We start from the raw sequence: 576716 nt of genomic DNA on the forward strand, positions 1-576716 counted from the left end.
ACAACGAGAAATGCCATTTTCAAAATTATAATTCTAAAAATAGTTAATCTGTACAACGAGAAATATATTTTTCAAAATTAATGCTGTGCGGTTCTTCAGACTCCTGTCGCACTGCCCCAATGGGAACTATAAACTGTTCGGTTTTCATGCAGTATGGGTAAGCGTTGGCCACAATAAGCATTCAGTGACGACTGTTGTCAGAAATTGTTGAGAGCAGTGGTATACGCATGGGTTAGTAATTTCTGTTGACCTTAATAATTGTTATGGTAGCTAGCGAACATATACCGCTTTAAGGTTTTCAGTGCTGTTTAATATTCTTCTCTGCGGCGTAAGCACTTTTTCTCCATATTGTCATCTTAACACTGGTTTATTTATTTAGTTTTTGTTTCTTTTTTTGTTACACGATTTTTATATATGTACTTTTTAGCATATTCAATTTCCATTTATTGTGCAATATCTATTAAATTACCAATAATCTATGTAGCTCGTCTCACAACGACAAAAGAATTGTTGTTCTTAGTCAAGGACGCAAATATAGTCATATTTCTGACTAAATGGTCGCTCGCCTTACACGATTCTGTTAACATTACTCTTGTTGGTAAACTTCTTTCACAAAACTATGAAATTTGATTTCACTCCAAAAATCCAAAAATTCACGGAGGTTAATTGCGAATATAAACGTTGCACACTGAAAAAAAACCGGTGTCTTGATTCATCTTCAACTTCCACGCTCCTTAAACTTCCCACAAAACTTGTAAAACGCAACCACCATGCGACCACCAAACCACATGCAACTGGATTATGTATTTACAGTATTGCCAGTATATAACACTAACTATTCCATATAAATTGTCTGACAACATTTTATTTTATTTATTAAGGCCCAAACAGTATACTTAATACTTAAAATTAGTACAAAGAAAATAACACATACACCAATTAAGTAGCCGCTAATAAATCTAACATTAAAATTTACAGAAAACTTATAACTTAATTATGAAACTTTAGAATATGTATAAAACACATATTATTGACAGATAATGTAAATAAGGGAATACCCTTATTAACAATATCCATCAAAGTGGATATGTGAAAACATAAGTAGTACTTTTACGTAGAACAATTAGAAGTTAGAAATTAGAATAAAGATGTTTTTTTAACTGAGCAAGAGTAAGATTAAATAAATCTAAATCCGAGAAATTATTATTATAGCTTTGAGTAGCTCTATAAATATAACTATTAAGAGCGTATTTTGATCTGACTAAGGGCAAATAAAATGGAGGGGATTTTCGCCTAGATATAATATTTTTTGGACAAACAAAACCAATTCTACTAAGTAGTTTTGGAGTATCAATTTCATTCCTTAAAATTTTAAACAAAAAAACAATATCACGAACCTGCACAAATAATTATCACAAATCCTCTGTATCCTCTCTATCCTAAACGATCAGATTGGCTTATATCTTCATGTGTGTAAAGAGTACATAGTACTCTCACCTCTCTGACAGGGTACAGTTTAAGGAGTGCGGACTACCCCTTCTGCGTACGTAGCCTGCGGTAGACCGTCTCGGCGTTGCTTGCGCGCCGTTGTCTCAATGAGTATACAAATAGTTGATTTACTATAATATTACAGTCATTATATATATGATACGCTCGATTATAGATCACGAAGTCCTCAGTGGATTCCCGGTTTCTAGTCGTAAAGATTGATTTTTCTGTTAAGAAGTTTTCAGTAGCTGCTCCAGACCAACTCGGAAACAAATGATTTGTGATTTCCAACCTAGACAAGCACGATAAGTTATCGGTTCTATTCCTAAATCCCACTCTCTTATGAGAGAGGAGTCTTGTAACAAGCTGAGGCTTACGACACGTGTGAACTAGACACTGCCGAGTGCAGAATTCGATCCGGCTTAAGCAACATATGGCCTCCTAGGAGAGACCAGAGAGACTTAAGTCAACTCACCTTTGTCATCCACAGCTTATTAATAGACCACTGCCTCCACTCTCATGCAATAGAGGGTTTTAGAGTACAGATTCCTAATCTGGTTGGTGGGCTTCAATGATTATTGCCTTATGTAAGGCTTATAGATGGAACAGATTAACGTCCTCCCGGAGGCACGAAGATTGACACCGCTGATAGCAAAATTAATCTTTATCCCGTTCCGGGAAATTTTCATAATTAAGCTCGTGATCGATAGTTGATCATGCTAACAGCTAAACCAACGATCATGTGCAGGCAGTTCTGACACAAGATGGAGCAAGATAGGGAAAACAAAATATACAGTTTACAAACCATACCATTTAATATATTCCTCAAAGTAAAATACGCAATAAAATGGCTTTCCAGCCGCACAGACTATGTCACTGTCACCTTTAGACACTTTCTGCATAAAGTGAGTGTCAACGTTATCGCCTTTATTGGATACCGTCTGCCAACATTTTAGAATTTTATAGACGTATTGAGCTTTTACCCATATTGAATAGATACTATCGTAGCTGTGATTTTATTAAACTATATTCTTGTTAGGGATTTCGAATTACAATAATAATTTTTTAATGCAGCTGACACCCAAATTCCAGTTCAAAATCTATTGCTATACCGTAAATCTTGTATAGAGTTATAAGCAGTTGATTATTACTTAGATAATTGCAAAAATACCCACTAAAAAGCGTGAAAAAAAATTTTTGACAAAAAAACCGACTTTGTTGAGCAACTAAAGAGAAAAAAACATTTTCTTTAACAGTTGGAAATCGGTGCCAGGTGAAATGTAGAAAATTACTAGGTACTTTCCTTGTTAGACACTTTAAAAAAAGGAAAGCGAAAACAAAAAAAAATATGTATATTTAGTAATTTTACAATTTACTTGGGACTGACTTAAAAATGTTGTAGAAAATATATAGATTGTATTTTTTTTAGTAGTTTAAGAAGGTTCATTTTTTTGTGATTTTTTTTAAACACAGATCTGATAAGTTATAACAGTCAAATAAAAAACTTACTAATATCTTATAAAATAAAACATATAACATAAGAGAATCTACTATTTAAACTATTAAATTTGATTGCACGAAGAAGAAGACTAAACTTGCGTTACCTTTGACAAACGAACTTTATGCAGTTGAGCGCTTCGAACACCGCTTTTGAACTAATTCTCGAGCAACCAAGCTAAACGCTTCGGTAAGCGCTGTCAACGAGAGGTGCTAAAGTTTCAATTAGTTTCGAACTAATGTCCCAATCATTTATAATATCACACCCCTTATCAAAACTGTACCAACTCAAAAACCATTTCGACTTTCTTTACGCGGATAGTACTGTCACTATCGGATCAGGGATCACAAAACGAGGCTATTACAAATCCAATGTTTTTGAGTTGGTTTTATGAAAGGGGTTTTGTTGATACATATTCGATGAAATAGCCTTAGCTTTTGATAGCTTTTCTTCCGCGTAAAACAAAAACCATAGAATGGTTTTTGTTATAGTTTGTAGTATTCTACCAAAGTTTTGTACTATTTTGACTATCTGGTAGAACAACAATTGCTGCCCGCGACTTCATCCTCATTTTTTCGTTTTTTCTTTAATTCCGAGGGACCGTTGGTTTTCCCGGTGCAAAAAGTATCATATGTCCAACCAGGATGCGCTCATTAATGCACACAGGGCTGCAGTCACTACCGATTTTCAAGAGACTCCTTAGAAAACATTTTATGCCACCCTAGTCTTTTTTTTTTTTTGCTTCTGACTCACTTTTCTTTGTAGGCAAATCATACTTTGTATGATACAACAATTGATTAATATATATATATATACTTGTTTTTAATTTGGTAACTGCTTCTTGTGTACCACCTAACCCTTTGTGATTTTCTTATCCCTTTCTTTTGTTGGGTTGCCTGGCAGCAGTGGCGTGCATAGAGGGTATGCACAGGGTATGATATAAAATGAAGAAAATATCTAGTACGAGTTACAAAAAACTTAAGGAAAGACATTGTAAGAGATATAAAAAGTCTCTCAAGTATTTAGAACTCATACTGGATATTTTCTCCATTTTATATCATATGCATACCCTGGGCATACCCTCTATGCATGCCATTGCCTGGCAGAGATCGCTTTTTAGCGATAAGGCTGCCCATTGTACCTGCGTTTTATTTAGTGTTGTTTTTGTTTATAATTTCATTTCTGTTAGGTGTATAATAAAGTGTATTTTCATTTCATTTTATTTTCATCCTACAAAGTACCGCCCTGCGTCAATTCAAATTCAAATTCATTTATTTCAAGTAGGCCTACTTTATAAGCACTTTTGAAACGTCAAGTATGCATGTTTGTGTGACTCTACCACCGGTTCGGAAAGCAGATTCTACCGAGAAGAGCCGGCAAGAAACTCAGTAGTTGCTCTTTTCCAACATCAACATTTACAATCATTTTGCTATCTTGCGGGAGATGAGAGCGAGGCTGGCTGCTTCCATTCTACCTTGTCATTGAGGAATTCATCAAATGTATAGTAACCTCGCTGTACTAGATGCGTTTTTACACATTTTTTAAATGTATGCATTGGTAGGTCAAGAATTTCCTTAGGAATCATGTTGTAAAAGCGTATACTCAACCCCACAAAGGAGTTCTGCACCTTTCGCAGACGATATGCAGATATCACTAATTTATGACCGTTTCTGGTAAGTCGATTGTTAATTTCAGCTTTTGATTTATAAAGAGTAATATTTTGCCTCACAAAGACTATATTACTATAAATGTATTGCGAAGCTACTGTAAGAATACCTATTTGTTTAAATTTTTCACGAAGCGATTCGCGTGATCCAAGTTTATATATTGATCGTACGGCTCTTTTCTGTAGTATAAATATACTTTCAATATCTGCAGCTTTTCCCCACAGCAAGATCCCATAGGACATAATACTGTGAAAGTATGCGAAATAAACAAGCCTAGCTGTTTCAACATCGGTAAGCTGTCTAATTTTCCTGATTGCATATGCAGCTGAGCTGAGTTTACTCGCTAGGCTTTCTATATGGGTACCCCACTGTAGCTTACAATCTAAGGTCACTCCTAGAAAAACAGTGGAGTTTTCTATTTTAAATAACAATAAACCTGGACGTTGTGGTTTAGCCTCGTGCGCCTGAAATTTCACCAGCAACAAACCGTTCAGACCGGAATGCTGCACAGCAATGCAATTGGCTGCAGAAATAAGTATGGCAAGAGTACTTTACCAGATCAGTTCTACCACGAATAGTTCTTTATCTACTACATTTATTACGTTCTAGAAAACAATAATACTTGATGGCCCTTGACGTCTATATTTAAGCATTAACATAAACAGGATGATGGATGCACATTTAGATTAGATGCGGGTGCCGTCGAAATTACCACTTATTAAACACGTGACATGTAGACGAAGCCGATTGATATATTAGTGGTCTCCAATACCCACAAACTGCCTAATTTTTGTAGTAGTTAGTATATTAACACCAGGCCCTGGTTTGATTAAATATAGTCCAAAACATTTTATAGCCCGGGGTTTATTTAAATAAATTCTCAGTACCAGACTGGAGAAAGGAAATAGGCACACGATGGTATCTCGTCTCGGAAAGCCTGTCACCCTTACGCTCCCGATTGTTATCATTAAAATGTGATTACGATCTTTAAGCCCGCCAACCCGTATCAGAGCAACACTGTGGGTCAATGCCCTCAATCTCTCCTATAAAAGTAAAGACCCGTAGCTAACAGTGGGCACTAAGTATAAATGGGTCTTTGTAACGTAGCAGCCTCGAGGACTTTACGACTTAAAACTCTTGCCATTAAAGAATATAACTCTGTCATGTTATATCATTCGCGCAATATTTGCCCCGCCTAGTCAGATTTTACTATCCTGATTCTTGAATTACTTTATAACACCAGACAAAAGTACACAAAAATTAAAAATAAAAACATCGCAATCGTAGGTATAAAATTAGTGGCTTTTGTCTCAGTGCTTTTATCGATACATTTACAGCGATCTCTCGCAGGCAACTACTATTTAAAAGCTGTTACATTTTTAGTAATCTAAAATAATTGAAACCTTACATTTAGATTACGCAAAATATTGATATTCACTGTATAGTTCTACACAAATTATTAGTATGTATATATGTTGTGTAGAAGTCTATTATACATATATTGTATTAATGTATATATTTATAAACATGTTTATATATATATATATATATATATATTAATATGCACCACCTACGTATCGTCTTGAGCAGTGTTTTACACCATCGCGGTTGCCTGGAAGAGATCGCTATGTAGCGATAAGGCCGCTGTATACTTCGTGTAGACTAGTATTTTTAGAATGTTTCTATATTTTTATGCGGTGTACAATAAAAGTTTATTCATTCATTCGTGCATTTATTCAATATTTTAATGATATACAATACATACAAATACAATATTTATTACATAATTCAATAATTAATTATACCCCTTTTTGTCATCCGCATTAGTAATAAACCCAATTTAGGCTATGAGTAAACATTCCAACCCGATCCTTGAAGTGGATCCCTCTCCAAACCTTTATCATGTCCAAAATCATCGACTCTTATTTGCACAAATTGTCTTTCAACATACTTCTAAAATAAATAAAAATATTGCTAAAAGCAATGGAAAATAAAATCACGACTTGGTTCCAATATCTAAAGCAATAAACGTTGGGTGCATTTTAACTATTGATATCACTGCATGCACTTGAGCTTCAATTGCACCGACCAATCTCAAACAACGCGCTATATTGTATTGATACAATCGAAGAAGCTCTTTGAATAGATTTACCTTTACTTGTACCTAAATATATTGCTGCTTTTGACTATAACGAGTGCATGCCCGAACTTTTGAAAGGATATGGCCGGTACTGGTATAGAAATGTGCCTTTGCAAAAAATATTCATGTACGTCTAATAAAAGTTAGCAAGAAAATGTTTACAATCGTTGGCGGCTGATTGGCGCAGTGGGCAGCGACCCTGCTTTCTGAGTCCAAGGCCGTGGGTTCGATTCCCACAACTGGGTGTCCAACAGTCTGGGTGTTTATATGTATATTATAAGTATTTATGTATACTATTCATAAAAACATTCATCAGTTATCTTAGTACTCATAACACAAGCTACGCTTACTTTGGGACTAGATGGCGGTGTGTGTATTGTCGTAGTATATTTATTTATTTATTTATTTATTTATTTATTTAAGGTTGAATGATCTGAGAACAAGCGAGAGACACTATGGCACCTGATCGTTTTGAATAGCAATAGCTTCAATAAAAACTTAGTACGTAAACAAAAGCCCGATGAACAATACTAAGGGATCAAGCTAATTTATCCAAGAGAATCACCAAAAAAATAGCTATCTCTCTAGCTTCACGCTGCACTCGGAACGTCATTATAATTTTGATACATCGGTTCGGATACATCTTTAAAAAAGAGGTACAAACATTTTAGATTACAGATTCATATATAATTCAAATGCAATAGTCAAAGTCAAAGTCAAATATTTCTTTATTCAAATAGGCACATAGATGGCACTTTTGATGCGTTATTATATACAAAATGTGTACATAGCAGTGAGTAGTGATGGCGATAACTACAATCGTAAACTTAAAACTAAAGCTACGAGGGTTCCAATCGCGCCCTGGTCTAAGAAGAAGCCCACAACAAACTTAGCCGGGTGTTTTTTGTGTTATCACCATCTCACATTGTCATTAGAAAATATTTAAGAAGCAACCTGGTTAGAGCAATTGTTTACACCCAAGCTTTTTTATCGTTTACGTAATCCTTTATACTATAATAGGAAAAATTTTACTTTATACTATAAATAGTTATCATTATCATATTATCTATCAAAAAGGCAGTCTTTAAAAATATCTCAATTACAACCAAAAGATAGGGAAGTGGCGTTGGGCTCCGTGCTCTAGAGAGCATGTTAAACAGTAGGTTATTATCACTGAAAGGGAATCTTACTTCCATCGCTAAAAGCAATATTATTTTACAATGATTCCTATAAATTACGATTTGAAAATAAATCCTATTCTTTAAAGAAAAGGCAAAATATAAAACTGCTTTTAGTGGTGATAGTTAGCCAATAGCCATAGGGTTCGAATCCCAGCTGGGGAAATTTGCGTGTTTATAATTTCTGAATTTACTCTGGTCTGGTTTGGTCTGGAGGCTTTGGCCGTGGCTAGTTACCACCCTACCGACAAAGATGTGCCGCTAAGCGATTAAGTGTTTCGGTGCGATGTCGCGTAGAAACCGATTAGGGGTATCCTACCACACTCCCTAACAGGTTAGTCCACTACCATCTTAGACTGCATCATCACTTACTACCAGGTGAGATCGCACTCAAGTGCTAACTGGCAGTGAAATAAAAAAACGTTCCATTAATATTAAACGCAGCCGCAAAATTGATCTTTATTTGCTCTGACCTGATCGTTTTTCTGTATTCTATAAGTTCTTCTAGTTGTGTAAAATATCCATTAATAATCGTGCATTAGTAGCCTAGAATTCGCGCTATAACAATATCTTTTATTACCGATGTGCGAGTAACTGATGAGAGGAATAAATTTTAGCAACGATGGATGTGATTCCCTTGTTCATTTAAAAGACAAAGAGTGAATGAAAACGTAGCAACGTCGATCATTGTCCGATGAACATTGATAGATGACCGCCGGCCTGTCAGTCGGAGGCGACGGATACTAATTGAAGCGAACCAGAATATTGGAAAGAAATAGCAACAGTGGTTTCAGTATAACGCTTGAAATTTCGTAATATAAAGCGTTCAAATGTACCTATGCGATGACTGGTGACGCAGCAGTGGCCGGCAAGCAAACGCAGACAAAAATTTAATCCCCCGATCATACATCCCCCGATACAAGGGATAAAATTTATTTGTCCAGCTATCAAAGCACGGCAGCAAGAAAATAATGAAGTTAAAACCCGTTTGATATTACAATTTACACGTTATTCAGATATTATTCCCATCCGTGCGCTCAGGCTCGGAAAGTGAATCCAACTGTTGGAGAAAACAAAAATTTTGTCTTTTCCCTGTAGAGAAAAAGTATTTTGCTCATGGATTGCTCGAGTAGGGTCAATTTAGGATTTATTTATTTCAGAATTTTCTTTGGATCAGACCAAAGAAAATTCTCTGCGACAAATGTGAACCTTAGCGACAAATTGATTCAGCGTTCCGGTACGATATCGCGCAGAAACCGATTAGGGTGGTGGTTTATTATAACTGCCACACCCCTTCCAACTTAGACCCCATCGACACTTACCTTGTTGAGATTACAGTCAAGGTCCAACTTGTAGTGGAATAAAAAAAATGTACAAAGAACATTTAGCTTCACTGTCATCATTTCACTGCTTGCCGTAGATAATTTATTGTAAGGACTTCCAAACCCTACGGTCCTGTGTATCATTTATTTAGCGAATTCCTGCAAATTCATATTATTTTTATCAACCTACCATACTTACAAAAAAACATTACACACACTTTAGTACCATGTATCTAACACGCACACATATATCAACTCATGACCAGGCCACTACAGGTCTCCACAACGAGAAGGGGTTAATGTAGTCCACCACGCTTGCCCAGATTGGTGGACTTCACACACCTTTGAGAACACTATGTCACCATATTCTCAGGTCTCAATGTTTTTCTTCACCGTTGAAGCAACTGATATTTTAATTGCTTAAAACGCACATAACTTAGAAACGTAAAAGGTGCATACTGGGATTCGAACTCGCCCCTCAAATGTGAAGTCAAAGTCCTACCCACTTTGCCATTACACAATGTAACCTTGGCGTAATCCGTGATTATAAAAGTGTAAACTTTGACAGCAGAACCTTAATAATCTTCATCCTTAAATTTAAATTAATTATAAATAAATAAATAAATATACTAACGACAATACACACATCGCCATCTAGCCCCAAAGTAAGCGTAGCTTGTGTTATGGTACTCAGATGACTGATGAATATGTTTATGAATAATATACATAAATAATTAGAATATACATATAAACACCCAGACACAGAAAAACATTCATGCTCATCACACAAACATTTTCCAGTTGTGGGAATCGAACCCACGACCATGGCTCAGAAAGCAGGGTCGCTGCAAACTGCGCCAATCGGCCTTCAAATTATGGTTGAATTTCAACCACTAGGCGACCACTAATCCTAATAAATAAGTACGTTATTCATGATTTTGAAAAACCCAATCAAACGCGAACAAAGTCGCGCCCAAAAGCTAGTTTACAATAACAGATGTTTCTTTTGTTTTATTTTAAGACTTTCAAGGAAAATTAAGCAGCAAAGCGTTATACTGCAGTCTCATTTCGCAATGACCACTGCTCGGAGATCAAATTGAATTGTATCGGTGCGGGTAAGTTTGGCAGCGTCGCCTCTCTAACTGTGTTTAAACTAAGCGAGGAGCATGTAATCGGCGAATACAACAGTTTCCTGGCACTACAACTGACACTTAGTACTGTAATTCTGCAACGTCTAATCCTATCGCAGTGAGTTTATCTTCGTATTGCGTGTTGTTTTCTGATCGTTACTTACAGAAAAATCCTATTGTGATATTAAACACAGTGTCCCTGCAATCCTATTCGGAGTATAGTGGTCAGTCTACAGAGAATGCAACTACACACGAGATAGTTTAGTGCACAAGTATGTGCGCAAACACAGGTGCACTCTTCTCCCAAAGATATATGTCTCATAGTCCGATGGAACAGCAGCTCCGACGGAACCGGAAGGAGATCAGGCGCAGGATCGACAGCATAACGTGCTCTCCAAGGTACGGGGGTAAATCACCAACAATTTTCAAACTCAGCTGATACTAAGGATTTCTTGATAAAAAATCACAATACGAGGTGGACAGACGACATCAAGCGAGTCGCTAGGCGCCACAGCAAACAAGCGGCCAGGGACCGTGGTTTTCGGAACACCCGACAAAAGACCTATGTCCAGCAGTGGACGTCAATAAGTTAAATTACTATATTATTCAATGTTATAACAATCTCAAGTGAATAGCATTTTTGACTACAGATGGTGGGATTACAAATTCGATTCATGAGTCGGGAAACAATTTATAAATAATAATAAATAATAAATATACTACGACAATACACACATCGCCATTTAGCCCCAAAGCGTAGCTTGTGTTATGGGTACTAAGATACCTGATGAATATTTTTTTTATGAATATAATACACATAAATACTTCTAATATACAGATAAACACACAGACACTGAAAAACATTCATGTTCATCACACAAACATTTTACAGTTGTGGGAATCGAACCCACGACCTTGGACTCAGAAAGCAGGGTCGCTGCCCACTGCGCCACTCTGCCGTCAAATGTTAGGTTTCTACTTTTTCAATCAAGAAATGCTCAATGTTTACTGGTTTGTAAGGGTTTAATACTAGTATATAATCATGGATAATGACATTCATATTTTAATTCCGAACTCGTGAATTTAAAATGACACTAGTTTACTCGAATAACCTATTTGTAAAAAAATGTTATAAAGTGAAATTATAAATTAAAGAACACGCCGAAAACGACTTGAAATGACTAAAACTTTTAATAAGCTGCATACTTAAAAGAGCAGCTAAACTTTTCGCTGTAGGGCAATTGTGTTAAGTATTTTTTTTGATTTTTCATAAATACAATTAGTCATGGAACGTTAAAGGCAAGTTTGTATTGCGTTCAAAGCGGTGATAGCACAATTGTTACAGATTCGGACTCCCATTCAGGAGGGCTAAGTTCGATCCTGGATCCTTTCTGGAGTTATATGTGTTTATAATTTAAGCAGGAAAATATAATAAGGAAACCTGCATGCGTGACAGTTCACAATAATGTTCTCAAAGGCGTGTGAAGTGAAGGCTATGGCATATACCCCTCTCATTCTGGGAAGTCATCTGTGCCCTGACGTGTGCCGATAATGGGATTTTTTGAAGTTATAATTCTATTGGCGCGTTGGGGAAAAATTATGAGAGTAAATTTTTAGGATGCGCGCGCACACCGTCACAAAAAACCGACACCCTGAAGTTAGCTATAAGGTTTGATAGTGTACACTTTTAAATGTCAAAGCCTGCGGGCTCAGTCCGGTGATTTAATTGATTAAATTGGTTGCCCGATAATGAGTTTTACAAATTTAATTATGTTTATTATATCATTTCTTTAATTATGTAGAAATATTTTTTAAATAAGCTTTATTTAACTAGATAATATATTAGAACTTTCAATGTATTAAATACCCTTTTTCTATAGCTGGTGTTGTTTTTTCTACAAATGTAGAAAGGCGAAAGATTAAATTTTAAAAACATTTTTATCTTGTAAGTATAACTTCTAACGTGTATAAATAAGTACACATACTTTTTTTTATATTTCACACTCAGTTATCTTCTGACGTGGTGTCAGAGACCTTTTTGATTCGACTTTTGCTCTGAATAAGTGCGAGCTCACGATTGCCGGTAATGGATTATTGCATTCCAAACGCGACTCAACTGCTAGTTTTAGAAGTAGTTGAACTTTTTGTCACAGTCTACACACTAAGTATATTTTGAATTAAACTTTCAAATTGGACCATAATACAGGTGAACTTTCCTCACACAAAACTTGGACTCAATTGCGAGCAGCCAAGCTAAACGCTTCGGAAGCAATGCCAACAACCAACCAGAGACGCTAAAGTTTCAATTAGTTGCCGACTTTGGAAGCATTAAGAGTTCCGGCTGGCCTACAGCCGCAACGTCAATTTGTTTATTTTGCTACCTAAAGTTTCTGCGAGCAAAAGGCCGAGATAATAAGATGAAGCTGTTCATTTTGAGACAATACTTCATTAAATTTATATTCGTAGTAATAACTAGTATTCGTTTCAAAGGTGCTTATAAACTAGGCCTACTTGAAATAAATTAAATTAATTTGTAAATATTTTTAATTTTGACTGCAAACCGCCAGATAAAGACACATACCTAAATATTTATTTATTCTTTAAAATAATTGTTTTATAAATATAACCTAAAATAAACTAAATAAAATCTAAAACGTCCTCGAAACCACCGTAGCGAGGCACAGTTCCTAAGATGCTGGCAGCATTGCCCCTTTGGATGGCCAAACTAATACGTTGGCCAAGGAAACTGCCCGCTCTAGGATCACCGGTAGACTCGATAACCCTTTTCGATAATTCTTTGAAAAGAGCACTTGCCTCCGGACCCCACGGTCCCAAAGTCTCCACTCCAAAAGGCACAAAAACGAAGCTGCTATCCAGGTTTTCGTATTTACGTCTCTTGGCCTGCTCGGCACTGGTAGCAGCCGCACCCACCATTGAAGAGGTGGTTTAATTTATAAATTAAATTTATTAATTTTGAATTTGAATATTATGACGATTTCCACCGTTCCGTGTGGTGACGGCAGATCATAACACAGTTGCCACCACCTACAAAACAGTTACACTAATATTGAAGCATCAAAAACCACTCCACTTTAGTAGTGTTTCTTGAACAAACTCACGCACTTCCTACCATTTAGCAGTTAACAGTAATCATTTTACCTCTAATGTTCCAAGCCGTAAAATGGGAAATTGGGAATTTTTTTGTGAGCAACATTTCGCAGGTGTAAAGTGAGACGTGCGCGGGGCGTTTTCACTGTTTTTGGAGACAATGAGCTGCATACAATAATTAATTTATTTTATTTAATTATTTATACCTAATCTTTATTGGGTATAACAAAACAAAAAAAAGGAAAACACTTTAAGAATGTAGTAGGATACAAATGCGGCCTTATCGCTAAGTCGTAATAATGGCTAAATGAGGATTCTGTTACCATCTACTGATATCACTAACCCGTGTCCAGCGTGGTGATTATGGACAAACTCTCTCATTGGGCGAGGCCTATAGTCCGCTAGTGGACTGTGGATACTGGATAGCCTACGCTAATAATGGTCTCCCTGGTGCAGTGGTGATCACTGTGGTCTTATACAAGACCTAATGTATATTAAACGTAAGCTTATAGAAAAGTCCTATTATAGTATAAAGGACTGCGTAATCGATAAAAAAGCTTGGGTGTGAATTATTGCTCTAACTAGGTTGCTCTTCTAATAATTTTAAATGACTTTGTGAGATGGTGATAACAAAAAAATACACCCGGCTAAGTTTGTTGTTGGCTTCTTCTTAGACCAGGACGCGTTTGGAACCCTCGTAGCTTTAGTTTTAAGTTTACGAATGTGGTTATCGCCATCATCTCACTACCGTGTAGTTATTATATGGAAACGGATCTAAAGTGCCACCTGTTGGACTTTGTACTTGAATAAAGATATTTTTGACTTTGACTTTTGACTTATGATTACTGCAGTTTCTCTGGTCTGGACCTGTGGGAGGCTTCGTCATAGCTAGTTATCACCCTACCAACAAAGACACAGACAAGCGGCTTGCTTCGTAGAAGCCGATTAGAGGTATGGGTTTTATATTACTGGTATACACTTAACAGATTATCCCGCTGCCATCTAAGACTGGCACGGTGAGATTGCAGATAAGGGCTAAACTGCCGTGGAATTAAAAAAAAATTATAATAGTTTCCCGTATGTCTGAAGATTCACATGTTTGACTACAGATAAGAAAGAACATCCTGGTAGCCCTTAACTTAAAACTACATACGTACATTGTATAAGACCTAATTACATTGTATTATTTAAAATACAGTTAAAATTAAATTAATTTTAAAAGAAAGAATTGACTGAAGTGCAATTCTTACTGATTGTAAATTATAAATGACTGTAATTTTACTAGTGATTTGTAGAGCACTTATCAATTGCTTAAAGCACAATTTGCAATGTAAATTAAATAATTTACAACTCGCTAACAGCTTTCGTGTTTTACCTACAAATTACGATAGCGATGATTACAAAGTGGTGAGTTTAAATTGTATTGTTGAGCCTCACGGATAACTTGGAAGTTTAACATATTATGTTAAGTATGTCGTATAGTACAATTCAAAAGAAACATCCGAACAATTTATACATGCCACATTTTAATTCATATCACGATGGTCAATCATTATTTTTACTTGATAACAATTCGACCGGTTTTCCAGTGTAATATTTTTTTATTTGGGAACCTACTACAATCTATCATACCTATGATACGAGCATGGTTATCACGTTATTGAAAACAATATAATGACAGTAGCAAGTCAATATATATTTGAAAAATTTCATTTATATTTTTAAGAACGGTGCCTCGCGGTTCGATGGTAAAAAGGTAAATGAATATACTATGACACATCGCCATCTAGCCCCAAAGTAAAGGTAGCTTGTGCTATGGATACTAAAACTAATGATGAATATGTTTATGAATAATATACATAAATACTTGTAATATACAGATAAACAGCCAGACACTGAAAAACATTAAGATTTTCCAGTTGTGTTAAAATAAATATTCTACGACAATACACACATCGCTATCTAGGCCAAAAATAAACGTAGCTTGTGTTATAGTACTAAGATGACTGATGAATATTTTTATGAATAATATACATAAATACTTATTATATACATTTAAACACCCAGACACTGAAAAACATTCGTGTTCGTGAAACAAACATTTTCCATTTGTCGGAATCGAACCCTCAGAGTTGGACACAGAAAGCTGCCCACTGCTGCCCAATCGGTCGTCTAAATAATAATAATAATAATATATTAACATACGTAGTAAAAGAAGCTCTAATATTTCCAGAAGGGCCTCTCTAAAAATGGCTACGACACCGTAGAAGATTATATAACATAATATTATATAAGTGTCAGGGACCCTTGGACGGCTACGCTTCCAATTTTAAATGTTGAAAGTACCTACATTAACGTATTAGTTAAAAAATATTTATATTTAGAAAAATTATAACTAGTTTTAATATTTTTTTTATATTATTTCTACTATTACTACCTATGTAACTTATAATTTTTATAAACCTTAATTGCAAATGTCGAAATAAAATATTGGATAGACACGATTTTTTACATAGAATTTAATTGTGAACTTTATACACATTTGATTTTTTTTAATTGTGTCACAAAAGCTGATCTATACTGAAATCCATGCTGAGATCCATGGTGTCCCAAAGGCTAATAATAAAATATTGAAGCAGTACTAGAGATTTCAATTCAAATTTCCAGTCTCTTAGTTCATAAACGTAAGAGTTTCTAAACCGATTTAATTTTCGGTTTATTTGTAAAATATTTCATAGATGTACCTTCCAAATTGCTAGTTAGTGAGAAATCATATCAACCCATTACCGGCCCACTGCATGGAAATTGGCACGGGTCTCATCCCATAATGAGAAGGGGTTAAAGCCGTAGTCCACCACGCTGGCCTAGTGCGTTTTGGTGGACTTCACACACCTTAGAGAATATTATGGAAAACATCAGGAAACCTGCATACATATGCAGGTTTCCTCACGATGTTTTCCTTCACCGTTGAAGCAAGTGATATTTTAATTGCTTAAATGTACATAACTTAGAGATGCCTGCTGAGATTCGAACTCCCCCAATAGTAAAGTCGAAATCCTACTCACTGGGCTATCATTCCATTAAATAGAAGTGGAAGAGTATAAAGTTCACAATTAAATTCTATAAAAGTAGGCACAATGACAATCGCTATCTTTTATTGCTTGCACTCTGAAAAGTTTTTATTTCAATATAGCCAGACAGAAAGAAAGAAAATTACAGAAAACATTTTAATTTGGTTCCAAAATGTCGAGTTCCTTAGTGAAAAAACCGATTGACCTAAACTTTGAAAGCTTGTTCAAACTTATTAATCCTCTTTTAAGGGCGAATCTGTCTCATCCAAAGATTGAGAGGGGTTTCCGGTGGTATATTAAATTCAGCATCATGTACGGCATCTTCCTGTCAGTTTTTATTCTCTTGGTTTACAGCATTATTTTTCAAGATCTAAAGAATGGTGATTCCACTCAAGCTTGCGCTAACGGTATTCTCTGCGTTGTTTACATCGTTGTAACTTTCAACTATTGCATTATGTTTACATATCGAAATGTTCTTGAAGAATTGATTGATAGAATGAACCATGATTACAAACTCGCAAAGAATTTTCCAGAAAAAGAGCAGGATATTGTCCTAAGTTTTGCTCAGAAGGGCCAAGGCATTGCCAAAATTTGGCTTATAGTGGGGATATGCGCATGCGGTTTGTTTATAGTCAAGCAATTTTATCTAACAATTTATTATACAATCACCAGTGAATTTAGATTGATACATCTTTATGACCTTACTTATCCCGACGCTGTGGAGCAAGTTAAATACAATACAGTAGTTTTCTGTATCTTGTACATATATTTTCTTTATTATGATGTCTTCGCAACGATGATGTTCATTGGGTTCTCGCCGCTGGGTTCCATTTTTATGCTTCATGCTTGTGGACAACTGGAGATAGCTAAAGAAAGAATTCTGGAAATTTTTAAGGAATACAAATCCTCAGAGGAGATAAACAAACAACTAAAGGAAGTAGCAACATTTTTGAACACAACGTACAGGTGATGTGTTTTTAGAAACTGTAGACCGTATATTTTATTGATAAGATTTACATATTTGTTATCGAAAGATAACAAATTAGAAATACGGTCAAGAAACGCTTTTGTACGTAAGTTTCGTGGATGTAACTTGGAAAATGACAGACTCTCAATTAAACTTCTATCAACTGCTTTAAAGATAGCATTTTCAAATATCTTTTTTTTTTGTTGTTTCGGTTGTAAGTTGTCTGTTACTCAAATGGGACGAAGGCTTTAAAATATAGCGTGATGCTTCATTTTGGTCGACTTAAGACTGTCATATACGAGTAGAATTCCACAATTCCACAATATATTAACTGTATGTTATCAATGTTCTATTTTCAGGTTCGTGGATAACCTACAGTTTAGTTTTAAAGTATTATATGAACTAACGCTCAAATCTACTATAATCGTTGTACCGATTACACTCTACCAAATACTTGAGGTAGGTATTCTTGTGATTGATTTTCTTGCAAAAACCGACTACTTAGTGGTATTTTCCACTTGTGCTTAATTAAACTGGCATACCAGGGTATACAGGTACGCCCCCTACCATCCTAGACATCATCATCACCTGCCATCCGAAAAGATTACAGAGAAGGGCTAACTTGTTGATTCTCACACAGTCTCAACCGACTCAATCGGCCGGCAGTACGGGCTGCCGCAGTGCTAATCGCGCGCATTTGCATATTACGTCGCACTCTCGCTCTTTTTTTGATTGTTTAATTTTTCAATAAAAGTATTAACCTACCTATTAATAACAATATTTACTTCTTCAAAAAAGCCAAAATTTATTGGGGTGTCTCAATAATGATTTTGTATGCTTTGTGAAAAAGGTGTGTATTTTCATAAGGAATGTGAAATTTTAAAACTCTACGTCGATGTCAATCAGCGCCCTTGCAATTTCAGCCCAGAAACTAGATACATTAATTACAGGAATTACGATACTGATCGAAATATAGTCATGGTACCACTCGATGAATTTGTCGCCAATATCGTAAGGATGGAGCAGTTGTTTTATAATGAATTTAAAAAGGACCATATTAATATTAAAATCGGCTCGTCAATTTACGAACGTCTAAAAGAAGTTCAAGATGCCATGCCAATGCTTCCCTAAAAGTTTTTTTGCAAAAGTTATACGTTAGCATGAGAATTTATTTTAAATTAACGGCTTTAAATTAAACCGTTCAGAACATCTCGAAATCGGAGAAAATATTTTTCAGTGACAAATTTATAATTTTTAAAATTTGTCTTTTCTCTTTAAAACGTCTTTTATTTACACCCCATTTAAGAATTTGTAAAACATTTCATTATTATTATTACGAAATTATTAAACCTAGTGCTGTCATACATAATACGCAAATAATATTTAATTAAAAATAAAAGTGACAACCCCAGGCGTCAACGCAGTAGTAGGTAATTAACTCGCCGATCGGCCTTAGTTAGCCTACGGTTCTGTTTGTACTATGGTGGTAATTTTTTAAGTTTAATTAAATTTAAGTTTTCTTTCAGTCGTTGAAAAAAGGCGAGTTTAGAGTTGAGTTCATAACAATAATTGTTGGTGGAATCACAATGAGCAGCATTCCTTGTTACTACAGCGACGTACTTATGGAATCGGTGTGTATAGAACCGTTGAAAGTCGCTGTAATCTTTTTTTCCGTGGCTTGTAGGTATCTAAGACAAAAGAACTTGAGATATTACTTTGATGTCTAAAATATAACTTGCAGAAAATCGATAGATCTATCGATTTTCTACAAGTTATTTTCTAACCTTCGAAGTTTTTGTGATGCTCACGGTGATCCAACGTTAGCCAATTTGCCAGGTTACTTATTATCAACAAAAAAACAAATTTCATTTATTTCAAGTAGGCCTATATAAGCACTTTTGAAACCTCAAGTCTGTCTGTGTGTAGTGACTGTACCAACGGTTCGGAAGGCAGATTCTACCGAGAAGAAGCCGGCAAGAAACTCAGCAGTTGCTCTTTTCCAATATCAACAATTTACATTTTACATTTTAAAATTCATTTTTCTACCTTGTGAGAGATGAAAACGGAGCCGGACCAACAGCCGGATCATGCCAAACACAAGCGAGCTGTTGTTGATTGGTTTTCGAGGGGACAGCAAAAATATATAAATACTATAAACTACTAATATATCATGATTCACAGAACTAAATTGATATTATTAAAGAGCTAAAAGTATAAAGCTGACCGCAAAATCAGCCAGAGTCCATATGAAAGTTAAACTTGACTGGAAATTTTAGACAACCTCACTCAAGGGTAAACTTGTAGTGAAATAAAAACTAGATACAGTAAGAGTTCAAACTCCTCAGCTATGTTAAGCGCATACTACAAGCCTATTATTTACGCTCACAATTACTGCTATAAAGACAGTGTCCTTTAACGCCGCAAAATTTATATACCTACAGGGGGATAACTTGAGGATGGCAGTTTACACATGCGGTTGGGAGGCACATTGGGAACGCGAATCCCGCATCATGATCCTAATGCTGTTGCTACGCGTGTCCCGACCCGTCGCCATTCGCACAATGTTTCGAGCCGTTTGCCTCGATGCGCTCACTGAAGTAAGTCGTATCGTATTAAGCTTTCAGTACGTAACTATAAGTGGCGTGCATTGTATGTATATAAGAGAAACAAAATCATTGTGCAATGCGAGTTATAAAAATCTTCAGGGAAGGCAATGCTTATAAGGACCCGATCCGTTGCAACCATGGAGTATTAATATAATAGGAGATCTGCACAGTAAACATGGATCAGACTGAACTCGAAATAACAGGCTTCGTGCTGTTAATTACAAATAGCTCAGCGAGTGTTTCTCTAGATAAAAATTGATAAAATTTTACTATATACCTAGTGAAATTTCAAGCTGTGATAACTTTAGCCTTTATTTCAGCATTACCGAGTTCCAACCCCACCTCAAACTTTTGAAAGTTATTTGCGTTTTAAGTAAATACATACAACTTGCTTTAACGGTGAAGGAAAACATCGGGAGGTAACCGGCTATCTGCATGCCTGAGAATTCTCCATAATGTTCTCAAAGGTGTGTGAAGTCTAGCAATCCGCATTCGTTCTGCGCGGTGGACTACGGCCTATCCATCACCATCAAGATCAAAGGCGATTTGGATTATATATAAAATCACGCCACGACCTATTGGGTGATAAACATAGGTTCATCACCCAATAGGTGACGGCTGATAAACATAGGTTCATCACCCAATAGGTGACGGCTGATAAACATAGGTTCATCACCCAATAGGTCGTGATCATTTTTGATGAAGTTCATAGGATCTTCATCAAAAATTATCAACGTTGAGAACACTATGGAGAATTCTGTGTTATGCGGGTTTCCTCCCAATGTTTTTCTTCACTGGTGATGAAGGTGACATTATATTTACGCTTACCAGCCAAACCTCCTTTTTAGACCAGGACGCGTTTGGAACTCTCGTAGCTCTAGTTTTAAGTTTACGAATGTGGTTATCGCCATCATCTCACTACCGTGTAATTCTTATGTACGCATCAAAAGTGCCACCTATGGGCCTTGCCTAGAATAAAGATATTTTAGACTTTGACTTTGACTTCTTATCGACCACAGGGCACGGGTCTCCTCTCACAATGAGAAGGGTTTAAGGCCGTAGTCCACCACGCTGGCCCAGTGCAGATTGGTGGACTCCACGTAACTTTGAGAACATTATATAGAACTCTCAGGCATGCAGGTTTCCTCACGATGTTTTCGTTCAACGTCGAAGCAGGTGATATTTTTCAATACTTAATGTGGTTATTTCAATATATTATAGTCAAATATAGTGTCATATAACGATATTATAGTGTTAGTGTCATTATATTTAATGGCCAAAGTTCTAAGTTATTACTTAAATCTCATATAAAACCATTATGTTAGAGGTTCAAAAGTTTTAGGGAACGAACTAGGTCCTCCTGAAAGAAAAGCCGAAGTCTGATTAACTAGGCTGTCACAGCTAAGGTAGATACGAATTAAACTTTGTGTGGAGAAATTAACTTAGAAGTTGGAAGGAACCGCTAGTTAGTAGATAAAGAGTTTACACAACAATGCCTCGTCAGTAACACAATTATAATAACACCTCCACTGCGAAACGGGGTTTTGAAAGGTCGTGACCTTGTTTAAGCTCAGTGTTGGTCCTAAAATAGTGTTGTTTGCCCGAATACAAAGGGTAGAAACATTGTTCTCATAGTAATATGTACCAAAACTATACAGAATAATTTATTCTAAGAACTAAAAAGATTATAAAAATGGAAATGAATCTACAGTTTCTCTATAAATAGTGGATAATTGCCTGGTTGGTCTAGTGGCTGGCTTCTTTAACTATGGATTACCAGGTCCTGGTTTCGATTCTCGGCTAGGTAGGTGTGGTGCTATTTCCGTTGCAAATTCTCAATAGCTACCAATTTAGAGTTGGACATTTGGTGGTGTCTCAGGGGCACGTTCGGTCTTGGTTTTGTTACTGACTGTGATAAGAATCGTTAAAGCCCACAATCCCTAGTCAGAGCGGAGTGGTGGGTCTATGCTCTAAAATCCCCTCTAATATAACATGTGCGCAGCAGTCAAAGTACGGTCTACAGATATGTGCTTTAGAAGCTTTCTACCATTGATTCAAACAGTAGGTAGGAACTCATAATGATCCTCGTACAAATAAAATCGAATTACCGCCTTAGAAGCTTCATAAAATAACCATAGAGCAATGTAATTTTTTTTTGATGTTGCCTTAAAAGTTTTGTGGATGTTCATTTAATATCATTAAATAATATACCTCCTATATTTCAGGTTTATCATCAGGCGTACGCTATATTCAATGTGTTAAATGCAGCTTGGAATTGAGCCAAGCAGCCCATTAACCCCCCCTTAATGGTAATTTTTCCCGCACATGTTATAAAATAACGTATCTACGCGCCTTAATCATGTATTCACGCTATTAAATATTAAATAGCTTCTCTAGTTTAACACCTTGGTAAGTAAGTCTACATAAGCCTATAGACTTCATTGAATAAAAGTTTTTTTTAAATTTATATTGCTTCGGTAGACCAAGCTTACTCGTAACTATTTTTTGCAAGAAATTAATTATAAGATTACATATTATGTAAATTGTTAAGGACGTATATGAGTTTTATTCCACCATACCCTATCCTGGTACAATTTTTCACAATACCTTTTATCCTAGTGATCGTTTGGTTCGTTTAGTTATCAGGGTTTTCTGTCAATAGGTTATCAGAACCAACTCGGACTTAGGAAAATGGCCTCGGAGAGCACTTTAAGCCGTCCGTCATAACTACTACCACTGACATTTATAATCATCTATTATATAGCCTATATGAGTCCACCGCAGGACTAAAGGCTTTCAAGGGGAGGGTTGGGTAGACGGGTTGATGATTGCAGTAGTAGCACAGAGGACGTTCTTTGATCTATTAGTCGCCTCGTACGACACCCGTGAGTAGATGTATATGCTCAGCCGTCAGTCACCACGCAGTAATCGACTTAATTCAGAAGATTACAAATCTCTAGTTTAATTTTAAAGTAGATTTGAGTACTATCTAAAGAAGACCTGGACTTTTAATAAAAAAAGAACCTTAACACAAAAGTAATAACGAACTTAAATTCAATAAGGAAAAAAGATATTGTTAAGTGTGACTGGTGTTGTAACATTAAGGTCCCGTAGAATGTTTTCGGAGAGAAATGCCGAGGAAGCTGTTTGTGTAAAACAGATATTAATATTTCTGTTGTCTTTTTAACTTAATTGTCTATAGTATACAATTTTAAAATAAAAGAGTCAAACCCTTTCAATGGATACTCATATTGAGGGAGTTGTGATCAAGTGTAATGTAAGTGGCCATCTTGGATTTGAAATTTGTCACAGTGGTGGTATTGCACTCGTAGTCACATCATCCTCATACCCTACGCTATCCAACACGTTGTCCAAGTACGGATTGGTAGACTTCTCACGCCTTTAAGAAGTTATGCATTCTTAAAATTTTTCCCTCCTGGGAACTCGCAACCCAACACTTTTATGGTTCCCATTACTATTGCCTAACTAATAAAGCTTAAAACAGTATTTTTTATCTTTTTGTTAGTTATTTTACCGAATCCTTAAAGAAATGTCAAATTTATGACAGGCCGCGATTGGCGGATGTTCAAACTGCTGTTTCCAAAAAAAAAAAATGCTTTTTAATAAAAAAAATAATTGAAAAACAGTATTAACTCGATAATAAAGTTTAATAAACCTAGACGTCCTAAAAATATTTTGTTAAAAAAATATCAACAATATTGTAATAATACTGCTTTAAGATAGTCAGGCTCCGGAAGCGGATAACTCTGGTGTCACAGGGCGAACTGCGGAACCCCGAAAATACTTCGCTAACTCATTTTGTATTCAATTGACGGGTCAGGAGGGAAGTAGTTACTCACGAATTTCAATGGACATTTGTATTATCAATTTGAATACTTAATTAAATACGCAATTTTTACAAAGGTCTTATTTTATTTAAAGATTATACTTAGTCAATTGTTTTATGTTTAAAAAGATTTCATTGTTGTACTCGAAGATATACTTAAAACACCGAAACCCATATGGGCATCAATATATATTTATAGTATGTTAATTTCGATAACGATATGGTATCTCTTTTAGGTCCTGTAACTTATTAAACGCTTCTGATTTTAGTACCTTTTTTCAAATCATTGCAAGGACGAGCAACGATACGTACCTACTTAAAACTTATAAACTGCAGATAATTCAGAATAATTATACAAGATGAGTTGATAAAAAACATAGTTAATTTTCATCCAAAACTTCCTTTGAAAGGCACATTCAGTATTGATTATTCCAGGGCGAAAAATTACAGATATCGACAGGTTCATCAATTAATTAAATATGTTACTATGGTGCATGAATAATAGTCTATGTACAGTTGTGTTTATTTATTTTTTATTTATTTATTTAAATAAAAAATAAGTGTGTGTACAGTTGTGTTTCTTCCGGGCTCTATGGCTTCTAACCAAAAACTTCAATAATATAGATGCGTTTAACTTTATTTTTTCTACTGGCTCCAATGACACAATGTGGGCCAAACTGGGTGGTGTTTGTAGAATTACTATAGACCTTAATAATTATTACTATATTATAATAATCATGTTTATAGGCCACCGATACGAACTCGTTTTTGTATACTCATTGATAGCTACCTATATCTGATTATTTTAATTTTTCATGCCTCAGAGCCCTCCATTACGTCCGCGTTTAGCCAGCGTGTTGGACTACGGCCTAAGCCCTTCCAATTCTGACACGAGACCCGTGCCCTGTAATGTATTAATGATGACAATCATGACGATATGATTGGTGTTAATATTCTCTTGTGTATGTATGCCAATGCTATTTTCTTTAATTATCTTAACGGCTCTGGGTTCTAGACACTTTAGTTTAATATTCTGATGGGAGAGCGCGTTAGGTAATGTTCAGAGAATATTCAAACGCTTTTCTGTGAGTCAAACATAGACTATTTAAAGATAGGATTATTTCCCAATAAATGAAAGTGGAATGATGCAGCACCAAAAAATGTATTAATGTCTCAAGTAAAGTTGTTTTTAAAATATACGCAGTCAATATAACCTTAAAGCAACAAAGCATAATTACAACGAAGGTGCATTATTAATTTATTATTTAAACAAAACTTAATTTATCTTTACAGGCTTAACCTAATGCGATAAATAAGGTAAAACTTAAAAAAATTAATAACTAGCCCAAATAAATTCGGTATTTTCATCCATGGTCAATCGAGTATATCTATTCATTTTTTTCATTCAAACCATCAGTCGCGAGTATCACTTTAAAACCAATATCATGTGCGAGCTATAGGGGCGTTGGAAAGTCAATTTGGGTCAACCCCGAGAGAGCTTTACTTTGTGTTGCTTCATTTGTATGCCGGATGGAAACGCGCTGCGAATCTGTGTTTGAATTACAACATCATAATTACATAAAAGTTATTACGTAGGTACATACAATACGCATGGAAGGATATACTGGAATAAGATTTAATTAACTGAAATTAAGTTATTTTACAATAAATAAAGCTGTGGTAGTCTAGTATTACGTACTCCGAATGAATGAGTACACTTTTATTGCATTTATGCACCACACACAGAAATTTCATAAATACAAATATAATAGAGCGTTAAAGTCGAAGGTTAAATTTGGCAGCCTTATAGCGATCTCTTCCAGACCACCGAAGACGTAGAAGAAAATACTATAGAAGCTTGGTAGGTACGACATATATTTATGACATTATGATATAAATACTTAAACATAAAAATGAACAATTATCATAGTACATATATATTTATTGATTCAATAAAGTAAAAGAATAATATGTTATACTCGCGCCACAGCAACCTCAGTCGATTTTACGGTTCACAATGTTATTATGCAGGTAAGATAGGTATACTATATATAATAGTATTAAAAACTAATCGCGAGGTAACATGCATTCATAAGCATTCTCTATAATGTTTTCATAGGTTTGTGAAGTCTTACTAATACAAACTACCTTTAAGTATTTTAATAAATAATTAAACTTCTACTTTGTATAAATAGTTTAATATCTTTTTCGATCTCACTCATTAATCTCTAAAATTAAAAGGTAACTTTAATTACTAAATAAATACATTTCATATTCTTTTATGAATCATCGTTCCCCAATTTACTTAAGGTAAAGCTTTTTTCCGTCGTAATTAGTAAAAATGGACGAACCGAGTATATAGCCCACCTGATGGGAGCTGAAAAATCATCGCCCATAAACATAGCAACACTTCAAAGGGCTTCCCAGGAACACTTCCTGAAACCTGCCGTCCGGAGTCGATTAACCTGAGGTGACACCTACGGTGTTAGGCCTCATGTGCCCATAATTTCAACGGCAACCACGCTTTACAGACTGGAACACAACAATGTAACAATGTTAATGCTTTGTGGCAGAAATAAGCATGACCGTAGTTGGTGGTTGTTACTTCCCGAAAAAGTTTGTCACAAATAGCTCTACTACAACATAAAATCTTCCAATAAGCCACTCTTCGATTATAAACTGTTGTTTGAAAAATCATTCACGACGTCAAATAATCTCGTGAAATATTCGATTTTTGCACTCGTTAGCAATTCTTAACAGCTCATTAGCATAAAACCCATAAATGGCTAACGAGCGGAAAAAATATGAGAGTATTGGGTTTGCAGCGTATTTATAAGCGTTAAGCTACATGTTTATTTATGTACGTAAAGTGTGTTGCTTAGCGAATACACAGATGCAATTAAATAGATAATAAAATATATAAAAAAAACTATGTTCTACGATATAAGTACTCATTTGTACCTACCTACCTGTCTTAACGAAGCAAGAGTGTATATTCAGTATTTATGTTGGTTTTTGTTTGTTACTTTGATGCGCACTTTAGTAGAAGCTCTCAAAGCGATTGATTCCACTTCACTTTTTCCGTGTCAATAACAGCAACAAAGGTCAATATGACGGCCTGAAGACGCCATATTAGGATGAAAGTTTATGAGCTATTTTATTGATCTTTTATAATCTTCTAAGAAGTCTTTTATAATCTTAATAATGTTACAGATTGCTTCGTTGGTCTAGTGGTTAGCATGTTGGACTGCAGATGACGAGGTCCTGGATTCGATGCCCGGGTTGGGCTAGTAAATAAATAGTATTGATTTTGACTCACCCTCACCTCCGAGTGCACGTAAAGCTGTCTGTCTAGCACATGATCTCTTACCGGTGGACTCAGAGCTGCCGGTTTATTAGACTATGAGAGTGGGAGAATAGAGAGTACACATGTATTTGCGGAAACTCTTGTACATTATGAATCTATTCTGCGATTTTTACGGAACCTTCTTATTTCGTGAGGCTAGCGGTAGCTGCTGGATACATGCAACACAAGGCAGTGTGGTTTTGTCATTGGTAAAAGATTCCTAGAATGCCCTGAAGTGGACGTCCATCGATTGATATACTCCTCACTTTCTCTACTCATAGCTGACGTCACTCCTCAATCATTCAAGTGATACAATAAAGGCACTGAAAAGTTGTTATTTTGTAAATCCGAGAACAGAAGACTATCAAACACCTTTTTGAAATCCAAACAGTATTGCAAGGGGGGTGTCTATATCAGATGGGTTGGGTCGCCTCGCCTTATTACGTCCAACACTTTAGTGCTGACTCACGGCGTGACCTAGCCTTACATTAACAAGCCCTGCTATCAATGTCTAGGTATACCTACACTAAAAGCAAGAGCGTGCGATTAAAAAACACTGTTTCCTACCGTTTCTAAGTTAGTGCTCTTACATTTAAAGGAGACATCGTATAAGCAAAAAATAAATAAATATACTACGACAATACACACGTCGCCACCTAGCCCCAAAGTAAGCGTAGCTTGTCTTATGGTTACTAAATTATATTACGTATATTATTCATAAAATATTTTTATGAATAATATACGTAAATAAATAGCAATATACACATAAACACCCAGACACTGAAAAACATTCATGCTTATCACACAAACATTTTCCAGTTGTGGGAATCGAACCCACGGCCTTGGACTCGGAAAGCAGGGTCGCCGCAAACTGCGCCAATCGGCCGCCAAAAAATAGTAAAAAATAGTTTTTTTTTTACCAAAAGCAGTATATTTTAAGGTGTATTCAAATTTGTCGCCTGTTTTACATGACAACAGTTCATTTTATTTACAAGGGTCAAGCACGATACGTTAGGAATAATGGCCTTATGATAGTAGAGTGGATTGATAAATTATTGGCAGTTTAAAAAATCGTAATGCGTTTGAATTACGGATCACGTGGTCTGGGGTCCCATGTGGTGAAATCCATTTCAGGCCAAAATAACATATTAGGTTTTAGTTTTTCGGATAAAGAATTTTTAGTACCAGTCTACACTTTAAATATATAAATATAAATAAATATACTACGACAATACACACATCGCCATCTAGCCCCAAAGTAAGCGTAGCTTGTGTTATGGTTACTAAGATGACTGATGAATATTTTTATGAATAACATACATAAATACTTATAATATATAGATGAACTGGGTGTTTAACACTGAAAAACATGCATGTTCATGAAAAACATGCATGTTCATTACACAAACACTTTCCAGGGAAACGAACCCACGGCCTTGGACTCAGAAAGCGGGGTAGCTACCCACTGCGCCAATCGGCCGTCAAAAAGTGTCAAGTTGGAAATTGGCAGTGTCAACTCCCGTGTGGGGTTATTTATGGTAAACTTGAATTATCAAGAAATGAATAATTAAAATACACTTAATTGTAAAATTAATGAATGAATGAACTTCATTAAAATACACTTCATTCTACACCAACGCGACGAAATCATAACAAGGATCTATATAAAGGCAAAAGGTGACCGACTGACCGATTCATCTATCAACACCCAGTTCAAACCCCTAACATTGTGGCCATCTTTCATTAAACTGATTGAAGGGAAAGCCCCCTTGCCCCTGTGCCTTCGAATGCACTCAGAGACATATAGTTAGGTTTGTGAATACAAGTGTTAATTGAATTGTATTGTAGTCGAGGAGTTTGGTAGCTTACAGTTTGACCACTTCAACTAACTAAATCTCAACAAGATATCTTTATTCGTACGTTAATACGGCCTATTGGCGCAGTGGGCAGAGACCCTGCTTTCTGAGTCGAAGGCCATGGGTTCGATTCCCAAAACTGGAAAATGTTTGTTGATGAACATGAAAGTTTTTCAGTGTCTGGGTTTTTATCTGTATATTATAAGTATTTATGTATATTATTCATAAAAAATAAAAAAAAATCACAGTCATCTTAGTACCCATAACACAAGCTACGCTTACTTTGTGGCTAGATGGCAATGTGTGTATTGTCGTAGTTTATTTATTTATTAATTTAATTTATTTATAAAAAAATAAAAAAATAGATGCTCTACTTGCCGAGAATATACTGTTTTCTATTAGCGAGAACAACTCTGCAACCAAATATTATATCTAGCCCAAAATTTTAGATAAGAAGCAGTAAAATGTTAAAATTGCTAGGTATATAATTTTACTGTCAAGAAATCCTCAGTTCCACTATGGAGTGAAGAAATGGTCCCCTGACCTCGGAGATAACGTTAAGCTGACAGCTCTAGTCTAGCTTCAAAAAACCTAACCTAACGATTGAAATTATAATCTTCAAAAGCAGTCAAATATATGGAGCAGCGTTAAAGGTAGACGTATATTCTCTCTCTTGCAAGAGAGAAGCTCTGTGCCCGTTGGTGAGACGCTGACGTTGGAAATTATAGACCCTTATAGAAATTACAAAGGCAGATGTTTACTGAAATACCTATTCATTGTTTGTGGCCGCCATAATGCGGAATCAGCTTTAATGAAAGAAATAAGAAACAATCGAGAATCCTGTATCCGCGTAATTTTTCGGCCAACATTTATCTCTACGCATTTTGGGTCGGAGCCAATGCTGAAACTCACTAACAACTTTATTATGCGCAGCCTTAATATGTCGCGTAACCCAAATAAGCCAGGATTATTGCCAAGTTGTGTTTTAAAATTTTCATAAGGTACCTATATGAACATTGTTGAATATTGAGTTTTTCTGTCTAGATACTTAGAGAATTAGGAAATTCGTGTGTTTCCCATGCCTCGGAAAGCTGTTCAATTTATATTATCTTTATCCCTTAATTGTGTACAATAAAGAATTTATCTATCTATCTATCTGTTCCCGGTGGTAATTAAGTATATCTTGTTATAATATTCGTTAAAGCTCTCCAACCGGCTTTAGGATTGGACCTGGTAGTGAAATTGTTGTGAAAGTGAAACTGTTTATAAAAAATTATGTGGTGTCGTGGGACACCAGGAAGGAACTTCGTTCCTTCGGCTAATATAGAATCGACACAAATTGCAAAAAAAATCGTGCTCAATTTTATGTAGGTTTTGTTGATTTTTCTCTTAAATTTTGCTGATTCGTTTTTATTTCAGTACAAGAAAGTATTTAGGAAATTCAGTATTTTAGGAAATAATAAATTACTTAAAATAACAAAATATGTCTCTTTATTTTTGTTTGACAACATAAAATTACATAGAAATAGTTAACGGTTTTATTCCACGCACTTTTTTCCACGGATTTTTTCTTACGTTTTTACTATCACATTTTTTTCAGTTCGGTCGCGCAGCAAAATCCCTATCCCCTCCAAGCCTGCCGTAAGGAACTTCGTTCCAATAATCTGTGTAATTCTTCACATTGAAAGAAAGATGTAAATAATGTTACTTAAAACGCATACTTAGGTCATTTTTTTTATGTATTTATACCGATATCACTTCCAAGGTAAGGTTTTAAGAAACATAAAATGTAATTTATACTGAACTCGCCTACTCCTACAAATCATCAAAAGTTGCACCCTAAAAATTGACAAAAACGATTATTTAAATCGATTTCAGCTGGGCAGACCGGATAGTGATCCCAGGCGATCGTAGTAGCTGCACAGAGTGCGGTGCAACTCCTTTGTATACCCTTAGTCGCTATTATATTATACACAAAAGTAAAGGTGACAACTGTAGGTAAGTATTTTGAATCTGCCATCATCACATGTCACGTACTTACCTAGCCTGTAATCACTTGTAGCATATAACAATACATATCAACATAGTGATAAGCTCATTTGGACAGAGAAAAGCATGTTTCGCATTAACATATAATGTGTGTTTAATTTCAATGAAATATGCAAATTTACTTAATTTAATAATAACACATAATAAACTGTTTTGGAATCAACGAATCGAACGCTATGGGAAATGTACGAAATACAAATACGTAAGTAATGAAATTGAATTAAGCTTCATCCGAATAGTAAATTAATATTCAATTATATGAACTACCCACACAAACTTGTAGTCCTTGTTCCAACTTGGGTTGTTTTTGTATGATAAAAAGTGCCTATGAAGAGATAATAACTCCTAGTAAGTAGTTTTAAAGAAACTTAAAAAGGAAAGCAGTTACCAACATACTAATAAATCAACCTCCTAATAAAGCCCCTTTCATTCAGTCTCTCAACAAGTAGCCCTTAAGAACAAAAAGTAGCCCTTAAGAAATCTATGTCTCATAAACCACCTGCTTGTGAAGTGTGAACGTACCTTCAAAATAGGTTTAGAGATTTCGGAATTAGCGAAACAATCAAACAGATACGACCTTTAGACCAAAATTGTTTTTTAACTAGGCTTTCACCATTTAATAATTTTTAACCGACTTCGATATTTTTATAATCCTAGGGCAACACGAGGGCTATACCACTTATAACACTAGTGAATTATTTTTTCACAGTCGTTGCAACAGCTTATGGTATGTTCTCTTAGCGACATCGCTAACTAGCGATACTGCTGTAGTAGGTTTGCAATGTTGCAAACCAACAAAATATTATAACGTAAATCACCTGACACGACTTAAACATAGAAAAATCAGCAGACAAATATGTGAATGTTTGCCTAAAAAAATCTGACGGTTTTTTTTTATCAGCAGGTCATACCGGAATATATTCTGCACCAAATATCAAATTAAACTGTATTTTTTTTTGTTTCACTACAAGTTAGCCCCTGACGGCAATTCACCTGGTTATAAGTGGCGATGCAATCTAAGATGGTAGCGGGAAACCCTTTTTTTTATTGCGACCTCCCTGGCGCAACGGTGAGAGCTGTGAATTGAAATAGGAGTTCCCGGGTTTGATTCCCAGTTGGGACAATTTGGGAATTTATAATTTCTGAATTTTCTAAGACTGCCGCTAAGCGATTTAAATAATAATAATAATAATAATATTTGTTTATTGTTCAATAAAACATAGGTACAGTTTACATTACATCTGCACAATAGGTATAACTTATATTAATGTTAAAATTAACACGGATATACAGAAATCAACTGTCCCTAAGCTAGGTATAAACCTGTGTTATAGGCGACAGTGCTCTCCTTATAAATATGGCTCTTAAAACAAGAAAAAAATAAAGATATCAATTCGCAGGTAACGCTGGTAATCATATTTGTACTAGGTTACATGTTTTGAACGTTTTATACATATGTGTGTGTGTGTGTGTGGGTGTGTGTGCGTGCGCGTGTGTATGTGTGTGTGTGTGTGTGTGTAAAATATTACCGAACTAAGATAAAACTTCAAGCAACTTTTCAGTTTCTGCATATGTTTGCGTGAGCAACCATTCTTTGACACGATTTTTACATTTAGCGTTCCGATGCTATGTTGCGTGGGAACTGATTAGGGGTATGACTACCATACTCCCTAACAGGCTAGCCCGCTACCATCTTACACCGCATCATCAGTTACTACGAAGTGAGATTGCAGTATAGGGTTAACTTGTAGTGGAATAAAAAAAATGGGATGCAGTCTAAGATGGTAGTCGGAAAATCTTTTAGAAGTATGCAAGTTATAGGTTTACACTGAATCGGTTTGTAAGCGGTGTCAGATCGGCACGTCATTGTCGAGAGGATAGGAGGATAAGAGTATTTTGGATACATGATTTGGATAATATTTCCACTTATGCGCCAATGCTTTAATATTGCATATACGAGTAGCTGTGCGTAGTAGTAAAATAAAATTGTATCCTTTCCCCGGGGAAAATGGGTCCTGGCCATGATAGCAGTTCTGAAGCGTAGATTTTATGCATGTAATCACAGTATGATAATAAGAAACTAGGCTTAATCCACATAATTAAGTAAATACAGAACCCTCAGTCAGCTATTATTGCATGCAGTGCATTGTGTCCAAAAACAGTGAAACACCCGCATACTCCTACTACTTCACACCCGCGAAATGTTGCTGGCTGACAAACTTTTTCCCATTTTATGGTAAACTTAAAACATAAGGCGTAAAATAATTACTGTCAACTGCGAAATGGTATGAAATAACTAAACCACCTGTCCGAGAGACAGTACTAAAGTGGGGTTGTACTTAATGCTTCAATTAATTATTTGGCTTAATTATAGAAAGAATAGCAGGATGTAATATATAACAGGATGACGATGATGCTGTCACGCGTTTAAAGATTTCATTTTAAAATTTATTTTTGCCGCAAACGTTCACAGTAATTTGGTAAACACGATAGAGAATGCTTTGTCGTTTACGAGCCGCTTTCTGGGGTGCCTACGCTCTTCACGGCTTTGATAGGCGGTCGTTGGCCGATGTGGGTATAATTTGATTGCGAGTTGGCTATCCATTACCCTGTTTGGCATTCAATAACATCAAAGATACTTCTGCATCTCATGCTTAACTGTGTTGGCAACACCGCGCGTTTTGTGCGCGACAATGTACAAAGATCGACGCAAGCGCCACCTCGGCAGCTTGTCGGTCGTTGTGACGTCAGTATCCGGTCACCAAGAGGGGGAAAAATATGGCGGCTCTGGCCTGAGGGTGGGATGACACGACAGGGCACTTTTGGCTGTGACTTCGAATAGGACGCAACCATTTAGTATAATAAATCGAGTGTGCATATTGAGTATTGGGGTATGTTTATTTTTTACATCAGAAGTGTGTTGTAACTTACGCTATGGGAAAAAAAAGATCGAAACGCAAACGCGCTCGGTCCACCTCGAGTTCTTCAGAGCCCAGGACGCCATCACCTCCAAGGAAACGTAATAAGGTATCTCGTAAAGATACTGAGACTGTGAGTACATTTTACAATATACCAGACTTTGACCCTTTAAAAACGATATTAATGCATGGCTTAACATTATTCAATCTTACGCGCAAACTTTTAGATGGTCTGATGAAACAATTCGTTATCAAGCTCTTAATAAATTGAAGGGTTCGGCTAAAATCTGGTACGATTCGTTATTACGTACAGATGATAAGTGGCCCTTATGGAAGTGGATTGATTGGAAGACGAAGTTGTCAGGTAGTTTTCAAATTCAAAGAAATATGTTCGAACTTTTAAAAGAAATTATTGATCGAAAACCGATTGATAATCAATCTTTATATGAATTCTATTTTGAACAGAAGTGCAAAATTGACCGATTGTGTTTAAATTTCTGCGAACAAGATATTGTTTCGATCATAGTAGGTAACATCAGTGATTATGTTTCTTTAGAATCCAGTTACTTTAAAACATGTGACGATTTATCGAGTTATTTACATGGGCGTATTTACAAGAAAAATGTTAAACAAGTGGGTAGTTCTCGTGATGCGTCAGTTAAAAGTAGTCATGGTACACTGTCGGGTAATCAAAGTTCACAAATGAATACGAACTTTACTAACTCCAGCATTTGCGGTCCTTCAAATAGTAGCACGGATATTAATAATACTCAAATTCGCAAGGTTATTAAATGTTTCGTATGTGGGGGTAATCACAAAAAACATCAGTGTGAGGCTAACAAATGCGAATATTGCGGGAAGCGGGGACATGTGGAATCCCTTTGCTATAGTAAGAAGAATTCAGGGAAATCATTAGTTAAACCAGAGCAACAAGAGACAAAATTTGTTTCCTCAGATGCGAAAAATAAGTTTGTTAAAAACGTGTGTATATTCGATACCTGCCACGAAGCATTCATAGATACCGGAAGTAGTTGTTCACTCATTTCCGAATCATTGGTAAAGAAACTTTCGTTAAAAATTATTGAACTACCTTCTCCTGTAGTTTTGCAAGGGTTTTCTAAGCATAGTTGTAAAAGTGTCAATAAGAAGATTTGTGTTAATCTTTCTTTTGATTCGATCACACTATGTGATTTTGATTTTTACGTTATCGATGACTTGGTGGGTTCTGATATACTGATTGGGCGGAATGTTACAGAGCGGCGCGATTTAGTTTATTCTCGAGTAGGAGATATTTTGAAATTTCAATATGCAAGCGATTTAAAAGAGTACTGTCATCGTATTGCGGTATCTGAAATAGACGCACAGGTACATCAAACTGAATTAGTTGCTTTACTAAATAAATATAGTGATTGCATAGCCAGTAATATAAAAGAATTGGGTAAGGTAAATAATTATGAAATGGAAATTAAGTTATCTAGTTCGCAGCCCATTCAATGCAGACCCTTTAGAGCATCACATTCCGACAGGCAAACGATTCGCGAAATGGTCGACGAATTACTAGTAAATAATATCGTACGCGAGAGTAACTCGCCATATGCTAGTCCAGCCCTTTTAGTTAATAAAAAGAACGGGGAGAAAAGGCTATGCATAGATTATAGGGCCTTAAATAAGATAACGGTTAAAGATAAATACCCCATGCCCAGAATTGAAGATTTAGTGGATAGATTACAAAGCTATAAGGTATTCACCAGCTTAGATTTAAAAAGTGGGTATTATCAGATTGCGATGCATAGGGATTCGATTGAAAAAACTGCATTTATAACCGAGGACGGACATTTCGAATTCTTGCGGCTTCCATTTGGGTTGGCTAATGCACCTTCTTGTTTTCAACAAATGATGAACAAAACTCTTGGTAATTTAAGGTTTGGGAAAGTGATTGTTTATTTAGATGATTTATACTTAATTTCGGAAACTGTAGAGGAAAATATGAACTTGCTTGAAGAAGTTTTGCAAATATTTAAGAAAAATGGTTTAACATTGAATTTAAAAAGGTGTCATTTCTTTAAAAATTAAATTGAATTCTTGGGATACAAAATTAGACCAGGGTGTGTTATGCCAAACGAAGCCAAACTGGAAGCAGTAAAGAATTTTCCGGTACCGAAAACAGTGCACCAACTTCGACAGTATTTGGGGCTTATTAGTTATTTTAGGAAATTTATACGAAACTGTGCTATTTTGTCCACTCCACTTACTAAGTTGTTGAAGAAGGATGCTGTCTGGGAATGGGGTGAGCTACAAAATCAAGCAATTTGCATTTTGAAAGATAAATTAACCTCTGAAAGCGTACTAGCTATCTTCGATCCAAAAAAAGACACCGTTTTGTATACTGATGCCAGTAGAGAAGGTTTAGCTGGCATCCTTACGCAAGTAGGATATGAAGTAGGGGATGAAGGCGAAAGGGTAGTCCATTATTACAGCAGACAGACTACAAACGACGAAAAGAAATTTCATTCTTTCGAGTTGGAACTACTGGCTGTAGTTTGTTGTCTTCAAAAGTTTAGACTTTACTTGTTAGGTAATTGCTTCAAAATTATTACGGATTGTAGTGCCGTTCGTTATGCGTTGTCTAAAAAAGACATTGTTCCTCGGATAGCTAGATGGGTGTTGTCGACTCAGGAATTCACTTTTGAGATTTTACACAGAGAGGGTAGTCGGATGCAACATGTTGATGCTCTCAGTCGCAACCCTGTGCCATCCGGAGAAAAATCCGAGGCTGAGATTATTATGTCAATCACGCAAGGGGATTGGTTACTTGCGGTACAAGTCCAAGACCCAGAATTAATGAAAATAAGAGAGGTCTTAGCATCAGGACAGGCCGAAGATAATAAAGAGATTTTTAATAGTTACGAGTTATTAGGCGCGAAGGTGTATAAGCGAACTAGTAATGGCCGTCGTTGGGTGGTCCCAAAGAACTGCATCTGGCAAATAATAAAATGTAACCATGATGACGTAGGCCATTTCTCATTAGATAAAACGGTTGAGCGTATTCGTACACTTTACTGGTTTCCACGATTACGGAAAATAGTAAAGAAGTATATCAAAAACTGTTTGAATTGCATTTATCACAAAAATAAAGGGGGACCAAAGGAAGGGGAATTATACCCTTTGCCAAAATACGCACAACCGTTTCATACTTTGCATCTGGATCATATTGGTCCATTTGTGACTACTAAAAATAAAAATAAGTATTTGTTGGTAGTGGTAGACGCGTTTACAAAATTTGTCTTTATTTCCGCGGTTCGTAAAACTAATACAGCGGGTGTCATTAAAGAGTTAGAAAATATATCAAAGACCTTCGGAAACGCCAGACGCATAATCACTGATGCCGGTTCTTGTTTTACATCGGGTAAATTTGCTCAATATTGTGCAAATAGAAATATTAGATTACATATAGTGGCAACAGGTGTTCCTCGCGCTAATGGACAAGTCGAAAGATTTAATAAAACTATTTTAGAATCATTAAAATCTATGGGTGCTGACACTACCGATGATAGGTGGGATCAATGCATAAAGGCTCTACAGCAAGGCTTAAATAGCACGATACACAAAACTACACGAGCTGTCCCTAGTGAAGTTATGTTCGGTTATAGATTACGCATGGATAGTGATAGTTTAGCCCCAGAGTTGGAAGACGAAAAATTAGTCGACATGTCTCAGTTGCGCGAGAGAGTTGATAGTAATGTTAAGGCTAGTGCTCAATATCAGAAAGAAAGGTTCGATAAATCTCGGGTGAAGGCTAAAACTTACAAAGAAGGAGATTTAGTATTGATTAGAATACAAAGTAAAAGTAACGACGGTCAAAGTAGAAAATTAATGCCGACGTTTAAAGATCCATTTCAAGTCAAGAAAATTTTGAACAACGATAGATATGAGGTTGTGGATTTGAGAGGTAGTCAAAGATGTTCTAAAATGTATAATGGCGTAGCTGTGGCCGAAAATATGAAATCATGGATCAATATCGGTGATTGGAGCCTAGATTAGAAATATATTATTTTATTTATTAAACCCGTAAACCAAAAACCGTGTTGGCAAGGTATATCTTAAACTATAAATATTATCTTAAACTATAAATATTATGAAATTCTTATGTAAATATTTAAATTGTCTTTACGCCATTGATTTTCACTAGATTAACCATAATTTAAATAGAGAGTTGACTTACTTAACTTTCAGTGCTATGTTACATTTTGCTATAGTTCAAAATTATTATTAAAATGAATCTCTAATCAGTATTTTCATACATTATGTAGGCTTTGTAGATATAAACAATACTTCAGCGAGCCGTGATAAAATACTGTGACGTATGATGGGAATATTGCATTATGAACAAAGAACGTCACATTGGAATGCGAACGCCTGAGCTTGAAGACGAACTTGGTACTCTTAAGTGAGCGAAATGTTCTTTAAGAGCAAGTGGTCTTCACCAACTTGGTACGCTTAAGTGACGAAATGTTCTTTAAGTGCAAGTGGTTTTCAACAATGACACATCTGTCTCCTAAGTGTGGCTTGTCCCTTTGGGTGGGATGGTCTTGTTGATTGAGCTACGGGGTCGCACAATGGACAAGGCATGGGCAATATTCCGATGGGCCTTACAAATATAAAGAATAATGAGGTTATGTGTTTATATAGAATGCTTCATGTGTTAACAGTTCTTAAATTTCGCAGTGTTTTGATCCCGGCTCGTGGGGTACCCGGGGCGGGCACCGTGCAGCATGGCCGTGTTGGCAACACCGCGCGTTTTGTGCGCGACAATGTACAAAGATCGACGCAAGCGCCACCTCGGCAGCTTGTCGGTCGTTGTGACGTCAGTATCCGGTCACCAAGAGGGGGAAAAATATGGCGGCTCTGGCCTGAGGGTGGGATGACACGACAGGGCACTTTTGGCTGTGACTTCGAATAGGACGCAACCATTTAGTATAATAAATCGAGTGTGCATATTGAGTATCGGGGTGTGTTTAATTTTTACAACTGTTTCTAACTTTTATTTCTTATTTGTTGAATTTTAACGTTTCTGATGATAGCGGGCTTACGGTATGGCTTGACGGCATCTGCATACCCTGTGCATACCCTATTCAAGCCACTGCCTGGAAAATGTTTGTGTGTTGAACAGGAATGTTTTTCAGTGTCTGGGTGTTTATATGTATTTTATAAGTATTCATTTGTATTATACATTAAAAAAACTTACTTTGGGGCTAGATGTGTGTATTGTCGTAGTATATTTATTTAGTTATTTTAGAAAAAAAAAGATATATTAGTCTCATACCCCTGAATGTATTTAGGCATCGTACCGGAACTGTGATTAAGCACTTGAAGGCACGTCTTTGTAGGTAGGGCGGTAAATAACCACAGCCGAAGCCCCAGACTAAACAGCCTGCCTGGAGTACCCACTTGATACATACACAATAAATAAAATAAATATACTACGACACATATCCCCAAAGTAAGTGTAGCTTGTGTTCTGAATACTAAGATGACTGATGAATACTTTTAGGAATAATATACATACCAGACACTAAAAAACATTCATGTTCGGCACACAAACATTTTCCAGCTGTGGGAATTGAACCCACAGCCTTGGACGCCAGCCAACAGTGCTCAAAACTGCGCCAGGATGATCATCGAGGCTATTTAATTAAATTCTGAAGCAATGGTTTCCGGGAACATATTATCTGATATCTTTTGTCCATCCTTATTGTACCAGCTTTTGTATATAACAGCCCAATTCAATAAGATCGTTAAAATACCTATTTTGAGTAAAACACCTCTTCACCTAAACCAACTGCAAATAAATACCCTTACATTGCCAAAGCTTCAATAAATTCTGAACAGTGTGCTAGAAACATGAACAACATCGTACCCGAACTTGTATTCTGTTCCTTGCTTGAGCTTCATGTATTTATGGAAGCAAGGAGGCTGCATAGGGATTTACTCGTAAATATTTCAGACATTCGCGGATAAAAATTTGGTATTACACAACAATTCTAAAGTTTTCACGTAATGCAAACTTTTTTTCAAAGGTTTCATTCCAAGGGAAGGTTAAGTTTAGGCAGTATAAAGATTTGGCGAATTATATTTTACTGAATAAATAAATCGCTAACTATGGGCCTCATAAGAAGGCTCAGTCACTCAGCGGGCGATGGAGAGAGCTATGTTAGGAGTATCTCTACGTGATCAAATCAGAAATGAGGAGATCCGTAGAAGAACTAGAGTTACCGACATAGCTCAGCGAGTTGCGAAGCTGAAGTGGCAATGGGCGGGGCACATAGCTCGGAGAACCGATAGACGTTGGGGTCTTAAGGTGCTGGAATGGCGACCCCGCACCGGTAAACGCAGCGTAGGTCGGCCCCAAACGAGGTGGACAGATGACATCAGGCGAGTAGCTGGGAGCCGTTGGAGGCAAGCGGCCCAGGACCGTGCATTGTGGAACTCCCTACAAAAGACCTATGTCCAGCAGTGGACGTCGATTGGTTGAGATGATGATGATGATGATGATGAATAAATAAATGAAATAAAACGTTTCAAAATTCACGACAAAAAAGCATTTATTGCTATGTTGAATTAAACTTTGCAACAGTGGCGTGCATAGAGGGTATGCAGATGATATAAAATGAAGAAATTCGCCAGTACGAGTTATAAATACTCAAGTGTAGGCTTTCTATAACTCTTACAATGCCTATCCTTAAATTTTTTATAACTCTTAGTGGAGATATTTCACTCATTTTATATCATCTGCATACCCTGTGCATACCCTCTATACACGCCACTGCTTTTCAATCTAGTTAATAATTCTAATTTTGTCTAGAAAATTCTTTATGTTCAAAGATAATCAACGTTTATAACAAACCAAGCAGATGGCCACCTGATTGTAGGTGGAATAAATTTAAAAAAAAAACAAAATTCATTTATTTCAAGTAGGTCTAATATAAGCACATTTCAAAAGTCAAGCTTGTCTCTTTGTATTGACTCTACCACCTGTTCGGAAGTCAGATCTACCGAGAATAAGCCGGCATGAAACCCAGCAGTTGTTCTTATCCAATATCAAGTTTTTACATTATACATTTTAACATTAAAACAGTAAAATCTTATTATCTTGCGCAATAAGACTACTGTTTTTTTTCCATCTATTCATTAATATAGCTTATCATAATTTATATTACTTTATTATTTATATATTTTTGTATATTTTGTTTATGTATTCGTATGTAGTTATTTGAATATAGGTTTGTAATAATTTTACACCACTTATTTGTTCTCGCTGTAGTTGTCCTAATCCTAAGGTTGCCTGGCACAGATCGCTTCTAAGCCATAAAGCCGCCTTTTGTATTCTACTCCAGTTTTTGTGTTTCTCTCTATTCGTACTTTATTTTCCTAACTCTGTAGTAGTGTACAAATAAAGAGTTTAAATAAATTAATAAATAAAACATTATTTTTTCTATCTTGTGAGAGATGAAAGCGGAGCCAGATGCTTCCATGCAACCATGTCATGTCATTTTTATGTGTATTATAAAAATATACTTCAAATACCATCGCCTTTATACGGAGCAACGCTTTGCAAGGCATAAAATGGGCACGTTCTGTGACCGCTAACCTAAGACATAGGTATTACGCCCCATATGTCTGTAAGTACATAGGCAACTATCTATTTATTTCTATTCTTCGGTGTAGCAGGCATACCTATAATATAAAATTGCTCGTAAATATCGCTAGATAAGGCCACCAAATTGTACTCTCTTGCATGTATTTATATCTCTGTAACTACTTTTATTTCTTTGGTGTACAATAAAAGTGCATTCATTCATTCATTCATTCATATCCAATTTACATAAGGCACCTTGTCATGTAAGTGTTGCCTACGGCTCTACGCTTCAAATGTTAATGCGACTTTGAAACTGTTGCAAGTAATTAAAACTTTAACGCGATATAAACCAAGCTAAACGCTTGGCTTATCGCAAATCGGCCCGAGTTAGTTCTTTGAACCATTCCTTACTGTATAGGATACTAGCTGCTGATTGGGTTCTTCCTCCGCGTTTATTACGGTTTTTTACAAATCCAAACGTTTTTCTATAAAAATAATCTGAAATAAAAATTCTTGTGTAAATTCTTATTCTCCTGTAGTTTAGACATTAAATATGATTTTTTTCAGCAAAACGTAAATTGCCAAAAACAACTCTTGAGAACTCGGTTACAAGGCCTTTTTCTAAAAAGATTTTAAATCTCAATTCTGGTGTAATGCAATTTATTATTTTCATGTAATTTTGACATTAAATTTGATAGTTTTAAGCAAAACGTAGATTGCAAAAAACAACTCTTCAGAACTCAGTTACAAGGGCCTATTATACAAAGATTTTTAATCTCAATTCTGGTGTAATGCAATTTATTATTTTCATGTAGTTTTGACATTAAACTTGATAGTTTGAAGCAAAACGTAGATTGCAAAAAACAACTCTTCAGAACTCGGTTACAAGGCCTTTTTCTAAAAAGATTTTAAATCTCAATTCTGGTGTAATGCAATTTATTATTTTCATGTAATTTTGACATTAAATTTGATAGTTTTAAGCAAAACGTAGATTGCAAAAAACAACTCTTCAGAACTCAGTTACAAGGGCCTATTATACAAAGATTTTTAATCTCAATTCTGGTGTAATGCAATTTATTATTTTCATGTAGTTTTGACATTAAATTTGATAGTTTTAAGCAAAACGTAGATTGCAAAAAACAACTCTTCAGAACTCAGTTACAAGGGCCTATTATACAAAGATTTTTAATCTCAATTCTGGTGTAATGCAATTTATTATTTTCATGTAGCTTTGACATTAAATTTGATAGTTTTAAGCAAAACGTAGATTGCAAAAAACAACTCTTCAGAACTCAGTTACAAGGGCCTATTATACAAAGATTTTTAATCTCAATTCTGGTGTAATGCAATTTATTATTTTCATGTAGTTTTGACATTAAACTTGATAGTTTGAAGCAAAACGTAGATTGCCAAAAACTGTATGCAAGAGCAATTTTAGAGAAACTGAACAAGAAATTAAGACAAACTAAACCATGAATTAAACTGAACCAAACTTCTATTATCTTTGCATTATTTTAATTTATTACACAAGTAAATGTAACAAGCTCTAGTTTCCTCGACTTTTCCCCTATAATAGAGATATTTCAGTGGTCATAACTTTCCAAACCAAATATCATTTTAATATTTAGCTGTAAGTACGGGTAGTAGATAAAGAAAATTTTGAACCGTTTTTTTAAATAGCATACTTTAACGTCCTAAATTTATAATTCTTTTCAAGCGACTTAAAAAAAAATTAGGAGGTTCTCAATTCGATTGTTTTTGTGTGTGTGTTTTTGTTTTTTATTTGTTAATCCGCCTATTTTAAACCGACTGATGATATTTTTTTTGTTTAGTACGTTATACCTCATAAATGGTCCCATTTAAATTTGGTGAAGATTTACAGGAGGAATACGGGAGAAATCGAGGGATCTGTTCAAATAATATAGCACACCTATAGACTTTCGATAAGCGCCATACGGCCAAAAACATGGATGGCCACTGGAACTATACATTAAATAGTATTTCACGGGTTGCGCTTCGATAATAGAATATGGCTGCTAAGCAATTTATGCTCGTCACAATAATAAAGCTGATGGTGAAGTCAAAATTCAAAATTCAAAAATGTTTTATTCACGTAGACTAATCACAATCACTTATGAGGCGTTCATACATTTAACATGTAACTCTAATGTAAGTGATGGCGATAACTGCATTCGTTAACTTAAAACTAAAGCTAGGAGGGTTCCAAACACTCTCTGGTCTAAGAGGAGCCCCCAAAATTTTAGCCAGGTTTTTTTTGTTATCACCATCTCCTAGTCTAGTTAGTGTTTAGCTTTGAAGTTATGGGAGAAGGGCTGGGAGAACTCCTCAACCATTAACACCCCGGCCTTAGAAAATCAATATCTAAACTAAAAACTTCTACTATTCCATGTTCCCGTGCTTTAGTAGTTGGACATGTTTATTATATCTTCTGACAGGAGTATCATTACTCCTCTCGGAATGATAACGGTTTATCAAGTGCGATTTGGTGGACTTCACAAGACCTTAAAAGCACCATGGAGAACTCTCAAGCATGCAGTTCCTCACGATGTTTTCCTCCACCGTTACAGAGAGTGATATTTGATTGCTTAAATTAAACGCACATAACTCCGAAATGTTATAGGTGCATGCTGGGGCTCGAACTGGGTCCCCCGAAAGGAATGCTTTAGCTTTACCCACTTGGCTATAACCGTTTAATTCAAAATTTATCTTCCAATAAGTACACCTATATCAACATGTTACATGCAAGAACACTATAGGTTAGGTATGCGATGAAAAGGGTCGTGACGGAAATAATTAATTAAATGTCGACTAAAGTCACGCTCCGCACAACGTTACAAGATCTGGCTAAGTATTAACAGTGCTACTGATTTAATATACAGTATCTAGGTATCCAGGTACTACTGATAGCATTGCATTTACATTGAATGAATGAATGAATGAATGAATACACTTTTATTGTACACCACAGAGAAAATTCACAGAGATACATATTATACAACAGCACAATAAGGTACGTACAATTTGGCGGCCTTATCGCTATATAGCTTGTTTGTTTTTCTTTTTATTGTTGTTAGCATTGTTATTAGTGTTTCTCACTTTTCAATTTTTGTACCCTAATTAAAAAAAAAAAAAATATTGTTCGTGTAGTTCATAAATATAATGAGAATAATAATGTAATCGTTGATTAGTGTATGTTGATTTGTTCGTACTTATTAATTTATAATAATAATAGCGATCTCTTCCAGGCAACCAAAGACACGAAAAAATGCTATAGGAAACTGGCAGGTGGTAAAACATACATTGTTGAAATATTATGATTTAAACAACATGAACATAAGGTTATTGCATCATTTTATTAAAATTATAAGAAAATTATTTTATGTCGTACCCTCGAGTTTCCATCAACATGACATTTTTTTTTTATCTTCTACAAGTTAGAGTAGTTAGTTAGCTCTTTACTGCAATCTCACCTGATAAGTGATGATGCACTCAAAGATAGTAGTGGGCTAACCTGTTAAGCAGTATGTAAGTTATATTTGAACCAAACGCCTATTGGTACCGGAACTCCAAATCGCTTAGCGGCACGTCCTTGTCGCTAGGGCAGCAACTAGCTCGGCCGAAGCCTATGGAGAACCCAAACAGGTAAGCCCGCATCCATCTTAAACTGGATTATCATTTACCACCAGTTGAGAATGCAGTTAAGGGCTTACTTGTAGTGTAATAAAGAAAACAAAAAGGTACTAATTTTATTTAAATGTGCGCCAGTAACAAAAAATAAATAGAATACACGTATAAACTACTTCGAACCCCTTGTGGCACATGAGTGTTATAAAACCTGACTAATTAAATTTTCTCATAAACAGCTTACAGCAATGCACCCCTTTGATTAAGTTAATTTTTCTATTTAAAACAGTTGAAGGTTCTCAATTAGGTTGTGTGCTTTTAAAAAGCATTTGTTGATCTACTTGAAAGAGTCATGTCAGTATAAAATGGAAATAAGTACCAAAAGGAAACTGCATTTTTTTTAAAAGCCACGGTACTAAAGCCTGTCTTAGGGTAACCTCTAAGTATTAAAAAAAAACTTAAAAATCGGTAAATCTAAAACCTAGTTGTTCATGGAATCTCATAATTTGTCTTCATCATATCAACCCATTACCGGCTTACTATTAGGGCTCAGGTCTCTTTCCAGGTATAGAGAAATGTGGGAGGAGACCTGAGGGGGGGTTTAAGCAGTGGCATGCATACAAGGTATGCAGGCACAGGGTATGCACAAAGCGGGCAGATGATGAGAATAAAAAAAAATGCTCCAGTTCGAGTAATAAAAAATCATTGGAAGTGTTATAAAAAGCCTATTCTTTAGATTCTATAACTTGTACTGAAGATTTTCTTTATTTTAGACCCTGGGCATACCCTCTATGCACGCCACTGGGTTCATGCCATAGTCGACCACAATGGCCTAGTGCGGTTTGGTGGACTTCAGGCGCCTTTGAGAATATTATGGAGAACTTTCATGCATTCCTCACAATGTTATAATTGCTTAAAACGAACATAACTCGAAAAAGTTAGAGCTGCTGGGATTCGAACTCGGAAAGTGAAAGCCGAAGTCGTAACCGCTAGACTATCACCGCCTTATAATACCTTAGCTTTCCAGTCAACGATCTACGCGTGAATGTATCATCCACTGAGACGTCTAAGTACATGAAACCTAAACCCACCACGCTAATCCACTGCGGATATACGGGCTTTTTTACCTTTAAGGGCTCTTAGGGCTCTCGTATGTTCTACGAATAAAATGTACGTTTAGATGTTCTGCATGCAGTGTGGTTTTGCGAGGCACGGAAATAAAGTTACGTCGGAAAGTTTATCACTAGTTGAGATTTGTGTGAAAATTAATTTACCAGTCGGCAATTCTGAGCAAGCAAAACTTGTATGAACCGTGTTAAATTTGAGTCCGCAAACTAATCGATACTTTTAAATAATACCATTATCAACAGCTATTTGTTGCCCGCGACTTCAACCGCACTTAATAACGTTTTAAAGCGTAATTTTTATTTGCGCATTCTTTGAAACAAATCGTTAATTTTATAAACTCGCGATAAATTCTATATTATTTTTTTATATTTATATTGCATTTTAAATTTTAATTTGGATTTTGTTTATTATTTGTTTTTCTTTTTTCTAATTTTGTAATTTTAAATGTATCACTATGGGCTTTGTCTAAAATAAAGAGATTATTATTATTATTATTATTATTAAATTTCCGATTGGAATGAATTAAAAAGTATTTTACAGCTAAATAAATAATGCTAAATAAATATTATCCTTGTTGATAAAAACTATTTCTTTGAATAATAACCTACCTTTATTTCACCGGCGATCTAATGAAATTTTAGAACACAAAAGCTGCTATTGCGTCTTAACTTTGATAGTATTCTTCCTCGCGGATATTTTATAATTTTTTTGTAAGTAGTAATGGTAATGAATACTTTAATTATGTAGTTTTTCTCAGTGCACGCCAATATTGAATTTTATAGGACTTTTTTTCTACTTTCCTCAAGAAAATTGCAATAATGTAACCCACATTATTGCAATTTTCTTGATCTCCAACTTTCTTGAAAATAAACTATATCCTATTTTTCTTCCGTTTGCTGAAGAAATCGTTAAAATTGGTCTAGTACTTTCGAAGAATATTCGGTACAAACAAACAAAAAATGTTTCTTCTTTATAATGTAGTATAGAGCAAGGGTTCCCTAAGGATGAAAAGTGTCTAGGCCGAAGTCCCGTCCGAGGAAGATTGATCCCGGAGCCCTGTTACATGTAATTATAGGTAGAAGTCCCAAACAACCCGATCTGTCGCGGAGAGAATCGTATAACTTTTTAGAAGATTTTCCACCATCAACAAAACAGAAAGGCCGAAACCTACCACGCTGGCCAAGTGCGAATTGGTAGACTTCACACGCCTTTGGAGATATGTATGCCTGAATTTCGCCATTAAACAGAAATTCCCATTTCCAACAAATGATACTATGCTGTTTATATATATGACTTCTAGTAAGCTTAATACAGTCATTGATTTAGACTATTATTATAATGGAAACTCCAATTTTATTTTTACGTATAGATAGTGTTAACAAACATATTATATACAAGAAAAAACTAATGATAGTGTCTGAAACAACATGAGTTTCAGTAAAAAGCATTCAAAGTACCTTACTACCTAACCACTTTATTGTTTGGCGGTTACTGCAATATTCTGGCTCGCTTCAATTAGTCGCCACCGCAGACAGCTTTCCACCTGACAGACCGACATCCATCGATCAATGTACATCAGACAATGATCGATAACCCATGTTTTTATCTTCCATCTCTCCCACTCATTTTATAAGTTTCGGAAGAAAATTTACCAGTGACAATGGCAACAATTCTGTTGTTCATAAATTGACATATTACCATCGAAGAACTGTTGCCCGCGTCCTTCGTCTGCGTTTTAAAACCGTTGGTTTTTGTGGGATAAAAAGTAGCCTAAGTTAATTTCCATCTTTTTAACTTACTCTATTCCAAAAATCAAGTTGATTGGTTGCCAAGGTGTGAAGGAAAAACAAACAAATAATATTAGTTAGTAGTAATATTAGTACTTACTAAACTAAATTGACATATTATTTAAGAATCAACTTAATTTAGTTTAGAGATCAACACAATAGAACTAGCCGGATTATTGATCTTGAATTGAACAATAAGCAATATATTAAAACACATTTAACGAATCGTGTTTATTACACGATTGATGAATTCTTTAACGACAAGGCTGCTTGGAAGCAGGCCACTCCGCTCTCATCTCTCACAAAACAGAAAAATTCTAAAGATTGTTAAACTATAAAATGATGTTGGAAAAGAGCAATCTGCTGAGTTTCTTGCCGGCCCTTCTCAGTGAAATCTGCCTCCCGAACCGGCGGTAAAGTCACAACAAGCAGACTGACTTGACGTTTCAAAAGTGCTTATAAACTAGGCCCACTTGAAATAAATAAATTTGGAATAGGAATTTAAATTTGAAATGATTTGATTCTTTGTTTTGATTCTTTATTACGGTTTTTTACAAACCTCTTGGGTACTGTTTATTTTTCTGGGGTACAAAATAGCCTACGTTACTCTTCGTCCTTTTAACTAACTCAATGCAGAACTCACTATCAAAGTAACTCAAAATCAAGTCGATAGAGAGAGTCTCTATCTATCTACAGTACACTGACGAAGACCTGTTCAGTTCGGAGTACAAAGATTGAAGAAATTATAAATTACACCATACAGATTCTCCAGCTTTTAATTTATTATAAGCATGCAATAAAAAATGCGTATTAGCTGTATCCCATAAAGGAAGCGTGAGTTTAGCCATGATAAAATGTTCCTACAACAGCCGTCAGTAGGTGTACAGAAATACACCGAGGGACTGATTTTGATGCTGTTTTTTCTCGGCAACCAGAAAAAACATCATATGATCGAGATGGTGAAAGTGTTTAGTAGTCCTAAGCCTCTTTCCTAAATGGTCTTCCCAAATTTCACAGGTTTGCTGTACTGTTACTTTGTTGTGTTTCTAAGACACGGTAATCTTTTGCTGATGCTTCAGAATCAGGTACGCCATGGCATACCCAACCCCTCAGCAACTTACAGCAGACAAAAATAGACAGACAGAGACGGATGACAGATCACAGACAGTATGTTTGTTTAGGCTCATTATAATGTTTTAAATGAATAAGTGTTAGATAGATGATATTCGAGAGCGTGAACAAACATGCTGTCTGTGATCTGTCATCCGTCTCTGTCTGTCTATTTTTGTCTGCTGTAAGTTGCTGAGGGGTTGGGTATGCCATGGCGTACCTGATTCTGAAGCATCAGCAAAAGATTACCGTGTCTTAGAAACACAACAAAGTAACAGTACAGCAAACCTGTGAAATTTGGGAAGACCATTTAGGAAAGAGGCTTAGGACTACTAAACACTTTCACCATCTCGATCATATGATGTTTTTTCTGGTTGCCGAGAAAAAACAGCATCAAAATCAGTCCCTCGGTGTATTTCTGTACACCTACTGACGGCTGTTGCAGGAACATTTTATCATGGCTAAACTCACGCTTCCTTTATGGGATACAGCTAATACGCATTTTTTATTGCATGCTTATAATAAATTAAAAGCTGGAGAATCTGTATGGTGTAATTTATAATTTCTTCAATCTTTGTACTCCGAACTGAACAGGTCTTCGTCAGTGTACTGTAGATAGATAGAGACTCTCTCTATCGACTTGATTTTGAGTTACTTTGATAGTGAGTTCTGCATTGAGTTAGTTAAAAGGACGAAGAGTAACGTAGGCTATTTTGTACCCCAGAAAAATAAACAGTACCCAAGAGGTTTGTAAAAAACCGTAATAAAGAATCAAAACAAAGAATCAAATCATTTCAAATTTAAATTCCTATTCCAAATTTATTTATTTCAAGTGGGCCTAGTTTATAAGCACTTTTGAAACGTCAAGTCAGTCTGCTTGTAGTGACTTTACCGCCGGTTCGGGAGGCAGATTTCACTGAGAAGGGCCGGCAAGAAACTCAGCAGATTGCTCTTTTCCAACATCATTTTATAGTTTAACAATCTTTAGAATTTTTCTGTTTTGTGAGAGATGAGAGCGGAGTGGCCTGCTTCCAAGCGTGAACAAAAAAATAATGGTTGCTGACCAGCTTGTTATTTCTCGCTCATGATAGCGACTTTAAAATAAAATAAACTTAACGGTCACGCAATTTAATATTCAAATTAACGAATTATGTCCATTAAAAATTCGGGAGTAACTACTTGCCTTTCACCCTCGTGTATTGAATACGAAATGAGTTTGAGAAGTCCTTTTTTCTTAATTTAATTTTAGCCCTTTCACCTTGCTTTTATGCGGAGACTCTTTAAATTTTTGATAGTCACTACACGATCTTTTAGAGGGATTTATATACCACTTTTAAAACGGCACCTTACCTTTTTTAATAGAAGATGTAATTGTGAGTACTCAATAATTTTTGATGTCGTATGTAAATTTAGTATTAAATTTTTAGTCTGTATTTAAATTTTCTTAATAGTAGACTAACATAAAATAAAATTCATAAAGTTAATTCACTTCATAATATCCCTTAAGTCCATTTTATGGGTTAACCAACAAAATAAGGGATGAACGAAAATTTATTCGACGCCTAAAAGTCAAGGCTTTTACGATCCGTCGTAAACGAGTACGGTATGTTACCACAAGTGACTGTTGACACAAACCCCTTTCACAACCCCTGACATTATTGCCTGACCCAATATTAATCATTTAAATCTTTATTACAAAGAACTGAACAATCGCTTATAAATGGTCGCAGCGTTTTCTACGAGAACAAACATTTATTATTTTTTATTACTCAAACATAGTAAAGAAAAAGTATAAGCGCAAATTTGCTATAAATATTGTCCAGGCTGCTAGCAGTATGTACAGCAAATTTGCATTTAATAAAATTACCGGAAATAAAAGCCATTACGAACTAACGGCCAAATAATGAATACAAAAAAAAAATATAAAATTTTGTCACTTTATTAATTATACTACTTTTTGTGTTGTGTAACAGTGCAATTTGGCTAAAATTAAGGCGAGACCGAACCGCTATATCCAATCTTCTGCTTCCTCAGCGGCGTTTAAGTTTACGTCATGTACTAATCACAAGACTTACTCGTCTGAGCAAAATACTTGGTTGGTTGCACGCTTGTCGCACTCTTGAATGCTGCTAAAGGTGCAGGTTGGAAAGTACAGGGTACCCTTTACATTTCAGGACCGTGTAAATTTTTCTTCAATGCTGTAGCGAACAATTTTGTCACAATCTCACTTCAATAATATCTTCCAAAAAATATTGTAGAAGAGTATTTAGAAAACCCTCGTGATAAATTTATTTTTGTCGGATTATACTTGATTTATTTCATTCGTTCTCAATCATCTTTTTTTGATATGCGCCATACATCCCACGTGTAGTTATGCGAACAAGGTAAAGCGTTTATGTTCGATTCGTGAGGTACTGTTCTAGGTATAGTCCTTTTGAATTCTATCTGCAAACGTGCATTTAATTTTTCAACAATATCTGGATTGCTTGACGATACATCTGTGATTTCACACGGGTCGTCTCTGATATTATACAAACATACAGTACCTGCAAATAAAAAACATTGATGCCTGAGTACTACTTATACTGTTTAATATCCTACTAAAATAAAATTCTGAATTAATAAGTTACACCAAAATTTACAAACTTGTTAAGATTAATGATTCTTTCATCTTTGAACCATTTCTTGTTTAAAATGCCCGTAACTTACCATTTCCAGGATAACAAAGTGTTTTAGCCGTTTGGAAATTGCAGGAAAGCTTAATGTCCTTTCTAAGATTGGTATCTGTATATTTAAAAGGTATATCTAGACTTGAAAGTACTGAATACATTACACTTTTTTCAATACTATCCTTATACGCAGGTAATCCATTTTCAAGTATACCTTTATATTTATGACCTTGAAAATCACTGATATTTTTCATAACTTCACCAGTTATTAGTTTAAAATCACCACTTATAATGTAAGCAAACCCTGTATAGTCATCGATTTCGACTATCAAATCTCTTTTAGATTCACCATTTGATATAATACTTTCCCATAAATCAATCCCATCTATGTTTTTTGGTGGTTCAATTGAAACTGCACTTAAAAGTGTTGGCAACCAATCCGTTACATGCATGTAGCCTTTCCATAAATGTCGTCCTTGTGTTAAATTCTTACTCCAAATCAGCCCGTTAACTCTGATGCCTCCTTCGAAGGGACTCATTTTAAGACCTCTCAAAGGCCAATTAGAAGCATAATTTGAAACCGTCATGCCACCATTGTCAGAGACAAAGGCTATTATGGTGTTTTCAAGAATGCCTTTTTCTAATAATGCTCCAAGGATATCTCCGACACTGTCGTCAAGTTTCTTTACCATTGCTGAAATTAAGAATATTGTTTTATTTCACTTATACGCATGATTTTCAGTAATTTAGCTTCAATAACCGTAAGGATGCAAAAGACAAAAAACTTTTTCATCCTTCAACACAGACGTTTAAGAAATACAGCTTCTTTTTCTTCGAACTTAAAAATAGACCTGTTATGGTTTCAGTATATTTTTTACGACCGTCGACCTACCGCTTGCCTGACCTTAGGTTTCCTTTAGAAAGTTTTTGTTGTAATAGCCGCCACCTTTCCGCTCAAAGGGGTAAAGGTGTAGTCCTCTTTTTGTCAGTCAGTTAGGAATATATTATGTCGCAAGCCAGTCATAATATATTCCTAACTTAAAACAACAAAATAAAGATTCAATATACGCCCTAGTCTAAGAAGAATTCTATATCAAATTAAGACGTACTGTACGAAGAACCACTATAATACTTGATAGAATCACAATTTCTTTCAATAACATAGTATTACAGCCTACTTAGGAATTCAGGTTTACTTTCTGGAAGACCGAGTTTGAATCCTGGCACTCAACTCTTTTCTAAGTTATGTGCCTATTGAGTTTCACGGAAATTGCGTGCGCGAACCTGCGCGCTAAATAAGGGTTCTCCATAAAGTTCTCAAAGGTGTGGTGGACGGCCTAAACCCTTCTCATTCTGGCAGGAGACCTGTGTTCTGTAGTGGGCGGGTAATGTGTTAAAAATGATGATGTTGAGGACTGTGTCTTACCAGCATAGTACCGACGTTGAGGCAGCTCTATATGTCGCATAGTACGCACTACCTCGGATGGAGCCTGCAATGGTGCTTGGTCATTCCCTGCGTGGGGTGCATTGTGAGCCACCATCAAAAACAGCGGCTTAGAAACGTCATGAGATCTAATAACTGAAAATTTCAAGATATGATGGTTTAAAAAAAAAAGTTACGTTACCGGATCTTTACAGTATTAGTGACAGTAAATTTTATTTTCCAATCTATTTGTTTGTACTAATGACAAAGTACAGATGTGCATTTTTTTATTTTCGACGTTTATCAAAATTAAACTAGTGCTAGAAATAATGTTTTAGATACACAGGCAGGCAAACATACAGACGGATAACAAAGCTATATAAGTTCAATTTTCCATTAATTATCTTAATCATACGTATCATATGGAAGAATGTATTTATTTCTTGACATATACATATACATTATCTTTAGCATATGATATTGTTTTCAAAATAAGAGAAAATCTTAGCGAGAAACCTAAAAAAACAGAGGCCAATCAGAAACTTATAATTTCGCAATTATTTCTTAAGTTTTCTACCAGAATCAAGGTTTGGCAAGAAAATAAATATTCATGTTTCTCGTCTTACGTACTTATTTATGACCTATATAAATTTCCCTCTTAAAGTTTAGCTTATGGATTCAATAAGCAAAATAATATTATTGAAAACTGCAAACAAACCGAATCCTATATATAATATTATACAAACGATGAAATTGTTTTAAGCTTTAAATATTTGGTATCCAATGATAGTCCCTGACTGCGCATAATAAACTGATAACAAACAGCTAATGGGTAGATAACAATAATTTTCGCTATAAATGGGATAAAACGATTACAGCCAATTAATATAATAATAATCTGGAAATAAGTTTTTTTTAGATTATTATTATATAAGCAAGGTGTGCTTACGATTATATATTTTTTTTATTATTTAATTTATTTATTACTTGTACTCTTGTGTTTGAATTATTTTATCGAACAACACAAAATATAGCAAACAAAAAGAAAAAGAAACAGAAATAGTAAAGTATTTATGCAAATAAAGGCGGTGTTATTACTATAGCGAGATTTCTTCCAGACAACCTTTGGTAAGAAGAATTTCTAATGAACGAGATATGTACCTACATTTATTTTGTATTATTTATTTTTATTATGTCTGATTTTTGTTCTTTTGTCACAATAAATAAACATTGTACGTGAACATCGTGATTATCGTGGATTAATTCTTGGAAAACGGCCCGAAATCTTTATCAATCTAAGACCATTTATGTTCCAATTCTAGGTTTCTCTGGTGTGCTACTAGGATTTTCTTGACAATAATGATAATAATAATTATCATGAAATGTTAATTCGAATCCATGAGCTTGTGATCCGTATTTAAACATATAAGCCACTACAACAAACGATACACAAAAAATATAATGCAATATAACTATCACCTTGACCGTTGAGTAATTGATAAGAAATTATCCTGTCCACAAAGTATCAACATTGCATATTAATTCACCCGCAGACCTTGAAGCATTAAGCCCGCGCGTGATTATCCGTAGCATTAGCAGATCTTATCATCTATGCACGAAGGAAATGTTGACCATTGTTTAAAGCAATTTATGATGGGAATAAAATGAACTCACTTGATTTCGCTTCTTCATTGTAAACGTCCGTTATATATCCTTTGACGTCCCAAGCGGCTGATAAATTCCGGAACAGGTCGTATCCGGAAACATCTCCGATGTTCCACTGGGAATTTTCCAAGATATTTAATGATAATACAGAACTTTCTTTGCAATTTGTCAAATTACTAGCAATCCCGGGTTAACTGTTCGTTTGCATATCTACTATTGAAGACCTAAAAGATACCTCAAAATTGCTTCAACACACGTTTAACGATTTTATCAAAAAGATCTTTGGGATGATAAAGCTTATATTAATGCACTGGATAGTTTTCCTACTAATGTCATGAATTCATAAGTTGCTGAGCGATCAAAGAATAAATATGAAAGTTTGTCTATTTGTTTGTTTGTCATGTCATAGTTATAACTATACAATTGATAACTGTCTTATTTATAATTTGGAAGCAGTCATCTACGCTCTCATCTCCCGCAAGTGAAAAAAAAATGTAATGTGGGTGCTCAAAAATAGCAACTTTTGAGTTTCTTGCCGGCTCAAAAAAACCTTTGGTATAGTTTTACGGCTTCAAGCGACGAAATCTTGCAACCTGGAGACGGATATAGGACGGGACACTTTTATATATCATTTATAAAACAAAGGGTTCCTGCGGGATTTTTAACTATATTACACACTCACCGTTTCCACTAGATCGTATTCGTAATAATCTATATAGCCACCTCTGTGACCAAAATGCGAGTCAAAACCTCTCGATGTGGGCAAATACTCGACACGCGATTGCCCAACATGCCATTTACCCACTAAATGCGTAGCGTAGCCATTTTCCTTCAAGTATTGTGGCAAAATCTTCTCAGTTACCGGCAACGCTCTGTCCTCACCATTCGTTAGGGGATAACCCTGCATACCTGTAATATGTCAAATTGGGCACTTTTAGTAGCTTTGTCTGCTAATGTTATTAACTATAATACCCTCGGAATAAAGGTCCTTAAGGCATGCTATTTTATTATATCCGACTATCTACTATTCTCTGACTTAAGCATTAAACGTACAAAACTCTTCCGCCGTTTTATGCAAAAGTAGTTAGTTATTTGATTTATGCCTGATATTTTATTAAATTGATTAGTATTTTAACAAATGTGGCAATACTTCTTATTTAATTAATAAATAGTTTTGAAGAAATTATAATTATATTTGATTTACAGCGGTATTTAACCGTATTTTGATATAAATACGGTTACATTTTCGATACACTTTAGTCATCTCTCTCGGACCTCGAACTCGAACGATGCAAAGATACCTCCCGGTGTCTTAGTCTTTATCAGTACTAAGAAGAAATAATGTGGTGGTGTGGTGAAAGAACTTAGATAGCCTATTTCTCCCGCCTCGCGTTCTAACCACATTTGTCGAAAACATTATTCACAAAAAGAGAAATTTCGATAAAGTGTTTTTAAATAAACGTATTAATTGGGTCATCTACTATTAAATGAGGTTTGGTCAAATTTGCCCCCATTCTTTAATATTCGGGCATGCAATTATTGAAAATATAAAATATTCAATGAAAAAAACGAATCTTCCCTACGTGAAACATTTTTAATTCATACAAACCTGTAACATGTGCGAATTTTCCGGTGAGCAGAGCGGAGCGTGAGGGTGTGCAGATACAGTGGCTGTAATACCGCTCAAATGCGACCCCGGTATACGCCAGAAGGTCTATATTGGGCGTCAAAATTTGATCCGACCCGTGGAAACTTACGTCATCCCAACCCTACAATGTCAATACTGCTTTTCAATAGATCTACGTTTATTTGAAATTTGAGGAAAAAAGTATTGGAAAATAGACAAATTACAGAGATAACATATACATAACGCAATATAATATATATATATATATATATATATATATATATATAGATAGATAGATATATATAATATGCATATATTTATATATATAACGCTCAAAAGCGATCTTATCGTTTTAAAATATTTGAAAATATTTGGTAAACAAAGTAAGACATTTTAGAAAAGCAGCAAGTGCTCTGTTTTCACGCTCTGAATGCTGAAGAAGTAGAAAGCGCAGAAATGAAAGTGGGAACAATTCCAACAATATAGAGGAATTTGGAAATCCCTAGAAAAAAAAAACCCAGCACTAGATTTTCAACGTTTTATGATGATAATATGTTACGTAAGTTTTCTACTTGATGAAGTACATACGAGTAGAGTATACAATCTACGATTTTTTTTGCATGCCATTCCATACTGTATCGTATAGTTACAAAGCTTTTTCATTTATTTTAGTCTATTTGAGAAATGTAACCGGAAAACGTTTGCAATTAATTACTTTTTATAGGATATTGGGTAACAAACGGTGCGCAAAAACGCTTTGTGCAAAAAAATGTCACCACATTTTTTGTTTAGCTTAATTTGACACGAACCATTTTTATAATGTCTATTTTATTAATGGAAGTGAATTTTAGTTTTTTTTTTAGTAAGTCTTACATCAATTACATTTTACTTTAAATTTTTGTTAACTACGCTCACGAGGTTCTGAATTTGATCCCCAGGTAAGGCCGAGAATTTTTAGGTATTGGATTTTTCTCAATACCAGCTTGGAATCTATATGTTTGACGATGTATATCCCAGTGTCTACTAGTACGGAAAGATCTCGGTTATTATCACTGATGTGTGATAACAATCATCACAGCCCATCAATCCGCATTGAAGCAACGTGGTGAGTAAATACTGCAAACCCTCTTTCATATGATAGAGGATGTCTGCACCCAGCAGTGGGTCGTTAATAGGCCGAAGATATTAACAGGCAATTGATAAAATCTATAGATATTAATTATAGCATAATGAAACACAAACCCAGTTATTCAGTCCCTTTCAGAAGCAAATCTCTGTCCAACAATAGGGATGTCCCACTGTTGGGCAACGATTTCCGTAAGGCTGATGATGATTCCGATGAAAAAGAATAATATATAGTAATTATTTTAAACTAATTACTATAAAACTGATCATGTTCAAGACAGGTTACCAAGTTTAGGTAAGGTTACTTGTGTTTAAAAAATAACTTACCATGTCATCCGCTATAATGAAGACAATATTTGGACGGCTTGTTTCTCCTACCATAACGCATATCAGGATAAAAAACAGTAATATCGTATCTTTGGGTAACATTTTCTGAAAACAACAACACGATGTTATATTCTAAACTTTGTTTTGTTTAATGAAATTTCTAAAGTTGTTATCTTTAGAATAATTTATAGAGTAATATTTTTTTTTTAATGAGGAAAAAAATCTAAACACAGTAATGAATTACAAAATTACTTAGAAGTGAAAGAATGAAAATAAACCTCTGAGTTACTTTATTTTATCGAAAACTTACAAATAAAACGTATCATTTTTTTTCTCTTTTTGTTACTTGTGACAAACAGATTTTATAGTCTTTAAACTTTCTCTATAGGATATTCTTAATGTATGTATTGAGATTTGCAAATATACATATACGTTATGTAACGTATCAAATCTAGCAAAAGTAAGCCAGCTGAATTTAAAAACGAAACCAACCAATCGTTTTATAAAGTTCCGGTATACAACATAAAAAGAAGCAAATAAATGACAGAGGTCGTATTCATCATTCGCCGATCTGCAGCATTGTGCTGCTTTTCATCGGTTTATTTTTTTATTTTCAAAGATAACTTTTACATTATAGCACTAGACTAGGTGGAATTACAATTCTGCTTCCTGAATGAAAACTGATATAGATTGGATATTTCAAAAATTGAGAACACACAAATTTGAATTGTATAATATCATAACTTATTATCACTATTAACCTATCCAGACAAAATATGAATCTGATACTGATTCTATATCCTGCCGATTTGCATCTTAAAAAGAAAATCATATTAATAACTTTGCAGATAGGTTAGGATATTTAATTCATTCAACCCATTGCTTGGTATTAATAGTATCGAATAACTTGACTATTGGTTTGGACCAGATGCGCGTCAGTTCTTATATCCAAGAAACTGAATCCTTAGAACTGACGCGCTAAGACTGACTTTCTACTTTTATAATGATGCCCGAGTCTATCAGTTAATGTTTTATCTATGATTACGTAACTATTATACAAATAACAATTTACTCTTCAAAAAAATAATAACTTTATAGCAATAAGTATACCCGACTTGGAGACGAGATCACAAAAGTTTGAGTGAAAAAAAAATTAGGTGCACTAGCTTACTTTAAATGAAATTAATTCTACGTATACAGTTTAATAAAATTAATTAAAGTTTACTTACTTACTTTTGTTTTCCGTCTAATAAATACCTTTACCTTTAGATGCTACTGATCCTGCACAAATATTTAAGATGTTTTTTTTTTTGCTCCTTAGAAATAATATTCTAAGTTAAAATCAAAAACTGTTTACGAATATTGAGTAGTAATTAAAATAATTAGTTTTATTTTAACCCGTTGTTTCAGTTATACATGAATGCTTCAAAAATCATCGCTTAACACACATCCATAAGTAAAATAGATAACATTTATAACATTTATTTGATATTCAGAAGATGCTAGTCCATATCACTGACATTTGACATTATCTTGAAGCTCTTGCTCAATTGCATCGCATCAAATAATGATGATTTCACGTGACATTAAAATATTGCAATAAAAACAAAACACACAACATCAAATAACCACAACAAAACAGTACTGACTATATTTTGACGCAAAAGCCGAAAAAAAGCAAATGTTTACACCGGTTTTTATGATCAAGTTTCGATTCTGCTCATATCTTCTATCACCTTGTTTTCCGATTAGCATAGTCGTTTACTTACGTAAACATATAAGCAAACTAATTTTTAATTCGATTCATTAACCCCTGGTAGTATAGCAATTTTTTCTTAATTACCTTTTATATATTTTAATCGTAAGCAATCTTCTCATTCCTTTTAGCGAAATGTATGTTAAAAATATTGCATTACAAAACAGACACATTTGTTTTTTATTCTGTTTTTAAAACTGTCAATGTTTAATCAGTGATGATAAAGTAAGAAAATTATAACTTCTAAGTTTCCTGGGTGTTCTTTGTTCAAGCAACAACACTTAGCCATTTTGAAATAGGCCAACCTTGTGTCAACTGATTACGTCAAGTTACATCCAGATCTGATGAGCGAATTCCGTGCAATTTTTGGGAAATATCAAAATTCTATAGTTAAAGTCAAAGTCAAAAATATCTTTATTCAAGTAGGCACTTTTGATGCGTACGTATATGATATGTAAAGTGTGTTTGTTGAACACTCTAACATCAAGTGAAATCTATCAGGTTTTTGAGAGTAAGTCAAGAGTCTAACAGTGACACAAATGAAAAGAAATTTTCAACATGCTCACAGTTAAGTTGCAAAATATGTACTACATAAAAATTTTGCATAAATTTCAATAAAATAAAAAAACCTATCCAGAAGTTTGAGAAATAAAATACATTTTATCAACAGAATAATATTTGGTCCGGTTTTAAAAGGTTGACGACCGATTGAGCTATCTTATGGGCAGTATTATTACAGACGTATTACGGTTAGGCGTCACACTAGTGTCAAACATAAAAATTTCTAATTTATTTCATCAGTGACGCTTAATTGAAGTAACCGTGACCATTCTCTCTTATTAATAAGAGACTCGTATTCCACTGTGCTAGTGATGAAGGAGATGTTTTTTTTTTAATAAATAGATGATGAGATCTATCATAGTTAAAAAGAGCCAAGTTAAGAAAATAGAAGTGAAATTGGTTTCTTATATTATCAAATAAAAGTTATACATCTGTAATGTAACATAAATGAAATTGGGTGATTGTAACCAATATAGTAAATAGAAAATAGGTCAACATAAAATTAAAATTACAATTTTTACTTCGACATCGAAGAAGAAGATAATCGAAAATACAAAATGTAAAACAACATTCATCACCATCACATCAAACCATAATACCGGCCCACTACAGAGCACGGGTCACCCACAATGAGAAGGTGTAAAAACCGAAGTCCACCATGCTAGCCCAGTGCGAATTGGTGGACTACAAAACATTACGTGAAGTCAATTAAAATTTTGAAATATTCAAGATTTATTAAAGTGAACCTTATTCAAAAATAATATTTAGGAATATATTTGAAACTAGCAACTAAGCGAAAGCATTTGCCTATAAATGCAGTTATTACTCTTTTCTGGGGCTCATATTTTGATCTTTAAAAAGGAGGCATTGCGCCAATCAGTTCACAAATTATTTCTTAATTATCTTGTTTTTCGAGTAAATTGCAGCTGTCAGTTTGACGCCCTTTCGAATCGTCTTTATTTTAATTATTTTCCTTCCTGATTGCTAAACTTATATTGAGAAAAAAAACAAACATTTACAAAAATAATAACAAAGTTTATTCATAAAACCTTACTGACTAATGAAAAACAATTAATTTACTTGGAACTAGAAAACACTCCTTAATAAACATAAAAAATTGGTAAAACCTGTTGTACGGTCACATCCTATTACTGAGGCAACTGTTCTATCACTTGAAGCACTGCTGTTACTTAACTCTAAAAACGGATTTTGTCCGTTTTGAGTTGTCGTTGTTTGATTATCACCGAGAACTGTGTCATTCAGCCATGGCATCCATCTGTATCCAAAATTCATTGGATTAGCTCGTTCATCTATTACTACGGGACCTCGTCGTACATGCATTGACCATAGGGCCCGTAGTTTGCTTGTTAATATGGCAGTTATTTTAGAACCGCGTCCCCATAGATCGTGTCTTTCTGTAGGATCTTGTTTAACATTATACAAACAACCTCGAGCTGAAAATAAAAATATATGTTAAAGTGTTGTACATCATGGAATACGTTTTGAAAATATGTTTACAGAATCTATACAATTGTATAAATTAATACTTACAAGGTGTCGGTTCGCAAGGAATTAGATCTTGAACTTTATCTGATTGTTGAATTAAGCATGCTTTCCTCATTTTTTGAACTTCATCATAACCCAAATATATTCCATAGGTTTCAAAAACTTTGGCTACCTCAGAAGACCTAATTGCAGAAAAATAGTCAGGTGGGGGAGCTTTATTTATAATGTAATCGGCTCCATAATACCCATTACTTAAACCTGACACATTGCCAACTATAATTTTATAATCGCCCAATCTATATGAAGCGTAAGCATTTGCATTACCATCTTCAAAAGTTATTAAAACGTCTTTTCTTTGGGATTTCCCATCATTTACTATGGAATCCCATTGATTTACTCCATCTATATTTTTTTTTATTTCTCCACCAACGGCTGCTAGGAGCGTTGGCATCCAATCGGTTATATGCATTAGTCCACGCCACACTTTAGGCTTAAATGACGAATGCCAAATGAAAGCTGGGACTCTAACTGCTCCTTCCCATGGCGTTTGCTTCTTCCCTCTGAAAGGCAGATTTACGCCCCAATTATTAAATTGTCCAACCGTCGGGGCTCCGTTGTCAGAGACAAAAGCTATTATAGTATCTTGCAAAATTCCTTTATCTGCGAGTGCTGTTACTACCCTTCCGACGCTACTATCTAAATGTCTTACCATCTCTGAAAATAACAATATTACCTCGTTTTAAATTCTATTATAAAAAGAGCCATTTCATCAATGATCGAATCTCATATCATGAGAAGAACAGAAATAAATAAATACGCTCCATACAAGTAAGCTAAGTTTTATGTCTGTTGTAATGAAACTGATGTAATTAAAGCATAAGTTAAACAACGGCAATAATGTGTTATATTTACCTGCGTAAAGACGTCTGTTAGAGTTGGCAATATGCTGACTCTTGACGGATGAGTAAAGTGGAGGCTGTAGCAGGCCTCCTTCGTTACCGGCATGAGGTGTATTATGAGCCAAATGCAAGAACAGTGGACAGGATTCATTATGATTCTGAATAGCTAAAACAATCGCATACCATTGAATTTAAAAAAGTAGAGTATAAACACAAATTATAGAATGATATGCGTGGAAAATGACAAGAGCCTAAATAACATAATATTTTTTTAATATTACCTATTCTGAATTTAACACTGATTCACAATACAGTGAGAATGTTCGTATTTATGGTGCTTATTTTAAATTATGGATCGCGTTAATGAATAATTTATAAATAATAATGAATATTTTAATAGTAGAACGCATAATAAAATGTAGGTACGATACGTTTATTTGGTTTGTTAAATTTATACGTAACACCTAAACATTTGTTGCGGTCCCGTTTATGTGGCTTACAATTTCAGATCCCTATTAAATAAACATACACAAGAATGGATAAAATAATTTAACAACAAGTATTTCATTATTTAAAGAAAGCCTACTTTATAAACACTATACCACCAGTTCAGAAGGTGGGTTCTACCAGGAAGAAGCAAGCAGCAAGAATCTTAGCAGTTGTATAACCTCAGCTATAACTCATGTTATAGCATTAATTATTATTGAAGCGGATAAATTTTGCATCGTTATTTGTTGGAATATGGGCGACGTTAACTATTGTCATACTTTAATTAATATACTACGACAATAGACACATCGCCATCTAGCCCCAAAGTAAGCGTAGCTTGTGTTATGCAATATTTTTTTATTAATATAATGTATACATAAATACTTATAATATACAGATAAACACCCAGACACTGAAAAACATTCATGTTCATCACACTAAAAATTTCCAGTTGTGGGAATCGAACCCACGGCCTTCGACTCAGAAAGCAGGGTCGCTGCCCACTGCGCCACTAGGCCGTCATTATATCCATCCATCCATTAATTTTACGAATTCGTCGTTTGTACGATGGTGTAGGTATTTACTATTTCAGTCAAAACTTGCGTGAGTAATTAGATAAGTAATTAGTAGTTATGTGCAACTGATTTTTTTACTCCACTACTGCATAGATACGTTAACACAGGTTTATTTCTTTCAATACTTGCGACAGCTATACTTTTTAAACGTGTCATTCTATTCTATAAAGCGAGAGTGTCAAATGTAAATAGAATTAAATTGGATCCGATAACGCAGTGCTATTTGCGTTTGTGTCTGACCGAATATACAATTAACTCCAATTTATATAGCAAATGAAGATAGTACGGCTGTGAATACAAATTTGGACAAGCTATTGATGCTTGTTTAATGGTCGAGTAGTAAGTAACCTTTGCCAAGCGGTGTTTCCAGTATAAAAAGAGAACAACGGAAACATTGGAAAACAAAGCCAAACTATACTCCATGGCATAACCCTAACGTCTAACTTAAAGGGAATGTATTTTTTATAAAGACTTCAATTAAATTCCCAAAGAAGTAAGACAATTGGAGATCATGAAAAAAGGGCATGCAAGTTTTTTCAAATTCAAATTCAAATTCTTTTATTTGCATAAAACATTGTAGGTAAACATGTTTAGTCATAGTATATGACAATCAAATCTTAATTTAAACAAATTCATTTATAAAATAACTAAAGATAACATCAAAAAAAACAAAATCAAAATATGTCAGAATAATAAAAATGTCATTATTAATTCTACTGTATAGAATAATAATATTAAGAATCATGGAATGTCCATTAATAAATAACACATAAATTAAATTATATTTTACCATCCAAGAACTCTCTTATCGAGTAATAGCATTTATCAACCTACCACTCACGTAATTTTGCCTTGAATTTCAAAAATGGCAAACCTTTTATCTCATTTCTAAAATATATAATCTACGCGACTAGCGATTTGCTGAATCGCTTGGCTGTATGTCTTTGCCAGTAATGTGGATACTATCAGCATTATGAGCCTATCGAAGACTTAACAAAATACTTGCTTTTCAATATAACGTTTAGTATTTTAAGTAAAATTCATGCGTCATTCATATAACTGCATGATTTCTATGTTAAAGGAAAATTGGATGCGGAAATTCGAAACTGCGTTATGTGGTTTGTGCTTGTTTGTGTCCAACGGAATATGTAATGAGTTTCTATATAGAGTGCCGTGAAACTAATGTCATATGAAATGATGCTCATGGAAATGAGGAGTAAAGTTTAGATAAGCTCTACATTTTTATTTTTATTGACATGTATGCTCCAACTTTGATTGGAGGACTTCCTAACTAATATTATAATTACTAACTAGATGTTGGCCTGCCTGTTGGTTTTTTATAATCTCGCAGAAATCCTTTATTTTCTCGAGCTATAAAGTATTTTCAGTTAGGAGGCATGTTGACCTTATATAAGTAAAAAGATAGTTCGTTAGTTTTTAATGCCTCGGGAAAGGTACTCGGATGTTTTTGCAAATAGTCATTAATCATCCCTATCAGTGACAGCCTCATTGGTCTAGTTATGGTCATTCTAAACTACGGATCACAAGGTCTCAAATTCGAATCCCAATGGAGGCCAGTCCCAAAAATTTGTATCCTCTATAATATTATCACAATAGAAGTGGGACATCAATATTGATAAATAGTTATACAAAATTAGTAGATGTATCATTGACATTTGAAATGAATTAATGAATTATTAATGGATAATAGGTAGAGAATTAAACAAAACGTCTGATACCGACACCGATACCTACACTTTATATAGTACACACCCTCCAATATTTAACCCCTTTGGGGGTAGAATTTACAAAAACTGGGATACACATATTTCTTTATTTAATTTTAAGAGCCAAAGAACCAAGTTTCATGGATATTACTTGAAAAATTTTGAGTGTCTAACCCCAGCGGTTTAGGCTTCGTGTTGATTATCATACAGCTAGGATAAAGTCCTATATATTTTATATATAAAGTTAAAAATTATGTAAATAAACTCTTACTTACTCGATATAGCCCTGTCTGTTAATGCATCCACAATATATCGTTCTTCGCCTTCTTGTGAAACTTCGTTATCGTAAAAATCTAGTCCGAAAAATTGTCTTCCATTTGGCATCTATAAAATAAACCAAGTCAATATTAGTAAAAATCGATGTTTATTATCAAGGTGCTGAATGCTGCTAAACGAGTTTGAAAGAACTTTAGCTATTGATAATCTGACGGCCGATTGGCGCAGTGGGCAGTTCGATTTTCACAACTAGAAAATGTTTGTGTGATGAACATGAATGTTTTCAGTATCTGGCTGTTTATCTTATATGCTTATAGTATTTATGTATATTATTCATCAGTTATCTAAGTACCCATAATACAAATTACGCTTACTTTGGGGCTAGATGGCGATGTGTGTACTGACGTAGTATATTTATTTATTTTGTTCATTTATAAAATATATTCAGAAATTATGAATATCAAGCTTACCTCTTCTACTTTGTCGTGTGTATAGAAGTCAATAAAACCACCTCGCATTCCATAATGGGAGTCATATCCCCGGGACATGGGAAGGTACTGCCGCCTGGACATCCCAACGTGCCACTTTCCCACTAAATGGGTACAGTAACCTAAGTCTTTCAGATAAGCTGGTAAAAGCCGCTCAGTCAATGGTATACCCCGATCCTCGGAGTTTGATAGAGGAAATCCGTGCATCCCTGAAACAATAAGTTGCGTATTGCTATGTTGACGACTTAATTTTTCGGTCAAAACGGCGCCTAATATTTATTACGTCCTCTCTTTCTTAAACTTAAACTTAAGAGCGCTTGTCAGTTCTTGGTGTGGTCTTTTCCACGCCGCTATCCTTGCTACTTTTTACGTACATATTTAAATTATTGAGCTGACATCTTCTTGTTTCACCAACACGGCTAGCATGGGCAGCAGACAATTATATCCCCGGGGAAAAGACATAAATTCATCTTGAGTTGTAATAATATCCAAATGATATGTAATAATAAACGAGGGAAAACTTCTCCTACTCCATATTCTCTTGCTTTAGCAGGAGGACACGTAAATTGCATCACTTGTCAGGTGATATAATCGGGGTATATAATTTTTGACTCTAGCCCTGCACTGCAGGACAAATAAAAAAAAAACTTAAATTATTTAATTAAATAAGCCGTATTTTCTGTTTAACCCCCGGCGAAAAAACGAAGGTTTTGTGTGTGTCAGTGTGAATGTGTATGCGAGTGTGTGTGTGTGTGTATCTGGCTGTGGCATCATATTTTCCGAACGGATGAACCTATTCAGTTTTTGTTTTTTTTTTTGGTTTGAAAGGTGAATTCGGCACAGTGTTCTTAATTGTTCATTGATCATTGAGAATATTGGAAGTACGGGAATTTAATTTTTGTTTATTTATATAACATTGAAACTTTAGGACCGTCCTCTGCAGTGGCGTGCATACAAGGTACCATTGCACGGAGTACGCACAAAGCGGGCAGATAAAATGAAAAAAATCTCCATAATATAAAGGATAGGCGTTGTTAGAGTTATATAAAGCCTACCATTTATATTTTATAACTCGTACTGAAGATTTTCTACATTTTATATAATCTGTCCGCTAAGAGCGGACATCACTAATTAATTTACAATAAAACAATATAGGCAAACCTTACCGTTGGGAGAGGTCTTTAGTTCAGGTTGCTAACCAGGTTGCTTCTTTAATATTTTTGACAATGTGACAATGTGATGGTGATAACAAATAAAAAAACACCCGGCTAAGTTTGTTGTTCCTCCATCCCTTTACATGAGTGTGCTGGAAAGGCAGCTGCCATAGAGGTGTGGCGACGAATAGTCAAGCGTGCCACAACACTTAAGTGACGACCACGACTGCTCTGACAAGAGCGAACCGACTGAGAAGAAGAAGAAGTTTGTTATGGGCTTCTTCTTAGACCAGGGCGCGTTCAGAACCCTCGTAGCTTTAGTTTTAAGTTGACGAATTTAGTTATCGCCATCAATTCCACTCTACGTAATATTTTACATGTAATGTACGCATCAAAAGTGTCATCTATGTGCCTATTTGAATAAAGAAATATTTGACTTTGACTTTGACTAGACCATCACCGCTTCTATACAACTCCGAAAATAATAAAGTATTTACACTATACCAATTCATACTATAATTGGTAGAAGAAATTCAATAGATCATTTGATTGCGCATTAACGTTGCAACAGCAAAGACATATTGTACGTATTTGATGTTGTAACAAAACCTAAATTAAAGTAAACTGGAAATCGCGAAGCGTGTAGTACAAAATTGAATAATTATTTCTTCATAGCTTTTATAGGTATTCGCTACGGTAAGCTTTATTGCGTTCCTAGTAGCTGTTGCCGACAACTTCATCGGTGTATCTATTTAAATTAAAATAGATCGCTTACTATATTTTTTAGACCACCTTTAAAAAAGAGGCTATCAATCTATGTTATAAATTTGACAATTAAGTATATTATTTGAATTATAAAATCCGCGTTTGGTTTTAAAGCATATTTTTAAATTGTATATCTGTAAATGTGTAGCATATTTTATAATTTGTGTTTTGTTGTAAAAAGATAGTTGTCGTAGTTTTAAAAGTAACTTTTTTCAATTCAGTGTATTCCTAGAATAACTGTTTTGTTTAGGTGTTGTCCTTAATTTTTTATACTTGCGATAACTTCTACATGTCCGATTGTTATTAATTAAAAGTATTTACTGTACAATGTACCCTTTATGATGAAGCTATTTATTTTAATAAGAATGGTGTTTAAAAGATGTTGGTAAAATAGAGTATGTATTTATAGATATTGGTCGTAATGGTTAAATCTATTGTTATTTGTGTTTACTTTTCGTATTTCTTTTCCTTACTTATTTTGTAGATAGCGATAAGGCCGCCTATACCTGTTTGTAATTCTATTAAACTTTTTACAATATTAAAAATTATTTTTTAGTGCACAATTAAGTGTATTAAATAAAATAAATAAAGAATGAATACTAATGTTGACCATTTATGTTCTAGCGGTTTCATAAAATATAAGAACACAAAAGCTGCTACTGCGACAGTGTGTGTGTACTTACCTAACCGCATAGGATATTTTCCAGTAAGAAGCGCCGTACGCGCTGGCGTGCATATCGCCTCGCTGTAATACTGATGTAGAACTGTGCCCCGCGTGGCCAAAGCATCTAGATTTGGCGTTAAAATCTGATCCGACCCGTGATAAGACACGTCGTTCCAACCCTGAAACAATTTTTGAAGTGAAAAGTCCTTTAGTCGCGTTGATTAGTTTGTGGTTGAACAAGAATCATGGAACTCGCGTCATCGTCGCCGAACGCTTTCCATGAGCTATATATGTATAACCATCACATCAACCCACTACCGGCCCACTACAAGGGTCTCCTCTCACAACGAGAAGGGCTTAGGCCGTAGTACAACACATTGGCCCAGTGCAGATTGGCTTCACACGCCTTTGAGAACAGTATGGAGAACTCTCAGGCGTGCAGGTTTCCTCACGTTGCTTTCCTTCACCGATAAAGCAAGTGATATTTTAATTTGATTAAAACGCACAGAACTTAGCAAAGGTAAAGCCTGGTATTCAAACTCCTTACCACTATACTGTCACCGCTTCAATATAATCTATCGGTATTGATGTGACGTGAACCAAAACCGTGATACTCGCTGTTGGCTATATATTGTATACTGTATATATATATATATATATATATATATATATATGTGTACATTTTGCCAAAAGCGTGAAACCCGCGTCAATCATCACCGCACACACTCCCGTGAGCTATATGTATACCGTGTATATATGTATACTTCTTGAGTGAACAAAAAGCTTGATACTCGGATCATCGTTGCCGCACGCTACCCATGAGCTATATATATATATATATATATGTGTACATTAAGGAAGTAAATTGATTTAGTTTTCAATTTTACCGGCAGTCAGTGCCTGCCTTTTATCGTAATAATTAACGGACGGATGGTAAATGAAAAAACGTCGCTTAAGAAGGGCATACGAGGAACACGTCCTGCAATGCAATGTGCACATTCACATTTATAGTATTAGGTTATAAGTAGTGTTAGGATAGTAAAAATATTTTCTAAAAACAGCCTTCTCAGATCTGGTCAAACAAAACCTAAGGATATAAAAAACAACGGAAGTTACGATCTCACCTGACTCCAAAATGTTTTAAAACCTCACCAATGACTTTATTAACCGCTTTTATATAACAAGCACAAATTACTATAAAATACGTTTTGAAAATGGTTTGAACTTAGAACACGACTTCTATGTTCTGGTCAAGCAATACACTCAGAGCTGCCTTCACGGTTGAGACTAAACGAGATTAAGCAAACGTTAAAAATGAGTCTATCATTTTTAACATTTGAACGAGTAGCTTGATTTCTAAGGCGAACGCTTATGTCAGCCTTACCTTAATTTTGAATTCATTATCCTGGATTGGACAGGACACTGTTAATTCTCTGATCAGTACATATTATGCAACAATTACTAGGCTGCTTGTCCTAAGCAATACAATGCCATCAGGCCCGAGGGTATGTCATGTAATATTGTACAATACAATGGGGGACTTATGTTACTATTCGAGTATGCAGCTTCCATCTCAACCGGCATCATTTGCGTAACAAATGACGGATATAGTATTATTCTCCCAAGCCGTCTGAAGCATTCTCAGGAAGCAGGCTTTACCCTTTGAAATAGAACTGTGATTCACGATATTCCACTGCTGCGAATATATTGCATTGAATATCCAAATTAAATTATTGCTAGCACATATTATGCTAACGTTGACTTTTTATTTAATTTACCTAATTAAGATTTACTTACACTTTAGTGTGTAAATTTATTTATTGTTTTATTGTAATTGCGATTTCCCGTCTCTCATGTAGGTATATTCCTTTCGTTAAGGTTACCTGGAAGAGATCACTTTTAGTAATAAGGTCGCCTTGTGCCTTAAATTTATTTACGTAAATTTTTAATTTATTTTGACGCAATAAAGATGTTTAAATAAATAAAGATTTAAACAAACAACATATTAAAATATTATTAGATCTATGGAGTTGTTTCAGCTAAATTATTAGTAATTAAGGAAGAAATCGCTATGTAGCCATAAGGCAACCAAATTGTACCCTCTTGGTATATGTTTTTATCTCTTCTGGTACAAATTAAAATAAAAAGGTCTGTTTACAAATTAAAATAAAAAGTTCCTGCAACGTAAATTTAATCGTCTAGCGTGTGTTAGATGTTGTACATGTATTAATTTTATGGGATAAAAAAAAAATTATACTACTTAGGTTTGTTTTAACCTCAACTTAGAAATTAAACGACAAGAATATAGTTATACTTGGATTTAATTCTCTCTGCAATAATATTTACTAGGTTCTATTCAAGTCTTAGATCCAAATCTAAAACTCCCACTTCTAAATTACTATACTAATATAGGTCAGTGAAAACCCTCAAAAATCAATCACTTTTGTAATGCGTTTGACTAATGTCATCAGACGAAAAACAATTTGACGTTTTCATGTCTATGACAGCTGACAGATACTTTGTAACAACCAAAGAAGACACAACCAAAAATCTAACCTCGGCAAAACAATGACAGTGTTGGCCTCGCAAGTTACTGATTCAACTTAAATTTTCTATTTCAGGATTGGGGTATCATTTGGATATAAAATCACTGCCGCCATAAGCCATAAGCATAATCATAAGAAAAGAATCAAGATTTATACATTTAAAGAAAAGGAACAGTCACTTAAGTACCAATTTGTCGAGAGAATGAAATAGTACATATTCTAGCCATGAAATACCCCGAACATTAATATCTATGAAATAATCACAAATTGAAAAACAGTCAAATAGTAATATATATTGGCATAAAGCCTATCGCTTTATTTGGTTTAGTAGTAGGTTTGGTAAAATGAAAATTAGGACAAAAAAGGGCGCACGTCACGTTTTGGTGCTTACCATTCGTTATTTGAGAAAGACATAAGATGTGACTTAGAGATAAGGGGAAAAAAATCAGTTAATAGAAGAAAATTGAGAAAGTGCTAAAGATTCGTCACGGTTAATCACATTTTGTTACATGAGAGAGATGACGGGATGAAGATGAGAAAGAAAGCTATATTGTGAATTACACCATGCATTCGGTATGATTGTGAAAAAAAAACGATTTGTACCGATTAGTGCATTGACTACACACCAACATATTATTAATGTCGCGCATGCTGACATAATTTAAAAGTTTCACTTAAATTTTTTTTTGAAATACGCTAAACAAAGAGCGTAATGTAAAATCTCGAAAATAGCGTAATATTATGAAAGCTAGTACTTAATAACAATGCGTTTAATGGAGCTTGGTGTGCAATTCGCAACACTTGCGTAAAATGCCCGAGTGAAGGTCTCCGAGTTTACTTGGATAAAATTTGCTTTGTCCGTCTGGACACCGTCATGATTTTTTTCTCCGGGCTGACAGTAGCTGAATAGGTTTTGAAGAATCTTCACAGACTCATGAAATACGTTTACGAAAGTTGTCATCGCCATCATCTCACTACCGTGTAAACATTTCTCATGTAATGTACGCATCAAAAGTGCCATACCTTGGACCTACTTGAATAAAACCTTTCTTGCCGGCTCTTCTCGGTGGAATCGCCTTTCCGAACCGATGGTACGGTCACTACAAACATACATACTTGACGTTTCAAAAGTGCTTTTAAAGTAGGCCTAATTAAAATAAAAGAATTTAGATTTTTTTTTATGGATATTTTTGACTTTGGGAGTGTTTCAGTAAGGAAGGTAAAGGACTTTGACAGTTACTGGTCTGGGCTATTTTATACCACTTGAAAAAAGCAGCATGTTCGCAAGGCAAACTGCTTTTATTATTTATCCATTAATTGAAAATCACCTAATTTTTAGGTATTGGCAAAAACCACTTTTAAAAGACTACAAAGTTGAGTTCTTCAAATGTTTTATGCAAATAAATGCATTGAATTGAATTAAAAATTAAATTCAATATCGTACAAAACCACCTACGGCTATTTCTCAAACCATGGCGTCTTTGATTAGCGCAATCCTTAAATATTTTAGTATCATCATATCAACCGATAGACGTCCACTGCTTGAAATAGGTCTTTTGTAAGGAGTTCCAAATTCCACGGTTTTGTGCCGCTTGAATCCAGCGGCTACCTGCGACGCGCCTAATGTCGTCCGTCCACCTCGTCGGGGGTCGACCAACGCTGCGTTTGTCAGTGCGGGGCTACAATTCGAGCACCTTTATTTTATTTTTATTTTATTTATTTATATATATGTATCAAAACAAGGTTTACTATGACCCACAAATATTTGAATATATTTAGGTAAAAGTCATAATTTGGCCCTGGTGTGGGTGAGTATCTGACTCCTAACTAGTTACAACTGTATTTAGGATATCACATATTCTACCGGGAGTGGCGTGTACAGAATTCATATTTTTAATACTGTAATGTAATGTAACGTACTTATAAAGTGCACTGTTAAAACACATCACTTATTTCTTAGAACTAAATATCAAAACATGATTAAATAATAGGTCTATAAACTTAATAAACACAAAACTTAACAAACTAGTATTAAAACAAGAAACTTTACTGCATATTATTACTACTTGACATATTTTAATAAAAACTCACTCATACAATACGTGAATACCGAACAACCTTGGGACCCCAACATCCATCCCTCCTCCGAACTATGTGCCTATAAAATACTTACTTACTAGATATTGCATCTTTCCACACAACAGCTCCAGTTATTGTGTTTTTTTGTGTTTTTTTCAATAAACTAAAATTTAGCCATTGATTGCAATCATAACTGGTGGTAACAGATAATGCAGTGATTGGGATATTGCACCTCAAATCGGCCTCCACACGGCATCGTATGGGAACACTAAACCGTTTGGTTAAACACTAAATTCCCTGGTTGTGTAATTGCAATAAAATATTGTGAATTTTTGCTGTTGAATTGAATATTTCCTATACCATTGATTATATTTTAATAATAAAATACCTAATTGTATCAGCCAACGAACAAAAAAAAAATACTTATATAAATTATAAAAGTTATTTCCTTACAGTGCAGCGTGAGGTTAATTCAGGGCAAACCACTACTTTTTTTATTTTAAAACAGTTTGTTTTATTGTTAAAGAAATAATAATATTATGTTCGTAGCTTAAACCAGAAGTTAGCATATTCTGCTTTTATAGACATGCTCATATTTTTGTAATATAAAGAGATTTTGTATTACACATTTTGTACACTAGTTTTTATTGTTTTAATGAGTTGGAACAAGTGGCTATCCAAGAAATTGTAAATCCTTGAAAGAAATTTAAATGTGAAAGTTTATTTATTTGTTTGTCCTTCTTTCACGCAGCAACCGAGAAACAAATTGATGTTATTGTCTGAAAACAAACAGTTTAGGGGCCGGGTAGTAACATAAACTTCTTTTTCGATATGCCAAAATGGCAACGGATTTTGATGTATCTATGCCAAAAAGAGCTTAATTTCTTTTTTGCTTTTCCTTCCATATTTCCTCATTTTCTATTCTTAATGAACTTTATAATAAGTATACATTTTAGCACTAATTGCAAAATCACAGTCAGTAATTTAAGTTTTATTTATTTGTATAGATATAGAAGTATATAATCAAAATATAAATACGTACCATATCGTCCACCATAATAAAGACTATATTAGGTCTTTTATAGGACGTCACACTTCCATACAGTAAACTAAGTAGGATCCACCATCTCCACCTGAAAAGGAAAAATTTGATACAGTAACATATATACCTCTTCCACATTGGTCTCGTGATTATGTTAAGCTGTGAATCTCAATGTACTAGATTTGAATCCCGGCTATACAAGCTAGTAATTGTAGTAAGGTATTGAGTTTTACAGTTAAAAATTCTAAGTACCAGTCTTAGAAATTTGGTGGTGTTCCCCCCATGCTTCGGAGAGCATTTTAAGCCGTCGTTCCCGTTTATTATTACTAAAATTTGTAATAATAATCCTTAAAGCCCGCTAACCCGAACTGAGAGGTGCTATATTTTGCCGGTGCCCCAAAGAGCAGGTTTGTGCCCAGCTTGAGAACTGTTTATTGATGATGATGACGATGATAAATAAGTATTTTTAGTAGTTCGAGTCTTTCAAAGTGTGTTGCTCAGCAAAGTCAAAAGTTTTTTATGTAAGTAGAATAAACATCCTAGAAGTGGTGAGCGCATTTAGTACGAGCTCGACTTCGGGGGAGGGGGCACGCACCTATAACTTTTCTAAGTTATGTGTGCATGCCTGAGAGTTCTACATAATGTTCTCAAAGGTGGAAGGAGAATGGAATGTGAGGAGAATGTAGTGAGCTGGTAATGGGTTGATGTGATGATGATGACGATTATAAATTTTTCGAACGCTGTTGATGGAGGTTGAACGGAACCCCCTTGAGCTTAGGGGCCCCAAAGCACTGCCGCTATACCGTAGCATAGCCGCTTTGTTAGGAAAGCTAACTTCAGGCTAGTAAGACATGATCTGTATCATGGTGATGGTAGCGAGTGGTAGGGGGGGTCAAATATTGAAGAATAATGGTGACAATGTGACGATCGCTATTATACCTCGGATTGGAACGCCAATTGGATGTAAAAAAATTATAAGTAAATTCTAAAAAACATGTACGATGACCGTAGTGGTAAACATAAGTTTTCTAGCGAATTAGGAAATTATTAAATTGTCCATCGCTGGGAATCGAACTGGACCTCAATTTTACTCCGTCGACGATTAAAATAGGTACTTAAATCATTTTATTTCTGTTGTTAGAATAAACAAAGTAGGTTACGACATCGTGAGAATCACTGCTTTCTGTCATAAGATTTTATTATTTTCGTGTTCTGTTTCAAACGCTACTTATCTCGAGTTAATTAATTTTGTCGGCTCACTCGTATTTTATTGCTATGTAGTTTATTACTTGTTATTATGACAGAGTAAACACGCGCTTAAACACGACACGAAATTAAACTTTGTAAAAGCCATCAGTTTTTATTTTTTATGACGATGCATTGGTACTGGTATGTATGGTGCGCTGGTAGTTATAGACTGCCGATTGGCGCAGTGGGCGGCAACCCTGCTTACTGAGTTTTAGGCCGTGGAATCGATTCCCACAATTGGAATATGTTTGTCTGATGAACATACATGTTTTTCAGTGTTTAGGTGTTTATCTGTGTATTATAAGTATTTATGTATATTATTCATAAAAATATTCATCAGGCAGCTCAGTACCCAATACACAACCTACGCTTACTTTGGGGCTGGATGGCGATGTGTGTGTTCGTATAGTCACAGTTGTAGTATTAAAAAAAGAAAAAGAAAAATTGGTATAATGTGCTCTAAAGCAATGGACACCAGCAATTTTCAATGCCCTGGTTATTATTTTTCACCACTTCCCTGGCGTAGTGAATGCTGAGGTCATATGAGTGAAAGATCCCGGGTTTGATTCCCGGCAGAGATAATTTGGGAATTTTATTGATTTCTTTATTTTCTCTACTATAGTAGAAATAATTAGAAAATTAAGGGGCTAAAGTAAAGGTTTCGGCTGTGGGTTTTTACCTATCTATCAAAAAAAAATGTCCTGCCAAGCGATATAGCGATAAGGTATTTCGGGGACTAATATTCTTTTTATTTCACCACAAGTTAACGCTTCACTGTAGTCTCACCTCCTAGTTATTGATGATACGGTCTAAGATGAAAACGGGCTAACCTTTAAGGAGTATGGTAGTAATACTAAACCCATACCCCAACGGCTTTTTACGCGACATCGTACCGGACGCTAGATCACTTAGCGGCCAGTCTTTGTCGGTAGGGGGTAACTAGCCACGGCCGAGCACCCAACTTAGACCAGAGCAAACTCAAAAATTGAAACTCTCAAATTGGCCCTGGCGGGTATTGAACCAGGGACCTCCCATTTAAAACCACAGCGCTCACAACTGCGCCAGAGAGGTCGAGAAACATCCATAATCATTAACCAACATCACTTATTCAATAGTTTTGTAATTAATTTAATTTAATAAACAATAAATTTATTTACAATGATACATATTTTTTTCTTTAAAATATAAATATAACCTAAAATAAACTATTTAAAACTAAATAAAATCTAAAACGTCCTTGAAACCACCGCAGCGAGGCACAGTTCCTAAGATGCTGGCACCATTGCCCCTTTGGATGGCCAAACTAATTCGTTGGCCAAGGTAACTGCCCACTCTAGGATATTTTTGTATGAAAGTAGAGTTTTCGTTTACGAAAACTATCTCAACAGCTCACTGAGGCTAGTGTCCGTGACCTAACCATACGTTCTCATTGATGACACTGAGTTGCCTAATACCTAAGTTACAAACACCCAAAAAAGTGTCATCTAAACTTGTCCTTTTTCTTGCCAAAAATAACCTCGACTGTCTTGATCATGTTTTTACTTCGATTAAGTAGAGACCGTCAGTGTAAGAGTTATCTAACAATTAACTATGGTTTTTTGGTAGAATTAACTATGGTTCAAGTGTCCTTGAAAAATACAGCAGGTACACAATCATTATTTATTGATTGTAGGTACTTCTAAAAATCCTTGTTGTGAGGGCTACCTTAATTTTAGATTTGTTTGTACTTAGGTACATTGCTTGTAGAAATACCATTTGTCACGTTATCTGTGTTTGACTCAACCGCTGAACCGATCATGATGGAATTATGCTAACTTGATAAGTTATATTATAAGATATTTCTATTAGTGTTGCCCAAATGCAAGAACAAGACGAGACTTAGCCAGTCTTGGTCTTGGTCTTGCGCCAATACACCTGGTCTTGGTCTTGGTCTTGGTCTTGCGCTCCCAGTCTTGGTCTTGGTCTTGGTCTTGCAGCAAGAGTCTTGCAAGTCTTGCAATTACCTATTAGTCTATTACTATTTATTAAAGTTTACTTTAAATCTTAGAAAAACGTATTAGAATTGGAACATTGTGAGCTTGAATTAACATAGCCATAGTAAAGATCAAGCAGATTAATAAATAACTGAAGATTTGATAAGAAATTCGAAAAATCAACTGACCTATATGTCGTTTTCCATGGAAGTAACTGTTTCTTAATAAACATTTATGATTTATAAGCTTACATTTGCTAAAACATGTAAAAAAACAAATTAATTACAATAACTTGACTGTATTTTAAAGAACAATACTTATCTGTCTAGAAAGAGATTGAACCCTCAACTTATAAGAAATTTAATAAAAGAGTTTTACGATTTATCATTTATTTGAATAAAAAATAAAATACAACACAAATCAACAGCTTTATCATTAGGTTATGATACTTTATATCAATTCTTTTGACCAAGAATTAATACAAAGTAACCATCTGGCTGACTCATCACTTAACCTATTTCTATGTTTTCTAATTACTAATGATGCTTTAGAAAATAACCTCTCAGCAGGTACTGAAGTTGCAGGTATTGAGAGAAAATCACGGGCCATTTTCGATAAAATCGGATACTCTGTCTCATGCGTCCTCCACCAATCTAAAATCACCAATCTGAAACTTATTTATTCTTTGGAACACCTGTAGGTACTCTTAAAATTCGAAATTATTTTGCATGAATAGTGTCAAATGTTATGATTTCGGCGCGGCGGCAACGATTGTTTTAGATTTCAAAAGAAGCCGCCGGCGCGTGTATCATAACCATGTACTTCCGAAAAGCGGCAAATTTCTTTGAGAAGTAAGTACAAAACCTTTGATGCCGCATTATCAAAGTGCCGATGGTTAAAACATAACTATGCATGCACTCAGTTTGATTTTAATAGATATTTTTTTATTCGCTATGTTTATGGTATTAGTCGTAATGCGCATAGGTCCAGTTTTTCATATTCTTTGATATAGTTTTTTGCGTCTCATAGAATTCCTAAGCGTACCTACCTACCTATACACCGAACTGTTACACCTAACTACTCCGTGAAATAGCGCTAAGTCCTAGCTGCAAGACGCAAGAGTCTTGCAGGCTATGTCTTGTTCTTGCTCAAGTCTTGCACGGTCAGTCTTGGTCTTGGTCTTGCTAAAAATACGCGGTCTTGTTCTTGGTCTTGGTCTTGCAAAAACGCAAGAACAAGACCAAGACTGCAAGACCAAGACTGAATTTGGGCAACACTAATTTCTATTGACTACTTAGCAAATGATACTGACCAATAGCATACTTAAACTGCAGTTATAAATAATGAATGTGCATGATAACACACATAAAACAAATAACATTGTTCAGCAGTTTTATAGTATGACTAGCGGTCCCTCGCGACTTCGTCCGCGTTTAAGGCAACCTTAAACGATATCATAGGATATAGCATAAGGATGTTAATATTTTTTTTTTTAAAAAGCTACACTTTCACATTAGGTTTAAGTATTCTGTAATGATAGTGTTAGAATAAGAATATAAATAAAAATAAATAAATTTTAGAAAGAAAACGGCAGACAGTAAGACTGCCGGCTCTATACTAATATGTTGAATCCAAAATTAGCTTAATTTATTAACAGCTTGCATCCTAAACACAAAATAATTTCCAATGCGGAAAAAAAAAGTTTCCGCGGGATTTGTAAAAACAGTTAATAAGTCTGTAACATCATATCAGTTTTGTTTCCTTAGCTATTTTGAAATATTGATTATTTTTAAATGGGCTTTATAAAATCCGAAACAGCTGGTGGAGGTACTTATTCCTATCAAAAATTGAAAACCAAAAACTGACTTAGTACGCACCAGGAAAATTTTTCTTCCGCTTTTGTCCGGTGTGTCCACGTTTTTATGCTAAGCTGCCTGCTTCAAAACCTTTATTTTCCATCATAATAATATTGAATTACTTATATTTTCTTAAATACCCAGATAATACCTCCGTCGGTCATAGCTATTAACCTTGCAAATCTATTAACTGGGTCATAGTAACTAAGTACAAACTATGATAATGAAAATCGCATTGCGGTTCTTTAATTATTATTATTGTCACTGTCTAACACGAAGAGGTCAATTTTACAATAAGTTATTATCAGTAAGGAATTGTGTAAGAAACAAATTTAATACTACTATTTATGGACACTTGGATACGAACGGTTAAAAGTAAATTAAGTTATTTTAACTAGTTATTAACTTAGGTACGCTTAATCTCGCGGATGTTATGTTAAGAAGATATAATGATTCAACAAACATTTCCACCAAAAAATAATCATGTTTAGTATTAAAAAGACCTGTCACCAAGCGAGCTAGTACGATGCTTTGGAGAAGCCGATCAGTGGTGTGGATTTAATTCGCCACACCCTGACATGTTAGCCCGCTTCGACTGTATAATAATTTACAAGGTGAGGTGTGCAAACAAGGGCTAACTTGAACTGAAATACATTATAATTTTAAAGTACTTTCGTATGCACATGTGGAAAACATTCCCTTATAATCGTCCTTAGTTAATATAACAGCAAGATAAAATAAATAAAAATGAAATTCGGAAAATCCTTGAGCAATATTGTGAACTGGTTTTCTTGAGCATTCTTGTTGCTGTACCATACCTAATTGGTACTTGAATAAATATTAATTTGAAAGACACAAGAACTAATAAGCTCAATTTCACATTTGCAATATATTATAACGTAGTAGATTTATTGTGATAAAAATATTCTATGAATTAAGTATCCCTAAAAATAAAGTATTGATTAATCAAAATCAGAACAGCCATTCTAGCATAAAATGGTACTTTTAAAGAATTCCGCTTTAGGGGTATCTCAACTTGCATGTTCCCATAATAACCTAGGTCACTTTCCAGTCTATAAACATAGTAAGAACTATAAGTAAACATAAAATATACTATTTTTGTGCCCCTTATCTCGTCAATCCGTTGGTCTATTGCTGCTTAACCGAAGGACAATACCAGAAATACCTTTCGAATTTATGATATTATGAAAGAAATAAGGATTAATAATGTATGGAAAGTATGCACCAATATAAGCGAAATATATATAATACAAGGTAATACAAGCCGTTTTTGTTTCTTTTCATTTCAGCTATTGCTGTATTGGAATGGGTATTAGGCATTTTTGTCCACGTGGAAAGGACAAATTTTTCGTCTTCTCCCACAATTTTATTCAGTACCTATCTGAACATGAGCGCAAGGGATATGGATATGGAATAATATCAAAATAATTATGTTCAACTATTCTGTTATGTTTTGATGTGCAAGCCGTTCTTGTTTCTATTTAAATTTCATTTCGCTTAGATTTGTGCATACTTTTACATAAATTATTAATCCTTATTTCTTTCATAATATTATAAATGCGAAATGTAAATGTTTCTGGTATTGTCCTTCTGTTTGGTGTACATTTAAATTCATTTCGTTATCATTTCAATTATAAGCGTAATATCAAACGCTGGTAAACTTCTTCTTTTCCCTGTTGCCGTGCTTTGGATGGTGGACATTATTTTATCCCTCGTCAGTGGATATAATCAGGGGATAAAATTTGGTTTCCTAACTATGCTAGTCATACTGATATATGCATTTTCTTGGGCTCAGTAAAAATGCAACACCTATAAATTTTACTTAGCTCATCTGCACTGCATTACGAGAATTTCAACGCTCGCTTGCTCGTAGAGCTAGAACGAAATTTGAAAACTGAGGAAGAACAGCGCTCGGAATTCCGAAGGTAAAAATTTCGTTGGATTTCACACAAGCCTTATACTATTACAATTTTATAAGGCTTGTGCGTTTTAAATCTCGCAGAAAATGTTGTTAAATAAGTTATAATATTAGTATAATATTAGTTAATATAGTTCGCGGAATGAGAGGGTTGGAGGGTGGGTAATTAGGCTCATTAGTATCGTAACGTGTTCAGTGAGTTTTGTTGTTATTAGTATAAATACGAGGTTTCATTGTTATTAGACAATTAATCTTTGAGTAATCAGGAGTGTACAAAGTTTTTAAAGAGCAGTAAAGAAATTGAAACTGAGTACCTAAAACCTAGAGAAATATTATGATTTTCTATCCTGTCTATGTAGAAGAATCTGTTTCATACAACTTTTGGTCTACGGCCGGAGTACCACGCATTTTCACGCATAACTTATTTGATTAAGAACCTATTTTAATTTAACATTTTTGCATTGGCTTTAGTAGGTATAGCTTTAAAGAGGTCTGATTTAAATTACATTTTATAAATAAATAAATAAAATAAATAAATAGTTAGTAAAAAAATATACTACGACACATACACACATCGCCATCTAGCCCCAAAGTAAGCATAGCTTGTATTGTGGGTACTAAGATTACTGATGATTATTTTTATGAATTCTTATTATATACAGATAAACACCCAGACACAAAAACTAACATCACTACAACACTTTCCAGTTGTGGGAATAAAACTCACGGCCTATGACTCAGAAAGCAGGGTCGCTGCCCACTGCGCCAGCCGGCCGTCAATGAAACATTATATATACTAGCGAACTCCTCAAACGGCTGAACCGATGTAATTTTCTCTTCTAACCAATATTTTTGCTTAATTTTTTTTATGTACACGTCAGATCGACATAGTTATCAATGTTAAATTATACAAAAACTAGTTAAGTGTACAGTTTTAAAATAGTAAGCACAGAAATGACTAATCACTTTTCGAACAATAGATACGATAGAAAAGTAAATAAGTACATAATTAACTTTAGTTCAGTATAAACTTCTAATGTAGTAAGTTGACATTCTAATACTTCTCGTACGTAAAAAGATTAAGGGAAATCCGTTTTTCCTTATTTGAATAGGACCCGGGACCTTCTATTTATATTATAAGGCCAGAAACGCCTCTACATATTAAAGATCTTATTCATTTAGATTCTATTCATTCAAAATTCTGAATGCCGACTCAATGTCCAAAACCTTTCATACTATTCATTGATTAAAAAAAAAAACTAAACCAACATAACCGATATCAGCCGATATCGCAGTAACTACCTGAAAAAGTAAAAAAACATTTTGTATAAATGTCACATTATGAGTGGAGATCCCAGTTTCGGTCCCCAGAGGAGACGGACAATTTGTGAATTAATAATTTTGAATTTTCCCTGGTCCGTTCTGGTAAGAAACTTCAGCCGTGGCTAGTTATCACCTTAACGACAAATACGTGCAGAGATTTAGCGTTCCGGTACGATGCCGTGTAGAATCCTATTAAGGTATGGGCTTAATATCCTAGGTGTTTAACAGGTTAGCCCGCTACCACATTAGACTGCTTTATTGCTTACCATGAGGAGGGGTGGCAGTAAAGGGCTTATTTGTAGTGGAATAGAAAGATACGACACAACGGAGTCGAAAGTGGCGGCATAAAGGGAGCATGCCAGCATAGGCGAGCGTCATGTCATTTATGCCGTGACGGCATATGAGTCGATTTTACTGCCAAGGCTCGGCTATAGATGTTTCACATAAAAAAGTGATGTAGCAACTAGATCAAATAAAAGTATCACAGAAACTTGTAAAATAACAATAGACGGAATTTTGTGACGTAAACTTTAACACTTCTGCATACAAATTACAATTTCACTAGCAATTTTAACATCACTAAATGTTTTAAGAGTCACGAGAGACCGACAGTATAAAATCCGGGGTCCAGGCTCTTTCAAATCTGCATTTATTTTTATCACTAATTTCTCTTCTAAGAAATTTCCAGTTCTTGCTTGGAATAAGGAAATCCCAGTCCTCTGAGAATACGTTATACCGTAGGTCCACGATTAATAAACGTTGTATAGCCCGCTGGGTGGTTACGACTGATCAGAATGAAGATGTCACCAAACCTCTTCTACCTGCGGGTATCGGCGGTGACTAAGGGAATATAATCTACTGCGACCATCTATTGCGACCACCAATCCGACTGCCCAGCTTTGGTCTAGCTGGACTATTATAAGCTGTTGATGATGGTGATAGAGCCAGCCATTCCTCATTGGAACAGTGTGGTAGGCCCTATACTCTAAAACCCTCCTTCTTATGAGAGAACGGTAGCTTGTACCCAGCAATGGGTTGTTAATAGACTGAGGATGATGTAGATGACCGGTTTTTGACCTTGTTTACGTGTAGCGTTCTAGCGTCACGCTATTTACAAACAAAAAGCTAAATCCCCAAACAAGCTATCTCACACAACAATATGTTTTTCAAATCCGTTGCTAGTTCCTCAGATTAGCGCGTTCAACCATATAAACTAACAAAATCTTCAGCTCTAAATCAGTATAGATATCGATAGGTATGTTGTATATACGTTTTAACGTTATAAAAGTGTATCCTGTATTCGTTAAATGCAGGGTCACGTAGAGAAATTAGTACAGACTTTCAATAAACGATAAGCGGCCAAGGATATAACTGCCTCGTTAATCTAGTAGTTGGCAAGTTCGATTTAGAACCACATTTACGATAAGATATATAATCTATGTGTCTCATAAGACGGCTCAGAGTCACTCAGCGAGCGATGGAAAGAGCTACGTTAGAAGTATCTCATACGTAATCAAATCAGAAATGAGGAGATTCGTAGAAGAAGTAGAGTTACCGACATAGCTCAACGAGTCGCGAAGCTGAAGTGGCAACGGGCGACGCACATAGCTCGGAGAATTGACAGACTTTGTGGTCCGAAGTCGAACCCCAACCAGTTGGACAGACGACATCAATCGAGTCGCGGGGTGCCGCTAGAAACAAGCGGACCAGAATCATCCAGCTTGGAACGCCCTACATAAGACCTATTTTCAGCAGTGGACTTCAATCGGTTGAAGTGATGATGATGATGATTATACAAGAAGCACAACGAACGGCAAGGTCCTGATTTAGATTACCGATTAATCAAAAATTGCTGAGTGTGAATTATTCTGATCATAAATTCTCAGTAACAACCCGGATTAGAATTATCAGTGTTGCCCGCCGGTGACTTTGGAGAGCACATTTATAACTATTTATTAAAACCGAATACCAAAAGATACTTTAATCTAGACTACTGTAGATATATTTCGTCGTTTTTAATAATTTTGGACACTTTTTTATTTATTTATAAAAGGAATTTATTTATTATTTAAATTTAATAATAAACTAACTAACTCGAAAACGGAAAGAGAAAAAAAAAACGAGGTAGAAACGTTTGAGTATAGTATGTATTATACTCAAACGTTTAGGTTAGATTGAACTACTTTTACTTAGTTTATTTTCTTTTAATCTAATTTATACAGTAAGCTTACCAATTGCACACCGGTCCTCTTGCCATCTTTGTCAAAGCAATAATGTCTCTCGGAAAATAAAGGTGAACATTTAAACCATATCAACGATAATATTACGTCTTCATGTACAAACAAAACAGTTTCACTAATACGAGTACGCGAACAGTTTCTTTACAGATGTATTACAATACACCAATCCACGCAAACCTACAGCAGATACAGTACTGAAGCAGCGAAGGCTACCTTATTACCACCAGTAAAGGACTGTTGCAAAATTATTCACACTATTGTTAACGGGTTCGATAAAACCAATTGCCTCTCGATATTATAACGGCACGGCAACGGCATAAATTGGCACACGTATTTCTGATTTACAACTTAATTGACAATATCTAGTAGTCAATTTAAGATGGAAATTCCTTTTATTTTATTAATATTTTATATTTTCTTCTTTGGTCTGGTGTGTGGTTCGTGTGTAAGATGAGGCGTTGATTTCGATTCCCGGGTAAAGCGATAATTGGTAATATTTGGTTATACTAATTCTGACCTTCTCTGGTCCTTGGAGATATATCACGTCTATTATCGTGATTTCAATTTTTTTTCATTTTCCTTTTATTATCTCCTTATCTCGGTTGCTTTACTTAGTTCTTCATTACTTGTTTTGAACCGTTTTACGACCTAACAATTCTGAACAACTTAAATTTTATAAGTTGCCGTAAAAAAAAGTTCACTTTCAAAAGCACTAAATTCAAAGTTGGAAGCTATACAGGTGGAAGTGGATATTAGTATCCACGGTATGTTTTTTTTCTCAATATATAATACACTATTATATATATAAATATATATATTATATAAAGTTTGTCTGGGAGTAATCGCTTTAGCGATAAGACCGCCTTTGCACACCTAAACTATTTTTTTTTTTATTATTATTTTTGTAAATGTTTTTCTTTGTATTTTGTTTTGTGTGTGCAATAAAGAATTTATTATTATTATTATTATACTTATTGAGAAAAATAATTTCAAGACTTGATCGTCATCATCACTATCAGCCCAATACCGGCCCACTGATCACAACAGGGCACGCGTCACAGTCTCACGGGGTTCAGTTTACCACGCTGGCCTAGTGGGGTTTGTTAGACATCACACAGTTTTGAAAATACTACGGAGGATTCTCAGACATGCAGCTTTCCCATGATATTTTCGTTAACCGCTTAAGCAAATATATTCTTATTTGATATATCACAGGTAACTTGGAAAGGTTAAGAGATGCGTGGTAGAAGTCGAACTCTTTACTCCCGAAAGGAGACCATATTAAACACTAGGCTAAAACAAAACTTAAAACTACCGTTAAAACTATATACCAAAAATATTTACCACTTTTAATTAAATTAACGCAATTTGCTCTACATAAAAACTAGAATTGGTTCCATTCGAAAGACAAGGCTCTCATTGAAAGTCGTAATATAACCTGCTAAATAACTCATACATTAAGAATTATTTCATAATGAGTATTGAACTTAAAATTAACATATCAACATTAAAAATGTATGCGAAAAAAATTAAAGAATAACGGGCTGTAGTTCTAAATTCCAGGGCCTGAGGCGAAACTTATTGAGGTATAGAGTTGTGTTCATATGTGCTTTGATTTGATGTAACTGTTAAATTGGTAGGCGGTCAATTCAGAGGTGATGATTTTTATCGATGCTATTTGCTTAGGCTATTATTACAAAATAATATTCTGCACTGCAAGACACTTGGGCACTTAAAAGTACTGACAATGGTAAAAAGTTAGGTCATCTAGCAAAATCCGTATACTAATGATTTAAATTTCCGTTTTTCAAATATATTATCTAATATAAGTAGTATGTAAATGGGGTAAATTTGTAAATTTTCAAATTGGTTTTTATTACCTTCTCAATGGTGCAGTTTGATATTTAGCGTGTCTCACTCCCACTTGGTTTTTCACCTACCATCAGGTGGGATATATGCTTCGTCCGTCAATTTTTACCATAAAAAAAAATTGGTTGCCTGTAAAGTCGGTATACGGGCGAAAGTTTTACGTGACAACGACTTTGAGTGGTAAAATAATTTTAATGTGAATATTCATTCGTATAGTAGGAAGAAGGATGAAATAATAGTAACAATTTAAAACATTTATTTATACAAAGAATTATATTTAAAACATTAATTTATACAAAGAATCTCGCACTGAATTTCATATTAACAAAATTTTATTTTTACCTTTACACATACATACGTATTTATATACAAATATACATACAATAACTTGCAATACATTTGCGTACAATGAAACAGCGTTTACTACAAAGGCACGCGTGCCTTTCACTTTTTATGTCTGTCTCTCTCGCTCTTAGGCGGGCTAACCATGCCCGAGTGGAAGGGACGCGTGCCTCTCACTCGCTCTCATTGTGAGCGCATAACGTGAGCGGAGCGTAACGCAGTTTCTTGAAGTGTCACCCGGCAAACCAATTTATAAGACGTTGTCACGTCAAAAATAAAAGAAACTTTACTTATTATTATTTTTGTGGTTAATGTTAACTAACCGTGGCCCACACTACAAGTACCTATGGGATTTCTCATAGGATCTTTAACCATATCCACGCAAAATAGTTACGTCTGTCCATTACGTTGTTGCTGCTTGAAATAAGGGGGCACGACGGGGCACAGCTTGTCTTGAATATTGAGAAAATAATCTTCTGCAGACGCTAAAGGCAAGGTCAAACAAAACATCTCGTCCAACTTGCTTCACTGCAAGGAAATCACAAGGTGGAATTCATCGCAAATGAAAAGTAAACTACTTCACTTTATAGCGCAATCCTCACTGTTTATCAGTTGTTTACAAGATATCATATTGAGCGATCTTAGTAAGCGTTGGCATCCTTAGGATGCTGAGTGCTGCTAAATGAGGTAGAAATAACTTATACTATTAATAATCTAGGTAGCTAGGTCTTCACAGTGTAAAAAAAATAAAATTTATCATCTATATCTATACTAATATATAAATCTAGAGTTTTTTACGGATGTTCCGTTAAAACTATTAAACTATACATCCGATTGAATTGAAATTTTGCATCCATGTAGAGGATACATTGACTTAATGGATAGGCTAACTTTTTTATGTGTTAAATCTCCGAAGTGTATAGAGGGGGCGTTAATGATTACAAAAAATCGTAAAAAACTAAATTTTGAATTTTAACTCTTTTAGACATGAAATTTGGACAGAATGTTTTTGGGCTGTGTTACAAGCAAACAAGAATGTATTGAATGAAGTTTAAATCACAAAATCGGTTAGGGGGTGCTAATGAAAAAAAATGAAAATTTTATACTAAAATTTCCCACAGACTTAAAATTTAATAAAAGTTTCATGTTTGTTAAATTAAGGTCTCTTACTATCAGATTTCGAAAAATTTTAGCCCTAGAGGAGATTGTGGGGCCGTTAAAATTATTTATATAATTATAATTGTTGATAACATCCTAAAGGTTTTTTTATAGTAATAAATGATGGACCAAGCTGTGGTAACCTAATGGTTAGTGAAAAACCATAATTTGTCACATAAACAGAGGAACACTTTGAATGCTATGCAAGGAACACATCCTATGAAATGACACCCTTCGGACTAGAACGCAGCTTAGCTGCTTAAATAGGCATGGGGGTAGTAGGGACTTCCCTGGACAAGCTTAGCCACAAAATACTTTAATAGGTACTACTACTTAAACTTTAAGTGCGGAAGAGTCTATGTAAGATTTGCAGTCAATGATTGCAACTATCCATAATTTCCAAATAATACTGGTTGCCTCTGGAATTAGGAGGGACATCTTTAGTGCTAAAATACATATATATATAAATGTTATGTTGGTTTGTGTGCGCTTCAAAAACTCTAAAAGTTCTGCAATGATCGGGCTGAAATTTTAGCATGATAAATAATACGCATCAAGGATTGTTGTTATCTATTTTTCTCAACCATTCAATCAAAATGTGCCACAGCGAAGCGTGGCAGTGTACAACTAGTAGCCTTTATTTTAGATTTACTGGTTATCCGCTCTACACGATTCATTAAAATAATCTTCAAAGAATAAAATACTAACTATAAGTGTATCATGAGTATCATCACTGAGTACTTTGGTTATTTTATTTTTCATATAAATACCAATATTTACGTGTAAATTTTAGTGTAGATAAAAACACTAATAAAAATATTAAATTTATTCCGAACTTGACTACTCCTAGAAATTATCAGCAAATGGCAACGGCCATCTTTTTTATCTGCGTTGCTGATACAAACCGCTAAGGTGTAAAAGTAACTACTCCTCCTGCCTAGCAGAGCTGCAGTACTTTGAAGGCTTGAGTAAATATAAGATTATTCTCAGTAAGCGGGCTCCAACTTGACCTCATTGTTGCTCACCATCAGGGATTACCATCAAGCGTTATAATATATATAATGGGATATAAAAAAATGCATGACACTGTGGACGCGGACTGGACGCGTTGGTTGGTTTGGCCTTGCTTTAGTTTTCACTTGTTATTGTTGTTAAAATAAGCTTTTACTATACTACGTACTTTTATTGTAAAGGCACGACTTTTTAAGAGCGCAAACCAAGGACCTATAAATAGAATTAAAAGGTTAACCGGTTTTAAACAATTAAACCAAGAGTTCTACAAACATATTTTGATAAGTAACAGTTCCATTTCTTTCCGTAGATGGCCTAAAAGGTATCGGATAAAAATCGCAATGTGGATAAAAGTATAACACTGAATAAGTGAGATGTGTAGCCCATACACTTTCGTACATTGTTTTCATTTTTGAACCATATCCACACCAATGTTATCACTCAGCTGGCGATGGAGAGAGTTGTCAAGATTATGTAGGTACATAAATCAAATCGAAAACGAGGAGATCCTATAAAAACCTACGAGTTACCGATATAGCTCGGCCGATTGGCGCAGTTTGCAGCGACCCTGCTTTCTGAGCCCAAGGCCGTGGGTTCGATTCCCACTACTGGAAAATGTTTCTGTGATGAGCATGAATGTTTTTCAGTGTCTGGATGTTTATATGTATTTTCTAAGTATTTATGTATATAATTCATAAAATATTCATCAGGCATCTTAGTACCCATAACACAAGCTATGCTTACTTTGGGACTAGATGGCGATGTGTGTATTGTCGTAGTATATTTATTTATTTATTTATAGCTCAACGAGTCGCAAAACTGAAATGGCAATGGACGGGGCACACATCTCGCTACCATCGTACTGTCCAACGGCTTGTAAGGATTTGTACCGTTATGTAGTTTATATCCCATGACCTAGTACGAAGCGCTTATCTTCTCTTCATACCGCATAGAACGGGAATGTCCTTCTGGCTTCGGCCTAAAATGAGATCCTTAAAAGCGAGAGTTAATAGAATAGACATTTTATGGGCAAGCGCACTTCCATCTTACTATACTTTCCAGGTAAAGCACTAATCCAAACTTTAAAAAAAAGCTTTAATCTGAGTTCATTCGGCATTGCGTGGATAATTATAGTGTGCGAAGGTCATTTTATTACACAATCACCCTTCCGATTTTCTATTACATTCTAATCATAATACAATCACAACCATAAATGATGACGTAAAAAATTACGGTACTCGCATGAAGAGGTGTCAAAATATACGTTGGTTACAAAATGCAATGCGCTGTTAAGATTCCATGTCACAGAGAATCTATGTGATATAATCAGATCTCGGTCACGTGTTAATGCGTAAAGAATTGTCCATTGAATAGCTTTACCTAGTTCAGTGCTGTCAGAACTTCTAGAGCAAACGGAAGACCACTCACGAGATACACGAGTAAAATAACGGCTTTGGTCAATTGTTGGACAAAATTGTAAAATGTTTAAAAAAAGTAAGTTTTGATTTTCACCTCAAGCGAGGCGTATCATCCAAGTGTCTACCAGAAATAATAACAGAATCAGGACTTTAATGTAAACAAATGACAATTTTTATTATAACGTGATTAAGCAACTCTCAATTTTAACGTTGGAAAAAATCTGTACTTATAATATTAATAATAAAACTGCGTCTTTAGTCTACTCGTTAGCATGTACGGCTATGGCCCACTACGGATAACGATGTCCTAGGTTCGATCCACGGGTCGTGCCAGGGAGTTATAGACACTTTTTCTAAAGAAATTTTGACTAACTGCCTGAAGTTAGGAAATTCATGAAGTCCACATTTGTGCTTCAGAGAGCACGTTAAGGCGTCGGTCTCGGTTAATATAACTATTATTACTGTGATGATAATCGTGAAAGCCCGCCAATCCACAATGAAGCCGCGTGGTAGGTCAATGCTTTAACCCCCTCTCTATGAGATAGGAAGGATATTTATTTAGGCTGGGAATGATACTGATTCAGCTTTGCATCATCTGTATTTGCATTGTTAATGTAAAAAAACCCATCTCATGAATCGGCCAGCGACGGCCGATTGGCGCAGTGGGCAGGAACCTACTTTCTGAGTCTAAGGCCGTGGGTTCGATTCCCACTACTGGAAATTTTTTGTGTGATGAGCATAAATGTTTTGTCTGGGTGTTTATATGTATATTACAACTATTTTTTATTTTTTTTAGAAAATAGATACAACTAGAACAATGTTTTTTTTTGTGAATTATTATGCCTTACTTCATTATTGAAAGCACATATTATGTTCGAAAAATCTAATTATCAGAATTTTGTTAAAATTTAAGCTGTTCTGACATGCTTAATAAATCTTCACATACTTAGTCTTAGCCCCCAAAATAAATATTATTGTCGCTGGTCAACAAAATTTTAGGCCCATTTAGGTTTTGTTATGAAAATTTAGCGCCCTTGGATTTTTATAAAACCGAACCTAGTTTTGCGTAATACGCATCCGAATTTTGGATATAAAGGCAAACTTTTCTATTCAATGATGCAAATTAAAATTTCAGATAATCTTTTTCAAAGGACCCCAACAAAATATAATATGGGTGGATGGACGGTAAAGTATTCCCAAAATATATTGTTTTTTCTATATGAGGTTCGTCAGACCCTAAAACACTATTCCAAAGGCAATTACGCATTATCTTGATAAAAAATTATGAAAAGTATGTCAATTGCACCTAATTAATACTTCTCAACCTTTATCAGAAGGCGTTTATTGTGTTTCTAGCACAAACATGAATACAAATTAAGTCATTGTCTGTTATTATGAATTATCCTAACCGCATCTTTGTTATGTGACTGGTCGTGAAAGCATTGCTCCTGTCATTGCAAAAGTTGAGTTACGGGTACTAAGATAACTGATGTATATTTTTATGAATAGTATACATAAATACTTTTAATATACATATAAACACCCAGACACTGAAAAACATTCATGTTCATCACACAAACATTTTCCAGTTGTGGAAATCGAACCCACGGCCTTGGACTCAGAAAACAGGTTCCTGCCCACTGCGCTAATCCGAATGCGCTTTATATGGCCGAATTAATTTTGGCATTATATTTATTAATTTTGCGAAGACAACCTTCGAGTAGGTACCTACTTAGATCTTCATAAAACAAGATACTTTATTCAAATTCAAATTCAAAATTCATTTATTTCAAGTAGGCCTAATATAAGCACTTTTGAAACGTCAAGTCTGTCTGTTTGTAGTGATTCTACCACCGGTTCGGAAGGCAGATTCTACCGAGAAGAAGCCGGCAAGAAACTCAGCAGTTGCTCTTTTCCAACATCAACAATTTACATTTTGTATTTTAACATTCATTTTTCTATCTTGTGAGAGCTGAAAGCGGAGCCGGATGCTTCCAAGCAACCTTGTCATTAAAAAATTCATCAATTGTATAGTAACCTCGCTCTAATAAATGTGTTTTAACAAATTCTTTAAACTTGTGCATTGGCAGGTCCAAAATCACCTTAGGAATCATATTATAAAAGCGTATACTCAATCCCACAAATGATCCCTGTACCTTACGCAGACGATATGCAGATGACACTAATTTATGACCATTTCTTGTAAGTCGACTGTTTATGTCCACTTTTTGTGTATAAAGACTAATATGTTGTCTTACAAATACTATATTGTTATAAATATATTGTGAAGCTACAGTAAGTATGCCTATTTCTTTAAACTTCTCACGGAGGGATTCGCGTGATTTAAGTTTATATATTGACCGTACAGCTCTTTTCTGCAATATAAATATAGTTTCGATATCAGCTGCTTTACCCCATAACAAGATTCCATAGGACATAACACTATGAAAGTACGCAAAATAAACTAGCCTAGCTATTTCAACGTCAGTAATCTGTCTAATTTTTCTGACTGCGTAGGCAGCCGAGCTTAGTTTACCCGCTAGTGAATCTATATGGGCACCCCACTGTAGCTTATTATCCAAGGTCACGCCCAGAAAAACTGTGGAAGTCTCTATTTTTAGTGATTCACCATTTATCATTATATTTTTATCAGTTTTCTTTACATTTGGTAAGATAAATTCGACACACTTTGTTTTTTTTGCATTTAAAAGTAAGTTGTTAACTGTAAACCAGTGCGACACATGCGACATAACACGGTTTACTTCGTCAGAGTTATCTTTACTCCTATCAGTCTTAAAAATTAGAGATGTATCATCTGCAAACAATACAATGTCGCATGTTCCACTGACATGGTACGGTAGATCATTTAATAGTAGTAGTTAAGTAGAGTATTTAATAATAACGTAACCTCACCTGTTATCTCAAGGTCTTTAATAATACTTTAAACTAATTTAAATGACCCATTTTATTGTTTGCCTATGATCTTTTCCTTAAACTGAGCAATAAAGTAAGGTCTCAGCATCTGAAGGCTGAGAACTGCTGAAGTCAGCGAATTGTTTTCCAACATTATCATCATCTGTAGCTGCAGCCTACAAGCTTGCTCAGCTGAACATAGGTCTTTTAAGAAAGCACACGACGACATACGGTATTTTGCCTCACTCAGACAGCCGTTTCCTGCCACCTTCCAAAACTGCACTAATCGGACCAGCATCTTTACTCCATAACGCGTCTGCATTTAAAGATTACGGTTTTAAATCGATAACTTTTTGATTATTATATATATTATACATATGTGTAACAGTCTCCTTTTCTTTTCATTTGACAATAGGTAAGTGATTTAGAACATGATTTAAATTTCTTACGACTCTCTTGATGCAAGTTAGGTCTGGTTTAACAGGATTCTTTAGTTAAGACGACTAGACGTAGTGTGGAGCGAGTAGGTACCTTTAAACAATATAGCGTCCCGGTACGATATTGTGCAGAAACCTATTTGGTATATACCAATAGAAGCAAAATCGAGTTTTACGCAACAATTTATTTATATTAAGAAAGCAGCCTGCGCCTAAAGCAGCGGTGAACCACTAATGACATTAATGATCAAACCCCTACTAAGTTAATTCCACTTATTACCATCAGACGAGGTCCCAGTCAAGCATTAAATTTCAATCGATTAAAAATGGAAAAAATCTTGGTAGGTAGGTATGATTATTAACAGATTTTAGTACAAAAAAACAATAAAATAAAACCGATACTACCTTAATAGTGTCAATGTTTTACAAACTACAAGTACTCCAAAGGAAACCTTGAGCTAAATAACTTTCTTAAAACTCTCAGAGAGATAATATATTAATGCGACAAAATGAAACATTTCAACAATAGTTCACGCAATCGTTATTTACGCCTATTATTATTGTTAACAGGTCATATTTCCACTAGTTGACTCGCTTTTGCTACGCACAATTGTCTTGGTAAACTGGACAAAATAAGTCGAAAAAGACGCATGAAAATGTATGTACCTAATTGAAAATTGAAAAAGAACAAATTATGTCCTATCGGTTTACGAATAGGCGAAAAGGAGTTTAGTGGTCTTTTTTTGGTTGTTCGTTGATTTCGAAAACAGAAAAAAGAATTTTTTGATGTTTATTTGTGGATATTCCACTAATTATCGGCAATGCGGTTTACGCAGGGTTTTTTTTTATTCGAATGAGTTCTAGAATAGCATTTTTTTCAAACGAAACACTGCCGACTTTCCATTTGCATCTGTACATGTTTTTTCGCAAGGTTCATTCTTACGTCATAATACCAGTTGTTTTTTTATACAATGATGGTCACCTTTTACATATCATCCATTTCGAATAATAACATCTGAATAAATAAATAATTTCTTTATAATAAGACAGTCGTGATTAATAGCATACCTAAATGTATACTTACGTCAATTCTACACAGTAAAGTTTATTAACCTAACTTTGGTCAAGAACGAGTCAGTATACCCTGGTATGTATAATTTTATAGGCTAGTGTTTAAAAAGGATTATTCCTATCCGTCTCCATGCCGTAAACCAAAACAATAATTATATTTCTCCTCCTTTAAAATGTAGGGGTTATCTTAAGATAACTCTGTAATAATGATTATGTTCTTCTTCTTTGTCGTAACACTCTTGCCAGAGTGGTCGTGGTCATCACGGTGGGACATTGTTTGTGGCAGTTGTCACTCGCCTCACGATCATTCGCCACTTCTCCCTGTTTGCAGATAGTCTGGTACACTCATGCAAGGGACCTCCCACTGAAGATTTAATGTGATCGGTCCATCGCATGGGTGACCTACCGCGCGCTCTAGTGCCTTCTACCTTGCCCTGCACAAGAAGAACCGCGTTAGTAGTTGCTAATCAGCACATGCTACATATGTTTTTTTTCAACCACTGTGAAGCAAATACAAACAAAATAAATGAAACTTCCAGACACGAGAGTTACTTTGAGTACCTTATCGACACTTGACAAAATTAACACAGACCTCAAGTAATATATATATATATATATATATATTACTTGAGGTATATATGGATGGACGATGGACTCCTAAACTACTTAAACGATTTTAAATTAAATTGGCACACAGTCAGCATTCTGGTCCTACTTAAGAGATAGGATAGCTTAGATCTTTAATTATAGTCGCAATTTTATTTTATTGCAAATTATTTGTCTATAATTAATTGACAGTCACATGTTATATATATATATATATATATATATATACTACTATACTCATTTAAGGCTTAGTGATACTGAATGCTTTAAAAACAAAATCAAACGCAGACGAAGTTGCGGGCAATAGCTAGTTGTTTTATAATTTCAAGTCCCTTATTACTTTGTATTGTTGTACTTTTCTTTTTTTTATGTATCTACTTTTTCTGGTGTGCAATAAAAGTATATTCATTCATTCATACTTAATACATCATTCAATCATTCATTCATAATTTAAAAAGTCTAAATATATAGGTAACTAGCTATTGCCCGCAACTTCGTCTGCGTTTGATTTTGTTTTTAAAGTATTCAGTATCACCAAGCCTTAAATGAGTATAGTAGTATATATATATAACATGTGACTGTCAATTAATTATAGAAAAATAATTTGCAATAAAATAAAATTGCGACTATAATTAAAGATCTAAGCTATCCTATCTCTTAAGTTAGACCAGACTGCTCACGTTGTGCCAATTTAATTTAAAATCGGTTTAATAGTTTAGGAGTCCATCGCGGACAAACATCGTGACAGGAGATTTATATATATTAAGATATATATTTAGACTTTTGAAATTATGAACATTTGTCTAAAACTATTAGTGATACCTACCTGTTGGTGTTATCCTAGTACCTTCACAAATTATCTTGTCTATAAATGTATGGCTATTCACTGCGGAACTCTGAAAATTATAGGTAAGTACATGAACCATGTTGCCAACAAAAGTATGCTGTGGCTAACCTCATATTATTTCAGCTTTCAAAATGAAGCAAGCCATTTTCCCCAACGAACATCGTTCCTCTTAGCACTTTAGCTTCGTAAATTGTTGAACTACGTTAGTGTTCATTTCTTCTATGTCCATCTAGAATTGTTCTGAGAATAGCTTTTAACATCGCACACTAGTTGACTAAATCTATAAGCTTTAATGATCTTATCCACCATTTTTCCATGAGCCGATTCGGTGATTTACCTGTATCTCGAAATTTGAATTAGGTACCTAATTGGACCATGTGTCTGTGCCGCAAAGATACATGGTTGTTGTTATAGGTACGTCTTTAAAGGATACTACATATTTATATTTTTTATTGTAATAATTGATGATGAAATAGATGGCCCACCTGATCCTTCAATGTGTTTTGTTGCTCATATACAATTTCGAACGCAGATATCTTAACTTGGAATTACTGGGTGCAGCAGAACATGAGCTTAAACGAAAATTATGTCACAAACTATTATCATTAAATTATTGTACGTCTCCCCGTCTCTAAAACAACCACGTTATTAGGTGACGGTAATTGAGTGACATACCTACCTACTCGCCGTTAATGTTCATGCCAACTCTCAGCTACCGTCACATCCAACAAGTCTTCCAACGCAGCAGTAAACAGCTATCCCTATCAACTCCCTCCGATAATCCTACTGTAGTGAGATACACTACAATAGGATTGGCAGTTCGAACTAATTATTTACCGTCTGTTTCCCTGGTGTTTTCTTGGGGAGACAGATTCGAATATAGCCCATCCAACCAGTACTTTAGCCAGTTTTAATGATACCTATCAGTCATGCTCATTATATAAAATTTACTTTGGTAACTTTCATTAAGCTTAACATTTTGAACCGATAATTTATATAATCGCTTTACGAATTAAAACAATAATTTAAATTTTACTATCATTAACTAATAACGTTGTTCTAAAACTAAAGTAAATGAAAAGGTCAAAAATTGAGATCTAAAATCTACAACTCCAATATCAAATTAAAATTAATGTGACAGAGTGTGGAAAATTTTGACGGGTTGCTTAACAAGACCTGATTTTTGATAAATTTGTTTTGTAGTGGAGCCATATTTAAATATCGTTTTTAATTATTTTAATCACCTTAAAATTATATAAAAACCTATACACAATAGCTCAAATTCACAAGTGCATGTGACTTGGAAAGATAGAAACCTTTCTATCAAGACGTCTCTTAGCTGATTCATGGACAAATATCAAAAAAAATTATCGACATCGAATCCATACGAAATCTGTGGACATACGAAGGCATCCATACGGAGGCAGCTCAAAGTCACAAAAAGACTATCAACCACCTGTCTTCTGAGGATTCTCTAATCTTCACGAAGAGAAATGGCAAATTGGAACAGAAGAGCCGACTAGCCAAGTCGGCTAAATCCGCATTGAACTCGACACCAAACTGCAGATCATCATCGAGGGAGAGACACACGTAATAGTCCATAAACACGGAACAACTTTTAGACAAGCGAGCCTGGATGTTTTAAAACTTATTTTACTTTCATGCTTTAAAAGCACAATAATATAGGTATAATTATATTATATTACTAGCTGACCCGCGCAACTTCATATGCACAAAATCGGTTTGTAACCAATTACCGGTTGGTAACATGGCCTTTGATTTTGAACGTGGAAATAAATTGTTGACCGTTTGCAGTAATATTGTTAACTATTTATTTTGCTCCAAACGACGTCATTTGAAAACATTAATTAAATGTTTAAAATATATATATCTTAGTACCTAAGGCGAAGTGAAACTAACGTACAACGAGCGGAAAATGTCCGAGTGAGAAGAAGAATTTACGCAGTGTTTTGTCACGTTCTAACATTTACAGGTTTCTGGCATTTGAAGTGTGCCAAATTACTGCGTTACTATTCTAACGTAACGTTACGTTTATTAATGACTAGATGTTGCCCGCGTGCTTCGTCCGCGTTTAATACGGTTTCTTAAAAAACCCGTGGGAACCGTTTGTTTTCTTAGGATAAAAGTTAGCCTACGTTACTCTCCGTCCTTGCAACTATGTCTATGCCAAAATCTAGTTAATTGGTTTCCGTGTTAGGGCGTGAAGGATAAAAAACAAACAAACTCACTTTCGCATTTATAATGTTAATTGTTGTATAAGTATGTATGGGGCTTGGGAGAGTAACATTATCAGACATAAGCCCCTTCATGTGTGTTTTTGATGGTCGTAGATCGTTTTATTGGAACTCCATATATGGGCCAGCCCTAGAGGCGAGAAAAAAAGAGTAGAAGTCCAAGTCGGACATCTGATCTATCAGGACTAACTGGTTTGAATGTCTGAATTTGGAGTTAAACTTTACCACTAATGAAATAATAATAATAATAATAGTACAGCACTAAACATTTTACCTTTAGATCTAGTATCTAGAACTAGGGTAGAAAACCACTAGCTCGAAAATTTAACAACAAATCAAATCTATTGGATAGGTGATTCTTCTTTAAGTCATGTTAAAAAATACTACGACAACACACACATCTACTTATATATATATATATTTTTCCCAGATCTACACTTTTAACTGATATTTTTAACGTGAGTAATTAAGGTCAAAAAAATTCAAATTCAAAATTCGTTTATTTCAGGTAGCCCTAATATAAGCATTTTTGAAACGTCAAGTAGTAGTAGTAGTCAAGTCTGCTTGTAGTGACTCTACCACTGGTTCGGAAGACAGATTCTACCGAGAAGAAGCTGGCAAGAAACTCAGCAGTTGCTCATAACCAAATGAGGACCATGGCAAAGAAAAGAAAAAATAAAGTAGGCGCTACATAATAATAGTAAACACATTCAAACGCACACACCAACACGTTCACGCACACACCTTCAGGTTAATGTGATGTCAAGACATTTGGTCAAGGGGTTTAAATTTTGTTACGAAAATTTAAACAATATCTTGTGCTTTAAATTCTCCTCTAAGCATTGTCCTATTACGTACCCCAAATTACCGTAACAAATGACCTTGGTAAGTCCACAGAATAGCGTCAAGTCATTGTATGTTAAAAAAACTGAGTAGACGAAGTAGCATTTGTATCATCATTGTGTTTTGTAGAGTAGAATATAAGTCGAAAACTCTCCTTCTTCTTTTGATTTACGGCTTTTCGTAATGCCAAAACAGCACAATGTAGTCGAAAACTCTTTGACGCACACGTCCCCAAATTTAAGTATCTATGGTTCAAGTGAAATGTCATAATCAGTGTCAACTGTCAAATCTCTGCCTATACTGTAAACAACACTCAGCAGTGATTCGAACCTGATCGATAATTTCACACGAAACTATAATGGCTGATTTGTTGGAAGCCTTAATACAAGCGTCAGAAAAGGCTGCACGTATAGCCAGATCCTGTTGCGAGAGTTCTAACGCAGAGACTTTACTGGTTGCCGAAAAATGCGAATCAGAAGCAAACACACGCTTTGATAAAGATTTCAAGACAGTCGCCGATGTTTTAGCACAGGAATGTGCAAAAGCTGTAATTATTTCGCAATTTCCCGAGCTTAATGGACATGTTCGGGGTGAAGAGTGCCCCGAAATAGGTGGCATAACAATCGGCTTACAGGGTACCATCGAAGGCACTGCTAAATTACTTGGTGGTGCACTACCTCAGACCACAGCTAGACGGATGGCAGAAGCTGCCCATAGTGATACTTTTGATAATCTACCCATATTGCCAGTTGATCTGCCGTCAATTAATACTAGTGATATAGGTATCTGGATTGACCCGATTGGTAAGTTTTCTCTCACAGTACAGTACTAGAAATATTAATAAGCAAAATACTGGAAATTAACTGTGACATAACGTAACTACAGACTATTAATATTGCACTATTTGCAGGAATCTCTTTTTGAAAGAAAGATTTAGAGTTTAGATCCACCAACCTACTCCATTGTAGATTGGCTTAATTCTGTATCAATAATCAGGTGTTTTGAAATAGTGACCAGTAAGGTTTACTTATTTCTACCTATTTTCTAGGTGTTTCTTGGTGTATTTATGTTGAGATCATTAGGATTGATATTTTAAGTTGCTCTCTGAAGGCCAGAGGACCAAAAATAATCCAGTCTCTGAAGCACTCCATTAAAATTTAGACTTTGTTACATTGTCAATATTTACATAATGTTAATTTGTGGTACTTATATTTTTTCCAAACTTAGTAACTCCATATTTGGGATTGTCACAAATAACTAATTGTTATTTTGTTGCACAGATGCTACTGCAGAGTTTATATCAGGAGTAAGAGGAAATGCTAAACCTGGGCATGGCCTCCCTTGTGTGACAGTGCTAATTGGTGCCTATCTTAGGTCTAATGGTGAACCAGTGATCGGAGTTATCAACCAACCATTCTATAAGTAAGTGACTCTAAAGGCAGTTCCATACAAGGCAGGCAGGCAAGGCAGCTCCAGTTGTGCACTGTATTATGGAACGTTACCAGTATGGTTTTCTACTAAGATGCATTAGTAAAACTGGTTTTTCATAATCTGAGGTTTGATTAAAACTAGAATAGCAATCTACTAGTAATATAATAATTATAAAGTAATAATATTATTAATAAATAAATTCACCTAACATTCACTTACTACAATGGTATTCTATTAATATTATAAAAAGTTCATTTTAAAGATTTTTTTTATTTTTCCAGTGGAACAGGCCGAATTATATGGGGTGTTCATTATGGTAACTTTAACTTAATCTCTGAAGATATTAAAGATTCTCAAGACAAAGTAGTACTTATGAGTGGGGCAGAAAAACCTGAAGTCATTGAGAAATTCAAGGCTGCTGGATGCATGGTCAAATCTGTTCCAGGTGCTGGCCATAAATTAATGAAAGTAGCCCTAGGTATGCATAAACTTTACTTTAATACTGATTGATCAACTTGACATGTACAATCTATTGGTTTAATAGTTAGCATGATAGACTATTGTTTGCCTTTGGGTGTCCCAAGATGTTGAAGCATTAAACATAGCTAAAGTCTTAATCATAAAGGAGACCTGTATGCAGCTTTGAAATATTAATTGCCCCAGGACAAATAATCAAAGAAATCATTTTAAATTTTACTAGTTCATGACATATCTTTTATAGAATGCCAGGTATTCAATCTTATTTTTTGTTTTTCTGGATGTATTTATTTAAAAACAGAATATTAAGATTTCACAGGAGATCCAAACCTTATACTTTCTATCCCAGCATGCTTAAAATAGTTTTGATGTTCCAAAAAATCACCATTCTCTATTAGCCAACTGTTATACCAAACCAAGCACTCAAAATCCTGTGAAACCAAGTCCACCGTGTTAGAGGTCAGCAAATGCTGAGCTTACCATTGCAGAGTCACCATTCCAGCACCTAAAGACTCAAAAAATCCATCAGAACTCTAAGACATGTTCTCCATCCATTGCAATTTTAGATTCCTGTCCTATTGAGCTAGCTGTAACTGTAGTTCTTCTACAGATCTTATTTCTTATTTGCACACATAGTACTCCAAGCATAGCTCTCTCCATCGCCCGCTGAGTGATTCTGAGCCTTATAAGGGCCATATTAATCAACTTACCTAGTTTAATTTCATTAAAAAAAAAATGTATTTTAAGTAAATTTATGGGTGTCATTTAATTACAGGTGAAGCTTCAGCTTACATTGTCTCACAGGGTACCACATTCCGCTGGGACACATGTGCACCCCATGCTATTGTTCTTGCAAGAGGTGGTAATGTATTGTGTTACCAAAAGCATGTACCAATTAGATACAATGATGATGACGATCTTGAGACAAAAGAATATTGTAACAAGCATGGAATTATAGCTTACATAAACGAGGCTATGTTGGATGAAATAAAGCATATACTTTATTAATTTTCATAATTAAATCTGCACACACGTTCAGATTCTTTAATGCTTTTAACAATAATTATGTGTATTATGAATTCCTGTTAATGTTATTTTTAGCCTAGATTTAAAACTAATTTATTCCTTAAGGGCCTTAATTAATAAACGTGGCATAACAGGGTAATAATTATGCATTGAATTGTTGGAGTGAAAAACACTGCATAACTATTCCAATTTTATCCTACTTTCATAAAAGCCTGGTAAAATATGTGACATAGCATTGGAATAGATTTCAACTGACAGAGCTCATCAAACACTGCATAACAAATTCAATGTTATGCCACATTTATTGAAGGCCCTAATGGTGTTAACTGGCTTATGGCAATTATTAAGAATTAATTTATGTATGTACCTGAATTTTTGATCTCACTAAATGTTTATAATTAATGTTTCTCTTTTAAAGAGAATGTGTATTCATGTACTAATCGATATTTAGAACTGATGTGAATACAAGGTGTATATTTTATTATATCTGATTGTTGTAAAAAAACATGGTGTTAAATAAACTTCATCAAATGTTATAATGTATCATTTCACATTATTAATTCTTACTTAATTGAGTGGGATTGCATTCTTAACATTAGTATTGTACCTCCCTTATACTACTAATGTTAAGAATCGTAATGATACTACTATGGTAATGTGCTAGACCATAAGTCATAACAATAGGTGGGCGATCTACCTAGTGTTACGGTCAAACGCATCAGAGCTATATGGCTCTCATTTGTGAAAACTTCGATAGCCCGAAGTAGCTTGTGGCGCCATCTAGTCTGATAATGTGGAGATCGCAATAATGCACAGGTGGATTTCGTATAAAATAAAATTAATTTAACACAAGTATTTATTACTCTATGAATGGAATAGAAACTAAAACCAGCCTCAGTTTACAATTTAGTTCTTATACTCTTACTAAATAATCCTTAAACACTGGCACTGCCATCAGAATCGGATTTGCCCTTGTTTTTCTTTTTCTTGTTGCTTTTCTTCTCCTTATGTTTCTTTTTCTTTTCTTTATGTCCTTTATCCTGTAAAAAAATATGATAAAACTTTTTATAAATGTGCTTAATATTCAAAAGAGGTGGGTGCAGGAGCTAACCTTGTATTGCCAATCAATTGGAGTATTTTAAGTTTCTGCGCCCTGGGCAGGTCTAACGCCCCATAAATTGATGAATAATAAATTATATCCAACCAAGTTTTTTTAATTTGAATGATGATAGGAAATAAATAATCTAAAAGGCGATATTATAAGAAAGAAATTGACACACATTTTCATCAATACTAGAAGTGAATCTTCATCTTTTGTACAGTAAATGCATACAGTTGCATACAGGAAAGCATTTATGCATGAAGAGGCTATAGTTATAACAGAATAACACTTTGGCTATATCTACCCCATAAGCACTATGCCTCTTTGCAGCATAAAAACACTTCACTGTTTTACAGTGGTTTAGCTGTGAATCTGGGCGTAGGTAATAAAAGCTATATTTTTAAATTCCCTGCAGACATTACTCTAGTGCTTTAACATTCTTCATTTACCATGCAATGTTAGTGCAGTGATTAAGCTGAACATGGGCAACAAATAATCAGACTTTCTCATCTCTAATATTAATATAGAAAACTAAAACTTCATAGTTCATTATAGTATAATCATAATATTTATATACCTTAGGTACCAGTTCAACAGGTACAACTGGTTGGCTGGCTGGTAATGTGGGAGCACACCCCTCTGCTCTTACAAATGCTGTCAATTCATCTACTTTGCTCATATCTGCATTTGGGACTCTATATTGCTCGCAGTGGTCCACTCTAAGTGTTCTGCCTAAAATCTGATGAAAACAACTAAGCTAATGATTTATATTTGAATTGAAAGTTTGTGTGGCAAAGTTGTATGAATACAAATGAAGGGTTATTGATGTATAGGTGGTAGGTATTTACCTTAATTCCATTTAAGTTATCCACAGCGAGGATAGTAGACCTTTGATCCTCATAGCAAATAAATGCAAATCCTCTGGATTTGCCTGTCTCTTTATCTCTTACTAAATTAATATTGACAATTTCACCATACCTTTTGACAAATTCAAATAAAATTTAATAATTTTAAAAGAACTTTTTTATAGAATAGTTTATAATCATTTGAACTGAAAGATTAGTCAGCTGTGAATACATGCTAAGTAACAAGGCTGTATAGCTAAATTCCCTGGGTAAATTATCCAAGGTCCTTTGCAAGGATAAAAACTGTGTTACAGTCTCCAAGCAAACTATATATTTCTTAATATTCATTAAGCAGTGTTTTAGCTTAATATATTTAACAAAAAAAATTTACATTTTTGCATTTATAATATTATATTAGTTGGATAGGTTTAGATACTATACAATACGTACGATAATACAATACACAATAATTTTCATTCTTACTATTAAACCATGTGTTTGGAACCTACACAGAAAAATTAATACAGAAATATGACTTTCTTATTCAATATACTTGAGGACTCAAACCTTATTCCAAAATTATGCCCAGAAAAGGTTCAATACAAAGGTACAATTGCTTAACTCCATTTACTAGTTCAACTTGTGGGATGAAGCATTTTCATACAACTATGTTCAATTGTTCTGGGATATAAAAACTTGGTACAGGTATTTTTTTTCTTCTTTTCTCATTACTTACTTGAAGACCCATGAAGGTAATCTACAGACACAGGCATAACTTATATATCTATTTTTAAAATGGTTGTAAACTTACTGGGAGAAAACGCAAATAATATCTCCTTCCGTCAAATCGTATGGCAAACCACCTAGAAATAACCAAGCACTGTCTTTGTATTGATCATGCCAAGAACTTTTAGAATTGCTGGCAAGCTCCCGTTCACTTAACTTCAAAACATTTTTTACGTTTCTGTAAGTAATAAATAAATTTGTGAGACATAGTACATAACAATATAGTAATAGCCTAATCATATAAAGGAAGACTGTACCAAGAGGGACATGATAGAATTCAACATCGGCCTTTTGACATTCAGAGAGCTGTTGGAAGGTAGAGATGAGTGGCGCAATAGCATTAAACTGAGAATGATACGAAGAAACAAAGGTTCTTCAGATTGCGCCGAATGGTTCAACTACCATATTAGCGGCCGTAAATTTCGCTCGCACATCGTCTTATTTAGCCATAGAAAAGTGCCATACAATCGTATAAGTTATGCCTAGTTGTGGTAATTTTCTCACATCCAAGGACAGGATTATTTGGTCATAAGAGGTACTTGGAGCTCCATGTTACTCTAAGGTAGGTTGGGGGATTATAACGATTATCACAAGTTAGTATACTTCTACATAACTTAGTGATACCTACGAGATTGAGATGGAGATGTTCATTAACGAACAATTTTAACCTGGCACGGGAATCGAACCCTGAGCCTTGTGTTACGAATAAAGACAAACTAACTTCTACATCCGACAGTAATTACATTTTTCAATTCACTCACGTCATAGGATTCATTGTGAAATCTATTTATTAATGTTTCCTTTGATTCGCCACAGTACGTATGTACGTTTTATCACGTAGGTAATTAATAATTTCACATTTTACTTCAACTTCAACTTCAACTTTTGTTTATGGCAACCGGGTCACTTTTAAGATAGCGACCATTACTGCCAATGACTCCTGAAAATAGCACAGTATATTATGGTGAGATTGATCGGTTATAAAAATGAACCCGTACGGACTCTACAGAGTGGTTTTGATGTGCACGATGGGAAAAACAACACAAGACATATAAACATCACAAAACAGTACAAAACATACAGGTTACATCTATAAACACAGACTATAAAAAACAAAGGGAAAAAACAGAAGCGGAGCAAGCAATCGGCAGTTTAGAGTTTAATTTTTTGTGAATGAATAAATTTAATTAAGGAATTTAGAACTTTTTTGTTGATTGATGAAAGGAACAGAAGAGATTTAAGATCTATGGGTTTGGGCACACAGGAAGGCAGAATGTTGTACAGGGAAACTGATCTGTTTGGGCAATTGAAAAGAATGTGGTCTTCGGTGCCTTCCTCAAGGCCACATACACAGATGGGGGATTGGATAATACCCCATCTGTGCAGGCGTGAGGGTGTACATGTGTGACCAATACGAAGTCTGCAGATGACCGACGTCGTCTGTTTGTCGACAAGGCGGTAGCGGAAGAACCATGGCTTAGTTGGGATGGAGGGTTGGATGTCACTGTAATAGCGACCTTTAATTAATTTCGAACGGTCGTAATGGCGCTGCCAGCCCGAATCAAGTTCGGATTTGGCCAAGGAAAAAAGATCGTAAAAGAAGCAGTGGTAATGTTCCAGACTGCCTGTTTCTACGGCTTCTTTAGCATAAGAGTCGACAGTCTCATTGCCTTGGATCCCCGAGTGGCCGGGGATCCAAGCCAACGTGACCTTAATGTTGCGAAGATGGCAATCTAAAAGAGACTGCCTGATAAGCAGAACAAGGGGGTAAGTGTTTTTAGATGCAAACTGATTGGAGTTAATGGTCTGAAGGCCACTCAGTGAATCCGAGAAAATAATTGCTCTGATTATCCCGTGAGAGACTACATACTTTATAGCTTCTAGAATAGCCACCAACTCTCCAGTGAATACCGATGTATGAGGGGGGCATTTGAAGTTCAGAATATTGGAGTCCTTAGGAATCCATACTGCCGAGCCTACAGCGCCACTTATCGTGAGCTTAGAAGAATCGGTGAATATCATCGTCCATTCACGCCAAAACCTGTCGATGATACTGTAGAAAAGTTCATTGGCCCCGGGTTGTTTTTTTGCAATTCCGAAATCAAGAACAATATTCGGTTGAAAAATTAAGGCGTCATAGGGAGTGCAATAAAGAGGACACATTGAGCCAGAGAAAGTTGGATCAGGTAGATTGTTGTATTTGCGGAAGCTATTTATTAGACACGGTACAGGCTTGTTTGACCAGAATCCATTACCAGGAATCAAAGAGGAGAGTTCACAAAGTTTGGGTATCAGAGGATGGCCAGAGAGTGAAGCTAATCTGTAAAAGAAACGATCAGCCAAGTATTGTCTACGAAGAAAAAGGGGAGAGTCCACTGCTTCTACTTGAAGAGAGTTAGTTGGAGATGATTTCATAGCTCCCAGGATAGTTCTAAGAGACTGATACTGAATTTTGTCCATTTTGCCTATTGCAACCTTGCTGCAGGGTTCCAAGATAAAGGCACCATAATCCAGTACACTGCGAACAATGGAATTATATAGCAGTTTCTGGGAGTATGGGTGGGCCCCCCACCACACCCCTGATAGGCATCTCAGGATATTAATGTTTGATTGACATTTATGAACTGTATAATTTATGTGATGGGTCCCGGAAAGACGCGAGTCCAAGATAACTCCCAAAAATTTAACTTTGTTGCTAGTGGGGATCAGTTCATTGTTAAAGGCTATTTCTATAGGGGGAATGACTCTCTTCCTAGTAAAAATTACCACAATGCTTTTGGGAATCGATAATGATAGCCCATGTGAAGATAGCCACTCTCCTAAATAAAAAAGAGCTTGGTTGAGACTGTTAGAAGCAACCTCGACCGAGAGGGAAGAGGAGTAGAGGGCTAAGTCATCAGCATATTGTAAGACATTGCAGAACGGGATGACGGACTCTTCAAGGTCGTGAGTATAAAGACTATATAGTAGAGGGCTTAACACAGAACCCTGAGGGAGTCCTTTCCAAATAAGTCTTGGGCGAGAATGAGAGTCACCGTGCCGTACCTCTATAGTTCTTTCCATCAAGAAGTTGCATATAAAATGAGTCAACTTCTCAGGCAAACTCAGCTTAGATAGTTTATCTCTGAGTAAGGAGAGTATCACATTGTCATACGCCGAAGATATGTCGAGAAACACCCCAACAAGAAACTCATTCTTAGACAGAGCGATCCTGATATCAGTGGTCAAAATAGACAAGCTATCCATAGTACCCATTCCTTTGCGGAATCCAAATTGGCTTCTGGCCAATAACTTTTTGGACTCTACAAACCATTCCAACCGTTTCTTTATCATGTGTTCCATTATTTTTAATAAACAGCAAGACAAAGCAATGGGACGATAGGAGGAAGGAGAAAGAGGATCTTTTCCGGGTTTTCGAATGGGGAGAACAATTTGTTTTTTCCATGAATCCGGAACAAATCCCCGATCAAAAAAGCTATTAACCATGTCTAAAAACATTTTTTTAGTGAGTGGCCCGGAGTTAGATAGAAGTGAGTAGGGGATATTATCTGGACCAGGGGAGGAATGTCTCAAGTGGTTCAGAGAAGCCAGGAGTTCCGACCATGAAAATGGTTCGTCGAATCTATTAGGACGGCTATTAGCATAAGAGGAGGGAAGAGAATTTAAGCAAGGGACGGAAGAAGGAGCCAGGTTATCAATAAATGTCTTAAGCCAAACAGACGTATCATTACTGGAATAGTCGCAGGGAAGGAAGGATCCTCGAAAGCGTTTAATAGCTTTCCATAATAAAGTCGCAGGAGTCCGGGGAGATAAGTTTTGGCAAAATCGAATCCATCCTTTCCTCTTTTTTTTTTTGAACATTCGCTTAGCTAAAGCCGAGATTCTTTTATATAGGAGGAAATTATCGATGGTCATACAGTTACAATAATCTTTTTCGGCTTCTTTTCTGCGGCGGATCATGTCCGAACATTCCGAATCCCACCAGGGGGGAGAGGGTTTAGACGATTTACCCCTTTGTCTAATAGGGATGTTTTTGTCAGCGGCAGCTTTGAGGGAGGTCACCAATTTCTCGTGACAATCTAGTGCATTATCCTGCGACAATACAGGGAATTTATTGACAAAAGCGTCACAATCTTTGGCAAATTGTTCCCAATCTGCCTTAGAAAGGAGGTAACTACGAGAACTTAATTGGGATTTGGGTTGAGTAAAAGAGGTGGGACAGGAAATTAGTATAGGGAGGTGATCACTACCGTAGGAGTCGTGCAAAACAGACCAAGAAAGAAGAGTACCTAAATTGGGGGAGCAAAGGGAAAGATCAACCGCACTGGCATTCTTTCCTGGGGCAGTCCTGCGAGTTGGGGAGCCATCATTGAGGAGACAGATATTTTTATCCTCCATAAGGTCCACTAAATCACAAGCAAGGATGTCATAATCTGCGCTTCCCCACATAAGGTGGTGGCAGTTGAAGTCGCCTAAGATAAGAAAAGAGCCGGAAAGAGAGGATAATATGGGTTCAAGATCAGATATATGAACAGCGTGAGAGTCCGAAATGTAGATAGAAAGAACAGATATATCCCTGATTTTGGCAGCAACAGCGTTGATGCTCGTCGGAAAGGGAGGAAGAGAAAGACGGGTAAATGTGACAGAAGATTTAATAAGAAGAGCTGCTCCAGCATATCCATCGCCTCTGTCATCCCGGAGACATGAGTACCCAGAAACCCGAAACCGTGATCCCGGGACTAACCAAGTCTCCGAAATAGCAAAGGCAACAGGATCATACGAGGCAATCATATGTAAAATTTCATGTTTTTTTGGGCGTAGACTGTGGCTATTCCATTGGATGAAGTGGAATTTTAATAATATTTAGGAATTCAGACAGTTTATTGGCGACGTTGGGCGGTAGAGGGAAGTCATTCATCTTGCTAAACATATTAATCAAAAGGGTCAGCAAAACATCCAACAGATTGTCACTAGATGAAGGAAGAGAGAAAGTAGGGAGAGCGGGACCCTGGGGCTGAAGAACGGTTCCATTACTCGAGGGAGGAGGGTCACGGTCGGCGATGATTGACTGGTGAGCCAAACGGTCGTAACCTTGTGGTGACGGGCGACGGGGAGATCTTGGAGTTGTTGTAGTTTTCCTATAGGAATGAGTGGAAGGGGGAGCTGGGGAAGAAACTGTTAGATTTTGAGATGGATTACTTCGGGCAGCATCTGAGTAGGTTCTTGAGACAGGGGGATATCTTTCACAGGCTTCCGAGTAGGAGATATTTTCTTGCGACATAGTACTTTTGATGGACTTCTGCCGGGTTTGCTCGGGGCAGGACTGACTCGTGGCAAAGTGCTTACCCGAGCAAAACAGGCACCGAGCTAACGACTCTGTGGTAGAGCAATTTTTGCCAACGTGTTCTTGGGCACATTTGTAACATTTCGGCTTAGAACGACACTGATCTGCGACATGTCCAAATCTGCAGCAACTATGGCATTGGATAGTAGGGAGCTGGTATATTTCCACAGACATGGCAGTGTAACAACAAAATATTCTATGCGGCAGAACTTGGCCACTAAAAGTTATCACCACCGTCCCCGTAGGGACCCATTCTACACGACCTTCTTTGGAAACCTTCCGGTTCAGTCGTCTAGCTTTGAGTATCTCCCCACAACCGGATGGAACCTCAGCATCCTTGACGAAGTCCGCCAGGGAGAGGTCAGAGGGAACTCCCCTCACAATACCCATACGCGTGATGTTGAAAGAGGGGATCACAGCCTCATACTGATTAGCGGCCAGAAGTGGGTTGTTCAAAAATGAATTAGCTGCTGCTGGTGAGTTAAATTCGACACATATCCGATTTCTACCCACTTTCTTGATTCCTCCGCGTAAAATATCTTGCACCCTGGAATTTACCATGACCTGGCCGAACTTAATTGGATTTAGGGTAGTGCCGGCAGAAGGGGCAGACTCGACGCGCGAAACGTGAACAAGAAACGGGCCCTCATCCTTGTTGGAGTATTTTCTGCCTTCTTTAAGGTTGGGATGGATGTACAACGAATTAATGGGATCAGATGGTGCCCTGTTTGATAATTTAGCCGGTGGCTGAGCGTCCACCTGCTCTGAGGATCTTTTGTTGGCTCTGCGGGAAGGGTCGGAGGTATCCATCGATTCCCCAGCCACCGCGTCTTGCGACCCAGAAGCCTGAGAGCCCATAGCAAAGCCCACATTGCTACTCAGGTCAGGGGGCTTAGGCGGGATAGGAGGCATTGCAGGATTGTTAGCGGCGTACAAGATAGGTTAAAACACTTACTGTCGACCGATGTACCGAGTTACACAACAAACCACAAAAACTTTGCAATCAAAATCGAAAATTCGCAGAAAAAATACAGACACGTGCTATCTCCTAGGAAGCCAAATGGCCACCCCTTCACATTTTAAAATTAAATCAAAATCAAAAGTTGTTGTTACATTGTGAATCCACAGATCACACACCAGTGAACAAATTAATTGTAAATCTGTGATAGTCTTCCACTTCCAGCTTCTGTATTTGGAACTATTATTTGAGACTTTCACGTTTTGCTTTGTTCAAATACTAAGTACGCTTTTAATCTTGTGCAAAATAAAACTAAATTTGTATAAATTTATGCGCAATTTTATAATCCATTGGCTCTCCTCGTAACGAATATACTCGTTTGGTTTTATTTTTTGACAAAAAAAAAGCATATTTCCATTATTGCGGGTAAAAGCTATTTTATCCAGCTATTCAGATAATTGTAGGTATAAAATTTTTCTTAGAAAAACATCATGAGGTAACCTGCATCGCGAGTTTTTTTTATGCTTAGTTGTGGTCCTACTAAAAATAATTTAGCTAGAACAGATAAAAAAATCCTTTTGACTTTTGGATTTGTTTCTGTGGTTTATTTATTTACCCGTCTGACTCGTCTTACGTCTGTGGTTTTGGTGTAAATTATAAAAAGTATGGAGGGTAGAGGTAAGGAGAGTCATCTTATATGGGAGAAAAGTTGAAAAAGTGTCCAGTTGTTGCTCTAAATAACAGTTCAAAAATCCTCCACAATGGCGCTGGTGGATGCACAGGGTATGGTATGAATGTAGCAATCGTAGATGAATTGAAGTATGCCGAGTTAAAAAATTTAATGTCATTATCGACTAAAGTAGTTAATTATTGAGAATTTCAACAACTTACGTTGTACAAAATATTGTGGTAAATATAACCTTACTTCCTTGTATCTCCATACTTCCTTGTTTATTTTTCAAGCCTACTCTAACAATATTTATATTTGGCGCTTCTTTTAAGAGTTACCCTGATGCAAATGTGGCGCCATCCTAATTTAATACATTTTAACGACACTTTTCCATATACACAAATGACTCTCCTTACCTCTACCCTCCATAATAAAAGTATACGAACACAAAATCATAATAGGTACCTACATAACGTTCCTATTGATTGAATGAATAAAAAAGAATAATCTTTACTTGAAAACTGACGCCAATTTTACCCGAGTTGTTTTACTATGGCCACTCCTACACCAGATAGTCAAGATCAATTTGACCAAGTAAATATGCAAGTCCCAGTGTTAAAGCCGCCTTTTATTTGTGTATCTATATTTACCAATATCAATTTCAGTTCGATGATGAAGACACTGATCAACAATTAGGAGCAACAGCTTCAGGTAGAAAAAGACTGTTCAGTAAGGAGCTTAGATGCATGATGTACGGCTTTGGAGACGATCAGAACCCTTACACAGAGAGTGTGGACTTTCTAGAAGATCTAGTCATTGAATTTATTACAGAAACCACTCATAGGTAAGCAACTTTGAAATTTTATGTTACGCTTTGAGATAATGTGAGGTTGACCTAAGCATGGCAGAGTGCACATCGCAAATAATAAAAATTACCGTTTGCAGACCTCCCTTGCGCTGCTGTGAGCGCTGTGGTTGTTTTTGTTTAACAGGTAGTTTTTAAATAAATTTTAAGCAAAGTCCTGCTATAACAAATGTAGTTGTAAGGAAGACCAATTTCTGTCTCTGGATTTCAACGTTTAGGTTAATATACTTTACTCATTCCAGTCATTGCTTATTCATGCATGTAAATATATGTGAGAATCTTTTAGTAGAATTAATGAGCAGTTGGACTTCCCACTTCTGTACTTTATGCTTCTATATTGCGATTCAAATGTGATGAATATTGTATTGTTCATATATAAAACTTAGAATACTATATTAACTTGTTGATAGGGCAATGGAGGTTGGTAGACCAGGAAGAGTTCAGGTAGAAGACATTATATTTTTGGTACGAAAAGACCCCCGTAAATATGCAAGAGTTAAAGATCTTCTTACCATGAATGAAGAACTCAAAAAAGCTAGAAAAGCTTTTGATGAAGTTAAATATGTTGGTAAGTAAGCTTTGTTATTAAATGGTAATTTATGATTGCACGACAGTTATTATCACATTTTTTATTGTTATATAATATATAATATAAAACTACTGTAGTTATTTGAATAAACGTAAGAACTATAAACTCTTTGTTTATGTATATTGTGCAGTGAAAACTATTTATTTCAATGAAATAATTTGATTTAATTCAATTAGGTCAATGATTTCATATTAATATAATATTAATTTGTAATTAATATTCTGTACTGGATTTTAAAAGATTACACAGATTTAATAAATTATACACCAGTGCAATATTTTACATACTGGCCCAGTGTGAATTGGTGGACTACAGCCCTTAAACCCTTGTCATTGTGGAGGAGTCCTATGCCCTGTAGTAGGCTAGGCAGGTAATGCGTAAATATTTTGAGGATTAATAGATTATAAAAAAGTTCATATAGTATATTGGAATCCATAATAATTATCTGCAATTAAATAATCCTGTTATTTGTTAGATCTAAGCCCCTACCTACAATGCATATTTCTATCACTTTGCAGTACATAACTGTTAGTGTGGACTTTGATATGGTTACTTGTATTGGTGTGCATAGAGGGTATGCACAGGGTATGCAGATGATATAAAATGAAGAAAATTGAGTTATTAAAAATCCTAAGGATAGGCATTGTAAGAGTTATAAAAAGCCTATCTTTAAGTAGGTATTTATAATTTGTACTGGAGATTTTATTCATTTAATTTCATCTGCATACCCTGTGCATACCCTCTATGCACACCACTGGTAACTTGGTATTAAAGTATTAGTTGTATGCAGTAGTCTGCCACCAGACCTAAATTAGCTCCTACCAGGAATCCAATCCGAAACCTTCCAGTCTCAGTCCAAACAACTGCAGTTTTAAATATTTTAATGATATTTTATAACCAAGTGGAAAGTGTTTATTGGGTGGAAAAGTCATCTCATTATTAAGTACCTACACATAACAGATGGGATATATATAAGGAATCCAACCAATAAAGCCTGGGTCAAGGAACTAATTTTCCCAGTGGATTGTTAGGAAACCTTAAAAGACTGTTGAAGACTTTATTGAGAACTGTGAAATTATTCTTAATATTAAATAGTTTTTGCTGTATTATAAGTGTTTATATATTTTTAATTAATTTTATTTAAAATTGCCCAGATAGCTGTTGCAATTGTCAATTATATGAAATCTGCAATTAAATTTTTAACATATAAGCTTTACCTGATAATACTCAAGTAATTAAGTGTAATAAAGTATTAAGTTTAATTTCTGAAACTTAATATACTTGCTTCTTATGTTGTTGCATTGTATTATAATTTTCTTATTTATTATTAAATGCTTTTTTATGTTCTTATGATTTAAAGTGTTTTTTTTTTAACTTATAGAAGACCAACAATAAGTTTGGTGGTCGTTCTCTCAGACTGATGATGCAAGTAACAAAAAATGAATTATTGTCACACTGCTTTTGTGTTTGCACTTTGTACTAAAAGCTAGAATTATTTTAAGGATAATGCTTTGTTTGTTGTTAAAATCTGCTAATAAATGTTCAGCACAAACTAATATTTTTGTATGTACTTACAAATAACCCATCCACCCCAAAGGCCAAACCCACAAGTGAACATCCAGAAACTAAAATAAAACATATTTGTGAAACAATCATCAAAAACTTATTATTTAACTGGGTAATCAATTCTAGAAACTACATCAATGACTTGTGGTGAGGCCATATATTCTTTGGACACTGCTGTACTCTTAGCTTTTTCTGAATTAGAAGAATTTTGTAACATTAGATAAAGCTGAGAATAGAGTAGCGTAAAAATCGCAAGTTGGTATCTAACTTTTGTCATACAGCAACATTTTATTAAAAAACAGTTGATGTATATAAATTCGAAACAAAACAAAATTGCAGGTCTTAAAGTCACGCTTTGCTTTCACTGTTCCCTGTTGAAGGATATCACAACTTTAGTTTAGTATTTTTGTAACACTTACTTTTTGAAGTAATAATACTTTTATTTAAAAAGTAATACAAAAAATTATGTATACATAAATAAAAAAAAAATTACAGTAATTACATATGTCCAATAATAAGAAATATATTTTAAAAGTTCAATAGTAATTTGAATTCAGGATTCTTCAAGGATTGTCCTTGCAGAACCTGCTTCATAGTAAAACTGTACAAAATTTAATTGGTCATCCCTGGTGGGGATCGAACCCACGACCTTTGGATTAGAAGTCCAACGCGCTATCCTCTGCGCCACAGGGACCATGCTTAGCGCAGTTGTAAAAAGCGACGTATCGAACTAGTGTTTCAAGAAATAATAATAGTTCATTTAAATTAACCAGCCATTGTTCTTCTTTCACAAGAGTTAGTTCATTTGGGTGCATTCTTTAAGTGATCAGCTGAAATAAAAATTGGGAAGCGTTGATATTTACGATTTTTAGTTTATTTTAGGAACCAATTTAAGTTCATGTAGGTGTAAAAAATTATAATTATAATAATAAATATTTATTAGTGATAACCGATGTTACAAAACGCACACTCTTATGTTGATACGTATGAAAAAAATAATAATTACTTGCCAAAAAATATAAGCATAGGCAAAAAGGTGTTGCTCGCGACTTCGTCCGCATTTGTTTTTGTTTTTAAAGCATCCGGTTTATTTGAGAGACGTGTGGCATTCCATTTAGGTGTAGAACTAAAAAAAGTCTGCTGTAGTTTTTGAATTTCCGCAATGTAACGCCTGCTTCTATCCAATCTTTATTATGTTGTCAAAGGCGTGTGAAGTGTACCAATCTGTGCTGGGTCAGAGTAGTAGACAAAAGCTTGAACCCCTTTCTCATTCTAAGAGAAGATCCGTGTCATGGAAAGGTAATATTACGGGCACTCACGCAGATCTTGTGCGGTACTACAAACAACTGTTCATATGTAGTGCAGCGATAAAGAAACATTAGCTCAAGTTGCCTAATTGACCCACTCTTACTCTCCTCTTCACCACAATAATGTTTTGCACTGGAACGATTTCATACGGGCTTTTTAAATACACAGGTATCCCATTCTTAGTCTGCTCGAAAGTTCGTGGTGGTGGGTATCTATGAATAACATAATTGGCGATACCTTGTCCGTCGTTATTGAAAACCGGTAATAAGAATTTTTAAATGAGACTAATTCTTATTTAAAAAACAAATAGGTACGAATGCAATATTGGAAAATCATATATATAAAAATATAATAGCTTTTAATTTAGTGTATAGGTAATGGTATTAAGGGTTTTGTAAATTGTTTGTAAAGGGTTTCCATAGTTATGGATTGGAATGTAATGGGATTTTTGGTTTGTTTAAATGTTTTATTATTTTCGTACAATGTTTCCACTTTTTTTCAGAATAAAAATAATTGAGAATATTTTCAAATAAGAGGTTAATGAGTAGGTAAGTATGTTTATATCCTATTTTGTTTTGAAACCATTAATCTATTAGTAGCACAAACGCGAAACATTCGTATCTTTACACCAAATATCGTCCTTCCTTCAGGTCCTAGGAAAGCTACCAAACTACTTATACACCGCGGGGCGCAGCTAGTATATAAGATAAAAACAAACAGACACATTTTCGCATCTATGATAATACCGGATAATATGGATACGAGGTGAAAATTCTCACCTTTATGAAAATAGGAGATCCTGTCAGTTTGATTGGCTTATTATAAAAGACACTTGTGTGTTGAAAATATGCTAAACAAAGTAAAATCCAGGCCAGGGCCAGTCAATGTAGAAAAATAAATTAAAAATTAACAGAGATATGACATTTATTTTATTTTTATTTAGAGTGGTTAAAGTTACATAATAAAAAACAACCTTCGTTTCAGATTGAATATGTAATCTGGAAGCGTGTGCTCGTGAGGACGATGGATCTTCAGTGACGGGTAGGTATGCATGAAAATATGTATCTAATAAATTGATGTAATATAAAAATTTAGGTTTTTTATTCTAATTCCTACTTCCTAGTCATAGTATGGCTGAGTCAGACATAAGATACAGTAAATCTGTCTGGGCTTCTCTCTCATAAAAATATTTTGCGGCAGAGTTGGTGAAGAACGAAAATAAGTCTATGTGGTTAACCACAGAGCAATAAACTGATTTTGTCTTTAAGTCCTACCCCATTGAATGGGTGAATGACTAGAGATCCTTCCTTCGTGCCTCGTTATGATAAAAGACAAGCGTCTGCTGAAGTTGATTAATTATCGGGTATATTATGTCATCATCATCATCATGTCAACCAATCGACGTCCACTGCTGGACATAGGTCTTTTGTAGGGAGTTCCACAATACACTGTCCTGGGCCGTTTGCCTCCAGCGGCTCCCAGCGACTCGCCTGATGTCATCTGTCCACCTCGTTGGGGGCCGACCTACGCTGCGTTTACCGGTGCGGGGTCGCCATTCCAGCACCTTAAGAACCCAACGTCCATCGGTTCTTCGAGCTATGTGCCCTGCCCATTGCCACTTCAGCTTCGCGACTCGCTGAGCTATGTCGTTAACTCTAGTTCTACGGATCTCCTCATTTCTGTCATCACGTAGAGATAACATAGCTCTCTCCATCGCCCGCTGAGTGATTCTGAGCCTTCTTATTAGGCCCATAGTATATTATGTAAAGAGTAAAAAAAAACAAATCATACTAATAATTTTTATTTGTGCGATTACAAAACAAGCAAATTAAAACAAAGATTCAAATATACATAAAATAAATAATACAACAGACACAATGACAAGATGACAATACAAATACAATGATATCTAATTACTCCACACAGATTTCTATAAAATATGTTGAATTCAACAGTTTAAGTTATATTATAAAGAAACCATTTTTTAAACTTCTCAATACATATTAGTGTTGTACTTCTGTGTGGAAACACTTTGTTAAAAATAATACTAATACTAAATAATATGATGTCTTTTCGCCACTTTAATTTTCAACAATGGGCAATATTTCAAACTGAAAAGTTTATTACTGGTTCTAAAATCGTACAATCTGGAATGGAGGTTAGCCACGGCGACTTTATGATTTTCAAAATATATTGAAAAATGTATTAAATTTAGTTCGTTTATCATCTTTAGTGCACGTGAGAAACGAATTACAATAATAAGTACACCCATAAGTATGTCACTTTCGCACGCATAAGTACACCTACATGCAAGTAAATAAATACGCACACTCATGGTTATATATAAGTTTACTTTCTTTATAATATGTTTGTAATCAAAGCGCTGAGATAATTTGTAGTTAAATCCATGGACGACTAGATCCAAACGTATTCGTCAACTGTATCGCGGTTGATCTCCATAACAGAATTTAGGACTTCAATACCAGAAAACTTAGGTCCAATTCACTTTGAAGTTAAGACTTTACGGTTCATAGGATGCACAACTCTTATGGGAACTGAACATTGTGTGGCAATTTATAGGGTTCCATCAACTAACTTAGCCAAAAAAATCTCTCATTTAATTTAATGTAGGTACCTAATTAACAAAATGAAAAAAATGTGCAAAGCTTTCCTAATTATAGGTTTATAGACTGTAAAACTGTATAACTAATTATCTAAATCACACTATTGATCCAGTCGGGTGATAAACTCCGCACCGAAATATAATTGATGTATCTCACGAAGACCCAAGTTTAGTAGTTTTTTGTACCTACTTGAAAATGAAAGTTTGGTTAAAACATGCATCCCAAGATGCATGTTTTATTGTCAGATGATTTAAACCGTTACCAAATACAATAATATTAAACATGTTAATATCCATTAAAATCATGTTATAAAAATTATAGATAAAAATTAGCCAGTTTCAAATGTTGCTTTTAAACCAAAAACTTGTGCGTACAAGGCACTCCTACAGTGGAGTCAAAATGTCTTCGTGAGATCAAACGACTATAAAATATTAATATTAAATGTTTATTTATAACACAGGTTTATATAAATAACTTCCTACAAGTTTTACTTTTTAAAGGGTGTAAATAAATTGTAACAATTCAGGCGACTAGACCTGTGTAAAACAGCCGATTTCGACACTTTGGTTCTTCACAACAAATTGTAAAAATGTTGGCTAAATAACTATGGTAATATAAATAGGCCATTTATGGCAGTGAAATGTTTATTATATACTACAATGATTATTATTAAATAATTAAATATTCTAAACACTTATATAGGCACTACTTCTAAATTCTGGTAATTTATACTCATAAGCGTAACTTAGACGTCTAGCCAAATGGTCTCGGAAATGACAAGCGTCATCCGTTAAATGGTGTCAGCAGCGTCTGGTACAGAGGGCGATTCTTTAGATATGCCATCATGGGCGTACCCAGGAGGCAGGGGAGGGCAGCTATCCCCCCTGGAAATCTCGCAAAAAATGTATGAACTCTTTTAAAAAATGGCGGTACAGACAGAAATGAAAGAAATACAGTTTTGGCTTCAGTATTGATTATTGAGGGCCCTCTAAGAAAATTTTCAGAAAATAGGCGCGGAAGATCTTACCTAAAAAAAACTCACTTGCGCCACAAGACCAGAAGCTCGACCTAAACACCATCCCTCTTACCCATTATTAATAAACGTGGCTTAGCCTCGGGAGTCCTGCAGTTTTTGCCACACTTCACAGCACCTTTGAAATGACAGAGCGTGAAAATATATGTCATTACTATTCCGACGTTACCGACACGTTAATTAATAAGGTCTCGTATGTTAAAATTTTATATGGCTCTTGCACTAGGTGAGCAAAAATTCTTAACGCCGCGCTGCCCTGCTGATTAAAAGTTTTTGTACTAATATTATATATTTTAATTGATAATTAGTTATTCGAAAATTATTTCGTGAAATAAACGTTAAACTTATGTACCTATATATACCAGGGCCTTCATGTGGTGGCTAATATTTACGCTTATGGTGTGAAATAACCTTAAAAACTATACACAAAATATCTTTAGTAACGTAAAACACAAACTTTTTTTTCAAAACTTTGGTGACTGTCAATCTCATTCAGCACGAATTTCACAAAAAAAATCTAACTAATAAAAAAAAAAAAAAATGCAAGTTTCTTGCATGTTTTTATATACACTCTATCTCAGCCTTTGTTCATTTATTCTTATTAAGGCAACAATTAACGTTTTACAAAATAGTACGGTAGGCCTTGTGAAACGCGATGAAAACTTTATTTGTTAGCATAAAGCTAAAATACACACGCGTCGCCTAGAAGTTACGATAGGCCGCCCATTGTAGAATTATTTATTAAAGAGACAGTATAAGGACTAAAAGCAAATCTAAATCGCGGCATTCAACCTGCATCCAAGTTTACACTTGCGTCCGACCAATTAAAAACGCGCCTATCTGAGAAAGAGTATTGTAATTAGGCGCATCCTGAATGCAGACTTGAACTCCACTAATTATTTAGGCTAACGGCGTTTTGGGATGAAATCGCTTTAGAAAATTGAAAAAAAGAATAAAGTGAAATTGTGATAGTGTAATATGAAACTATGGAGGGTAGAGGTAAGTATCTGTGTATATGAAAAAGTGTCCGTCAAAATGTATTAAATTAGGATGGCGCCACATTTGCATCAAGGTAACTCTTAAAAGAAGCGCCAAATATTGTTAGAGTAGGCTTGAAAAATAAATAAACAAGTAAGGTTATATTTACCACAATATTTTGTACAACGTAAGTTGTTGAAATTCTCAATAATTAACTACTTTAGTCGATAATGACATTAAATTTTTTTACTCGGCATACTTCAATTCATCTACGATTGCTACATTCATACCATACTCTGTGCATCCACCAGCGCCATTGTGGAGGATTTTTAAACTGTTATTTAGCGCATACAACTGGACACTTTTTTAACTTTTCTCCCATATAAGATGACTCTCCTTACCTCTACCCTCCATACATGAAACTTAATTAATTAAGTAGGTAGGTAGGTATTTGTTTGCTGCAAGTGAACAAAGTAGTAAGGCCAGTTTCAGTGCACAGACGACCATAGCATTCGTGTGTACGTTGGATATTTATAGTAAGTTATACAAAGGTTTTAGTGCTTCCCGTTGGGCAAAATTTCTTTACAGATAAAGCTCAATAGATATTCTTTTTTTTTACTGCCTATGGTGTTAAGTATTGATAATGGCACCCAAAGTTTCTTCGCGGCACTTTTCTTTTATACCGTCTTGTCAGTCGGCAGGCTTCGCCGTATACCTAGTTAACATCCTGGGCAGAGCAGAGAAAATTTATAACTTTATTTTGGTCTAAACTAACAATTCGACCATTGCATCATGTAATCCAACATGTAATCATGTTCACGGACAGTGCACCTATAAGCTTATTTGATCGAGAACGTGATAATGTCAGAGCGCCAATCGCTCTCAGAGTTCTCGCAAGATTTACGCCACTAAGCCGAGCGGCGGGCGATTTTCCATACAAAAATTAGGACCAGCAGTTTGTTATGTCACCGTATACATAATTTATTTATCGCTGTCACTGTACAATACGCTCATAGGCATTGTATGAAAATTAGTAAGTAGTGTCAAATCAGGGTCCACTGATGGGAAGCACTGTCCGTCAAATTATGTTTAATACTTAGAGTTTTAGTATAAATGAACTTACGGCTATGTATATAAGACCTGCACAACATGGGAAACAACATAAAAATGGCTGAGCAACGCGCGTCATCAAGGTAGTATTTATGGTAGTGCACTGAAGCTGACCTTACCTAACAAAATATTATGAAGTTCTTAAAAAAGTATCACATAACATCGTGGTATGAACAATAAATAGACACAAATGTTTACAACTACAATGAAATATTATGAGAAAACACGTTAACTGGAAAGACTTTGAGTATGAAAACAGTATTTAAATAGTTACAAAATAGATTTCGCATTATTTCGTAATTAAAGTCGATTTCTCAATCGCTAAATAATATTTATTAAATTTGACAGTTGTTGCTCATAGAACCTGTCAAAATTATTCTTCGGGTTATTAAGCGATTGAAAAAACCGAGCCCTCAAACAATTAATGCGGGGACAAAACTAGCAATGACACTGTTCCTATAAACATCTAATGATATAAATCTACTAAATAACAGGATATAAATTTAAAAAAGATGTAACATCAAAAAAACTTGTATATCTATAATATACTACATTTACTTTAAATAGTGTATAAATAAGTAGTTCTATCTAGATAACTAACAGGAAAAAAGTAAGGCAAGTGGACCTGTAACATTCTCTAACTATCAACATTTTTTTTTCTACTCTCTTATCTATGGAAAATGCTAATATACCTAATATGAAAAAAGTAAGTATTCATTCATGTAAATGCCAAATAGTAAAAAATGCTGTATACAACTGCAGGCCCAGATTTAAGCTAAGTTCAGATGCACACGCAATTTATTATTGATTTTTCTGCTATGCCGTGCGCACTACGTTGCGGTTAATATATTTGTAACTACAAGGATTCGAATATTAAAATCAAAGACTAAAATATATTTATTGATGTTCGGCCTAAAATATACTTATTGATACAAGACAAGACGAACTTGAAAGCAATTACTTTGAGGTCTTTTTATAAAAAATGCTTTTTTCGATGCGAGGTCATTGACCCCAGAATGCACAACTTTTTATCATCGGCATATTTGTTTACGTGCTGGCCGGTAGTCGCGCGGAGCCATCGACGAGTACACGATAATTTTATGTCACTATTTCAAACCTCCCGAAACTAACCATACATATTTGTATGTAGTGTTTGCTTTTAAAGATCATCCTATTAGCATCTTACTACTGGGCTATGACCTCATGATGTGATGTGGATGTGAAAAAACCCTAATACCTACCTAACAACTTGATGCCCGTCCCAGAAATCTAATCCAGGATCTCGGGATTCTGAATAGAACATAATCAACTTCGGGTTTAGGAGTTCTCATAAATCTGGGCCTTTTAGTTATTTCATATCCATATTGTCAGTTTCCACAAATTTTAAACAATTTAATTTTTATTTGTTTCCTCAAGAATACCGACATCAATGCAAATGATTACGTAGTAATCTATGTAGTTTCGTTACGTGAACTGCATTCAAGACCTCGAACCTATCTCGAGCAATTCTAGTAGCTGACTCAATTACATCACACTTTATTATAATTTTAATGAAGGAATTTCATAATAATTCTGATGAATCAATTGTTAAAGTTATTATAATTCGTGAGACCCGTTCGAGTTATAAAAATAAAAAAATAATAACGGTTTTTAATGAATTTTAAAGTTTGCACAAATGTCGGGAAGCTAAGAAGTTGTTGAGGAAACAAAATATAAATGTTTGTTAGTAAATTTGATCTAGATGAAAATTGCATGGAAAATTTCAATTCAGTTTGTCAATTATTATGTTAATATGTAATAGTGAAGTAAAGTGACACAGGAATATACACTAAACGCCGCACGCGTTGAGTCAAAATGAAACTTAAGTATTTTTATGCCGAAAAGACATTACCAAAATCCGACATGACGTGTTCTCGGTGGTTTTTCGGGGTGTATTTAAGACTACTCGCGTGGTTTGTTCAATGTACTCCCTGATAAGTGCTTGAGTCATTAGTGACTTTTCATATCGTATATGTAAAATTGGGGGATGGGGGAGGGGGTTGAATAAAATCTCACATCTCACCAGGGGGGGACGGAGGGACAGAAAATTTTAAAAAAAACCTCACGTAATTTATGGACGCCCCCTTAGACGTTTTGTCAGATAAAGCGATACTTTACGATAACTACACCAGAGATGCTTTTTTAATCGGTTGGTGGTTCTAAAGCCAAGATGATAGCTTTCATCACGGCTGCAGCGGCCAGAGCGGCATTTGGCTGCCATTCCTTGCCACGAGTACCGTCGCGGTAGTCGGATATACCTGGAAAAAAAGCAACGAGTTATTGCCGCATCATATTTTGTCTTGTAAGGAGATACATAATAAACGCCCTTCATTAATATCTTCGGCTCATAGGTGCAAGATGAACTAACTGAACCCTTAGTTACTATACCGTTATTTTGTTTAAACTTAGCTGAATAAAAAAAAAAGTATGTGTGTGTTTTTTTTGTTAGAAAGATTAATAAGTCGGGAGTGTTCTTAGCTGTATTTGATGAAAAACAGTCCAAGATGGCCGCCCTCAAAAAATGGCGAACTACATATTGTTCCTCAACTCCTTCAGTGTGAGTATCAAATGGAAGGGCTCGACAAGTAGAATACACTATGTTAAATTTAAAATCCAAGATGGACGCCATCCCAAATTTTTTTATATCCAAGTATGTATGTTGTAATAAACTTGGAAATGTAAATCCACCATTCCGATTTAAAGATTCCATATTCCCATTCAGATTACAGTTAGTATACAAAAATAATATTGTTATAAATATATATCATTAACTACCATTTAATTCATCTAAGTAGTCAAGTGTTCGTGTTACGTACGGCACAATAATTATTACTGCACCACAATTTGATTAGGCGATTATCCGAGTTTACGCACGGCCTGTCCTTATACAATACATCGAAACATAATTCGTTAAGGAAAACATATGTTAATTGGTGTACTTGTGAATGAAATATAATGCGTACTATATCCGGTTGTGGTGCTCTATGCTTTAAGATAGACAGCAAGGTTTTTAAAAATTGTAACTTATAACAAATTTGAAACTCTCGCTTGCTTGATTGATTTCTGATAACTTTGCTGACACAATCTAGTGAAATAAACAAAGAAATAAATAGCATATTATAGAGAAACAATCAAACACTGCATATAGTTTGGTCAACTAAAGCTGGCATGTTCACAATTCTACTCATAAACAGCAAATACGAAATAGAAACACTATTTCACGAGATCGAAAAAACATTATTTTCCCAATAATTATCAAATGACTGAAAGATGGGTTCACAAGCGAAAAAAATTAGGCTATGTTTATCAATAATAGTAAAAATAAAACAATAACTTTCTCTGTCACGCTCATATAATATGCTAAACCGCGTGCGAGAGACAGAGCAACTTTTCATGGCTCCTATTCAATGCAGACCGGACCAATCAGGATTTAAGTTTGACATTTCACACGTAGATAAATCGAACATAGGGCCTTGTAGCTTCCAGCGTGTCTTCGATGTATCCCGCTTGTTTCTTTAGGTTTATGTTTCTTCTCCACCGGTAGCAAGCCATCCGTAAAGATATAAATCGTAATTAGTTTTCACGCGATCGAATAAGTGAACTTTAAGTAGAAGAATCTAACACTCTGCACCCTGAATATCGTAAGGTGAAGTGTGTACACTCACCTCTAATGGAGAGGAAGCAATCCTTGCAGTTGCCAACGACGCTGTCAAGTACAGCGTCTAACTCGCAGTCGTAGGCGAGTGCGCGAGCGTGCGAGGCGAACGCCGCGCGCGCTTCACCCGCACACGATACCGCGCGCCCGCCCGCTACCGGCGCACAGTGTACGCGCGGACCACGCCTGGCGATATCGATGAAATTGATTTATATGGCATAAAGCCTGGGCGGGACAGTAAAAACCGTGTTTTGGACATGCCACATTTGTATGCATGGCATTTGAAACGGTAAATGTATAAAAAAACTGATGAATGTATGACTGAATGAATACACTTTTATTGTACACCACATAAACATATAGAAAAATTATAAATAAAAATTTAACAAAAAGTATACAATTTGGCGGCCTTATTGCTACATAGCGATCTCTTCCAGGAAACCAAAGGCGTCTAACACAGCTCAAGAAGAGAGGTAGGATAGATCCATTTTTATCCGAAATATGGAGAGGTCTTTTATTTTTCTGGTCCGATTTTACCCACTACTTGAGCTGCGGGTGTGCTCGCTTATGCCCATAGTAAAATACTCGGATTTAAAAGATGTCCTGTCCGTCTCCAATTTATCGCTGTACTGAATTGAATGGGTGAACTGGTAATGGTCCTTTCGGGGGAACACGTCCTGCAACTTGATTCCCTGTGTCCATCAACCTGAGTCGTAGGTGTTAAGCCTCATGTGATTGGTATTACACCAGCAACCATGCCCTTCAAACCGGAAGACAGCATTGCAGCAGAGCTTTTGCCAGGGCAGTACTACATACTGCTTCGCAGCAGAAATTAACACCGTTGTCTCTCTACTACTAATCAAGCGATACTTCATAGGCTGTAGTACTAAAATGACGACTTATTTAAAACTTTTATATGATCTCTAAAGCAAATACATAATTACTTATTAATTATTCATTCTACCTACCTACCGCAACAATCGTTAGATCATATGAGGTCTTTCAGACTTTAGTGACTCATATTTCAGCGCCATTAAACATCTCAATTTTCACTTTGAATATAAATGAAAAAAGGAAAGGCTCATAGCGACCCTAGGGTATGGAAACCTAAAAAAATAGTAAGTATACTGCCTACATAGATAGGTACTTTCTACCAATCCGCACTGGGCCAGCGTGGTGGACTACGGCCTTAACCCCTTCTTATTGTGAGAGGAGAGCCGTGCCTTGTAGTCGGCCGGTAATGGGTTGATATGATGATGATGAAGCAGTAATTCAAATTATGGCTCACATCTTTTCGCCTTGCGGCGCCGGGTGTGACACTTCGATGAAGGCGCCTCCACCAACGTCAACGCACAAGCGATCTGTGGCCTCTTCAGGTGGCTCCCATCTTCCCGGAACACCCTTCAGACGATTTAAGCCTGAATAAAAAATTGGATCATTATAAATCTTAAAGATAGATAGACCTATATTGCAACCTCACCTCCGGCTAACATAAAAAAAAAATATATTTATATATCAAGTGAATCTTAAGTATATACACCTTGCATTTTTGGAGCATGATATTTAGACATATATACGGTATATATGTTGTACGTTTAAAGTTACGTCTATAAATAAGTAAGGTATCCTTTGAACATTTAGTTAAGGGTTAATACCCTTCGGTAAAACCGTGGAGAACAGGTAGGATTACTCCGTTATCGGTCTTTCATCGTGTCATTCCATTTTCTTTGACACAGCTGGTATCCCGAATAATTAGGTAAATTCATAAGCCAACTCATAATTTTTCCGGGTCGAAGATTATTAAAAATTAAAATACTGTTAGTATACATACCATCATTGACATAATTGGTCCAGGTTGCGTTCGAACTGGCGAGGATGACAGCAAGATCTTGTAACAGGTAGTCCGCCGGCTTGTACGGTTTGACTTCGTAGTCCCAACCGCCTTTGTTATTACGCTCTGCCTTTTCGCAGTAGATGTACACGTATCTGATAATAAAACAGTATTGAACTACGTTAACTAAAGAACAAGCATGTTATAAACGGCCCTAATAAGTTATTTAGATTATTCTTGATGAAACTTCATTAATTAATATAGGAAGGGAATTAGGTACGACTGCGTATTTCAACAGGCACATTGTTCCAGGACATGAAAGCCTTTAAGGTGTTTGAGTATAGAGATAGGGAGATTCAATCTGTAATCTCAAATAATTTGAAATTTTTGCACAACGTTGCACTCGTGTACGCGCTTTCTTAAAAACTTTTAAAAACAGCAAGAAGTTTTGGTTGTAAAATGCACTACTTAATCATTTATGGCACTGGGAGAGCCATTTTGATATAATTTCTCTTATATAACTTAACCAGTGACCCCACAATAAAGTGATGTCGGGCACAACTAGTTCATGAATAGCCTATGCCAGTTTACTGTTGAACTAGGCCTCTGCCAACGGTCCTGGCTGGGTTGCGGTTGTGTGCGAAATCGTTCCAATCGTCCCATGACCCAGTCACCAGGCGATGAGTTCGAAACACCGTGGGGTTTTAGTCGGTGAGAGTCCGGCATAACCACTGCACCTCCCCGTGGTGTAGTGGTATCCATGAGGAATTCCCCGCGAAAAAAAAAGGCCTCTGCCAACGGTAAAGTTTGCCCAAAATCACCATACTGGGTAGACGGTTTAGTGATAGCAGGCGATGGTTAGCAAATTTGTGTATTGCACTATCCCGTTTTATGTAATATGTTTCTTCAACCAGAGGTTGTCTGAAGGAGATTGCTTCAAGCGATAAGGCCGCCTTTGCGCATGTATTTTGTATTATTGTATGTTTTGTTAACCTAGCTTTATATCTGTATGTGAAATAAAGACATCTTCTTCGAGATGGGAGTAGTAGCACAAAGGAAGCTGCTGCATTCCCTTAGTTACCTTGTACGACAACCGTGGGAAAAGAGGGGTGGTGACAACTGTATTCTGATCTACATTAAAACTAGTAATAAATAGAAAACTACCTACTAGGAACCCTGGTTACTAAAAGCCACTGAAATATATCAGACATTTTTTTCCGTGGTGATAATGACACCGAAATTAAATGAATGTACGAAGGTATGGTATTTACCTTATGACGTGACATGCATTCAAATAGGTAATGAACTTAAATTGGACAGTCACCAATGACGTTTTGTACAGGTAACAATATGACCAATGCTCCAAAGGGCATTCATTTAACCCACTCTCGGGATATTATAAGGTCATGTGGTCAGACCTCGCTGTTGCCAATTTAGGCAATTGTACAATTGCCCCCTAACCGACATTGGAGCAGTAAACCGAGTTCTGAATACCTCTATCCTATGATAGAAGATGCCTGAATTGTTAATAGCGGTTATGGACCGCTATCAACAATTCGGATAAAGAAATCTAATTTAATTTCAGTATATGCGATGTTACATTTTATTAGCAACTGTATGCATTATGTTAAACTTTATACTTTTACTGAATTGTTTTAATCTACACTTAGAGGGAATATCAGCATGAATTAGTAATCTACTAAAAAATTAAGGTCTAAATATTAGTATTTTTTTAATAATTCCCAAAATTTTAATAAACTACTATAAAAACGAACTTTTAATTTTCGACGTCGATCATTTTTTTTTTAGAAAATCATTTAAGGAACGATTCATAACGCAATATGGTCAAGAATAATTTGAATTTTTATCTCTCGGGAGAAAAACATAGATAATTAATAGTTCTTTCAACCTCATTTAACAGCTTCCAAGTAATCCAATTTGGTACTAAGAGTGTAGCCAGAACCAGTTTCTTCAGACTTTAATATTTTTTATTAACAGTTGCAAATGATAAAAAAATTAAGGTTAATTAATAAAATTGTAGTATATAATAATAGTAAATTGTTACTATTAGATGTTAAAATAAAAAACTTCTAGGTTGCAAAGATATTCCTATATTGACTTCCAGCACTCATTTTTTAGGGTAGATACGAGCAAAATACCGGAAATCAATAAATCGTTCTTAAAATATTCAAGATGGATCAAAATGTAACCAAAACCCACATCAATACGTATAATCTAAAATAGGAAAATTATTAGCTACCTACACAATATTGTAAAACTATTGCTACGAGACAATTTATGATTCGTCGAATGAGTCGATAACTGGATTTTCTCACAATGCGCAACGTTGGATAGGGCAGACACATGACTGTACTTTGTGGCGCCTAAACTGTCGTCTCTTCGGTTTTGAACAGTAATTACTCTGTATGTGTCAAGGTTTCACTTATGGTTTGTAAACAATAAACACGATGTTACTAAGTGTTTTTGTTTAGTGTCCCCCAGGTTAATACGATTTTGGTTTCGCATATCTATATCTTCGATGTCCTCGCATATGCTTGGACTATCGATATGTGATCATATTGTTATTGAAAAGATCCGTAGAAAAACTGAGCTACTGACGTAGCTCAAAGAGTCGCGAAGCTAAATGGCAGTGGGCTAGGATAGCCGATGGACCCTGGGGTTCCAAGGTCCTGAAATGGCGTAAAGGCAGCGTTGGTGGGCCCCACGAGGTGGACAGTACACATCCAGCGAGTTGCAGGGAGCCAGTGGACCCAAGCGGCACAAGACTGTTGTATCTGACGGCCGATTGGCGCAGTGGGCAGCGACCCTGCTTTCTGAGTCATGGCTGTGGGTTCGATTCGCACAACTGAAAAATGTTTGTGTGATGAACAAGAATGTTTATTAGGGTCTGGGTGTTTATTTGTATATTATAAGTATTTTTGTAAATTATTCATAAAAATATTCATCAGTTATCTTAGTACCCATAAAACAAGCTACGCTTACTTCGGGGCTAGATGGCGATGTGTGTATTGTCGTAGTATTTATTTATTTATTTATCTGTAGCCGTCCATTGGGTGTCACGATGGTGCTGATATCCTCATGTGTTTGCTCCTAAAGGTATCAAGGATGTAAAATACGCGTGTACACACACGTATTTTACATCCTTAATTACACACGCATACAACACACGTTTACTACTTAACAAGTTAACTCCTGAGTGGAATTTCACCTGGTGGCTAAGTAGTAAATATGTGGTACAGGTTTTACTGCGTACACGGAAAGGAAAACCTATCGTTTTTTTTAATCATGAGAATATGCATGAATTAATAAACTTTAATTGTACACCGCATCAAGAATTACAAAAGAAAAAACAGTTATTACAATACAGTGTAGAGATCTCTTCAAGTCCACCAAAGCAAATGGGGTAAAACACATATATATCTATGATCTATGCTATAGATAAAATATATGTTAGGTCACAATTTTTTGACTCTTATATGATAACTTGACGTACATAGCTTTTACAAGGTTAGCAATACAAAAGAAGCAATTCAGGTTATAAATAAATAAATAAATAAATAAATATACTACGACAATACACACATCGCCATCTAGCCCCAAAGTAAGCGTAGCTTGTGTTATGGGTACTGAGATAGCTGATGAATATTTTTTTATGAACATAATACACATAAATACTTATAATATACAGATAAACACCCAGACACTGAAAAACATTCATGTTCATCACACAAGCATTTTCCAGTTGTGGGAATCGAACCCACGGCCTTGGACTCAGAAAGCAGGGTCGCTGCCCACTGCGCCACTCGGCTGTCAAAGGTTGTTGAGATAAAACGACACAAAAACAACAAATTGTTTCTTAAACGGTGGGAACTTGAAGATTACTCATGTTTTGAAATTTGACCTTGAATGATAACAACATAATACGGAAATATTTAGAAAATTCATTGCTTCAAGTGCTAATAATAAATTGATTATTTCAAGTTGACAGGTAGGTATGTACAGAGCCGACGACTCAACGGCGACCTAGACAATAAACAACAAGTTGGGAACATCTTCGCAAGGTTGCCTGCCCATAGTTGTATATCAAAGTGTGATTAATAACTTTTTGATCTACTTAGTAATTCTTTTTCTTTACACTGAGAGGCATCGTAAGGATCTGCACCCTTATTTAGGTACGAAGGATCTGCACCCATGGACACGTACGAAGTATTTCCCCTCCTCGTATCTAATACACATCGCAAAGATCTGGAATGCCTTACTTTACCTACTTTCAATTATCAACACCACCTAAGAATATCAGCTCAGAAAGCAGGGCAACTGCTTTCAATATAACTGACATACCCCTAACATGCTAGCCCATGACCATCTTAGACTGCATCATCACTTATCAGCAGGTCAGACTGCAGTCAAGAGCTGGCTTGTAGTAAAAAAAAAAAAAATTGAAGTATCATCATTTCAGCGAAAGAAAACGAAGAAGCAAAGGGGATTCATTAAACCGTATTTCCTTTGAGAGACGAGGCTTGGTCCCAGCACAGGCACTTTAAAAGGCTGCGGATGATGAAAAGGGACTTACTTATCTTGTAGATCCGGTGCAGGTGTAGATACCACGACGTCTCCCAGTCTCACGTGCTTGGCATAATCCGTGTAGTGGGGCACCCCCCCGCCGACGCCGACCAAGAACACGTAATCCACCTACACGTCATAAAGCGCCTTTATGAATACCGAGCACATGTGTGACTTGTATGAAATATACTAGGTCTTACACAATTCGACTCGGCAAAGCCAAATAATCATCCAATTAATCAGTAAGATTCCGTCGGGTATAAATAAGTGCGAACTTTTTATTTTTGAAATCAAATGACGTCTTAGACTCAAATCCCGTCATCAATAATAATAGATTTCATTTCAGTTGATAGAGTCCAAGCAAAATACGGTAAATGGCTTTAAAATTGAAGGTTTTTCGATACGAGATTAAGTATATATGTATATATATATATATATATATATATATAGATATGTATATACAGTGCAACCTCAATATAACGACTTCCTCGATTTAACAAATTCTTCGTAATCCCCTTGAATTGTCCATAAGAGTCAATATAAAATATACCTTTACATTGCGAACATTCTTTGCGTACAACCTCTTTATAACGAATTTTCAACTATCAAGAAAAAGTATTCATACCTCTAATTAACGAATTTTGCCAACCCAAAACCTTTATATAAAGTTTCCACCAATAATATAACTCTTAATCTTATAATGTGATTCATGTCTCGACATGTTTCGACACGCTTTTGTTTGTACAGTAATCATTGTAGTTTTGATGGAAAGTAATGTAAACACCTCTGTTCGTCACTATTGTTAAAGATTTAAGTTAAAATGGCTCAGAAACGTAAAAGTTCTTTTACCTCTTTATAACGAAGTTTAGACCAATCTAACGTCAACATAACAAACCTCAATTCAACGAATTACTTGATATTACGAATATTTTCTTGCTCCCCTCCGATTTTTTATATCGAGGTTGCATTGTATATACATATATACCCTTTCGAACGATAAAATAATTTTTAAAATCGGTCAAAATCAAACTGAAACATGGCCAAAACACATTAGAAATAAGACGACATAGAATCTCCTCTCTTTTTCGTGTCGCTTAAAACTTATACGATCCTCAAAGAGGATACGTACCTAATATTATAATTTGTAACTAGAACGTAAGCTCAATCTAATATACTCACATCAGAGTGTCCAGTGATCAAGTACATTTTCAAGTATAAAAAATAATCCAATTAATATTTACCAAACCTAGGCTAAAAAAAAATCAAATTTTCTCACTAATATATTGAAAATTGTTACCCAGAATGATTAATTTGCAAAACATTTGGTTAATAGTAAATAAATAATTTATTAGAGACCATTTTAAAACATCAAAAACAAATGATTTGTTACTATTCAAAATGATTCGTTATTATTTAATAAATCTGGTGTTTATTTATTAAATATTAACAAATCATTTAATGATAAATATTAACAAATCCTCTGTCGATATTTGTTAACAAATCATATAATTATAAAATTATAAAATGTTTTAATTATATTTACAAGAAATTTCGCGATTTTTATACAGAAATATCAATAAGTTTGCTGATTGCGAAGATAAGCAACTTCTTTTTTAACCGATTAACCGTTTAACCGGTAAATCAGTTAACCGGTTAACTAGTTAACTAATTTAACCGGTTAACTAGTTAATTAATTTAACCGGTTAGTTTAAGTTAATTAGTTGGCTGCTGAACTAATTAACCTGGTTAAATTTTATGGCCTGTTTAAACGGCCAAATTGTACAGCACTACTTTTTAATCAAACATTAAGTTTGAAAAGTAAAATATAAAAAAGTATGTACATGGGTTAATTTCGTTAACCTAAACATAGGAATTAAAGTAAAAAGCCAGTCTAGAAGATTGGATTAGGAAAATATTAATTGGATACCTTTTTATACTTAAAAATGTACTTGATCCCTAAACACTTTGATGTGTGTGTATCAGATTGAACTTACGAACTATCACTACACATTATTAAATAAGACAGCCTTCATGTCTGTCTGTCAAAATTACTTCGACGCCTATTTTGAATCTTCAACATTGTTATGGGATTCTTCATTAGCCTTGGTACAAGATTTGCTCGCTCCTAATCGAGGATTCGTTTTCGAGTAGGTATCCTTGGATCTTTAGATTAATATGGATCTTAATTGCACAAATTTAAAGCTTATATTTGCCTTCAATTCTTTAGTTTGTGCTTTCGACAGAACGTTTTTAAACAAAAATGAGAAGTACAGGATTTGCGACTCCAAAACGAGTGTCATTAGATCCATTTTACTTTGATTATACAGAGTTTGATATGCGCAAGCGACGACGCCACGATTGCGAGCTAGCAAAAGCATAAGAGAAATCCAAATAAAGATTGTTATAAATGATGCATCAAACATTTTAATCGAAATACATTTTCCTCGTTTCTCGGTTGAAAGCTCGGCTTACGGCTGCGGCCTTGAATCTACTACGATACCGTAGTCAAGCGATAACATATAATCGATATAATGAGATGCAATACCTAATTGGAAGTAGTATGATATTTTTAATATCTTCCACTTCTGAGTGCTATATGTATGCCAACAATATATTTTTAAAATACCTACATGATATCATTATATATTGCATTCAATTCTTTCACGCTTGCGTGCTGTATGTAAATCATAATGTTTTATAATATCAATAAATGTAGCAGGAAAGTAGGAAACATTGTTTTTTTACGAAAAGCCTAGGACGATTGCAAACGCCCAGATAATTTTAAAGACATCCGATCTAGATATACAATGTATTAATTTACCCAATAAAACCTAAGTCTGCCATGTGCCGGGGACATCAATATTTTTACTCTAAAACAAACTCAACTTTAGATATAAGTAACAAACTTAAGAATGGAAAAATCGATCTTAGTTTCCAACTATCCACTCCTTTGCAATCTTTCTAGCGACTCTATTAGTAAAATAAACCTGAGGCATATACGTAACTTGGCTGTGTATCGTTCTAAAATAAACTGACCGTTTCGCATTGCATATCTCCGAAAATAATTATTGTAATTCATTTTGATTCATACATCGGCATCCAGCTACAGTTATATCGGAACTATACGCTCGTTTTAAAAATAATGGTAACGTAACACAAACGCACTTGCAATTAATGATCTTCGGCCACTTCACGTATGCATACGAAATAGAACACGCGTCCAAGGGCGCACTAAATAGGTTAACGCCTATTGGCTAAGTAGTTTTGATAGCATTTGGAAGTTTTATAACACAATGGCTATATTTATATCGCGAGATTTCAATTGCTTGTAGAGGCCATCTGCAGCACCATTTCCTTACAAATTGCTGGTCCTCTTCATACATAATTCACTTATTTTTAGTAATTCCAGGTGCACTTATTCTACAGTAAAGTAATAGTAATTTATGCAACTATTCTGCTTTTTCTTGCCTTCATCCCACGTTCCATCCCAATTCTAATAGCCATCATCTTACTATCCACTCCTTTTACAAACAGATCCTCTTTCACAGAATCCATCCATCTCTTTAAAATAACTTAGGTACCAAAGACCAGGTGAATAAATGAATATGTAGAGTTCTCCAAATTATCTAAATAGATGGTGCCACAAAGATTCTGCATCGCGCAAGCTATGTGTTCACAAATAAAGACCATATTATATACAACTTCTTCAAATTATGAATGGTTGGACCTCGGTCCCTGAGCACAGAACACCCGCTCGGAGGATGATTTTCCTGTTGGTACGGTCGAGCGTATTACCATAGTGTACGATAGTGTAGGGCACGTACAAATATATAGAGAAAAATTAATTTCTTTGAAAAATACTCTTATTTGCCTATGAATGCATTTAAAAAATCATATCCGCAAAAGAAAATCCGTTCTTTTATGGCTTATGGCTGCAGATGAGCTGTAGACAATGGCTAATGGCTGTATATGTATCGACCTATACGTTTCCCTTGGCCTTACTTTATAAAGATTTGTTAATTTAATTCTTCATTCACTTATAAATTATTATTCTTCATTACTTTATAAAGATTTGTATTTAATTCTTCACTCACTAATTTCGATAATACTGTCAAATTCATTAATGGAACATTTAGATAACGACGTAGATAAAATGTCATACCTTTTGGAAAGTTCCGAGAAGTCTAGTAGTTGTATTGCCAGCAGCTGTCATTGCTTCTCTCGTTCTGCCAACTGAAGGCAACTTGGTGGTGACAACCCGATGCGCACCAATTGTTCCCAACGTGTAGACATTTGATTCACCTAATGAAATAATTATGACTTTTATTATAATCTACACGCTACTGGTTTTTAATTCAAGCTCAAATATAACAAAACCATATTGTTGAGCTGGTGTTTCTATGGCATTGTCCCTGGTATTGCATCATGAAAATGAGGACCCGCTTACTAATGGCCTTTTTCGGGGAACGATAGGCCTCTTAGACCTCAAACCTTCCTTAGTCAAAAATATATATACTTAAAAAAATCAGTCTGTTTATTATCATTACCCAATCGGCCCATTACAGGACAGGGGTCTTTTTCCACGATGAGAAGGGTTTAGGCCGTAGTCCGCCACGCTGGGCCAGTGCGGATTGATGGACTCCGCACACCTTCGAAAACATTATGCAGAACTCTCAGCATACAGGTTTCCTCGTAATGTTTTTCTTCACCGTTGAAGCAAGTGTTATTTTAATTTTTTTAACGCACATAACTTAGAAAAGTTAAGAGGTGCGTGCGATCGGATTCGAACTCGGTCCCACGAAAATTAAGTCGAAGTCCGAGCCACTGGGATATCAATGCATTCTCTCAGTCAGTTATTACTTTATGTTTGATCCAAGGACTTGCCCGAATTTCCTTTGAACTTACGCAATTTCAATAATACCTGTTATGAATTTTCCTCCCCTAAAAGACTCATAAGGAACTGACATTACACAGATTGTGATTCATTGCATTAATACAATAACTACAATTTATTTTGTTAACCGTCACAAGTAATTTAATATCACGTCGCGTAGCACGTCAATGATAATAAAGTGTAAATTAATTAATAATTTAAACCACAAAAGATTCGATAATACAAAACACGGACATAGTAAACTATAAAAAAAGTGATCAGTGTCTGTTGTAATGGATTTAGTAAAACAAATAACAATAATTAGTGTTTTAGTAGTGACAAAGATCGAAATGAAACCTTTTTCGTCCTTAAGTATCCCTGATTTGTTCAATTCTATTGAAAAAGAAAGAACGGTACTAAGATTGCCGAAAGATATAAATTCAGGCACAAACATAACGATTCAAGGATATAGCTACAATGTTGGCATGTAAGTACCATAGTATTTAAGCAGTATTGCATATACTTAAGAAGGTTCAAACAAGCTGAATTTAACTTTACCGTTCCCGCTACAATAACCAACAGCTTACGGAAATCAATTTGTTCCATAATATCTACTTCACGCTCCTCCAATGTACTTCAGAATAAATACTACGCATGGACAAACATCTAAAACCATCTGATTGTATATTAAAAAGCAAAAAATACATTATTAAGGGGACAGATTTTGTTTTGTTCTGCTTGTTTGTAGGCTCCAAAGTATTAAAAAAAAAATTCAAAATTCATTTATTTCAAGTAGGCCTACTTTATAAGAACTTTTGAAACGTCAAGTATGTCTGTTTGTAGTGACTACCACCGGTTCGGAAAGCAGATTCTACCGAGAAGAGCCGGCAAGAAACTCAGTAGTTGCTTCTTTTCTTTTGCTGAACCGATGTTAACCATTTCTTCGCCAAAAGAAAGCGAAACTATCACGGAGTAATATAGACACCAACGAAAATAAGTCCTCCGAGAGGTGGATCCCAAAACTTTAAAAAAAGAATTGCTGTTTCGGATCCTGAGAATTTAGGGTCTAGACTCGAGACATTTATAATAACGTTTTTTTTCAAACGGTCATAGGTACATGGAATTGAATGAACTCTAACCGTAAATACTGTATAATGTTTTATTATCAGTTTGTATAATTTTGTTACAGCACTACTTTCACTGGTGACCATATGGAAAAGCAAGACGAATGTACCATTGTTTTTGCGCGTCATACTAGGAAAGATGAACTGTTGTTACGAATCGAAAATCAGAACCAATCTACGGAGCGCACTTACGAAATCGACCCAAGAAACAGTGAGTAACTAAGACCACAAAAAGCTCAGGAAGCATTTCCTTACGTAATAAAACACGAGATATCATCATCATCATCATCAACAGATTATTTCAGTCCACTGCTGGACTAAAGGCCTAACCCGACTTGAGGATTTGCCCATAATCACCCCGCTGGGCAGGCGGATTATTGATCGCTGTAAATGGTCGTAGTAGCACAGAGGATTCTGATGTCCACTCTCCGTTATATTCCCTTAGTCGCCTCGTACGACACCCGCGGGAAAAAGAGGGGTAGTGCCAACTACAGTTGGCACTACGCCTCTTTTGTACGCAACTACAGTTGACGGCAGATACAGTAGGGGTACGGTACACCGTATCCTACTGTATCTGCCGTCACCACACGGCACACATTTGACAATAATAAGCAAATAAAGGATTGGATTTTTGGTCTAAGTGTCACTGCTAAAATCCTTTAAATAACTTGGTAATCAAAGTAACATAAAATTTACTAATATGTTTAATGATTCTTTTATGATTTTTTAAAGACCCATATTTCGATTGTAATTTTAACAGGAAATCAATTCATTACAAATATAAATAAGGGCCATGCAAATAAACTTGGCAAAACATCAAAAAGTTATTAAAAATCTATAAATTTTACCATTGTTCCCATTTTTTTTCAGAGGAAGTAAATTTTACGTTGCATGTTCTTGCCAACGTTGTTAAGGCAGAGGCATCGATGGATGTACACTTCGAAGAATCGGATAGAGGACCTGAGTTTATAGGCACTTGTACGTTCAAGTCATTTAAACCTCTCGAATACATCGTTATTAAAGGCGTTGAACATGTCCAGAATTTAAACTTCAATTTTAAACGAGAGTGAGCTTCAAATGCAATGGATTTTTGATTTTATGCAATCACTTCAATGGTAAGACAATACTCACGTTGCAAGTACGTTTGCAATCTTGTACTGAAGGTACAGAAGAAACGTTGAATAGACGAGGAATGTGAGGTTCAATAATTGACTTATTGTATTATGTCACTGAACCAACAAAATGTAACCCACGCATTGGTGCTAAGCGTTTAAAGAGCACCAACTAGCACACGAGGTACTTTATATTGCTGACTTTAGGCTGCCTGTCAGCAGATACATATCGAATAGCTTAAATGAAACCAATAGTACTTAGTTGTATCACGATAGTTCGTGAGCATTCTAGATGGTGCCTTGAATAAATAGAATATTTTGGGTTCTGTTAGTTGTTCACACAGAACATTATTTTGTACTGTCTCTTAGAATGGACCTTAAAATTAATACCGGTTTAACTGTGTCGCAATCATGTGCAATATTAATATGTATATTGGCATTAAAAACTTAATATTTGATGAAACAGTAGTTTTATTTAGCACTGATGTTCCCTGCGGCTTCGTTCGTAATTCTCCGTAAGTAACGGGACGAAGCGTACTGCTTCATAGTCTACACCTACGTATTTCGTGTTATTTTTTTTTACATATCTCGGACAGGGGGGAAAACAGGTTTATTATTGGTAATTTCAGAAGGTCTGATTTTCTAAAGTATGCAGCTTTTTAAGAAAGAAAATTGATAGCGATATGGTTAGACTGGACTTAGATCTTACGAAAAAAATTAATATGCCGTAGAAACAAAATGGTCGCGACTCCACCAGTTGCGGCGAATTTTAAATAAAAACCAAATTACACGAGCTAGAGGTCACAGCCGTCACACGCACCTACTGGAGGGAAATGCTAACAGATACATGTGAAAGTGAAATATATTATATACCAATTACTAATTTAAACATTAATGAAGAAAGATTAGGGGTGTGGGTTTAACCTAAACTGCCATACTTCTAACAAGTCAGCCGGCTACCATCGTAGACGGCATCATCACTAACCTACCAACGGGTAAGGATAGCAATCAAGGGCTAACTACTAGTGGAGTAGAAAACATAGAAACTTATGTACTTTACATAAGTTACCTGAAATGCACCGAAAATCTAATATAAATAAAACGCCATCTGTGAAGACTCTTGCTCAAGCACAAAAAAACATACGAGCAAATAATAATACAAAACATCTGTGAAAGACTTTAAAAATAAGTACTATGAGACTGTTGTAATTGTACAGTGTAGGTAACTCCACCCAGAAGTAGTCACGCATTTATCTTTCGCATTGAAAATATAGATATCATAGTGAAAAATAATTTTAATTTAACCGACAATTTTCATTCCGACCACGTATTTGTGGAATAACCCATAGACAAGGAATCAATAAAATTAATATATGTTGGCAAGGTAAGAGTTATTTTTTTAAATAACTTTAGGGTGATTTTTTATGTGTTGTGATTTAAATCAGGTAGGTCAGATATGTCATCTACATACTGTAATAGGGAAAGGGGAATTACTTACAGCTTTACTTATAAACTTATACTTGGTGAATACTTAGATGAAAAAATTCTCTCTTTGTGTCATAAATAAGAAAACCCTTAACAACTATTATTAGTGAAGGGGTTAATATAAAAGTGTTATGGTTCTTACGAAAATTTAATAAGACGAGTCAAAGTTTTATAGAACTTGTGAAACACTATTTTTAGACGCCAACGCAATGTTTCTTTGTAATCTTTGAGTCTGAGTATTCAGTGAGTTTGTTAGTTTCTTTGTCCTTACTTCACGTCCTAACTTAGTAACCGATAAACTTGATTTTTGGTAACTTGAGTTAGTTGAAATGACGAAGAGTACCATTGGCTATCTCTAGAAAACAAACTGTCCCGACGGGATTTGTAAAAGACCGTAATAAACAAGTGGTATTCCATATAATATCTTAGCTATACTTAGTAAATGTCTGTCTGTGGATTGTCGTAGCTAGCAAACAATTATATTTACTAACTGTTACCGGCAACATGGTTTGTGTTGGTTTCGTATTTGAAAAATCCCCAAGAGCCGTTTACTTTCCCGGGGCAAAAAATTTGTCCGATGCAATGCGATATTTGTCAAGATCAGAAGTCAAAAGTATTTATTAAATCCTTTATTTTGCATTTTTGAGATCAAAAGTATCCTATCTCCGTCTACAGCATGCAAGCTATCTCTATGCCAAATATCGTTAAGATCCATGCACCAATGCAGCGCCGAAAATAGGTAGTCAACTTCTACTTTTCACATTTCGCATATTAGTATGCTATTATAAATAACTTCCACATTTCTGATTAAATTGTCGTCTTTAGTATGGCCTCACCGTTAAAACCTTCCATAGACTTCCACCAATCTATCAAGACCTCAATTAGCCAAATTTGTCCAGCCGTTCTTGAGTTTTAGTAAGACTAACGGATAGTAACACATTTTTATACATATAGATATAGAAGATAGTTATTTCATTAGATACATTAACACCTCTCTACTCCCCTCATATGTTAATAATGATTTTGCAACGTTAACACCTACTTATATAATAAGAAGGACTATATAATACTAACTAGTAGGACCAGGTGAGAAACTTTGCAGCAATTAATTTTACCGCCGAAAAGTTGCTCCAATTAGAAACTGTTTAATGGAGCGACTTTAGAGCACATAGTTCATGACAGCTGTCAAGTGGCAATGATATGTTCTTGATGATAAGTTGCCCTACATACAGTGGTTATGATATGATGATGAAGCAAGAAGCGATGACAGCCCAGTGGTTAGAATTTCGGCCTCACTCTCGGGGGCCGAGTTCGAATCCCAGCACGCACTTCCAACTTTTCTATGTTCGTTTTAAGCAAATTAAAATAGCACTTGCTTAAACGGTGAACAAAAACATCGTGACGCAACCTGCCTGCGAGTTCTCCATAATGTTCTGAAAGGCGTGTGGAGTCCACCAAACCGCAATGGGCCAGATTAGTGGACTACGGCCTAAGCTCTGCTCACTGTGAGGGGAGACCCGTTCCCCTTTAGTGGGTTAGTATTAAGTTGTATGATGATGATGATGATTAAGCAAGAAGGTAGTCACAGAATGCTAATGTTATGGGTTTTTTAAATATTAATTTTATTTAGTTCTTGTACTTGTACGTACGTCAGACAAGCTTCACACTACGTAATTGCATTCTAGTTGCACAACAAAGTCACGTACTCATCTATAAATAAGAACTATTAAGTGGATCACAATTTCATTAGGTATGCTTGGGTACATAGAGTTTGAACTTTTTCTTTCCTTTGCGCAACACTAAAAAGTTAAGTTCTTGAATTAAATAAACATGACCGTGTATTCATGCTTAATTAATTCAAGAACTAACTAACTTAATTACCGGCCCACTACAGGGGGGTCTCCTACCACAATGAGAAGGGGTTAAGGCCGGAGTCCATCACGCTGTGCCCAGTGCGGATTGGTGGAACAATCAAAATATGGAAGGTAAAATGTGGAAGATGAAACATTTGAATAATACACATTTATTGAACTATTGCAAGTTAACTACAGTGTAAACTCTTCATAACGAGAACTCAAGGTACTGTGCATATTTTTACGTTACAGAGAGTTGCTGTTTAATAAAGAGAAGAAGAAATCTTAAAATTTCAAATTTCTTTAATTTTTGGAAAAATTTCCATCCTTCTCTGCTTGTAGGATTCTTTTTTTATTTTTTCCATATTGTGGACACGGTAGAGCTACTAAATCCTTTTTCGTCAAGACACAGTGATTGTCTATTTCTTTCCATGTTTGCAGTTTGCATAGCTGTACAGTTTTTACATCTTAAAAAGTCCTACCTATTTATTATTTAATTGTTGTCGTTATTGAGAGTGGCTGAGTGTCTCAATGTAACCCGAAAGCCGAGAGATTTCCGACGCTTTAGGAAGTTTGTCGTTAAATCGAGTGACGTTATAATATGGAGTTTAACGATAGGTCCCCAGACATAAGTTCTTACGATTAACATAAATAAATCTAAACCTATTTGAATTGCCATTGTTACACTTATCAGGTGTTACAACGTGTGCGTGGCAATAAAAGCTGATAACTTATAAAGTAGGTGCTCAGGTAAGTGACTTTTACTAAGAAATTATAGGTAATACCTACTGAACTTCAAGTCAATTAGACTAGTGGAAGTGATATATATATCAATTGTATGACTGAAGAAGGCTTAGAGTCACACAGCGGGCGATGGATAGAGCTATGATCTACGTAATCAAATCAGTGTGAAAAGTGCGTGTAAAGAGTGGATATCCGTAGAAGTGCCAGTTACCGAAGTAGCTGAACGATTCGCAAACCTAAAGAGACAATTGTGGCAATGGGCGGGCATTATAGCTTGGAGAAACGACGGACGCCGGAGTTCGGGGATGCTAGAATGGCGAACCGACATCGGTAAACGCAACGTTCCCGGTAGACCCCCCAACTAGTACAGACGTCATAAAAAGAGTCGCAGAGAGCCGGTGGAACTAAGAAAGCCCTGAAAAATGTTCCCTATATCCAGCAGGTGGACGTCCATTGGTTGATTTCATGACGATTTTAAAAACCGTTTCCACTTCGACATAATTAAGTAAGATTGAAAAGATACTGCAAATAACCGGGACTAAGTAACGTAATAAAAAAAAACATCAAAATTTGCAGACCAGCGCATATATTTGATATGGCCTACGTCCGTTAAAGGAAGGTGGTAACGAAACTAAACCACCCTCAAATCCCATACTTAAAACCGTACGTCTCGTAATTAATGAATGAATAATACCAACCTAATATAATAATTTATACTAATATGAGGAAAGGCAAAGTATTTGATGTAATGATAATTTTAAAGTATATTATCCTTGTCTAAGTAGGTAAGTGCGTCACTATTCATAAAAATCAATTGGTAATTTAAAAACTATATATTAAATGCATTGCGCCAAATACACGCTGTAGCTATACAAGTGGTGCTTGAAACTGACGCGCCGATCGGACAGAATAACTGCGCTTGCGGCTCGAAGGTGTAGTGACGATAATCTTCAAGGTGTGTACTGTATACGGTATATACTGTTTTAGTGTATTGAGGCACTGTATTCCGCCGTGAACGTGTTTGTTTTCGGTATTACGTCATCTCACTCAATCCACATTCCATCTCTCTATCATTGATAGGTAGTTAAAAACGAATCTCAGCGTGAACTGACGTGTTGTGTTTATTTTGTAGATAAGGAACCTAGATCACTATGTTAAAAAACTGTTGGCAGTGTGTGATGGGGTAAGGTTTTAATAAGTGTACGAATGTATCTTTACGTTTTCAAGTTGTTGAGTTACAATCAAGATTTAAGATAGTAGCGATTCTATCGTAATTGTATACGAAAAATAACTTTCAACATACCGCGAAAATTTTCATTCAAACATTCAAAACTCCGTGCTAGAATTGCATCATGCCAAATTCTGTTTACTATTTCTAAACGATTTCTTAACTTTTTCGATTGCCTAATGTCAAATTGACATTACAATGTCAATGCTATTGTCAAACGTTGCGTAGTGGAATTCAGAGCCGAAAACAAGTTTAGTAGGTTATGTAAATTAAACAAGATTCAATAATAATAGGTATAGAATATTTAAGATGAATTGGCCGTGTGGTAAAAGGCTTGTGGGTAATGATTGACGTACTTCACTAAGAAAATACCTATGCATCTGGTAAATAAACGCGAGTGTTATGTTTAAATCGATTCAGTGGCCGGCTTTTTTTACATTATTTATAAATTAACAGACGCGTTTGTTTTATATTGCCTTTCGATTAAAGGCGTAAATTACATAGTATTTACACTAAGTTTTATTGTTTTATTATAAAATATCAACATTTTTTATTGAAACTAGCTCCCCCATAGACAATGAGGTGTATGGTACGATGTTAAACGGGCGCGCACAAAATACCGCTTGGCCTGAATCACATAGACAAAACGAAAACATGTTTCGATTGCCGAGGCCCCTAAAAAACGGTGACATGATAGAAATAAACGGAACACTACAAGACAACCCACAAAGGTATGTATATAAAATATTATACATAACAAATCTAAGTGAATAGCTAGTTTATGCCAAATCACAATCAATAGAGTATCACTGTGTTCATAAGGAGATTCCTGCTGTATACATTTTTCTATATGAAATAAATAAATTATTATATTATTATATTAATACTGGTGTGAAGAAAGGCTGTCAAATGCACTCCTTTCGTTAAAACCTGGGCTTTCTTCTAAAACCGTTCATAATCTGCATTATAAATATGAAATTACCATTACATTCTGTTCTAAAGAAGACTTATACAGACAACAGTTAGGCACTTGCTTGTTACAAAAGTTAAGTAAACAATATCCTCATTATATCTACTGATGGATGCAGGCTGTGGCGTGCACTGGGTTTCTTTCCAGGGTATGCATACAGCAGGAAAATTGCATAAAACAGCAAAAATCATCCTTTTATACCAGTTATATATCAACTTTAGGGTATGCAGTGCTTTTGTGCATCTATGAAGTGCACACCACTGTAGCAACATAAATTTCTAGTCCCTGTAAAAGTATGATCATCATCAACGCATTACCAACCCACTATAGGGCACAGAGGGTCTCCTCTCAGAATGAGAAGGGTTTATGCCGTAGGCTACCACGCTGGCCAAGCAAATTGGTCAGTTTATACATTTTAAATGCTTTTATTATGAGATTAATCTAATGCACCTACTTATATTTTTAGGCTGTTGCTCAAACTTACAACAGGAGTGTCCTATCCAGATGAAAGGAATATTGCATGCTGGGCTGAAGCTAATTTCTCCGAGAACTATTTCCATATAAATGGCAGTGTGAATGGACAAATAGCTGACCAACCCCCATCTAGTGAACCAGATCTCATAGGTCTATTTCCAGGTAATGTAAAAGTTTTTTCAACACTAGTTATTTTTACTTTGTGCGTGAAGCAAAACATTATGGCCAAAATAAATATTTTTGAGAGTAGAGCGGCATATACATACTCAAAAACAAACTGTTGTTTGTTTAAACTTATTTTAAAATGCAACTTACATCTTTTACGCATATAACGGATATAGTTATGTAAGAGCTGAGTCTTAGGATACAGGTGTAGTACTACTACATCTTAAAGAAGGTTCCAAACTTACAATATTGTTAAAACTAAAAATTTGAAAAAAATAAACTGATTCACCTATTATTTGAGTTGGCATACTAGCTTATGTTCTCTGGCAATACATGCATGTTAAAAGGCCGCACAATGTAGAGGCATTGCAAGATTTATAACCGTAGGATGGTTCTGACAATTCCATATTGTGGACTTAATTATTTTCTTTGTAGCAGATGGTAGATTCAACTTTATAATAAGAGCAAGAGCACATGGATCTGCATTATATCTGGATATTGATGTATTTGAAGCAAACATGGGGTCCAGAGAACTAGCACATAATTTAGAAGACGTCACATTTTTGACCCTGGATGGAAATATTATTAAAATTGAAGATTTAAAATTTACGTATGCGTAATTACTCGTAAAATTGATGTATTGGTCTTAACTTTTGTATTACATTGTGTAAGATTTTATTTATTGTTATTTATTAAGTGCATTTAAAATATGTTTCTCGTACAAGAATCACATTCACTGCTATAAATCGGAATTCCATTTGACATCAGTATTAACGTGATTTAAATATCTGTTGTATTTATTTCGTTATTATTATATAAGTTTTTTTTGTTTATTTGAATCCCACCCATCTATTTACACATTATTTTAATTACTTTTTGTAATAAAATGTATTGAAAGAATGTTTTATTTCCATGATACCTCGATGACGACACACAAAGACTAAAATAATTATATGCTTCAATGTTGTATACTTGACACTGAGACTACAAAGTTGGATTGACGAGATGGATAACAGTAAATAAATAATAAATATACTACGACAATACACACATCGCCACCTAGCCCCAAAGTAAGCGTAGCTTGTGTTATGGGTACTAAGATGACTGATGAATATTTTTATGAATTATAAATACATAAATACTATAAGAAAATACATATAAACACTCAGACACTGAAAAACACTTATTGCAAATCACACAAACATTTTCCAGCTGTGGGAATCGAACCCACGGCCTTGGACTCAGAAAGCAGGGTCACTGCCAACTGCGCCAGTCGGTCGTCGAACAGTAAAGGTTTTATAAATAAACGTGCAAAAACGTTGGAAGTGGTTCGGTTCCCGGCGCGGCGGGAAACACTTATGAATTTATAATTTCAGAATTTTCAAAAATGAAATGTGACAAAACTCTATATAACCCTCAGACGTTATTCCACGTTTATATTTCGTAAACCCTGAACTTTTAAACTAGCAGTAGGTACTTAAATTGAACTCAATCCACACAAACATTTTTCAACTTACGGTTTCAACTAGAAATAAGTGAGTTTTAATTGCACAACATATCAAGTTTTGTTTTGAGTTAATGGATGCTAAAAGGTTTACGTATTGTTATCACCTGACGTTTCATCTGAGTTCAGTAGAGCTAATCTAGTCTATTCGGCTCGTCTATTTATCTCTTTTAGGACTTTAAATAGGGATGGGGAAAATGGACATAATTATCTGGTAGCGCGCATAGAGAGTAGTCTGGTAGTGTCATACCGTTTGCTGTGACGGCATATGGTTTAATTATACTGCCAAAGTGCAGCAGTCGTTGTTTCACATCAAAAGATTATCTTATAAGTAAATTATCTGTTATGAAAATTAAGCTTAATTTGCAATACTCCAAGAAAAGCAGAAGAATCTGTATGGTGTAATTTAAAATTCTTCAATCCATATACTCCACACTAAACAGATCCTCGGCAATGTACCCTCTACGCACGTATCGCTCCGAAACCGCTGCATCCTCAGGAGATGTTGACTTTACAATAAATAATTGCCACCCCTACTGGGGTGGTTAAGTAGGTACGAATCAACTACCACCTACCAGGTCCCCGGATATATTTAACAGTGTTGTTGAAAAAGAGGACGCGGTGTTTTTTTTTTATTGTAATAATTGACGAATGCCACACCACCCACGGCCCACCTGCAGGGCTAACACAGGCAGGAGATAAAAATTATATCACCCGATTATATCCCCTGAAAGTAATTAACGTGTCCACCTGGCTAAAGCCCGTAACATGGAATCGGAGAAGTTTACCTCTGTTTATTATTACACATATATTATTTACACTTGTGCGCCAGTGCTCTGAGAGTTGATAAAGCTGTGGGGTGAGATAATTTTTTATCCTTTCCCCGGGGATATAATTGTCTCCTGCCCATGCTAGCCGTGCTGATAGTACGAGTAAGTGGAAATAAGTGAGAGGTATATGTACAACATTTTGTTTCGTACCCGTTGCAGCCCGACGACGCGACCTCGCATGGATGCTGATTTATTTACCGCCGTGCGTTTAGTTGAAGTTTCGCATTAAATTAAGTTGAACAAGAAACTGTTAGGTTGGTTATTAAACTACATTTATTTACTCCACTTCTTTAAATCCTCCATAAAAGGTTTTGAAACAGTTAGCTTATTGCCAATAACCAAAACATCATCCAAACGGATGATATAATGTTGTACTGCAAACGGTATACTCCACAAACAGCTTCTTCCTTACTGCTCGATGCGTGGTAAGAATTTAAAAAAAAAGAACATTGTCATTCACACGCATTTCAGTACAAGAACGCCACCCGCCGCGCCGTAAAAAAAAAATAGGTTGTTTGAATCCCCGTCATTTTCCTTTGTTATTTTTATTGTTTGGTTGACCGATTAAAGTTTTGACAGCACACCAACGCCAGATATTTTAAACACTGCGAAGGATATTACCACTTTTTAATAATTGCACTGTGCAAAATGATAATTAGATACTACTACAATAAATAATTCTTTCATTAAAACTTAGTTTTTTTTGTATATTATCAGTAATGGATTATTTTAGGTTACTAGGACTGGCTGATTTAATCTTAGCAGTAAGCTAACTGTTTATACTATGGGTGTAGATAAAGACTTTTATGCAAAAGTTTCATAAATAACTATTTCAGTTTTTGAACATTTTGTTAAGATTCAAGAGTACTCACCGACTGTAGTGTAACGCACGTAGGTTTCTTGATTATCCATCATTGCATCGACAGCTTGCTTCTCACAGTAGAGGGCAGTCACCACTGCTATAGTGGGTTGGCGAGATGAGCATAGTGTGGGCATTTGTTTCACCACCTATCGAAAAGACGCATTTATTACAGGGCTAAATAAAAACTAAAATGTTTGGTTCTACGTCTTTTCATAATTCAGTATTAATTTTTTTAATTCAAAAAAAATAAATTACAGAGTCTAAGCGAATAGAGTATCTATGAAAAATGAAATTTTACAAATTGTCGAGCTAAGAAAAGGCGTGGAACAAAAGTTGTTACAGGTCGAGAGCTTTCTGGTATATTTTATTTAATCCTGTATATACATAATATATAATAGTGGTACCAAGTGTAAGAATAGTTATAATATAGACTAAAGACTACATTATAACCAACTGTATGCCAAGATTCCTCATACACACTTTCGTGGCTCGCGCCGAATCTTATATGACATGTTTTCGCTGCTACCAACCTTCACTTTAAAAACAAAGATCTTTTCTATTCACAACGACCATTGTAAAAAGAATACTTAGCTCTTTTAATAGTAGCTTCGTACTACATAAAGAGCGCCATCTATCGAAATAATCAATTCATTTTCATATTCAGGTTTAATTTTCGAACCTTGGCACGAATTATTTTAATTAATTAATTATTAAATTGGAAGATTAAAAATTTCTTCATCAAACGGGCTCGGATTTGGCCATTAAACAACATTTAAGTAATGACTACTAGAACGTAGAGTAGTATGACATTTTAAGTACGTAAGTCAAAACAAAAGCCTATTTTTTTCATTATCTACATACTTAGACTGTTACTTAGTACATCCCGAATGAATAGTATAGGAAATAGGATACGCATAAATACGGTTTTTCTTTATTTAGTTTTTTGTACTTAGATCTAATGAAGGATGACTTTTTGACGTTATTATGTGCTTAAATCTACCGAACCTACAATTAATTATTAATAAATAAATATACAAGGGGGCGTCCAAAAATTACGTGAGATGTTTAAGGGGGGGAGGGGGTTGAGTCAAATCTCATCTAATCTTACGTTGGATAAAGGGGGGGACAAACAAATTTTATACTATTTTAGTCCATTTAATCCAGATTGTACATGCTTAAGATTTAATCTTAATCGTAATCGCAATATGATTCAGAACATTCAACGCGTTTACGTAAGAAACCAACATTTTGAAAAATCTACTGGTGATATTGGGGGCTGGGGGCTGGGGGCTGTTGAATAAAATCTCACAACATCTCACCAGGGGGAGAGGGAGGGACTAGCCCCAAAGTAAGCGTAGCTTGTGTTATGGGTACTAAGATAACTGATGAATATTTTTATGAACAATATACATAAATACTTATAATATACAAATAAACGCCCAGACACTGAAAAACATTCATGTTCATCACACAAACATTTTCCAGTTGTGGAAATCGAACCCACGGCCTTGACTCAGAAAACAGGGTCGCTGTCCACTACGCCAATCGGCCGTCAAGTATAACTAAATCCTATTAAACTAGTAGTTAGTGGCTGCATATGTCGTTTAGCGATTTGTGTATAACCAACCAGTGACTTATTTCAATTTATTTGAAGCTCTAGTGACGTCACGCCACCTAAGAGTTGAAACATTCCCACGTGCCAAATGTGATTTAATAAATTTCAGAGTGACTCAAACACATAACTTGATTACATTACAGGTAGTTTACTCATGTGTATAAAAATAAAAATATGTATCATACACACGACACGATGCGCTTCATTATTCATTAATAGCCTATAAAAGTCCACTGTTGGACTAAAGGCCTCTCCCAACGGGAGTGTTTACCCATAATCACTAAACTGGGCAGACGGGTGGGTGACGAAATATTAATAACTTTTTCGCACGACTTCTTCGCTTGAAAAGTTTTAAGTAAAAATTTTCGTATGACAATTACCAGGATGCAAAATTTCGCTAAAATTAGTCAAGCTTTAAAACCGTCCATAAATAACATAAAACATATACAAAATATACCTATATATATTGAAATTATAAAGCTGCACAGTTTGTTAGTTTGAACCCGCTAATCTCAGGAACTACTGATTCCAATTGGAAAAGTCTTTATTTGGTGGATAGTTCAATTATCTTGGAAGGCTATAAGCATCACGCTATGGCGTATAAATAATTTTTTTTTTTTGACGCTTTGCTAGAATTTTTTACTTTCGAGAGTTCCTAATAGTTAAAGTTGCGCCAAAACAATGTATCATCGAATTATTCTTCTTTAAAGTTTAAAACAAAAGTTCTCCCCAGTCCTATATTTTAAGGACGCCGACGAAGTTCATAAATGAATAAATACTGAATAAAAAGTATCTCATGTATCTTCAAGATATAATATAAAAGGATCCCTGTATGAGATTACGTTTTATAAAAACATTTGTTTTATAGGCCATTCCGTTTGATTAAAATATATAGGTATACAATTTATTTTAAATTAATTACCGTACCTGGGTGTCGATACTGTGCTGGCGCACGTAGATGCCATCAGACATTAAACGTGTTAAGCCTTTCTCTTCTAAGGACTCTAACGCGTCTTTGACATCAGCCTTTGACCATTTCCCGGCACTGCAAATTGAATTTCATTATAAATATTCACTTATGTAAAGACCTGTAATTACTAACTCAATAAATTTAAGGTGCATAGAATTAAGAAAATGACTGCGGGAGTCCCGTGCTTGCTTCGGAGTACGGTAAACCTAAATTAAAAAAAAAACGTTTTTTTTTCTCTTTCGAGCTGGTCTGGTAGGAGGCTTCGGCTAGCTAAGCTACCGACAGAGACGTGCCGCAAAGCGATTTAGTGTATCGGCACGATGCCGCGTAGAAACCGTTTAGGGGTATAGATTTAATATCACTACCATCTTATAAGCCCCCTACAATTTTAGACTTTATCATCAGTTACCACCAGGTGAAATTGCAGTACGGGCTACTCATGAGTCTTAAAAATCTATTTTTTTTTAAATACGGCAGAAACGTATGCGGCATTTTTCGGATAGTTTCAGTGGTCGTGTGTTTCCGATTTGTCGTATACAAAAGACAACGATCGCCACCACCTATTTGGGGGAGTTAAACGTTCCCGGATTTTATCACTAACTTGTGATAGTAGTCTTTAGAGACCATCAAACCTACGGGAATAATCGGACATCGAGCTCGAGCTTTTTGTAACAGAGCTCGTACGGGGAAGTACCTAGTACCGCCATGCTTATTTCTGCCGCCAAGTAGCATTGTTGCGTTCCGGTCTGAAGGGCGTGGTTGCTAGTAAATTACAGGCGCATTATGCTTAACACCTACGCCTCAAGGTGATGGACATAGGGCGATACTTTGAAGAACTTGCGTACCTTGCGAAATTATGCTCCAGTAAATGGAGTAAATAGTTTTCTACATACTATCATCTGGGCCATCTGCTTGGTTCTTTAAATATTACATTTAAAAAAAAAACACGCAATCAACAGATTTTGATTTGAAATAATAACGGAAAAAATTAAGGTATATTTTCGTTACATGTTATGCTTACGTTACGCTCAGAAATTTACTTACGTTACAAAGTCTTCTACTGACAGGGGGTTTGGATATGCATTTTCGATGAGATCCAGAACCCTCTGTTCTGATATATGTGTTTGGTTCGCTGTACTGTCTTCAATAAAGGCTGGAATAATTAATTCTATTAGAAAACTGTATTATCATTAATATAATATCTAAATATAATCTGAAAGAGTAGTATTTTTTCATACACAGTGAATAAATAAACATTTTATAAATTTATATTTCTCTACACAACAATATAATAAAATATGATGGGTATATAAAAAACTTACAAAACTAGTCTGTTTACTGATGTAGGTACATACGTAAGTTGTTATAGTGTATTATTATATATATTGGCGTTGATGAGAAAATATTTTTTTAAGGATTCAAATTTAAACAAATTTAGAGAATGTCAAAATGATTATTTAAAAATACAGAACTGAGTAAGATTTAGGATATGACAAATACAACAAAAACAATGCTACAAGCCTGCCCCACGCCCAAAAAAACGAGCAGTGCCGTTCTTAATCAGACATAAGTTTCGTCTCGATTGAAAAATGAAACCTAATAATTAGGTCAATTTTCGACGCAAGTATCGGCTGCGGCGATGCATATATTGCACAGTGCATACGTATTATATTTCCCTCATCATCATAAATATCAACAACATCTGCAATCTGCAGTGGGTCATAATGGCCCACTGGTCTATTTTCCTCATCATCATAAATATCACCCCATTATGGCCCACTGCAGATCATAGTCTACTCTAAGAATGAGCAGGGTTTTAGCCATAGTGCACCACGCTGGCCAAATTGCGGATTAGTAGACTTGGCACGCCTTTGAGCACATTATAGAGAATTCTTAGGCATGCTGGTTTGCTCACGATGTTTTTCTGTGCCGATAACGCAAGTGATATTAAATTGCTTAAGATGCACATCCGAAAAGTTAGTGGTGCGTACGGAGTCCGAACTCGGTCCCCTTGCAAAGGAAGCCGACGTCCTTACCACTGTTTCGCTTCGTTAAACCGCGCTATTCCAAAGAGATAGTACGACATCGACCTTTTATAAATCTGTTCTTTAATGGCACGAGAATGTGCCTTAACAGAAAATATCAGCAATGCCATTGATTTTAGTGTTTTTTACTTTGTATGACGTTAAACTTATCTATTATATTATTTGAGATTGACATTCATGCTTTTAGGTTTCACACAAAGGAGATAAATTAACATAACTCTGGTATCTAGCTCATACATAAAGGTGTCTAGCTTGTGCTAAATGGTAAAACTTACAAGAAAACATGAAATTATTGCTTAGCTCATGTTAATTGAAAATAATATGAGGTGTATCATTCTTGCAATATAAGTAAACAGCTGACAAATACTCGCAAAAATTACAAAGCATAACATAAAGCAGGCCTACACCACTGCATTTACAATCTTGGTATCCATTACATAATTACATTCTTGTATTAATTACATATCTTGTCTATAAATACGATAGATGTAAAATGCACTGTCTATTAAAAAACTGCGTTTTTCACACAAAAAATCTATTCATTTTTCAGGTGTGTGGTTCTGAGTGTCCTTGAGATTTTTGTTTTTACATGCGTTTTTTTAAGTTAATTTAATAAGCTATACTTAAATTTAATAAAATTATAATTATTTCTAATGAAATACATAACACCTCATTTCAAAATGCTAACAATTTTTAGCATAGGTTATTTATAAGTTTAAACTGCTCTGCTTTAAAGTTGCGCATTGCTTTTTTGATGAGCATGCTGTATAGAGAGAAATTAAATTCATAAAAAACTTTTATAAATTCTTTATCTGAAATAGCTATGCTTTAAATTTATTTGTCAGTTGCTTAATTGTGCAGTGTTTGTATGCTCATTACTTATGATTATAAATAAAGTAACATCTAGTGTAGAATATAACAGACAAAACATTAGTAAAAATGTATGTACAATAACCATGTTATGCTTTTAAAAAAAGTTACACTTGCAACTTTAACTGTCAGAAAACACATCATGCTCTAATAATATACTAATGAAATACATACAACCATTATCATACTTGTATACAACTGTCTTACTCGTTATATCACCATTTGCTTCTGTGGCATAGAATTAGAAAGAAATATCGTATTAGAAAATATATGAATATTATATTAAATAATTCTGCTTTACGCAACTTCAATAATTTCAAATACTTATTTTTTAATACTAAAATATATGAACTATAAAAGAATTTCGTTTTAAATACATTAAATACACCTATTAATAATAATTAGAAATTAGAAAAATTAATTAGGAATTAGAAAATTTACTGTAATCATTTATATTGAAATAATAATTAATATAACATGTAACCTGCTTTCATTGAAATTCACACTTGACTGCACAGAATTATATGCAGTCTTATTGCTTGCGCAATTTATAAAAGATCATACATTTCACTTTAATATTATTCAGGTTCATAGATATTTTTCACCCTAGTCAGTAAATTTTCCAATAAGTTTGACAACTTGTTACAACCATTGCATATTCATTGTAAATTTGATTTGTAGAGATGGCAGGTTGCCACTTGTTAGCAGTAGTCAAAAGTTACCAAATAGGGCTTGTTAATGCGAGTCCCTCAAAATAATTAAAACCACTTGAAAGTTACATTAATTCTTAATACTAACCTGGCGGAGGTGGTCCAGTGCCTTCTTGTCTTAATTCAACTTCTAATAGTTTTAATTTGTGAAATTTATTTTGCATTAATTTTATTATCTTCTTAATAAATCCGACATAATCTGAAAATAAGATTGCTATAAAATACTCTTGCACCTAGGTACCCATTTTATGAATTTATGGATGTTTTGCACAACACATTCTTTTCCTTCATGGATTTGTCAGAAATTTTGGAATGGAGATAGGTTATACATTAGGTTGGCAGAGAGGCTATTTTTTGCCCGGTAAAATCAATGTTGCAATTACACATTGTTGCAATTACAAAAATTATGTGTACAGACTTGTTTACGGTAGATAACCCCGCAGGATGCAACTAGTCAATTATAAAATAATGGATACCTTTAGGAAAGTCTTGAGGACTAACAAGTTCACGAAAAAAGGCCTGGGCCTCATGCGGGCAATCATGTAGAGAAACTTCAGGTTTAAACCAAAATCGGAGAGCCCTTGCTTCTCTTGTGTGGTTGCCAGTTACTGCTGATACCAAGTATACACAAAACTCTAATTGAGCATGACAGGGTTCTGTAACACCATTTTCTGAAAAGAAAAGAAGAAAAGACATGGTTATACATGTATTTATTTAGTTTCCTTATTTTGTATGCATGTCACATTTAGTGTTAATATGTCATGCATATAAAATAAAACACATAATATTTTTATCATAGCAAAATTAAAAATTAATGTGTTATGTTTTCAAAATATAAATAACTTTTCAATGAAATGTTTGATGAAATCTCTTTCTCTCTCCTCTCTTCTCTTTCTGTATGTAATCCTAACAAATAGTATAAATGCAAAAGTGTGTCTGTTTATTTGTTACCTATGTTCAGCTCAACAGTTAAACAGATATTGATTAAATTTGGCACATAATAATAGTTTTTATTTTTATTTGGTAACTATGACCCATCTACACATAACAGAATAAATAAAAACTAAACTAAAACAAAAAATAAATAAAATTATGTGTCTTGTATCTTTGAGATAATAATTATTATTTATAGAAATGCTATTTTAAAAGATTCATGGCAGGGTTTTTGTGAAATTTTGCATAGAGATAGTTTGAATGGTAAAGGATACAATTTATCCTGGGAAAATAAAGGGTTCAAGGAAATTTTATTTATGTGCACATGATCACATGCAACAGTGAGTGACTAATAAAAATACAACATTGTTTACAATATCACATAAATTAATTCTGATACCACAAAATGGTACCGAAAAAAATATGCCTTATCTACAGGAAACAAATATATTTTCATGCAAGTGAGGTTAATTGTGGGTGCTAATTTCATATAAACCATTTAAACATGGTTTATATATATTTAAAAGTAGCAAGTATAGAAAATTACATAAAAGTTTAGTAGGACTTACATTGAACCTATATGTGGCACCAAAGAAAGAATTTAATTTATATTTAAAATTTCCTGAACTCAAATCTAATTAGTACTACTTACCGTAAACTTTTTCCTTATTTATAATTATCCCAGTGTGGTCACCTCCCGCTACATGAGTTTTATCACTGGGTTCAGCTTCAATCACTTTTCTTTCCACAATCAGCACAGTGGATGATGCAGTTTTACTTTTTGGTGTCATTATCACCTTCTCCTCTATTTCAGCCATGATTACCTCACTGTATTACACTTTATCGATGAACACAGCGGTCGACGCGCCCTAACTCCTGTTTTAAGTAAAGACGATGACTCATAAACTTAATCCTTTTTAAATAACTTTGGTCGTCGAAGTAACAAATGACAACATCGTAACCTACTTTGACCAAGTACAAGGCCAACACCTGCTAACCTTAGCAACGAATCTCCAGTTACTTTGGTACTTGTTAGATCAATCAAAACTTTTAGGGCGGGCACTACTTAGACGAACACAATAAAAACAACAGTAAAGAGAAGTCATTTGAGTACACTATCCTTTTTTTCCTGGCATGCTATGAAATACTTACCTTTCAACAGAGGATGGCAGTAGTAAGTAGTTTTCTATTTATATTTCCAGATATAACATGAGTTTTGTTAGAAAATACCATTCAAAATAAAAAGAAAGACGATTGTTGTTGCTCCAACCCTGTACTCCTACCAGATCAAAAGTCAAGTGTCAATTAACTGTCAAAGTCAAACCAAAAAGAATATTTCATGTTACGAACAATATATCTATAATGTATATACATTTAATATTTTCTGAAATTAGTTTCCGGTCGCCTATTGCAGCTATACTATGCCACCATTTTAGTATCGACTACGCCGTTATTTTTCGGTACTCTTGTTAACAATTTCATGGCTCCACATTGATATACCTTTGCCTTTTTTTTTTTTTTTTTTTTTTTTAAATAATCATGTCATGACATTTTTGACAATTGATGATTTGTCAAATGACAACAAAAGCGTGGAAATTTAAAGAAAAAAAATGGTATGTTTTGAAAATAAAATCTATGTAATAAACGAATAACCTGAGCTATTAGAAATCCACTATTAATAAAGGATACAAGTTTTTCGGTGAACAAAATGCGTTTGCCAATTTTTTTGCTGTTTTTTATAATTCTTAAAGTTCAAACCCAAATCTTGCAATCGGTGAGCGATGATGAGCTACTGCAATTGATAAAAGAAGAGGAAAAGCTAATTGTCTTGTTTTGTAAGTATCCTAAAATTTTACTGTAGCTAATATATTCTACTATTCTTTAACGCCGTGTGTATTTTGCGAATAAGCTAAACACCGGTCACTGTCTTCCCCCTTAAAATTGAAAACTAAAGAGCTTTGAGACACCATATTATAGCGAAGCGGTGATGTCGTACTGGTTAAGCAATTTAATATCACTTGCTTTAACGGTGAAGCGTCTTAAAAATAATGTTCGCAAAGGCGTGGTAAATCCATTAATCCGCGTGATGGGCTAGTCCCCTTTCATTGTGCGAGGAGATCTGTGCCCTGTAGTATGTCGTTAATGGTTTGATATAAAGAACTATAATGTGATTGGCGGGCCTGCAATTTGATAAATGTATATCATTATCATCCTCGGCTTATAAATGTACCACCGCTTGGCAAAGACTACCCACACTGCTCCAATGCCATCCGGTAGACTTTAAAAATAATTATCATTGTACATTGACAGTATCAATTATTGGCCTTTTTTAAACACTAGTGTGTTAGACTGAATTTATTTACCTCAGATCCTGCTGATATAAGTGTTTTGTGCAAAGGCAAGATTAATTTATTAATCAAGGCTGCAGTACTGATTTTGCATCCTGGTTACATATGTGATGCTTTAAGGAGAAATTCAGCATAGCTGACACAGACATTAAAATATATTTTTACTGACAGCAGCTTTTATTTTAATTTCACTTAAGTTATATAATAAATGTTTCATTTTCATTGTAAAATGTTGAAGCTTGAAGTAGCTGTTCAGTTATTGGCTAGACCTTCTGGTTATCTTCATTCAGAGCTAGTCTCAACTGAGAAAGATTTTGGAAGAGAAGAGTGTTCCTTAAAAGTGGTCTTATTTGAAATAAATTAATTTTGAATGAATATAGGGCCTACAATTGATAAATATAAAATGCCAGAACAGGTTATAGGTGAAAAATTTGTATGTAGCCAACACACCAATACTTTAAAAATTTATAATATTGTTGAGAAAGATTATATTATAATGTGATTGTTTCAGCTAAACCAAATTGTGATGTTTGTGATAAATTGGAGCAAAATCTTGATAGTTTGTATGATGACTTTGTTAAGCACATGAATGCCCTGACAGTGAAAACTGTTAACAGTCATTTGGCAAGACTTTATAGTCCAACAAAAGAGCCAGCTGTTGTGTTTTTCAGACATGGTGTCCCATTACTTTATGATGGTATGTAAATTTATAGCTAATGGCGTAATTTACTTACATATACAATACATATATTATTATCTCACACATTTAGCACTTGAACAATATATTTTATATAAAAAATAAATAAAGCTTTTATTGCTTATACACAATTCAAACAGCCCATAAGTAATTATCGTTAAAATTTTAATATAAAGTAAATATAAATAGGTGAACCTGATGAAAATGAGCTTTATGGGTTTTTGGAAAAAAATCAGACGCCAGCAGTGAAGGAGCTCACAGACAAAATTTTTGAACACATGACACAAGCAGCTACTGGTGCCACTACTGGAGATTGGTTTGTTATGTTGTAAGTATGAATGATTAATAAAAAGTTATTCTACTTTTTCCTTTATATTCATTTCATTGTAGATGGGGAAGTCTGACTGGGCACACAACTGTACCTTTTGGAGTTTTTGAAGATGTTTGTTTGCAATTTGCACATAATGTCCATTAACCATAATGGAAAACATCGTGAGGTAACCTGCATGCATGAGAACTCTCCATAATATTCTTAAAAGTATGTGAAGTCTACCAAACCACACTTTGCCAGCGTGGTGGGCTTCAGCCTAACCTCTTCTTCTCTCTCTTTCTCATTCTGTGATGGAGACCCATTCCCTGTACTGGTCCCGGAATAGGTTGACAATGGTTATGAAAAGAATTGTTTTTTAATGCCTAATGATAATAATTTACTTACTATAGTTATGGTGCATCCTGTGTGGACTGTCAAAGATTACATGCTGTATGGGAAGGTGTGGGAGCAACAATACGAGGACGGGTCAATGTAGCCAGGGTTGATGCTAATCTGGCAGGTCTAAATACAGCCAAGAGGTTTAAGGTTTCTAAACTACCAGCTTTTCTCTTGTAAGTTTATATATTTTTTTTATTCCAGTGGTGGTCACACCAATTTTACCTTCTTGAGGACTACCTACTAGAACTGAAATACATGGGACCACAGGGCCTTGAATTGTACTAATTCTCGCGAACTAAAGGCCCATATTTGGGCCATTAGGCTATTGTAATACATATTATTATGTATTACAACAGTGGCGCCTCATAGGTCGCCCACACTACTGCCATTTACTGAATAATCAGTTTTTTGTTCTATTACGGTTTTTTTACTAATTCTCATCGTAGCTTCAGTTTTCCCGGGATTAAAAGTAGCATTTGTGCTATTTCAAAGTATAATTCATCTCTGTGCCAATATTCATCCAGATCGGTCCAGTCGTTGCGGCGTTATTGAGCGTTACTCAACATCCATGATCCATCCAATCTTGCATTTATAACAGTAGTTAGATTATTAGAAGCGTACGCGTATTGCATTTTGATACTCGTGATAACTTTGATATTTTACTGCGAAATCAATATTTTTTCTGTATGTAAATATAAACTATTTATTTGAATAAGAATAAATACTGCATTACGAATTCAACCAACTTTTGTTCCTACCGGCGTTCTAATTAAATTTGCTGCGTTTGTGTCTTAACATATATTTATATCTATAGATAGTTAGATATGTTGCTTAGAGGATTTTTGTAGAAAATAATAAGTATTTCGATAATGTAGTACATAACTTTTATGTATCATCAATAGTTTTCTCAGCGTACGCCAAATACATAATTTTAAAGGCACAATTCAAGGTTCTAAAATAGCAATTTACTTAAGGATACAAATTTATATGTTACCAATGATAATCTTCGTTCTATTAGTAAAAAAAAATTGTTAAACATCAGTGGTTTTGGAGCCTATTGGGTACAAACAAATAATCTTTTCTTTCAATAATAAATATTAGTATAGAAGTATAGATAAGTATTTTTAGAGAAAGTCTCATTGTTTCAGCTTCCGTCTTGGTAAAGTTTACCGATATGATTTGCCAAAGAGAGATATCAAATCCTTTGTTTCCTTCGCCCAGGATTGGTACAAAAACACAAAGGGTGAGACTGTACCACTTCTTTCATCACCATTGTGAGTAAAAACAATCTTGAATTTTATAGTTTATAGTAAAGTACAGTAAGTTGAACTCGAGCTAAAGATTCATTTTAGAACATATTTTTTTTCGAATAAGGCATAGTGATCAAGTGCCGTACTCTACATCTAACGTTGTTTTTTTTTGTAGTACCTGGCATGTAGTTAATTATAGGCCCAGCGTTGAAAGCCTAGTGGTTAGGACTTCGGCTTCACGTTCGGGGGTGCCGAGTTGGAATCTCGGCATCTCCTAATTTTGCTAAGCTATGTGAATTTTAATCAATTAAAATTATCACTTGCTTTAATGGTGAAGCAAAACATCGTTAGGACATCTGCATGCTTGAAAGTTCTTCATAATGTTCTCGAAGGCTTGAAGTCGAAGAATGCGCACTAAACCAGCGTAATGGACTGTAGCAGCAATAGATAGATGGAAAGGTTGCAAAAAATATACCTATTCATGATATAAGAAAATTAAATAAAAAAAAGTTGCAAAAAAGAGAGACTCTTATTACAATGGAATACGGTTTGATGTTGGGAGCAAAGCACGCTCGGACACTGCGTGGGCCGGCCGAGAACGCACTGCCGGTGACCGAGCGACAGCGGTGACCTGCATGTTTCTGTGTATCGAGTACAAGTTACTCTGTCGTAGGACTACAGTCTCATTCTGTGAGGAGACCCGTGTCCTGTATTGGTATGGTACAAGGGTTGATAAGATATTGATGAAATGAGGCTTAACCACCTAACGCCTAGGTTTACGGACCCAGGGCGGCACGTAGGATGTGCATAGAACTAGATGCATGCCCTGCAGTGTTTCTCCCTTTATTGACGATAGTTTACCACCAAGAGGGTTGTTTGCTTGGTCTTTTCAAAAAAAAAAATAACACTAATATTATAAATAGAAATCTAGCTATAGATCACTACATCCTGGGTTCGATTCCTAAAACCAGTTAAGACACCTGACATAAATAGCTCAGCTTTTATGTCTGCGCCCTGCAAGATGATAATGATGTTAAAATAATAAAAATATTTTTATTATTTCAGTGATGAAGTGGTCGACTGGAGTGTTGAAATGATCAAATTCAGTATAGCTTTTGGATTGGACATGTTGGCAAGATATCCCTGGATCTGGCAGATAGGTCTAGCTGGATTTGGCCTTGTTGCTATAACAGCCTTGATAGCAATTATGAAAGCAGGAAAAACGAAACCTAAAGAAGTTAAGAAAGAAAAGAAGAGTAAATGATTTTATCTTGCACAGCATTTAGCACAAAATTTACTATAATTATAATGGTTCCCAGTCCCCAGATATATGTAGATTTAAGATGGTCAAGATTATTAAGTAATCTTACATCAGTGGTAAAATTTATGCATTTGGTCATCCGTCCTTATTGTAGTGTGATATTTTTTTTTTAACTATAAGATTAATATAACATCGCATATAATGAGTTTTGTATATTTCTTATAATTAATAAATACGTATTTTTATAACATATTATTACTTATTGTTTTATTTGATCTTTTCTATCTATGTAGATATTCCTATGCTCTTAAAATATGGCGTCTAGACAGGCCCAACGCAACACAGGTATCTGTAAATTTATTGTGTAAGTGTGCAAAATTATGAATAAACATATTTAAACTGAGAGTTCCATTAATAAGCTGAAAGAAAACAGTTTTTATTTTTATCGGGGATCTTTTAGGTAACATACTCGTGGAGTGCCAATCACTACTAAAATAAAACTATATTGTTAAAAAAAACTTTATTTTCTAAGGTCAATCATTATAGAAAAGCTTGTCATGGTGATGCAACTTTTGAAATAATCATATAATTTAAGTAATTGCATTATATAGTTAAAGTTCATATCATAAAACTGATCACAGGAAACAATTTGTATTAAAAGATTATTTAAAAACTTATCTATAAAACTAATGCTTATTCCGGCAGCCAATGAAAGAGAGATATTTTAGTGATAACGTTTTGAATAATTCTTGCCTGTATATAGAAACAGACAAGTTGTAAAGTATTGCTCAATGTTATGCTTGAGACGGAAGTTGTAAATTTTTTCTTTGGTCTATCTTGGTTTATTCATCTTTGCCTATAACTTAGAAAGATTTCAGATTTTTTTAACTTTCTCAAGTTTATAATAGCAAATGCACCCCTTGTCGATAGTGGCTGTAGGTATTATTTTTATTTCAAGAACTACGATTATTAATATTACACACAATTACTGTATTATAATACCTATAATTTCTATTAAAAATGTACTTAGTACTAGAATTACAAAATCATTGCTGATTTATTTGAATAAATCAGCAGCACTATGGAATTCAGGGTGTAGCTCTAGACTTAATGAGTAACTATCTACGCGATAGAATTCAGAAAGTCGACGTGAATGGAAAACGGTCTAATGGATCAGTTATGAAAATAGGTGTCCCACAGGGGTCTATATTAGGACCATTTCTGTTCCTTATTTACATTAATGACCTTCCTTACCTTGCCAAGGATAAACACGGGATAGTTCTGTTTGCCGATGATACATCACTGACTTTTAAAATAAATCGACGTGAACTAGCTTTTGACGACGTAAACAACTCTCTCGCTAAAGTGGTACAGTGGTTTGAAGCTAATAATTTGGTTCTTAACGGAAAAAAAACCAAGTGTATAAAATTCACTTTACCTAATGTTAAACACGTGAAAACCACTGTACTACTTAATAATGAGGAACTGAAACTGGAGGATACGACAGTTTTTCTAGGAATAACGTTAGATTCTAAACTTCAATGGGGCCCTCATGTAAATAATTTATCGAACAGGCTTAGTTCTGCTGCCTATGCGGTAAAGAAGATACGCCATATGACCGACGTAGAAACTGCTAGACTGGTATATTTTAGTTACTTTCACAGCATTATGTCATATGGAATTTTACTTTGGGGTAATGCTGCTGATATAAGCACTATTTTCGTGCTGCAGAAGAGGGCTGTTCGTTCTATCTACAAAATGGGTCCGAGAGAGTCATTGAGAGATAAATTTAAAGATTTTAAAATAATGACAGTGTATAGTCAGTACATATTTGAAAATTTAATGTACGTCCATAAAAACATTTCTAAATTTAAGAAAAAATGTGACTGCAATAATTTAAACATTAGAAGTAAGAATAAACTTACAGTGCAATATACTAGGTTACATAAAATTCATAATTCGTTTAAAGGAAATTGCATACAATTCTACAATAAACTACCAATTGACATCTTGGAGATGTCTCTTAAAAAGTTCAAAGTTTGTATTAAACGTAAGCTTATAGAAAAGTCCTATTATAGTATAAAGGACTACGTAAACGATAAAAAAGCTTGGGTGTAAATTATTGCTCTAACCAGGTTGCTCTTCTAATAATTTAAAATTACATTGTGAGATGGCGATAACAAAAAAAAAAAAAAAAAACACCCGGCTAAGTTTGTTGTGGGCTTCTTCTTAGACCGGGACGCGTTTGGAACCCTCGTAGCTTTAGTTTTAAGTTTACGAATGTGGTTATCGCCATCATCTCACTACCGTGTAATTCTTATGTACGCATCAAAAGTGCCACCTGTGGGCCTACTTGAATAAAGATATTTTTGACTTTGACTTTGACTTTGAAATGATTTTGTAATTCTAGTATGGTAGTTCAAGTATGGTAGTACTTAGAAAATTATATTTGTAACCCAATTGCTAAAAAAGACTATGCAAGTCAATAGACAATTAATGTGTTATAAATAATATATGTGGGCAACATATTACACAGGTAGTCATAAGCTTGTGGTCTTGTCTTGCCAAACTATCAATAGTGACCAATATTAATTGAGTGACAACACTTCTGGTTTGTGCTATAAATAAGGTGGTGAATTCAACTATATTACATAATAATTATTATACAGTGGCAATTTCAATGTTTATTCTAAACACTGATGCTGGATCAGCTAGTTCAGAACGAATAGCATTCTCAAACTTTTTAAATATTATAGAAAACTCCATCATATTCTCTGGTTTTGACCTTATCCACATTTTGTCAAATTCATAAAAAAGATAGCAATAAAACTCATGAAAAAATATAACACTGGGTACATATTTTAAATTAAACATGTATGTTTTGGCAGAGCCATCTTTTAGTAAATAATAAGCCATGGATGTCAAGTTTATACCCACAATAGCATAAGTATAACCATATTTAGGGTGTAGAGAATGGCTTAAAACTTGATGTGATGCTAGAGTATACTTTGTGGAGAAGTACAGTAAGTTATCTAATCCCAGGATTCCCATTCCACGGAAGTCTGTTTTTGGATCGTCACCCTGAAAAAAAGCATATTTAGTTTTTATCAGTGTTGGGCAAGACACAATGTATGCAATGAAACAACCTATCTAGTTTTAATCTTTGAGTGATACTATATACTAAACAATAGCCAACAATAGCCCAAGAGAAAAAACAATTTGAACAAAGTTTGAAGTGGTGAAGTGGTATCCCCAAGGTCTAGCAAATATTGTTTGCAAAAGGGCTTGCAGTTTTTTGGAAAACTTAATCTAGTGATTATAAAAAGGAATTACTGGAAAGTTTGGAAGAATAATGAAATACTACCACAAAATAAGCTGGTACTTTCATAACTCTTTACATCATCATCAAGCCATTACCACTGCAGGGCACAGGCTTTCCATCAGAATGAGAAGGGTTAAGGCAGTAGTCTACCACGCTGGCCGAGTGTGGGTTGGTAAACTTCACACACCCTTGAGAATGTTAAGAAGAACTGGTTTCCTCACAATGTTTTCCTTCACCTTTTACAGCCATTAATATTTATTTATTTTATCTAAAAACGCACATAACTCCGAAAAGTCAGTGGTGCATGTTGGGGCTCAAACTCGGTCTCCACAAAAGGAAAGTCTAAAACTATTTATTTCTCTTTAAAAACTGGAAAGCACTGAAATGTAGAACAAGGCCTATCACTGATAAAAAAACAAGTTCAAGACAAGTTCCACTTTTGTACAAGTCTAAACTAAATATAAATGATAGGGTTTTAAGGCATAGAACCCCATCAGTCTGATGTTATAAGGTTGTGGATAAATTCTGATATACCTGAAAACCTATGTCCTGCCATTCTTTAGAAATCCTTGCTTCCAAAGGCCTGCCAGGTAGCAACAAATCCCATAACTTTGACAGCTTTTCCTCATGTTCTGGATTATTGCTATCGTATTGAGTACGTCGGAGGGATTCTACATCATTCATTAACTGCCTGTAACTCCAGATTTGTTTGAGGCATCTACGAAACAGTGGAGTAAAAGCTTCATGCAGTTTTGTATTGATCTTCTTAGCTCGTAGTATAATACTTATAGAAGGGTCAAGTATCTCTGAAAAATAATCGGGATAGAACTTTGCTTCTTTGACCGCTGCGTCTAAGTATGATACAACCTCCATCACATCTCGTGTCCGTGATAGCATCAGAGATTTTTCGATATTACAGGTCCTCTGAGCTCCTTCCCTGTCACCATAACATATTCTTTGGAGTTCACATAAATTGGTAGTTTTACGTAAAAACCATTTTATAAAAGGCCTCAAATACCACTGTAGCACAGACCAGAGGTTGAAAAATACCATTTCTAATTTATTCACAATTTTCACACCTACATACTGTTTCACTTTTACAAGAATTAGATAAAGCCATGTAATAACTGCCTTTCAGTTAAGTTCTCGTACGGTTACGTTTCTCGTTCGTAGGTCTCGTTTTAAACAAGTATAAAGTATTACAAAAATCCAATTTAGTACCTATTTCATTTTGACAAAAATCGATATTTTTCAGTTTTCTTTACAGAATCCACAGATTAGTTATGAATAGTGACGGATACTATGGTTTTCGATTTTTCACTAAACTCTTATTCCACAGACAAATAATTCCAGCTCAGTCAATCACATCGTGTGACAGCTTTCATCGGGCATAGTTTATGGTACTTCTGGTACTTGTACATGATGCACGTATTTCATAAATTTAATCACATTGACATAACTTATTGTATAATAAACCAATATTTAATAAACAATATTCAAACTTCATTTATTAATAAATAAAGGCTATAGCGGTACCTTACAAAAATAAATAAGTAAATATCTATTAATTATGGTTATTTCCATATATGTGTATAAGTATAGTTATTAAAACCAATGAAATCATCATCACTATCGCTATTACCAATAATATGAAATATTAAAAAACAAAATCCACCGCCACGATGATGAACCCGATAAACTCATAAACTAGGTACCTACTGAACGGATTTTCATACAGTTTTCACAATGAGGAAGGTTTAAGTGTCTGGAATATTGGATTATGCAACATGCCGGAAAAAAAAACTTGCCAACTGAGTAAAGCACTCATTGGCGTGTGCGGCGGAGGTACATGTTTATTATACTCATCATTGCAGGCAAAAAAGTGCGTGAGGCAAGTCTAACTATTTAATGCTTGCATTTTTTTCTAAACTAGAAGTATAAATCAAAACACGGGTACAATCGAGACAGTATAAAATTCGCATCTTGATATGACTGTAGGGTATAATAAAGTTACTACTGACGCACGATTATAAAACAGCAGATCCTATGTTTTACCTAGTCGTAGGTATTTTATGTATTTTAGGTAGAGTTTGTTTGTATACATGTTTTGCATATAAAACTACTGGATGGATTTGGATGAAATTTTGCGTACAGGTAGAGCTGGACCTAGTTGTAGTGGCTAGATAGTATTATACTTACATTTCAGTAATGTGACCTATAATTATTTTATGTAATGTGGTAACATGCGAACGAAGTCGCGTCCGGAAGCTAGAAATATTTGAAATTTGGGATAGGGTATCTGTTCGATATCGATTTAAACAATTTTTGTCATTTTATATAATTTAACGAAGAATAGAATGTATTAAATTTATTTTTATACTGCAAATTCAACATAAATTTTAAAATAAAATACATATTATGATGTTGGTACACATGGCGCAGTCATACCGTTTACTCTACCCGTAATTGTCATATATCTGTCCCAACAACACTGGGAACAATGAATAAAACAATTCAGTATTTTTAGGGTTCAAATCACTCCGCGCTCAGAGCCAATAAACCAAAGAATATAATTTGGGATGAAATTTTGTATTGGGTATTTCGTAGGGATATTTGCAGTAGAAAAGATGTAGCTTTAATAAATTCTATATTGTATAATGTAAACAATGTTAATTAAACAATTTTAATTTGAGTTTGAAGTTTTTTTTCGCATTGTTAATTTAACTAAATTTTATATCCATATTATTTTATTGCTATATACCTAACTTGATCTTAACCAGAGTTTCATAACTAGCTAATAATATAGATATGTTATTTATGAAGGATAAGATTATCAGAAAACTTAGATTATCAGGATAGAAATCAGAAAACTTTGCCCACAGCGTCAGTTAAGGTTGCTTTCAGGTGATTTTTACTTCTAAAAAAAACTATAGTGAAAAATAACGATTAGATAAATCCACGGCAGTTTGTAAATAAGAGATATAAAATTGATTAAGTAGGTACCTAACCAGCAAGTATCTATTAAGAGGTTCAGTTTTGGATGTTTTACAGTTATTATTTTTGTTATGCAGTAGGTATAGTTAATACCAATACAATTACAATTATGTTAGATTATTTATATTTTTTATTTAGATTATAAAGCTAGACAGGTAGTTGAAGTTAATATAATGAGATATCCTGACGATCTCCCTGGCGCAGTGTTGTTTAAGTGTAAGAGCATTCCAGATCCTAGCGGTGTAGATCAGAAACGAAGATGAAGATATATTTTCGGACTTGGCTCATTATCACCGCCAAGCAATTCATGTGCAAGAAAGATAGTGAGATGTAAAAGATTTTCTATCATATAAGTCGCTGATATAATTTTTCTTTCACTAAGTTAAGCACTTAGCCCTTGACTGCTTTCTCGCCTGTCGCAGCCTAGCACTTAAGTGATGATGCACTTTAAGAAGGTAGCGGGCTAACCTTTTAGGGGTATAAAACCCATTACTCTAATCTGTATCTACGTGGTTTCGTACCGAAGCGCTAAAACGCTTTGATGTACACCAACACACAAATATACACTAGAAATGGAGGTTTACCAAAACAAGGCATCTCATAATATTAGATATCTATTATGGTAATCACCTTTGGGGATGTTCCAACTGTACGTGACATTGGCGAAGTACAACGTGCTGATTTGTAACACTTAAAAGCCAAAAAAAGAAGAAGAAGATTGTTGTGAAATTTAGTCTTCAAGGAGGTTTAAGGGTCTATGCAAACGCTCTGCATTTGTACTATAAAAAAAATGCAATTTAGTGAAGAAAAGCCACAACCAGTCAGACTGCAGACCGATCTGCATAGTACCTTAAAATAACAAGCATACTTTAATCCGAAATTGTGTTTTATTTATTTTGAAAATTGTAATAATAAATACTATATTTAAAAATTATTTACAATGCAACATACAATTTGACATCCAGTCATCAATTATTTACACAAGGCTATGCGTGAATTGAAAATCTTTAACATTACATAATTATATATAAGTAGGTAGTTACCGATTTTGACTATATAAATAGCTTATCATAAAAGAAAAACCGTTTCCTAAGTAAATCCTAAAATGTTATAATGCATAGTGAATTGGTATAATTTTCGTAAAATATTTTCTTTTTGTTTACAAATATGTTTCAAAATAATTTTGTTACAGTCCACTGTGCACGTAAAAAATAATGTAGCAAGTACTTATGTAAGTTTAGCGAGCGGACCAGAAAGGCAAAATAAATACCTACCAGTTAAATAATACTTAATTGAATATTGGATTTCTCGAACGAATATTCTTGATGCCTGGAACTTATTACCAATTTGAAAATAAAAGGCACGGCTAAACCAATGTTAAGTCTGCGGTACCGTGCAAATTGGAGTCCAGACATTATAGTGTCAATAATATTGTGTATTATAATATGTATTGTCCTGTGCAACTAATGTTATTTAATCGTTTTTTATAACCATGCAATATCGCAATCTGGCTTTTAATTATACAAAACATCCTGTTATAAGTACTATGGATATAAAATAAGTAGGTACCTACTATAAAATAGATAAAAAATAATGAGGGCGTGGTTCATTATCTGTCAAAAAGTTTTGTAATCAATTTAACCGTACTACTAGGGGACCGTAGCCAACGCTGTAAATTACTTTAACTGTTTTAAATTTATTGATTCCGATTCCGGTGTACACAAAAAACTCAATTAAACTGACAAGTCTAAAAATAGTGCTGCACTATACAGTTTTTCCCATAGACAAGCATAACACTAATTTTAGGTTTAAGGTTGTCAATTAGGTTGAGTATTTAGAGATTTGTGCACAAAAGAATTGGCACCATTTATATTAGATATGAAGAGTAATGCAAAGCAAAATATTATGCTTTTTGATTTTTATCTTATATATTTTTCTCACTAATGTCTTTTCGTGCATCTTATTTTCTAGAACCTATCTACTTATAAAATAATTACCTAATAATTACCTATATTTTCGCTGCGTATCTAAGAAAAGTAATAAAACTGAAGCAAAAGTTTTATTGATTTTGCATATTTATTACTCTCGAAGTTCAAACTACTGATTTAATTTAAGTAGGTACATAGGTATAGAACAGTTTTAGCAATTTGACTATAAACAAATTGATAAAAAGTAGGTAGGCAAGAACAAACCTACAAAGTTTGCACTATTAAAATTTTCAAAAGTATACATAATCAAAACTTATCTTATCAATTTATAAAATGAACCTCTTAATTAAACTAAATTGGCAGGTTCAAACTAATGCAAACAGGTGTACTAGTGTTTGTTGACAGCACAAAGGACTCCTTTTAGACCTGTTAACTTAGTTTATTTAAGAGATATGTGTATGAACAGCATATAGTGTAGAAACTGCAGCAATATGTGTCCATATATTGTGATCCAACGAAGGGAAATTCATAAAAGGGATATCTCACCGATTACTAGTCATTTTTCGAAAGTATTCGCTATGGAGTGACTCTTTTAATTTGTTTTTCTTTTTAATACGTTTATTATATTCCTGGACCCTCTTGATGCTAGTTTTAGCCTGATGATTTATATGATAATATAATATACCGGGGTAAAAAAACAAAGATTAGCTGCATCTTGCTTGAAATGATACAACCATTTTCTTGCATTGTTGCAGGTACTCTACAACATATCTTTGAAAATCGGCAGTGTCATCTCAACAATATAATTAAGTGCGTATTTAATTTATAAAGGTACTAATGGACGGAATACTATTGTAAACATGGACTCAAATTTAATAAAATTACAAAGATGTTATGAGGATTAAAGAAGGTGGTGACATTGCTTTAAATTCGATTGTACACAAAAGACTTTACAATACGAAATTTACGGGTCTTAAAATAGTCCAATATCGTATTCGAAACGTTCCCTGCGGAAAAGGATGGAAAGATTTAGTCTGGTTTAAACATTTGCATACATGTAATCGATTTAGCAACATTAATTAGGTACAGTTATTTAATAATATTTACATATTCTTGTCACATCACATAAGAATCATGCGCACTCACACAATAAAAGGTGAAGAAGGAATTAGGATGCATGTCTTTTCTTGACCGCCTTTTTCGAGCAGCTGTTAAGAATACAGATGATCCCTAAGAGATGCCTAAGCACAAGTTTGGTAATTAGCCTAGTCTAGAGCAAAAACGAACTGCATGGCCCAAGAGGTAATGAGAACGGAAGTCCAATGGACGTTAGGGTCCCACGGAGCTAAAACGGTGGTTGCACACAAAGTTGCAGCCTTGCTTCTTGAAGAGATTGAATTCTTCCTCAGTAGGTAAAACTGGGGAGTCTCTCGCTTGAGAAAACAAAGTAACCTTATCTCCCTCTTTCCTCCAAAACATCTTTGAAAAAACACATACTTATTGAAAACAATAATAAAACCGTTTGATACCAAGGTTTAAAGCTTGGTTCCTTGTTGGTGCCAATAAACAATATTTTGAACTTCGAGAAACTAAAGTCTATGACAATGGGTCATAGATAACAAACTAGAAAGCTTCCTAATTATTTATACTATACAAAGAGCATTAATAGGTACTTAGCTCCGTTTTCTGAAAAGTAAGTTTAATATGTGGGTGGGTGGGTGCTTGTTCTCTCCAACGAGTGAGTAGTTTACTGGTGGAGTAACTAAGCGTTTGAATACTTAGACAATTGTTCCCCATTATCGATGTTGTAACTACAGCCGCTTATCGCCATTATTGAGTTGCTGCTAAGAAATAAAAAGGTACAGAGTGGATGAGAATTCAAGGGGCATGACGGAGCTAAGGGAGGCCGTCACCAAAGAGATGATAGCGTAATTAATAGTAGTAAAAATATATACAATCTAGTATTTCTTTGGAAGGAAATAAGTAAATGTATATCGCGTATTTACTTAGAAATATGAATGATACTGGTAAATGCAATTTGTTTCAATAGTAGGTACAACAAAAAAGTATTTTTTATGTCGACTGCTAGCGTCACTAAAAGGAGGGCGGGATTCTTGGTGTTGAAATTTCAAATTAAGTTATAATTCTAAGATGATTTGGAGTTTTGGAATTTGGATAAGCTCTGTGAAAGCTTTGTTGAAAACCACTGGCTTAAATGAATAAAATAGTACTTACTCTTACCAAGTATCAATAGGCTCTATTATAAAGCCCAAGTTGCCCAAGAGCCTTATAAATGAAGTACTATTGCTATTACCGGGCCAGACCACCTTAATAACAACTCCAAGTTCTGTTCAAATCTTAGGCGAATCCCTCAATTGTGTCAACTATATCATAATATGGACGTTGGCAAACTAAAGCTGTACACCGCACAGCGACACCGGTGTTTTATTTTGATCTCACGGGTTAAACTAATTTTAAAAACGAATGTATGAGACCTTTTTTGAAAACAACATCAAAAGACGTCCATCGATGAACCAAGAATAACACGCGGAAAGTTGTGTCAGTTTGAGACGCATGCGCATTTTGCCTCAGTTTGAACATATAAGTATTTGTTTTTGAACCAGCTCTCAGCTATGGCATTCCATCTGCAACGCATTTTGGCTGTTTCTCTTCAGTTGTTCAGGTTAAATATAAAGAAAAAAATTGTTGTCTGTAAATTGGGTTTACAAACGATAATTTTAGTTTTTGAGTCCGAGTGGACAGATACGTTACACGCACGAACGCTCGGATCGATCGTGCTCCTATATCGCTTGTTCAGAGCTCGCGGCTGCACTCATTAGTCATGCATATTCTTGCCAGCAGCCGGCGTTCATCGATTTATAAAATGATTTTCGTGTACAACTTATACAGATGATGTAATTTTGTAAATTCGAAACCTTTCACGCTTTCGAGTCATAAGGCCGCCTATTGTACCTTTTATTTCTTTATTTCAGTGTGTTTTTTTTGTATTTGGTGACAATAAAGTGTGTTTGATTTGAAAGCTGGTATGGGTAATAATTGTTGGTGTTTCGGCGGTTGCTGTATTTTTACAGAGAATGTTTTCAGAGTTCCAAAAATGGCATGTATTCGCCTGGTTAGTGGAAAAAATGGCACCTGTTTTACAATCTAGTTTTTATATATTAAACATTTCTTAAAGGGATGTAAGTACCAAATTAATAACATTATATAAAATATAAAATTTAACCATGACTCCAGAACCCGAAATGATGATAAATAAAGCATCTTATTTAATGTGCACCTAGGTACATTATTCGTAATATTATCATAAACAACTTAGCTGAAGCCGTTTGTTAAACGTAGTATAATGTATAACTACTGTTTTTATTGTTTTCAAGTTACAGCATAATAATTGTAATCTTAAGATCTAATTAAGTATATTAGAAAAATTCATGGTAACATACCTACTTAGCCCGTTGGGAGCTTATTAACGATGAGGGCTTGAAACCGATTGCATAATTTTAATTTAGTTTGAGATAACAGATTTGGGAACGATATATCAAAAAACTTTGATCAGAACCTGCACTTCTACACTGGGTTAACAGTTAGAAATGACGCATGCCCACGTGCCTCACTCGACTGGTAAGTGCGAGGTGTTGTTACACAAGCGGTCAAACAACCCAGTCAACGCTATCAAGAAAACAGCTTATGATACCTACTGTGATTTTCGTTCTCAAATACGAACTGGTTAAGCCGATCTTTTCTACTTATGAAATCGCTTGTACTCATTCCGTTCTCAAAATGCATCTCATCGTTACAAAAAAACCGGTTTTTAAACCCTCAATACAACTTCTACACATTGGCAAAGCATATAACAATATAATTCAAAACACCTAAGTGAAATTGCAATTTTGCCACACTCACCTACTTACATTGTTATAAAATTCTGTTTTAAATTATGTGTTGTATCTAACATGACTAACTAGATTCGGCTGATTTTATTCTTGTGAACCAGCATAAATATTACAGTTAAATAAATTAAAAGTTAAATTAAATAGAAATAATGTATGTCATAGCAATTATAATTAATAAGTTGATTGATTTATCTAAGTAGGTACCTATTTTTAGTATTATAGTGCGTACCGTCACTGTACCGCGGTATAGTAGGTATACTAGTATTTGCATACCAGTGACAGGCCGTGGGGCATTTAACCAGTAATTATACTTTACCATCTGTTTCTAAGGATTGAACTTACCAATAAAACAATTAGCCATTATTTTTTTCTTTTTCAATTAATTTTAATAATAAAAAATACTTTTAGGTTATTGAAGGTATAATGAAGGTACGTTTAAAAAATCCTGCGATTAAGTAGGTACCTACCTACTTGAGGTTTGTTTTGCAAACGATACGCAGGCTTATTAACGTTTTAAAATAGTCTAATCGAAACATTTGCCATTTTTTAAGGCAAATTCTTTCGGGTTATTATTCTATTTCTCTATTCTAAATAGTCAAAAAATAGGGTATTGCACGCTAATCAAACTTAAATTGATTTTATGTTTTATTTATATTGATTAAATAATATTATACCTTGCTTTTGTGTAAGCGGCAAGTTCGGCTTTTTTCCTAAGTAGGTAATAGTAATTTATTCTGACGGTGATTTTATTGGCATATTACGTCACTAAAATAGTAATGCCATCTCTGTCTTATCAACAATAATAAAAAGCATTCGGTGTTAGAAATTATTCCAATGGCTTTAATAATTTGTAGTATGTAATACCCTATTGCACTTTTTTTTTTAATGTGTCAAATTCGTAAATACTTTTATAACCAAAAAATGAGAGTTTGATTTCATGGATAGAATTAATATAATTATAATAATATTGAGCTGTTCTAGAATATACAAAAAGTTTTCGCAATAAAGTATAATACAGTTTCGGAAGTGGCACTCAAAGAATTATATAAAATCAGCGATAGTTTTTTTTAATAACAAATTAAATATAGAAATCTATTATAATTCATATTTGTAAAACATATATTACAATAGAAGCTTAAATTATGCTAATAGATATAGATTTATAATATAACAATAACTTGGTTTTAAACAACGCCAGAATATCTATAAATTTTTGTAATTTTTTAACAGAATATAGCACAATTTATTTATTTTCGTATCTTATAAAGCGAATGATATGTTATTTTATCTTATATTTTAGAACATTGCGAATTAAAATAGTATCACGTCGAACAACAATAATATTATATTTTATAAAATTGGGAATGGTTCTTTTTTAAATACTCTACTGGCCTGTCAGCCAAATAATTAGTACCTAGCGATTGTGGACATTGTGCATCCTTCTGTACCAGTAAATGGAATAATACGCAGTGTATATTCATATTTTTAGCAATATTCTTGCACCATTTTTGTCTTTATGTACCTATATTGTTTCTTTTATCATTATTTTTTCAATTTATAATAATATATGGGTATATTATAATTTACTAATTATAGTAAACCTCTGTAACAATAGAGGATTTTTAAATAAATATATTTATCTTTATTCAAAGGTAACTCTCTCGTGTAATAGCTTGCTGCATCTTTTAAAAAGAATTAATTTACTATTTCATGTTTATCCATATCAAATACCTTAGTATTGACGATTGTGTCTGGATGGTTGAAGATTATTTTAAACGATATATATAAGGACGGTGGAATTTTAAGGACATAACGAGCATTCGGAATCCCTATTATCCTTCAGATCACATTTAATCATAGTTTCATTAATTATTCCTAAATATGAGCTATATGTACTTAAAAAAAGCCTAAAAACGTTGTATCTAGTAACGTTACCAGTATAATAAAACAATTTTACGTATAATAAATAGAGAGTATTATTTACGGTTTTCTAAATAAATGAATCAGCAAGCTATATTTAAATAAGTAGGCGATATTTTTTAAGGCTTTTAATCCTATGGAATACCCACTTAAGAATCTTCTTTTGGTGTTTTCACGGTATCAGAATATAAGGATTAGGTTGCAGGTAACTCATTTCCTACAAATTTCTTCTCTTTGCAAAAAAAAGTAAATAGGTACGGACAGAAACGTAGGGTATATTAATATTAGTACGTAATTATATAATACTATACAATTTAATTTACAATATTTAAGCACAGCCAAAAGGTGTTCCTTATTAGGTACAATAATTATTTATCTATATAATATAATAATATTATTTAGTTTAGGTATGTGGGTATACATTTACCAAAAGTTGACTCTTTGGTCCTCTTTATGAATAAGCAAAAGGCAATATCGTTGACACGATAGGGAAATTGAACATTTTTATCAATTGGAATAAGAAGCCTTAGGCTCTAACTACAAGGTATATAACAGTCTAATACAAAATGGACAAAAAGTATAGGCATTCATAATCGCACTCTATCCTCCAAAGGAGCAGCCTACAATACCTACACAAATAAATAAAATTTATTCTCACATTTCCTTGTCGAATAGAATGCAAACTGTTGATTATGATTCTTTACGTTTAGAATTTGTGTACCAACAACAGAATTGGGACAATTACGCAGGGCATGGGCCAGTTTATTTGTTTAGGTTTCGTTTAATTGAATGCATTTGGAGATGATATATGAAACCGCTCTCCCGATATTCACTTCATCGCGCTTCTGCCCGCGCCGGACTACTAAGTGCGTAATCAAAATACACGAGCGGTTTTTTTGTTAATGTCTGTAAACACAGTCAACGCTCACACAAAAATACAGCTTAATAGTCCAGTCAGATTTTATATCGCGATAACGGCGAGCCAGAAGACAGAGATCGCGAACTTTTGGAATCATGCCCGATGACACATCTCCACTTTTTCAATAATTATGGCCTGGTAATATTTAAAATTCTAACTACGATTATATTGCGCTTGGTGTCCAGAGATCATCATCATCACACCCCAGCACGGCTAGCATGGGCAATTATATCGCCAGGGAAAGGATATATATTTCTCTTTCTTCTCCTACAGCTTTATCAACTCTCCGAGCACTGGCGCACAGATAGAAATAATATCCAAATAAGCTTAAGTGTCCAGAGATCATCATCATCACACCCCAGCACGGCTAGCATGGGCAATTATATCGCCAGGGAAAGATATAAATTTCTCTTTCTTCTCCTACAGCTTTATCAACTCTCAGAGCACTGGCGCACAGATAGAAATAATATCCAAATAATATATATGTGAATTAATAAACGGGGGTAAACTTCTCCTATTCCATGTTCCAGTGATTTACAAGGTGGGCACGTTAATTATATCCCTTGTCAGAGGATATAATCGGGGGATATAATTTTTATCTCCCGTCCGTGCTAGCCCTGCTAAAGTGTTAACGTATTTACGGGCGTTTTTCTCTCACGCAAGAAACTGTTGACTAACTTGCTTTACATTTTTTTCCATTATATAATTAAATATATAAACCAACTAAATCGAACGTTTTTTGTGATCGAAAAAGCTATTAATAATGTTGTTCTCAGAATATACCCTAAAAAATAACAAGGACAAATTATTTATTTAAATCCCTGCGATTATGTATTTTATTCAGATAAAAAAATCTACTGTAGTGTTTCGCTTAGTATTGATATTGAATTATTTATAAATTACATTCCCAATATGTATTTAAAACAAACAACCGCAATCAAAGCGGTTTAAATAAACTAAATCTAGTAGAACTGAAAGATAGCGAGAAATGTGCCGATACCGTACTATTTAGGTAATAACTAGATACATTTATAATACTGTATTCATTAATTTTATTTATGTGTAGTGTGTACCTACTCACTCTTATAAAATTTAAGGCGCGCTTAAATCTATTTTTATTTTAAATATTACTATAAGCATTTGAGCTTATAACGCCTTTGCATTTTACACAATCAAAACATTGCACAACTTTAAAATAACACAAAATACTATATTCATGATAGTTTTCGAATTACTATTCACATTAGTTAGACAGCTAATATAATTAGTTTAAATAATATGTTACGTATTGGTAGGTTTTCGTGTGGTATATACAATTAATATCTTGCAATGAGTTGGAGAAGAAATAGAAGGCATGTTCATGGTTTTATACAAAGGAATTAAATAATAAACATCTATTTTGTGAAAGCTTAAACAAAGTGCAGTATTGACTAACACTAAAAATATCTATTTGAGCTTTATTCTATAAATCTACTTAATTCTTTGGTGACATTTGACTCACATTTAAAATTATATGAACAGCAAGGGTAACATACAAACTTCTAAAAGCGATATAGGTACTTCAACATTTTGGAGGTATCACAACAGATGTGGATGTGGATGTGTGTTAATATTTATACGTTATATCTTATGTGAACTAATATCATATCTTAATCATATATAAAATCTACATCTTAAACCATCTTATAATAAACAATTAACTACAATGGACTGTCTTGTCTAAGGTTTGAAATAGATTTCTCGTACTATACGGACAACAGAAAACTCGCGACCACATCTTTCATTGTTCCCACTTTAACTTATCTTAAGATTTCCACTTTCAAAATCTTCATCCAAATACCGTAGCTGGTCCATTGTAACCTATTTCAAATCTTCAAAAAACAGATATAAATATTGACTCATTAGTTATGTCTTTAGATGTTTCTTAAAAATAATGAGTCTTCTGCCCTTACTTATCCCTCTTTGGTATAAATATTATATATTTAGCTTATATACAACTTCTACACTGAATAAATACGATCAATTGTTGCTGTGTTTGAAATCAAATTTTTCAAAATTATTTTTCAGATCCTTGTGTTTTCTTTTTACCAATGTGATAGCTGGGTAATACGATATACAAAATACAGCTGGTGTGTGGATGCAGCATTAAGAGAAGGCCTTGTAGTGTATGAAGAAGAAGATGAGAAACACGGCGTACGCAGTGGGAAAGGTAAAGCGAGCTATCACGTCGATCGTCTTCGCCACACGAATTGGATGCGGAGGCTCCTTTTTACGGACCTGAACGAAACATGGCTGAAAGAAATTATTTTGTAAATGAATGATGATGGCGAACGAAAAATACGGATACCACAATTCAACAGGCAAGTGAATAGAAATTAAATAATAATCAAACAAAAGAAACAAAAATGTAACGTAAAAAGGTGTTATTACAAAATTGTGACGTAACCAACTAATAAGCATGAAAATTTTAAGATAGAAATTTCTGATATTCATAAGCAAGATAACACAAATTGGAGCAAGATAACCTGTTGGATAGGTATATAGAAACAATAGTTTTTGAAATTCACTTCCATTTGAGTAAAGGTTAGATATTATGTAATATTTTGAACATATATTTTTGTTTTCTGTTTAGTTTAGTTTTATTTACGTAAAAAGTCTAGTCAACCTATTTAGAGTGAATCAACCACTTCTTTAGCAACCAGATTATTTCCGAAAAGCATGCAAGAAACTCAGCACGTTATTTGAAAGAAAAAAATTAACAGCATCAAGTATTATCCTATTTAGTGAGAAAATAAAAGCTGCCAGAAATTCATTATCATCGGTACGCTGATAATGAATTTAAACGATGGATGTCCACTGCTGGAAATAGATGTTTGTAAATATTTCTACAATCAAGTCCTAGTCAAGTAGTGAAACGAAAAGAAATCCAACCAAATGCCTTATTTCTTTGTAAAGCCTTATCCTATCACATGTCAGTATCCTTTTCGTTAAACAACGTCAAACTGTATACTATTATTTTATTAGAAGCTGGGAACAATTTAGATACCTCAGAAACTCCGCCATTGTTGGCCGTATGTGTGCAAGATCCGGGCGCACCAGTACACGCTGTACACGTCACCAGATCTGCTGCCGTAGTTGACTCTCTCTTTTTATCACCCTGTTGTAAATTCATTATTTAATTAGGCTTGTAAAGAATCATATACAATTTTCCACAAATTAAATGATTAAGTATAATATTTCTAAATACTGCATATGTCAAAATTACGGTTTACTATAAACAAACTAAGTTAATGTATATTGAAGTGAAGTAATGACTGGAATTTTTGTTAGTGAAAAGAAATAGTTAACAAAACAAACTAAAAATCTATAGGCTACTTACAGGCTGTAGCGATCCGAAGTGGCATTAAAGAAAAAATATGCGTTAGATTTCGTGATATCAGATTTGAGATGATATGGTGTTTAGCGGAATATGTTTGGGCGTTGTGACGTCACTTACAGCACCGCTAGGCTCCGGTTGGGGCGTTTCAGATTTTGCCCAATGGAGGAATGCCATCGCCTCCTATTTGGATGAATATTGTTTCCTTTAGCCGAAGCATATATTATGAACATGTAAACATGGCAAAAGCTGCACTATTATTTGATGGTTACTACAGAAAGCTACGTATTTCTTTGAAACTGAAGTAAAATTTCAAATACAAAAGCTATTTTCAATTAGTAAATGTTATAATTGGTTGTTACAGGTAGTGTCCTAAACAATATATAGTATACTTAGTACACCATTAGATTTAAGAATTTAGAGACCTTTCTAGTATACTAAATTACGAAATCTCGAAGATCTGGTCCCTTGCTAGCTCCTAGTTTTGCAATTGTAGTTTTATTTTAGTTTTTTAATCAATTGACTCGATTACAAAAAGACAAGAACATATAGACAAGAAATAATAGTTCGATATTGGAAATCAATGCTTCGCATCGCAATCGCATTTTTAATTTTTTTTTTTAATATTTTTATAATATAATAAGTAGGTAGGTTATTAAAATATTGAGACTGAGTTACTAAAATCTTATGTAGCACCAAAAATAAAAAATAAACCAATTATGTCGAATATTTTTCAAACATTTTTTTTAAAGTATTTGCCAACATCACACCTCAAACTAACTTACCTCCAGGATTTCATAATTTAGTATCGTAATAGGTTTATCAATAGGTGAAAGATTATTCAAAAATTTCAACGTTCTGTAAAAGCAACTCGTTTTCTTGGTTCTAATCTCGATTCTATATAAAAATCTTGCTATTGATCAATATACCTAATTGGAACTTTGCATATCTTTGCCTTTAAGGGCACATAAATATAATAACGAGAAGGTGATTATATAGCTTAATGTGATCAAATAACTACCACTAAGTAACATAAAGTGTATGATACAACTATACAAATAACAAATAACTCTGATAGTTAGTAATTGCCTTGTTATTTATGCAACTATAGAACACAATAACATTTGACTAGGCATGCTTTCTTGAATGAATCCGTGCTGTGATTTTAATGGGCCTACACTGTTATATTTCTTTTCGCATTCTTTTGATATACAATTTTTGGTCACTCGAAGAAATATAACAGTCTCACGTTATCAGGAATGTGCCAATGATAATGGCGAATGTTCTTACCAAAGGGCTGGCCAGTATAATGCCAATTCTGCTCAGAACTGCGGGCAGTCGCTGTGAACACATTATACAGACATATTTGTTCACTTGTGACTAATGGACTACTGGAGTGCAAAAGTGAACACAGACTAGATTGATGTGGCCACGCTTAACATCATCTATTGAACTGACACATCCAAAATAACAAAAGTCTTCACATCGTTGTTATCAACATATCGTCTACAGATTCTTTGCAATGTTTTCCACTTTCAACTATAAAATCACACCTAGCGTTTGCAGTGTAAAGGCAAAATAATATACATTGTTTATGGCCACACAAAATAGTCTTTGTATTGATGATTACATATAAATTCTAAAAAAATGCACTCGGCTTGTTAGGTGTTAGTTGAAATAACAAGAATCACATGCATTTTTAGAAATTTAGAAAACATGCCTTAATAAAGAAGGAAATTAGGTTCAAGGTAGTTCAGACGACCAGAAAAATTAGACACAAGTTAAGTACTTAATGTTGTGTGAAAGGTACCCAATCGTTTGATTGCTAAATACGGTATTTCGCGAGTATCCCGAAAAGTTGGACTTTTTGACAGACATTAATAAAAGAGCCAATTCTGTGCCAATTTATGTACGTGGTCCACAGATAGTTTTCCGTAACAAGTATATGAAATGCATTTAATGCTATGATTTTTGCAGATGTTTCACAGAACGTTTTGCCAAAAATATAATCTAAACACACGGCATTGTACCAAAGACAAGTTCGGAATAAATCTTTCAGAAATACACTTTCGGTCCTATCGATGCAGAAATGTACTCTGCTTACTAAACTTCATCGTCCAAAGTCCACTGTTCTCGAGATATTCGATAACCATTGTCATCAGCCGATAAAGATTCCTACAACATTTCCTGCAGAATAAACTGCTCTGAAAAGTTTGTGTCTATTTTTCCTTGGTAGTAAAGTATAATAAAGATGGAAGAAAACATTGCAAAGACAGTAATAGCAAATCTAGTAACTATAAGTATTTATATTCATTCATTCGTTAAGATAGTAATAATTAATTTACCAAACCTTTAAATTTATATCTACGTTTAGATATTTGTAATTTTATTTTCGAAGAGCTTACAGGTATAACTAAACGTATTGGTTAAGTAGGTGATTTTCAAAGTAAAGTAATTTAATTTTATATGTTCTATATTTTTATCAATTAAACGTTTGTAATACTGAACATTTTTTATCAATTAGGAGGTACTTTATGTGGCTTCAGCATATCCACAGAAACACATGGTTGTGTGGCTAAGCCAAGTTCGGAAAGAATGCACCACATTCATTTGCTTAATGCAGTACTATTGGTTATGGAAGTTAATGCGACATTTTATTATAATAAAAACATTAGAGTAATGAGGTAGGTATGTATAATGCAGAGGTTGTAATAAATCCCATTATTTTATACACTAATACAAATGTTGCATAACATATTATCTTAATCACGAACTTATTTATACCTACGTAGTTTCTGAGGTGCAACTGATCACGGTAAGCGTTGCTATGGCATGAATCACACTTTAACACAAAACAAATAACAAGAAAGAGAGTGACTAGGTCAAATCGTCTCACCTGTGTAACGGGATTCTCGCCTGGCCTGTACACCACATTGTGTAGTGGTCTCTTCCGACCCACGTAATTGACGCAGACAAATTCTAGAAGGGACGCGTAGATAAAACACATGCAAACTCCGTCCCATACGTTCATTGCCGTCAAATTCGACACCACTGGTAGAGTAGATCGGAAACCATTGGACGTTGTAAAGAAATTCAACATAGTTGTTACACCTGTGTCAAAGAATATTTGCTTATTAGAAACATTATTATTGTTATATGAATATCCCAGCGTAGGTATTAATTGATTCTTAGGTAGATATTTTGGCTGCACGAAGAAAACTACTTTGCTCTGATTATTTGTAATATTGTTTTGACAATATTCTGTATTAACTTGACTTACAGTAAGTAAGATTTTCATTTGATACTTTACTTTCAAGTAAACACCGATTAGCTAAAACGAACCACGCATCTACGAGTATGTAAGTCAGAGATCAACGACAAATGACGGATGAACGTGTAACCAACCCAGTAAACGGTGATACGAGGCAACTGCTCATTTATCGGTTTTTGAATATTAAACCTAAATGGTCACCAAAATCTTTTTAACAACGAAACCTATTTTTAGCTATTAAGAAATTTGTTTTCACTGTTTCGGGTTTCTATTTGGAGAGATGTTACTGCAGTGAAACAATGTTATGTATTTAATGAAAATAATTGTTACTCAATAGCAGAGCAAAGTAGGATCCATACTATTGAAAGCGGCCACTAGTATACTGCAGTAGGGCTTTTAATGATATATTTAAGATGAAGATCTATTTGACGAGTCTAATTGGGGCTTAGCAAGCGCTTACTATGGCTTACCACTAGTTACGCAGGATATTCATTGAAATTGATATACTTATGTAGGTACTGCTAAATAATATGCAAAACTTAAAACTTGACTAATATAATAAAAGTGCTTTAATAATAAAGCTTCGTGGTATCTGATTAGGGTAATTACTAAAATATCTAACTTTACGTAATTTTATTAAATATTCTCATTAGATAGGTAGATAAATACTATTAGGTTTGCGTGAATTTTAAAGAATGTTATTTGGTTTAAAAAACACCTCTAAAATTTCGCAAAGTTAGACAATATACATTTGAAAAGCATTAGGATTTTAAAAGACGTGCTTATTATAATAAAAAAGAACCTACTTAATAAAACTGAACTACAAGCTCTTAATTTTCACATACCTAGGAAATGACATGGGTATTTCAAAAGAGTTGCTTGATACCACAGTCTGAACAGTGAATGTTGTTGTTGAAAAAGTAAGATATAAAAAAAATAAGAATAATGTTTTTCTAGTTATTCTTTTATGCTTTAACGTTAAGTGTTCAAACAAATAATAAAAGAGAAATGCGCTTAAATTTGTTTTTAAGAGAATGATACAAATTTAAAGATCCATAGATTTTTTTCCCATACAAATGTTACGAATTGTTAAAACGAAAATTAGTGTACCAGCTAATACCACATTTGCTGGTAGGCTAATTGGCGGGATCACAAACCTAATTGTACTTGTAAAAGAAGAAGACTTTTGCATAACTGGATAGTTTAATTGCTGATATTGATTGATATAAAAAATTAAGAAAACTAACCTATCATAACTCTAGCAGGTACTGCATTCCATTCCAGCCAAAATGTGATAAAAGATGATGTCACCAAAATGATGCCCGGAATGAAAACAGTAGTGAAGTAAAATGATCTATCTCTCGTGAAGATTAGATCCACTTCGAGACAGCTGTAATTACCTAAAAACGTGAAGCAAAATATAATAATAAAATTATAATAAATAAAGCGTATGAAAACTTTGGCATTACAATAGTATATCTATATTGCCAAATGGTAAGCGTAAGAATCCTGCGAGAAGAAGAGTTAGCGTGTTATGAACAGCTGCAGCCACATCTACAAAGTGAGATGCAAGACCGAGAACATTCCATTCGCCAGCCAATTTTACCTATCATGGAACGAGCCGGAACTGCGTTCCATTCCAGCCAAAATGTGATGAAGGATGAGGTCACCAGGATTATGCCAGGGATAAATACTGTGGTAAAGTAGAATGCTCGGTCTCTTGTAAAAATAAGGTCCACCTTTAGACAGCTGTAGTTACCTGTGAAGTTAATATTATACGTAACGATTGAACGTCATACAACACGTCCACTTTGAAAATATGTCATGTGTTGTATTCAGTTAAACAATGCAATTATTGGTTATGATAATGTTTTGACATATTCTAAATAACTCTATTCAGTGGCCTTGTAAATTATTTACAGTTACGGTAACAAAACCAACTTCTAAACTACGTTCCCGTATGCAGGAGTAATGCGTGTTGTGTACCACAGTGTACGAGCGTAGTGTTTCAACTCTCCAAACAGCAAAACAGACTAACTTCTATCACGTGCATTTTAACAGTTTCGTGCATTAACGTAACACAAATAATAAGGAAATGTTTGATGATAGTGAATGATGGAAGTACTTATTCCGACGATCGTGTAGCCTTGTTAACTTGACTACCACACAACAACGCAATTACTCACACATAAGCGGAAAATGATTTAAAACGACAACACCGGACAGGACTGTCAGTCATCCAGTTCAAGCTCAAGAGGTAGGTACCTTGCTCCTCAAATCGTCTCTGGCAAAGATTACATGTCAGCTCTTCATCGTCTTCGTAAAGTGTTATACCATCAGCTGCTTGCAAAGACGTGAATAAATTCTTACATACTACATTGTAAATTATATATTATTTATCATAACAATCTTAAATACTTCCAAAAGCTGATTTACCATCCAACTAATGCAAAATGTGTGTATCAAACTGATAAATAAAATGATCATGCCACATCTACGGCTAACTACTGACAATTTGCGTAGTCATTTGAATATTCATTACCAAAATATCTAATATTACATTAAAAAGCTGTCACATAATACGGTATGTATATAACTTTACTAAAGTATTATATTTCTATGGCACGAAAACTTAAAAGTATGTTTCGGTAAACCAAGACCAAGCTGAAAAGAGTTAATCAGAATTTGTTTCAATTAAATATAGGGTTGTGCTCATAACAAAATAATGTATGTCAGGAACACTAAACTACATAACTTGGGCGCGACCGGTATGCATAATATACAGGGAGTCCTGAACAATAGGTATAAATGAAAAAAAACATCTAATCGCAAATTTTAAAAACAAAACACAGTTATTAAGATAAACTCTTAAAGGTAGGAAAATTGTTAACTGATATATTCAAGCCACTTACGAAATAGAAACTTTAAAAAATTTAAACCAATATAACTAGAAACCGGACACAATTATTTTTTCACTACTACTGGATTTAGCACATGGTTTGTGTAAAGTCTAATAAGTCCCGTTAATCTACATTCATTAGTTTTATATTAGTGTAATGTACATTTAACCAAAAGTCGAGACCTACTTTAAATAAGTAATAACGAAAATATTACTTACTAACCTTAATTTTTTTTAACCACCTATTTTCATTGACACCCTGTATATGCTAAATTAGTTTGTCAGTAATGTCATATAAAGCAATGTTAATGGTCATGGCATGTAAATAATATATTTTACCTCTCCAGCTCGCTTTGATCGGACAAGGAATGGTTTGGTTCTGTATCAGGTAAGCATTTAGCGTCGTTAATGACGGTGACTTCCTCAATGTGTCTTCATCGTTTTTCCATACATAAGTAATCGCCGATTGTTCGTATGATACTGTAATGAGTTAAGAACAGAATATAGATCCACGCAAAATTATTGCACACAAATCTTTAAACTAAGTGGACAAGTAAAATTGTGATTTCCTTTTTAAAATTTCCCCTGTGCACAAGGACAGAACAAATTTCAAGTAATTTAAAACAGAAAAGTATCTGTTGGCGAAATTTTTGTTTTACAAAACATTTGCCATTAGTTTTTTTATGAGATTAGCAATTCATTTTTAAACCTCATCTCATTAAAGATCTAATGACAAGAACGAAAATAATATCTAAAACGTCGATCTAAAAAAGACGCTTTAAAATAAATACAACAAAAATTGCTAAATATGATTACTTACTACTTTCTAATGCAAATGAACACAATGGGTCATCAAATGGAAATATGTTGAGGCTCCCCTGACACGACAAAATGAGGTGACGCCGCATCAAGTAGTTGATAGTGCCGTTCCGATATATACGCAAGGCAAAGTGCATCGGTATTATGGGGTCCTGGAATAACATCGATAATATACTAAGTATCTAATCATGACAAGTCTAAAATAGCAAACAAATAACATTGGTCTGACAATACTGTTTTTATTGTCATTAGAATTGAAATAAAAATTGTATAACTTAAGAGGAATATATTTACTATCATCAATGCAAAAGTTAGATTACCTATCTATGATATAATTACATTAATATTGATTAGATTAAATATTTCTCTAATTTTAATCTACCCTAACCAAAATAAAAGTAAAACTAAATATATAAATACAAATAACTAGGAGCTAAAAACGTTATGTTCTAAGAAAACTTACTTTAAAATCTCCGTGCATGATAAAATAGGTGTCAGGTAGCCAAATATCCTCGTGGTGATGGATAGCATTAAGGAAGTCGTAATGCGACTGATTTGAATACCGTAGTCGGGGATCATACCATTGTTGCTGTAGAAGAAATTCGACTTCGTATTTCTGAAACATTAAGGACCAGTATTTTGTGAAAAACGAAATTGTTATCTATAAAAAGACTCGACAGAACGATCGAGTAATCAGAGCAGAAGCATATAATAATGTAATGGTTAAGAAAGGAAATAACTTACTAGGCTAGATTCATCCGGAGATGCTAAACTAAGAAGTAGCACGCTAACATTCACGGTGAGCACACCTAGAAATTAAATGAGAAATATTGTTATGAATTTCAACTTTCCTTTGGAGAAAGAAATATAATTTTGTAAAAAGGTAAAAGCCAAAATAAAGGAACAGAGCTTTTATTAGGTAACATAAGAGTAGTAACCAGATATAAATAGATAAATGCTCTTATAAATGAAGCAGACATCAAGTTTACAGAACAAACCACATGCTGAGTATCTATGGAACAACATCAAAGTGCTTGGTTGAGTTAATAGAATTATTTAGGGGTTATTTATTGTGACAACAAAAATTAATCCAAGCGTCTGGTAAGTCAAGAGCTGGCGCTCATTTAGCTCAATAGCTCAATGGCTTAGAAGCCTGGCAATGCAAAATGGCAATTTCCCTAGTGTTTCGGGTACCATGCCCATAGATAGGGACGGCATTTTATATATTTGGGTAAATATTTTCATTATTCAGAATTACTAAGTAATTAATTCGAATTGTGAACACGTCACTTGTCATTTGTGTTGTATGTTTATGAAAAGAGAAAATTAGATGCGTTTCACTGAACAAGAAATGATCTGTAAAGGGTATTCAAGTCAAATGTTTGGCCAAAAAGACTAGTCATATATTGTATTAAACTTTTATATGATGTAGACATTTTGTTTTCCTTAAAGAATTTCGCTGTCTTACTATTATGGAGGTGCTTACACAAGTAGTCTAACACAGAGAATTATTAAAAAAACCACGCTGTTTGTGCAAGTGATGCATTTGTGCATACGAACAATGTGTTCCAAAAGCAGTCTCCTACAAATGCGTTCAGTATACAACTTCAATAAATATTTATTTTATCGTAAACATTTACACCTTGGTTAACCTTGAAGGATTTTCTCTTCTTTATACAAAAAAATTTTTGCAAAGAAGAAAAAGATAAATCAAGGTAAGACAAAGTCGATCTCAAATGACTGAATAATAACAAATAATCAACTAATCAGTGCGAAGGTTGATGCAGTGATAAAGAACAGACAAACTTAAAAATATGATAGGGTTAGACAATAAGGGTTTCTCTTTTCAAAAACATAGGACACAACGAACCACGATTGTGCGATCGAGGCCGAAGCGAGGGTAGTCCAATATTATTTTGGTTGTCAGTGTCGTTCGGCGAAGTCAGACCACAACAAAATTCTGGATCTGTAATTTAATATAGCCTTGCACCTTGTTGTGTCTTTGGTTCTGAACGCCCACAATTAAGCAGAACTTAAGCTAAATAAATTTTTTTGCTCTCTTAAACATTTAAATTTACGTACGTAGTGATTGTTTATTGTACCTAAAAATGGCAATAGGTACCTAAACTATGTTATTGCTAATATTATGATCTAAAAATGGCAAGGATTATACCTAACTTTTTCAGATTATCCCTACAAATCTCTACTGTAAAAGTTTTCGCCTATGTTTCACGTAACAGGGCAAATGAGTTGATTTTCTGCACAGAAATAGTTAATGGACGGTATAGTAACCTAAGCTAGTCCTATCACAAAATAATGCATAGTTATGAATAGATCAAAAGCACAATTCCGTTATTAAGTAGAAAACTTTAAATAAGTCACATGACGTATGTCATCCTGACAAATAGTCAATTTATATTTCAATAGAAAAATTAAGTTTTTGGTTTCAACTTCTAATGGATACGATGGACGCGGAAGAACATCTGTTTTGTAATGGCAAGGCCATAAAGCGGCATTATATGTCTCCTTAGCGGCGTTCAAGATAACTCCCAGCAAACAACCAATCGCAACACGCGGGCATTCGAACAGGATTGGTCTCTCTTGGGATTCAAACTTGAACGCTGAAAAGGATGCAGGTTTTATACGGGCCGTGTTGCCCTCACACCTGTTTGACCTGATTCAGCAAATATATAAAATTGAGTTGAATTTAATTGAAGAAACTGCGGAGTATTTTAACAAAAGAAAATTTTGCTTACCATCTACAGGAGGAAGCAGTCTTTTGTCATAGCGGGAGTTTTTTAGAAGATTGTCCAGTATCTCTTTGTCCGACTTGCCCGCTGCAAAACTGAAAAGAAGAATTTAAAAGTTTTTTAGTTATATTTAGTGGTATTACAATCAGATCAGTCAATTTAACTACATACCTACTATTCTCTTTTGTTGTTATACTTATTCTCTGCATTTTGTGATTTTCGAACACTATATCGAGTCAATGCCGACTCTGCTGTTATTAAATCATTAAAAAGTTAGATTTATTTATTGTGACTTAGAGCAAACTTTTTTTCAATTAGTATAAGACGAGTGGACCGATCGTTGCCCATCCGTCACACTCTTGAAATAATGCTATGTAATATGGTATAAATCTCACGCTCCAATGACTTAATTTGAATCGTGTCAGTGTTAAGTCGATATGTTGTGCGAAGGCTAGATCGTCAATTGTACAACTGTTAAGCCATGCGTTGTTTATTTATTCATATTCTTGGTGTACCATAGCTTTATTCTTTGTTTCTTTCTAAACATGTAAGTAGCCTTGGCCCTTTTTTCCATGTTTCAACACATAAAGGCGGCTATACACTGGCTGCTCGGGCATTTATTATATATAATCGACCAACTTTTGGCCAGTGCAGACCGTCGATGTTAGAGACTTTTTCATAATATTTTCCGTGGAAAAGGATAGCACTATTTTACACATTTTAGTTTTTTAGACGACAAATGCGATGTAAACCTATGAGAAAAGGTTACATTCATTCATCTGTTTGAATTACCTAATCTTTCCACGAAGCCTATAGAGATTGGACCTCACGCCGACCTACCGCCGAGCGTAATGCAGAACAAAAACTAGCAATCCCAATTACTACACTCCATTACAAATAAATAAAACAAAAGGGTGATTGTATTACACGAGTGTTATCGCCACATATACAACTACATATGAAGTCTATAAATGGGACGTGGCACTTCACGCTTGAACAGATGTTTACCATGTTACATACGCCTCGCCGCCCGCTGACCTGGCAAGCTTTTCATTTATGGCCTAGTGTACCCTACAAATATTGTGTCCAGCGCGATCTAAAAATAGCTGCTCACTACAATTTTATATGCAAGGATTTTTATATACACCACAGCTGGGTATTTTTTTAAGCTATTTTGTTGACCGATTTTCTATTATTTTGCTATTTTTGAACTGAAATATACACTTAATAAAAAAAGTTATGACTATTTGAAACTGTGACTACCAATCCACGTCCATCAGCGTGTTAGACTAAGGCCTCAACACTTCTCTCTCTGAGACGAGGTCTGTGGGCCGCCAATGGGATGATAATAATGAAGATGATGATGGAATTAGTATCGTTACTTATTGCCCAAAAAAAAAGTTGACTAACAACGAATTTGGTTAAAAATCTTTTATTATCTTACTTAGCACATAGCTCGGAGAGCCGATGGACGTTGGGGTTCCAAGGTGTTGGAATGTCGACGCCGCCCAGGTAAACGCAGAGTTGGTGGGCCCCTAACGAGGTGGACCGGCGACATCAAACGAGTCGCTGGGAGCCGCTGGAAATAAGCGGCTCAGAACCGTGGATTTTGGAATTCCCTACATAACACCTATGTCCAGCAGTGGACTTCAATCGGTTGAAGTGATGATACTTACTAATATTATAAATGCAAAAGTGTCCGTTTGTTTTTTTGTCCTTCCTTGACGCCCTAACCGAGCAACTTTATGATTTTTGACATAGAGTTAGTTGAAGGGACGGAAAGTAACATAATTTTTATGCCAGGTAAACTAAATTTCCCACGGGATTTGTAAAAACAGTCATTAACGTGGACGAAAAACGCGGGCAACAGCTAGTCTTATATACACTTCAGTTTGAAAACTGTGTTAGAATAGAACACATATCCAATTTCCGATCCAATTAAGCCTGATGCTCTTTGACCGCGGATTGCTGCTGATTAATAGCTACACGTAATTTAATTCTCAATGACCTATTGGTTCACAGGCTTATTATTGAGTAGCTAACACTAATATCGTTGCATTGCACGCTGAGAACCTGTAAAGCCTTATTATGTATGGATGTTCATTAATCGTTTTATGCACGTTTGTATTTATTGTGTTAAGTTGTCCATTGGGTTGGGTATAGACATCCGGTACTTGATTTTACATATGTTTTTTGCTTAGGAGCTTTGTCTGGGTTAAACTTGGTCCATATACACTGTTTTTGGATTTCGGAAATGCATTTTGAATTAATTACGATAAAAATAAATTTCACTAAAAATTGCGTATAACGAAATGCAGCTAGATATGTATTTTGAGATTGTCAATCGTCATTCCGTTTCTCTAGTGGTCACGCGAATATTTAATACATAGGTCAAAATCTATTTTAAGAAGCTAGGTTAGGTTAGAACATAAAAGACCATTGAGAGCCGAGCGAAGCGGAGCGGAGCGAGGCGTCCCCTAGAATCTGACACTAAAAAGGTATATTTAATACATAGGTCAAAATCTATTTTAAGAAGCTAGGTTAGGTTAGGTTAGAACATAAAAGACCATTGAGAGCCGAGCGAAGCAGAGCGGAGCGAGACGTCCCCCCTAGAATCTGAGACTAAAAAGGTATATTTAACATAGGATATTTAATATATAGGTCAATATTCCTATGTAAAAGAAGTGAGGTTATGATTTATAAAAAAAATCATTACTCGAAAACTATACTTTTCCGACAAAGGGGAAAGGTGGGGGGGCTTCCCCTACCACCCCCCCCCCCCCCTCACCCCTCCCGCTCCCACCCTCGTACGCAAGTACCGGATATCTATACTTTTACCTGTCCATTTAATTGAGAATAATGTAGCATCATATTAATCTGGTGGTTGAAAACACTATTAATGATTTTTTAAGAAAGTAAATTATTTTACCATAAAAAGGAACTGTGGAACTATTAACGCAAATTCTAAAGAATACAAATAACTTTTTATAGGTACACATAACACAAGTCAGTGAGTGTGAGAAAGTCCAGTAGACTTATTGTCTTATTGTCTTGTGTACTTGTTGTCTTAACTAATATAATCAATCTAATCCAAAATCCTCGTACTCTCTTCGTAAACCAAATATTAAACCTTAAGTTAAATTAAATTATTAAAGACTTCAAATGGATGACAGCACTTTTACTTATTTATTCACACGACTTATAGTTGTACGCTTGTAATGGAAAAGCTGTTTTCGATATTTGAAACGTCAGGGATAACTTCTACAGTCAGCGCATCGAGCGGATAGTTCTAGAAATAAATATCAGTGGTAAAGACTTTCCAACTTTAAAAGACTCTTTTAAAAGATATTTAAAAACGTTCGATCATAAAAATCTCATTTGAAATGTTCGTATGTTTAAGTTTTCAATAATGCCATCGCGATAGGCATTTATTCTTGTTATCAGCACTTCCTTTCCTTACTTTCTACTGTTTCGATACTTTTCATTCCCAATTTGCAATATTAATGTCATCTCAGAAGTTAACATTATATTTCGTCAGAGCTTTTTTAGACACTGAAAGATTGAACTTAAAACATTTTACTGCACACACATGGAAAACATGCATGATACCCATAAAGATTCAAAACTAAATAAAAGTGTTCATATAAGTTGTCTTACAGACACTTTTTGCTGAAAGGATAGACTAGAACGCGAGATAATGCAATCATTAAATAATCATAAGTAGGTATTACAGTGAGTGCTGACAAGTACAACCGATTGTGGGTTTTGTTTTTTTTGTGGCACTATTGTTATACAGTAATTATGAGATTTTATAAGATGAACAAAAAAAGATGCTGAATATAGACGTAACATAAAAATCGGTATTATTCAGCATTCTTCTACCTATTTTATTTAGTTTCTGCTACTACTCAAGTCTAAATAAGAACGTCTAAATATAATGAATCGATGCAAGCAGGTAAATTTTGTAGGGCGAACAGAGAAAGGGGAAAAAATATATAAATAAAAAACGTTTTTAGAATGACTGAGGTGAACTGAGGTGATCGGGGATCGATTATTATTTATTAATAGCTAAATTCAGCCCCGTTTCGTTTTAGTTCAGTATTTTATTCGAAACCATGCAATGTAAAGACCCCCAAAAAAATTAGTAGAATAATTCTGGCCTGCTACTTTGTCCACGTTTTTTTTGCGGTTTGTTTAATGCGCGGGAACCATTTGTATTTCCGGAATATAAAGTGTCCCGCGTAGTAAACATCATGCCATTCCTTATGAAATCATTGCGCCGCAAACAAACAGATTTAAAATATTACAGTATCAAGTGCAGTACATAAGTGTAAGCAAGTTTTTAAAATACATTTATTACAGCGTGGTTACAATGTAATTGATGAATTTCTTAACGACAAGGTGGCTTTAAAGTAAGCGGCTCCGCTTTCACCTCTTACAATATAGAGTAATTAATGATACATTTTTATAAATTTAAAATCCATATAAAAATTTTCGGAACCGACAGGATTTGATCCAGCGTCTCTCTGGCAATCGCGGTCTGAGCGCTTTCTCCAATTAAGCTACGGCTTTCCTACCGTCGATGCCGAAATTAGTATATGCCTTTTACATCAGTCTTATTGCGACTGTAGGGTCATCTAGTAGGAAACGTTTCGATATATTTTATTATTTGTTCTCATTTTTACATTATAATTTATTTATTTATTGATATATTTATAGATTATAACAAAAGAACAAAAACAATACATAAGAGAAATCTATAAAAATAGAGAATAATGTTGGGAATTTCAGTGCTAAATTTTAAGTTCCTAGACCGGTTGAGTGCGTTGTCTGCAGTCAGTCAGTGTCAGAGTTTTATTAAATGGGTACGCCCATTACTTTAGCTCATTAGTTTTATCAACGTTTCTATACCAACCAATAGGTACGTAGAACTATAATGATACCTACTTTTTAAATTATTTCTTTTTCAATCCGTTATTTTCATTTGTCATCGATAATAGAGAAGGTTCTTTTAAGATTAAAAGAACGTCTTTACACTTTTGTATCCACTTTGTAGAATTTAAATCATAGACAGGCAAAGCGTTTAAATATAGTAAGGTTGCCTGAAATATGCCTGAAATAACACCGACAACCACGCCGTTCAGACTGGAGCACAGCAATGCAACAATGCTGCTTTGCGGCAGAAATAAGCATGGTGAAAGTACTTCTCCGGAAGAGCTCTGTCACTAAAAGCTCAATTTAGCCTAAAACGGCTTTTTACCCGTGTTCACTAACGACAAGAACAAGGCAATGCCAAAACAAGTAACGCCTAATTTAAGGACATTCCTAGGCATCAATCTCTCACAAATAGTCATCACCTAAGAGTTGGTGAAACGTTTTCTGTAGACATCGCCAAAATCATTGAGAATTATATATAGGCGATGGCTAGGTTTCTTGGAAACTGGCATAAAGCAGTTAAAACTAGATTTAACTGCTTATAGCCCGTCTTTTTGCATACATTTTAGTTTTCGTTTAAAATAGGGATATACTCACATGTCGGACGTAAGCGCTGATACTCTGTTGAGCATGAGGAGGACTGCCACGGCGCGTGCCACCACGCATGACCAACCCATATTAGGACATCTGCAAAAAATAAATTAACTATAAATAAAAGTCCGGACTTCCCACTTAAAACCTCAGCGCTCTTCGCTGCGCATTGGAGGTCGTTAAAAATCTATATGTGCTTAGCTTTGTGCTTCATATAATATTTACATAAAATATTTGTCTTGGAAATTACATACGATAACTACATAGAATGAATCGAAACCGAGCGTGGCATAAAGTAGGCCTAGGTTATTTCGGTTTAAAAATATATTAAACCTATTTTCTTGTCTTTGACCAGAAATATGGTACAGTGCTAGATAATGTTTTGGTAGTTAAGAGGAAATTAAAAGCAGGATTCTCCAACGTATTCCTCTATTTTCTCCCTGGATAATGCCTCAAGAGCATTTTTTTTCGTAAAATCATAATCCATTGATGACACGTCGCTATCATTTATTTTTCAAGAAAAGCTAAATACATTTGAAAATGTGACCAATCTAAAATGATCAATAAAACAGCTTTTTTCCGCCGTGTGTAAATTAGAACACAAGTGAGCCCTTCTCTGCAATCTCACTTGGTGGTAAGTGCAGTGCCAGATTAACCACGTAGCAAGAGTAGAAGTTGCTACGGGCCCCGCGCGAAAGGGCCCTCATATTTAAGGGCCCTTTCTGCCTGACTGACTGACAGACAGACAGACACGCACACGCACAGATATAGCCTATAGTAATTTACTAAACTATTAATTACCCACAAAATTGTAACCTATATAGATAGCAAATACGAATTGTATTTAAGGTACGTATTGAGTATTGAAATGTATTTTTACCGCTTTATACTTAAGAACCCATAGCAGCTCAAGGGCTCTTTTAAAGAATTTGCTACGGGCCCCGCGCTTAGTCATTTTGTCAGCATAGTCGTTGTCGTTAGGGTTTTAACCAGCCACGGCCAAAGATTATCATGAAAAAATAAATAATAGATTAAAAAAACTAAAAAACACGCTTTTTATAGAAAACCGAACTAAAAAATAGAAAATAAATTTTAATAAATTTAAATTAAGAATAGTGTTAGAAATTTCAATAAATATAAATTAATAATAGTGTGAATAAAAAATATATTTTATTGTAAAAAAAGCGTGGGGTGCATGGTGTCAATAGTTATAAATATTTTATTGACAGATAAAAGTCGATATTATTTTTAGATTAGAGTGATTATTATTTTGATAATATCTTAAAAAGCACCCCACTCTTTTTTTTTAAATAAAATATATTTTTTATTCACACTATTATTAATTTATATTTATTGAAATTATTAACACTATTCTTAATTTAAATTTATTAAAATTTATTTTCTATTTTTTAGTTCGGTTTTCTATAAAAAGCGTGTTTTTTAGTTTTTTTAAACTATTATTTATTTTCTACTTTTTAGTTTGGTTTATTTTAAACTGTTATTTGATCTAATCTACTATCAATTCCGTAATAACTTATTTAAAACAGCCCATTAAAAAGTAACAGCTAACGCCCTCTACCATCTAGTAGCTTAATGTTTTCTGTGGTATTTGTTAGGTACGCGAACGCCATCTGTTGGAAACGCCATAGGTTTTTTACATTTGGGTCTAGGGTTTTTTAAATTTGGGTCTAGGGTTTTTTAAATTTGGGTCTAGGGTTTTTTACATTTGGGTCTAGGTGGCGCTGTAGTAATTGTAATCTTTTTCGAACTATTAGTTCGAAAAAACTAAAAAATCTTATTTTTTATATTGAAAATTGGAATAATCTTCTCAGATTAGTGTATTGTCATCGATCCTCGATATGTCTATAAAGTTTGAATCAAATCTGATCGTTCAAAGTGGGTCAAAATCGCGCCCAAAGAAGTCGGTTACAAACATACAAACATACAGGTGAAGCTAATAAAAAGAAGTAGCACGAAAGGAAGAAATAGGAACCTAGATGCAGTCTTCTTTAGAATGCTGAATAAATTTAGTTAAATCAGCTCAGTTTTTTAATGACCAAACAGGGGAATACGAAACTTCGATGTCATCAAATTTTATTGGTAAAGTTGGTCCGAGCTGCAGCCAGTCATTATCGAACTCTACCGGGCAAGACAGGCTCAGCGCGACGTCAATAGTTTTTTCAAATTTCCTATTCATCAAAGTCGCAGCTACTCCATCGTCTTAACTAAACCTAAACAATCTTAAGATGTCTTTTTATCAAAACGCTATCCCCCGCGACTTTTTCCGCGCACAGCTTCAAACAAATAAAAAAATTAGAAGAAACGATATCGCATCGCCCGCACTTATAATATGCATAAGCACAATTGAACAGAAAAAGAGACACATGAGAATGGCCGGACCGATGTGGATTCAATGTTCGTAACACTAATTCCGAACAAGTTAATTGGGAAAGACAAAATTACAAAGTGGCCTAGGATTATAGAGAATACAGAAAAAAACTGAGCGTTTTTCAAAACACAATACCGAGAAAGCTTTGTTTCTGATATTATATGGTGCTAATAGGCACTTGAAGTGAACTTGTGAACTTTTGTTTTTTTATGTAAAGCATGGCATGGTGAGCTCTAGCCCTAAATACATTGCAAGGCCAACTCATAACATATTTTTTTCTGACAGCCTAGTATTAAATACATGACCTACATTTGCCTACATTGGACATGAAATGCTATGACGTCAATGAAATTATAGCGGTATAAAGTATTGCTATGATAAAAAAAAATGGATTTAATTATCTACCCATGTATCGCACCCATGTATCGCAATATATGATTGTTTAGATACTATTTTAAAAAAATGCGTATGTATTTATGTTCTTACGCATGTTCACAATTTTTAACGCGTCCGATCTTAACGATGGATGAGAATCGCCAACAAATACAACAAATAAATAATTATTATTTATTAAAAAGAAGATAATAATAAAAATAAATGTCAATAAATAATTATTTCATCTTCAATTGCATTTATATAATTAGACAGTTGAAATTAACTAAATTAATACCAATACGTAGAATTTGACTTGACCTGGTATAAAAGTTTATGATTAAACAAATCATATTCTTATTAAAAGTTTATTAAGTAATTCATTACGTGACTCACGTAATGCTGCAACAAATTAAAGTAGTTAGTACACTAGCAGTAGAATTTACAAGCTTTCTGAGTTTTCGTCTAAACAAAAGAAAACCCGAGGGAAGGCGCGCTTTCACAGTATCCGTGTTTCCCGCAGCAATATGTTGATACCTTTAAATCCTTCGGGATGTCGTGCTTAAGCCGCGGATTTTGTTAAGGATTGTCTACAGGTAGACGCTACGTCAACGACAACGAATATATATGTTGATGGCTAGGAAATGCAATTCAAAATATACAAAAGTGCAGAATAATACAGTTAGTGACTATTTTTGTTACTATTATAGTTTTAGTTAATCTAAGAATGACTAAGATAAAAGTATAGTACAGCATACTATACTTTTATCTTACAAAGCGACGTACAAGAAACTGACATAAATTCGTGATGTAAGCATATCGACTGAATAAAGTAGGAATCCTTTGTTGGGATGGGTATATACTTTTATACCGAAGGTAATACTAGATTTACGTTTGCATAACTATAAACAATGTTGTAAAATACATCAACTGAATCGTAAATTGATCATTTTTCTAATGACTAAGCAGAAGCTTTGACAAGATAGAAAAATGATTGATAAACTGTGAAATGGTGCTGTAAGAGTTACAAACAGAGTGACTTGACGTTTCAAAAGTGATTATTAAATAAATGGACTTTGAATTAAAGCAGATGCAGAAATTCTCCTTCCCATTAAAGATGGCCAAGTGATGGTCAAGCCAGTGATGGCTCCGAAACATGGTCGCTAACTATGGGCCTCACAAGAAGGCTCAGAGTCACTCAGAGGGTTATGGAGAGAGCTATGCTCGGAGTATCTCTACGTGATAAAATCAGAAATGTGGAGATCCGTAGAAGAAAGCTGAAGTGGCAATGGGCGGGGCACATAGTTCTAAGGAGGGATGGACGTTGGGGTCCCAAGGTGCTGGAATGTCAGCCCCGCACTGGTAAACGCAGCGTTGGTCGACCCCCGACGAGGTGGATGGACGACATTAGGCGCGTCGCAGGTAGCCGCTGGATTCAAGCGGTACAAAACCGTGGAATTTGGAACTCCCTACAAAAGACCTATGTCCAGCAGTGGACGTCTATCGGTTGATATGATGATGATGATGAGATGCAGAAATAAAGTGCCCTTACAAGCTACGAATGTTTGCGTAGTGGGTACGTAGCGGCGACTACGCCGTCGACCGGTACTGAAAATTCCCGTACTTTATTTGGTATACACAAGTAAACTGCGCGTCAGTAATAGTTGATATTGATCGTCAATTTTTTTATTATACCCACCTTAGTGTTATTTGACGGACGTGGCAGTAAAATTAAGAACTAGTTAATCTTTTGATTTTCTTCGTCTTGAACATTTTTTCGCCCAGGTATATTTAAATTTCATTACCAATTCTGATTAGAAGTAAAACTAAACTTGCTGCGCAGTTTACTAGGCAACATCAAATTAAAATTTCATTCAAGGGAAATTGTATATTATTTTATAATAATTACCGAATGAAATATTTTAGAAGTCAACAAGTTTAGTTTATATAAAACGTAAGCTAATAGAAAAATCTTACTATGATAATAAGGATTACTTAAACGATAAAAAAGCTTGGCTGTGAATTGCTCTAACTTCATAGATAAATATTAATTGACTTTGAGATGGTGATAACAAAAATACCCGGCTAAGTTTGATGTTTGCTCTTCTTAGACCAGACCGCGTTTGGAACTCTGGTAGCAAGTTATAACCATTACCTCACAATTAATTATACTTATAATGAAACTGTAACTGGAAGATTTCTGTACATTTAATATATTTTGAAAATTTTGATCGGGGGATGCTCTATAATCGATACTGAGTCCAAAACTGATTTTTATTTAATTTTTGTCTGTCTGTCTGTCTGTCCGGGCATCACTTGAAACCTACTGAACGGATTTAAATAAAATTTGGTATAGTGGTAGCTGATATCCCGGGTCAACGTATAGGATACTTTTTATCCCGATAAACAATAAGCTTCCTCCGGGAAAGGGAATGAAAATTTTTATCAATTTTAACTCATATCTCCGTTAAATTTGCAGCGATTTTAATAATTCTTTTTTTATTTGACAGTGTGTACTACCAAGCATGTATTGTCTAATTTTTGTGAAGGTCTGATGAATATTGTCGGAGATCAAGAACATAATTCTTTACAGATAACAGCAAGTCGCAAGACATATGGGACAACGATCAATGCATGTGTTAGGAAATAGGGAATTACAGCACTTTATCTATGATAAACCCGATGATTATATTAAATATATCAACAAATAATAGTTTGTATACTCATTGATAATGTATTGAAAATAGAATAATGGACTTTAGTAAACTGTCAAATAAAAGTATAGGCTCGATGGCGGGAGACGCGAGTTTGACAAGTTAGATTGGCGGCAAAGAAAAGTGAGGACGGATTTAAATTAATGAATTGAGAAAAGGAGATTAAGTAAAGTATTGTGGATAGAACGTTACAAATTGGGTTGAGATGATTTATAATGGAAACGATACACTTAACGAAATATTGTTGTGGCGAAACAAGTCGTATGTACTGGTGATGGAGTTGTTAAAAGTTGTTGGTACTATGGTTGTACCTGACGTTGCATTAGATAAGTATATCTCATCCTTTGGTTTATTTAGGTATCATATATGGAGCCCTAGCATAACTTTATACCGACAGTTTATGTAGCAGAGGTTGCTCTATACAAACAACTTGTTCCAAAAGTCCTGATGTTATAAGTGGTAATAGTGGTTATGTTTTACCTGTCTTAAAATATGTCTTGTATCAAAGGGCCTAGCGTTATTACATATGACAATGTTGTAATTGTGTTTATTAGTTGTTTTAATTGATTGAATAAAAGAGCAACGGTAGAGTTTCTTGCCAGTGGTCTTCTCTGCCGAAGACAGCATTCCGAACTGGTAGTAGAGTCATTTGAAGGTAACAAGTAATATGAATTATAGAGAAGCCTAATATACAGTATTAGAGTCAGTCCAGTTGTTTTATTTCACTCCTTGGGAAGTCAGGTTTATAGAGTACAGACCCACAACACTGCTCTAAAGCAGGTTGGTGGGCTTTAAAGATTTCTTTTATAAAATGAATACTTTAATAGGAAGGAAGAATAATAGTCATGAGAATAAATGATTACTGCTAAGAAACTAGGTATTTAGCTTCAATAGTACTGTTAATTAATGAAAGATTAAGTGCCATCCTGAACATTGTGGGTATTATAGTGAATAAGTGAATACCTGGGCCTTCCATTCTCTATATTTTTTTAGCATCAGAAGTTGGATCCTATTCATGTCCGATTTATGCCTTTCTCTAATGCAGATTTACTTTTTTTAGAACCATCCCGTCAAATGTGGACATAGTAAAGAGTTCGATGTTTTAAATGATGCCTCAACTTTTTGCTGCTATGTGCTGAAACATAAACACTCTGGAGACAAAGCACCATGCTTGTTGAAATTCTATATAAGGATATGTGGTCCGGAGAACCAATTGATGTGATGTTTTTATTTTTTATTTTTGTTGTTTCTACTTTGCAAAGATAGTACTTATTATTTGAAACTGGTATGGCCTAGTGGCTCTTTTTTACTTGGAGTCAAAAATAGATTTGATTTATATTTGTTTTGTTTGTTATAAACCAACTAGTCCAGTTAGCCAAACAGAATGTGTGATAAGTTTGATTAATTTGAATTATCAAGTTTTATTTAATTAATCAGGTTAGCCAAATGGAATTTGTGCTAAGTTTTATTTTATTAGACTGTCCAGGTTAAAATAATTTAACTGGTCAGGTTAGCCGAACGGAATGTGTAATAGATTTTTCTTTTGATTCTTATTTATTACATACAAGATTTCAAGTTTATATTGAGCAACTAGTCAGGTTAGCCGAGCTGTTAACTTTTATTTAGGAACTTTTCTATGTACTTCGAGAACGAAGTACTTGTCAGGAAAGCCGAGATAGGAGAGATTGTGTAAATTATTCAGAACATATAAAATAATACCCAAAAAATCAAATCAAAACAAAAAAAAAAAAAATCAAAATTTCTTGGTAGAATAGAATAGAATATGATTATGTGTCAGAACAATACATATAGGGAAAATTACTACTGAATAGCTAAATGAAATAGTTTAGTTTCTATGTTGGGTTGTGTGAAGAAAAGAATTAGGAGTCAGCTTAAATGTTGTGGGTTAGGTTAGGTTAGAGATCTTTCAGTATGATGTTGAGAGAAGTTCTTAAAAATGATATAAATAAAATACAATTATGTATAAACAAAATAATGTTGCTGCTGCAAAGGAAAATATATTAGTTGCATTATAAATAATTAGATTATATTCTGTTAAACAGGTGGTTTAATTGATGTTTAGATTGAAATAATCTTTGAATAATAGAAATAACAATTAAACATAAACCTTGGCTTTTATGATGAGATGATAAAAAAAAAAAGATGTAAACTAATAGAAATAATTCCATCTTAGCGTTTTTATATTAATTTATTTATATTTATCTTATATATTACTTGACTTGGACAGTGGAAAAAATATGAATATCACCAGTGGGTGATGATGTTATTGATATCACTTGAGAGTGATGATGTTGTTGATATCACCAGTGGGTGATGATGTTATTGATATCACTTGAGAGTGATGATGTTGTTGATATCACCAGTGGGTGATGACGTTATTGATATCACTTGAGAGTGATGATGTTGTTGATATCACCAGTGGGTGTTGGTGTTTTGGTATATATTGGATTGACTATTAGACTGTACCGATTGCATCTGTGACTAAATGAGACTAACAATGTCAATGACAGAATTGATGGGAAATACCTGTGTGGATATTTTGATAAAGTTGGACTAGAGGCAAAAGGATAAATTGTTTGAGATTTATATTGAGATGGAAATATTTGGATTGTGATTGTACATGTTAAAATGTACAAGATAAATGAAAATGAGTATTTTTGATTTACATTGTTGAAAATTAATCATTTTACTTTATTAGAAGTATTATATTGTTGTAATATGTTAAATGGTGTGGAATTTTAATGAAATTTTTTTTTGGTCTCTTTCACTTTAATTATAAAATGTTTTGATTATGCCTATCTTCTGATGGAATATTGTTTACAGTTTATTGATAAAAGTGTATACAGAATGTAACTGATTTGATGATATTGTGCTTATATACCATTTAAACTAACGTTATAGAGGTGTACATAAGATTATGTACTTGTTAGGATATTCTATGTACCTAAGGACTTATGATACAAAACATATACCTAAAAAAGAATAACCCTATGTACTTCGAGAACGAAGTACTTGTCAGAATGGCCGTGTTAGGAAATAGGGAATTACAGCACTTTATCTATGATAAACCCGATGATTATATTAAATATATCAACAAATAATAGTTTGTATACTCATTGATAATGTATTGAAAATAGAATAATGGACTTTAGTAAACTGTCAAATAAAAGTATAGGCTCGATGGCGGGAGACGCGAGTTTGACAAGTTAGATTGGCGGCAAAGAAAAGTGAGGACGGATTTAAATTAATGAATTGAGAAAAGGAGATTAAGTAAAGTATTGTGGATAGAACGTTACAAATTGGGTTGAGATGATTTATAATGGAAACGATACACTTAACGAAATATTGTTGTGGCGAAACAAGTCGTATGTACTGGTGATGGAGTTGTTAAAAGTTGTTGGTACTATGGTTGTACCTGATGTTGCATTAGATAAGTATATCTCATCCTTTGGTTTATTTAGGTATCATATATGGAGCCCTAGCATAACTTTATACCGACAGTTTATGTAGCAGAGGTTGCTCTATACAAACAACTTGTTCCAAAAGTCCTGATGTTATAAGTGGTAATAGTGGTTATGTTTTACCTGTCTTAAAATATGTCTTGTATCAAAGGGCCTAGCGTTATTACATATGACAATGTTGTAATTGTGTTTATTAGTTGTTTTAATTGATTGAATAAAAGAGCAACGGTAGAGTTTCTTGCCAGTGGTCTTCTCTGCCGAAGACAGCATTCCGAACTGGTAGTAGAGTCATTTGAAGGTAACAAGTAATATGAATTATAGAGAAGCCTAATATACAGTATTAGAGTCAGTCCAGTTGTTTTATTTCACTCCTTGGGAAGTCAGGTTTATAGAGTACAGACCCACAACACTGCTCTAAAGCAGGTTGGTGGGCTTTAAAGATTTCTTTTATAAAATGAATACTTTAATAGGAAGGAAGAATAATAGTCATGAGAATAAATGATTACTGCTAAGAAACTAGGTATTTAGCTTCAATAGTACTGTTAATTAATGAAAGATTAAGTGCCATCCTGAACATTGTGGGTATTATAGTGAATAAGTGAATACCTGGGCCTTCCATTCTCTATATTTTTTTAGCACATGCGTCCTACTAATATTATAAATGCGAAAATTTGTGAGAATAGATGTATGGATGGATAGACGGATGGATGTTTGTTACGCTTTAACGCCACGACGAATGAACCGATTTGGCTAAAATATGGTAGAGATACCTACTATATAGTCTGGAATAGCTCATATGCTTCTTTTTATCCCGGAAAAGAAAACAGCTTCTACAGGATAACATTTATTTCCGCATTTGTCTTTCAAAATCCGCGCAACGGAGTTTTAGATTGACGTGGTTTTTTGCATAATTGAAACAAGTTTTTCAATTTTGTTCCCGCTAATCTCATGTCCCCTTACATCAGTGTGCAAGAAAGGCAGCTGCCAGAGAGGAGTGGCGACGAATAGTTAAGCGTGCCACAACCCTTAAATGACGACCACGACCGCTCTGACAAGAGCGAACCGACTGAGAAGAAGAATCTCATAAAATTCTTTTTCGATTTTTATTATTTTATTTGGATTGGTAGTAACAATTATGGCTATTCAACATCACGCTACGACCAATGGCTTCTATCATTAATGAAAAATGTTGCATTAAATTCAAAAAATATCCTTTTCGAGAGATTCTGATGCGTGCGATGCGTAAACGGTAAACGTTACGCCAAACGACGGAAGTATGAAGTAAATACATCAGAATTGTCGGAATTGTTGTTTCTTTAAAGTTCTATAAAACAGTCCGCGACAACTTACGACAATTTTTTAGGTCGACTCATTCGCGGACGAAGTCGCGCGGGTCCGCTAGTATAAACATATATTATGTATGAACGCTTCATAAGTGCCTGTGATAGGCTTACATGAACAAAAAGTATTTGAATTCGAATTTGATTAAAGCGAGATATAGATTAAGAATAAAGTGTTAGTATACTTTAGGTAAGAATTTTTATAGAGGCGTTTCATTAATCGAATTTGAAAAACCGAGCTTAAGGCCAATCCGGTAGCATTCCGGGTCACGCCTGGGTCACATTTTATGTTCCAGCTTTTCAAATTATTCAAATTTCGTCCCCACCGTGCTCAAACAACGTTCCTTTTAATTAACTATTCTCTGCCGCGTCTAAAGAAGTTTTACTTCAATAAAATTTGCGTAATGCGGAACAATCGTTTTTTATCTGTCCGTCTATTATTTCTAATTTGTCTTAATATTTAAAATTGTATTCATAAAAATATTCATCAGTTATCTTAGTACCCATAACACAAGCTACGCTTACTTTGGGACTAGATGGCGGTGTGTGTATTGTCGTAGTATTTATTTAAACTATTTGTTCATTATTTTGTTGGGGAAAGGTTTATTTTCAAAACCCAAAAAAGGGCGGTAAAATAAATAACCATTTAATTTAAAGATATTTTCTTTAGGGTTTTTTATTATTTATGTTAATTATACATACTTTGAATTGAAAAGAAATAAAAAGCTTGTTTACATAGATTCAAATTCAAAAATACATGTAGAGTGTGGACCTGTCACAGGCAGTTATATAAAGCGTATAATAAAACAAGTAATAGACATTAGTACTGAATAACAAAAGACAACTTTGTACTGTACTACGAATTTTCCTTTGGCTGTAATTATCAAGCTTCTAAGCTTCTAAGCGATAAGGCCGCCTTTTGTATTTTACTCCAGTCTTTGTGTTTCTCTCTCGTCCTTTATTTTACTAACTGCGTAGTTGTGTACAAATAAAGAGTTTAAATAAATCTCACGTGATGGTAGGTGATGATGCAGTCTAAGATGGTAGCGGGTTAACCTGTTAGGGTTTGGCAGTTATATGGAGGCCATATCAGTAATCGGATTCCATGTATTCTATATCTCGGTTTAATCGCTTGGCATGTCTTTGCCAGTAGGGTGATAACTAGCCACGGCCGAAACCTCTAACTAGAAATCCTATTTCAGGTAACTTGGGATCTCCATAAAATAAAGCTTTTCTTATACCTTACTACCTTTTTTTTCACGATCATTATTTTCTTATTATGTTGGGTTTTACAACAAATAATGACAAAAGGACGAATTCGTTTTCAGTGCATATTTAAAAAATCGCCGATCCTTCTCAAATTTAAAATGTCAACAAGATGACATTGGTGTTAAACCTTTTAAAATTGAAAACCATATAAATAGTGTCAGCAAGGTAAATTAAGTTCAAACTTAACACAAGTATCCATTGTCCTATTTTTAACTGACTGTTGAATACTCATACACGTGCCATGCCATTACCATTCTACCATCTCTTAATTAATTCAGTAATTGCTCGATGATATTTGCCGCTCGAATGGTTTCATCTCGGGATATGAAAGCGTTACGTACAGTTGCGCTGTATCATTGTACTTACTAGTTACAATCCTCCGGATTCATATATGTTAAAAAATAGCCCATAACATCACGCAACAAATGGGCTGTTTAACACTATTTTTTAATTGTTACATTAAAAAATAGTGTTAAACAGCCCATTTGTAATAATTTCCTAAATAAGTACCTACATTAAATAATTACAGATAGTAATATAGGCTGTGTCAGTGGCACTACGTACAACGGAAGGTTCCGGACCAAGTGCGACCAAGACGTAAACCCAGGAAAAGAATATCAAGAAGAAGATAGGCTACTTTTGGTTCATTCGTATTTTTACACAAAAAATCGTTATTAATTCACGTCCTAGCAAAACAACCATAGATATATTTGAAAGGACATACGCTTATCCTAGTTCTAATAATCATTCTTTTTTTATAGCGATCAAGTACGTGCACTTATTATTTAACCGCGGGTTATTCAGTCATTCAAAGTGTTTACAAGTGAATCAATTTACCGAAAAAGTAATCGTACATTTTGCAGTCGATTTCACTGTTTGCGGTTAACCACATTTCAAACTACCAACAGGTAGTAGGTATGTTGACACTAATTAATATATTCGTTATTTTGAATATGATAACTATTGAAAATAGATTTAAACGGAAATAAAATCCCTTCTCTTGCCTTTCTCCAAAGGCTGCCTGTAAGAGATTGCTTACAGCAATAAGGCCGCCTTTGCATGTCTACATTGCTTACTGTATACTCCTTAATGTTTCTTTTCCTGTGTGTTTACGTGCAATAAAGTGTTTCTTCTTCTTCTTATTCTTCTTCTACTTCCCTTTTTATCTTTTTTTTGTTTGTTTGTACCCAGTAGGCTCTGAAAGTACATACTGGACAACAACTAGACATATATACCCCAGTAGATTGTCCGAGTCTACATTACGTATTTTCACACCCGTACGTAAAATTTACTTTATTTGCCTGCAATGGTAGAATGAGGCATGCTTACTAGTAGGCCTTAACACATTGTGTTAAGGCCTACTAGATCATATAAATCATTTACTGAAATGATTTTTTTTTATTGTATTTACTATTTTAATCTAATTGGAATATTAATAAGACGGATACCTTTCTGCTGACTGCAGATTGTTGTCGACATGTGGAGATACTTTTAACCAGCCCGCGCTGCATTTGGTCTCCACAACAACATTATTGACAGTAGGTATCTGAAACAAATTAAAAAAATACTATTTTTAATTTTATTTATTTAGTCTAAAAGTATTTGAGCAGATATAATATGGAAAGTTGATCTATGTAGAGTAGAAAAAGGGTTGCCCTATTAAATTATTATTATTATACCTAGCTATTGCCCGCGACTTCGTCTGCGTTTTGATTTTGTTATTTGATGTGGAATTCCATTTAGTTGTAGTTCTAAAAAAAATTTAATTATTCAGTATCGCTAAGCCTTAAATGAAGGGTTTGCTGTTGTCCGCTGAGGAGTTCTGTCCTCTATCTAAAACCACATTCAACAGATCTACACAAAGTTTGGGAAAAATGAAACACATATTATACCTCTATAGTACAAAAATAATTATTTAAATTGTTTATAATTTGTCCGAGTTATGGTGTAAAGCCCTTGATCCCCTCTGCCAAAGGAACCGAGCTTAATGTCGGGATAAAAAGTATCCTATATTACTTATAAAACTTCCAAGAATATGTGTACAAAGTTTCATGAGGAGCGGTTAAGTAGTTCTTGCGCGAAAGCGTAACAAACATTTATAATATTTTATTATTATTATTATTATTCTATCATTTAATATTTTTCTTTTTTTTTTTTAAATTATTAACAATGCTTAAAAATAAATATATTATTTTATATTATTATATTATTAGCTAGCTGTTGCCTACGTTGTTTGCCCGCATTTATTAGGGGTTTTACATTATTTTTCGTGATCCGTTTGTTTTCCTGGCATCACCTACGTTATTCACCGTCTTTTCAACCAATGCGGAAATTGAAATTAATTGGTTGCGTAATTAGGACGTGAAGAAAGGGGAAAAAACAAACAAATATACTTTTACATGAATAATATTAGTTAGGATTTTTAACGATGGAAATAATTAAGATTTCTGATTTATATGCTTAAACGTACCTTCTATATCTAAGGAAGAGTAACATGCCTCAGAATTAATACATTAAGTAGGTATTTTTAATTTATTTCGTGGGTATCTGTCAACTTTATATTAATTATTAGCATCATTTCTTTGTTAAAGAAATGAAAAAAAGTACAATTTTCATTCAAATATAGCGTCCCACGATTCTATTTTTCGCCGAAGCATTCAGTTTTCCAAGTTTTTCATAACGAAGCGCAGAGTTTGCCTTAACTTTTCAAAATAAAGCCGTGGTTATGCCGAAAGTTGTTTATTTTTATTTATTTATAGTGACTTCAGTAATTTTCCGAGCTTCATTCAAAACTTTTTAGGTGCTGTACTAACAAACTAGACCTGCGGAGAGATAAATTAAGCGGATACTTTTTCTTTATTAGGACGACTCAATTAAAATACCAAGATAACTTTCAGAAATTCCTGCTGATATTAAAAATGTGAACCCGTGTTTTATGTCTTTTCACGCAGATTTTTATGGTTTACGGTAAGTACATAAATAGGTTATAGGCTAGAGACTTTATTCCGGAAAAATTAACGGTTCCTGAGATGTTCAAGTAATTTTTTTTATTACAATGCATATAAATAAATTAGAAAGGTTTGAGCGTGCTGGGATTCGAATTCGTCCCCCGAAAAAGTCCTATAATTTCATTATACAATATTAGTATGGTTTTTAAGTCCCTTGCATTACTTTCCATCACAATTCATTGGAATTTCGTCCCAAGAGTTTGTAGAATAATAAACGACTGATAACGGTTACCCTTGAACCACTCGGGAATCAAAAATATTCATGGTTTGTGTTGATATTAAACAAAAACTAAATTAGTTTGCGCAACTGCTAAATTCCCTTTAGGGAGCTGATCCAAAATTATGATGCGACTTTGTTTTCACCCACTGTTAAATAAAATTGTGATAATGTCAATAAACTACTTATTTCCTACTTGAAATTGGGATTGAAGTGTTCTGAATAAATGATATAAAAAAAACATCTGATCTCAGGTACTTCAATTTTATGTGTACAGATTGTATGGCAAAAAAATGGATTAATATTTTCACTGCAAAAGGGGCTAAAATGGGGCATCAAAAATTTGAAGCGGGGTTGCTAGGTCAAGTGTGATCATAATGTAAAAGAACTTCAATTGCTCTGCAGAAATAGGTTGTTTTTTTAAACCGCATGAGACTGAAAATACCTTTTAAAAAGTAAGTCGCCTTAGGCGCAAACCAGACAAACATGACGTCTGAGCTGAACCGACACGGATGTCTTGGCGTTCCATTCAAAGTTTATACAAAATATATAAAACTGGCGTGCAGCGGTCGTCCACCGGGAGCGGCAGTTTGGCGCCCGAGTCCGACGTTCGTCAGTTTGCAGTTTTCGAAGAACGATAAACAAAAGAAAAATGCATAACGAGATCGAATTTATTTTATTTAAACTCTTTATTTGTACACCATCAGATACAGATACTTCAATTACGTAGTAGGATAGAAAAAGCGGCCTTATCGCTAAGTAGCGATCACTGCCAGACAACCTTAGGATTATGGAAACTAAAAAGAAAAACGAAAAGGTGGGGTACACTGTTAAAAACATACACACAGCACACACAAAAAAATTCTATTAATAAATATAAAAAAATAAATAAACTAATATATGCTATCAATAAAAACAAGAACTCTGAATATAAAACGGTATGGAATTCAGAGAAAGCTCTTTTTGGATGATCCCTTTATAGATGATATTTAAAACGTGACTACGGTGACTTCAAAAGTACAAATCTTTTCTTGCCTTGGTTCTTCCAATCTTTCCCTGAAGTTCGTCCGATATCGTCAGCCCACCGTTGGCTTGGTCTGCCAACATCCCTTTTACCATATAGTTCTTTCCACCGTGTGGTTTGAAACTTCAAAAGCTTGAGCTGTTTAAATTAGTTTTGCTTAAAATTTTTCATATTCCACTATATTTTTTATCAAAAATTCAAAAATTCAAAGTTCAAAATTCATTTATTTCAAGTAGGCCTAATACAAGCACTTTTGAAACGTCAAGTCTGTCCGTGTGTAGTGACTCTACCACCGGTTCGGAAGGCAGATTCTACCGAGAAGAAGCCGGCAAGAAACTCAGCAGTTGCTCTTTTTATCACTCTCGTAATCGCAGCTCGCTAACAAATACTCTTAGGTGTATGTTCACGTACTGGACACTAGACAGTATTACACGAAAAGCCACATACTGCAAGGACGTTTTTCCACAGCCAACTTATTGATCGGAAACATTTTCACCGACGACTCTAGAGCAATACATACAGCCTTTATTGTAGACCGGTTGGGGTCTTTGACCGACTGCCGCTCTTTACGTAGGTACCTACCTATCCTATACCTATCTACTTTAAAAGATTATTTTTGATGGATTATTCGCATTAACATGTACTTAATAGGTACATTTGCAATATAAGCACATTGCTAAAGTAATGTATAAAGTGAGATGTTTTTACTTATAGAGTTCCATTGTCCAGAAAATTTTTACTATTTAATCAGTGCGATGCCAGTTACACTGTTCAGGGCAGGGATTGCTTTTTCCGGCAATCGAAATCTTAATTGCGAACGTAGTGCATTTTGTAAGGTAAACATTTTATCGTTAATGACTGTCAACTATCATTTCACGTGTTTACAATTGTTGAATGTAATCGATAAAAGGGTTGATGTTTATTATATAATTTAAAATGCATCGAAATCCATCCGGCTAATTATTCAATATTTCGTTGTGGACAATTAGGGTAATTCAAATTAATAATTCATTAAGCATCATTAGTTGTGGCATTGATAATCGCATTTGGAATTCACGGATTATCAAATGCTGGTAGTGAAATATTGTTACAAAACTCAAATGAATTTAACCAATATATAGTAAGTAAAGTTAAATTCAAAAAAATATTTTATGTGAAGTTAAATGCTTTCTTTTTAAAAAGATGGCATTTACCATCTTTTTATAAGATTGTAGTTCTTTGTAGTAATCACCATCATCACCTCATAATAATGGAGACATAAGTATGAAAGCTTCATAAGTGTCAGTGACGGGCCTACTTGAATAGACAATTTTTGTATTCGATTGTGAGACAAATCACATCACTCACCATCTGAGAAAAATATTGATAATCCTAAAACATAATAAGCTACCTAAACTTTAAAAAGAAGAAACGAAAGAAGTGGTTTTTAATCGTAAATTAAAACAATGATTAATACAAAAGTGCTTTTACCGATATCCAAGAATGCCTTGCTGAATATACCTCAATACTACGATAAGCTACTACACATTTCACAATAAAGCACATAATAAATAATTTCAGCTTTTATAGAAGTGCAATATGGAAATCACGGTTTAGGAAAATTTTATCTTTACGTAGTATTGTAATTATTTCGAATTATACTCAAATAGTTAAGTTAGATAACTGCATTGCACTGTGTTGGTATAACCTAATATAATTCTATAAAGTGGTAAACCTGATATGATCCTATGACGCGGTAAACCTACTATGATTCTAACCTGTAGCTGGGTTTTAGGCCTGTGGCCACAATCGAACTTTCTTCGAGTTGGAGCTCAGGTTAGGTTAGGTTAGATTAGTCCACCGCTGGGCCGCGTGTGTTCGAGCGCAACGCGCAACTTCCATTATTTAAATAAGAGATATTGGTCTCATAAAAGACTTCTTCCTGTACTCAGAGGAAGGAGAGATACATAGTTAATCCACTATTTAGTTAAATCTATACATGAATGCCAGAAGTAGGGAGATGAAGTTGAATATGCTATGAAAGTAGTGAATGATCAGATGAAGGAGACATTATGTTGATAATATGAACTAGTTTTTTTCTAGATCATATTTTTATGCCATTTAAGGAAAATGTGGTCTAGTGGACTTGTTGTTTATGACGCTCTAAAAGTCTTGAGTTATCATGTGACAACATCGTTGGGGTCTTAGCTTATATGATCATGTGCCAGTATTATTTAAGAAATTGTTTATTGTTTATTGTTTATTGTTATTAGGTACACAAAACAGGTAATAACTAAAAGTAGATCTAAATATAAGTAATAACAAGTTTTGTTCTAAGCTACAACCCAAAGTATGTGTACACAACTTGGAATTAAATTAAACAGAAAGTAAAGATAAAATTAAAGTTGAAACAAAAAAGAAACACTTAAATAATAATATATATATTATTTCCCTAAAGATTATGTGGAATAGTGCTTAATAATTTGATTTTTAAAAATATTTATCCTTTTGTTAAAATTATGAAGCCTTCATCTTATAAAGCTCAGAACGATGGGATGACCCACGTATTACAAAAATCTGCATTTAAATGGGTCTCATATGAATACTGAACGATTGGATACACACAGACAAAGCAGTGGAACTGCAATTTCATTATTATCATGACGTAATATAAAAACAACTGAAATTAATTTTGTTCTTCTTGTTTTATCGACCGAGCTCGTCATGCCGGACAAAGACTGAACTATGTGATCCGACAGGCGGAAAAACGACAATCAGCCTTCGAAAATACAATATCTGAAAATCCCAAGGGAATAACTCCAATGGACAATGTCGGTGTTTTTGTAAAGTAACATTAATAGAAAAGACTCCACTTATATATGTTTGACTGCAAAATTTAGACATCAGGCTAACATGCAAAGAAGTAGGTACATAAGATAGTGCCAATCACTATTAGTTTACGTACTTAAGTGCATGCTAGATATTGTAAACAAAAACGCACTAGTGCGAAATTGGCTGCATAATTCTATAAAAAAATAACTTATTTGCTTTTACCGATTAAAACCTCCTATGCGCTTATCAGTCTTCAGCTTCCCTTCAGCTTCCTCGAGCTGAGGACCAAAATTGATCACCGGCGCACACCTCTATTTTGTTTAAGTTGTGTGCGTTTTTAATGGAAGCAATTAAGATATCACTGATTGCTTAAACGGTGAAGGAAAATATCTTGAGAATCCAGTGTACCTGAGAGTTCTTCGTAATGTGTTGCTCAAGTGCGTGTGATGTCTACCAACCTAAACTTGGCCAGCGTGGTGGACCACGACCTAAACCGTTCTCATTCTGAGAGGAGATCCATGCCCTGTAATCGGCCGTTAATGGGTTGATGATGACGATGATGTCAATCTTTTCATCCAGCTAAAGCAAAAATAAAGTGTCGGTATAAAATCTATTGTAAAATAATGAGCACATGCTAAGCGCTATGCCCAAGAAGATACTGGTTGTATAAAATTATGTAAACGCGATATTCTAGAAATAAACACATTACTGAGGCACTATTTTTATTCGCGATGAAACTCAAGTGTTTAATGCACTTTATGTTTTGAAATGAAGATGTTTTTTATGTTATTTTCAGAACAAATACGATATAAAAGTTTTTCAATGTGCTACTGCGTACCTAAGTTATTCATACTTATATTATAATTGAGATAGTGTGTCTGTTTGTGTTCAGCCGATCTTGATGAATTAAACATAGAGATTAGTTTAGTAAGATTTAAGAGTTAAACCAGTAGAAACATCCTGGAACCGTTACTGTAGGATAAGTAATATCTTTTTTAGTATTGCATGGCAGCTCATCTGATTTTGCATACAGATACCTAACTTCTTGGTGATGTTTTGTAGTCCTAGAAAACTTACAGTTTCCGGGGACTTTCGAAATTAACCTCGGTAAACAGCTAGTTAGTCTTAACATCATCTATTTGTACCTTATGGATCTTATCCGAAATAATCAGATCTATCCTTTTTTAATCAGTCCTGTTGATAAGGATGGCTCTAATAACTTTATTTTATGATCTGAAGATTTGAGACTGGATAGATTGTTAATAATTTTTCTTAGCTGGAACTTTTAAAGAAATTTATAATAGCAATATTTGGCCCGGACCGGGATTCGAACTCAATACTCCGTGATCCGTAGTTAAACATGCTAACCACTAGATCCGCGAAGCAGGCTGCGTAATATTTATGTGTTTTAACTTATTATATTGCCATGGTCCAAAAGTAATTCAGTATTATAACTGTTTGTATGGCTATTATTATTATTTTTAAATAATAATATGTATTTATTTTTATAAATTTTAAAATGCATATAAACATTTTCGGAACCTACAAGATTTGAACCTGCGACTCTCTGGCAATGTGTCATCTCTTGTTTCAAACGTGTCTCACTGTAATATGGACCTTCGAAAACGTAGATCGAAACTTCAACGTTTCCTACTAGATGACGCTACAGTCGCTATAAGACCGATGTAAAAGGTATACTAATTTCTACTAATTTCGGCATCGATGGTAGGAGAGCCGTAGCTTAATTGGAAAAAGCGCTCAGGCCGCGATTGCCAGAGAGTTCCAATTCTTATATGCATTTTAAAATGTATAAAAAAATTGATAGTTGCTCCAAGTGTAGGTAAAAACACTAATAATATTATAAAATTATAATAATACTAGCAGTTGCCGGCGACTTCGTCTGTGTTTCATTTTGTTTTTTGATTGGCATTAAATTTAGTTGTAGTTCTAAAAAAATTTAAAGTACTCAGTATCGCTAAGCCTTGAATGAGGGGTTTGCTGCTGTCCGCTGAGGAGTTCTGTCTTCTATCTCCAACCACAGTTTGGACAAAATTAAACACATATTATAACCTCTATAGTACAAAAATAATTATTTAAATTGGTTATATTATATAATTTGTCGGAGTTATGGTATAAATCGTCAAACACTTTCATCCCCTCTCCCAAAGGAACCGAGCTTAATGTCGGGATAAAAAGTATCCTATATTACTTCTAACACTTCCAAGAATATGTGTACAAAGTTTCATGAGGATCGGTTAAGTAGTTTTTGCGTGAAAGCGTAACAAACAAACTTAAATTCAAATTTATAATATTAGTAGGGATAGGGATAGGGATTAGTAGGGATGTACTCTGAGTAAGAGCGGAAATTACCTTCACTAAATCAATGGACGTGTATCAGTATTGTCATTTTGTAATTGCATAGTGAAAAAAAATCGAGGCCTGACGATCTGAATCTCTGCCAAATATGAGAACTCCGCGCTATATGCATGAAATCGAAAACTGTGCCAAATATTACTCGTAGGTACCTACTTGAAGAGAATTCACTTCCTTCCTCTACAAAATTAAAGAGCAACTCATAAAATTCAGATTGTAGTGGTAGTTTAATTGGATCCCGTTTTAGTCAACTTGAGACTTTTCGGTTTGAAATATTTGTATGCATTTTGTACTTAAAATAAGTCATTATTTTTCGTGCTTTGAGAACAAACTAGAGAAGATATTTTAAAATTATCGCACTCTTTATACGGTGATGAAGCCAACACTGTTTTTTTTCTTTTTTTTTCTGTCTATTTGGCACGTCCAGTACGATTGCTGAAATCTTTACGTTATGATTTATTGAGGAAGGTTTTCGACGATGTAGTAGTATGCTACGTCCCGTAATTTGAGTGGACAAAGCCGCAGGGCATAATTTATATTTATTGATTAAAAGGACATTTTGTATGCCGTGAAGTACTTCTTCACGGCACTATTTTTTATTTATTTATACTCTTTATTTGTACACCACTCAAACAAAGAAACAAGACAAAAAAAGAACAAACACATGAAGAATGAAGCAGGATACAAAAGGCGGCCTTATGACACTATGACAATCGATTAGAAAAAAGTTTGGAACGAAAATAAGTTACACTCTACATATATTTTGACTCCACTGATGTGGAGTCAAAATATGTTATTCTGAATTCCAATGCAGGCAAAAGGAACGTATACCTACAAAGCCTCTTTATTATTTTTATTTGGTTCTACTAATATTTATTTCTGGACTCAATTCTGAAGTCATGGGAAGAAGCTAATATTTTATAAAGCATCACATTACTGTCATAGAACGAAACACTTACAACAACACAAACACATTTTTTTTTAAATTTTTTGTAAGATCTGTATCGGCAAATGGATTTGAACGGCAGATAGAACATTCTAAAGAAAGTTACTTAAGTTACTTTATTTCGGAAATCTAAAAATGTATAAAATATAAATGTGTAATGAGTGAAAAACGGGTTGTAGTTTGCAAATTTCTTCATGATTGTAAACTGTGTGAAACTACAATACCTAATAAAGCCATTTTAATTAAGTTTCAAACTTTCTTTTACTTTAAATGAAGAACAAACCTGTTATTTTATCAGCAGTGTAATATATTTATACAAAATAAATCTAGAATTTCTAGCTCCCTGAACAGTACCAGTACCAGACCACTGATTTCATATGTACGTAATGGTTTATCTGTCATGAGATTTCGCTATTTATCCTATTACCACACTTTATGTTAACCAAGCGGATTTATGTTTAGATAAATATACAGTAATTATGTTTAAATACATCTAGTATAATTGCCCTCGGAACAATTCCCGAAGTTGTGGAGAAGTGAGATAAACTTAGCCATTTATTGTTCCCCTTATTAGAATTTACTCAGCGAAGAACAGTAGCTGTAGCCAAATATGACTTGTTGACATGTTTTCATAGCATCAACTTCACCCTTTTGGGTAAGTATGACATTTGAAATATTAACGAAACGCTAAACGGGCGGTTTGTCTTAAAAGCAAATTTACCTAAATGGAGTGTTTGTACGCTCATGTTAGATAGACTGTTTTTCGTATTTAAGTTATAATTATGTTCGATGATGTTGCTTGCATCCCATGTCCGTATGTCTATACCGATAAGCCTAAAACAGCCCTCTGTGGATTTTTTATTATATAATATATAATACTGATCGGACACAACTGTTGCATGCCAGCATAACCTTATATTTCTGAGAAACCAATCGTATCTATATCTAATCGTAAAAATGTGTAAAAAAACAGTATAATTTATTTCTGAAAACCTATAAGCTGCAATAAGGGGCTTTACCTTAATGCGAGCTTATAACCTGAAGTTTCGATAAGAAGATGTATGAAAATGAAACATGCTGATTTTCATCGGGTTGTTACAAATTTTAAAAATGTAAAATACATATTTTTCTCGTGCAGCAGACTCGTTTTCTGCAAAAAAGCTTTTTCGATATTTTATTCATTTTGCGCTGAAAAAATAATTTATGTTTCACTACGAGTATGTTCGGCTTAACCTATCCGATGAAATTTGACCCAGAGATAATTTTAAACTTAGTAGCTTGATTCCTGGATATTCCTGGGCTTAAAAACGCAAATATCGGTATCCTTTTTGCGGTAGTTAAAGAGTTTTGGGAAATTTAATCTAAGAAGAAACTGTTTGTGGTCCTAGTATAAAAATAAACCTACGTCCATCACAAGGACCCAAGCTATATCTATACCAAGTTCCGCCAAGAGGTTTAGCTGTATAGGCAAGCATAGATCAAGGCTCCCAGTTGCTTTTCTGGAACAGTAGTTAGTCCATTTCTAAAATAAAATATACAGGTTATGAGACAAATAACATGAAGATCGGTGCAGTTGTTGAAACGAACACAGGTAACAAACAAACAAACAGTCGCTAGTATGTAAATATAAATAAATATACTTTAAATAGCTAAGGTCACTAGAAAAGTACCTATACCTTTATTCTCTACAAATAATAAACGCAAACCTAAAAGGGTGAACTTCGCTTTGAAGAAAGTTTTCCTTTTACAAATGAGTAGAAAATAAAATACAAAGTTTTTTCCATAATGTAGTAATATTTGTATGCCTTTGTAATGTATCATGTTGTAGGTGGATGATAATATTGAGCTGACATCAAAGAGGTATTATATGAACTTTAACAAAAGCGATGAGGCAGAGTAGACAACTGGTATTCTTCCATACGTACTCGTATAAATCTGTGTAGGTGTAACAATTTCATAAATAAAGAAAAAGTACAATATAATCCTGACAGAATATTGTACCCTTACTACTTATTAAAATCATATAAGCACTATTGAAAGGTTTGTAAGTCTGTTTGTAGTGACTCTATTACCAATTCGGAAGAAATATACTACCGAGAAAAACTTACAAAATACCAAAGAAAAAGCTAGAGTAAAAAGAGCTTTTTGAGCTCTTTTTGACCACTTCAAAATTTAGCACACCCCCGATTTCTACGTGGGTGGACTACGTGTTTTCTGAATAAAGAACACACAAGTCCATGGGCGTGCCCAGGGGGGGCAGATAAAAGAAATTGTTTTTTTAGGAAAATATCCTAGTACGAGTAGGTCCGCATGTTCGTCATATTTATTGACTGCATTAATTTTACACGCATGTGGTGATGAGTCGCTAATTTTATTCTATTGAACCATGTACTTATGTTTCTGTTATGTGTTAAATAAATAAAAAAAATATGTTTATGAACGTAGATAAAGATTATAGATAACATCACTAGAAGCGTGTAAAATCCGAATTGTGATTTGATGGAGAAACAAAAGATTGTTCGCATCGCCGAATCCAATCTTGTAATTCATACTAAATCCTGTTTCTTGAAATGTTTATTGCACTCCCGAGACCGCAGCAAAGCAATGAAAGCCAAAGGAAAGAATTGAATGCTTAAGTTGAGTACTGGGGGAAAATTCCTAGAAGAACGGGGTCAAGTAAGTGAACCTTATCTGCGTTGGCACTTTTTATTCAATAAACTTAGGCGATTTCCGAACTAGGTCTTAGGCTGGGACCTAAGGAACGCTTAGCCTTATTAAAGACTTAGGTCTTTTAGGACAGTTAAAACGAGAAAAAGTTATGTGTCCGACATAAATCTAGTCAAAGAACGCTCTATAAATCTCGTGTTTACATTTACTTTTGTGAAATTCCACTTTGTAATTCTACGTGCTCCATTGTTAGAGTAATGTAACTCCCGACTTAAAAAACATTGAATTCATAAATATCATGTCTCAAAACAATAAAAAAATTATCAATAGGTAAATGAAAATTAAGCTTCCGTGTTTGTTTCCAAAACGTCTTTGTAGAAATATTTTAGTGTTATAATTTTTTTAACAGAACAGGATTTCATATCATACCGATATCTCTAGTTTATTTATATATTTTAATGGCATTGCACAATTTTTGGAAATTACTTTTTATACATAGTATCTATTAGTTAGAGTTGTATAATATGTAGGTATAGTCTATTACCTATATAATTTGTTGTACCTTACTTTTAATTTTCATCTTTTAGTCCGTTTAAATATAACACTATTTCAGTTATTGGGATAGGATTGTAAGTCTGACACTATTTATCTTTAAGTGAAAATGAGTGTCTTCAGTTTAACTTGAAAGTTTATATAAATTAATTACAAAGCCAATAAACTTAGCTTAAAGCTACACGGGACTGCACTTTGTTAACTCGTTAAACAAAGGATGGTTATATTGTAGTTAATAATGTACTTCTTGGTACTTTAGTGAATTTGGAGTGCAATGTAGAGTAAACTGGTAACGTTTATTATAACATTTTCTATTATTGTTTGGTATTTATGTATACATTTTTAGTTTTTCCAAGATTTCTTTTGTTTGAAAAAAAATGTCAGTACCTACTAGCCCGGAGTTATGAAATATAAACGGATGGACGGAGAGCACGTTTAGCCATCAGCCCCAGTTGTTATTAATAACATGTTATAATATATTATTATTACATGTTATATTCGAACCCTTACTGAAGGTGCGTGGTGGGCTTACAGCCATTTTAACTTAACAAAATTGCTATTTCGATTTTTAGGTTTTATATGCCGCTCCGTTACCGTAGAACAGCAGTTTCCTAAACTTTTACTTGTGCTAAACGGAGATTGTCTACTTACTCGATTGAGTGAACGTTAACTACGATTTGTATGTCGGTACAGTACTGGGAAACGGTACCGCCATTAGATGGCACTCTCAATTCCATTCACGCTAGACATAGATCTATACCATAAGATACCATGACACCAGTTCTCCGAGCGTCTTGGACCGTCTGCACCACTCCGAAAAAAATCATGGTTAAGAAATATGAGGGATATTATGTAGCCATATTTTTTTCCACCGATATTCCCCACCATGATGGTTTGAGCAGTCTGTACCTATCGCGTTGCTATAAATAACACAGGTACGAGATCTTACGCTGATTGATGGTTCTTACCAACTTGGTTCTTTTCTGCATTCTGACAGACTTCGGCGTTAGATAACTCACTCATTCAAGTTACGTGTGCATTCTTCGATTTATCGACATTTCGAAGGCTTCGATTTTCTTTCGTAGGTCTTCTACAATAGCTCAAACCGCTGCACATGTGTATTTCTAGGTGTAAAAATACCACGGGATATATAAAGTATTTTTAATGGAAGAGATAAAAGCCATGACATCGTCGATACTATAAGGATTCTACCTTGCGATGTACGAACTAATGTTGAAAGAAGTAGGTAAGGTTGCGTAGGTAATGTAATAAAATTAAGCTTATTACAGTAAGCCAGATAAATATACGCGAAGGTTGCTGTACTCGAATAAAACCTCTTTTTTTCTCCTCGAATGAAGGTGTATTCTTATGGAAGACAATAGGCGGCGTAGCTTAGCACTACACCCCTTTGTTGCCCGCCGCGATAAAGGTTCTTTGTGCTTATGAAACAGAGACAAATTGGACCTATGTAAAAGACTATTGTGTTTAGTAATTGAGTATATCTGTTTTGATTTACGTACGTACATAATAGGTAATTTAATTGACGTAATAATAACGTATTTTTATCTGGTCCTGGGGTGCTAACCACAATGCTGACAAAGTTATGCTGCCCAGCGATTAAGCGTTGCTGTACGATGTTGCGTAGAAATCGATTTATGGTACGGGTTTAATATACTCGTAATAAGTATAAAGTCCTATTATAGTATAAAGGACTACGTTATCGATAAAAAAGCTTGGGTGTGAATTATTGCACTAACCAGGTTTGTTCTTCTAATAATTTTAAATGACCCGGAAAAAACACCCGGCTAAGTTTGTTGTGGGCTTCTTCTTAGACCAGGTCACGTTTGGAATAGTTTTCAGTTTACGAATGTGGTTATCGCCATCATTCAACACTACCGTGTAATTCTTATGTACGCATCAAAAGTGCCAACTATGGGCCTCCTTAAATAAAGATATTTTTGACTCTGACTTTATAACTGCCGCACTCTTAACAGGTTAGTCCGCTACCATCTTAGACTAGATCACTTAACACTAGGTGAGATTGCAGTCGAGGGCTAGCATGTACTGGTTTAAAAAATATATATAATTACACTCTTAAAATATCAAGTTTGCAATGCTGGTAAGAGAAAACGTAGTTAGGAAACCGAGACTAGACTGAGAGATCTCGATAATGTTCTCAAAGACGTGTGAAGTGTAGACTTTCCCATTTAGCCAGAGTGGTAGACTACGGCCTAAACACTTTACATTCTGATAGGAGACCCGTGCCCCTCAGTAAACCGATAATGGATTAATTATAATTACATAATATGTAGCGGTAACCCGCCATCCTGCATTAAAGCAGCGTGAATGGTATATGCTCAAAATCCCCCTCCCCTTTAAGAGTAGAGGCCTAATGAATGCCAGAATGGTGGGCACCATTGCAACATTGATTGGTTGAGGGTGTTGTTAATGATTACGACTAGTAAGTAGGCACAATCATTATATTCTTATAGTCCTATTTCTATATCCATCCTCTTAGAGGCTCTAAGAGTAGATTCCTGAGCCCTGTTTCTATATTAAATTATATATTAAAAATTGTGATTACAATAACTAATATACGATAAGGTTTATAAAGGTTTAGCTTAGCTTACAAAGGAAAGCTTCGCTCTATTAGAAATCTCTTCAGCCACCTCGAGATGTGAGTAAGATGATTTTATAGATGGGTCAAATGAAAGAACAACACTATAATGAAACAAGTGAACGTCGCTAACAGACTAAAATTTATTTAATAGAACAAGCATATGACAAGTCATTGAACCACAGATAATACACAATGAAATAGATAAGTAGAATAGTATATTTTTAACATTGCACAATAGATGGCGTTACTAGTGGCTAAATAGAAATACTTTTATTATTTTAATACATCATAACAACAAACACAATAAATGATTCCTCCTACAACGGCACAATATTTGTATTTATTTATAAAATTAAATGCATTTTAAGACTTAATACGAAATTTTTCAAATATTATAAATCTGTCGTCACTAAAAACGTTGTATAATGTAAATAAGCAGATCCTATTTACATTATAGGTAAAACATGTAAATGAAAACCGAAATAACACTTCACAGGCTTTAGAGGTACATTATGTACTGTCTCTGAGACTTCTGTGAAACCAAAAACCTAATAGTTTCTAAGTAAACCACTGCTATAGTATTCACTGAAAGAAATAAGATATTAGATCAGATTTATTTTTTATAACATCACATGCAAAAATAAAATCATGTGATACCTGCCACTTTATAACATACGCGTCGCGTAGCCTAAGTACTATGCGCGTGTCGGTCTTCATCTGTAATAGGGTTGTCATAAGTCTTCACCTAGAATGATTTGAATTCGTTTGTATTTAAAAAGAAATATGCTTCTTTTGATTTCATATTTTTACAGAGTAATTCCTTATAAATAATACTTATGCATCCTTTATTATTTCGTCATTCGGTTACACGTTGTATATATAATATATATATATATATATATATATATATATGTTATGATATGGACAATAAATACTCTTTATACCGGAAACCCACTCAGTATACATGCCCGGAATTTAGGAAAACCACCGTTGTTATCTATGCATGGCTTTACAGGTGACCTACCTTTACAGGTGATAGTATAGTTATATCTTGAAGGATTTAAAAAAAACATACGCGTTCATAAGCTAGTTATAATATATATATTTACATATCTATAACTGCTTACCTATCCTAAATATTTTGTATAATTCGTAATGTAGAAGAATTTTTCTATTTGATATCATCAGTCTGCTTAATGCCTACACTAGTCGACACCCTGTGCACTCCACTGTCTATCTATGTATTGTACATACATACATTTTGTAAGCAAACGAGGTCATGTGAATGACCTGCAAACCCAGTGTGCATTCGGTAAATATTTATAAACTACATGACGTGAAAAATAGCTTGCTTCTTCGATAAACGATTTTCGTATCAACAGTGCGATATATATTTTTACATACATACACATAGCAACAAATATTACGTTTTATTACCCTCAAACGTAAGAACTCATGTATAAGGAAAACAGTAACAATGGAATCGTGGAAATTATGTTCGCGTGGATGAAAATTGGAACCGACGGCGCACAGGGGTTTATATTTATTTTACACATTTTCGCCGTAGGGTATTAAAGTTACACGTTCGGGAAAATCTAAGGTAAATATCCACGTTTTCGCAAGAAAGTTCCAATAGCGATGTAAAAGTGATTTAAACGAATTTATTGGTTCCTTGTTTTATCGAATTTTTTTAGGATATTCATATAAACTACAATTTGACCCATGTGGATATATTACTAATATTATAAATGTCAATGTAAGTTTGTTTGTTACGCTTTCACGCAAAAACTACTTAACCGATCCGCATGAAACTTTGTACACATATTCTTGAAAGTGTTAAAAGTAATATAGGATACTTTTTATCCCGACATTAAGCTCGGTTCCTTTGGGAGAGGGGATGAAAGGGCTTGACGATTTAACACCATAACTCCGACAAATTATAATCGATTTAAATAATTATTTTTGTACTATAGAGGTTATTTAATATGAGTTTAATTTAACCCAAACTGTGGTTGGAGATAGAGAATAGAACTCCTCAGCGGACAGCAGAAAACCCCTCATTTAAGGATTAAAACAAATACAAACGCAGACGAAAGCGCGGGCAACAGCTAGTATTATTATAAAAGCCCACTTACCCACCTAAATCTCTGTCTCTTTAAAAAAAAATGAGGCAAGGGCCTTACGTTGGACACTAGTAATCTGTGGATGATGATGAAGACGACGACGACGACGACGATGAAGAATATATATTAGGTACATTACTAGCTGATGGTAGGAACTTCGTCTGTTTAGAATTCTAATAACATGTAAGAGATAATTTTGAACGTGGTGCCTATACCAGTGCCCCATAAAGCAAAGTAACTGCAGTAAAGCTAAAATCAATTAAAAGTTGAAATACCAAACTTGAGAATAGTAGTTGTGAAATAGGTACTTTTCTACAAACTTGTATCTCCTTTAATTTATATATAAATTTTACCACTTTGGGCTTCTTACAGAACTATGAAACACGTGTTTCTTATTTTTTTAAACATAAATAGAATAAAATTTTTCATGGGTATAACTTGCAAAATGTCAATTTTTTATTATAAAGCTTTCTTAGTTTCTCGAGTCCAATTTGGAAAAAGAGGTGAACCGCCGAATCCTACTCGGATAAGCAGCGTTCGGGAAACTTCGTGACATCTTCTTGTCACTGCCTGAAGTTGGTCTTCAGTCTTCGAACAGTGCGTGTTGCCAGTGATGATGATGATGCCCCGAAACGTGGTCTATGGATTTCATAAGAAGGCTCAGAGTCACACAGTTGGCGATGGAGGGAGCTATGGTCGGAGTATCGTTCATACCACGTGATCAAATAAGAAATGAGGAGATCCGTAGAAGAACCAGAGTTTCGGCTCAATGCTATTCGGATGAACTTTGAAGTTCCAAAGTGCTGGATTCCGAGTTATTGTATTCCAAACGGCTGAAGGTCACGTTCGAAATGTTGAGGGGTTAGAGGTCTCTTTGAGCACCCTAGAGGTGTTAACCTTGAAAACCTAATCATCATCAACACATAAACCATTTACGTTCCTTAAGATTTCTAACGTTATGTCCAGCTGTTTAGAATGCCGGTGGTCTGAAAATAAATCAATTCAAAGTCTATAGTAATTATAGATTATCAAGAGCTATCATTACCTAAAACATAGGCAGTAGGTAGTTAGATAACTCATACGTACCCAAGTTTATTATAGAAAAGCAAGCTACGCCTTTCTACTCACGAAAGTAAATGTATAGGCAATCTAATGCATTGCATGTTGCATTGAACAGTATGTTGATTTGTACGGAAATAGGTTGGCATATAACAAGTTATACCATCAACACTTTGAGTTCATATACCATTAGGCTTAGACCTAGAACGCATTAGAAGCTTTCAAGTGCGCGCTTAGGTAATGGGACATTCCGAGTTACGCAATAATACCGTCAAGCGTCGGTATATACTCAAACATTTCATCCCTTTTGGACTGAAATTTAAACTGCGCATAAAATTAATTTTCGGATTTTGTGATGTATTTTGTCATGTTGTCATAAATTTAGGTTTAGAGTGTGTTAGAGTAAGGATACACTTAACAACGCCTCCCTGTGGCTTGGCGTTTTGGAATAGAAAACCTATAAAATTGCAGATAACCAAAATAATCTTAGATGATGATGGATGGTGAGGAGAGGAGATTTTATTTGTAAAGAAATAATTTTACTTAATCGTGCACAGAGTGTACGTATGTTTATTCTATATGTTTCGTTTAGTAAGAAATATTGCATAACTTAATAATATTGAATAATTTATCCTTTTCCATTTTTTCATGTTCCAAGGATTTGATAATATACATATGTATGATAGGTAGTATGAGAATCAACATCACACTTTCGTAGTTTTCACACCTGAGGGCCAAGTGTGAGAATTGCTAGATACGTTTACTTATTCGAACGCGTGAAAGTTAACTACGAATTGTATGATATCGAAAAAACGCTATCTAGATGACGCTCCTAAGATACCATATAAATCGTAGTTAACTTTCACGTGCTCGAGTAAGTTCAAAACGTAAGTAAAAACCATCGCCTATATCTCTCGTCGCTCCTTCATTGCTGAAGACGACGACCAGTTGCTTCCACTGGCTCCAATATGGCCAGCATAGCAATAGTGTGAAATTTGCACTTGGAGTCCGTCAGCTGGTCTGTCCATCATGTTGGTAAGCAGCCTCTCCGTCTCTTGCCTTCGGTATTTCCCGTGATCATAAGTTTTTCTAGACTCTCATTTCCACTTCGCATAATATATCCGAAATAAGAGAGTACGCGTGCGTAGCATATGGAGGAAATTCGAGTTTTTAACCCTAATTGTGACCAGATAGACATTTTTTCCTTTGCTGTCCAAGGAATCCTTAACATACGCCTCCAGCAACACACCTCGAGTGCTTCATTATTTGCCTTTCTCTCGCCTTAATTGTCCATGTTTCTACTCCGTACATGGAAATAGGGAAGATCAAAGCACGGACTAGACGACTCTTGGTGTTGTTGGTTATACCGCGATTCCTCCATATTACCGATCTAATCGCGTATAAACAGAGCAAAACTCGCAGTGATTGCAAGGAACACGTGCTAGAAAAACGGCCGCCCCGGGTCCATCAACCTGACGCGTAGGTGTTAATCCATAAGTGCTCGAATGACACCGGCAACTACACACTGAAACACAGCAAGTCTGCTAGGCGGAAAATAGCATTGCTGTAGTACTTCCCCGGTCAAGCCTTGTCTTAAAAAACCTCACAACTATTAAAAGTACATATACTTTAAGGTTTTGTATTCATGAAAGCGTAGCAGTCTTGTAGCTACGTTGTTATGTAGCCGCAGTCACTCCCATAAAGCCTTTATACAGAGAAATATAATTAAAAGAGACGGCGGAAATAGGATTGGAAAAAAAGTTTACGACTTCCATCTGTTATAATATGTACCTTTATGTACATATTATAAGGTAGGTTTATAAAGTAAATTATGGTAAAAGCAAAAATTATGAGTGTTTTACTTTTAGTTTTATACCACTAAGGGCGGATTTTCCAATACATATATAGCTTGTCCTATCAATTAATGTGATACTTTTCGCAATTAATTGGTCTATAAATGATTTTATTTGAAACATCACGACATGCAGCCAGCAATAACCGTCAATTTAAATATTAATAGACTTTTTTGAAATTATATCACGCCACAGTGAACTTTAGATTACATAGACTATTAGTAATCCTGACAAAAATAATTCTTACTTATATTATAAATGCGAAAGTATCCGTTGGTCTGTTTGTTTCTCCTTGCTTAGCACCTTAGCTAAGCAACTAAACTTCTTGATTTTTGGCATGGAGGTAGTTAATAGTACGGAGAGTAGCATTTGTATCTCAAGAAAAGAACGGGTCCCCATGGGATTTGTAAAAAATAATAAACGCGGACGAAGAACACGGACAGCAGCCAGTATACTCTATACGCGATACTCTTGCTCGTAGAGTGCATAAGTTCGTCGGAAGTACGATAGGTATATTCAAGTTTATTCAGTTAGGGCTAGCTACTTTAAAAGCACTATTAAGAGATTAAGTTTATCTGTTTTTATGACTCTACCACCAGTTGGGTCGGCACATTCTACCGAGAAGAAGCCAACAAAAACCAGTCATTTGTGAAACCTATTGGCGCAGTGGACCGCGACCCTACTTTCTGAGTCCAAGGCCGTGGGTTCGATTTCCACAACTGGAAAATGTTTGTGTTATGAACATGAATGTTTTTCAGTGTCCGGGTGCTTATAATTATTTTGGTATATTATTCATAACAATATTCATCTATCATTTTAGTACCCATGACAAGCTAAGCTTACTTAGGAGCTAAATGGCGATGAGCGTATTGACGTATTATATTTATTTATTAATTTATTTTTAAATCCTTACAGTACATTTGTTAGCTGCAAGTAAAAGGTTACATACCTACTACCTGTCTTAGAACCTGGTACCTGCGTAGTCTTTATACAAGCAGTAAATTCAGACCAAAAAAAAATGGGATTACAGCTTACTTAAGAGTATCTACAGCCCGAAACGGAACCAGGCTTAGAAACTCGAACGAGAGGACATAAGAGGACGCTAGGGACCCACATCTATTCACTTGGTAAATGGGGTTTTCTTAATTTGGCACAGTGTGCTTGTTTTACATTTTTTGTTAAACGTTATGCCAGTTTTGAAATCTTACTATGTAAATAAGAAGAATTGAATATCGGGTAAACAGTTTTATACAACAATCCTTACTAATAATTTAAATGTGAAAGTGTGTGGTACGTAAAATATCAACTTCAGTTTTGGTATAGAGTAACGTAGGCTACTTTTGATCCCACTAAAACAAACGCTTCCCACGGGTATTGTAAACTACCATAATACGCGCGGGCGAAAAACGCGGGAGACAGCTAGTAAATAATAAAAAACTTCTAAATGTCTAAGTAGTTAAAAACTTTACCAACAGAAGTTGAGATTTACTTTATAATGTAACAAACCATGCTCACACTGTCTGTTGGCGTGGCGACGCACAGTGGGCGTTAATCTAACTTCCCCAGATAGATATTTTGGTTTTGATACTTCTCTTTTTCACTAAAAGTAGTTTTGTTGTTTCACATCTGCCAGTTAGGCGTTTCGCCACGGCACATTTTGCCAGGAAGTCGTCTGTATGAAGTGTGTGAGTGCAGTTTTATTACTATCAGTAAGTCCTCTAATTTTTTCCAGAGATTAGTTACAAGGTAGGTAGGTGTTTTAAAGTTCTGCTTATAACGCGCACCGCAAAAGCAACTGAAACCTTATCAGTCGCTTTTCTCGTATAAATTTTACCGTACATTTACCAAAGGAATACCAGTCTTTTCCGCAAGAAATAGAAGAATCTGTATGATGCAATTAGAAACTGCAGACGAAAAAATTCAACTTAATTACGCAGAGAAATCTTATATTACCTACTTTGAATAACGTCCCAGCTTTATGTTCTTGGAAACTTCTCTCGTAGGACAAGTATAGGTATGAATTTATATCTAAATCTCATCCGTCCTCAAAAAATATTCTTAGCACGTTTCACTCTGACGATCATCCACAAAAGATCAGTGTAAAACTTAATTATTGGAAAATGACTTGGCAATTGGGTCATTATCATGATCATCATCATTATTTGACGGCTGAGTGGCGCAGTGGGCAGCGACCTTGCTTTCTGAGTCCAAGGCCGTGGGTTCGATTCCCACAACTGGAAAATGTTAGTGTGATGAACACGAATGTTTTTCAGTGTCTGGATGTTTATCTGTATATTATAAGTATTTATGTATATTATTCATAAAAATATTCAACAGTCATCTTAGTACCCATAACACAAGCTACGCTTACTTTGGGGCTGGATGGCGAAGTGTGCATTGTCGTAGTATATTTATTTATTAATGATGAAGTGTTTACCCGTTTTTGCGATAGGACGAGAAAATGGTAGAAATATTAATTATCTCGTGGCGAGGTTTGTTTTCCAAAAATAAATAAATAAATATACTACGACAATACACACATAGCCATCTAGCCCCAAAGTAAGCGTAGCTTGTGTTATGGGTACTAAGATGACTGTTCAATATTTTAATGAATAATATACATAAATACTTATAATACACCCAGACACTGAAAAACATTCATGTTTATCACACAAACATTTTTCCAGTTGTGGGAATCGAACCCACGGCCTTAGACCCAGAACTTCAGAAGGCAGGGTCGCTGCCCTCTGACCAACTACGCCAATCGACCGTCAAATATTGTAAAAAAAAAAATGTGTAGAAACCATCGATCACTTTTTAGTGATCACACACACAAACAAAAATTTAGTTTAGTCACCTCTTCCAACCGCAGTGTTTAGGTATGGTCGAGGCATAATGAATATTTATTTTAAAATTGTAATCGCAAACCTACCAGCATTCGTAGAATGGTAGGTTTATGAAATTAGCTCGTGCATAAGTTATTCATGCTAAAATAAAAGCTTATCCGGGGAACACTGCCGTGCACTTTGTTTCTTAGGAGGGTATGCATACAGCAGAAAAATTGCATAAAACGGCAAAAATCCTCCCGCTATACGAGATATATATCAATTTTAGGGTATGCAGTGCTTTTGTGCATGTATGAAGTGCACGCAACTGCCGGGGAACTACTGCAGCTATGCTAATTTCTGCTGCCAAGCAACATTGCTATGTTCGGTCTGAAGGGCGTGGTTAGCGGTGTAATTACAGGCACATGAGGCTGAACACCTACGCTTCATGTTGCTCAGGGGGGCCTTTTGTGGTACGTGTTCGTTGCATGCCCTGCGAAGTTTTGCTCTGTTTATTAGTCATGGTTTCCATTGACCATCATCTGGGCCTACTCCCTGGTTCATCAAATAGGTATATATATCTATATATATAAAAAAAAAAGTGTGTCGGTATATTCCGTATAGGCTCCGAAACGGCTGGACCGTGAATGAAACTTTCATATGTAAAGTAAGTAGAGTAATCCTGTAAATTTTGGTGACGATCGGAGCACTCCTTTTTTCGAACTGTCAAACTGTCAAATACAGATTTCATTTAGTATGATGATATTCTATTTTTGGGTGTACATGGGTGTAGAAAATGATCTTCGACCGCTCGAGAAGACAATAGAAGAGAATGAATACGGAGAGAATTAAATGATTTAATATATTATGAGACTTAAATTAAAAATTTAATGAAGGAAGTTTAAATAAAATAAAGAAAAAGCGAAACGGCGAAGCGGGCTGGGTACGCTAGTATATTATAAAACGATAGACGAATGCTGATATTATATTGAAAATAAATAATAATAACATTTTTTATTACTGTTAAGTATAGGTCAAAGTTATATGACCTTCACAAGGTATTATATAATAGAATAATTAAAAACTAACGTTAATAAAAAAAAGTTTGGAAAATCCAAAAGTGCACGCCTCATAATCTCATTTTTTTCACAATAAAATTGAATTTTTTTTAACTGAAACTTTCAATGGTCATTACAAATTTTTTTTTTCATATTAATTATTATTCATTTTTTGTAAACAAGACACGGGAATGTCATAATGATTGCACATTGAAAGTTACAATTAATATTAGCTAGAATAATTACATGGAAATTTAACGACAGTGAATTGAACGCTCATATTAACTAAGAAATTATGTCGTGTGTTACTTTAGATAATTAAAAAAAAAATATTCCGATACGATAATTTTTTCGACCAATTTTGATGCCACATACACCCGTCCGTACACGGACGTCCAGAAAAGATTATGTTTAATTCTATTATTTACTATGTTAAACAAAAAAATTGTTATTGAAATGTATTTTATGTGCCTGACAAATTATTTGACTTGATATTAGTGTACTCAAATTAACCTGTAAGTGCAATATAAATAACAAAAAATCAATTTCAGTTTCGAGAAAACTGCTTTGTTTGAAATGTCGAGAGTAGAGCACAACCTCAACGCTTCGCTTATGAGGCGTGCAAAAAATGCACATGGAATTAATATCCCATATTAAATATACAAAAAGTTACAAATTACAATTTCTGCCTCCAGGCAGCTCTACATGTAGTTTAATATACCTTTTAAGATACCTTGGAATAACACAACATACATTTAATCTCGAATTAACTACTAGTTTTCATATAAAAATACGTGGCATTTTTTATCCCAAACAACTCGTAACCGAACCATGTACAATGTAAATATTATTCTCGTTTGTGTGCACGATAGATATACAGTATAACCTAATTCCATGGGTATTCCATATTGTGTTAGTTTATGACGTGTTTCTCATCGCATGCCTTAATTGATGGAGTTGGCCCCGTAGTGATTAATATACATACGAATCAACTGTTGTTATGCGCAAATGTTTGCTCTATTGTGATGTATTGATGCATTGTTTGCTGTATAAATAAACAAACAGTTTAGCAAAAATACTTCAACCGAGTGTTTTAACTAAACATAAGGTAAGTCTGCGGGGCTTTAACTTGAAAATAAGCTTATTACAAACTTGAAATATAAGCTGTCTAAAAACATCGGTTCATAAGCTATTCAAACAAGATTTCACTTGAATTTTTCATATGCATATTTTTCATGCACTGTTTCTTTTCACATCTTAAAAAAAAGTCACAGTTTTAATGCACTTGCAGTTTGCATTTTCACTCACCATTAAAATTTGAGATTTTTGAACAATTGATTCAATTAAATCATCGAAATGAGCCGACACACTTTGACAATTGAAAGTGTCACTGTCAAACCTTATGGTTGAATGGTTAAACTTCAGGGCGTTGGTTTCGTGTGACGGTGTGCGCGCGCATTGTAAAAAAATACTCTCATCATTTTTCCCTAACGCGCCAAAAGAAGTATAACTTCAAAAATTACAAATATTAATTACAAATATTGCGTTTTAAGGAATTAAAACGATACATAACTAATTTCATTCCTTGCAAAATTCAAAAGATCTAAGTACTCATTATTAAAGTGTTCCTACAATAGTTTCTGCATTAGAAATTCAATAACGTAAATTATTCAATTTCCACTTATTGTACCGGTACTGTAACTTTAATTTTACCTACTTACAACCAAGGTTTCACAAAGAAATATTATTATTATTATTATTAAAACTTACAAAGATTGTTATTAAAGCGAGTTCAATACACTAACATTTTTCCGACTTACTTTTAAAATCAATAGACACACACACATTTTCCATAGAAAGTTTTATATGAGTCGCCAAAATCTTATAGAAATAATACTCAGCAAGCGTGTGAATTTTAAATTCGGCCTCGGTTTAATTAACTCTAGGCCTCGACCTTGAAAAAGCTGTTACAGCATTAGAATAAAGAACAAAATAAATATTATTGCTTTAACTGTGTACATTTTTTTTGTTGTAAGTGGGAATAGTTCCAACAGTTTGCCACTTTTGGCGTGCAATTTTCTTATATATTTTTATTTTATTATACATATGACTATTAAAATTTTAAAGTTTAGACACTAATCAAGAACTGTCTCAATAACATTCGTTTATATTAAAATATGCCTTACTTATTAACCAAATTCTTAAACCATTTTTTAAAATATTTCCGTGTAATTTTTTTACCTGAGAAATGAATGGTTAAAAAAATGTATACCTCAAGCATAAGTACTTTTCGCAAATACGTAACATTTACTTTGAGGAACACCATTTCGTTGTCTTTGAACATTAATTTTTTATGGAATATACAAAAAAAATATACTATAAACATGTTAGTTTATAGCTGTAACAGCTGTAGGTATATTATTTACAATTCTATTATTATAAGAGGTTTGTTAATTTAATTTATATTAACCTTAATTTTCCTCTTGCTTGCTATGATAATACGTTGTTAAAGTTTGTAAAGATTGGTTAGATTTGTAGACGTTTTATTTAAATCTTTATTTATTTTTCATATACAATATTCTGCTTATGACAGCCCTATCGTATCTTATTTGTTAATATTTCGATATTAATAGATATTTCTGTTCTTATTTTATTCTATTTTATATATTTTTGTACATAACTACAAATCTCTTCTGTCTACTGCTTAAGTATATTCATACATTTTCAGTTATACCTACGTATTTTTTAGATTACGTTAAGTACTGACCTCTAACCTATAAGGACAACGGGGGGTTAGAGATTAACAACTCGTTTAGCCGTGCATCCAGCTGTGCTCCAAAAGTATTTAGGAGTAAACCTCTGGTTTCCACTCAACTATGTATCTTACCTTCTACAACACAAAGTTAGAATTCCACCGATTTAATACAAAGCAAACAACCGTTATATATGAAAATAATTACTAGGACGGCGCGGCGTGTGAATTTCGCGTCATTAGACGCAGGCATGAAATTTGTGAAGCCATTTGTAACTAACTTCGCCCAATTATGGCTGACTTTTTGCCCCTTGTAATGCTACGATGAATAATAGTCAGGACCCACTTAAGGTACTTTAAGGTCCGAAACCATAATCTATACTCTATACTTATGTTATAAGGAGAAACGTTTTTTTGTTTGTACCCAATAGTCTCCAAAAGTACTGGACCGATTTTAACAATTTTTTTGCTAAAACTAATATAACTACACCTTAATTGAATGCCACACATCTCCGAAATAAACTGTTCTTACGGGATGCTTTAAAAACAAAAAAGAACGCGGACGAAGCCGCGGGCAACAGCTAGTAGTAGTCAATATAAATAGAACTATAGCCCCATCGAATACAAGGTAATATGTCTCACTTTCTCTACTCTTGTAGATTCTCGCGTGGAGCTGAATCTTGAATGGTGATTAATCTTTAATTGCCAATGATTTTGAAAATAGAGCAACCAACTGAAATTCTAACAATAAAGTCAACAAAGAGGCGAATCGGGCGGAATATAGTAGAGAAAAAGTAAAAGTCTTGATAGCTAAAGCTTAAAATAGTTTGTCACGTACACACTATGTTGTCTGATAAAAGATCAATTATGACTTGTGAATCTGAATGCATAGATCTGGCTAGGAAATCAACGGTATGGTTGTTTCAGAGGTCGCTGGGGATAGAATATTCAAAGCTGCATTTGTAACATTTGTTCAAATCTGCATTCGTAACGATTTCCATTCACGGTTCTTCAAGGATTCAACATATTGTACTTGCACGGATTTTTTGCTGAAATAAATAATACCTACGTTTTGCTCTGTGTCCAAAAATAGTAAGCAAACCTTCCAGTAACCAGCACATCATCTAAGATAGCGAATAAGTCTGTGATTCGCAATGCATTCCAGTGAATGCATCGAATCAATGACACGACCTATAAGAAAATTCTTAAGGGGCTAACAAAAGCCGTTAATGATTTAAACGGAATCTTTCTATTGAATTCTCCTCTTTTCCAGACGCCCGAACCATTCTGCGCCTATTAAGCACCGTACTAAGAAATAAAATGCGTGTTCCACAGAATTTAGAATATACAGAACCCTCGTTCATCATTATTACATATAGTGCCTTGTGTCCAAAATCAGTAAAATGCCCCGCGCACGTCTTACTTCACACCCTCGGAATGGTGATTTTTCCCATTTCATGGTAAACGTTTAGAACATTAGAGGTAAAATTATTACTGTCAATTGCTGAATGGAATAAACTTAGTAAAAAACTGAGTAAAATACCTGTTCGAGTAAGACCCTTGCCCTACTGTGGAGTGGGCCCTTGATAGGTTGATGATGGGTAAGTTAACCGTATGTTAAGCCTCGATTCCTCGCAACTTATTTCTACGCAACATCGTGCCTACCGCAACGCGAAACGGTGTTTCAAACTCAAAGTCAAATTAAAAACCGTCTTAATTTAATGAGGTCTATAGAAAGGAGGTACTTTTAATGCGTACAAATCTTTTTTTTTTCATTGTGGTGAGATGATGATTATAACTCAATTCTTAAACTTAAAAGTAAAACTACTAGTTGGGATTTGAATACCGATTCACTGGTACCGACTACGTCAAAATGCTGAAAAGCTGATTTATCTCAGAAGGTGATACCTTGGAAGTTGGAATTCTATGGAATCTGCAGTTAGTTGAGACGTGCCTAAAATAAGAAAGTAGAAAAGAATCGATAAAGTAGATTGAATACTATGGTAGGTATGGTTGTATTAAGCAAGAAATTGGAAATTCTGGTATACGTAACCTTATTATTTGTGGTATAGCTGCGATAGTGCTGCTTTTTTTAAGCAACGTTGATTCGTGTCAATGACTGGATGACTTCGATGTAAGTGGCCCGCAGGTGGCCTTTTCCTTTTCTCTGCTTTTTGAAGATCACTTTAACTGCTTTCCAACAACGTAACGCCTCAACACCAACTCGACTGAAATAAAACCATACCTAATTGGAATGTAAGTTATATTAAGCGACCTAAAGCAGACTGTAAAGATATTATTAACTGTTTATATGAATAACAGTGATAATAAATCTTTTATTTGGGACACTACACACCATATTTTTGATGCCGATGCCTCAGGCATTTCAAGAATACATTAAATAAAATAAACATTTTAAATAGCAGGGCTGGGGAATGTTTTATTTCCGTCATTGTTCCTTTTTTTAATTTGCTGCATTCATAAAAATGCAGAATCAGGGGTACCAGATTACCGCAAGCTTAATCAAATCGCAGCGTACGAGCTAAGAAGTAGAATTAATTCAGTTCTGTAGTATGGGAACGCAAATACAATAAGCTAGCCATTTCCGCTCCAACTGGTATAATCAAAGAGATGTTAGATTATGCTGATTGCGATAAGTTACTTAGTGCGAGTGAGTTGCACTGTTAAATTATTCTGAATGTGAGATTTTTTGCCCAAACCAATGCTTTAGATTACTCGACGTTGCTCTAAATCAACAAGGTCCACAGTCTACTATAAAAATTGTGTTAAGTAATATCTTACGAAAAAAAACGTGTGTGTACCTATGTACATGCCTTAGAAGTTATATTTCTTTGTTATCGTAACGAGATAAAAACTTATCAAAAATGTTATCTCTCGCCTTATTCTACGTTTGTAGTATAAACCACACTAACAATAGAAAAAGGTATTTAAACATTGAAAGTTATATTGTAACGCATTATCTAGTTATCTCATTATGGGACAACCTATTTTTACTCAACAATAAAATTTGAGATTTTTGTACAATTGAATCAATTAAATCTCCGGAATGAGGCCGCAGACTTTGACAATTGAAAGTGTACATTGTCAAACCTTTTTTTGAAAACCTAGAATGTTGACTATAGCTGTCGGGTGTCAGTATACTTGATAGTGTCGGTTTTTTAACTGAACTAAACTAATATAGGAATAGGAATAGGAATAGGAGAATAGGAAGGACAATTGAGAATTGGTAACAGTATCTACCTAATAAAAAAACACGAGTTGGTTTAAACGTGCAGAAGAACGGAACAGTCGAAGAGTAAGGAAGGTATGGGAAGAAATTGTAGAGGAACCAACAAAGGTTACTCCCGAAGGGTTGATTGATTGCGTGTCTAAATATATTGGCTATTAACAATGACAATATGTTAGTTTGTCAATATTTACACACTCCAATTTATTGACATTGTTCGGAGACATTGTTAGTTCTCGTGTAACACGTAGCTTCCCCGTTAATCTGGTATTATAAATAAAGCACCGAAAATCTAAATATGACAAATTCATACAAAGTTCGCTGTTTCACCGTATTAAATATTGAGCTTTATATATATTACCTACCTATTGTGGTTTCCCATTACTATTTATAAGTAAGAGTAGGACAGATCTTAAACCAACTGACATTAACCATTAGAGAACCAGGATGTTGCGAATAATATTTAGTAAATTAAATTTAGTGCTCACTACATAGAATTAAGAACGTACAGAAGGCGTATACGCGACTTATATTGAAGCATCAAAAACCACTCCACTTTAGTAGTATTTCTCCAACAGGCGGTTAGTCTCTTCACTCCATTTAGCATTTGACAGTAATTATCTTACCTCTAATGTTCTAAACGTTTACCATGAAATGGGCAAAATGGGAAAGTTTGTGAACTAGCAACATTCCGCGGGTGTGAAGTGAGACGTGCGAACATAGGCCTTTCCAAGAGCGCGCCACCACACACGGTCCTCCTCCTTTTTTCATCCAGCCGTTTCCAGCCACCTTTTTAAGGTCATCTGTCCAGCGGACTGGAGGTCGAATGAGAGTTCTGTATGTTTTTATTTCTGTTGCTCACTATGTATTCCGCATATATCTATCGTATCACACATCATCAAACATGCACACCTACCATACTACACACATTATCTTGCATACTTTCACTACACATATCTACATATACACAGCACCACTATGAACATACTTGCATGCAATAATTAATTTTTTCATTTACCAACTTTTTAACTTGCTTTTATTAGCTTTATAGTACTTTACATTACAGGAGTCGCGTCGCGACCGTCGTAGCGACCGGTCACTAGAACAGCGATCGTGATGTCGTCGAGTGAAATTAGTGAAAGTACAGTGAAATGTGTGGGGTGTAACCTTGTAATTTCGGAGGTTTTATGTTTTATTGAAGGAAAGCTAAATATTATGGATGTGGAAAGCCTTATACGTGTTTGCGTCTCTGGTTTCACTGCTGAGGACATCAAGAAAGCAAAGAGATTGCTATTCGAGGCAGTGCCAGCAAAGAAACGGAATATATCCAGAAGGAGAGATGGTAAAATGCAACGGGAAGTAGAGGACATCATCTGCCTTTTCCAGAATACAGACCCAGAAAAACTTCCAATCTTTGTGGCGCGGGATCTACAGAAACTGCCCCCGCTAACGTTTGATCACGTAGATGTAACTAGACTGTTAAAAGATCTATTAATCTTAAAGGCTGATGTGAAAAATATTAAGGAAACATATGTAATGAAGGAAGATTTCATGAAGTCGGTGAGAGGTGAACATTCGAAAATAGACCTTAGAGACTGCAGTCCTAGAGGCGATTATGTAAATACTAAGAGAGGTGCATGTCTATCAGAAAGTTGCTATGTCGATAGCGGGCCGTTCGGCTTACCGCCAATTGTTTTAAAATCGTCTGTTAATGAGTCAGCCGGCGAGCAAGCAATGACCGTTGGCGATTTCTTAAACGTAAGCAACAGTACTAGTGCTATCTCTGTCTCACCACTGAAAGTTACAAAGGAGAAACAAGTCGCGAGCATCGAGTTTGCTCCGAACAATAATAATCAGCTGACAGCGGGGTCAATGAACGGAGAGTGCATAGCAAATACGCAAGGCCAAGGTCAGCAATCTATTCCGCTCCAACATAGTGCGAACACGGCTATGCATCCTTATTGCACGCCGCGCGCGTGTAACCTGCGGCCTACCGCGGTTTCGAACAAACCGGTCGGGCTAGATAACAATAGAGTGCAGTCAGTAACGCAAGCGCATCAAGATGTCCCGCTCATACACAGGATGCACTCCGATAGCAGCGATCTTGTTTTAGATAGACACGTGGAGAGGCCCACTGCGGTTTCGACCGTAACATTTGCCGATATCTTAAAGTCGAGCGAAAAACCTAAAGAAGAGGAATGGATTAAGGTAACTTATAAAAGTAAAATTAAAAACAAGTTTAAAGGAAATAAGGGTAAGGGTTCTACCGTGTCAAATGGGAGTTTTAAGGCTGCGGAAGTCAAAATACCTTTTTACATATATAACGTTGACAAGGGCGCTTCAATAAGTGATATTAAAAGGCATATTTATGAAAAGACGAATGTCTCAGTAGAACTCACCAAAATAAAAATGAAACAGGATAAACAGTATGAAGCCTACAAATTTGATATTCCTCACCACAAGCTATCGGTATTTATGGATGAAAACATGTGGCCAGAGGGTATAGCATTTAGGCGGTACATATATTTCAAAGGTAGGAGGGCAGACTCAGCTCAGGCAAATGGAACAGAGGCCAAAGAAACTTCTAATAATGGATAAAAATTTAAATTTAAAATTGATTACTTTTAATTGCAAGGGCCTTAAGAGATCTAGTGAATGTGTGAAGTCACTTTGTCAATCGGCAGATATAATAGCCCTTCAAGAAACCTGGCTTATGCCTTATGAGATACCTTTACTCGGGGAAATACATAACGATTTCATGTACACTGGTAAGTCATCTATAAATCTCTCCACTGGGATACTGAGAGGCAGGCCGTTTGGAGGCGTGGCGGTATTGTGGCGGAAAAGTGTGTTTACCTCAGTGTCTATAGTGCCGTGTCATAGTGATCGCATTACGGCGATAAAGGGCGTAACTGCCAATCGCGAGATGTTGTTTGTTAATGTGTACATGCCTACGGATTCAGCTGATAATATTATTGAATTTAATGATTGTTTAAGTGAAATTGTAGCTATAATTGATACCTGTGGCATTGAGTCGGTATATATGTTGGGCGATTTTAATGCGCATCTTGGCGAACTCTTCGGTAAGGAACTTTTAAATTTTTGTACCGACCAGAAATGGATATGCGCCGATATTGCTAAGCTCGGGCGAGACAGCGACACATACACATTTATAAGTGACGCACATGGATGTCGTCGCTGGCTCGACCACTGTGTGGCCACGGAGGCAGCGTGGCTGTCGATCAGTGAGGCCAAGGTGCGCTACGATGTATATTGGTCTGATCATTTTCCCCTAGAGATCAATTGTAATCTTTATGTTACAAGAATAAAATCAAGGAATTATGATGTACTAACACAAAACAAAGACAAAATAAGATGGGGAGACAGAACTCAGACCAATATATATCAACAAGTATGTAACAGCTTTTTGAGAAACATTGACTTCCCTCCGGAACTAAGTGCATGTTGTGACGATATATGTACGGATGGAAGTCATAGGCTTGTGATTGATGAGTTGTACCGAAAAGTAGTCCACGCGCTGCAGGAGGCAGCGATCGCGAGCAACCAGCCGGGACGAGTTGGGAGGCGTAGGCGTGTGGTTGGATGGAATAAGTACGTCAAGGACGCACGCAGGGAGGCTCGTGAAAAATTTGAGACGTGGAAAATACATGGCATGCTCTTGTATGGTAAAGAATTTCAAGACATGAAATCTAGCAAGAAGAATTTTAAAAATAAACTTAAATTTTGTCAGAGAAATAAAGAGCAATTGCAGATGGATGTATTAGCAGAGCAGCATAGACAGAAAAAATTCCATAAATTTTGGAAGGAAACAAACAAATTAAACCCTAGAGCGAGCCTCCCTGTTAGTGTCGATGGGGAAACGGATGCAAAACGTATAGCTAACATATTCAAGGAGCATTTTAGAGTCCAATCACCATTAACTCGGAATCAGTATGCGCAGAGGGTTGATTTGCCTGCGTCGGGCTCTTCTCTATCATTTAGCGCTAAAGAGGTAGAGAGTATTATAAAGAGCTTGGCGAGGGGAAAGGCTCCGGGACATGATGAACTGAGTGTAGAGCACCTGTTGAATGCGGGTTCTCATGTTTACCGGATCCTTGCTATGTTTTATACGTTTTGCATCCGACACTCGTACCTTCCTGCAGACCTAATGGATAATGTAGTTGTGCCTGTAGTTAAAAATAAAACGGGTGATATTGCCGATAAAGGTAACTACAGGCCAATTGCATTAGCCACAGTTTTGGGAAAGGTGTTTGATGGTCTGCTTGACTGCCAGCTCAGTGGATATATAAAATTAAATGATGCACAGTTCGGCTTTAGAAGAAATGTATCCACGGAAAGTGCTATACTGGCGCTCAAGCAGACTGTTAAATACTATACTGACAGGAAGACACCTGTCTATGCCGCCTTTCTCGATCTTTCTAAGGCATTTGACCTTGTTTGTTACGAACAGCTGTGGACAAAGCTGAGGGACCTTAATGTGCCACCAGAATTGGTTAATATATTAAGGTTTTGGTATAGCTCACAAACGAACAGGGTCAAATGGGCTGGTGCTTTTTCGGATCCATATCACCTTGAATGCGGAGTTCGACAGGGTGGACTAACATCTCCCTCCCTGTTTAACGTCTACATTGATCAGCTGATTGATGGACTCCGCCGAACCGGGATTGGCTGCTCTATTGATGGCACTATGGTGAATAACTTGAGTTATGCAGACGATATGGTTCTGCTGAGTCCATCAATTAGCGCACTGAGAAAGTTACTCAAGATGTGCGAGTCGTATGCTGAGTCACATGGACTCATGTATAATGTAAAAAAAAGTGAGCTATTAGTTTTTAAGAGCAAAGGTAACTCGCCGGATGATATCCCTCCTGTGACTCTTAACGGAGTTCCTCTTAAAAGAGTCACAGAGTTTAAATATCTAGGGCATATTGTTACGGAAGACATGTCTGATATAAAAGATATAGAAAGGGAGCGCAGGGCGTTGGCAGTCCGATGCAATATGGTAGCTCGCAGGTTTGCACGTTGCAACAAACAAGTAAAAATAACTCTCTTTAAGGCATATTGCCAAACTTTCTACACGTGCAGCCTGTGGGTGTCATATACGCAGAGGACCTACAATGACCTGCGCGTCCAATATAATAATGGATTCAGGGTGCTGATGGAGCTGCCGAGGTTCTGCAGTGCGTCACTGATGTTTGCTGAGGCTCGTACCGACGATTTTTATGCAATTATGAGAAAAAGAGCAGCATCGGTGATGAGCAGAATCCGTGGTAGCTCCAACGGCATTCTGAAGACTTTGTCTGAAAAACTAGATAATCCATTTATGAGACACTGGATTGGTTTGCATATGCACTCTTAGTGTCTCATGGATGGGTATCTAGTCAAATAAATTTATATTATAATAAATAAACTAACCTAGTTACTAACATAGTCTTAAGCAATTGTTTGTATTACTAACAAAATGGATGTAATATCTGGAATAAAGATTATTATTATTATTATTATTAATAATTATAAATTTTATTTTAAATGTCCTTTTGTTAAAATTTCACACTATTTGCTCGTTGTGTAATTTTTCCTGTATAATTGAGGAAGGCTGACTACTGAAACACAGTCTATACTAGTTCAGTAGTCAATGAACAATTAGATTGTTTTTACAATTGCACATAGGTATTTTGCGATGTAAATGTACCTACCTAATAAGCATAACCTATAAAAAAAAAAAAAAGAATATATGTACATATAAAAGGCTGTTATAACAAAAAAACATCCCTAAAAGTCAATGAATCACGAATATTCGACGCTCCGTTCCTTGTTAGAAGATGAACAGTTATTTGTCGCTGTCAGCTACAAGTACTCTCTTAATAAAACGTAATTTATCATCTTGTAAGTTGTGTGTGATAAGTAAGAAATATGAGGACGGAGCGTAAAATGTTTTATATAAAGGTACTAATATTATAAATCTGAAGAGTATGTTTGTTTCTATGTTTGAGTTTACAATGCACATAGCTAAATGAATTATTACTTAGCAATTGTACGATAAATGAATAAATAAATATACTACGACAATACACACATCGCCATCTAGCCCCAAAGTAAGCGTAGGTTGGGTTATGGGTACTAAGATAGCTGATGAACATTTTTTTTATGAATATATTAATTACACATAAATACTTATAACATCCAGATAAACACCCAGACACTGAAAAACATTCATGTTCATGACACAAACATTTTCCAGTTATGGGAATCGAATCAACGATCTTGGACACAGAAATTAAAATTACTGATGCTTCGGTGACAGCGCATAGAGAGTGCAATTTAGAAGATCTGAGTCGTTGGGTAATGTGTTGCTTGTTTTTATTTTTCTACCAGTTAGCCCTTGACTGCAATCTCACCTGAAGGAAAGGGGTGATGCATTCTAAGATGGTAGCGGGCTAACCTGTTAGTAAGTAGTGCAATCTTCATATAATTAATAGCTTTTCCCTACGGCTTTGCTCGCATTGATGTTTCACGGCAGACTGGCGTAATCGGCAGCGACCCTGCTTTCTGAGTCCAAGGCTGGGTTAGACTCACATATGGAAAATGTTTGTGTGAGAAACAGGGGTTTTTCAGTGTCTGGATGTTTTTCTGTATATTATAAGTATTTATGTACCCATAACACAAGCTTCGCTTACTTTGGGGCTAGATGGTGATGTGTATATTTATAATTTCTTCAATCCCCACAAAACTTCGACAATGTACCATCTACGCACGTTTCGCTCCGAAACCGGAGCATCCTCAGGAGATGTTGACTTAACAATGAATAATTGTTAAAACTTAACAAATATTCTTTGTAAAGTCCTATTGACTATGATATATTTATCTCGAAAATCATACTTTCTTTTTGGATGAAAGTTACTTGATGTCCTTTTGTGTTCTCCTGACTATTTGTATATAAAGATTCATAATTATTAGTCAATAAGCTATGACTTGAAAGCGTAAAAAAATAAAACAAATAACTCACATTTGCATTTATAAGTGATAAAAAGTCCATGCTACTCTCCGACCTCTAAACTAACTCTATGCCAAAAAAAACAAGTTGATAAGTTTCTTAATTAGCACGTAAACGAAGGACAAACAAACAAACAAACAAAAAAACTTTTGCATTTATAATATTAGTTAGGATGAAACAGTATGTAGTAAAGACTTTCTTTTGACTTTTGACACAGGAAAGCATTACTGTCGGCTCTATTTATCTGTTTTATGAGCGAAGTTTCATAAGTCTGACTCTTGAGCCTTTTTACGAGACGGATAACCGTTCTCAAGTTTTCGGTCTTTTAGATGGCACTAAGGTTTTGTTTTGAAGTAATAAGTACGGTCGCATCTTTAATAATACAATTAAAATGAGCCGTTATTTTATCTTAGCTCAGCATCATTCTTCTTCTACTACTTCTGTTCCTGGGCCTTTTCCGCACTTGGTTGGTCTGGGACCGTCCGTTGTACGTATGGCCACTGATGCGGCTCCCCGCTGGATCACTCCAGCCAGCCGAGCTCGCTCCAAAAGCTTAGCAGGCCGCCCAGGTCGCCGAGTGCTTCATGGAGTGTTGCTGAGGAGCCAAGGTGTGCTGCGCGTTGTTCTGCTACTCCGTTGCATTGGAGCATTACGTGTATCGGTGTTTCCTCCGTCTCCATGCATGCTCTGCAGAGAGGGCTGTCAGTTATACCTAAAATGGAAAGGTGTTTGTTTAGTGGGCAGTGCCCTGTTATCATACCTACAACTGTCCTTAGTTTAGGTCGATTCAGTTGCAGTAATTTTGTTGTTAGTCGTGGGTTGAGAACTGGTACGGCCTCCTTCGTGTGTTTGCACTCTTTTGTTTTAGACCATAGTACCGAGTGTGATGTTTGCGTCTGGTTGTGGAGCCATGTTTTGTATTCAGTGAAGGGTATGGGTATGATGGGTTCCGGTCCAGCTACCCTTAGTGATGCTGCCTGACGCGCTAATTCGTCGGCTGCGTCATTTCCTCTGTTTCCGTTGTGACCTCGTATCCATTATAGGGTTACTCTGTTGGATTTTGATAGGGCTTGTAGGGCCTTGTGACAGTCAAGTATGAGTTTTGATGTTGTTGTGTGTTTGGTTAAGGCTTTTAGTACAGCTTGACTGTCACTGTTTATGTTGATGCTGAAGCCTTTTACCTTTCTGTTTAGCATGGCTATGACTGCTGTTGTTATGCCCACGCACTCCGCTTGGAAGACGGAGTTGTTCTTACCAAGCGGCTGGGCAATGTTTATGTTAAGCTCCGGGCAGTATATCCCTGCTCCAGTGCCTGAGTTTGTCTTTAATCCGTCGGTGTAGACCTCTATTACGACGGTGTCAGCTTTGTCTGTTTTTCCTCCTTCAGCGGCTACTTTATAGTGCCTGTCTAGCACATAGTGTTTCCGCGTCTTGTCACATATCCAGTCTAGTTGTGGGCATTTATTAATTTCTTTTGATAGTATCCTTGTATGTCCTATGTTTGTATCCTTCCACAGCCCGTAAGCCCTCAGTCTAAGGGCTGCAAGTGTGGCTTTCTCTTTAATGTGTAGGTGTAGTGGTGGTATGCATAATATAGCTTCCAGCGCAGTTGTTGGTGTTGTGCTCATGCAGCCTGTGATAGCTAGGCACGCTTGACGTTGGAATTTTTGTAGTTCTAGCTGGTTTGTCGCAAGGAGTGTTCTCGGCCACCATATCAGTGAGGCGTAGTTTAGTGAGCTCCTGACGACTGCTAAGTACAACCATTTCATGATGTATGGTTTAAGCCCCCAGGTTTTTCCTGCCATGCGTTTGCATTGGCTTAGGATGATCGTTGATTTTTGGATTTTTGTATCTATATGTGTCTTCCAGTTTAGTTTGGAGTCCATCGTTACTCCGAGGTACTTTACCTCGGTTGATAGTTTTAGGCTTGTTTTAAACAGTGTTGGTGTTTTTGGAAATTGTGGCTTCCTTTTGTTGGTAAATAATACGAGTTCTGTCTTTTTCGGGTTAACCGTAAGTTCATTTTCCCTGCACCACTGTTCTAGCAGTTTCAGTGCGTTTTGCATTATTGAATTCAGGGTGTTTTCTTGCTTTCCACTTATGAGGATAGTTATGTCATCGGCATAGCCTATGGTGAGGAAACCGTTTTTGTTCATTTTTGTTATTAGGTCGTCAGGGTTTACCCGTGCAGTAAGCGTGTTGATTTTGGATTAAGCACATACCTAATGTGCTTCAGTGTTCCGTCCCGGAGATATCTATCTCCGAGTCTTTCTAGGGTTTTTAGTAGAAAAGATGTTAGGCTAATAGGTCTGAATGATTTGGGTTGTGTGTAGTCGCTTATACCTGGTTTGGGTAAGAATACTACTTTTACCTTCCTCCATGTTAGAGCGTATGTTAGAGCTTCATTCTATCTTCCCGTTAAACCATCAACTGACAAATCGTATCGGAGTAAACTAAAACTGTAACTGGAAGATTTCTGTACATTTAATATATTTTGAAAATTTTGACCGGGGGATGCTTTATAATCAACACTGAGTCCAAAACAGATTTTTATTTAATTTTTGTCTGTCTGTCCGGGCATCACTGAAAACTACTGAAAACTACTGAACGGATTTAAATAAAATTGGTATAGTGGTAGGTGATATACCGGGTCAACATATAGGATACTTTTTATTCCGATAAACAATAAGTTTCCTCCGGAAAATGGGATGAATTTTTTTATCAATTTTACTTCAGAGCTCCGTTAAATTTAGAAATTTTTATAATTCTTTTTTTATTTAAAAGTGTATACTATCAAAAATGTTCTGTCTAATTTTAATGAAGATCTGATAAATATTATCGGAGATAAAGGACATAACTCTTCACAGATAACAGCAAGTCGCGAGGCATATGGGACAACGATCGAATGCATGCGTATCATCCTACTAAATACTAATATTATAAATGCGAAAGAAATAAAGTAATATAAATATTAAGTTTTATTATATACCTCCAAATTCAGTTTTAAAATATTCAAATTGAACCTATCGCTTAGAAGTTGGGACGGGTATAGAATAACACGTACGGCCGCGAATAACATAGTTTGGAAATAAAACAGGTCCACCAGGTAGCAATGCAATTAGTTTCTAGGTTTTTTTCTAGGTGCAGACGAAGTTGCGCGGGTCAGCTAGTCATCAATAAATACTTAAGAGCCTAAATAAGTTCACTAAACTTAAGGCCTCTCTCAAGAAGAGGGTTCGTCACCACCACGCTGGGCAGACAGGTTGGTGATCGCAGTAGATGATACTATTAGGGAAGAGAAAGCTGCTGTCCGTTCTCCTTTTTATTGCCTGAAACTCCAAAAAAATAAATGTAACCTTATCAATACAAAAATGCAAGATGAGTCAAGACTTGATATCGGAATTGGTATGCAGTTTTTTGTCACACTAAAATTGAAATACCAGACAGTGGTGTGCACTTCATACATGCACAAAAGCACTGCCTACCCTAAAATTTATCAATTTTTGCAATTTTCCTGCAGTATGCATACCCTGGTCAGAAACCCAGTGCACGCCACTGATACCAGAATACATGATAAATCACTTAATCTGAATTCCGAAGTTGACAAACTCCCTGGCCGGCAGGGGAATTTAGGTAATTTCTCTTGTCTCGTCTGGCGGGAGGCTTCGGCCTTGGCAAGTGGCTACTTACCACCCTTCCGATAAACACGTGCCGCTAAGCGATTTAGCGTTCCGGAACGATGTCGCTCGGAAACAAATTGCGGTATGGGCTTAATATAACTGCTATACATACTCCGTAACTTACCACCAGGTGAGGTCGAGGTCTAACTTGTAGTGGAATAAAAAAATAAATAATAATCCACATTTACTGTAAAGCACTTAGTCTTTGAGAAGCGCGTGATGCCAGTGATGACTTTGTCCAAATACAAGCATGGCTTAGTAAAAGCCATGTAACAAGGTTGGCCAGAGTCTTCTGGCATAGCTTCTCGGGTTATTAAGCGGTTGTAGTCTTTGGCGGTGCATAAAAAGTAACGCAGAATTGTTTTTTTTTTTATTCCACTACTGATAACCCTAAAGTCTTAATGTTAAGGATATGGCAGTTATATTAAACCTACACTCTTTATCGATTTCTAGGCGGCATCGTACTGGAACGCCGGCACACCTTTGTCGGTAAGGTTGAAACGGTTGTGCTACGGCCAAATAATAACAGAAATAATTAATTCTCAAACTTAACGATCGAACCCTCAACTACAAACTCCATATTATAAAGCTAGTGCGTAGGTGAACACACGATATTAGGCAGGGTATGTGAAATTATACAGTCATTAGTAAGTAAGTACCAACTGCAAAATGTACCTAATTTTCTAAGAAATTATTAAACTTTGCGATTTGGAATTCTCAAGGATGATAACATTTTTCAAATTTCGAACGATTATTAACACAAATAACAAAACTAGGATAAGAACGGTTTTAAGATAGTAGTTATGAGTAAGTATAATTTCAACTCCCAATTCAATTAAAATAGAACGTAAGTTTAGAATGTAAAACGAATTTTAACACGTTTTTAATTGTTATAACCTTGAATCTTAATTAATTCATACAGTATTCACCATTCATATTAATAGGATTCGTAAGATAAATTCTATAAATAGAATGGTTATTGTTTTAAATAATTGGTTGACCAGTAACTATTGTATATATGTTCCTATAAATAGAGCTGGCTCAGATTCTGCGTGAACACTCTGCAGCGTGGATGCAGCTATCATTCTTCATTCCACACATGAAATGAAATGCGGGCCATGCCTTGTACAGTAATTTAATTTTAGTTTCATTGTACCTCATAAAATAGTTTAAGTTTAAGAAAATAAAAAATAAGGACTGCCGCCAGAAGTTTACACTCACAACAATCGAATAGCAAAAGTGGAACCATTCAGTGACGCGAACTAGGTATGTCATTTTACCCATCCACAAAGTCAAACACGCATATTTTACAGATCAGTATCGTTTTTAATTTTTAATTTTATTTATTGCGATTTTACAAAACATGATTAGACCGGGTATGAAAAAAAATTAACGGTAAACACTACATGCTGATTGCGCTTATGAATTAATTATTCCCAAAGTCAAAAGAAAAGAAAAAAAATAGCAAATGTACTACGTGTCCCAAAATCCAACGATAAGCCAACGACAGAAGATAGCTTATACCTATAAGTTTATACCTAATTAAGCCCATTGGACGTGTATTTATGCGTTAAACAGTACACAGGCCGCTATAGTAGATACGCTTCGCCAGTGTGGCGCAATACGTCGGGAGCATGTCGAGGTCATCGGTGATGTGAAGCCATAAATTTTTCTCCTACTAAAAATCTAAAAAAAATTCACTTAAAAAAAGCCTCGACATACCTATGGCTTTGATAATCGTCATGTGAACCAGCAAAGTGGGAGAAAGTCACGTACCGGCCCCCGAGAGTTCCGTGCCAAGGAAGGTGCAAGAAACTTTTTAATTAAATAATGCTTCTTCTTGATGAGTTAGTCAGTCTTACTTATGTACAGTCACGGATTGAAAAGGTTCATCACCTTAGTGTCGGTTTTCGTTTGCACTAGTACTGCAAGAGTCCATTATGCCAACATACCAGTGCAAGAAAAAGTTCTGCTAACAATTAAATAAATATGACATATTATCGAATAAGGTTTTGCTGGTTTTTTTCTATCCTATGCAATGCTACAAAATGTATTAAAACAACAATAAAGTGCGTGCAAGCATTGTCCTGGATATATCTGACCTCAGCAACCTCATCAGCTGGATATACGGTACAGACATTTGGTAGCATACTGTCTTCTGAAACAGACACGGTGTGTTGCGTTTGCCCTTGAAGGAAGAAGAACGAGCTCGCCTACTCCATCCACTGACATCCACCCCCATATAATGACCGAGATGGGTGCAGAACTGAAATTGGAACTTGAACTGCAACGTACGTATTATATCTCCATAAATTAAGCCTCCCATGTTGGCTCGACTTAAAACATTTTTCGTCTGTAAATATTGTGGTACTCCAATGGAAGTTCAAATAAGGCTGTGCGAATCATAAGCGTGCTTCCTTATGAGCCTTTGTCAGAGCAACTTTTTAACGTGTCGTCTTTAATGTTAAGCCATTGAATGTAATCAATCATCGTTTCTTGTCATTCTTGGACAAACATCATATATTTGGGCGAAATGATTCGTTGACACAAAACCGTTTTCTTCATAGTGCCTTCTCATGTCTGATTTTGTGCGGCGTTAAGAATGGGACAGCGACCAGAGTTATTGTGACGACGATCGACTGGTGCAACTTCTGCGCCATTTCTCCTTATCAAGAACCTAACACTATCTCTGATCACATTTAGACGACGTGATATGTCTTAGATGTTGTAACCAGCTTAATGTTCGGCCATAATTTCTGCTCTTTCTTCATCACTTAAAGGTTTTGGCATTATAAAATATTTATTTAGGAGAAATTATGATATTTTGCAATGGTTGAACCAACAAGAAGACTGTAGTTTATGAAACAATAACTTGTTGACAAATACAACAAATATTCGATTGGGTTTGATCTGAATAATTTTGAAGTTTTAGATACTAACGAACAGTTAAATATTATTTTCTCTAACTCGAGTCTATTCTGTAACATTCAGTTTCAAAAAGTAATATGTGCTCGCTATACGTTGAACGAATTAATTTGAAAATCGACGAACCTTTTCATTCCGTGACTAGATGTTTTGCCAGTGAAATGTTTATTTATTTGCATTTGTTTACCAGTATGTAATGGATTGTTGTATATAGTTTATATCGATTTATAGAATAGAATAGAATAGAAAAACTTTATTGAAACACAACACAATAGGAAGGAAGGAAAACAATAATAGTACTTTGATTTATTTGTGTTATTAAATAAATTTTCTATATATATATGTGAATCTATGCACCGCCTACTTATTTTTTGTGGCAATGTTTTAAACGCCATTGGTTGTCTAAAGCCAATCTCTATGTAGCGATAGTCAGGGTATACAGTTTTTTTTCTTTTTTCAGTACTTTTTTTGCAGTACAATAAAAGTGTATTCATTCATACACTTAATACTTTTAAAATAGCTCAGAAATAGTATGTTATCTATAAATGACAGTGCAATTCTGACTCTGTATCTTTTGTCTTTATTCAAAGTAGAACACATATATTAGATAAAACTTCTGAGTTTGGAGCATCGTCGTATGTTCTGAATTCTGATAGTTTTGCCTTTTTATCAGTATTCAACATTATTATACCTACGTTTCGGACAGTGTGGTCAAGATTTTTTTTTTATTCCACTAAAAAGTAGTCCTTGGCTGCAATCTCACCAAGTGTATTGTAGTGTGTGATGATACAGTCTACGTTGGTAACGGGCTGACCTGGTAGGAACATGTCAGTTATATACCCGTAATCGGTTTATACGCAACATCGTACCGGAATGCTAAATAGCTTAGCGGTATGTCTTTGTCGGTGATAACTAGCCGTAACTAGCAACAGCTGAAGAGAACCAGAGAAAACTCACAAAATATAAATTACCATATTTCCCTTGACGTGGATTGAACCCGGAACCTTTCACTTCAAACCACAGCGCTCATAGAGTATATCCCTTGGTCACGTATGAGAAGTTACGCTTCCTTATTTCTACTACAAATCACAAAAATATAATGATTGCCCATTATGGATTTGAAATTTGACATTGTGTATAGCGCGCGCGCTTGGGCGCGCACATAAACAAATAGACTTATAGCTTACTAGCCGTTTCCCGCCCGCTTCGCTAGGCGAATTGAAAAAGGAAATAAATTACATTTTATGTTTCATTTTTATTTATTTTTTTCATAATTTTATTATTCTCCTTTTTTTTTATTTTTGTATGAACATAAATAGGCCCCGCGGATAGAACTGTAAGCATCGATATTGTTTAGACTTACTCAAATTCTAAATTCCATCGATTTAGCCTGTATCTTTCATCCAGGTGATTTTTCTCACTAATATTCATTGTAACTTTCAATGTGCAATCATTATAACATTTCCGTGCCTTTCTTCCAAAAATTAATAATAATTGTCATGAAGAAAAAAATTTGAAATGAGCATTGAAAGTTTAAGTTAAAGTCATTGCAAGTCTCATATGTGAAGTTGAAATCTGTCTAGGTTCAAGTGCGCCGAATTTTCTGTTAACTAAAATTTTCTCCGTGACATCAATTTTTTATAGAAAATTAATTGTGCATGTTTTTTATGAATTCTATTGGATTAAGTAACTAAATTTCTTTTCCACATCTCATGTGCTTGGAAAATGCATTCATTTTAATCTGTTACATTTCCGCGATCCCGCTATAAAAGAATTCGTCGGTTATGTAGTCTGCAAAAGTAAAATGAATGTAAAATTCTTAGTCCGTTGATTGGATAGCTACATGTAAAGTTAAGTTTTTGAAACCTCTCAATGACTTTTTCTCCGCTGCCAAAAAGACGATTGTTGTAAGGAAATACACGAATATCCCTACATACACGAAGATCCCCACCAAATTTGGAGTCTGTAGAAGTTACAGGTTAGAAATAAAATTTTTAGATTTTAACACCCACCCCGGCAATTCCTGTCGGAAGTAGACTTTATTAAAATCCATTTTGAGATGTTCATTATGTAAATAATAAAAGATTCCTACCATATTTAGAATTTTTAGAAGCTATATTTCGAAATTGAAATTTTATATTGTTAACACCCACCCCCGCGAACCTTATTGGAGGTGATTCATTGTAAAATCCGCTCGAAGATCATTTTTATATTACATATAGAACACTCTCACTAAATTTGGAGTCTATAGGAGCTATCGCTTGGAAATTGAAAATTTTCATTGTTAACGCCCCCGCAATCTTCTTTGGGGTGGGATATCGTAAAATTTGTTCATAAATCATTTTTACATCACTTATAGAAAATTCCTACAAAATTTGGAGCTTGTAGGAGCTTTAGCTGGAAAATTAAAAATATTAATTGTTAATACCCACCCCCGCAACCCCCTGTGGGGTGAGCTATCGTAAAATTCGTTCATAGCCTATTTTTACACCTCTTACAGAAGATTCCTACCAAATTTGAAGTCTATAGAAGCTATAGTTTAAAAACGGGAATTGTTCATTGTTAACGCCCCCGCAATCCCCTTTGGGGAATGAATTTCTTAAAATCTATTCATAGCTGACCTCTACATAGCAAAAGTAATATTCCTACCAAGTTTCACGTTTCTAAGTCTTATGGTTCCCGAGATTTCGTGGTGAGTGACTATATAGATGGGAATTCTTCGATTATCATCGAAATTTTTAACTTTTTATCGGGCTTTTTTAAAATTTTCTTACATACAAAATTTTCTCCTGACAATTCTGAAGATAAAAAAAAAGCCCAATTGGTCCAGCCGTTCTCCACTACCGTGAGTAGATTCTTAGCTGAATGTAAAAAACCATAATCCGTTTAATACACTCTGTTGAAATCCATGAAAACAAAAGAATCAAGAGAAAATGCTTATCTTTTGTTTTTATTAGCGGGATAAATGTTCATAAAAGTAAAACAGCAATAAAAAAATGAAGGAATGTTGGAATTCAAAAAATAGATAGCCATAAACCATCTAGGAAAAATTTCGCATCGAATGGTGGTAGTTTCATGTCGATACGATCAGTGGTTTAGGCGTGATTGAGCCTCAAACGAAGACCATTTTCATTATATATATATAGATATATATAAGAGATATATATAAAGAAAGATTGTTTTTATTAGCGGGATAAATGTTCATAAAAGTAAAACAGCAATAAAAAAATGAAGGAATGTTGGAATTCAAAAAATAGATAGCCATAAACCATCTAGGAAAAATTTCGCATCGAATGGTGGTAGTTTCATGTCGATACGATCAGTGGTTTAGGCGTGATTGAGCCTCAAACGAAGACCATTTTCATTATATATATATAGATAACACTAAAAATGGATGCTTAATAATACACATAAACTAGTCACTTACAATCAGCTAACCCGAGAGAACATGTCGCCCTAGGCGAATTAAAGCGCCCATTTAAACTCAATATTCTCCACAAGGTGACACAGTTAATGTAAAACAGTAATCTCATTGTAATTATGCAGATAATTTGAATATAAATATAAAATTATTGCATTAATTATGCGAAAACAATACCTACGTGCATACTTAATACGGCGAAATTTTAGCTAAATATAATGCATCAAAAATATAACGTAGTTATACTGTATAAGTATGTCTATTAAAATAAGTTCCTACAAAACCTAACCGGCTAAAATAAAATAATCCAAGCTGTATTAACCAGCCTGCAGATGTACATATCACTTATTATTCTTGCAGGGCTTTCATTTTGTTTCATCCTAAGCAATATATATTTATAAATTTCGTCACTTAGATTTGGTTTTAACAAAATTTAGTAATTCTGAATCAATCCACTTTTATTACTAGGTAGGTTTATTGCACATGTAAACGGGCTCAGTTGACTTAGAAGAATTGCACTTCCGCTGTATTCTCTATTGAGTGTGAGATCGAATACGAGCGGTCAAACAACCCGGTCAATACACATAAGAAAAGTGGTCCCATTCCATACCGAGCGTAACTGTTTATATTAATTTTGTACTCAAAAAGTATTTTAAACAAAAGAATATAAAAAGCCTTATTTTCAATGCAATGTTTTTAGTGAACCCGTTTAATGACTCAAATTACCGAAGATATATACCGATATTGGCAGTTTCCATTTTCGATTTCGCCACGGTGGTCAACCTTCAGAGAGATTTTCCAACTACGCGGGAGTTATTATAATGAACAAACACACGTGCACTCTTTATTCCCCTTCTCTAATTTTCCGATGGGACGGCAGATCATGACCAACAAGAGATTAGGTGCAGGACCGACAGCTTAACGTGCTCTCGTGCTCTCCAAGCCGCGGGGGTGATACACTGCAATTTTCGAGCTTGTACTACAAATTTTTGAAAGAAATACCAAAAACTTATTTATCGGCCTCAGAAACCAAACTAAGGAACTTATGATCTGCAGCCGAAAATGATAACCATTTGGCCAACGAGGCAGTCAACATCGATACTAAATCGACGATGAAATCGTATATTAATTTAACTTACTTAGGTTTTATTCAACAATTAATAGAAATTGCACGTACGTACGCACAATTAATTACGTACGTATAATTGCAGAATTATAAATTATTGTTCTTGCTTTTGTTTCAGTAAAAAACCTACGACAGAGAATAAGCTCCTTGAACTTGTCATTGCTGTGGATTTCAACCATTTTTATAGCCGTACCAACACTAACTTTGACCTGAGTTTCAAAATTTATGTTTTCCGTGGAATGCCGTACCTATTGCAGAGCAGAGGGGAATTGTATTCTGCTACTCATGGTGATTTTTGAGAAAGCCATAAAAATAGAAATTCTTTTTAAACTAAAAAGACAAAAATAATAAACATTAACATTATTTTTAAACTAAAAAGAAAAATAGTATTGACGAGAACAAAATGAAATTGATTTTTATCCGAGTAATTTATACTGCTTCTTTCTAGTTTCTTCGCGGTTTATTTTCTACCTTATTATTAAAGTGCTTTCCTATTTTCAGCCAACCAGCTCCGTTTCGGATTAAAATGAAGCGAGATGTTGTATTTTCTGAAATATCTATGCTTCTACCAACATTTTCTCTAATCCTAAATAAGTTTTAGTTCTTTCGACAAAAGTTTTGTTTTGTTAACAGATTTTCTTGCTGAGTCATTCGTAATTTTAAGTAATATCTAAAAAAAATTTCCAGTGTTTTAGGCTATTTGGTACCTACTTGAAGGATAACGGAAAATATTATTTTTCAGTTGATATTATCGTTATTCTTATGGTTTTTTTTATGTTGGGCATAAGAGATTCCAGTTATAGCTCGGAGTGAGAAAACTGGTGGTGTCAATGAAAAACTCCCTGTGCCTTGGAGAGCACGTTAATAGTCGTCAAAGCCGTACAGCTAACTGCAGCGCGGCGGTCCTACATCTAAACTCATCAGGGTACAGAAAATCTCTCCCATGAGAAGAGAGATAATCTGTACCCTAAAGAGGGACGGTAATAGGATGGATGATTTATAAATATTTATAACGTCCTGTTTATTTGAACTGAAAAATGTTTAAACCCGTTCATAAACCACCTGAGCAATAAAGACAGCTGTCCAATTTACTGACTTACTATCAAATCACCAAATTCGTTCCTTTAAGAATACGTGTGAACTATCCATTCTATCCATTAAAAGAATAAACCAAAACTTTAGAACTAGCACTAATGTACCAGCCCACAAAATGGACAGTTATACGAAGTCAATAGCAGGCTACTTTTCTGCAACGATAAACCTTATCCGCCATACAAGTTCTCAATATGTTCTGTTTATCTGAAAGCGTTTTAGGCATATAGATAAGCTGGTTGTAGTTACCCGCTTGTTTCAGACTGTTTGTTTGTATTGTGATTTAGCTTTACAGCTGGAATATCATCATTAACGTCATTTTGACAGTCGAGTGGCGCAGTGGGCAGTGACCCTGCTTTCCGCGTCCAAGGCCGTGGGTCCGATTCCCACAACTGGAAAAATGATTTTGTGATAAACATGAAAGTTTTTCAGTGTCTGGGTTTATATATGTATATTATAAGTATTAATGTGTATTATATTTATAAAAATATTCATCAGCTATCTTAGTACCCAGAACACAAGCTACCTACGCTTACTTTGGGTAGATAGCGATGTGTATCTTGTCGTAGTATATTTATATCAACTGATGCAATTTTGGACGAAAGTTTTTTATAGGGAGTTCCAAATTCCACGGTCTTACGCCATTTGGGTCCAGCGGTATCCCGCTTTTTATTTGATGTCTTGTGATAAAATGTTGGTATACGATATGATCATCCTGAGACATCAAAATTAGTTATTTACAACATAAAGCAACGCATACCTACTAGGTACATTGGCTGGGCGCCCTTAGCCCAAAATGTCTCAAACAATTAAATAATAATAAAAGTTGCGCTGTGGTTATACACCCTGTGCGCTTACCTTTATAGAATATTGTTTCGTGGAACATTTTTTTGTAACGAGATACCCCAGTAAGAAAGTGGGTATAACATTTATCATTTTTATTTACTACAGAATACATTATAACGACCTTAATGCGTGTGACCTAAGGAAATGTTATGGTTCACAAAAGGAGTATTTCATGTCCGTATTATGCAAAAGAGGTATAGATGTAACTGTAAGTATGTCAAGGACGTTGGGAATGCTCAAGTCACGGAATAAATAATAGTATTGAAGTAGACTACGGTTTGTTCTTACAAAATTTGAATATTTTTGCCGGAAGTAGGGTATTCTTGTAGCAGCTATTTAATCGTACCTATACATTAGCTTACTTGATTAGAAGTAGGCACACATTACAAAGTAGCATACGTAACTTTTGCTATAATGTATTTTGTGAAACGTATACTTTGCAGTGTGGTGACGGCATACAGTTTTCACCACCCCTTCTCTACCCACGGGTGTCATACGAGGCGACTTAGAGAATATAGCGGAGAACGGTCAGCAGAGTCCTCTGTGCTAGTATGATTTCAGGTCAAATATTTTTATTACTATGTAAGGTAAAACACTACCTGGCTAAGTTTGTTCTGGGCTCTTCTTAGAACAGGGCGCGTTTGGAACCCTCGCAGCTTTAAAAAAAATAAAAAAATAGTTTATTTGGGTAAATAAAATTACTGTAAACACTAATGGCTGGAGCCTACTTTTAAGGGTAGTATATATGTTAAGCCTGTTATATAAATAATTTGATTGCGAGAAATATTGATTTCGCGCAAAAGCAGTTCTGGTACGAAGAGGTTTTGCCACAACAAATCTATTACGTTTATTTGAAGCTATAAACGGTAAAGATTTGTGCCTTCTAAGAACTATGTTTTAAACATAGAGCTGCCTGACTGTATGTATCCCAGAGCTGGAGTAGTAGCTTTAGGTTTAAGTTGGGGAACGAAGTTATAACCATCCCCTTACAATTATGTAAATAAGTGCCTGTGATAGGCCTACATAAAGAATATGAATAAAAAGAAATTGATTTTAGAATTCCGAATTTGGTTTACTATAGAAGCCAGCGGCGGTTTACGATAACATACTGCAAATGTATGTTAACCATTTATTTAGCATCTACTGCGATCACAAACGCGTCTGCCCAGCGCGTCTTTTGAGCAAACTATCCCGATAAGAGCGGTCGTTAGCCCAGCAGTGGACTGTTATATGTTATTGATAATGCATTAAAAGCTGAACAGTATAAAATCCATCTGCCCAGCGTGCTGATTATGGCCTATGGGATATGCGTATCTTACAGGTAATTTTTACTCAATTTTTTTCCATACTTGGAAGTTGGAACGCCCTGTGAATGGAGAGCACGCCCTCATATTAACGTTTCTTTAAACGTTTACACATATACTTATAATACACATTTAAGTCTTAAGTGAGTGGGTTGCTGCCGTTTTTCTCCAGTGTAATTCACTATTCATGAAATTTGGATTAAGCTCAATAGATATTACAATCTTTAATAGAAAGTCCTGATGAATCTTGCTGTGTGGTGACGGCAGATTAGAATTATCTGCGGAGTCTAGCAGAGGAATTATTGGATCTGGAGATGACGTGCACACTCAACTATAACTTCTTCTTCTTTAGGTGCCTCTCCAACTAGTGTAGGTTGGCAACAGTTTTTGATAATTCCCCTTTGCTCTCGCGAGGATAAACAGCTATCAATACTCAAGACAAAAGTGATTCCGCTTTTGAAGCGTCAGGTCTGTCTGCTTTCGACTCTACCATCTCAAAACTCAAGCAGAACTCAAGAAACTCAGCAGTTGCTTTTCCAACAACAATCAAATAAGTGAATACATTTAACTAATTTTCTTATAAAGAGCCCAAGGAATCCACTTAAAGTTTTTCAATTGAAAAAACCAACAGCATAGGTTTTTCTTTATACAAATCTTGTAACTTTCTTTTGTGAGTTAAACCTTTTGTAGAAAATAATAGTAGCCACTTGTATACAAAAGGTCCAGCCTCTAAAGCAAGTGCTCTTTATATTTAAATCGCGGGCTTTATTGTATAACGAAGAAATAGCATAAGTGTTTTAAATTATTGAATAAATATTGTTTTCTCTCTTAAAATGCATTCATAGGTATGTAAATTAATAAAAAGGTTTCTTTTAATGTCTAATATATAATGGATAATTAACGTAATTATTTATCATCAATACAACATATGATGTATCTATTGTCGTAGTATACTACGACAATAGATACATCATAATATAGGTACATAAATACTTATAAAATACAAGTAAACACACACTGAAATACATGAATGATCATCACACAAGCAGGCTCAGAAAGCAGGGTCGCTGCCTGCTGCGCCAATCGGCCGTTAACCCCAATTGAGAATGGTTTAAGGCCACCTCGCTGGCCCAGTGAGGATTGGTGGACTTAAAGCAAGTGATATTTTAATTGTTTAAAACGCACTTAACTTCGTAAACTTAGGAATGCGTGTTGGGATTCGAACCCCTGATTTGAAGCCGAAGTCACCACTAGGCTATCACCACTTTAGTATATATATAAATTGTATACATATTGATGAGAAATTTAACCCTTTATAGTAATTAGTACACAAATTTTCATGTAAAACAAACCGTGCAGAGTTAATCAGTGAAAATATGGTGTTGATACAAACATCGAATGATTTTTACAATATTTGTGTCACAGTGAAGTGTGAGTAAAACTTAAATTAATCGATACATAAAATACAATATAGCCGTTATATTAACGCTCAACGTGTTTGCACTTGTGAGCTTGTTGAATAAAAGCGTTATTTTGAACGCGTTATTAAAAATATCTCTATAAACTGGTACTCGAGTTGAGTACCTCATAACAGCTTTATTTTCGTGGAAAGCAAGTCGGGAACTTTATACATAAAATTCCTAGTATTTTTCGCTACATGTACATATCTATATGTACTTATTATGTTTCACGGTGCTTTTCTAACGGTCTGATGATCTTAATAACATAATCAGTATTAAATTTGTAGTTCATTTTTTTTTTATAAATTTAAAATGCATATAAAACATTTCGGAACTGACCGGCTTTGCACCTGCGACTCTCTGGCAATCGCGGCCTGAGTAGAAACACAAATGAAATTCAAAAAAAGACTATGTGTCATCTCTTGTATCAAACGTGTCTCATTGTAAAAGGGACCTTTGAAAAAGTGGATCGAAACTGCAAAGTTTTCTACTAGATGGCGCTACAGTCGCTATAAGACTGTATATAAAACGCTATAGTAATTTCCGCTTCGACGATAGGGGAGCCGTAGCTCAATTGGTTGAAGCCTTCAGGTCGCGTTTGTCAGCGCGTCGCAGGTTCAAATCCTGTCGGTTCCGATAATTTTTATATACATTATAAATTTAATTGTATGAAAAAATACAAATAAAAATTATAAAATTCGTACAATATAGCCCAAGATATCATGCAACTGTCGAAATCTTTTTGCTGATACTTGAGAGACCAGTGTCTTTTACGTAAGTTGGTAAGCCTTTGATTGATAGGATCAGTACCTATGTGAGATAATTTGTGTTTGGTCTTTAATTTTAACTAATTTATATTTTATTCTTATTATTTTAAATTGAATTAACGTGCCCTTTTGTGTTTTTATTATAAAAACTTTATTATGTTTGAATTCCGCCATTCGCCCTAACTAAATGGGCTCTCCGAAAGTGGTCTCAGAGGGAAACTGCACAAATGAAACTTCAGAGTTCATTTTCCAAAACGACTGTAACTGAGTCGCATGTTCTGTTTAATTGGACGCTGTTGCCGGTTTGCCTCTTTTCGTAATGGACGACAAAAATAAACGGCCGCACTGTTTCTATTCAATACCCATTGTTTACTTTAGTTTTAACAAGTTGTTATTATTGTATTACTAGCTTCTTTCCGCGACTTCGTCTGCGTGGACTTTAGAATTGGGTCCAAAACATCGCTCGTTAACAATTTTTAATCTTGGGGAACGGGAACTATTTGAATAGAACTATTTGGATAGAACATGTCATTTACCATAGCATAGGTGACATGACGATACTAAATTACAAAATTGAGCTCGCACACAATTTTTATTTTCCCTAGGGAACTTCTTCAGGAATCGGCATATAGCCTATGTTCTTTTCCATCTCAAAGGCTGTATGCATGCCAAATTTCATCCAAATCCATGCAGCCGTTTTTACATTATTGAGTAACAAACATCTAGTGATCCAGTTTGGTTGAGCAGTTTCTAAAGCAATTAAAAGATACTTACAAAATTGTTTTCTTTTTTTACTATAGGTTGCAAATCCTAACTAATATTAGAAACGAAAAATTGTTTTTATCCTTCTTTTAGCACTTTTGTAAGATCCATTGCAGGTTAAAATATTTTAAGTGGTAGAATCTGTTTATTTTGCGGCAACAAGTGTAAAATTTTAAAGCACACTGTGTCAAAGCTTTTTAAATACGAGTAGAAAGCGGTCTTTGGAGCTTTATAGAAGACCAATCTTTGGAATAATACTAATTAGGTGTGGAAACCGCGGTGATAGCCCAATGCTGCCGTCCTAAAGCGTGTCGTTAACTAAGTACAAATCCAAGTTTCGAGATACGATGGAAAAAGCGCAAAAATATAAAGAAACGATGCTGAAAATGTAGATCTAACAGAACACTTTCGAATTAAAGCAGGAGATTCTTGGCTTTTTAGTCTAGATTTTTTTCTGATTACGGCTTGTTATACATAATTCAAATGACGTTAGGTTACCCTTTAAGACGTTTTTGGCTTGGATTGCATTTAATGATTTAAGCTTTTTACGAAATATTAAAAATAATTTCTTAAATACCTAAATATAAAAACCTAATCTTATATGACTCTAAAAACTTTAACGACAGTAAAGTTCTCAAAGAAGCTCACAGCAAACTTAGCCGGGTGTTTTTTTTTTGTTATCACCATCTCACTGTCATTTAAAATTATTAGAATTATTATTATTGCTGGTTAGAGCAATAATTCACACCCAAGCTTTTTTATCGATTACGTAGTCCTTTATACTATAATAGGACTTTTCTATACGCTTACCGTATATTTTAACCTTGTCGATATTAATATGGTAACATGAAATATTACTTGGGATAATTAGTGACGTTCTGTAGGTTCCATCGGACCGTACGTTTTATTATAGGTCAGAGTATGTGGCGCACGGCCTACTTACTACTGGATTTAATTACGTTTATGGGCATTTTTACGAGCATAATATAAAATGTAATCCATTTCTAGCAACGTTACTTTTTCTTACTATGATTAATAAAATTAAAAAAAAAACCCCGCAATGTATATGATTATACAAATAATGTATGGTAATTCAATTCAATTCTTGGGTATGGCCTTTATCTGTGCCCAAGGTACTTCGCCAAAGTCTTGTAGGTGGAGAAGGCACGAAGGAGATTGATCGGTGAAAATAATGGAAAGTTAATTTTGAATATGTCATACATACATACAACTAGAGAGACATAATTGTAAATAGCTCGTTAGTTCCTCACCTAAGACAGCACAGATAACACAAAATTGAATATGCTATAATATGCAACTTTATATACATTAAATTTAAATTTTATTACTTTCCCTATAGTAACATAAAAATCTACAATAAGGACTGAACACAAACAAACATTTAACACTTAAAGCCGTCCTTTAATTGTTAAATGTTTACTTTAGGAGGTAGAACGTCAACAATTTATGGTACATAAATAATAAATAAATAAATAAATTTGCAAAAAATATTATCGCTGTCAAGCTGACATGTCGTGAAATCAGCTGCTCGTATTATTATTTTAATTTTTATTATAATATTTGTATAAATTGTGTTAAAATCACTGTGATTTAATGTATTTTCTATGTGTTAATCAAAGAAAAAAGTGTAACCTACACAGTGACCATATAAACCACGTAAATCGAAAATCCGTCTGACAGGAGGTTTCGTCCAACGGGAATTCAAAATCCAACGACTGTTATAAGCAAACGACGTACATTTTACGTCCATGGGATGTACCTGGGGAGTATTGCTTTCATTTTTCTTATGTTAATAACACTGCCATAACAATATCCTAGTTGATAACCAATTCCCTACTTCAAATTTTTGTTTTATTTTGTTATTCTCGTAACACTCACGAGAGACGTCCCTCCACACACTTAGACAGACTCATTCTCGCTTTACTTGACGGATTTGTGGAAGTATAGTTGAAGAATGAAATCAACTGTCTCAGACAAAAATACACAACCAAATAAACCTTATTTTACAAGTTGTGATTCAAAGTTTTATTAAGCTAGTTATTTAAAACATACCTTCTATTATCTGTTCTAAAATTGCTATTTCTATCACTTAAAGATATCCCTAATTAGTATGTTATTGTATTTCCTAGTATACTATCTGTAATACTCCTTAGTATTTATCTCTATTTCCTATAACTTTTTCATAATATATATACATATATTTTTGATCCTTTTCTCTTTCTTTTGTAGGTTATCTAATTTCCTTCACTCACATATACTGTTTGCTGTGTTTCAGGGCGAAGTGCTATAAAATGGTGCCAACAATGCTAACCAGAAGAGCGGCTGCATTGCAAGAGCAATTAAAACTTAAAAATGCCCTCAGTGAACTAAAGTCACTGAAACAACTAAATGCTGATTTAATGAGGGAACAAGATGACAGTGAAGTGGAACTGAGATCAATTATTGCCAAGAACTCCCAGTTAAAGGGTGAACTAGCTGACCTACATAGCGCTCACACTGTGGTCTTAGAGGAGCGCAACCAACTCCAGGAGGCAGTGCATTCTTTTAACCAATGCATATCTACTTATGATGAAGCTTTAGGAAGAATTACTATGTTGGAGGGTGAATTATGTAGCGCACATAAAACTATTGATAACCTTCAGTCACAATTACAAAATGTTGAAATGCAATCAACAAATAACTTGTATGATGAACTACTTACTTCATCCTCAACAATGCCAGTGTGCATCGATCTGACTTGTGATAGCCCTTGTGTTAAAAAAACCAAGCCTCAAATAGATCTCCCCTTTTTAAATAGCCACAATAAAATAAAAAAATACATTAGAATTAGTAAAATAATAAAAAAAACTCAAAAATTTGTAAAAAACCAGAAGAAAAGCAGTGAAAACCTGATACTAAGAAAAGAACGTTCAGTTTTGTTAAATAAGTTAAATACCTTTTCTCTTTGTTTTCAAAGTAGCAGGGAAAAATATGAGAGTGAAATCCAAACCTTAAATGATGTTATTCAACAGCTGGAAGACTCACTTAAAACTATGACTATTAAATATGAGCTGTCAAAAAAGCAGATTGATGAACAAATTCTGGCAGCTGATGAGTTGTTAGCTCTAGGTACCTACAATATGGCTCGTTTTGAGTCATTGGCAAATAAATGTCAATGTTCTCAAGATATACCTACGGCTAACCTAGACTTAAGTAGTAGTATTTTGTCCTCTAATAAGCTAGAGACCTGCCAAGAGCAGTGTGAAAGTATTATTCCTGTCACTACATCCTTAGATTATAATTTATCAAGTAGGCATAAAAACCACACTTTAGTAATTTCAGACAAGCTAGGTAAAGGTTTTGGTCCTATTATGAACTGTTACCTAGATCACTCAGTGACTAATAGATGTTCACCAGGGGCTAATTTAGACTATCTTATTGATAGTTTGAACATAGACAGTTTAGATGTAAATAAAAATGTTATATTTTTGTTAGGAGACAGCTTAAATGTAAAAAAGACACAAATTATAAGATGTGTAGAAAAATTGCTGGCTTTGCATGAAAAATCTAAATGTAGATTTGTTATGTGTGCCTTTCCGTACTGTGGCACACTTAGTTCTAAGCGAAATAAGCAAATTTATAATTTAAATTTATTAATTTATAACTTGACATGCCGTCATAGTGAGGCAGTTTTTTATTTTGATGTGAATAAATTTATTTCACCACTGTTATTGACTAGGGATACTTTTTATCTGTCAAAAAAATGTAAGCAACATATAGCCTCATTATTAGCTTACAATTTAAATGATACAGTTACAAGTGTTGTAACTAAGTCTATTGACAACTTTACAAATTGTACTTTAGGTACCAATATTTCTGAAAATGACCCAAGTACTTGTTCAAGTACTAAGAAAATTTCTTATAATTATTTAAACTAGATAGCCAGACAACGGAGAAGCTCTCCAGTATGAACATTGTACATCAAAATATACAGAGCTTAACCGGCAAAGAAATTGAAATAGAACTGTTTGTGGAAAAACTCAATATACACATTCTGTGTATTACTGAGCATTGGCTCACTGGTGCACATCCAGCAGTTATCTTAAGGAATTTCAAAATGTCAAGTGTGTTCTTCAGAAGGACTGCAATTCATGGAGGGTCCTTAATTTTTGTACACAATAATATAACTTGTAAGGAGCGAAAAGACATAGTTAGTCTTTCTGTTGAACGCACTGTAGAACTATCTTGTGTGGAGCTGGAGCGATTTATAATAGTGTGTGTATATCGTCCCCCCTCAGGTGATTTTAGCCTTTTTGAGGATGTAATGGAAGATGTGCTTAAGCGATTGTCTGTATCCACAAAAAAAGCAATAGTATGCGGGGATTTTAATGTTGATATTTTACTTAGTAATGCAACTACGACTAGGTTGCTAAACTTATTTAAATGTTTTAATTTAAATTATTCTTTTAGTGAACCTACTAGAATCACAGCAACCTCAGCATCGTGTTTAGATAATATTTTTCTCAACTGTGATATCTTAGGTAAATCGATAATAACCAACTTAAGATCAGATCATTGTGGCCAACAAATTACTGTTTTGAATAATATAAACAAAGATAAACATATCGTCAAGTGTAGGCCAATAACTAAGAGCAAATTGACGCGATTCAAAGGTGAAATATCATCCAAAATTCCTGCCCTTGTCTTTAAGAACGGTCATCCTGACAGCATTTATGGTACGCTCTTTAATATCATAGACAATGAATTTAACAAAATATTCAATTTCAAACATATAGATTTCAATAAAAAAATAAAGTTTAGCGATTGGGCAACTATTGGCATATACAAAAGTAGAGATAATTTGTATGAGCTCTATAGTGAAAAACAATATAACCATACTCCAGCTTTCCTACAACACGTAAAAATGTACTCTAAAACGTTTAAGAACGTTTGCTTTCATGCTAAGTCGCTATACTTTAAGGATCAAATCATAAAATCGGATAACAAAGTACAAACAACCTGGAAAATTGTTAATAATGAAACTGGGAAAGCTAAATCTCGCAACGTAAACTTTGAATTAATTATTAATGATAATAAAGTTACCGCTGACAGTGAGGTTGCAAGTACCTTTGAAAACTTTTTTCAGAGTGTTCCTATTTTGTTGACTGATTCACTTAATTCTTCACCTACTGCAGCTCAGAGTTTATTGAGGAACAACGTTAATGAGTGCAACGTTTTATTTAATTTTAAACATATATCTGCATATGATATAATAAAGAATTTTAAGTTGTTGAAACAGAAAAAAACCGGTGATTTATGGGGTATGTCTGTAATGGTAATATCTAACATTATAGACGTTATTGCCCCTTACTTAGCCATACTTTTTAATGAATGTGTTGATAGAGGTACTTTTCCAAATTTAATGAAACATAGTAAACTTATACCTCTATTTAAATCTGGCAATAAAAACGACATTAACAATTACAGACCCATTTCAATCTTACCAGCTCTTAGTAAGGTCTTTGAAAAAATTATATTAAATCAACTTTTGAATCACTTCAATGTAAATAACTTATTACATCCGGAGCAGTACGGTTTTACTAAAGGTCGTAGCACCACGGATGCAGGCGCTAAACTTTTAAAACATGTGTACGATGCCTGGGAACGTTCGCAGAATGCCATTGGTGTTTTTTGTGATCTATCCAAAGCATTCGATTGTGTCGATCATAAAACCTTGCTTCTTAAACTAGCCCATTATGGTATCAAAAACGTTGCACTAAATTTGGTTGCCTCTTATCTCAGTGACAGAACCCAAAGGGTTTGCATAAAAGACATTAAGTCGCAGGGGTCGGCTACGTCAATGGGTGTCCCACAGGGTTCAATCTTGGGTCCCTTTCTATTTTTGGTGTATATAAATGATCTACCACACCATGTCAGTGAAACCTGTGACATTGTACTGTTTGCTGATGATACATCTCTAATTTTTAAAACTGATAGAGGTAGAGACAACTCTGACGATGTAAGCCGTGCTATGTCGCATGTGTCGCACTGGTTTACTGTCAATAATTTACTTTTAAATGCAAAAAAAACTAAGTGTGTGGAATTTATTTTACCAAATGTAAAGAAAGTTAATAAAAATATAATAATAAATGGAGAATCACTAAAAATGGAAGATTCCACAGTTTTTCTGGGCATGACCTTGGATTGTAAGCTTCAATGGGGTACCCATATAGATACACTAGCAGGTAAACTAAGCTCGGCTGCCTACGCCGTCAGGAAAATTAGACAGATTACTGACGTAGAAACAGCAAGACTTGTTTACTTCGCGTACTTTCATAGTGTGATGTCTTACGGGATCTTATTATGGGGCAAAGCTGCTGATATTGAAACTATATTCATATTGCAGAAAAGAGCTGTACGGTCAATATATAAACTTAAATCACGTGAATCCCTCCGTGAAAAATTTAAAGAAATTGGTATACTTACGGTAGCCTCACAATACATTTATAACAACATAGTATTTGTAAGACAACATATTAGTCTTTATAAACAAAAAGTGGATATAAACAGTCGACTTACAAGAAATGGTCATAAATTAGTGACATCTGCATATCGTCTGCGAAAGGTGCAGAAGTCATTTGTGGGATTGAGTATACGTTTTTATAATATGATTCCTAAGGTAATTTTGGACCTACCAATCCATAAGTTTAAAGAATGTGTTAAAACACATTTATTACAGCGAGGTTATTATACTATTGATGAGTTTCTTAATGACAAGGTTGCTTGGAAGCATCCGGCTCCGCTTTCATCTCTCACAAGATAGAAAAATGAATGTTAAAATATAAAATGTAAATTTTTGATGTTGGAAAAGAGCAACTGCTGAGTTTCTTGCCGGCTTCTTCTCGGTAGAATCTGCCTTCCGAACCGGTGGTAGAGTCACTACACACGGACAGACTTGACGTTTCAAAAGTGCTTGTATTAGGCCTACTTGAAATAAATGAATTTTGAATTTTGAATTTTGAAATAAATAAATAAATAGAACGTCACAGAGATGATAGGTAAGTTTGGGACAGTTAAAAATAATGTAATGTATGGAATATAATGTATGGACATATTAACTTCTTTAGCTTACTCGTAAGACGGTACTGCAGACTGCAGTAAGTTCTACTAACGGAAGTAGCGAGAGGTCATACGGTTTGTAATTATTTCAAGTTGGTAGTTCTGTTTTGTAAATGGCACACATTGTTTTTTTTGTTATAGACATTAATTGATAGACCAAGCCAGATAGCCCACCTGATGGTAACACTTCGCAGGGCATGCAAGCAAACTATCGGATCCTGCAAAGTGTTGACCTGTGCCCATCAACCCGAGGCGTGGAAGTGTCTGTAATTACACCGGCACCCGCGCCCTTAGACCGGAACACAGCATTGCAGCAATGCTGCTTAGCGGCAGAAATAAGCAGTAGTACTTTCAAGGACAATCTCTGCCACAAAAAGCTCTATATAGAGTTATTATTGAGTCTTGGGTTTTTCTAACTAAAATATCACTTGCTTCGATGGTGAAGGAAAACATCATGAGGAAAACTGCATGCCTGAGAGTTCTATTATGTTTACAATGGCGTGTGGAGTCCACCAATCCGCACTGGGCCAGCGTGGTGGGCCTTTACACCTTCAAATTGTAAAAATTGCACTACTACTATATAGCATTGAGTATTGGGTTTTTCAGTTAAAAACATTCTTATAATCAGACTTGAGTAAGGAAATTGGCAGTATACATTTCCGTGCCTCGAAAAGCACTCATCATTATTAAGTGTTTCAAATTGAAGTTCGGAGGTCAGCCGGTGGAAAATCGGCCGTCGGTGAAACGAACTCACATTTGTTTCATTCTACTTCAAGATATCCCTGGACTGCAATATCACTGGTTGTAAGGGATGACGAAGTCTAAAATAGTAGCGGGTTAACCTATTTGGCTGTTAAATTAAACTCAGGCATACAGGTTCCCTCACAATGTTTTCCTTCACCGTTCAAACAAGTGATATTTAATTGCTTGCATTCCTTTAACATGATAAAGGTGCGTGCCGGGCTTGGAACTCGGCCCCCCGAAAGTGAATCTGAAACACTAACCACTAAGGTCTAGGCTATCACCGCTTCAACCCTTTGAATGAATGAAACTTTCTTCAATATAATAATAATACAATATACATCCCTAATAATATTATAATGTAAATATAAGTTTGTTTGTTACGCTTTTATGCAAAAACTACTAAACCGATCATCACGAAACTTTGTACACATATTCCTTAAGGTATTAGAAGTACCTAATATAAGATGCTTTTTATTCCGAAATTAAGCTCAGTTCTCTTGGGAGAGGGGACGAAAGTGTTTGACAATTTTACACCAGGCTTAGCTATCCTAAATACATAAAGTGCTGCCACATTTATGAGGCACATGCCTTCCGAAAAACAAAAACAAAAGCGGACGAAGTCGCGGGCAACAGCTAGTACTATATAATATACTTAAGAACATATTCGTTACTATAAAATATATACGGAGTAAAATATTTATGCAGAAGTTTAACAATTTTATGAGAGGGTTAAAGATTCTCATTCGTTATTGTTGTGTTGTGGGTGAAACACGTGCAACCATGAACTTTGTTATATAGGTAGGTAATACGTTGCTACCTTGGTGGTCTTGTGGTTAGCACAGATCACGAGGTCTTGACTTCGATTCCGGGTTGGGCAATAAACAATGACCATAATTCCAAAATTGGTTGATTGGAATACTCCAAACAAACTCAGAGTTTCAGGATGCGAAGAATATTTTTAGTAGTTTGTGTCATAAAATTAATTATAAGAAGTAAGACTTTAAATGCTTTTTCAACAAACAATAGTGTTTGTTGAAAAATCTGAACGACATGGACTACGACATGTATTTGTTACGACATTGACTTAAAATCTACTCAGGCTATATTATCTAAACTTTTTACCATGGCAACCTATATTGAAGTAAAGCAGTAGCTCTGAACAATATACTCCTCTCTCCTATTGTAAAGAAGGAACCATGAAATTAGAAGGTCCAGCTGGGGCTTATTGTATTCGGCCCCGTGCCTCTTCGAGCCCCATCGGCAATCAGTCCGAGTCCGTCCAAACTGCATCTAAACAGTGTGGTGGGTGCTAGTTTCAAGTGCAAAATACCTCTATCTCTAGGGAGGAAAGTCCTGTATCCAGCAGTGGTATTAATTCATTTGATGAAAATGAAAGTCCATGAATATTTCATAAAGTAATTTGCTAAACTTTGCAGCGGTAATTACCCTGTATGTTGATTGCATTGTGGTCGTTGTTATCATTAAGTTCATTAGAATTTACAACAATATAGTCGTTCCTAATATGTTTGAAGTTTGTTTCTGGTAAGTTTTATATTAGCAAAATTTGCATAAAAGATTGAATATTGATAAAGATATAAGATATATATTACGATCAGTAGGACTAGCATATGCGATATTTATCTTTTCTTATTCCACTATAAGTTAGCCCTTCACTGCAATCGCACCTGATGCAATCAAGATTATACAGTCTAAGGTGGTAGCGGGCTAACCGGTATTGGTTTCAACTCGAATTGTTACTCGATAAATTCCCTAATTTCTCCGGCCTGGACCGAACCGGAGAACGCGGAATCGAAAACCACAGCGCTCTCCATTGCGCCAGGGAGGTCGTCAAACCTACATAATATTATCTCGTCTAGCTCTATAGAAAAAATACGAGTGACGAGTAGAAATAATCATCTTGTGGTGATGTGCTAGCTCTACAGGGTAAAATTTAACGACAAAAGATGCAGCTTCGGCTGGGGGGGTAGCTGAAAACTAGTGCTACGCCTTTAAATGTGCAGCTATATTGAGCAAGAAGCTAAAATAATAGTTTTCAAATGAGCTGACCATTTGAAAAGTATTTGATTTTTTTTAAACACATGTTACAATTTTGAATAAAATATGTGATAATAAGACGATTATTCTTACTTCCTTTCTTTCTTCAGCAATGGTTTTTCATCACTTTGAAGCTGTGCAGACATATTTTTAAGAAAACGGCCAGTATAAATACAGAAACAAAAATTCTTAACAAATCATACCTATGAAGTCTTTATAAATATTTCTTCCATTATTGTGGTGTGATAAAGTTACATCCGTATGATTAAAACTAAAATTAAAAGGAACGCAACCGCGACCTGTTCTAAAAAGAAGCCCACAATAAAGTTGGCTGGGTAAAAAAAAATAAACGCTGTTCTCCGGTTCAGCTAGAGCGACATTAAGCAGTGGTGGGCATGTACAGGGTATGCAGATGAAATAAAATGAAGAAAATCTCCAGTAAGAGATATAAAAAACTTAAGGACAGGCATTGTAAGAGTTATGAAAAGCCTACCCTTCATTTTATATCATCTGCATACCCTGTGCATACCCTCTATGCACGCCACTGACCTTAAGGCTACCAATAAGTTCTCAGCTGACTGGAGTACTTACGAGTTTTAGTTCTCCTCTGCTTCGAATATTGCTAGATAGTGCAGTGCATACAAAACGCGGACCAATAATCATATTTCACGATACTAACTTGCGATATTAACTTCTGTACATTCCGGCAAGGAAAATCTTTATTTTGAGGAGTGCCTCAGTATGAATATCGTTTGTTTGAGATTTTATCATAGTTATATTTAAGTTATTTGAGCAATTTGGAAATTATGGATAAAATAAAAAAGGGGTTCTATTTTTATTCCCTAAACATGTTATATATTTAGATAGAACAGTGCCAATCTAATTTAAATTTATTGATTTTAGACACATAAAACAACGATATCATGACCGGTGAAGGTCACACTAAGTTTTCAAATCATACATTCCATAAATGCAAAAAAAACATTGAGCTTTGCGAGTTTAATGTAAGATTTGACCCGTTATTAGAATGTCTTCGAGCACTTACCTTCCCGTACGAAAACCCTATGCACGTCTCAGCTAGTTTTACTGTATTCGCCCTTTGACTAGATTGGCCTGGCCTGGCCAGTACTGCCACTTTTATTTCTCATTAATTCATCCTATCCTAGTCATAAAATTTGCGTGCATTTCATAAATCCATAAAAACAATGAGTTATGTAAGATTATCATAGATATTTGATCTGTTATTACAATTTCTTCTTGTACCTTTCTAGACCTTTGCACGTCACAGCTAGTTTACAGTTCTTATCCTTTGCCTAGATTGACCTGACATTTACTGTAATGTACCTTCATTATTCTCAGTGGGATCAGATCGCCGAGAAAACACATTAAGTCTAGAGTTATCTCATACCATTATTAATTTATAGCACATAGTAACTTTAATTGACGTAGTGTTTGTGTCCTCGTTGACTTCAATTATGTTTCTGACTGATTTGGTAACAATGCATTCCTAGTTTCCAGTAAATTTTGCTATATGTCCGTCCTTGCCATCGTTTGTCATTAACTGACAGCGCCACTGACACGTCACGCTCTATGTCACTTGTTTATCTACATGTCTGTTGTTACGTTCTTCGTGGTTACGGTTGATACACCTGTCCCGAGAATAACGCGTATTAACCGGTTATATCGTAGTTCGATAATAGACGACAACTAACATGCACCGAACGTATTTATAGCTTTTTAATGCAATTATCCAGTTAAAACCCGGCCTACGCAGTGTTCGTTTATAAATAATAGAAATAGGATCGCTCGGAAAAACACAAATACTAATAAACAATTCTTTAATTTTCTTAAAAATATTAAAAATTGGACAATAATGACTATTTTTGTATGATGGGAAAAGTTAAGATGCAATGACTCGAAAACCTTTTATGCTTTATTCCTCTTATTATAGTATCTAACCTAAGATCTTCCTCATAATATTTTATCTAAATAACCAATTAAATAAATCATTCATCATATTATTTAATTGGTTATTATATAAGGTATACTACGTATAACGGAATTATAAAAATACTGTTGAAGTGTGCATAAGTATATTTCATAAGAAATCAACCTGTAAAATATTGAATGAAAAGAAGCATTTTTATTTTTCCATACAAACTAATTCAAAACATTCTAAATTTTTACTTTTGACAACCCGATACCGACACGTACATAATACCTACGCTACGCGACGGGTACCTAATAAAGTGACAGGAGTCACTTGATTTTGCATGTGATGTTAGGGCTGTATCTGATTACTTTCAGTAAAAACTAGGCAATGGTTTACGCAAAAACTATTGGAGTTTCGGTTTCACAGATAAGTCTCAGAGAGAGGGTAAACAATATACCTCTATAGCCTCTTAAGTATTATTTCGGTTTTCATTTAAAGGTTTTATATGATAAATGATGCATCAGTTAGGACGAATGTACAACAGAACAGATTAGATCACTCGTACTTAGTCTTGTTTTATAGGAGATGCTAAAATGAAGAGCCACGAAGGGAATCTTTAAGCATAAGTAGCTTATGCAGAAACTGCCCGCAGCTATGAAAAATTGTGCAGCTTATTATTTTTATTAGTTTGTTACGGGATACGACGCGTACTAACCGGTTAATACCCGAATATTCATAACCGTAACAAAGACAAATTGTCGGAATCGCCTAATCACCAGTGATGACGCGAACATGGCCTAGTCTACTCGGTCACGGGCAGCGCGGCCAAATTGGCACACTCGCTTGGTTAAATTTATCGATCCATCGCACCCGATTGCCTTGTTATGAAAGTTCATCGTAAAAGATTTGGATTGTGTGCCTTTCTTCCGTTTATAAGACCATGCGGGGTGAGAATCGGTCAAATGACACAGTTTTACGCGCTTATTTTACGCTATTGAGAAATTTGAGCATTCCACTTATTTGTTGAGTGCCAAGTTTCTATTATAGATCATTAATAAACGTTTTTGTTATTTCTGATGGTTTTTCTGGCTTTAACTATACCCTTTTAGGTAAACGACTAAGGAAACTGAATACATTTTGGCATGTTATAAAAGTAATAAGAAATATGATTATTGTCCGAGCAAGAGAGAGAATTAGTATTTTATCTGTGTGAGAAATTACCACAAAATTACAAATGTTTACCACCAATCTGAATAAATACGAAGCCTATAAAAAATAAATACTATTTGTTTTGAATTAAAATATCACTTGCTTCAATGGTGAAGGAAAACATCGTGAGGAAACCTACATGCCTGAGAGTTCTACATAATGTTCTCAAAGGTGTGTGGAGTCCACCAATCCGCGTGGTGGATTACGGACTTAACCACTTCTCATAGGAGACCCGTGCTTTGTAAGTAGTGGGCCGGTAATGGGTGGATGTGATGAAGATGACACAAATTAAACGCTGAGTAAAATATGGCAGACAACTATAAAAAAACCACATGTTGTATTTATTAACTTTAAATAATCTTGAAAATTGTTCAATTCCCACACTTTGTCATGGTATCCCTATAACGAGGCATTTGTTTCATTGTATGCTTTCTGTCCGTTTTGGAACCATAATACTACCGGCTTGCACCACTCGTAGTGTAAAACGTATTTAAACTACTACCAAATGAACTGTGCTTTTATCTTGTTTGTCAAACAACAAGTTTCAAACTAAACTTGGATCGCTCATAAGTGACGTAGTTATTAAAGTTGACAGCGTATGTAACATTTTGTCATTATGAAGTTCGGCGGGATGAAAATCGGTCAAGTGAATTAGGTTTCCGCGCTTGAAGTTATACCAATGAATTGAAGAACTTCGTAAACAAAGTTCGCTTCTTACAGAGCAGCGTGTGCTTCTGTTGTTGTTGTTTATTTGCAAGTGATTAAATTGTTCTAACCGAAAGCTAAAATATTGTTTAAACACAAGTTATCTTCATCTGAAAGTTCAACCACTGAAACAGTAAAGTTTAAACTAGGTTTAACGTTTACATAAAGTCAGAGAACCTCTAATTTGTCTGAATACGAATGTTTGCTTTTAGACTGTTTTTTGGAACGAACGAAGCTAATGCGACTTCTACAGATGGATAAGCGTAACGTAAAAATGTTACATCTTCGATAAATACACTTTTATTTTGATATTGAATAGGAAGTTTTATTTCCATTTCCATTAACGTGTTTGGATATAGGCGATGGTTTTCCATATACCATCAGGTGGAACACCTGCTCGACCCGTTAATAATTAATAAATAATATTATAAAGAACTTTCTGTACGTTAATTAAATTGCCATAGTTAGTTCTGCTAATAGGTGTCTAGGGAATAGGGAAATATATGGATATCCAAAACGCAACCTTGAATAAGCTTTCGTTTTTTATCTATTATATTTTCCCTATATGCTATTGTTATCGTCTTCATTAATATATATAAATAACTAGTATATATATTCTTTAACTTCATATATTCAATCTTTACGTGACATTTACGTTTACTTGAAGTGAACTTTTTCTTATTACCCTTACCGTAAGCACAAGATAATATCTCCTTCCACTCACTTTTATAAGCCTTCATCCTTTTTTTATAATATATAATATACTTATTTATTTAATTCATGAATTTATTAATGAAAAGGTTGCTTGCAAGCACATCGCTGCGCTTCCACCTCTAGCAAAATAGAATAATTAATGTTAAATTGATGAATGAGCAACTGCTGAATTTCTTGCAAACTTCTCCTATATATAACTCTACTGTCTACTAGAGTCACTAGAATCAGACAGACCTAAAGTTTGTAAAAGGGCTTTTTGTGACCTCTACTTCTTCGTCCTTCCATGAATGATTTACATTTTTCTGGTACCGCAATTTTTCAATTCGCATAACATGAATTGAAATTGAGTATATAATAAATATAAATATAATACGTCAATACGCTCATCGCCATCTGGCTCCAAAGTAAGCGTAGCTTGTGTCATGAGTACTAAAATGATAGATGAATATTTTTATGAATAATATACCAAAATAATTATAAACACCCGGACACTGAAAAACATTCATGTTCATAACACAAACATTTTCCAGTTGTGGGAAGCGATCCCACGGCCATGGACTCAGAAAGCAGGGTCGCTGCCCACTGCGCCAGTCGGCCGTCGATGCTACGAGTATTAATACCACGCTATTTAGTTAGTAACTATCATAAACCAGGTGAAGAAGACAGATGTTGTGCTCAGGCGGAAATTCAACCATTATTGTGAGTAATTGTACCCAACTACCATAGTCTAATGAAATATCGTCTAGTTTAATGAAATCAAGGTTAATATCCGTAGTGGTTATTGCGGATATTTATATATAAACAACGAAGATTAATATCTGACGGCCGATTGGTGCAGTCGGCAGCGACACCGCTTTCTGAGTCCAAGGCTGTGGGTTCGATGAAGAACATAAATGTTACAAGTTTGTGTGATGAACATAAATGTTTTTCATTTTTTTTTGTTGTTTATTTTCATATTCTAAGTATTTATGTACCTATAATTTTCTTAAAAAGTCTTAGTAGCCATATATGTGCGTATTGTCGTAGTATATTTATCTGTGTTTGCGATAACAACAGAAAGGCTTTCAGTCACATATCTACTCATCACAGTTAAAACGTCGTTTCGACGCCGCTTCAACTTTCCATGCTCCGTCAACTTGTCTTCCAGTAGACGGTAGACCGGGCTTCCACTAGGTGACCAAGCGTTACAAACAAGTGATAACAATGCACTTTTGCCTTATACGTGACGGAATAGGGCGGGGAGACGAACTAAACCAACATTTTATAATATATAGTTTGTACTCTAAATGACATAATGAAAACATTTTAATGATTACGGCATTTCACTATTTTATGGTTGAAGTAGCTGTTTTCTGCGTTTTTCGTCCGCGTTTCTTCCGATTTTTCCAAAACCCGTGGGAATCGTTTGATTTCCTGGGATAAGAAGTAGCTTTCAACTTACTCTGTGCCAAAAATTAAGTAGATTAGTTGTAAAATCAGGGCGTGAAGGAAGGAGAAACAAACAAACAAAATTACTTTTGCATTTATAATATAAGTAAGATGGTGAAGGAGCAGAAAAATAGCGCCCTTGCTGTAAAAGGGAACTATTTTACGCGTGTCAGTTATTCCTCGCCCATAGTTCTTTTGGCGCGGCGATTCACCGAGTTTTAAGGATCTTGATTCGCCCAAGAAAATTTCAAGAGTGAACGGAATAACAAAGGAAACCATGTCTATTTGTTTTCTTTTCACTGTGTGTGTTTTAAAGCTCTATTGTGCATTGTTTCAAAAGTTCCGTCGATCTCGCGCAAACTTCAAACTTATTTAACACGCGAAGTTATAATTACTCAAAGCCAACTTGAAAATAGCTTGAGTTGCAAGAAATTGGCCGTTTCTATATTTAAATTGATTAAGTTTATTGCCATTGTTAAGTCTTGTGATTTTTGCTGTGATGGTGGCACTGTGTGATTGGCAAATATATAAATTAACAAATATATAAATCAAACCCTTCCCCCCCGGACTACTAATATAGTTCGCATTATTCTACAAGTCAAGCCCTTTTATTTGATACCCATATTGAGCGAGTTATGAAAAAATGTAATCTGCCATCTTGGACCGATTTCATCATTTCATCAAACATAGCTAAGAACTCTCCCAACTAATTAACCTTTCTTCGACTATACCTTGTAAATTTAATTCAGTTGTTATTAGCAGCATAGTACCAATTTGTTTCTATATTTCGACATTTAACGGTGCATGATTAAGTAAAAAATATTAGCAAGAATAACTCCAGGCTAATGTACGCTAATGCTAAGCTCTATAAGGTTAAATCATTGTCAACCGTGATAAGGCAATTTTTACCATTGGAACTGGCGACCTGGTTTTTAAGCCTCCTTTTCGACTATGAAACTAACATGTTCATTTTGGTTCAGTGCAACTATTAAAACGGAGGTATGCGAGTTTAATAAAAGTTAACTCACTCACCTATTAAGTCAAATGCAAAAGTAAAAAAATACACGAATGCAGTTTGAACTGAATTGACAAACACAAAATTTGTCACTGAAATGTTGAGCTTTTTTTTATTTTTTTTTAATTCGTTTACTGAATTGAATCAGCGTTCACAAGATTTACTGTTGGCTCGGCTACAAATTGCTTTACTCAGTGGTTTTTTGTGGACAATTGCAGATTGCGAGCTATTTTTAAACCGCAGTCTATTTAAAGTTGCGTTAATAAGGCCTAAAAATACAAGCGTATTTTTTGGCAGCTAAAAATAATATGATTGCATTGTTTTGTTTTAAATTATAAACCAGCATGAATTTGTTTCATAAGAAGTATCTAAATAAACCACAAGCCTAACAAACTGTATTTCAGTGGTCGATCAAATACATCATTATATAAGAAAACAAAAAAATTTAATCAAAAATATTTTAATGAAGTCTAAATTGTATGTGCGAGAAATAGTAAAAGAAGTTTTATTGCAATCAGCGCAGCATTTTTTCTTTATAAATGGTTTATTGTGAAAAAACTACTTTAGGTAACCAAGGCAAAAGCGATATAGGCTTGCCTAGTTCAGGTAGGTACTAACATTAACTGATATCAATTAACCACTGGAAAGGCTGCTGTCACTTTGTTTTTATATCTGATTGATAGACGCCATTTTGGTACCGTAAGTGCTATGCTGTGGATTTGTAAAAAAACGTAATAAATGTGGACGATGAACGCAGGAAAGAGTTAGTAATATATGGAGTATAAATAGGTATTTTGATCAAAAATCTACTGTCAAGATCCACGGTATTATAATCTTTCACGAAGAATGGAAGCGTCTTCAGGCGCGTTTATAAGTGGCACGTAGTTTGATACAGGGCGTGAACTCTACACTGAACCAAATACCGATACTTTCTCACAAAACGAAATAAGACCAAGGCCCTTTTTCCGATAAGACCGTAATGCTAGACCGAATACCAGCATAAAGTATACATAATGGCCTGTTTTGACTCGATGGCAGACATTCAGGCGTCAAGTTTGCTAACACTGTTCATTTGGGTCGAGACGTTATTGATTTTTTATTTCACCTTTCGCTAAGCATGCTATTGGTATCCCAACGATTTTCTATTACTGCATAACTAAGTGTATCGGCGAAAAGGTTTTCCAAGTAAAAAACCGGTTGCGGGAAATGTTGTTGTAAGTTTAATTGAATACGAGGAAAGCGAGTGAAGCTATAAAGCTTCAAAGCTATCTATCGTTTAAAATTACTAATTTCCACGGTTTCCATTATAACCTGTCGTGGTATGGATTTGGAGATGATATTAAATAGCGGGAAGTAAGCCCTTTTATTCCACTACAAGTTAGCCCTTGACTGCAATTTGTTGGAAAGTTATGATTCAATCTAAGATGGTAGCGGGCTAACCTGTTGGGGTTGTGGCAGTTATATTAAACCCTTTCCCCTAATCGGTTAGTACACCACATCGTACCGGAACGCTAAATCGCTCATTGGCACGTCTTTGTCGGAAGTCTCTCACCAGACAGAATATACTCGTAGGAAGTTTTCTGAACAAGCCCTTTAATTCCAGGTGCTATACATTGAGGCACTAGGTATAACAAGGTTCTATTAGGTACTATGTCAACTTTTCATCTTTAACGAATTGTATTAGTGCCACTAAAGCCCGATTTCCATTACGAAATTAGTGGCATAAAACTAGTTTCATGACCTTAATTTCATTAGCGTTGATATTTTTAATTTCACAATGAATGCGTTATTTTAGTACAGGTTGATGGTTAAATTGTTGATGAAATGACCAATTTTAACCCACCAGTAATTTCGTAATTAAATGAAAATATTTCAGCGGCGTGTTATGCTTAATGTAGGTACTCTCGATCTAAAACTGTGAGCATATTATGCTTAAACGTGGTATAAAATTTTAATTTGACCTAACAGTTTTTCCTCGTACCAGTTAAAATTCTGCAGTATTAGTAGCAATGAATTGTCCTCACCACACTATTATATTGTATTTAAGTTCCTACGACAGTTATAGGAACATAAATCTTGGTAAATATAATTTACTACAAAGGACTTCGAACAAAACTGCTTTATAGGAACCAAATTTGCTTTATACAATGCTTTAGTATGGTAAATAAATGATTAAACTTTGCCGGCTCTTCTCGGTAGAATCTGCTTTCCGAACCGGTGGTAGAGTCACTACAAATATACATACTTGACGTTTCAAAAGTGCTTATAAAGTAGGCCTACTTGAAATAAATGAATTTGAATTTGAAAAATGAATTTGAATTTGAATTTTGAAATAAAGAATAAACAAAATAACTTACTGCCTAACTATGAAAAATTTGTGTCCTTTGTTATGGGAGGGAATTAGAATTTTGCATATATCATTAAAAAGATCAAATAGATGGACCGATCTGAATGCGGTTTTTGATGTATTTCTTTAGGCGGCTAATTAAATAATGAAATTTCAAGGACGCGTCAGGCTTAGGCACATTTTGTTAATAGAGAGGAGTAGAGATATAAAAAGGGAAATGCGAACAGAGAAAAAGAGACGCAAAAGTGTAAAGTCTAAGTCTTTTTAAATTTAGTTTGTTATAGAAAATGGTATAGAATAGAATCGACGGCATTGTAGAATATTTATTATATAAATAGCTAAAAAGTAAATTAAGCTTGGTGGATCGAAGCTAAATGTAAAAAGCTGCACTAACAGTTCATCGTACTAAAAGAATTTCTTAATATTATTGCTTAAATTACTTACAATAATACATTTTATTAATCTAGAAAGCTTTCATTTTGGCTGTGAAAGGTAATAAATTATGAAAGGCATTTGAACAAAATTATTTCAATGAAATTTCTTGCGTCAGCTTGTGTTACTTAATTGTGCCGTTAAAATTTTTACACACTAGTTTTTCTATTAACGCAAATGATGGAGAAATGCTAAAAACTAAAGTAACCGCATTTCTCTAACTAGCTTACATAGCCTGAAAGGAAACGCAACGTTGGTAAGACCTCGCCTAGGTGGACAGACTAATATGATTTGATTCAACCGTACCGATGGATGCAACAGCACAAGCCTGGAAATCCTTTTAAGGGAATATTTACATCCAACATTAAATGTTGAATGTCAACTGATATACTTTGAGAACATTATGGAGAATTCTCAGGCATGCAGGTTTCCTCACGATGTTTTCCTTCACCGTTTGAAAGTTAGATGCTAGGATTTGAACTCGGCCTGTCAAAAGTGCAGGCGAAGTCGTACCCACTGGGCTATCACCGCTTATGTCAACTGATATCCCGTAATAATAAAAGAGAAATAAAATAAATATATAATTTATAACGACAACACAAACATCGCAACCTAGCCAAAGTAAGCGGAGCTTGTGTTACCCTGATACTGAAAAATATTCATGTTCATTACATTAACATAGTTGTGGGAATCGAACCCACAAATCTATACTACTAAACTACTCAAAAAGCAGAATCGGCAGTCAGGAATGTTTGATATAACAAAACTGTATTGTAGTGTGAAGTTAATAAAGCATAAAATGCTTGACTATAGATCCCGGTACCGGTAAGATTCGCGATTTTGCCTACAAATTGGATTTATTCACCCTCCGTGTCCATGAGAGTACGTCATCCAAATGGTCCCAGTCAAAAAGAATTTCGGGATTCATATATGAATCCTTTCTCAGAGTTAAGGTCTAGGTAGAGAAGCGCAACATAGTTTTTTATTTATGGGTAATCCTTATTTCGCAATGTACAACTAACCGGATCAAATGAGAATTGATCTGTGAGCACACCACGGCTGCAGGGGCCGATAAAACTGTTTTCTCATCTGGCATAACATCTTGACAGATGGGAGCGGCTCATCACGCAAGCCCGCATTACTGAAGCCTGAAGAGTTTTAGCTCTAAATCTCCCTACTAGGAGAGAGAAAGCCTATGTCCAGGTAGATTAACAAGCTAAAAATAATGATGAAGATGAAATATAGACATGGATTATTAAAGGCATCACTCGCCGTTGTAAGGCAATCATACTTGCATTATATTTTAAGTGTAAATAGTAAAATATTTATGCCTTAACAAAAATTATAAGATTGTCCATAGCGCGACTGCTCAACAACTTTTATATTCATTAGATGGATTTCATCCCCTCTTTCATTATGACTCTGTCGTCTCGTTATGCCTTATTCAACCCACCCTCTCGTATTTTAATAAAATATTGTTTGATAGAAGCTAAGAAACTTTCGAAATAATTTCACTTTTTATTGACATTGACAGCGATTTTCGGTGGTGCAATAAGGTGCAATATGAAATTCAAAAAAATTCAAAATTCAAAATTCATTTATTTCAAGTAGGCCTAATATAAGCACTTTTGAAACGTGAAGTCTGTCTGTTTGTAGTGTTTCTACCACCGGTTCGGAAGGCAGATTCTACCGAGAAGAAGCCGGCAAGAAACTCAGCAGTTGCTCTTTTCCAACATCAACAATTTACATTTTGCATTTTAACATTCATTTTTCTATCTTGTGAGAGCTGAAAGCGGAGCCGGATGCTTCCAAGCAACCTATGAGCTAGCCTTTTACATGTTTCGAAGTAAGTGAGAAAGTATGAGACGGGGTACTGCTCTCTGCATTGGGTAGTTAAACTTTTCTTTTAGAATTTCTAATTATGTGCGTTTTAATTTTTTTCGTCTTGACAAAGAATTTATATAATATAGGGAGAAACGAAATTTTTAAATGCAGTATCGTGCGAAACTATTAAACATTTTTTTTTAACTAAATAATTAATCACGTTTACTTTCAATCTCAGCACACAGTAAGCACCTCTCACCTTTTATAATTTATGTGCATAAGCAATTAAAATATCACTTGCTTCAAAGTTGATGGAAAACATCTTGAGGAAACCTGCATGCCTAGGATGAGAGTTCTCCATAATGTTCTCAAAGATGTGTGGAGTCCACCAATCCGCACAAGGCCAGCGTGGTCGAGTACGGCCTTAACCTCTTCTCATTGTGGGACCCGTGCCCTGTATAGGGCCAGTAATAGGTTGATATAATGATGATGATCACGCAAATCTAAAAAAATATTTTACCTACATTGTTGGTGACACACATTTTAAATCAAAACAAGGCGAAAAGTGATGTAAGTTATAAATTGAGGCTGTCTACCAAAACAAAGTCCATTAAGGGTAGCAGAGTAGGAGGTATTATTTCGGCTCTAAAAGCCTTGTCTGAGAACAACGCGGCGAGTCGGAAATACGTGAGTATCTGCATTTAATGGCTTGTTCGACCGCGCCTTTTGAGCTCTAAAATACACGATAACTTTAGATTAACAGAAACAGAGGTAATGTAGCTGACTGAGTTAGATAAATGGATGAAATTATTAGACTGTAACGGACACCCGATTTCTTTCATTTCTTGGTAATTTTTTCACGTTTATGTCCAAATACCTATTTTTGAAATTGGAGCAGTGAAAATAGTGAAGTCTTGAGGAAACATGCACGCCTGAGTATTCTTAATTATATTCTCAAATGCATGTGAAGTTCACCGATACGCAACTGACCAGTGCGGTGGACTATGGCCCAAACCCTGCTCACTCGGAAAATAAACCCTTGCCCTGCTGGTTCTATAATCCTACTACTAGAAACTACATCTTAGTACTGTCGCTTGAGTCTTTTCAGATTTTCTTGCCGTACCGTATACATATTGTTCGTTAATATATTGCAAATGTTACAGGTTCTAGATACTTAAACAAGTTACTTGTGCAAGCAAAAGGCACATACATACTATTTACACAAGTTACGGACTGGGACATTTAACCTACACCAGCCCCGTAATCCGTAGCAATCTCGCAACTTCGTAGGCAACGTGGCAAAGCGATCGATTGCAGCGACCGATTGCACGTGTGTGGACGATAGTTTTGGAATCATGGATAAATGCGATCTCCTTGTAATTGTTTACACGAGTTACGGACTGGGACCTTTAAGCTGCACCAGCCCCGTAATCCGTAGCCATCTCGCAACTTCGTAGGCAACGTGGCAAAGTCATCTATCGCAGCGACCGATTGCACGTTTGGGGACAATAGTTTCCGAATCCATGGATCAATGCGATGTCCTCGCAATTGTTTACACAAGTTACGGACTGGGACATTTAAGTTGCACAAACTCCGTAATCCGTAGAAATCGCACAACTTCGTAGGCAACGTGGCAAAGCGATCGATCGCAGCGACCGATTGCACGTATGTGGACCATGTGTGGATCCATGGATCAATACGATATTCTTACAATTGTGTGGACGCTTTTGATTGCGACTGATGTGGGGTCATGTATAAATACGACGAAAGGTAAGAAAAAAATCCTATCTATAGATTATTTCACGGTAAATGCCGGCCGTATTGTGACGTCGGAGTCGTTTGATGACAGCAGACCAGCTGAATAGATACAGTTAGGTACCATCACCCGTCCAACCGCGGGTGTCGTACGAGACGACTAAGAAAATATAACGGAGAAAGGGCTGCAGAATACTCTGTGCTAATATCCATGTACTGTTATCACAAAACCCTCTGCCCAGCAGCGTGGTGATTAAGGCTGAACCCTTTGGGCCGTTGGGCGAATAGTCCAAAAATGTACCACTTTTAGGCTATTGATGATGATAAAATATTTAGACTTTTAGATAACATCAAGACTTTTTGTATTGAAAATATATAAAGTTATTTCATTTACAGACCTATTTAAAGGAACGGACTTTAGCTTTAACCAATAAAAATTTCAAGTCACGTGGAATGGAAATGGAATTGTTGTAATAATGCTATCTGCGATACAGTCTGGATCGTAGACATTAATACAAATCCTTTCGCACGATACTGCATTTAAAAATTTCGATTCTCCTTATATTATATAAATTATTGTCAAGTCGAACAAACTTAAAACGCACATAATTAGAAATTCTAAAAGAAAAGTTTAACTACCCAATGCAGAGAGCAGTACCCCGTCTCATACTTTCTCACTTACTTCAAAACATGTAAAAGGCTAGCTCATAGGTTGCTTGTACAGTCTGGATCGTAGACATTAATACAAATAAAAGCTAGATACATGTGACAGCTTGCTAATGTTCTAGGTACTTTCTAGACTAATTTATGTTGCCAAACGCTGACAAACAACTAAACCGCAAATCCCTTGTGAAAATTATGAGAACAATTTCCTTTACTATTCCAACCTTAGACCGACCACTTTGCTCCAGTAATTAAGTACGATTTTTTTTGCACTGCAAGCTAGCCCTCGACTGCATAAATGATAAGATGGTAGCGGGCTAACCTGTTTTTTGGTTCAGCACCCCAATCAGTTTCTACGCGGCATCGTACTGGAACGCTAAACCCGTCTGTACCAGAGAAAATTATAAATTTCCAAACAGCCCCCGCCAGGGATCGACCCCGGGGCCCTCCATTTATAAGACCAGCGCTGGCCACTGCGCCAGGAAGGTCGCTATAGGTGCTTAAGCATCTCATTGAACGCAATATCAAACTTTAATTTAAACTTTTAAAATTTTTCCATTTTTATTTTTTTTATCTAGATTAGTTTCATAATTAATGCATGTTAACTTCAGTTTGACGTGAACTACGAATAATATGTTAGAACACGCGTGATATTCAGTTGCGTGCGTTGTATTGTTTAAATGGTTGGTCTTTAGTAATTATTTTAGCTATTCTTGTAGGAAGTTACACGCAATAGAAAAATAGCAGTATTTTTGTTGAGCGTCACTAAAATTTGTTTTATTTGGGATATTATAATGAGAAACAACTTAGGCATGATTGGTTAACAAAAAGAAGCCTTGTTTTATGATTAGAACTTCGAACTTAGAATCTGTGTTCTTGGCAGCTCACAATATCCAAACCAACTTTAATGATAGTTAATAAATATGGATAGTCTACTATTTGTAATTATTATCATCGTGATTATCGAGATTTTTGGGACAATAGATGGCAGCTTAGATTTTTCCATATTTTAGCCAATAGTGAAATTGTAACAGTCAATCTAATAGGTCCGGTAAGCATGCTTCGACTACGGATTACGAATCCCGGGTCGGGTCAAAAATTGTTAAGGAATGCGTATTTTCTGTTAAAGGAGTACAAGCATTGAAAGGAGATTGCCGGTGACAGAACTTGTGTCGCGAGAAGCACTTTAAGCCATAAGTAGATAAAAAAGTAAAGTAATGTGCATAAAAAATAATAACTTACATGTAATAATAGTCGTCAAAGCCCACCAATCGCCTAGGAGAGACGAGGCCTGTCGCCATCAGAGGGCGAAATCAGACTGCGGATAATTAATCCAAAGGGGTGCAGAAAGCACTGTGATCGTCACATTATCGCTGGTATTCTAAGACAACTAACCAGCACGTCTAAATTTAATATTGATACGTAGTTCGAACAATTCTGGCTTCCATGTTCCGGATTCCAGCGCCAGTAATATAGCATCGATATAAGTTTTAAACAAGCAGTACTTGAAGTTTTAGAAAACCAAATAACGGAAAAGTCAGTTTAACTTTTTCTTGGCTGTCCCACGAACTCATTATAAACACCCACTACTAGATAAATAGCGGGGTTTCTAACTGCGGCAGAACTCGTCCCTCTAACGTCGTGCAGTGGGGAGCTGACGTCCAATCGTAAAGATAAAGAAGATGGCAACTAATCGCAATATTGTAACCTTAATTCCAATAGTTACCGTACATAATCTACGATCTAAAATTGGAATCAAAATATATAGTAAACGTATTGTTAAATTACTATAATATCTATCTTAATAAGTCAATGGGCACTATTTTAGTTAAAAATGATAGAAGTGTAATATTTTCAATAGATAGAAATATATAAATACATGGAAATAACGACGGTTAACTATATTTGTTTTAGAAGTCCTCTTGATATAATTACAGAAATTTATTATATGTTATGTAGTTTTAGTAAAGATGCGATTCACGATTGCTGTGAGAAACACATTAATTGGATGTAAACTTTTAAGTCAACGCTATCGGTACAACTCAAGGGCGATACGCGTACTCGTGCATGCAGCTCTTCGCTAATTATAACATCTGACATTCGGTGCCGATGTGTCCAAGACAAGCGGATACTCAGAGCAAAACATTGTTTACAAGAATAATAATAGTCACTGAATCATTTTTAATACTTTTTACTAATGTCGTCACGCGGGTCTTCTCTCAGAATGAGCTGATTGTTAGACTTCACCTTTGTGAACATTATGGAGAACTTTTAGGTGAGCAGGTTTTCTCAAGACATTATCATTAACCGTTTAAGCGAGTGATAATTTAATTTATTAAAATATGTAAACGCGCATAACTCCGAAAAGTTAGCAGTGCGTGCCGGGGATTGAACTTGAACCCCCCGAAAGGGAGGTCGAAGTCCCAACCACCACTGGTCTATCACCGCTCACCTATGTACACTCTGTAAGAGATTTTGATTCGACAACGATACGTTTGTGATTATTCTACCGACACAGAATACAAAAGGTAACTACTTTACAGGTTTTCGCTAAACTTCAAGTCTGTCTGTTTAAAGCAACTCTATTATCGATTACTAAATTTACTAAAGCAGATTCTACCGAAAGAAATCAAAGTAGTTGCTCTTTTCAAAAATCTGTATTGTTATCATTATCTATCTGAAGAAAAAAGAGCATACATCTGTTTCCATGCATCTTTGTCATTATAAAATTCATCAATTGTTCGTAAATGGGCTTTTCTTTTCTTATCACTCTATTGTATGAATGAATGAAAGAATGAATAGACTTTTATTGTACACCCACAGAAAGTGCATAAAAAATAAAAGTAATCTATACAATTTGGCGGCCTTATCGCTTTATAAAAATTAGCGATAGCATTGTATGTATTTGTATTTTTGCAAATCATCTTAGCGGTGTACACTAAAATTGCATTCATTCATTCATTTAATTCTTTATATATTAATTCAATCAATTCTTTACATAATACGTGTATATGAAAACTGCGAGTAGTTGATTGAGACGTAAATCGGTCAATTTATTTGTATGTTTGTTCTTATAATACAATTTATTTATAGTTTAGTATTATAATACTCTACCATGTGAGTCAGTGGAATCAGTGTGACGCCGCAAATCTAGTCTTATCAAATTGTTTTACGTGATTGGAATGGAAGTGAAATACGGATAACAATTTTGTTAAATATCTTCCAGGGTGTGAAGATGCTGTTTTTTTCGTAAACGGCAATTGCTGTCTAAGTGCTACAGAAACCTCATAATATTTCAGCTTGTTTTAAATTTTTTTTTTCGTTATGACAATATGAATGTTGTGATAAGTATACTTAATTGATATAATAGCACTCAGATACCAATAGACAGACTGAGTGATAGACCGACATCATGAAACTATCGAGGTCCTGGGAACCTCGTTTGAAAGCAGAATCCAAAAAACATGTGATTAGAAGCTTCATAGAAATTACGGCACAAAAAAACATCTGAAAATAGATGATGATCGTAAAACATTTTATCATTAAAATGCCAAAAGTAATGAGCGTTCACGAACGCTCATTTTCATGTTACGATGCAGCATTTATTTTTTGTTCTGTTGTAACCTTGTTTGTAAACTTTGCAAAGGAAATAATTATAATATTAATATAATATCGTTAACGATGTGTGTGAATATACTACCATTGTTCATATATAATTGAACTACTACCTTTTTACTAAAACTAAATAAAATATGTCAGCATAGATCTGCGCCTGAATACTAGGACTACATGCACCAAGCGAAGAAATTTACGAGTGGTAAACGTTCTTAGTGTAGCTAAGTAATAAATCGTTACTTAACACGAACTAAATAGTACACGTGTAACATACATATATACATGTAAAGCTCTGAGATGCAGTTTGCCTTGAGGCGGTGGAAACACTATTAGAGATATAATCTGTCACTCCTCTGCACAAAACAATGCTTTAGAGTCTATTTAACGAAATACGTAATAAGTCACTCGTTAACTCTTTTTCTTCGACGAATGTCCTCATTTCTAATTTGAAAATTCATCGCCCGTTACCACATTGGTTAAATTTATGCAATGCCTTAATGTACAGAGAGTCTTTGTGTAATATTTCCTTCGGGATACGCTTTTATTTCACGATCACGGAATTTCACACAAAAACCTCTGTTTCGCAGACGGTATAACGTAACTAATTTATACTTTTCCAATAACACTAAATATTAGTTCTTACAAAAACTACCGATCTTTATTTAGTAGTTTTAATGGGCGGACCAATCAGATTAGCACCTAGTTGCACGTGGAAAACCATCGCCTATAAACAGAGAAAACTTCGTACAAGTGCTGCGCGGTGTCAACCTGAGGCGTGGGTGTTAAGCCCCATTGTGCCTTCGATCCGGACGAGCTCGGATACAATAAGCTCTACTACTACTCTAAAATATATGATAACGGGGAAATACCTACCTACCTATTAACGGCCGACTGGCGCAGTGGGCAGAGACCCTGCATTCTGAGTAAAAGGCTGTGGGTTCCATTCCCACAACTGGAAAATGTTTGTGTGATGAACATAAGTGTTTTTCAGTGTCAGGATGTTTATGTGTATATTATAAGTATTTATGTATATTATTCATAAAAATATTCATCAGTCATCTTAGTACCCATAAAACAAGCTACGCTTTCTTTGGGGCTAGATGGCGATGGGTATATTGTCGTAGTATATTTATTTATTATTTATTTATTTAAACTGCAGAGCTTATCGTTATCTCATGCGGGCTCACGAGAGATACTTAATTATTCTAGAATATGTCTTCAGATTTATATATATATATATATATATACGGATGTTTTCGTTCAACGGAGAGTAGGAGATGGTGACTATAATTCTGATGTTTAGGTTTCGGTATCAAACTGGTAAAGGCACTAAACTAAAAATCTACACTTACCTATGGAGGTCACTATAAAAACGGTTGACTTTAATTAAGAAAGGTTATAAACAGTTACCTATACACTCAGTGTCCTAAAATTTGAAATACCTAGTAGGTTCTTAGGATAGTATAGTATATATATATATATAGTATTATATGTATTATTTCAAGATATTGAATTTGTATTAAATTTTATCAAATCCTCCATACTAAAAACTGTGAACAAGGACAAGGTTTGATTATTGTTACCTAAGTTTTCCTCAACCACCGATATTTATGAAATTTAGCTCGTACACATCATATAAATATATACCGTAGATACATTCTGGGAATGGACGGACATACCTATATTATTTATCCCAAAAAAGCACCCTGCTTACCTTCCCGAGAGACGGACCACATTGTTGTTGTTACCTATGCGCGGTTTTTAAAGCTAAACTGATTTTGGCGACATATTGCACAGGTGTAGATGTCATCCTGGAGACGGACACAGGATAACATTATCCCGTGAAAACGCGTTAAAAAATCAATAACATCTAACAGCAGCTTAGTTTATATATCTATACATCTAATGTAATGTCATCTCTGTATCTATACATTAAATTGGTAATTTCAGAGTAACGCTATAGGGATCGTGTTCGAAACAAAGATAGGCTACGTAACTCTGATCAGTATAATCGTCGTCATCATCATCAAAACATTAACGGCCCTCTACAGGGTACCGGTCTCCTCTGAGAATGAGAAGTGCTTAGGCCGCTGTCCACCTCGCTGGCCATAGTGCGGATTCGTAGAATTTACACGCCCTTAACAACACTATGAAGAACTGTCAGGAGTCGTAGGTTCCGTCACTGTACGAAGTAAACTGTAAAAATTCTACATGTACGAAGGACGAACCGAAGAATTCAAATTTACGATATTAGTAGGGACTGCGTATAGAAAACAAATTAAGTAAGTCATGAAAAAGAAATTAAATGAATGTCGTGTTTTGCTGCGGCGTGTCATGCGGCACGCTATTGTAATGGGTCCATTTTTCATGAATTTTCAATAAGTCGCATGAACCTACTGAATTGTAAGAATAAGTACGTTGCGGTATGCCAGTGTCTATTATTCTTTAGAGAGACTCTTTTGAGGACTACCGTTAATACAGATAACGACTGATTATGGCACACAGAAGCTATACAACAACAAGAATATGGCTTCCGTTCGGGAGGACTGAGTTCGATCGTCCACGCTAACTTTTCGGAGTTAGGTGCGTTTTTAATTTAAGTAAATATAACATCAGTTGCTTTAGCGGTGACATAAAATATCGTGAAAAAACCTGGATGCCTGAGAGTTTTCCATAACGTTTTCAAAGGCTTGTTAAGTCTACCAATCCGCACTTGGCCAGTTCGGTGAATTCCGTCCTAAATTCTGCTCATTCAGAGCGAAGACCCGTGCCCTGCAATGGGTCGATAAAGATGATTTTTATAATAGCTGTTAGTATAGTACAGTAAGTACTAAGTTACATAGGAATAATAAAATTCAGATTTGGCTCTGGATAAGATCCGGTTATACGTGGAGCGAGTGGTTAGGACTTCAGCTTTTCTTTCGAGGCAACCGAGTTATATCCCCGGCACGCGCCTCCGAAAAGTAATTTCGGTGTTATGTGAGTTTTAAACAAGTAATAGCACTTGCTTTATCGGCGAAGGAGAACATCGTATGTAAAAGTTTGCGTGTGTGTGTGAGAGGGAGAAAGAGAGAGAGAGGAAGAATATTTATTTAATCTACCTTAGGATCGAATCTAATCTTAGCTCAATGTCGGCTTATAAATACAGGCTGGATTGAATGATGAATTACTTACATTTGATGCTTGTCGCGGTCTCCACAATAACCAACTAGATGGCACCACAGCTCCTGCATCGCGTCAGCGATGTGTTCACAAATAATGACCATATACATAACTTAAAAATGAATGGCACGATCACCGGCTTTGAGGAAGGTCTTCCTACTGTTACGAGCGTAGAACGCATCATCATAGCCGTACAATGGTAATTATTAATTTTTCTGCCTGATTAATTTAACGTGATTTGTTTTAGACCGCTGAAATGTTATTAACACTTAGGTCATACACCTGCATCTAATTAGAAATTGTTATTAAATTCGCTTTGTTTAATGAATCCCATAAATAGAGCGTAAGGTGGTTTTAATTTATCAATGTATATATTTAAAGTAATTAATTTTCGATGCTCAAGATAAATTTGTGAATCTATTATCAAATTTTTGGTTAGTATGAAATAAATAAAATAATGGTTGGAATACTAATATATTTAATAGTCCACAATCAGAAACCCTTTGTCCGTTGATAGTGTTGGCCTGTCATTACTCGGTAGTACGACGGTAGAGAAATTATTTATGGCTGGTTGTTTAAAACATAATATTATATGACACCTTCAAATCAATGAGACCAAACATGATAATTAAGATGTCGAATAAAATGGGTATTTCCAGGCTGTGTCATTACTTATTGTGTCAGTAGGTACTACGTACACAACATTTTAAGTCGATTAGTCAAGTGTAACTTTGTAAGCGTTATAATCCAGTTTATGTTGTATTAACAACTTCTCGTTTAAAATAGCTCAATCCCTGAAACGAGGGATTAATTATTCTGAAACGAGGTCCCTAACTGAGGGTCACATAAGAAGGCTCAGAGTAACTCAGAGAGCGATGTGCAGCGCTACCCTCGGATTATTATCTCGATTATGAAATGACTTATTGGACATTCTTAGAAGGACCAGAGTTTCTGACATACCTAATACACCGAGTCACGAATCTGAAGTGCATTGCCACCTAAGCTTGAAGCACATAGCACTCGGAAACTGGAATGGTGACCTCGCATCTTTAAACGCAGCGTTGGAAGGCCCTTGACTTGGGAGAAGTCTTAAAGCGACACAGGGAACTGCGAATGGAATATTCAAATCCAGCAGTTGCTGACTCCGCCCCCTACATGAATGTATGAACAAGGCAGCTGTCAGAGGAGTGTGGCAACTCATAGTTAAGTGTGCCAAAATATCATAGTGACGGGACTGTTAAAAGCGACTCAGTAAAGATGACAGGAAAAACAAGATGATAATCCTCGAATGGCTTACTTGATATTAATCAATAAAGCTATGTTATAAGAACGGTAACGATTATAAAATCCTTCCATTAAAAATCAAAAGTAATAATATCGATTCAACAGTTTGAGCACTGCGATCACGAAGACATTAGGCACACACCTGAAAGCACACACACGAAGCGGTAAAACTTATAACAACCCTTCGTCTCGGGTGTTAAATTGATACGTGGCCTTGAAGTCGCACGTACAATAGGTAAGTTGTGTAACGATCGGTTGGTAGTAATTATTTATTAATGCATGGGTATGGGCTGGTTTAATACCTATACGTTAGAGGCGAGTTGCCAGCGCAATTTCACTAATTTGTAATTAGTACTCTATACTAGGTAGGTTGGCATCCTATGTGATTAGTTAGGGCCGGTAGGTATGTTAGGAATTGTTTATATTAGTTAGTTGAAGCGACGATTAATAACAGAGGAAAGAAGTGGTACCACATTATATGCTGCCTATAAAAACCATTTGTTTTAGAATCTGTCTGTCACACTATATCAATAAAAAACCACTATTTAAATGGCTTCTTGAACGTGAAGGAATGAATACACTTTTATTGTACACTAAAGATAAAAAGTAGTTACACATGCAGCAAGAGTATAAAATTTGGTGGCCTTATTGCTACATAGCGATTTCTTCCAGGCAACCAACAGCGTAAATGGACAAAAACATAGAAAACGTGTATACGTGTATACGGGGTCGAAGATAGAAGAAAATAACGCATAAGTACATGCCCCGCTCGCTCGTTACTTAAACTTGACTCTATTATCGGACACTGACGACAACCTGTCCAGCAAATAACGAGACTTATCTAAAGAGCCCAAATTCGATACGTCCTCGGTCATAAAAGCGGAACTCCTATGATCTCATTTCGATTCTGACAGAGTTTCAACTTTCAAGAGACTAAGCTCCATACATAGGTTATGAAACCTGAAGTTATACTGCTGTTTAAGAAGGATCATGTAGAAGAGAACTTGCTTAGAAGATGCATTTTCTCATTTTTGTGCCGTGATATGATGGTAATAAATAGTACCTGAGTTGGCTACTACTGGAGCAAATGCTCGATAAATAAGTATAGTTTGAAAGGTATGCCTCAATTGGATGCCAGCAAGTGTCTGAAAGGCACGCGTACTGGTGAACTAAGTTAAATAAAAGCATGTACCTGGATGTGAATATTAAATCGAGAAAATGAACAGATAAAGTTTTTTTTTGGGATCAAACGGCAAAAAATTTGCTTTTCTCAAACATGGTCGGAAATCACGCGGAAATATTCCATTTACATTACAAAAAAGATACACAAGCATAACAGACTGGGAATGAGCATCACTTTAATTTGAACAAACAAAATCCGAACTTGAAGCGCGCGAGTATTACGAAATGTTGTATGATAATACAGGATCTAATACAGATCCTACAGGAGCAATTTAAAATCAATTCTTTTTCGTAAATAAATTTTTGATCTTCTTCAAAAGACTGCCCCTTGGTAACGCTATGTTTGTATACTCTTTGGTAGCTATGCTTCACGTAAATTTGCCTGGACATAAACACTAAAATACACGATTGGCCAATAACTATCAACCATTATTGTAAAATTAACATTTCTGAACAAAACTTACGTAAAAAGCGTATTTTGGAAGATCTAAGTGGTGGCGATTAAATAAATAAGTAATTAACTAGCTGTAGATTTGTCTCGTATGTGTAGGTACATCATGAACTTCTGCAAGCACTTGATTTCAAAGGCTTCCAACGGAACCCTGTTACTAAGCAAGTCCGTCCGTCCATCTGCCAATCCTTTTGTTTGCCAGCGGGCAAACAAATGGATGGGCGGGAATCTTATGAATAATAATCTACCACAACAAATAATAGAAACAAAAATAAAATTGAAAATGAAAGAGGTAAACAGAAACATATTTTTTGATGTTTATGCTCTATCTTAACTACGCTCGTTTGTTTGGTTGTAGGTTTCAATACTGATTTACGTACACAGATTTCGTACAAAGAAGTAATAAAACCACAGATGTTATTACTATGTAGAGTTCCATTTTGTATTCTTCGTGTGCAAGTCCAACCCGCACTTGGCCAGTTTTTTATTTTCAATTAAGTTTTTTTTTTCGATTTTCGCTACCCTCGTTATTTAAATACCAACTACGCGAACGCTCCATATATTTTTAACAGTCCTTTGTGGGCAACATTTCAATTTTAATTAAAGTTTCATTTTGTCTTTTGCTGACCTTAATTCAGTTTGGGATGTAGGCGCATACCATTTTACAAGTTAATTGTACAGTAACAATGGCCTAGGACTGATAGAGGCATTACGACCTCCGGCGAAGCGAATTCTAATTGATAGCAAACAAGACTCTGATTAACTGTACCCTGAGTACGAACACAAATCGCAAGCGTCGGTTCCTAGTGACATCTTCGTGACTTTGCTGAACGCTCTACTCCCCCCTTACATTTAGTTTTTCAAGAATTATTTATTTCTATAAGTTCTATAAGTTTCTATAAGTATCTAATAATTGGAGAATTGAAGAATTTGACGGCCAATTGGCGCAGTTTGCGGCGGTCCTGCTCTCTGATCCCAAAGCCGTGGGTTCGAATCCCACTACTGGAAAATGTTTTTGTGATGAGCATGAACGTTTTTCAGTGTCTGGGTGCTTATATGTATTATTCTAAGTATTATAATTCATAAAAATATTCATCTTGGTACCCATAACACAAGCTACGCTTACTTTGGGGCTAGATGGCGATGTGTGTTTTATCGTAGTATAGTTATTATTATTATATTCTATCATTTATTCTTTTTTTTAATTCTTAACAATGCTTAAAAATAAAATAAAAAACACTATTAAAAATTTATAAAAAAATACATACACCCTCCGCTTGCGGGGCTTTTGAGTGCCCAAGCAACCGGTCTGCAAGCTCCAGAGTGAGGAACCTCCTCACAATACGCGCCGTTTCAAGGACTACTGTTTTTTGTATCCGACCCTTGATCCAACAACCAAGCGAAAGCTTCTTAAGATGTTGGTCGAAGCTTTTCGCGAGAAGACCATTGACTGAAACGACGATCGGAACAATAACGGTCGACTCAACATTCCACATGGCGGTAATCTCGTGAGCAAGGTCCGAGTATTTAGATACTTTTTCCTTTTCAGCTTTCACCAGATTATCGTCATGTGGAACAGTAATGTCAACAATTATTGCACGGCGCACTGATCGATCGATTATTATTATTAATTAAGCAGATGACCTACCCTGAAAGTGGAAAATCTATAAGCAGAGCAACAATTCACAGGGCATGCTAAGATCACGTCCTGCAACGTGCTGCTCTGTGCCGATTAACTAGAGATGTAAGGGTAATTACAAACGTAACCACACCCTGCTGACTTAAGTACATATAATAATAATAAATGCTTTAATTCAGGCCAAATACCCATATGATAAATATGACATTAATTAAAAGAAAAAATACTGTAAAGATAAGCTACGATCTTAAATCAATACTAACTTAAATCAAATCAACATTACAAATAATACAAAAAATGAAAAACAGTATTAAAATTTAAAATATAAATATAAGCATGGCAGTACGTACACAACAAGTACTTCTCGGCTGAGCTCTGTCACTAAAAGCTTTAGAGCTAAGAACTTTATTAAAATTATAATTACGAATAAGTCAAATCTGAAATGTTGGAATCCATCAAGTGCTGGATATCTTCTTTTTTTTAAATATAGTAATAATCGACTAATCAAGCAGGCGCTATTTGCTTGATCTAATAAAAATTGAAAAATCTGCGCGTGTAAAGAAAACAACACTTCGCAGAGCATGTAAATAAATAAATATAAATAAATATACTACGACAATACACACATCGCCATCTAGCCCCAAAGTAAGCATAGCTTGTGTTATGAGTACTAAGATGACTGATGAATAATTATATGAATAATATACATAAATACTTATAATATATCTAAGATAAACACCTAGACACTGAAAAACATTCATGTTCTTCACACAAACATTGTCCAGTTGTGGGAATCGAACCCACGGCCTTGGCTCAGAGAGCAGGGTCACTGCGCCAATCGGCCGTCATGTAAGGAAAACGTCCTGCAACGTGCCGGCCTGATTTCATTAACCTGAGGCGTAGTTGTTAAACCTAATGTGCCTGTAATTACACTGTCCTTCTTATGTGATCGTAATATAATCTTACTCAATCGTCATTTCCAAAGGAATCTACGCCCAAAAAACACAACGTAACCTGGGAAACCATCAGACATCAGAGCAATATTAATTATCATAGTGGTGAAACAATCGGTTGTTGATTATAAACTTATACATATTAAAAACACAGATCTTCATGCATATGCGCATAAATAAATAAATAAAATAAATAAATATACTACGACAATACACACATCGCCATTTAGTCCCAAAGTAAGCGTAGCTTGTGTTATGGGTACTAAGATAACTGATGAATATATATATTTTTTTTTTATGAATAATATACATAAATACTTATAATATATAGATAAACACCCAGACACTGAAAAACATTCATGTTCATCACACAAATATTGTCCAGTTGTGGGAATCGAACCCACGGCCTTGGACTCAGGAAGCAGGGTCGCTGCCCACTGCGCCAATCGGCCGTCAAATAAATAGTACCTAAATAAAAAAAACTCCATCAAAATGTTTTATAACGCTTTGTTGAATTATGCTCTATCACATGCCAGAGCCAAAATATAGATACTTAAAAGTAATTTCAAAAATAATCCCTAAACAGATAAAATTGCGGTATTATTCAAATTAATAACCAGGTGTAAAAAGTATTCGTTTTGGGTGTTTGCTTTACGCTTGGGATTTGTTACGCATGGACATTCCTACCATATTGAATAATCTACTAATGCATACCTATTTTAACCTGATAAGAAGTAATATCAGAAATAACTGCACCGCCTAATTGAAACAAGCTAACCTAATACTTTATTGTGAATATGGGCCATATATGATTGATATGAAATAAAGATCAGTAATAAAGATGACTAGATATGAAATAAAGATCAGTAACATTTATCAAACAACTTTTCGGGCCAAAATGCAGGAACAATATTTACTTAGCTGCGCCGGGATTTTCGGTTAAAATCGAATTTGTGTTCGGTGTCGACTTATCGAGTCCTGTTGTTACTGGATAACGATAAACAACCGCATGCAACATTTGTGTGAATTTCCCATAACGTGTATTTTACTTGCATGTTAACTTACAGATTGGTTTAAATAAAGTTCCTAGTATTCTTTTCCAACAGCCTCCTAGTAGGTATTCTTTTTCAACAGCTTCGAGAAATGATAGAAGTAGGGGACCCAGTGTGCGGGAATGGCGACCGCGTACCGGTAAACTCATCGTTGGTCGACCTTCAATAAGATGGACATACATCATACGAGTTGCTAAAAGCCGCTGGAAACAAGCCACCCAGGAATTTCATAAGAACTCCCTAAAAAGACCTATATCCAGCAAGTTAATTAGTTGAGGTGATGATGATGATTTTATCCACTAAAATTAAACTAGTTCTTTATATGTGGAATTTATAATTAAAAAAAAATTAGTCGGACCGCCGACTCTTGGTCGACACCCATTAAACTCCCTCTAAGGGACCTTTTTGAGTGGTTTTCTGAGAATGGTATAATTGAGATTATCTTTTGGAAGACGTACAATAAAAAGCCCGTCATATTAAACCTTATTACTTGATCTTATATCTACCTCCACAGATAATAGAGCGTTTTGGTAATAGGTATGTAAATTCTTAGTAACTGAACTAGGATTCCCTTTCTGTTCAAACCCGAATAAAAAGGGCATAGGCCTTTATAGCCGAAAGTCGAAACGTGGCCCAGTGCGGATTGGTAGATTTCACGTGTCTTTAAGAACACCAAGGAGTACTCTCGGGCAGATTCCCTTCACCTCTAAAAGAAGTGATCTTTTAATTCGAATCGAATAAAAACGCCCATAACTTCAAAAAGTTAGAGGTGCGTGCCGGAGATTGACCTCGGCCCATCCGAAAGGGAGGCCGAAGTTCTTACCACTAGGCTATCGTTAAGCATGCCTATTCATATATTTGTAGCAATTTTCGTCTAAGCTCGTCACAGCAGGTTGGTCCATATTCATGAGAGTCTGACAATCGAATCCATAAAACATGTCTGAGATACAATTTCAGACTTCTCTAGATGACCTAGTTCTTTGTGAACATTTTACGTCACTCCTTGGCCTACACCCAATACCTAGTACCAGAAAAAAACAGGCCATAAATAAATAGCTACCATTGTTTGTAACTTACATGACTTTATGTACCAGCAAAGTGCTTGTTGTTTCTAAGTTATGATATACAATTGGGACACGTGATGCGTCAATTAATTACAGTTTATTGTTTACAAATAAAATTGGTTTTATTTGTCTCGTAATATATAATATAAAAATATTGTTAAAAATTATTTGTTTTAGTTTTTTTTTTTATATCAGTCAAATATTATAATGTTGTGTACTTACACCTGAAAATAATTGCGGGCATAAGGGCCCTAGAGTAGCCAGATTCGTTAAATCTAAATCTATGAAATTGTTATTAATGCTGCAACAATACATGCCGTTTCGTCGTTCTTTTCTGAGAGAAAGGCTTAGCAGTGGAACCTTAAAGCTAAATGACAATAATTATATTGTTTATCAGTATGTTTTAATGCATCTGGGTAAACTGCCTAAATGGTCGAAAAATTCACATTAGGTTTTTCTGTAATAAAATAACTTAGTACCAGCCTTGAAATCGCGGAGTCTAACCCCGTCTCAAGGAGAGCACGTTAAGCCGTCGGTCCCGTTTCACATTTAATAATCGTTAAAGCCCGCCAACCCGCATTGCAGCAGCATATTGGGTTGGCGGGTTTTTATGACCCTCTCACCCTCACCCTTTGCACAGCAGATGGATGTTAATCGGCTGATATAATATAATAGCGGGTCAAAAGTTTTAAGAAATTATATATCATACCTTCTTTATATCCCAAAGTATAAAGATAGTCATATTTAGATAGGGACGTGTTTGCACTAAAGTATAAAAACTTAAACCAGCCTTAGAAGTCTATAGACTTGAAATGAAATGTTAGCTCTGGCTGTGATCTTCGTTTATTTTCAAAGAAAAGACGTAAGTGAGCTTTTTGTACCTATTTATTATTTGTTTTTAATAATAAATATTTATCAAGCCTGTAAAAGTCTACGTCCACGCTAGTTTTACTAAGTACTTATTACATACGAGTAAGTTACGCAGTGGGCAGCAACGGTTCGATTCCCACAACTGTAAAAATGTTTGTGTGATGAACATGGATGTTTTTCAGTGTCTGGGTGTTTATATGCTTTATTATAAGTATTTATGCATATTATTCATTAACATATTGATCAGTCATCTTAGTACCCATAACACAAGCTATGCTTACTTTGGGGCTAGATGGCGATGTGTGTATTGTCGTAGTATATTTATTTATTTATATTTATCTATCTACGTCCAATGCTGAACGTATTTCTCTGCTTTCCTAAAGCTGCTTTTATAAGGATGAGGTACATTACATTGTGCTAATCGTCATCATACGCTGCACGAAGGTGTTCATAAACGGGCTCCCCACTTATCTGCATTGGACAATTCTTATTAAATAATTAGCGATTATATACAGAAGGTAGGTCAAAGCTAGGAGCTGTTTCCTATTACATCAGTGGATGCTTCATTTACGTAATAGGTAGGTACTTACTTATAATTTTAGATATAAGTTGCGCTGTGTGGAACAAAGATATAAACCAGAAGTCTGGCAAATAATTATCTTTTATCAGTTGACTTTAAGTATATATACTACTTGTCTAGGAATATAATATTTTCCTCGTTTATAATTTTTTTAAACATAATTAAAAAAAATCAAATAATATTTATTTCGGTTCGTACAGTTGGAAAAAAATACATGGAAATTGGGGCCATTCTAGTAAGTTACTAGTAATTAGGTTTCTTGCACTTGGGCTCGCGGCCCCGCTCTTCCATAACATATATTAATTAAAATGAGAATAAATAAGTAGAGCCGTAAGCCGTTTAAAGTTATAAAGGTTTACTATAGATAGTGATAACGACTAAGACACCGGGAGGTATCTTTGCATCGTTCGAGTCCATGTTGGACTGAAGTGTGTCGATAACGCAGTCGTATTTATATAAAAATACCCACCAACTCAAAGGCATGAAAATTGGCTGTTAATCAGATATAACTTTAATAGTTTCTTGAAAACCATTTATTAAGCGTATTTGTAAAAATTCTAATCAATATAATAAAATATATAGCCAATATTAATTTATAGTTTATTTATATTCTTTTTCTAACACTATCATTACAGAATACCTTAAACTAATGCGATAGTGTAGCTATTTAAAAAAAAAAAAATCTTATCATCCCTATGCTATTTAATTATCTATTCCTGTAACAAATAACCCACATTGCGATCCTTGTGAATTCACTCAGAGCGCAACAATACAAATCACATTGCTCTGATATGACATTGTAGATGCGGAGGGTTATCAAAAGTTTAATTATTTACCCACTTATAAATTTAATGTAATAATAGTTAAAATATAGGTATGTGTGTCTACTTATCGTGTGTGTGTGTGCGTTGCCGCCGTCCATCACCTATATCTAGATCAACATTTCACAGGGCAAGAAACACGTCTTGCAAAGTGCTGCCTTCATGTGCCGTTGCGGCAACCATGCGCATTGCACCTGCTGCAGAAAGGCAGTAGAAATAAGTATGGCGGCGTACGAGGGCTGTTATTGAAAGCTTTACGACTACTACTCTAAGGACTATTCTACGTACTCCTTTAATGATACCCCATTTTTTATAATTTAAACAAGTTAATAACTCTGTGTACCTAATAGTATTAGAATACGATACGTTTCCGAAATTTGAGTAGTCGTGCTTACATGTTTATTGTATTTACCTAATTAAGTGACCGTAAGTATGACTCTGTTCTAAAATATTCAAACTCATTTATGGTATAATTACTGTATCAAAAACCTGGTTAGAAAACCGATAGGTATTATTTTTGAATTATCTTCTGCTTTAAAAAATGATTTTATAATAAATGTAGCGCAAAGATACAAGACGTAAAAAATACGATATTAAAAAAAAAAAAAAAAGAGTAAGCAAGAAAAATAAATTGTGTCTTCAGGTGTCTAGATGACCATGAGATCTTAAGTTTGTATCGAATTGAAATGCATTTGTCACCGCTTTGTAACACTAAAAAGCTACAAGAGTGACGTTAACATGTGTTTTAGAAAGAAAAAGGGTAATTAATTCTCTTTCTCAAACATGTGTAATTTGCAGAAAGGAAGCTACCATAAAACATTGTTTTAACAAAGAAAAAAGTTATTTCTTAAATATCTCTAATTTGCCGGTAGGTTTAAATACTTTGTACCGTAATTTTGATGTCCTTATTTTTACGTCGAATCAGCTTTTTTGCAACCCATTTTCTGTTACCTACCTTATTAGTAATGTATTATTTATGGATTGAAGCGTGTACGGTGAAATTTATATAAGTATTCTTAAATCTTTATTCTCAAAGTATCTCTATGCACGTTTGCTCCGGATGCCCCGACACCGAAGCATCCTCAGGAGATGTTGACTTTACTATGAACATTTACTAAATAACTTATTAATTTTACATGTTGGTAAGTTTAATGGTGAATATAAATACCTACATATAATTAAACATATACATAAATAAACTTTATGTTGACTTCACAATGAACAATTGCTATAGTAGCAATTATTAGCAATTGTTAATTAAAAAGTCGACATCAAGTTTATTTATATATGTTATTTTATATTCAAAATTAAACTTATCAAACTTTCAAATTTCCAAGCTTATTAATCTATTGAAGCTTTGCATAAATAATAACAGAAACAAATGATCAAAACAACTTAGTATGTTATAATAATAATGGTAGATAAAACGCAGTATGGGTGTACGCCAAATACCAACAAGGTGGACTGACAAAATCAAACGAGTCATAGACAGCCGCTGTGTCTCGTTTGATTTTGTCTATATACAGAGAAATAAATAAGTATATATATTATATTTGAAGGAGAAACATTTTTGTTGTCATGAGCTTCATAATAAGATCTGTAGAAGTTGCAGAGCTGTATATTTAATGGGAGGAGCACATAGCTCGAGGAACAATACACGATGGGGTCTCAACTCTCATGGTCTCCCGATCCCACTTCGGAAAAGGCATGGTTCATTGCCCTCAAATATGTGGGCATATCATTGAGCAGTCGCAGAGAAATGAAAAAGAAGAAAAGTTTTGAAATGTCTACTAAATACCTATTTCCGACGTTTAAATGACGATGATTATAAACAGAGATTCTAATATTTAAATAACAATAAAGTTTATGTATCACAAAACAAGCTTTAAATTATGATCAAACTCAAAAAAACATCAAGAAAATATTAAATTGTTTCAAAAATGCTTCTCGATAAATTGACTTCGCACTTCATTGTCCTACATACCAATAAGGACTTCGACAAATTCCACGTCCGAAGTCAATAAGCTCAACGGTACCATATATATGTATCATATTATATAATGCATACGATACATGTTATCTATAGATACACTTTTAGTTCGGATGAAAAATTGGAAAGTCACTGAAAATTTATGTTTAATTTTGTGTTCGTCATTGGGATACACAATCTTGGAAGTTTTATAAAGTTTTGTTAAAACATTACTAGTATGATATATAAGTTGAGGAACGAAATGGCAACTAATAAGTAGGGTAGTGTAGGTATTCATGGGTGCCCATTCTGTTGTAAGACAAATCTCTATATACCATTCAAAATTGAGAGGTCTAAAAGCAATCATCCTTTTTATTATGTTATTTTTGGAAAGGGACAGTTGTGGCCGTTTGCACTAAACCTCGCCTAAATCGAATGCCTAATGTTTTAGGCAATGTCTATAGAGAAATATCGTTTCACCAACTCTTAGGTGATAACGATTGGCGAACGGTTATGTATGCCTAGGAATCACCTTAAATTAGGCGTTACTTATTTGGGCATTGCCTTGTTCATAGTTAGAGAAAACGGGCATTGGTGTCCTACTAATCAAGTTCAGAATTTGCACTATGGTTAATTATTCCCGAGCTGCATAAAAAGTTGGCTAGTTGCTGATTGTTCTCGTAAACACGCGAAAAGAACTAAGGATCGTGACATGACCGTATTCGATTTAAGTAAGTATGTCATGTTGCCATTTGTAATTATATTACAAATATATTGTCGTATTAGGATAACTTTTTCCTGTAATGACAAAAATGTAAGATGGGAATAAATAAATAAATTAATAAATAAATAAATATTATTTTTTGCAACTATGATGTTAGGAGTCGCCGAGTTCACCATAAATTAAATTTAAAGAAGTCTTTACACTTGGCGGAAATATCAGCACAAATTAGTAACAAAAAAAAGACAAAACATTTTTATTTAACGAGACTATTTCACTGTACCTAATCGTGTAAGTTCGTCAACCATTAATCTAGAAACATGGTCTAGCTAGAGTAGCCTATCTATATATTTTTTTTTGCTGTAATACATAGATTATTAATACTTCGTTTAATTTCTGTCAACTTCATTTGGCAGTATTTCAAAATGTCGAAAGAATACATTGAAGATATTCATACCACATTTGTACAAAATTTTTTCAACAGACAAAATGTAACGCAATTTTGCAGTAACGTTTTCTTAGTTATTTATACAAAGTTTGTGTAACATCTATACCTACAAAATGTTGCATAGAAATCACTCTTAAACCTATTACTCTTGGGTAGTCGAATAAAAACTTTATCTACATGTACCCCTAGTGTTTAAGTACATACACTTACATTTTCCTAATAATTTACAAGAAAACTCTAACAACCGAAATCTAGCTAATGACAAATGTAGAGGACAGTAAATAAGTTAGATTACAAAGCTGTTTTACCTTAGTAAGCAGCACAGTAGGTTGACGGTAACAAAGACATCTAGTAATAAGACAACGCACTGTTTAGAGCTAAAATATTTTCTTTAACTAAATTTCTTTTTTCTTTTTAATACCAACTTATAGCTTAGACTAGCGAATTTGATTTTATAGTAAAATTAAATAAAACGTAGGTACCTACATAATGAATTTATCTTTTATTTTATATGTTTATATTTATTTTGAGATGAGATTAAAAAACTAATCCAAAGAACGCCTTGCTTCGCAGGGCAAGGTACAAGTAGAAGGCACGGCAATACGATGGCCCGATCAAATCAAATCTGCAGTGGGTGGTCCCCTGCATTAATATACAAAGGTGGCGAATCATTGTGAGGAGAGTAATAACCGCCACAAACTGTGCCCCACCGTGATAACCACTCTGAGAAGTGTTGCGACAAAGAAGATATTTAGTCAAAGTCAAAGTCAAAGTCAAATATATCTTTATTCAAATAGGCACATAGATGGCACTTTTGATGCGTTATTATATACAAAATGTGTACATAGCAGTGAGTAGTGATGGCGATAACTACAATCGTAAACTTAAAACTAAAGCTACGAGGGTTCCAATCGCGCCCTGGTCTAAGAAGAAGCCCACAACAAACTTAGCCGGGTGTTCTTTTTGTTATCACCATCTCACATTGTCATTAGGAAATATTTAAGAAGCAACCTGGTTAGAGCAATTGTTTACACCCAAGCTTTTTTATCGTTTACGTAATCCTTTATACTATAATAGGACTTTTCTATAAGCTTTCGCTTAATACAAACTTTGAACTTCTTTAGTGACATCCCCAAGATATCAAAAATTTATTTATTTTATCACACTTGTTTTTTTCTATCTTTATACATAGGTTTATACTTATTGTGTACTTAGTTTTATTATGCGAAAGAGGATATGCGTATAAAACGAGTGGATAATGAGATGACTACTTATAGAAGTGAATGGAAGAAGACATATTGTGACTTGTGCCGACCCTACATAGCGTAAGAGAAGGACAAGAGGACATAGGTTTATACTTTACATTAAAAGAAATGAAAGCATACAGAATAAAATAAAAGATAAGTTAGAAAGAATGGAGTTGATATAATGTAACAAATTTATTTGTAGCGTAATGTCCCACTGGCTGGACATTTGGCTAGACACATACCTTCTCTATTAGAAAAGAAATTAACTTAGAACTTTGAGCCTTCACACCACTCCATTGCGCCGTCATCCCGCACTGGAGTGGTTTGAAGGGTTATAACTATTAATTTTACGTTACAAATGTGCGATTATAACTGAAAAACGCATAACGTGCTTTCCGAATCAAGAGAATGCAACAACGCCGACTGTCTATATTTACTGATAACTTTGTGAAAGAACACGCTAATATCCAACAACCGTTTTGACTAAATCAATCCTTATTTATATAATAAATGACAAGTGTGTGTCTGTTTGTCCTTCCTTTCCGTCTTAACTAAGCGACCAAACTTGATTTTCGGCATAGAGTTTTTAGTTGAAAAGACGGAGAGTAACATAGACCACACAGTTGACAAACTGTGAGGAACGCTGACCAATAACGCAGGCGTCAGCCAATTTTGTGGCATTTAAAATAACAATATCCCCAAAAAATTGGCCTGGCTAAGCCCAGGACCGCATAATCCGTAGTAGTGCATACATCCTAACTACTAAGCCAACGAGGAAAAAAGTAGGTACCTAACAATTAATAAGTATTCGGATGGAAGCTACGTGCCAAATCCGCAAAAGAAACTGCGTTGAATAAATTAATAACTAGTCAAGTGTGTTACAGAACACGACGTCTATGGTAAAGTTCCGTAGGATATTATCATTAAAACAAGTTCTTTTTGTCGTTAATTTTTTCCTTCCTTTATACAGTTTGTTCTAAGTAAACGCTGGGGAAACTGAATATTATTTTGCTTATTAGAAGCAGTTTTTTTGCCGTTATGTTTTCAAAAATGTGTAGTTTTAATCAATACAAAGACGAAGAAATTTAAACTTCAAATGTTCTTAAAAAGCTCTTGAGTACTTTGATGATTGATCCTCGATAGTTATGATCATTTTTAATTTGTAAAATGAAAAAATTCACAAACACATACAACATATTCACAACTTCTGATGCACTGGTTATTGTGCAATCGGTAACCAGTTTTATAAAAAAAAACTCTTAATTATTTAAAGATATTGCAGCATACCAAATAGTTATGAAAAACAAATTCGTGTTCATAAAAGTGCATCTATTTACATTCCTATCACTAATTCCGCTAGAATACGGATACTTTGAGGTCTTATAAAAAGTTATAACGTTTCTTTGTTTTAACATGGAACTGTAAGGACAGTAAAAATTTACCTTGCCGCTCCCGCTGAAGTATCGATTCCTTCGTACCACCAGCGCGGCCCCACCGGTCACCGCCACCACTGGCTAGCAAGGAAAGTAAAACAAAACAAATGAACACACCCACACTTAAAACTGTTCGCACTTATTCATATGTAACCGGCTAACCGGCGAGATCCGCATCGACTCACTTTTTAAAAGTCAACTTTGTAAATAAATAAAATTATAACAGAAAGTCCAAAGTTTTTTTTTTAATAAATGTTTTTTTTCTCGTATTGTTTTTGAACGGTTCGCGCGACGCGGGAAAGTTTTATGGTGATTTACGCTTCCCCATACCGTCGGGGCGACGTAGCTGAAGTTTTCAGCGCGAGGTCTACAGGCGAGATGTGGTGCTTGTTACGCAATGGACTGCGACGCGATTCCGCCAGGGGCCGCCAGCGTACCGCCTAGTGGCGCAGTGACGGGCATGCGCAGTGCGGACCGCCACTATGTCGTTCGTTTTATTTTCAGACACATACATATTTATTGTTCAACGTTAATAACGAATAAAGTCACTTTATGGCCAACGGGGTTATTATTTATTAATAAATCACATTCCTTTGTTTCAAATTGTAACGCTATCTTCAATTACGGATTCTATCCTTTCCCATCCTGTAACCCCGCCCAATTTGTCATGTTCGATAGCTGCTATCCTTTGTTCGCTGTGATGAAAAGGAGGCGTTTAAGTAGTGATTGGTTTTACCAATTTGGCAGCTGTCGGTTAATGAGATTACCGTGAGATAAGTAGGTGTCGAGTTTGTTAAGGCAAAAAAAGTTCTTAGGATATTTTGTACGTGCTACAAAGGAACGACCTGAATTATTTAGTCACTAAGATTTCATAAGACAATAACATAGATGAATGGCCAAAACCATGATGTTGTTGCGTCCATCATGGGCCTTGGTGAATTACTATTTAGGTACACCCGGCTAATATCATTGTGGGCTTCCCAAGGCGCATTTGGAACATTCGCAGCTTTAGTTTCAAGTTGCCAAATCTACTTATCGCCATCATCTTACTACTATTGACCCATTTTAATGTAAAGTATGCTTTAAAAGTGTTTACAGTCCAATTAAAATAAATACTTAATAATAAGTTTTAACTATGAATTTATCTCTCAAATGCATGAAGTTAAGAAAATAAAATGATACTTAGTTAAAAAAAATTGTATTGCTTTGATATACGCGTCAGCATGCAATACGTATCGTTGAAAACTTAGGTTCCTTGCTAAAAATAAGGTTTTCTCATTCCCCAGGGCATAAACTAACTATATGCAAGAAAATTAAACCGGGAATCTGTTGGTTTATTGTTGTTTGTCTCAGCACGCTGCTCCACCGCGGGTTCGTGGGCTTTGGGGAGCAGGGTCCGACAGTGCTTTCCGTGGACACCATAAATTTTCTGACTTAGTCTGTTAGGTACTGATCCGTGTACTCCGAACACAGAACCTCGTCATCCGTAATTGAACATGCTAAGAAGAGAGATATTTTTATACACATACGATATATTTTAACTACCTAAGTAGTTAAGTACCTAAAAGTATACATACAGTTATATACGAGTAGAATGAGTAAAGAAAGTCAATAACAAAAGTGGTTGGAGGTCATGGCACCGACAAGACGTCGCGTGAACGATAATGGTAAAATGGCAGGCAAGTCTAATCCTTGCCTCGACCTCGCTTATATACTTACTAGCTACAGTTTCTTTGAAGCCATGGTGAAAATAATGTAAGTAATGTATTTAACTATATGTACTTAGAAAGAAATAAATTAACGAAATTTTACCTGCTATTGACAATAAAATGTATTCAAATAAAAAGTATTTCGATTTTAAAATCCGCAGTTCTACTTTGGAAGTTAAAGTCGAATATCTGTTTATTGACATAGGCACATACGAGTATATGGAACTTTCAATGCGTACATTACATGTAAAATATGTACATGGAAGTGAGATGATTGCGTTAACTACATTCGTGAACTTAAAACTAAAGCTAAGAGGATTTCAAACGCACCTTTCTAAGAAGACGCCAACAACAAACATAATCGGTAGGTTTTTTTGTTATCACCATCAATGTGTTGTGTGTTGAGCGACTTGGCAGACAGATTTTATGTATAGATGCGGGCAAGATGCCGGCAAAAAAACCTGACCAGTTGGTTTTTCCAAAATAAACATTAACTTATTATATCTTGTGAGAGATGAGAGCAGAGTCGACCGATTCCGAGTAATTCGAATATAACGCATAAATACGAAATAAAATACTGACGCGCAGAACAGTACCTAGGTACTGGCTTATAACTGTTGCTTGACGACTTCTTCAGCGTTTGTCTCAGTTTCATAAAAATCGTTCCCGCGGGGGAAAGATTTTTTCAAGGGGTTAAAAGTGTTCAATGCTCGTCTCAAGGATGCGAGCTGAAACTTTACAAAATTTCGTCAAAATCGGTTTAGTTGTAAGATAAGCTTTGCAGAGGTAATGAGGACTTTTATTTAAATCTTGGGTCATGTTTCTAATGTCCATCTCAAAATTGCATGTTAAGTATCATGTGCCTAGTTTTATTCAAATCGCTGCCTTTATTTTCTCAAACATAGGTAATAAACAAACTTAATAGGTACTTTAATTATGTAACATATAATAATACTTAGGAGTAAATAAAAAAATATACAACGACAATACACACATCGCCGTCTAGCGCAGAAGTAAGCGTAGCTTGTGTTATGGATACCAAGATAGCTGATGAATATTTTTATGAATATAATACACATAAATACGTATAATATACAGATAAACACCCAGACACTGAAAAACAATTATGTTCATCACACAAACATCTCCACTGGAATCGAACCCACGGCCCTGGACGCAGAAAGCAGGGTCGCTGCCCACTGCTTCAACTGGCTGTCAAAGTATAAAATATATTTTTTATGTATCATCAATAGTTTTCTCAGCGCACGCTAAGTACCTAATGACATTAATAGAGAAAATTTTGGTACTTTGGGTTACATTATTGCAGTTTTCTTAAGGATCTCCAGTTTTTTTTTTTTTAAATAAATTATAGCCTATGTTACTTCGTGTTTATTTAGTTTTCTTTTGCTGAAGAAATAGTTAAAATCGGTCCAGTACTTTCGGAGCCTATTGGGTACAATCAAACAAACAAACAATAAAGTTTTCCCATAATATATTACTATAGAATACAGACTATAGATTATAACATTAGGTATAAGTAGGTACAGGTATTAAAAGTAAAATATTAATAAGGTAGCAAAAGATGATTTTTTTAATCATGAAAACAAAGCTTTTCTCATAACTAGATTTAGAACTAGATTTCGAGTCGGTTAAACGGAAATATCATCCTTGAAAACCCGGTCTAAAATCCAAAATCGCGTAGGTAGGATAAATTGCTGAGTCGTAAACTTAATTACTGGTTGGGTCGGCGCAGACCAAGCGTCTTCGCGGGAAAATTATGACGGACTAGCTTGCAAAACATAAATCCAACCATCCTCTAAATACGGTCAACCATTTTATCCGAGATCGCTTGGTGGCACGGTTTTTGCCGGTACGGTGGCAACCTCAGATGAAGAACATACAGAAACCGTGCACAGTACACGACTAATACTGAAGCATCAAAACCACTCCATTTTAGTAGTGTTTCTAGAGCAGGTGGTTAGTAACTGAATTCCACTTCGCGGTTGACAGTAGTATCTTAGTACTCGCTGTTGCGGTTGAAAAAGAGCTGTTTGCCCATTCTAAAATGACGCGTGAGCTTTTTCGTAAATGAAACTTTTATTTGAGTGCGACAAGTTTAGTTGGCGCACGCAAATTATACTTAGCACACGCAAACTATCCTTGTCGCACGCAAAATGACTGTAACTGCTAAAATTAAAATAAATAACAAAAAAAAACACAATCTAACTGTCAATATAAAAGAAATGTGGTTGACATTGCAAAGTTTATAGTTTTATTAATATTAATTAAGTTGTATTTATTGTTTGAAGTATATTTGTTTATTTTTTTTAAACTTTTCATCCGTTTGTTGGGACTTGGGATTTTGTGCCCACATATATCTCCGCATTGTGCGATGTTGTCAATTGCTCACTCGACAACTTATCGCACTTGTTGCACAATATACTATTACCTCTAATATTCTAAACGTTTACCATAAGATGGGGAAAATAGGAAAAAATTGTGAGCTGGCAACATTCTTCGGGTGTGAAGTGGCCGTGCTCGGGGAATTTTCACTGTTTTGGGACACAATGCACTGCATGCAATAATGGCTGAATATGTGTTCTGTATGTTCTTAATTCTATGGTGGCAACTAGCCACGGCAGAAGCTTAGGCTAGAACTAAGGCTAGATTGGTCCTGCCGGAGAACGAACCGACGATATCTCTCGTATGAAATAGCGCTTATCACTGCGCCACGTCTACCAAAAGCAAGATCATTTTAGTAGAATTATTTAATGACCGACCAGGCATTTTGAATCCCGAAAATCTTAATACCGTACTTATCTTTATAAAACGCCAAACTGAGTACCATATATACAAACCTATGATATAAAATCAGAAATAAAAGATTGCGATGCAATTTCTTTCAACATATTTCAACAAACGATTGAAGTGTGGAGTTCTTTCTACTTGGAGTAATAAGAATGATTAAAATCGGTAAATATTTGACGTAGTTTTGGTGTAAAATCGCGAAACATTTTCGTCCCCTCTCCCAAGGGAACTAATCGGGAGTTTCGGGATAAAAAGTATCGTATGTCCTACCTCACAGTTAGAACTTAAATCATCCAGATTTTGTATGAATTAATTCCATAGTTTCTTCGGCCGAGTTCCAGACAGACATACAGACAAAAATTTAAAAGAATACAGTTTTCGGTTCAGTATCGATTATAGATTGCCCTCGAAAATATTTTTTATAATATCTTCCAGTTACAGAATTCGACCAGTTACAATTTTAAAAGATATTGCCTATCCACGGTAAAATAATTATCCTAAAATACTACAAAATCCAAAACAATACCCTAATAAAATTAAATTTAAAAAAATCAAATAATGTATCTAGATAAGGAAATGAACGAAAATATCTAAACTAAAACAAAACGTAGTACATTCATCTATAAATTATTATTTAATACGTTGTTATTAAGAAAAAAATATTTGTGAAGTAGTTCGCTGTACACAACCGTTCCGCAAGGAGACGACCAAGCGTTTGGGCTTTTATTTGCTGCGATGTTATTTCAAAACTGCGATATCTCCTAAGATAGTCATAAAATCGAATGTTAGGGGCAATTTTGGTTTTAACTAAATACTCGTAATTGTGATTTAATTCATGTTTATGTAAAGAAACTGCAAATAATGCATTATTTTAGAAAAAAATTGGTTAGCATAATAAAGGTTATCGTAGTAGAATAATTTTATCATACATGATTTTAAAGCTCTCAAAAGGAAATAGACCCGATTTAGAAACATTCTTCATTGCTACTTTGCTGCTATTGATCTTAGCGTGATGATATATAGCATTTAGCTTTTCTCAATATGAACTATCTAACACTGAAATAATCTTTCAAATCGGGCCTGTAGTTCCTGAGATAAGTACGTTCAAGCAAGCAAACAAACATACAAACAAACTGTAAACAATAAGTATTTATTTGTATTACATTCATAAAAATATTCATCAGCTTAATATATAAGAAGATTTGGGCTAAGGAACCATGTAATGATGTAGTGTTTCCAAACGTAGCATTTAAACTTGTATCTAGTTTAAAGCAAAGTCTGTGCTGACAAGGTACTGTTAGATGCGTTTCCGGTGAACCGGATGCGTACAGGAATAGGCCAACCACATTATTGAGAGGTAACGTGATAAACCTACGTCGTCATCTGCCAATAATCTGATTCGTCTATTCCTGTAACTCGCCGCACCGCTAACTAATCCTGTTAACTTCGCTCATCTGTAACAGCCTGTTCACGACCTTGCCGCTATCAGCGGAAGCTCAGCGAAGGCGGCTAGCCGTAAAAATAAAATATAATTGTTATAGGTAAGTTAGTTACGATGTTTAAAGCACGCCACGCGTTAAGGCAAGGCCGAACGTTGCGTCCGGCCCGCGTCCGAGGTGCCGTGCAAGTCTGCGTCCTAGATACGTACTTGCAAGCAATCACGAGACATTTTAACACGTCTGATTGGTCGTAAATTTTTGCGCCATCGTCGACGTGGCTTGGACGCCTTACTAGGGTCTTAGCTTTGCGGCTCACGTGACAACACTAACGAGTTGCAGTCATTGCAGGAAAGGCTAAACGCCATCAACCCATTACCGGCTCACTACAGGGCACGGGTCTTCTCCCACAATGAGAAGGATTGAGGCCATATTCCTAAACCCTTCAAACCTGGCAGATCTCAGATTTTACGTGTAATGTTACAATTCGTACTTACATTTCCATTGAGAACTTACCTACGCGTGGGTACCTACTGAGTAGGCATATACAGGTACGAATTTAGGTACCTACCTAGATCTACCTAGTTATTTAGGTACTTAAGATTTATTTTTGTTTCGATTTTCAAGTTAGGTACCTACCTAACCTAACTAAGTATAATTACTTAGTTACTTGTACTGCAGCATATACTTAGTTGATAGATAGATAGATACATATGAAGTTTAAATTATATTTTATAATATAATATTAATATAAATAAGAGAAAAACAAAAACAAATTAAGAGAATTATTGATCTACATTTACACCGACATCTCGCAAAACTCTGATCACATCGAGATATATACGTAGCCGACATTATTAGTGACTAGGTAGGTACTGACTACTACACTAAAACACCGATTTAAAGTTTAAGTTTGAATGCACGACATTTAGGTTTATTTCAGATCAAAGGAGTGCCAATTCTATATAAAAGTAAGTAATGGAGTACTTACCTATAGGCTACATCTGTTTTAGGTACATATTCTGGGGCGCGGGCGGCAGGACGAAGCGGTCTGACGCCGCTAATGAACACATGACAACACACAATGAACTAAGTTGCATCTGATCTGCGATATTGAACCATGAACACTAGCCCATTTATCGGTGATAAGTTCGATCTTTGCTCGGAAGGTAGCTAGGTAAAACAATTCGCCTACATCTGCTATTTGCATTGCTTCTGATTTTTTTTTGCAACCCTAAATTGTTGTAGCCTGGGCTTGAACCTGGGGCCTCCTACTTTTAAGACCGCAGTGTTCACGACTGCGTCAAGTCTACAAAAAGCTATACCTACCTACCTTTAAAAACATAATATCGTACAGTCCGCGGCTAAAGTCACTTGTCAAAGTACTTACCTGTGGGTACATTTCTACTTACACAGATTGCACCGAATTAAGAACATGCGGAATTCACATTCAGCCATTATTCTATGCAGAGCATTGTGTCCAAAAACAGTGAAAACGCCCCGCGCTCGTCTCACTTTACATCCGAGGAATGTTACTAGTTCAAAAACATTTTTTCCATTTTATGGTAAACGCTTAGAAAATTTGATGTAAAATAATTACTTTCAACTACTAGATGGTATAAAGTGACTCACCGTTTGTTCGAGAAACACTACTAAAGTGTGAGTGAATGCTTTGTACATAACTGTTGCATAGTTCAGAGTTCTACCCTCGTTTAAATAATAAATATAGGGTTCATATCATGAAAAATTAAATGCATTCAATTTTATTATTAACATATGTCTGTACCTACTAAGTTCCACGTTAAACAAGTTATTATCATCGTGGCTCAATAAGCTGTTAAAAATGTTAAGTTTATAGGCTGTAAAGTTTTAAAAAGGTGTTGTAACCTGCTAAACTGGAAGTAATATATTATTTATTTGTTTAACCTAGGCTTGTCACTAGGATATGAACTATATTAATACAATTATTTAATTAATAAAGATATTTTTAAATCAAAGTGGATTGGGCTTTGTCGTGCACACGGTTTCTGAATGATCTTAATTGTGTGACTGATTGTATTTGCCTGGTTACTTTGTTTCCATAATGCAGCACTACCTACCCTATTCCTTTCATATCATTAGAAAATAATTGCATTTAGTGCTATGAAATTGTCTTTTTGACTTGTTCACGTTCCACCACGCTTGCCCAACGCGGATTGGTGGACTACACACACCTTTGAGAACATTGATTCATTTATAAAGAACTCTCAGGCATACAGGATTCCTCACGATGTTATCTTTCACCGTTGAAGCAAGTGATATTTTAATAAATTAGGTAAAACGCACATAGGTAAGTTAGAAAAGTTAGAGGTACATGCTGGGATTCGAACTCTGCCCCCCAAAAGTGAAGTAGAAGTTCTGCCCACTGGGCTTTTTTTGGGGATTCCTGTCAAGAAATTCTCGCGTTAAGCACCCCGTGCTTCGGGAAGAACATCACTAAGGCTTGTAGAAATAAACCGATATCGAGAGCTAAGAACAGTTTTTTAATGCGTGCGTGCTTAATTCATTATCAATCTATAAAAGGCCCACTACGCGGGCCATGGCAGATTCGAAAACTTCGCGTGCTTATGAGAACATTATGGATAGCTCTCAGACATTCATGTTACCTAACTCAGTGTTTTCCTTACCGTTATTCCATTTCCGAAAACAATAACTAATAACTTGAAAGCGTGCTGGGTATCGATGATTCGGCCCCCCCTAAGGAAGGCAGAGTTCGTTATACTTTGCTTCGGTGCGCATTTATAGATTTAAAATAGGTATCATCACTTAACACTGTGAAGCCCAAGAATTATTATCATTGGTACATACCACCTACATCGTAGAGGGTCTAAGTTTTAAAAACTTAGCTATAAAACAGGCCTGTGGCTAATATTGATGATCATGGGTTACAAGCTAGAGTTACTTTGAATAAAAAATGTCCGGACACGAACAAGGACACAAAATGATTTTTAATTTTTTACCCGTATTCAAAGACTAGCTTAGTAGTCAGGATTTCGGCCTCCCTTTCTGGGGGACGGAGTATTATCCCCGGCACGCAACACTAACTTTTCAGTCGAGGCGAGTTGTGAGGATACCTGCATGCCTGATAATTAGTGTTGCCCAAATGCAAGAACAAGACGAGACTTAGCCAGTCTTGGTCTTGGTCTTGCGCCAATACACCTGGTCTTGGTCTTGGTCTTGGTCTTGCGCTCCCAGTCTTGGTCTTGGTCTTGGTCTTGCGCTCCCAGTCTTGGTCTTGGTCTTGGTCTTGCAGCAAGAGTCTTGCAAGTCTTGCAATTACCTATTAGTCTATTACTATTTATTAAAGTTTACTTTAAATCTTAGAAAAACGTATTAGAATTGGAACATTGTGAGCTTGAATTAACATAGCCATAGTAAAGATCAAGCAGATTAATAAATAACTGAAGATTTGATAAGAAATTCGAAAAATCAACTGACCTATATGTCGTTTTCCATGGAAGTAACTGTTTCTTAATAAACATTTATGATTTATAAGCTTACATTTGCTAAAACATGTAAAAAAACAAATTAATTACAATAACTTGACTGTATTTTAAAGAACAATACTTATCTGTCTAGAAAGAGATTGAACCCTCAACTTATAAGAAATTTAATAAAAGAGTTTTACGATTTATCATTTATTTGAATAAAAAATAAAATACAACACAAATCAACAGCTTTATCATTAGGTTATGATACTTTATATCAATTCTTTTGACCAAGAATTAATACAAAGTAACCATCTGGCTGACTCATCACTTAACCTATTTCTATGTTTTCTAATTACTAATGATGCTTTAGAAAATAACCTCTCAGCAGGTACTGAAGTTGCAGGTATTGAGAGAAAATCACGGGCCATTTTCGATAAAATCGGATACTCTGTCTCATGCGTCCTCCACCAATCTAAAATCACCAATCTGAAACTTATTTATTCTTTGGAACACCTGTAGGTACTCTTAAAATTCGAAATTATTTTGCATGAATAGTGTCAAATGTTATGATTTCGGCGCGGCGGCAACGATTGTTTTAGATTTCAAAAGAAGCCGCCGGCGCGTGTATCATAACCATGTACTTCCGAAAAGCGGCAAATTTCTTTGAGAAGTAAGTACAAAACCTTTGATGCCGCATTATCAAAGTGCCGATGGTTAAAACATAACTATGCATGCACTCAGTTTGATTTTAATAGATATTTTTTTATTCGCTATGTTTATGGTATTAGTCGTAATGCGCATAGGTCCAGTTTTTCATATTCTTTGATATAGTTTTTTGCGTCTCATAGAATTCCTAAGCGTACCTACCTACCTATACACCGAACTGTTACACCTAACTACTCCGTGAAATAGCGCTAAGTCCTAGCTGCAAGACGCAAGAGTCTTGCAGGCTATGTCTTGTTCTTGCTCAAGTCTTGCACGGTCAGTCTTGGTCTTGGTCTTGCTAAAAATACGCGGTCTTGTTCTTGGTCTTGGTCTTGCAAAAACGCAAGAACAAGACCAAGACTGCAAGACCAAGACTGAATTTGGGCAACACTACTGATAATTCACCAAATTTTCTAGTGTAAAGTTACTAATCCAGACTCTGCCAGCTAGGTGGACACCAGACTAAGGCCTTCTCATTCTGAGAGGAGACCCGCGCCCTAAAATGGGGGCTTAAGGGTTGACAATGATGATGACGACGATCGATGGATATCGGTATTTCCAAAGATTCAGCCCTGGATAAAACCTTTGCTGCAATGGTACTAAGTACAATACGTAGTATCACGTGGGTATATTGTAAACTTTACAATCTTGCTATTTTTGATTGTCTTCTTACCTTTTTTCGCATCCGAAGCAGTTAGCCTAAGGCCTGGTATCTACCTACTTAACGTCACTGACCTCTATCAAAACCGGACTGGATGTCTCTAAACAATTAACAGCACATGTGTCTCTTAAACGAATACGCAATGGCGTTTTTAGTACCTTGGACACTCGTTTACAGCTTCACAACTTACAGCGCCAATATGGCGTCAAGCGTGGATTGAATGAATGACGCCATTTTGGCGAGCTAAAATGAAGAGGAAACCGTCAGTGGTAATAATCAAGAGTTCAATGACTAATGCTCAGGGTATGTAGGGCGGGATGTGGTAATGAATTGTATTTTTACCACTTTATACTTAAGAACCCATAGCAGATCAAGGGCTCTTTTAAAGAATTTGCTACGGGGCTTGCTTAATCAGGCACTGTGAGTAGTTGTGTGTCCAGTCAGTGTTGCTTAGTATCTTGTGGTCTGGTGGCGACTTGCAATCTCAAAATTGAACATAAATAAATAAAAACCAACACTGACAGATAAGTGACTGAATAAGAATTTACCTGGTGTATTGCGAAACTTATTACTATCACAGTAACAACTGTTGTTATTGGCAATTTCGTATTTGTGCCAATAATTGAACAGTTTCCGCTATTTCAATTAGTAATTCTTGCTATCGTCACACTGACATTTTAAGGCAATCCAATTCTAAAAAAATAGTGCCGTCTGACGTGTGTAGAGCGTTAAAAAGTGTATACAATTTTTTATATTAGATAGGGTAACTATAAATAACTAGGAACTGATTTATTTCTTTAGGTTTGGTGAATAAAACTAAAGTAAATAGTTGAAGGATAAAAATTGAGCTATTGTATTGCCTGCTAAACTAAATAAAATATAACAGACTAATAAATAATAATAAATAAATATACTACGACAATACACACATCGCCATCTAGCCCCAAAGTAAGCGTAGCTTTTGTTATGGGAACTGAGATAGCTGATGAATATTTTTATGAATATAATACACATAAATGCTTATAATATACAGATAAACACCCAGACACTGAAAAACATTCATGTTCATCACACAAACATTTTCCAGTTGTGGGAATCGAACCCACGACCTTGGACTCAGAAAGCAGGGTCGCTGCCCACTGCGCCACTCGGCCGACTCTGCGCGTTCAAATGCCGCATAGTCGCTCTTTGCACAGACCAACCACAGAACACGAATAGATTAACATTAATTTGCCCTCACCGATTTATAAGGTCTACACAATATAGCTAAGGGTTTAAAAATAAATTCTTTGCTTTATTTACACACTTTATTGAATAAACATAATGAAAACAAACATTAATTATATCGAAACTAACCATAATGACAGTATACTGTAACCGTACGTACAACATTTATATTAACATTAATCAATTCAATTCACAAAACGATTAGATATGTCGACAATTACATTGATATTTGAAAGATATGACAAGTGAAAATCTAACTGTTGAACTACGTGTTACCTAACTATAGTACCACTAATTTTTTTTTTCAAAATCAAATTGTTAAGTACTAGTTTAACTAGGTTCTGTCTTTAGATAAAAAAAGAAGTGTTAAGTTAACAATCTTTTACAAAAAGCTGCAAATAGCTTTCTACCCGCAGTTTTAAGATTACATCCTTACATCTGGATACCTAGTTCATATAAACTGGGAATTTGCGTAAAATAATTATATCTATTCTGCCCTTGAACGTGAGTCCAAAGATATATATTATTCAATACGACTAAAAACACTTAGAAGCAGAACATTAACAGTTCAGTGTATCTAACTAACTCATATTAAGTACATGTTGCTCAGACTTCATAAAAGGAAAATTGTGATACTTTCCCGCAGTAAACAGCTTAGGACGCCGGAAACGTCTGCCGTAAATACTTTACTTGTAAACCAAAGAAAAACGTTTTCCTCCTCATTTATCTATTTTAAAAATAGCAAAACAGAAACTATGTTTTGTTTTTAATTAAATCCGTTTTCAATATGATGTTATATTATATACAGAGGATTAAATTTTTTCATTTTTTTTTTAATATGGAATACGTCATAACACGCAATCTAAAATTCCCTTTGTCACGTTTAGAATTAAACTAATATTGTGTGAAGCGTAATCATTAACGAGAGTATCATCCCTTTACTTCTGTTCATTAATTATTACTATTCTTGAATTATTAAATACCAATTGTATTTGAAAGACAGAACCTTGTACATAATGTATAATAATTACAATAAAATTAATTACATTTCGATATGATTGGAATTAAAAAATGGACAATGATATTATATCATTGCATCAATTTTTTTTTTTTTACTATTTGATCTCAATCCTCAGACAATGATTGAGAATTGAGATAGCCATTGATTATTATAATAATATTTCAGTAGACATTCAGAAAGGTTATTTACTTGTTATAAAATAATTTTAAATGCTTATCAAAAGTGCAATAACGACTGATCAATTTAGTTAGTTATACTGACAATGATCTTAAACTATACTCAGTCCAAATTACAAGTTTTATTGCTATTAAATTAAAAAACAATATGGCACAGCCCATCTGCACAAGAATTGCCAGTCGTATACACTTAATTAACTAGAAGAATCAACATATTCATGGTTATTACTCATCAGGTTAAGAATAGTTCTTAGTAATATAGCTTTAATTTGGCGCGCAGAGTTCTAGAACTTTCGTACACCGAAAAGGAGACGGCCCTTTGTTACCGTGATATTGTGAAATAGAGAAAATAAAGGTTTAATTGAAAAATTTTAAATATCGAAAGCCGTAATAAAAAAAAATGGTACACAATATGTTTTAAAATGTTACCTAAAATGCCATACAGCAACAGTTAGTCAAGCATGGCATACTGATGAACTATAACATTCATGTTAAATCAACATGAATGTTATAGTTCATCGGTACATCAACGGGGCAACAACAAACGGGCAACAACAAACGGGCAACAACAAAGTGGCTACAACCCCAAAGTCGCACCAGTAAAATTGTTGAGTTACATTTGATATGTAGGAATCGAGGAATTGACTAATTTGAAAATGATTGTATTATGCACTCAATTGTATAACCTTGTATAAGATGAAGATGAAATTTAAAAGTTAAAGTCAGATAGATTCTAATGCCATCCTAGTACAAGGAATATTAGCTGAACATTTATTGTTGCAATTTTGGACCGTCTCCTTCAATCTATATTTCTCTCGTTCTTTCAGACCCTTAGTTTGGGCCTTGTAATAATACCACAAAACAGTTCATTATTCTTGATATGGAGAATTCCATTATTTTATGAATTAACTTCTCCAGCTCTCTAAGTATTTATATTTTTATATATAAATTCTCAAAACTTCATAACACAATAAGCTTTAGAAGTATTTGTATAGTGATATACGATAGACTCGTGAAGTAAACTTATGTTGACTATAATTAATATTATTTTTACCCTGATCTCTACAATATAAATCTAGATTTGATGCTCCAAACTGGAGCGTGTTTTTGAATGACAAAGAGAATATTTTATAAGGAGATATTGTATGTAAACTGCACAACATACTATACAACCCTTTTATTGAATCATTTCAATCCTTCACGAAGATCTATAAACCACGTTAGAATTAAAAGTTTTTTTTTTAAATGTATTTTTGCGCTTAATATTCCGCAGTCTTAAAGTAATGATTTTTTTTCAATCTTCCACAAGAAATTTCCTAGACAAATATTAATTTTTACCATCTTTTCCTAAGATTCACAAAATTCAATAGAGGGTGTTCCAAAAAGGTGCAATAACAATTAAACATCCAGGTGCTAACACGAATAAAAATTTACTATTACATTTAGAAAATATTTGCTAAAAATTGATTTTTAATTACACTATTTTACAATGCAGTCTGACCCTGTCTATAAAGGCTAACAATTAAGTAATAATTGAACGAAACAAAATGGTTAAACCTAAATTTAACGTAATATTTTTAATACAGTAACGCATACAGCAAGTAATTTTTAAAATATTTCTTTTAAAACTGCCATGGTTGCTAAGCGGACTTAGGCTACATCAGGATTAACGCGATATTTTTTTATCCCTTAACCTTGTCCGGATTTCTTAACAAGCCTTTTTTGAAGCATTTAGGGGGTTAAAGCCCGGTTGCAACTGAATTTAAAATTCATCTACGCATGTACTTAATGCAATGGTTTTATTAAAGCAAGACACCAGTTACATTGACAAAATTGTACGACCGTACCGATTAACTAAAGTAAAACATTCGTATTAATTTAAAAACAGGTGATGCATAGTCCGCATCGTCATATATATTTTATGCTACAATTAAATTCCAACAAAACTAACTTGATTATAATTTCAGATCTAGCTTATATAAACATTTAAATAATTGAGCAAATCAAAATAACAGTAACAATAATACCTAAGATAATACAATTACAATATTAGATGATGTATTTATCTATTGCAAATTATTTATAATATGTATAGGTGAAAATAGTCAAGTTATTAAAAATGACATCATTGTACTAAATGTATAATTTAACAACACCATAGTCTAATAAATACTTCTTTATCAGAAAGTATCTGCGTTACAATTGCCATTGCTAGCAAGCAATGTAAACAAGCTTCACCAAATTCTTTAGTACGTTACAGAACCTCTTTAAGATTCTGCGTCTCGTTTCTTCTACATAGCAAATCCTAGTACTACCCACATCTTTCCCGACTGTACATCTTCAGTTTAAACTGACGTAGCATGCAGCACAAAAATGCTTTACAATCGTACATCACAGCTATAGAAAATTTTCTCTTTCTCTCTCTCTCTCGACTAACAATTTATATCTTTACGCGTCTTTGTATAGATTATATTCTACTTTACACTTGCTTGTTACTTATACTTAAAAAGCTCTATACATTGTCTTAAGTGTAACTTTTTTTTATAAATAATTGAGTTATAATTTTTATTGCTAAGATAAAATACTTAGGTGAGAGCACACACATATCTTATTTTTTTTTTCATTTATGAATAAAAGTACGACAAACTCAACATAAAATCATATCCAAACGAAATAAATTTTGACTAGAATTTGTTAAATAAAATTTTTGTCTTTTATTCTCAGACCAATTTGACTAGCACTAATATTAGCTGTAAAAATAAAGTACCTATAAATATTAATATAATTATAAAATACTTTAAAAAACGGCACAAACACAAAAGTAGTAAAATTGTATTAACAATTTGGCACACAATTTTCAATTAAATTAGTTTATAACGAAACCTTGGAAGAGAAGACGATAGGTAATGGGTCATTTGGATATGTTTAGAGCTATTTATCCTATTTGTGAAGGTTAATCTTAATCTAGGGTGCAAAATTGATAGTTGAAATGAACGTTTCCATTTCCATAATTTTAGAAAAGTTTAGAATAACGACAGTTCTCCTTAAAATATTGACCTGAATAATTATGGGCATTTGTTTTAGTTTTGGCACAAAGTTGACAATTAAAATGTGGCACTATTTTTCTAGATCAAAAATACTTTACTGGAAAGTATCTTTACTGGTCCTATACTTATCTTATGTCTACTATATTATCCTATTCTTTTTTTTTACTTTTATGTTTTATGTCGCTTACCACAGACTACCTAAAATCTCAATCTAAGACTAAATACCATGAGCAGTCTGGAGAGGGTAATAAAGTAATTGAAATAAAATGTTCTTAACGTACTAAATGTTAACTACTCCCAGAATAATTTAGCATAAATTCACAACATTAATATGTCAAACAAATTCAAAAATCTTTGGCTTTGATCCCTGGACCAATATTATTTATTCGACTTAACAACGCTGTTGCCGATGTACACAAGGTGTCTATGTTAGAATAATTCAAATGTTAAATAAATTAGAAGACTATCACATTTAGTAACACTATTTTTTTATATCTAACGTCTTTTTTTGTGATGATAGACGATATTTTAAAATATAATATACTGAATGTTTCAGTTCACCACCGTTCTCTGTTAATGTAAGTTTCTTAAAGGATTTGATCCCATCGGTTTCGTAAATCCGCATCGCGTTCGCACGACGAGATTTATTTAACTTACAACCTGGCGGTTAATGACAAATTTATACAAATAGAAATAAAACAGAAAAAGCATCATTCATACCAATTACCTACTAACACACGCTCTCTTTAGGGTTTCAATCTATCAAGTATAACCTATGCAAAACATCTGTGATTTTTAAAAATAAATAATACAGTCCAATTAAATAAATAAATCGCCATTAAACGCAAGCTTGTAAGAGTGCTTATTGTAACACCTAATTTGCCAGGTAATTACGAATATGTATTTACAAATATTGTCTTTAACCCTCTCACTCTGTTCGCTAATCTAACACTAAGCTACGTCAGCGAATCCGAAGTCGATTGTAACGCATCTACATCTAATGTACGCCGACGCTCGTTTAATAATTTTGTATTTGCGGCCGGCTGGGAACGACCATAACAATGAACAAAACCAACCGAAAATCATTTGACCGCTTAAATCCATAGTAAATTCGATCAGCTTAGTCACTCTCGAAGTTGGAAATCTTATTCCCTGAACAGTGAACAAAGATAACATAACATAGATTATTAAACATTATGCGCTCTGTATAACCATCGTCGTGCACTGTTCACGGACCGAATAAATAATCAAAACTTCAGTCCATTTATATAGTTCTCAAGTGCCGTATTTTACGCGCTCTCGCGACGATCACACACAAGTCGTGCCTCCAATCAATCGAATATTGGAGAATAAATATAAGAATATCTAAAATACTTATAAACTCGTAACAAATGTAAACATACATTCAGCTATTCGCCAATTGCTTCCCCTCTTGTTTTCCAATAGTTTGGTCAAATTTTTATTTGAAATAATACATCGGAGCCAGAGTCCCGTATTGCGGTTGGATGTAGTAGCGGTCGGTGTTGTAAAATTTCGCAACGTTAGGAATCTGACCTCGGAGCCCCATTCAATGGATCGGCGCCTTCACAATGTGGTTAGGCGCGATGTAGTGGTAGCCGGGCAGTGGCAGCCCAGCGGTCTCCATGGTGATCCTGCAACGCACAAATGCAGTCTTATAGCACCCACTCGAACGCACACACAGACCGCATGTACATATACATTGTACACGTGAAAAGAAACGGAACTCATATGTGAATAGAGGCTGGAGTTTAGGAGGATAAATCGGTCGAAATGATCACTTGTTTATAAATGAGTGGACAAGCTAGGATACAAATTCAAATTTAGGGAAAGAAACATCTTACCGGGATATTGGATGATCCAGTGAGCTGTAGGATGTAGGTACTCGATGGAGCGAATCAGCTTTTCAGGTAACACAGGAATATTTGGTCTGAGTAGACAGGATAATGGCGTGGGTCTTGAGGAAGCTTTTGTCACGACCTTATTTAAAATATTTTTCTGTACGTAACAGGCAAACATTTGATTAGGTGCAGAAGTGAATAGGAAAAGGAAAAAAACGCACATTACTTTATGATTTTATTAAGTATGTTCTTAACACTTTTTTCTTAACAATACTAGCGAATAATACGATTCCTGAAAAGAAAATTTCTATTATCTTAAGTTAACATGATTTTAATTATAAATAAAAATATATTGACAGGCAAATAAACCGCATTCCACTTGGAAGTATATCTAACTTTTAAAACATTCGAATTGGACCTCGATTTAAGTTCGCCCTAACTAACGATATAGTATAAAGGTTTAACATATTATTTTCATCGCCTATTATAGTGAAAGGTACGTTTCAGTGTCGCGACACGCCAAATTGCATTTTTAAAACATTAGTCATTTTTTGTAGGTTATTTAGGTGCAATTGCTAATATCAAATAACGGTTTAGTCAGTTGAAAGAAAGTAAAGCATTTTGGCAAAATTTCATTTAAATGCATATAATATTTATAATTTAAGTTTTCGTCGTCTCGTTAGGTACACTCTAATAATTGTTTAAATTCGTATTTGTAAAAAAAAATGTATACAGCCCAGAATTCGCTAACCACGGGTGAAATTTGGGCTGCTCTTATTTGTAAGATTCAATTTTTTATCATTGTTTTTATTTTTATGTTTTTTATAGTTGTATGCGTAAAATAGTACTTTAGCAGGTACTAAATTGTATCTTTATTTTTGTTTTTATTGCTAGGTATACTGGAAAGTTGTGTTTTGGTGTTATGCTCTTTTAAATAGTAAGGTAAGATATTAATATATTTCCTAGATTTACTTACTTATACATCGTGTGTTAAATTTATTTTCAAACATACAAGACAAAGTATTTTATAGTCAAGGTTAAATTTAATTAACAGTATTGAATTAAACCTTGCATAGAAAATACTTGAAACATGAATTTACAGCTCATATCTAGCTGCGACATTTTTTGTCTGCATGCGCTAAGAAAACGTACCTTGACTATTTTTTCTGCGATAACTAAAATAGTTAAGGCTGAGCGCAAATTGAGACGTGTAAATACTGGAACTGCTATTTAAAATTGCGACTGTTATGTTATGTTTAACTTGGCTTCTTGGAATCTACTAGTTTTACTTCACAGAAACCATAGAGTACTTTTTGCCAAAATGGTCTGAGCACATCATATCGACTTCACTCCGATTAGACTCAGAAACTAGACAGTGCTGAGAAATTCGTTATATTTATTTAAATGAACTAAAAATACCATCACAGTATTTTTCTGTTTTTTTTGTTGAGTTCATGTTAGCTTTTTTTGTCTGCCAGGTTGGGTTTAACATAATTTCATTTAATTTAGCCCATGGCACGTGAAACAATCTAAGCGAGAGAACTACAACATATTGTGTGCTTGAATTAAATGAGTGCTGTTGGTAGGTGATAAGAGAAATTCTATTAATTTTATTTATTACTAGTCAACGTAAGCAGCGCGTTCAGCTTTCACATTGTCTTAATCTTACCGATTAAGACAATATGAATCCTTCGCCTTTCTACGGATGAAAGCTAGCAGAACATCATAGGAATGTTTGAATTGCAGAAAGACAATTCTTAATGTGAAATTAGTAATTGTTAAGTCAACATCTCCTAAGGACGCTCCGGCGTTGGAGCGAAACGTGCGTAAAGAGTACATTTCCAAGGATCTGTTTGGTGTGGAATATAAAGATTGAAGAAATTATAAATTACAACGTACAGATTCTCCAACTTTTCGCTAGGTCTAGCACATTAAGCTTAATTTTTATTGTATATCAAGTAATTCCGTAAAGTAACGACCGGTTTCTATCCTATACACACGTCTTAATCTGCGCTAGCCTGTTTCCATTATAAAATACAAAACATCCCGTCCTACATCTACCCTTAAACTAACTGATGACAAATATTTCAATATAAATATAGTGAAAAGAGAAGTTCTAATTATATTAAAACAAATATCGAATTTGAATTGAGATTTTATTTTGTTTAAAACGTGTAAATATAACTAAACCGTTCAACGACCTATACTGTTTACCAACAGTTCGTACTATCATCTTGGCATTGTTTAATCTTATATCAAACACGTTCTAAGTTATTTAAAAAAATACACAGAGTAAAAACTCATCTATCGCCATCAAACTATACTTCAGTTAACTTTTGTTCAAATAGTACAGGGCATATGCGGTTGTCGGTAATTTTTCATGTATACCTGTTAGTAAAATTGTAATAAATGAATTTAAAATTTAATTTGGTTGGCCCCCTTTTATTTATTTTTCATTCCATTACAGGTAAACCATTGACTGTAATCTTACCGGGTGGTAAGTGACGATGCAGTCTAAGATGGGCGCAGGCTAACCTGTTAGGGAGTACCTATGCCAGTTTTATTAAACCCATAAGCCCTAAACGGTTTCTACGTGTCATCGCTTACTTTGGGGCTAGATGGCGATGTGTGTACTGTCGTAGTATATTTATTTATTTTTATTTTTATCGCTAAATCGCAAAGAGGCACGACTTTATCGTTAGGGTGGTAACTAGCCACGGTCGAAGCCTGCCACCAGACCAGACCAGAGAAAATTAAGAAATTATAAATTCCCAAATTACCTCCAACTTAAAACCACAGCGCTCGCCACTGCGCCAAGAAGATCGTTAAAAGTGATAGTCACACAATCGTTTAGCCTAATCCTAAAAGGCTTTGCCTTCTTTCTTTTAACATTTCCGACTCAACAATAAAATTATTCTATTAATTAAAATACTAACAATCCTCTCACGATTTTGTGGATGAATATGTTTAATTTAAAACTAAAAGTGAATACTTTAATTAAATACATTCACAGAAGGAGAGGTTTTGAGCAGATATTGTGATTTTTTTGTGTTGCTTCTCAGTATATAGTATATTCTCAACATCAAATTAGTTATTGTGAATGGTAGAATTCAAGTTTCCTGAACAATTAGGATCAGGTGTAAATGCGAAAAAACTATTTCTTGTTTCAAACAGTCGAAAGTATTTTCATCATGCTCAAGTTAAAAGTTGCCCTGTACATTGAAGTATGGCTTGACTTCTTCGCTAGACACCCTGTATTTCAATTACAAATAGCCTTCTATACAATCATTAAAACGCGAAGCACTCTGTATACTCTACAGCCTTTAAGCTTCTACGTAATGTCTACTATTGTCACTTTCCTAGATATCGTTACATGACTATTGCTTTCTGTTTGACACCAAATATATAAAATATATTTCAACAAATTTTAATTACATGCTGATTTCCATGCGATTGTGTTTCTTTGTCAAACAAATGATAAAATAAAAAGATTTAAATAGTCACTAATAATGCCTATTCCTAGAGGAAATTGAGACGTTAGAGAAGTAAGGAGATACTATAAAAAATTAAATTACATTTATGTTTATAGTGATATAAATCATGACTTATAAGTAATAAATAATATATCGAACACTTACTAAGAAAAACGGGTTGGAAAGTAATATATTTCAGTTCAAATCCTGGACTGGGTCAGGTATAGTAAGATTGCCATTAACATGGCAATGCCTTTACAATACATTCATGTTTTTGTTGTTTTTGTATCGTATCAATGCAACTTTCACGGTCATTTTGTTGCATTTGTTTGCATACAGCTCTAAGTTATTTAAAGAGATAAGATTATAATCTGTTCATAGAAAGAAATTCATCAATGTTTTGCCAGTTGCCAGCTTTTTTTATTACTTTCCAACTAGTGTGTAACTCAGTAGATGTAAACAGTCTTTAAAATTTCAAATGCGATATTTAAAGTGCTTTACATGCATTCAATGTTACTGCGTTGTCAAATGAATATCCGAAATATGCATTTCTAGACAGTTACATGTAGAGACACTGTAAATTCCGTATTAAATCATAAATGTCTAAATTAAAAAAACTAATATTTTGATTGTTTTTTTTTTAAGATAGTCACAAATAAACGCTCGTTGTTCTTAAAATTACAAATGAATCAAGACTAACAATTGCGCCCGGTTTCTTTATCCTATATGTATTCAAATTCTTAAAATTGCGACGTTGTCTTTAAATGGAGAAATCGTTTTTAATTAGAGTCAAGAAATATTATTTATGAAACTTAATTAATATTACAATCTTTTAATTATTTTGAGATCGATTTAACTACATTTGTAAGAAATATTATATTGTATTGTTTAACAACATCGCAAAAAAACCATTGGACATTTAATTCGATAGAGATCGGGCATAATATAAAATATTATTGTCGAATTACTGTACAATTGGAATCAGTACGCTTAGTATAAGATTTGAACGCTAATAATCGTGTTTTCGGGCATCAAAATTCTGTAGCATCTAAACAATATAGACCAAAGGTTTTTAAAGTAGCAAAAATTCTGTAATCCTGTGTTTTTTATTTTACAAGAGCGAGTTAATAATTTAGACTTTAAAACGGGGAGAATAAATTCCATTTTACTCTGACGTTACAGAATGCGACAGTGGAAACCGACATTCGATTAGGAACATACAATTCTTATACCAGGAGTACATTCGGTCGAATGAAGGGGCGCAAAGTCCTACGCGAAAGACATCAGATGACCAAATAAGAACCAAATTCGCCTGACACTTTTCTAGAACGACTTCGCTATTCTTTGGATGTGTGGAGCGGGGACCGGTGGAGCGGGTCATTGGTGTTTAGTAGGGATTGTATTTGTTGCGCTCCTTGGAGCTCTTGGAAGGCGGGTCGTCGTCGTTGCGGCGCGTGGAGAACTTGTGCGAGCGGTGCACGCCGGTGGTCTGTACGGGCGGGCTAGCGGCACCTGCCAGCAGGTCGGTCAGACCCCCCAGTGCGGACAGGGAGCTGAGAGCACCTAGCGCGCCACTCTTGCTGAGCAGTTGCGCAATGGGGATGGCAGATGCCAGCGGACTACTGCTGCTTCCGCCCGCACCAGACGCGTTACCCTCCAGATTCGCCTTCTGAAGCTCCACACTGTGGGAGCGGGACAGGACTATTGTGAAGGCCAGGCGACAAGCTGGGACATCTCGACGCTTTCCAAATCTACTTTTAATGCCGCTGATTCGATGTATCAATTCCAAACTGATTTATATTTTAATCTTAGCAAGTCACAATAAAAACTGTTTTTAGTATTTTTATAATCAAATTTATGCCATCAATAGATGCATTGTACTTATCGTCAAAACGACACAGCGAAACGCTACGCTTAGTTTTATTAAGTAGCACGCATTCACAGATATTGACGGTATTCAATTATTAGATTATTACTAACTTAATCGTTAGTAATCATTATTATTATTTACTAAAAAATTATTCCATTTATAATGCACGATATTTTTAAGAATATTTAAGTACTTTGAGGGATATATTTAAAAAAAATCTGGTCATCAACAATTATACAAAACTAACTAAAATCAACTAGTATCTTTAAAAATAATGATATTCTTCGTACACCGGATCAGAAGCAATATAGATAATACGTTAAAACTGAACTGAAATGTTGCAACAGTCATCGAAACGCCCCATTAAAAGGTAAAGACAAATCAAAGGATGTACAGAGGATGTTAAATAAACTTTTTCAAAGGTGGACAAGGCTTGATCGTATTGGACGAATGATAAGGTTAAATTATGTTCATTGGACACACTGTGAGGGAATTTATAAGGGAATCAGTTAACCAAGGGTTGTCTGTTAAGCGACTTACCTCATGTTGATGAGATATTGAGCCAGGGCCACGGAGTCAGGGTTGCCAGTGATGGTGATCGTACGGTCAGTGCTGCCGCCTTCGCGCTCCTCACAATTTGATATCCGGATCATTGCACCCGATATCTGACGGATCTCCGCGATTTTAGTGCCGCCCTGAAAAGGTTATACATTAATTAATTTCCTACAGAATAACGATGTTAAACATGAACACTGAAAAACTAGAGTTTGAAGTTTGAAAGTTGAAGTTAATTACAGGTAAATAGATCTACTAGGTATATAAAGTATTTATATGACGTATTTTATAAGTATTTATGTATATTATACAAAAAAATATTCATCAGTCATCTTAGTACCCATAACACAAGCTACGCTTACTTTGGGGCTAGATGTTAATGTGTGTATTGTCGTAGTATATTTATTTATTTATAAAATAAAAAGAAAAGAAAAGAAAGTCCATAAACGCATGTGATAGCGTAGGGCGTGGGTAAAACCATTTTAACGAGCGATACTGCAAGTCCCAATCAGTTTTTTAAACTTCTGATGCTATTGCAGTCACAGAGGGAGCGATTTCACGTAATTTTTATTTATGCGAATTTTTTAATGGAATTTTATTTAAATTACTGAGAACTGGCGAAACATTTTTAAGTAAATATAATGTATATGATTTTCTAAATTGCCTATTCCATTCCATTCTATCCCGTTTTCCACATGTATCTTCAAATAGGCTGCCTGGAGGAGAAAGCTTGAAGCATCGGCATAAGGCCGTTTTTTAGCACATAAATACTTTTTGTTTTGTTAACCTCGGCTTTTATGTGACCTTATCTATGTATCTATCTATCTATTCATCATCACTTAAACAAGCGGCTCGCGGGCCTTATCCTGGGCCGCTTGTTACCTCTAAACGACTCGTTTGATGTCGTCTGTCTACGTCGTTGGGCACCGGTAACCGGTGCGGGGTCGATATTCCAGCACCTTGGGGACCTCAACTTTCGATTTACGATTCGTTGAGCTGTGTCGATAACTCTAGTTCTTCTAGATCTCCTCATTTCTGATCACGTACAGATACTCCTAATATAGCTCTCTTCGACAGACGCCGAGTGATTTGAGTTCTTATGAGGCCCATGGTTAACACCCAAGTTTCAGATACGGATCCGAAACGTGATCAATACTTGTCGGCCGATTGGCGCAGTGGGCAGCGACTCTGCTTTCTGAGTCAAGGCTGTGGATTTGATTCCCACAACTGGAAAATGTTTGTGTGATGAACATGAATGTTTCTAAGTATTTATGTATATTTTTCATACAAATATTCATCAGTCATCTTAGTACCCATAACACAAGCTACGCATACTTTGGGGCTAGATGGCGATGTCTGTATTGTCGTAGGCTATTTATTTATTAATTTATTTATGTTGTTAGCTTTAAGTTATACGCATGCCGATTGGCACACTTAGTATAAAAAGTTAGTATTCTAACTATAAAAGGTTACAGATGATGCAGTTTAATATGGTAACGGACTAACCTAACGGAGGTTTATGGCTTTGATATTAAAGCAATACTCCTATAAAAGGTATCTACGTTACGCGGTTTGCACTAGGCGTCACTAAAGACGATTAAGTCTCGTAATTAGATTCGTCTACGAATAAGCTGTTATTTTTTTTTTGATGACAGCGAGCAGCGTACGCGATCATTACTCAACCTGTGGATAAGTTCAGAGGATTACCTTGCCGATAATGCAGCCAATGAGCTCGTTGGGTACGGTCATCTCGTGCGACTGCTGGTTAGCGGCGGGCTGGTTGCGCGTCTGGTTGGACGTGCGAAGCTGCGAGCCAGCCAAGGCCGCCAACGCTGGGAGAGCGCACACTTGCAGCGTTAATAAACGTGACAATTAGACACAATGATACTAAAGACAGACAAGCATTCATAAATAGGTACAACAGTAACAGAACCTAAAATGTTATACAACGTGTTAATGACAAAACCAAATTAATACTCCAGAGGCTTCAGAGGTACATTATTTACTGTCTCTGAGACTTATCTGTGTAAATCATTGTCATAATTTTTGCTGAAAGAAATCAGATACAACCCTAACATCAGAAGCAAAAGTGAAATCAAGTGACTACTGTCACTTTATTAGGTATGCGTCGCGTAGCGTAGGTACTATGCACGTGTCGGTCTTACATCGTCAAAAGTTTTACACTTGCAATCGTATAGAAATATGCGCTAGGAAAATCTATGGTTTGATAAAATAAAAATACCACGTGGCGTATTTTTCCAGTGCGGGCTAGCTCTATTTTTGCAGATTAATTATGTCGTAACTTCGTGTTTGCTGTGTCCGTTAAGTAAGGTTTATAGATCTGCCCTTAAATGTATCGATCGAGAGAACAAAAAATATAACAAACTGAATTATAAATCGAACTAAACATGATTTCTTAAATATTGTTCAAGGGGTACATACCACGATAATATTTTCGGATCGATAATATGTCGTGACCACGGTATGTACCCGTTGAACAATATTTAAGAAATGTTGATTAACCACCAGAATCTTAGTTTAAAATCTTTAATTACTAAACATGATTGTTCTGAGTGCATTAAATCTTGCATTATAGAGGATTAAATGGGAAAAAAAAAAATTATAGAAATAACATTTCGAAGGTTCATTGTATTTACCTGCTGGATTAAGACCGCCGGTACTTGCAGGTCCAAGGCCTCCTAGGCCGAGCGCGGCTAATCCCGCTAACGGCGACTTAGCTAACCCACCCATCTGAAATGTATCGTAAATATCATCATATTTCCTGTTCACCTAATAGCTTACACAAAATAACATTTTCAAGCTCCAGCTGCTTGTTTTCATCTTCGTTGACATGGTGAGGATAGGATCGCCGGATAGGGTTGCCTGGGTAGAAAAAAGTTAAAGTATGATCAATATCGCTACAGAGGAGATTCGCATTTCTTCAAAAAATTCAATCCAGGCGCTTTCGCTTCACATACATTACACTGAATTAAAATTCTCGAAGATTAGAGCGTATCATATAGGATACGGCTCAGCGAATTTATTCTTTATTTCAGTAAGTCCACCACATTGTGAGTTGCGAGTGGTGCTGCCCGTGAAAAATGCATTTACGTATTCAAGGAGGAGACAGAATTTAATCGAATTACAAAACATAATAAAATTAGTGTCATGTTTATCATGCACTTCACGGTTAATCGTAGAATTATCTCGTATCACAAAAGAACGGATAAGGCGTGGTGGTAAAGGCTAAAAAGGAGAGGTGCAAATGTAGGAATGTTCAAAAAAACTTTTTTGCGCCGCACTGATGCTAGTGAATGTTTAACAAATGTAAAGCTTGTCTTGGCGATGCCAGAAAACAAACAGATAAAGCTTGATAAGTATAAATATTAACAATCGTAACTACTAATACAATTTCGACAATGAACAACGTATAACTGTGCTGAAAGTAAGGGAAGTCTATCTACAGTTATGGGTGTTGATATACGCACTAATTACAAGGAACTGAGATACAGGGGTCACGTGCAATCACAGCAGCTAGGCATTTTTGTACAATGTTTCTCAAAGCGAGGGATACCAGCGCAATTATATATGCATAATAACATTCCACACCTTTGGGGAGTTCTACATGAAACTGCATTGAAGTGTTACTACTGCAAGGACGTCGAACCACACATTCAAACCACTTTAAAGGAAATGGGGCAGCACCAATCAAATCGCTCTCTATTCCACTCAACCTCATAGAGTACTTGTTTACAATAACTAGGTTTAACATTGAATTACACTTATGAACAAAAAGACTTTTACGAGTGTGTTATAAGATTACATTACGGGACGTGAATTATTTTGTTGGCAAACTAAATGTGTACGGTAAACATTATTTTAAAAAATATTTTAAATAGAGCCAAAACTTGGGTATTAATAGATTTGAATACATTGGAGATTATAATATAAATTCGAAAGAAGTCATATAGCTCAGAAATTATCAAGGTTTACTACATAGGAAGTTGAAAAGTGCTAACTTGTATATAATATAATACCAGCAAATTGTCATAAACGTTCAAATTAAGTTTTTCGAAATTTTGATATCTTTAAATCGTTGAGGTAGGTGTGACTCGTCGTTCTAGGTGAAGGAGAAAAAGTAACTCAGACAAGTGGAACTCTTGACCTTTCCTTATTATTCATGACCCAGATTTAGCACCACATACGCATGATTTGCTACACGCTAAAATACACGTATATGGCGCAATATAGCGTCGCATCTGAGATATTTTTGTCAAAGCACGACTCTTCTAAATTTCCAGAAGTTATGATTTTGACTTGACTGAGTGCCTTTATAATTTTGACTTTAAATCATACCATAATTTGCCAAAATTCGGAAACATTTAGTAAATCTTGCAAGTATGGTAGATAGTCAAGAGCCCTAATTCGCGATCTAAAATATATAATTATAAGTAAATCCTAGAGAGTATTAAGTAGATCAATGACCATAAAATCTTTAGTTTAAAAATTATTAAGCCCTCAAAACTTAATTCCGTATTCGAAGTTTGACGAAGCGAATGTATCAGCGCCGGGTTATCGACAATTGAAAATAACAGCTTCATAAAATTCACTTATATATAACTGTATTTTATATGGCCGACTTATAGGCCGAAAATGACCGTGTTTTGATAATAAACTATCCATTGGATAGAAGTAGGCGTTACTTTGCGGAAATCCATAATATATTACAAAAAATTAAGCTTAATTTGCTACACTCCGCGAAAAGCAGGAGATGATATCAGTGTGGTGTAATTTATAGTTTCTTCATTCCTTATAGTCCACACCAAACAGATCTTCGGCAATGTACCCTCTACGCAGGTTTCACTCCGAAACCGGAGCACCCTCAGTAGATGTTGACTTTACAATGTATGATTTTTAAGTAAACTTAATTGACTTTACAATGAATAATTGTTATGTAAACTTACACACACGAAACGTGCGTAGAGGGTACATTAACGAAGATCTGTTTGGTGTGGAGTGTAAGGGTTGAAGAAATTATAAATTACACCACACAGATTCTCCTGCTTTACGCGGAGTATAGCAAATTTTCGTAATAAACTATCCACAGCTTTTAATGTTTCCCTGATCACCTAGAACGATGATAGAATATGTTGAACGACGATAGCGTGTAAAGGCTTCAGGGTTTGTTTCAAGAGATCGGGGGGTCGGGCTCTATGAGGTCGGGTGGGTGGAGCTCACTCACAAGGTGGTGTTCGTGCAGCGGCGGCAACAGGTGCGCGGGCGGCAGCGCACCCACCAGGGGCGGCTTCATCTCCAGCACGGGGAACACGGGCGCGCACACCGCCTGCCACACCGCCCCACAATTCACACATCACACGTCTACCCGTACCCAGTAATCATCCTACCCTATCCCTATACGCTACATACATATATGTAAGTTTTGATCGAAATGGACCAGAGACATGTAGGATTTTTCCAATCAGATTATTGAAAGCGTTTGTTCCTAAAGGTGGGTACTGACTGATGTTACGAGGCGTAATGTAATTCACACATCACTCGTCTGCCCGTACCCAGTAATCATCTTACCCTATCCCTATACGCTACATACATATATGTAAGTTTTGATCGAAATGGACAAGAGACATGTAGGAGTTGTCCAATCAGATTATTAAAGCGTTTGTTCCTAAAGGTGGGTACTGACTGATTTTACGAGGCGTAATGTAATACACACATCACTCGTCTACCCGTACCCAGTAAATACTCTACCCTATCCCTATACGCTACATACATACATGTAAGTTTCGATCGAAATGGACCAGAGACATGTAGGAGTTGTCCAATCAGATTATTGAAAGCGTTTGTTCCTAAAGGTGGGTACTGACTGATGTTACGAGGCGTAATGTAATTCACACATCACACGTCTACCCGTACCCAGTAATTATCCTACTCTATCCCTATACGCTACATACATACATGTAAGTTTCGATCGAAATGGACAAGAGACATGTAGGAGTTGTCCAATCAGATTATTGAAAGCGTTTGTTCCTAAAGGTGGGTACTGACTGATGTTACGAGGCGTAATGTAATTTAACGTAACCGTACAGAGGAATAAGTCGCACGCTCCAAGTCCACCGTCGGTTTTTTGGCGAATCCTTTGAGTGGTGTTACGAGGCGTAATGTAATGTAACGAAACAGTACAGAGGAATAAGTCGCACGTTGCAAGTCCAACCGTTGGTTTTTTGGCGAATCCTTTAAGTGTTATGGCGCTTCAGTGAGTACGTCATTGCGAGTCTAGCATCACGAGCGCAGCACTTAGCAGAAGCTTTGATTTTAAGTACGCCAATTTTATCAGACATCTTGACTACGTGTAGCAACGAATCTGGAGCACGGGCGAACAAAGAGTTCGAAATGAGTGTGTTACATACGCCTCGTAGCACTGGTCAGCAGTGGCGTGCATAGAGGGTATGCACAGGGTATGCAGATGATATAAAATTAAGAAAATCTCCAGTACGAGTTATAAAAAATTTAAGGATAGGCATTGCAAGAGTTATAAAACGCCTACCCTTAAGTATTTATAACTCATACTGGAGATTTTCTTCATTTTGTATCATCTGCATACCCTGTGCATACCCCCTATGCACGCCACTGCTGGTCAGTGCCCACCTGAAAGTCCAGATTCCTGTAAGGATAGTTTCCTAGAAGGATGGAAGAATATAGTAGTAAGCTGTTAATAATTGTTTTATCTCACTAGGGAAAACAGACTACAAAGTTTAATAACAAAGTAGGTACATTACTTAAGTAAATGCACACACTGCCATGTTAAAGACGTCCGCTCATGTCCTAGGAAACTAGCCAAATTTCTATATTTGGTTATTAACGAACAAACGATTAAATTTTTTTGTGATAAAATTATTCCATCATCAATCTGATAACTTCTTACATGTCTTTACTCAATTCCGCTCATCTCATCTTACGCGGAAACGCTTTGTACTTTGCGTGCGCTGTTAAATTTTTTTTACGCACAGACATCTCAGTGTTCAATATAACGCAATTAATGTACTGGAAACAAACTTTTTAACCTACAGCAGCTGAGTCCGAAATTAGGGAAAATTTGGTCGAGTGATGTAGCCTTGACTTGAAGTTTTATATTCATTTGTTTCAGTAAATTCTACGCACTGGCTTCTTTACAGTTTAGACATTAGTCCTTGCTGCCCGAATGGCGGACAATTGTTATCGCGGTAAACAAATGGTGTCAGCAGCGTCTTACGCAATTCTTTCCTATACTTTACTCAAGTGTTGCGTCAGTAATCCGCCCAGTTTAGTATTGACATGTTAGATATTTTAGGTACGTGTTTAATGTTAAGTTTGACTAACAATTTATTTTTATAATTTTTTTTTTATATTTTATAAACAAATATGGACCAAAATTTAATAGAAAATTTATTTATTGGTTTTTTAGTCATCACGTACCAATTAGGTCGCACCGCTAGTGTATTTGCTGAGTTGGCACTTAACTCTACAAATATTGTGTATCCAAGCATAAATTGATGAGGTTATATTAGTAACAAATTTATGACCATTTTCATACAATTACTCGTACAACGAAATTATTTTTGATACCTAGTCAATATACAGTAGCTAAAGTATATAGATATATAGATAAATGTATATAGATAAAAGTATATAGATATACTTGGGTAATCTCCAGAGAGACTTTTGAATTTTAACAATTATAAAAAAGGCGAAAGCAGTGCTTACTTTATTTTTCCAAAATGACTTCGTACGTGAAAATTCAGTGTGCAGTTTGATAATTATCCCATCCTTAGTGAGTAAATTAACGTAAAAAAATATGATAGAATTAGATTTGCATAAAATTTACTACTCAAAGATATAAGTAGTTACCTACTCGACAAATATATCGTTTATTAAATAAATAATAACACGACGTCCACAACAACGTAAGTAGTAATTTGCTAAAAAACTAATATTCCAATATTGTTGATATTTTTGTCAGCATTAAAATATAAAAATTCAAATATTTTACGTATTGGATAGAAAATTACCCATCTATATGCTGTCTGTTTAAATCATTACTAAAGCATTAATGAGCAGTCTTGAAATGACCTTTAATGAATTCAAAATGCTTTTATTTCAAGTAGGCTTATAATAAGAATCACTTTTGAAACGATAATTCTAGTATAGGTATTTGAAGGTCTTTAGTACGACCGGTTTATCTATCTGAATCAAAAATGAATTTTTCGCAAATAAATGTACCCAAAAGTTTTCTTCATTTTGAATAATATTCAGACACAGAATTAAGAACATACCGAAACCGCGTGCACGACTAATATTTAAGCATCAAAAACCACTCCACTTTAGAATGGTGGTTTCTCAAACAAATGGTTAGTCACTTTATGCCATTTAGCAGTTGACAGTCATTTTTTTACCTCTGATGTTCGATTGGGAATTTTTTTGTGAGCTAGCAACATTCGGCGGGTGTGAAGTGAGATATTATTTTGAATAAAATACACTGCATACAATAATGGCCGAATGATGATTCTGTACGTTCTTTATTCAATGTATTCAGATACATATAAGAGTTAACAGATTTTTTATTATGTACGTCTCTTGAGACTATAAAAACGTTATTATAACATAGTACTCACATCTTGTGCCGGAACAGCGTAGTTTCCTTGAATGGTGTATGCCTGACCACCAGCGAGAATGACTGGTCCTGCCACATTTGGTTTAGGTCTGTATGGGATCGTCGCTCCCTTTGGTGGACTCTATTAAAGAATTAAAGAACTAATTAATAACTTAATTTAATTGCATTGCATCTCTCAGATCCCGCTGATCAGAGTTTGTATGGAAAAATGTACATATAAACGCACGCACGCAAATGTACATATATTTCTGGATAATTTTATCCATGTTGTCATTAATATAAGAAAAACTGTTATAGGCTACAACTACGTCAACATTTATATTTTGTAAAATATTTGTATAGATTATCTGTGGATTTCTTCTAACTTAAATAAATAAATAAAAAATGCTTATTATTATTTATTATTTATAAATATGTGGAAAAAATATCAGAATTGGGATATAGTATAAAAGTATACGATATTATATAAATATAACAGTATTTAGGAGCAGTGATAGCCCAGTTGATAGGAGCTTAACTTCACTTACAGGGAGCCGAGTTCGAATCCCAGCACGCACCTCTCACTTTTCTAAGTTTTGTGCGCTTTAAGTATTTAAAATATCAATTGGTTCAACAGTGAAAGAAAACATCGTGAGGAAACATAATGTTCTCAAAGGTGTGTTGAGTCCACCAATCCGCACTGGGCCAGCGTGGTGGACTACCACCCCTTCTCTTCTTAATTGTGGGAGACGACCTGTGCCCTGTTATGGGCCGGTAATGGATTGATATGAGTGAGTGAGTTACATACTTCTAGCATAACGCAGCAGATGTGGTAAATGCACTGTGTAATGGCGTCGCATGTCCCGCTGATTGTAACAGCTCGTTCAGTTGAGTTCGGCAACATTTCACTCGCTACCTACAATTTAATTAATGTTTTATGTTATTAAAAGGATATTTTTTTTTCACTATCGCTAAATCAACCATGCCAAGACAGTTACTGCCTTATTAAAAACGTAGCATAGCTTTAGAGTGGCAGTGTGTTTTCACATACACATTTTATAAAGGTGATGTCAGCTGTAGTGTGAAAAATCACAGGATAACTATTCCCATGTTATACCACTTTTGCCATCAAATTCTGTTGCGTTCTGTTATCGTTGTTGCACACATTAACATGAGCTATGAAATATGAAATATTCAAATAAATAAAAAAATATCCCTGTACGCAAACTAACCTTAATCAAGGTTCACGAGTATTCATGCAGTATTTAGTTATACTTCCTAATTTAGTTACCATGAACCTATAGTTTCTATTTTAGATTGTAATCATTTTAATGATAATGATGATGATACAAGAGTTGTTGAAATAGTTAACGATGATTCATAAAAGAGTATTAAATGTATTTTAAAGTTTAATAAAGTACAATTCATAACCAATCTAATTCACCTCTCTCGTCACTCCCGGAATGTAACCCGTAATTTCTTTTTTTTTTCTTTAAAATTGCATTACGCGATAAGCTGCCAAATAAATAATAAAATTGAAATGAATGTAAAAAAACTATCCTAGCAAACCTTGAAAAGGACACTCTTTCTATGGTTGTGTGACAAATCGTTTTATACCATCGCAGAATACCTTAGGTGCTATGGGTATCATAAAATATCTGTGGGGACTGCTTAATTTTGCATGTGTGCGTTGACCTCAATTTTCTGAACTTTATATCTTGAACACAAATAACCAACCCGTATTTAGCAAATTAAATATTTCATTTCATTGGAATCATTTGTTGAGTTAGAATGCTTGTAAGTATTTTTAATGTATGTCAAGTTTTATACACACTGACCTGTATATTGGCTCCGGTGACGTCTCTGATCTCTTTGATCTTGGAGCCGCCTTTGCCGATGAGTGAACCGCATTGCGATGCCGGCACGATGAGCCGCAGTGTGATGGGTGCTCGGGACCCGCCGCCGCCACTTTCATTGAACTGTGAGCACCACTGGAACAGCACGAGAATATTACATTTTAATGCTAGTGTAAGAAGGTTGTTGAAAATCCACATTTGAAAATCTCACTTAGTGTACACTAAGTGTACACAAGTCGTTTGATACACAAGTCTTGTGTATCAAACGACTATCTTCAAACATTAGCAAAAAAAGTTATTATGGATGACCGTTGACTAAAAGAGTACTAAGAGACATCAGTCTTATTGAGTACTATCAGGCGACCTCTGTGAATGCTCTTTTAGGTTGCAGTCTCACATTTCCATATTATGTACTCATTTAAACGGTCATTCCTAATTCTCGTTATGGAGAATTTTTATTTTTATAATTACACTATAGGCTAGAGTCTCCTATTATAATATTAAAGATTACATGTATGATAAAAAAGCTTGGGTATGAATTGCTGTAACTTCATAGCTCAACTTTAACTAGACTGTGAGATGGTGATAACAAAAAAAAACCTGGCTAAGTTTGTTGTGGGCTCTTCTTAGACCAGGGCGCGTTGCGAACCCTCCTAGCTTTAGTTTTAAGTTAACGAATACAGTTATCACCATCACTAACATTAGTGTAACATGTTAAATGTATGAACGCTTCATAAGTGCCTGTAATAAGGTCTACTTGAATAAAACATTTTTGAATTTTGTTTTTTTTTTTTAATTATAGCACACACTACATTGATTGATTATGAGCCCACGGCCGTGGGTTCGATTCCCACTACGGTAAATTGCTTGTGTGATGAGCGTGAATGTTTTTCAATGTCTGGTTGTTTGTATGTATATTTTAAGTACTTCTGTATATTATTCATCAGTCATATTAGTACCCTTAACACAAGCTACGCTTACTTTGGGGCTAGAAGGCGATTTGTGTATTGTCTAGTATATTTATTTATTTATTTATATTAATATTACGTCTTCTATAATGTTTAATGGCATATTTCATTTGTTTGTCTTATAGTTATTCATAAATTATGTATTTCACATTTAGTTAGTGTAAGTGGCCCTGCCGAACTAACAAGATGTAAAATAAATAAATTAAAAGGCTAAAGTTAATAGGTTAAGGCCGCCTTTACACACAACTGTATTTAACTTTTTTATTATTATTTTCTTTAAATTGTTTTTAATTTTACTTATTTTTTTTTTTGTTTTTGTGTGTTTCTTGTATTGTTTCTAAGTTTGTGCAATAAAGTATTCTAAATAAAAAAATAAAATTTGGTAGAGAAACATTGTGAGACAAGATACATACTTGAAAGTTCTCCATATCGTTCTTAAAGGCCTGCGAAGTCTACCAATCCGAAATAGGCCAGCATTTTGGACTATGATCTATAAATCGTTCTCAGTCTGTGAGGAGAACCGTATCCCGTAGTGGGCCGCTAATGCGTAGTTAAAACATAATATGCTAACGAATGTTTCTTACCTCTTCAAATTTCTTGCAGATGAGTGTGAAGGCTTTGAATATAGCGGTCGTGTTGCCAGTGACAGTGACAATACGCTCTGGACATGAGCCATCTGATATGTTGATTTTTGCTCCAGACTGCAACAAAATAAATTTTATTCTTATCAATGTCTCTAAAATTTCTAGTAACTTAGTATTTAGTTAGCAACGAATACTAACTAAATTTTGTCTCTGTTAGCGCTTTTAACGCGCGGTCTTACGCTGACGCTACACTTTTAAAGCGTTCGAATAAGTTAAATGGATTTAGTCACACATCAACTCTCGGCCTTGAGTGCTAAACTAAATAACTATTATTTTTTGGCCACATTATAGTATTATCTAAAACGAAGTTAAAAAAAAATATCAAACATTTATATACCCTAATTACCAGAGTAAACGGCTTGAATTTAAAATATACTTTATTGTTTACTCCAACAGTTGTCTATTTAAATATATAAACGGATTTTTTATTTGTTTTCAAGTTATTAATACAATAAATCAAATGTTGAGTCAAGCATAAACATTATTAAATAATATTTTTTTTTTACTTTAATGTTTTACACGAAACGTAAACCATTTATAGTTAATTTATTAAATGCATCATTAAGGAACTCATTTCAAAAGCAGTTAAAAAGCGAGCATTTATGGAAATGTATGTCAACTTTACGTAGGATATGTAATGTCTAGATTTGCGAAACAATAATAGTATTTATATTTCAATTCGGTTTGATTACGTTTATTATAAATCAAACTTTATTCTACCATCCTTTTTAAAATTTTGAATTAAAAAAACAAGACTGACCTTTTCAAATCAGATTAATTTTGCGTTTGGTGTGCTACAGGAATAGCATAATTTTATTTGAGTCTATAATATTCCCAAATAATATAATGACTTTGTTTTTTGGTTACGCTTTTACTCATTCGATCACAATGAAATTTGGCGTACACGTTGTTAGGGCTAAAGAAAAAGACAGGACCTACCTTACCTAGCTACCTTTGATCAAAAAAAAAGTTCGGTTCCAAAGATATGGAAAAAATTGCTTTTAGAAAAGGAAAACCTAAATCACTTGTCAAAGCGACATTTAGCCGCTGGCAAGTTTTTTTTTACTCCGGCCGCATTTTGAACGGTTCTAAAAAACCCGCGGAAATTCAAGCTATTACTATGCAAAGTTTCGCCGAGAATTTTATCCTGGTGCTGTTCCGGGATAACATTCTACTTTTTCCATCTCTAGGGTGCTATATATCTAAATCTCATCAAGATCGGTGCAATGGTAAAGCTGAACATAGTTAACAAACAAATAGACACACCTTAGCATTTATGATATGAGTTTAGATTTCAGTTGCAAGATAAAAGGTATAAATATTTAATATATATAATTTGTTTATTAATTAATTTACTTACCTCTTCTCTAAATCTTTTAACAATCTCTCCTTTTTTGCCAATAATACTGCCAACTTCCTGTAAAAAGAAAAAAAAATAATAACCTTAATTTCCAATTGCGAGTAGTTCATATTTTCCTTTGGAACCAACTAAAATAACTTCCGTTTAGTGAAGTGGCAAGCATTGGCAAGTATTGTGCAACCAATGCACGCATAATTAATGCAGGCGCATGAAGATTTATATCGTACAAAAGACTTCCTGTCTGGTATCCATTAATAGACTGAGCGATTCTTTACTACAATAATAGTATCTAGATGCACATTGACAGTTTTAGAGTGCCGGCGACATAATACCGGGCTTGATTCCTGGCAGCATCTGTGGTTGACTTCTGCAGTATGTGAACAATGTGCACGCGTCAGTCTACTCCTTCAAGTAATACATCTTGAAACAACACAAATAGAAATGAGACTGGCTATGCAATGCTACGTAAGTTCAAAGAACCTTATACCATACACTACTCGCATATATTTAATTATGAATAAGCATTGGAATATATAAGTTACTTTACACATAAATATAATGCAGATGATAGAATTAATTGCAGGAATAAGATTAAGGAGTTTGAAAGTTGAAGCATTTGTAATTAAAAAAAACATTAATAATATCTACATTAATCATATATTATTATATTTGTGATATTGTAATTTGTTTTTTTTTTTTTGAATATTTCTTTTTAAAGATTTCATTGTTTGTTTACGGTGAGAACATTTTAATCACTATGCAAAGCATGTTGTGTCTTTGTTTTATTCAGATAATGAACAATAGATATAGTGGTAATATTATCTGTACAACTTTACTATGAGAGTTTTATATTTAAAAAGTATGAAAATGTTAAAGTAATGTATGTAAAGTAAAGTAAAGTAAAGTAAAGTAATGTAAGTATGTTAAAAAAAGTAACTTAAACTTAAGTTGAAAGAAGTAAAACAATCAAGTGAATGGATTCATTAAAAGTCAGCATGTGAAAATGACAAGAGAACAAAGTAAAATATCGGCAGCATCATTATTTCAATTAGAAAAAGAAAAAAATGATGTTTGATGAACATAGAGAATGCCAATAGTTGGCGTGTTGCCAGGTATACTTTATATTGGATTACAGCCAATTAAAACTGGGTAGTAGATACGTAGGTACTCATCAATACATTTCACAGCTGTGACAGATATCTAGGTGTGTTAATTTAGAAACTATTGAGAAAAATATTTGGATGATTTTTTATATCAATATAAATAAGATCAAAAGATTACTGACAGAAAATACACAGCTAAAGAAATAAACTCGAAACTTCGTAATAAATAGAGCCTTAACTTGTTGTAGATACATGAAATCTTAGAACTTAGTAAAAATTCAGTCAATACAAAAATAAAATTGAGAGGTTGGGTGAGCCAAAAGGTAAATGAGCTTACTTTTTAGTTTTGGTTTGTTCAGCTATCTCTTTTTTTCTGTGATAACTATAAAAGGCTATAAAATCTTTAGGGTGTACAAATAAAACTCTAATGGAGTTCAAATGGCTAGAAGCGCAATCGCTTTCAGGAACTTTTACTATTATAGTAGTCAATCGTTGGTAACTATCATTAAAACGAAGTACCTATTGTACTTAAGAATTTGCTGCACTTACAATTTGATAGTGTGGTGGTAAATGTTCCTAATGGATTGCCTTCATTTGGACATTATTTTTGATGTGATAATTATAGTCAAAACAAATCAAATAATTTTACTTTATACATCACAGCAAACGTTATAAACAACTTTAAAGTTGATTTTACTCAAAATTTGGTTAATATTTATGAATTGAATAAGTAAAACGAGTACATTCTTATTTATTGAAATTTTTACAATTATTGTATGTAGTTTTTTTCTTAATTTGATGAAGTTGATACTTAACTTTGAATGGTGAGTGCAGTTTAACAGGGATCCATGCTAAGCTAGAAATCCCTTAAAAAATAGAATGCTAAGTTGCCACAGCTAAAGTTTCACAAGAAAAAAACCACTAATATTTTATCAACTACTTATCTACAAATATTTAATTTTACATTAAATGCAATCTATATTTAAACGTCCAATCTAAAGCTGATGATTTCTTTGTATATAGTACATTTACTCTCTAAGTAGTTACCTATTATTCAACTTTAGTAACTATAATGGCTTCAACCATTAAAATTTGTGTTTGTTTAATTACACAAAGTCAGTAAGCAGTAGGTAATAGCTTGATTTTAGTTATTTTAGATTAGTTTAATATAATCTTGAAGATTTCGTAAATTTACACTTCATCAATAAATAGGTAAAAGATTTTGATAGCTGTAAATTTTGAATAAGGTTAGTGGAAATACTCATAGATTATTTATTTAAAAGCTAAAGTACCAGTTAAGTGGGCATAGCAATATACAAACAGGATATTGCGTTAGGCATCCATACAAGTGTTAGTTCACTAACAAGATTTAAATATCAATGTCATATTAGATTAACATACTTTGGAGTCACACAACTCGTTATAAATTAATTGTATTATATTTTTATTTATAAACATTAGATAAGGCTCATTAATCGACTTATAGTTGTAAACACCAATAGAAGTTAATGATATCTGTAAATAATTCCAATGTTTTAAAGTTATAAATATTTGAATAAGCTTTGCATTAAAATATCATTCAAATACAAAATAGCTAATTTGCTTTGCATTTCAATGCGTAAAAGGAACAACATTTAAGTAGAACTTGTATTAATTTTGTCATAATTATATTCCCACACAAGACAAGTTTTTAGGTTGCATTTTAGAATTTGAAAAATGTTAGGTCTACAAGCATAAGGCCATAATAATGCATCATAGAGGAGATGAGAAGAAGGTAAAGTGCACACTTTTGTCACAAGAATATATTAAAACACAATAACAAACAACTTGTAGTACATATCAAGTGTAAACAGTCTTACCTTCCCCTGCATAATCAGTCTGATTGTGAGGGTGACTTTTGAGTCCTCTTCATGGAGAGCGGGGGCTTTCTCCAGATCCATGCTGGAGGAGGAGTCCGTTGAGTCTCGCGGAATTTTGACTGCGTATGGGGCTACGTGTGGGCAGGGGACACTCCACTCAATCTAATGGCTGGGACTCGGGGGCTCTTGGCACTCACTGCAGGCAGGGTAAGCTGGAAAACAGGCGCACATCTCATAAGGAACGTCCAAAGGTAGCGAGCGCTAAAGGTGTGGGGCATGGGGAGTACTCGTCGTTGTAAAGCGAAGCTAAATACTTATTTACAATGATATTCTGTGGCAAGCGCAACGGAATGAGGGCGGCTAATGAGGATCTAGTCGCTATTATAAACTAACTTGTCCTAGGTGCGACCGGATTTTACGGCTGTAACACGAGTCGGCTCGCGATGGTCCGCGGGACCGTTACTTGAACTCGGATACTGGTTCCCGAGTCGCGGCTCGCAACATAACCTCAGCGTCGCGCCTCATGGCTAGCCGACCGGGTTATCGATCCCGCAATTTCTAAACAAAACTTCCAGACAATGTCGCCGCAGCTTTCTTACCTCGTTATTTATTCCGACGAACAACGATAACATAACAAATCTTAACACTAATATTATCACGAAGATTTGTATAAAATCACACTTATCACAATTTTCTTCACTTTTTAATTAAAAAACTAATAAAATTCGACGCAAATGACGCGTCTGAAGCTTGTAGCTGTCATAGACAACTGAAGTCTGTAGCTGTACTCTGTGATTTTTGTTTTGCTCCGCTTGGATACCAGGTAATTGATTCTCTCTCAAACCTTTAAAGTTGGCACTATAGTCTATGGAATTTCAGCTAGGCGTTCATGGAGCGTATCTGCAACGCCGGTATTTTAATGTAAAGGTTTATTCACACTCGCGCGTAAAACTAATATGTAAGAACAGAGAACATTTAATATAATGAGGTTTGTATAAATCTACGGTATAAATAGTTAATGTGGTTGATTTTTTGGTGATTTCGATCATAACTTCGCGGTTTTGGCATATATACGGACATCTTGACTTGACTAGTAAGTAATTGAGTAGATATAATATTATTTTCTCAAAAAATATACTTTAATGAAAATGTTGACATAATATTTTTTTTTACTTAATCTGATTTTTATGCTTTTGCGATCGGATGCACTGCATAGTAGGTAATATTATTTTATCAGTACAGAGAATCTGGATGTAACTTGCTTACTTTTCTAAACTATACTCCTAGTATGATTTATGTTGTAGGTACCTACCTATAAGTTTCTATCGTTCGTGAATGCTTACCTTAAGTTGGCAAACGTGATATCGCCATATGCTAGGACTGCTTGATGATAAGTATGTAGCTACATGGTAGCTATCTACCCATTTTATCTCACTGCGTAAATTAATAAGGTACCTAGTTTATGTGTGTAATGCCAATATAATTTAAGTCGTAAGTTATAAATATTAGTGTTGGCAACGGTTGCTAGCTAACTATGGTCACACAGATTTCATGCATAAGACTGCACATTATTTCGTAAAGATCATATTTTTTTATTGCAATAAAAAGTTTTTAATTGCTAAGTACATGCTAACTTTACTATCGTAAAACCCATACAAATACCCTTTTATACTTTTTACAACAGAGAAAATGAGTGTCAAAACCTGTTCTCATACATATATAAGACTTGCATAGAAACACAAAACAACATAATTTCTTTAGACAGGTACATCTTTGTTAATATGCTTTAAATTGGCCAGTGTTGCAGTTTCTACACGATCACGACCTGTGTGGTATTTTAATATGTAACTAAGAAACAATAATGATTTCGCTGCATTGACCTCTGTGTTAATAAAAGTCGTCAGTGGTTCGCTGTCAGCTTGAAAGTTTGTATGAGAATAGCGAGTTCTGAGTTGCAGCCGTGTAACAGAGCTTGTATTTTTCACATCACGGCATTGCATTGCAGATACTATTAAAATTGTGAATTCTTACTTTATTTGTATGAGTACCTAGATAGCGATGAACTAACCGGTTAAAAACGTTTTTAAGTAAGTTTTTTTGTCTTTTTTATTTTGATAATTATTAGACATACGGAGAAAATATGAACCTACATTTAACTAAAATACTGAAAACTGTGCTGAAATAAACGAATTGTAAGCTTTAAAATAGCATTATGGTTAAACTTGAGACGATAAAAAAAAACAGGTCCTTGGTAAGTATCGGGAAGAATTACGATCATCAAAATTATTGTCATTGTTATAGTTTCGTGATAGATTATGGTAAAGAAGCTCACATAATAACCCCCTCGTTTAAAACTTAAAGAACTTTGGCTGCATTTAGGAGTAACTTAAATCGCAATTTTGTGGGGCACCTTTTTGTTACAATAAAAAATATCTACCCTGAGACCATTTCAAACTTTATGAGATGTAGAGATATTTATTCGTTTTGAAATGGACAGCCTTGAGGTTTATTGCTTTTTGAAGGTAGTTTTGTGGTATTATAAATAGGAGACAATAACCTACCGATTTGTTTATGGACCTAGGATATACTTTCCATCACCCCTTTGAAAAAGGAGACTTGTGCCCTTGTGTAATGGAAATTTTTGACTGAAAAATAATCGAATTGGTACTATACGCCTTAGGTAGGAACGTTCCACGAAATCCTCGCATTTTTAAACATCGATTGAAGTGCACTATGCTTTTGCTTAAGATTAACATACTATTATCCTACTAATGGACTGCTGTAGTCTGCTACAGCAGTCCATGTTTGGTAGTAAGATCAGACGCTGTTAATCCAAATAAACATGTGAATCTTAGGGCATGTGTTCACCACGATTTTAAACGCGCCGTCGTTACTCGTTAATAGCAATACAGTCGCGAGGCAGACGCAGCCTGTAGTCCTATGCTCACCTGTATAAATTAAATTATGCTTGTGTAGCTATACAGACGCGCTTCTGTACCTATCGATACAAAGGCGCTGGCATATTGCTTTTTTAAGCAGAACCTCGTTCACAGTAGCATGGCGTCGGTCGGTCACTAGTGATCGACAAATGACAACAAACTGCTCTGTGGGATCAAAGCGCTCCGCCGACGCAGGTTTCTAAAACTCACGTCAACAACTGCGCGTTTTAGAAACGTATTGTGCACAGGCCCTTGGATATTAAATAAATCAACTAAATCACTTAATTAAAAAAACAATGCAGCTTCGCTGTGTTAGTATGTTTGTGCTCACTAATCTCAAAGCGGTTACCTACTTAGGATTTTCTACTTAGTCTATATTTGGGTTTTCCTATGGATACCCTGATTCCTACGCTAAATTTCCAATATGTAACTACGGTTAAATATGTAAGTTACTTACTTATATAGCCAAGTAGTTATATGAAATTAGGTACGTAGGTATATGGAATTAGGAAAATTCCTAGATATCTGTAGAACCGTTTATTTTACTCGGATTCTCTGGAGGCAAAAAGGGTTTTGAACAAAGGACATTCTGGCAGAGATAGAAAAGGGTCCTTTAGTATGAAATAAAGTGCCTTTTGTTATCTTTGATCAAAGTATATACTATTAGTCTATTAAACATAATACGGTGATGACAGTGATCTTAGATATGTACTTGGGTACTTCCAGATATTGTAGTAGCTACTCATTTAAGCATAATCTAAGGAGGTATTTTAAAAATTAAAATACCTAGGTAGGTACTTATTTGATCTGCCAATATTATAATGTTAAAATTCCGCAATACTTTTAAGTATCTATATCTCTATCGACACTAATGTTATTAAGCTAAACAGTTGTTGTGTTCAGAATGTTGTTTGGATTTGATAGCCTAATTCTTGAGGAAGGTTATTATATGCTATGAATTACGCTACAACACTTATGGCGCCATGCAAATGTATCATCGCGGACGATGCGACGGAGTGGTTTGGGGTAATTTTGTGTAGAGTAGCCGATGCAACGCAACACAACGTTTATACCGCTCGTGCGTGACGGGTTCGCGTATTACGATCCGTGTTTTGGAGAGTCAGTAACAGAATGAATTTAGACGAAGAAAGACGACGTTGGAAATGAAAACAAATTACAACGTTGAATTTTGGAGAATTTAGAGCGCTACCTACTGCATCTGCAAACGAGGCAAGAATAAACCGTAGCAAAATCTGAAGACCTTATGCCAGATGTTGCTCTCATACAAAATGACAGAATGGAGGTATCTACAACACGGTGAAAACGGCGACGTAGACCCTTTTATAGTAATAATCAACGGAACAAGATATAAAAGGAAATTCATCACCTATAGACAGAGCAACAATTCGCTGGACCTGCTAGGAGGTGTAGATGTTGGGCCTCATGTGCCTGCAATTATACCGGCAAAAACGCCCTTCAGACCGGAATACATTAGCGCTTGGCGGCAGAAATAATCATGGCAGCAGTACCTTCTCACCGGACGAGCCCTGTCACAAAAGACTCATATGATACCTAAGGTTGTTAGGATACCCCGGAGTTTCTCTGCGATGTGATGAGGGTTGCTACCAAAAGGGCCCTCAATAGCTGGAAATGATAACTCGCACAGACAAAAAATTGTCGTATCAACGATGGATAGCATAATAACGATCTCCATGGATGGCGTAATCCTATAAATGGGATGTCCTGAGTTTGATTACTAACGCGAGTAAATGTGAAGTTTAAAGTTGGTAAATTGACTCTGGTCTGGCTGGTCTAGTTGAAGGCTCCCGCCGCGATTAGTACGACAAAGACTGTCGCAATCAAACATCCAGTCATCATCACCATCAGAACATTTGTACCTATATTTTGCTATACAGTTTTTGTCGAAAATAATAAATAAATAAATTTACTACTACAAGACACACATCGCCATCTAACGCCAAAGTAAGCGTACCTTGTGTTATGGGTACTAGGAAAACGGATGAATACTTTTATGAACGATATACATAAATACTTATAATATACAGATGCACACTCAGACACTGAAAAACATTCATGTTCAACACACAAACATCTTCCAGTTGTGGGAATCGAACCCACGGCAATGGACTCAGAAAGCAGGGTCGCTGCCAACTGCGCCAGTCGGCCGTCAAAATAATAAAAAATTATACCTAGTTATTTAAACTTAAGTACCTACCTAATTATTAATTGATTTTAAGCTTTCATCATAAGTATATACGTATATATACCTATTTCTGAAGAAAGTTTAAACGTTAATATTATACTATCACCTTCTTATGTGTGAATTCCAACGACTGGTAAATAATTTTAAAGTTTTATTTTTTTATTCTTACAATTATTTATCAAATTAAGTTTACATGATGCTTTACCAATGCTATGTGCAGTTGTAATTGACATGTCGCATACATATATGTGATATTGTGTGTACTGTATTAAAAAACGTGTAATTAGTATGTTTTTAGTATTCGTTATCAATAAAAAAAAAATACAGTTTAGAATTAAAAACCTAAACCCTTGGTTAGGTTAAAGGGTGAAGGTTTGACAAGCTGCCAGCCTCATTCCATGTTACAGTGCGTATATCGTAGACTCGACGAACTTGGCGGTATACTACAATCCGGTAAGATGCAAGCTTATATGCTTTGTTATTCAAATGATTCAAACGCTTGCATTAGGTAATTAAATTAAACAGTCAAGTGTTGACGTCGAATAAGAATAAAAAAGATTGCTGTCATTCAGGTAAAAGTTTTTAAATAATTATTGGTGGTTGGTAGTAATTAATATAAATGACGTTGGAAGCAAATGTTTCATGTTGGTAATTAATTACAGGATTACAGACGTCCTCAAAAATAATTTTGTTGACGTTGAGTTTTCAGCCAGCTATTTATCTCGTCTTCGCGATTAAGTAAGTAATACTTATTTTAGTTTCTTTTTTTAATATTCGACCGTATATATAATGATAATGTATACGCCTATAAATGATTATTGTTGACATAATTTGTAATAATGTCACATTTTTTTTTTTATGAATGTTGTTACAATTGCTGATCTTATGAATAAATGAATAAATATATAAATCATCATTAGCTTTATTAGTGTCAACATTGCATTGCTTATTATATAAAGCATTTTATATAATAAGCGCCCCTGTTATATAAAGCAAAGGTAGAGATATAGATTCACCTTCCTGCTCCAATACAGGTTGGTGGGCTTATTTATCGGGTAGTTACCTGATATATATGTAATAACTAGCTGTTGCCCGCGACTTCGTCTGCGTTTGATTTTGTATTTTTAAAGCATTCAGTATCGCTAAGCCTTAAATTAGTATAGTAGTATTATATATATATAACATGTGACTGTCAATTAATTATAGAAAAATTATTTGCAATAAAATAAAATTGCGACTATAATTAAAAATCTAAACTATCCTATCTCTTAAGTTGGAACAGACTGCTCACGGTGTGCCAATTTAATTTAAAATCGGTTAAGTAGTTTAGGAGTCCATCGCGGACAAACATCGTGACAAGAGATTTATATATATTAAGATAAAAAGAACTAATTAGCAGTGGATCCCGCTTTCAATAATCACAACCGATATCCAACGCAGGAGTATGTAGAGAAAGGAACCTCTCTGGCGTAGAGGTAACCGCCGTGGTCTTAAAAGTAGGAGTCCCGGGCTCGAACCTCAGCAGAGACAATTCTGTATTTTTTCAGGTTTGATCTGGTGATCTGGTTTGACCGTCGTTGATTACCGTCACAGTGATCCTGGTATTGGGTTCAAGTACCTACTGATTTGATATATTACTTATTATATATATTGTAATATGTATATTGTAAATTTATGTTCGAAAGAATAGAAGCATATGTAGTAACACAAACGAATTTTTCTAATGATTATTATAAAAAAAATATTACTTATGCAAGACTATGAGTTTCCGAATTAACACGATTTTTGAGATAACAACCTGTTTACAACGCGCAAATAACCCCTTTGATATGGGTATCGGGTTTTGGTTTCAGCCCCTGGCAAACCTACACCTACCTACTGACGTGATACATATTGTAAACGTATATTCGCATGACGGCGGTCAACGAGAGGGACAAATTATTCACGAGGATATTCCCATATTTCACGAGCACCTCTAATACGACCTGTCGTGAGGGTTTATATTAATGAATCGTTGTTTTGAGTGCCACCAGTTTTCCACGCGAATGCTTTATTCAAAAAGGTGTGTACGGGACCGCAAATTATAAGTTGGTACCTACCGTAACATGAATTAATACTTATTGCAACTTTTTTATTAGATTATTAGCAGTTTCCCGGGTTCTTAGTCCGCTTTTATTAAGTTTTTTTTACAAATCCCCTCGTATAATTAAGTTTACTGGTATATAAAGTACCTGACCTATGTTACTCTCTGTCCGTTCTACTCACTCTATGCCATAAATCAAGTCGATGGGTTTCTTAGTTAGGGCGTAAAGAAAGGACAAACAAACAAATAATAATACTTTCGCATTTATAATATTAGTTATAGCAGTGGGACATTACAGGTGAACTGCCTCGTTGGACTAGTGGTCATCATACTCGGCAGTATTGGGTGTAAGTTTAAGTTAATGGAGCCAGTCATGTCGTGCACAAATCACTCGTTTAAAAATAGTTCTATCCTTTTCTCAGGAGTACAGAGTGAAAAGGATAGCCCTAATTTTATGCTTGACAATTTAGTTTTAGTTAAGAGATTAAAGTTACAATTTAGTTTTAGTGAAGAGATTAATCGGATGCCTAATATTATATTAATATTTTATCTGTATCTTTGCATGAACTGTGGCCAATAAAAAATATAGTTATTGTTATTTATCTATTTTTATATTATTCCTTTAATTTTAAGAACAATGAATAATAAATTGAAATGTAATGTCAACAGTAGGTACCTGTCAGACAAGATTTGCTGGTCGTTTACGATTTCAGGATAAGTAAATATATTATAGTAGTAACATGTAAAATCACCTATTCGGATATAATTTTTGGGTAAGAAAGCTTAGGGTAGAGTAGATATGTTTCCTCACTTAAAATAACCTATGATGATTCTTGCGTTCTGTAGTTTTAATTTACTTCAATGAGTTTACTTAGTGTGTATACTAAGATACGTGTTCTATAATAAAGAAATATACTAAGCCCGGAATTACAAATGTAATTTGTATCAATCGCCCGTGGCGCTATCGGGGAGCTCACCAGACTTCGAAGCTTTTTTTACGTGATATTTAGAGCAATTAGACAATCATACTTACATGTTTTTACTCTGAATGCGCAGATATGATTGACGATGTAGTATCTGAAACAATAACAAACCTTATTTATGTTGACCGCAATTTTTATTACTACGGTACTAAGATGACTGATGAATGTTTTTATTAATAATATACATATACATATAAGCACCCAGACATAGAAAGACATTCATGTTCATCACAGAAACATTTTCCAGTTGTGGGAATCGACCCCACGGCCTTGGACTCAGAAAGCAGAGTCGCTGCCGACGACACTAATCGGCCGTCGAAACACAAAGACGTGCCGCCCAACGATTTAGCGTTCCGGTACGATGTCGCACAGAAACTGATAAGGGGTGTGAATTTATGAGTTAAATATAGAACCCATCTAGATTTAGGTTTAAATTAACGAATATAGTTATCACCATCAGCTCACAATAATAGAAACATATGATATATGTATGAACGCTTCACAAGTGCCTGTGAAAGGCCTAGATGGAAGAATGTTTAAATTTTAATGTATTACAGCCGGGTATGTGGCACCAGGTTAGCCCGTTACTGACTGCATCATTACTTACTACCAGGTGAGATTGCAGTCAAGGGACGTATATAAAAAAAAATGAGTACAATTGTGCGCATTATCCGACTGGGTACTTACATGAATTGTAATATTTCAGTCGGTTTGTGAAAAATGCTACCGCCGTTGTTTTTAATTCCTTCGGTAATCCGTTCAAGAGATTCGCTTTTAATACTAATTGAATTTTTATCCGAGGGGCGAGTAAAAAGGTGACGGCTATCTTTCGCGAAGGAATAATTATTACAATAGCCGGCCTTCCGAAGTTCTTCAACTAATTAAACTTAATAATCCTATAGAAAGGCATTCAGTTCTCGATTTAAGTAACCCGAGTTTTTTTTTAATATCCCATTGTGCCGTGTTTCATGCAAATCGCTTAGAATACCAAAATTGTCTTTTTTTTCATTCTTGACTAACTTGTTGGTATTTATTTAATTTATTTTATTCCACTAATGTCACTGTCACACAATGGCCCTTGACTGCAATCTCACCTGGTGGTAAGTGATTATGCAGTCTAAGATGGTAGCGGGCTAACCTGTAAGGGAGTATGGTAGTTGCACCCCTAATCGGTTTCCACGCGACACCGCACCGGAACACTAAATCGCTTAGCGGTACGTCTTTGTCGGTAGGGTGGTAACTAGCCGCGGTGAAAGCCTCCCAACAGACGAATAACGAATTAAAAAAAAAGAGGAGATACCAAATAAGGGTTTTCTTTTGTCTAGAGAGGTCTTGAGGAGCCTTGTGCCCATCAGTGGGACGTCTATATGCAGATTATGATAATTTCGAGTTACTTAATAGGTACGTTATGACGAAGAGTTCCTTAAGTTAAGTACAGAAACTTCTAGAAGAACTCCATCATCACTTCAACCAATTTACGCCCAAGGACATAGGTCTTATGCTAAATGCATGGGTCTTGGCCGCTTGTTTCCAACGGCACAGTAAAGTAATAAAGCATCTTTTCACTAGTTCGCTTTAGTAAATAAGCCAAAAGTAAGCATCTTAGCTTTATCTAGTTTTGTAAGAATTTAATTACAATTCTGTACACAAAAAACCTTCCCCTTTGATATAGGGAATGCTAGGATACTTCTGTATTATATTTTTTCCATTGGATACAAGTTTACCCTTGAATGTAATATCAACTGATGATGAGTGATAATTAAGATAGTGGGTAGGGTAACCTTAGCATACCTACTGTCGTGGTCGGGTTGATAATTAGCCACGGCTGTCGTCTCTCACCTGACTAGTCCAGAGAATAATCAGAAATTTCCAAATTGCCCCTGCAAAGGATCGAATCGTCATCTTATAAAAGCACAGTGCTCACAACTGAATTAGAAGGTTGTCGAAAACCCTACCTTATAAGGTTTAGTTTAAATGGTTAAAGCCTCACACTCGATCATAATTATTATGTCAAATGTCATCAATTACACTACGAACTTGTGTGGGGAGTCAGATAAACCCAGCTAATATGTGGAGTAGTGTAATATACCTATCCTTATATGGCTTCATGAATTTGAATTGTGCATTGCGATTCAATTTAATCCTGTCAGCTATTTAACAGTAGATACCTATGTAGACCGTATAACTATGCCATTGTTTCACAGTATCAATGCTATACTTAAGGTATAATTCGGCTAGTGGTTGCAGACTGCGGACAGTAACCGCAGGTAGCGCAAACAGCGCAGATACGAGTATCTTTCGCCCGCACCTTGCAAGCGGATTAAATGTGCGCAAAAGACTGGCATTCGCTTTGTATGGATAGGAAGCTGGTGGTGATTTAGTTCCTATATTCAGTTAGGTTTATCGTTATCGTTCGAAGCTATGATAGCGCAGTGGGTACGAGCTCGACTTCATTTTTGGTCCAGAAATCCCTTCATTTCGGAATCCCAGCCCGCACCTCTTACTTTTCTAAGTTACGTTTTAAGTAATTAAAAATATCACATGCTTCGACGGTGAAGAAAAAAATCTTGAGGAAACTTGCATGCCTGACAGTTCTACATCATGTTTTCAAAGGCATGTGGAGTCTACCAATCCGCACTGGGCCAGCGTGGTGGACTACGCCTTAACCCTTTCTCACTGTGGGAGGAGACTCGTGCTCTGTAGTGGGTCCATAACCACCACATTGGGCAGACAGGTTGGTGATCGCAGTAGAAGGTAGAAGTAGCACAGATGGCGCTACTGCCCTTCCTTCGTTATATTCCCTTAGTCGCCTCGTACGACACCCGTGGGAAGAGGTGGCGTAGTGACAGCTGTATTCTGATCTGCAGTCACCACACGGCGCACCCATAGTACTAATATAATTGCAATGCTTACAATCGTGTATTTTGTTTCGAATATTCAAACATTGCATCAGAGTCATCACCTATTGCCTTGTAATCTTTTAAGGTATGGATCTCTTTCGGGAATGAAAATAATAGACCACCAAGCCAGCCTAGTGTGGATTGGTGGACTTTACAATTCTTTAAGCACATAATGGAGAACTCTCAGGCACATAGGTTTCCTAGGTCTTTTTTACTTCGCCATTAAAACCATGCCATGTAATTGCTTGCAACCAACATATTTAAAAAGTTACCAAAGTACCAAATTCGGTCCCTTGAATGTGAGGCTAAAGTCTTAGATCGCCAAATTCACACGAGCGTCTCTGACTCTGACTGATATAGAACATAGGCTACAAATAAATACAATGTCAAATACAATAATATTTTCGTGTCGGGGCTAGTTGCTCACTTAGGGCAATTGGTTATCTAGGCTAGTTTAAGACCCAATAACAACGGTATTTTTTAAGTTAGGCAGGCAGATGACTTTTGTCTCATCACACATCGCGAGAAAACATACATTTTGCGATAATAATTTGTAGGTAGCTAGACTTATGAAGTTCATATAAACTAGTAGTGTAGCTTGCGGTCTGCAAATGCGATCTGCGTTAGCTGTCTGCAATGAACAGCCGCCAAAATCACACCCTTTGATGCAATAGACATATTCCCGGTGGTACCCGTTCAATGCGGGTCTTATCATTGATATTGCACATATCACCTGTCCAGAGCTGCAGCTGTCTCGGATAATACCTAACTATCCGCGACTAGATCTTAGACGACTTCCCCTGCCGCGGCCATTAAAGCACACTAATGTCACTTATGCAGTGTGTACCTAGCTTTGTATGCTTTTTTTTATATATGCAATTATATATCACTTGTTTTAACTTCCCTCCCCTACCTCCACTTGGGTACGCCCATGATTATAAAGCCACGTAATGGCATATGAGCGAATTCCTTGGACGTCATATATATATATATATATATATATATATATATAAACGTATGACGTGTGCTTGCGGACTGACTTTAAATACATATATATATATAATATATATTATCACAGTGAAACAATATACCTATTATTATATTTTATATAATTTTGTTTTCCTTTTGTTTAATGGCCGATTAGAATTTCGTTTCATTTAGTTTTAAAGCATATTTTTATACTAAATTCAAAATTCATTTTTCTATCTTGTGAGAGATGAAAGCGGAGTCGGATGCTTCCAAGCAACCTTGTCATTAAGAATTTCATCAATTGTATAATAACCTCGATGTAATAACAAAACTAACTAAGTCACAGCAATATAGGGTAATTTCAAACAAACTAAAATAGGCATAACATAGCACGCAATAAACGATATGTCAGTTTTCTAATGAAGCATTATAGAAGCTTTTGTTTATGCTTCGTGTCTGTCCGGTCCAAAATTTGTAATCCATTTTCGAGTTCTTGCAGGTATCCGATTGAGCTGAAGTTTGGCATACCGGTGACAATAGCATACTATGGTACCATAGAGCTAGCCAGAAGTTAAAGATGGAAAGTATTCACAGGAACCCCTTTATTATACTTATTGCCATGGACAGTGGACCCACAGAGTCACCCATAAGACCCATTACCGGCCCACTACAGGGCACCTCCTACAATGAGAAGTGGTTAAGGCCGTAGTCCACCACGCTGGCCCAGTGCGTATTGATGGACTAGTGCGGAGACCCACAGAGTATAAGCATTTTTTGGTCTCATCTTCATCAGATCATCAAACAACAAGCGATTACCGGCCCAATACAGTATTTTGTATTTTATCCACTACAAGTTAGTTTTACTGCAATCTCACCTGGTGGTAAGAGATGATGCAGTCTAAAATGGTAGCGGGCTAATTTTAGGGTATAGTATGCTAGTAATACCCCTAATCGGCTTTTATGCGACAACGCACCGGAACACTAAATCGCTTAACGGCACGTCCCTGTGTATGGGGTGGTCCAGCCACGGCCAAAGCCTCCCACTAGACCAGACCAGAGAAAATTCAGAAATAATAAATTCCCAAATTGCCCCTGCCGGAAATCGATCCCGGGACCTCCTAATTAATTTGACAGCGCTAACTGTTGCGCCAGGGAGGTCGTCTCTCAGAATGAGAAAATGGGTTAAGGGCGTAGTCCAGCACGCTAGTGTAGATAGGAAGACTTCAAACGCCTTCAAGAACTCTCCGGCATGCAAGTTTCCTTACGATGTTTTCCTTCACAGTTTAAAGCAAGTTATATTTAAATGGCTTGAATTAAAAACGCACATAACTCCGAAAAGTCACTGGTGCGTGCCGGGGCTCAAACTCGGTCTCCACGAAAGAAAAGCCGAAGCCTTACCCACCAGTCTATCGTAGCTTCACATATACTGTTTACACGTTGTATACTTATTAGTAAACTTAGTAATTGTTTAAAGAAGTGTAGGGTCTAAGAATAGAGCCAACCGGACTTCGAGTATGTTAGTTCCAATGTGTTTTCAAAATAAATATATTAGGGTACTTATTGATATTCCAATTCACTGCCGATTCTACACATATCGTCCTTAGTACTCTCTGTATGAAGCCAATTTCAAAGCGGAAACCAATCAAGCGCTTGAATCGCTCTAGGATGTTTAAGTGGGTATATTATTCATAGAGCTCACGATCGAACGGCAAACACGGGCCAAGGAAATCTCCAAACTACGATATGTTTGTGTTTATCCTGCAATGTTATACTGTGTTTTATTGTCTACTTTTCCACCCTCCACTTATAAGTTGTGTTATTTCTGTAACTATAAAAGGTTTTGTTCTGAATGACTGACAGACAAACTACAGCCTACATAGCTGAACGTGGAAATTTTTATGTAGCATTCTTCCAGCCCAGTAAACGTGTAAAGAACGGATTTTTTTTTAATACAACCCGGAAGAGTTTAAACAAGGGACAGTTTGTACGAAAGACTGTAATTTTTCAGGTTATATCTATAAAACTTGGCATTTGGGGGTTTGTTTCACATCGTATTTGAAAATCGTGTTTCACAATTTTTTGAAAATACACGCCTCAAAAGGTGAAACAGGGAATGAATCTTTATGAAAGTCATGAAGACAATTTTCAAGTTATATTCACGAAATTGGTTGTTTGATTTAAGGTTTAAAGAAGTACGATTTACACAAATTTCACTCCCAAAGGGTTAAATAAGCGATACATGTTTGTAGAAAAGTATTTCATTTTTCGCGTTTTATCCATAAATTTAGTTTCGACTTTTATTTGCTTTAAGTTTTGCCTGCAGCTTTCTGGAGACGGGCAAAGGCACCGAGGGAACACATCTTAATCTCACCGGAAATCAGAAATTTTACGCAGACGAAATTGCTGAAATGCGAAAGTAAATAAATAAAATTGACTCATCTTACAAACCATCATACTAAAATTATTATTAAATAATTAATTTGACACGAATGAAAAATACGAGAGATATAGAAGAAACCGGAGTGATTCAGACGAAGTTCTTTTCCAACGGCAAAATTTTACAATTAAAATGCAATCTCGTAGTGGTATGTTGTCATTAAGAAATGTATCAATCGTATAGCTTTTGCCAGCGACAAAGCTTGATTTTTTTCTGTTTTTAAAATCTCAGAGGAAGAGGAACTGTTTGTGTTTCACGGACTTAAGTGTCTTATGTCTATTCAAAGGATGCAAGCTATCTCTATGCAAATTCTATCGAGCTCGGTTTAGTTATTAAACCGTGTATGTAAAGTTTTTAAAATAATTATTTTGATGTTCTTGTAGTTCACGTTATAATTTATTTATTCAGTAATAGCACACCCGAGAAGTCATTAAAAAATTAGAAGACATTAACAAATGGCTTCTACGGCGTAGGCGTCCTACAACAATATTTCCTATTGTGGGACAGCCTCGATTTTTGTTAATAAAAGTATGAAATACCTATTTAAAATAGCTAATATAGGCTACAGTAAACATTTTTTTTTAACTGTCTGTGTGTTGTTCGCTTTATTCGTCCCTGTTTATTACGTTTTTTTACGAATCCCGTTAGAGACGTTTTTTTTCCTGGGATAAAATGTAGCCTATTATACTCTCTGTCTTTCAAGTAACTCTATGCAAAATATCAAGTTGATTGGTTGTTTCGCAAGGGCGTGAAGGAAGGACAAACAAACAAGCACACGATTGCATTTCTAATATTAGTTATGATTTAAGTACTTTAATTTAAAAATGAATTATGATGCTCAAACTGCTTCGCACGGATAAACCAAAACTTGGGGTCAATCAAGAGTCGGATAAGGTGATAACGTGGTAGTCAGTTGATATCACGTGAGATGCTAGTTTTCGCGCTTTTTCTATAATAAAAAAAAATTCAAAGGAAATAGCTGCACTTTGCGGTAAGGTACGCACGGTCAACGTATTTGAATAATGTAATGACAAACTAATTTTATGCAGAGACCTTATAAATGCATGATATGCATGAAGAACTTATTTATTATGCTGATGTATATCATCACGCGAAGACCAAAAGGATATCACTAATGAATAATGTTTCAAAAACGAGGTTTTTTCCCTTTTGAGAGCTTCCGCTGCGTGCGTAAACCGGTAAAGTTTCGATAAAACTATCTATGAAATAGTGGTTCCCCTTGAAAAGTTCAAAAACAAAGTCAGCATATGTCTATCATTTAAGGTTGACTTATACGCGGTCTAAGTCACGAGGGATCGCTAGTTATAAAATAAAGTCAGTTTGCTAATATTTTTAATTCTGTTAAGTTTTCTGTAATAAGCTCCTGATTTATTACATTAATATCATATCAGTTACATTTAGTGAAAATAGGAACTGTCGGGTCAACCAGTTCAAGTAAGTATACACCTGAATGAACCTTAAAATGCCTTTTTCAGAATATTGGATAGAAGCAGGCGTTACTCTGCGGAATACCATGATATATTATGAAAATTAAGCTTCATTTGCTACACTCCGCGAAAAGGAGGAGAATTTGTATGGTGTATTTTTATAATTTCTTCAATCTTTATACCTCACACCAAACAGATTCTTCTGCTTTTCGCGGAGTATAGCAAATTAAGCTTAATTTTCATTATATATTTCGGAAACCTGAAACTTTAGACTATTTCGGTCTCATATGATATTATACTAATTTGTATTTACATTAACACAAGTTTTATGCGTGGGCACTTTTTTGAGACAAAAATAAAAGTGGCGAACCGTTGTTAAACCAAGCTCAATATTAAAATATTCAAAGCTCTTTGCATGCAATTGTACGAGTTAATAAACTTTTTAACTTAACTTTTTTGAGTTAACTGTGACTATTTCTTTATTATTTATTGAAAAAACGATAGTTAAGCATCTAAAATTAGCGTCCAACTGTTAACAGTATCCAGAAGTAGCAAGCGGAAACTGTTCGTCTACGTCTGTCGTTTATGTTTGCGCAGTATCGAAATACTATATCGAGTTTATTAGCGTCTACGAGTTAGGAAAGATTTAAAGCTGCACTTTCATCCGATTCCAATTATCGGAAGAAATCCAATAAAGTGGGTAGCAATCATACTAGTGTATCTTACTTTGTTCTTATTTTATACATCTAGTAGGTACCGATTTAAAATTACTTTTATACGATAAATAGATAAAGCGGTGATAGCCCCGTGGATAGGACTCGACTTCAGTTTCGGGGGTCCGAGTTCGAATCCCAGCACTCACCTCTAACTGTTTTATGTTCCGTGCGTTTTAAGCAGTTTAAATAACACTTGCTTCAACGGTGAAGGAAAATATCGTGAGGAAACCTGCATGCCTGAGAGTTCTCCATACTGTACTCAAAAGTGTTTGGAGTCCATCAATTCGCACAGGGCCAGCGTGGTGGACTACAGCCTTAACCACTCCTCATTGTGGGAGGAGACCCGTGCCCTGTAGTAAGCCGGCAATGGGTTGATATTCAATTATTCACAATTTATTTTATTCAATTACATTGTAAACATTAAACCGTAATACAACATTTCTTCAAAGGGTTTAAATAATGTGCATGTGGAGGAGATCCAGTTTTCTAGCATCTTTGCGATATGATGATAGTCAGATAGCTCATCGTTAATTCACATAGGAATTCAAGCTAAGACTTAAAAAAATCTACTTCACGTTACTTTCAAATATCTTTAACATTGAATTTTTGTATGGATGCCTGTTCAAAAAAATGCTAATAATACTATTGTTAAGTTAGTTAAGCATGGTTACTCGTGTATAGTATTCCCAGTTTTGGTGTCATTCTTCTTTACGCCTTTTCTTTTTAGATTCTGATTAATAGCAGCAATATTCGGACACGTTATGCCGTATGGACCGCAAGAAATGTAGGCCTGATGTACTCACGACCGTTCCTGCTCGTAACTCAAACGTCCTCGTCCTCCATTAATATTTTATTATGTTCCCGAAAAAAGTATTTCGAGCATATTTTGTATGTAAAAATTGGTTTTATGGTTTTAAAAGTATGGCTTTTTTTACGAAGTTCTAAATTTTGTACCGATAAGTTTAAAGGCTGATATTATAATCATCATTATCAACTCCTTACAGGGGTCATAAAAAGGGTTTAGGCCGGGGTCCACCACGCAGTGCGGATTGGTAGACTTCACACGCCTTGCATTCGAAATTCAAATCAATAGACCGGTGAAGCAGTAAATATCTGCAAGTCAGTTATTACTAGACCCAGTAGCGTGAATTCCATAGAGGCACATAATCACTGCATACGCAAATTTTTTTGTATAACGCGTATTTCTATGTGGAGGTTTTTTCCACTTTGTGCCACCTTTCAGCTTCATGCCTACCACAGTTAAAACCTTATACACGACACTGAATAACCCTTGGTTAAAATTATGGATGCAATAATGTCTGTAATATTTTTTTTTTTACTTAGTTTTATATATTAATAGTATATTATTTATATATTAATAGTAGTATGCTGCTTATCCCGCGTATACTACTGGCTTTTTTTTATTTCAATATAAATAAGCCCTTCACTGTAATCGCACTTGGTGGTTAGTGATGATGCAGCCTAAGATCGTAACGGGCTAACTTGTAAACCCCTAATCGGTTTCTATGCGACATTTTTCGTCTCTCGTCTCGCCTCATCTTCGTCGGTTCGCTAGCCACGGCCGAAGTCTCCTACCAGAGAAATATTCAAATAAATAGGCATTCATAATTAACTATGCATAAAATCACGTTAATCCATTGCTCCGTTGCCGCATGATCATAGGAAAACCCAAGAAACCAACAAAAACAAATTTGCATTAATAATATTAAAGGATTATTGAAACCTTAAAATATTTTGCTCGGTAACGGTTTAAAGTCATTAGGAAAGTTAAATCTCGTACTTAACGTAAATCACAGACTCCCGAGGATTACTAATGGCTCCGAGACCTGAGGGAACAAAGCAGGTTTGTGAGCAATCAGCCGGAAATACGAGAAATCAATTTTCTACTGTTAACGAGTGTACTTATATTTTCCTTTATTATTTTTATAATAGCTACTACCTAACCGACATTATTGGAATTGTGATGTGACCACAAATTAAAAAACACAAACAGCCTGGGTTCGATTCTTAGTGGGGGGTAATTTAGATATTTTTATTGAATAGTTGCCTCTGGTTTAGTGTCGGGTGTCCCCCGACGATTTCCCCTCCTGTTTGGAAAAAAAAATGCGTCTGAGCATTCCGCTAAAATACATCGCGGAATCTAATACTCAGGCATATCAGCTTAGATTAATGATTGGTCTCCAGAGATCCAACTAGACAGCAACCTACCTTCTAACAATATGTCCTGAATTGATTTGTACTGACTTTTTGTAACGGTGATGAAACATAATTTCACGGTTAAAACATGAATACACCAACAAGTGAAAATTTAGTTGTTAAATTACACAAAAAACCTAAGTAAAATAACTGACTGACCAACTGACTCAACTACGCTGATTTCGGCGTAGTATTTCTTGCTTCATTTCGGACGGTATGTAGAAAGAACGCAATGAAAATAAATCATTTATTAAGGGTTCAATGAGCTCCCACACCCGTTCCTGGTCATCTTATAATGGTGGATACGTTAAAGTTGAATTTGGACCTCAGTCACCATTAAGTTATCGACAAGGATGGTTTGGATTATCTGGTCTTTGCTTATCGAGCACATTTGATTGATTTAAGCTGTCGTGACTACCACCTTTTACATATCAACAGCAAAAATAGGTCATAGAAGAGGTCCTCTTGGCAATTTTAATTTCCAATCACACCGACCGACCGCCTAGGTAAGCCTTCGGTTGCCAATTATGTAACAACCATTTATTCGGATTAAACGTGTTCCCAAATTCAACTGCGGCTATGGAAAACGATCACTCTGTTGAGAGTATTTATTTAGCGGTCCCGTGGGTTATACTACAGTTGTTGATATCAGTGAATTATGTTACCGAATTTGCATACAGAATAACTGACTATGATGTGTGTAAATATATATAAATATAGTTCTATGAGCACTCGTTTACAGTGCAAGCCATAGCGCTATGGAATGCGCTCCCAATAGACATAAGGCAGTCTAAGACACTTTGTATTTTTAAGAAAGCTGTCAAAAACCACTATAGTTTGAATTGAAGACGACTTGTAATAGTATTTACTGTTGTTAATGTATTTATGATATGTTATAGTATATATTAGTTTATTATTATTTTTTATTATTTAATTTATTATGTATTATTTTATTTGTGTAATCTAGTTTAAGTATTAGTATGTAGTTATTAGTATGTATTTTTTTTTAATATGCACAACCTGCAGTATATTATCCTTTTGTTTTCCTTATCCTAAGGTTGCCTGGAAGAGATCGCTACGAAGCGATAAGGCCGCCTTTTGTATACTTCTTCTGTCTGTGTTTTCTTTTATTCTTTTTTTGTATTTTTATTTGTGTGCAAATAAAGAGTATAAATAAAATAAAATAAATATGTCGGTACATTACAAATCATTTCTTTCAACATTGGCGCAAATAACTTAAATTCTTCTCCCCGACCGAAAATAACTCTGTTGAGCGTTTTGTTGGGCATGGTAAAGTGGAAGGCATTAAATCGCACGGAAGTGCTCTCAGCAATGTACTGATGGAGTAAAATCTGTGAAGATGGCTCCCTGAATGAGTATACTATACTGTGTTCCAAAAGGAGAAGACCAAATGTAAACAATAACATTTGCGTTACGAGAGCGTAATGACTTAGAAGAAGAGGAGAGAAAAAAATGAAAATGAAAAACCTATGGCTATCAGTCAACATATATCGGATGAATTTATCATTATATACAGTACAATCAAGAAGCTTGGTGCATGTCAGATTCTCAACGTCAGTGTAAGTAAAGGTCTTACATGAGACATCTTCTTCGATTTTTTCGAGCCCCGAGCTTAACTTTTGGGAAAGCGTCCGTTTTCGTTCCATCCGTCGGGCTTAGCAAATTACAAAAATAAATAAGACAGTTTACCAAAAAAGTCCGTTAGCCACAAAAACTTCTAACATTTTTCATTAAGACCTCGCACTCAGTGGCGTGCACAGAGTTATCGACCAGGGTATGCATAAAGAAGGCAGATGCCATAAAATGGAACAATCCTTCGCATTAATGGGTTATACAAAAATTTTAGGGTATGCAGAGCTTTTGTGCATGTATGAAGTGCACGCCACTGCTCGCACTGAAGTTCTCATAAATGTGGCAAAACTTCATGTATTCAGTACCGTTAAGCCTTAAGAGATGGGTTTGCTGCCGCGAATGAAAAAAAATACAGTATAATTACAGTACCGTTTATAGAGTACTCACAAAAAAAGTATTTGTTAATATGTTACAGTTTTATTACAAGAGTACATTAATAAGTAAAAATATATTTGTAGGTACATATATATTTAATTAAATTATTTAACTGGATGGTGCCTTTTGATGACCCTGGTGCAGCGGTGAGCGCTTCGGTTTTGTGAGGAAGGTCCTGGGTTCCATCCCCGGTAGAGAAATTTGGAATTTCCGGTCTAAGAGGCTCTGAGGCCGCAACTCCCTACCGATGAAGACGCGGCGCCAAGCAATTTAGCGTCCCGGTACGATGTCGCGTAGAAAATGATTATAGGTTACACATAATGTATACACATTATACATATTATATATCATGGAAAGCGTTCGTTGAAGATGACGCGAGTTCCATGATTTTTGTACGCCCAAAAAGTGCTATGCGCCTAAACGAGTTTTCACTTAAAACCAATATGCTGAGGACGTATAGTAAAAAAAATTAAAGTTATATCTACGTGGAGAGCTGTATAATACGTTTAATTACGTCCAAGACTCTATGGTTATTGTGAGTTAGACACCAGTAAGCCAGCATGATATATTTATTTTGAAGTAAGCGTGGCTTATGCGCCTGTAAATCAATTTATTTTCCTTATCTAGTTCTACTTAAAAGTTTAAGATATAGTGGGGAAGTAGAATCCAGCACTTTTACTTCTTTAACTACCAGGAGGAGCCAACATTATAGTAGTATCATACCAGTTATTATACAAAGAAATACTATAAAAAATAACTATGTAATATCAAAAATCCAGTTAGGTTGAGGTGTGAATTGGTTTAGAATCTCCTAAAGTATATAATAACTAAAAGCAACTTACGTCAAATTGTCTTTAAAGAGCAATAACAAAAGTCGTGTAGTGTGGCATTTACGTAGCTTACTGAGTGCATTAAGACAACTTTCCGTTCCCAAGTTGCGATAAAAAGAGCTAGACCGTAGTTTCCATGCATATTTTCTCAAGGCTTTTCACTTGCGGCGTGAGTTTTAAGATTTCCTTCCAAAACTTGGGATTGAATTAGCATTTATTGTCTATATATTGAATTTACCGGCGCTTTGATAGCAATTTTATTCACCGATTTGGGAATAATGCCAGCTAACTTATTCCGATTGGATGCCGACAAGATTGGAAAAATTTTTAAACAGCAAGTATGCACGTGATCAAAATTTTTTATTTCAAGAAACACTTGTTTCCAAACTATACAATTGACAATTGCGGTATATAAAAATATATAACATTCAGGACCGTATATCGTGCTAAGAGCAGGTTCTCAGGTTGGTTGATGTCATAACCTGTTTTTAGCTCCAGGTTTATTTATGCGGGTATTTTACTGGGAACTCGCATAGGTAGCATTCGTGTTATCGATATCGGTGTGTCTAGTGATTGCCAGGATTCCAGTTCTGGCATATTGACGAGAATTGCAAAATATCGTTTTACTGACATTGTAGCATGTGATTTAAGCTCTTTATCTCACAATTAATGGCGTGATGAGAAGAGAGTTTACATCGTCATTCTATTCTACCGTGGTTTGAACAGTGAGACCTATCTATACCTTGTATTCGAATGCTAATGTCGTTGAACTATATACAACGTATAAATGAAAACCGAATTAATACTTCAGAAGCTTTAGAGGAACATTATTTACTGTCTCTGAGACTTATCTGTGAAACCAAACCCCAAAAATTTTTCCTCAAAACGCTAATAGTTTTTGAGTAAACTATTGCCATAGCTTTTATGAAAATAAATCAGTAACAGCCCTAACATCACGTGTAAAAGTAAAATCAAGTGACTTCTATCACTTTAAAAGGTACAAGTGGCGTAGGTTCTATGCACATGTCGGTCTTTTATCTTCAATAGGGTTGTCATAAGTAAATATTTAGAATGACTTTGTTTGTATAAACATGCTTTTTTTGATTTAATATTTTACATGGTGATTCCTTATGAAATATACTTATGCACCCTTCAACAGTATTTCATCATTCCGTTACACGTTGTATATATTTATTTTAATACAGGTGCTATCGTTTATTTACAAATGGTTACTGCGTAAGGAAGTTAAAGCGTATACAAAAGTTCCTAAAAATTATCCATCACAAGATGCTACACACAGTGGACCACTACCAAAGGAAGTCTTGGTAACATTGACCGGTAAAGGTAACTCAGCGGGGCGCGGGCATACCCAATTTAGCATATACCATATTGGATCTATGCTGCTAAAACACATTTATTACAGCGAGGAGGTTACAAAATAATCGAATCGATGAACTCTTCAATGCCAAGTTTGCTTGGAAGCAGCAGTCGGCTTCGCTTACATCACGTTCTTGTAAGATGTGATGTTGGAAAAGAACAACATTTTCTCGGTAAAATCAATTTTCCGAAGCAGTTTTAGAGTCACCGCAAACAGACAGAAGTAATTAAAATCACTTTGCCCATTTGTAAATTACTTGAAATAATAAAGTGCATTCTGAAAATGTTTTTTTTTTTATTTTTTATTTGGCCTAGTCTTAGTAGTTTTACGGCTATATATTTTTAGGCATACGTTTCAGTAGGAGAAAACTATTTATTTGTATCTTACGCTGAAAGCATTTTAACACATTTTGATCGATGTATGTGTCAAGTAGAAGAAACTGTAAACTAGTAACTGTTCTGTGAAACTACCAATTTCTATGCAAATAAAATATTTACCTTCTGGTGGTTTGTTGTTTTCCTTGTAAATATCTATTTTACTTGCTGTTCACAGCGAAGTAATTCATAATTAATAACATGGCCAGCTTAAAACTTATTTTGTAAACAGATCAACTTTGAATTAGGAAACCATTAACCTTGACTTCACGAAATTTTAAGGTATGGCTTATACAAAAAGTTCGAAAGACGCGGTTAATTCATTTAACGATTATAGAACTAAGTATTCTCTTATAAAACCCTATTGTTTAAGCATTTAAATATTAAAGTTTAATATAAAATCGCTGCTTTAAGAGAAATAACGAGGTACCTCAAAACTTAAGCTTTAAGTAGATATCATACAAAGGGTCACGAAATCCAAGCCAGTAGCTGAATGCCAGAATAAACTTCGCGTTCGTAATTTTATTTCATTGTATAGACATGTGTCTAGGATCCGAACCCTTTTCCAACCCTTGTCGGATTTTCGACACTATTGCTTTCCAATGTCTTCATACTTTGTTGTCAATATCCACTTGAATATTTAACAACAATGTACAAATAGAGGATAAAATAAATAGGGTAGATATTTAACATTTCCTATTGATCTCTATTACCTTTTATTAGCTATTCGAGCATAATAATGTAAGTTATCCCGTACTTAAGATACGCGTAGGTTATTCTAAAATACATTTAACTAGCTATCAGCCTATCACTGCTAACTACGCCCGCGTTAGCTTTGGTTTGTTGAAAATCTCAATCTCGGCTTAAAATATATTTTGTCCGTCTCCAGGAAGCGAGGTACCTTTGCGATAAATTTTGTATTTTTTACGCTCATGCTACAGCTAAGCCGTATATAGACAGAGAATAATATTGTAGAATCCTGTGAAAACGTTTCACAAATGTTTTTCCAGGATAAAATCTATCCTTTTTTTTCTGAACGATAAAAGCTATCCACGTGTCAAACGGGAAGATATATTGTTGTGCGTTTCTAACACATAAACGAACATATACACTTTCATATTTATTATAGGTATGGATTGGTTTGAGACTTTGAGAATACCAAATAATAAAACATGAGAGTAATAAAATAAACTGCTGGAATCATAATGCGTCGGTTAAAAAGAAATAAAAGCAAGAAAAAATGTGAGCCATAATATTTTCTCTAAATAATGACATAAACATTCAATTATTACCTACACACACCTACATTAAAAATACTTTTTTCTGAAAAGCATTAACTATGTGAAATAGGCAGCCGTCTTTTGTAAAAAGGACGTCTCCCCTCTACCATGCTTTTGTGTCACACAATAAAAATAAAATGGAAGTCTTTTGTGTTGCTCCCAATTTACAAAGTAATAGTAGGAAAATCAAAATAAAGCGGAGACCTTTTAGTTATCTACTTAAACAAGGTTGTAAGGGAAAATACTGTGTTGGTTAATGAGGGAAAATATTAATATCATCAAGGGCTAAGACTATAAAGACAGATATGTTATCGACATCAATACGTCTATTTTTAGAGATTGTAGCACTGCATGACGCCTTGAGGTATTTTATAGACATTAGGTAATAAAAGCGCGATGGACGTGAATTCACTTTGTAAAACGCTTTTAAATCAGTATTTGGGGTTAAGTTTTGTGGGAATTTCCATTTTCAGAAAAAGTTAAACATATCTTGTACTCGATTGGCTTTATTTCTATTTAAATACCTATTCAAGTAAGGCAAGTTCATTTGGCGTTTTAGATTAATTTACTTTAAAAAAAGGAACAAAATATTAAAATCACTAGAGCGATTATTCTGAAAAGGGTGTATTTCAAAAACAAAAATAAAAGCCGCCATTGCGGGGTATTTGAAGTTGAAAATCGCAGTAAATTTCTCAGGTCTTAAAATCACTCGACCTCATTAATCGTTGTTGCGTAAAAACGTAAAAAATACGTCGCTCGTCGTACTTACACCAAGTTATTTGAAAGAACGCGATGTAAAATTTCGCTCTCCATTTTGATAGCCAAACATACCTACCCGTCGTGTGATTTTAATTAGTTTCTAAAACTGCGCCCTGAAGGCTTTCTTCATTGATCTATTGATTTCAAAAGAAGGTAACAAATAATTTGGGAAGATAGCATTTTACGGTATCTGTGGGCTATAAAAATGTTAGAGACACCACAACAGTCTCTTCTGGATCATAAATTGTGTTTCATCATAAAATAACACTGAAAACCTAGTTGACACTGAAAATACTTAGCTTGGAGTTTTATTTAAGGCCATTTCAACACAGACCACACACAGTAGAAGTAAGATTATTCAAAAAAAATAAAAGTTAAAATTGATATATATGTATATATATATAAAAACTAGCATCTGCCCTGACTTTAGACTTCACTCGTTAACAATTTTAATCCTACCGCGGGAACTATTTGAGAGATCGGTACAGAAAGGATCGGTATATATACATGCATAAATATAAATTTCATAGCCGTCTGCTGTTATACCGAAGTGAGCATCAAGACGTACGTTTGCCGATTATTTTCTACGCGCTTCTTTGCGGAGTCAGGTATGTGAAACATTCATGCAATTTATTTTTAAAAATGTCTCTCGTAGGGGTTGCTTAGCTTGCAACGAAGCGACGAATTCCCGTCTAAATTTTCTGCTTGCTTTTTCGTGTCAGAGGATTTCCTAGACTTACGAAGGTGTCTACGAATGCAAAGGCTGCCATTAGTATTTATTAGATTATTTGAACGACTTATTTATTTCTCGTACGTATTTTTCAACATTCCTAGATATTTAACCGTATATAGATTATAAGTTGTGTTAGGGTTGATTCAAATGTCGTGGATTCGTTGCAAAGGCGTTTCCATGGCCCAGACACCAGGCGACTGGTTGGACACCGTGGGGTTTTAGTCGGTACGAGTCGGCAATAACGACTGTGCTCTCCGTGGCCCGGTGGTATCGATGAGGACTTCCTCACGAAAAAAAGGTCGATTGATATAAGCCGTCACGTGGCGTCTGGTACTAGGGAATAAGGACTGTAAGGTTGCGGTTGTGTGTTAAAGCTTTCCCTCAATCAAATAACCAGAAGGTGAATTGCAACATTTGGATTCTAAAAAAGAGATGCACAAAGTATAGCCAACGAGCCTATTATTATCATATATCTTTTAACGAGCAATTCTTGTAGTCGTATATATAAAATTGGAATCTCGGTATCGTCTACAACGATTTTCAGCTAGTTTTTATTAATTGATGTAAGTTATAGCCTGAGAGTTTTTCGTAATGATCTCAAGGGCAACCAATCCACATTTGGCCAGCGTGGTGGGCAACCGCCTAAACCCTTCTCATTTTGAAAAGAGACTCGTGCCCGTGTGTAGTTTAGTTAATGGCCCGGTAATGGGTTAATGATGGGTATTTTAAAGTTAGTAAAGACAACCCACTATCGTGCCAGTATCAATAGAATAAAAAATAAGCCAGTTAGGCATTCCGATGCGGCGAGTTATAGAATGAACGTTTGGGAAAAATTACTAATCAGAAGCTGTACGCGGCACAGCCACCACCTGTTTTGATTATTTTTATTTTATTATTCATTTATAGATTTGAATTATTTAACATAATACAATTCAAAGCAGAAGTGGGTCATAAACATGGCTGAAACTCAATTAGAGTACAAGAAATACAGTTACACAACATACAGGGTAGCATAGCGCCGCGAGGCATATTCCAAATTGCGCGGCCTACATAGGCCTTTGTCACAATCATAATATGTAACACACATAATAGAATATGTATTATATATAATAATTCAGGTTTTATTAATTAATTTACATACTTCCTTTGAAAAGAAAATGGCTAGTGTATTAAGTATAGGATTAAGTATAGGTGTTACAATGGTTCTGCACCTGAAAATGCAGCTTTAGATTCCATTCAATTTTTTTATATCTGTACAAGGTAGTCCTTAACTGCAAATTTAACTACTGGCAAGTGATGATGCAGTCTAAGATCGTAACGGGCTAACCTGTTAGGGGATGCCAGTTATATCAAATCCATACCCCTAATCAGTTTCTACGTGACATCGTAACGGAATGCTAAATCGCTTAGCGGCACGTTTTTGTCGGTGGATACTAACAGCCGAAGACTTTTGCCAGAAATTATAAATTCCCAAAATTTCCCTTACTGGGGGTCGAACACTTGATACCACATCGCTCATCGTTGTACCAGGGAGTTCATCGTTCTAGGCCGCAGATGACATTAGACTGTTCGCAGGAAGCCGATAAAATCGTGGAATTTAGAAACCCCTTCAAAAGACCTTTGTCTGGCAGTCGTCGTCCATCTATTTGTCAGGATGGTGATAGAATTATTTAAAACGTACTTTAATAACAGCTAAAGTAAAGTTGTGTTAATATTGAGGCATACTTGATATCAATATTCAACGCTGACATCAAGAAAGTTCGATGGTTGAAATACAATATTTATAAGTTAAACTTTTGCCAATATAGCTAGTCAACTTGCTATTCGAAGTTACATTAACAGCCATTCAACCGTGGTATCGTGATTGCGTACAAAATGAACTTCGCTGAAAACTAATAACTTCTCGTTAACTGGTCTCGTCAACGAACTCAATCCCTATTTCGAATTTTGCAATAGTTAAATTGAACAAAATGTAATTTATCAAAAATAATTCAAGTAGTAAAATTTAGAAACCCTGCGTCTTCACTCGCATGTGAAGTCGCAGGGTTACTACATTTTACTTCACACCGACTTAAAATGTTGTAGAAAATATTTATTTCTTGCTTTTTAGCTGTATAACAAAAGTAACCTTTAGTGGAAAGGTTTGCAATCATATCAATAAATAATAGCTGAATGTCATCTGCTCATAACCGTCTACAAAATATTGCTCTTCCCGAAGCCGGGGCGTTAATGCTTGAGGAGTTCTCCCGGCACTTCACCATCAGCTTCACCTTTATTGTGACGAGTATAAAATGCTTGCCTACTATATATTATAATCGAGACGCCACCAGTGTAATACTTATTATTGTGTAGTTCCAGTGGCCATCTGTGGTCTTCATCATCAGTTTTACTCGATCAAATGGTTGCTCTTATCTCATCTCATCAGACCATTACTGGCCCATTACAGAGCATGGAAAAAGGGCTAGGGCACGCTGGCGCAGTTCAGATTGTTGGACTCCACACACCTTTGAGAACATTATGTAGAACTCTCAGGCATGCAGGTTTCCTCACGATGTTATCCTTCACCGTTGAAGCAAGTAATATTTTAATTATTTAAAACGCACATAACTTAGAAAAGTTCGAGGATTCGGATTCGGATCCGAATGTGAAGTCGAGCTCGTACCCAATGCGCTAACACCGCTTCTCAAATGCTCAACCATGCCCTCAAATGTTCTTGAGCAAATGCTCAAGTCACTTTAAAAAATAATATCCCTCCAATTCGTCCCCAATTTCTCCAAAATTCCTTCACCAGATTTTGACTTTAAGAAAATGGGACCACATGGGAAGTACCGTCTAACACAAAAGTTCTGAGCTAACAAACATTAAAAAAAAATGAAATGTAATAAAAAAATAATCTCTGAAAATAATTAAGCCATGTTCCATTCATCATTCTCAGCCTATTCGAGTCCCACTGATGCTCACTGGTGGGATCATCTATCGCAAAACAGAATATCATAAGTCAAAATATAGGCTTTTGTTAGGTTAGTGTAACCGAACAAAACTAAAGAATAAGGTTACATGTCATATAATTCTGCACTCTAAAAAAAGAAAGCCAACTAAGAGAGATTTTCTCTTAGTTGACGTTATATAAATTATAACAATTATGATAATAAACATAACAACAAAAGCTGATTAGTTATAGCAGCAAGTTCATTATAGATTGAGCTAACAATGTAGGTATGTTCATTGATTCTAACAAATAAATACGTTGTTTCTATTATTATTTACTTCTTTGTATGATTAGATCATTTTTAATTATTTAGCTTAAACAAGTACGTAAATTGAATCAGTTAAGAATATGCCTTAGTTAAGTAACAATAATAGGAGCAATACAGTTGCCCAGTCCATTGAATTATGATAAACAATCATTATCATCTTATTTGATGTATCTATGTTCTTGTTAGGCTCGCATGGAATCAAGATGCTTGATCACAACAATCACTATCTTGTTAGGAATAACCAATTTTTTTTTAGAGTGTGCTCTAATTAACATCGCTGCATTGAATAGATATTCTTTGAAGCATTAATTTGATTTTCTGCTTCATGACGCAGTTTTTCAAATAAAAAAGCTCCTTGTGGATGGAATTCAAATGAAAGATGCGGCCTCGACACCAACTATACCTTTTAATGACGCTAGTTAACACCTCTTTTAATTAAAATTCTCCCGACATTGTTGCAATTAAGCGTGCTAAGTGTTATAAAAAGTAATGTTGATAAGATCCTCCAGGGCTTACGTGCGGTATAAATCAGACCTTGTTTAATTTTGGTAGCGACGCCTCTCATTCTTTTCCTGACGCAATTGCTACACTGGGCGAACGAAATTAAATCTATATACAAGAAATTTTAAACTCCCTTTATACACTTACGAAATTACCTTATTATTTTTATCATCCTGATAATTTCAGCCCTGAATGTTTAGTATGTTTTGGAGCTATTTTCGAGTATTCAAACACTGCAACGTCAAAACAAAAATAACCTAAAAATAATTATTTTGATTACTTCTTTGAGCTCGTCCGGGGAAGTACTACTACCATGCGTATTTCTACCGCTTATTGTTGTAATACTGTGTTCCGGTTTAAAGGGCCTGGTTGCCGGTGTAGTCTATACTATGTACAATACTATATTCTATATATACTATGCTATACCATGTACTGTAATATTATAAATGCGAAAGTGTGTTTGTTTGTCCATCAATAACGTAGCAACATATCTCAGATTTTTGGGTAAAGATAGCTTATGGGCCGGAGACAAAGGCTACTTTTTATAAGGGAAAAATGCACATGTGGGAAGATAAGTTTACACTTATTTACGCTCAAGCTCGCTCTGGCGCTTGCACGCTTGCTCGATTGCTTGAATTTTTCCGGGATAAAAAGTAGCCTATGTAGCTTATAAACTATCTCTATGCCAAAAATTACGTCTCCTAGCAAAGTTTTTCAAATTACAACCCAAGCGAAGCCTCGGGTAAAAGCTATAGTTACATAATCATATCGACACATGAGGTTTACCACAACCTTGTCAGGTTGCACCGCATCGTTTTTTAAAAATACATTACATCACAAATCGTTGCGGCGCTAATTAAGTCTTGATTTATAGCTAATTTCTCCTCTTGACGTGCTTGCTGCGGAAGTAAACCGGCTATTTACAGTGACTTCCAGGACCCTTCACATCCTTATAATGACTCCACGAAATTAGATTACGATTGCGTAATTGTTAACAAACATGGGTATTTAACGTTGGGAGAAATACTTTATAATATTTAATTATTTTAAAATAAATATTATGTCTCCGAGGTATTTATATGTAGCCAAAGTAGTGGCAAGGCATCGTTTCCTTTTGGGGGACCGAGTTCTATTCCCGGATCTAACCTGTCACTTTTCGGAGTTATATGCAGGTTAAATATCACTTGCTTTAACGGTGAAGGAAAACGACTTGAAGATACCTGCATTCCTGAGTATATCCTCCGTAATGTTCTCAAGGACGTGTGAAGTCCATCAATGAGCAGGCTAGCGTACTGCGGCCTCACTCTTATGAGAGAAGAGGCTCCATGCCCGGTAGCGGGCCGTTGATTTGTTGGTGATGATTATCTTAACATGAATTTAATAAGAAACAGCTATTTCAAAATGACATTAATTCACAATTACGTTCATACGCATACACTGACACGTGCAAATGCGATTTTAAGTCATTACAATTATTTAAGTTCGTAAATTTTTTAGGTAAATCAAGTATTAGCTAAATAGAATTAGAGATATTTTTTATATTTTGAATGTCCTAGTAATCCTCTTAAAAAAAGCTGTCTTTCGAGAAAATGTAATCTTTATAAACACTGTTTATAATAATTTAATTTATCATTTATCCTTCTGAATTCTCCAATGTTAGTATATTTTTACAAATGCAGTCTCTTTTGGCGTTATTGGGCACGAAATGTCTCGAAATGAATTCTGTACATATTTCCCATGTGCCGCTTTAAAATTGCGCGGTAAAGTAATCCGATTAGGTCTCTTCAAGTTGGTCAAAGAAGATTGACTTAATATAAGCAAGATCAGGTCGCTATACAGCCACTAAGATCTTCGAGGAATTAAGAGTAAGTTAATAATTATCCCTAGGATTTCATATTATGAATTATAATAAGATATGATTTTAAAATAAAACACTTTAAGCTACGAGCAAGTTATATTTGATTCCAAATACAGGATTTTTTTTGTGTTTCCAGGTGTATAACTTTTTTTAATTTTTTTATTAATTATTTAATAAATTGATTATTTATAAGGTTCCTTCCACAGTTAGTTATCTGACTCGCACTTGGCCTGATTTTGTTGTTGTACCGGTACTTTTCAATTCTTTAAATCTTTTCCCTGAATCTTGAACCTTTTCTGAGGAGGATCGTAAAGAATTCCTTTGTATCATTGCCAAAATAATGTTTCATTGGGTCTTCAGCAATTCTTTGATAATAAAAGAATTCAGCCCTAAAATAAAATCGGAATGGCTGAGTTTATGTAGCGATTCTAAGTGTAAATACTTAGGTAGATACATGATGGAATGTATTCGCTTATAAAATTTCTTTACCTACTGACATGCTTTGGAAAAGCATTGAACATTTTTATTAAAAGTGAGCAAAAGGCTTTGTACAGAATTCGAAGTTCTTCTAAAGGTTTTTTCAAGCTTCTGTTGATACACTTTTCCGATCGTAGCACCAGGTGCTTTTACGTCAATAAAGAGAACTTTGGAGTAAAGAGGCGTACTTTTAATACACATTTCTCTTAAATTAATAAAGAAAAAAGGAGAAAGTTTCGTTTATTCGATCGGTTGATAAAATGTTTATATACTTATATAACCAATGATAATAAATATCGATATATGACGGCCGATTGGCGCAGTTGGCGCTGAGTCCAAGGCCGTGGGTTCGATACCCACTACTGGAAAATGTTAGTGTTATGAGCATGAAAGTTTTTCAGTGCCTGAGTGTTTATATGTATATTCACAGTTTTTATGTACGTTTTTCATAAAAATATTCATCAGTCATCTTAGTACCCATAACACAAGCTACGCTTACTTTCGGGCTAGATGGCGATGTGCGTATTGCCGTTAAAAATAAAAAATACTAATATATAGTATCATTCATCAATGATTTCTTATGTTAGAGTTATTACACTAAAAGTGTTTTTATGTGAAGTGATAGGCCTCATCAAGAAATATCTTCCAGCGCAGAAAGAAAACGAAAATCTAAACGAAAGCAGCGATACAAAAAAAAATACATGCGCCCAAAGATGTTGCACCAACTTATAATTAATGATCTTAAATAAATATCCGGGACTTGGATTTTTCGTGTTTCGTTGGTGGTTTTTCAAACTTTTTTTGGAACGACGTGGCAAATAAACTATATATCGGTAAAGCCATTTTCGAACTTTGGCGAGACACACGCAAGACAATTGATTTTTATATGTAAGAGAAGATGAAGAAGAAGATCGATCTGAATAGGTTCCTTAAAGCTAAATTGATATTTATTGTAATTTTCCAAGACTCCAGATATCCAGGAAAGCAATGTTTTCTTATCTCAAGTAAACTAAGCTCGACTGCTTCTGAAGTAAATACAGTTTAAGACGACGTATTGAACAAAAACAAATGCCGGATTTATTCACTGAGCCGAATATTAACGAGCATCATTTATTACATATATTCTACGGAAGTCTTATTGCCGAGAATAATGGAGATAGAAGAGACATAATTTGATTAAATACAGGGCGGAAACGATATACTTATCGTTTCCACCTTCTATATAATCCGTATTCCAATTATTTGTTATATTGCATACCTAGTGAGGAAATCTGCCTCGACTGAGTACTCAGAGTGCAATGCTATCGAGGTTGTTTATCACATATTAGTGGATTGTGTTCGAAACGCAATAGAAAGACTCTCATTCAGGGCTCACTTCAATCTTGATTTTTTGGGAATTGGGTGTGTGTAACACTGTTTTGGTGCATCCTTCACGTAAGGAGGCCTGAAAACTTTATTATATCTATAAAGTTGCCATTAAGCGTAGGCAGTAGTGAAGATCTAGTTGAAGAATACGTACGTACTACGTATATACTTAAACTACAAATAGGGTTGAAAATAGGAGATGCTATACTCATTGAATAGGTTTGTGTAAATAAAGCAAACATTGCGTAAACAAAGATCTCTGCTAACAGCTGGTCGGATGATCCTCTTTCTACGATCTTTAATGCCAACATCGTTAAGTATTGTTTTATTTTCTGCACTTTATTTACTAAACTTTTAGAAACAACTACAGCTTGTTTTTCTTCTTCTTGTAGCCTAGGAAAGATATTTTATTCCAGAAACTTTAATCGTAATAATTAATCATTGTTGTTACCGACTTCATTTAAGATAATTGAAATAATAGAAAGCAAAGAACTCTGCTAGAAAAAGCAAATCATTTTTTTTTTATTTTATAAAATTACGTTTAAATTCATCTTTTTTTGATGATAAACAAACCTTCTATTTAACCTATAACAAATACTTCTATTTGGTTACTTAAAAATCGTCACGTCACTTGAAATTATAATAATTTATGTAAATTGAGTATTAGTCATCTTTCATTGTGTGTTATTATCCACTTTTCGAATGAATATGTATATGACTTCATGATGTTATGATATTATTATCTTGTCTTAGTAGTAATAGACCTTACCGTGACAGATCTCCTCCGGGAAAGTTCTATCGCCACGCCGTTTTTTATCAAAGCAGCATGCAGAACAGCATGTTTGACAGTATAATTACAAAAAGTATGTTGCTATGAATGCAAAACAAACCTTTTAATACAAGGTTCAAGTAAATCCCTTTCATATAATTCCCCTCTAGATCTAATAACCACACTTTAAATTGTCTCCCCCTCATCAAAATAAATGGGGCCGTCCCCTTTATTAAAATCATTGATTTTCGAATTCCTCCCTTCACATTTGTCATTTGTCCTATCTTCGTTCAAAATTTCAAGGTTACCGGGAAGTAACCTGTGTGTTTTGTTGGTCGGTAGTGGGTGTGAATTTGAATATGCAAATATTTTTTTTCGATGTTTGTCTTTTATTGAGCTGAAATATTAATCTTAGTATCTAGGTGTACTTATGATGTGATAAAACTGTAACAATTCAAATTCCGTACAATGTTTTTTTAGGTGCATTATGTAACGGATACTGATGCCAAACCTGTAAATTTAACTATTTCCATATTGGATAGAAGCAGGCGTTACTTTGCGGAAATCCATGATATATTATCAAAATTCAGCTTAATTTGCTATACTCCGCGAAAAGCAGGAGAATCTGTGTGGTGTAATTTATAATTTCTTCAATCCTTATACCCCTTACAATTGGTATACCCCCGTTGACCTTACAATGAATAATTGTTAAGTAATCTTAACAATTATTCATTGCAAGGTCAACATCTCCTGATGATGCTCCGGTTTCGGAGCGAAACGTGCGTAGAGGGTATATTGCCGAGGATCTGTTTGGTGTGGGGTATAAGGATTGAAGAAATTATAAATTACACCACACAGATTCTCCTGCTTTTCGCGGAGTATAGCAAATTAAGCTTAATTTTGATAATTTAACTATTTCCCCCGTCTGTTCATCGTGAGCTAAGCCGCAAATCACTGAAACATCAACAGAAACTTAGTATGGTTTAAGATCATATTATGAGGCAGGACATTCAGTATTTTTATCTCAATATTCAGCGTGATTCCCCTGGAAAAGGAGATTAAATTTTTTTAAAGATTTCACGTCTTATGTTAACGGTTTTTTTTGGACTGGGAAAATTGTATTATAGCCCTAGAAGCTTCTGCTTGATACCTGAAGGCATGAAGTATAAAGCTGTTGCAGATAAATGGTTGACATTTGGTCGGGCGGAGGATATAACACACAACCAAATACACCGACTCTCAACCTCTACCAAATTTAAAAGGCGATTGATTAAAATATACTAAATTCTATCTATATCCGATCACTATTGTTATTGAAGTTTACTTTTTCCTTGGTATATATATAATTTAACTAGCTGTTGCCCGCGACTTCGTCTGCGTTTGATATTGTTTTTAAAGTATTCAGTATCGCTAAGCCTTAAATGATTATAGTAGTATCTAATATATATAACATGTGCCTGTCAATTAATTATAGACAAATAATTTGCAATAAAATAAAATTGCGACTGTAATTAAAGATCTAAGCTATCCTATCTCTTAAGTTGGACCAGACTGCTCACGGTGTGCCCATTTAATTCAAAATCGGTTAAGTAGTTTAGGAGTCCATCGCGGACAAACATCGTGACAGGAGATTTATATATATTAAGATACGGATCATGACATAACCTTTATAATCTGTACTCATTCATGCTTAGTAGGTACTTATTTAGTCCAGTCAATTTAGACATGCAAGGATACAGTATTTCACATAGAATATGTCCTAAATCATGCTTAGGTATTTATTTAGGCCGGTCAATAGACGTTCAAAGGTGTAAGGGTTATATTCGCATGCAGCGAAAAAAATTAATAAAGGATTTTAACACAAAAATAAATGAATGCTTGGTTTTTTTAGTTTTAGGTCAATGGTCTCAAAAATGTGTTATTCGTGTCTTCGTAATTCTTTCTTCTGTAATTTTTTTACAGCTTAGATATAACGATTCTAAAAGTTGAAAAAGTTGTTATATTCATAATATCATCCACTTGTGTCCTGCGAGGAATCTAGTGTACTTGAATCGTTTTCAGCGTGGTATTATGATATGGTTTGATTCCCGGATCGAGATAATAAATAAATAATAATAAATAATAAATATACTACGACAATACACACATCGCCATCTAGCCCCAAAGTAAGCGTAGCTTGTGTTATGGGTACTGAGATAGCTGATGAATATTTTTTTATGAATATAATACACATAAATACTTATAATATACAGATAATCGAGATATAACTTGTAGGGCCTTATTAATAAACTTGGCACAACGTTTGAATAATTATGCAGTATTTTCTCAGGGTTCAACTGATGGCAACTTTCAAATGTTACAGCGTGGAAATAAATGTAACGGTATAAGCATAAATAAGGCACATCTGCGGTTTTCTGTGAGGAGATTCTCAGTACCTGCCCAGAGTATTTTATTTATTTTTTATAGCAATAATTGGCGGATCAAGCAGATGGGACAGAAAACCATCGTCAAAAACAGAGCAACATTTTGCAGGGCATGCAAGGAACAAAGTGCCGCCTGTGTCCATCAAGCTGATGCCTCATGCACCTGTTACTATTAAGTTAGCAATTCGCGTGGTCTACACCCTAGGCTCAGATACACGTTAAGCATAAATAGGCAGTGGGTAAATAAAATATAATTAAACTGAAAATATAATATTACATTTTTCATTATAAGTGAACCCTTTGATTCTTGGCGTTCCACTTGAGATCTTGAACAATTTTGAAGGAGACTTGTCGATATTTCCTTTGTGCCATTGCTAACATAATAATAAGGCAGGCTTTCAGCGGTTCTTTGAAACACGAGATTTTGTCCTTAAATAATTTGCGATTATGCGTTCGGCTTAGGACCCAAAGTACTCACACATGTAATTTGTAGTCTCACTCACAGTGTAATGTGTGTAATTACGTAGTCACATTATATTTTGTAAAATTATTGATTGAATATTATCAATCAATCAATCAATTACCTATAACAACCCACTGATGGACTAAAGGCCTCCCAAAGGGAGGGTTTGCCAATAATCACCACGCTTGGCAGACGAGTTTATGGTCACTGTAGACGGTAGTAGTATGACAGTGGGAGCTGCTGCCCGTTTTCCGTTATATCTCCTTAGTCGCCTCGTACGACATTCGCGGGAAGAAGAGGGGTGGTGACAACTTTTTATTCTGATCTGCTGTTACCACACGGCACATGTATACCTAATATTATAAAACACCTTGGTTCGCTGGTTTATCCATAGATCACACAGCAACAGAGCAATAGAGCGCAATAGAGCAACAGAGAGTAACGAGTAAGTGATTGACTTGAAGTTTTACATAGGGGTAAGAGTCGGGGCGGAAAGTGATAAAGGCTAAGTTTAACCCGGATTAAGCACAGTAAATTGCGTAGATGCAGTGGCGTACACAGGGTTTTTTTCCAGGTTAGGCATAAAGAAGAAAGATAGCATAGAAAACCCCGATAGGTGATAACATTTTTAGGGTGATACCAAGTGCTTTTGTGTATGAAATTTATGCTACTGCATACATGTAAGTCACAGCGAACGGTAATGTTTTTTTAGTTCGCTGGTAAATCACAATTCCGTTATGGAATTTTCATGATAAAATGACTCAATGTATTTTGAGCAAATTTTGTGTTGAGGTATTGGCTTTTTTTATTTATCCGACAAAAAATCCTCTTTAAATATACTTAACATTGCTTTCGTTTTATTAGAACAATACCACGCGTATTTTGCAAAAACATTTAGTCATAGACCAACTCTGAGTAGACGTACAATGAGTACACTAACATACTTATAGAATTCAAACAATATTGAACCATCAATTTATTTAGTTTATTTTGTCTCTTTCACTATTTTTTTAATGAATTCTATTAATGAGTTTTAAGGTCAAGCACTTTTGAAACGTCAGGTCTAAAGGTTTATATTGACTCTACCAGATGTTCGGAAGGAAAATTCTTCCAAGATGAGGCCTGTAAGGAACTCAGCTGTTGCTTCAATTTAAATTCCTACAGTGGGTTAAAGAAGAGTGGACGACAAACCGGTGGGTGGACGAGTCGCTGCTCATAATTTCAGGTGTTCATCTCTGGCTGTCATTGATGATAGTTCAATAAGTAAAAAAGTTTTGTTCATATACAGTAGGTAGGTATTTAACTTTGATTATCACATCAATCCTTTACCGACTCACGGTACGGGTCTACCCACACGCCTTTGAGAACATTGTGGAGTACTCTCAGGTATGCAGGTTTCCTCAAGATGTTTACCTTCACCGTTCCAATGATATTGTTATAATAAACTTAAACCGCACATAACTTAGAAAAAGTTAGAGGTGCGTGCTGTTATTTGAGCGCCGTCGCCGAAAGTGAAGCCGTAGTCACTGAGCTAACAATACGTTTGATCAATGCTTTAAAAATTTACGAAGCTTTATTGCTGTATGGAACACTAGGCAATTTTAACGTTGCAATATTGATGTGTATTCTGGTGTATGCATTTCCGCTGTCCGGAACTGACCTGAAAATTCACTGGGAGTGAATTCTCCGAACGTGAGACAAACGCCATTTCAATCGTGAGCTAAAGTGGACTGTATAGTTACACCTTACTGCTCAACCTTTCAGTCGTTGAAACTTGAATAAACTGATATCTGAAAAGTCACAGGTTCAAATCCCATTCGATTAAATATTGACTTTTTTTTTTTATTCCACTACAAGTTAACCCTGGAATCTCACCCGATGTTAAGTAGTGATGCAGTGTAAGATTTTAGCGAACAAACCTGTTAAGGATATGCCAGTTATAAATTTAAAGTCAAAATTCAAAAATGTTTTATTCATATAGACCTTATCACAGTCCCTTAATCGGTTTCTACACGGCATCGTACCAGAACGCTAAATCTTTTGGTGACATGTCTTTGTTTGTAGTGTAGTAACTAGCCCCAGGCTAAAGCCTCCCACTAGACAAGAGCATAGAAAATTCAGAAATTATTAACTCCCAAAATTTCCCTGCCGGGGATCGACTCCCTGACCTACCACTTGTGAGACCACAACGCTTATCACTATATCTATGACTAGGTCACTGATGCTAGGGTGCCGTATCTAATGCACCAAGTTATAGAGGCTTAAGTCGTGACCAAGCAATTTAGCGTTTAAGAACAGAACCGCATGGAAACTTATTAAATTGGGGGAGTGGGCTTAACATAACTGCCATAACCCTAACACGAAAGCCCCCTACCATCTAAGACTGCATAACTTACTAGTACCAAGTGGTGAGTTAGCGGCCAAAAGCTAACTTGTCGTGGTTAAACAACACTAAAAAAGGTGAGAAAAGTGGTAAGCACTTCATATATGCACATATCCATTGCCTATACTAAACTTTTAATAAATTTCGTACAGTAGAAGGATTTTTTAATTTTGTACCATCTTCCATGTACCATGTAATGTATATTATTCATAAAAATATGCATCTCAACACAAGCTACGCTTACCAATTTTCTAGTTGCTATGTGTGTATTGTCGTAGTATATTTATATAAATTTATATTTATATTTGTATCTAACCTACTACAAAATTGTTAGGTATTGGGTTATTGTGAACGAATAACGAAGTATTTATATTTATGAATTAAATCAATTATTTATTAAACCACTCACATTAATAATTCAAATTGGTAACATAAGCTATCGTTCACCACGACCCTGCGCCCTCTCACGGGACCGCTAAATAAATACTCTCAACAGAGTGATCGTTTTCAATAGCCGCTGTTGAGTTTGGGAACACGCTTAATCCGAACGAATGGTAGCCGCTATTTGTTTGGTTATTGATGACGTAAGGGCCCGCCTTAATTGGAAAAGTGATGAACTTTTCCTATTCCAGGACTTTTTCAACATGCGGCGAGCAACTACTGTTTTGTGACGTTTATGATTATCCTGTGTCTCTGGTGGAATAGATAAAAGAATAAAAGAAAAATCTTCTTTTTTGTCACACATTTGTACAATTGGTTTATAAAAAAGTAAAAATGTACGACAAAAAGAAAAAGCCGCGGTCTCGAAAGCCACGGATTTAGCAAGCCTCCTTATTTTCACCGTCGCCAAATCCTCGCGACTAAACAATAACAAAACAATCAAAAAAGGTAAAAACATAAATATATAAACAAACATTTAACAACAAAACTTTCTCGTATCTCATTATAATTGGGAAGCTGTGACAGCTCGCTGGTAGGTCTTCGACTGAAAATTTACTGGGAGTAAATTCTCCAAACGTGAGACAAACGCCATTTCAATCGTGAGCTAAAGCGGACTGTATAGTTATCGCATTATAATTGAGAACCTGTGACAGCTCAGTGGGTAGGACTTCTACTGAAAATTTACTGGGAGTAAATTCTCCAAACGTGAGACAAACGCCATTTCAATCGTGAGCTAAAGCGGACTGTACAGTTATCGCATTATAATTGAGAAGCTGTGACAGCCCAGTGGGTAGGACTTCTACTGAAAATTTACTCAGAGTGAATTCTTCAAACGTGAGACAAACGCCATTTCAATCGTGAGCTAAAGCGGACTGTATAGTTATCGCATTATAATTGAGAAGCTGTGACAGCTCAGTGGGTAGGACTTCTACTGAAAATTTACTGGCAGTAAATTCTCCAAACGTGAGACAAACGCCATTTCAATCGTGAGCTAAAGCGGACTGTATAGTTATCGCATTATAATTGAGAAGCTGTGACAGCTCAGTGGGTAGGACTTCTACTGAAAATTTACTGGGAGTAAATTCTCCAAACGTGAGACAAACGCCATTTCAATGTGAGCTAAAGTGGACTGTATAGTCATCGCATTATAATCGAGAAGCCGTTATAGCTCAGGCCGAGTTCGAATCTCAGCACTATTCAGCAACTTTTCTCAGTTATATGCGTTTAAAGCAATTAAAATATCACTTGCTTCAACGGTTATTGTAAACATTTATTTCATAAATCATTGTGAACTAAACCCTCGCCTTGTTGGGTGTACGCCTTGTATCATGCAATACCTAATAATAATTCAATATCCTGCTGATGTTTCTCTATAATAATATTCATGTTAAACCGGTAAACTGTTACTGGGAACACCACAGGGCAAAAGCAGTTTTCAATTTCTCAAAATAACTACATTCTATTAATATTGGACCGATTTGCCGAAGTTGGCCCAATTTGTGAGCTGACGTATGCAGGCACGATATATTGGCTCTGAAGGAGTAATTTAACTTTTCATCACACTTTAGGAACTAATTTTCGGTAGTTTGACATAGTCAGCTTAACGGTCTGCGGAGGTAGGTTAGTTCGAAACAGCGACCATTTGCTAGTTCACCTAATCATTTATTGTTCGTTGCGAACCAGTCGTTTCAGTATTACATTTAAGATTAACTTGCATAACATGCATGTAGTTAAATCACTTATCGGGTACATATCCTATTAAAATTTAATCATAGAGCGATTTGTACCTCTTTATAACTTTTTAAAATATTAATAATTGAAGTACCAACCAGATAGCCTGTTTAATGAAAAACGATCGCCTATTAATTGAGCAACACTTCGCAGGGTATCCTTAGAACATGTACACACCGACAGGTGTTAAGCCTCATGCGCCTGTAACTACACCGACAACCACGCCTTCAGAGTATGACAGTAACAGGTACTTCCCCGAAAAACCTCTGTCACAAAAAGCTCTACTACTACTGTTTAAATAATAATAAATAAATAATAAATATACTACGACAATACACACACCGCCATCTAGCCCCAAAGTAAGCGTAGCTTGTGTTATGGGTACTAAGACGACTGATGAATATTTTTTTTATGAATAATATACATAAATACATATAATATACATATAAACACCCAGACACTGACAAACATTCATGCTCATCACACAATCATTTTCCAGTTGTGGGAATCGAACCCACGGCCCAGGACTCAGAAAGCAGGGTTGCTGCAAACTGCGCCAATTGGCCGTTTATAATAATAATATAATAATAATATAATAATTTATTTATTTCATATAGAAAAATGTATACAGCAGAAATCTCCTTATGAACACAGTGATACTCATCTGTTTAAAAAATATGCGTCATCTACTATTTCGATAAAGTTTTAGCGCTTACATTAAAACAATTGTCACTAACATACAGTATTCAAAAAGCTAGGCACGTTTTGGTGAATTCCATAACAAAGCTAATAAATCGATATTTTATCATCATTATCGTCATTACCGGGCCACGAAAGGGCTCGGGCTTCTTCCCACAATGACGAGGGTTTAAGGTCGCAGTCCACCACGCTGGGCCAATGCGGATTAGTGGACTCCACACATCATTGAACACATTATGCATAACTCTCAGGTTGTGCAGGTTTCCTTCCCAGTTGAAGCGAGTGATAATTAAAACTCATATATAACTTATAAAAATTAGAGCTGGGATTCGAACTCGGCCTTCCGAAATTAAAGTCGAAGTCCTATGCACTGGGCTATCACCGTTTCAAACTCAAGCAATATTTGCTAGTAGAAAATTGCAGCAGCATAGTTAACTATATTAAAATATTCAGCGCAATATCTAAAGTGTTCATCAAGACATTCAAGATAGCAAGGCATAACACCGCGGAACACGTCGTATGAAACTACCTCGCATTCTGGGACATGCCTGTAATGTATTATGCCACAGTATACTTGATGTCTTCGTGGCTGTAGGTAATATAAAAGTATTTCAAGTAGCATCTATAGAGTTTGTGGCTCTTTAAAGAATTTAGTTCGTTGACTAGGCAAAACTTTAGAAATACCTGCAGTAAGAAAGGGTGTACACCACACTCGAAGACCTCTCACTGCCCTTGTGAACTATCACTAGCCCTCGATTTAGATAAATGGTCAACATCATCATCATATCAACCCATTAATGAGAACGGTTTAGGTCGTAGTCCACCACGGCCCAGTTGGTGGACGTTACACGCCTTTGAAAATATTACGGAGAACTTTTTTTATCAGAGTTTTTACCTACACTTGGAGGAATTATAAATTTTATAAATTTAAAATGTATGTAATAATTTTCGAAACCTATGGTTCGGTATCGACGGTACGGAGATCCGTAGCTTAAATGGTAAAAGCGCTCAGGCCGCGATTGTCAGATTGGAGTCCTGTCGAATTAAATCTATAAAATTACAGAGAACTCGTAGCACGTTTCCTCATAAAACGCATATTAGTTAGAAAAGTCACCTATACTATGGAAAAGGACATGTACTTTCTATACTGATTTCTCAAATATTTCCCGTGGTAGTATTAAAAATTATTAACGAGCGAAGCTTGAGATCTTATTCTGAAGTCCACGCAGACTAAGTCGCGAGCAGCAGCTAGTTATGTATAAAATATAGTGTATATAGTTATATAGTATATATTTAATTTGTTTAACATAATAATCACCAATAGTAAGACCAATGGAGCATTAAAAGATAATAGATAAACATACCAAAAGAAAAATAAAATGAAAAAAGATAAATAACAGAGTACTTCTAGAGTGCAGCAAGTTAGGTTTAAGAAATATTGAGGAAGGTTAAAAGCGGTTTGCTTCCCTACTCCTTCATTGTTGGTCTAACTTTAATAATTACCAACATCTTCATTCAGAATGTGCAATGAGAAAAGTTTTGTCATCATAAAACTCTGCTATTTATTGCTTCAGCTTCATTGTCCTTGAGTTTCCAAAAACAATACAATGACCAAAGAGCCCAGATTTTAAATTTATACGAAATCTCAATAGTAAAGTACAATATTTCCAATAATATCCCTCAGGAATGTAACCCGGGCGCTTTTCTGCGTTAAAAAGTATCTAATATCCAGGATGTAAGAGCTATATATTTTATGAAGATCATTTAATTGGTTGAGCCCAACATATGTTTAGTATAAGTAGAAGGACATAATGTGTTTACTGTTTAGTAGTTTTGTGATAGCTCGTCCGGGGAAGTGATTGAAGACGCCAAGCATTGCTGAGTTCCGGTCTGATTATTATAGGACTAGTAAACTATTCCTAGAACTTGATAGAAAATAAACTCACCTCACAAACAATAATAGCATATTCTGTCAGCTTTGACAGTTGATATCTAGGTTTACCGCATTTATATTAAAGTGTAGAATGGGGACAAGAAGCCTTTTCAAGTCACCTATAAATACCTGTGACAGTTGTACGATAGGTAGCCTTGTTCAGTATAAAGGACGCCCACAGAGAGACACTTGTCGGGATTGTAGAGATCGCGAACACAATTATGTTACACAAACTTAGATAGTATACCTACTGTGAAGTTTTGAAATACAAACCGATTTATTTTTGATTTGTCTGGGTCGATACAATCCTTAAACTTTTCGCGTGTTTATAATGCGATATTAATACCGATAATAATATAATAAATTGTTTAAAATCCTAATCCTCAGGGTTTCAAGATCCTTGTGAATTGGTTTTATATATTCTAATATGTATAGGTGTATGACGACATATATGCGGTGGTCAGATCATGTCATGTCATTATAGTTTTACATGTTTATCGATTATTTAAATAAAAATCAGATAAAAACAGTTTGATTTTGCTAACAAAAAAATTAATATTATAATTTTAAAACCTAACCAAGTGAAGTACATCAAAAAGGTGTACATGTGTTTTTATTGCCAAGTAATAAAAAAGTCTTTAAATAATAAATAAAAATAAAACCTTTAAGTGATTAGGCCTATAAAAACTCCTATAATGAGTTCGTTTACTAGAAAACTTAGTAGAACACTCAAAGCTTAGAATATATAATAAGTATAGATACGTAGAAGTAAGCGGATAGATATGCTTGTAAATAATAACCTAGCTATCAGTTAGACAGTTGGTCTGATGCCTGATACAGGTATCGAATGGGGACAGGAAGCCTTTACAAATCAGCTAGAAAGGCTCACGACAGAGGGATGGGTATACAACGACCACTCACGGAGGCACTTGTCAACGCTGTGAAGATGACGTGCCGATAAAATGGAACCTATTATTGAGTTTATTCAGTGGCGTGCAATGGATTTTAGATACGGTATTCAATAGAAATACTAGTTTTGCCACATACAAAACTTTGCTGACTGACATGCTTGCAATTTTTAATTGTAAAGTGCCTTCGACTGCATCTCTTGTTGTGATAAGTGATTATGTCGTCTATGATAGCTAACCTGTTAGCGGTATGGCTGTTATATCGAGCCAATACCCCTAATCGGTTTCTTCGCGGTTTCTCTTGGCGACCTGTCTTTGTTGTGAGAGTGGAACTTGCATCGGCCGAACACCTCCTACAAAATCAATGCTAATAAAATTGAGGAATCTCTGAGCCAGGGCGGTGAACAATTTAAGGATCAGATTGTCGGACGGACTGATGTAACATTTTACATCAAAATAAATAAATAAATAAACTCCGACTATTGGCCCAGTGGGTAGGAGCTTGACTTCACTTTCGAGGGGCAGATTTCGAATCCCAGCACGCACCTCTAAGTTATGTGCGTTTTAAGTAATTAAAATATTACTCGCTTCAACATCGTGAGGGAACCTGCATGCCTGAGAGTTCTCGATCATGTTCTCAAAGTTGTGTGGAGTCCACCAATCCGCACTGGGCCAGCGTGGGGGACTACGGCCCTGCGCCCTGTAGTGGACCGCTATGGGTTGATATGAAGAAATAAAAAACGCTCATATCGCGTCCCTCGGAAAGGGAGGCCGAACTATAACCATTAGACTGTAACCGCTCTAATACGGTTTTTTTATTTTTACCTACAGATAATTCCTGATACAATCATCATATAAACCCATTACAGACCCACTACAGGGCACGGGTCTCCTTCCACAATGAGAAGGGGTTAAATCCGTAATCCACCACGCTGGCCCAGTGCGGATTGGTGGACACAATACGATATTTTATTTCTATAAACCAAATAACAATTAATAATAATCAAACCACTCAAACATTAGCGAAATTGTTTCCTAAAGCTGCAAATAAAAGAACATGGTCCGCTATTGTCATCTTTTTAAGTGATATTAGTGAGAGTAGAAAGATAAATCGATGGCTTTCATAAAATATAACATCACAGGTAATTGTAATGCAAATCCCCGAGCCCAGGGTATTATTAAACATCTTTTAGGATCTAATAAATAAACATGAAGCGGTTGAGCTCGCTATGGAAAACCAATTTTATTTGATACCAACAAAATGGGGTAATTTAGGAGGCTAAGTTATTGGCTTTATTTTCTCTTTAAGATTTTATAATGGATTTATTTAAGTACTAGCTCAGCCCTGTGTTACCTGAACTGAATAAGTCTGTACACGTGCTTAATGCTTTTTAACTGCAATTTCTTAAATTAATTAAATTGAATACAATTACTTTAATTTTTATTAATTTTGGCGCAACGGTAAGCGTTGTGAATTTAAGTAGGAGGTTCCGGGTTCGATTTCCGGTAGGGGCAATTTGGGAATTTACAATTTCTGTATCTTCTCTGGTCTGGACCGACAAAGACGATTTAGTGTGCTGGTGCGAAGTCGCGTGGAAACCGATTAGGGGTATGACTACCATACTCCCTAACAGGTTTGCCCGATACCATCTTAGACTGCATCATCACTTACCACCAGGTGACATTGCAGTCAAGGGCTAACTTGGAGTGCAATAAAAAAAAATGAACAGACTTATTCCTCGTGGGTAACCAGTAGGGGCGCATCTCGTAATTATAAAACTTATTTTAAGGAAGTTTGCTTTGGCAAACTATGGCTATAGCTGATCGACAAGAAAATCAGTTTTTCACAAATTACGCGGAAATCATGGAGTTGTCCGGTTTAAAAAGTAGCCTTAATCCAATGTGTGATTTATCTCCATACAAAAATTCAGACATAATAGTTCAGAAGTTGTGGTGGGAAGGATTAAAAATAGTTGATGCGATGTATGGGAGATTATTGGTCTCCTTCACGTATAGTATGCATTTATAATCTTAGAATCACAAAAATATTTTATTGAATATACTAACTTTTGAGTCACAAAATCAATCTCCATTCCTATAAAAATACTTTACTGTTGCAAATTGCTTAAACTTCAAAGTAAGTTTGACCGCCGCAGACCACAGCTGAAAGTTTCTTTAGATCACTTGACCGCCTTTAACTTTTAACTCGTTTTGTCAGGCACTCCGAAATGTTTATATAAGTAATACTGTTTCTAAGGAAACATTAATATCTTGTGTATTTTGTAACGGACATTTCAATCACGGAAGTAGGTTGTTAAATCATATTATTATCTTTATTATTTAGTAACGTTAATATCGCATTCTTAACCTTTAAGTATTGTAAATTTTAAGTTTGTAGCTACTCAAAATTCAGTTTAAACTCACTGTCACTAGTCTTTGTTTCAATACAATTGCTAAACTTATGAAATAGCTTAAAAATTTTATGAAAGATATGCACTAAAACATATTTGGCCATCCGTCTAAAAGTCTTTTATAATTTAAAACATGCAGGAAAAGGCAGTTTTGCTAACCCACACAATTCCAAGTATCCCAGAGTTATGCGTAAACAAAGCAATGAGGCATAATTTCGTCCAATAAAGAGATGCTTCGAGCGTAAGGTATCTTGTACAGTAATCAACAAGGAATATTTAACTTGTCCACCTTAACGAGCAGCGAATAAAGACTATATTGGTATAAAAGCTGGGGGGCTGTGCAACCATCTGTACATTCCTCCAGGGGATAGAATATTTATTCTAGAGACGTCAACTCTGGACGTGCAATTATTGAGTAAATGTTTACACAGAGGACACTACTCTGTGCCTGCACTGAGTGCCACTATTACTGAAAGCAACTAGTGCTTTTAGTATCAATTTGCAGAGTAAATGAGTTTAATGGTACTGTAATTATGGAGTCAATGATTTCACAAAGGAGTCTTTTATATTATTGAACCAAGTGTTCCTATTAATTATTAAAATCCTTATTTTAACTCCTTAAATATGATAAAAAAAAATGTTTAAATGAAAGTTTGTGGTATTATATTATTTGTAACGAAATGCGATAAAACAAAATAAATAGATACAATATGTGAGGCGCAAACTCATCGGAATGTCGTTGACGCGGATGGCGGGATAATCTCATTGAAAGATTTGATTTTCCGCTAAATTTGATAAAAGTAATGAAACACTTTCTCGGGTGCGAACTCAGCCCCGATAGATTGGAATGTGGACACTGATTTTTAAATTGAGAAAATAGGTTGAAGAATTGAAGGTAATGTAGTTTATTTTCCAGAGGAAACGGATATAGGCTGGAAAAATTTTCTATCTAGCTGATATCCTGTTGCAATTTAAAATGCGGAATAAGAAACAGCTCGCTCTATTATTAGAAGCAAGTTTATTAAAGCGTAAGTTAGAACGAAATTTTTGTTTAACAAATCTACGTTACCTTCATCTCCAGCTACCGAAATCCCACTGCTGAGCACAGCCCAAAGTCGTTCTCTCGTACGCTATCTACTTAAATTCCGTTTTGTTATCTTAAAAGATTATTATCATAATTGGCACAGCCTCGGTTTCGGGCTCTCCGAGACAGTGCTATGCCAAATTCCTGCCTACGGACTGATACCGAATTTCTTGATAATTTCTGGACTGACTCGCGAATCGTTCCCAGTATCTTGTTATAGTCGAATTTGCTAACTAAATAACGACACAGATGCTAAAGTATCGACAATCGAATCTACGATTAGTGAAAAAAATGGGAGAAAAATTACTTTAAACATTTATGTATAATGGAAATTGGAAACCATTGGAACCAGTTCAAATTATTTTACAAAAGTTTATTTTTATACATAAATGTATATATTTTTACTTTCATTTAAAGAGTTATAAACTATATAGTGAAATCGGGACACATACATTCATTTGCTGCGGATCTTTTGAAGATTAGGAATCAATATTCCGCTCAGTTTATTTCCGTTTGCAATTTTTCCACAAACATATGCAACGGATTCGGTGGCTTTTGCTGTATTTTACAAAATTCCTCATAAAAATATGAAGCTAATTAGAGTGGTTCAGCCTTTCAACGGTTCGACATAGGTTGGATTAAGTGTTTTCTAGCTGTGTGGTGTCAACATTTTTACAAATATAACATTTTCAGTTGCAGAATGCCGGAAAAAAAGACTTTTCATTTCCGTCTCCAATGCCACTGGTTTTTAAACTGTTTTAAAAAGGAGGAGGTTCTCAATTCCACCCAATTTTATTGCGTGATATTATTCAGCCAATTACCATATACAAATTTGTCTCCACTGAAAAGTTGCACTCTTCAATGGAGATTCCCACATTTCATGAAAAATTTAGATGTATTGGATTGTTGTTCAATTAACCGTATATGCTTAAATAAGTTATGACGTAATTCGAAATTTTGGGTAAACAGTCGTATGTTATTTATATGTAGGTATATATTATATTAATGACAAAGTATCTTATATGTTTTTCATAATCCTATAACTTAGCTTAGCTTATAAAGCAGCACGTCAAATGAGCATAGTTTAAAGGAGATACAATTAAAAGTTCTCTTATAATATTATAGAAAAATAACACGATGAACCCGTATATAATGTTAAAAATAAAGGTTTTTCTTAGTAATTTTGATGGTTATATTACCCATTTGATTTTTATATAAAAAATAACAGAAAGTATAATGAAAATTAAGTTTAATTTGTTCATAATTGTAAAACTGTTAAAAATTATTCATTGTAAAGTCAACATCTCCTGAGGATGCTCCGGTGTCGGAGCGAAACGTGCGTAGAGGGTACATTGTCGTAGATCTTTTTGGTGTAGAGTATAGAGATTGAAGGAGTTATAAATTACAACATGCAGATTCTCCTTATTTTCGCGGAGTATAGCAAATGAAGCTTAATTCAAAAGAAATGAAAATTTCGCAAAGAACGCCTGCTTCTATCCAATAACACAATGTTCGTTCTGAGTCCTGAAAACTTTTGTGATTTCTGTTGCGTGGTATTGATAGTTAAATAACCGTAAAAACTGCATCTTATTGGATATCTCTGGCACCTGGAAAGATATGGCACCTTTATCTACTGATAAAATAATGGATTTCTACGTAATATCTCATACTGTGTGTTACATACTGGTTATATATTTTAAGGGTTCTTTATTTGCAGTTGATGTGGTTGTTATTTTTTGTCCCTACATCATTCATCTAAGTTAAAGTTAAGGATGAGCAACATAGTTTTAAAAATAATAGGAATTATTCAGAATTTATTCCCTGACGTGATTTTTTATTCAGGTAGGAGGGATTGCAGGATGTATTTCACATTGATACGGCACCTGGGAGCAATCTAAACAAAATGTTTATGGAGTGAATTCGTTTCAAATCAAAACTAAACGAGTTGCAATATATGTACCTGATCGCAACACTGAAAATATTGCAATTTTATAGGTCTCTTTATAACTAGGTACAATATTTTTATTTTATGGACAACGCCAAAAACAGGCGAACTTTAACGTGGTTGTATGCCTCGATACCTGGGATATAAATGCATACATTGCCTAACAATTTTGTGGTAAAGATTCGATTCGTTTTTTTTTAATTGTAGGTACTATCTCCATACTGTTTGACTGCGTTGGATTAGTTTTTTTAAGCGGTAAGTTTGTCAGCCAGACGTCTAACATAAATCTTGTTAGACTATCTGACTAGTCTGACGTGAATAACATAAATTCTACTGCGCACTTACTTACAAATTGTGGAATCTCCCATCTGATGTGTTTCCCCAAAACTACAATTTTGGATTATTCAAGGGGCAGATAAACAAATTCCTTAAAAGCTAGTAACGCATTGGTGGCACCTCTGATGCTGCAGATGAGTGGCGGTGATCCCCTAACATCCTGTGACCCACTTGGTCGTTTGCTATTAATATAAAAAAAAACCCACAAGTTGCTCCAACACGGGTTGGTGGAATTTAATGATTACTGTCATGCTAATAATGTGATAACATACTCTACGTGGCAAGTATGAGGACTTCGCCAATTTAATAACTCCAGGCTCGTACTAACATATTTTATTAGTATGTAATTTTTTTTTAACACACGACCTTTTTTAGATAAACATGTTAATTATTAAATAAACGAGATAGCTTTAAAGTGAATTAGAATTATTTTAATCTTATAAAAATACGCGAAAATCATGTTATATGTTCATCATCATAATTAACAATCCATTAAGGCTCACTACATTATCTACTGTCAGAATGAGAAGGGTTTAGGCCGTTGTCTAACTTGGCCAAGTGTGAATTGGTGCACGTTACATGCCTAATGACAAGGTTTCTTGAACACACCGGTTTTATCTCCCAAGCTCCCAAGGCAGACTGTCATCATCATAATAACAACCCATTACCGGCCCACTATAGGGCACGGGTGTACTCCCACAATGAGAAGGGCTCAGATCGTACACCACGCTGGCCCAGTGCGGATTGGACTCCACACGCCTTTGAGATCAGTATGGAGAACTCTCAGACATGCCGGTTTACTCACGATGTTTGCCTTCACCGTTGAACCAAGTGATATTTATTTGCTAAAAACGCACATAGTTTAGAAAAGTTAGAGGTGCTTGCTTGGATTCGAATTCGGAACCCGAAAGTTAAATCGAAGCCCTCCTTACCACTAGGCTATCGACGTTTCATAATGTAATCATCGTAAACATAATGATGCTAAAACACAAACAAATGCGACTGCTGAGTTTTTGGCCGGTCTTTTCTCTGTAGAATCTGCCTTCCGAGCCGTTGGTAGAGTCACTACAAATGGATAAACTTGACGTTCCTAAATTGCTATTAATATACTTGAAAAAAATCATGTATGAATTTGTATTTTAATCTGAGAACATAATGGAGTCAGGGTCCTCCAGGCAGGCAGGTTTTCTAGGTGCCGGGGATCGAACTCGGTTCCACCGTAATTGAAGTCGAATTCCTTACCACTAGACTACAGCCGCTCATGTGGAGTCATATAAAACCATGACTTCACAATATTTTCTCCCTTTTTCTGATTATTTCGCTGTTGTTTCGCATGTTTCCATCAACATTCGAATCATTGGTTTGGCACATTCCACCGCAAAATGTATATTTCACGTGGTTATATTTGCAAAAAAAAAAAACGTTCATTAATTCAGTTACATCGTTATTTTAACGCTAATTAAACAGGCTGCGGTTTTTTAGTACATGCTTGTTGGGAGCGAGTATGCGAATATGAAAAATCCTCACCGTATATGGTGAGTACATACTACATTACTATATTTTTCATTAACTTTACTATTAAATTCGTCAGAGTTATTTTTAATAATTCTATCACAATTTAACGGCTTAATATCTTTGATACCTGATATTTTTGCCGTCAGGCGTAGTAGGCAGCGACCCTGCTTTCTGAGTCCAAGGTCGTGGGTTCGATTCCCACAACTGGAAAATGTTTGTTTGATGAACATTAATGTGTTTCAGTATTTGGATGTTTATCTGTATATTATAAGTATTTCTGTCTATTATATTCATAAAAATATTCATCATCTTGGTACCCATAACACAAGCTACGCTTACTTTGGGGCTAGATGGCGATGTGTACAATGTCGTAGTATATTTATTATTCTTACTTTATATAATATAGCATAACAATTTCGATATAATATTGAAAGAAATAAAAATTAAGAAAAACCTGAAACCTATTATCGTTATTTCAGGCATAACATAAAGCGTCTAATTTGTAAGAGCGATCTCTTGGCTGACTTTTTATTAAACGAAAACGAGACGCCGGCTATAGAACTGACCATGGATGCGTTTGTTGCAAGAGTTTTGGTAATGTGTTTTTCGTATTATTAGTTATTTTAAAGTACTAAAACTGGTAGGGAAATACCGAAATCTGATGTCGACGATTATGCGCAGAAAAGTAGCTTTCTTTGGCCACCTACAATGAGGAGACCAGTTTTCCTTCCCAAGACTTGTACTAGGAGGTAAAATTGTTGGGAAAAGTTCTCCAGAACGTCAGAGACGCAAATGGTTGGACTATATAGGGGGGTGGAACGGTCCGTGATCTAAAGAAAGTGGCACTTAATAGGAAGGATTTCCGAATGTTGACCGCCAAACTTCAATTTGAAGAAGATGGCACCCAATGATGATTATGATGAGTTATTTTTGTATCCACTAAAGTAGGAATTCTAAAATATTGCTTGTACTACATATATGTAGCACGTAATGAAACTTCAGTTAAAGTAACAAAATAGGTACAGAGTTATCCTTAAAACTTCGAGAAGAACATAATTTAATAATGAGGCGTTTGCTAAGTGTCCAACTAAGTTATTTAGTGACAAAGTTACATTAACGTAGAGTTAAAGAGTATCGCTTTCGCAGGATAACTTTGACCGTCTTTTACTTTTCACTTTACCGGAACTACCTTTTTACGAGAACTTATTTTATTAGTACATTTAACGTTATCTCAATACACTTATTTCTGTAACAGAGTCTTTATCTCAAAAAGAATCACTACCTCTATTGTCTATACAAGAACGGAAACCTTGTAGCACTATAACCGTTTTTTTTCTTTTTCTGTGCCAGTAAAAAGTTCAAAAGTTTGGAATCGTATAAAAATTCTTTACTCAAGTTGGCCTATCCCAGGCACTTATCAAGCATTCATACATATTTTCCTCATTTATTACAAGGTGGGGAACTTAAAACTAAAGCTACGACGGCATCGAGCCGTGGTAAGAAACCTACTACAAGCTTTAGCCGGGTATGTTTTTTTAACTATCCCACAGTCAATAAATATTTAACAAGCTTTTTGTCGTTTATGTAATTCTTTATATATCATAACAGGATCTTCGTATAAACTAAGTGTGGATAATGAATTTGAAACGTACCTTTAAAAATCAGATGGAAGTTATTTATTAAAATTATCCGAGTGGAATATCTGAAACAAAGAAAGTGCTTAATTAATAGGCGTAGGAGTAATAACATGTTATTTTCCTAAAATTACAAAGCTATATTATATATGCTTATATGAGAACGGATTATGAGGAATACGTTAGTGTGTGCTGCTGCACACACTAGCGGCTTTTTCATAATCCGTGGCGGTGCTTATACCTGTTGTCAGGTTTCGAGCTACGGGAAATAAAGTCAAAATACGAATGAGGATATAACGCGTAAAATGAAATGCTTTTCTACAAACTTTTATTAAGTTATAAACCTTTCGGGTAAAATTCTAAAATTGTGTAACACGCAGGCATCTATCTCCTTCTTTGGTTTTAAGTTAAACCCAAAACACCAATTTTCGTGGATGTCACTTGAAAAAATGACAGACTTTCTTGAAAATCATAAACGAAAGTTTCTTCTGTTCTCTTTTAGAGGACAAATTAAAAAAAAACAAACCCCTAGTACGCCTCAAACGTGCTTGATTAATAGGTATTCCGGACATAGGTTCAGCCATTTCGACTGTGGTCAAGCTGACAGTTAAACAGGATAAATCCTTTTCTAGTTATGTAACATAGTTAATGTTTAAATTAGGTTATAATTATAACTAATAGGTACTCGTAACTTAAAAGTCAGAATGGCATGCCAAGAACATCCAAGTAGTATAACTTAACTGAATACAACAAGCGATGCCTGACCTATGAGTCGATATTTTCGTAAATCCGTTCTTAACTAGGTTGTGTCGTAGTTAACTTATAATTAAAAATACAACGTAGTTTATTCGTGGTCCATTGTATTCCGATCGTAGTCAAATAAGTCAAAAGTATATGTTTCCAGGATCATATCTATTATTTACATCAATGCTCTTAACTATAATTGGGATTGTCGAATCCCCTCGGGGTAGTTTTATGTAAAAAAGCATTGCCTCCTGTAGAGGGGCAGGTATTACCGCGTTAAAATTTAATATCTCAGGGAATCAGAATTTAAAAAGTACAACGCATAGCTAGTAGATTTGAAAATAAAATGTGCGATAATGTGAATCGTCTAACTAGTGAAACGAGACAGTTTGTAGTGTAATTAAGTACAAGAATATTATTCCGTTCAAGAATGCACTAAATAGGCAGACTACAAAAAAAAACAAACCCTACAGGTGGACACAAAAGTAAACACAATTTACAGAAGAGAAATCTCGGTCTGTGTGAAGCAAACACTTATCAAAGAGTGGTTTGCTTAGGAGCCTCGATCGAAGAGCAGACAATGGGATTACTAATTGAATGAGCAGCTGTTATGTTGCGGATATGATTTTTTATCTATTTCCTTTAGTTTTCTCGTTCTTTTATTGTAAATGTTTTTTTTATATCTACGACGGAAATCTTTGAATGAGGCGAATACGTTTTGAATTGTAAGACAAAACTCGGAGCAAAAACAAAATTGTATTTGTACATAGTGCAGAAAAATTAAAAGAAAAACCATTTTTTAACCAAACCCTTACCTTTACCGGTTTTCTAATAAACCTTTTATGCAAAAGTTTATTTGTATATTATGAGTATTTATGTATTTTATTCCTAAATATTCATCAGTTATCTTAGTACCTATAACACAAGCTATGCTTACTTTAGGGCTAGATGACGATGTGTGTATTGTGTCATCGATATATATTATAGATCTGATGCGGTGATAGCCCAGTGGGTAGGAACTCAACTTCACTTTCGGGAGGCCGAGTTCGAATCCCAGCACGCACCTCTAGCTTTTCTAAGTTATCTGCGTTTTAAAACAATTAAAGTATCACTTGACTTGACTTGACTTGATTTGACGGCCGATTGGCGCAGTTTGCAGCGACCCTGCTTTCTGAGCCCAAGGCCGTGGGTTCGATTCCCACTACTGGAAAATGTTTGTGTGATGAGCATGAATGTTTTTCAGTGTCTATTATTCATAAAACTATTCATCAGTGATCTTAGTACCCATAACACAAGCTACGCTTACTTTGGGGCTAGAAGGCGATGTGTGTATTGTCGTAGTATATTTATTTATTTATTTATTTATTTACTTGCTTTAACGGTGAAGGAAAACATCGTGAGAAAACCAGCATACCTGAGAGTTCTCCATAATGTTCTCAAAGGTGTGTGAAGTCCACCAACCGCACTGGGCCAGCGTGGTGGGCTACGGCCTCAACCTCTTCTCATTGTGATAGGAAACCCGTGCCCTGTAGTGGGCCAGTAGTGGGCAGAAATGATGATGATTAATATATTTATTATTTAATTCTCTGTACAGAGCGTGCTTGGAGGTAGGGGAAACATTTGATAAATTAAATTTTCCGATGCAATGGAGTAGCAGAACACCGCAGCACATCTCATCACCCTATGCAGCCCTCGGTGATCTGGACAGCCTTTCTAAGCTTCTGGGATGTGCTTGGCTGGCTGTACAGCTAACGTAGAATGGACCGTTCAGACCAGCTAAGTACAAATACAATCCCAGGAACTGAAGAAGTAGTACGAAGTCAGGTAAAGTAATGCGTTTCCCAAACAAAAAGAGAGATTTTAACAGTTAAAATCACTAGGATACAAGTTATAATTAACAAAACATGTAGGTTACCTTGAAGCTACATTTTAATTGATAATTAATTAAACGTCTCCGGCATTGCTTCATTTTCAAAACAGTTAGCCCTGTTTTGAAAATGAAGCAATGACTAGCATTCCGACCTTCAACGTCGGTGCTAAAAAATAAGACATCTCCACAAAATCCATAACAAACCAAGTCGTGAAATACTTCGTGCAAAAAAAGACATACCGATGTTAATAATATTTGCATCTTTTGTTAAAATTTTCTAGTACAGGCTCTTAAATAGAAATAACCACATCGCCTATACAGTTTCACAGACTGTCTTTTACCACCAGCCATCGATATCTGAGATACATAAACGCATAAACCTTTGATGAATTTCATTTTATTAAAGAGATACGCTTGAAATTTCATCTTAATTACAAAGGTTTAGCTGTACCCAAATTAAAAGAGTTTATCCCTGAATATCCCGTAAATTACGTGTCCCCTTCATCCCCAGTTCAACAAGGGTTTTCACACGTTCTAAACTCAGGCATTTTAATTTGTGGATTAAACTTTACTCGCCTTTTGTAATGATATACTTTTCCAAAGCTTTTAATTTTCTATATGTATGTTTTTAAGAGCTATACTTCACCACGATAAATAAGTTATTCATTAACAATGGCTAGATTTTGATTTCGGTTTCGGTTTTATGATATTTTGTGGTGTGCTATGTTTATTGGCACCTAATAGATGATCAGAGAGCCGATATTATTAAGTCGTATCTCCAAGCAAAAGTCGTAAAATTTAGTGGTTACTATGAACGTTTATCAAAAACCACTGTATATCATAATGCCACCTAATAGATTGAGTTGGGTAAACAACGCTAAATTAAATTTGCGTTGGAGAAACCGAGCGATTTTTTATTAATAAATAAATACACTACAACAATACACACATGGCCATCTAGTCCAAAAGTAAGCATAGCTTGTGTTATGGGTACTGAGATAGCTGATCAATATTTTTATGAATATAATACACATAAATACAGACAAATACACAGAGGATAACGTCCATGTTCAACACACAAACATTTTCCAGTTGTGGAAATCGAACCCACGGCCTTGAGCTCAGAAAGCATGGTAGTTGCCCACTACGCCAACTGGCTGTCAATTGTTATATTTCATACAGATAATATTTGTAGAGCTGGTGAGTTGACATACTTTGTATTCCAGGGAAACCAATCCACACGGTTGATCTCACGCTCAAAGGTTATTACCGATATTTATTGACCGATAAGAAATACACAAAATTAATAATTATCTAGCTGAGACGATTCATATCCCACTGCTGGGCACTCAAAGAACGAATGAAATGAGAGTTTCCACCTACCATGTCACTCCTTCATTATCTCATGTCAGTGGCTTTTGTATTTGAAACATGATCGCTAATGATGGGTCGCATAAGAGAGGTCTGGTTTAAAATGAGAGTGCTGTGCGTGAGAAGTAATGGAATAGCTGAACGAGTTGCAAAACAAAATTCGTAATGGAATAGTCACGTAGCTCTGAAAATCAAAGGCTGTTGAGGTCCCAAAGTCGGAGTGGAAAGACCACACAAGAAAGGCTATAAATATACCCTATAGTAAGGAAGACAGGGGACACTATGCAACATACAGAAAGTCGCTGCAGACAAGATTGTGATTTGTAGAAAAACATCTACGTCCAGTAAAGAACATCCATTGATTTGATGATGAGTGATAATAACCGGGACCTTAATTAATTGCCCTTAACCGGGACCTTATAGCCGAGTCATGAGAGTTGTCAACGGCTAATCATTCCTATCTCTAGGATAGTTCTTAAAATGTATTTACAGAAAAACCCATTACCTAATATCATTTACAACGTTCCAGGAATCTGACCCGTCGTAATCCGGAGTCTAACATGCTTATCACTGAGCTAACGAGGCAGTTCATATATGTGCTTTAGTATTGTTTAAAGCGAGTAACTGTTTGATCTTTGAGGGTAGTGAACAAATAATTCGAGCAAGCGATTTATGCTCGAAGAGAAGTTTAGGTCCTAAGTAAACTGTCGAATGATCCGCCTCCAGTCATTATGTCGTGTTTAGTTTTCCAGCTTTATTTATATGAACTTATTGAAATGGTATTTGATTTTAGTTGAAGCAGTTTTTTAGAAAAAGATATCATTCAAAATGTACAATAGAGAGAGATAAGTGTAGAGCCGTATTTGTTTTTATGCTATACCGTACTTATTCTTCTTGCAGTGTCGACTCATAGTGGAGGTTGGCGACCATTAAGGCTATCTGGACTTTGGACGCAGCTGCACAGAACAAAGATCGTTTACTTTACCCGAATATAATTATAATTTTCCCCTGAATAATGAGCTGAAGGAGTTCATATTTATTGTTTCTCATACTATGACCAAACTACTGTAACTTTCTTTGCCAGATAAAGCCTAGCCTCTGTAATACTGTGGTGTTCCTTACATGGTCTATCCAAGAAATTCTCAGCATTCGAAAGCTTCTATTTTCCTGCATAGGGCTTCCATAAGTGTCAAGGTTTCTACCCCATATAGGAGAAAGGAGATGGCGTAAGTATTACCGTACTTACTTTGACAAAACACTCGTTTATAAAATAGCTCATAGGTCACCTGTAAATGTTACAATATTATCGCACAAAAAGGGCGTCACATTTACGTTTATTATTGCGTGCTAAGGCCGGTAGAGATTAATTATTAACAACACACCACTGAATACTGTAATATTTATGATACATTTGTATGTTTTCATGCACGCACTTGTACCGTAAATTGTCGTGTTTTCATCAACGTCATACTGACCTGACCTGCATACTCCGATCCTTACCTTGAGCACAAAGTAAGGATAGTGACAAAGGTCCGAGAGGAAGTCCATCTCAAACAAAAAAATATTTTTTTTCAAATATTTTTATAAATGACAGAGTTCTGAGCTAACAAACATTAGAAAAAATAATACAACCGAATTGAAAACCTCCGGCTTTTTTCGAAGTCGGTTAGAAATAAAGATTTTTAAAATAATAATAATAATAATAATAAAACATTTATTGAAACAAAAATGTTATACAGAATATCAATACAACAGTAGAAAGAAAAAGAAATACAACACAAAAAGTAAAACAATTTCGTATAAGTTGGTAAACATATTTGTAAAGCTGAATGCACATTATATTGATATTTGCCTCTTATTATTGATAACCTGTGGACCCCACACTAGGCGACCTGTATCGTGGGGCCCAGTTAATAGATTGCCGAAATGTTTTAGTATTTTCTTAATTTACAATGTTAAGCGGTGATTTGGAATTCCACTGTGGCCATCTTTTTGCAAAACCTCAAAACCTTTGGAATCCTTCACTATACCTTCACTATATGCATCAAGTTCTAATATATCTTAGCGTTGCTTAAAGTTGTCTTTTAGGACACAAACTATAGCCACCGACCTGTCGATATAGGATGGCGCGGCGACTGGATGTCAACGGGTTAGTCGGCGACGTCACATTTCGATACAAGGTTGAAGAGGTCGAAATATTTGGGTAAGCGGCTTTTGGTATATAGACTCTTCTACATGTTGAGTTTATTTAATTTAGAAGTTGGGATGGTATACCCTAACCAATGTATTCAGAAAATGAAGTATCATGTGCATTGCTAATTAGCCTCTCTTGTGCAGCGGCTTTAATTGCCAACTTGTAATATTTGTAACACAACAAAATAACTTTTACGTTAAATAGGGGTTTACACAATTAGAGTAAAACGTATTAATCAGATAGTGTATGTTTATAGAGTCAAAATAGGTTAGGGAATTATAACTAAGCTGTGGGTAGGTTATTAATATTCGAGGTTCATTATTGCGGGAATCGACAAGTGCTTAGAAAGTTAGACATTTTTCACCTTGTTTTTTTGTGTCTTTATAAAGAAGTTAAATTATTTCTTGCATCAATCACAGCCATTAATAAAAAAACATAAAAGAATCACTAAGAAAGAAAAAGAAAAATAGGTACATAGATTTATGCCAGTTTGTACCACTGATATGCAAGGTGGATTTAAGATATCTCAAAGCCGCACTAACCTACTTAAAAGATTGTATGTTATATTTATCTTAATAAAATGATAGTGCACAATATTAATTCCCAAAATCTTGAACGAAAATAAGTAAGCAACTGACAAAATTGATAGCTGCGGACAGTTTATTTCGGAAAAAACAATTTTTGCAGCATTCAACGAACACAGTACTTCTGACATAAGATTGACGTTTAATTCTGCTTCCATTTTCGGGTTTTTAAGGTAAATACGATGTAGCGAGATCAAAAGTTCGATATAAAACTTTGTTCAAAGTAACGAAGGATCAAGCAATTAACTAAACAGTAGGTCAATAGTCTAGCATTATTTTTTATGGAGTTCTTAGGGTAAGTTTTTTTAAATTTTTATAGTAGGTGACTAATAAATTAAACAAAGTTCGTGATGCTGACATGCTATATAACAAAAAGTTTATGATAATAGTATATTTAAGATGCTTGCGTATTTTAAAATGAGGTTCAAAGATAGACTATTATTTTATAGTACTAGGATTATTATACTAGGATTTTTTTCACATCGAATAATCGGTATGTTATTCTTGACTATATTTATGACTGAATGGTTATCGGCAGTATCTACACGATAATGTAGGCAGAATTTACTTGGAAGAAAAAATCCACATCATATCATAGGATAAAGAAAGGTAACTGTGGATTTTTTCTTAAATTAGCGATATCTTTAAAATTTGATTTAAACGGGCATTATATATTTAGCTTTGTTGTTGAATGTAGAGCTTTAGAGGCAAAAGGGTAACTTATAAAGAACAAAAGTAAAAAAACAATAGTTCGATGGAATATATGAAAAATATTTTCGCTCCCCCAATAGCGTTGATGTTTTGCTGTCCAATACAGGTTCCCGAATGATGAAAAGCATGATTGTTTAATTAAAAACTGTGGTGGTTCGATTGCTACAAGTAAAACAACTCGTGCGTGCTAAAAACATGTTAAGTTAATCAAAAGAGATTATTTTAATTAGTGGATTATATATTATTAATAAATAAATAAATATAGACAATACACACATCGCCATCTAGCCCTAAGCGTAGCTTGTCTTATGGGTACTAAGATGACTGATGAATTTTTGTTCATCACACAAACATGTTTCAGCTGTGGGAATCGAACCCACGGCTATGAACTCAGTAGGCAGGGTCACTGCCAACTTTTGGATAATATATTATCTTAGTTACTAAATTGACGACACCACCGAATTCCTATTTAAAAAATGCCACCCGTGGCAATCCACGCATCCACACCCAACTTGCCTCATTTTTAACTAGCACTGGATGATAGATTGCATAAGGTCTTGCTTAAGACCAGAAACCATGTATTTATTCCTATTCTGACTGCGACTTTAACTTATTTGTATTTCAATTAAGAAGAATCTCCTATTCAATGGCCAAGTTTGTGCTGCCGAAAATAAAACACATAAAACGCTCAGCTGTATATTTTTCTTTCATAGTCTCTTAATTTTATAAAAAAAGTTACAAGCTTGTTCAATTAGACACGTTTCGAGAGTACCTATGTCTCATATTGGTCACACGTAGAGGTGTACATTCTCTATTTGATAAACGAATTCTGAAGCTAACTTTACGCACACAGAGGCTTCTGTGTCAAACTTACAACGTCCCTTTTTTGTTGAGCATACAAAAAGTGAATCCAGAAGTTTATCAGTGACTTCATATGAAACGGTAGCGGTAACGGTACTAATCATTCCTATCTCTAGGATAGTTCTTAAAATGTATTTACAGAAAAACCCATTACCTAATATCATTTACAACGTTCCAGGAATCTGACCCGTCGTAATCCGGAGTCTAACATGCTTATCACTGAGCTAACGAGGCAGTTCATATATGTGCTTTAGTATTGTTTAAAGCGAGTAACTGTTTGATCTTTGAGGGTAGTGAACAAATAATTCGAGCAAGCGATTTATGCTCGAAGAGAAGTTTAGGTCCTAAGTAAACTGTCGAATGATCCGCCTCCAGTCATTATGTCGTGTTTAGTTTTCCAGCTTTATTTATATGAACTTATTGAAATGGTATTTGATTTTAGTTGAAGCAGTTTTTTAGAAAAAGATATCATTCAAAATGTACAATAGAGAGAGATAAGTGTAGAGCCGTATTTGTTTTTATGCTATACCGTACTTATTCTTCTTGCAGTGTCGACTCATAGTGGAGGTTGGCGACCATTAAGGCTATCTGGACTTTGGACGCAGCTGCACAGAACAAAGATCGTTTACTTTACCCGAATATAATTATAATTTTCCCCTGAATAATGAGCTGAAGGAGTTCATATTTATTGTTTCTCATACTATGACCAAACTACTGTAACTTTCTTTGCCAGATAAAGCCTAGCCTCTGTAATACTGTGGTGTTCCTTACATGGTCTATCCAAGAAATTCTCAGCATTCGAAAGCTTCTATTTTCCTGCATAGGGCTTCCATAAGTGTCAAGGTTTCTACCCCATATAGGAGAAAGGAGATGGCGTAAGTATTACCGTACTTACTTTGACAAAACACTCGTTTATAAAATAGCTCATAGGTCACCTGTAAATGTTACAATATTATCGCACAAAAAGGGCGTCACATTTACGTTTATTATTGCGTGCTAAGGCCGGTAGAGATTAATTATTAACAACACACCACTGAATACTGTAATATTTATGATACATTTGTATGTTTTCATGCACGCACTTGTACCGTAAATTGTCGTGTTTTCATCAACGTCATACTGACCTGACCTGCATACTCCGATCCTTACCTTGAGCACAAAGTAAGGATAGTGACAAAGGTCCGAGAGGAAGTCCATCTCAAACAAAAAAATATTTTTTTTCAAATATTTTTATAAATGACAGAGTTCTGAGCTAACAAACATTAGAAAAAATAATACAACCGAATTGAAAACCTCCGGCTTTTTTCGAAGTCGGTTAGAAATAAAGATTTTTAAAATAATAATAATAATAATAATAAAACATTTATTGAAACAAAAATGTTATACAGAATATCAATACAACAGTAGAAAGAAAAAGAAATACAACACAAAAAGTAAAACAATTTCGTATAAGTTGGTAAACATATTTGTAAAGCTGAATGCACATTATATTGATATTTGCCTCTTATTATTGATAACCTGTGGACCCCACACTAGGCGACCTGTATCGTGGGGCCCAGTTAATAGATTGCCGAAATGTTTTAGTATTTTCTTAATTTACAATGTTAAGCGGTGATTTGGAATTCCACTGTGGCCATCTTTTTGCAAAACCTCAAAACCTTTGGAATCCTTCACTATACCTTCACTATATGCATCAAGTTCTAATATATCTTAGCGTTGCTTAAAGTTGTCTTTTAGGACACAAACTATAGCCACCGACCTGTCGATATAGGATGGCGCGGCGACTGGATGTCAACGGGTTAGTCGGCGACGTCACATTTCGATACAAGGTTGAAGAGGTCGAAATATTTGGGTAAGCGGCTTTTGGTATATAGACTCTTCTACATGTTGAGTTTATTTAATTTAGAAGTTGGGATGGTATACCCTAACCAATGTATTCAGAAAATGAAGTATCATGTGCATTGCTAATTAGCCTCTCTTGTGCAGCGGCTTTAATTGCCAACTTGTAATATTTGTAACACAACAAAATAACTTTTACGTTAAATAGGGGTTTACACAATTAGAGTAAAACGTATTAATCAGATAGTGTATGTTTATAGAGTCAAAATAGGTTAGGGAATTATAACTAAGCTGTGGGTAGGTTATTAATATTCGAGGTTCATTATTGCGGGAATCGACAAGTGCTTAGAAAGTTAGACATTTTTCACCTTGTTTTTTTGTGTCTTTATAAAGAAGTTAAATTATTTCTTGCATCAATCACAGCCATTAATAAAAAAACATAAAAGAATCACTAAGAAAGAAAAAGAAAAATAGGTACATAGATTTATGCCAGTTTGTACCACTGATATGCAAGGTGGATTTAAGATATCTCAAAGCCGCACTAACCTACTTAAAAGATTGTATGTTATATTTATCTTAATAAAATGATAGTGCACAATATTAATTCCCAAAATCTTGAACGAAAATAAGTAAGCAACTGACAAAATTGATAGCTGCGGACAGTTTATTTCGGAAAAAACAATTTTTGCAGCATTCAACGAACACAGTACTTCTGACATAAGATTGACGTTTAATTCTGCTTCCATTTTCGGGTTTTTAAGGTAAATACGATGTAGCGAGATCAAAAGTTCGATATAAAACTTTGTTCAAAGTAACGAAGGATCAAGCAATTAACTAAACAGTAGGTCAATAGTCTAGCATTATTTTTTATGGAGTTCTTAGGGTAAGTTTTTTTAAATTTTTATAGTAGGTGACTAATAAATTAAACAAAGTTCGTGATGCTGACATGCTATATAACAAAAAGTTTATGATAATAGTATATTTAAGATGCTTGCGTATTTTAAAATGAGGTTCAAAGATAGACTATTATTTTATAGTACTAGGATTATTATACTAGGATTTTTTTCACATCGAATAATCGGTATGTTATTCTTGACTATATTTATGACTGAATGGTTATCGGCAGTATCTACACGATAATGTAGGCAGAATTTACTTGGAAGAAAAAATCCACATCATATCATAGGATAAAGAAAGGTAACTGTGGATTTTTTCTTAAATTAGCGATATCTTTAAAATTTGATTTAAACGGGCATTATATATTTAGCTTTGTTGTTGAATGTAGAGCTTTAGAGGCAAAAGGGTAACTTATAAAGAACAAAAGTAAAAAAACAATAGTTCGATGGAATATATGAAAAATATTTTCGCTCCCCCAATAGCGTTGATGTTTTGCTGTCCAATACAGGTTCCCGAATGATGAAAAGCATGATTGTTTAATTAAAAACTGTGGTGGTTCGATTGCTACAAGTAAAACAACTCGTGCGTGCTAAAAACATGTTAAGTTAATCAAAAGAGATTATTTTAATTAGTGGATTATATATTATTAATAAATAAATAAATATAGACAATACACACATCGCCATCTAGCCCTAAGCGTAGCTTGTCTTATGGGTACTAAGATGACTGATGAATTTTTGTTCATCACACAAACATGTTTCAGCTGTGGGAATCGAACCCACGGCTATGAACTCAGTAGGCAGGGTCACTGCCAACTTTTGGATAATATATTATCTTAGTTACTAAATTGACGACACCACCGAATTCCTATTTAAAAAATGCCACCCGTGGCAATCCACGCATCCACACCCAACTTGCCTCATTTTTAACTAGCACTGGATGATAGATTGCATAAGGTCTTGCTTAAGACCAGAAACCATGTATTTATTCCTATTCTGACTGCGACTTTAACTTATTTGTATTTCAATTAAGAAGAATCTCCTATTCAATGGCCAAGTTTGTGCTGCCGAAAATAAAACACATAAAACGCTCAGCTGTATATTTTTCTTTCATAGTCTCTTAATTTTATAAAAAAAGTTACAAGCTTGTTCAATTAGACACGTTTCGAGAGTACCTATGTCTCATATTGGTCACACGTAGAGGTGTACATTCTCTATTTGATAAACGAATTCTGAAGCTAACTTTACGCACACAGAGGCTTCTGTGTCAAACTTACAACGTCCCTTTTTTGTTGAGCATACAAAAAGTGAATCCAGAAGTTTATCAGTGACTTCATATGAAACGGTAGCGGTAACGGTACTAATCATTCCTATCTCTAGGATAGTTCTTAAAATGTATTTACAGAAAAACCCATTACCTAATATCATTTACAACGTTCCAGGAATCTGACCCGTCGTAATCCGGAGTCTAACATGCTTATCACTGAGCTAACGAGGCAGTTCATATATGTGCTTTAGTATTGTTTAAAGCGAGTAACTGTTTGATCTTTGAGGGTAGTGAACAAATAATTCGAGCAAGCGATTTATGCTCGAAGAGAAGTTTAGGTCCTAAGTAAACTGTCGAATGATCCGCCTCCAGTCATTATGTCGTGTTTAGTTTTCCAGCTTTATTTATATGAACTTATTGAAATGGTATTTGATTTTAGTTGAAGCAGTTTTTTAGAAAAAGATATCATTCAAAATGTACAATAGAGAGAGATAAGTGTAGAGCCGTATTTGTTTTTATGCTATACCGTACTTATTCTTCTTGCAGTGTCGACTCATAGTGGAGGTTGGCGACCATTAAGGCTATCTGGACTTTGGACGCAGCTGCACAGAACAAAGATCGTTTACTTTACCCGAATATAATTATAATTTTCCCCTGAATAATGAGCTGAAGGAGTTCATATTTATTGTTTCTCATACTATGACCAAACTACTGTAACTTTCTTTGCCAGATAAAGCCTAGCCTCTGTAATACTGTGGTGTTCCTTACATGGTCTATCCAAGAAATTCTCAGCATTCGAAAGCTTCTATTTTCCTGCATAGGGCTTCCATAAGTGTCAAGGTTTCTACCCCATATAGGAGAAAGGAGATGGCGTAAGTATTACCGTACTTACTTTGACAAAACACTCGTTTATAAAATAGCTCATAGGTCACCTGTAAATGTTACAATATTATCGCACAAAAAGGGCGTCACATTTACGTTTATTATTGCGTGCTAAGGCCGGTAGAGATTAATTATTAACAACACACCACTGAATACTGTAATATTTATGATACATTTGTATGTTTTCATGCACGCACTTGTACCGTAAATTGTCGTGTTTTCATCAACGTCATACTGACCTGACCTGCATACTCCGATCCTTACCTTGAGCACAAAGTAAGGATAGTGACAAAGGTCCGAGAGGAAGTCCATCTCAAACAAAAAAATATTTTTTTCAAATATTTTTATAAATGACAGAGTTCTGAGCTAACAAACATTAGAAAAAATAATACAACCGAATTGAAAACCTCCGGCTTTTTTTCGAAGTCGGTTAGAAATAAAGATTTTTAAAATAATAATAATAATAATAATAATAATAAAACATTTATTGAAACAAAAATGTTATACAGAATATCAATACAACAGTAGAAAGAAAAAGAAATACAACACAAAAAGTAAAACAATTTCGTATAAGTTGGTAAACATATTTGTAAAGCTGAATGCACATTATATTGATATTTGCCTCTTATTATTGATAACCTGTGGACCCCACACTAGGCGACCTGTATCGTGGGGCCCAGTTAATAGATTGCCAAAATGTTTTAGTATTTTCTTAATTTACAATGTTAAGCGGTGACTTGGAATTCCACTGTGGCCATCTTTTTGCAAAACCTCAAAACCTTTGGAATCCTTCACTATACCTTCACTATATGCATCAAGTTCTAATATATCTTAGCGTTGCTTAAAGTTGTCTTTTAGGACACAAACTATAGCCACCGACCTGTCGATATAGGATGGCGCGGCGACTGGATGTCAACGGGTTAGTCGGCGACGTCACATTTCGATACAAGGTTGAAGAGGTCGAAATATTTGGGTAAGCGGCTTTTGGTATATAGACTCTTCTACATGTTGAGTTTTTTTAATTTAGAAGTTGGGATGGTATACCCTAACCAATGTATTCAGAAAATGAAGTATCATGTGCATTGCTAATTAGCCTCTCTTGTGCAGCGGCTTTAATTGCCAACTTGTAATATTTGTAACACAACAAAATAACTTTTACGTTAAATAGGGGTTTACACAATTAGAGTAAAACGTATTAATCAGATAGTGTATGTTTATAGAGTCAAAATAGGTTAGGGAATTATAACTAAGCTGTGGGTAGGTTATTAATATTCGAGGTTCATTATTGCGGGAATCGACAAGTGCTTAGAAAGTTAGACATTTTTCACCTTGTTTTTTTGTCTTTATAAAGAAGTTAAATTATTTCTTGCATCAATCACAGCCATTAATAAAAAAACATAAAAGAATCACTAAGAAAGAAAAAGAAAAATAGGTACATAGATTTATGCCAGTTTGTACCACTGATATGCAAGGTGGATTTAAGATATCTCAAAGCCGCACTAACCTACTTAAAAGATTGTATGTTATATTTATCTTAATAAAATGATAGTGCACAATATTAATTCCCAAAATCTTGAACGAAAATAAGTAAGCAACTGACAAAATTGATAGCTGCGGACAGTTTATTTCGGAAAAAACAATTTTTGCAGCATTCAACGAACACAGTACTTCTGACATAAGATTGACGTTTAATTCTGCTTCCATTTTCGGGTTTTTAAGGTAAATACGATGTAGCGAGATCAAAAGTTCGATATAAAACTTTGTTCAAAGTAACGAAGGATCAAGCAATTAACTAAACAGTAGGTCAATAGTCTAGCATTATTTTTTATGGAGTTCTTAGGGTAAGTTTTTTTAAATTTTTATAGTAGGTGACTAATAAATTAAACAAAGTTCGTGATGCTGACATGCTATATAACAAAAAGTTTATGATAATAGTATATTTAAGATGCTTGCGTATTTTAAAATGAGGTTCAAAGATAGACTATTATTTTATAGTACTAGGATTATTATACTAGGATTTTTTTCACATCGAATAATCGGTATGTTATTCTTGACTATATTTATGACTGAATGGTTATCGGCAGTATCTACACGATAATGTAGGCAGAATTTACTTGGAAGAAAAAATCCACATCATATCATAGGATAAAGAAAGGTAACTGTGGATTTTTTCTTAAATTAGCGATATCTTTAAAATTTGATTTAAACGGGCATTATATATTTAGCTTTGTTGTTGAATGTAGAGCTTTAGAGGCAAAAGGGTAACTTATAAAGAACAAAAGTAAAAAAACAATAGTTCGATGGAATATATGAAAAATATTTTCGCTCCCCCAATAGCGTTGATGTTTTGCTGTCCAATACAGGATCCCGAATGATGAAAAGCATGATTGTTTAATTAAAAACTGTGGTGGTTCGATTGCTACAAGTAAAACAACTCGTGCGTGCTAAAAACATGTTAAGTTAATCAAAAGAGATTATTTTAATTAGTGGATTATATATTATTAATAAATAAATAAATATAGACAATACACACATCGCCATCTAGCCCTAAGCGTAGCTTGTCTTATGGGTACTAAGATGACTGATGAATTTTTGTTCATCACACAAACATGTTTCAGCTGTGGGAATCGAACCCACGGCTATGAACTCAGTAGGCAGGGTCACTGCCAACTTTTGGATAATATATTATCTTAGTTACTAAATTGACGACACCACCGAATTCCTATTTAAAAAATGCCACCCGTGGCAATCCACGCATCCACACCCAACTTGCCTCATTTTTAACTAGCACTGGATGATAGATTGCATAAGGTCTTGCTTAAGACCAGAAACCATGTATTTATTCCTATTCTGACTGCGACTTTAACTTATTTGTATTTCAATTAAGAAGAATCTCCTATTCAATGGCCAAGTTTGTGCTGCCGAAAATAAAACACATAAAACGCTCAGCTGTATATTTTTCTTTCATAGTCTCTTAATTTTATAAAAAAAGTTACAAGCTTGTTCAATTAGACACGTTTCGAGAGTACCTATGTCTCATATTGGTCACACGTAGAGGTGTACATTCTCTATTTGATAAACGAATTCTGAAGCTAACTTTACGCACACAGAGGCTTCTGTGTCAAACTTACAACGTCCCTTTTTTGTTGAGCATACAAAAAGTGAATCCAGAAGTTTATCAGTGACTTCATATGAAACGGTAGGTAAATAAACTTTCTAGACGAACAGCCCCGGTATTGGAGTGTAAAGCAAACAAAAACTCGGAATAAATGGCGTATGAAAGTTAGGGGAAAACACTTCCAAATAGAATGTAAACCTTTTAATAAAAACCTTTCAGCTGATTCCAATGACAGTGTAATTTATTGACAAATTAATGGTTTAAATCTGCTATGAAGCTTGAGTTCTTTAGAAGTTTCATTGCATTTTAGTATTAATGGTAAATTGAATGCGACTAAATTGTCATTTTATTGTATATTTAACACAATCACCGCACACTTAACATTGTATTTCAGTTGGCTAGTTATGTTTGTTTCTCTTCAATGCCGTAAAGCGAGAAATGATATACGGATTTTAAATAAAAAATTATGTTCATGAAATGAGCAACGAAGCTATTGCACTGATTCTTTGTATATTTCTTAAAATTATATTACTAATTAATTTTAATTTATCTCCCACGGGAGAGTACGCTTGTGTCCATGTCAGGGACATCAAAAGCCTGGAGATGAATAAAGTGTTACCTACTCATCACTTAGTGCTTCGAAAGAACTTATTGGGTTAAAAATAAAGGTCTGGATAATTACATGTACTAGATTATAAGAAAACCTTTTTAATTAATGGTCACAGTGCCTTGAAGTCAATGTGTCCTTATCAGCGTCAGCTGTAACGACGCCGCGCCGCACGTCCGTACCACAAAATAATTCAACAAACGTATCCTCAAGAGCGAAATAAAATACTGAATGCGGAAATCAACATAAACTTTTTCAAGAATACTTTGTGCCCAAGCAGGTTGACTAATTGTTTTACTAAAGAAAGAAAACCACAGCAGTAAATTTTGTGGAGGCGCGAAGTGAATTTCAATTGTGGGTATCATTCAAGCGGTAGAGGCACTCGTAATGAGGACCACGGCACTTTTATCAACTCATTATCGTGGCGACTGGCGAGGGAAAAATGTTTAGTTATGTACGTTTCTTTAAATAAAACGCAACAGAGCATAATGACCTAGGGTTCCGCCTCGTAATAGGATTATACCTACATAGTAATATTCACGGTTATTTCTTAAGTCAAATGTGTTTTTTGTATTATGATATATTATAAAGAAAAGCTTTCACTATGTTTTTATACCTATAAACTAAATTTTGAATCAACAGCATACCGCTCTACATATTTTTCCATTTCCAAAATGAATTCCTTTGTAATTTTTTTATACTTAATGTTGTTCAATTTATGACAAAAACATAAATAATGATAAATAATGTGTTCCTAGTATGCATGGAATCTCAACTGCTAGTATTTTAATAAATATTATCTAACTTCTTATATCCCAGTGTAGCGAGATAAAAGGAGGCAGTTCCTTCTTTATTAAGGGATTACTAACGGATGAAAGTACAACCTTAATACGATGCCTCGGTACATTCATTTTTATTAGTGCGCTTATAAACTTATTAGGAAAGCAACCGTAAATTATCTTTTTCATATATTTCAAGAAAATCTTTGAGCGTAAGCTACATTATTAAAATGTTAACTAGCATACAAAATGCTAGAGTTATATTAAAAAAGTGTTACTCTGTATAGAACGTACTGAGTGCGGGACGGTACTGTGAGATTTCCGTATTAAGGCAAGGCCAAACTGAAGCTTTCAGCCTGCGTTCTTAGTTGCGTTCAAGTTTGCGTACAGCGTACGACAACGACTCCAAGACGCTCTTTTTTGAATTCTATGATTGGTCGCACGTAACAGTGATGGCCAGTACCACGTTAAGGATGCAAGTTGAACGCGGCGAAGTTTCTACTCTTCAAACAAAGACGTGCTGCTAAACGATTTTGCTTTATTTTTATTTGATTCCCGAACGAAGTCGCGTAGAAACCGAGGGTAGAAACCGTAGGGTTATGTGCTTAATATAACTGCCATAGTAGCTTAGGTACAGGTTAGCCCGCTACCGTTTTAGTCAGGTGAGGTTGCAGTAAAAAGCAAAATTGTAGGGAAAAAAAATTTTAATTTTTATTTATATAGGTGTACGAAAAAAACACAAAACGTTTATGGTAACTACATTAGTCAAATCAGAGCTTAAGGCACGAGGGTCTAACGTCCTAGTTTATTAAGGACGTAACTAAATGTAGCTTACTAAATATGTAAGTAGTTATGCCGTTTTTCATTTAAATGTTCACCAGGTGCACATTAAGCCGACTGTGTAGAGCCCTGTGGCTCCACCGAAATTGAATTTAAAAAATATTACCAACTCGCGAACTGTTGGCCGCACTCCAAAAGACAATACAGAATGTCTTGCATATTCATTTTAGTATGAATACATACAAAGTAAAAGCTTTGAAAACAGAACTTATTAACAAAGCAGTAAAACAAGCCCTCTCAAGGACTGACTGCAGGATAAAAATTACTACTAATGAAAATGTTATACTTCATTCAATGTTTGTACAAAATATAAACGATGAATATTATAAACTTAGACGGCCGGTGGCGCAGTTTGCAGCGACCCTGCTTTCTGAGTCCAAGGCCGTGGGTTCGATTCCCACAACTGGAAAATGTTTGTCTGGGTGTTTCTATGTATATTCTAAGTATTTATGTATATTATTTATAAAAATATTCATAAGTCATCTTAGTACCCATATCACAAGCTACGCTTTCTTTGGGGCTAGATGGCGATGTTTGCGTTGTCGTAATATATTTATATATTTATTATTATTATTAACTATTTTTAACCTCCAAAAACGACAGGGTGATATAAGTTTGACTTGTGTCTATCTGTGGGTTCGTATTTCCCGAACGGATAAACCGATTTTGAATTTATTTTTTTATTTTCGAAAGATGAATTAGTCTGCTGGCCGCCAACACAAAATGGAGAATTATTTATTTTTAGTAGGAATCGAACCCACGGCCTTGGACTCAGAAAGCAGGGTCGCTGCCCACTGCCACAACCGGCTGTCCAAATAGCTTTGTAGTATAGCGATATAGTATAGTATAGTAAGTACCGAAAAGCTCGAGCCCGTTGCTCTACGGTATATATCATAGATGTACGTTCAGCACCTCGTAATCTATATTCAATTCTTTCAGTGACAAAAGCATGTTAATGAAGTAGATATATAGGAGTCTGCAAACAGCGTTCCGGGTTAAACAATGTCGAATAAACCTGTGATGTTTTGGAGGCAAGCAATACACCGGTGCTGCCAGAACTTTTAACATTATCTGAACTAGGGATGGGGCGAGTTTTCACAGCCCCTTGTGCATTTTTTACTCGTGAGACTCGGGAATAAATTCAAACACAATTTACATCGCCGATTTAAAGCATTCCTAAATAACGTATACTTGGCAGGCACAACAACTTTATGCTCTCGACCATAACAATAGGACGATCTTCCTCCGAGCTGGTGTGGTGCCGAGGTCCAACCATTCATTTTTAGAAGTTGTCATTAATCGGGTTCTCATTTGTAAAAACTTCGATAGTATGATGTAGGAATTTGTAACACCATCTTAGTAGCTAGGTAACGTGGAGACCGCCATATGTGTTTATAATGAATACCGAGATGCGGTACTAGTAGAAATCGTCACGCAATGAACAAGCGTTGTGCCCTAATCATCAAACTTATTTCATTGTTATACATTTATTATGATAAAATATATAGAGCTTATATATAAATAAATAGATTAAAGAAAAGAAATGAATCTCCGATAAAGCAATAAAGTCTACCCACATGCAAATCGTAACTCTAAGAAATAATACCGTTTACTTATATCAATTCTAATTTAAATATCTTTTATTCGTGTGGACAATTTACACTTATAAAGCGTCCATGAAATAAATATAATTAAAATTAGAATTATAAATAAATATAAATAAATATAAATAAATATTAGTAATAATAAAAGAAAAAATATAAATAAATATAAGTAATCGAAAAAAGCAGCGTAGAGGATGAATGGATTTCTTTTTGGAAAACTTCATTTCTGATGGTGGTAGCCCGACTGCACACGTTTTCTGCTTTAAAAATTAAAATGTCATCATCATCATCGTTTCAGCCTTGGGACCTCCAATAATGAGCCTTTCTGAAGAAGCGCCACTGCACCCGACCCTCAGTCTTATTCATCCACCTAATCTCTCTTTAAGTCGTCTTTGTATTCAAATGTAATCGAATAAAAAACAGCCAATTGGGTACATCACTACGTTTGCCCGGGGTCTGTTTATTTTGCCTTCGAACCTGTTTCGAAACTACGGCACGTAAGTTGGAGGTCCCGTTTCAAACTCTTTGCCCACGCCCAGTATAATTTTAATCACAAAGAGACAAAAGAGATTAAGGTATCTGTATTCACGAAACTTTATGGCGGATAGGTTCGGGGAATGTTGTTCCGGAACGTTTGCAATGAAAAATTTGTTTTGCATCTATTTAGCAAGACAAGTTCATGAGTTTTGTGAACATGTTTGAATGTGGACTTTATTTATTTTTTGTGCTCTCTCATTTCAAAATGAATAGAATACTTTTTCATTTACAACACTGAAAAAAGCATTTAGAAAGTATTTATTAAGTAACATTACTTCAATATAGTGATGGGTTGTCACAATGCAAATCTACGTTTATCAAAGTCAGTTTCTCGATGGGTGTTTGACTTTGTAGCTTTTTTTGGCCTATACCTCTCTTCATGCGAATACACATTATATGGGTCTGGTCACTTTATCACAAACAGCTACATCTATACCAACTTATAATAAAACTGTAGCTGGAAGATTTCTGTACATTTAATATATTTTGAGTCTGTCCGGGCATCACGTGAAAACTACTGAACAGATTGAAATAAATTTTGGTACAGTAGTAGCTGATATCCCTGATCAACATATAGGATACTTTTTATCCCGACAAACAATAAGTTTCCGCCGGGAAATAGGATGAATTTATTTATCAATTTTTCCTTCATATCTCCTTTAAATTTTCACCGATTTTATTAATTCTTTTTTTTATTTGACAGTGTATACTACCAAGCATGTATTGCCTAATTTTAATGATCTGATGAAAATTGTCGGAGATCAAGGACATAATTCTTCACAGATAACAGCAAGTCGCAAGGCAAATGGGACAACGATCGAATTCATGCGTACCATCCTACTAATATTATAAATGCGAAAGTTTGTGAGGATAGATGCATGGATGGATGGTTGTATGTATGGATATTTGTTATGCTTTAACGCCACAACGAGTGAACCGATTTGGTTGAAATTTAGCAGAGATACCTACAATATAGTCTGGAATAGCTCATAGGCTTCTTTTTATCTCGAAAAAGCAAGCAGCTTCTACAGGATAGCATTACTATTTTTTCCGCAATTGTCTTTCAAAATCGGCGCAACGGATTTTTAGATGGACGTGGTTTTTTGGATAGGCATAGTTGAAATAGCGAAGCTTAAGTGGCAATGGGCCGGGCACATAGTTCGGAGAAAGGATGGACGTTGGGGTCCCAAGGTGCTGGAATGGCAGCCCCGTACTGGTAAGCGCAGCGTTGGTCGACCCCCAACGAGGTGGACAGACGACATTAAGCGCGTCGCAGGTAGCCGTTGGATCCAAGCGGCTCAGAATCGTGGAACTTGGAACTCCCTACAAAAGACCTATGTCCAGCAGTGGACGTCTATCGGTTGATGTGATGATGATGACTAGTTGAAATATTATAAAGCTCTTAAATTTTGGAAGTATGTAGTAAGTATATTGGAATCGTCGGAATCGTTGTTTCTTTAAAGTTCTATAAAACAGTCCGCGACAGCATACGACTATTTTTTGAAGTCGACTCTTTCGCGGTCGAAGTCGCGCGGGTCCTCTAGTATAATATAATATTGTGGTCATAGACTTTTTGAGAGAGCGCAGGGAGTATGACCGCTGCTGTTTATTACTGCTGCCAAGCAGCATGGCTGTGCTCTGGTTTTAAAGGCGTGACTCCCGGTTTAATTATCACCTTCGTCCCAGGAGGCACTTGGTAGGGCTTGTTCCTTGCATGTCATGTAAAGGGTTGTCCTATTTATAGGCGATGGATTTCCACTTATAATTAGGTGAGCCATATAATAATAAATAATAATAATAATAAATCTTTATTTGGAACAGTTACAATGGCACTTAAAATACTAGCAAGGGTGGCACTGCAATAGTAAAAACTGTGCTGCATGTACCACCGCCCACCTCCGAGTTATAGTACAGCAATTATACAAATGTTCCGTTAGATTTAGTGTGTGTGTGTGTGTGTGTGTGTGTGTGTGTGTGGGCGTGTGTGTGTGTGTGCGTGTGCGTGTGCGTGTGCGTGTATATTATAGATACTCGTACGTACTACAGGATGGCTAGGGGTGTCATACATATGGTCGGTCTATTATTCATTAAAAAATATACAAAACATACGCTATTTATTAGCAACACCGAACTATTCTGTTATTAATATGATTTAAGAGAATATTATTACAAGAGTAAAAAATCTAAGAAGACTAAGAAATCACCAAATTTTAAAAAAGTTATTCATTAACATCGTATACGATGCAAAAGGCAACGAAAATATTATAGCCGTAGTTAAAATGAACTAATGGGTGGTGACACAGCTACGCGGCGCTACGGAGCTCGTACAGCCTGAATTAGTACTTAATCAATGTAACAGGGTTAAGCGGTAGGAATCACGGTGATACGCTGCGGTTTAGGAACAGCTAACTTATAACCATTTAGTACATTTAAATATCAACTTACCCTTAATTATAACGAAACTGAAGAGCTTGGAAAATCGATTGTACACAAACACACACACGCACACACACTCACTCTGCCTAGAATAAGAGGTAATATTGTATGTAACACAATTTATTTTATTTTATTTAAAAAAAACACTATTATCGTTATCATTAAGATTTTCGGTATGAAGTACAGACAATTGGAGTTGGAGGGTGCTAAAAATGCCATGTACTATACAATTTCTTAACTCTGCCGATTATTAAAAACTGTTAACTTTTTAGGAGGTTTTTAAAGTTATCATAAATCAGATTTTTACAAAGAAAGCGCGTTGCCGATAAGTAAAACCGTTATTATAAAGATTTTTTAACTATTCGACATAAAATTAGCGTGAATTATATAAAAGCCGTAGCTAAAATAAACAAATTGATGCTATAATATTTTCTTATACTGTGGATTATTATAGATATCTAAATTATCAGGCACATTAAAATAACAAAATGACTAATATCGCAAAGACATCAAAATTATAAAGAATTACTGAATATTACATACAAAAGTCATGCAAATATTAAATATCGTAGCCTTTGCTAGATTACTAATGGACGTTAATATAGCCATGCTACGGAGCTCGTGCAACCTGAATTAGTACTGAATCAGTGTAATAGGGTTAAGCGGTAGGAATCACGGTGACATACTGTGGTTTATTACCTATACCTAACTTATCACATTCCTTCATCAAAATATCGTCATCCAAGGGTATCCCTATCCCTATCCCTACTAATATTATTAATGTCAATGTAAGTTTGTTTGTTACGCTTTCGCGCAAAATCCGATCCTCATGAAACTTTGTATACATATTCTTGGAAGTGTTAGAAGTAATATAGGATACTTTTTATCCCGAGATTAAGCTCGGTTCCTTTGGGAGAGTGGATGAAACTGTTTGAAGATTTTACACCATAACTCTGACAAATTATAACCTATTTAAATAATTATTTTTGTACTATAGAGATTATAATATGTGTTTATTTTTGTCCAAACCTTGTGTAGATCTGCATGTGGTTGGAGATAGAGGTCAGAACTCCTCAGCGGACAGCAGTAAACCCCTCATTTAAGGCTTAGCGATACTGAATACTTTAATTATCTTTAGAACTACGACTAAATTGAACGCCACATCAAAAAACAAAATCAAACGCACACAAAGTCGCGGACAATAGCTAGTAATATTATAAATGTGAAAGTGTGGATGTTTGTTACTCAATCACGAAAAAACGGCTGAACGGATTTGGATGAAATTTGGCATGTACGTAGCCTTTGACATGGAAAAGAACATAAGCTACCTTTTATCCCGGGAAATAAGAGAGTAGCCGCGGGAATAAAAAACCCTAATCCACGCGAATGAAGTCGCGGGTAAGAGCTAGTATTACTATATAATCGAAATGATCGAATACTACAAACAAAATGCACACAATGCAATGTTACTCGTAATTATGTTAATTATTACAAGCGACGCAAATATATAAAGCTGTAAGCAAAAAAAGGAAACCTGCACGCATCGTGAAAGGAGACCCTTGTCCTGAAGTGGGCCGGTAGTGGGATGATATAAGTGATGATGATAAATATAAACATCGTCCTATAGGATGGTGAGCGTCCCAAACAAGATCAGAGAAAATGGGGGGAAATGGGTTTGTACAGTTGTGCTGCATTTGATGATAGGTTTTGATCCGTGTTGTCATGGCGCCGGGCGTCTCGATTTGGAGAGCAGCGGGATCCGAAGCACGGTGCACCGCTGGCCGACCGCAGGTAGTAGGGGGCCCAATTAGTAGGTTAGCCACCTATGAAAGGCTGCCCCGCCACCTCGCGAAAAATCCTGGGATGGCCTTCATCGTGCCGGTTGGCGACCGGAGAGAGGTCCCGATGGCGATTCCCAGGGGGGTTCGGGCGTCCCCGCGGTCTCCAGTCGAGTCTACCATCAGCGTCGCGGTGACGAAGGTCATGGTATCTAAAATGCTGCATCTCGTACAACTTCCAATTCCCCTACCTATCCACTACCCCCACATAATAATGAAGCGTAACAGAAAAAGAAGTAAGGTTACACAGCGGCTGCACTACCTCTCATTCACAGTGCACCTCTCTAACATTCGAGGACTGCACTCCAATCTCTACGCGGTTCATCACCATCTTGAGACCTCTAAGCCGCATATGCTTTTCCTTACGGAGACGCAAATAGTCAGTCCTGCAGATGTAGGATACCTGCAGTACCCCGGGTACTCGCTTGAGCACAATTTTAAACCTCGCGCAGGGGTCTGCATGTACGTTCGAGACAACATCTGCTGCCAACGTCTCCGTAATTTGGAGGTACCAAACTTCTCTGTTCTGTGGTGCTTGGTAGATACGGGTTTAGAGCGTACGATTTATGCGTGCGTCTATCGTTCGCATAGCGGCGACCAGGAGACCACTCAGCTGTTCAACTATCTCTGCGAAAGGGCAGATACCGTTCAGCGTCGGTATCCGACTGCTAGGCTTGTATTTCTGGGGGATTTTAATGCCCACCACCAAGAGTGGCTATACCCGTACCAGAAAACCGATCATGCTGGGAGAGAGGCGCGCAAATTTGCATTATCGTTAGATCTCTCTCAGCTCGTTCACGTAGCCACGCGGATACCTGATGTTAACGGTCATACACCCAATTGTTTGGACCTTCTGCTAACAACCGACCCAGACAGTTTTTCGGTGTCAGTTTCAGCTCCCTTAGGTACTTCCGACCACTGTCTGGTGAAGTCTGTATCAAACTACTACCCTCCCGCCTCTGATTCCACTGTTAAGAGACGAGTGTGGCGATACAGGTTGGCAGATTGGGATGAGATGCGTCATTTCTTTGCATCCTATCCTTGGCGGCAAATTTGTTTCTCTTCCAAAGACCCTTCGAGCTGTGAGAAAGCTATATCAGGCGTGATACGTCAGGCAATGGAGTTCTTCATACCATTCTCTGACGTATCACTAGCTGGCAAAACTCCCCCGTGGTACAACGCTGAATGTGCCAGTGCAGAGGCACGAAAACAGTCTGCGTTTGTAGCTTGGGCGGATGCTCGTGCTCATAAGGCTTTGGACGTCAGGGATAAGAAAAAAGAATTCAATATTGCCGCCAAATCCTACAAGCGGGTCCTCAAAAAGTCTCGCTTCGGCCGCACCAATCGCATTGGACGTAAACTAGCTGCTCTTCCCAGTGGTAGTAAAGCTTTCTGGTCACTCGCGAAGTCGGTCGAGGCAAACTTTTGTCGTTCTTCGCTGCCGCCCTTGCAGAAACCTGACGGGTCATTGGCAGTGTCTGCAGCAGAAAAAGCAAATCTCCTTGCATCTCTGTTTGCGGAAAACTCGCGTCTGGATGCTGGAAGTACCCCCCCACCGCGCCTTCTACCGTGCGACTCAGTCATGTCTGAGATCCATATACACCAGCACGAGGTCTTAAAAGCACTTCGCAACCTTGACGTGAGTAAAGCCAGTGGCCCAGATGGTATATCTGCAGTTGTCCTGCGGAACTGTGCTCCTGAGTTGTCTCCTGTGCTGACACGCTTGTTTCGACTCTCTCTAAATTCTGCTCAAGTCCCAAAATCTTGGAAGATTGCGAATGTGCAGCCAGTACCCAAGAAAGGTAGTCGTGCGGACCCGGCCAATTACAGACCTATTGCCATCACGTCCATACTCTGTAAAACTATGGAACGTGTACTCAATAACAAGCTCCTCTCATACCTAGAAGGAAACGATCTTATATCAGACCGACAGTATGGTTTCCGTAAGAACCGGTCTACTGGTGATCTTCTAGTGTATGCCACTCATACATGGGGCGAAGCCATTGAGAAACACGGTGAGGCACTTGCTGTCTCTCTGGATATCTCCAAGGCTTTTGATCGGGTCTGGCACGGCGGCCTTCTCAGTAAGCTTTCTGCTTACGGAATACCTGCTGGCCTTTGCAGCTGGATATCTGATTTTTTGAGGGAACGGTCTTTTCGAGTGGTTGTCGATGGCCACTCTTCTAACCTCATGGCTGTCAATGCCGGTGTTCCTCAGGGATCTGTCCTCTCCGCTACTCTCTTTCTGCTACACATCAACGATCTTTTGAATCCCAATCTTTTTGGGTACGCTGATGACAGCACCGTTACGGAGAGGTACTTGTCCAGCCCTAGGGCCAGTGCTAATGATATCCTTGAGCATAGAGAGTCCTTGGTGGAGCGTATTAACTTGACTCTAAAAGAGGTGTCTGATTGGGGTGACGCCAATTTGGTTAAGTTCAATGCTGCCAAGACGCAGTCGTGTTTATTTTCCGCAAAAAAGAGCCCTTTCACCTTGGCTCCCACTTTCCGGGGTGTATCCGTACCAATTAGCGACCATATTGAGCTCTTGGGTGTCAACATCTCATCCAATCTCAATTTTGGCAAATGCATCGAGTCCAAAGCCAAAGTGGCAGCTAAAAAACTTGGTATCCTCAATAAGGTTAGGCGGTACTTCACGCCAGGTCAACGCCTCGCACTGTACCAGGCTCAAGTGCGAACCTGCATGGAGTACTGTAGTCACCTGTGGGGTGGCTCTGCCAAGTACCAACTTGAAGCTTTGGATTCGGTGGATCGTCGCGCCAGGAGAATTATAGGCGACAATTCGTTAACGCAGGCGAAACTACATAGTCTCCAGCACCGACGCAATGTTGCCTGTTTATCGGTTTTTTACCGGATATACTTCGGTGAGTGTGCTCAGGAACTTCACAATCTTGTTCCCCCTTCCCCGTTTTACCACAGAACAGCGAGACACCGAGAGCGGTGGCATCCTTATGTGGTTGATATCCCATCAACACGCACGAAACGTTTTTTATCCACGTTTCTGATACGTGCCGCTAAGATGTGGAACGCCCTCCCGGTAACTGTGTTTCCTGCCACGTATAATTTAGGTACCTTCAAGGCTAGAGTGAATAGGCTTTTTCTAGGCAAGCGTGCTCCAACCTAGACCTCATCATTGCTTTCTAACGGGCATGATTGTCGTCAAACGCTGGCCTATCGTTAATAAAAAAAAAAAAAAAAAAAAAATTGTAATTCCCAAATTGCAACTTTCGGTCCTCAAACCTGGACTTCTCACCACAACTGCGCCGCGGACAACGTTAGAATAAATAACAGAGTTTGTTTGTTAATAAAACATTGTTCAAATCGAAATAATTATTATAAACTGTAAACTGGACTGAAGTATGAACTGTGGAATGTCCTTTGTCATACGAAGTTAAAACAGCCGAGTACTAGATAGACGCCGGTATGCCATTAAACTCGATGTTAAACTATCTTTAACTACCTCCATATTTGTGATCCCTAACAATTAAAATTTCGAGTTTTAGAGCTTTATTATCTACTCTGTGGCTTAGCTAAAATTTATATCTAGATTTTGGAGTACGTATCTCTGTAAAATTTTTTTGAAGCACGCTTATACGGTGCCTGACATGTTCTTCTTTGTACTAGGGACATGTTTAAATAAATAAAATAAAGGAATAAATAAATATACTTATTTATTTCTTTATTTTATATATACAACAATACACACAATGCCATCTAGCCCCAAAGTAAGCGTAGTTTGTGTTATGGGTATTAAGATGACTGATGATTTTTTTGTTAATTATAAACATAAATACTTATAATACATAGATCTGGATGTTTATCCATGTATAGACAAAAATATAGAGACCGAAAAACATTCATGTTCATCACTCAAACATTTTCCTGTTGTAGGAATCGAACCCACGGCCTTAAAGCCAGAAAGCAGGATCACTGTTTAAGTACAAAGAAATACTGTTTAATCTGTGTTAAAATTTTAATATAAGCTGCGTTTGTTACATTATAAGTATATTTTTTGGTTTTGTTTATGGTAGCTACGAGTATCACTAGTTTCGATTATCTTTGTTTTTCTCTTCAGTTTGTGGATATAATTATATCCCTTGGAACAATAAATATGTTAATGTCGTTATTTGTTTTAGTAATAAAAATAAAAGATAACAATCTCTACTTATCATTGTTTTCTATTTTTTCTACTCTGTTGTGGCACAGATATGCTTTTTATTATAACAGCATCACAAAGAGCTTTCCTGCACTTTAATATTTATTATCGCCTCCTTCAATGTCCGCTTTATTTACTGTCTGCCATCTACATGAACAGAAAAACGTTCAAAGGGAAGTGACATATTTTGCGTTCAATTTAGAGAAAAAACTCCAGGTAGGTGCAATTGTTTTCGTCTTTTTAGAACACGTAAACAGCTCTCTTTACGTAACACGTAAAAAACTTTATTCGTCTTTCACAAGGTATATTATTTTACGTGTAGTATTTCCTATCTAAAGTTAAAAAACACCTTGTTGCAGAACATTTTGATTAACCATGGATACTAGCCTGGTTTAATTACTAATAAAACTTGATCAAGTTTTAATGAGCAAGTCTAAAACAAAGTGAAAATTATTTTATTGTGACGAGCGGGCCCGATTTTATAGGCTCATTTGAAATGTAAGGTCTGATGTTTTATAATGACTACCACCGTGCACCGGTTAAGAAGGCGGAATTTATTGAGATGTTGTTGGCTTCAATCTCAACTGGCAGACAACAGAGTATGAATGAAAGTGGGTCTCTTGTTTCCGCACTTCGTCACACACACCGTCATTAAAAAGTCAACTAATTGTATTGTATACTATTGTATTAATTAATTGTATTGTATGTAACTGCCTCATGGGTCAAGAGGTTATAAAGATTTATTGAAAATTAAAACGTTGCTACCTTCTAAGGGTAGAATCTGTCTTCCAAACCGGTTGTAGTCACTAAAAACTACTTGACGTTTCAAAAGCTTATATTAGACCTACTGGAAATAAATGAATTATGCTTCTTTTTTAGTTTTTTGAGCTATTTTTTGAAACAATTACCACTGCCTTTTTAAATACAATAATAATGTTTATTTGAATTTATGAAAGAACTAGCTGTTGCCCGCGACTTCGTCTGCGTTTGATTTTGTTTTTTGATGTGGCATTAAATTTAGTTGTAGTTCTAAAAAAAATTAAAGTATTCAGTATCGCTAAGCCTTAAATGAGGGGTTTGCTTCCGTCCGCTGAGGAGTTCTGTCGTCTGTCTCCAACCACAGTTTAAAATTAAACACATATTATAATCTCAATAGTACAAAAATCATGTGATAAAAAATATTACTTTTAACACTTCCAAGAATATGTGTACTAAGTTTCATGAGGATCGGTTAAGTAGTTTTTGCGTGAAAGCGTAACAAACAAACTTACATTGACATTTATTAGTAGGGATTTATTAATTGTAATCAGTACTTTAATTTCCAAGGCATAGATTAATAAGCTCATTTATGCGGTTAGAGCGCTGATGAGTTTTCCAAATAATATTACCAAAATGTAATCTTCGGGAGTTCCGCATTATTTCTAACGAATCATAATAAAATTTTATGCAGGGACTTAGAAAACTCATTAACTTCAGCGTGCATTTTAATGTGTAATTATTATTACAGCTTTTTAAATCTTTATCTTGCCATCAACTATGAGCCGCTTTTCCCTGAATATTTGTGTTTAACCAAACGCCCGCTAATTTGTCGTTGATTTTGAAGATTTATCTATTATTCTAGAGCACTAGCTCATGGTTCGGATGATCAACTATGTATCACGAGGTGCTAAGCCAGATACCCGCATTAAGAAGAAAAAAAAACTCTTTCTCTTAAGAACTACAAAGTGCCAGCCCGGAACGTATACGCGTAGTCCACTGCTGTTTCAGGGATATTAGCTATTTATATATACATTAATTTATGATAACAATAGTAAAAGCCTTACATTACGTAAACGTTACGTAAAGCATCGTCGGGTCCAAACTCCCGAATACCGATTTTTATTAGAGTAGAGTCCTCTGTCCAGCATTAAAACAATAATATAATGTCGATTATGACGGTTTAATGTCAATTTGACTTATAAAAAATAAAAAAATTGCTAATATAATTTAAGTAATGTCTTCTAGATATCAGAGTTTTGCTTTTATCTTTTCTTTTTCTTGCATAGAGATTGTTTATGGGCCTGACCGTGAAAAGAAAATGAGAAATATGAAAAAAATACAAGTTTCCTACTAGTATTAGTCTGCTATTAGCTCTATGATAATAAAGTTTAATTAATTTCAATTAATTTTGGTACTAAGCTAACTAAGATTTTAACGGTCGGTTAAGGGTTTTTCCACGCAGCAACCTTTGAATCTTTAACAGCTGTAGTAGGTAAGTATGCGGTACACGCGGGATTCAGCGCAAAGCCCATAAAAAGAAAGATATTGCAAATTATTGTTTAACTCCATTATTTAAGCCGTTTGAAAATAAACAACGGTATGTACCATCATCATCTATCTGTTTGGCAATTAATCTCTCAAAATTCAAGAGCAACTCAGACGTTATAATTTTAACGAGCGCAACTGTAAGTTTTAATCAGGACACGCTCTCTGAAAATTAATAGGATCACTCATTTTCATGAAAGGGTATCTTTGTGTGTTAGTAAACATAATTTTGTGACAGTTTAATTAAATCTCTATTGCCCTGAATCACTTTTAAAATTGGGTTCTGTTCAATCTGGAAGGTGCAATGTTTTGTCAGATAGGTATCTGATTCCGTCATGAACATTTCTACCAGTAAAAAAAAGAAATTAACTTTGTACCAGGGAATTTAATTCAAGTTTATCTACGAAGATACTGTAGATAAAGTAGTTTACGATAATTGAAGGTAGTAGACGGAAAAGATACGAGTAACATGACAGTAATAATTCAAAATTATAAATAGAAAAAATAAATTACTTGCATTCATTTTGTCCTATCTCAATCATCATAAAAAGTTTAAGGGCCTGGTTAGTCTATAGGTTAGCACACATTAGTGTTGTTATTAGTTAGTTATTTAAAGTAGACCCACTTTATAAGCACGTTTGTAACGTTAAGTACGTATGTTTGTAGTGACTCTTCCACTAATTCGGAAAGCAGATTCTAATGTTAAACTCAGCAGTTGCTCTGGGTTTGGCCAAGCACAGGTAAGGTAATGGATTTTTAAGGAGAAGTTTTCAGTTTCAGCTTAGAGTTAGGATACGAGGTGGGTATATTACGCGCACAATACCTTAACGCATTAAACGCAGCTGCTTTTAACCAGCAATGGAACATATCTTTATCTCACTCTATGATCGTTGTTCTGATCAGATCTCAGCTTCAAACCGGTAAATTGAGTATCTTCATAGATAAAGCAAAACATTGAATCTTTTATTATGTGTATCTTCTTTGTTGTTTCTCGTTGAAAGATCAACTAAAACGGAAGTTTAGGGCAATAGTGCCGTGCGAAACCTGGTCAGGACAGGTTGCGTTATAATAAAAAAGTTTGAACCAATGAGAATTGTTGTAGGCAATTTCCTGCACCGTGTCGCGCCGTTTCCTCTGTGTAACGCATACCCTCAACAAATAGGGATCATTTTCCCTAATTCTTATTTTTTGCTTTGTTTAACTTGCCAAAAACATTCACCAAGTTTCTTTTGCAATTTAACTTGTTACGTCAAGTATAAAAATGTTGAAACTTAAATGGGATAATAATTTAAATATTCTTTTCATGCAATAAAACGGCAGGTTGGGTTGTTTTAAAACTCCTTTATCGTATTGACGGAGATTTGAAAGACCGTAAGCTAATTATATATTGACAAAGGAAGAATGGGGTAAATCTTGTTTGTGATTTCAAAATCATTCATTTTCTTTATTTCATCACGGCCTGTTGGATATGTCAGAGCTCCTTCGGGAAAATACTACCGCCATGCTTATTTCTGCCGTTTAGCAGCATTTGTGCAATGTTTCGATTTGAAGTGCGTGGGTGCCGGTGTAATTACAGGCACATGAGACAACATGAAGTGATGAAAATGCATGAAGTGGGTCAAATGGGTTCACGATATTATGCTAACAAAAAATAATGACATATTTAACACAATAATTACACACACCCACACACACATACAAACAAAAATCAATTAATCAAAAATACACAATACACATACTACAATACACACTTGCACACAAGAAAAAAAAAAAAAGAGAACAAAGGTACAAGTAAATTAAATTAGTGTAACAAAGGCGGCCTTTTCACTTATAGTGATTTCTTCCAGGTAACCATTAACACACATATATACATATATGACATTTTAAATTGTCATAGTGTATATTAGTCTACCAGTCAAGTTTTTTCATTTAATACCCATGTTGAGCGTGCTGTGAAAAAAAATGTAATGCACCATTTCGTAGTGGAAGCCACCTTGGATTTAAAAATGTCATAGTGTATAGTATTTTACTAGCTAAGCCCTTTTATTTGATACCCATATTGTGGGAGTTGTGAAAAATCTGTGTCGGCCAACTTTGATTTAATTCAAACACTCCTGACTAATTCGCAAAACAAAATAAAACAAAATCGGTTCATCCGCTCGGGCAGTACAATGTACTAGATGCTTATGAAACCCCGTCGTTTTTGCGTCGAGGATTAGTAATAATAATAATAATAATAATAATCTTTATTTACAGAAATCATCCATTTATAAAAAAATATATAAAATTTAAATAATTTGAAATTGCATTAATTAAAAGGGACCCATATTAAGCTATGTTAGTACCTACGCTATTTGGCATACCTTCCATATACAAGGCACTGGGAAAACACATGCATGCGCTGTGCCCACCCAGTACCGCAATAAAAATAAAGATTTTATGTTAAAAATTTACACACATGTCCTAGTTTATAGGAATACATTATGTATACGACTTAGTACTATGTGATGAAGTCCTAGCAATTAGTTAGGGTTGTCACTTATTTATTTTTTATTTACTTTTAAACACAGTGTTTTTTTAATCGTCGAACATTGGCAGCCCCTTTCATCTGTCCGATCTATAGAAACTCAAAGCAATATTCAAAGTAATTGAAGTTTATTGTCACCATTATCATTAATGAGCATAGGAATTTTGTGGCGAGTTCCATATACCAAGGTTTAGTGCCGCTTGGGTTCCGTCAACCTCGTCAAGGGTTTACCAACGCCACTCCAGCACCTTGGGACCCCATAGTCCATCGTTTCTCCGAGCTATGTGAGCTTATGCGGGGAAGTTTACTATACCAGTGTTAAAAAAATAAAGTTAGAGTCCGCCGATAGAGAGAGGGTGTCTGGACTGTGTGAGACAAGTGGAATTATAAGTGTAATAAATGTTTCATCAAAGTTATATTTACTTTCAACATTAATAAAACATCATTTGTGCCTAAGTATTTTTTTTTATTAAATATAATTTTTGTGCCATGGAACGTTTCCAAGATTACTAGGTGAGTCGGTGATATTTTCAAATTCAATTTCACCGCACCGCCCGAGTGAGTACCTTTTATTATAATATGCTTCTATGTTATATGTAGGTACGCATAAGCACGCTGTTGCCAACTATTGCTCTCATAAGAAAAGCTCAGAATTACTTATTTAATAATAAAAAAAAGAATACGTAAATGATGGAAAAAAAATGCATGCCTCAACAAATAATTGAAAGTTTATTCTAGATAATATTCAGCAGTCATCTCAGTACCCATAACACCAGTCACGCTTACTTTGGGGCTAGATGGCGATGTGTGTGTTGTCTTAGTATATTTATTTATTTTTTGTGAATATTAGAGTAAGGGGCTGTAAAAGGCCTCCTGTCAGAACACCTCAATAAAAAGATGGAAACTACAAAAACCAGATGGATAACCCATTCCGGAAAGTTTGCTGATCAGCAGGAGTTAGATATAAGCCTCGTAAGAAAGGGGGCTCAATCAGAGGGGGCATTCAGGGTTTCATGATACTGTAAATTTCTTAGATCCATACTTCTAGGAAAATGACAATTGAAGTTCTCATCAAGTTTATGGGTTACCCATAACAACAACAAACAATGCACACCTGTCCACCAATCCGTACTGGGCCAGCGTGGTGGACTACGGCCTAAACCCTTTTCACTGTGGTAGGGAAGGAGACCCTGTAGGGGGCCAGTATTGGGTTGATATGATGATGATGATGAATCGTTACATCAGCCGTGTTCATATTTAGGGTCATATGGGTCATGGAGTACTATAACCAGACCATTCCAGACTAGACTGCTATAGAAAAAATATTGTTAAACTCCTAGATAATATTAAAACGATAATTTACTCACATTTACGCCTACACACAAACAAGGGTAAATGTGATGTCGGACATATAACTATTCATGACAAATAGTAGAGTTGACAAATTAAATTTTTTTTGGTTAACCTGCCTTTATATTTGTAATAAAGACTTTTTCTTCTTCTTCTATATTTTAAGTTACTACTATATGTAAAATACGTTATTTGGAATATGGTGGTAATTAATGGCGCATTCTAAGATGGTGGCGGACTAACCTGTTATGCAGTATGGCTGGTATATTTAACGCTTGGCGAGAGTGCGGTGAATACGCAAGTGAACCCCGTGCTCTCACTTATAGGTCTATCGAGGGACACACAGAGTTTTTAGTGGGTGCAAGTCCCACATAACTACTCCGTTTCCCCCAACGGAGTGATATGCGGCATTTTCTCTGTATAAAAAAAAAAATGGTATATTTAACGCGTATCGCTAATTTTTTTCGTTTAGGAACGCTACATCGCTTAGCGGCTCGTCTTTATCTGTAAGGTGGTAACTAGCCACGTCCGTAGCCTCTCTCCTCAGACCACACCACAGAAAATTTCCCGTGAAGTGACTCGAACCAACTTAGAACCACTGGGGACACTGCTACGACAGAGAGTTCGTCAAATAAATAATATAATAAAGCGAAAATATGTCTGTTTCTTTGTTACCCATGTTTGCTTCAACCACTAAATTAATCAACGAAACTTAACTTCTATGTAATAATATTTTTTATAGATGGCCCTCATACAGGTACGTAAATTGTTTTGGGGAATGTGCCGATCCGCACATGTATATCAATACGACCCCTACTCAGTAGGGGGACCGTACCGAAACCGTTATTATATTATAAACAATTTTGCAGGTTAGCTTGGTCTCCATACATGAAGCGTTGCGCCGCGCCGTAAATTAATTCGACATAAATCAAACTTTATTACATTACTCTGCATTATTGTAGTTAAACGGTGTAAAGTAATAAATAACAAAACTTGGCTTTTGAAACAAGAGATGACACCTTTCTTTTTTTATATTTTATAATTTTTATTAGTGTTTTTACCTACAAAAAACTTAGCTTGTTTACAAGTGATGTTGGTTTTTAATAATTTTATGTGATGACCTACCTGGTGGGCGCTGTGAATTTAAGCAAGAGGTCCCGGGTTCGATTCCCGGCAGGAGCTATGTGGGAAATCATAATTTGCGGCTTTGGCCGTGGCTAGTTTCCACCATACCGACAAAGACGTGCCGCTAAGCTATTTAGTGTTCCGTTGCGATGTCGCGTATAAACCGATTACGGGTATGACTTCCACACTCCCTAACAGGTCAGCCCGCTGCAATGTTAGAGTGCATCATCACTTACCACCAGGTGAGATTGCAGATTGCTAACTTTTAGTGGAATAAAAAAAAGTTAAAAAAATATACTATTAAAAACAATCTTCACCTTAGTGATAAAGATTTGTATGAATTCGCGCTGCAGCTGTTGCTTGGCAAATTGGCAGTTAATTCAAACGAATCAGAATTTAAAAAAATATAAAATTATTGTTTAAATCAAATTTAAAAAAAGGAAGTTATTAATTCGCCGCCTTTTTTTTAATCGAAAAGATTTTGCATCCTACTTAAATCATAAATGCGAAAGTTTGTATAGGTGGATGGATGTTTGTTATTCTCTCACGCAAAAACTACTAAACCAATTAGAACGAATTTTGGAATGAAGATAGATTACATCCTGGATTAACACACAGTTTGCTTTTTATCCCGGAAAAATGTACGATTCCCGCAGGATTTATGAAAAACCAAAAAAGAGCGTACGAAGCCGCGGGCATCAGCTAGTACTTCATATATCATTCAAAAATAACTTAAAGTGTCACTTTCATCATCAGATGCCCTCTTTGACAGAGTTAGGTACGTGGCAATCCCATGTTTAGTTTAAAGGATGAATGTACCAATCACTGTTACTCATACCGCTTAATTCTATTGTTCATAAATCTTTACTAAATGGCGAATATTGATAAGTTATTTAGAGGTGTATGCCTAAGAGTTCCTCCATAATTTTCTCAAAGGCAGGTGGACCAATCTACACTGGGCCAGCGTGGTGGACTACAGCCTAAAGCCTTCTCAATGTGGGAGGAGACCCATGCCCTGTCGTGGGCCAGTAATGGGTTGATATAATGATGACGATTGTGTTTTGGTACAGATGGTGATTGGTGGAGATGAAATACAGCACTGAACAAGCTGTCTGCTGGATCATATCATATTAAGATGGTAATTCCCGGTACACATAAACATCTGCAGTACCAATGTGTCCATATTGAAGCCTAGTGGAAACATGCCCGATCAGAGAATATAGATGGAGGTTTCAGTTTGAACAACTCTACTTCCGAGAAAGAGAGATAAAAAAACCCAGGGAACTGACGTCCGTACTGCAGAGTTTCTAACTTACCTACTTGTGAGTTTGGTTTGGTTTGGTTGTCTTCCAGATGAGCAAACGAAAGCAGTTATTTTTTTTTTTCATTCCACTGCAATTTGGGACTGCAATTACACCTATCATAACCTGTTATATTAACCGAACTAACCTGTTATATTAAACTCGGATCCCTAATCGGTTTTGCGGGAATTTACAGTTTAGTTGGGTGGTAATAAGCTTCGGTGCTCTGGTCTAGAGGTTAGAGCAATATTCCATGTAGATGGAGGCGAGACTTCTGAGGCGTAAAGTACCGTTGTGCTCTATTGAAATCTGCAAGATTCCGATAGTAATTTAGCCTTTCCGTCCAAGCGATTGCAACTAGTCTTCACATGAACCTAAAATTCTAATCGATTTGGATCGTGTAATGGGAGTGTTCTTGATATATCTGAGTGGGAATGAAACAACTGTATCGCTCCGTAGCCAGTTTATTACTATTATCAAAATTAAGCTTAATTTGCTATACTCCGCGAAAAACAGGAGAATCTGTGTGGTGTAATTTATAATTTCTCCAATCCTTATACTCCACACCAAACAGATCTTCGGCAATATACCCTCTACGCACGTACTTTACAATGAATAATTGTAAAGTACACCACACAGATTCTCCTGTTTTTCGCGGAGTATAGCAAATTAAGCTTAATTTTGATAATAGTAATAAACAAGCTACGGAGCGATACAGTTGTTTCATTCCCACTCAGATATGTCAAGAACACTCCCATTACACACACACACACACATAACTGAAACCAATCGTGAAACTTTTACATTTCTAAATCATTTACTTAGTGTTATGTTTGGCTGAGGTTAGGAATCCGACAGTAGAACCCAAATTTGGTTGTAAAAACCTTATATGTACATGAGACTCATCCTTTACTGTTTCCCGCACCATCGACACATCGACCGTGTCGGTTTTTATATTTTTGAAACCCGCAGTCAACTTTGGTTTTCAGGTGATAAATAGTATTCCCGTCGAATGTAAGCTGTCGAGAGCGGTGTTGTGGTTGAGAAACATAGGAAACAAATAAATAAACAATTACAAAAAAAATGTTTAAATGGAATAAACTATATTACTGAGGATTTTATTTAATTATCTATTTTATATCAATATATAGCACGAGGCCTTTACATTCATTGTCGTCATCATCATCGATATCAACACATTATTAGCCCACTACAGTCTCCTCTTCGAATGAGGTTTAAGTAGTAGTCTAACAGTCTGGCCAATTTCGGATTAGTAAACTTCGTAATAAGCCATTGAGATCATTGCGGATGCCTAAGAATTCTCAGCCATGAAGGTTTCCACTTAATGTTTTCCTTTATCTTTAAAACAAGTGATATTAAATTAAAACGCCCATAACTCCAAAAAGTTAATAAGTTAAGTGCGGGCCGGGAATCGAACTCAGTGTTCCTTGACGGTGGTCAAGGCTCTAACCATTAGGCTATCACCGCTTCTTTATATTCACGTTTGAATATTATATTTTTAAAAGGTAGGTATTTACAAATTCAGATAGATGGAACGATTCCAAATGTCGGTGATATTTTTCAAATTCAATTTCTCTGCACCGTTCCAGCTCTATGTCTAATGTACTGCAGGTGTACTTCAAGTTTACGGTGTTTCCTGTTAGTGAATAAAATAAAATTTTGTGTATTCTTAAACAGGTTAACTTGGATCACGCGAGGAGTTGCTTAGTAATTTTGTTAATCAAAATAAAGTTTTACTTCTATTGTAACCTTACCTAACCATTTGATATGACAAAGATTGTTTATAATGCAAACCTACCTATTACCATCTATCGTAACCTTACCTAAACATTTAATATGACAAAGATTGTTTTTAATGCAAACCTACCTATTACCATATATCTACTGCGAATCGCAAGTTTGTGAGCTAGACTTACCGGATCGGGTCCCAAATTGTTTTCACGATTTTCCTGTCAATAAACATTCAGTACCGGCCTGGACCAATGATGAGAGCTATGCTTGAAAGTGGAGGTCCCGGCATTTCGGGAATTTAGTAAGGGTAGCTTCGGCCGTGACTAGTTATCACTTTTGCGACATAGGCGTGCTGCTAAACGATTTAGCTTTCCAGTACGATGTCGCGTAGAAACCGATTAGGCGGTTGAATATAACTGTCATACCCCTAACAGATCAGCCCGCTACCATCTTAGACTACAATACTAGCAGGTGAAATTTCTAATATTTTTCTAATAAAATAAAAATAAAATAAATTGCCTGGTGTCTGGTGTTATATAGATTGACAACAAACATTTCTTCGTACACATCTATTCAATGAAAATAACACAAGTATAAAAAATGATTGCGAGATATAAAATGATTGAAAATATATTTTACGTGCTGCGATCTAATGTTTTTTTTATAACCCATTTCAGTACTCATATTAAAAGATCGTTCGGCTTAAAAACAACCTTCCAGCAGGTAACCAAAAGCCCATCTAGCAAAAATGCCATCCGCCGCTCATTACCGTCAGAGCGACCGCCTCATCTGATATCCCCGTGCACGTGACTGAAGGAAATTGAAATCTCTATCGGTTAATCGAAATACTGAATGGTATCTAAAAATAGATTTTTTTAATTATTTCATTGCTATCACAAAGCTTTGCAAACAATAATTCAATTTTGTTTTATCAGATTTTGTGATTAATAAAGCTTATGAAGTTTTTAAAGGCGACGCGATTGTCCATTCTTGGCTCAAACCTACAACTATACCAGAATAAATAAAAAATATAATGTTCAGGTCTGAGGGGCGTGGTTGCTGGTTTAATTACAAGCACATGAGGGTTAACACCTACGCCTCAGGTGTATGGACATAACTTACTTACTTTGTATTACGTGTTCCTTCCACGCCTCGTAGTGTTGCTCCCGTTTATAGGCAATGGTTTTCGCCCTACCATCAGACAGACTATCTGCTTAGTCCGCAAATTATTACTATTAAAAGACCATATGCGGATGAAATACGTTACTAGTATGACTTCTAGTCAATTGAAAAGCGAATGAGTATTTGCTTGCACGATGGTAATAATAGGAAACACAATTTTAATATGGCAATAAATATGTGCCAAAACAAAACGCTTCTATTAAAAATGACTAATTTGACACTTTCTTTTTCCCTCTCATTAAAACTCCTATCTTTGTTTCCTTCCTACCCGTCCTTGTTGGTTCGCAAATTTATGAACAAAAACTCGACCTCCGACTACCGTCGCGCGCACAAGTACTATTTGTGAGAACAAAAAACATGGCCGTACAAGTTACAAAAATTATATAAATTAACTAGCTGTTGCCCGCGACTTCGTCTGCGTTTGATTTTGTTTTTAAAGTATTCAGTATCGCTAAGCCTTAAATGAGTATAGTAGTATTTATATATAACATGTGAGTTGTGACTGTCAATTAATCATAGACAAATATTTTGCAATAAAATAAAATTGCGACTATAAAGTGCTTATATTAGGCCTACTTGAAATAAATGAATTTTGAATTTTATAATTAAAGACCTAAGCTATCCTATCTCTTAAGTTGGACCAGACTGCTCACGGTGTGCCAATTTAATTTAAAATCGGTTAAGTAGTTTAGGAGTCCATCGCGGACAAACATCGTGACAGGAGATTTATATATATTAAGATATCGTTTCGCATAACGCCTTATTGAGTATTGTGGTAGTGAACTTTATTGTGTGTAAGTGATATAAGTGACACGCTGGATTCTATAAGGGGTACCGTGAGTTAATTTCTTTTCCAGATTAATTGTCCTTCACGTGTTTTTCCTAATCTTTATGCACCTTTCTTTTTCGCCTGTCAATACAGACCACTTTCTTTAAAATATTACTACCCTTAAAACGCTTTATTCCCACCACACTATTTTGCTCAGCTCTGCTAGATCCAAACGCTATGTTTTGCTCGAACACTGACTCATTTGAATCAAGATTCCACCGCAGACTTTATCAAAACATAATGTGGTAAAAACATTCAGCTATTTACATTAACGTTCATTGATAAAACATTTACTTGGAAATTATTTTTGCGAAGGCAAGAAGGCAGCGTTGAAAACGGATATTTCATTTCTTTACCCACTCTTATAACTGCCTCGCTGGCCGATTGGTTGTATAATCGATTACGAATGACGGGGTTATACATTCGAGCCAGTAACTGTTAGGTATAAAATTTTCTGTTAAGAATATTTCAGTCATTACCTTTGCGCTAGGTTATGGCATTATTCATTCGTGTCAAAGATAGGCCTTCGAACCCGGTTATTAACACTAACAAATTATGGTCGTTAAGAGCGTGATATGGCAGGATTCGATTTCAGAACGTTGCAAACTAAAACGTGACCTAAAATGCTACGTGGCGCTTCTTTACTCTTTTCTATTACTACTTGATTTCGTCTTCTCTATTCTAAATTAAACATAACCAAAATAATCAGTAATTCCTGAATATATAGAATTTTTATATTATCCCAAAATTTTATCTAATAATCACGAAAACCTTAATTAAACCTAAGTGTCAGAGGTAACTTCATCAAATTTTTGCTGAAGTAATTTAACGCAGCCGATAACCATTTAGTCAGAAATATGGTCAAGAATAATATATTTTTTTCTCTATGTACTACGCCATATATACAACGGTCAACGTGTAAATTAAAAAGTAAATAATTCACAGGCTTTAGAGGAACATTATTTACTGTATCTGAGACTTATCTGTGAAACTGAAACCCTAATAGTTTTTGAGTAAGCCACTGCCATTTTACTGTATGAAATCCGATCCGAGCCATAACATCACATTCAAAATTAAAATCAGGTGACTCCTGTCGATTTATTAGGTAAGCTTCGCGTAGTTAGGTACCTTACGCGTGTCGGTCTTTTATCTTCAATAGTGTTGTCATAAGTAAACACTTAGAATGTTTTCGATTCGTCTGTATGAAAAATAAATATGCTTCTTTCAATTTAATATTTTCATATGGAACCCTTATAGAATATATAATATTATGAAATTATGCATAATTTAACAATATGCACACTTACATGCACATGTTACACTTTGTATGTCACATATTTTTTTTGTTCCGTGGTCATCAGTATGACATTAATAAGGATGATGTTGACCTCCCTCTGTAGGTATGCACTTCATGAAAAATAAAGAACCTTGGCAAGTTGTCTGTATTTTTTTAGAAACGAATTCCATGAGAGTCTCCAAAGCACTCGATTGCGAAACAGGTAGAGTATAATGATTAGATAACAAAAAATAGGGCGATTTTTCAAAAGCCGCTTTTACGGAACCATCTTATTATGAGCCCGCACGGTTTGCTACTTGAACACGTTTTCAACAAATTTGAAACATCCGATTTTGGTTTATTTATTACCAGCTGTTGCCCGCGATTTTGTCTGCGTAGAATTTCTGTTTCATGATACTGGAACCGTAAATTTTTCTGGCACGAAATGTCTTTTATGTCTTCTTCTCGTTGAAGGTTTAAATTCAGATGAGGTTGTTACCTACACTCAATGTACTTTAAGATTTTTTTTAATGATTAGATGCGTAGATGAGCCATAGTTACCGACAACTCAACAAGTTGTGAAGCTGAAGTGGCAATGGGTGGGATGCATAGCATGGAGAAACAATGGACACTGAGGTCCCATGATGCTCGAAGGAAACGCAGCGTTAGTATACCCCGATGTAGATACGACGACGTCAGACGATTCGCAGGGAGCCGCTCGACGCAAGCGTCAGAGGACCATTTGGAACTCCGTACAAATGACCTATGTCCATTGGTTGACATGATGAAATTTCCGATGCATGTAATTTCGAAGTACGGATGATTATGTTTTTTACCTTTTTATGAAGATAAAGCGTCAAAAGCAAACGCCAAGTCGGATAGTTGAATGACTTCAGAATTATTTAACCATCGTAACATATTAAATTAATGATTTAAATATTAGATAGATGTAAGTCGTGATACTTTACGAAATTTCATGATATATTATGAAATTAAGCTTAATTTGCTTTACTCCACCAAAAGCAGGAGAATCTATATGGTGTTATTTATAATTTCTTCAATCTTTATCCTCCACACAAAACAGATCTTCGGCAATGTACTCTTTACGCACGTTTCGCTCCGAAACCGGAGCATCCTCAGGAGAGGTTGATTTAACAATGAATAATTGTTGTTAAGTAAAATAAAATATTAAATAAATGTAAATTAACTACGACAATACAGACATCGCCATCTAACCCCAAAGTAAGCGTAGCTTGTGTTATGTATTCTAAGATAGCTGTTGAATATTTTTATGAATATAATACACATACATACTTATAATATACACCACACTACACTGAAAAACAATCATGTTCATCACACAAACATTTTCCAATTGGGAAAAATCGAACCCACGGCCTAGGAAAGCAGGGTCAGAAAGCAGGGTCACTGCCCACTGCGCTTGTCAGCCCCCAAGTAACAATTATTTATTGTAAAGTAAATAAAGCTTCATTTTCATAATATATCAATTATCCAAAGAATTTGACCTTCCTACTTGACGTTTGTTTTGTCAACTAAATCACGACATCTGATAGACTAGACCAGTAGTTTAATAATCGCTTTTGGAACTAGGCAAGACCACTTTCAATAAGTACCTTAGGGTTGATTAATATAAGTTGGAGTCAACCAGCACAAAGTTAGTTCTATCAACGAAATCTCAAAGGCCCTCCATCAAAACTTCTATTAGTTACCGATCTATTTCAATCGAAAATAATTAAACGTTAGAAATTAAATTCATCGAAATGAAATGTTGCAAGTACTTTAAAATTGCATTTGCACAGTAAAGTATCATTACTAAAAATATATAATTAAGTCTAAAGTTAAAATAAACAATAAGAAGTTATAATAAACAATAATAGATATTGCTAAAAATAATATTCCCGATTTCCATTATTTTTGCAAGTCCGTTAATTCAAGTACCTATTATTATTACGACTTCCCTGGCGCAACGGTTAGCGTCGTGAATTTGAGTAGGAGGGTTCCGGGTTCGATTTCTGACCGGGGCAGTTTGGAAATTTATTGTTTCTGAATTTCCTCTATTCTGGTCTGGTCTTTGGCCGTGGCTAGTAACCACCCTACCGACAAAGACGTGCCACTAAGCGATCCAGTGCGATATCGCGAAGAAGCCGATTAGGGGTATACTCCCTAACAGGTTAGCCCGCTACTTTCCATTCTACTTTTGTTTCCATTCTACTTCAGCTTACAGTGGTGTGCAAAAAAAGAGTATAAATAAATTGTATGTTTCAACTACTGCACTTAAGAGCAGTAGTCCTTCTCCCTTAAGAGAAGAAACGTGTCCCAGCTGCGGGACATTAATAGACAGGATAATGACGATGACATGAATTACGATATTATTGTAAGCCGTTAAAAAGTCACAGCAACGACAAAACATAAATCCTATCCATAGAATTACAAACATACAGAACCCCCTTTCAAACATTATTGCATAAAGTGCATTGTGGTCAAAAACTGAAAACACCTCGCGCACGTCTGACTTAGCACCCGCGAAATGTTGCTCGCGCACAATTTTTTTTAATTTTCCCTATTTCGGTTAACGCTTAGGACATTAGAGATAAAATAATTACTTTTAATTGCTAAATGGAATGAAGATAGTTATATATATTATGTTTATTTCATATTTATATTTTACGTATACTTGTGAATATAGTTATATATATTATGTTTATTTCAAATTTATGTTTTACGTATGTTTATTTGAATTATGTATGTATTTGTATCTATACATTTTGGTATCTTATTTATATATTTCTTGTGTGCGTGTGTATGCCACTAAACTCCTCCGAAATGGCTGGACCGATTTGAATGATTTTTTTTGTATGCGTTTGGGTGGCACCCTGGATGGTTTAGCTTCACAAATCAGCCCGAAAGATGGCGCTGGGGTCCGGTGGTAGTATAGGTATAAATTACAACACTCTTGTCACTATCCCGTTATCTTTCTGTAAGTGCTGTCTACAAAGGTTGCCTGTAAGAGATTGTTTCCAGCAATAAGGCCGCCTTTGCATGTCTTCATTGTGTTTTACTGTACTTACTTACTGTTTCTATTCCTTTATGTTATGCGTGCAATAAAGTGTTCCTTCTTCTTCTTGTTGTTAAAGTGGAGTGGTTTTTGATTATTCAATAGGTATTGGTCGTACTAACGTTTATTTTCCTAATTCTCTAATCCCACCTTAATCTAACGCAAAAACTTAAGCATAAACTCCATAAACTCCGTAACTTCAATGATTGAAATTTCTGCGCATAAGATTCAATACATCAACGTGTATATTAAAGTGGGACGATTATAAATTACTAACGAAGTTTGTCTGCCTGGATGACATGGAGGTGTAAATGGAGGCAAATTCGTCAATTTATATGCGGAACTGGAGCCTTTGAGATAGCTTTGACGTCGGCTATGAAGAAAATTCTATTTGTCTCCTCTAAGGCATTAATTGAGATATATCACGATGTTTGATGACTTTGAACGCTAAGTAACTAAGAAGTTTACAATAAATGTATTATACCTACAATTCGTATTTAAGATTGATAAAATTCTTACCAACTAACTGTATTTTGCTTTGAGAAGTTCCTTTTAAGCTTACCTGAAAGTAAACAAGACATTAATTATTATTAACAAATTATAAAACCGTTCGTGGGAACATATTAAAAATGCAATAGTCCAAAGCTTATAAGTAACATATTGGAAAATAGTAAAAAAAAAAAAATATTATATTTCAGCGAATTATGAGTCTTAGAAACACATGGCACGTCATTATCCGAAAGGTTATTGTTGGAAGAGGTCAAGATCCTCAGATATCCTAGAATGAGATTATAGCAACCGTTTTTCTATAGCCGTAAAACATATTTAAATAATATAAAAAATATAAATTTTGGGTGCGTTTACATTACTAAAGTGGGTGAAGCGAAAATTCATTAAATGCACTTTTTGGTTTATTGAGAGATTATGTGATAAGATGTTTATGCTATCAATTATCTCCACACGCGAAAAATACAATCACGATACCCTAAGTATAGGATTTCTTTGCTACTAGAATCGTCAAAGCAATGTTACCTCAAAGCAAAATAGCACTATCCAACTGTGTTTTAAAACCCAAAATTAGTCCATACAACAGCTAGAGCCAGCGCCGTTAGCGGCACGATTGTAAAACTAAAAGCTACACGCAATTATAGAATTAACGACTCTAAAATACTAACGTTAGGTCTATTTTACGTCGACGTGACGTTACGTTATTTTCTTCTTTTCCGATACTCGGATGACAACTAGTTTGGATTATTTGTTCGAAGACCACATACCACCGATTGTCCGCTTTAGCGTAGTAAAAAATATACAAAATAAATTCCAATTAGGCATCGCAGGTTGGCGTTCATTAAAATCTCTTTATGTTCTTTAGATTTAATTATCCGTTTTCTTTGTTTATGTTGCTGCCTCTGCTAGAATAGAGGCATCTTTGAACAATGTGTTTACTCGAAAATTTCATTATAGATAAATTGCGTTGGCGGCACAAAAATAAAATACGCAACTATAGTAAGGCATCACTAAGATCATGTCCAATTATTACTAGGTAGTATAAATGTAACAAGTAAGAAAATTAATAAAGCTGAGGAGAGTATAGGCATCTACTGTTTTTTTAACGCGCTTATTACAGGGTAGCTACCAATCGGATTCGATAGCCCTATTTTTGAGAAATATGTCTATTTATTTAACACGCTATGATCCTTAGAAGCAAATCAAACGAAAATACGAGGTATATTTGTGTATAATAGCGGATGACATTACGTCTGGGAAAAATTTGTTTGTAGGAAATAGCTAAATTCAGAAACTGATTTCGATTGTAAAATTATACTGCTGATAAACTTAATCGACATCTATGGAAATTAAAAATTAAAAAAAACGTTTATTACCATTTAATACAATTTCCGTTGCATAATAAGTTTTTACAATAAGCAACCACTTTACCGACCGATTTAGCTGACGCCGCATAGAAGCCGATTATTGGTTTGAGTTTCTTGCCGGCTTCTTCTCGGTGGAATCTGCCTTCCGAACCGGTGGTAAAGTCAATACACACGGACAGACTTGACAAACGTCAAGTATTATATTAGGCCTACTTGAATTAAATTAATTTTGAATTTTGAATTTTTTGGGTATAGGTTTGGTTAGGTTATACAGATAAACCTGTTACTATCGTAAGGTCCATTATCACTTACCAAAAGTTGTTGAAATTGTCATTGGGGTAGTTGTTTGTTTACAAACTTAGACATTATTAATTTTTAAAACGACTTCAGTTGTTTTTATTCAAAGTTGTAAAAAGCTGTTAGTTAAGGGCCCAGACCGGTCACAATTGACCAGAACACGACAAATCACTTAGCTAATTCTACACTCTATTTGCTGACACCGCAATGTCGCTCAGGCAACTTTTACCAACTGTTACTCTTTCTCGCCTGATTTAGTGCTGCTCAAATAAAGATTTATTAGGTTTTACTAACTGAAGTTTAAGAAGAGGTATCTTCTGCGAAGTTAAAAATTAAGTTAAGAATCAGGCTGATTTATCACCGTTTGAGTTTACTTTCTGGTATGACTAATTATTTTATAGCTAAACGACAGAGATCGAACCAACAAAGAACTACTTTTAAGACATTTTGAGCAAAGTAAGAAATGTGGCAAAACGTCTGAATACTTAAACAGTGTTTTTTAAGTCCTGACATTTGAAAGATTGTATCCGTTAATTAAATCTTTACAAAATACTGCATAACTTTAATTGAGTCGTTATTGCATATCTATTTTCAAAGCCCTGAATGTCATTAGGGTCAACGAATCGATGGTAAATCAATGTTTTCTATTATATTCGTCCACTTAAATAACAAAAGCTAATTTTAACCCTTTACGAAGATTGATGAGAAATCTCTTATTGAAACCTTTTCGCAATGTTACTTGTTATATTTTTTTATAAAAGGGTAAAAGGTGTTTATTAATAACGGATTGGTGTTTGGTGATTTATATAATCGAATGGTAATATTGCTTTTTCATTAGGGGTGTACTTAAAATCTGTAAACTCTAACCGCCCATAGGTTGTTTTAATTTCATAGCCTATCTCAAGTTTATTGTGTAAACGATAAGTTTAGCTTAGCTTACAATGTAGCAGTATGTTTTTCCTACAGCTGGTATTTTATTTCTATAATAAAACACCTAAGGTAATCGTTGCAGATAGGCACCGAGGACAAACCTCTGCGGTTTTATCGGTGCTTTTATATGAACCATTTTGATGTGATTGTTTTATTTAATAAATAAATAAATAAAAAAAAAGCTTTGAAAATCATCTTCTGTTAAATATTTTTAATTTACATGATATATCTCCATAAATATCGTGGTATCTTAGTAAAACGGCAGGCGTTATTCTGAGATAACACACCGAGCTGAAATTTCGTTATATCAACAACCTGTGACCAAAGAAAAACTTTGTTTCCTATTATATAACGTTTTATAAAAGTAAAATTCTAAAAAACCTTTGTACTTAAAAATGCTCAAGTACGCATTTTCATTTCACAGAAAGCAGACCGTCATTGTATAACTTTTTTGGTTCGTGAAAAGTCGGGATTTTCTTTACATTTTACCTCGAAATTCTAGATTAATATTAATTTACCTCTACTGAGCAATAATGACATCCCTGGTTATTCTATTATTATAGTGGCAGAGAACGTACAGTTAGTTAATGTTTGACTACGAAATTAATTGTACTTTAGGTAGTCGTCAGACTTGGTCTTTACTTCAGCTAAAGTCTAGCACACACGTTAGGCTAACATTAGGCTTAGTTCGTGTAGTTTTTAAGTAAACTTACGTGGATTATATGGACGATGCCATAAATTTGTCAGTTCATATGAATTTCAATTTGTCAATGTTGAAGTGAGAAATGCATGCTTTGTCAGATTTACGTAATAACAAACTAGGGGCTCTGAAACTGGGTAGAAAACAAAGCACGATAAATTTATTTGGTGAGCGCTGTGGTTTTAAGTTAGATGTCTAGGATTCTGTAAGGTAACTTTTAGAATTTCTGAATATTCCCTGGTCAGGTCTGATGGGAGGCTTCGGCCGTGACTAGTTACCACCCTCCCAATAAAGACGTGCCGAAGAAAAGACGAAGCGATTAAGCGTTCCGTTGCAATGTCTCGTAGAAACCGAATAGGGGTATTGGTTAAGAAGCTCTTGCGGTTTTCAGATTTCTCGTTTTAACTTCAATATATATATATTTTTAAATAAAACAAATAAATACATATCGACTATACACACATCGCCGTCCACTCCAAAGTAAGCGGAGCTTGTGTTTTGGGTATAGATGACTGATGAATATTTTTATGAATAACATACCTAAATACTAATATTACACAGATAAACACCCAGTCACTGAAAATTATTCATTTTCATCATACCAATATTTTCCAGCTGTGAGATTCGAACCCACAGCCTTGGACTCAGAAAGCAGGATCATTGCCCAGTGCGCAAACAGCCGTTTAATATGACACATTATAGTTAGCGTTAAATGTCTATAATCTAAACTAATCCCTACTAAATCGATCTAATTACTAAACCTACGAAAGCGCGGATATAAATAGGTCTTTGGATCGCTATATACTAATTGGTAGACTTCAATAATGGGTTTTGATTGCTCCACAGTTTTACTGGACGTATTATTTCGGGCATCTGGACATGACTGCAGTTACTAATCCCGTGATGTTATCTGGGAAACGCTTTTGTTTTCCGCGTCTAAAATTAATCAATTTGTAAAAACATTAACAATTATAGCCTCTTTGTTTTTATATTTAGGTACCCATTAAAACAATAAATGAAGTAGGACATTCATCGTAAGCATTTCAAACATCGATAGAGCTAAGACAATTACGAGTATCGTACTGTTAACATGTCTATGGTTTCCTTGACAAGCTAGAAGTCTTACAATCGTATTTGTTACCAGAGATAACCCTCGCAAAACTCGAAAGTAGTAGTAGCAAGTTCAATTTTTTTTTGCTTAAAACTTCCACCGCATTTGTTTGCTACTCTACCAGGAAAATCATCTACTTGAAGCAAAGCAACGCTTCGCAGGGCATGCAAAAAACACGTCCTATACAGGTGCCACCCTGTGTCCAACAACCTAAGACGCAAGTGTTAATCACACCGGCAACCACGCCCTTCAGACCGGAACACAACAATGCCTGCTTGGCGGAAGAAATAAACATGGTGGTACTACGAGTTCTGTCTCGAAAAGCTCTACTACAAAACTCTCTACTGTCTCTCCCTACTCTCTACTCTGTACTCTACTACTTCTTCTGTAGGATCAGGCATCAAAACCAGCGTAGGCACGTGGGTGTGTTTACAATATTTTAGGCACTTAGGAAGACAAACAGAATGTGCTACATTAAAATGCCCACATTTATTTGAATGGATCATTCGAGCATCGATTACAATTCACAGTAAAAGTAATGAATATCTTTTCATTAATTTTATGTGTGAAGCATGTTTACAAAATAGAAAAAAATGAGTGGTATAAAAAATAATAATTTTTTTTTTATTACCATATACCTGTCATAAATATATAGTCTAGTATATATAAATTTAAACCGATACTTTTGTAATTATTATGTAAATATGTTCATGTAAGTTTATTTTACTTTTGTTACATGTTAGTGATAAGGCCGCCTTTGCACTCTATCACTAAGTACTATTTCTGTTTTACTTGTGTTTTTCCTATTGTGTTGTCTTGCAGAAAAGTTTTTCTAACCTTTTCTATTCTACTATATTTGCAGTATCCTTGCTATTATATTATAGTATTGCTAAACCTGATCGTTTTGTAAGGTTTGTTTGAATGTTTTCGTTATGGTAGCCAAATAAAAGTATTTTGCATACCCAGAATTTTCTACATTTAGATAGGGAATAAACTAACTTTCACTATAATATCTTCAATAGTATACATTCACTGCAACTAAAACGACGGAAAGTTGAATTTCTGAAAATACCTTGGCTACCTCAAACCACTGAGGTTTGGCAATTTAGAACAGAAGAGCTTAAATTCCATTCTAGACATCGGTATGCCCAGAAAATTTAATAGATGTTCTATTTATGTATATTTATATATTTGAAATGTATTGAAAATCGCAACAGTGCAATATCCATTTGAAACTTTTCAACAGATATTATTATAAAAATAAATATTGAATCTACTAGTGAAATTAATAGTTTTCCAAATTCGATTACAATTTTTGCTGCACTGTAGTTTTGATTCGCCTACTTTTGGCATAATAATAAAAAAAAAAACCAAAACGTTTGTGTACTTATGAACACGCGTTATAAGTTACTCTTCTTTGGCGTAACAATATGAAAATGTTTTCAAAATTTTATCTTACGCCTTAATCTACGTTTGTAGAGAAAACGACACTAACAATAGAAAAAGGGTTTTTAATACATTGAAAGATTTTTTATAACGCATTATCTAGTTATGTTATTATAGGAACCACCAAGTTTCCCTTAAAATTAAAATTTGAGATTTTTGTACAATTGAATAAATTAAATCACAGGAATGATCCCGCAGACTTTGACAATTACTGTATACTGTCAAATCTTATTTTGAAAATCTGAAATGTCGACTATAGCTAACTTCAAGGTGTCGGTTTTTTGTGACGGTGTGCGCGCGCGTCGTAAAAAGTAAGCTGGCGGACGATGTATTCCCCTCTCTCTCGGTTCCGCAACTACCTTCATCCGGTTATAATCGTAAAACCATGTGCACGCGCATTTCGTTAAATCGTATTATTTCACTCCCAATATTTTTTGCTAACACCGCTAAAGAAATATAACTTCGAAAAATCATAAATACGAATTAATAAAAGTCTGTTTGTGGTGTGTCCTTCTATGACGCAGGATAAAGTAACGGATACACATTACTTTCGCACAAATGTGGTTTATGGGCCGGAATGGTACCTTTTTATTCCATAAAAATACTTTTATAAGGGATAGATCTAGACCAAAAGTGCAATTTTCATGTCATGTCATGGCATTGACCGAACACATTTTGTAGGAATCTACTACTACGTCCTTAGTAGAAATGATAATATTATAACTGCGAAAGCGGGTCTGGTTCGTTGTTAAGCTATACCACAACGTTGCGTCTTTTTGAAATTGCACTCACACGCACACAATCGCACACAAATATAGCTTGCTAGTACTGGAGATGGACATGAAATAGTTTATATCCCGGAAGAGCGTTCAGGTAAGATATTATAAATGGCTCTTAATCTAAGAACTTTCTTACAGCTATACTGCAATAGCTTCCTGCGGAGCATCCCGGAAACGATACTTTTTAACCAACGAAAAATGTTCCGCGGGATTTTTAAAAAAATTCTAAGCTTTTTTTTTGATACAATACATTTTCTAAGTCTTGGAATAACACTAAGGATACTTTTATCCTTGAGAAGGTTTTTAAAATTATAAATATTGAAGTAAATTTTGATACAATTATTTTGTAATTTAATTCGAACAAACCATGTCTACGTCCTTACATAAACCGCTTACATTATAACCCTTCCGTTATAAGGTAAAAATGAACTGAATCGCCATTATAAATAGGAACCCGTCTAACTCAGATTGCAAGTGTCTTCTTACACGGAGGTAAACTGTTGGAAACGCGATGCCCGTGACTGAACAATAGGTGTAATTTAAAAATGAGGGAAAAATAAGCGACCCGAGTAGAAAACTTACGGGCAAAGGGGATCGACTTGCGCGGACGTAATAAAATGAAACAGAGGTTTTCTTAAGATCGTACTGGGAGCGAGAAATGGAGGTAAGTAATTTTACGTGCCGGTGCGTACGGTGCCCATAAAAGTCGTACTTTGCAGTGGAAAGCCCTTTGTCGATTTAAATAACTTAAAATGTATGCCTAATCATTATTAGTGATGATGATAAGATTACATTTATCATCCATAGCTTTTCACTGATCCTCATAATTAAATCAAAACTATACAAAGGAGCAAATTCTTTTATCTTACCGACTTTAAATGATGTATCAAAACATGTATTTATTGACGTTACTATACAATTGATGAATATTTTAATGACAAGGTTGCTTGGAATCACGCCGCTCCGCTTTCATCTCACACAAGATAGAAAAATGATTGTTAAATTGTAAAATGATGTTAGAAAAGAGCTACCACTGAGTTTTTTGCTTTAGAGTCACTACAAACAGACAGACTTGACGTTTCAAAAGTGCTTATATTAGGCCTACTTGATATAAATGAATTTTGAATTCGAATTTTGAATTGAATTATCTATCCTGGATTTACATTATACATGTAAATTTAGATTTACTGCGTACATTAATTAAAAAGTAAGATCTTCTGCCAGAGTTCTTACTTTTTCATTAATAACGGAATTTAATTGAGTTCAATAAGATGAAATTGTTTTCGTTTGTCCGTCAATAAATGTATTGGTTTATACTTTTAAATTGCCCCTAAATTATCACGGGAACAAAAATTAATATCAGACAGAGAAGCATGACCGGGCAGCTAATTATTTGGTACAATAATGAAGTTTTTATATTCAACGAAAATCACGGCCGAAGATTTTTTTTCGTGATTTTGCGCTACTTTTGGTGATTCTAAAACGGGCTTCGGTAATTACCGTAATGGCCTTCACCAAATAATGGACACTACCAGAAAGTTTATACTCTCTGAAAACTTTTAACGAGTTCTACGGATCGAATTGAGAAAAATAGCCAGTATAGCTAACGGATATTTATTGTAGCTAACTGACAGATAGCCAAAGTACAGTGCACACAAGCTATTTTCTGCATCGTGAACTTTCGATTAGACCGGTGAACGCTAATCGGGAGCCAATTTACTGATTTCGTAACCTAAATCAAGATCCAGAACACATTTTAAAAGCTCCGCAGTCAAACAATTAACACTTATCGTTTTTTAAGTGTCTGCTTTTATGTCACAGCTATTTGATTCAGAAGCTATTAAGATACATACCTCTGAAATTTTAGTATTTGGATTTTATTTCTTTAATTTTCAGTCACGTTTCAGTAATAAAAGCATTAAAAAAAGAAAGCGTATTCCGTGAATGAAGGTGTTGTTTAACAGGTAAGATAGATATAGTGAAACAATTGTTGTAATTTTAAGAGAAACAACGTCAAACTTTGAACACCAACTCTGTTTGTTTCAGTTTCACGGTTAAATCGCTTAAGCAATCTCGATGAATCTTCGTGGTATTCTAAAAACGCCAATAGAATACTTTTTAGTCAGATGAAATATTTTCTTCCGCGGGAAAACAGTAATTCCGAGGGGACAAAGTTGCATGCAATAGCTAGTCAGACAACATGTAATATTGGAACAGTGATAGTTTGCAAATATAGCGGTTGACGGAGCAATTTGTTAGGCGCGATCTTTGTGTGCACCGCATTTTGTAGTAACATAATATGCATGTGTTAGGAAATAGGGAATTACAGCACTTTATCTATGATAAACCCTATGATTATATTAAATATATAAACAAACCGTAGTTTGTATACTCATTGATAGTATTTTCATAGTGTTTTGAAAATAGAATAATGGCCTTTACTAGACTATCAAAGAAAAGTATATGATCAATGGCGGGGACGCGAGTTTGTCATAGGCGGCGGACGCGGATTGGCGGGAAAGAAAAGTTAGCACGGATTTGAATTAAGAATGTAGTTATTTAGGTAGCAAATATGGAGCCCTAGAATTATTTTATAAGTACAGACAAGATTTGTAGCAGAGGTTACTCTATACAAACAACTTTTTTCAAAAGTCTTGGTGTTATAAGTGAAGAAGTAGTTATGTTTGACATATCTTAGATGTCTTGTATCAAAGGGCCTAGCGTTATAACATATGACAATGTTGTAGTTGTGTTTAAAGTCTTGTTTTAATTGATTGAAAAAAAGAGGAACGGCAGTTTCTTGCCAGTGATCTTCTCTTCGGAAGATAGCATTCCGAACTGGTAGTAGAATAATATGAATTATAGAGAAGCTTTAATATAGTATTAGAGTCGGTCCATTTGTTTTATTTTACTCCTTGTGGAGACAGGGTTATAGAGTACAGACCCACAACTCTGCTCTAATGCATGTCGGTGGGCTTTAATGATATCTTTAATAAAATTAATATTTTAATAGTATGTCATAAGTAAGGAAGAATAACATTCATGAGAATAAATACTTACTATTTAAGATACTAAGTATCAAGCTTCAATAATACTACTAATTAATGTAAGATCTAAGTGCTATCCTGAACATTGCTAGGCTTGAAGTCTTAATGAATATTTTAGTTATATTCACCATCACCTATTTTTTAGCACAAGTATAAGTTTGACATTCGAAGAAGAATTGTTAGTATTTCTAAATTAAAACACGTTCAATCTAAGCGTACTGCTGTAACTGATATTATGACGAATGGCGTAACATTTTTCCGACGTTTAATTTCCTCCTGTAAAGTTTTAATTCGAGACATAAAGCGAGCTTAAAAGCGGCGTCTGGCAAGTTTCATCATCGCACAGATGCGTCGCGGGTAGGAAGCTTACTTTACACACAAAGCCCAAAGTACAAAAGGCTCACTCCATTTTGTGCTTGACAAGCCGAGTCGAGGAATGACGCTTCTCGTTTGCCACCAGCTAGAATGTTAGGAATTCAATACGCGAGGGAACGCGTGCACGGTAATAGATATCACTAGGTGCACATCCATATTCCTAAATAACTACTGCCCGCGACTTCGTCCGCGTTTATTAAGATTTCTTGAGAACCCCACGAGAACTGTTTGTTTTTCTGGACAAAATTCTACTTTCCCACGAACTAAATGTTAGCCCACCAACTAGCATTGGAAAAGCGTGGTGGGTCTATGCTCTGAAACAGTCGCTCCTATGTGAGACAAAGCTTGTGTTATTGTGCTTCGGATGGTGATGATAATGAAATGATGATGACTGTTCTGCTTACTTACAGATGTGGTTTTTAAGAAAACATGCATAGCGCGCCGTGGTGGTATTTTGGTTTTTAAATCACGCGGAAACTGTATTTTCTGGGATACAAAGTATGCTAACTTGCATGCACAGGGTGATCCAAACAGAGAATTTTTCGAATTACTAACCAACGAACAGAGACTATTCCGTATTTTACTGGTAAAATATTACTATACGTCGATTTTTTTTTATTTTATTTTATGTTTAAACTAAAGATTTAAATAGGTAGCCGGGCATACAAAATTTATTCCGATTATAAATAAATAAAAATAAAATAAAAAAGCCTTTTAATATTATTCCTTTGTTGAAGTACAGAAAAAATAAACAAAAAGGTCATAATAAACAGAGAAAAATAATATAGATAAATTCTTATCTTACAGAATTTATCTATTTTTATTCCGATTACGAAAATAAAATGACATCCATGAATTTAATCTCAAATTACAAATTAATTTTCAGGCACAATTCTTTATACAATTGAAAGAATATGAAAGTTGTCTTCTGCGGTGTTCTCTCAAAAATACGATTTTGAATTTAGAAATACATTCTACCACAAACGCTGGCAGCATAAATGATTTCGCTTTCAACCTAGCTACCAACGATAATAATTAATTAGGTGTTCGAAATTACATTTGACAAAACGATTTAGTTTGCCAAAACTCGTGGCCCTAATTTGTCCCTTAAAGATTATCACAGAATATTATTTAGATAATATTTACCAAATAGTTTGGAATATGAAGAGACAGTACGTGACCAGATTATCTTTGATACTACAGAATTTGCGAAAACACTGCCTTAATCACGCTGCGATCTTGCGGTGAGCAGAAATTACGTTTTTGTATTTGAAATAAGATTACGATGAAAGAAAAATTAAAAATACTAAGATAACAAGATAAATCAATAAACAAGTAAAGTCTAATATTCACACAATAAAAAGGAAAAGTATTGTAATAATATTCTTCGAGACAATGATAGAGAAAACAACGTACAAAAAACACATGTTAAAACTTCAGAGTTAACTGAGGAATTAAGTACATTAATTCCTCAGTTAACTTAGAAGGCATCGTAAACAAAAGTTTATCGTCAGGATCTATGTTTACTGGTCCTAAGAGAAAACCTCTCTGACGTAGTTTCTGCATTCGTTATATCAATTGGTGATGCTGTCAAGGTAAACAGCGTCATATAATATTCCACGAAGGTTCGTATGTTTCAGAATTTTCTGGTCATTTTTATATTCTACTAGCTTGCATATTAACAAACTCTTATTTATTAAGGACATGTGCCCCTCTTAAATGCTTACTTTTATTAGGTTCCAGTATCTAACATCAGCACAAGATTCCTCATCGTAGTCTCAGTTAAAGGATGTCCACTTCTGGACTTGGGTCTCATGTAAGGATACTTATGCTCCACTGGTGCTGCGCGGATCCAGTGGTTCCTTGTGACTTGTTGGTTGTAATCTGTCATCCTATTGAAAAGTCTACCAATCGATAAATCGATAATTTCACCAATCTCCACATTCCTGATTTGATCACATAGAAATACATTAAGCAAAGTTCTTTGAATCGAGGGTCTCTTGTCCAGCGAGGTCATTATTGGGTATTTATTCTAATAATATAAGTTCATAAGCGTATTTGTTTGTTTGTTTTTTTTGTTCATTTGTTCGTTACCTATATATAGTACAGCTTAACCACTGCATCGATCTTGATACGATTTTGGAGCGTAATAGCAATCGGGTCTCAGATATTAGATACTTTGTGTTTCGGGAAAACTAACGGTTCTCACGGGAATTTCTAAAACCAAGAAAACTGCAGATGATGTCGCATTAAACAGCTAGTACATCATATAGTACAAAAAGTCAGAATCCTAGTCCATACACCGCTATGCCTGGCTGTGGCAGTAGTCATTGTTTCGGGAGGGCAAGGCCTATTAAGGACAAAGGAATAAGCCCAATGCAGTGTAATATTTGTGACATTTAGTACCGATGCTAATCTTACAATTTCAAGCGGTAGCCCTGAAGCGGGTATTATAATTAAACTTGTGATAGGCAGAGCTTAATCGTTGGACAGGTGCACGTGACGCAGGGCAATCTATTAATTGCGGTAACTTTGATGCACAGGAGCGCTTCATGTTACGAAGGTGCTACGACTACGAGAGCTGTAATTGTGTTTGGGTGTGCTATTATTGGATGAAATAACACACTGTTATGTTACTTAATGCTGCATAACATTGAACAAGGAGTAACTTTTAGTAAAGTAAAACTGATATTTCTTTGCCAAACTTACTATTAACAAAAAAGTTTTTCTACATTTTCCTAAACAGATCGATGTGAGTGTCGATTGAAGAGTTTTCTTTGGAAAACCATAACAAAATCTATATGTGCGTAACTTGATGATACCCACACTCTTAAAAGGAACAGAACAATATTAAAATCGGCTCTGATTTAATAAAGATTTAAGTAACGTATTATTTAAAAGTAACGTAAGTGTAAAAACGATTACTGCCTCTGAAGTTCTGGGATGTGAGGTTAATGGTTTTTTTTATCTCCCTTAAAAAGGAGCAAGCAGGTTATGAATTCGGATGTTTTTTATATTGTTCGGGCATATCTCCGATATATATTGATATATTGCATTTTTTTTATTTGTTCTAAAGGAGTTTAGTTATTTCATCTGAAAAGTTTCGAAGATAAGCAACAAAATTCTAAAAATGTCTGCATGACCGTGAGTTCCGATAATATATTAAAGTTATTTTTCAAAACAATTAATGAAACTATTAAAAGTTCTATGAACGTTCCAATATTATTTAAAAGTTGAGACGATCGCCAATATAACTACAACAAAACATAAACATCATTAACTAAGTAACAATTGCGGCAAAAGGCAATCGGCGTGTCTGTAAATAGGAGATAACAAGCGTCGCGTGTCGCAGTGACGATTCATAGAGTGGTGACTAATCATATTTAGTTGCAAAAGCAACTCATGTTTAATATGCCAGTGTAGGGTGGTATTTATTTTCATAGACTACAATATAGTTAGTACTAGTTTCTCCAAATAGTTAGTTTTGCAATTCAAATGGGCTGTACTGTGCGGTATTGCAGGTGTTTTAGATTTAATTTAAATTTATTTCGGCAAGTAAGCTATTTTTGTTTTTAATATTAAAACTGTAGTTTAATTTAAAGGTTTATTTAAAAAATTATATAAATTTTTTTATTTGACTGCCGATTGGGTTGGGTTCGATTCCCACTACTGGAAAATGTTTGTGTGATGAGCATGAATGTTTTTCAGTGTCTGGGTGTTTATATGTATATTCTAAGCATTTATGTATATAAGTCATAAATAACACAAGCTACGCTTATTATGGGGCTAGCTGGCGATGTGTGTATTGTCGTAGTATATTTATTTATTATTATTTTTTAGTAGTTCAAAAATACAAATAGTACCGAGTATAGTTTTAATAGTAGGTACTTATTTTTATTATTGCTTCCATAATATTATTTTTATAAAAAAACTCATCATCATCATAAACTTTTTTAGTATCTCACAAGTGTAAGATATTTTATACAATTATTTGAGACGTTTAAAAATTATATGCATTTCATATTTAAAGTATAAAATTTTAAGTTTAAAGGTTTAAAAATATAGAGTTGATATTTGACGATATTTTATCGTTATTCATAATCAAACTAGTGATTCAGTTTATTTAATTACAATAGGTATCCGATTATATGTGACAGTTAAATACGGTGAAGCCTCAGGGTGAAGCGTATTGAATTACAATGATTTATAATCCTTGCTAATATTTTAACTAATACCAAAATGTGTCAGTTGGTTTTCCTTACGTGACGCAGCAACAAAGCATAGCAACGGATTGACGTGATTTTACACCGAGATTGTTTTACGGGCCGGATAGTGACAAATACACTATACAATACATATAATACACTTTTTTCGAAAATTGTAAAAGTTCGTACACCTTTACAACCACTTTTAAACATTTTTTCAGTAAACATCTCCTGAGGATGCTCCGGTTTCGGAGCGAAACGTACGCACGTTTCGCTCCGAAACCGGAGCGGACGGTACATTGCCGAAGATCTGTTCGGTGTGGAGTATAAGGATTGAAGAAGTTATAAATTACACCATACAGATTCTCCTGCTTTTCGCTAATTAAGCTTAATTTTAATAACATATCATGGATTTCCGCAAACTAACGCCTGCTTCAATCCGACTTTACACACCTTTGAGAACGTTATGGAGATTCAGGTTTCCTCACGATATTTTTCTTGTACCGTTGAAGCAAGTGATATTTTAATTGCTTAAGAAGCACGTAGCTTAGAAAAGTTAAAGGTGCGTGATGGGATTCGAACTCGCCCCCCCGAAAACGAAGTCGAAGTCCTACCCACTGGTCTATCACTAAGAACTGTTGCAATACTAAAATTCTTGGGGCAATAAACATCTGAAATGTACAAAACCGCAAGCACTTTTAGGCTTTCATAAAAAGGAAATGGAAATATATTTGCAGTTCGGTTGTTAAATAGTGGATATCGAGTCAGTTGTTTTAATTTATTGAAGCAGCAAGAGCTATCCGGTATTTCAATAAAGCATTTGTAGAAGAGAGGGTACAAAAGCTAAAGCTGACCATGCTTTTAATAAATAAGCTTATGTTTTTGTAGTGGAAGAGTAGCTGAAGAGTAGCTTACGATTTTGTTAAGAAACCACTAGATTCTACATTGCTTGACCAGTGCAATCGATTTACTTGCTCTTTCGCAAGACGTACTTACCACAGACCAAATTGGTAACAAATAATTTATACAACTGATATTGTTGTTGATGATGCAGTCTAAGGTAGTAACGGGCTAACCTTTAAGTGGTAAGGCAGTTATATTAAAAACATACTCCCTAATCGGCTCCTACGCGACATCGTACTGATACGCTAAATCGTTTTGTGGCACATTTTTGTCAGCAGGGTGTTAACTAGCCACGGCTGAAGCCTCCCACCAGCCCAGACCAGAGAAAATTCATTAATAATAAAATCTCAAATTACCCCCGAATTACCCCTCTTTCCTGGCGATCTTCCTCTTACGCTGACTGCTGCGTCAGGGAGGTCACTCATATAAAGTGTCAGCACGTCCCTATGGGACAACGTTTATCACTGCCGACGATATCGATAAGTTATCAAAAAGCCATCAACTCAATTCCAGTTTGAAATGTATGCTTGTAATAAAAGCATTGAAAATGATATGCTTGACAAAATACCCCGTAACTTTTAATGAAGGTATATTAATGAACTTTCCAATAAAATAACATGTGTATAGTCTGAATTTGGATATACTCTAATAATTACATTAAAAAATATGTATATAAACTAGCTATTGCCCGCAACTTCGTCTGCGTTTGATTTTGTTTTTAAAGTATTCCGTATCGCAAAGCCTTAAATGAGTATAGTAGTAGTATATATATATATATATTATATATATATATATAACATGTGACTGTCAATTAATTATAGACAAATAATTTGCAATAAAATAAAATTGCGACTATAATTAAAGATCTGAGCTATCCTATCTCTTAAGTTGGACCAGACTGCTCACGGTGTGCCAATTTAATTTAAAATCGGTTAAGTAGTTTAGGAGTCCATCGCGGACAAACATCGTGACAGGAGATTTATATATATTAAGATATGACATCGTCGGTTATACGTTTTCAGTAAAGATCTAATTTCGATCGATAAAATTAAAAACTATTCAAGATAAACATAGATAAATTATAATACAACGCTTTAAATATTTCAAACCTTATTTTTATCCTAAGTAATTCGGTTTTAAAAGTGGGCGAGGCGATTTGCAGCTAAGCGTCACTTATAAGTGACACTTAAAGATAAGAAACAAATATTTTCACTTCGGAATTAATAATGCAAGGAGTTGTAACGAAATTTCACAAGACGTGAAAAATATCATTTTCTTACCGTAACTTTTCTGAAAGTTCAACCCTAACGAGGAAAGACGGTGGTGTTGTCTACTCTACGTTATTATTTTGGCAATAATATAGGTAGTGCTTTTAGACGCCACCTCCCTCCCGCCGGCAGCTGGCAACGTCGAGTTACAGAAATAGTTTTAGAAATTCATCGTCTATTATTGAACGTGTACTTTCGTATTTAGAACGGTGACTTTTGTGATTGAAATACTGCTGTGAAAGCAATTGGTAATATGTATTTAAGCGAACTTGTAATACATTGTTCTTACTTTTAATATTAGTAAGAAAATTTATATTTAATATTTAAATAAACTTAGTAGACACATGTTTTATTGAAAGGAGCACTTAAGATACAGCATACATGAGTCTTTCAGTTTATATGTCTTCAGAATTTTGCCTCTTATTGATTGATTATTAGTTGTATGATAGTTACAGCTCTTAGGTTAATTTAAGCAATTTAAATATCTCTTGCTTTAACGGTGAAGGAAAACATCGCGAGGAAACCAGCATGCCTGAGAGTTCTCCATAATGTTCTCAACGGCGTGTGAAGTTTACCAATTCACACTTGGACAGCTTGGTAGCCTAAATAAACCCTTCTCAAATGCTGTAATAACTTATTTCTACTAAGATTATTACAGCATTTTATTACACAGTGAAATGAAATAATTCAAGTTTGTATCAGTACTTGATTGATATTATTATGTATTGTAAAGTGTTCGTTCGTTCAAAGTATTCCTTTAACTTCACAACCAATACGCGTGACTGGCTGTTGATTATACGTCCACTTTTCAACATGTTGAAACAGAGTTAGTACTATATAACAACAAACACAAAAATCGAGTCAAATCACTATGTTTAAATTAATGTCCAAAATAGAAGAGCCATAGTTAACGTAATAGTAAACAATATATATCAAGCTTAAACGAGCGCACAGTCAACTTTACAAGATGAGGAACGAAAAACTGCGCAGTGCGCGCGGGGACGCTTCAGTCATGTGCCGCTTGGTCAGATACATCAACTCAGACTCATTATTTAAAACCCATTTTGAGAACCAAGGTCATTCTTTGCAGTAAAGATAACTACACAACATTTAATTTCGATATTCAGTAAAAAAATGGTTACAGCTCTAGTATAAAAAAAAAAAGACTGAGAACGTAACTGTTTTCGGAACGTTTCGCAACAATTATAAATTACATGCTACTATAAAGTGAGCGCAGAAAGAATACTCGCAATATATTCTTTTATATTATTTAACGTCCCAAAAAAATTTGCGTATTTTTTAAAACACTGTATGTAATTTATTTTTATTTTATTGTTTCTTACAGTTTCGTTCCACTTTTACATTACATTTTTACGACTATAGTAGGGATAAGAAGAGGCTTAATTAAATACACATCAAAGTTCAATAAAGATTAACTAATTATTTATCGTGATATAACTTTAATTTCTGTTTCTGCAATCCGATGTGTAATGAAAAAACAATTTTTTGCGCTGTCTGTACACATTCGTTATTTACAATAATAAATTTTAGTATTAGAATGCCACTGAACGTCTAAGCAAACATTTGTAAATCCCGTTCTCAGTAATGCAAGTTTTGTTTTGTTAAAAGATAAAATAGGAGTAAGTTATTTATTGACGATACAAAATGCTTCCGTCTGTACTTTGGCACCGCGTCGGTTGTTGGTTTCACTTTGACAGACTTGCTATCAGCTTACCGTCAGTGCCAGACGCCAACAACTATACTATTCTCTAACTTTGCTTTCAACGCTGATGCAACCACAAAATATCAGTCAATGGTTGAATGTATTTTGTTGATCTATGAATATGAAATAGATTGCTGCTTTTTTAATTTCATTTAAAGTAATCGTTCGCTTTAACAGACAAAGTTGACTCAAATTATTCTCATATTTTTTTTCTAAAACATACATTTATTTTTATACAATATCAATATTTTTTTGCAGTATGAACGTATGAAGCGCTATTAAAATGCTCGTTGCCTACGCATTTTTACGGGTGATTGTTTTGTCTAGTTAACAAACTAGATTATAGACGCTTTAAATAAAATCTAGGAACTATATTTATACGTTTACGTGTACGTTTTTCTAGTTTCGTAACAAAACTCGTTACCTAGTTTTAGAGAGACTTGTCAAATACTACATTAATTGAGAAATTAAAAAAGATTTAAGTCAGGTTACAGAAACATCAATTAAATAAATATCACTATAAATAATCAATGCGTGGCGCTAGGCGTGTATGAATATAAACGAAGTTATCTAATCTAGCTCACGATTCGCCTTTTGATTGTACAAATCTTATTAAACCTTCATAATTGGGAATAGGAAACGACTAAAAAATAACGATCACTTTGGTGTTAATTTAATGAAGGCGTGTATGAAAATAAATTAAGTTATCTATCGCTTACGAATCGCCCATTGATTGTGTAGATTTTTTAAAACGTTCATAATTGGGTAAACGGCTAAAAAATTTTGATCAACGATTCGTATATACCATTCGATAGATACCACCTTGGTCAGCCTTACTATTTTGTGTTAAGAATATGTTTCGCCGGCGATCGCAACGTTGAACACAGGGAGTTTGAGAGTCCATGGGCGCAAGAAAATATTATTAAGATGCAAATTTAACCTTATTCAGCAATTTGTATGTACTCAACAGCGTAACAGAACTTTCCTTGGTGATGTAAATCTTCAATTTAATTTTTGGCTTATGAAATATACGTTACGAATGAGACTCATGGAAAGACAATATGATATTAGATATGTAAAGTTTTAACCGACATTCCGAAACTACTGTAAGTCTATTTCTTTTATGTTATCTTGGTACTTTGGATTAGTAGACAATATATTACGATGGCTCAAGAAAGTTATGTTTTGATATTTCATTACAACTTTATTACAGTTTATATATAAACTATTGGTCTTCAATTCACTATACCCTATATTCTTCCCTAAGATGCTTGAGTACTTCGATTACTTTTTCGCTTTAAAAATATAGCGTTTGTTAACTTATGCGATTACAGCAATCAGAGTTAATTTGCTATCATTTTTTGAAGAGTTCCGCTGTCTGTCTACGAAAATCTTCAGGATTAACCTTTTTCGAAAAAAATAAATTTGCAAATCCGTTTATAAATGACTACAACAAGCAACATACATAAAAAAACAACAGTATTGATAACCTTTACGAAGGAAGTCGGTCGAAAACAAAATGTTTCTCATTATAAAATGTCTAACACACGTGTCTTTCAGTGAGCCTTGTTATCCCTCTGACCATTGTTTCATTGATGTTATAATTACTTAGACTGGATCGTTGGCGTTTACAATATCCGTTATGATCAACTTCTGTCACAGGGCTGCCACAACAAGATGTTGCTTTGATGTGGTTACAAACCGCTGCTCGGTGGATAATCTCGTGAACGGGGATACTCTTTAGGTATTGACATAATAATTATTTGGTAAGTAGGTAATTACTGGTGGTCACCTTATATAAAAACGTATAATAATAGGATTGCAACTGAACAGTTTGAAACGCTATTAATCTTTATTTCTGTATCAATGTATATTTGAAATGAAAAAAAAAACATCATGGACTATTTTAGCAAAAATTACACGAATGTTTAATCCAAGAAAATGCAAGAGTATGGCTAGTAAGTAAATTATTTACTACTATTATACTCATATATATATAAATATATATATACTACGACAATACACACATTAATTAAAAAAAATATATTGTTTTTGTTTTTTTTTTCGTTATAAATTTGCATTTTTTACTCGGTGAAACATTGTACTATCTACGTTTTAACTAATCAGTATGAAACATCTATGCAGCTGTAATGTTTGTAACAGTTTGGAAAATATATTTAATATGATTCTGATTCTAATCATTCTCTTTGCGAGGTTTTTAAAAAGCTTTTTTTTGGGCTTTGCCAGTGACAACCCACATGCCTATGCCTATAACTCGATCAAATATGATATTTATGAAGGTTAGATGTTAAATAAAAATATACCTATACTAAAATATTCAAAACATTAATTTGAAATGTTTCAAATAGATCACAAAACGTAAGCCTTCATTATTCATCATTTTCTATTTCATACATAAATGTAAAAAAAAAAATATTAGGTGTAAATATTCCCATATGGTTTTCACATTTCTGAAGTACACTGAAATGAATTTCGTTAATTTTTGTGCAACTGTTATTTTGTACTCGTCTTGTTCATTTATTAATTACTCTTTAGCGTGATATGAGTGAAAAGAAACAAGAAAAGTGCTTACCTTTGATATTGGTAACTCCTTTGATATTTCCAGTTGTATCATGTTTCAAGACTTAAATATAGAATTCATTTCAAATTTTATACTATTTTTTTTGTATTCTAAAAATTAAATTAGTCTAAGTAATTGGTTTTCTTATTTAATTAAAATAAAAGTGGTATAAAACGGCAAACTGATATTTATGGCTATTTTAGGTAAATTGAATTTGGTACTATTTGGATAAAACGGAACGGTGTGAAAGTGTCGGAATTTCATTGTTTATCTTTTATCGTTCTGTAAGTAATTTTTTTTAAATTTAAATAATGAATTATTCTCTTCGTTATTAAATGCTTTACAAACGTAAGTAATAATTTAACGATTGTTTACATATATCTAAGATTGAATCTGTCATGTAGAACGTAATGCGAACGTTATTGTAGTAACGGTAAAGTCAGTGATAGCGCTAGACGACTCGACAAGACCGTGTGTTGTCTGTGTTGTGTATAAACCTTGTATGTAACTGTAACCAATGAGTTAGTACAATATGCGTCTTATCCCATGATCCTAATGGTGTCAACGGGCCCTTATATCTAAGCCCTTGCAATCTGAAATAATTATTATCGGTTATGATGTTACATAATAAAAAAATGCGCCGACACAATGCATTTAATTACTTACGTTTAACTATGTACAAATTATACCGCTTATGTTTAAAAAAAAACAAAAACATCTATATGATGCTATTTCCAATCACGATCTAGCCTATTTAGGTACATGGTTAGGTAGTAACTTTATTATAACTTAAACTTCTAGTTCTATTTAGTTATATCTAACAGTCCAATGACTTAACCCAGTCTCTATATGATTTAAAGTTCACTTTGTTCACGTGATATTATGACGCAGTACAAACACGAGTTTCGCTGACTTTACTGACCATCACTACACTGATCCTCGCTGCACTTCACTAGCTCAAAGGGTTTTGTCCTTTTCAGCCTTCTCACTAGATATTGTTTATCAAACAGCTTTGAGGCCTCATGATAGATATATTTATGAGATCGTTCCTGGTGAGCTTCGGCATGCTTTTGAATGTCTCATGCACTAACTCTATATTGCGGTCCCTGTTGGATATCGTGATTTCTTATGTACCAGGATGCCATAAGAAATCACGACATCCACAATACCCTTAATACTTTTTTTCTAGGGAGTACTGCTCATTTCGAAGATAAGAAAAACGTTTAATTTTAAGTTTTTTGAATTATAATTATGGCGGGTGGTCGACCGTCGAAGAAACGCTTGCCGTTGGCATTTCAAAGTTCAAAATTGACCAGTCTATTCATTAAACTTCATAAATAGCCGTACCTTCATACAAACCAAGAGCCTGGAGATTTTTTTTTTCACATTTAAAAATATAAAAGTAAATTTAACTCAATATAAAATGATTTCGCAACTGGCATGCGAATCATATCAGATCAATGTTGGATGAAGTTCAAAATGAATTTCCGATGGCTGAATACCTGCATTTGTTAATTAGTTTCATCTCGCAAAAGTTTAAAATACTCGCATACAAGAGTGCTCCCATTTCCGCCGGTTTGCATCCCGACCTATGGCTAAATAAAAAATGCGAAGTATCCAGACTTGAAATATTGTACCTAAATGTTTTACCTAAGCTATAATAAATACTTTTTTATTCTTCACTACCTGTGGCCCGCGTTCTTCGATGAAAAAAATAAGCCTAGGTTAATGCAGATTAAGATTAAAGTTTGTTGATATAACGCAGGTTCAACAACTCTATGCAAAAATAATAAAGTTGTTGCTTAGTCAGGACGTAAAGAAAGGACAAACAAACAAAGACACTTTCGCATTTATAATATTAGAAAGGATTTTACTAACTGCGAACGCAAATGTGGCAAACAAGCGCTGCCAGTTTGTTTCCGCTGTGGGCTTATTAATATTTTTATTTTTATTACGAACTTAGCTGCCTTCCCACTTTTATGCAGCGAGGCGAGTTCTAAGCTCTGTATCCCTATTACTCAATATAATATGTAATAAGAGAAGAATCCTATACCTACTTTGCTATGCTATTTTTATTTCATTCAACTGCCATAAAGACTAATTTAGGTATTTTAGGTTTTCCTTTGAAATAAAAGTATGAGATGGAATTTAAGTCCAACGAATGAGTGTCATTTTTATCTCAAAGGGAACGAGTGAGGTGTTTGAAATAGGAGCTTGTTTTCAGTGGAAAATATATTATTTCCGAGACGGAAAATGAATTATCAAGGAAATAAGATTATAATAGTAGTCTACTGCTGGCATGTTTTTTATTTTAGTTGTAGAGGATTCAGGATTATATTTAATTAGTCTTTTAAAAGTCGGCAAGGGTAGTTTTAATACAAAATGATAGTTTATATTCATCATCATCATCATCATACTTCAGGACACAGGTCTACTCTTAGTATAAGAGGGGCTTAAGCCGTAGTTCACCACGCTGGATAAATGTGGATTCGCATACTATACGCACCTTTGAGAACATTATGGAGAACTCCGAGAAGTGTTGGTTATTTTAAGATATTATTCCTTTACCGTTGAAGCAAGTGATGTTTAATTTGTTTAAAACACACATAACTCCGAAAAGAAAGGCGCGCCGAAGATCGAACTACCCTCCCCCTCCCCTCAAAAGGGAAAACGAAGCCTAATCCTATCACAGCTATCAAAGCTTAGCTTAGGTTTTTACTAGTGTTTGTTTTATTTGTGTGGAAGAAAACATCCCGATTTAAGAATAATTTAAATCTAACTGCAGATTCACTATACTTTTTACTTCATACTAGTTAATATAATTTATTATTATTAATAAACTTATTATGATTATAAATTTGTTTCTCTACTTGGTTTCTTATTTTAAGTAGTTATTGTTCCGATACAGCAAAATGCGACAACATTTATGTCGTAGTTACCGTATATAACTTTTAAGTGACATTAATGACGGCATAAAAACTTCTAGGCTGTATGAAATTATAAATTATCCGAAACGAATAGATTAGAGTAGTATTTCGATTGTCTCTCTAACTTTAAAAAAAATACTACAATTAATTGAAGTATTTGAATTCTAATCTCTCACCTGTTAGTAAATGAGAGCGTAATTCAATAAACTATTTAGATCGAAGCATATCTGGTTTGAGCAGAATTATTAACTGCCGTGTTTTAGATGTGTCTGCCGTGTGGTGAAGGCAGATTTGAATACAGTTGTCACCACACATCCACTTCTCGCGGGTGTCGTACGTGGCGACTAAGGGAATAGAGAAGAGAACGGGCAGCAGCGTTCTCTGTGCTACTACCACCATTTACTGCGACTACCTGGGTGAACACCTGTCAGAGCGTGGAGATTATGGACAAACCGTCTCTTTAGGAGATGCTTTTAGCCTTAGTCCAGCAGTGGACGATTACAAGCTAAGCTTATGAAATTTTATTGTGGGTATATTATGTATTCTAATGTTAGTGAGGCTATCCAATTGTAAAGATTAATGGTGATAAATATATCCCTACCGTGCCAGAGTATTGTACTCGGGCCAATGACATTTTGTTTACAAATTGGCATGCATTGCAATCACCTGTGGTTTTCATCATGATTAAAATAATTTTATCGATGTCGGAATGTACCTGTTATAATTTTTCTTAGGTAGCATATTGGATACGATAACGAAAACAGCTGGATGTCTTGTATCCTCGTTGCAGCAGGGCTAGCACGGGAGGCAGATACAAGTTATAACCCCCCCGACTGATAAGGGATATAACTAACGTGCCCACCTGCTATATCACTGGAACATGGAATAGGATAAGTTTATCCCCGTTTATTAATACACATATGTTATATGGATATTATTTCCACTTGTGCGCCAGTGCTCTGAAAGTTGATAAAGCTGTGGGAGAAGATCAATTTATAACCTTTCCCCGGGGATATAACTGTCTCCTGCCCATGCTAGCCGTGCAGTTTGTTTAAATTTTTTTTTTAATGCTTAATAATAATTAACAGATCAAGCCGATGGGTACCTGGAAAAAGTGAAAAAGAAACGCCTATACACTAAGCAACACCTCGCAGGGCATGCTAGGAACACATCCTGCGTGTCGCCCTGTGCCCATCGACCTGATCGACAATACTACCTGGCGGTTCAAATAAAAATGGCGGTTACACTCACCGGACGAGCTCTGGCACTCAAAAGCTCTAATACTCCTTGAGTTTTTACCTCTGTGTTCAAAACAGCGTCATTTAACTCACTGTTATATCGTTGATGATTTAAAATTAATCACCATTCAAGATTTTGCTGCACGCAATCTGAAACAACTTGAGTTTAAAAATAAATAAACTCTAATAGAATCTAGTTGATGCAAATGATGTTCAAAGTCACCCAACTGTAAATTAAGTTCAAAACGATTAGATTTTATCGAAGTCACCCCCAGATTATATAATATTAGTAGTATTGCATGCGACTTCGTCCACGATTATTTTGAGGTTTTAAAAAATATTTTAGTATACTAAATCCACAGGATTCAGAATATACAGGAGCCTTGTACAAGACTTATATTGAAGCATTAAAAACCGCTAACTTTAGAAGTGTTCCTCGAACAGGCGGTTTGTCACTTCATTCCATTTAACAGTTGACATTAATTATTTTACTTTTACCTTACAATGTTCTTAACGTTTACCATAAAATGGGGAAAGTATTTAAGGATGGGTCACCCATTTCACTTAGGGGTTGGAAATATAGCTTACGACCGATTCTCAGACCTACCGAATATGCACAAAAAGTTCATAAGAGTCGGTCAAGCCGTTTGTGAGTCTGTCCCGAAAACTATAACACGAGACGTAAATATATATTTATATATTCGGTTCGAATGACTAATTAGCTCATCCAAAAAAAAAAAAAAAAAAATTATTTATGATGATGTTTTAACAAAAATTGGTGTACACTTTTTTTATGTTAAACTTCGATAATAACTCAAATGGCAAAGTTCTTTAAGCTTTTCTTACCATATTCATAATATTGTCGATATTAATATGATGATGAGTCTTATATTCGGATTGACTTCTGAATACCTTTTTAATAATCACCAAAACGAAATGTAATGAAGAAATTACATTTTACAAGGCGGAGGCGCTTCAACCTCGAGTAAAGGTAGAAGATAAGAGTTCTAAAGTTTAAGTACAAAATATGAGTTAAATGTGTACTTAGGAATTACCGACTCAACTTATCCACCTTAGCTTAATCTACTAATAAGTCAAACTCAACTCCAAGTATTTTCCATTTTCTTCGCGTTGTTAGGATAATGCAAAGTTCCGTAACTTACATGTAAGTACGCCTTGAAATGACGTAGAGTTTACTTAAGTTATCTTACAAATTAAAATAATATATCCCTTTATCATAATAGTTGTTAAACTTTCATTAGACTGCATTTATAAGATAAAAGTTTTTGTTTAAAGCAAGTAGATATCTCTTTTTAATATAAGAGACTGAATTACTCTTACAACAAAATTTTAGATAAAAGTGTTTGTAACTTTGTGGTGGCGAGGGTGTTATAACAAAAGATTACTCCTCTGAGCTTTTTTTATTTAAGGCATTCTTAGATTTAGATAAAGGTTTGGATAAATATAAATATATAATAATAACATCATTAAATCGAAGAATGTTTTGATGAAATTGATGTTGTAATTGATGAAATTGATCTTGAAGAGATTGATGTGACATTAACGTTTGAAATTATCTGCAAATACGAGAATATTAGAATTACTAAAGAAGTTTTGACTTTGAGTAATGATAGTAAATACGATGTTTCATAAAATAAAACGTAATAGATGTTCAGTAAAACATATTGAATCACAACTTATAACAAACTGTACGAGTGCACATTTACAATGCAAAACTTCGCTTCGATTCTTATATTTTACAAAATAACTGCTCTTCAAAACATATGCGAATCAAATACGTGCAATACAATCGAAATCGAATACTTGTAATACAATCGAATCTTGTATTAAAACAAATATTGGTATCGTACAAATAAAATTATGGTTTCCCATTTCAGAATCAAACAACTGTGAGCCAGTTATAAATCTATTTTCAACTTTCTTTGCGAAGAATCCAGATTTATATGTTCAGTTCATAGTTGAACAAAGGAATCCAATTGCGAGTGAAAATGTTCGAGGTACAAGGTTTTTAATCTCTTTAGTTTAGGGAGGTGATCTATGGACTCTTAGAGGGCTCAGTGTTCCTTTCAGGTTCCAAGGTGTAAACTTCCATATTTTTTTTCCCCTGTTCGGGGTTTAGCCTGATTCTTTTACGCCACTCTTGGTGCTTTGCGTAATTTCTGGCTTTAATCCACTTGCGGCTATGGATTGCTCGCTCAGATATTGGATAGGCTAAGCTGGTCTTGTTGGGTGGGAAGCTTAACCATGAGAAGTTATGGCTGCAGGCAAATATGTATCGCATATGTGCTGCATAAAAACTAAATAAGGCTACATTTACTGCCAATCAAAAATAGCCTGTGTCGCAATTCAATACCACAACACGTTATCTTGTTCATTATCATGAAGAACCTTTTCATGTCTCACTACTGGAGCAAGAGCTTAACCTCTCCACACTATTCCGATGATCGGGCTTAAATGATATAATTATCACTATTTTAGTAACCATAACTGGGATTCAATTCATTCAAATAATTTTGCACAGTACCAACGCTTATCGTGTAAGTTATCTTATCTTTTACAATTTGAATTATCGTCCTTGCCTTGGAGAGTACGTTACTCCCTAAGAGACTTTTCAGGAAGGTTTCCACCCCATATAGTAACATTGCTAAGACCATCAAGGGAATCTTAGTGGTTTGGTGATAAATGAAAATTATTTTAGTTTCTCCACTTTTAAGTAACGCCTGAAAGTTATAATAACATCAATCTCATCCAAAATCTGCACACCAAAAAATACAATAAAAACAATGATAAAAATCGAATACAGTTATTAGAGCTACTCGTTAGCACGTATATAATATTTAATCTACTTCGTTATCATAAAGTTGGTAGATGTAGGTTTGCATCATCTTATACTTGACAATGCTTTAAATTTCCAGTGTGTTTTTGTTAGCTCAACCCACTATCAACTATCATGCTGGCGTTTATCGCTATTTATAGTTAGAAATAACTCAAGGGTAACCTATTACTTCTTGTTATATGAGCAGTTCCTCGTTATTTTCTTTAGTTTTATTAATTTTCTTAATATGTATTTCTATATTATTATAATACGAAATCTAAGCGAGCACATTATAAATTTAGGCAACATTAACAACTGTGATAATCACACGTTCAGTGCTAAGGCCACATTTATTGCTTGTTGGCAACAAATATTTGTATTAGACACACAAACATGTTGGTTGTGGTTTTACTGTTTGTATTACTAGGTGAAAGCGAACGTTTCATATATATCGTATCTTCAAATCAATTTTGCAGGTCTATTATATAGATGCATGTACTGAATTAGAAATATAGCTAATATATTTGAATATTTTTTACAGAAACTTTTACCCTTTACATCTGTTAAATACGGGTACTTAGAGATATAATATTAACCCCTTATTAGTTTACATTGTAAAGTTAGCATTACTTTACCATGCAACCACGTGGTCACGTAATGTTTTGTCCTCTTCTTTCAAAAGTCTAATTACTGATGACAGATCATCAACTCGGTACAACGTTTATTAGTGAGGCCCATAAGAACACCAACGTCTTGTTCACGAAACATTTTTAAGGAAATGTTACAAATATGTAATGACCGATTTAAACACTATAAATGAGGATAAAAGGCACAAAATAGTTAATCAAACCAGAATCACTAAAAAATAAAAAAACTTAAAATTGTGATCTTATAGTGCAGTTGGGATTGTTTGACAAATAAAAATAAATAGATATTATTCTCAAGTTCGTTCTAACGACGTTGACGTAAAATGTTTTGCGAGTAGTAAATCTCGGTATTTTGCTAGCAGACAATGGTAGGGTATGCAATAGATCAGGAGCTTCCAAGTTACCATTTACAACCTTATGTTATGTCGGATAACAACATCCAGTTCCAGATAAATAGCTATGTGACGCAGTGTCTGTCATGCGACTCGGAAAGTAGTGAACATGGTAAGTATATATTATATGTTCTCATCTGTAGAGAAGTCAAGTACAAGTCTAAACTTTGTTTAAGACAAGTATACCTACCTATAGAGGGAGCAGTGAAATTGAAAAGAAGCGCATTAATATTGTGTACTTGCGAAAGGCACGCAAGCTTTGTCATTGTTCCTATATTGTGGTTTTCCCTTAATTTGACGTGGTTGTTGTGACTTCTGGAGGTTGAATGGACGAGGTTCACTAGTGGGGATTGTTAATTATTCTCTGATTATTCACTTTTTCTTTGAATTGACCTTTGGATGTCGGTGGTGTTGAAGTGGTTTTGTTTTTACAAGTATCTTTAATGTCACCGTTTTTTAATACTTTAACTCTTAGAGGTATTATGATCTGATATCCATAGTACGATCATAATATCGGACCCATATTCCTACCAAATGAAAATTGGGAACAAATCAAAGTATTACTTGTTTATATATATGCGAATAACAATTATTATTATACCAAATATTTCACTCATAAATTCGGATTAAAATCATCAACTCGTGTTGACACAATCGGGACCGGTAATAAACGGTTTCCTTCTCACCCCAGTTTACGAGCCAGGTAATTGAAAATGGCGGCTTACGCTCGGTAAATACAGCTTAGTTATAAAATGCGTAGGTAAACAATTCAAAGAAATCTCCCGGAGTGGTCTTTGATCTCATTTTTGGAGTTCCATTACGAATCAGTTCAGGAATATATGTATTTATAATGTGTTGTGTATTAAAAAAACCGATGAGTATACAACCACCGCTATCAAATAATGACATTTGGAAAAACGAAAACTGATTAGCAACCAATGAGCATCAGAACGAAGAATGTTATCAGAAAACAAATCTCAAAGTGTTAAGTAATAAATCGTTTATTTATAAATCTACCTATCCCGGTGTAGGATGTGATATTGATTTTTAATTTCACCTACTATATAGAGTGCTCAATCCGATTTTATTAATGGTGGCTTGAGGTTAGAACGCCGGTACATTTTATTAAAGTAAACGTCTGGGATAATGGATTTTATTTATGAAATTGAACTGATATCCGATTTTATTATTTTTTCCTTAGGGTAAGTTATTTTTTGTATCGGAATATAAGTCGGTGGATGGATCAATGGATGGTTCCAAAGATGCTGAAATAGCAAACCTGCTTGAGTAGGTACTTTTTTGCCCTATGATGATCTAATATATAAGGTTTTTAGTTCTAATATGCATAATCGGTAACTTTAAAAATTAACTGTGGATTCGATTTTCACTTCAAAACAAAAAATAATAATTTTGCAAAATTGCAGTTAAATCCGTTAGTTGTTTCAGCTAGATGATCGTACGGATAGACAGGAAAAAATATACAAAATATACAGAATTCGCCCACTTACAGTTAACCTCTTGGGGTTCTCTTAAATTAAATTCTTATCCTAGATAAATACAACAGGTAGGTATGTACTTTAACATTAAAATACATGATAGCGTTCACATATTCCATGTGTTTACCATTTTATTGCGTTGCGGAAATTACTCAGAGTAAAATGGCGCCCATTATTCGGTTTCATAAATAATATAATATTCAAAATAGCTGAGGCATTTTAATTTTCTCACGTCACTGACAAATGGTGCTTAGTCACGATGCTGCTCTCAGATTGTGGAAGGAATTCAAAGAAAAGAAAGGGCAAATGCTTTTAGGCATCAGTGTTATCAGGCTCAAACACACTAAATAATCAACACACTAAGTCAATAAATTAACAATATAGCTTGTACATTATTAGCAGTATTAGTAGTAGTAGTTTTTTATGATTCGTTCGGGGAACTGGCTCGTACATTTATATTAATAATAATATAATAATAGCGTTTATTTCTTTCATCAAAATTGCATATATAATGAGTTGACGAACTGGTTATCCTAGCTAGATTTTATGTGTGTTAAGGATGAGCAGCCCTCGCCACCGGTAAATACATAAATAGGTTTAAATTAAGACATTAATATTGTATAGTTTTAATGTTAATTAAAAAAAGGAAAATACACGTAGTTAGTAAAGTGTGTGTGTGTGTGTATGTGTGTGTGCGTGGTGTGTGTGTGTGTGAGTGCATGAGTGAGTGTGCATGCCCTGCAACTTTGCTTTGTTTATGTATAGGTGATGGTTTTCCACTAATTACAAGGTACCAGGTAGGTATGAGCTAGATCCGGCAATTTTTGATAAAAAAACTTTCTTAAAAAGTCCCTCGCTGGAACTATACCTCTTTCATATCGGTGAGAGATTAAGAGAGACTAGTGAAACCTGAGCGACGCGATATTAGCATATATAACACTCGAATAAATTAAAGATTTGAAAAAAAAAAACTCTTAATGTTTTACTGTGTAGCCTGTGTAGTTATTAAAATAAGAATTCAGTATATCATATCACTTACAAAAATACACGAAATTAGAAATTTAAATGCTACAAACTGAACCGTGAATTTCTCAGAATTGTACTTGTAAAAGGACGAAGACAATTATTTATTTTCTTTTGTAACGAGTAATTAATATTTTCGTTCTATTTATGTTAATATTATTAATTTTAACATTATTAACGAGAATAAAAAAAAATTTGCAAGATAATAGTTATGTTTATGACTCTGCCCTGCCAGGAAAAAACATTACACATGGATGGCTTTTATTTAAGTTAACAGAATTCGAATGTAACAGTAGGCTTTTAGTTATTAGGGAGCACAATATATATTACGCCCCAGTACAAGATATGTACAGCAATAAAATAGGTTTAAATTCATTTATATATGTGAAGTAGCATATAAAGTTTGACGAAAACGGTGAGCGTAGTAGTAGAAGGTTCCGGTTTCGATTCCCGGCAGGCGCAACTAGAAAATTTATAATTTCTTTTAAAAAAAAAATATATGACCAATCGACGAGTCCACCAACTGGGCCAGCATGGTGGACTACGACCCTAACCCCTTCTCGTGGAAGGAGACCCAGGCCCTGAAGTAGTCCGCTAATGGGTTGATGTGATAAATCTGTCTACCTAGCCTTGTAACGCATAATTATTCTGTTTGTCTTTACAAAGCGAATGTAACGTAACATAAATTATTTTCAGCGGCAAGAATACGTGTAGCTGAAATGTATATAAGATTATATATTGCTGTAATTACTTATAGCCCGAAGTAATGAACGACTGCCATAGGAACGGGCAGACCGAGGCTGGGCCATTTATTAGCTTCGAAGGTATTTATTAACTAAGTAGCAGATGCCCGCGACTCACGGTACCTAACGCAGATTGTAAAATTATACTTGAACCTTTCGTGTGAGGTCTTATCAGACTATTTTCTGTTATTACACACTTGTTCAGTAAACAATTAAGGCGTTTAAAGTGTTTGCACACTTGGTGTTAAAAATAGACTTTTTTTGCGCTTCGGACAGCACAGCCGTCGCTCATGTTTTTTTTTAAAATATATGTTTTTTTAATAAATATACTACGTAAATACACACATCGCCATCTAGCCCCAAAGAAAGCGTAGCTTATGTTATGGGTACTAAGATGACTAATGAATATTTTTGTGAACAATATACATTAATACTTAGAATATACATATAAACACCCAGACACTGAAAAACATTCATGCTCATCACACAAATCTTTTCCAGTAGTGAGAATCGAACATACGGCCTTGGACTCAGAAAGCAGGGTCGCTGCAAACTGCGCCAATCGGCCGTCAAATTTTAGTTGCACACAAAAGCACACAAAAGCTGCTATTGCTACTTGATAACTAAATCTAACTATGATAGTTAGATATACCTTGCGGACTTTATTGTGGCTAATAATGAGTACTTTAATCATGTACATCATAATTTTTATGTATCATCAATATTTTGCTCAGAGCACGCCACGTGATGCATTTTATAGGCAAAGTTTTGCTATTTTGGGTTACATTATTGCAATTTTCTGAAGAATCTCCAGTTTTATTTGAAAATAAATTATAGTCTACGTTACTTCGTGATAGTTTAGCTTTTTTTTGGAGAACATTGTTGAAATTAGTCCGATACTTTAGAGTCTATTGGGTATACACAAATAATTTCCTCTTTATAATATTAGTAGGTATATAGACTAGATATGCCCTGCGGTAGTATTATGTACTAAAATCGTGCAAAGTTTTCGTGCACAGACAGACACGAATGAAACATTTATAGTTTTGGGTTCAGTGTCTGGGTTAAAACGATGACGATGACTTTTGAAATGTCGTTTGAAAGGAATATTTAAATTAATTAAATATAATTTAACTTATCTACGTTAAAAAGTATATTGTCAACTAAAATATTACTCTCATTTCATTTGCTTTTGTCCTTTATAACATTTTTTTTTTTTATAAATGTCATAATATATATTTATTATCAATACTGATAATTTTTTTTATAAACCTAGGCATTGCGCCCACCCAATAGAAAGAAAATTAACCTTACGAAAATAACATCGCCAAAAATAAAAGGAAATTACGCGTCACATTTCATCTCCCTTTCATTTTCCTTTTAGAAGTCTTTTAAAAATCTGTTACAATGAAATACAAGCCAGACGTATTACTAAAAATATAACAAACAATTCTTAGAATTGAGTAGAAAACGTGGAATAATGACAAAAAGACGAAATAAACAATCGGAAAAATTATACTAACAAATTGATTACTGAAAGGGCTGCGAGAAGGTTGTATTGATTATATTAGTAAAAGAGGTTTCTTTTTTAGGTCAACAGAGAAGAAAATATTTTCGTAAATGTAAATCATCGTGGTTTATTTCTAGCACAGTTGTCTCTAAAATGTATAATATAATCCGTGTTATAACTTTTTAAGATCTGGTTTTATTAAGCACTGGATTATTTTTAACTGTGGAATATACAAAACGGTTTGATAGGATTTTATGAGAAGTCATGCCGTTTGGTCTATGCTACTCCGTTAAGACACATATGCCCGTTTTTACTAAAACTAGGAAACGCTTAAATCGGATGCCGTAACTTTTAAATGATGACTGACGACATTAGGCGCCATCTAAAGTTACGACACTGATTTGGCGGTGCTTATTATTTAGGAAGAACGTAAACTGACATTTGATAGATAAAAAAATGTAAATTTGGTATTTTTTTTAAATAACCTTAAATCAGGATTTTAAAATTATTTTCAATTTTCTAGGTCTTCTTTTCAAAATTCATTTATTTCAAGGATAGTTTATAAGCATAGGCGTTTATAAGGCGTATTAGTGAATTATTAATTTGCAGGCTTAGCAACGTTGTCATTTTTTAAAAATTGTATGGATATTTTTTCATAATAACAACGTTGCTAAATTACCAATCTGTAGATCACGGATAGATTGAATATAGAAAATGAGCATTAGACGATATGCAGATATGACTATTCAGGTTAAATTCAAATTCAAATTCATTTATTTCAAGTAGGCCTACTTTATAAGCACTTTTGAAACTTCAAGTATGTATATTTGTAGTCACCGGTTCGGAAAGCAGATTCTACCGAGAAGAGCCGGCGAGAAACTCAGTAGTTGCTCTTTTCCAAGTTAGTTTTTAGTCGATTTTTTATATCGAATTCTTGTTTATAATTACTAATGTTTTGATAAAGATTATATTATTATAAACATATTGCGAAGCTACTGCAAGTATACCTATTTCTTTAAATTTGGCACGAAGGGGTTCGCCTACAATTATTTTCTAAACGAATACAAATAAACGAATCCTAGCGTAAACAAAACAACATATTTTAGTAAAATTAGAGGATGAACACTTTGCTAATGTTTTCCGACACGCCGGGTTTGTCTTATTGTCTGTAGGTTGTTTCAAAGTAAAGGGATGAAACCGCTTCGAGGCACTATAGGGTTAAAACCCAAATTTTAACATTCGCAATATTTAAGTTACAGGTTTTCGCTTTTATTATTTAAATATTATATATTATATTTAAATTTAACCATCCAACATTTGTCTGCGGTAAGTATTCATACTTGACTACTTCGGTCACATTGCAAGGAAAAATGCCAGCAGCATAACCAAATTATTATCAATAGTTCTTAATATAGAGGAAAGAGACCCCGCAGCCGTAGCCCTTAAATTTCGCTAATATAGATAAGTGGTTAATGCTCTTTTTAGTAGTATAGAAGTATTTTCATTAAATAGTTACTTAAATATAAAGGGATCAATATTTTTTTTTTAATCGGTCATCAGTTTGCAGAGATATCGTTGAATGTAAACAATTGACGTACACAAAATAATATATATATCGGTATAATGGAACATAGAATCTCCTCATTTTTGAAGTCGTTTAAAAAGTAGGTATTCATCACCAGTAATCTTCTAAACTTAAATTATATATTAGGTACTACATTATATACAGGTATATGGGCAATTGTACATGAAAGAAAAGGATACTACGTAAGAAAGAAAAAAAAATAAGCACATTTATTAAATAAACTAATAGCGGTCTAATATTCTATTCTATTCTGTGTACTAGGTTAGATTTTCGGGTCGGTCCAAAATTACAAGGTATTCCAGTTTTCCTTGAAAGAGACATCTTCTTCTTGATCTAGCTAATAGTTCTAAGCTCTTGTCAGTGTAGCCCTCTTCAACCTTCCTTATCCATGGCACTATTATCGTTTCAACCAATATTTAGTTATATTTGTCCCAAAAAAGTCATGACCCCCCTTTATTTCGGAAGTTTCTCCCTTTATTTTTTAGTAAGCGACCTACGGATACTTCGATAATAATTAATTCAGAAGCCAGCATTTTACTCCGTCATAAATTTGTAATTAAAAATTTCATTTGACCATCATTCAATATAAAAAGGGCAGCCAACATCTAAATGAGGCTAAACGATCTGCTCAAGAGCCTCTGACAATCACATACCGTTCGAAATAAATTCGCCATATTCACTACAGGAGAGTTCCATTACGATTGTCTAGCAACACTTCGCAAAAGCGATTCGATAGCTGCTGCTAAATTAAGATTGACGTCGACAGGTTTTGTAAAAGCATTGCACTGTTGAATTATTAAGTGAATTTGCCGCGCTATATTCGGAGGTCTGGCTGTCGGACTTTGTACACAAATATACCTAATAGTCCATTTACGGATACGGCTCATTTTGAATTCTGACACTTGGAGAGGCGAGCTTACATATTAAGTTAGCACGGACGATTTAAAATTGGAAACGTGCTTTATTTAGTGTGGGAATGCGGAATAATTTAACCAGACCGTGTTTGTGCTAAATCCTCTAACGGTAAAAAATATTTAATGAAGCTCTTGTAGGCTACAAATAGTTTAAGAAAGTCATTATTGCGTTTAACATCTAAGTTTCTGATTCGAATCGCTAAGGTGTGAAACGCCTTCCGGCACCTGCGCTTCCTGCCACGTATAACTTGAATACGTAACCTCAAAGCAAGAGTAAATTGGCATTATCTAGGTAAGTGCGCCTTACTAAGACCTCATGATTGGTTTCTGTCAAGCACAAGCCTATCAAGTGCAGTCAATTACACGCATTATATAACAATCAAATTAAAAAATATGCTAAACAAATAATACTGGCCATCCAGAAGTGGTTGATTCGAATTCTTAAATATACCCATAGCATCATCATATCAACCAATAGACGTCCACTGCTGGACATAGGTATTTTGTTGGGAGTTTCAAATTCCACGAGTTTGTGCCGCTTGCGTCCATCGGCTCCCTGCAACGCGCTTGATGGTTTGCCCACCTCGTTAGGGGTCAACTAAAGCTGCGCTTACCAGCGCGGGGCTGCCATTCCGGCACATTGGGACCTCAACGTCTATCCGTTCTCCGAGCTATGTGCCCCGCCCATTACCACATCAGCTTCGCGACCATTTGTGTTATGTCGGTAACTCTGGTCCTTATTCCTGATTTGATCATCTCCTCATTTCTGATTTGATCACGTAGAGATACTCCAAGCATTGCTCTCACCATCGCCTGCTGAGTGACCTTGATGGCCACAGGCATCACGTGACATAAACACTCGCGGTAAGTCCAATACCTTTTTGGTTATTTCTTTGAACTATTCAATAAAATAAAAAGGAATCATTATCAAATTCATATTTTTTCAAAAGAAGCTGACATAATCGAGACCAAATTTAATGAGCAAGACAAATATTTAGGCTGTCGAGGGCTAAAATCAAGTTTTCCTTATTATTGCAGTGTTATTATTTTTGCATATTGTACCAAATTTCGGATTGGTCAAGTAGAAGTCGCTTTATGTCGTAATAAATTTTACAAAAATCCCTACAGAATAACTGTAGCCAGCTAATAGAAGAGCTGATAATTCTCTAACGGATAGATAATCACTTATCACATTTGTGACTTAAACCCATAAAGCAGCTGAAAAGAAAAAAGGTAATGATCCTCAAAAAGCTGAAATATTTACTAAGATGTACTAATACACCAATATTTAAAAATCAAAACGTCGGGATTACAAATTTACTTTGTTTTCAGTTGGTGGCATTGAAATCTTGCCATCATTGAAACATTGAAAGTTTATTTTTTTAAATGTAATGCTTTGAATCCATAGACAGCATTTTTTTTTATACCTCGAGCAGAATACTAAAGTAACTGAATTTATGCTGTGGTGATTTTTTTATCCTTTCTCCGAGGGACGGCGGGGCAACAATGCGTTTATACAGCTTGTTTATAAAGTCATAAAGAGCTTAATGTAACGGTTAATTAAATATGAACGAGGATGTATTCCGAACTATGCTTTCAAAAATAGGCGCTTTTGAAGAGTGGAAGAGTTGGAAAGTAATTTAATCAAAATGTAATTCCTTCCTTTAACTTATGACTGTATGGATGTCCTATATCATGATTATATATATTTGTTGTTGGTTATTAATTAAAACATACAAATTTTATGTATTTATAAAAAAAATTGGATTCAAAGTTAATCGCATTTTATTTAGTTTTGCAAAATAGAGCATTATTTTCCTGTAGAGTATTTCAAAATTCGGTACAAGCAAAAGATAAGTAATCCTTGCTAAATTAGAACTAATTAAACAGAAACAGGTTCTGTTTGTTTTAATTCTATAATAATATAATAATAATATTATTTGCTTGCCAAATTGTGGGTACATAACAAGTACACATTTCATTAAACAGACCCTTCACAATCGACTGTCACAGACAGTGTACAAATGTTTTTTAAAAATAAAAATAAAATATAAATTATAATTAAAAATATTATTGTACGGTTACAAATGTTAACTAAGTAGCTATATTACTGTCACTAAGGTATTCTTTTATACTATAATATATTATAATGGTGCTTGGTATACATATCTATATACATATGATAAACAGGCCTTAAAACTTTTAATCCTGGAAAAACCTAAAATTCCCAAGGATGGTTTACAGGAGCATTCGTATTTTTTAACACCAATTATCCTTCCTTCATTTCCTAACAAAGCATCTACACGACGTACAGCTAGTGTTTTTGTACATTTGATTCAATAATCAGACTCTTTGTCGCTCGTGCCGTGTGATTTTTCGCGCGACACGAATGCTTCGGGGCTGGCACAAACGATTGACATTGTTTCATAAATTAAGATAGTTAAAGAGCCGGAAAGGCTACTTTATATTCCGGCAAAATAGCTTCACTCGATTGAAGTCGAAAGCAAAAGTAAGTAATTAATAAAATTGAATTAATTCATCATGCTTTAATGGAATGAAACGGTTGAGCGAATATTGAAAACGCGTTGATTTGGAGACCCCTAGCCACAGCCTTTCATCCCTAATTGCGTGCCTTCGGGGCAAAGCTTATGAAACCCGGTATTTTATTGCCCACTCGTATTTCAAAAGCCTTATGTCAGAAACATATTGGCAACACGCCACCATTCGTCACGCAACGTCGCGCGTGTCGAGTCAAATTTATTTTTTTATTTTTTATGCCAATGTTTAGGAGCACCACAAGTTACGTGGGATGTTAATGGGTAGTGTAAAGCACAATAGTTCTAGTGCTCTTAAATAGAAAAAAATATATTTTTCTACGCAAATGTTACTTTTGAAAAATAAGCAAACTCCGTATTATATTATTTTCTCGTAGGCAGAATGCTCATTAAAACAAAATATCGTTTTAAAACCGATATAAACCTGTCCCTGAAAGTTCCTTTCCACAATCTTGTTGTAATAAATGTTTCCAGTTGCTTCCTACAACATCCACGTCGTATATCCTAAAAAACTTCTTTTTTATGTGACATCGCCATCCCAACACCGATGGACCCAACGTCCATCGATCCGGCGAGGTATGTGCACCAATAGCTTTTTAACTGATTGAGCTTTACCGGAAGCTTTTCTAAGGATCGATTAATTACAGATTTTTTACACGTACAATGGACGGTTCAGGCCAACTAAGTACGGAGGCCCAGGAAAAGAAGAAATAAATTATTTGATTACATCAAATATAACAGTAAAAGTAACGAAAGACAAATAGTTGTTTGTTAACAAACGTTTTATTTAGCCGCTCTTTAGAAGAGGTGTATCCGGGCCACTTCCGAGCGGTAGAACAAACTAATTACTCGTTTATACTATTTACTTTGGCGTCGTGATTGCTTCCACGCTTCAGACCCTATACTATCTAACAATGTATTAACCTATATCTCTCCTTCATCGAACCAGATAGCGTTTGTAGATTCAAAACTCTTAACAAGTAATCCTGCCTAATGTAATAAATGCGAAAGTGTTTGTTTGTTTGTCCTTCTTTGCGTCCTAACAAGAAACCAGTCAACTTCCTTTTAAAGAAAACAATTACATGAATGGACTGAGAGCGAATACAGGCTTCTTCTTTTCCCAGGAAAACAACGGTTTCATTAATTTTGTAAAAACTGTAATAATCGTGGACTAAAAAAATTATAAAATACAATATGTTATTTAATTAGTTGTATATAAATGATACATTATTATCTTTATGTAAAGTAAACAGAATTAATCTGTTTCTATTTTAGCAGCTCTCTGAGATTTGAGAACAGATCTTGCATGTGTAAATCGGATTCAATGCAATATTATTATGTAATCGAGCTGATCTGATGAATGGGCTGAAAGATGGCAATGGGAACTTTGTAATGGAACGGCGCAACTCGACTCTACAAAGACGATTTCTAGACTTTGGTGATGTAGAAGTAAATGAACTATTAGATAATATAAAACAATTTAAAAAAAAATGTTTATCTAACAAAGGCATTTTCAGATACCATAATACAAAAAAAAGTATATTAATCCAATACTATATGGATATATTTTGAATTTAATAAATTTAATTTAATATTTTTTTTCGATTACAAATATAAAATATTTTGGTTTACCGTAGCCAAACAAAACGTATTTCAGATTAACTAGCTTCTTATTAAACACAATGGAGATCTAAAAACCTTTATAGTTGAATTAATTAATATACTTTTTTATTCTAAAAAAATTACTAATGCCATTGGTCGTTTTGACTTTCAGAAATAAGTAAGTAAAGCTTCGGTGTCACATAGCTATAGGATATCACGTACCTCAGAAAACTTAGTTCACAAATCTCCCAAAGCAAAAAGCTGTGTTTCATGTTGTCTGCGTGTGTTCTGCGGCAAAATTAATGCACGTTTCCGATTTTATAACGAGGTTTTTAATTAATTTTTAATAAATACACCATATCAATATTACAGTCATGCATTTTATCTCTGTTCCTCTGACGCGGTTTTGATTAAGTGAAAGAGGGTAGGCATAAATCCATCCGCCATGAATCAATAACCTGCTGCACTCACACAGGTGTATGTTTAGTGGGGCCAGGTCACACAAGCTTAGCATTCGCAGACGATATTTTGACGGAGCTCGAGCATACTGTTTTGAAATTATACGCCGGGCGCGTAGGAAACGTGAACAAGTCAGTATGTACATATTAATGCGTTCCCGATTTTACTCTTGGATTATTGAAAGCTCCCACAATAAACCCTCCATGAATTATTTAGCTGCTACATGTTTGTGTTCTTTATTAATATTCGATATTAAATTGTTTCCGAGCGTTTTATTGTTGAAACAAGTTAACGAAGGTTTTGCTGATATCCTACTACCATAGCTTAAAGCAGTATTTTAATATGTTTTGTTGACGTTTTGGCTCGGAAACATATCCTTGTTTTTTGGACGTCAAAGTTTGGCGAACAAACTGTGATGTGAAAATAATACTGCTTTAAGCGGTGGTAGTAAGCTCCCTATTGCAAGTATTAAAATTTTTATTTGATTAATCGTTTCGAAGTGTTTGTTTTTCAAAAAACCTGTTTACAAAAGTTTTCCTTTTTATATTGATTTCCTACTACCATCGTTTGAAGTATTATTTTAGTATTGTTTATTTTTCCAATTATAATGCTTATTTTTAGGACGCTAAGTTATAAAAAAAAGTAATTAAGTAAATAAAGTCTGACTGAATCTACCGAGAAGAAGCTAGTTAGACAGTCATCTAGATTGTACAATTCAACGATAGTTGGGGCTAACGCTGCTCTTCGGGGCAAGTCGGTAAAATTTATTTACCTATAGAAATACCTGTCCCTATTTAGGGCCATGTTAGAATCGAATCCACGATCTTGTGATCGGTAATTGATCATGCTACCCAATACACAAAAAATGCATTCAAAAACTGACATATTATAAATTCAATCGTACGTCTCAAGTAAATTAAAGTGTAAACAGCAGGGGTGATAAACCGTAGGTATTAGGTATACAGGATATTATTTGTGTCACGTCGCGTCGTCTGAAATATTCAACGGCTTCGATTATCTGCTCACTTTGTACACAAATTCTTCTCCATTCAATTTTCCGACGGGAAATATCCGTCTAACCTGACGTTTGACTTGACTTCGGAATAAGATATCCAGCTGTGATTTTGATACGAAACTGTAATTTTTATGAACTCTCTCCTGTACCAACATGATTTATTTCCCGTAAGTTTGAAATTAGTTTGTCGAAACATTTTTTGCAACGGAACGTGATAAAGTTTATAAAACTGTTTAGGTAAGTTTGATGTCTAGATTATATTTCCTACCATAGGCTTATTTTATTACTGCGGCGAAGTTATGGCAACTCATTTGTGCTAAGCGTTAGAAGAGCACCAGGCATTCACACGATATAATCTTGCATTGTTCACTTGTCTGTTTAAATAAATACAAGAAATAATCCTTCGCCTACCGTTAGGTATTAGTTTTTTTGTAAAGCAGGTATTATGGTATTAAACAAGGTTATGCCGTATTTACTTATGACAACAATAAAACATAGTTTATTCTTGATCCGTAACTGTAGTTCTTGAGTATTGTTAGAGAGCGCGTTTATATGTGGGTCTAATTAGGGTAATATTTGTAAGCAGGGCTATATCTTCTTATTTATATCGAAGCTTCATACGATTTGTTTTTCTTAAAAAATATAAAGTTGGACATAATTGGACGATTGGAAAATAATTAAACGACAGCGATGCATCTCATGTTGCTATGCGTTGGGGTTGGTTTTGATAAACTATTATGGCAACCGCTATCCAGAATTGGAGCAGCGTAAAAAAATATTCAAGTTTTAAGGATAATAACTAGGCACAATGTTAGAAAATAACATTAAACGGAATTATGGATTCGTACACAAAAGTTCTGTGCTCATAAATTTCAAATAGTATTTTAAATTGCCACACACGCGAGTATTACAAAAAAGCCGTAAAAGGAATAAAATAAGAAAAAATAGAGCGAAGGAAAGAAATTCTTATAAACGTTATATAGGTATTGTGCTTGCGGGGCTAAATGTGCGTTTTAAGCAATTTAATTTCACTTGCATTAACGGTAAAGCAAAACATCGTGAGGAAACCTGCAGACCTCGATAATATTCTCGAAGGCGTGTGAAGTCTATCAGGAAGTAACATAGACATATTACATATATAATATAAGATAGCTAAGCTTTCTTTTTGAGCTATTACGTAAAACCTTCCATGTTTATAAAATAGATCATCTATACTAAATAGATATATTAGCAATAGTTTCCTTATATTACATTTTGCTACCCTAAGATAGGTATTTACGTTTGAGTAGTATACAGCACATAACATGAGATTTGGCAGAATTCCCACGAAATTTGATTTTCCGCGCGAATCCAGGGATTTGACTTCCCGGAGTAAAGCTGATAACAGCCACTAATGTACAGTGACACAAAGCGCGGATTATTTTAGACTAGTAAAACCTTGGCTTTGGCCGCGACACAAAATGCGTTTTCACCTTCAATATTTTAGTTAAATATGCACAAATAGTATTTTTTTACTGTAACTTTTTTAAGTTGTATGCGTTTTGATCAATTAAAATAACACTTGCTTTAAGGGTGAAGGATAAAAATTGTGTGCAACAATTTTTCAATCATAACGTTCTCAATGGAGTGTGAAGCGTACCAATCCGCACTGGGCCAGCTTGATGGTGCCAGAGTGACCTGAAGCGGGCCGGCTATATAATAATAATAATAATAATAATAAATCTTTATTTGGAACAGTATATATAGATATGTGGATATGAGGAAGATGATGATGAAACGAAAATGATCTAACTCAAATAGATGTGGTTTTGAGACATTTGGGGTCCTAAAAATAAATGTGGGCATAACGTTGGAACAGTTATGCAATATTTGGTTACACTTAAGGTGACAGCATCTTTTAAATGTCAGTGGGCTGAGTGCGAGATGTTTTATGTTTTCGATCGCGTAAAAGTTAATTACGATTAATATGGCGTCGTAAGAGTGCCATCTCTGGTACCTAGATGGCGCTCTTTCAACGCCAGACAAATCATTGTTAACTTTTACGCGATCTTATAGATAAAAAATCTCGCACTCAGCACACTGAGCGTGAAAGAATATTGCATGACTATTCTGACAGTATGCCACATATTTGTTAGTCGTAAAATGCCCTATTTTTCATTTTACTACTTCATATTACTAAGCTACAAAATTTTTTGATTCGTAATTCTACACTGCCTTTGGACACCTCGTTAATAAATTAAGTTATTAAACAGCCTCTTTCCAATAATAGCAGCAAAACAGATCGCACTCCGCACAACATCGAAAGTGTTCCATAAAGTGTCTTGGCAAAGTGATTGACTGTAACTTTAGATCCAAAAAATATATTGAATATCTATCTAGTTGAGTTCGTAAGCCCATCTTCACCTTTAAGCAGCTACGACACTCAGCAGAACCTGAGATTATGATAATGTTGTATATAGTAAACCTATACTTGTCACTCTCTTGTTGTGTATCCGCCTGGGGTGGTGCAGCAAAAACAGATTTCATACAGATTCTTTCTCATGGTTAAGAGAAGACTATATATGTATATTTTTTTTAAATACTGTTATATTAAAATAGTGAAAAGTCATCATCGCGAAAAAGTACTGGCAAAGTGTAATAATATTGAAATAGCACATTAATATTTCACAATCTAAATCGTAACGAAGGAGGGGCGTCCTCAGAGAACTTATATCAAGTTTCAAATTCAATTAGAATTTTAATTGAGTATTATGAAAGTAAAGAGAATCCAGAAATAAATTCCTTGTTATTGGCAGTTTGTGTAGGCAAACAACTGACGGGAATGCATCTAAATTAAAACTTCAACTGAACGTTTTGATAAAGGATTAGAAACATTGTATTTTATTGAGCTCGTTCGTCTGTGTTTATTTAAATTTAATTTGCTCGCTAGCTCTATTCAATGAGAATGCGAGATGCACTACGTGGCACTATTATTCAGTATAGTTTTGCTCTGTTTTACATCGATTCTGTTTTCTCTGAAAAAGTTATTAACATTTCATGATTGCTTATTATTATGCCATTGTTATATAAATGAAATTGTTGCTAAACACTGCATATGAGTGCGAAAGATTTAATTATTACCTTTTCAAAGGCATATATTATACTACCGTTCTTCCTCTGCGATTATTTCGGTTTCTATAAATCCCGTGGGAACGATACTCTCCGTCTTTTTAAACTCTGTGCTAAGATACAAGTTGATTGGTTTCTTAGTTACGGCGTAAAGTAAAGATAAACAAACAAATAGACACCCTTTAGCGGTTTTTAATTAGGGTTAGTTAGGATTTTCTTTTACTGAATGTTGGTTAACGTACGTATACTCTTTTGTCACATAACGTAGTTGCGTAGTGTTTATATTCTATGCTTTCTTATTACTTGCAAAACACTAGGTTATAATATTATAGATCGATCGACATTTAATGTATTCTCGAAATTTTATTTCATGAAACAAATAACATTAAATAAACGATAATAATAACTTTATGCCGCAGCTGTCGCCAGGCCACAATTAACAATTGATTCTCGAGAGATTTCCTGAAATTAGGGATCCGGAAACGTGTAACGTGGTATTAAATTTTGCCGCTATAAAAATGTACTTAAATTATTTTAACATTTAACTTCATTTTAATACTTTTAATAAGCTAGCAATATAGCCAGTCAAGTAGCATGATAAGCAATAGCTTATAAAATTATTATAATAAAAATAGTATGAAATCCTATCCTCATAATTTTTATGCACCAGTAATTTGGGATCTGTACTAAAGTCATCTGTGTGTTTGTACGATAGTCCGACCTTAAAAAAAATATATTTTGCTATATTTTTAACATCTTTACGGGATTTCAATAAGCGCAATAATATGAAAAAAGATATATTTAATACTTTTATGATCAACTAGCATACCCAGCCCGCTTCGCCGGGCTAGATTTTGCTTTATTTTGCTTATTCTCTTCTATTCTCTTCTGGAGCGGGTGAAGATCATTATCTATACCCATGTACACCCAACATTAGAATATCATCATAGTAAATAAAAGCTATATTTGACAGTTTGACAGTTCAAAAATAGGAGTGCTTCAATCGTCACCAAACTTTACAGGATTACTCGCCAGGTGAATCCGGAGATTTCCTGAAAGTTTCATTGAAATCGGTCAAGCCGGTCAAGTTTCAGAGCCTATACAGAACATACCCACACACTTTCGCTTTTATATATATAGAAGATTTCAATGCGTTTAATTTTTGGAATCTTCTAATTTGTAACAGTACGATATTATTTGTGAATTAACTTTGTTAGTTTATGGGCTTTCTACACACACAGAGGCATGCGACATAATAAAAATAACTGAGAGGTGTATAAAAGCTAGACCCTATCCTTCAGTAGATCTATAATTATTGCACTGAATAATAATAATCACTGGTGGTAGCATTACCTACCACTACTGTTGCAAAGAATGGACACTTAAACATTTAATTGACTGTTATTGCTATAGGTTAGATTGACGCTCACCTTTAAAATATATTTTATCTGAAGCCTAATTTATACAAAAATAATGTAACATTTATCAATGAATTCGGTTCAAGCTGGTAGCTAATTCCCTTTATTGGTGATCAATCACCCGAAATAAATTGAAAACGTCACATGGTCGCTTCGAAAGAGATTATTTTAACAAATGAATTAATTATATCTTTGATGGTAATTTTTTCATGCTCAATAAAATTTTATGCTGATACTGTTTATAGAAAGTAGATTGAAAGGCATATACGAATGTAATATAATTTCATTTCGGCCTACGGTATTAAGTGCTGAATATTAAGATGGAAAGGCAGAGATACAGTTTATCAAACTAGTGTGTGTTCAAGCTAGTGACTTTTAATGTAACAGTCACCCATCCAGATACCATCTTTACTAGACATATTACTAAGACTTTCATGAGCTAAGAATTTACAGCGTTTGGGCAAACATCAAACACTAAAGTGTTTGTCCCAGCCAGAAGGGCAAAGATGTATTAGAAGGTCAAAATTGCGCCGGTTTGATATAAGAAGTTACTTGAGATGGTCCAAACTTATAATAATAATAATATAATAATAAATTTATTTATTCATTCATAGTGGTGAAAACATTACAAATACCAATTTAACATAATTTATCTAAGATACAGTTTTCTTTTTCAAATGATGCAAAATATAATAAATTAATTTAAAATGGTTGAACCAAAAACTAAGCTAAAATCTTACGATTTTGTGGTATAGCTTTTGGATCTCTTCCTGATAGAAGGTATCCGTTATTGCACATAATAATTTATAACTAAGTGTTACAATTTCAAATAATATAATTGATGAAAATTGCAAACTATTATATTTATTGAATCAATTCAATGTTTTTTTATTTTTTTATTTGAGTTAAGAGAATTGAGATATAATATATAGATTATTTAATAAGTGTGGCGAATTGGGTGTGTATAGGTGTGGGTGTATGTGTATGGGTGTTTATGAGTGTGTGTGTGTGTCTGTGCATGTGTGTGTTTTGCGTGCGTGTGTAAGGATAGGTTTAAATATTGATACGGTTAAATTTTATCTGGTAATTCTTAATAGCTTTTCCGTTTTATCGTAATCTAGTGTTTGAAGCCAGGCCTTAACCTTTATTTTACTTGGAAGACATATGATTGAGAAATCGACTGGAACTAACTCCGGTCAGAAAAAGCTGTCTTTCCTAGTGCTATTACGATGGTCTCACCATAATAGACAGTAATGTTCTTTATAAAATATATAACTTATATACTAGACTCTAGTATATAACGTTGTATGTATAAAAATATTTCTCTAGTAACTATACTAATCTAATCAACTTAAGAGATCTTTGAATACATAAAAAGATGAAGTACTTCCGGATGGGCTTAAACCAACTGCAATGTCAACTAACAGACTATAAAGTTCGGTTTGACAACAAGTAACAAGTAACCTAGTTATAGTACTTCAAATTACTTTATCATCATCATCATCAACCTATTACCGCCCCATTACACTGGTCTCCTCTTAGAATGAGAAGGAGAGATTGAGAGAAGAGAATGAGAAGAGAAGATTTAGATTAGGCCGTAATCCAGCAAGCTGGCCAAGTGTGAATTGGTAGACTTCACACGCCCATAAGAACATTATGGAGAACTCTCAGGCATGCAGGTTTCCTAACGATGTTTTAAAGCCTGTGTTATTTAATTGCTTAAATTAAAAACGCACATAACTTTAAAAAGTCATATGATGCGTGCTGTGAATCGAACTCGGTCCCCCCGAAAGGTAAGTCGAGGCCTTACGCTACGCTATCACCGCTAATAGCATTATAATACCATTATATACCTAATGGTTATTAATATGCTCTTGACTATTGCTTGTTACAATTTTCAAATTGAATTGACAGAGACATTTCTGCACGTTTCGGAATCGTGTAATTCCGATCGTGGCTGTTGAAATATCGATGACAAAATACATGTTTGAATAGTAATTATCCGTAAAGGCTTAATTCGGTGCTATCAATGCAATCCATTATGCTTCCGCGATAATATGCCGACGCACTTAATTATGCGCTATGAAAATTGTTCAAAGGCTATGAATAATTAGTTGTCTTTCATTCGGCATTATCATGGATTCCGCATATTGTGAAGCATATAAGTAGTGCACTTGTTCACATTCGGTTAATTCAAATTGAACATAAAAACCAAGTATGCGGACTGTACGTATCTATGCTTGATGAAATTCATTTAACCTATGAATTTTAGTCAGTCATTCAGCGGGCAACAGAAAGATATATACTAGAAGTATCTCGTGATTAAATCAGAAATGAGGAGATCCGTAGAAGAAGTAGAGTTACCGACATAGTTTAGCTACTAAAGAAGCTGAAGTGGCAATGTGCGGGGCACATAGCTCGGAGAACCGATGGACGTGGTCCCAAGGTGCTGGAATGGTAACCCTGCACTGGTAAACGCAGCGTTGGTCGGCCACCAACGAGATGGACAGACGACATCAAACGAGTCGCTGGGAGCCGTTGAAAACCAGCGGATTTGTAACCCCCCTACAAAAAACCGATGTCCATCAGTGGACGTCAATCGGTTAAAGTGATGATGATGATGATGATCAGAGACCACTTAAGTTTGTAATTAGTGGTTTCACCCTGTTTGATTAAGGCTTAGACAACGTAGTTTTTTACCTGACGGATTTAGGCTACCGTAGTCAATCTCCAAAGATATTTTCCAACTATTTGGGACATATATAGTGCACTTCTTATATAGTTGGCTTCATAATCTTTGCGGGGAAACAGGTGCACTCTGTATTCACTCACTGTCATTGTCTGATGGGATAGCATGACACGACCGTGAAGAGATCGAGTGCATGACCGACATCTTAACGGTCTCTCCGGGGGCCGGGGGGTGAATAACAACCAATTTCCAAACTTCGGGCACTAGCCTAGCCTCAGATTTTCTTGATAGAAAAATCAAATACTTATTCACTAGCCCGACCGGGCAACGAAAGCAGGACCTCGTGATCTGCAATCGAACATGTTCACCGCTAGACCAAAAACGCAGTTACCGTTTATCGAGGCTGAGACATATATCGGGTCGTTCTATAACATACTTCAGTCTGTTTGCATAAACGTAGAGAAACCGGGGAGAATTCTTGAACAAAAACACCCAATACGTAACAAGATTTTGTCAGAATCGGTATTCGAAACCAGGACCTCGAGATACGTAGCTAAACATGTAAACCACGAGAGGAAATCATACACAGTCTTTTTTTAAACTTAAGAGCCAAGCTCTTGTTGCTGTAGCCATTTCAAAACCTCTGTATCCATGGCCCTCTAAGAAATATTATGAGACCATTATGGAGAACTCTCAGGCATGCAGGTTTCCGCACGATGTTTTGCTTCACCACTAAAGCCTGTGTTATTTAATTGCTCTGTATCCATGGCCCTCTCAGAAAGATTATATAAATGCAAATACCCAAAGTTTGACCGCAAAAGTACAATAACAGTAACTGCAAACATTACCATATTTGAAACTAAACACAGTACGTGACATATAGTTCAGGTAAAATGTTCGGTATACGTTTAATAAACTGTCACGTGGAAGTCAAAACATGGGAAAGCTGTGAAGGTATTCAGGTAATGCGTAGACCGCAGCAAACAAATCATTAATCCTTGTCGGAAGCTCCGGTAAAGGTTAAGTTTAGGTTACCAGAACACATCTCTTTGATATTAGGCAAATTCTCATTGACTTGACAGAGTAATAAGGTAAAAGCGTCCTCATCTATTAATTATTTATTTCGGAGCGCCGCCCTAGCGTTTATGTACAGGATTAGAGGTATACATTTTGTTGAGTGTTATATTCTGTGATCTTTTGCTTTTCTGAAAATCACTTAAGAACTGTACCTTTGATGTTCGTGGGCATTATTATCAAGAGGCTCGTAATTAAATCTGATCTTATTCGTTTTGGCGATTCACCGGCGTTTTATGATAATTTACGATTATTTCATAAGATGCTATTGAAAACAGGGCGCATCGCAAAACCTTAAATGTTAAAGTGTTTCATCAGCTATGGTTTTTTATTCACTCCAAGTTACCTTACCTACTATATCAAATGTTGGAAAGTGATGATGCAGTTTACGATGGCATCTTGTATGATTTGCCTGGTGTATTAAAACCCATACCCCTAATTGTTTTCTACGCGACATCTTAAAAAGCTCATAAAATATTTGTCGGTAACCAGCCACTGCTAAAGTCTCCCACCCGACCAGACCAGAGAAAATTCAGAAACTATAAATGAACCAAAATTTTAATGGGCTAGGCTACAGAATAGAAAACAACATATAGGCAAATTGCCCAAATATCCGCGTAGCATGATGTGCAGCCGCCTGTTTTGGAAAGCTGTTAAAAACCAATTATTACACCTCGAAGATGAATTTATAAATGCCGCGGTATTTATGTAAAAATTTAAGAGACTAGCTCCCAATTCTGCGGAAAGATTTCAATATACCATCAGATCAATCTTAATTATCATTTACGGAAAGTTTCTGCCTCCTGGGCCATTACCTAAATTATTTACACATAGCGAGCTTCAGTAGCCGTAGCCTTAATTATCTCGTAAAGAAAAATAAATTTAGTCCCGACATTACACATATCCATTGTGCAATAGTGGAAATCATCATTTCACCCCGCGGATGTCTTTGCCGGAAATATGCTTCCTCATTCCTTATTCGTTTCAACTTTTTATCGCAGAACATCGTGCTGGAGAGCTAGATGACAATAATTGGAGTAAGAAGGTGAGATGCCAAGGAGCTGTGTTTATTGGAATAGTACCCTGCACTGAAAATCACTGCATTGGTAGACACTAGAATAAATCGAACGGATATTTAATTTTCGTTGTCAAGGCTATTGAATAGTAAAGCCAAAATAATTAATAATTATACTTTTACTTTTAAAGAATGGCGACCTTGCTACTAAAATGCAGCTTTAGTAGAGTCCCAACGAGATGGAGAGACCGACCGGAAGAAGATAAAAATATGGTTGAAGTCTTATTAAAGCAATATAATAGTCTAGCTTTAGCTTTTATAACACCTTATCTAAATAATGATATTATTTAATTCCTTGCTAAAAGAATTCAATTCTTTTAAATAAAATGTTTTCTTCGTAGACTAAAAAACGAAAGGATCAACATCGCTTGGACGATGCAAAATTGAGCCGATTTCTGGCTTGCGGGCAGATTTTACTACGCGTACATTTTCTCTTTTACCAGTTTACTATTGTTTTTTTTTAATGGAGTCTTTTTTAAATCTAGTTACTTATTTAGCTTGTTAAAGTATTATATATTATTAAATATGTTTAGTCTATTCTGTAGACTGAGACAACTTGATACATTGAACCTTTTTACTTACTTAAAACACTAAAGAATTCATGTCATTAATAGACATTAAAAACTTTTCAATTAATTTCTCGATCCAAAAATAGAACTCCACGTCCACGTTATTGACGTCCACTGCTGGACATAGGAATTTCATAAAGAGTTCCAAAAGGACGGTCTTGGGCTGCTTATTCCCAGCTGGTACCAGTGATTAGTTCGATATCTCTGTCCACCTCGTTGGTGGCTGACCAACGCTGCGTTTGCCGGTTCGGTGCACCATTCGTAGTTACTGAGTTTATTCATCGCATATAAACATTTTCCCGGTAATATTAGTATAGATGTATTTAGTATTATATTTATTATAACCCCTTCTCAATGTGGGAGGAGACCCGTGCCCTGTAGTGGGCCGGCAATGGGTTGATATGATGACGATGATGGTGGTTAAGTGTTTCTTTAGCAAAACATTTCAAAATACAGTTCCATAATTAACGTTATAAATACTCGCAAAAAGTTTAATTCATCAGAGACGCAAATAAATGTTTAAGTGGAGGAACAAGGAATGAAACAGGCGTTACAAAGGGGTCCTTCTCGCGTTCATTTAGATAATGGCTCATGAGCCCCGAAACTTCCCACGAACGGTGATTAAGATTGATCTGACAGACAATTGACATTTCGTACCTAACTCCTGAAGCTACACGCTACTTTATTCTCAATGGCAGACGAAAACATCTAGTAAAATTAATGAGGGTAGAATGCGAAGTATTTAGTTGGGCTAAACGTTTCCGTCGGCTAAACGACGTTAACACACGATGATAACAGGATGGGGTAGTACTACGTCGGGTAACCTTGTAGTATTGGATAGAAGCAGGCGTTACTTTGCGAAAATCCATAATATATTATGAAAATTAAGCTTAATTTGCTATACTCCGCGAACAGCAGGAGAATCTGAACTTTACAATGAATAATTGTTAAATAACAATTATTCATTGTAAACTCAACATCTCCTGAGGATGCTCCGGTTTCGTGCGTAGAGGGTACATTGTCGAGGATCTGTTTGGTGTGGAGTGTACGGAATGAGGTAATTATAAATTACACCATACAGATTCTCCTCTGTTCGGAGTATAGCAAATTAAATTTTCATAATAACCTTCTAGTATTCCTGAATGCTGCTTCTCGTTCGGCTGTATCCTAGGGGAGATCAGACATCATTCATTTGAAAAGTAAACTATGTTACAGTTAAAACTTTAACCGGTCGGTCAGAATTTGGTGTTCTTCATTAAAAAGACGGCGTCGTATTTAACTTTAACTTTAACTTTTATTATTTTTGATCTTTGGAGGCGACGAAGGGTTCTCAACGGAAATGCAAATTGAGGGAATCCGATGGAACTTGCAATAATTATTGCAATAATGTATATAGGTTTCTATAATACTCATTAAACTTATTAATAACGAGTACATACCACCGGTGTTATATATTCTTATTATTGTGTCGACATGATATACTGCCTAAATATAAGTTGAACTTACAGACGAAGGGTTCTGTACCATCCAACGGGTACAGAACCCTTAAGTAAGTTTGGTCGACGCAGTGAACGGTGGTATCCTTATGTGGTTGACATACAGGCAACACGCACGAAGCGCTTTTCATCTACGTTTCTGATTTAGACTGCTAATGTTTGGAACGCTCTTCCGACTTCGGTGTTTCCTGATTCATACAACTTTAATGCTTTCAAGGCAAGAGTGAAAAGGCATTTTCTAGGCATTTTCAACTTAGACCGCATCATTGCTTTAGATCAGGCATGATAGTTGTCAAGCGCAAGTCTATCCAGTATAAAAAAAAAAACCTTCGATTTCGGAACCCCAACAAGACAATAATCTATGTAGTTAATGTGTTATGTTGTTGTTTTTGTGTTTTATTCGCAAAATTTCAAGTGTTTCGCTGCCAGCTTTTTATACTTATTAATTACGTATTGTGGAAAATACCGGAAAATCAAAATTGAGAACGAGGAATATTTGAAACAGCTGTTGTTAAATTTGGTGATCCTTTCACAAACATTCCATTATATTCAATTTGGACGAGGAACATATTTTGTGTTGATTGTAACGGTAGTCTAATTTGGAAATAATTTCCAGAAAATTATTAAAAGGTTTGAGGTGGAAGAGAATTTAATGATGCTTGTAACATGAATTATATTTGCACAAATTATGGTTTAAGAGAATTTTGGGTTGAGTTTCGGTGAAAGTATCTAAATTAACGATTTTAGATTTAGCAAAAAATACGTATTACGTACATACTAAAGTGACAGGAGTCACATGATTTTAATTTTGCATGTGATGTTAGGGCTGTATCTGATCTCTTTGAGTAAAAACTATCGGTGGTTTTCTCCAAAACTATAAGAATTCCCAGACAGTATTTAATGTAGGCTTCAATGCCAGAGTCTTCATTATGTTCTCAAAGACGCGTGAAGCCAGCACACTTTGAAAGGAGACCCGTGCACTGTAGTGGGTGGTTAACGGGTTTATGATAATAATTTATGAAATATTTTTTGCTTGTGAATGTGTAAATGTTATATTTTTAATGTATTGATTTGATCAGTGGGTATTACAAAAGGTCTTTGGTTTGATTACACATTGGTTGACAATAATGATTGGATAGAAGCAGGCGTTACTTTGCGGAAATCCATGATATATATTTCAAAGTCAACATCTCCTGAGGATGCTCCGGTTTCGGAGCGAAACGTGCGTAGAGGGTATATTGCCGAAGATCTGTTTGGTGTGGAGTATAAGGATTGAAGAAATTATAAATTACACCACACAGATTCTCCTGCTTTTCGCGGAGTATAGCAAAAAGCTTAATTTTGATAATATGACAATAATGAGTAATAATTAGGTGAGACTTTTGGTCCGTAATAAACTCTCAGTACCAGCTTGATGTTAGAATATTGGTGGTGTCCAGCTCTGTCACTTGAAGTTCACGTTAAGAACAGATTGTTATCACTAAAATGGGAAAGTTATAGTTAATCGTTACAGCCCACCAACTCACACCAGAGCATTGTGGTAGTTTTAAGTGTTCTATTACCCTCCCGATTATGAGAGACGAGGAATGTGCCTAGCAATGGGACGTTAATTATTGTGGGGTCTCTGTGGTCTATATAAACCCCCACGTTTCTTCATATAGCGAGGTGTCACCTATCAAGGTTACTGGAGACTAAATAAGGCTACAACAGTGACTTTAAATATTTAATTCCTTTACCAATAAACCAACGTAAAAGGTGGACTAGTGTGAGCGGCGGGCGAGGGACAACTGACTGACGCCGGTAACATACGTTCCTACAAGCCTTTCAGCGATACCGCTGACGCCAGCAGGCCCGCTACAATCCTCATCATCGATAGCCTATAACAGTTTCATAATCAATAAAGCCAGATAGCTTGGTGATCGCAGGGGATGATAGTAGTAGCACAGAGGACGTGTGGCCTAGCCTCCGTTGTATTTCCTTAAACGCCTCGTACGACTCCCGCGGGAAGAGGAGGGGTGTCGACAACTGAATTCCATCTGCCGTTACCACATCTGACTCACGGCACGATGGGATTAATGGAGCGATGATGATAAAAATGGTCAGTACTATCGGTACTATATCTGTACTACAGATAATTTGACACTGCTGTAATAAGTTGCTTGATGTTCCATAATAATTATATGCAAAGACTTTTGTCCGATAGATGAGCTCCAAAGAAAAATATAAAGCAAGCATAAATTATGATGTTTCAAAGGAGAACTGCTATTAAATATCCATTGTAAAACGTAGGTAAAAGCTTTTCTTTTATGCAACACTTTCGCGAAAAAACAAACTGTAAGCTGATCGCTCGATAAGAAGTAAAAGGAAAACTTTATGTATTATCCTGAAAAATACGGCGAATATTCTGCTTTATTTTAAAGTTACTCCGATGCTATGCGCCGGTTGTGTTAGCCTTATTAAAAAGTACCTCTGTAAACATTGTGTTGTCCAGTTTTAAGCATTACTTACCCATTTTTAGGTAACTACGAGTACATGTACCTGCATTTTTACATTTGTGCTATACATTTCTATGCGATACGTGGATATGGTCTTGAGGCCATATCCATCTCATTAGTAATTCCTTATGTTTGGGAAGTAGGTAGGTATAACATGGACGTAAGTTTACAGAATAATTCCGAGCCGGGTCGAGCTTCTATTGACCTTTTGAAGGCTGTAAGGCAAACGTGACATTAATACATGTCTTAGTCAAATAATTCTGGAAATGTAGTTATTATTAATTGAGTGTAAAAGGGAAAGCTCACTCCATGGTTGGTTATTGTACTACGCATTAACAAGAAAGTAGAGATAAATTTGGAGATCTTATATTTTATCTCTTTTTAAGATATATACTTATATATGAGTATATATCTTATATACTTATATATAAGATATATACTCATATATAAGTATATATCTTATATACTTATATATGATATATATATATATATATATATATATACTAATATAAAGATAAAGAGATTTTTTTTTTTTTGTTAAATTGAACGCGATAATCCCGAGAACTACTGGTCCGATTTGAAAAATTCTTACAGTGTTGGATAGCCCATTTATCGAAGAAGACTATGGTCTATATATCATCACGCTTAGACTAATAGGAGCATAGAACCAATGAAGGATGTTTCAAAATCGAGTTTTTTATCTTTTGACAGCTTCTGCTGCGTGCGCTGCGTAAACGGTTAAAGTTTCGATAAAATAAATCAAATATGACAAAGTTATTCCCTCTAGATAAAAATCCGCGAAAGCGTATATCTATCTTTTAATGCTGACTTATACGCGGACGAAGTTGCGACGGGCCGCTAGTTTAGAAATAAAAGAAATGATAAAAAGATTGAGGTAAAAAATCAAAATATCCCAACTGGTTCTGAAATTTTTATTTGCAATTTCCAGTATTAATAAAAATACTAAAGTAAAAAACATAACAAGCTAAATAAAAAAATTACTATGAGTATGGTGCAGCCCTGAAGGTTTTTAAGGTATATTCTATTTCCTATAATCACTAGTATCAAATATCCGAAACAACGAGGCCAAATACAATACCGTGTCCGAAACGTATTTCTATTTCCCGTTTGCAGCTCACAAAAAGGGAATCACGACAGAGCTTATGACTCGTGACCGTATTAAACTATGTTATCGCGATCCGAATCCGACCAAGTATTTTCGCAGTGTACAAAAATCCTGATACTAATTTATTTTGCGATCCGTGCGGTATCGAGTGTTTCTAACCCCTGAAGCAAAAATGGAAGTTTTATATTATATTATGTCCGCTAAATAAATATACATGAATAAATAAATATACTACGACAATTCACACATCGCCATCTATTAGGTATTAGGTAAAGCATAAGAGATTGATTTTTTGTTTGAACTCGATAAATTGAGGAACCTTTAACCTTCCTCATCTCCTGAGGAAGGTTAAAGGTTATTTGATACCTCACGTAACCAAAACTTATTGCGTGTAGCTTATAGTAAGATAGCTTCCACGTGTGTCTTAGTGCTTTGAGCCCCTTTCCATCCCTATTTTGATACATCATCAAGCGAGATATAATAATACCAAAAAAAAAAAAACATATCTAGAAATTTTGAGTCTGATTTAACACTGCACAATCGTGGATTAATAGTAGTTATTTGGAAAACGTACCGTTGATTAAAAAATTCAGACTTTTAACATGACTACTTTTTTCTACTTTACTTGTAGAGCCTTTTCATTTGATACCTAAAGACTAACTCAACTTTCACAGAAAAAACCAAATTAAAATTGATTCATCTGTTCTGGAGCTACGATGCCAGAGACACACACCCACAAACACACAATCACACACACACAGATACGCCAAACTTATAACACCCAGTCTTTTTGCTACGGAAAAATTATAAATCGCTCAAGAGATTTAGTTCTTCAATTCAGCTATACCTGATGACTAAGAGTTCGTACGCAATGAAGTTTCTGATTTCTCCTCCAATCAGTTTGAAAAGTACCCAAATCCAACTCCAGTATGATAGTACATTATATCTTTTATAATGATCACTTTACTAAAATTGTACTCAATGTAGGGTTATTTAGGTATATTTTATCCAGACATAAAATGTTACGCATGATATTATAAACACTTTGGTGTTTTATTAATTTGAATTCTAAAATATTGTCACGTTTTAAAATCTTACTAAGAGGACCTTCACAAAAATATTCATCCCCAGTTTGTCCCACTTAAGAATGGAATGAACTTTAATAACATCCATTCTGGGTATATCCCCTAGAATAAGTTGTTTTAATTGTATACATCTCTTATTTTTGCTAATGGGTCGTATGTCAGTTAGTCAAGGAACGTGTATCGCTAAAGCAAGTTATTTTAATTGCTTAAATCGCACATAACTTCGCACGTTAGTGGTGGTGATACTCGATTGCTTATAACGCACATTACTCTGAAAATTCAGAGGTGCTTGCCGGCTATAACACTAAGCTATAACAAGTAAATTATTTATTAAAATACATAAATGAAAACGCGAGTGCAGCAGAATTATTTCGCATCGCGAAAGATAGACAAGAATTTACGAAGCTGACTGCTTGTTTGAGTTGGAGAGGCACCGCAAGAAGAAGAAGATAAATGAAAAAAGTACACAAAAGGTAAATGCATTTAGTGTACAGGACAAATTGACTTAAAGTTTTGGCATTGTAGGTGTTCATCACGATACTATACGTATACTAACTAATTTAAGATAGCCAATGTGTAATCACATCTTGTATTCCGTATGCACAGAACAGCATACGTGTGCAAATAATTCCAAGTCAGGGCAAGCATCCCTTGACCTTTTGATAGCTTTAGGTCAGACGTGACTTTAATACGTATCTTATAATACAAATGGGAACTGAATGGATTTCAGAACTAGCTTCAGAAGTCGTTAGTTACTTAATCTTCCTTACCTTTTATTACTAATTTATTAATGACTTTTTACGACCTGCAAACAATACAAGCAATTAATCCATCCAATTCCAACTTGAAAAAAAACGTTTGCCGTTATGGGCCGCCTGGTATATGTAAACATATTTTTAGCAATAAAAAATCAATAAATGTTTTGACTTTAATAGAGTTTGCTTTATAAAGTGGTGTACGCATGCAAACACACGTAGAGTCTAGAGCGGTGGCATGACGGAATAAGAGAGCGTCATGCTGATTTCCGTGAAGGCATACGGGTAGGTTTTACTGCTTAGACGTGCAAAAAGATGTTTCACATTATATACCCTATAAAAGGTATTATAGTGAAATTACAGTTAACTTACAAAGATCTTTATAGTTTACTAAATTGACATGTTCGAAAATAGCCCTCTCCCTTTCTTTTTCGAGTTACCGAAAAACCTGTTTTTATTGAGTAATAAATTGACGGGCCAAGCAGGTGGTCTACCAAGAAAGTGGATTTTAATTGTCTAGATAGATGACACTTTCCAGGGCATGCAAGGAATACGCCCTATTAATTGCCTCATGGTTTGAGCAACCTGAGGCGTAGGTGTTAAGTCTCATGTTCCTGTAATGACACTAGAATCAACGCCCTTGATGGAATCAACGTTACACATCAGTGCCGCTTGGCGGAAGAATCTTCATGAGGTTAGTACTTCCCCGGACGAGCTCTGTCACAACAATTCTACTTCTACCAACTACGACGTGTCTAAATATAGTGATATAATATAAAAAGGATATCACTATATTTAGACACGTCTACCATACTAAAGGTTAGAGATTTGAGTAGATACTACTCCATAGGCAGCTAAGTCAAAGTGCGTAATATTTGCAATGTAATTCTGTAAAAAACCGGGACAAACTTTACCTCGTATACCAACATTGATTTGAAAAGTTCAGGAATAAATGGATTTATTTTATGTAACAACTTTTCGATAAAATAGGTTTTATAGGAAATAAATACATCCAATCAATGTATCAGTTTTCACGCCACTCAACAGATAGGTACTAGTGTGTTATTCTCTTGCAGATTAAAAATAAAATAATATAGAACCTTTTTTTTACAAGTTATAATTAACACCAGTGAGCTTTATTAGATCAATAATTCTATTCCTCAAGTCCCAAAAGTGCAAAGTTACATCTAATGACTGATTGTTTATTTCTATTCCATTCTTGTTTTTGTAACTCTTATTCCCAAAAGCAATATCTGTTATTATTTCGTAAGGAAAGAAAAACTTTTCGAACTTGACTTTTCGAAATGGACGTTATATTTAAGTGATCTCCAATTTCAATTGATCTTCTTTTATGAATAACATAAAAGAAGATCATTATGCCCAATTAACTTTATGTGCCTAACTACGGAAAAGGAAACATATAATTTGAGTGATTTAATTTTAAATGGTTTTTATTATGTTATTATTGTCAAAAAGTACATGAACAATATTGATATAAAAGTAATATTACAAGTTTATTAACAACAAAATATAAAACCGGCTTTGATTTCTGTTAGCGAATAGAAATTTTATTACGAAAATATGCTTTGATAGGCGTTTTTATTGCATAGCTATATTCAAATAACAGCATTCAATAGAAATTTCATTTTGATATCTAGTCGTAAAAAAAATTAAATACTGACTGAAAGAAAGGCAACCAAGTAAACCTAATTTTTCCAATATGTGGAATGGAAAACTGAAAATAACCTAAGTAGGATCAGTACGGGAATAATTCTGTACAGCAGACTTTTTTCAAATGCAGCTTATAAGCTAAAAGTGAGAGAGAACTCGAGTAGGTAGTCTTAATATCGAAAAGGTTTTTTTTTATTTAGTATTTTTTTTATTTCTTCCTGTAAAAGTTAGCCTTTGCCTTCAATATCACCTGGTGGTAAGAGTGGTAAATGATGATAGTAAGATGGGACCTCACCGGTCTCGACACAACATCATACATGAACAATATTTCTATTTAATTATAGAAATGGATATAATAAACATAATTAAATTTGGAATACTATAAGACTCATTATCGGACAACCAACATTATAATTTGAGATTTATGTACAATTGAATCATCCAAATGCGCCCCCAGACTTTGACAATTGAAAGTGTACACTGTCAAACCTTATTGCTAACTTCAAGATAAAATTAGTCTTTATGACTATTATGCAAAATGAGAAAAATTGCATGATTTAAAAAAAGATTTCTTATTTGACTCTCTGTTGGAATCTTCAGGGAAACAGGAAGCGGCGTTCTAGATAAACATGTGATGTCCGGCAGTGACTTAGCTAAAGTAGACGAGGCAGTGCCCGGAGGCCCCAAGCTCATAGAGTCTCATAGCGTCCATAAACATTATTCGAAAAAGATATATTTTATAACGCCCATAATTTTGTATTGTTTTCCGGGTAAACATAATTCAAAATTCTAAATTCAAAATTCATTTATTTCAAGTAGGCCTAATATAAGCACTTTTGAAACGTCAAGTCTGTCTGTTTGTAGTGATTCTACCACCGGTTTGGAAGGCAGATTCTACCGAGAAGAAGCCGGCAAGAAACTCAGCAGTTGCTCTTTTCCAACATCAACAATTTACATTTTGCATTTTAACATTTTAACATAATAGAGATAATGTCGTACTTTATTGAAAGTAACCCACTTAGTGAATGCCACGCTTAAAGAACCTAAATTAAGATACCTTATTCATACTGTGGTGTGTTAAAATTCTCATCCTAAGTTCTATCCTTAGAAAAGGTCTATGGCCAATGCTAACATTTCGCCATCATGATTTTTTTATTTTAATGGTTTTTTTACTATTCATATTGTTAAAAGGACACTGACCAGTTGCTGAATAGCATTATCATTTTATTTTAGTTTCCATTGCGACTATTTTGAAATTTGTCATCTTGATAACGTTCATTGTTTTTTGGCGCCAATTGAAATACACTCTGAAATCATCTCTATCTATAATAAGGTTCTTGAGATATTGCCCGCTAACTGACAGCCAAATGGACAGCGGAGGCTTATTAATAGGGTTCCGTTAGATCCTTTCAGACAAACTCTTAGGAATTCAAATTTAATTTTAATCGCTAATTTTAATTGGCGTTATTATAACATACTTTTTACTGTAGGTAAGTTTATTTCCCAAAATATCATTCTCTCGTTTCAAAATAAATCTCACAATGGAATAATTTTACATAATATTACTGTAAACTTAATTACGTCCCGATAGGATTGATCTCTATCAACGTTGACGGAATTTGGACAAACAATAATAGCGTCGAGCCAGTGTTGTGAGAGAGAGGTGACATGTTTACACAATTTAAACGCCAAAGGGCTCAACAATAACGTTTATTATTCTGTGACAGTTCACACACTTTCAGTTTACCTGTCGTAGCTACTCACCGTGTCGGGTTTAATTAAAAGACTTCAGTCAAGCGTAATTCGCAATATTGGAGCGTTTGTCTTTGCTGCGTGCTCGTCACATTGGATTTCAGTGAAACAGATTAGAATAATCAAATAAATTAATGAGGTACTCACCTATAAAATACTATCTTAAAGATTCCCAAAAGGATTATGTTTATCTTCCCGCCTTTATAAATAGGTGCTATTTGGACAAAAAATAAAAAACACGTTTTCGATTACGACAAAGTAATAAAAAGAATAATGTATTATTTAACGGTTTATGTGGTGGTTAAGGCTCCGATCACCTTTTTGGGGGGGGGGGGGGGGGGGGTGCGATGAGTTCAATTCCCAGCAAGAACCTTTAACTATTCGATAGTCTGTATGCTAAAAAATTACTTTACGTTATCAGCCGACACAATCACAGGGAACTGCTATTAATATTTGGTGACAAAGATAAAAATTGTAATGAGTTTAATTAAAAATAATTCAGTCTGTCAGTTTACAAATATTATATAATTTGTTATTCCGACCGTTATATATTTTGATTTCATGGACGGATTCGTATTCTCGGATTAATCACCTCATCATCTCAACCAATTGACGTCCACTGCTGGACATAGGTCTTGTGGAGGGAGCTCCACAATGCACGGTCCTGGGCCGCTTGCCTCCAACGCCTCCCAGCTACTCGCCTGATGTCATCTGTCCACTTCGTTGGGGGCCGACCTACGCTGCGTTTACCGGTGCAGGGTCGCCATTCCAGCACCATAAGACCCCATTGCCACTTCAGCTTCGCGACTCGCTGAGCTATGTTGGTAACTCTAGTTCTTCTACGGATCTCCTCACCCGCTGAGTGACTCTGAGCCTTCTTATGAGGCCCATAGTTAGCGACCATGTCTCTGATCCGTAAGTCATCACTGGCAACACGCACTGTTCGAAGACTTTAGTCTTCAGGCACTGGGGGATTTTGACGAGAAGATGTCACGAAGTTTCCCGAACGCTGCCCATCCGAGTTGGATTCGGCGTTTTACCTCTTTCTCGAACTATACGGTTTACCTCTTTATAAATAAAAGGTTCAACTAATTCAAAAATAACATTTCAAAAAGCCGGTTAATTCAGAAAAAAAAGCCGCTGGGTTTCATTTCCAGGTTAAAAAATATTTCTATGGTGAAATTTTACCAAGATAATTTAAGTGATCAAGCTAAGCAAATTTTACCAGCAGCTTTTCCGGGATAGATGTAAAGTGCTATCCATTTCCAGGATGCAAGCTTCATGTGGGCTAAATTTCATCACGATTGGTTGAGCCGATATAATAAACAAATAGACACACTTTCGCATCCATCATGTATTTATAAATAAGATGAATTCCTTAACTTAACTAAAACTCTTTTATTATTTTATAATAATACATAGTATTTTATACTTTAACCTGTAGTAGGTACATAACAATTGTAGTTCGTGTTTAATTGGAAAACTTCGTCGCTACTCTCTCGACACCTTGTAATTCAAGACAGAGTAGCTTTCATAAACAAAATATATTACATTTTCTACAAACTGAAGTAAACCCCTTTATTAATTTACTAGATGTGCCCCGCGTCTTCGCCCGCGTAAATAACGGTACGCAGCGTACTGCTACATAGTCTACACCTATCTCAATAAATCATCGTGCTGGCATACTCGTATTTACGAACTTTCAAATATATATTTAGATGAACGACTGACGTGTGGGCGAATAATATTTCTGCTAATCGTCCATGAAATGAAATAATTCGTCCATGAAATAATTTGTGGCTTAATAGCAGCACCGCATATTAGTCGATAGCGCTGGGTAAGCAATATTAACCGAAGTCAAGAAATGGAAGTTAAAAAAAAAATTTGGTATCTATCAGTCAGCTCTTATTAGTGATAAGAGCTAAGACTGATAGATACCAAAGCTGATAAATGTTTTAGCTCTTATCACTAAAAAAGAACAGTAGTCGCTAAAGGAGGATGAGAAATCGCATTGTTACTTGATTTGTATGACAAGATAATAACTCTTTCCTATTTTATGTGTTCAGTATCGTTAAGCTTTAAGTGGGGGGTTGGCTGCTTTCCGCTGAGGAGTTCTGTCATCTATCTACAATCATATTCATCAGAATATCTAAACGAAACTGGGGCAAAACAGACATACTGCATTAAATACAAAAGAAATATTTAATATTTCAATCGGCGTATATTTGACGGAACTATGCTGTAAAACTATCAAACACTTTCTCCTAAAGGAACTGAATTATAACAGAGATGATTTCATTTCAAAGAGTTCAACAAACGAACATAACATGGCTAAGAAATTTCCATGGTATTCTATCATCAGGTCCTGACTTAGTGACAATAAGACTACCTCAAGACCTTTAAACAAAGAAAAAAATTAAAAATTGATTCTCATTGGACGGAGCAAATATAGCAAGTCAAGATTAAATACTTACTGTAGTGAACTAATAAAAATAGATTTTCTGATACCCGAAAAATGCAAATGAAGCCTTTTTATTCGCCTTGAAGTTTGCAGCAACCCTGCTTTCTGAGCTCAGGGCCGTGGGTTCGATTCCCACAACTGGAAAATGTTTGTGTGATGAGAATGAACGTTTGTCAGTGTCTGGGTGTTTATATGTATCCTAAGTATTTATGTATATTATTCATAAAAATATTCATCAGTCGTCTTAGTACCCATAACACAAGCTACGCTTACTTTGGGACTAGATGGCGGTGTGTGTAATGTCGTAGTATATTTATTTATTTATTATTATTATTTGGGATAGACTTGCGCTTGTCGACTATTATGCTTGATGGAATGCTTTGGTGAGGTCTAGGTTGGGTCCCCTTTGCCTAGATAATACATAGTCACTCTTGACTTGAAGGCATTCAAGTTAAACGTGGCAGGAAACAGTTGCCGGAAGGGCGTTCTATATCTTAGCTACTGCAAACCAGAAAAATCTTGGCGCAAGATGATTTAGCCGAGGATAGAAGTGAGTGAGTGTGAGTTAAATTCGCGTTTTCAATGTGACTGCAGTTTGGAAGGTAATCTAAAAAATCTAAAATTGTTGTATGGTTGAATAGATAATTATTATCGACCGCTTCGAATACGTCTAATTCTATCTATAATATTTTGTGTTTTGACTGATGATTTTAATCTTTCTTTGCCCAAAGATAATGTTACTATAAGTAAACAAAGCTCTCGGCCTAGTTATTAAAAATTAAAACAAAAATAATTAGTTTTTGTAATTTGGTATGAAATCTTGAAAACGTTCACTCTAAAAAAAATTGGTTATTCCTAACAAGATAGTGATTGTTGTGACCAAGCATCTTGATTCCATACGAGCCTAACAAGAACATAGATACATCAAATAAGATGATAATGATCGTTTATCATAATTCAATGGACTGGGCAACTGTATTGCTCCTATTATTGTTACTTAACTAAGGCATATTCTTAACTGATTCAATTTACGTACTTGTTTAAGCTAAATAATTAAAAATGATCTAATCATACAAAGAAGTAAATAATAATAGAAACAACGTATTTATTTGTTAGAATCAATGAACATACCTACATTGTTAGCTCAATCTATAATGAACTTGCTGCTATAACTAATCAGCTTTTGTTGTTATGTTTATTATCATAATTGTTATAATTTATATAACGTCAACTAAGAGAAAATCTCTCTTAGTTGGCTTTCTTTTTTTAGAGTTTTATTCAAGCCAAACAATAATGTAGTTTAGAGCAATAATCGATTTCAGTGTTACAAAACGAGTGGTGGTTTATGGTATGGTAATGGTACATTAGCCTCATTGGTTCAAAGTTCTGCTATGTTCACTATACATTTATTTTATACGAATAATAATAGATTGTTTATTTTGTGACAACGTTCTCTACTCTCCTAGTTTTATTTTACTACTACATTTGTTATTCTATTTGTTGAGGGGAACGGCAGTTATATTAAAAAGATTATCTTAATCAGTTACTTAGGTTCTACAATATGAACTGTACACTGAGTTCGTATGTAACTAACAATGTTCAATGTGTGCCGTCAAATCAAAAGAGTCATAATATTGTGTCAAGTTTTTATTTAAGAGACACCTTTTTTAATAATATTTAAAGCAGTTCAAAAAGGACTAAAATATAAACATTATTAAGCGAATATTATTTGTATTTACTAATCTAAGATATATCTTCGAGCTACTTTTTAAATTTAATTTATTTTTAAAATTTTATCCGGTAGCATCTACAAATTTTATAAATTAACTTACATACCTTGTTGATGAATTCAGCCCGAGTTGTAATTTACACCTGAAACAAAAAATAATCTCTATCAATTTTTATTTTGCATTTCACTATACCGAAGAGCGCAGGCAACCATTTATTGGCCCTTACGGCGTGGTGACATTAAATTTGCATAAGAAAAGATAAGCGCTACCCTTTTGCTGTATTACAACTCTGGTTTACGACCTTAATAGTTATATGGCATTGAGCCGTTATTTTAATGTGTTTATTAACTCTTAATTAACTTGAGCATCTTAGCGCTAAAAAACACAAACACACCTTCAAATCTCTAAATTTGATTAACCTTAAATTTTTTTTTTTCGATAAGATACATTTACATAGACAGAGGTTGTTTAAATATACTGTGGCTATTATGACCCTTTTAACAATACCTGGCATTAATATCTGGTTGATTAGTGTACATATCAGTAATAATTCCAATCACGCGTCCTGCCCTGGTCCTGCCCCAGGGCTGGGCACAGACTTTCTCTTTGACAATGAAAAAGATTGTTTTATAGCACAGACCACCACATCGCTTCAGTACGGTTTTGTAGTCTTAAAACATTATTGTAACTTGTTAGTTATCACAATGCAACGACAAACCGTTGATATCTCAAGGAAAAGTTCGAAGCTCTTTGATTCCTCGTTTATATGCGTTGCAAATAACAGGAATGCACTTACTGGAATCGTCCAACCACCACTTCTTCACAGATCTCCAAATCAAGAGTGAATAGAACGCATAGTTAAGTGATCATGCAAAAGAGGCTTGCCTGAAACTCAGGCTGCTGAACTATCTTTTTATCGCACTGCCCAATCTTTTTCTGTAGGTACATATAATAAACAGACGAAGCTGCCACTGGGTAATAAATCTTTTATGTCATAATTAAGCAAACAAACTTAATTACAACAATTAACAATGTTCATTAAACGTAATTCAACGTTTCTTCATTCATAAAGAAACTTTATATAATGCTATCCCACTCAATTGTCACGCTCCATCGAGACAGTAATCTCATTTGAATCTTAATTAATACTAATTAATGTCGTTTCAAGAGACAGTTATTCAAACAATGGTATTTCAAATAAAAAATGCCTTAATTAGCCGTGCTAGGTTTTAAAGACCTAAGTAAAAGAATATTGCAAAGCAAAATGACAATTTTGCTTTGCAATATTCTTTTACTATTTGCCATGTCAAAGCGCGCAGCCGTGCGCAGGGTAAACTTCACAGTGATTTCACTCATTCTAAGAGCCGTTTACACGAATAGAGTTACATGAAAATAGTTAAGGCCGTAGTCCACCACGCTGGCCAAGTGCGGATAGATAGACTTAAACGTCTTTGAAGACGTTATGGAGAACTTTTGGTCATGCAAGATTCCTTACGACTTGTCCTTCAGCGCTAATGCAAGTGATATTTCGGTTGCTTAAGCTAATAAACGCTCATAACTCTGAAAAGTAAGGAGTGCGCGAACTAAATCCTCTCGAGGCTGAAGTCCTAACCACTGTCACCGCTTCTATTTCATATTCTTCCTTAGACCCTGCAACCTAATTTATATTTATGCATTCTTAATGCACTGTCCTACAACCCTTTCTAAACTATCCTTTATTTAACGAATTTGCGTTTTGAGGATTGCGTAACAATTTAGTTAAAATAAAGCGTGTTTGTTATTGTAAAATGTTAGAACATGGTTAGGGCATATTTTAAGTTATTACAAAAACCGTTGTTATTGAATCAGTATGCTACGTAAGCCACGCTATAAACTTGTATCCAAGTTTTTAGTTCAGTTGTGGAAGGTAATATCTTCGAAACAAAGCTACATACATTTTACAACAGTAAAATAATTAAAACTTTGCAGCATTAAGATCTTTGTTGAAAATTAAAAAGAAACTTAATAACAATACTTTTGTATTGTTATTAAGTTTCTTTTTAATTTTAATAATAATCATTTTATTAAAACGTGAAGTTTCCAAAGTTTTTATAAAATAGGGCTACGTGAAATAAATGTATTTTTAACTAATTGGTCGTTTTTCATGTTACATGAGTAATCATTTTGTAGATTAAAACAATTTTTTTGACAAAAAAAGAACCGACTTCGTAAAACACCTAAAGGCAAGAAATATATATTTTTTGCATCATTTTTACGTCGCTGGCAAGTAAAATGTCCATCAGCTCCTTTATTGTGATGAGCATAAATTACGTACGAACTGTATACCATAATCGGAGCGCAACTAGTGTTAGACTTATTATTGTAAAGTTTCGGTGGCCATCCTTGCTCTTCATCATCAGTTTGACGTGACTAAAAGGTACTTTGCGAAAGTTCTCAAATTGTATTAAAAAACACTCAAATCACAATAGGTGTGCCAATATCCGTGATACCTCCAATAGAGCTTTACGAAAATAAAATGGAACCACCTATACAGACCAAAATAAGTATAATTGGGGGAGTAATCACGTGACAAAAAATACAAAAAAAAACACATAGTCGACTTGAGGACCTGCTCCTTTTTTAAGTCCGTTGAAAAGACAATAATATGAAGGGTTTTTTCGTAGCGTTTTCTGCATACTGGAGCACGTGGAGTTAGTTCCATCAACATCTTATGATAGAGAAATGTAAAAAAACAAGTTTGGTTCCAAAAAACGTCAGTAAGGAAGAAATAAACAAGAAAATTATATTCTTCTAAAAATATTTGTTTTTTAATTGACTACGGAACCTCAGACCTATAATGTACGTGCTTGACTATTTCATAATTTTGTGATTTTAGTTGATCACAAATGTTTAATATTGATAGTTAAACACCATCCAAATTATTAGATTGTTGATGAAATTCTCAGAACTATGTTGCGCGTATTGATATAGGGTCGACCACGGATCATCCGCAAACTAAGAGACGTCTCTGATGACACACAGGTATTATACAATTGTAATACTTATGTCAAAGACATAGGGTTCGATATTCTATTAAACTTGAAACATTACTTGCACGTGACCTGTTATGCCTATTCACCATACTCGGTTTAATTAAAATACTTCAGTCAAGCGCAAGTCGCTACTATGATGGCGGATGATTCGACTGGCGCAGTGGGCAGCGACCCTGCTTTCTGAGTCCAAGGCCGTGGGTTCGATTCCCACAACTGGAAAATGTTTGTGTGATGAGCATTAAGTGTTTTTCAGTGTCTGGGCGTTTATATGTATTTTCTAAGTATTTATGTATATATAATTCATAAAAATATCCATCAGTCATCTTAGTACCCATAACACAAGCTACGCTTACTTTGGGGCTAGGTGGCGATGTGTGTATTGTCGTAGTATATTTATTTATTATTTATTTATTATTTATTATTTATGATGGTCTTTCATTCGAACCGGTCACCATTGATTTCAATTAGTGACGTGATGTGTTAATTTATAAATAAAAAGTATATAATATAACTTCCATCTGCAGATAAAATAGACTCCTAGTAAGTTATAAAATATACTATTTACAACTCAATAGTATTTAAAGATACGGCTTTTATGTGTAAATATGAGGTATACCTATATATTAAAACAAACCCCGTATTCATATCTTACGACGTTTAATCGTTTTAGTATCTCTAATTACAACATAGCACATTATAAACTCAAACATCAATCTAAATCATCAAATCAATATAGCACACTGCTAATCTTTACTAATATTATAAAGAGGAAAGATTTGATTGTTTGTTTGTTTGTTTGTTTGCATCGAATAGGCTTCAAAACTACTGAACCGATTTGAAAAATTCTTTCACCGTTGGAAAACTACACTATCCCGGGTGACCTAGGCTATATCAAGTTTTAAAAAAAATCGGGATCCTTGACAAAACTCCCATAATATAGCCCAAAGTGAAAAAAAAAATTATCTAAAAACAAACAAACAATCAAATCTTCCTGATATTATAATTATAATATTAAAATAAAATAATTTAATATATTTTGAAAATTTTGACCAGGGGAGGCTTTATAATCGATACTAAGTCCAAAACAGATTTTTATTTAATTTTTGTCTGTCTGTCTGTCTGGGCTTCACGTGAAAACTACTGAACGGATTTAAATAAAATTTGGATCATTTATCCCGATAAACAGTGAATTTTCTCCGGGAAATGGGATGAACATTTTTATCAATTTTACTTCATTTCTCCTTTAAATTTTCATCGATTTTAATAATTCTTTTTTTATTTGACAGTGTATACTACCAAGCATGTATTGTCTAATTTTAATGCAGATCTGATGAATATTGTCGCAAGGCATATGGAAAAACGATCGAATGCATGCGTACCATCCTACTAATATTATAAATGCGAAAGTTTCTGAGGATAGATTTATGGATGGATGGATGTATGTATGGATGGATAGATGGAAGGATTTTTGTTACGCCATAACGAATGAACCGATGTGGCTGAAATTTGGCAGATATGCCTACAATTTTGTCTGGAATATGTCCTAGGCTTCTTTTTATCCCGGAAAAGCAAATAGCTTCTACAGGATAGCATCGCTATTTTTTCCACATTTGGCTTTAAGAATCCGCGCAACGGAGTTTTAGATTGACGTGATTTCTTGGATGGCATAGTTGAAATATTATAAAGCTTTTAAATTTTGTTTGGTTGAACGCGCTTATCTCAAAAACATGCTGTTTTTATTTTAATTTTATTTTTGGATTGGTAGTAACAATTATGGCTATATAACATCACGCTACGACCAATGGCTACTATTACTATTACATTATTGAGAAAGGTTGCAAAAAATATCCTTTTTGAGAGATTCTGATGCGTGCGATGCGTGAATGGTAAATGTTACGCCAAATTACGGAAGTATGTAGTAAGTATATCGGAATTGTAGGAATTGTTGCTTCTTTAAAGTTCTATAAAACGGTCCGCGACAACATACGACTATTTTTTTAAGTCGACTAGTTAACTATAAAGAGACAACTTCTTTAATGTTTCCTTGACACTTCTGTCTGTACTCCACTTTACCTCCATTTTTCCCGCAATTTTATTTGACCTTACTTTTTGATCTGTTTCTGTCATTATGAATTTCTTCTCCAAGTTATACCGACCACAGATTATGCATTATTTGGACCTATCTGAACGAAGATACCTTTTTATCTTTAACCAAATGTACATAAGAAAGCAGATTTTCTAACAGTATTATACATGCTGTTTCTCGTAGTTTCCCCCACGATAAGTGATTCCCCATAGATAAGACTCGTAAACAAATGTTATTTAAAGCTTGCTCGAGATAAAAATATATCACCCTAAAGTTATAGATCTGAAAAAGTTCTCTATACTTTCAAACTGTAAAAAAAATTCAAAGCGGTTCAGTAGTTCCAGATTTTATCGGTTATATCGCGTAGTAAAAATAATCAAACAAACAAATCTTTCCTCTTTATTCTATTATAATAGATGTAAAGATTTATATACATATACGAATGAAAAATATATAATCATCATTAAATTTATAATCTAGATACACATATAACAATAATAGATAGTTTTTTAAATTGAAAGAAACAGTTCCAATGTATAAATTTAGTTTGACATATTTACTGCATCTAAGAATTTTAGAATTGTTTACAAAGTTAGAGATTGTACTGGATTTTATACGGCACAGGGAAAACCAAAAGCTAATAGGTGTAATATAATAAATTTATCTTAATTTTAAGTCTTCGTAAAAAGAAATTACGATCATAAACAATAATTTAACTTTTGTTAAAACGCCGGACTTGTTTGTTCTTTTAATTACCATTCAGAATGTTTGCCGGATGGAATCGCTTGACCTCAAAATTGTTAGAGATATTGTTTGTTTCCCTCGTTTACTGAAGCTTTAATTAATGTTACAGTAAATACAGTGTTATGTAAGACTTTCACTTAACAGTTTCACCCATTACAGATAAAATTGGAGCAAAATATAAATTAAATTATTATACCTTCGATATAGGTACTCGTATACCAATCGTAGGTTAACGCGGTAAGGCCCAGGCCTTGGGTTCGATTTTTGAGTTGGACCATAAATATTAAGGTATTAGGTATTTCTCATAACACATACTCGTTATGAGCATATTTAGAACGTATCCGGAGTTAGAAAATTAGTGTTATCCACCTTTTTTGCTGCGGAGAACACGTAAAGGCTTCAGTGTCGGTTATTATCACTGACATGTGGTTAAAAAACGCTAACCCGTCCGTATTGGAGCGGCGTATTGCGTAGCTTGGCCTGCACCCAGCTGTAGGACATTGGACCTTTCGGTAGTGAAATTTGCCAAAACACGTAGCAATTCTCGTAGACATAGACTGAAAAGTATCTTGAATAATGAGGGGCACTTATACTCTCAATCAACTGTTTTGGGGGCAGTATTTTCAAATACTGCGAAACACGTGTTTCTTATTTTTTAAATAAAAGCCTCAATACCATATTTTATAGACATAACTTGAAAAATAACTGACTCGACTCGTTTAAACTCCCCCTTAGGAGTTGAATTGGTCATTGGTTTGAACATGATCCCTGAACAACTGAATAAATCCAGTTGTTCACTGTGCTAGTTTATAAAGGCCACCACGTATCTATTAAGTTATACTAATTAATAAGATAATAGATTTTAGTTTATTGTATTTTATTTAGAAATAGGTAGGTAAAATAGGTACTTTTTTATCGCATTAGGTTAAGCCTGTAAAGATAATTATTTAATTTCTTTTAGTTTGTAAATTAATAAGGTACCTCCCAGGCCCCTCTCCGGTACGTTTCTACGTTCAGCCTTTATGGCTGTATGTTTTAGGTCAGACAAGTCAAAGCCTTTTATAGTTAGAGATTATTGTGTCCGTGATACAACAATTGATCCTTGATACTACTATCTAAATTTTTGATACTACCATACATCTACAATTTAATTAAATTTATAATACAAATAGTAATGCAACGATTACAAATTTCTAGAAAAAGTAAGTACGTATTTTTACAAATAACATTATTTTCTAGTAATTGAAAATGAAAAACTACTGTCTAATAAATATACAAAAATGTGCTTTACTATTTAGTGGCCTATGGAATACTTATTATGTTATGATTATGTCGGTTTTCCCGTGGGGTATCTCAAAACTAATTAATTTACAAATATATATTATAAGAATAACAAACTGAAATTCAGATAAAAATCCATAGCTACAACAATAACAAGGATCTTATTTACTATATTATCTTATAAACTAAAATTGGCCAAACCTATAAATAATAAATAATTAGGAATAGTAATAAAACAGTAATATAATAGTAATTAAATAGTAATCAGGGAACGCTTAAATATCTTTAGAGAACATAAAACATTTTTTTATTTAATATTTGTCCATCTGATTTAAGTACAACTTTGTGATACTCTGGATTTTTTTGAACCCTACTGTCAGGATAGGGAATTGAAAAATAATTCACTTATTTATTAATTTTTATTTATTTTTTATTTATTTATACTCTTTATTTGTACACCACTCAGAAAAACGAAACAAAAAAAAGAACAAACACATGAAGAATGAAGCAGGATACAAAAGGCGGCCTTATCGCTAAGTAGCGATCTCTGCTAGGCAACCTTAGGATGTTAACTTAACTTATATTTACTTTACAACGCATTGTTATGTATTAGTTTCGAGCAGACTTCTAAAACGAGTGTATTTACTAGGATATTTACTTATTCTATTGAAAACATTAAAACAAACATACAGAAAAATCAGTGTACTTATCTACCATCTATAGTAAGAGAAGCACAGCTTATGTTATTTTGTTGCCAGTTTCAGACCAATATAAATGCCTCGGCATAAACCCTTATCAATAGCATACCTTCGTGGAAACGCCCCAGAAGGAAATTAATTTCACATTTTGAATACCTACTTAACGTAATATCGATCCAGTAAGTTAAGAAGTATCATGCTCACCTGCACGTTCCATTGACTTTGCGGAGTTTTGTTCGTTTTTAATTTGAATAATTTTAATATCATTTGCTTTAAATGGTAATGGAATCGAAAATCGTGAGGAAACCTTAATGCCTGAAAGTTCTCTATGAAGTTCTCAACGGCGTGTGAAGTGTACCAATCAGCTCTTGGCCAGCGTGGTAGACTACGGCCTACATAACCCTTTTCATTCTGAAAGGTGCCCTATGGTGGGATGATAATGAAGTATACCTGACGTGAATAACGTTGGGAAATATTGTGATTCGCAAAATATATGTTAATCGACTTTGATGGTGCAGTTTAAGATGGCAGCGGGCTAGCCTCTTAGGGAGTATTAAACCCCTAATCGGTTTCCACGCGATATCGTACCGAAACGCGAAATATTTAAGCGGCACGTCTTTGTCAGTAGGGTGGTAACTAGCCACGGCCTAAGCCCTCAACTAGACCGGACCAAATAAAAATGCCCTTGACGGGAACCAAACTCGGGGCCTCCAACTTAAAACACAGCGCTCACCGCTGCGCCAGAAAAGGCGTTACCTGATAATAAGTAGAAAACTATCGCCTATGACCTAGCACCTCGTAATACGAAGTTGAACATGCTCATTACTAGGCCAACGAGGTTCGACAGGATTTGACAGTATGGCGAACTTATTAAATTATTTAATAAAAAGTTAACAAAACAAAGTGAGTGTCTGGTGTCGTAATAATTTAAACTATGAAATCGAGCGTGGAAATTTCTCACAAGAAACTTTCTGACTCGGGCAACTCATTATATTTGCAGTCATTTACGAGTTGAAATCGGTGCTCATAAACGACAGATATAAAGGGTAAGACTTGTGCAAGTTATGTTTTTCAAGAGTATGGTATCTATGCAGAAAACTGAAACATATATTGGTTCTGTTCTTCGTCGTTATCCACATTACTGAAGGTCGTGTCCAATTTCAAGTTCTGTCGTAGAGTTTTTGATGTAAAACTTCTTTAGGCGCGACTTGGGAGTAATTCAGATTTTTTTCTGACGGAAGTAACGCTTACTTCAGACGTCTCCGCTATTTTAAAATAATAATTAGGATTGGTCGTAAATTTATGTCATATACTCCACGCTTCTTGACTTACACGCCAGCTAGTGGCAAATATCATAATCAATTAGGATTATTTATTTTCAAACGGATCTGTTGTGAATAGCAAAGTGAATGAAATTTCAACAGTTTTATAAAAAAAAAAATTGCAAAGAAAATCTCTAAATATACTTGTTTAATAGTCAATAGTCAATAGTCATTTATTCATAAATATTAATATTATACGTCACAAAGTAATTATTCAATAATAAATTGTCTCATGCAAATGTATATTATAATTTTATAAATTCATTATAATATTATTCTATAATAACAAATAAGTAAAGTCAATCTTCACAATATTTTACTATCCAAGAATTCATTATAACTGTAGAAAGCCTTCTCGACAAGCCAAGTCTTCAGTTTTTTCCTAAATAAATTATTATTTGGTGCATCTCTTATGCTACCTGGTATCCTATTAAAAACTTCTGGGCCCATGCCTGCTACAGTCTTTGTAGCTTTTTTAAGGCTGTGATATTTGGATAGAAGTCTATGAGGGTATCGTAAGTAACAATGACTCCTTTTGTCAAACTCGTTTCTGTGCTGCTCTACGTATACTGCTACATTATAAATGAGTTCATTACTTTTGTTATAAATAAATTATTAATAAATTTTCCGTCGATTGCGACATTCTATAATATTATATGACAAGTTTATATTCTCATGTGCTGATCTAACCTTCAATTTTCTACTCTCAAATATTCTATTTAACAAATGAAAATATTTATAAAATGTGAAAGTGGTATTAATGAATTTTTAATAGAATTAAAAATGAAATAATGAGGATTAAATAAAATGGCGGAGTTCCAGGGCACAGGTTTACTCTTTCATCAATAAACAATAATAAAAGTTTTACTTCAATCGCGCGTAAAGGTTACTCGCACACACTTTTTAAATTACAGCCTTCCATTCTGTTCTGTCCTAGGCCTTCTTGAAAGCTGCTGTAACAGGCATGTGTGGGACTACCTGGTCAGACCGGCAACGAGGTGATCGGCAACGTGGTCTTTTACTCTCCATCTTATCTACCAATATTAGCTTATCCAGGTTATTAGTCAGGCGTAGGGCAACGTGAAGCAAAGGAACTAAGAACATTCTTGGAGAGCCTGGTGTAGATACGTAGGTGCTCCAGTTTCGATAGATTTGTTTTTGATGTTGTTGTGTTTTTGATGAAGGTATAGTCACTAGGTTTTATGACGGATTTTACGAAGAAATAAAGTAATGAGGAGATCCGCAGAAAAGCCGGAGTTAGCGTCATAGCTCAACGAGCCGCGAAGCTGAAGTGGCTATGGTTGGGGCACAAAGCTTGAAAAACTGATGGACGTTGAGGTGCTGTAATCGTGCCTAATCGCAGCGTTGTTAGATACCCGAGGAGGTAGACGGATGACATTAAGCGAGTCGAGCGGAGCTGCTGGACCCAAACGGCACAAGACCTTTGTACATGGAACTCCCTAGACCTATCCCAGCAGTGGACTTTCATTGGTTGACATAAGGATAGTTATCATGATAGTATAGTAACAATGAAGCTGAAGAGTTTGTTATTGTTTGTTTGTGGCTTTGAACGCACTAATCTCTGTAAGTACCACTTGAATTTGAGAAACATTTATACATTCTATATCTCAATTCTCAAGGTAACAAGCTACTTAACATCAGGCTGTGACCTTAAAAAGCTGAGCAAATGTTGGACAGTAAGTTAAGGTTGAATTTCAGCAAATGAAAGTTCGTTTTGGAAACCTTTTTATTATCAGGAATTTTACCTCACTTACTTACCAATTGAAGCGTATGAACTTTGTAGGTTGATGATCAATAGGAACCGAGTTATTATCACTTAACAATCATATTTTTTTTTTATCAGTGCAATAAAATATAAAATCATAAAAATAAAAGAACAAACTAGTAAAGGTAAAATGACTTTCCGCCGTATCTGACTATCAGAGTCGTAAAAGTGAGGTTTACTACGAAAGGGTCGCATATTCAGTATCATCCAAATGTAACGATAATACATCTTAGGGTCATAAACTTTTGCGTTTTCTCTTTTACAGCGTATTCAATATTTTTCTTTACATAATTATCATCGTACAATCAGATATGATTAAGGTTATCGCTTATTAAGTTTCTATGTAAAATTTTCCTATTCAGTCTTACATCCGGTATTCTGCATAATAAGTCTTGAACTTCCACAACACCCACCCAAGATTAGTTGCTATTTGAATCAGATTCTCTTGTATGCTTCTATAAATTTCTTATAATAAACGCTAATTTTCCAGTAAAAATCTATTTTCGGTACATACAACAACTAGACAAACAACAATTCCAATTTTTGGAATTCCAATTTTTGGAATTGTTGTTAACAATTAGAACAAATAAAATTAAAATACGTATGGGGATCCAAAGACTTCTCATGAACCTACCCACGACAAGTATATCATATGTGAATATTCCAATTTGTTCAACCAATAATAGTAATCTGTGAACATATATGAAACACATCTCTACATATCCACATACGGGTACAACACAATGGTAAATAGAAGATTATATTCCGAGGAGTAGAATTATTATTGGGTTATCCCTATTTCATTTCATAATTTTAATCGGCAAGATATTGACAGTATTTTGGATAGATAGGTAAATAACAGTTCGGTATATGTACGTTCGTAATACGAGGGATAGATTGAACGCAATTATGATAGGGGTGCTGAACGTTTATTACTTAATTAACTTACTGGTTTCAATCCTGTTATATTCGACGATGGTAGGATAAGATTTATAGACAGCTAGTCTTTTCCTGCGGCCCTGTCTACTTGCTTTTACAAATAGCTTACGACGATAGGAAAGTTACAATAGGCTGATGTAAGTAAGGTAAATCCATTTTTCCAGAAAATTTCAAAGTAGGTAACTAAGGTGTTAAATCCACCCATATAACACTTTAGCTGTTTTGAAATTAACTGAAAAATTATAATATAATAGGTATATAGACATGAAAATACGCCAACTTAATCAATAATGTCAATGTTCGTACGACTGCGCCTTGCTGCAATGGTTTCGAAGACGTTTTAGATTTTATTTAGTTTTACTCAGTAAGTATTTTAGGTTATATTTATAAAACAAATATTTTATAGAATGAATAAATTTAATATTTAAGTAACTTTTCCAGTAAAATAATGTCTTAGTTAAATATAAATAATAATATTATTATAACCAGTGCTCATGAGTTTAATTAAACACTGAATTCTAATATTATTTCACTTCAGTTATTTGCCCTAATAAACGTATATTATGTAGAACAATATTTGATATTATGTTAAAGAGGCTATGCGTGTAAAGGGAATGTATAGTGAGATGACGACTAATAGGAATATTAGAAATTTAAGGGAAGAGAATATTATGTCGCGCCAACCCCTCGTAGCGTGAGATAAGGGCAAGAATAAAAACAAAACGTATGCCTTGGATATATATCTACACTAAGCATTCAACTTGAACACTTTAGCCATTTATCATTCAATCCTCGCCAAATATTAAGCGAGGGTAAGACTCAATTTGTGATAAGTCTCAACCGTTTGCTATTTAATTAATAACTGGGTTTAAACTTAATTGTATTTCGCTTCGATTGAATAGTATTAATAGATTATTATAAGGACTGGTCCTCGTAGAATATATTTTTATGTAGACGGATCAAGCAGATAGCCTAGATAATATAAATAAGTGGTAAATCATCGCCTCTAAATAGTGCACCACTTCACAGGGTATGCAAAGAAAGGAGCACGTCCTGCAACTGTCCATAAATTTCAGGCGTTGACTCGTGTGCCTGTTATTACACCGGCAGCCACGCCCTTCAGACCGGACCACAGTATTGCAAAAATGCTGTTTGGCGGCAGAAATATGCATGGTGATAGTACTCCCCGGACGAGCTCTGTCACAGAAAGCTCTACTACTGGTAAACCAATTCAAAATTCAAAATTCATTTATTTCAAGTAGGCCTAATATAAGCACTTTTGAAACGTCAAGTCTGTCTGTTTGTAGTGATTCTACCACCTGTTCGGAAGGCAGATTCTACCGAGAAGAAGCCGGCAAGAAACTCAGCAGTTGCTCTTTTCCAAATATTGACATCCACTACTGGGAGTTCAAAAAATTCTCGTCTTGTGCTGCTTTTTCCAGAGGATCCAAGTAACTCATTTTTCCCTGCCCGTAAACCACCCTGCCGACTTTAGCGACCGCCCTGGGCAGAATAACTTCCTAGTTAGATTAGTAAGAATCCTTACGGCTCGAGATCTAACGACTGGTAACGGCGTTATGGAATGGAAGCAGCAAGCCTCGCTCTCATCTCCCGCAAGATAGCAAAATGATTGTAAATGTTGATGTTGGAAAAGAGCAACTACTGAGTTTCTTGCCGGCTCTTCTCGGTAGAATCTGCTTTCCGAACCGGTGGTAGAGTTACACAAACATACAAACTTGACATTTCAAAAGTGCTTATGAAGTAGGCCTACTTGAAATAAATGAATTTGAATTTGAATTTAAAGTTATCGGTGCGAGAGGGCCAGCACTGCAACCTAGCTGCATGCCAAGCGTGGTGATTTATTGGAATTAAAGATCAACCAACACCCATAGAGTATATATAGAGTCGAAATTTATCAAAAATGGGGCCATTATTGCCCCCCCTATTTTGATAAACTTATGCTTTAAACATTACTTTGTCTTTGAGTTTTTACGCCAGAATGTAACAATTAATATATATTCGTAATTTCTTTATCAAGACTCAGCATCAAATGCATCTATTCTCAATATTGAAGCGGATTATTTACTGGATTGTGAACGGTGAATAGCCAATAAACTGCTATCAAACAAATCACCATTTTGTCGACGCAATGAAGTGTAGATAACGAGCAAAAATGAGATGCAATAAAATCAATTTATTTACAGTTGAACGCTTTATTTATATTTTCTTCGTCAACATTCACTTAATTCTGGAAAACAGTATTTTCGCTGAATGTTATTGAAATAATTTTACCGCATTTTACTACAAAACACGATCATTTCAAAATAAATTGATACATTTTTACTATTATTGAACTCCTATACTGTGTTTTCTGCTGGACCGACCGATATAATTATAAACCCTAAAAATAATTGAAGTCACATTTATACCTCTATGTGACAATTATTGTTTTAATGGCATCTAAGACCATACCATCAGACCAGTTTTTTTCTGCTACCATAGCAAACCCGTTGACCAATTTCTCATTTTACCTTATCATAGCTCAAGGTACGGTTTTCGCAGTGTATTTTTAGTGACAACTTCATATGGTCATAAATACTGAATTAATGTTGGTTCTGATTCTCGGCACGCACTTTCTAACTTTTCGAACTTATATGCGTTTTTTATTTTAAGCAATTAGTGTTACTTACTTTAACGGTGCAGAAAAACATCTTGAGGAAACCTTCATACGCAAAAGTTATCCATGACGTTTTCAAAATCGTATGGAGTCTACCAACCGCACTTGGCCAACCTGGTCGACTACGGCCTAAACCCTTTTTATTTTGAGAGGAGATCCGCGTGATAATGATGTATATGATGAGTGGAATAGTGAATCGTGAATGATGGTGTAGTGTAAGTGCTGTGAAAAACACACACACAAAGTGACTCTTATTGTTATCAGATGCGATTTGGACTATCTCTCAAAATATAATATTAGGTGGTTACATATGAAATTGGCGTAATGTCACACTGGCCACTTAGATCTCAAATATCTTCAATAATCATAATCTTTGGTTAGGAATTCCAATTTCAAATTTATACAGCTGTTTACTGATGCTTTTGTGTTTTGAAAACCCTGATTTATTTGTTTTTTCCTCTTTTGGTTTTTTTTCTTTGGGTTTTCTCATTTTGGAAGATGGAAAAACTTCGAGTATCGCGTTATTTACGAGTTCCATCGTGGCTGTGTTGCATAAACGGCTCCAAGTATTAATGATGTGTATGGCGGCAGTGTAGTTTTTGGTTCCAACATTTTCGTTCTGGAAATTTTGATCTGCAGAACAAGCCCCGTGGTACGCTTGAAACCAAAGTTAATAATAAAGAATTGAAGACTATTGTAAAAGAAAATCCATCGCAAACCACGTCCGAGCTAGTTGCAGGCTGCGGTGTTAGTGATAAAACTATACTTGCAGAAAATTGTGAAGGAGAATAAGCTCGAAAGGTGGTTACCTCATGAATTGAGTGTAGCTAAACGACAAACGCGCGTCTACTGCTCAATTATATCACAGGTAATGATTCTATTTAAAGTCCACGCAGTGCACAACAGACAGCTACCAAATTAGAGGAGCTTCGATTGGTATGTCTAAAACATCCACCGTACTTCCCAAACCTTGCTCCAACAGATGACCCTTTTTTTATTTGGTTAACTTCTTTCAAGAAAAACAATTCACCTCCGATGGGGCAGTTCAAAGCGCCTTCCAAGATTTTACTGACTCCCGTCCGAATGTTTTTTTTTTGGAAAGGGGGCAATAAACTACTAATGAGATAGCGATAGCATTGATATGTATTTTGATTAATTAATAATTTATTATTTAAAAAAAAAAGAGATTAAATTTCCTCTCTGACCAATGCCAATTTCATATGTAAGGATTTAATATTATTTTTGAAGTCTAGGTTAAAAATTATTTTCTACTTTAGATTGTAAAAGTACCTATTGAGTATTTTATTGGTACTTTGTATTAGGAAAAAAGCCCTCTGTTTGCCAACCACCTATTCTATCCAATATTGACAACCACCCTTAATATCTGTAAACTGTATCGATGCAAATTATCGATGCAGTCTAAGATGGAAGCGTGTAACCTAAAAGGGGTATTGAAATTGATTGAATCCAAAGCCCCAATCTGTGTATTCTGAGCATCACATGAAAGGCTCAATCACTTGGCGGCACGGCTTTGCCAATAGGTTTCAGCTGATAACCAAGTCATGCTAAAGCTCTCTAACATACAGAGGTAAGCTCATCTACTTCGTAACGAAACAAGTAAAAACGAGCATAATCACGACTTCCTACTAACATAAATATTACATATTTGAAAATTTATCTATATATATATATATATATTATAGATTTTTATATCAAATTTAAAAGAAAATGTGACTGCAACAATTTAAACGTTAGAAGCAAAAATAAACTTGCATTGTAGTAGCTGAGCAAGACTGGAATTGGCTGCTCTATTGATGGCACCATGGTCAATAATCCGAGCTATGCAGACGATATGGTCTTGCTGAGCCCATCGATTAGTGCTCTAAGGAAGCTCCTCAAAACGTGCGAGACATATGCTGCGTCACATGGCCTCGTTTATAATGGGAAGAAGAGTGAGTTACTTGTGTTTAAGTGCAAAGGACAAGCTGTGGATGACATTCCTGCTCTAACACTTAGCGGCGTTCAGCTTAATAGGGTGACTGAATTTAAATTTAAATAATTAAATTAGGGTGATAGCCTTGTAGGGTATCAGGGAGGAAGGCTGATACCCTACAAGGCTATCACCCCTTGGTTATCTTCATGATAAATGTTTTTAATAAAGTTGGTATTATGGTATCTTAGGTTATCTTAGCCTTGGAACACGATAACCGTTAAATTGCTTATTTTTTGATGGGGAGGTAACTAGCTGCGGCCAAAGCCAGACCAGATAAAAGAAAATTCAGAATTGCAAATTGAGATTGACGCGAGACCTACAATCATAAGACAAAAGCTCGAACGACTGCGCCACGTCGTCGTTTAAACTTTACAAAGAACAAAAAAGCGGGAAGAATGATTTTTTTCGTACATAACATGTCAAAAATGACCTTCACCTGGTCATAAATGACCTGTTCTGACCATGATGCATGTAACTGGGCCAAAATATCGACAATTTCAAATTATTATGGTGGTATTCACTTAATAAATAAATGAATTTTTGAATTTGTCATTAAGAAACGTAGAAATCACAGGAAGAGGGTAGAGATACAGTACAAGTGAGTAGTACACGCGGGCAAGGCCATGGGTAGTATACTAGTGTTCCATTAATACATTGTATACATTTTCTGTTTGACTAAACTCAAAAGGTTTATTCAAGCAATCAAGTTCAGAGCATTCGCTAAGAGGGTGTATGAACAGTGTAAATCAGTTTATTGCAGCAATAAACCGAGGTTCAAAGTTGTAACTTAGCGCAACTTGATTCATAACTTTCATACAAAGTCCTCAATTCTGAGACGTGTTTACACTGATTGACGTCTGACTCATGTGGTTATTCAACCAACTTACTAACACTTATTTAGTCTTTATTAGAGTTTATTACCTGTGACCACGGTGCCATGGGTACCATGTGATACCCAAGGGTATCCCGCGTACTGTAGTGGGCTGTTGATAGGTGGCTGCTAATGAAGAAGAGTGAAAAGGGTTTAAGTCGAAATCTAAGATTGACGGCCTTCACACACACAACATTATATAGAACTCTCAGGTATGCAGGTTTTATTACGATGTTTTTCTTCGCCGTTCAGCTAGAGATATTTAATTACTTAATATATTAAAAACTCACATAACTCCGAAAGTTAGAGTTGCGTGCCGTGGCTTGAAATTGACTTGTAGATTTATTTTAATGAATTATCTTTTTAATAAATTTAAACTTAAATACATTCATAATATTTATTATTTTTATTATTTATAAAATGCCTATATTTATTACAAGACTGTTTTTTAAAAAAGCATTTTAAAAAGCACAGCTGTGCTGTTCTATTAACAGAAAAATGACAAAAGGTTTATCTTATCCCACACCACTCTCCGAGCATGAGCCTGGCAAGAGGGAGAAGAGAGATGGAAATAATATAAATGTAATATTAAACGGTGGTAAACTTCTCCTTCTGCTTATTTCCGTGCGCTGGCAGATGGATAAGTAAATTTTATTTCATATATACATTTTTGCACACCGTGCAGGCGTTACTTCAAAGAAAACCATGATGTAAAATGGGAGGTAGTGGACAGATGCGGGGTAGACAATGCTCCAACTCCTGGTATCACCCTTAGTATTTGACTGGGTACAAAAGCGCACACTTTAAATTGTGAACAACCCAAAATTTGGAGTTCCTAGAGCACAGAAGAGATGCTTCTATTTCTATTTTATTAATAGCTTAGCTAACCATTAACCACACCAATCTTACCAGATCCTGAGTTTTGAAGATAAGTGAGCATACAAAATGTTGTCACATTTGGCCGCTATGCCACTTATAGGTAAGTAACAAAGTTTGTTGTGTTGAATCCCGCGGAAACGGTTCCAGGTTAAAAGTATCACCCTCTCCAGAATGCAAACTAAGGTCTAGGTACTTATTATAATAATGATTAAGTGCAGTTGTTGAGCTGAACAAAGGTAATAAACAAATAAACAAACAAACAGACACACTGTCGCATTTACAATATAAGAATGGATGATACATCTGTAATTTATAAAAAAAGTTATTAAAAATTACGGCACCAGATTAGGATATAATGGCGGAGAAGTTATTAGCGAACTCATTAATCAGTTTCATTAACGTAGATTTAATATCAAACCCGGGATGTAGGGCAAAAAAGAAAAAGATTTCCACCTAATTTAGCGAAAAGCTATAAATTATGAAAATTGTTCACGTCAGTAAGGTTTTTTGTTTCTAACCGAATTTTTTAACATGTTTTCAGTACATAATATTTTAAAACAAATCAATGGACTGATTGTTCTCGAAAGTTTAGGTAGTAGTTTATGTTTTAAGCAGCTTTCGTTTAAAGCAGTTTTCACCTGTAAAGTTATCAAGTTTTCGTCGACCTTACTGACAATTATCATAATAGTTTAACTAATTTATGCTCAAATTCTATAAATACTATATATTTTATAAACTTTGAACTTAACTTGACTGGTTGGTTTAAATCACTGCAGAAGTTTCTTAGATTATCTCAAACAAAAAAGTGCAGGTACTTAAATATGACTGGTGAAAGCTAATATTACTAAACTTAAAAAAAAAGATTCTTGGCCTCCAAAGACAGACTTCCAGCCTTGAGTTTTAAAGAGTTAACTTGTTCCAAAATTTGCCGACAATAAGTACAATACAGATAAGAAAGCTTTTGATTGTCATAACTTTCATATTTAAGAGACTAGCTCTTTTACAGAGTGATTCTTTAAAGTTAGCAATACCTAGGTAATGTATAGAATTCCTGAAACGAGTAGGTAATGCATGAAATATTGTTTATTTTGTACTTTGTCTATGTATTTTATACAATACCGAATTACCGGTTATGTTTGTAAAAGTCGAGACCAAGGAAGGAAGGGACTTGCTAGTTACTCACCTAACCTTTCCACTACAAATAATAATAAATTAATTTTAAAGTGATACCAATGTCTCTGTTTCATTCGACAGATTCCTTTTCATAAAGATTATTTTTTAAGGAGCACCCTAATTGTTAATTTTAATAAAGTTGTGTCATGTCATGTATCATTTGTCCGTCATTTTATATGTAGGCCGTTAGGATTGATAAGTATAGACACAGGAATTGTATCCATTATTTTGGTGGATAATAATATTGTTAATATTTTATACATTGCCTAGACGCCTATAATTTTAATAAACAAATATTGTTTTGAAAAATTTGCGTGGAAATCTTAATTTCATATTTTATATTTTTAACACCAAGTTATTATTACAAAATATCCAGCCCTGTTTCATTTTCCAAGAAACAATAAGGTTTTTGTAACAAATATGATAACTGGTTCCTATTCTTAAAATATTGGATTTTATAAATCTAGTTTTATCATTTCCAACCACACTATGGATGTTAATGAACTATGGATGTTTCACCAAAAAAATTGCATCCAAATGGTTGAATAGGCTTTTAAATAGCAATGAAATCAGAAATGATTCACAGTAAATTTTTGCCTTTGAAATAAAATTCTGAATACGTATTAAAATATAATTTATTGATTATTTAAAGCAGAAAATGGCGATTTAATGATGTTTTAAATGCAATTTAAATTTGTCTTGTAAAAAAGTAATGCACGAATGAAAATGAATGTTGTGAGTATGAACAAAATATTTGTAAAAGTACAATTAAAATTAATATTGAACAGTTTCGTAGGTCTCGTTGGCGTTGATATTATGAATGCGAAAGTGTGTCTGCTTTTCACTATTTCACCATTTCAAAGTTCTTTCGCTGTTTCGGCATTGATGAAATTTCGCCGAGCGATAGATTGCATCCCGAGATGAAAATAGGCAAGTACTATAAAGTAGATATATATAGCATGACTCACTTTAAATTTTGAAATCATGAACTAAAACATAACTAAACAATTTATAAAAGTGCTGTTGACGTACTGAAACCGTAGTTACTAAGAAATGTACGAAACCAATTTTAAACAGTTTCAATGATTCAAGGTTCCTTTATGGAAATTTACACAAGTTTCCTTTTCTCATTCTATTTCTCATTTTGTATCGTGTTTAGTTCAAAAATTAGCATTTTGTTTACAGACCGAGATTGTTACGTTTGTTGTTTTAAATATCACAGTCTAACTCTATCATAAGTGTACCATGTATAAACTAGATATTTTATTTGTTTTTAATACAGATATTAAACAAACATGTAACTAAAATAAATAAGTAATATTGTTTTAATAATATAATAAATATTTTTTTAATAATATATATATATATATATATATATATATTTGTTTTAAATACGTATATAAAACAAAAAAATACCTAAAATACTTTAAATAAGTAATATTTTTTTTAATACTTTTTATTTTCGTGTAAAAGGAATAAAGGTATACCTACTTTGTAAAATTGACAACTGATAACTAACTACCTATCAAGGTTGAAGGTGTAGTTTCCTGTATTAGGACAGGCAGACAGACAGATGTAATGTGATTAAGAAGGGGATTAAGGTTTGTATAAAAGTCCATAACTTTTGAAGACATATCTATGAAATTTAGTATTTAGAGTTATGGTTAAAAAATAGGGAATATATGTTTCACTGTTTTTGGAAATGCCCAAACGGTTGAAATAGGGGCTGATAGTTTGTATGAATCCTTCATTTTTCAAGGTTTCTTAAAAAGTTGAAAAATTGGCTTTTTGACTTTATTGCTTCGAGCTTTGCCGATAGCTCGCTCTATAGAGGGGCGCAGATAGGCATCGCAGATTAATTTTTTTAAATAAATGAAATGTAAGAAATTCAACGCAGACGAAGTTGCTAATATCCACTAGTTACTGATAATCCAAAAAGTTGCGTTAAATCTAAATCATTCTATAAGTAATATTTTTATTACTTACGTAAACGCCTTAGCAGTTTATTTTCTTTATTTATATATATTATTTTCTTATATTTTATTTTAGTAACTATCACTCGTAATCAAAGATGGCTATGAATTATTTCAGTGCATCTGAACCTATGTACAATCTGAACGCATCTAATGTCTAGGCCTTCATCACAACCGTCCTCTGTTCACTAGACAGGCATACAAAGAGCATACAAACGCTTCCATTTGATGGCAATCAAGTTATCTGCTAACTCAGCATGAGCTCACATGCCTAATCCTTTGTAATATTATGTGAGCGCCTTCGCTCTAAGTTAATTTGCTTGTTGCTCAATCGGATTGAGCCGTATGCTTTGATATATAAAGCTATGATGCTCTTACTAATAATTAGCATCTTTGTTTAGTTTACATTTAATTACACTGAAAAAACGTCCTCTATTAAAAGTTATCTGAAGTTGCAATTCTGATTTAAGAAATAATTATCTATTTTCAGACGGTTTCTATAGTTTTTTTCCTCTGTTCTAAACTAGGTTTGGCTTATAATATAAGAAAAGAAACATAAAAAAAATTGAAGTCTCATAACGGTCACAAAGTAATACATGACTTTTACTAATTGACACCAATAAAACTAAAAATATTTACGAAGAACAATATAAGTAAAATATTCAAATCGAAACAACTCATAATAACTACATAGTTAGGTACATGGACGACTATTCCGCAAAATACCTCACTAAGTAGTTTTATAGAAGTTGCTACAAAATAGCTACTTTTATCATTTTAGGCACAACCAGCGTCCCGTAACAACCTACAGCATTGGGGAATTACAAATTCAGAACAATTATAATATTTCATATTAAGGCCTAATTATGCAAATGCGTAAATAATGGAGTGCTAATTAAGGCGAATAAGAGTGTCTGTGAATTATCGTGTTACTGTTTATTAAAGATAAACAACACAGTCTGTAAATAAAAACACTACAGTTAAGTATGTCATATGTAAGTACATTTTATTTTGTTCCATTGGTGTTTTTTTACCGTTTAAAACTTCTTTCTTCTTTCGCCGAGGAAAGAACTAACGAGACGCTATATTATTTTGATGAGTATCTTATTTTTTGTGCCCTCAACTACCACTATGAAAAACCATGTCGATCTCACGCTGTGTGATAATGAAAAAGCCTGTATGCTATTTAGACTATAATTTACCTCTGTGCTAAATTTCACCTAGATCCGTTCAGCCGTTTTGGTGGGATTGAGTGATAAAAATCCATCTTAACTCTCACGTATATATCATCATCATATCGACCCATTACTGGCCTGCAAAAGGGCACGAGTCTCCTCCCATAATGATAAGGGGTTAAGGCCGTATTCCACCACGTTGGCCCAGTGCGGTTTTGTGGACTCCACATCCCTTTGAGAACATTATGTAGAACTCACAGGCATGCAGGCTTCCTCACGATGTTTTCCTTCACAGTCGAAGCAAGTGATATTTTTAATTCCTTAAAACACATAACTTGAAAAGAACTACAGGATTTGCAACTCTAAAACTTGTCACGTTAATTCCATTTTAAATCAATGATACAGAGATTGATATGCGAAATCGATTTCTCTATTGCGAGCGGGTAAATCTTGTACTAAGGCACACTCTGTAACACATGTCTGAGTTTGATATAACAGTACCAGAGACGATTACATGACCGCAGAATGCCTAATTTAGTTCCCCGAAGCAGTGCTCCAAAATGGACCTTAATAAGTCATACAGATAAGTCCTTCTACGCCAACTTGGGTTATAGCAGCTTATATCATGACTCCATGATTTTATTGACGCAATAAAACAGCCTCTTTAGTGCTCCACTAAGGCATATTTAGGTGTGTTGGCGTCTAGGTTCGAACCCCGAAATGTGCCTTTTGTAACACCGTCAACTCCCTTCAGACCAGAACACGAGAATGTGGCAGAAACAAGAATAACAGCAGTTCTTCCTCGTACAAGTTCTGCCACTAAAAGCTAGACTACAAATATCAGTACTTGTAATATTAGTTTTTTTATTAATCTTAAAGATATGATTGAGTTAGTATACGATGGGACCGGTATGCTCTCAAGGATAAAGTCTTTTTCGTCACGGAATAAAGAAAAATTGTTCATATGATAAAGTTATTTTATTCAATACAGCAAAAGCAAATTTCGCCTTTCTACAAGACAAGACCTTAAAAAGGGACGAGCATCTTACCACTATACAAAACAAACCACTTTACAGGCCGTTCAGTGCGGTGAAAATTCGCCCCGTGCCACATAAACAGATAAAAGTGCTACCTAACCGTGCCCTAATCCACGTCTATCGAATGTACTGCTTTGGTAGGATTTCAACAAATCCTATTAAACTGCAACGTTGGTAGTTAGCATGTTTGTCTGTGGATCCCGATGTTGATGTTCTACTCGTGGGATAGATATTAGGTATTTCTGACAAGAAACTCTCATTATCAACCCGTATTTGGGAAATTCTGCTCCCTGTGCCATGTGGAACACCTTATAACATCGATTCCTGCTAATTAATGCGATGGTACTAATTGTAAAAGTCCGCCGCTTATTTCTGCTGCCAAGTAATTGATGTATTCCGGTCTGAAGGCCTTGGTTATCAGAGTAATGCAGGCAAATAAGGAATAGCACCTACGCCACAATTTGATGGGCACTTCGAAGGAGATGCTCCTTACATGTCCTGCAAAATGTTAATATGTTAAAAAGAGACAGTTTCAATCTACTTGGCCCGTTAATTATTAACAAGCTGACCCGTGCAACTTCGTCTGCACCAAATCGGTTATTACCGGAAAACACGAATAAAATGACATTTTCTAAAAATGAATCCTAGCTAGATCTATTTATCGCCCCCGAAACCCCCTGTATACTAAATTTCATGAAAGCGTTAGAGCCGATTCCGAGATTCCAGTTATATATATATACAAGAATTGCTCGTTTAAAGATAAGATGTAAAAATAACGGCTGTGATTCGACTTCGCAACATAGGTGTTTAATAAATTCCGCACTTCGCGGTCCCGTGGCCACGACTCCTCGTGAAGCATTTAATGTCATCAGTCCACCTAGGGGGCCCCCCTAGTAACACCGTCTTTACAGTGATGTGTCGCAACTCTATCACCTTGGGAGCCCCAAGTCCATTTGTTCTCTGGGTACTTGCTAGGTGCCCCGATCATAGCCACTTTAGCTTTTACTTCGTTTTCGGGATTAGTAATGGAAGCTGGATTTACTTTGCGCTATTATATTTTGGTGCCGTGTGGTGATAGCGGATCAGAAAACAGTTGTCACTCCTCCGTTGTGTGTCCTCCTCCCAAAGGTGAAGTACGAGGTAACTAAAGGAATATAACGGAGAACGGGCTCCAACGTCCTCTCTGTGCTTTTACTATCATATATTTGAGATTATGGGCAAACCCTCGCTCTAGTCGCTCGAGGCCTCTAGTCTAGCAGTGGACTGTTATAGGCTTTGATGAACTACATTTTGAAGTAAATAATAATAAACATATGCCTACACGTGGAAATTGAATAATAGAGGATACTGCGCTCTATCTTAATATTATGAAATTTTCTGGTTCAAACGCGTTTCAATATACACAACGAAATTATGTACGTAATCATTCTGAACATTTGATACCGAAATGATGCTTTAGTTCAACGTAAACATTAATTAAAATTTTAATAGCAAAAAGGGTTACGTTCGTATCAATTTTGCAACCAATTCATGGCACAGTTGATATAATGTTAAATTATATATGAATATCATTACCAAGATAAATCTATGTAAGTAATTATAATCTAGGAAATTAAATACAATCAGAAATCGTTTTTCATATTACTTGCTGTTCGCGGTTACACATTCAGTTTTTTTTTTAATGTATGAAAATATTTTTTTCTTTTCGCACTTAAAAAGCCATGTACTTAATCCCAAATTTTCAGGACCCAGCAACTCTAAGTGTTCATTAATATATTATGAAATATATTTCGCAAGTGAGGTATGTGATGACAAGACAAAGTCTACCTACCGTGTCTGCTAGTTTTTATAGAAAAATAAAATTATTTAGCTTGAGATTCATACTTATAAGTCGAAATGCTCACTGAAAATTATTATACGGCACCTTGCTACTATTCATAGTATTAAAAATAGCGCGAGCAAAATGAAAAAGTTTAAGATATAAGGAGTAAACACGTAGAACCGGCGTTAATGAACCTTTTACTCTAAGGGCCATTATTGTATGAAACCCTCCTACCGAAGTGTTTCAGTCAGCGGAAATAAATGAAGTCGACCGTACACTTTGGCGAGATTCATCAAGCGAAAATATCTCATAATGACTGCAATGAAAGTTCAGACTGACCTATAGATTAATAAATTAATACCCATTAACATAGTGGAAGTCGGAAAATTATGTGGAAAACCATTTTGCCATAAAATTAGAAGCTAGCCAGTAGATACAAGTTTTGTAAGCCATTACATGTAAAACCACAGCATATGTTAAATTGAAACTCTCACGCGTAGTGTTTATATCCTCTTTGGGTTTCATTGTTTTATTTTATTTTATTGGTTTTTAAAATGGTCCTCTATGATATTGAAACTCTCACGCGTAGTGTTTAAATGATATTTAAATTTCATTGTTGTATTTTATTTTATTGGTTAGAGATTGTCCTCAATTTTATTGTTTTTTTAGTTTCTTCCTTATAATTATTACGTTCATATGTTTAGAATCATTGCATGCATTCATTCTTTATGTGACTTTAGTAGTCTAGTCAAGATTCCCATGAGCATATCAAAATATAATATTTAAATGTTTCTTTTAGGCCTTTTCTAGGCAAGCGTGCTCCAACCTAGACCTCATCATTGCTTTCTAACGGGCATGATTGTCGTCAAACGCTGGCCTATTGTTAATAAAAAAAAAAAAACGATTCGTAACACGTAACGTACTCGTATTACACATGTTAGGTATCCGCGGTGAATACATCGTTTGGTTGCTTCGTAATGAAGTGAAGGAAGGACGATATTTAGTATAGAAAATCGTATTGGAAACCACCTTCTTATGTATGTTACTCTCAATCCTTTAAACTAACTCTAACAAACTTACAACAGAATCATATACCTTTTCGTGAACTAACGTTATGGGTTGCTACTGTAAATCAGAGTTGCAGTATTTTCTAAATACTGCATCCGTGTAAAGAACTAGTAATCGATAGATTATAATGGGAAAGTTACCTATTTTAAGTATTGAGCTATAATGATCCTCTGACTGCAAACGTTATTTGTATGAAACCGCAACGTTTTTTAGTCCGTTAAAATAAATGAAACTATCTTACTGAAAATAACGTACGGGACTCATCAAAGTATAAGTACCTACCTCCCAAAGGGAACGCAATTAATGTCGGAAAGTAGATTTCGGTGAGTGAATTGATATTAATATTATAATTTGTGTTACTGTAAATGTCCGAAATTTGTGTTTGCTTAACTCAGATTCAGAATATATTATGCATTCATTCTTTATGTGACTTTAGTAGACTAGTGAAAATTCCCATGAGCATATCAAAATATGATATTTAAATGTTTCTTTCTTTCTTCAGGCTTTTTCTAGGCAAGCGTGCTCCAACCTAGACCTCATCATTGCTTTCTAACGGGCATGATTGTCGTCAAACGCTGGCCTATTGTTAATAATAAAAAAAAAAACGATTCGTAACGCGTAACGTACTCGTATTACACATGTTAGGTATCCGCGGTGAATACATCGTTTGGTTGCTTCGTAATGAAGTGAAGGAAGGACGATATTTAGTATAAAAAATCGTATTGGAAAGTAAACTAACTCTGTGTTAGTCAAAAATAAAGTCGATTGGTAAAATAAACAAACACATTTTCGCGTTTATTTTACTTAGTATGTATAAATATGTAACCAAAATGTGAACAAGGTTTATTTCAGTCACAAAACATCAAATAATATGTCCAACACTATACAAATAGAAATTTGTGATGAAATCGTTAATAATTATAAACATTACCACTAGTTAGAATTAAACCAAGCGCGGTAAATAGCAATATAAATCATTAAAATTGCTCGTACCGCGTAATTGCGAGAGGACTGACGCTAAAAGTTTATTTCCTCTGTTTTCTAGCCATTTAAAATACGAGAGATGTCATGAGTACGGTGCATCGCGTCATGAAACCCTCATGTCCTGCAAACCTACCTGTCTCCTAATAGGTTTAGCTCGAAAACCACGGATATAATTTGGTACTAGACAAGACCCACTATTATTATTTATTGAATCAAATCTTTTTTTATTTAAACATTGTGTTAATCCTACAGAGCTTTTGAATTAATGAAATTTTTTAAGGATCACAAAATTATCTATTACTACTTGTAATGTATTATGACGAGGGTTATCACAAAATCGCTCATCTCAAAAACCTAATTCAGTCACCTCCTTTACTTACAATGCAATTTCTTAAATTATTAAATATATCTTGTAAGATATAATACAGGAAAGAGTGTATATTCATTAATTTTCTTATAAATTTTGAGGTACACTTTACTTGTGTAATTAATCTAAATAGCTTCTTGTGGGGTTTATAAAAGTTTATGAATATACCTTTTTAAACAATTAAGCAGAGTTGAAATTTATTTGGTACTGTTAGTAAATATCAATTTTATTAAAAAAAGAATGTACGAATATTTCTGTGGCAATAGTTGTAGCAAATGTCAAATAGTCGTACAATATTTTTTTAATTTATGTCTGTATGAAATACAAACTTAATTTTATTTTTATTAAGAGATTGATAATTAGAGCTTTAAAAGCAGAAATCAGAGATAAGTACCACAACACTAAAGTGACTGCCAAGAGCGAGGTGACCTAGAGTATTCGGGTTGATTATCATAATAATCAAGTCATATCTAGTATACGCTTTAGCTCCTTGCTGGAAACCGACATCGTATGTCGCAGCGCACTTATTCAATAATCTGATTCAATTCACGGCGTAGGAACAGTTTCATGCTTCCTGAAGTCTAGTTTAATATTCTATTACTGTACTCACTCAGCCATGCATCTGCGTAGGTTTTAAAACTTGATCATATGGTTGCTTGTGGGTAGTAACTTAATAATTTATACGTAGTTTTACACATTTCATGAAAGGGTTTTCATTGCGTTGCCATATGAGTTAGGGATGTCCATTTTTTTAGGATACTTGTATGCATTATTTTTAAATTACAATTATTTCACTTAATCGAGTTCTTATTTAATTAACTGCGTGGTCTAATGGTGAGCACGTTTAGCAATATATAATGAGTTTCTGGGTTTAGATCACAGAATCAAGAATATACAGAAACCGCGTAAACGACTAATATTGAAGCATCAAAACCACCCCTGTTTAGATTTATTACTCGAATAAACGCTTAGTCACTTCATACCATTTAGCAGTTGAAAGTAATTACCTCTTACACTAATAAAAAAAGTTTGTAAGATAGCAAAATTCCGTGGGACACAATGCACTGCATAAAATAATGGCTGAATTAGGATTCTGTATGTTCTTAATTCTGTGGATTAGATCACGTTACGTTATGCTTATTTTTTTTTATTTTTTTTATTAACTCATTACACATAACGTTGACAAATTTTTGCTTTGTTAGTCTAATAGATTAATATATTCACAATTAATGCTACAAAATCGTTACTTATTCACATTACCATTTAGAATGCGGGTAGGTCGACAATGATAAATGTAAAAACCTTTTATTTACGTTCCATAATTTATATAACTCAGTATAGGTATAAACGAAGTGCGTTCATATTCCTTCACTATAGGTGTACAGGATGTTTTTAATTTTTTCTCAGATTTTGTCATTAAATATATTTGTTTGTTATAAGATCTATATAATGTTGTTTAAGTTTGTACTTAATATTTTTCTTCGTTATAACTTCCCTAAGCTCTTTAGGAAGCTGGTTAATTAAGTAAGGTATAACGTATAGCAATCGTCTTTTACCATACAGATTATTATATTTAGTAAGTTTTAGTTTGTCACATCTTCGTACTGAATAAGACTTAAACTTTTTGTAAGTTATTATGCTTATTTGTCTGTTAAAGAATTCTCAGCACCAGCCCGGACTTGAGAAATTGGCGGTATCAACCGTGCATCAGCGAGCATATTAAGCCCTACGGTTACGGCTTCCTGGCTATAATCGTCAACTTGTGATTATAGTTTTTAAAGCCCACCAACTCGGATTGAAGCAGCTTGGAGAGTCCATGCTCTAAAACTCTCGCTACTATGAGAGAGGTGGCTAGTGCCCAGTAGTTGGGCAAAGATGAGTAACTATTAGTGATACTTCTCATCTTCGATTTTCCAACTCACCTACTATTTTAACCCAGTGGCGGTACTACCATATAAGCCAAAAAGCCGGGCTTGCGTTATGATTAATACCTCTATAAATAAACACAATGTTTTAACTCGTGCTCAATAATGTATGGGCAATGAGTATCGAAATACTACGTTAATCTGGCAGGTAGACTCTGTGGTAGCAACCAGCCGATAGAATGACATTAATAGTAACTTTTAGAGGTAATAACGGGTCAAAATAGTCCGATAACTAACTGGGCTTGCTCAAATTCAAGACCCTAGGACGCCACTGTTTTAACCTGGTTAAAAAATTCGTGAAACCAAAAGATGTAAACGAAATTCAAAATTCAAAAATCATTTATTTCAAGTAGGCCTAATATAAGCACTTTTGAATCCTCAAGTCTGTCTGTGTATAGTGACTCTACCACCGGTTCGGAAGTCAGATTCTACGGAGAAGAAGCCGGCAAGAAACTCAGCAGTTGCTCTTTTCCAATATCAGCAATTTACATTTTACATTTTAAAATTAATTTTTCTATCTTGTGAGAGATGAAAGCGGAGCCGGATGCTTTCAAGCAATCTTGTCATTAAGAAATTCATCAATTGTATAATAACCTCGCTGTAATAAATGTGTTTTAACACATTCTTTATACTTATGCATTGGTAGGTCCAAAATTACCTTAAGAATCATATTATAAAAGCGTATACTCAATCCCACAAATGACTTCTGCACCTTTCGCAGACGATATTCAGATGTCACTAATTTATGACCATTTCTTGTAAGTCGCCAGTTTATATCCACTTTTTGTTTATAAAGACTAATATGTTGTCTTACAAATACTATATTGTTATAAATATATTGTGAGGCTACCGTAACGATACCTATTTCTTTAAATTTTTCACGGAGGGATTCACGTGATTTAATTAAACGTAAAAAGAAACACCAGAAAACGTTAATTGGAACTTAATGTCAGGCATCAGATTACTCTCAAACTAGGGGTCGGATAATCCTTTCCAGGATATTGTTAAATTCGGCTTTTTATTTACGTGACAGTTGAGCTTTTTGTTGACAAAGCAAATCCGGGGAAGTGCTACCGATACCAAGCACTGTATATATTTTTTTCTACAAGTCAGCCCTCTAAGATGGATGGTAAGGGCCATCACTCCATGCTGGGGGTATGGAGTGATGGCCTTGCCTTTACTGTCGGTTTCTTCGCGACATCGTACTAAAACGCTAAATCACTTGACACGTCTTTGTCAGTAGGGTGGTAGCTAGCCATGCCGACACCTTCCACCAGACCAGACCAGAGAAAATTCAGAAATTATTAATTCCCAATCTTGCCGGGGGCCGATCTTTCTAGGCTATCGCTGCAAGTGTATTTCTTGAACCCTTCAGGATAGAGGAGGCTTATGCGCAGACGTGGGATTCAATAGGCACTTGGGAAAAATTGCTTCATAAGAGCAATATTTGATTATTGTAAAGTACTTCTTATGCATATAAAAGTAAAGCAACGTGATAGCCCAGTGGTTAGATTTACGACTTCTCTCTCGTCAGGACCCAGTTCAATGCCTGGCACGCACCTCTTCAGAGTCAGGTGCCTGCCTTATTAATTAAAGGAGTCAAAATATAATTTGCTTTAACGCTGATGGACGAAAATAAATAACTAGGATGAATAGCGGGTGAAGTCGCAGGCTCAATGTAGTTTAAAATAAAAATGTGACTTCATCATTGCTTAAAGCGTACATTGTTAGCGTTCGATGTTACAAGTACCAATTACAATGGCCCTCTTTGTGCTTTTGTCTTGTCGTTCGTTATATTAATAATGCCTCTGGACAACTGGAGCCTATTTTATGAAGAACTGTAACAATAACGAAGCTTGTATAATGCAATTCCAATTTCATTGTTACTTGACTTAAATTACATTTATGTAATTTCGTAAACTTCAAATTATTAACTTTACAACGAGTTTATATCTGTTTTAAAAGTATTAAAAGAAAAGTATTTATTAAGTTAGTAACTACTGAAACGATTTTAATGTTCCCTTTACCATAAAAAGCTATTTTATATGACCAATGTTACTTATTTAAACGGGTAGTAGAATTTTTAAGGCTAATAACGTGCAGACCAAGCAGATGGCCCACCTGATGGTGGAAATCCGTCGCCCATAAAAAGAGTAACATTTCGAATGATATGCGACGGACACGTCTTGCAAAGTTTCACTTTATGTAGATCAATCTGAGGCGTTAAGCCGCGTATGCCTGTAAATAATGTTAAAAACTTAAGTGCTCATCATATTTAAGTCTTAATAAAATGGTATTTGAAGACCCAGCTAGAAAAGAAATGTTAAAAATGCGTTATGTTTTAATTGCGTTCGCAGTCTTAGTAGCGCTTCCTTTACTCATATTCTATAACGTTTTATTAAAAATCGATTAATAAAGAAATAAATTATTTATTTTGTATTCACCTGGAAAATCAGTAATAGATGAAAAATCTGCTCATATAAATTTAACTTTATTGAAACAACAGAACTTCCTGAAGTAGCTCCAGTTAGAGAAGGTCCTTTGAGACCTCCTCCACCTAGCACTGGAAGCTACGGTTAACTTTAGGTTAATTTATTTATAACTTTCACATTGTTATTTCACTGCACGCTTTAATAATTACTAACTTCAGTAGTTGGTATAATATATTATCCAATGTTGCTCGTATTTATGTACTCGTATATGTACAACCCTAAACTTAAAAAGAGACTACGGATTTTATAATTTTGAGCGCTTGGTATCTCGAGATTATAATATAAGAACTATATTTTAAGGTATAGGGTACACAACTTAGGTAGTGTTTTAAGTTGCCTTAGAAGCATTAATGCTTAAAATTTTGATTCTTTCTAAATACTGGCACTTATAAAAGTAAACTAGAATCAGAGAAATGCTTGCAACTGCATGTATCGTGCATATGCATGTTGAATTTTCAAACAAAATGAACTAAAACAAAAAATGTCAACCCTCACTCTATGAGCTATTGTTTTTAAATGATTGTAAGAATACGTTGCAAAATTCCTCTTTATTTTGGTATTCATGTGACAGTAATAGTCAGTGACTAATAAGTTATATTCTTAAAGAACGAAACTAACGAAAACATATAAAAACTTATTTAAAAGCTGGAAAAACATATAAAAAATTATGAAATGCACCAATAGATAATTGCTTTAAGGCATTTTTTGAAGGCGCATTTAAAGTTTTAATTATTGAAACGATATCAAGTAATTTAAGTTCTTTGGAAAAACAGTAGGTACCTTTGTTGTTGTCTTTATCAAAAGCACGCGGTGCCAAATGATACGGTGTCCTAATGTAATACTACATGTAATTATCCAAAAAAATACTCCATCAATATTCTTAAAGAAATAGTTTTTGTGCTCTGTTCAAACAAAAACCCAAAGTGAATAAGATTGATGCAGTGCGTTATCAATCTTTTTCTTGTCATTAAATAGAACAAATAAAAATATTCAGATTGCAACTTAGTTGGATCAGCTATTGTAAAAATATATTTTATTTTAAATCTCACTAGTGATTTAATAATTTTAAATATGTTAGATTATACAGTTGTCACCATCCCTCCATTTCCGAGAAAAGGCTGTAGCGTACTCTGTGATAGCACACCACTACCATCTACTGCGATCACAAATCCGTCTGCCCAGCGTGGTGATTATATTACCCTTCCGTTGGAACAGGCCTTTAGTGGAGGCTATTGATGATAATATAAAAAAATAAAATAAAAATGTATTTAAGATTCTTCTTCTTTGTCGTTACACTCTTGGCAGAGTAGTCGTGGTCATCATGACACTCACAGCATTCGTCTCCAGCACCACATCTCCAGAGCATCAATTTCCTTCTTCTCGACTACCTCGCAGAGTCCGCGTCTCATATGGGGAAAACAAGTGTTTGAACAAGCGGGATCTTAGTAGCTTTTGTTTTTCCATATTTTCTTCAGCCTGTCCATCGTAGTTCTAGCTATCGCGATATGTCGCTTTACTTCTTCTACGCAACCTCTATTGTTCGAAATTAAAGCGCCAAGGTATATGTATGATTGCACTACCTCGCAGTTCGCGATCTGGGTGACTTCTGGCGAGTTATTGTTGGCTCGGTCTACAATCATCATCTTAGTTTTATTGTGGTTAATCTTTAATCCGAACTCTATGCTCACGCGCTCCATTTTGAGAAGTAGTTCTTTCATATGACGAGCACTGGTCGCAAATAGGGTGGTATCTAAGATTAAGATGCCTGAAAAAGAGTAGCCGAAGCTTTTACCACTAGACTATCACAGTATAGTAACGAATAGTGCTTCCATTAATTCAATGCCGAATGACAAAGTAAAGATTAAGATTATATAGAATTAAAGTATTTAAACAGCTATTTGGCCAATGACGATCCGCTTGAACTAGAAATGTGTAGTGAATCAATATGTGCTGGGAGCATTCAGATTTCCCATCAGCGGTTACTGCGGTCCGGCACATTATCCTGATGGAACAACGGGCATGAACATTACCGGGGTCTTCGCGCAATGAAAGTAGATACTAATTATTGTACTTCGGACTGAGTACTTACTGTGTTTATCGCTTTTTATGTATTGTTATCGCGTTTTATACTATCACCTAGTAGATTGGTAGGTATTTGTTTAAGTAAAAGTTTTCTTAATTCACTATATACAACTAAAAATACATTATATGCTACTTAAAAAATATCCTATGTCTCTAGGTCAAAATATACCTGCGCCATAAATGGGTAAAAAATACAACACAAATGTTTGACTGAAAACCCTTCCCGTTTCCTAAATTGACGGCCGGTTGGCGCAGTTTGCAGCGACCCTGCTTTCTGAGCCCAAGGCCTGGAAAATGTTTGTGTGAATGTTTTGGGCTGTAAGTTTAAATATTTATGTATATTATTCATAAAAATATTTATCAATCATCTTAGTACCCATAACACAAGCTACGCTTATTGGATTAGCTGATAATAGATTACAAGCCATCAGGTTATTTTTTTTCAATGAAAACAATATTTTCCATATTTTTTCCAATTGACAAAACATAGATATATATTTATCATCTATCATTGATAGTTATAGATTATATCTTTGTAGATTTCGTTCGGTACATGTACTTTTTCTCGCACTATTACGAATGGTTACCATGATGTATTTGTGATGTCTTACAAGATAATATAAACATATTTTCTTCTGCCGAATTTCAGCATAATTTTAGCCTTATAGAAGTAGCAAAGGCAGCATGAAATGAAATTGAAAAAAAGTTTTAATCACATAAAAGCATAAACCTTTTATGAATGCTGAAATATCCTTGATGTTTGACGTAGAGTTGAATATTGCCTTGTTCAGAATCCTTTTGTAACACCATTTGAAAGGCTATTCAAGTTTTCAATAAATCCTGGATGAATTCACCGCAGGATCGTCACTAAAAATTAATAACCGCTTGGGACTTCTTTCACTGACATGTAAAAAACTTTATTGTCTTACAATATAAAAGTCAAACTCATGTTTTAAGCGCTTTTGAAAGACCGATTTATGAATAAAGTTTACATGGCTTAGCCATGATATAACTCTGTCTTATAGATCTATTGGTTAGCATAATCGACTAAGGATATTGAGACCCCGGATTCGATTACCAGGGCCAAAACTATTGAGATATTTTTATAAAAATAACTTATTAAATACTAATCCCGACTTAGAAAACAACCAACTTTAATAGAAGTTGCATATCCGACACTCCAACTGTGACTGACAACCAATTTAACATTTCATTTACATGCAAACCTTTTTCAAAAATTTTATGAATGTATAAAACTTAATCCGAGAATTAATTGAATAGAAACCCCTCATGCCCTCTAAATTTAATCATGTCGTAAACAAATGATAAAGGTTGAACCCTCGCATTAACGTGGAAGCCCGGACAACGGTTAATATGAAAATGTGGTTAACCGCCGTGAAAATGTGATGGCACTAATATAAAATGCTCTTAGTCCAAAAACAACTACTTTTATAGTAGCTTGTACATTCGCACTCTCAGTTGAAATTTATTAGGTTACATTTTATTTAATTCTAAGTAAAAGTAGTTGGTTTTTGCGTTAGTTAACTATAATAGAAAAATACATTCTTTTATTCATTCCTTTAATTTGTTGATTAAATTGATTTTTTTTCAAATGTAATGATTTACATTTTATAGTTGTATTGCCATTTACATCATATGCTAGTAATGTTTGTATTTTTAAAAATTGATTATGATCCTACTGTTGCTTTTATTCTTTTGCTTAACATTTAAAAGTGCCTGTTTTTTTATATAAAGTAGTAAGAGATAGGTTATGCTACCTTAGGTAAGAACCTTTTCAACATCCTCAGCTAAGCTCAGCTTTTACCTCATACTAAAGTTGATCTCAGAGCATTAGACTTATACCCCCCAATAATATAATACAAAATGCTATTTTATATAATATTAGGGAACGCTGCATAACAAGCACCTGGAGGCACGTAGATGGACACTGCAAGTATTTGAACTCCGGGCTAGTGTTAAGAATTTCTTAATAGATAAACCCAATACCCAACAATTTTGGATATGACCTGGGAATCGAACCACGTACAAATGCTCCAAAATCTAACGTGTTAAACACTATACTAACCAGGCATTTAATACCTACTCGTAATCCAATTATTAATACAATATTCAATCATACAAGCATGAATAATTAAACATAACAAGAAGTGCTACAAAAATAAAAACCAAACGGAACCTCGACAGAGCCACTGAGCTTCTGAAAATGGCAACAGAAACAGTTCCATTAGTGCTCCTTCAACATTAATTATTATAATGTGTCCAAAATAAGAACCATACACTCTAATGGCCGGGGAAAATACAGGCTTCTGAAACAAAGACAAAACGTGGTTTTCATCAAACACGTGGACGTTAATTAATGGAAAATAGCTGTTTTCAAACAGCGTCATGAAAAAGTAGGATATTCTTTTTAAAGGCTTTCGTTTATGTCAATTGCTCGTAATGCGAGTAAGATATAAGATATTTCCGGTTCAAAGGGGTTTCGAATTTTGAATTTGGCTCAGTCAAAGAATCTGACAAACATACTCTAGAAAAAAGTGGGCTTTGGCGGTTAACCTTTTCTTGGTTTGAATGTCGAAATACAAAGATAAATTATGATAGAACCATTTGGAGTGTTTAATTTAAAAATATAAATATCGGTTATCCGACATATCCGACATAATTTAAAAATATAAATGCCGGTTATTTTGGCAAAAAAAAAACCGAGCAGGCAAAAAGAGAAAAGAAATCTTTACCTGAATCAGGTTCTTTTGGTTTCTGGAAAAAAATAGTGAAAAAAAAACCATCTGGACTAGAGCCGAAGTATTCCTACTTTGGGACCGCCTGATTTCCCACCTTAGCTAATATAACCTTGTAGTTGGTGGGCTAATTTATCTTCATATTCTAATGATATTGTAGTAATTTTAACGGCCCGGTAAATCAAGGATAAAATGGTTTTTTCTCAAAATGAAACCCAGCTAGATCGAAACGGCCCCTGAAACCCGGAATGCTGAATTTCATTAAAATCGTTGGAGCCGTTTCCAAGATTTCGATAATATATACAGGTACATAAATACAGAAATTGCTCGTTTAAAGGTATATTATATAGATAGATAGATATATAAACCACCAATAAAATTTTAATAACTTATCAAGATACTAGATATGAAGCCAGATACCAATTAATACTGGTATTAATTTATGCGTAGCCGCTATTTTAGAAACCCTTTTCACTTTGATTACAACAAATGTAAATTAATTATAACTACACTTATATTATATTAAATACCTAGTTGTTTGTGTCTGGTGATGGCAAATGTTCCACATTATTTACCTACCTAAGCGTAATTTCGCTCGCCTTTATGAGCTTTGATTTCCAGCGAACACATTTATTTTACCTTTGTAGTGAGTTTCATGAAAGCCAATAACAGAATATGCTGAGGTAATGAAATTCAAAACCTCTTCAGTCTATTTGGAGTTCGTTTCAAGAGGATATTTAGTCTGGGTCATATAGATGGAAAGCCGTTTAGAAAAATGAGACACGATTTACTCGTCTTTTTTTGTACTTTTACAAATTGATGTGGACTTTAAGTTAAAAGCAGATTGAAAAAGTACTAGGTACGTAACTTATTATGACCGTATTCAAACGGATTTTAAACTGACTTTTTTAATACAAGCAAACCACAGGTTTTTGCTTGAAAGTGAAAAAACAATCTGAACTCGCAATTCAAAATCTGGGTCGACAAAAATGTTAATTTCCCCGAAACTATAAATTGGATTTAATTATTCTTATCTCAGAAAATAAACAGGTGTTCTATGACATCTTTACAAAAAAAAAATTGTTGTATTTTACGGCCGATTGGCGCAGTAGGCAGCCACCTTGCTATCTGTTTCTAACTAAAACTAACTGTGGGTTCGATTCCCTCAATTAGAAAGTGTTTATATAATGTGAATTAATGTTTTTCAGTGTCGCGGTATTTATCTGTATATCATCAGTATTTATATATATTATTCATGAACATATTCATCAGTCATCTTAGTATCCATAACACAAGCTACGCTTTGTTTGAGGTAGATAGCAAGGTGTGTATTGTTGTAGTATATTTATTTATATATTTTTTATTTATTCCAATTACATTTTGACGAAATTAAGAACAGAAATAGCTTGAATCCCGGGGACCGATATTATCTGGGAAAATATAAGAATTAATAAAAATGTAATCAAAATAATTTGTTTTTACAATAATTGAGTTTTGTCAGCAGGCAAAAGTGTCACTTATACATATTAAATCAATGTACCTATTCATTTTACAAAGTGATTCCGTAATTGGTATTTTGCTTCTAAATTTTAAGTTAGTTTAATCACACGAAGTCATCACACAAGGCGTAGACAAAACTAGTTTTACAGTGTTTCCTTAAACTGAAATAACAGAAACTGAGCGATAGGTAACGAGAAATTTCTTATAGCATTAAATATAGAGTTAGGTACTAGGACGTGTTTGAACACATACGAACACGGCCGTTATATTCCGTCCGATAGCCTGTGGTTATGACCGCAAGCCGCAAACCAACAACTGAGTAGAGTACGTACAATGTATATATAGACCTATTCCTATCTATTAATTAAGATATTAATGATGAGACGGAGTATTGGAATGTTGCCCAATAAAGCTACAGATACGTCGAGGTCAAATACGCCAACTTGCTACTAGTAATAATTTGTCCACATAATATACGTACAGTAGTAAATTGCACAACTCATTTCTGACTTCGGCTTCTACAGTCGATTTTATTTTTATTTACACGTGAATTTGCATAATAAATAAGAACAAAATCTACATTTGGGGTTGTTTGTACAGCTACGAGTACAATAGCATAAATAGCACCGCTGTTCACTATCACGACTTTGAAAAGTAAGTTAAAACAAGTCTCATAGGCTTAACAAAGTCCTAAACTCTTTGCCAAAGCCAACTTGCTCTTTGTTATATTAATAAAAGTGTCGCAAACGAAACGAAACGAGTTTTCCGTGAATGCCCTTTCCCTAATACGGTCATCCAACTTCTTTAACTGGTGGTTGCATCTGGTGATGGCAGATCGGAATACAGTTGTCACAACCCCTACTCTTCCCACGGTTGTCGTACCAGCGAATAAGTGAATATAAAGGAGAACAGTAAGGAGTGTCCCTTGTGCTAATAGCATCTTGTGCGATCACCGATCTATCTGGGCAAACCCTCACGTTCGGAGAAGTATTTAATTCTCCACCCATAGACAATATAACCATTGGAGATAAGCTTGAATATGACCAACATTTTGTTTTTATAAATGCCAGCTGGTAATGTATCTATGGAATTCCGACTTATACAACAAAGCTCACACCGATGTGTCAGAAAACTCATTGTAGTTTTCTATTTATGGCGAAATCAAAGAAGTATTAGTTTGACAATAAACTATTATTAAGACAATATATCCGCTAATGGTATTTGAGTAGAGTACACTGTACAATTAGTTGAAATTGAAATAATATCATAAAGTTAAAACTTTAATCATAGTTCTTAAGGCCTGTCATCGCGTATTTATGTTAAAGAGCTGGCGCTCCAGTGTCACAGCTTATCAACGGTTGACGATCTTTTGCGGAGTTGTGATAAAAGCGAAATAGACTGGCCCTCTTTGAATAATTATAAATTAAACGAGAACGAACTTAAATATGTAAACCACTTAAGAGAACCCATTAAGGCCGTTCTTTCGAAAAAAGCCCGTAACTGAAACAACTTTTTAATAATACTGCCTGTTAATTTATTAAATTGATCAGAAATTTTACAAGAGGATAATATTTTATATTACCTTTTCATGCCTAAACAAATGAAAAGATTTCGATCAAAGAGCTAGGATCAAGGCAAGAAGATACATTGATTTCTGGGAAATGAACTAAGTTCTTGCCCTGAAAAAAACCTTCATTTATATATATATTTATATTTAATCACGCTGACGTTCTACTTAACAGAACCATACAGCAATTGGCCTAAATCAATTTAGAATAATTATATTTTTTGTTGTAATGAGGAATTCATGCCATTATTTTATACTAAATATGCCCTGTGCAGCGTACTGCTTATAATAAATTTGTCTACGAAGTCCACTCACAGAACGCGGTGAACGTCGTCATTTCTTACATACCAGGGAGCATTGAAAATTCCTCTGAGAAAAGTTTTTTGAAATCGTTGTATTATTAATATATTAATTTATTTGGTACTTACATCTCCATTGCTTTATACCATAGGTCCATAATAGCAATAAGACTTGTTATTTTGAGTTGACAACGAGGAGTTTTCACCAAAGAGTCAATATCGGAGCCTAATCCGTACAAACTAACAAATACCTCTTTATAACATTCGACTTGATGTCTACTATTATTCATAAACATCTTATAAATATCCCCTACATTATTATGATGTTCGATATAAACCGACTCTGTGATATTCTGAAGAGAGTATTCCTTTTTCCTTCATTAAAGTCAACAAATGCGTTAAAAAAAACTGCATAAACCATAACAAAGGAACCAATTTCACTGTAATCTACGGTTTGAATTTTCTAATCATACAATTCTTTAGGATGGAGCTTGATTTGAAGAGAAATATTTTTGCAGAACCACAAAAGTAGTTTAATTTTTTTTTTCTTAGTGTACAATAAGGTAACTCTTGACTGCAATCTCACCTACGATCGTGGTAAGTAATAATGCAGTATGAGATGGTAGCGACTATCCTGTTAAGGATGGGTAATGGTTATCTACGCGGCATCGTAACGGAATGTTAAATTGCTTGGTGGCACATCTTAGTTGGTAGAGTGGTAACATCAGCTTCCCAGCTAGCCACTAGTGCCCCCTGGATATGAATATGAGCTTTGCAAATTCTTCTTTCTATACGAAGAAGATTTTAAAAATTTCATTCAAACTTAGCCATTTGCACTTTGCAAGGTTGCAAAATTCGGTTGGAACAAGCCCGTTAATAACATTAAAATGTTAACAAATTACTGTTGTTTTTTGCTACTCGAAATTAACTTACGGTTAAGAGCTAGCAGAAAATAACAACATATATAACTTACAAATAAAAATAAAAGAACACGTAATAAAATATATTCTTAAGTTTATGAGACCATCGGAAAGAAATATACAAGAATAATATTTTGAAAGCAGTTGAGTAATTTTCCAGTAGGTATAGTACTAATAGGCTACGTACATTCAAAGCTTACTTCTGTTTCTTCACTTATTTCTTTAAGGCGTCCATAAATTTAATGTCAACGTATATTTAGAGAGAGTACCTACGGTAAGACTTCAATCCGCATATATAATATCAAACCGTCCAACCAACATGCATTAGAAAAGGTATCCCGTCACATTTTGTGAAAACTTTCCTTCTTAAGGGGCATAGATTATAAATATCATTCCATGCGCGTAGTATAAAACATTTGCTACCGCTGTTTGTACCTTTACATCTTTAAACTGCGAAACGGATTTTAATGCAGTTTCCAGTAATAGATTAAGTGATTTAAGAGGAAGTAAGATTATCTAGTATGCCATTGCATATAATACGAGAGAAATGCAAAGAAATTCAAAGATTTGATATTTAACGTCGTAAGAAACATATTTTCCTTACGTTGACATGCTCGCTTAAACGCACGGTAAAGATTACGAGATCGATTAAATTAATGTATTACGGAGTTCTATTATTAATCATTCCAAACAGCTCAACATTGCTTCCTATATTACACCCGTCCGAAGACCGTACGGGTCACTAGTTTATTATATTTTATAGATGTTACTGATGATGACCGGCGCGGCGCTGGCTTGTCGCGCTCTACGAGACATGGAATAAGGGTAGAAACCGAAATCCAATCTCAAAATCAAGATACTGTCTCGCATCAACGTTGCGTTTTTTTTTTTTTTATAAATATATAGACAAGTGCTTGACTGCAATCACACCTGATGGTAAGTGATGATGCAGCCTAAGATGAAGCGCGCTTGCCTAGAAGATGCCTATTCACTCTTGATTTGAAGGTACCCAGATTATAGGTATCAGGGAAGACGGAAGATGGGAGGGCATTCCAGGCCTTTGCGGTGCGGATCAGAAAGGAAGAAGCAAAACGCTTCGTACGTGTTAATGGTATTTCAACCACGTAACGGTGCAGATTCTTTCAGTCTACCTTACAAACCCTTTTTTCTATAAACATCACATCAAAATACGCTGGATATAATATTAAGAAGGTGGTTTTGATTACCTCGAATGAAATTAGTTAATTTCTGAATTATTTAAACTTATGGTTTGTTTTATTTTTTTTCAAATTTCGCTGGTCTCTTCTTGTGGGACCGTGGCTAGTTACCATTCTGCTGATGAAAACGTGACGCCGAGCGATTTTACATTCCAATACGATGCCGCGTAGAAACTCTTTGCGGGTAGCCTAGACGTGATAGTAGGAGATTGCAGTCAGGGCTAACTTGCAGTGGAAAAAGAAAATAAGGAAGGTGCTGCGCTAATTCTATATTTATTAATGTATTCAGAAAACATAGAATTTCTTACGCCTGTTACTAAATCCTAAAGGAAAAAGATAAGCTGATTCACTTTGTAACCGATGCGACAAAAGATATCACACTTTTACTATTATGCAAACCCTTTGAAAATGTAAATTTAAACTTTCGACGTTTTCACTCTAGTCTCCCATGTAATAGAAATGAAACTTACTGTCGTTTTATCCATACAGTTTGTAACAGGTCAAAATGATTGAAGATATTTTGTCATTTTTTTGAAGGGCACTGTATAAACTATTCTGTAACCAAAATGTCATTTTTTTCATTTTTGTTCGTCTGTTTTGGCTGCGCATTACGCCGAAACTACCGAACTACCGAAATAAAGTGGAAGTAAAGTAAACTTATCTCAGCCATCTGCGTGGTTTGTTTAACAGTTTGCATACTCGAAAACGAATCTAAAATCTGTAAGGGATTGTGATTTCCTCGTATACCTAAAACTTGGTAGGTAACTTAAAGATCTCAGTTATACCCATTTGAAAAAACCTTATAGCAGGGCGTATGGATTAAACAAGAATATTCTTTCCTTATTTATTGAACATTTGGGGACTCATCTCCAAAAAACCAGGTTACGAGCAAAGTCCAATACAATATTTATGAATATAACTTATGTAGTGAAATACTTATTTATAATTTTTTATCCCATTTAATATAGACCGGCTCAAATTATTCCAATAAATCATTCAATCTCCAATCATTCCTCACTGTGAAAGTTGCTATGTTCTGCATGCATTATTTTTTCAACGTGTGTTATATCGATCATTAAACTATTTTAATTTTGTAGCTATTCAATATTACATATCAGATTTTTAGTCTACTCGACTTGATTTTTCTTTTCAGTTTTTATTTAAAATTCGCGCTACAATCAGTTGGGTTCTAGATTTTTTGAATTCATATCATTTCCTAGCTAAAGATGGATTGAGATTCTGTAATTACTGAATAAATAGTTGAACCCTTCGTTAGTAGGGCAAATAAATAATAAAATATAATGTTTCCGAGTTAAGTGCCCCGCCTATTGGCACTTCAGCTTCGAGACTCATTGAGCTATGTCGGTAACTCTAGTTCTTATACGGATCTCCTCTTTTCTTATTTATTCACGTAGAAACACTACTAACATAATACTCTCCATCGCCTACTGATTTCTGATTTCTGATCTGATTTTGTTTCAGATAAGTAAGTCATTACTGGCAACACGCACTGTTCGAAGAATTTGGCAATGAGCGATTTTGGACAAAAACATGTCACTATGTTCCCGAACCCATCGGGGTGGAATTCGTGCGAAAATTGATATCTGTCCTACCTAACTGGATCGTGTGTCCTAGTTACAATATGTACTTATCTACAATTTCGAGTGCATAGTTCCTTTAATATCCACTGGGTGGAGCGGAACATAGTTTTGGTCTTCCTCATGTTGATACGTAGGTCCACCTGTTGAGAAATTCTGCTGAGGTCAACATCACAATACAACATCTTACTAAGGTATCCCAGAGTCTCTGCCATTATGACTACATCATCGGCAAACCGGAGTCGAATGATGTACTCGCCGTTAATGTCGATGCCAAGCTAGTTTCAATCCAGAAATTTAAAGAAGTCCTCTAAAGCAGCGGCAAACAGCTTCGGGGAAATAATATCTTCCTGAGGTGACGATGATCTTAGCTAGTACACAAAAAAATATAACCTACAAGTGCTTGATTACATTGTCCGAAAGGAAAACATAAAATTTTACTGACTTATATACTTTTATCGGGGATCGCAGTTTAAGTTCTTTGGGATGAATATGTGATACGAAAGTAAAAAAGTTGAGGGATAAAGGATCCTCCCGTTACCCAAAGGTATCATAATCGTCGGCATATTTAACTCAATTTTTTTAAAATAGGTATGTAGCACTTTTTTCCATGAGCATTAATTTATCTATATCTATATAAGAGCTCCGCCATAGAAGGCTCTGCTACTACAGAGCTTTCGGTGGCAGGGCCCGTCCCGGAAAGTACTACCACCACGCTTGTTCCTGCTGCGTAATAAATACATAAATAAATATATTAAGGACAATACACACACATCGCCATCTAGCCCCAAAGTAAGCGTACCTTGTGTTATGGGTAGATGACTGATGAAAAGTTATAAATAATATATATAAATACTTATTATGTACAGATAAACACCCAGACACAATTTTTTCCGGTAGTGGGAACCGAGCCCACAGCCTTGAACTCAGAAACAGGATCACTGCCAGGTCACACAGGATTGCCAACTGTGCCAATCGGCCGTCGCTGTGTTCTGGTCCTACCATTGCTGTGTTCTGGTCCTACCGGAGTGCTTGCCGGTGTAATTTAAGGCACAGGTTTGATACCTACGCCTTAGGTTAGCCTCAGGAACATCAGGGAACATTTTTAATGTAGATATTTAAAAAATTTAAAGACCAATAAAAAGCTACATTTTCAGCAAGTAGCTTATGATTATTTGTGAAGAATGCCATAAATAAACGCCCTATCAAGCTGCTTTATCAGCGGAAAAAATGGTCGATTATACGTTAATACCTAATAATTTGTACCTATTGTGTAAATATTGGTCTTTAGTACATAAAAATCATTCGAAATCGTTATTGTAAGGAATACAAGATAGTGGTAGTACTTAGCACCTTGTATACGATATATTATACAACCAAATGTAGTATTTCTTTTCGACCCATGCTTAACGTAAGGGAAATCGCGGGGAACAGCTACTTTATTAGATATGGCTAGAATCTTAAATTAGGGTTAGTGTAAAAGAGAAATATTTATAATAATATAGTATTTGTAAGACAACATATTAATCTTTATAAACAAAAAGTGTCGACTTACAAGAAATGGTTATAAATTAGTGACATCTGCATATCGTCTGCGAAAGGTACAAAGGTCTTTTGTGGGATTGAGGTGCTTTTATAATATGATTCCGAAGGTAATTTTGTACCTACCAATGCATAAATATAAAGAATATGTGGAAATACATTTATTACAGCGAGGTTACTATACAATTGATGAATTTCTTAATGACAAGGTTGCTTGCAAGCATCCGGCTCCGCTTTCATCTCTCACAAGATAGAAAAATGAATATTAAATGTAAATTGTTTATGTTGGAAAAGAGCAACTGCTGAGTTTCTTTCCGGCTTCTTCTCGGTAGAATCTGCCTTCCGAACCGGTGGTAGAGTCACTACAAACAAACAGACTTGACGTTTCAAAAGTGCTTATATTAGGCCTACTTGATAAAAATGAATTTTGAATTTTTTTGAATTTATTAGGTAAGTGGAACATCTATAAATATTTAAAAAAGTAGGATGTTCATAATACAGTGTATGTACTTCTTTTTGCGCAGAGTCAACTGAGCTATAATTTATAATGGAACGGATTTATTTACTGTCGGAAAGTCCACCGTTCTCCTGATATTCGCGAAAAACCATATTCCACGATCAATCAATCACACCATTTACAAAGCTGAAACCATGCCTCTGAATTTTAAAGCCTGTTCATATTTTTTCTTCGGTGAGTCTAATATTCCTGGAATAATAATTTCCCTGGGAATGAAAAAACCACCGCCAGGACATTATCTGTTCTCATAGATGAAAGGATTTTCCAGTATAGACCCACCAAGCTGCTCCAATGCGGGTCGGCGTACTTTCACGACTTTTATCACATGTTGATGTTTATAATCGAGACCGACAATTTAACATGCGTAAAGTCTATCTATCCCGTATATAGTATCTTATATACGGGATTAGAAACACCATTTCCAAACTGTAACGTTTTTTTTTTTTATTTGCACTAAGTCTATGTTTCGCAATTAACCCGCAAGAAATGTCACATGTATATTTGACATTACTTACATTATAGTGACACATAACAATAATACAAGTGTCTCTATACTCTGTGTCTGTTCTCTGGTACATCAAATCCAACGCTCATATTGTATTACCATAGAACTCTCCTATTGTATTACCATAGAACTCTCCTACAAAAGCGCTTGAATCTCGAATCACTGTAAACAATATTATTGAGGCCAACAGCATCAACAACAACTATTGTCTGTATTTGCACTAAAGTCTTACATATTTACACTCAGTTGTTGTTATTGCTTACTAGTGTTTATAGTCTAAAATGTATATATGTAAATCTATATGTCGGTAAAAGATAACTACTTAAGATTTGAGTATGTAGACCATTTTACGCTTTCATATCGAATGTCACAACTTGACTCAGTAAAACACCATTTTTATACAATTGTCATGGAGGACACTAACGACCGTTACACCGCTTCAAAAATTACGATATTTTGTGACGGAGCTCGTGTGCTCGTGTGCTCGTGTGTCGTGAGCTCGGAGCAACCATGCTTAGTTCTGCCGCTAAGCAGTATTATTGCAATTCTGTGATCCGATCTGAAGGGCATGGTTGCCGGTGTAATGACAGGCAGATGAGGCTTAACACCTATACATGTTATACATCATTTGATGGAAACAGGGTGGCAGGGTGGTATGGCAGGGTGGTCCTTGCTTGCCCTGTGAAGTGTTGCTCGGTTTTTAGGTGATGGATACCATCAGGTGCGCTATGTATTCCAGTGAGATGTTTGTTGAACGATCATTTATCAAAGGATTAATTGTTGGTAGATAGAAATAACTCGCGCTTTAACTGAATAACTTAGCGCTCGTCTTAAGTTCATTGCTTGGAGTTAACGCGTATTGAATAAAAACCTAAATGTTAAACACAGTTAATGTGTTAGTACTCTTTTAAACAATTGATATCTTTAATAGTTAAGAAACTCCATGCTCCTCCAAAACAAAACTTTAACGACTAATATCATATGTTATTGATAATAATTGGAACTGGAGACTTAACGTGCTCTCTAAGGCAGCTTGCACTAACCTAACTAAGGGAAAAGATACTGCAAAATTCAACTGAACATCCAACAGTTTACTTTTTTTTTTCACCCAGGACTGGTCTATACTGTAACACGCTAACCACAAGGCCAACGAGAAAAAAAAGTCTTCAATATGACTACTAGGGTATTCGAGCTGATAGCCGTAGTGTAAGTAGGTTTTTGTTACAAATCCAGTGTGTAAAATAAATATAGCACTTACCGAAAATAAGGGTGCGGTGTCTGCAAATTATGCGATTGGCTTTGTAATTATATCACGGAGAATTGCAGTTCATAAACTGAGAAGAGTAGTGAGGTACCTGAAAGAAAGCAGAAACGTTCATATAAATAAAAAATATTAACTAGAAAACAGATACGATTTTCATACTCGCAATCGTAGAGTCGACTTTGAGTGTCGAAATACGGTAACGTTAATGTAAAACTGACCTAATGACACTTTATTTAGAGATACAAATTCTGTGTCTTTGTTTTATTTATTGCTAAGAGCGCTCACTGATATTTCAAATAAGGCAAGTCAATTTCACTTTACGCTGATGTTACTTCGACAATGAGCGCACAAATCTTATAGCAGTTACAGAGTCAGGGAGCAGATGTGTAAAACAAACTCTAGTTTCAAACATCATTCATCACCTAAACCGACTGACGTCCATAGCTGGAATTAGTTCTTATGTCAGGAATTCCAAAATCCATCGTCATAGGCCGCTTGTTTCCAGTGGCTCCAAGTTACCCTTTTAATGCCGTCTATCGACCTCAACCTCTTGTGGGTCAACCAATGCTGAACTAATGAATACTCTTGCTATTCCAGTACCTTAAACCCAATGCCCATCGGTTCTCTGAACTATGCCCCCAGCCCATTGGTATTTCAGCTTCACAACTCTTTGAACTATGTCGGTAACTCCAGCTCTTCTGTGGATCTCCTCTTTTCTAATTTGATTACATAGAGATACTCCTAGCATAGTTTCCCTATCGCCCGCTGAGTGACTCAGAGCGATCATCACTACTGTTTGAGAATTTGGTCTTCAGGCACTCATATTTCCGCTTTATAGCAAAATAATTGTTTAGTTGCCTATTTTAGTACCTACCTAGCTATAAACCTACATAAATAAACCCCTAAAAGCCTGGAATATAGAATACATTTCAAATGATGTTAATTAAAATATGTATTCAAAAGTTGTTTCATTTCAATTTCAGAATTTTGTGCTTTGTAAAGTTAAATCAATTTCTACTCATGCTGTCAATTCAGCGTTCATTTAATTATTTTAGGCAAATAGAAATTTAAAACAGGACTCGTGGTTGGCTTCGATTTTCGCTGAAAGCAGCTATAACCAAGTACCATTACCGTCATGTCCATGACACTTGATTAAATATGTTTTGCTTTTATTTTATTGCTAGATTTGCCCGTTGCTTCACTCGCGTGGCGTGGCGCCGTGTGTGTCCCCGCGATTTTATTTTTATAAAGAGAGTTGTCACTTCAAAGCAGGATAAACAAAAAAACTCGCATTCACAAGAGATTTTTCTTGTGACGCCATTTTTACCCGGTCTTGCCTTTAAACATTGTATATAATACCACAGGCACATGTAAAAATGCTGTTTATAGACATATAAAAAAACTAAACTTTATGGGTCGGTATATTAAATTTAAACCCGACTTAAGGCCCGCCCGGTATTCGATTATCACTTATTTATTTAAACTCTTTATAGGTCCACCAATCCGCACTGGGCCAGCGTGGTGGGCAATGACCCCCTTCTCACTGTGGGTGGATACCCGTGTCCTGTAGTGGGCCTGTGATGATGATGACACGTTGATATAGGATAATAAAACCTTATTTTTTATCAATTACGAATAAATACCACTCATAATTATTTCAATTGAATATTTAATATATGAATATTACTACTCACTGCTCCTAGATTCATATAATAAACAAAAAAATAGAATTTATTTTCAGCAAACTCTTCTTTACACACACTTTGTAATTTGAAAATGCAGATAAACCCCAAAAATCTCCATCAGTTTGTGATTGACTCTGATATTTTTATAAAGCCGATTGTTAGTGTCTATCTTCGAGCATATTACACAGAAATACAATATATTCCTCTCTTCTGTTATATTAAAGTTTTACACGACGAATGTAATATATAGTTTCCGTAAGTGCATAAGAGGGTGTACTTATCACCAAATTGGTTTCAATGAAGATACTATTCAATTACCTTTTTATAGCATAGGGTTTGCGATATAACCACAGAATAAAATATACCGTAAGCGACCCTCTTGTGACCTATAACGCTATTTTTCACCAATCGATTTGAATTTAAATTTTCATTGGAATAGAACTATGATAAGAGTTTCTGCGGCCAGAACTTATGTTTTAGGTATTGGAACTGTTTAAACAAAAAGCATGAAGCTTGGTTTCAAGAAAATGTATGTAAAAAGTTTATTCTTTATTTATACATCTAATTAATCGAACACACCTTTCAACTACTATCAAAATTTCACTAAACATAACATTACGACAGGGTCTATAACATAACAAAAGCATTGTAAAGACAAATAATTTTTATGAGAAAAGAACAATATTTTATTTACTTCCAAGATTAATAAATGAACTACCAATTGATATAATATCCAAAATAAACAAAACACAAAATTAAAAATGACTTTTTTAATATACCCTTAAGTAAGTATTATTTAAAACTTAAATACAACAACCCACTTTAAAAAAAAGCAAAACTTTATTATATATGGTAATTATGTACTTATATTCCGATAGTATACTCGTTATTTTTAGTATAATTGAATAAATACATAAAATACACAAAAAAAAAACTCATAATTATAACTCAAATTTATAAAGTTATACGGAACATACAACTTTATATGGAATTTCATTTGCTTACTTCTAGAAACTACGCATTTTTTTTTGATACTGTTGTAATATACCCTACCAAAAATACGTTTTCATTCATACCTAAATTGCAAGTATGATGCCTGTTCTTTGGTTTTATTTTAGTATTTGAGTATTCTCTTATTTAAGAGGAGTGCGCAGTACCCTGACAAGTCGACAAGGCTTAAGGGTGCGATATTTTGAATAAATAAAATAAATAAATAAATAAAATAATAAATAAACCATCCTATAAAACCATTTTAAAATATCATCAGCTAAATACAAATTATTTTCGTCGTACAATCCATGTGTAAAAAGAGCCAACGAAAATATTAATTAAAAATTCGCTGTGAAATTCAACAAAGAGATCTTTTAAGGATGCTCAAAGTATGTTAACCTTTGACCTGCTATAAAACACTTCACCAATTCGTAACGTAGGTACCTTTTTTCTGCCGCCGAAGCTGTTCATAAAGTATGCTAATCAGGGCAATAGAATATTTAACATATTCCACTTTGTAATCTGCCTCAGTCAGTCAGTACTAAGCATCTCTGTAAAATTCTCTACATTGAAGATCCTATTTACCTTTACTTTATCCTCGTTTTTATTATAATCTGTTTTTTTTTCTTTCGTATAAATCTAAATGTTACTCGCAGTCTCCCATAATTGGTACAATTTTCCAGATTATGTAGATAATTAGATTTGCACTACCGTTAGTAAAGAAGTGTCGTAGGCTGTTTTGGCAACGTCTTATGCCACTATAGATATTGCAGTTCTTATTCCGCTAGGGTGAATTATGATAAGATACCTAATAGATTAGATGGGAACGACGATTTCGTAGAATGCATGCGGCATGCATTGAAGCTTTAGCTCATAATAGGGAAACAACATCAACCCCAGGAGCTAACATGGCTGGAAGTGCTAAGCTTCGCGTAGATTCTTCTGTAGTAGAAAGTTACATATTTGCCCCGTTCGACCCTGACCCGTGGATGCCATGGGGCAATGACCTCAAAGTTGCAAAAATGATGCAGGTCCGTGACAGTACATCACGGTTGAATACCTCATCTGATAATAGGAAGTTTCGCTTATCTTCGCAAAGGAAAAGTTTTATTGTAACATTCAAAATAAAGAACTTAAGATTCAAATATAACATTTCTTTGGGAAAAAAACCCCAATAATTATTTGTAACAGGGCGTGGTTAGTCCAATTTCTTGTAAAGCATAACTATGATAGAAGCTTCTCAAGTCAGGCTTGGAAACAAAAAGAAAACGATAGCATCGTGCGATTGCGCCAAACCAAGACAAAGAGTGTGAGGCTGTCATTCAACTCAAAGGATCAAATCTTCACCAATAGATTTAAGCATTTTTAGAAATAACATTGGTATCACTCAAAAGCCCAATAAAATAAAAGATATATGCTAAAATTGGTAAACTAAATAAAAAATACAACAGAACATTTTTTTTTACAAAAAAAATTACCGGTAAATTAAAGCAGGTTCAGAACCCTGCACCAAAGTGACGCCGCTGCCTTCATGCTGGTCCAAATCGGGGACGCAGTGTCGTTCGTCTGTGCGATCTTTCGTTAAATTCCCGTAATTGACACCACACAAAATAATCGTGAGAAGACGTAAAAAAGTGTGCAAACTGATACGTGCATACATCGAAGCAAATATAGTGGTGAAATTTATACGAATACCTGCTAAAAATATGTTTTGCTATTTTAGATGTCTTATCTTAATATATATGAATCTCCTGTCACGATGTTTGTCCGCGATGGACTCCTAAACTACTGAACCGATTTTAAATTAAATTGGCACACCGTGAGCAGTCTGGTCCAACTTAAGAGATAGGATAGCTTAAATCTTTAAGTAAAGTCACAATTTTATTTTATTGCAAATTATTTGTCTACAATTAATTGACAGTCACATGTTATATATATATACAACTATGCTCATTTAAGGCTTAGCGATACTGAATACTTTAAAAACAAAATCAAACGCAGACGAAGTCGCGGGCAACAGCTAGTTGTAATATAAATAACAAAAGATTTACACATTAATTTAACGTGAAAATCAAGAGAAAACATATAAATGTGAAAGCAAAATTGCTTTACGTCTAATTTCGTAACGAAACTGATCGTAAATTCGACGTACAGTACTGTAGATTATAATTATTGAACTACAAAAATAAGCTCGTGACGTTTTTGTAGTCTGTCTATGAATTTGGGTTGTCCTTTTCTATAAGATTTTATTCTATCCCTCGGGAACAGATTTTTTTTTATAGATGAAAGATCCGTACCCTATGAAGAACATGGTAAGCATAATATTTTAAAATTAAATAAATGGTTTAAATGTTATCTTTTTATGTTTTTATTTCATATGATATGATTGTAAGATGCACGCCAAATTAATGGTAATACACTGTTTCTACGTGTATTTATGCAATAAATCTAATTATTATTATTATTATTATTATTATTATTAATAAAACTAAACCCATTTAAACTATGCATTTTCTGAACCTTAATTATTAGTATGCCGACTATAATTTAATAAAAGCAGTCCCCACGCGCGATATACGAATATTTACTAGCGTTGCTGGAATAGTAATTTAAAACTTCATATCCCTCGTAGATCCTAAATATTAATAATGTTTAATTTGTAAGAAACTTATACTGTAGTGTCTAATGTATTAAATCCCTCTGGGCTCGTTTGATGGCGCTCGGTACAGCAGTAGAGGTCACTTAAGTTCTTGATTGTATCCCCAGTTGTGTAGTGTTATGATATGCAACAGTGCAATATTGTTATAATGCTCTATGCAGACGATATTGTTGGTTGAAAGCATAAAATGTAATAGAAAGATAATATTTCTGACGTTAACTTTACTAATACTTTTTACTTCATAATCTAATAATTTATATCTTCATATCTACTCGTAACTGTTACTAAACAAATTATTTCTATAAAAAAACATGAGGTTTCGAGCAAAAGCTATGAATTAATAATACATTTTCAAGACAAATTACATTTTACACGTAAACACTAAAGTATGAAATTTCTTCTAACCGGAATTAATGAATTGCAATGATTTTAATTCACCGCGGTAGCAAGTAAGTAATAGAAAAAAAAATTATAATGGGACATGGGATCTCAAACTTAAGTTTTCCATTCGGTCGGTTATATTGGAAACCAATCAGTAAACAGACAAACATTTATGTACTTTGTTATGATGCTTCAAAGTTTTGTAATATTAAGAATATTTTAATTATTTTAGATAATTATTATAATTTAAATATCATTATTGAAGACGATATTACTAACATAATAAACCCAGAATTAAACTATGTTTCTCCTGTTACGGATATAACATTACAGAGATCATCTTACATTTTATAAACGGGAAATACCACATGTTTTTCTTTACTGATAATAATAATAGTTATTGGAAAGTTTTATACTTGCATTTTAATATTTCAACGTGTTTAAATGTTTCTTCACTAGATGCTCTGACTTATACACAAATTACTGGGTTATAATTTGTATGAGGCAAGTAGACATCGGCAGGTACCTGTACAACTGAATAAACACACAAAACTAAATTCAAACTCAAATTTTCAACATTTAAAAGCTATTTCTGAAATATCAGGCTATATAATATTTTAATATTAACAACTTCACAGACATATTAATATTATGTACAGGTATTCAACTCGTTTCATACAAATTTTAACACTGCATGTTTTGTACGATGAATTTAATTAATTTCTATTCATAACCTCGACAAACTCCACTCGCCATCCACTTTATTATTTTAGGTGCATAAAGGCTTTGAATCAAATCTGGTTTAACGAGCGTGTTCTCGAAATTTTCTAAAACAATTTTTTAATCAATTAGGTACCTAGTATCTCGGGATGTTTCGAGGTTCGAAATCAAAGGCCAAACTTCGCTTCGAGCTAAATACTTTAAATACATGGTGTGTAATTTTGGGCTTTTCCTAGGGACGAAGTTTATATATTAGAACACAAAATTTAGTAATTCCTTATTGAAGTATGAAACTGTGGATAAGTAATTTTTGATCAGTGAATTATTTTGCGTAAGTTTAATGCGCTAGAAAACATTCTTAAAATGGAGATTTACGGTAATGCCAGTCTAGTCAATGTTGCCTAACGCTGGAATAATAATAATATTCTATAAAAAGGGATAAAGGTATGCAGTAGAACTATGGCATTCTTATAATATTAGATGAAAAAAGGTTCTTATATTATTATGTTAGTTTCTGTATAAGAAAAGGTTATGTTTAGATACTGTTTCATACTGTCAAACATTTTTGAGTACTTGAATCTCATGCCGCCAAGAGACGAAGCAAAATAAAAATAAATATTTTATAGAGTTTATAATTACCATGTAGCTACTACTTAATTTTGTCTTTAGATTAGCTCCTTGTAGTAAAAATAAGTGGCTTGACAATAAATCAAAATCACACAATGCTAAACTCAAGTAAAAAAGATTTTATAATTGCTTTATTAAGTTTAATCAAAGTGATTTTACAAGGGGAATTTTGGACATACAAGTATGTAGTCCAAAATTTCCCCTGGAATCACTTTGCAACTTCTTTTAATTCGATTAAAATTATGAGACACTTTCATCTATTATTGCCATTCGATTCAAGATTTTGCTACACAATAAACCTTGTGACCGTTCCAACCAATCGATTTCAATTCAAATTTTCACAGTATTATTCGAGCAAAACTTTCAAAGTTGACTCGAAAGGCTGTCATTAAACCGATTTCTGCTGTCGGATTTCTAACTTTGGCGTATCGAGGAACTTTTGCTTCTAAATGAACAAAGAAGTTGCTAAAGGCCAGATTTTTGTTTTTCTCTGCAACACTGAAGATGTCTTCTCGTTCCTAAAGTAACATATTCGTGAGCTTTCCCTACTTAATTATTGATCGTTAAATTTATTTTAACTACCTATGCTAAGAGCCCAGTAGTAATGGTCACCTCTTATCAAATCAGAGTCTAGATTCTAAAACACTTTGGTTCTTAAGTCTCTGTTTAGAACTGAAGTCTTAATGCCATCGCAATCGTATTCAAGCTATGGTTTTCAAACATTTGGTTGGGACATTTGCAACCCATTTGTAGAGGAACTTAATAATAATATGAAAAATTAGATGAAATAGATACTTTTGTCACATGACATTCAAATCAAATCAAATACACTTTTTTGTTCCCTAAAGACAAAGCAATTGAAAGAAAGAAAGAAAAGGTTCAATAAGCGGCCTTATCGCTTAAAAGCGATCTCTACCAAGCAACCTACCAAAATACATGTAGTTAAGAAGATAGGTTAGCGTGTACGCAAAATAATACCTTTACCTCATAGTAAGTGGGAAACTATCGTCTATAAACAGAGAAACACTTCGCAGGGCATGAGAGAAACACGCCGTAAGACGCCGTACTCCGAAGATGTAAAGAACTTTTTGTGACATAGCTCATTCGGTTAAGTACAACCACCATGTTTATTTCTACCGCTAAGCGATCCGATCGGAGCAAGAGTTCCGATCTGTAGGGCGTGAGTGCCGGTGTAATTACAGACACATGAGGCTTAACACATACGCCTCATGTTGATAGGCGATGGTTTTCAACCTACCATCAGGTGGGTCATCTGCTTACCATTAATCTAGTTGGCATCAATAATAGGTGCAAATAAATGTGAGTAAGTTTTAAATCTAAGCTTGGAATAGCAAAGTAAACTATTAATTATATTAAGTTTGCACTCTTTTTTAACGTAAGCTTATAGAAAAGTCCTATTATAGTATTAAGGACTACGTCAACGATAAAAATGCTTGGGTGAAACTTATTGCTCTAACCAGGTTGCTTCTTTAATTAGTTTTTAAAGGACAATGTGAGATGGTGATAACAAAAAAAAAATAACAACCGGCTAAGTTTGTCGTGGGCTTCTTCTTAGACCAGGGCGCCTTTGGATCCCTCGTAGTTTTAGTTTTAAGTTGACGAATTTATTTATCGCCATCAACTCACTCAAAAGTGCCATCTATGTGCCTATTTGAATAAAGAAATATTTGACTTTGACTTTGACTTCAATAAAATACATTTTCGCTTAATTTTTCTACTTAAAACGCACGTCAGTCGCTTAATTAGTCGCCTTTATAGCCTGTTCGCAGGTCAACATTGCATCATGTGCAACAGTCGTGTCTCATGCTATGTACACGTCTCTTTAAAAGTCACGATACGTACTAAGATAATAAAGGTTGCCTGTAAGAGATTGCTTGCAGTAATAAGGCCGCCTTTGCATGTCTACATTGTGTACTGTATACTCCTTACTGTTTCTTTTCCTGTATGTTATACGTGCAATAAAGTGTTTCTTCTTCTTCTAAGATATAATGAATTAAATAATCAAATTTATTCGCTTAAAAAAAGCTATTCGTTCTATTCTACTAAATAAAGCATCGTAATATTAAACTAAAATTTAATATATGTAATTATAAAATTGTGATTAACTTTACGGAGTTATATGCATTTCGAGGACTCACTTCAACATTGAAGGAAAACACCTTGAGGAAACTTGCATGCCTGAGAGTTTTTCACAATTTTCTCAAAAGCGTGCGAATTCGCGTTTGGCCAACAAGGTCAAACTTTCTCTTTCGCAGTGGAGAACCCTGCTCTGTAGGCTGGTAATAGGATTATAATGATGATGATGGTGACAACATATCTGATGATACAAACAATCTACTTCTTAGAAATAGAATCGAATCGAAAAATTAATGACTACATATCGTCTAGGCATAGTGCAGAAGTTCTTCGTGGGGTTCAGTATATTGTTTTATACAAATAAATTATCTATTTCCTTCTGAAATCTATTTCTAGAAAGTCAATAATTGTCATCTTTGGTATTTAACTGATTTAAACCCATAGGTATATATTATTGGGGACTTGAGATTGATATTTTTTTTATAGATTATTTCGGGAAAAAATCCACTTGAACTACTTATCCCAAACAAGAAAACAAACAGTAATCAATAATTATACGAAATTATATAAGAAAACTTTATGTGCTAATGAAACTCAGACAGTAAGGTCATTCATTACGTTACGGCAAAGTCATAACTTTATCGTAACAACGCGTCGTATTGTCGAGAACGCTTCATCGTGCCATATAAAAACCGCCCGCCTACCGGCTCATATGCATTTACAAAATTAAACTAGATGCCTCCGCTCGATCCCACGTATAATGTACCTACGAGTATACACTATCACAAACATGAGTGCTTTTAACACCTGACCACATAATAACACAACATTAACAATGTAATTCAGCCCGTGTTGTGTTTATTTTATCCGTGACGTGAACGGATATTTAATTAAGCCATTTACAGCTTTTTCATTATATTTTTGCAATATCCACATCTGCGGCTTTGGCTTTGGTACATGATTTTTTTTAACCAAAAGATTCAATCTTTTGAATAAAAAAAAACATAGAATCGATACCACCAACCACACAAACTAAGTTCAAAGTTATTCCTTTTCGAACAGCTCATAAAAATAGGTACATAATATACTTACTTTCAATAGCTTGCAGTATATCTTTAATAAAATATAAATGAAGACAAAAAATTCTTTTAAATTCAACTACGAGAACGTACTAACCTAAGCAACTACTTAC

The 576716-nt window shown here is 34.9% G+C and overlaps 15 protein-coding genes and 1 non-coding gene across 82 annotated transcripts; 8 read left to right on the forward strand and 8 right to left on the reverse strand.

The window, feature by feature from the left end:
- The first annotated feature begins 16774 nt into the window (after positions 1-16774).
- On the forward strand, positions 16775-22454 carry LOC120626456. Its single transcript, XM_039893982.1, has 5 exons — positions 16775-17568; positions 17929-18028; positions 19096-19200; positions 20011-20166; positions 22401-22454. Exons 1-5 carry the CDS (start codon positions 16775-16777, stop codon positions 22452-22454), a joined length of 1209 nt encoding a protein of 402 aa, XP_039749916.1.
- A 28985-nt stretch (positions 22455-51439) lies between these two features.
- Positions 51440-58986, reverse strand: LOC120626605 (arylsulfatase I-like). Its single transcript, XM_039894215.1, has 8 exons — positions 58826-58986; positions 58334-58438; positions 56864-57023; positions 55937-56163; positions 55264-55369; positions 53593-53745; positions 52207-52860; positions 51440-52043 (listed from the first exon to the last, which is right to left on the reverse strand). The coding sequence occupies exons 2-8, from the start codon at positions 58433-58435 to the stop codon at positions 51826-51828; spliced, it is 1620 nt and encodes a 539-aa protein (XP_039750149.1). The 5' UTR covers positions 58436-58438; positions 58826-58986; the 3' UTR covers positions 51440-51825.
- A 2729-nt stretch (positions 58987-61715) lies between these two features.
- Positions 61716-85587, reverse strand: LOC120626314 (arylsulfatase B-like). The gene is made up of 8 exons (XM_039893786.1): positions 85431-85587; positions 74861-74951; positions 69213-69372; positions 66593-66819; positions 66122-66230; positions 63069-63221; positions 62202-62870; positions 61716-62104 (listed from the first exon to the last, which is right to left on the reverse strand). Exons 1-8 carry the CDS (start codon positions 85454-85456, stop codon positions 61737-61739), a joined length of 1803 nt encoding a protein of 600 aa, XP_039749720.1. The 5' UTR covers positions 85457-85587; the 3' UTR covers positions 61716-61736.
- A 14919-nt stretch (positions 85588-100506) lies between these two features.
- Positions 100507-103677, forward strand: LOC120626289 (inositol polyphosphate 1-phosphatase). The gene is made up of 4 exons (XM_039893738.1): positions 100507-101012; positions 101490-101631; positions 101922-102118; positions 102893-103677. Exons 1-4 carry the CDS (start codon positions 100568-100570, stop codon positions 103123-103125), a joined length of 1017 nt encoding a protein of 338 aa, XP_039749672.1. The 5' UTR covers positions 100507-100567; the 3' UTR covers positions 103126-103677.
- A 304-nt stretch (positions 103678-103981) lies between these two features.
- Positions 103982-106740, reverse strand: LOC120626290 (RNA-binding motif protein, X-linked 2). Its single transcript, XM_039893740.1, has 5 exons — positions 106638-106740; positions 105902-106054; positions 105094-105223; positions 104823-104984; positions 103982-104183 (listed from the first exon to the last, which is right to left on the reverse strand). Exons 1-5 carry the CDS (start codon positions 106649-106651, stop codon positions 104079-104081), a joined length of 564 nt encoding a protein of 187 aa, XP_039749674.1. The 5' UTR covers positions 106652-106740; the 3' UTR covers positions 103982-104078.
- A 6416-nt stretch (positions 106741-113156) lies between these two features.
- Positions 113157-118232, forward strand: LOC120626522 (transcription initiation factor TFIID subunit 13). Of its 3 annotated transcripts, XM_039894058.1 has the most exons (5): positions 113157-113442; positions 113514-113692; positions 114124-114281; positions 115684-115727; positions 118161-118224. In XM_039894058.1, the coding sequence occupies exons 1-4, from the start codon at positions 113401-113403 to the stop codon at positions 115695-115697; spliced, it is 393 nt and encodes a 130-aa protein (XP_039749992.1). In that variant the 5' UTR covers positions 113157-113400; the 3' UTR covers positions 115698-115727; positions 118161-118224. The 3 variants fall into 3 exon arrangements, with proteins under 3 accessions (XP_039749992.1, XP_039749993.1, XP_039749991.1); XM_039894059.1 differs by lacking the exon at positions 115684-115727 and having other exon boundaries at positions 118161-118232; XM_039894057.1 differs by lacking the exon at positions 118161-118224 and having other exon boundaries at positions 113158-113442; positions 115684-115858.
- On the reverse strand, positions 116490-116562 carry Trnar-ucu. The gene has a single exon. It is a non-coding gene; the product is annotated as a tRNA-Arg (tRNA).
- Positions 118233-124537: 6305 nt separating the features above from the next.
- On the reverse strand, positions 124538-158672 carry LOC120626142. Of its 3 annotated transcripts, none has more exons than XM_039893450.1 (14): positions 158550-158672; positions 158050-158273; positions 156941-157135; positions 156553-156663; positions 155962-155982; positions 153884-153992; positions 152797-152914; positions 150265-150400; positions 137193-137332; positions 133041-133159; positions 128447-128601; positions 127904-128033; positions 126626-126801; positions 124538-125218 (listed from the first exon to the last, which is right to left on the reverse strand). In XM_039893450.1, exons 2-14 carry the CDS (start codon positions 158213-158215, stop codon positions 125103-125105), a joined length of 1692 nt encoding a protein of 563 aa, XP_039749384.1. In that variant the 5' UTR covers positions 158216-158273; positions 158550-158672; the 3' UTR covers positions 124538-125102. The 3 variants fall into 3 exon arrangements, with proteins under 3 accessions (XP_039749384.1, XP_039749383.1, XP_039749385.1); XM_039893449.1 differs by having other exon boundaries at positions 155929-155982; XM_039893451.1 differs by lacking the exon at positions 155962-155982.
- On the forward strand, positions 138137-140571 carry LOC120626146. The gene is made up of 3 exons (XM_039893465.1): positions 138137-138390; positions 139093-139238; positions 139898-140571. Exons 1-3 carry the CDS (start codon positions 138197-138199, stop codon positions 140095-140097), a joined length of 540 nt encoding a protein of 179 aa, XP_039749399.1. The 5' UTR covers positions 138137-138196; the 3' UTR covers positions 140098-140571.
- LOC120626144 lies at positions 141428-147899 on the forward strand. Of its 9 annotated transcripts, none has more exons than XM_039893457.1 (4): positions 141428-141523; positions 146013-146180; positions 146886-147055; positions 147494-147899. In XM_039893457.1, the coding sequence occupies exons 1-4, from the start codon at positions 141513-141515 to the stop codon at positions 147676-147678; spliced, it is 534 nt and encodes a 177-aa protein (XP_039749391.1). In that variant the 5' UTR covers positions 141428-141512; the 3' UTR covers positions 147679-147899. The 9 variants fall into 9 exon arrangements, with proteins under 9 accessions (XP_039749391.1, XP_039749388.1, XP_039749389.1 ...); XM_039893454.1 differs by lacking the exon at positions 141428-141523 and adding an exon at positions 144273-144551; XM_039893455.1 differs by lacking the exon at positions 141428-141523 and adding an exon at positions 144277-144551 and having other exon boundaries at positions 147497-147899.
- Positions 158673-158972: 300 nt separating the features above from the next.
- Positions 158973-163917, forward strand: LOC120626143 (thioredoxin domain-containing protein). Its single transcript, XM_039893452.1, has 6 exons — positions 158973-159232; positions 160257-160442; positions 160632-160770; positions 161163-161324; positions 162300-162425; positions 163467-163917. Exons 1-6 carry the CDS (start codon positions 159106-159108, stop codon positions 163663-163665), a joined length of 939 nt encoding a protein of 312 aa, XP_039749386.1. The 5' UTR covers positions 158973-159105; the 3' UTR covers positions 163666-163917.
- A 2267-nt stretch (positions 163918-166184) lies between these two features.
- Positions 166185-168295, reverse strand: LOC120626557 (ELMO domain-containing protein 2). Its single transcript, XM_039894106.1, has 2 exons — positions 167519-168295; positions 166185-166743 (listed from the first exon to the last, which is right to left on the reverse strand). The coding sequence occupies exons 1-2, from the start codon at positions 168035-168037 to the stop codon at positions 166324-166326; spliced, it is 939 nt and encodes a 312-aa protein (XP_039750040.1). The 5' UTR covers positions 168038-168295; the 3' UTR covers positions 166185-166323.
- An 11312-nt stretch (positions 168296-179607) lies between these two features.
- Positions 179608-311211, reverse strand: LOC120626601 (glutamate-gated chloride channel). Of its 48 annotated transcripts, XM_039894159.1 has the most exons (19): positions 311016-311211; positions 310840-310911; positions 238805-238979; positions 210312-210409; positions 197304-197393; positions 191778-191866; positions 190892-190987; positions 189766-189830; positions 189485-189637; positions 189023-189173; positions 188542-188682; positions 187569-187643; positions 186551-186703; positions 184929-185143; positions 183323-183373; positions 182153-182215; positions 182036-182038; positions 181703-181813; positions 179608-180948 (listed from the first exon to the last, which is right to left on the reverse strand). In XM_039894159.1, exons 5-19 carry the CDS (start codon positions 197381-197383, stop codon positions 180802-180804), a joined length of 1593 nt encoding a protein of 530 aa, XP_039750093.1. In that variant the 5' UTR covers positions 197384-197393; positions 210312-210409; positions 238805-238979; positions 310840-310911; positions 311016-311211; the 3' UTR covers positions 179608-180801. The 48 variants fall into 48 exon arrangements, with proteins under 48 accessions (XP_039750093.1, XP_039750095.1, XP_039750104.1 ...); XM_039894161.1 differs by having other exon boundaries at positions 179608-180933; positions 310840-311211; XM_039894170.1 differs by lacking the exon at positions 190892-190987 and having other exon boundaries at positions 310840-311211.
- LOC120626457 lies at positions 241214-242596 on the forward strand. Its single transcript, XM_039893983.1, has one exon. The coding sequence runs from the start codon at positions 241214-241216 to the stop codon at positions 242594-242596; it is 1383 nt and encodes a 460-aa protein (XP_039749917.1).
- Positions 266419-267572, forward strand: LOC120626603 (the record flags this gene model as incomplete). The annotated part of the gene is made up of 1 exon (XM_039894213.1): positions 266419-267572. A coding segment is annotated over exon 1 (864 nt), but the record flags the coding sequence as incomplete, so codon positions are not given.
- A 13795-nt stretch (positions 311212-325006) lies between the features above and the next one.
- Positions 325007-359614, reverse strand: LOC120626520 (poly(rC)-binding protein 3). 8 transcript variants are annotated; one of them, XM_039894054.1, is made up of 12 exons: positions 351881-352055; positions 351282-351493; positions 348320-348376; positions 346900-347016; positions 345330-345482; positions 344300-344407; positions 343514-343633; positions 340090-340191; positions 337505-337598; positions 336555-336679; positions 334833-334987; positions 325007-328742 (listed from the first exon to the last, which is right to left on the reverse strand). In XM_039894054.1, the coding sequence occupies exons 2-12, from the start codon at positions 351360-351362 to the stop codon at positions 328658-328660; spliced, it is 1197 nt and encodes a 398-aa protein (XP_039749988.1). In that variant the 5' UTR covers positions 351363-351493; positions 351881-352055; the 3' UTR covers positions 325007-328657. The 8 variants fall into 8 exon arrangements, with proteins under 8 accessions (XP_039749988.1, XP_039749986.1, XP_039749989.1 ...); XM_039894052.1 differs by having other exon boundaries at positions 336555-336694; XM_039894048.1 differs by lacking the exons at positions 325007-328742; positions 351881-352055 and adding exons at positions 329172-334104; positions 359561-359614 and having other exon boundaries at positions 336555-336694.
- Between the last annotated feature and the right edge of the window lie 217102 nt (positions 359615-576716).

The sequence above is a fragment of the Pararge aegeria genome, chromosome 9, assembly GCF_905163445.1.
Source record: "Pararge aegeria chromosome 9, ilParAegt1.1, whole genome shotgun sequence".
Lineage (NCBI taxonomy): Eukaryota > Metazoa > Arthropoda > Insecta > Lepidoptera > Nymphalidae > Pararge > Pararge aegeria.

Bases quoted from the DNA above. Each gene is read 5' to 3' on its own strand.
- LOC120626143 (XM_039893452.1), top strand. From the start codon at position 159,106: ATGCGTTTGCCAATTTTTTTGCTGTTTTTTATAATTCTTAAAGTTCAA. The intron at 159,233-160,256 runs GTAAGTATCCTA...TGATTGTTTCAG, and splicing joins AAAGCTAATTGTCTTGTTTT to CTAAACCAAATTGTGATGTT. The intron at 162,426-163,466 runs GTGAGTAAAAAC...TTATTATTTCAG, and splicing joins CCACTTCTTTCATCACCATT to TGATGAAGTGGTCGACTGGA.
- LOC120626314 (XM_039893786.1), bottom strand. From the start codon at position 85,456: ATGGCAAGAGGACCGGTGTGCAATTG. The intron at 66,820-69,212 runs GTAAGTACACAC...TTATTGTTTCAG, and splicing joins AAAATATCCTATGCGGTTAG to GGATGCACGGATTTCCTCTA. The intron at 62,105-62,201 runs GTAAGTATTAAT...TTTTATTTTCAG, and splicing joins TCCTTGCGAACCGACACCTT to CTCGAGGTTGTTTGTATAAT.
- LOC120626289 (XM_039893738.1), top strand. From the start codon at position 100,568: ATGGCTGATTTGTTGGAAGCCTTAATACAAGCGTCAGAAAAGGCTGCA. The intron at 101,013-101,489 runs GTAAGTTTTCTC...TTTGTTGCACAG, and splicing joins TATCTGGATTGACCCGATTG to ATGCTACTGCAGAGTTTATA. The intron at 101,632-101,921 runs GTAAGTGACTCT...TTATTTTTCCAG, and splicing joins ATCAACCAACCATTCTATAA to TGGAACAGGCCGAATTATAT.
- LOC120626605 (XM_039894215.1), bottom strand. From the start codon at position 58,435: ATGTTACCCAAAGATACGATATTACTGTTTTTTATCCTGATATGCGTT. The intron at 56,164-56,863 runs GTTTGTATGAAT...GACATATTACAG, and splicing joins AAAATTCGCACATGTTACAG to GTATGCAGGGTTATCCCCTA. The intron at 53,746-55,263 runs GTGAGTTCATTT...TGAAATTTTCAG, and splicing joins CAATGAAGAAGCGAAATCAA to TTATTAGATCTCATGACGTT.
- LOC120626142 (XM_039893449.1), bottom strand. From the start codon at position 158,215: ATGGCTGAAATAGAGGAGAAGGTGATAATGACACCAAAAAGTAAAACT. The intron at 153,993-155,928 runs GTATGTATTTCA...TAATTATTCCAG, and splicing joins ATACAAGTATGATAATGGTT to CCTTTATTGAAGACAGTACA. The intron at 128,602-133,040 runs GTAAGTCCCTTT...TTTTATTATCAG, and splicing joins GCACCGGATCTACAAGATAA to ATACGTGTACATCTACTGCG.
- LOC120626457 (XM_039893983.1), top strand. From the start codon at position 241,214: ATGGATGTGGAAAGCCTTATACGTGTTTGCGTCTCTGGTTTCACTGCT.
- LOC120626520 (XM_039894048.1), bottom strand. From the start codon at position 351,362: ATGGATCTGGAGAAAGCCCCCGCTCTCCATGAAGAGGACTCAAAAGTC. The intron at 344,408-345,329 runs GTCAGTGTGTAT...ATTAAATTGTAG, and splicing joins TCACCGGAGCCAATATACAG to GTAGCGAGTGAAATGTTGCC. The intron at 343,634-344,299 runs GTATGTAACTCA...ATTCTTTAATAG, and splicing joins TCTGCTGCGTTATGCTAGAA to AGTCCACCAAAGGGAGCGAC.
- LOC120626522 (XM_039894058.1), top strand. From the start codon at position 113,401: ATGGCCACTCCTACACCAGATAGTCAAGATCAATTTGACCAA. The intron at 113,443-113,513 runs GTAAATATGCAA...TATCAATTTCAG, and splicing joins GTCAAGATCAATTTGACCAA to TTCGATGATGAAGACACTGA. The intron at 113,693-114,123 runs GTAAGCAACTTT...ACTTGTTGATAG, and splicing joins ATTACAGAAACCACTCATAG to GGCAATGGAGGTTGGTAGAC.
- LOC120626456 (XM_039893982.1), top strand. From the start codon at position 16,775: ATGTCGAGTTCCTTAGTGAAAAAACCGATTGACCTAAACTTTGAAAGC. The intron at 19,201-20,010 runs GTGTGTATAGAA...ATATACCTACAG, and splicing joins GCGACGTACTTATGGAATCG to GGGGATAACTTGAGGATGGC. The intron at 20,167-22,400 runs GTAAGTCGTATC...CCTATATTTCAG, and splicing joins GCCTCGATGCGCTCACTGAA to GTTTATCATCAGGCGTACGC.
- LOC120626557 (XM_039894106.1), bottom strand. From the start codon at position 168,037: ATGGTATTTTTCAACCTCTGGTCTGTGCTACAGTGGTATTTGAGGCCT. The intron at 166,744-167,518 runs GTATATCAGAAT...GCTTTTTTTCAG, and splicing joins GGCAGGACATAGGTTTTCAG to GGTGACGATCCAAAAACAGA.
- LOC120626601 (XM_039894159.1), bottom strand. From the start codon at position 197,383: ATGGGTTGGTCATGCGTGGTGGCACGCGCCGTGGCAGTCCTCCTCATG. The intron at 190,988-191,777 runs GTAAGCAAAATT...ATTAAATTACAG, and splicing joins ACTGCTTCCTCCTGTAGATG to ATCCAGAATTTTGTTGTGGT. The intron at 186,704-187,568 runs GTACCTACCTCT...TCACGTTTTTAG, and splicing joins GAGACGATTTGAGGAGCAAG to GTAATTACAGCTGTCTCGAA.
- LOC120626146 (XM_039893465.1), top strand. From the start codon at position 138,197: ATGGATTTAGTAAAACAAATAACAATAATTAGTGTTTTAGTAGTGACA. The intron at 138,391-139,092 runs GTAAGTACCATA...ATTTTGTTACAG, and splicing joins TATAGCTACAATGTTGGCAT to CACTACTTTCACTGGTGACC. The intron at 139,239-139,897 runs GTGAGTAACTAA...ATTTTTTTTCAG, and splicing joins CGAAATCGACCCAAGAAACA to AGGAAGTAAATTTTACGTTG.
- LOC120626290 (XM_039893740.1), bottom strand. The intron at 105,224-105,901 runs GTAAGTTTACAA...ATTTGTCAAAAG, and splicing joins ATTATTTGCGTTTTCTCCCA to GTATGGTGAAATTGTCAATA. The intron at 104,184-104,822 runs GTATATAAATAT...ATTTTTTTACAG, and splicing joins CTGTTGAACTGGTACCTAAG to GATAAAGGACATAAAGAAAA.
- LOC120626144 (XM_039893454.1), top strand. From the start codon at position 144,478: ATGGGCGGGCATTATAGCTTGGAGAAACGACGGACGCCGGAGTTCGGG. The intron at 146,181-146,885 runs GTATGTATATAA...TTATATTTTTAG, and splicing joins CTACAAGACAACCCACAAAG to GCTGTTGCTCAAACTTACAA. The intron at 147,056-147,493 runs GTAATGTAAAAG...TTTTCTTTGTAG, and splicing joins TCTCATAGGTCTATTTCCAG to CAGATGGTAGATTCAACTTT.